Source organism: Lutjanus erythropterus, chromosome 13, assembly GCF_056507025.1.
Source record: "Lutjanus erythropterus isolate fLutEry1 chromosome 13, fLutEry1.hap2, whole genome shotgun sequence".
NCBI classification, from domain to species: domain Eukaryota; kingdom Metazoa; phylum Chordata; class Actinopteri; order Lutjaniformes; family Lutjanidae; genus Lutjanus; species Lutjanus erythropterus.
The window spans coordinates 14,184,338-14,727,646 of NC_139329.1; the positions used below are offsets into that span (position 1 = coordinate 14,184,338).

Sequence of the window (543,309 nt, forward strand, 5' to 3'; positions counted from 1 at the left end):
GCCTCCGTGGGACTCATACACGAAGCTGTTGGCAGCATTGCCATACTGCAAACAGCTAGCGTCAATGCTGCTGCTGATAATGGGGCTGGCCAGGAAACCTACAGCAAAGACACCAGCACAGCAAGCAACTTTCAATAAACCTTTAGCACAGCGACGCCACAAACTACTGGTCTGAACCTCAGCAGCTGGAGGCTCTGCTGCTGGAGATGCCAGTTGGTGTTGAAGATCTTGCAAAGCTGTTGTCAGTTTTTTGTTCTCTTCATTTTGTATATCTGACAGAGACTCAACGTGGGCTACGTGTGCATTTATGATTTTCTCATTTTCACGCAGATCATGAATTTCTGCCTGATTTTTGTCTACCTGAGATTCAAGCAAGGCCACCTTGGCTATGGTGGTCATATTCTGCTTGTTCAGTGAGTTCTCACGTTCCTGCAAATTTTGTACTGCTGCCAACATGTTTTTGTTGTCGATCTGCAAAGTCTTTTTCAGGAGTTCAAGTGTGGCCACCTTCTGTAATAGCTCATCTTTTTCACAGTGCACTTGCTGAGCCTCAGAATCTGCAGCCCTCAGCTGTTCAATCTCTGCTTGGTTTGTTCTATTCAGGTGTTGAAGTTGGGCCACCTCAGCAGTGAGATTCTCATTTTGCTGATTCAAAATCTTGTTGTTGTCCTGAAGACTCTGCAGTGCTTCGCTTAGATGTGCAACCTCTGAGTGATTCTGCTCTCTGAGAGATTTTAGTTGGTCCTTCTCAGCAGTGAAGTTGTCACTCAGGATCTTCTCATTTTTTCTTAGCTCAGCCACTTCTGCCATCAAATTTTCATTTTCACTCCTTGCTTTCTCACTAATTGATTTTAAGTGGACCAGCTCAGCAGTCACATTTTCATTCTCCCTAATCAAACCCTCTGCCAGCCTGTATGTGTCAGTGTCATTTTTCTCCCCCTTGCACAGAAGATCTGAGACCCTGGCCAGTTCTTCCTTAATCTTAGCATTCTCACTGACCAACTCCTGTAGCCTGGTATTCTCAGCCCTCACATCAGTTAACTCAGAATTAAGCGCCCGTATTTCCAATTGATGCGACTCCTGCTGCCTGATTTTCTCTGCTTGAAGATCAGCTATTTTCTGTGTCCTATTCTTTAACTGGGACTCGAACTCCTTCCCCTGACTATATAAATTTGTGAGCTCTGCCTGGTTAATTTCCACTTTTTGCCTGAGGTAGTTCTCTTTGGCTCTCCCATCTTTTAATTCAGACTCAAGTGCCCATATCTCTGACTGTAGTGACTCCAGCTGCCTGATTTTCTCAGCCTGCACATCTTTTAATTGAGACTCAAGTGCATCTATCTCTGACTGTAGTGACTCCTGCTGTTTGATTTTCTCAGCCTTCACATAATTTAATTCAGACTGAAGTGCATCTATCTCTGACTGTAGTGACTCCTGCTGTTTGAATTTCTCAGCCTTCAAATCTTTTAACTCAGACTCAAGCAAATTTATCTCTGACTGTAGTAACTCCCGCTCTCTGAATTTCTCAGCCTTCAAATCTTTTAACTCAGACTCAAGAAAATTTATCTCTGACTGTAGTGACTCCTGCTGTCTGATTTTCTCAGCCTTCACATAATTTAATTCAGACTGAAGTGCATCTATCTCTGACTGTAGTGACTCCTGCTGTCTGATTTTCTCAGCCTTCACATAATTTAATTCAGACTGAAGCGCATCTATCTCTGACTGTAGTGACTCCTGCTGTCTGATTTTCTCAGCCTGCACTTTATTTAATTCAGACTGAAGCGCATCTATCTCTGACTGTAGTGACTCCTGCTGTTTGATTTTCTCAGCCTGCACTTTATTTAATTCAGACTGAAGCGCATCTATCTCTGACTGTAGTGACTCCTGCTGTTTGATTTTCTCAGCCTGCACGTTATTTAATTCAGACTGAAGCGCATCTATCTCTGACTGTAGTGACTCCTGCTGTCTGATTTTCTCAGCCTGCACGTTATTTAATTCAGACTCAAGCTCATCTATCTCTGACTGTTGTGACTCCTGCTGTTTGATTTTCTCAGCCTGCACATTATTTAATTCAGACTGAAGCGCATCTATCTCTGACTGTAGTGACTCCTGCTGTTTGATTTTCTCAGCCTGCACATAATTTAATTCAGACTGAAGTGCATCTATCTCTGACTGTTGTGACTCCTGCTGTTTGATTTTCTCAGCCTGCACATTATTTAATTCAGACTCAAGCTCATCTATCTCTGACTGTTGTGACTCCTGCTGTTTGATTTTCTCAGCCTGCACATAATTTAATTCAGACTGAAGCGCATCTATCTCTGACTGTTGTGACTCCTGCTGTTTGATTTTCTCAGCCTGCACATTATTTAATTCAGACTGAAGCGCATCTATCTCTGACTGTAGTGACTCCTGCTGTCTGATTTTCTCAGCCTGCACATTATTTAATTCAGACTGAAGCGCATCTATCTCTGACTGTAGTGACTCCTGCTGTCTGATTTTCTCAGCCTGCACATTATTTAATTCAGACTGAAGCGCATCTATCTCTGACTGTAGTGACTCCTGCTGTCTGATTTTCTCAGCCTGCACTTTATTTAATTCAGACTGAAGCGCATCTATCTCTGACTGTAGTGACTCCTGCTGTTTGATTTTCTCAGCCTGCACGTTACTTAATTCAGACTGAAGCGCATCTATCTCTGACTGTAGTGACTCCTGCTGTCTGATTTTCTCAGCCTGCACATTATTTAATTCAGACTCAAGCTCATCTATCTCTGACTGTAGTGACTCCTGCTGTCTGATTTTCTCAGCCTGCACGTTATTTAATTCAGACTCAAGCTCATCTATCTCTGACTGTTGTGACTCCTGCTGTTTGATTTTCTCAGCCTGCACGTTATTTAATTCAGACTGAAGCGCATCTATCTCTGACTGTAGTGACTCCTGCTGTTTGATTTTCTCAGCCTGCACGTTATTTAATTCAGACTGAAGCGCATCTATCTCTGACTGTAGTGACTCCTGCTGTCTGATTTTCTCAGCCTGCACATTATTTAATTCAGACTGAAGCGCATCTATCTCTGACTGTAGTGACTCCTGCTGTCTGATTTTCTCAGCCTGCACATTATTTAATTCAGACTGAAGCGCATCTATCTCTGACTGTAGTGACTCCTGCTGTCTGATTTTCTCAGCCTGCACATTATTTAATTCAGACTGAAGCGCATCTATCTCTGACTGTAGTGACTCCTGCTGTTTGATTTTCTCAGCCTGCACGTTATTTAATTCAGACTCAAGCTCATCTATCTCTGACTGTAGTGACTCCTGCTGTTTGATTTTCTCAGCCTGCACATAATTTAATTCAGACTCAAGCTCATCTATCTCTGACTGTAGTGACTCCTGCTGTTTGATTTTCTCAGCCTGCACATTATTTAATTCAGACTGAAGCGCATCTATCTCTGACTGTAGTGACTCCTGCTGTTTGATTTTCTCAGCCGTCAAATCTTTTAACTTAGACTCAAGTGTCCTTATCTCTGATTGTAGTGACTCTTTCTGACTGATTTCCTCAGCCTTCCAATCTTTTAACTCAGACTCAAGTGTCCTTATCTCTGATTGCAGTGACTCCTGCTGTCTGATTTTCTCAGCCTTCAAATCTTTTAACTCAGACTCAAGCTCATCGATCTCTGACTGTAGTGACTCTTGCTGACTGATTTTCTCAGCCTTCAAATCTCTTATCACAGACTTCAGTAATTTCTCCTGCTTGTCATTGCGTGACTTATTCCCTAGTTCCTGTATCTTAATATCCAACTGAGAATTAAAGCTCCTCCAGGCTTCTTGACATTGTATGAGCTCATCCTTGTAATATTGTATTTTCTCTGAAAGGCAGCTCTCATTGGCCCTCAAATGTTGTAAGTCTTGCTGATGTGCTCTCACCTGAGATTGGAGTCCAGAGTTTTCCTTCTGATAATTTACACAGCTCATTTCCAGTTCTTGAATTCTTTGTAGATATAACTCAATTGAATGCGGTGAACTACAGGGTGTACTGTCGAAATAATCTTGACCCTTCACTTTGAGCATATTTATCTCTGAATGTAGCACCTCCTGCTGTCTAATTTTCTCACACCTCACATCTTTTAACTCAGACTCAAGGGCCCTTCTCTCTGACTGTAGCGACTCCTGCTGTCTGATTTCCTCTGTAAGATGGGTCTCCCTGGCCCTCAAATCTTCTGACTCCAACTGATTCACACTTTCCTGAGATTGGAGTTCAGAGTTGTCCATCTCATAGGTTATACAGCTTGTTTCTTGCGCATTAATTCTTTGTAGACGTGGCTCATCTGAAGCACATGAACTACACTGGGTGATGCTGGAATTATGTTGAGACATACTTGCAAATTTTCCCACTGTACGACTAATATTAATAAATAAATATAAATAAATAATAAAAAGAAATATTCCTTTTAAGTTTGTTTAAACACTATAGAAGAAAAACAAACATTCTGTGTTGTGCTATTTGGTGTGTCCGTGTGTGTTTGATGACGTCACTGTACCCGCGGGTTTGAAGTGTGGTGACGTCATACCATAACGCCCCCTGTGCCAGCGCCTCTTCTACGTGTTGACGTCATTACGTTCTAAGACGAATGTCCCAACGAATAATAATATTAATAATGATAATAATAATAAACTTTATTTATATATCACTTTTCTTAACAAAGTTACAAAGTGCTGTACATGAAAAAATAAAAAATATGAGCAGAAAGAAACAGCAAGTAAAACAACACACCATAAAAGCAATGCATAGTCACATCCCAAGTACAGAGATTAAAATTAGTTTAAAAAAATAAAGAAAAAAATGAATAAATAACATGCTGACATTCCAGCATGTTTCTGTTGCATTAAAAAATATATGTTTTTATATATAAATGAATATTAAAATCTTTTATTAACACACAGACGCGCAGACACACAAAATTACATTATATTCATTAAGTTTCTCCATACATACACACTGTTTGATACTGTTAATGTTAAGATTATAAGGCTTCGCTGTAGATATTGTGTCGATCTATTTCAGTGTCAAATTTTTGTGTCCATTTCTCAGACTGTGTGAAACCTCGCTGTTGATATTCTGCACAAATGTTAATTAGTTACACATCCACAGAATATTTCTACAGCTACAAAAGCTTTTTTACGCGTGTGCATATATCTTTGTGGTCTAGGGTTGAACAAATGATCGACAGATTATATAGCAATATGGCGAACTACAAGATCCAAATCCCAAGGGCTGCTGTGATGAAAGTAAAGCGTGTAACCTTATAAATGAAGTGTTGTGATGCTACAGAGCTGGCCCGACCTTTTCTTTCATATTCCCCAATTTTACGGGAACATGCCTGTGTCAGATTCACATCAAACGTGACACATATTGCAGTCGCCATCTGTCAAAATAACCGCAAAATATGTTTTCTTTTTTGCATAGTGTGCACAAAATGTTTTTTTTATATCAGCACTAAATAATTATATACCTGCAAAACTTTATTACAGATTCACAAACTATAATTTTCTATAATTTTATGAGGTTTTTTTTGCCCATTCACACTTGCTTTTTTCACATGTTCGCAAAAGGTGAGATACACCTGCAGACTGTGATACACCATACATTTATTAGTTTCTGACTTTGGGATAGTGGAAAAAACAGTAAAAAAAAATCCCAATACTGTATCTCAGAATAGCCTAGCTGAACTGTGTTGTGTCAATGTGATCGCCTTTTGACAACAATATTTAATGTAATTTTCACTGAAACTGGACTTCCCCCGGGGAGGACCTCCTATCACTTTGAAAACCTCTTGGCTGCAGAGTTTAATTTGGTTCAGTCTAAACTCATCCTTTAATATCACTGATATTCAAAATTGAGGAGCATTTCCATACTATTTTTGCGCTGATCATGGGATTTGGAGGTAAAACTTCTGGTAATGCCTAATATAAAACAACCACAGTGGACGGCCTGAATATGCATCTGAACAAAAACACAAACTGATGGAAAATCAGACAGAAGATCCGCAGACAGCTCCGGATCAAGTTATTTTCATAGAATATCATTTCGAGCGCACCGATTTTTAATTTTTCAGGCTTTTTGTCTGCGTTCTCTGGTCTAATCTGACCCATTCACAAGGTATCGTCAGCTCACAATCTAAAATTAAGCCCGAAACAAATGTCACCAACTAGCTCAATTTCTGCAAAGTGTAAATAGAGGCCATCTGCTCCGATATGTAAACAGTAGGATGACTCCTCCTATCCATAGACTAGCCCGCCCCCGTCACGACCACTCTCTGCTCCTATTGGTCAACAGAGAAAGCCCTACCCACGTTTTTGCTGTGCCTAGAAGGGAATCGTTGATTCGCGGAACTCTCGCGAGATTTGTACACGTTCTTTCTCCTCTGCGCACCCTACACGAATTAATTACGTTTTATAGTGTGGGAACGCTGTGATAAGTACGTGTTTAGGTACAGAAAACAGTTGGATAAGGTTATAGAAAGATCATGACTTGTGTTAAAATGACCACTCTCGCGAGATCTTTCGCGGGTTTGTGGTTCCCTTCTAGACAGGACCCAATGTTACGGCCGGCATCTTCCCTCCCACTAGACCTCGGACCGCCCACCAAAGCGAGGACAAAAACAATCGGCATCCCCGTTCAAAGCAAGGTAAACAGGAGGATCTAGACCGAGTTTGTATATTATAAACCTTTTTTTACAGACACGGACACCAGCGAGTGAGAAATGGTTTCTCCGGTAACAGTGGTGAGTTGACTATCATCTTCAAAGCAACATTCATATCCACAGTAAGGAGGAATAATATTGGGAGCTAGTTTAGCTACATGATAAAAACACTTCCGTCCATAAAGTAATCCATCTTTATTCATGTTTCTATCATTATATGTTCAGTATCGACTGCTGCGAGTTGCTAAATCGGCGTCTAATGTTTTATTTGCGTTATTATTCATAGCTTATCATGTCAAAGTTTGTCCTCGAAGGCCAGCGCATGCTCTTTAGGTGATAACTTAAATAGCAGTAGCTTAAATAAGAATCTCTCCTTCCTAAATTGTAAATATTCTGCACCGTGGATATCCACGAGTCTTACTGCCTCCTTATTTAATTGTGTGCATCTGTATGTGTTGGAGACTCAAAGCAGGAACTTTTATGTCCAGTGTGGTCTTTTCCTTGACATTTTGACACATACGGCATCGGCTGTTCACGCTGTGCCTCTTCGATTTTGCACGTACAGAAGGACATTTCTACAAATTTCCAAAGGCAGCCCCTGACAAAAAGAAAACCTGTCATGTGACGACCTTTTTTGTCTTTTTTTCTTTCCTGTACCCTCCAGTCACGCATGCGCCGAGCGGTGCTGTGCTGTGCTGTGGCTGCCTTGCTTTTCATCTTCTTTGCTGTAGCTGTGCTTTATAGACTCTATTGTTTAGCCTGCGTATTTGCTACATAATTCACACAAGTGCCACTGCAGGAAGTTGGCAATTTTGACAAAAAAAGTGACAGCCACATGAATAATTTAACTCGTGCCAGCATCTTCTTACTTTGACAAAGCTGCTATGAAATTCTACCCCATTTGCAGGGGCCATGTAGGATGGTGTGGTGTAACTTGGCCTGCGGTAAAACCCTGATGTGTAGCCTGTGTGATTATGTGAGATGAGCCTGTGTGGAGGAATGCTTGCCATATAAACTGGTTGCCTTAGTGATGAAGATGCTGTGCAGCTCCTGGGTTTGCTTAACTTCTATAAAGCCTTTTCCCCAGTATTACAGCAAGAGGGAGGCATGTAGAAGCATGTACTGAGAGCTGCTGGATAGTGTATGGTAGAGAATATATTTGTCTCCCTCAGATTAGTCTGGACAATATATCTGTATTATATCGAAATGCTGATATGAGATTTGGTATCGTTTTGATTTTGGATTTTGTTATATCATGGTATGATATAATTCTCCTGGTTTTAAAGGCTGCATTACAGTTAAGTGAACTTACCAGGTTGTTGTAGTTGTTCAATTATTTGGATTTACCGGATTAGTCATAATATCTACATTACTCATCATTATTTATCAAAAATCTCACAGTATCAATATTTTGTCAGACCACCAACAGTCATTACTACAATACTGGTAATAATAAAAGTAGAAGTACTTACGTAAAAATATTGGTATTTTTTGATTTTGTCCATATTGCCCAGACCAAATTTATAATATTCTTCACATTATATAACATCATATGATATATAATTATGCTCAGAGGTCAAATATATTGTGAACAGGGGTCATTACTCCATAAGATGCTGCTATAACTCTTTGATTACATCTACTTATCCAGCTACATTTAGGCTTTCTTTTATTTCTGACTTTAAACTAGGTTTTGATAAACATTGTCACACTGGTGAACAGACTGTTGTGCTGTGCTGTGGTAATTTATCAACTCTTACCCTACAGATGATGTAGAATCAGCCAATCGGAGGACAGCCAAACCAGCAGACACTTGTCTCAGCTGACTAATGTGGACTTGCTGGCAGGTGCCTGTTGTAGCCCAGAGATGTAGCAGGTGCTTGACTTTCCTCTTTGGCTTTATTGACGCAATTACTGAAGTGTCTCACTATTGTCCCTTGTCCCCAAAACTCGCTTACTTCACATACATTAGAATTTACATGTATATAATGCAGCAAAAATATTATGTTACGAAGGCGCATGGCTCAACTGAAATCAAGTTTTGTATTCCTTTGTGCACATTGAGCTGTACTGTACTGCTTGTCCGCAGCTGACCTCAACTTATCCTTGGAGTTAAAGCAGCTGGAAGGAAGGAAACCGTTGTGTGATGCTACATAGAAATAACATTGTCATATGACTCACATGCCAGCTGTCCCTGCCAGGACCATACTTAAGTTACAGTCTCCCTCGGGCAAAGAGTTTGCAGGTCTTTTATACTGTATGTTTACAGGTATCATGTTTCTGACACTTGGCTGGTATATGACCCAGAATGACATTTGTATGTATGGTTGAATAGATCTTCATCCTGGTTGTTGGCTGTTATTCAATGCTTCAGTGTGGTGCTTTTGTTGGTTTATGGTTGGTGCAGAAGCATTAGTGCCTAACAGCTGCTTGCTCGTTCGTGGTCTGTGGCTACAAGACAAGTTTAGGGCCAAATAAGTTTCTGATAGTCTGGCCAGTTACAAATTAGTTACTAATTAGCAAATCAGTAAAACATTTAAGAACATCCATCAATCATTTTATATATATATTTTTTTAAACTCCCAAATAATGCAAGATTGCCAGTAATTCTCTGTCATTTGCTAGCTTGAAAAACAGGTATTTGCAGTTTGGTACCATTATTTCTTTGGAATTGTATATTAGGCCAGTTTGGAAAAGGGGTCATTCCAGCCAGAAAACCCTATTGCTTGTTAGTGACCATGCAGATACAGTCAATCATTAACCATATTATTCAGCAGGAGGACAGAGGCAGGTGTTTGTGTAACAGCACTTTTGCAAACAGTGTTTATTTATAATGTGATCATTCAGACAGCAAGATGATAACACAATGATTCATTTCATTTGCCTCCCAAATGAGGCAGTATGTTCTGTTCTTTCAGGCTGTTGACAGCTGACTATCAGCATACAGAGCTTACAGCCTTCGCTAATGTCCCCTTCAGTGTCCCTGTAGACAAACCATTGCCTCAATCAGTGAATGGAGTAGGTTACAGCTGATGACGCCGTGCCACAAAACGCTGACTATCTCATTCCACTACAAGGCATGGAACAGGAGAACTAAGTCGAGCCTTAGAGAAATAAATCCATTACATCCACCGTGGACCAGTTTATGAATTCCACCAATTATGTCCCACCAATTGATGTAATAATTTCATGCAATCACTTTTTAGCTTAATAGGACAGGGAGCCCTATATTACGAACAAGAACAATTACATCAGATATTACAGCAGTAATGGTAGGTGATTTGACCAAAGTAATAATAGTCTCCAGACATGATAATTTTTTTGAAAATGAAAATAAATTGAGGCATGTGGACTATTTGTCATTTTAGCACTGTTGGAGATTTCAGTCCAGGTAATGCAGACCTGGGTAAAATACATCCGGCCCACTGGCAGGTTCCAAGTGGCCCACAAGGCCATCATGAGCACTTGGAAATATTGCAGTTAAAATCTCACAGACTGTTGATATAATTTTTCTTTCCGTCAAACTATTATCAGGCCTTCTTTTTTTGAAAGGCGTCAGTGCTATGTTCATTAATACAGTAATAACATTATTTTTTATATTAAGCTGCAACTTTTTTCACTCAGCGCCTGCCAACAACAGTTATTACCCACAAGTCTGTCACATGGCAATTCGGAAAGAAATCAGCAGAAGGACTTTACGGTGTTAGCCAGCTATTAGCCCAAAGATTTCTACGTGACAGTGTGCCCTATTTAGAACACTTCTAAGGATTCCTTTATTAGAACCTTCTATGACATTTGTGTCTGGCCCATGGCGGTCTGATCGATTTCTCATGCCCCCCATGAAAAATGGTTGCCCTCCTTTGAGCTAATGGTACAATCAGATACACTTTTCTTGCAAGATTTGAAAGAGTGGATTTTGTATGCTTGCTTTGTGAACTTGGTGTTTTCCCATGCACTCCATGCTGTTTAGGCTTGTCTTTATCCTACTTGAAGCCCTTTTCTTATTGTGTACAGTAAGTTTACATGAACAACAATGAAAAAGGAAACTGCAAAGTATGGCTCAAAAGCAGCATGACTAGGACCAAAGGTTATGGGAATCTCTGACTTCCTCCCACCTTCCTCCCGCCCTACTGGATTCTGGCAATCTTCATGTCTTTAGAGTTCATTTTTCCCACAGATAACAATCAAGCTGTTTGTGATCATGGAACGTTGAGCCTAAACATCACCGCTGCGTGGCCTGCAGATCTTCCCAAAGCAAAGTATTCCCTCATTGAACTTATTACTATCTGTGAAATGATGTTGCCTCCTTGAATCCTAACAGTACAACAGAAATATGTTTTGTTTCTTGTGTCCGGTGCTCAAGCAGCCACCGGTGACCAGATAAACAGTTATGATATTGGCTAGTCTGGGAGTGCTGCTTGGCACCCATTGGGTCTTTAGTAGGATAGATACACTCACCATACACTCACATACATACACATGCACACACACATTTCTCTTACAAGGCTAGCTTTAGTGTTTATTTATGTCTTCATTTGTTTTATAAAGACCAGGCAAAGTAATGGAGTTAAGAGGGGGGCATAAGTGTTTACATCGTACACTTAGTTTTAATTTTGCCACTATGGAAAAAGTTCTGTCATGTTTCTTGCATCTGGAAGAGCCCTATGATTTCTTAAACAGGCATGTAAGTAGAAAGCTAACAAAGATATTTTTTTGTTTGTAAAAGTCACGGCATAATGTGGCTCTACCAGCTTAATTTGATAATTATCTCAGTCTTGTCAGATCAGATTTCAGAGTCTTGTGATTGTGGTAAACCTGTTATTTCTCTCTTTTTCCGATTTAGTTGGCAGACTAAACTCTTGGAGCAAAAAAAAAAAAAAGACTGAAACTGCCCTAAGTTTTGTAAGAACACACACTTGCACAAACACACAGAGTCAGACAGAAGCCATGATTACAGCTGTCAAACAGTAAGGCCTATAATAATTAAGTTCCTTCTACATACCATTGGTTATATAAAGAAATTTAAAAAACATTTTATAGCCCTCCAGAGTGTTTTATCAGAACAGTGTCTGTTTATCAGAAATAACAGACCATAGAATGTTGTAACTCACCAATCAGAATCAAGTATTTAACAAAGCCATGCGTAATGTATAGTGAGCAGGTCATTATTGTGAAATAATCATTATGGATATTGCACACATTATACCACTTATTACACAGCTACTTGCTTGAAAAACAATTTTCAAAATATTAATTTAAAAATAATGTCATTGCTCCTCCAGAGTCTATGATCAGAACTGCGTCCCTCGCATTGGTCTGTTCTTCATAGTAACCATGTGCCATGCGGAAATAACAGACCTTAGATTGCTGTAACTGACCAATGAGAATCGAGTATTTACCAAAGCCCTGCAATAAGAACAAAACTAAAAGTAGTGATAAAAAAAAACACAGGTACATAGACGTTGAAACAGCAAAGTTCCTGATATTTTCGGAAATGATATTCCACAGTTTGGAAGTGTAGTTGACAATAAAATGTTCAATTTATGGTTCTGGCCATGTGACAAAGCCGTCCTCAACAACAGATCTTAATGATGAGAAGGTCAGTATGGTTCATCTAAAATGTCAGTGATATTCTGCAGCAAAATTTGAGTGCATCGTGGCTTCTCAGTAGGCATTTTATTAGAAAATTTGTGATAAGTGCATCACCATAGTCTAGGGCTGGGCAATATATTGATATTATATAGATGTCGCGATATGAGGGTAGATATTGTCTTAGATTTTGGATATTACATTATATTGTGATATGTTGTCTTTTTCTGGTTTAAAAGCCTGCATTAGAGTAAAGTGGTGTAATTTTACAAACTTGTCAGACTGTACTATTATTTGTTTTTGCCCATTTAGCCATTATATCTACAAATCATCAAAAACCTCATTGTGTTAATTTTGTGAAAACACCAAGAATCATCCCTATAACATTGTGTCAATATGGATATCATGCTTTTTGGTCAAAAATATTGTTATATTTGCTACAAAAGTTTAATAATGACAATGCTGATGTAATGAAGAGCCAAGTGGGATTGAAACATTGTCATTATTAAACTTTTGTGTTATTAAGTAAGTGTCTAGGTGTTACCTTTATTCTTTGACACTGTTTGTGATAAGCTTGCTCCGGTATGATGTGCATATAATTATAATAATAACTCTCCCTTTACATATTATTTCTGAGACTAATGATTATTTTTATAGTGGATTAATTGGTAGATTATTTTTTGATTAATCACTTAATAGTTGTTTGGTCTATAAAATGTCAGAAAATGGTGAAAAATGTTGGTCAGTCTTTCCCAAAGTGCAGGCTGATGTCTTCAAATGTTTTGTTTTGCCCGCAACCTAAAAATATTCAGTTTATGGTCATAAAGAAAGAAAGAAAGTAAAGATGTGTGATTTTAAAATGCGTGAACTTGTGTGTCACTATTGTTCTCCTGCTGTGTTCGCCACACCAGGGCAGACTGCAGGTCACTCTGTTTCATTGAGCAGTTGTGCAATCAGGGGACTCCCCTTCCTCCCGTCCTCCAGGAGCATACACCATATGAACTAGAATGACCCCCTCATTTTCTCTCACCTGCTCTCCTTCTCCCCTCTCTCCCTACTCACTTGTCCACTCCTAAATCCAGCTGTCATCTGAATGCCAGCAACCTCGTTTCACTCACTGCCCCCCTCCCCCAAAGCTCCACTTCCCTTACTTATTCTTTTGTGAATATTATTACAATCAGAGCACTGCTGTCATTGGCATCGTTTTACTTTTCCACAGAGTGTTTGTGGAGTGGGATTGAACCAGGACTTCAAATAGCAGCCCAGTCTTTATGACCCTTTCCCTGTTGCACTATCCCCTAGTCCTCATTGTCCCCTCCCTGTCTCACTTGTATCCTCCTGATCTCTCTTCTAGTGTGCTCAGCTCTAGTGAACCCTCACTCAGTTTCTCTCCCTCTTACCTCTCAGCCTCGTCTTTCTTCTCCCTCTTTGGTCCCTGGGGTCTTCTAGATAGAGACTGATTCTCAGAACCATAGGTGGGTGGTCATTCCAGAGGTGTTGTGAAACCTCTTTCAAGCCCTGTTTTTGTATTTTTGTGTCCCCGTTGGGCCTCATCTGTTTGGACAGGAGGAAATATGACTGGTAACACAGTTGGAAAGGAGAAATGGAGACTTGAATACACTACATAGTTCTCAAGAACATGAGACACAGACACAATGGTGAAGCAGGGGAGGAGAGGAGAAACAAAAACAAAATGCGGATAGAGTCAAAAATGAATAGAATAAAAGGTTACAAGGAGTCAAAGGGACAGTGTAGGAGCTTTTTGCATTTCCCTTTTTACTTGCTGTTTCTGCAGAGTTTCACTTCAGCCACAAAACACGTGCATGTCTGACACAGTGATGTAAACTAATGACCGCACAAAGCAAGTCTGTTCTCGACGGAAAACAAACCACTGTCCCAAATAAGTAGAAGTCCCTAAACTTTGCAGCATATGTTCCCTCTTTATTAAAGATGTGAGATACAGAATGTCAAACACAGGAAGTACAGACTCTTTTCTATTTCAAGCCCTCTGCCTTGAGATAAAAGCCCTTTTAATAAATGTAGTTGTTTGGAGTCACTGAATAGAATCACCTCATGTAAGTGTGTTTACAATAATAATGTTAATATTTAATCTGTTTCCAGGTCAAGAGTGAAGGCCCCAAGCTGGTGCCATTCTTCAAGGCAACCTGTGTGTATTTTGTCCTGTGGCTGCCCACCTCCAGTCCATCCTGGTTCAGCGCGCTGATCAAATGTCTACCCATCTTCTGCCTGTGGGTGTTTTTGCTGGCACACGGCTTCAGCTTCCTAGGTGCTCACTCCAGTGCCCGCAAGATCTTGGCTGGCCTCATCTTTTCTGCTCTGGGTGATGCCTTTCTCATCTGGCAGGAACAGGGCTACTTTGTCCACGGTGAGGAGAAACTTCATTTGCTGAGTTGCTCTGTCACAGTTGTCTCGTACAGTAATCACCTCTTTCATGTGTATTTTACTGTACATCATTAAAGCAACAATAGGTAACTTCTATAAAAGCCTTTTGTCATATTTGCTGAAGCTTTCATTATATACATGAGACAGACAATATGTCAAAAAATCAGGTTGTTCTGGCTCCTCCTGCTCCTTATGACACTTGCAAGTGTCATGGATTTTATCATTTTACCCATACATCAGAAGAGGGAAGTATACAGGAGTTCAATATGTCTTATGCTGAAACTGGTTTAATAATACTTGATCAAGGAGAATGAAGGAATAACCAGTACACAGTTGGTATTGATGTTCCCTTCCGTTCAGTCCTTCTAGATAATCTTGAAACATTCACAGACAAGGTCATGATGAACCTGTGACCAAATAAGGTCAGACCCAACACACTGAATTAGCCTATTGGTCTGTAAATCCAAACACAGGAATTATGAATACACAAGGTCTGAGACATATTTCAACACCCCTGGCTCCACAGATCAGGGTCATTGTTATCCAAACCAGATTACAGTTACGTCTTCTCTGTTCAGAGAGACAAGACAACGCTTCTCTGACCTCAGCCACTATAGCAACACTATCAAGTTGTTCCCTTGTTTATCTGAAAGGAGAAGACAGCTGCATCTACTGTCTGAAGGAGAGACAATATGTCTGTTAAAAGTTACTGTAGGTCTCTCAATGTCTCAGAGGCCTTAGCATGTTGCTTAAAGATTGGAAAATTCAGCAAGAACCATACCTGAAAGAAAACAACCAATCAGAGCCAGCTTCCACGCCAAACCAGGGCCAGAGGAACCTGATTTTTTCACATATTATCATTCTCATGTACTATTGCCAGAATATAGTGACCGTTTCAGCAAATATGACAAAATGTTATTTTTATTGAAGTGACCAAATTAAGCTTTCAAGGGCAGTTTGGTTTATTTCACCTTTGGTCTTGTTTTTGTACTTTTGGTCTTCATTGTTGTTGGTTATAGCATAATTGTATCCGGGAACTTATTAGGTGGGATGCAACAATACATTGATTATTGCAATAACATAATAAAAATGCCTCAATACCTAACCAGACCATATCTACTGTGACATTACATGGTTAATTATTTCATTTTAATATTTCTATTTTATTTGCTAAAATGACTAGTGCTGACAGCTGTATTATTTTTGTTTTGCAAGTGTACGTACATAATTCAAACATTTATTGCTAAAGATAATTAAGCCCATTTTTGCACATGCTTTTGGAACTGGCTACTTTTATTTTATTAAAGCAGGAAAGCCAAGGGACTTTAGTTAAACTGAAACACAAATTTTGTACCAACAAAAGCGCTGTAGACATCAGACTTATCGTAACGTGGAGTTTTTATGTTATCGCGTGTTCAGTTTTGGTATTGTTCATCATAGTCCTACTTGGAAGACAAAATTAAGGTGAATTAAGGTAGATTTGTTTAAGACCTCTATCATAGATTACAGACATAACCCCTGGTTCAGCTTTGATCTGCACTACTAACTGTAGTTAACAGTTTTCTTACTAAGTTTTTAGCTACTGACTGCTCACATGTTATTGGCCCTTTAGACTTGTTGTGACTTGTTTTGAGTTCTCAGGAAGGACCTTGGTCAGTACAAAGTTATCACAAAGATAGAAATACTAGCCATAGAGCCAAACTGTATTTATATACTTATGAACAGCTTATCACTTCACCCTTTTCATGCATAGCTATCATGAGGTTTATTTTGCACTGGATAGATTGACATGATACTTCTTCATATGATGGTATTTAGTATTTATAGTATTGAAAGCAACACAGCTGCAGCTATTAAAAAAATCTATGTGCTCATTCAAGACATTTACTTTTTTTAGGCTAGTATTGTATCAAAGCTTAAAATTCTGGTATCGTGACCACTGTAATTTAGATTATATATATATATTTATATATATATATATATATTTTTTTTTTTTTTTTCTTTATAATATTGTCCTACAGGTCTTCTGATGTTCGCCATCACCCACATCCTCTACTCGTCTGCCTTTGGGATGAAGCCCCTTAACATGTCTGCTGGCCTGATAATCACTGCTGTGTCCTCTCTGAGCTACATGCTGCTGTACCCCTACCTGTCGGGCCCTTTCACCTACCTGGTGGCCGTCTACATCGCACTGATCGGCTTCATGGGCTGGAGGGCTGTGGCGGGCCTGCAGCTGGCCAACGACCTGTGGACCTGGACCAAGCTGTCCGCCTGCCTGGGCGCCGTGCTCTTCATGGTCTCCGACCTCACCATCGCCGTCAACAAGTTTTGCTTCCCAGTGCCCCATTCACGTGCCATCATCATGGCCACCTACTACGCGGCCCAGATGCTGATAGCGCTGTCAGCCGTCGAATGCCAGGACGTGGAGGTGGCTAGGAAGAGATCATGAGGTACTGCAGCGAAGGTGGCAGCTGCCCCCCGTCCCACCCTGAGTGATCATGGACACATCTCACTGCCAGATCCCCAAACCCCAACATTCATCTCAGTGTGGTGCTCCCACACCGTTGTTACTATGACGACTGGTACACTACAGCCTCCACAAGGCTATCACCCTACTGCCCCACTAGTATGGTAGTTTCACACCAGTCTTCTTACCACGAAGATTTGGTAGTATTATCTTCAGGTCCTACCTGCCTCCTCCGATCCTAGAATGGCTGTCTCTCAACCTAGTTACCATGGAGACAAGTGTAGTAATATTAACCTGCTATATATAGACAATATTACTTTACTTTTAAGCGTTATGTTTTAATTTAACGGGAGCATGTCACTGGGGACCTTCAAGGAGTGTGTGTGTGGGAGAGCTATTGTGTGTGTGCATTTATGTGTGTTTGATTAACACTCTTACCTCGCTTTCCACATTGTCACCACACTGACTCCCACCACAGACATCTACTTTACGTGGTCCAATAATACAATTTAACTTTTGTCATTTGTTTTGCTGCCTGAGAAAAAAAGGGAGTGGTTTTTTTTTTGTTTTTTTTACTGACTTGCCCATGTTTGGCTTTTCACTCTCTGTCGCTCTGTGTTCCCCTGAATTAAGGGTGCTATTCTTAAAGCCAGGAGCATATCCACACCTGTTTTATTATCTGCAGTCCCTTCCATTTCATTTACCACACTGCCTTTGTTACATCCTCAACAAATCCACACCCACCAGTCTCACTGGATGAATGAATTGGGCTGTCCTTGAATGATTGGATACACACAGAAAGAATTATAGAGACGGAAACAACAAGTAAGGCAATGAGGTGGAAAGGCAAGGAGGGAACGAGTTGCGTGACTGCAACAACCACAGTGTATTATAGTGATAGTGCTTGAATACTTCAGGACAGTGGTTCTCAACCTCTTTCAAACTGGGACCCCCAAGATTAATCAGGTTGGTGTTTGGGATCACACGAAAAATCCATATTGCAAAAAGTCAGGGTGATATTTCCAAAGCTTGGTACGAGGTTGGGGGTCTGTTAGGATCACTGGCACCTTTCATTTTTCAGTTGATGGTGCTGCTGTCGGATTTTACATGACCTACCTTGAGACACAGTCTCCATTTATTATCCAATCTCATGTTGGACCAAGTCTTGAGCTGGAATAGTTTTTCCGAGCAACTATTCCTCCATAGTAGTCGTTTGATGTGATAGCTAAAAAGAATGGATACAGCTGTTTGATTAAAACTATAATATCCAACATTTCCACATTAAAATGTCAGAAAACACTAGAGATAAGTTATGTTGTTGAGTTGTGTGCTTACAATATCCCACGTTTCCAGCAATCTTCAAACGCAGAGAAATCTCTCATTTCTTCAAGGTAATGGTGCCTTTCCTGCTAGCTGTTAATAGCTAGCTGCTAGTTGCTTTAACTTCTGGGAAAACGCAGGATATCTCTGATACATCAGAGAATGAGGAAGGAAGTCAGCGAATGTGACTAAATGTAACCTGAATAAAACTTTAGTATTACCTCGTGTCAGATAGATTTTCATCTGCCATGGTGGCTGTTTAACAGTGAAGTTAACAACTCCCATGATCCCACACTACTTAACAACGTCATGAGAGTACATCTTTTGTTAATGTTTCAATGTGAGAGAGACCCCTTTATCAGCAGAGTTTACATATTGTGTGTTTATGTACAATAAATTAAATCTATTCTAAGACTAATTATATCACTGGTACATGATACATCACTGTTGATGTAATGTAAAAACATTTTCAGTCTGAAATATGTTCCTCATTTCCCATCATACTTGCTGGACTGCTAATTTTAAGTTTTCTATTTTGTGTAACAAAATCTTTTTTTTTTTTTTTGGTGTTTGTCTGTTCAGAACATTGTTTATATTGGTAATTGGTCATTTTATTTTATCCTCAACAACCATCTGGTGAACAGGAAATCATCTTGCGACCCCCTTGGGGGTCCCGACCCACAGGTTGAGAACCACTGCTTTAGGAGACTGTTAGAAGAGGGGAGGTTGTTTGTGGAAGCTCTATTCTTCTTGTGGAGTTTTTATTGACACTGTCCTGCTGTCGCAAAGAGAACACGGTAAACACTGTAGTCACAGCAGACCGCTGCACACATTGTAACCTGCTGTACAGTGCACCTGCTTCTCCTTTTAGTGTTGAGTCTTTCAGTGTTTTGCCTGCCAGTTTTTCAGAAATGTAGGTTGCAGCAGTCGACGTGCTCGCACACCTGACACCTGCAGCTCCTGCTGGTTTAGTTATTAGGAAAAGTCCGTGGGGTTCTTATTGCTGGACTAGATTAGCTGACCCATGCTGTCACTGACCTGGGACCGTATTATGAAGACTGAAAAGAAAGGGCTATGTTTCAGGCTGGAAATTTTTTTATCAACTTTGTGTGTGCTTGAATGTGAGACTGTGGGCCTCAAAAGGCATTCATTCACTCATAACAACACACACACAGGCATGCACATAAACATACACATTGCCCTGGGCTGGCCTGACTGAAGGAAAAAAAAAACTGGGGGGGAAGATGAGGGAACTGGCTTGTCATGTGAGGGAACAATAATCCCATTATTCCCCATAATTCCCTCTCACCACACACTTCATCAGCTTTAATCCTGCAAAATCCACCGCAGCTAATCCAAGACAGGTTGGCTGATATTTTGCCTTTCATCTATCGCACATTTCCCCCCCTCTCACCTTTCATTTGTTTCACCCCTGGCAAACGGTTTATGTTCGGATGAAGTGTCTTACTGGATATCCAAGAAGTATACTGTAACTCTTTCTTCAGACATCTACTTGAGTGTGCGTGCACGTGGGAGATTGTGTGTGTATTGTCTTAGCTGTTGAGTGAACATTTTGAGTGTGTGTGTACCTGTGACAAGTCAGAACCAACTCAAGGCCAGAAATGCTGTGAACCATCATAGTGGAGTATACACACCACTGGGTATCTTTAATGTATTCTCACAAGGCTCTTAAACCGTCTCTTGAGATTTGTAACTTCTTTATGTGTTTTGTAACATCCCATGAATGTGTTGTCAGTGAAGGATGACTTTAAAGGGATAGTTTGCATTATTTGATGTGGAGTGGTGTGAGGTTCTTATCGACGTGCCCCCAGTTTGGAGAAGCAGAGGGGAGTAACAGCTTGGAAGCTAAGTAATGACCTTCTGTAGACAGGGTCAGCTGCAAAAAAAAAAAAATTAGTCACTTAAAAAAGGTCCACCTAAAAAAATCAGTTTCAGCGTATGCTATATTTAGAATATTTGAATCAGCCTCCCTTGCCTTCACACCACCATTTCTGATGGGAAATCATTGTCACATCAGCAAAATATCACTCACCAACCAACACCAAACTCACACAATAGCCCAAACAAACATCATACAGATTGAGTGTGGTAGCAGTGATAGACTGGCAACTCCCATGTTTTGCACAGAAAAATTATTGATTTTCTCCGTGGAGTTTGGCTTGTTCGCAGAGAGCAATATTTGGCTTATATAACAGCCTTTTTCTGTCTGAAAAAGGCTGTCTGACGGCAAAGTGAATTGGTAGAAATACTCTAAACACAGGGCACACTAAAACTAATATTGAGTTTTTTTAGGTGGGCCTTTCTTCTTTCTTGTTGCTGATCCTGTCCACATGCTGGTGCCTCTCTCTAACTGGGAGCTTATGACTCTAGGTAATACATAGATTATCAATAAATACTTTAACCCCACATCAAATAATCTGAACTATCCCTTTAAGGTAGTGTTTGACTGGGTGCAGTATATTCAAACTGAGTTACTTCTATTCTTTAGTTTTAATTTGATCTTAATTGAATTAGTGGACACCTTCTCTTGACTATACCCTTACCTACAAGGTATATGTAACTGGCTCTACAGTATGACTAATACCACTAAATTCAATTATTACAAGTGTGCACTATCACTTATAGTAAGTATTGATAACTAACAAAAATAGCAAAGGGACAGAGTTTTGTTGTCTAATGGTTCAGCCCACATTCACCTTAACATAACATTGTGCTGTATATACAACAAACAGGCTCAGAAAAGAAACACACCCATGTGCACACAAAAACCCACACACATCAAAAATGTATTTACGCATCAAATCGGCCACCATGACAAATCTGCGGGCAGACCGTGGTGTTGACACTCATCAAGATTTCTTCCTCAACATCAACAGCAGCACACAGTCTTAAGTTTGACCAGGGAAGACCCCAAGAGTCTATTCCTGACTAGTGCTTTGCCACATGGTTCCTCAGTCTCCATTTTGGCCTCTCAGCATGCTTGTCAGCAGCATATTTCTGCTTTGTCAGTCAGAAGTGTTTCATCAGTCCGTCTGCGTGACCACTCATCTTCTGTCTTGTGTCTTCATTAGTCCCAGCGTCTGCAGCACTGAAACTCCTTTGTGCTGAAAGACATCCATGGAGGCTCGCTAGCAGACATGCATTTGTCTGCTTATGCCGCCTTAAATCAGGTTTTAGTTGCGTACAAGGAGAGATGCTGGTTAACGTGATTGACTTTAGTATGCAGACTGAAGTAAAGTAAAACCATGAGGGAATGACAAGATTGAGTCTTACTCATCCTTACTATGTGGGCAATTTATGTAAGCACAACTTTCTTTGTCTTCTAACACGGAGCCTCCTGACTTTTGCTCCCACAATCCTGATGGCTACATGCCAGAAGAGAGGCTTTACTTTTGAAGTATTTCTGAGATTATTCTTGTTGGCCAGCCCACACTTTGGAAAATCTTCATGACTTTTGCTGTCTGTGATTAAGAAATAAGCTCAAATACCACACTGAGTGAGTAAATTGTCAGTTATTATGCCTATCTGGAGGATTTAGTTTTAATATTCACTGTCTCTCTGTTGTTTTTTTTTTTAAATTTAACTTAGGCACAGATAACCAATGCTGAAAGCATAATAGAAGACTGAAGTAATTTCACTAAGAGGAGCTTGTTAGCACTAGAGCTTTCTGTTTTGCAGGAGACAGAGGTCCCCCCTCGTTGCTGGATAGCATTTGGCCTTCCTCTTAGGGAGAAGGTTATTGTTGAGTGATACTGTAGGTGAAATATGACACACGAGGGAAGACTCCCTTTACATCCGACCTGTTAGCTGCCACCCCCCACCCGCCCCCACACCGTCCTGCAGATGGCAGGCCAGCAGGCACATCACTTTACCTCAGCCTGTCAACAGCCCTGTTGTTCTGAGCTTTGTGTGTGCAGACAAAAGGGACCTGAGAGAGCTGTGGGAGGCCAGTATGGTCGAGCCTGTGCTGTGAGAAGTGAGCTGGAACCAGTAGCTGTTGTAGTAGAGAGGGCGTAGAGTGGTTTCACTCTGCTCTCTGAATATGTCGGCACTTTCCTCTCTTTTTAAAGTTTTCTCTCTTTCTTTTTGCTGTTGTTTCTTGTGATCTTTGATTTGAAACATTTGCTGTTAATGTTCCCATTTTCATGCAGTGACATTCGAAACATAGAGTTGCAAAGTTTGTGATTGTACTCATGCACGAGAAGTAGGTTGCAATGAATCTTCCATGTCGATGCTCTAATACAGTGATGGAAACGTGCACACTATGACTGACAGTCCTCCAACATGAGTACGAGCCTATGAATAGTATGTTAAAATAATCTTCTCTTCTGTGTGCTGCACTTTTCTGTACCCAGAGTAAGGCCAGTCAATCTCTTTCAAAGTATCAGCTATAGTGTTTAAAACAAAATGATTGTTGTGTACTGTATTCTTTAAAGTATGCTCCCTTTTTCCTTTTACTCTTTGCATTTCTTTCTTTAAGGGAGAAAACAGAAGTTGGTGTTTTGATGTTGATGCTTTGAGCACATCAACATGTGAGAGTATCTGCTTTTTCTTTGAAAGGCATTAATTGCTCTTGAAGTGTTACAAACCTTTATGTATAAATCTTTCTTTTTAAAGTGTTATCCTTTTATTTGCAGAAAAGCAGCCCCAAATGTTAATTATTATTAATTATTATTGCCTGTTACTGTGGAAAAAGCTGGGTTTGTTTTCCACAAATATCCTTTGTTTTATTTTATTATTATTACTGAAGGCCCAATGCAATGCATCATTTGATTTCATTTTATGAACAAATGTTTTTTCCTCTTATTTTTATTCTATGATTCACTTTACCTTGATGTCCTTGATTTTCATCAGTGATTTATTACTTAATTGACTGTAGAGATGAAATAGTTTCTTTGCTGTAGTGAAACTGCTATGAATGTGAATATCTATTGGAGAAATAAATGCAATTACAATGCAACTTAAACATCATATCCTTTGGTCTTTTTTTTTTTGTTTGTTCTGTTTTTTTTTTTTTCCCAGAATCAAAAGGTGTGGCACTCAAAATGTCAGCTGATATTTATTACAGGTCAGTGTTTTGTGTTTGTACAGAAGCTGTTGGCCCTCAGCAGCTAAAGTGCCATTAAGGCAGAAAGGACGGGAGGACAACAGAGAGCTCTGTTCTAGTAACTGCTGCACTCTATAGTCTGGCAGAGGTGGAAAATGTGCTTTCAACTGGCTTTAACCCCGTGGAAACACATTCACACTGCAACCAGTACTTCCTCTTCCCTTCTCTCTGTCTGCTTTTGCATCACAACAGAACTATATAGTTGATGATATAGTTAAAGCATTGTTCTTGGTGTGGACAGCCCTTAAAGGTTCCATTAAGAACCCTTTGTGGAAGAAAGTTCTTCAAGGAATGTTGAAATCCTTCAAGAACTCTTTTGTCAAGGGCTTTTTGTACCATAATATAAAAAGGTGTAGTAGAACCCCCTGGGTGGATTCATGGAGAGAACCCTAGAGAGGGTTCTGGTTGAAACCACTGCACCACATAAGGGTTCTGGCTGAAATCTTTCACAGATGGTTCTGGATATATAACCGTTTATGTTGGGTTTAAAGTTCCAAAGAACCTTAAACAATGTTTGACCAGGAACCATGGGGATAAGCCGAAGAACCCTTCATGGTTCTAGATAGCACCTTTATTTCTTGCGTATACACACACCACGTCTCGTGGCTTATTCCTGTAGGAACCATGCCAGTTCTCTCCAAATGCGCCTCATTCATTCACAGCCAAGGTCTCACCATCAAAGAACTCCAGTCTTCTCTGAAAATGAGGCAGATCTGTAATGGCTTTTATAAGAACAGGCTTGGTAACACATACTGCCACTGAAATATTGAAATACAATGAATGACGCTGAATCTAGGAAAGATGCTACAATTAAACTGGTGTCGTACAACACCGCTCCATTCAAGTTATGTGTCGCACAGCTCTTTCATAGGTTTTCATCCTGCATCTCTTAGGTTCAGTCATATAAATGTAATGTGATAAAAATGTAAGCGAATCCTTTCTGAAATGCACCAGAAGCCTTTAGTTTCTTTCAAATACTTAAATTGACTATTCAGGCTTTCACCACTTCTACCTTATTGTGCCTTAGCCGAGGAGTAGGGAAGCGGAAGGTACCAGTGACGTTGGTTTAGTGCCTGTTGGCATTTAATTGATTTGAACCTGGCAACCTGACACTGCCAGTCCCCTGGTGGCTCTATAGAAATGGAGTTTATGTGAGCCAGCACAGTGACGTCAGGACGGAGAGGGGTCATAACCCCTCTCCGTCTATTTGGCAGCTCCTTACCAGACCACACTCACTCTCTCAAGCAGCGGCAGAGCACTCAGAGGCAGTGCCTTTACAGAGGCTGTTGAGCCTCTTTAACCTGAGGGAAGCCCTCGCCCACTGTGGCCACAAAGTATGAAAACACACATTAGATTAGAAATTAACAATCACAGTGAGTGGCCTTTCAGGTTCAGAGGCTCAAACAAAATCTGTACTGTATGAATATTGTAGCTCCTTTTACATTCATACAGTGGGCTGCACCAGCAAAGATTAATGCAATCTAAAGTTTAAAATGAGTAAATTCCAGATTTAAAATTAAGCTCTGTTGTCAGTTTAGTAAATCCAAGTTAAGCGATGTAAACTTAAATTACAGAACTGGAATAAATAGTTTAATAAATAGAAATGCTCGCTTACCCAAATTAAAATAAATACATAAAAAGTTACATTATTTACTAGCTAGCTAAAAAAAATCTTATATTGTTTGTTGCTAACTAGCTAAAAAGCTGACTATCTAGCCAGCTGAAAGGTTGGTTAGCCTATTTAGCCAGCTCATGATGGCTCAGCAGAGGATGATTTTGCTCAGTCCATCTAAAAAAGCAGCCATTTTAAAAGTTAAACCTCCTCAAATGTAGGTTTAATGGCAATACTGGATCACATTTTAAATTTGGAATTCAAAGTTTTTGTACAGCAGAATTAAAGTTAATCTGTGTTTAGAGTACAAACAAAACTGTGGTTTGAAGAAAGGTTCTTAATTTTAAGTTAGTATAAAAGTTTGGTGCAACATAAATTAAAGTCATGATTATTTAAGGTTTAAAAATCCATCCTTGTCGATGCAACCTAGCTGTGGTCCCTAAATCTTGGGACACTGCAGCAGGACAGTGACATAAAACTGGGAGCTTACTGATATTATTAAAAGTACTACACTGCTACACAGCTCGCTTTATGTGGATTATAATACCCGCAAAACTGGAAGTCAGCACCTCACCCTCATTGTTTCATTTCAAATCCAATAATGTGCTAGACAGAGACAACACAAAAATGTGCCACTGTCCTAATACTTTCTGGTGGCAAATTATAAGAAGTGAAATCATTTCTACTTTTCTACATTTTTCCAGTCCAGACAAAATTGCTAAAGTGAGAAGAGAATGGTATCTGATAAAAGGTGTAGCTGGATTCAAACCCCAGGCACTGCATGTTAGGCAGATTAACAATTTAAGCTACTGGGACCACCTCAAAGACAAATAGGCATTTGACTAGTTGCTTAATTGGCAGTATGCCACTTTCCTCGAACCAGCCTCAGGCTCTTCAACTCTGGCTCCAAAGTGTGTGAACATGGTGCATTTTGTTATAATTAAATTATTTTTATGTGCAGACACACACTCTGCTCCTTGGTTGACATGGCATTCGGCCTGGTACAGCAAGCCCTGCAAAACAAGTGAGTTTGGGGAAAAAAAAGGACACCCTAGAGAAAAGATGAAAGTCTAACTTCTTAATAGAGAGAAAAACATTTGTGACTTAGAGAGAAAGGACAACCTCTCTGGCTGAGCGAGCTGACTAATGAGTAGAAATCCCTCTAACACACGAAACAGTAATCTGCCCCTGGAGCACAATGTCCACACGAGGATGGGAGCAAGTCTGACCTCTAGTGGGCTGTTGATACATTACCAGAACTATGGAAAGGGCAAACTGAGTTGAAAGATGGAAAAAGCAGCATTTTGATACAGATTTTTAATGTTCTAAAACTCTAACCACAGCTAAAATCATTGTTTGTGGTGACAGGACATGCAGCATAAGGTCAGTGGCCAATCAAAGTGCATCTGTCATGGCAAAAAGCAGACTTCTTACAAAATAAGCTTCTCTTTGTTTGCCTGGTTGGTCAGGCTCTCCAACAGATTCTTGTCATCCTTATCTGGAAGACACATCACATACAGAGAGACAAAGAAGAAATAGTCAAGTGTAACTCAAATATAGATTTGAGCTACTTGCACTTTACTTGAGTATTTCCATTTTATACTACTTTATACTGCTACACCACTTCATTTCAGAGGAAAATATTGGACTGTACTTACTACACTACATTTATTTGACTGCTATAGTTACTCTGGAGATTAAGATTTCACATAAACAAAAATCGTATGATAAGCTCATAAAATATAACACACTGTTAAAGATTAAACGACTACTTCTCAACCTGTTTGACTTGTGACTTCACAAAAAAAATCAAAGATTAGTTAGATTAGATTAGATTACTTTTTTTTTTCATCATCTCACAACCCCTCAGTGTTATCTTGTCACTGCTTGAAGGGCTCCACCCCCTATCTTGGGAACTACTGGACTAAATAACCTTTGCACTACTCTACTTCCACCAACTACAACAGTAAAATACTGCTTGCACACTGATGCATCAGTATTAACAATCTAATTTTTAGATATAACAATATATCAGTCACAGGGAACATTTATCCACAGAACAAGAACTTTTTCATTTGTTACTTTAAGTACATTTTGTTATTTTTATACACACACACACACACACACACACACACACACATATATATATCCTATCCAGAACCTTATATATTTTACTTAAGTGGTATTTTGGATGCTCCTCTCCATCCCTCATAAAACCTACCAAATATCACCAGGTTACAGGAACACTTGGCCATCCCCAGAGGATTCTCCAGCACCAGCGTATATTTTCCCCCATCTTTGGCTCCACAGGTGGGGATGAGCAGAGTGCACACTCCGTTGGCTGTGCTCTGCCAAAACCGAGGGCAGTCAGAGATCTTGGATTCCCCCTTGTACCAGCAGGCCTATGTAGGGAAATGACCAATATTATTATTACTTTAGAGAGCTGGAGCAAAGATGGTGCACAGAAATGTTTCAGGTAGATTCACCACACTGAAATCAGCAGTCATGTTTTTTTCACCTTTGGCGTTGGCATGCCCTGGTAGGCACAGCTCATGCTGCAGTCGTGGCCTCTGCAGACAGCGTGGTCCTTCAGTGGCAGCAGGAACGTAGGTTTCACCTGCCGTGGCGGTGTGGCATATTCCCTCAACCGGAGGCTGCTGATGCACTCTTAGACACACATGCACAAACACAAATACAAAATACACATACAGAATCAAATACAGTGAAAAATGCTTACAGGGACCACAGTTACAGCAACCAGCTGCTTATATGTATCAACAAAATTGGGGAGAGAATGATTCATATACAAATGCTGTTTAAATAATTTGCTTATCGCAGATCCCAGCCATGCAGCAAATGATGAAGCACCTACTGCAATGCCACCACAACTGCCAGATGCAACCAGCAGAGATTTGTTAAGTTCCAGCAACATTAACATGACCCCTATGTCCTATGTCCTATGCCCTTAGCTGAAACAAGATATCGGTTAAGAAGACTGAGAAATCAGCTGTCAATGGTCATATAAAACAAAGCAGTCAAACAACAAACACAGAATTACTGCCTCACAGTTGTATACCACTCCCAACCAGTGAAGTTGCAGTTTACATCCATGTCTGTCCAGGCTCCTATCATGTTCTTTGAAGGAATTTATTAAATGTATCAAATGTATTTTTGGCATTTGGCAGTTCTGATTATACATGTGTGATTCCAGTGACTAATTGTCAGTGAGGAAGATCTTCTTACTTGGAGACTATTTTTACAGATGAGTACAGAAAACTGATGGAGAGCTGAACATTATGATGTCACAGTGAAGTTGACCCTTTAGATATAAGATGTCATCACCTCATCATTTAATCCTGTTAGATATTTTAATTTTGCCATAATTAACGTATGAAATATTGCATTATGGCCAAAAACGTGTTTAGTGAGGTCGCTGTGACCTGACCTTTAACTTGAGCCCAAGTGAACATTTCTGTCAAGCTTGAAGAAATTCCCTCAAGCCATTTTTGGTCATAAAAAGATAAAGGCTGAAAAGTCAATTAAAAAATGTTGATGATTACAAAGGGGCTGCATCAAAATATTCTTTTGGGGTTGCCTGGAAAAGATCTTCTAGTTTGATTTGCTTTGGGAAAGATGGGTTACTTGGGGCTAATATGTCAGGCAATGCACTACAAACCATGATGAAATATTTTGCTAACAATCAGTACATCATAGTGATTTTGTGAAATGGTGAGACTTAATTACTGTAAATAAGTCATTTTATAGATTTGTTGTACTTTGATGAGTAAGTATGCATTACATTGTGTAATTTACTTATTTATTATTCAAATCATAATGCACTACTGAGTAGCTGTCAACTTGAACTGATATCAAAACCTTTCATCTGCGTATATTTGTAGCCATTAAGGTTATCTGATAGCAAACAGGCACATGAAAACTATGACATACGGATGAAAGCAAACTCTGCAGCAAGCTCAGGTTTAGAGAGGTGACTGTGACCGCTGATCAAAACAGAGCAGGAGTCTGGAGTATTTTAAACTGAAGATTTGGAGAAACTGAAACCCCATTCAGTGAAATGATCCTGCATTAAGGATAGAGGGGTGGCTGGGGACTATTTGCATATTCATGAAGCCTTGAATACTAAATGAAGGCAAGGTGTAGAGTCCAAGTGAACATTTAATAATATAAAGGCATAAAAGTCATAAAAAAGATTTAAAAGTTTTCATAAATTTTGAAACTGTGCACAATTTCTGAAAACTCAGCTGAAAAATAGTATTCAAGTTTGTCTGCGAACAAGTTGTGGTTCTGGTCATTACGCATGAAAGCACACACTTACACTTGACAGGGATAAAAATAAAGTAGCCTGCTTACAGTGGGACATTCAAATCTACATGACATCATATGAAAAAAAACATGCAAGAGATACTGTTAATTCTTGTACATTGCTGATAGTTCATGAGGGACTGCAAGAATGAATTCATGCTTTTTCATGCATTAAGTCATGCTTGAATTCATGGTAGTTTGTGTACTGTTACTATAAAGTGTTACTGACTTCTGAAATCAAATGTCTTTCCTTCCCACCTTTCTCCTTGGTGATGATGAGGGGTTCCTTTGAGTCCAAGGGATCACTGTCTCCTATTGAGTTTTGGGCGATGACTCGAAAGAAGTACTTCCTCCCTGGAAGCAGTCCGGTGACGGTGTACTTGCCGTTGAAGACACACTCGGCCACGGTGAACCAGGAAGCGGTGCTGGTGTCACGTTTGAGGATGACATAATGTGCACCCTCATCGCTGTCAGCCAGGTCCGGGGTGTGATCCCACTGCAGGGTCACTGTGCCCGGAACCTCCTCTTCCAGGCGCAGGTTCTTCGGGGGTCGAGGAAAGTCTGAAGGAGCAAAGATGGGGAATGATGAGGAGAAGAGATGTTGCATTTAATCCAAAGCCCACAGCCCAGTGATTTGAAATATCACTCTGCGTATTCTATAGTTTTCACAAAGCCGCAAAGACTGATTTGGAAATGCAACCTTTGATTTATAATTTTAGGGACTACATTTTTAAATGTGTGTAAAATGCAGACAGCTGAAGTCTAGATGCATATAATCAAGCCTTTGTCACTTACCTGTAACCCTCACATTGACATCATAATGAGCCTCTCCAAAGTCGTTCTTCAGGTTAACACGGTAGACACCAGAGTCAGATCGCTGAGAGGTGGAAATGAGGAACTGGGAGTGATTCTTGCTCTTGGTGATGACTTCTCGTCCTGCAGTGATGATGCCATCCTTAAACCAGGTTACCGCTGGGGGAGGAGAAGCCTGTAAAGATGACACAGAGAAGGACTGAGGGGTAAGAACTCATTTGATAGGATTTATGTGTAGGACCATCAGAGCCTTACAGTGAAGCTGATGTGAAGGCAAAGGGCTGTTCCAGCTCGGACCACCATCTGGTTCTTCAGCTTCCCCTGGAGATCAAACCTGGGTGCCACTGAAACAATAATTAAAATGGTTGAGAAAAGAGAAATCTAACAGGGGGGAAAACAAGGAATAAGACAACTAGAGTCATATTACCGGGTGGAGGCATGGCAGGCACACCCTCCAGCAGTTCGATGGGCTCCCCTACACCTCCTTCATTGACAGCCCGGATACGGAAGTGGTACTTTTTCCGCTCTTGAAGTCCTCCCACATTGAAGGCAGTGCCAGCAATGGGGATCTTGCTGGCCTTCGTCCACTCCTTAGCATCTTCGGGGCGAACCTCTAGGATGTAACCTGAGGGCTCGTCTCCCTGCTCCGGAGGTGTCCACCTCAGAGAAATGGAGGAGTTTGTGGAATCGGACACACACAGGTTCCTCACCAAGCCAGGAGCTTCTACAAAGGGAGTGTTTTATATGTAAGTCTAGATCAGTGGCTCCCAACCTTTTTTAATGGACCTCATTGAGTTAACTAATGACCCCTGACTAAGTGACATATTTTATGGAAATTTCATGTTATATTTAATGCATAACAATAAAAGCAGAAAACAAATGATTAACTATACAATTAACCCAAACAGCGCTAGGAAAAAGTGCAGGACTTTTGTATAAAAAAGCAATTTGAATAAATTTTGAGCCAATTATTTCCTTAGAATATTAATCAGAGATGGATTTTCCTGGTATTTTTTAGCAACTTTTAATACAATTCCCTGTCTGTGTTATGTTTTTTTTTTAACAACCATACATATTTAGTAGGTATCTTTTTTGACTCAGGAGTTTTCTTCTCCTTTTGTTCCATTAGCTTTTTGTTTTTTCAGTGGTATACTTTTCTAAAGCAGGATGAGGCTGTAAAGGAGTGAAGGCTCTGTGAATGCGGTTTGTGTCACGTCTTCACCGTGCCCTTATCTGTTACTTAAACTTGAATAACAATTCAAACTTTACAAATAAACATTTCATTTAGTTTCCTCACAGATATGAATGAAAGTATGAAATATTCTGTATACTAAAAAAAAACAACAACAATAAAAACACCCCTTAAAATTGGGAAGTCCTTCTAACCTCCTGTGACGCTTTTGTGACCCCTGGTAGGGGTAAGACCCCTGGGTTGGTAACCAGTGGCCTAGATAATATGGATACAGAGAGGAAAGGAAGCGAAGAAAATGAAGCAAGCAGCGAAGGACTCACTTATCGGGTCTTTGGCCAGGACAGTGTTAGAAATGGTGCTGGGGCTGCCTGTTCCAGCCCTGTTTATACTGGTGACTCTGAACTCATACTCCATACCTTCCACCAGACCTTCCACCGTGGATTTTGGATCTAGAGACAATAACAAAGACTCAAAATGAGGCACATGAAATGCAACCAAAACAGATTATGTATGTACTCCCAGTGCAGAAATGAAAACCTTGTTAAACCTTATTAAATGCATGAAATAACTAGATATAGATAGACTAGATATGTTCTATATGCCTATAACAGACTCAGAGTCTGACCTGTGAGCAGCTCCTTGTTGGCCTGTATCCACATGTTACTCCCCTTCTTCCTCCTCTCCAGGATGTAACCCAGAATCGGGGCTCCCCCATCATGGGCTGGAGGTGTCCAACTCACTGTCATGGTGTCCTTGGTTATGTTGGACACCTGGGGCTGGGATGCTGTGCCTGGAGGCTCTGAGTGGGTGGATTTAAACAGCGATCTCAGACAGAAGTTATGAAGAAAGACAGTAACTTTGACAGTGAAATGATCATTTTAATGGCTGTGATGATGATGATGATGATGATGATGATGATGATGATGATGATGATGATGATGATGATGATGATGATGATGATAAGGAAGTTGGTGATTGCAAGTCACACCTCTGAGAGCTGATTTTGATGCTGATAATGTATTTCATTTCTCACCTACAGGCTCTCCAGCGCACACCTCCTCTGTTTCGAGAGGGTCACTCATTCCCTCCAAGTTGACGGCCCTGATGCGATACTGGTACGCCTGGCCCTCCTCCACTTTGTCATCACTGAAGGTGGTGGTACCGCTGTCCACATCACCAACCCTGGTCCAGGACTTCTTACCTGCCACCCGCCGTTCAATCACAAAGCTGGTCACTTGCTTACCCCCATTGTCACGGGGAGCCTTCCACTTCATCTTGATGCACGCTCTCGAGAGCTCAAGGAACTCTACTTTCCCTTGTGGGGGCTTAGGATGGTCTGGGGAATGTGGCAAAACACATGTAAAGGAGTTCAAATCTGCATTAAAGAAAACTGCCTTAAATGGATAGTTTGGATGAGTTGATGTAGGGTTGTATGAGGTTATTTTCAGTGTGTTACCCGCAGTAGATGTGTTGGAGAAGCATTTTAGAGTAATTTAGCCACTTATAACCGGTCTGCCTAAATAAAATCAATCAGTTTAAATGCATGCTGTATTTAGAATATTTTCACCACTTTACTTTGTCATCTGGTGGTCTTCTTTGACAAGAAACAGCCATTATATTGTAATTTTACCTCACAGAACATGGGAGATGCTGTTCTAACACTGCCTTGAACTGTTAGTTTGTGTGTGTTTGTTGACACTCACCAATCACACTGAGGTGCAGGTTGGCAACAGCAGTTCCACAGTCACTCTTCAGACGGAGCATAATTGCACCACTGTCCTCTCTTACACATCTAGTGAAGAAGAAGTACTTAAAAATCCGCACTTTAATTTCTGTGACCTTTGAAAAGATAAAATGTCTGAGTGGACGATGCACCTCTACGAACACCCACCTGCTAAGCACCAGTGTGGTGCCGTCAGCTGACCTCTCCACCTTTGTCCTCTCGTCCTCCATGACCTCCACTCCGTCCTTGTACCAGGTGACCTTGGGAGGCGGCTTGCCTTTGAAGGGGATCTTGATGGTGGCCGTCTGGCCTGCCTTCACAGTCACAGGCTGGGCCCCCAACAGGTCCAGCACAGAGGAATCAATTTCTGGAGGGTCTGGGGAAAAGGGATAATACTGGGATGTCATTTTATGGATTTGTGGATGTAGAGCTCAGACTGTATTTTAATTTTATTATGGTATTGATTCAGTAAAGGTTTGTTAACTCCTCACTTTGACATATTTATATAGTATAGAGTAGAATATTTATACATTCATTACTTATATAGTATAATTACACATATTTATGCAGTGATACCCTTTTAATACATCAGTATACAATTATCACTTTTACACACAAAACTTCATTTTCATTCATACACAATTATTTTATTCATCTCATTCCAGTTTTTCTCTTCTCTCTTATTTTATCGTTACCTCACTAGGGCTGTTTTTGCTACTAGTTTTGCTGTGCTGACCTATTTTTCTCATCCAACACATTTCAATGTACCGCTGACCCTGTGTTAGCCTACATATAATTAAAAAAAACTCTGTCTTTGGCGGCTACTAGTGGTGGTATCAAAAAAAAAGACACTGTCTGGATTTGAATATGAACACAGTTTTTGTTTCCAAGACAGTGGCAGAAAGCTTGCTTCAGTGTCTACTCCACCTCTGCATATATTCAAATATGAAACGCCAACACACACCTGCAATGGAGAGGACAGCCTCGCTCTCCGCTCCCTTGGCTCTGAAGGTGTATTTGCCCTCGTGGGCGTCAGTCACACCAGAGAAGATCAGCTTGTGGACGGCTCCCTGTTTGACCACCTGAACCCCACTCAGCTTCGAAATCTGTCAAACGTAACACAGACAAAACACAACACAGACATACATGTTGAAAAATTAATGATCAAAAACAGAAGTGAGTATGCTAAATTAAAAATGGTATAATTGCAAGTAACCTCATTAAAACGTGGCTATGTCAAAGGTTTGAAGCTTCTTGATTATGGTAAAAAGGTTGTCCATCACTTGAACACAACAAGAACACATCACAAGAACCTATAGACATACTAGTGTCTCTGTGAAGCTGTAGTTGTACTGATGTTAGCATCTTAGTTTAACTTAGTTTACATTTTCATAATAAAATATGCTAATTAGGAGGGTATGGGTAAGTGAAAACTTTGACCTGCTGGTGGCGCTAGAAGAAAAGTCAGGGGATCACCAAAGGCATTAAAGGGGATCATGAATGTCTGTACAAAATCTCACGGCAATCCTTTTAATAGTTATCTAAATATTTCATTCTGGACCAAAGTGATGCCCTAACAGACCAGCATTGCCCAAACTAGAGCCAGGCTGCTGTCATGGCTAAAGACATACTTACTGATAAGTGTTTGCCCTTTCACCCTGTCTCGTATCATCTGTTACCTCCACTCCGTCCTTCAGCCACACTCCGTCCACCTTCTCATCATCAAGAACCACACACAGCTCTGCAGGGGCGCCTGTAGGACACTGAGCATCTGACATGCCACTCTTCACTGAGGCAAAACGCTCTGGACACACGCAAGGACAAACAGCTGATTTAGAGTCTTATTTATCAGTCAACAGTGTTATGCAATTTATCCATCTTGACTGTTTTGGTGTGAGCTGCCAAGTTTTGGAAATATCGGCCACAGAAATGTCTGCCCTATCTTGAATATAATGGAAGTAGATGCCACTTTGCTTGCGGTGCTCAGAGCAGATAAAATATCTTTTGGTCGGAAAGCAGACATCTCTAAGGCTGATATCTACAAAACTCACACCAAAATAATCTACATGGATAAATATTTTAAAGGTTCCAGGAAAAATATGAATATTTGATTGTGGGCTGAACTTTTCCTTTACACAAGCTGGCTTATATTGGGGGAAAAAAAACTCCAGACAGACAGAAATCATTACCATCCACGGTCAGATTGGCAGAAGAGACATATTGGTGTGTGTCGTTGTCCTGGGTGCAGATGACAGAGTACTCTCCCTCGTCTGTCAGCTCGCAGTCCTCAATGATAACCTCTGCCCTCTTTCCCTCGCGCATGAAGATGTAGCGACGGCTCGCTGTGATATCACAGCCATCTTTGAGCCACCGAATGTGCACGTCCTTAGAGCTCAGCTCACACTCCAGGCGGGCCTTGCCTCGCTCCTGAACACGGACGTTCTTTAACTGGCTGGTAAACTTGATGGGAATCCCTGGAGAAAAGTTAAATAGACCAAGAATTTAAAAAAAGTCACCTTAGGGTTTATTTGGTCTTTACCAGCATGCTTCACTTTATGTTTTCAGTATTTTCTGCACTATCAACACATGGAAACTGAGTTTAATTAGAATTGCACCAACAAAGATTAATTTAATCTAAGATTAGTTCAGGATAATCAGTTTAGCAAAACTAGGTTTAAAATATGTAAATCTGAAAATAAAAAAATTAAGCAGAGCTCTGTTGTACAATTAAAAACTAATCTCAGTTTAGTAAATAAAAGTCTAGCGATGTAAAGTGAAATTGGAGTTTAAGTAGAGTTTATTCAGAATGGAGATGCTTGTTTACCCAAAATTAAGGGAAGGTTTAAACTTAATACTATAATATATATCACTTTTTAAACTTGGAGGTTTGGTGCAACAGAATCAAATTTAATCTTGGTTAAAACTAAACTGAGGTGTAAATATATATATTTATATTTATATTATATTTATGTCAATCTCTCTTAATTTTACACAAGTTTAAAAATCTGGTGCAAGATAAATCACTAACGTGATTTTAACTCTTGTGACCCACTAGAAGTGTGTGGTGACATCTGTATCTGCAGAGACCTTGTGATCTGTCTGTATTTCCTTGTTTTTCTCATTATTTGCTGCCCTCGGGACGTTTCACCAACCCCAAACTTCAGCTCAGACAAATACTGTTACTACTGATTCTGCCTTTAAAGTTAAACCATGATTCAAGCAGGTTTAAAAATCTCCAGCCTTATTCTTCTTTATATTCAGTCCCAACACATACAGTAGAGCTTCATTATATAATTACAGTTAAAAAAACTAGACAGATAGAGTCTACTCATGAATAACTGCAATTAACACAACCTCAATTACTATGCTTCTGTTCTTGCAACCCCAGAGGAGAGCCACATGTCCTTGTGAAGATATTTACATGCCCCAGCTTGCACCTTGGGCAAGTAAGCATCTTGTTAGACAGAGGCGTAATAAATGAGCTTGTTGTGAGGAGGGATTTGGTTGGATTACTTTCAACTCGGCACTAGGAGGGAGGATTTATTATGCTACACATACGTCTTCATTTGGACGATAGAGGAGATGATGTTGTTTAGCATAGCTATGAAGGAACGAAAGCCTCTAATCTCAGGGGACGGGGGGAAAAAGGCACCGACTGCTCGTCTCAACTGAGTCTGAAGGGGGAAGTTTGTTTCCTTAGAAATGCTAGCTCCACTAAAACAGGAAGACACAGCCCTTTTGGGGAAAACAAAACACAACAAAGCATAACAACAAAAAAGTACACATAAAATTTCTTTATGTGGGTGCAGCCTGTGAAACCAGTCCGTACGTTCAATGAAAAGTGGCACGGTGGCAGTGAGGTCTCCAATGCTGATGGTGTAGTCTCCGGTGTCACTGACTTTCACATCCTTAATCTTCAAGGTGTAGGTCAGACCATCCTCAGACAGGGACACATCGAACTTTTCATCTCTTTTCACTTCCTTTCCCTTCACCTGCCAGAACAGAGACACCTCTGGGAAAACAATTTCCATATTCCTCTTCAATCGTGTGTATTTCCCTGGTGTTCAAAGTGTCAGCAGTACTTTTGCGTGATTTTTTCAGATGCCAAAAACTTCTAGAAGTGTTCCTAGAGAGCAAATATTTAAGTCTCGTCCTTGATAGAATAGCATGTGCTTCTGTAAAAGTGTATTCAAGTCCCTCAGTGTGTCTTTTTGAGTCACATACAAACCTTCCAGATGAGAGGTGCATCTGTCTTCTTGGAGAGATGGACCTCAAACACGGCGGTCTGGCGCTCCGTCACTTCCTTGGGCTTGAAATCAGACAAGAATTTCAAAGGTTCATCTGAAAGAGAAATGGGAGCAGAAAAAGGCCTTTTAACTATGATTTAAGGTGTTTGGAATAAATCATGTAAACATCTCACTGAGAAGGATAACCCAAATAACAAATAACAGCCTTTGTAAGATACAAAGCGTGTCTGGCAATCAAAGCTTTGATATGTGGGTGTTCAGAGAAAGAGATGACTAAGGATGCTCTAAAGAGAGATAAACAAAGTATTACTTTTAAGAGAGATGAGGTGGAGTGTGTTGCTACCACACCAGAAAATGACTAACAGATCAGTATCACGTGAAAAGTTTACTGTTAACACATTATAACAAGAAACCTTTCCTGTTACAAGAAACAACAAACATTTTTGTTACAACAAAATACTATTTATTATATTATTATATTATACTATTAGAACAATTCACTGTTTATTTTATTGTGATACGATATGATATCTTACACAGTAATTAAAAAATACTACTTATTCCTTTCTGATACCAATTCCAATACCTTAACTTTGCTCATTGGCTGATACCAAGTAAGTATCGGGTACCAGTCAGTGAAAATCTGTACTCAAATACAAATACTGTTACATTACTAAAACAATGCTCAGTTACAAGTAAAAGTACTAGTGTAAATCCTTGGCATTATCATTTAGGTACAGTAGCCCTGTTGGAAGGCCTGTCACACAGACTGGGAGCGTTACTTCTCCAACATCAGAGGTCCAGGTTGAAGGACTGGGAAGGGCGCAAAGATTCAAAGGCCTGCATATATTTCCAGTGCCCATCATCACTTTTCTGATCCATTTCTGTGGAATGGGATCAGCCTGCACTACACCTCAACATTATTATCACTGTATGTGATATCGCTGAGTATGGGTATATGCTATTGTTTGTTATTGACTTGTGTTTTTCCTTTTTCTTTTGTTGTTTTGTCCGTCCCAAGCACTGTAAACGTGTCCAATATAGCAGCTCCAACATTAATACGACTGGTTGTTGTATTACTAGATATGTGTCATATGTATGCTTGCAATGTTGTTATTTCAAAATGGCAATGAAATGTTAATAAAAACATTTAAAAAATCTTGGCGTGGCAACTATACGCCACAGAGGTGAGATGGGACAGATAACTGACAATACATGCAAGGTGTAAAAACAAACAACAAAAGCACATATGCATACATCACATAAAACATGTCCCTATCTGGTAAACATTATGTATGAAAACACAAAGTCACACTAAGAGTATGTATGTAATGCAGTCACTGATGGCTCTGTCTCTCTGAGTTACGAGCAGTGAGGAGGACTTGAGTCTCATTCTCCACTTGCCTATGACGTTAAGCCTGGCTGACAGTCTCTTGTCTGCAACCTGCAGCGTGTAGGTGCCCATGTCACTGAGGCTCACACTAGAAATGCACAGCATGTGCTTTGTTCCCATCTGTTTCACTTCGTATTTCCCATGAGAGTACTGGACCCGCAGCAGCTCTGCACCCTGAATCGTAAACAAAATGCCTGGATGAGTTAAAAACTAGAACAAGTGCTTCATGTAATGGAAATATTTTATAATAAATATGCACAGACACATCATCAGTGATACCAGAAACCAGTGCATCCTGATGTTTGGATCCTTCAGCTCCAGGATGGTGTCGAAGACAACGTTGGTGTCAGCTTTGGCAGTGATGTCCTCCAGAGGCTTCAGCACACGAATCATCTGGTAAAATCAAAGGATCAGACACCTAGATTTTAAACACATGAAAAACTACAACATGACTCTGCAGTGTTTCCCCATTTTCACTTTAGTTGACTTAAGCGTTGCTATGCGACAAACCTTTGTTGCCATGGCTGTGCTGCATGACATTAAACTTTTCCCCCCCTCCATTCCAGGCTCTATTTTAAGCTGTTTTTCATATCACATCCCAAACCTTTTCTTCCTTATGTGATCCTGTGGTACATGAACACGCTCTCTGTGTGACAGGCCCACCTCCACCTCCACTTTCTTCTTCATCTCCTTCAACTTCTTGAGGATGCCTCTGAAGTCAGTGAAGCCGTGCTCAGCGCAGATCCTCTCATAGTCCTTCTTGTCAGCTCCAGCCAGGATCTTTAACATCTCCTCCTCTGTAGGTGGCCTCTTCTCCTCTCTCTTGCCCACACTGCTGCATGAGGAGAAACATGTAAGATAGGAAATGTGTGCTTAAGCACATGCAAATGTTTGTGCCATGACAACACGAAAAAGCATCTTCCTCCGCAGCAGTGGCAACATTGGTACACAGAGGGGCTCTTTAGATCTCATCCTGTAGATATTTCTGGATGCATGCATGGGGGTGGATCAGAGAAGAGCTCCATCACACCCTGACAGGTTTTGGGAGTGTCACGGCTAGTATTAGACAACAGGCTCCTACCGTTTCTTCAGCTTCTTTTTGAAGTCCAACGCTGGATCTAGAAACAAAGACAGAGCATCTTCACTTGAGGCAGAGTAAAAGCAGCACATACACTAAACTGAAATCTTCTAAAAAACTATCAGGACTGAGAAATTTTCACATAATGGGCCTCATGCAGGAAGCAACATACAAACAAATTTCCTCTCATTTTTGCACATATCCATGATTTGTTCTTAGCATATTAGTACCCACTGACTTCTGGGATTCAACAATGCGTTCTTATTCTTGAGAAAACTTTACAAGAGGTTTTACCAAGATGATAAAAACATCTTGTTTTCACAGTCAACAATTGTTTGTCCTATGCAAAGAAATTAAAAAATATTTTAATATGTATAATTATTATATTTATAACAATAACTATTAGTATTATTTATCATTATATTATTATTTGGTGGTGGTGTTGGTGGTGGGGGCTGAGGGGGTGTTAGGTGAGAGTTAGGGGTTAAATTTACTGTTTTTATCTATTTTATATCTTAAATTCAATGCATTGTAAGTTTTAGACTTCTGGTCAGACAAAATAAGTACATCTGAAGACATCTATGAAGCCAAGAAAGTGAAATAATAATAAAAGGTTATTTGCCAAGTCAAAAATATAACTAAATGCATTAATAAATAATATTATTGGTTAAATGTCCTACGGAAGTGTGAAAAAAAATATAGCTTTTCCTTTAAGCTCTGATCAAAAAGCTCTTGATATATTTTCCTTTACCACCAATCATTTGAATTAAATCAATTAAGAATTAAAACAGACATTATTTAACTCTCAACTCTTATTTCACAAATTAACTTCCATTATTGTGTGTCCCTCTGTTGACACAGCATGTTGAACTCACTACAGCTGAAGTTCTTCTTCTCTGGGATTTGTTGGTTGCATCTCCAATTCTGTGTCCTGTGCATTTTCACTCGACATGACACCTGTCTTATATAGTGTTCAGGGACAAACCATTGGCCACTTCAATTTACAATCAAGTGGGATTCATCATAAGATAAAATATAAGAGAAATTCAAGAGAATGTTGCAACATGAGTTTCATGGTTGTGTGGTATATACTGTATGTTATATGATGAGGTTAGACTCACTTTCTGTGACAGTGAGCGTTACAGAGCAGATGGCATCTCCGTGCTTGTTGGAGGCAATGCACTCGTAGACATCAGCATCCTCCAGGGTCAGGTTTTTGATCTGAAGAGGAGGAAATTCATCAAAGCTATTACTGTAAGACTATTAAAAACTGTCATAGAGTCAATTGGTCACTTGCAGTCCCACTGCAGTACTTATTTGCAGCAGAAGGAGGCAGTGTCATGCTGGGAATACTCAGTAAACATTTAGTGCTGCAACTTAACAGTCATCCCTCACCAGAGAAACAGATGGCAAGGGGAGATGCATATGTCAGCACCCACAAGTTAATTGCTTTATAATAGCTATTTAAGCTTCACTTAAGCTCCCCGGCTGGTACAGAGAAAGCGCTAAATCCACTCCAGAGTGGTTATAGATAAAAGGATCAGAGAGAGTTTTTTTTCTTTCCAGCTACTTTTCCTCATGATGCATGGTGTGCCGTCTGAGTTGACAGCACCAAGATGGCAGAGCCCCTCGGCTTAATGACGGGCTGTACAGAGTCGCTGCCCTCTGCAGAACTCCGGTATGGTCACATTCACTTTTCAAAGCGTTGTATGTTTAATATATGCTGTATCTTGGTAAATGCATTGAGATTTAAGTGCACGTGGAGTGTTTGAAAGTATTGATTAAAAAAAAAAGCTACATTCTATTTATAGTCAGGCAGTCTTGCTTTTTCTTACTGTGCTGATGTTCACTTTTAATCTCCTATTATTTGGCTATATTGCTCCATTAATTTGGCCAACGAAATTCTCTGCTGAGCCATCATGAGTAGACCACTAGGCTTATAGCGAACATAATGCACGGCTAATTTTTCATCCAGCTAGTATACAATGTAACGTCTGGAGCAGCCAAACGGTTTTCCCCACTCTTTTATACTTACAAGGTCCCGACAGCACTCGATTTTATAAATTATTTATTATCATTTGAGTAAGCAAGCGTATTGATAACTGTAATAATGGTTCATACTAATAAACTTGGCTTTACTGAATGGTTTTTAATTGTGCAACAGATCAAATGACAGAATAAAATCTGGATTTCCCTTGTTTTGCTAAACTCTGAAGACTCAGAAGTAATGTTAGAATAAATTAGTCTTTGTTGGTGTGGGTATGTAATGCAGTCATTGGTGATGGTCTCTGATTAAACTATCTTGATAACACTCAGGGTAATTTTTTATTTGGAAAAAAGCAAAATCCATTGATTCTTAATTGTAAATATTTTCTGGTTTCTTAACTTCTCTATGACAGTGAACTGACTATCTTTAGGTTATGAACAAAACAAGCCATTTGAAATCGTCATCTTGGGCTCAGATCGACATTTCTCACCATTTTTGGACATTTTATTCACTATGGAGTTAATTGATTAATTGAGAAAATAAACAACAGATTAAATGGCAATGAAAATAATCATAAGTTGCAGCCCTAATATTGTTACACGACTAAAGAATTAACAAATGTTCTAAAATACTTGTTTGATATTAGTCAGTTATATCAAACGGCACAATGAAGGGAAACAAAATGGTTAAACCTTTTCATGATTGCAGAAAAATAAAGTGGCTCAATATTAATCAGAATCAACACAAACCTCATTTTAATATCATTCAGGACTATTGTTTTCTTTAATTACAGCCTTGGGTTTGTTTTCAAAAGCTGTCATTGAGCTCCTTTAATCACAGAAGCATGCTATGAGTTGTGTCATCATAGTGACAAACCTTGAGCGTATGCTGATTGTTTATGTTGTCGTGGAAAGCTTTCGCCGCCTCAGACAGAGGGCACCCACTGGCTCGTTCCCAGGTAACACTGGGCTGGGGACTGCCTGTCACCTTGGCCTTGAACACAGCACCATCACCTAGGAATGACAGATCAGTTTTATGCGTGTTATCTGCTTCAGTAAGCTGCAGGGTAATTATTGTTGCTCCTATTGTTTCTGCATTAACAATTACTTTTAACAAACATAACATTAAATCATATCGGAGCATTGAGAATGAATGTTTAATGCAAATTAAATCACTTCCCCCATTTTTTTGCCTTTTCCTGTTTTCCTTTTGAGACCAGTGAGTGGAAGGTCAAACCATGAATGCTAATGTTATTCTGCAGTGTTCTGCATATTGTGACAGGATATCTTCTGCAAGCCTCTAAATCTATAATTCACAGGTAGAGCCCGGGTGAATAAGGCTCAGACACCCACAACATATGCAGAACAGACACTAGTATTCAGCAGAAGCAGCAAAGGGTTTCTTCAGCGGTGGTCACAAGCATCGCACAAAATTTATCACAGTGTCTTTGTGCTTTGTGAGGTCTTTGTGAGAACTTTGATCAGAGTGGATTTACAGTAACTTCACCAAGAGAGCCGAATAGTTCTCTGAAGTTTACACATAGCAGCGAACTTTTACTTCCTTTGGGTCATCTGGAGTTTCCAGGCAAATTATGGGCGAGTATCTAAAATTAGCTTCTCTTACAGTCTCAGGAGCTCACAGTTGTTTATAGTGTGATGTGAAGAGAGATATTAGGAGACGCAAAGGGCGCGTCTTGAAATTTCATGGCGCAGTTCACCTCACCTTCTTGGACAGTGATGGGGCGCAGCTTCTCCTCAAAATCTGGGACAGACTCTCCCTCGGGGATCTGCTGGGATTTCTGCACCTGACTGAAGGACTCCACCACGGCTGAGGTCTTACGCTGAACTCCAGAGTGCTCTGAGGAAGCATAAAGGACATCCATGTCATAATCATGTGCAAAGAGGTGAACTATGCTAGAGCAGCTTCACATGCAAATGTGATATTATCTTTAGACTGAATGTTTTTGCTGCACTATAGTGCTGAATAATGTAGTTAATATTTAGTCTAGATTTGGCTTCAAATGGCAGCCTGACATCATTTAGTTCCCAATGTGCTCAAAGCTTTAAGCAGAAAAAAAAAACATTCTCGTTTCTTTTAGTCTCAGGAACTACTTTTCTAAAAGCTAAAAGGTTCCTTCAGCCCATTGCTGTCTGCTTTTCCACCATGTTCTAAAGATCCATGAGATTAGGCAAATTAAGCCACATTTCCATCCAAAGTACCTCCAACTTTTACTCCCTGGAACTAAAAGGTTCCTTCAGCCAGATGCTGTGTTTCCTGTGTAGTCTATAGATGAACCCAGTGAAGTACCGGAAATAAACAAGCCACCATTGCTGCAGTAGCATCTCTCTACAGTATGCACATGATTGAATGCAAGCTGTCATAAGAAGTGTACACTTTCTTTACCTTTACCTTAACTTTTTGTATGATGTTACTTTTGATGACGATGTCTAGGAAGTCTGGAGGAACCTGTGCAGTTTGGCTGCTCAAACAGCAGTGGTAAACTTCATCTTAGGAAATTCATGTGTTGAAGCACAATGAACAAAAAGCAAACTGTGACTGCAGATTTTTAAACATTGTGGCTGAAAAAAAAAATGGAGTACACAACCAATCAGAAGTGTTCTGTGCTGCACTTTTGGAAGGTACTACCCCTGAGCAGGGACTTTTTGAGGGGTAAAATAACATCCCTGGAACTTAATTTAGACAACGGTCCCTGCAGTGGAAACAGAGCTTTAGTCCACTGATGCATGAAAAAGCTATGGTGTTTTTTTATTTTAAAAAGGTTCCTTTCCCCTGGTGAAATGTGGCTAAAGACATATTCTGCACACTGGGACAAGTAAGAAATGTCAGTTAAAGCTACTATTTTAACCATCCTGTGTTCATCAACTTTATATTTGCTCACTGTAATGACACTCTAACAGATGGCCCCGCATGCCATGTCTCATAATTAAAAAGATGACATTAGAGAGCGTGGCAGATGGGAGAAGATGATCTTGGTGGATAAATCCTACCTTCCACGGTCCTTGACAAGCCCTGCGAGACTTTGCGCAGCTTGGTGGTGCTCATGGAGGAACTAAAGGTGGAGGAGGTGGAGGAGGAGGACATTTGCATCTCTGACATCTGTCTCATCTGACCCATCTGCTGTTCCATCTGCTCCATTCTGCCCCCAGTGGCCTGGAGGAGCTCTGCTGCCATGATGATGATGTTAAGGTGGTGCTGATCTGATCTGCCTGGTTGCGACAGACAATGTGAAATGACAATACTCATTTGACTCCTAATTCAACTGGGTGCAACTGTGTATAGCCAGTTTTATTTCTGATATATTGCCTCCAGTAGATAAGAGGGACCAGAGGGACAGAGGACAACCATCCTCTCTAAATTCACACACTGATAGAGCTAATATCCTATAGTGTACTCAGAAAGCAGAAGATGATGCTCAGAGCAGACATACACTTGTGTTTGTGTACTCGCATGCGCGTGCACGTGCCGAACACACGTCTTCGCTCTGTCTCGGTGGTAATTGGGTTTGTGTTTCCAGACACACGCACCAAAAATGATTGAAACTCACCTCCCTTCGTCTGCTCATCCCCTGCCCTTTCCTTGCTCTATCATCCTCCTTTCAACAGTAACTACAATAGTCCTTTGCCTTTGCCAAGCTCATACAAAGATCCAATTAAAAAGGTAATCCACACACCTGCTGTGTGAGATAAAGCATCGTGTTTGTACCACTGATGAACTGTGTTCTTCCTCTTTTACTTTGAATTTAGATTCCTCTCTCATGCTCAGTCCCCACATCTTCCATTCAGCTTGTGTACATCAGTGTGTATGTGCATCTTTGCAGGGGGAAGATTACACACATCACAACTGTTCAATGCCAAACACAAGCATGCATCAAGCTACAGATGTTCTTCTAATAAAAAATGTGTCGCTCACTGTATCTATATACACACATCAGTTCACCGATATTATTGGCCCAGTATTGGCCCATCATAGTTTGACACGTTGTCAGATATGCATTGATGTAAAAACTTTTTTATTAACAGAATAGAGAGTGCTTTTAATTGTTAGCTTTGTGGCCAGTATTGTAAGTATTAGAACCCGACTGACAGATATATTTAGCTATCACAGCTGTTTTTTTTTTTCTTTTTTTTTGCCTTATATGCTGCAACCCTATTAGGCAAAAGCCTTATATGCTGCATTTAATTTTTGTAAGTATTATATATATATTTATTACATGACTTTGTTAAATGCTCAATTCTGTTCAGTCAATCACAGCATTCTAAGGTCTGTTATTTTGGTATACTATAATATGACTGTTGCTACGAAGAACTAACGATTGCTATGGATTCAGTTCTGATCATGAGGTCTGCAGGAGCGATCACGTTCACAGCATTGTGAAGTGGAAGTTTTCTGTAACAGTAGCTCCAAGTACACAACGTTCTGTTCTCGACTTCTGTGTCATTTACAACTTCTATTTGAACGCAGCACAAAATCTTTTTAAATAAATGAAATCATTTTTAAATCAATGTTTTGTGTCAGATTATTGATTTTTAGGTAATTAACCATGCAATCGAGCCCACTGTGTTATCCCTTAAATATTTTTTTATTTATAATTATTTAAACTGTAAAATATCCTGCCTCCATTACATATGTTTGTCACAGTTGTTACCACATATGAGGGATCAATGCAATAATGTTAATCTTTTATATTATATTCTGAATAATATAGGCAGATGTATAGATATTGGAATTATTTTACTCTCTGGTGCTGTTATATGCATTAGCCTACAAGGCTCTACTGTGTATATTTGATACTTTTTTAAAAAAATGTATAGTTATTTACAATTATTAAAAATACTGGTGAAACTACTGTACCTGATATCATGTACCTGATCGTTTTGGACAATAAAGTTTATTGGTAAGCTGTAATATATCCTGCCTCCAATCTTAACGTGTGCTTAAGATAAATCTAAGGGATCATTGCTTGAAATATTAATATCATAAATCAATATATAATATAATATAATATAATATAATATAATATAATATAATATAATATAATATAATATAATATAATAAATCAATATTCAAAACATCTTGCATAAAGCTCAGAACACATGATCACGTCTACATTGGTGAACCAGCATAAAAACAGAAATCTTATAGTTTTTTTTTTTCAGCAATAGCCCGATTTTAGCACCAAAATGTAACTTTACACGCCATCGGAACAGTTAGCCCTGAGATTAGTCTCTGAATGGAAAATGGAAAATTTGCTTGCTGCAGCAAATACACCACATGTCGAGGTTGGTGAACTAATTAGTTCAGTAAGCTTTGATACCTACCAAAGGAAGTTGTTTTTAAGCTGCCCCAGTAAACTCTTTGATGGTATAACTCTGTAGTCTAAAGGAGTAGCAAGTAACTCACAGCTACAAAGTGCTGAACAGGTTGCTGTCTCACTGCAAGTGGAACACAAGAACATCTCTTTTTCCTCCTTACCTCTCTGCCTCTTTGTTCACTGTCCTTGATCTCTCTCTCTTTTTCTCACAGCATCCAGCATGGCAAATTGCAAAAGGATTTTTTTCTCTCCCCCCATAGCTCTATTATTTCTGAAAAAAAAAAACACAAAAAAAAAACAAGACACAGCCAACCAAACTTACTTGTTACAGCAAAGCCTTTACTTTCTCACAGATTTTGTCTACGCCCCAGGTTTCTGGTTCAACTGCTTCCAGCCCAAATGTCTTCTCTTAGGATGTTCTTAATCCACACTCCGCTCCCCTCTCAGCAACCCTCGACTGCTTTCTTGGTTCCTTTTTGGTAGATGAGCCAAGCCTGGAGCACTCAGCTTTAACACCTGCTGTGGCCTGTCTTTGGACAAATAAGGACCTGATCTGTCCTGGGTTTGCCGGGCCAGGCTGTCCTGGGCTGGACCAATACATCATGGTAATATTTCCCACAGGCCAGTTAGTTTGAGCGTCCACTGTGGGCTGTCTCAGTCAGGCTTGTATTTTAGAACGCTAACGTTCTCCAAAGAGCATGTGGTGATGGAGAGTTTCTAGCAGGTTCTGCCTCTGGTGCACATCTTCTGCATCAGTATCAGAATATGTGCTATAACCATGAAACTGTAAAATATGTATATTTTCATTTCAGCTCAGTGTATGATATCATAAATTCTACTTCTTTTCACTTTTTTTTGCAGGGCATTTAGGTTCATTTATTTCCAGCAGTTTTTTTTCTGTTTAAAAATTATTTACAAAGTCTGTTTTTATTTTGCAGCATCATTTTTCCTCAGTTACTATTTTACTGGACTTCATCTGGATTAGTCATATCAAAAACAAAAACTATTATTTCATGTGGCATGTGGTGTTACAAATTAAATGGATAAATATTAAAACATTTACACACAGTTATATAAAGCAAATCAGCTGTAAGTACTTTAGGTGTTGTCGCATAGATTAAATGCATATTGTTTGTTATCAAAAGGACTGTTGATTTATGTGTTATGTGTTAGGTAAAACATTCTTAGCTGGAAAGAGGAAGAAAAAGGATTTTGGGGGCAAATGATGACTATGAGGCCACCCATTTTCCTAACCTGATAATAATGGTAACCATCATTCTTATGAGGAAAAGCTAATTGATAATGTCAATAAGTAATAATGTCACTTAAGGCTAAATTGTTCCAGAGTAATGCATCCGATGTTATTATATCACATATTATGTGCAGTCAAGCAGACTTCATCAACATTAGAGACATATTTCATGGTAACCACATTGATACTAATTAATGTCCCATTCCATTTAGTGTAGCAGAGCCTTCCCAGTGAGCCAACATGCACAATATCAGCACCCTGTTTGTCCTGAGTGGAACAGAACCTTAATTGGTATGATTGGTAACACCTGTGTTTACTATCTGAAATAGATACATAGACTCCAGCTGCTGAGACAAGGGTCTGTTAGCTTGCTAATGCAGTACTAGCTCAGCTACTTAGTAAGTCGGCCATATGGCTCTTTTGGTGCATACTGGTGGTTTCTGGACAGTGTCTCCTTCCTAGGAAATGCAATTTGACAGCTTACAGAGACAGATGTCAAATGTTGGGTAAGGAAGCTGCCTAAGTAAGTAAATCAGCAGTTAATGACATGAAATTGACATTTAGCAGCAATGTCCTGTTGAAGGGATAGATAACCCAAAAAGGAAAATTCAATCATTATCTACTCACCCTCATGCTGACTGAATGTAAGGTTTAGTTTTTCAGTCCACAGCTGGAGTGTCACAGGAAAACAGTGTTGCAGGATCTCCCAAACAGTTGAAGTGAATGGTGAGCAGTTTTCAAATGTTAACAAAACAACAGAATAAAAACATGAAATGCTTCCTCGCTGCTCATCTGGTGTAATCCAAGTCTCCTAACACTCCAACATGCCAAGTTGACTAAAAAAATGTTATTTACACCATATTTTTAGCCTAAATCCTCAGGGCAGATCCTTAGCTTGGAGCCACGTTCATGTGCACATGCAATGGCATGTCGGAACTTTAGGCGTATGGAGGCATTTTATAAGACCTGTGCGGTATACCGGTTCGTACCGAAAACCTGTCTTTATTTTCGTTATGATATTAATTTTTCATTCACCGCCATACCGGTGAACAGCCCAAACAACGCCCGGAACGTGCGCGGCGGCAAAGTGTTTCAGCTGGGACCCATTTCACTGCTGCACACCAACACCACAGGCGTGCCTGCGTGAGCGTGTGCACTAGGGATGTTCCTTGCAACTAATTTCCCTGTCTATTAAACGCAAAATTTAATTTAGACTAGTCTAACACTAAGAAAACACTCAGAAAGCAATTACAAGTTAGCAGAGTTTATTAATTTATAATGTTAAACACTGTCCCAAAAAATAGTGTGTATTAAGAGCCATTTGAAGCCGTTAGTCACAGTCTACAATCGCCAAATCGTACTTTAAATGCCGCTGAAGTGCGCGCTACTTTGCGCCTTGCTAACCTTACACATTAATGTACAAAACATGACAACAACTCACTAAACGCCTCACCTTTTCACACCGAAGAAGGTCACAGTGTCTGCAGGTAAAGGACCCAGAGCTAACGTTAGCTGCTAGCCTGACACACAGTGTGGCTAACGTTAGCAGCAGCAGCAGCAGCTCCGCTTGCAGGTTTATGTCTGTGTCTGTGCTTAATGTGGTTACATGTTTCTCCAGCCGAGTGAATATATATCAGCTTATTCTGTCACAGTCTACGTTCATCTGTCCGACTTCGCTGATGTAAACATCCGGAGTTCCCACGGCGATCGGTTCATACGCGCTGGGCGAGAGGGGCTTCCATCTGACAGTACAGGAGCCCCGACTAGTGGCGTGCGGCTGCAGAAAATCTTATCCGTAATTTATACTGGGCGAGCCGACTCCGCGGTTTTGCTCCGTCATGCATGCGACTGGCATCGTGCATGAATAAAATATTGATAAATATTTTAAACTACTAGTATTTCTGGTGCCGACTAGCGTGGGTGGGGACTAAACATCCCCACCATGTGATGGTAACCTTACTTTGAAGCTGTCATGCTTTTACCTGTGTCTGGACATGGAAAAAAACATGATACAGTCCTTATGACAGTAAAATGGGCTATTTAAAGCCAATCAACTGCAGTAATTCTTTTCTCATTAGAAGAAAATGTGGGTAAGAACACTGTTGCATGAAAAAATACCGTCAAATACAGTGAAACCAATATGATTTTTTTTTAAAAAACGTGATTAAACTGGTCACCCTTCATTGCAATTGTTTGTGAGATTCTGCAACACTGTTTACCTGTGAAACTCCAGCAGTGTTTTGTGGACTAAAAAATTTAACCCAACCTTCACTTGGTATGAGGGTGAGAAGATAATGATTGAGTTTTCATTTTTAGGGTGAACTATCCATTTAATTATTTTGCAACATGTTCAACTTTTACAGGATAAGATAAAAAAATGAGTTTGGTAAATGTATCTTACATGAAACTGCATTACCACTGTATGGGGTGCTTGACCCCTGCTAGCTACATAATTTGCTACACTTGAGGTCGACTAGTGATTCACCTGAAAGTTTAGGAAGTCACTAAATACCTGAATCTACTCTTATACTTTTAAAAATAGTGTATTTAGAGAAAAATACTGAATGTCTGTTTATTTTCTGTTTATTATTGTCGAGTTGCTGTGTTTTTATTCAAATGTGACATTATATTTGAATAACTAGTCATCTGATATTCAAGCCAACACTTACCTGTTTCAGGAGAGAAAATTTAATGCAGTTTCACAGATTTTTACCTCCTCCACAAATTGCCTGGAGTTGCAATGATTTATCAGACATTGGAATTTTAATGTATTCAGACCTGAGCTGAGGTGGCAAGAGATGCTTTGTGAAACACTGTTGAAATATTTCTTTTAGCAGATTAAGAATCTTCAAATAATATTTTCAAATCTTGAATTATTCAGACATTTTTTTGTTTGTTTGTTTTTTAATCACGTACTCTTGTTGTTTTTGCAGAATCCACACCCACCTCACTATGAATACTTGGTTGGTGGATACAGGAACAGTCTTGTGAGTACTTTGTCACTTGATCATATTTTTGAGTAATCTTATCAAATATTTTTTATACTTTATTTTTTGGTTTGGTAACACTTTGGAAGAAGGCAAGAAGACAGCAAGTCAAATCAGAAAATAACGTGTATCTAACATGTAACATGTATCTAACTTGAGAAATATACTGTAAATTATTTAACAATTCTATGAATCAGCATACTGATCACTTTTGAATAATTATTGATTAACTCTGAATGGCACACAGCCAGTTGTTCCTTACTTAGTACATGTACATAAACAGTCTGCTCAGGGAAAGTGGTGCTGTTCCATTCAGGTCAAACAGATGCTGCATCCAAAATCACATATTATGGAGGAGTACAAGAGTATGTATCTTTTCAGAAGCACTGCTCAGTGCGTTAGTTGCTGTTTGCCTTTGTCTGTTATATTGTTGCTGTCGTCACTTCTGCATTACAGTGTGGGATGTTGGTGCCAGCCAAGTGTCCAGTGTTTGCATACTGTAATATTTACCCATAAATATATGCACCTCACCAACTATTAGTTTCATAATCACTAGAAAATCTAACAACTGTTTTAGAGTAGTAATTAGAATGTTAGTATGGAATTTCAGGTTGTCAGAGTAGTGCTACTGAGCTAGCACTAGCATTAGCAAGTTAATAGACCTTTTTTACAGCCGCTATAGCCTGTTGATATAAAATAGTGGGTGAACACACATGTTACCAATGATGCTAATTAAGGTTCCTTTCTATTTGGGTCAAACAAAGTCAGGTTGTGCATGTTGGCCTTATTGGTAAGGCTCAGTAAATGGAACAGGTCCTTAATTAGTATGATCGATAACACCTGTAATTACCCCACTATTCTATACCGATACGGCTGCCATGAAATAATCTGTTGTCATGCTACGAGTTAACAGATGCAAGCTAAGTAACTGAAACTCAGCATATTGTGGCTTGGTGTAGTTTCATCCTCTCATGTTGATTCCACAATGAGGCAGTGACTGCTTCTCATCTTTGTAGATTAGAGTACTACTCCACCTCAAAAATAATGAGAGGAGCATTCACAGGGGAGAAACTTGAGGCACCCTTTGTACAGTACCTGTTGAGTAAATGTGTGGCCTTGGCTTTTATGATCTCATATAATGTCAAAAGTGAAATTTAGGAAATATTCCTCATTTAATGGGCTTGAAACAAGCTCATCACTGAAGCCGGGTAATACATGAATGTTTTATTACAAGCCTAGACTACTTGTCATGGATATGCTCTTTGAGGTGACAGTGGGGAGCACTTAAGTGAGATTGTTTGGTTAGAGAGAGCGAGAGAGGTAGATATAGAGAAAGAAGGAGAGATAGACATAGAGAGCCCCTTTGGCATTACTTCCCTCTAATCCTCTTTGCGCTACACCTGGCTGGCATACTAATGATGGAGAAATGACCTAGATTTCTCTCTTAGCACATTCATACTCACAGCACAAAACATAATGAATGAGTCGGTTGAATTTTACTTTGTGCCACTGCTGTTTTTTTGTTTTTTTTTCTGTTAGCGATGAATCTGAGAAAGAGGCCAAGCGTGGATATTCATTCTTGATGACAGACAGACTCTAATGCTATGATAGTCACTTTGGTCTCAGTTCTATGAGTGTCTTCACCGGCTTCATAATGAATGCAGGCCACGCTTTGAGAAATAGGCCAGACAATTGTCAATAAAAATCAAACATTTGATGTCTTTTGATATTGTGCATTTCCTTATGACTAGAAAACTGAAGAAGCCACAATTTTACATGGTTGCAGCTCTTATGACACTGGCTGCAGAGCTATTTTTACTGTTGCTGTGTTTAGACACTTCACCTGTTCAGATGGGGATGCAGCTTACTGTGTATTTCACTGCAGCCATGCACAACAACACCAGGAGCTTTGTAGAATCCGAGTAGCTGCAGGTCTGCAGGGCAAAGGTTCAAATATACTAGTGAGCTTGTTAGGTCATTACTCTAATTTTTTTTTCAACACAGTCAAGGAAAACTCTGCATAATGCTGTTTAATATGGCAGCAGCTGTAACTATGTGATGTTAAACACTCCATCTGAACTGCACATCTCTGGAGACATCTAATTTTCAAATCTGTCTAACCGTATTTGGAGGAAACAGCTGCAAATGAGTGCATGAGTGCGAGTCTGTCTCTAGCATGTGTGTGTGGGATGCCAGGGGCTGAATTTAGAAATGATTTAAGTCAATTTCTCAAACTTTTGACTTGTTAGTATAATTTTTTAAACATATTCAAGGCTTAATTGTTGTCAGATCCAGCTGGAACAGGATCCAGGACTTCTGAGATTGGAATCAGCACCAATTGGACCCAGTACCTCCTTGGTCACTATAAAAATATAATGTTATCTGATGATAATACTGATTATACTATAAGCCCCACAGATAATCAAATGTGAATTTGTGCTGTGAAATGTGAAATAACTTCAAACACTGTGAATTTTTCATGTGTTTTGTGACTTTTTGTCCACCCTGCTGTTGCACCAAACAGAATCCTCTCTGTGCTCTGTGACCACTTGAATTTTATTTGTACTGTACGGCTACTAATACAGAGAAATGTGCCCATTGCAGGCTTCAAAATTAACTAAGGCCCAAAGGCCCATGGCCACTAAGAGTTACTCTGCAGCCATCAAATATTCCGTGTTATCCCCATACTGTGAACTAGGGCTGGATGATAGGGTAAAAAAGTCATATTGCAATTATTTGACCAAAATTGAATGTGATATGTGATACGAGTGGAAAATTATCATTTTAGCATCACAGTTTTCATTTTTACTGGAAAACAAAACTATTCAAATCAAGATGATGTGACATTTGTTGGCGTCTGTAAGATTTTTAGACCAGCGCTACAGTACTTCATTATAATGCTGTTGCCATTTTTTTCTGGTTCTGCGATTTGGATATTACACTCGGTTTCGATTCAATTGCTATTAATTGTGCTGCTCTACTGCGAACCTTCACCTAGACAGAGTTACAGTTCTGCAAACATCTTGATTTCTTTGTGCCTTTTACTTCAACATAATGAACTGGGTCTAGTGAGCCTCTCCTAGAATAACCAGAAACACAAAAGATGGACTATGAAAAATTAACCAAGAAGTCAAGATAGTTTTTCATGTGAAACAATGCCCTCAAGAATCACATCACAACTCAGGGGAAAAGGGACAACACAAGGCTATGTTATGTTGGGAGTACTTTGGCCACCAAATTTAGGGGCTTGGTGAACTGTGTAAGCACACACACTCTGTACTCAAGTAGAAGCACAGATGCTTGTGTAAGGAGACTCTGGTGAATGTAGAAGTACTGATTCAATTTCTTTATTCAAGTAAAGGTGAGAAAACGCTCTGATATGTGTTCAGAGTATAAAAATAAAAAGTAACCCTCTGAAGGACATTTCTACCGGCTGTTTCTGTGCAGAGCTCACTGAACATCACCTTTTTCTCTGTGGTTGAGCCTCCCTCTCTTCCCTGTTTCATCTTGTTATGTCTGTCGTGTATACTTTGCACTGAAGAAAAACACCAGGAAATTGTCTTTTCTATCCATCCATTTAGGTTCTATCCATCCATTTAGGTTGAAATCTGTCTTAAAGTAGGGAAGGCAGTGTGCAGTGATGCAAAATAAAAATAATCAATAATTCTCCTTAAATGCATCAAAACTAAAGTGGGAATTTTTAAGTAATGTAGGGAGTAGAACAGATAACTGTGTTAAAATATAGTAAAAGTAAAAAGTTGTCAGAAAAATAGATACACAAGTCATGGACAGATACCTAAAAACTACTTATTAAAGCGATAGTTCACCCAAAAATGAAATTTCACTCAATATCTATGCTGTTCTACAAAGAAGCTTCACTTCAATTGTACTGGATTTGGCTGCAACGCTGTTTTCCACTGAAGCTCTGGGAGTGTTTTGTGAACTGTAGATCTTCACCCATCCTCACATCAGCACAGAGGTGAGAAGATATTGAGTGAAATTTCATTTTTGGGTGAACTATCGTTTTAAGTATGCTAACCAAATATTTGTGCTTAGTTACCTCCCACTTCTGGGGGACAATGCTTAAAAATACTAGCATCTATTTTTGCATTTAACCAAAATGCAGAAAACAAATTTCTTCTCTCTCCCTCAAATATCATCCCCTCTCCCATGATCTGCATTCCTCTCAATTTATCTTTCTTCTTTCATCTCCACTCCTCTTTTCTTCTCATTCCTCCTCATCCCTTCATTCCTCCTTTCCCCATCTCCCTCCTTAATCATCTGTAAACATGGAGGAAAGCTATTACCCCAGAAGGAAATTCAATAGGGCACAGCGAAGCAGGAAGAAATGCCGCTCCGCACCTGTTTGGGGAGGAGGAAGCTCTGGCACAGAGGGCGGGCAGAACTGATCCAGCAGGGTGCAGGAGGCAAAACCCCTTAATCCCTGTGACATTTTAGCTCAGACCTCTCATCAAAGCCTGTGAGCTGCTGCGCTGCACGGGAAGAAGGAAGGTTGGAGGAGGCAGAGACAGACAAAGGCAGACAAGCAGATGTTGGATTAGTAAAAGGAGAGAAATTTCTAAAAGCTGCAAGTCTCGGATCAGATGAATTGCTGATTAAGACCGTGGCAGCCTCAATAAAGAGGCCAGTTTCTCCTCTCTCACTTGTTCAAAATGCACCGTCAAGATATGATGCTTACTGCATACTGAGACACCACACTCTTTGAAATAAGAGTTCTTCCTGAAGAGCTGAGATTCACAAGGGTTCCCCTTTCATCCAAAGAACCCTTTTTGAAAGAGAGGGTTCTTCAAGGATTCTTGAAGTCCTTGAACCCTTTTGTCAAAGGTTCTTTGTGCCATAAAAAAAAGGTTTCTCGCATGAACCCTGGGAATGGGTTCTTCGTAAAACCCTTTGAATATTAAAAGGTTCTTGGAAGAACCTCCCAAATGGGGCTCTTGGTAGAACACCCTCAGTGTGTTCTAGATAAAACCCTCGAAAGTTCTTGTTAGAACCCCCCTGGGTTTGAGACTGAAATATTAAAAAATTCTCAGTAGAACTCCTTGAGTGGGTTCTCAATAAAACCCTTTGGATATGAAAAGGTTTTTGGTAGAACCCTCTGAGAGAATTTTAGATAAAAACCATTGAATAAAAAAAGGTTCCCAGTCGAACCCCCTGGTTGTGCTCTACATAAATCCATTACATATAAAAAGTTCTCCATAGAGGCCCCCTGGGTGGGTTCTTTGCATAGAATCTCTCACATGGGTTCTGGCTGAAGCCTCTCACAGATGGTGACCCTTTATGTTGGGTTCTAGGTTGAACTCTCTGAGAGGGTTCCAAATGAAACTTTTATAAAAGATTCTACCAGGAACCAAAAGGGGTTCTAGCTCAAGAACCCTTTGTGGTTCTAGTTAGCACCTTTATTTCTAAGAGTGTTATGATGCGTTCCCCTCGGCTGTGCTCAGTTGTATCATAAGTTCCCTGCCACACTTTGACACCTGTCTCAGGCAGCTGGGCATTCACTCCTCCCCGTGGGCTTAGTCTGTGTGATACCTCAGGAGACAGCAGCTCCTCTTACCTTTATCAGTCCCCACCTTGAACACCCCCTCTGTCCGTATCACTCCTCTGCACACTGCCTCCTCCTAGACCCATCCAAGCATGGAGATCCCTGGAGGGGGGTGGGACCTGGGTGCCAAATGTTTCTGCAGGCATGAAAGAGAGGTGTAGGCAGAGAGGGTAGGCTAAAAAAGCCATGCGTACCTGAATGTAAAAGTGTTTCAGCTGATGTAAAACATTCCTCTCAACCAATTTACACACTCTGCTTGCGCTCCTCAGTAAATGTTGCCATGTGCAGGGTGTGACAACTTTTTGTCTAATGCGAGTTAAAAGTGAGCAGGTCCCTTGCTGTGCATTGGATTCTTGCCTGCCCTTGGATGAAACAGAAATAACACAGAAGCAGACAGACAGAATATCAGGTGCACTGGCTGAGTAGAAAATAGACTTGTTTTTGTCTTCAGCCTGACAAAAACAAGTCAGATGATCAAACATAAAGAGGAACAGAATCTGGACCTCAAAAGGACCATGATAATGTCCTGCGGCCAAGAGGGAGAAACGGGAAAAAACAGTGCATGTAACTATTTGATTACACACTTTGGATGACTTTCAAACCCAGCCTGAGTGATGAAATATCTTCAGTTTTCCCTGCAACAGCCTCAGCAAGGTGAATGCTATGAAGTTTTTGTTTCAGCATAAATGATGTTTGGCTGAGGTCACTCACTAAGTACTCATTTCAATACAGCCCAGATGAATACCTAAGCATTTCATTTACGCTCAGTGTTTGCTCTGAAGATTACATTATTAATCCACGGAGACGGAGGATTATGGTTTGTGGTCCGACTCATTCAAAAGGCAGCAGCTGGGACAAACTAAATTGAGGTCATATTCTTATAGACCATGCAAGTTGATCCTTTATCTAGATTTATAATAGCATCAATAGCGTCTCATGGCTACAGCTGGATGATTGGACATGTATTAACCAGGGATAAAGCACATGTTTGATGTATTTTTTCCAACCCTGAGTCAATGAAACATTAAAAAGAAGTTCTTTGGAGGTCTATGTTTCTGTGCATTTTATATTAGAGCCTCTTTATACCTGTGGCCCACCCCCACAGGTGTTTACACCTGATGAGACATCTTCTCACTCCTGACTGTGTGGGTGTATATAGACTGCATGACTGACATCTCGCTCAGTCTCTTTAAGTTCGATGTCACCTGTCAGAGTGTGACAGTTTAAACCTAGATGACTTTTAGTATCTCTGAATACATTATATCCTATCTCTTATTTATGTATTTGTTTGTTTGACAAGAAGCATACATATAGACATTGTTACAAAGAATACAACAGATGTAATATACATTAGACTTCCAGTCATGGCTAAATTGCAGGTCTTATCCCTGGTCTGAGTATTGTTTATTCAAATGCATTTTCCTATAAAACTCGGTGTATCGACTAAAAACAAAGTCCTTTTCAATCATCTCTCATGACCCACTAGTGTCTTGGTAGTTGTATCTGCAGCAAAATGTACTTACAGTACCGAAAGTAAAAGTACTTGTCATGTGTTATGGCTTGTCCCAGACTATTATTATTATTGTTGATTATTATATTATTCTGTTTTTATCACTAAAAAATACATGTAAGTAGTTGTAGTTCATCTATGTGGAGCCCACTTTAGGTACTTCATATCCTACAGTTCTGCATGGTATCCTATAAGAATATCATGTTTTTATGTAAAGTATGTGTAAAATAACTAGTACCTATATGTGTCAAACAAATGCAGTGGAGTAAAAATAATAAAATAAATAAATAAATAAAGTGGTACAATACTTTAGTAAATGCACTTATTTACTTACCACCACTGATAACTATATACTAATCTCTATATTTTTTCAAATAATAAACAAATCATATCTAAACATTTTACACCAATAGAAAATTATATTGTGTCAGACACTGTTCAAACAGTGAATTCAGGATCCCAGTAAAACCTAATAAAGAGACAGATTTCTTTTAAAAATGTAATTGCGTCACTGCCATTCACAACTAGTTTTAAGTTTTTCCAGCTGTGAGAAGCTCTATCATTTCTTCTTTAATTTATTTATTCTTTTCACTTGTCCGGTGTGCTACTTGAAAGCAGCTTAGAATTAGTATGTCGTATGCATTTGTGAAACAACTGTTATCCTATTAGTATATCGAGTCTGACGACATCATTATTCCCAGCATTGAGCTGAGCAGAAGTGTCATTAGCCAGAATTAATTAAAAAAAACGTGTGTGTGTGTGCTGAGACTTTAAATATCTGAATTCTAAAGCTTTAAATGTTGAAGTATTACAGCAGACATGTTGACTTTTCATTGCAGGAAAAGCACTGGTGGAATTTATTCATTACCAATGGATCTGTTTGCTGTTTGTCAGCTCCAGGGTCCAGATACAGATGTTTTTCACAGCAGCCACTTGAGGGTAAACACAGGCTTTTGTGCATGTTGGGTCACTGAAAAGGCTCTGCTACAGTAAATGTAATGGAACCTTGGTATCATTGGTAATACCTATGTTTACCCTACAATTTCATATCAAGAAGACTGCTGTGAAAAAGTTGCATGCCCACTCATTGCCTGAGTGGGCATTTCACACTTAAATGGCACAGGGCCTCAAGGTTGAGTCACAAGTGTAATCAGTTACTGAATACAAATTACATGTCAGTTTTTGTAGTTAGTGGCGTAATCTATTGGATTTCAATAACTGCAGGTTTATCTAAATACTTTTGGATTTCTTCAGCCACCGAAAATATTACACCTTATCCTAAAAAAAATGGACACAGCCACAAAAATTTTACTTCAACAAATAATCTTTTTTTCCTCTTTGAACATCTCAACATATTGTCAGTGCAAATAAAATGCATTTTGCTTCTTCAGTTTTCCATCAATCATCATTAAACAACAAAAACCAGTAACAAAACTGGCAACCTGAGAGAAGAAACTTACTTTGATATAAAGCAGAACATGTTCAACAAATATATCATAATATTCATCACAAATGTGTAATTATTGAAACATTGAGCATTTATCATGTTTGTAATCAAGTAATCCTTGACAATTTAGCAATCTAATTACACATTTTTTTCAAATGCAATCTGGGCAGATTATCATTATTTTTATAATCTGATTATGTAAACTTGATTACATGTAATCTGTTACAACCCAACCCTGCAGAGTCATTATTAAGGACATTAGTTCCACATGTGCTTTTCCTCATATGACAAGTCAAAATGTGGAAAAAGGTCCTCTTAGTCTGATGCTAAAGTATGAATGAAGTAAAACAGCAAACCCTGTTTCAGCTACAAAGGAAATGAAGACCAGAGACTGTGCTGCCGCGTGTAATACAGTCATTGCTCTTTTATCTTTGACCAGAGGGCGGCAGTCATGCGCGTATCCTCTGCAGGGTGTCGCCACACACACACGCACGAAACACACGCACACAGAGAGAGCGAGAGAGAGAGAGACAGAGCGAGAGAGAGAGAGAAACAAACATAATTACATTATGTGTAATTACTTTGTAACGAGCTGTGTAACGAGCTGCAAAGCCAATTCAGGAAATGTTATTTCAGCCAAATTAAAATCATAAATATATTGAATCATTTTGTCACCTTCTCTATAAAAATGTTGTTCAAAAAAATATATGGGCTTTCTACTACCTGAGAACCAGAATGAGAACCCATTCAGTTTCGCAAAAGGCACCTATATCAAACAAGTAAAAATATCATATTAATCCATTATCACCTGGATATTTTAGAGTGGGTGCAATGCAACGGAGGAATTTGAGAAACGGATTTAATGTAGAAAAGAAAAGAAAAGAAAAGAAAAGAAATGCATATTTAAAAAAACAAGTACATTTTTTTCATTCCTTTATTTATAATTGGCTTTTCATTAATTTTGAAGTAACAGAACAAACACTCATAAAAACTCACCCTCCCATCCGCAACAACCCAAACATTCTCGGTAAAAAAGAGACACTTAACAAATATAACATTAAATAATACAGATAATTAATTAAAAATGAGTAAATAATAATGAAAAAATGAAGAAAACATACACATACTCAGGAAACAAAATTACACATTAAAATGAATGCATTATTAATATATAAATATAAACACACGAATACAGGGTATGCATCTACATACACGTATAGTGTACATGCATACACATACACACATCTTAAAAATTATAATAATTATGTTTAATTAATGAATCACAAAAAAAAGAAGTATACGATTCACTCATCATATTATCACTGTGAAAATGCAAAGCAAACTAATTTGGGAAAAGACAATTATTTCTGTACATAGATATTTCCATCAATCACCAATATTACTGCAGTTTCGTTTCTTGAATTCTTACTAAATTACCCAGAACTACTAATCATTGTTTATCAAATTAACACGGGGCCTTTCATTCGCTGGAAAGGAGCAGAATAGGAAAGCTTAACAAGTTTCAGGATGTGCGCTCAGCTATTGGATGATGGATTACACTGGTACCAAGCAACGGTGAGGGCAAACCTTGTCAGCCCGCCTCCTCTGAGCCCTTTGAAGGCTTCTAATTGGTCGCCGGACTCGTCACTCCCAGCCCTCCCAGGTTAGGTTGCTCTGCACCGTTAAGATGCTCAATTGATGGGCGTACTGAGCTGTGCAGTGAAAGGAGAGATACCCTTACGTGTTTCATTGTAGCAAAACAAAACCATGTTCTTCCATCCTGGTTGTTATATCACTGCTGGGTGCAGGTTTCTCCGCGGCAACCTTCCTGGAGCTCGGCTGGTTTTTCTCCCTGTGCGCGGTGGTGACAGACGGCTTGGACGATGCTATTGCGGCGTTTTAAAGGGAAAAAAGCTCCTGACAGAATAACAACACAAGGCAGAGAATCGCTGCTAGTAGCCCCTCATATCAGTGTTTATTAGTTTGATCCGGATGAGGTTATTTGCTTCTGATTTCTTGGACACGGAGCAACGCAGGTACTTTGTGGAGAATTTGGGTGAAACGCACCTGCCGTGAGATAACCGGAGCCAACCAACGGGAGCACATGGACGCCTCTTCCCTGGATCTCACATCGGATACTCATATCCGATTATCTCTATCAAACCTCTCCTGTTAACGCCGCCATGGAGCATTCACTGCTTTTAACCCATATCGGTGCGATATTTACGCGTCGCGGGGCTTCAAATCAACCCGAGTATGAGGATGACAGCTGATCGCCCCTCCTCTCCCAGCAGGACTTAAATAAAAACGCGCTCCAGTTGAACTGGAAGCCAGAAGAGTCTCAGTTTCAGCTGTGTTTAACAATAGATGGAGCGCACGGGGCTGACATTTGGCTGATCGCCACCCTAACCTTTCCCTGATCAGGTTACCTCCGCACTTGCCATTCCGTCTAAAGGTTTCAGCCTGTGTCATGTTTCAGTGAAGGCCCTTTAATTTCATTTGCACTCATTTCGAAAGATTGAAATCATCCGTCTGATGTGCAAGAAAAGCGGTCTTTCTGTGCGATCACCTCTTCTCCTCATGGAAACTACATTTCTCTCCTTGCTCTTTTGGCACTTTGCGCTAAAACCCTCATGGTCGGGGATGATCCTTGAGTAGCCGATAAAATAATCAGCGTCGCGGTGTCAGCAAAGGCTTGAGCTACAGGGGATTTGTGTAGATTATCGCCGGACTGCTATTTTGTTCCCCCGGTCACACTCTTAACTGAACTTAGCGGCTTTTGATCTGCAGCCTTTTCCCTGCTGCCGCCTGCAAACTCCAGAGCAGGGAAGCCTGTTTACAAGCCACGCTATTCATAGAGGAAAGGGGGTAAACCGGGTTGCATTCATAAGCAATGACTGCCACAGAGGTGTTTGGACCCAGATCTGAGGATACGACGAGTTTGGCGCTGCTGTCACCCCGCGGAGCCCGGGGAATGGGACGCGCTTTAAGCCGCCTGTAGTTAACACTCCCTGTTTACTGGCCACCGGGTCACATGCCGGCGCTGTGACCGGGAGAGGTAGAGCCGCGGACAGCCAGAAACAAAACAGCAGCAGACCACTCTCCGGACCCGTTTCGACTGATCTACCGGGCGGCTACCGGAGGATGTTTGAGCCAGGATGCTGCGCTTCCCCGTGAAGAAGATCAGGAAGCAGTTCAAGCTCCTGCTGCTGCTGGTGCTGCTCACCTCCGCCGTGTGGTTCACCTACCTGCACATCAACCAGGGCAAGACCATCAAACTCCATTTCAACTACGGAAAAGGTAGGGTTTCAGTCATTTCATCTTATTTCTTTTTTCCTTGTCTATACCTACAATAATCATGCCTACATTTATAGCAATCCGTGTCTCGTTTATTGCCGTTGAATCTCCATTTACAGCAGCATAACTTTTATTGTTGTCGTCTTGCAATTTTGCAAAGTTTCTGCAACATTTGTGCAGAAGTGAATGTTTACATGTACAGAGGCCTAAGTATTTTTTTTATTAGTCTTTAAACTTTGCACTAGCTTAGCATTTTTTTAAATTTATCCAGCAAATTTGCACAATTTTGCTCTGTCTGTACATCTTCAGGCCCAGTGTGTGATCCTTACCAGAGGAATATACTGGGGCCAATCCATCATCCAAAACAGTTGCACACTACATGCACTTTATGTGGTCCTAACAAGACTATATGGTTATTTTTTTATGTTATCTTAATTGTTTCTATGTAGTTCTATGTAGTACCTTGGCTCCTGAGGGACGTTTTGTCGTTTCACTATGTACTCGTTGTATATGGTTGAAATATAAAATTAAGATGCAGTCTGTAGTCATCTCTGACCCTTTAAAATTTTGTAAAACTAGTCTTGCCTTTTATTCTGATTGATATGAACTAACAGTCCCTAAAGACATTTAAAAGGACATTTAACAGACTCTTTACCCCAGGAGATAATACCATAAACCAGTGGAACATCACTATAAAGTCACCACTGAGTACAGTTTGCTCCTGTAGGGAGGAATATAGGAATATTAAGGTGACATCACGGGGGATAATAATGCTATAAAGCATGATAAGGCCACCATAAACTCCCCACAGTAGACACAGTAACAGATATAAGAAACAGAAATCAGATGTGTCAGATATCATAACTTATAAAAAAAAACTATGGCACATAAAGTCCCTTCATAAATATCACTAGTTGCATGGATTTATGACAAATGTGTCCCCTGAAACGACTGCCCTGCTGATTGTTCTCCCCTGGGTGGAAGTGACGGTAGGACCTGATATAAGAGGTAACACAGAGAGGCAGCGTGTCTTCATAAATTAACAATAGTTTCCTTCTCCGGGCTAAGTAAAGAGCACCGTGGTGTCAGGCCAGGTCGAAAGCCAGACCTCCGCCTTCAACATTAATAATCAAAGGGCTGTTCATGAAGGTGACCTCAGAGGTCACAGGCATGCCAGTCAGACTTGGAAAAAAAATATGAGGGGCTGGGTCGGGCCGTACGGGGCAGGCAAATCTCCACCTGCTGCTGTGATGCTTCCTATTACCAAGGCTTGATTGTGTTGCATATGATAAGTGTTATACAGGAGTAACAACTAGGCTATTGATGAACAAGATACTGGTGAAAGGTGATGTAACATATTATCACCTAGAATACTACTAGATATAACATGGGATGATGGTGTATTCTTTCTCTTGCAGCTGTCTGTGTAAAATGATACCCAATGATTATGATGTCCTTGAAGAGTGTGTACCAAAGCACACACACATACGACAGACTGACACAGGGATCATTTCATTGTCTCTGATCTCTGCCATGGGGCTTTCCCAGTGACAGACCGGATTTAGTTTTCTGATGATGAGAGTCCTTAGTCATACTGATGGCTGTCGGCTGCCACTCTGGCTTCTTGCATCTGGTAACTGCGGTTTAGCGAGTTGCGAGCATGGTTCTGAGCAGCGTGCAAAATTAACCTTTTTCACCACCGATAAAACTGATAGTGAATGTTCAAATATAACCTGCTACTTAATTTGTTTTTTTTTTTTGGCTGGTGAGTGAAACAAATATAGCAGACACTTGTATTTTTCCAGCATTTGGCTTGTGGCTGGTGCTAATTTTGTGCCCTGCATTCTAGGTTGAAAATGCAAACTGACACTGTATGACTGCAATGAATTTAAAATTTACAAAGAGTATGGTATTCTATCTTGCATACGTATGGCAGACCTCTCTCATGAAAAGTGAACAAAAATGTACAATATAAGCCTTATATATATAAATTTTATTGCACTGCACTATTTTGCACAGGTGATTGTCATATTGTATACTCATGAATACAGACACTAAAAAGTTGATGTAATTAATGGTCACTCTTAGTCTGCATATACAAGCAGATTTACGGGATATCATTGTGCATTTATTATCCTTGCTCAAGAGCATGACAATGCTTTTTATTCTCTAAATCACAGAGCCCAACACATGCCGGCATTTTAGATATCCTTATTTTTAAGGTTCCACTAATAGTCTGCTTTTGTGACTCGTCTGCCGCGGCCGTCTGATGAGGAAGGAAGCTGTTATGGCGTGGTGCGCTGGTCTGTGTGTCTAATTGACTGTCTTCCATTTAGCAGGCATCTGAGCAGGTCAGCTCACTTAACCTCTTATGAATAACATGTCCCCTCTCGCACCAAAGGGTTTCTAAGTGAGATGTAGCCATTACTGGAAATGGGGCTCCATGAAGTGTGTAAATATTCATGTCAGGCTGGCAGAATTCTCTCCACGCAAGAATCTTCATTGATTCTTAGTACTGAGGTGGGGCAGGTAGAAATAATGTGATTTCCTTTCTGGCCTGAGTCCTCCCTCATTTGAATATGAACTGACAATTTGTCAAATTTCCATTCAGCTTGCCCCTGTTTTAGGAAAATTAGATTCATCTCAGCCAAATCCTCTCCTTGAGCAAGTGCATGTATCAGACAGATTCTGCTAGTTAACGTCTCACTGGCGTGTGACCAGCAGACTTATGAGAAATGTAAACATCTTGGCATAAAGTGCCCTACTGAGGCTGCGTCTATCTAATTGTGAATAATGATTTGAGAAGTGCGTCGGAGGCGGGTTACAGCAGAGGATTTTATATACAGTCTGTCAAGTGTTTCAAACTTTAGTTTACTCACCTCAGTCTGTTCATGTGTTGGTTGACTGGGTCAACATAATGAGGGAGTGTAGGCCTGAAACTCTGAGAGGAGGCCTTCTACACGGTACCCTGTGGAGTCTGTATGACAAACAAACACAGTTTTGTATACTTGTGTCAACTGAAACACATTGTGTGGATCCTTAAGATGCAAAAAAATGATGAATACATTTTCTAGTTCATAAAAGTGTCATTTTTTCTTTGAAACTTTTTTTAGTTCATAGAAATTGGCAGCTTTTATCTTCTCTTCTTATGTGGAATTGCTACTTTTGGTATATTACATCCCACAGCTGCTACTGAACTTTGCAGATGGCAATAATGTGTATGTGCCTGCTAGCGTGCATCCTGGTTGAGACATAAAAAAGACACAAAAATACAGAAATCCAGTCATGGAAAGTTACACTGGTTACACTCTGTGGACTGGCTGAAAGGAACCGAGGTGCGGCAGTGGAAGGAAAGCTGTTTGCCTTGACCAAGCTTCAAATAGGAATGCTTTTGTTTTTACCTGCCTAGTGACATTTACATCCTCTGTTAAAATGGCTTTGCTGGGTCTACCTGAGCCATGACATTCCTAACCCAGCCTTTTTCACCTGTGACGTTTTTCCATAGGCATTTTTGGCCACACTGAGTCAAACCATGCTGCACTGATTTGTGTTTTCCATTACCGGTTGTGCCAAGTAAACCTGACTGTGGTCAACCTGTGAAAGAACCATTTCCCCCCTCAAACAAGTGTATTTTGTGATACTCAACTCACATCTGTGCAGGAGACCAGTGAAAATGACATTTTTAAAAGTCTCAGTGTATTCAGCTCTTTGTTCTTTTGTAGCTCTGGACAGAATCTCTGTGGTTTGAATTGGTTTGATTTCTCTCTGTGTGTCCTGTGTGTACTTTGAGGCATCTGCTTTATTTTTAATTTGTTAGCACTGAGTTAAAGTCAAATCAAACTAAACCAAGCCAGCACATGTGTATGGAAAAGGCTTACAAGTCTATATAATGGAAACTGTACAGTTAACATGAGACTTAGCTGAAAAGGTTGATGGACACATCATTACTCAGAAGTCACATGTGGTCTATAATATTAAATTGGTAGGCAAAGAAATCAATTACACAGAGGTGTCATCAGGTCGCTTTGATTCAGAATTGTCATCGTTCAGAGCACTAAGCCAGCCCTAGCCATATTGAAATGGACCATCATTTTCTGCCTCTAAATTATTCAGCAAAGGATAGAGATGTGTGATAGACTGGTGATAGAATAGTGATGGGCAGCCCACTCACCTTTTTGTGATTTTATAGAAAGTAGAGAGCGAGAAAGGAAAGAGAAAGGTGGATCCAATATCAGGGAGATGACGGCACATATGAACAGCAGCTCGTGAAGTGAGGAATTTGATTATCTAACGATTTTTCCAGAAGGTTGAAGTAACTTCCTACCTCACAGTATGGAACATCTCTCTTGAGAAGCGAAGCTTAGGTCAGGAGCTTTTCCGCACGTCACATTAGGGAATAACAGAACAGTCTTGATTTGATTTGTGTATGAAGGTATCATTTACATATCTTGCATGCCTTTCTTGTTTATGAATAGGCCAGTCAAAGGAATATAATTACAGCACAATGAGCAAAAGCAATGCCACTTTGGTGAATGCGTGGGTGTTTCTTAGGGCATTCATTTGTATTTTCTTAAAAGCCAGGGTAGCCGCTGTAACGATGATGATGGGGAAAGCCAAAAAGGTATAATTAAATAGTTTTCAGATGGCACACCGGCCAGACTGGCCTTATTTAATCAGAATTTCAATGAGAAAGTGTGTTGGCAGGCAGCGCTGCGGTGCATATTAGATGAGTGCCACATCTATGCGGCCACCCAGTTGTACAACAGCCCCCCTGTTTTCCAGCATCAACAGGTCCACTGAGGAGGAGTAGGAGGAGGAGGCTGGCTGCTGCATACAAGCCTCTATTGATTAACTATGATTACACATGTGGAGGCACACACATATGCATACGCTCAAACACCCTCACACATACACAAAATATGTTGCCTATGTAGTTGTAAAATAGCACGTAGTACACACGTACACTTCCTATCATCATGGCTCTGAAGGGATAAGGAGGAAGTCGAGGGGAAGTCTCAGGGGCTTCGACAGATTGGCTGCTTGGTTGCCCATGGAGACAACATATGGGAGAGGAACGTGCTGGACTGGTGGGATGTTTCACAGCTTATTTTATCAAGACCAATGCATTCATAGGTTTTGAAGATGCTTGAATATCCACTGAAAGACTAAAAATAAAACTTGTCGATGCAGGGTCACTGTATTGTATTAATATCTCCTGAGAGAAAGGTATAAACGCTCTCAAAGAACCACACATCCAGACATTCAAACACTTGGACGTACTTGCAGTTCAGTATCAAGTTGGATTTGGCTTGTTGTTGTATCTCGGCAGCAACACCCTCAGGCTGGCTCGCTGTCATGGTAACCATGCCCTCCGATGTCACTTTCCCTAATTTTAGCTCTTGTGGTTCTCACGGTCGGTCAGCTTTACCTCGGCCAGAACCACTCTGCCGGCAAAATGGTAACAGACACCACAGTGGTGTGTGTAGGCGCTTAAAAAGACACACACCATCACCTTTTCATGCTATCACTTATTCATGCAGCAATGAATATTGTCAATTACCTTTACAGATTTGTGAATAATGCAGCTGCTCGGTGCATACTTGCACCTTTGATGAAATGGAACAGTTGTTAATGGAAGAAGAAAGAACGGAACAAAAAGACATAAACAAGGTACATGCTTAGTAAAAAGCAATTTCCGTGCCAGTCATGTTGTATATGCTAGGTGTGTCTCTGAGTTGAATTTAGCAGCTTTTATAGGAACACAGAGCCCAGCGTGGGTGCAGTCTGCAGGTTTGCATCAGCAAAGTGGTTTGGGCATGTTAAACCGGGGACATGTTTGAACCCAGCTGGGCAGTACGGCTATTAAAGATTGCTTCCGTTTAGGAAAGCTGGGCCTTTATATCACTGTGGACGATCTCTGTTAATCAGATGAGAATGGAGGGAAAAAAGCCTTTCATCAGGAGAAATTCTGAAAAGAATGAATTATGAAATTGTAGCCGTACTAATGTGGTGATTTATATTCTTTAGAGATACTGTTTGGATTGCTCAACAGAAATTTCTGATACTGTACAAGCAGATAATTCAATTTCCAGGTGGAGACTGTTGCTGCAGTATCCTTGAGATATGATTGGATATAACACCACCAAAATTGAGAAACAACATTATATATTTCATTTCAGTTGAAATGACTGTATTTTGATGGCTTATTTCACTTAAGGGATCGTGTTACAGAAGCATGTGACAGTCAGTCCATTGTTAGCTTGTATCTGGGGAGCCGGGATGGGGACTGTCAGAATTTCAACCATGAATCTGCCCCACAGCTTATCCGACCAACCCAGTAAATCTCTCTCTCTGGGTAATTCCACTGTGAGGATGAACGATGTCCCCATAACAACTCCCACTGTATCCTCAATGTGCCTGAATGCTGTAGGACCTGCCTGGTGGAGGTGGAGACAACAAAAGGATTAAGAAGGGGACATAATACCTCTCACTCTTCTTGTGTGCATATGTGTTTGCTTATATTTCATTGTTAGTGATGGGTATCAGAACCTGTACTAAACCAGCGCTGGATCCTGATTGGTCAGCGCCGAATTATTGATAAGCTCCTGGATGAATGATAGGCTACTGCTATAGGGCTTTTTATTGACATTTTTCTTTGTAAGTGCATTGTTGCACTGTGGCAGGATGTATTCGTGTGGCTCCTGTCATGGATGTTGTATGGCTGGCTCCATCTTGTTGTGGTGAGGACAGTTTGATGGGACGTAAGGGACCACGATGGAAACAAGTCCTGGACTTAATCGTGTTATCCCTGACAATGCCATATGCACTGGTATTTCTTTTTACTACTGTATTTGATCTTTTGTCAAAAAAAAATTAAAAACAGTGAGGTTCTGAAAGTGCAAAATCTCATTCACATTCTGCATATATTATTTAGATTATCAGCCATAATGTTGTAGTCATCCAAGGTATACTGACCACAAACTATGAGATTGTGAAACGATGGTATGTGCTCCTGCACAGTCTGAATGATATCAGCCTTCTTTTGAGAAGAACATGTTTAATCGGTGATGTCATGGAGAAGCACTGCAGTAACCACAAACAGCAACATGTCTGATTGTTGGAGCTTGGTGTTACCATGGAAATCTTTACTGCATCTACAAAAGGGTAGCTAACATGAATTGTACACATAATGTTGTTGTGACAGCATGAATATAATTTATATACACAACATAAACTACAATATAACACTTAGTAACAGTCTAAACACTATAACTATGACAAAAGTTAAATTTAAGAAGAAGTGGTATGATTCACAGGGGTTTATGGGATGAGTAGTTTGTTCAGTCTTACAATAATTATGTACACAATCTTGAACTTTTTCCTTTTTGTCCATTTTCCAAACTTATTTTTGCTCAGAATCAAATATTTTCTGGTCATGATTCATCTTGTAGTTAGTTGGCTTAGTTCCAGGTTTAAAACTCTTTCTATAAGAATTTTCTGATAGGTGGTCACCCTTGACCTTTATTTATGTAACTTTACATAAACATACTAAATTTAATGAGAATGCACCTCAATGCCATAACTCAGGGAACAGTTTAACTTTTACTTTTACCAAAACGCACTATAATGATTAAATAAGTGTCGAATCTTTTCACATCTTTTCATGTCTTAATTATTTATTTTTTGTGGAGAGTTGTATCAATAAGAGTATTACGAGGTATCAGTATCAATAAGCAATATCAGTATCAATAAACAACCCTAACAATACACATCCTTGTTAATTGTACATGGTGTCATATTTGTGCATTTACTCATTGTCACGTACACATGCTTTTGTGAGAATATGTTCAAGCTCAGTAACACTCTTGTCCTCCCTTTAGTAATCTGGTTTTCTCTGTTTTTTTTTGTTGTTGTTTTTTTTGTTAATACTGAAGCAAATGCAACAGGATTTTTAACAACCTTAAAAGATTTCACACTCAGGATGTGTTACATTAACATACCCACTGTGCATTTCACAGCACTTTAAGTGTTGCATATAAGATTAACAGTTGTGGATATAGGATAGAGATGAAGGGAGGCGAGGTTGTGAGGTGAGCGAAAGCGTTGGAAAAACACCAGTCCAGAGTGTGTTAACCTCGGGGTTAATGAAATTTGTGTTGGCCTGCCTAACAAGCCACCATCAAGGTACCAGCTCTGCCCCATGCAGATGAGAGTTCTGGCTCGCTGCCACAGCTTTGCCGCAGGAGATTTGTCTGCGTGTGTGTCCCTGTGTGTGTGTGTTAGTTAGCGAGCGAAACAGAGAGATTTAGTGTAAAAGAGAGGTAAATGTGTACGTGTGATGTAGTTTGTTTTTCTTCCCCAAAGCGTGTTATTGCATGTGTCTGTGAGTGCGCGCCTCCCTGATCCCGCTGCCGTCTGCACTTTAGCCCCAGTGTTTAGCCGAGCAGAAGAGGAAGCAGCTGAATGATGGCACTGTCTCCCCGCTGGCACGCTGGCCGCGAATGGGGGACGAGCGTTTAGGGAGGAGGGACAGGGCGGAAGAAGGACACCCTTCTCACGCAACAGGTGGGACATGCAGCAGGATGCATCAGGGGAGGACGTGGCTGTGACTCATAATAAACTCAGTAGATCTGCAAAAATCAGTCCATCGTAAGAAAATTAATCGTCAACTATTTTGGTAATTGATTAATTTCAATCAAAAATGGCAAACATTAAAGAAGCAATATATAGCAATGCATTAAGAAATGAGTACTGCAGTCCAAGTAGACTATATATTAAAATAGATTGAAATCCTATTTAATATACAGTCTAAGGTGGCTACCTTCGTTACTGTCTGCCAGACTCCATTAATATATTGTTCAGCTTAACCATTATAAACATCTACTCCTTCTAAAAGACTATCAGTGATTTATTGCAACTCATAAACAGACGCTTACTCATTCGTCAAACATTCAGCATTAATTTGAACTGTTATAAATGTAAAACGGGAAAGCAACAGAAGTTACACCACGACTGTAGTGTTGTTTCTTTAACATAAATATATATGGGATGAAAATGTATTCAGTAGCTTCATTATTTAGCAGTATTCTAGTAGATTACTAAGAGTCAGAGATTCATATAAATAAATAAACAGATGATTGATTATTAATGAAATAATTGGCGGATTAATCAATAATAAAAATAATCATTTTATGCAGCCCTAATACCCAGTCCTTACAGTCCATGATCAGTATTATCTGTTTGTACATGGATACACGGTTCCTAGTTTTGATCATCAGATTAGGTTCACTGTGGAAAACCATTCAGGTGTAGCCACCTTGTACAGCAGGGGTGTCTAATAATGCAGCAATCACACTGTTAAACAATGCCATCAAGATTTAATTAAGACCAATTTTCCTCAGCGGAGACTCGTAAAACCCACACAATTTGGACAATTTACTAGGACACTGCTGGGAGACACAATAGAGGGAAGAGTGGTGAGTTTTGAGAAACAGTCAGAGATCGAGAGAGAGAAAAGAGGGAGTGCCAAAGAGACAGATGTCAGGTGGGAGTATCGACTGCAGACGATCATGATCCTTGTCATGATGGGATTTGTCAGTTTCCCCATGCTCAGGCTCGGTTCCGCTCTTTACTTGCCCGCTGCCCCACCCTGCAGAAGGATTTTCTTTCATAGGGTTTCTATGCAGCGCCGGGCTGTATCAGCTCTGGTGTCGCCTTACTGTAAGTGATCCGGACCTTGCAGGATTTCAATCAATCATCAAAGAGTTGTGTGTCTGCGCGCTCCCCGCTGCTCAGAATGAGCTTTCTGTAGCGGTGGTTAATGGAAAAGGTCACCTCTCCTCGAGGCTGTGGTGGCTCGCAACAAAGACAGAGGAAGGATCAGAGGAGAGGGACAGATAAACCTCAGAGACAGAAGAGGCTGTGTTTTTGGGGACAGGGATGTTGGTTGCATTGTAATCAGCTTTTGTGGATTTTTTTTTTTTAACAGCTTTGTTGAAAAGTCATAAAAATGGGTCCACTTGATAGAAGAGAGTAAACTGACCGTAACATGCTCGTCCCTGTGTGCATCTCACTCTGTGGTTTTCACTTGTATTCGCTGTTACCCTTGTTTTCCATTGAAATCACTATCATTTCGCACTTTTCACTGCTCACTTATGAATATTTATGCATTTGTGGAACCAGATCTGGAGGTGGGATTTTATCTCATTTATAAAAGGCTTGCTGGGTTAAGTTGAGCAGCAAGGAAAGTTAGCAGTGGTGGGAAGTAGCAAAGTACAAATACTTTTCAGGTATCTGCACTTTACTAGTGTATTTATTTTTATAACAAATTTACTCCCTACATTTTCACTCTAAATATCTGTACTTTTTCTCCTTACATTTTCAATAAGTTTTAATACATTTTTATTTTGCATCACGGCACGATGCTTTCCCAACTTTAAGACCGATTTCAACCTAAATGGATGAGACAAAATCACGTAGGAAAGGTGATTCCATCTGTGCTTATTGACAGATGTAACAAAATGAAAATGACATAGAAGATGTGACTAAATGAAACAGACATTTTAGAGTTTGTACTTTTTCACTTTTACTTGAGTAGATAAGTTGAATCAGTACTTCTGCTTTTTCTAGAGTCTTTTTTCACACAAGAATATGCACTTCTACCTCTGAAAGTTTGGAGTTTCATCTTCTTTTTGACATTTAAGGGCTTTCGCTAACATGCCATGGCTGCCATTTAGATAAAAACCAAACCCTGTGTGTTACATCTGGCTACATATCTGAAAAGATGAAAACGCCAAGAATGTGATTGTGGTGGTGATAAGGTTCCCCACTGCTCCGCAGCAGGTCTGACGGGTCTCCCCTGCTGACAGTAACCGATGGTGAAACTCAGCAGCGTTTTTATATTTTGCTTAGTTGAGCTGAATGGTTCACTTCTTGACTTCTTTTCTTTTATCTTGTACCATTGCAGCATTTTTTTTTTTTTTTTTGTATTTTATATCCCATCTTACATTCTATCTCCTCTCGTTCCATCTCACCTATCATCGAAGTTATCTTTTTACATCTGACTGTCTCCATCTTTATCTTATTTTTCTACACGGAGCGTAGGAGTGTCAGAGGAGGTGGGAGCAGAGAGCAGGAGAAAGAGAGAGGACAAGGGCTGCACTTTGTCATTCTTTTGTTTTGCGTCTCAAAGGCCTGCTCGCTGGCTTGATTACCATGTGAGCAGCTTTGTGAAGGAGCGCGGCATCGCTCTCCGCAGGCTGTCAAACACTGTTCCCTTTTTTCTATTGTGGCCAGTCATGAGGAAAGATATTCAAGAGGAGAGGAAAGGTTCCAGTTTACTCTGGACTTGTGTTTGTGTTTGTACAACTGTGCATACTTGCTTTCAGAGGAGCGCTGCCAACGTGTGCTGAATTTAAACATCTCTTCGTTAATTTTACTTCTCTATAATTCACTGTAATTAAATACCCAGTTTTAGTATTCATTTTACCGTACTTAAGTTCTTGTTTACTGCTCTTGTCCTAGTCTCAATGATGGAAAATCATGGTTTTACATTGGAAGATGATTTTTCAAAGTTTGTTTTTTTTTCTGCTTCTTTTCACTGACATCTTTTTTCATTTTTAAAAGCTTAGTTTGTATTTGTAGCAATTACTGTGGGGAAAAGTTTCAGGCAAAAAGAAGGTTATAAAGAAAGCTGTCACAGAAAGTTTAGTCACAGACTCCTTTCAAGTAAACAAAACAAGTCGCTGATGGTTATAGGGTTATATCAAATGTTTTTGTATATTTGAGCCCAATCTATCACAGATTTTTAAATGTTTTTTTTCCACATTTATGGTTCCACCCAATTCTGTATAACATAAAAATTAAGAAGAAAATTTGACTAGTTGTTTGAAATTCAAATCCATCACAGTGAGCATCATATCTGCTTTTATTTTTGGCGAAGGTTACATTATTGTTGTGCACTTTTATAACTGCATCACCATGTTAACTACATTTTGCCTTAAGAAATATGTTGTTATATATCTTAACAAATTTCACATTTCTGCCAGCTGATTTTCATAAGGAGTAGGAACCAAAAGATTTTTAAAATGCAGGAAAAATGTTTAAATCAGTAGAAGTACAATGTGTTTTCTGGAAAAAGATCAGCAGGCTTTTAAAAAATGAAAAACCACTTAAGCTCCTGGATTTTATGTTATTTCTCACCCCCTGAATATGAAAGATCGAAAATTTTGTAGTGTCTCCAGACCCAAACTTTCCTCTTTTAAAATCAAGACAGTTAAAAGTTTCAGAAATATGGGTTTTTTGCAATGTTTTTGGTTCTACAACAGAATCAGGGAGTGAATCTTTAACTGGCCAAACTCGGAACGACGTCCTGGAAAGGCCACTTTTCTTTCCCCACCTTCAGGTTGAACCTTCAGCCAACTACCTGGCTGGGTTTGGGCCAGTTCATCAAATCTTTTCCGTCAAACCAGAGATGAGAAAATCACTCATCACTCTTAAATCTCAGCACTATCACCTTGCTTTTGTTGGCTGTGTCTCGTGTACAGTATATCAGGCAGTATTCTGCATCTGCCATGATGACGCTTGCTGCCAAGGTCACCGCTGCTATAGATTCCTCTCTCCTGGGCAAAATGTGATGCTGAGATCCAGAGAGTATTAATGCTGAATGTCCAACTTTTCCCCCCAACTAGTTGTTGTTTGTCTGAATGTGATGCCAAACTATCTCTGCACACCATTATTTTTTTCACTACTTTATATGGTACAGTGACCATTTCCTATTCCTATTCTGACACAGCAGAACCTTTCTGCTGTGGCCGAATTGTTCCTTTGCAGACTGTCTGGCTGGCCTACTGGCTGGTTGGTTGACTTGCTGTATTGTTCAGTGTGAAGGTCTTGGTTTGCTACAGCAGCAACAATCCATAGTCACAAAAAGCAGCAAACAGTGGCGGCATAAACAAAAATAAAAGAATACTCCTGCCAAAGGCTGGGTACCAAACTTTGACACTTTTATGGCACCAACCAACTGAGTTGCTTCCATCCTATTGAATATTGACAAACACCTTGTCATTTGTCAAATTTCTGTACCTAGGGACTAAGTATCATCAGCATCAGCAAGCAAATAAGCATGCAGCATGCTACTACCAATATCTAATGATGATTTACTTTCTAATGTTACCTGCCATGTCAGAGGCATGCAGGAAAAACACTATGTTAACATTATGCTGAAAGACGGGGATTGTTGTTTATTTATTTGCTTACTTATTTGCATGGATGACTAAGTGAACTTTGTGCTGCTTTTTAGTTTGCCAGAGTCTGTGACTCGGTTCACTACAATGTCCACTCAGATGGAATCCCTGGCGCATCCTCTCCTCGCCACTGCGGTATTAGATAACCTGGAGGCAAGGTGGAAAACTTTTCTGATGGCTAACATGGTATTGCTTACAGTCCTAGAAGCACAGGATGTCCCTTGCAATGTGATGATGTATCATTTGTGACATCATAATGACTGCAACATTACACCTACAACGTTCCTGTCAGTTATCTTGTTGAAATGTTGCAGGTATTCAATGGTATTTCTGTTCAACGTCTTCTACATGACGTGTCCAGTACTTTATATAATGATGTTACTGCACCTTTACTGAAATGTTACATCTCCAAGAAGTGGTGGAAACGTTGGGACAACATGCTGGCGACATTTAAAATAATGTGCAGGCAACCACACTGGATTTTCGCTTGGCAGACAGTGTCACAAACTTACGACTATGTTCCTGCAACAACTTTGTGTTAGTAGGGTAGTTTCTCTTTAGCACAGAGAGAGTAAGAGGTCTCACTCTGCCACTATTTCCCAATACCACAGACATGACCTACACAGTCATTTTATTTTTCTTCTTTGGATGAGGCAGACTACTATTTGTTTTTAATGTTCCTTTTGACAATGATTTATATTTTTATGAAGTAATGTGCTGACATGTATAATGGAATTTTCTTTTGGTGAAATGGATTGTATAAAATTGGTCTTGAAAAAAGTATCATTTAGGAAACGGTATTGAAGTCAAGGTATAAATATCTGTACTGGCGTGAAAAAAGTTTGATTCATATCTACTCCTGCCTCCAGTAGGCAGGGAAGAGAAAGTTGGGTGGAGATGAAATTGGGCATACAGAAAAACATATACATGATCAACTATATCAGCATCGCAAATTTGACAATAACACTAAAGTCTAATTATTTGAAAATAGTTTGTAAAGTTTATCAGATGGCAGCAGGGTCTGAAAACATGTTGCTGATGTCTTGAGTGTGCATCAGTACATGGCGTCATTTCCATGATGGCACAGAGGGGACATTCTTAAAAGCACGTCAGACAGAGAGGGCATTGTACGTCTAATGTCACCACACTTTCTTTCACCTCCTCCTCCACCCTCTTATCTTCCATTTCCCTCCTGCCTGGTTTGCTCTTCTTTGTTTAGTTCTTGCTTGTCAGCCTCCTCTTCCCTCCATAAAATGACACATCCGTCACTCCCTCTGCTTTTTTTTTGCATCTACAAATAAGATGTGGGACAAATGCAAGCTTTTCATTGGGGCTACATTTTACATGGCGATTCACCTGCCTCAGCAAAGCAAGACGATTCAACTCTATTATCTCTCTGTCAAACATGCTGCTGCTACCCGCCCTGCTGGTGGAAATGAGGTGTTTTTACATTGCTTTGGAGGATAGGAGGACTGGCAATGAGCCGACACGCATAATACATCTTTCTAGCACTTTTCCTGACCATCTGATCGTGTTGCAGAGTACAGAGAATAGAGAGAAAACAGCCAAGGACTTGTATATATTGAGCGGTGGAGGAAAGAGCAAGATTCATAATGTGCTGCATTTAAAGTGGGCTTGGCAAGTGGATAAATAGATCTGTTTACTTATACAGCATGTATACACATATATGTTTTTTCTTTGTGGGCTGAGTTGGCAAGCTGCTCACACTGACCCTGAGTCCAAGTTTTACTGTGCCATGCATGAAAAATAATGCAGTCTGTTCAATGAAAGGCTTGTTCTCTGGCTCTCTTCTTTTCAAAAATGGAAATACACATTAAAAAGATTAAGTGCATCAAATATACATTAAAACACAATAAAATGTACTGAATAAAAAACACATTATAAGGCATTAAAAGTGCAAGAAAAACAATAGCAAACAAATGCACAGCATGAAGACATTAAGGTACTCACAGTGAACATATACACATAGTTATGATAATGTAGTGGAGACCATTATACATGTAAAAGGCCACAGTTTTCATGTTCACAACAGCCAACATGTCCATCAACAGTCATGTGTCCTGTTACAGTAAAAAAGTCCAGGAGCAAAACATCATTTAAAGCACGGTTCAGACATTTTCAGTGGGGTTGTATGAGGTACTTATCTACAGTCAGTGTATAAGCTACAGTAGATTCTCCAGTTCGGAGAAGCAGCAGGAGAACTCATGCAAGAAGCTAAGTAATGTACTGTTGTGGAGAGGATCAGCAGCAAAACAGATTGTCAAATATTTCTGCATTAAAACATCTAAAAACCTGTGTTATATATACTTTTAAGTAGCATACTCCCATTGTACCAAATGTTTCCAACAATTTATCAAGGAAACTGTGCTTTTTATTGCTAGCTGCTAGTTGCTATCACCTCTGTGAAAGCATGGGATAGGTGAGATACGTCAGAGAGCGAGGAAGGAAGTCAGCAAACATGACCACACATCATGTGAATACAACTTTAATACATTATCTCATTCATGAACCTGAGTTGTACTAGATTCTTCGTCTGAAGTGGTGGCTATTTAAAAGTAAAAGCAACAATTCCCATGGTCCCATGCTACTTCAAGTGTCATTAAACTATGTCTTTTGTTACGTTATTTGTGATTATCTTATTATATGAGAGCTCCTTAGTGGCAGAATTTGCATGCTTATGTGTACACTGTATTTAGAATATTTTCACTGCTTTACCTCACAGCCTGGCAGCCTTTTCCGACAGAAAACCACTGTTTTATAAGCCAAATATCACTCTCTGAAGCAACCACACTCACACTGCAAAAACAGTAATTTTACCTCACAGAACACAGGAGGTCCCGCTGCCTCAATTGATTATTTTGCTTATTGTTGTTTACTCTCTGACCTTCATGTTTTAGAGGGTTAGTTTGTATTCAACAAAGTCACAAAATAACATTAACAAACTAAGTAATTAACGGTAGACTAACAGCTTCCATGTTCTGTAAAGTAAAGTGACTGATTTTGCCAGTGGAGAGAACAATATTCGGTTAATATAAGGTGGTTTCCTGGAGGAAAGGGCAGTCTGACAGAAAGATCAAGCTGTGAAAATATCCTACATATAGTTATACACTTAAACTGATATTGATTTTTTTTTTAACTGGGCCTTAAGATATGTTTTGCCGCTGACCCTGTCCACAGCATTGCTTACCTTCCTACAGAGGTACTCTGCATCATCAAAATTGGGGTGTGCCAACCACCATCAACTGAAGGTAGTACACTAACTATGAATAAGCATTTCATACAACCTCACTTCAAGAAATCGGAACTGTTCCTTTAACTTCAGCTGCTTTGCACACATAGGGAATCACATGTTGAAATGAAAATCTGTTTAATCCAGTATACTGTGAGCATATGCTGGTCTTTTTTCAGTGTTCATGGGTTTTTCCTCTTATAATATCTTTTGTGCACTCACAGCAAAGCGTGACTAACTACTTTTATCTCCCACAGACTTCATGGACTGCAGCATTCCACGTTAGCTGTCATTCGTCTTTCGAAACAAACCACTTTGCGGCTACGTTTGCGATAACAGGTCTCCACTACTGCTATCTCAAAACCTCTCTGTTGTTTTCACTTAGATAGAATCAAACCTAATCACTGAGACGACACAGCGTGCCCATGTAACTCACTTATTTTTCATGATTTAAAGTGCCAAGTTAATTACCCATTACATCAACTGTTAATTCTGCTTGCCACATTAATGCTCATTGTTATAGCAGCTTGTCACAAATGCACAAATGCCCTTATCAGAGTTTTTGCTTTGTTAAAAAGTACCGCTGAGTCTATGCGGTGGGTTCAAAGAGCGTCAACACCTCTTAACCAGTCAGTATCAGTGACAGCTGCAGTAAAAGCATCTTTTAAAAATTGATTTCCCACTGAGAGGAGATTCTTATCATGTTTAAAATTGAGCAGTTTTGCGGCTTCATAGACTTGGATATGTTTGTGTGCGTGTGCCTGAGGGTAAATGAAGGAGGATAAAAGATTACTTTTTGTTTACACAGTGTTTCCCACTTAAAAAGCTGAAGTTAGTGATGGAGGAAGTGATAGTGCAGTTTGTCCCTTCAGCGAACAGGGTCAGTGCAGCATGATAGCATACAGTAGACCTTGTCTCCTCCTCCCTATCTCACTCACATTTTTGCTCCAAATTGTAGGTACACTGATTATATTGCCTCTTCATACTAATCTGCTTTCAGCCCACACATTTGTAGAATGAAATGCACACACACACATACAGCATGCGGATGTACAGAGGAGAAATTTGTTTTTCTTTGAGTGCCCTCAACACTTGCTGGTGCTCTGAATAAAAAAAAAGAATCATCCAATCAACAGAAAGTCCTTGCAGTAAAGCCTGAGCTCTGCCTGTTCGGATGGAGCCGTTACAGACTGAAGTGGATTCTGCTTATTACCCCGATCAGACTGAGACACGCTCATTCAATGTGCAGGTGAAGGCTTCACTCTTCTCTTACACTTAATGGAACTTCAAATGGAAGTTTCTTACAGAGCTGTGCTTACCTACGTGAATAGCACAGTATCGACTGTCAGTGCCACCTTCAAGTGTCTTTCTGCACTGTCTTTGCTCTTTTTCTCAAGATTGACTGTATGGATGGCTTCCTGGTGCATTGTATTATGTATAATTTAGTGTACTTACTCAAGACAGAAAGGAGAAGAAAAATGAAGTTATTCAGTGGTACATGTGGTGGAGTGTGGAGAAGGTTTGACACATCTTGATTGAATGCAGTGAGCAGAAGGAAAAAAAAAGTGTGATCAAATGTAAATCCTTTTACCTTTGTGCCCCCGACACTATTCTGTACAGGCGGTGTTGGATTGCATTATTGAAATTGCTGAGGCAGTAATGACAATGTCCTGCTAGATGGATGATATTTATGACCAAACCAAACAAACTAAACCGAGTGAGGAGATTCACTTTTTCCCATTAGTATGGTAAGACAGGAATGTTCTGTTACAAGAATATGTATCACTGATGACAGGACTGATGGGCCCTTCAGTAATAGTTTGCGAAAAATTCGATCTTAAATGTGATTAAATGATTTTTATCAATTGAATTGGTGCACTCTGACCCAGTTAGCATTTTTCTGTTGAAAAGATGTTTAAAAAATGACTATGGTCGTCAGAGAAAAGATGTTTAAAACAGATTCAAGAGTGAAGTTCTTATTTCTATCTAAAGACATTATTGAACATTCACATTTAGGCATTTGCAACAGTGACATATGTCATCCTCTACAATGTGAAAATAATAGCCTCTTTGGACCCTCACTGAGAATTTGCATCCAAATCTCTCAGTCAAAAGCCAGAAAAAAATCATACAGGACTCAAACCTCTGTCGCCTGGGTGAAAGCCTCGTGTTTATCCCATTTATTCACCACATCTTAGATTGACTTAGTTGCTCTTTCTACTACATCACCTGTCTTCCTAAACCCATTCTCCCAGAAAGCTTATTAGTGCTTCTGGGAGGAAAGCCAAAACTACAAGTCCCGGTGCAAACCTTCAGAGTAGTTGAACCTGTATCTGGTATAAGTAGCTACTTCTGCAGCAAATGTAATTTCTTGTTTTACATTCATGTTGAGAATTTGTCCCATTCCAATGTTTTGGAAGCTTCTTGTTGGCAGTTCACAGCCTAAATAGTTTCGTTTTTTGTTTGTGCAGTCACGTGAGAATTTGTGATCTTGCAAGATTTCGGGGACTTGACTGGTGCCAAAACTCCCTCAGTGTGAGCGCGTTCCTTTCCTGCAACTGAAAAAAATCTGTGTACAGTTTGTGGCATTATGTCTAATTATTACTCTATAGCAACACAGTCAACAGTGGTTAAGGTCATTTGTCAATGATATGCAATTAAAATTATGGTATATTTATAGAGTTAATGTTATTACAGTGGGACATTAGGAGTTGTTTTGTTTCTCTGCGAGCATGACAACATAGTCTCTTTCCCACTTGGCTGTTTAGAGCTGGAGCGTGGTTTGGCCTTTCTGCAGGTGGTGTCCTTCCATCATTTCAGTGTGCGCAGGCACAGGCAGCTCTCTCTCTCTCTCTGTCACTCTTAGCCCCCTCAGCACCACCATCACCCCCACCCCCACTACCACCACCTCTAACTGTCTGTGCTACAGTGAGAATACTGCCTGTGTGTGTGATGTGTCTGTAGAATGTAGCACCTGTGTCCTGCTACAGGCGGCTGTCCCCCTGGGCTGGATGTAATCCCTGCTAGTCCCCACACAAACTGAAACACACACACACACACACACACACACACACACACACACACACACACACACACACACACACACACTCACACACTCACACACACACACATACCCAGCGTTTCATCCATTCCCCTCATTCAAGCACTCTTGGCTCATTCATATGCTACGAGGGATTCCTATTTTGCTGCCTCAATTCTTTTCCTTCCGGGGTTGTGGGAGTCCGCACCTGTGGGGTACACACACACACGCACACACACACACACACACACACACACACACACACACACACACACACACACACACACTAGTGGGCTGAATTTGCTTGCATGCCTCCTATTTAAGCTGCAGGGAACCTGACTCTGGAAGCATTCAGATTTGCCCCCTGAGTTCCAGCTGCGAGGAAAATAGGTGCAGGGGCTGTGCAGGAGACATGACAAACAGGATAGAGAATATCATTAGATTCTATTTGCCATGAGAGATTTGTTTTAAAAAAGAGCTTAATGTGGCCTGTGAAAATTTTAAAAAACCTACGGATAAGCACAGGATTTTATTGCTTTTCACAGGGAGTACAATTGTTTCTCTGCTGTAAAAAAGAGCTTTTTATATCACTGTTAATGTTGTCAGACATAGACAGTGGGATGTGTGAACATCAGTGCAGAAAACCTGCTGAACACACAAGTGTTGGATACAATGTGCTCAAATCGAGCAGTGTGCCATATAGATGAGGCCTGTGAGCATTTGTATAGGTGCAGGGTGTGTGTGTGCAAGCGTCTCTGTGTGCTAAAGCCATTATATAAATGACAGTGAGACTACCTGAAGCCTATATCAGCTTTCCACTGCTACATTTCCCTGTCAGCAGCTTGACTCACACAGCTACATGTGAGTCAGCTGAGTTTGACACCATATCCCTATGGACAGACACACACAGAGCTGTGCATACACACACACTCACAAAAGACTACACTCTCACACCCCCTTCCACATAAGATGAATGAAATGGACATTGGTTTAAAAGTCAAGCTAAAAATGGCCATTGTCGCTCCGCTCTGTACACATCCCCAAAACATTATGTGGTTGTTTATACTCGACTGAGCATCCAATGGAGTCTGGCCTCGCAACCTCATCCTGTTAGCTCAGATGAGCCCGCGGCCCTCTGCAACTTTAGCGGTTTATTCAGGTCAGAGCAGAGCGCAACCTCTCCCCAATGAGATTTAAATGTCCCACCCATAATCCAGGATGTTAAACAAGGGGAAGCTCCATTACCAAAAATAAATCACACACGTCTTCCTAAAGGAATTCCAACGGTTGGAAAATGTAGTCTATTTTGAGATCTGTGTGACTAAAACTCGCAAGACATGTTGCTTCAAACATTGTAAATCATCATTGTATCATGAGATAGATAGATAGATAGATAGATAGATAGATAGATAGATAGATAGATAGATAGATAGATAGATAGATAGACTTGTAAGTACAGCATTAGAGTGAGTTATTTTCTTGGTGAACTAGCAAACACATGCTTCTTTTTCCTTGTCAAGCTCAGTACTAGAGAAAGAACAGAAAGGCAGATACCTCCTGCTGCTTTCTGTTTGAGGAGATATGTCTCGCAGCCCGGGAGCTATAAGACCAAACTAGAATACAGAGCAGGGAGTCAATCATCGGGGTGAAACGTTCGCTTAGTCCAACTTGTAAACTTGCAAACTTCACTTGTTAAAAGGAAACACGCCAGTTTGTGATGTCTGTTGCATTGTGGGAGTGATTTTGTAACATTTGTCTGACTCTATGTTGCCCACAATGAGATTCAACACCCCTGAAGAAAACAGGGTTTTCTGACTGATTAATTGGCCGGCCAATTAATGAGGCAGATTATCTGATACTTCAGATGCAGATTCACTTTATTGTCAACTCATCCATATAAAACTATACCGAGTCTGTGGTGCAGCAGTTAGACAGGTAAACTGGTAAAAACACTAGACAGTGCAAAGACATAAATCAGTCCCTCCAGGAAGTTGCAGTGTTGCGATTGCAACAATTCACACAAATTCAACCAATCCCCATGAATTCTGCACAGCCTGTCTGCAAATTTGACCAATCATTGGTGCTTTGGTAGTCCACCACACACCACAGTCCACCGCACCACATGGGATGCATGTACATCTCAATGAACTGACTCAGTGTTTTATTATTTCCTTTTTTGGTATTTAAATGGTGTTATTTTGTCACAGATACTGAAAAGTTTTGTCAGAATTTTTGTACTTTTTTGGTAAAGTTACTGAGAACACTAAGAACAGAGTGCAGCTTTTTTCTCACTGGAACAAGCTGCCTTTGATTTATAATGATTTATACAAAAAAAGCAACTTTTATTTGCAATTTTCTCTTGGTATCATTTCATTGCAAAAAAAATGCCTAAAACATTGCAACATGCATTGCAGTTTTCTAGAAAGGCTGAAATCAGGCATTTTAGGACGCAACAATCCCAAAAAAGGCCTGCAAAATCCTGGAAGGACTAATAAATATGCACCACAAAAAAACAAATCTACAGCACAACCAAATGTATTTTTCAACTTCATTAATAAATAAACATTCTATCTAAAATAACATGCTTGGAAAGATAACCATGCATGTTTGTAATGTGTAATATGATTGTAATGTGTCTGGAATAATGAAATTATACACGACTTTTCTTTAGTTTGAGATCGGCATTATATATCTGCTAATGGCCTCCATGAAAGGCTTCGGCCATTGGAAAACCTATTTCAGTTGACCACTGCTCGTCTGTGCTGTACGGCAGTAGTGCAGTATATCATGTGGGCAGTTGATTGACAGTGAACACATCGTCAGTAGTGAGAGGGAGAGAGTAAGTAGAGCAGGTCAGCGTTAGGGGCAGAACACCTGAGTAAAGAGTGTCACAGGGGGTTTCTTTTCTACTCGAAGTGTTTTATTGTTGATTAAGGCTTGGTCTAGGACCCACCTGTGACCGATTAACAATCAGAGTTTGAGACTATTTAACCCGCCGCTCTTCCTGAATCTTGAGCAGCTCTGGGAGCCTGGAGGTGGTCCCTGCCTGTCCTGCACTGTTGCCCTGCAGCTGACAACAAAGGCTTCGCAGTGACAGTGAGCGCTTGGTCTCGGTGTAATATTTCACCTCCAGAGAATGTGATGCAATAATCTGGATTTAAACCTGAGTTGTTTGACAATCTGTCCCAGCCCCCAGAAAAATCTCACTATCCTTTATCCTTTCTGCTTTCCCCTCCCATCGGAGACTCTTTCAAAAAAAACCTTTAATATCCTGGTGAAAACAACCCCAGCAGTAAGTTCTTCCACATGATAAAAATGACAGCAGAAGGAGAAAAAATGTGCAAAATATAAAGCTCTGATTATGTTGCATTATGGACCACAAATAGAAATGTCTGTGTGGTGACATCTTCTCCTCTTCAATGATGGATTTATTTCTTGTGTGTTTTTCTTGTCACACTGTAGTTTGACCAGTTATCTCTGAAAGTCACATACACGTTCAAACAGCAAAATATGTCCACCAGTACAAGGTAAATCCCAGGTAGCTGTTATTTTGACAGTTTGACAAGTGTATTCAAAATTTATAACGTGTTGTTTTCTTCCAAACCCTGTATATTACAATCAACAAAATAAAAGCTTTGTACTAGGGCTGTACCAGACTCAGAATTTTGTCAGTTGAATTGGATACAAATAAACTGTTCATACATTTTTCCCCATATGGGCTATCAAGCAACACTCAATTGAACTGCCGGATTTTTTAAAACGGGGTTCATCGAGATGTTAAGGGTGACAGTGACTAGAATAGTAAGAAAATGCTCTGAAAAATGATAAAATTGAGCACAGTTTATTAATCAATAAAGTTAAATAGAATGAAAAAATATTGTGTGTATTTTGAAGCCATTTCAAACTGCTCCACAGCCACTGGATGCCACAATCTGTTGGCACAGACCACATCGGGCGTCAAAATGCAAAGAGAGCCTGGTCAATTTTCAAAATAAAAGGCCATGTGCAGACTCATGTTTATCTATGTAGCTTATATACCCATGAGAGAAGCACAAAAAAAAAGTTAATGACAAAATCAACAAAATCTGAGCAAGTCAACATAATTAGGTGGGCAATACACTCCATTACTGAAACACTGCTGGTGGGGCATGAATCTTTAAGGAGGACAGATCAAACGCTTGGCGCAGATGCAAATGAAGTGGAATCAAGGAGTAAATGACCAAATCATATTTCACATGCAGCTGAAATGTGTAGCACCGTACATCATGCATTATGAACATTGCACACTATCGTACAAAATGTAAAAACAACTTACTAAATATTTATCTTTTCAGAGGGAGCAGGATCGCAGCGTCTGCAGGTAAACAAAATAATGTTAGCTGCCACACAATGTGGCTGACGTCAGCAGTGCAGCTATGCTTAGAGGAAACAGTTAACCAGCTTAGTACCTTAATGAAATATTCATAAGAAGTTTAACTGACTAGTATGTCTGGTGCAGACTAGTCATGATAGCAACATTTAGTTGTTTAGTCGACTAATAGTCCCAAACGGTGACGTTCATGCAATATAGTATACAAGCCAAGTTATCCCTCTGATAATGTGAATAACAGACTGGAAATGTACAATATTTTCTGCAGACTAGATATTAATGAAAAGTAAGAGATTATATCATAATTACCACTTATAAGCAGAAGGCAGAAGACCCTTACAGACAAGGCCTCTCTTCCTCCAGGCACCAGCAGTGCCTTCATCTCAGAACTACTGTGTGTGTGTGGTGCCTGCTGCTGTCTAGGCATATATCCGTTTGGGAGTATAATCCAGGCTTTACTCAGACTCACCCTGGGTCCGCAGCTGCCTGTACCCATTGCAGACATCTTCAGCAAGTGGACAGGCCAACATGACATAGTAAGAGGATTTTACCCAGCAGTGCGGCATGAAAACAAAGACCACTCACTCTGCAGCTACTCCTAGGGACCAAAGTGCCTCCAGAAATACACTGCAGGCTGTCTAACAAAAAGCAAAAATAAAACCTTAATGCTCAGCTTCAAGAATCTCAGTTGACTAAGGGGTCTCCAGCTGATGATTCAAATCTTTACTTTCAGGGTCAGCCCTGTGTTGTATTGGAGAAGGATAGCAAAAACATGCAACATATTGTATATGGGTCAACACATAAAAAGCCTTAAATACTTGTAAAATTTGCCATCGGTTACTTTTACAAACATGTTCCCTCCTCTCTCTGTCTCCTGGACCCTCTGGCACTTTCCATCTAAAATTTCTCGTCTCTGCTGTTCTGTCTCTCCCAGCATTCCCTGCGGTGTTTCCTCTTTAAATCTCTGTGATTCCACTAATTGAGAGTTAGCCTGATTGGAGTGTCAGAAGGCTTCAGGCCCAGATAGACACACGTAGCCCCCAGTGCTATGCAGATGCTGGGTGGACGTACACACATTCAATCATGCGATAAGCAACATTTCTCTTAGAGCCATCTGGGAGTGAAGACATCAGGATGTGTTTGTAGCCCACTCAAGAATTCAATTAATTAGACTGTGTGTGGATACGTGTGTTGCTTCTGAGGTTAAAAGGAGTGTTTTTTTAATGACTATAATTTTTGCATGCCTGTCTACACACTTTTTTTTTTTTTTTGTCTGGTTACTCGGGTACACATCAAAGGCACAAAGAACATCAGTGACGACAACAATGCAAGCGGCAAAATAAAGAGGGGAAATCTGTCATTATGCTTTGCTGCTGCTTTTTTACTACCAATTAACCAGTGCAGCAGGCAGTCCACATACAAAACAATGCACCCAGTCATAGTGCACTCCTATTCTTGACAAATACTCACAAGCATGTTTCTTTTTGAGGGCATGTGGTTGTATGCGATGAGATTCTGAGACTGCTGGACTCTGTGACAGAAAAGAAAATGGAAAACGGTGTCAGCATACAGTCTTAGAAATATGGGTTCTAAACGGGTTCTTCCTGAAGGTTTTTTCTTTGGAACCTTTTGCTTGTGGAGAGCTCTTTTTTAAAGAAAGGGTTTGTCAAGGGTTATTTGTAATCCAGAGAACCCCTTTTGGAAGAAAAAGTTATAGAGATGTGTTATAGCGAAGCCCTTGGAATATAAAATATTTCTCAGTGGGACTCCCTGAGTGGGTTCTAAATAAAACGCTTAAAATCTAAAGAGGTTCTTGTAAGAACTTTCTGATAGGTCCCATTCAGATTCAAGCACCTAATTATGAACTGTTTTGAGCTTTCCACCAGAAATGAATTGGTTCAGAACCCGAAAAGTTGGCTCCAAGCTGGAACCAAAAAGTAGCAGGTGTTCCTGGGGAACGTGTGATATCTTACAGGTTGTTCTGCATTGTGCAGTGCCCTCTATTGATGACATCTTTGATTGTAGTGGTTCCACTCAAAACTGGCGGACAGAGGCTGGTTCACTAGATAGCATCAAGGTTCCAAGAATCTGAAACTGAACTGGTTCAAAAAACAGAGCTAATTTGGTAGAAAATTGCTTTGAGTGTGTTGTAAATAAAACCCTTGTAATATAAAAAGAGTTCTTGATAAAACCTCCTTAGAGTTTTCTTTTTAGCATCCTTAGAGGGTGGAAACGTTCTGGATAGAACCACCAGGCAGGTTTGTGGTTGAGATCATTACACCATAGAAAGGTTCTCCTTTCAGACATCTCATAGGGAGTTCTGGGTGAAACCTTTCATGGATGCTTCGATGTATAACCCTTTATGTTGGGTTTTAGGTAGAACCTCAAAATGGAACCTTTATAAAAGGTTCTACCCGGAACCATAAAAGGTTCTCCTATGGGGACAAGCCAAAGAACCCTTAACAGTTCTAGTCAGCATCTTTATTTCTGACAGTGCAGCATGAAAGATGAACCCTTCTATCAATATAAATATACCTGTTCTTCATCCAGCCTTTTCTTTTAATGGTCTTTTGTAAGCTCTGCTAGGCAACTGTTGCTAAGGACCTATTCTTTGTTTGCACCAAATCTCTCTCGCTTTACCACCCCATAAAGCGCCCACTTATTATATTTTACCAGCATGTCAATTCACTAGCTGTCCTATCTCATATTTCTAAAATAATATATTCTCCCCCCAATATTCTCTGGAGCATCTGACAGACAATATGGGGCTCAGTGAATTCCCGAACTCATAATCCAATTTCATAATTCACAATTCCCCTTTCCTACCGGCTTGCCAAGGCGAGAGCAGCAGAAGCTCAGAGGGATATGTGCACTGACGTGTGGACTGTCAGTGAGTGTGAGCAGAAGGGTTAGAGGTTTAGTGCAGCAGGCTGCTCTGAATGTAGAATAAACTGCGGCTTTAAAAACTGTTTTTTTTCCTCAGGTGTCACTCTGGCAATTGCAGGTCCTTATCTGCATGTCTTGGAGTTCTGAAGTGACTTCAAGGTCTTCAACTTTCTGAATGTTAAAAAGCGTTTTCAAACAGTGTCACTGGCATAGGCAGTCCCTTTAATTCTTTATGCACCTGCCACATTGCTCCACATGACGGTTTTGTTTACGCTGTTATTGCCATTTAATTATTTCTAAAAGTCAGCCTGATTCTTTCTGGAATTCTGCCCAAGAACATATTTGTTTGTCAGTGACTTTACCTCATAATTCCCCTTTTTATTTCCCCTCATGAGTATATAAACTGTGTGTGTGTGTGTGTGTGCGCACGCGTGTGTGAGCAGACAAAACTGCCACGGCTCTCCCCAGCCCGTCTGGTCCTCACTAAAGCCTTGCGCGTCCGTGGCTCGCTCCTTGGCTCTGAACTCAAATGTCTTGGCATCCATTCATGGGTACACAAGCGTGATATTGAATCACACAAAGAGAGAGAGCTCTGATTTCCCCGCTGGGTTCGCCCTCCGTGGCCCCTCGCTGTCACCCCACCCCCTCTCACATTGGGTGGCACAGAAACACAGCATGGCCAGAGGAAGGAAACTCGGATGATGTAACCAAAGAGGACCACAGACAGCACGATGAGACAATCACGTCTCTCTAGCAGCCATGCTTTTCTTTCTGGTTGAAGAGGTGACATTTTTAGCCCAAATGTGATTTGATAAAAGTCATAACTTTGCCACAGGCTTTAATAAATGCAAAAATTAAAAGGTCACTGAGATAGAAGCTGTAAAACCTGAAAGGCAAAGAGTACTGATCACCATTTTTCTCTTGCTTAAAAAGAACATTGTTCATTCAGATGTGAGTTAGTAGCTACTTCTCTCTCTGGAAAATCTTGGTTGATAATAATGCTGCATTGTAGGCAAACAGTGACCAGTCAATGTTTCTGCCATGAGGACTGTCCTAGTATGCATTTATTAGCATGCTGGCTCATTGACTGGCACACAGAGGGGGGGATCCTGGGTGACAAATTGACCAGCTGATGTTTAATGTGGAGGCTGATGTAGGTTAATGATCCGGTGGGAACAAATTAGACTATGGCAGCAGAGGCAGACGATGCTTCTTTATATTAAAGGGGTAGTTTGGATTGTTTGAAGTGCGGCTCTATGAGGTACTTATCCATAGTCGGTACATTACCTATAGCAGATGGTGGTCAACTGGTGGTAGACCCCAGTTTTTGGACGGAGAAAGAAAAAAAAGGCCTACCAGAGAGCCTGTTAGGTAAACCAAATATTGCTCTCTCCAAAGCAACCAGACTCTTTAGGGAAAAATAGTCTGTTTACCTCACAGAACAAGGGAGTTGCTGGACTACCGCCTCCTTGATTGTTTTTTTTAATTTGTATTATTGTGTGACTTTGGTGAATCTGAACAAACCTTTTAAGATACCGTACATTTACAATAAAACAAACTGATTGAAGTGGCAGTATTCTGCGTGGTAAAATGTACTAATTTCACCAGTGGAGTGGTGGGCTGTTGGGAAACACTGATCAACATTTTTTCGCCATTTTCTGCCATTTTATAGATTAATTTACCATGGAAATAATCCTTAGTTGCAGTCCTAAAATACTATGTACACTTATACTGACTTAGACCTTGTTTTAGATAGCTAAAAGGGAACCTGTCCACTGTAGTGCATTGCTTAGGTTCCATGCTGGTACTCCTCTTTGCTTCTCCAATGTGGGGACGTGCCGTTTGTTGGTAAGTTTTCCTATTTGGACTTGGTAAGGATTCTGTACTTTGCTCAGGGACACGTCCTGCACTCAACTGTCATCATACTTAGATCACAGACAGAAAACCTTCTCCGGCTCTCCTGCATGTCAGTCTTGCATATCCCCACTCTCACTTTCAGTACTTCCATAGATTTTATTTATGATCACACGTACAAATGTGGATGTCCAGCTTTTAATGCATTTATTGCTTTGCTGATGCACTTTCAAGAATGAAATCACAAGCTGCTCGTGCAGGGTAGACACGGGATGAGGTAAAGTCTGTAAAATTGGAGCACTGGAGCAGCTTTACCCAAGCCTTTTGTACACACATGATGAGAAGACTCCATCGGGTGATTCTTCTGCTGCTTTTGCCGGCTTGTCAAGTTGATTAGTAACCCCCATCATGAGAGGAAGGAGCCCACTGTCCTTGTGTCACATTCTACGTGCCAAGGTTTCTTTCATGCCATCGGGGAATCAATGGGGACTTGTTTCTGCATGTGGCACTTTTTTTCTTTCTCTGTTTCCTGCGGAGGTGGTGTGCAAATCGATGGCTTTGAACTCAGACGAACAGCAATTCAGATGGGAGCCAGGCGTTTAATGAAATCCTGCCCACCAGAGACACACTCGGCCAATTCGCCTGATGCAGAAAAATGCATGATCTCTAAGAGGTAGATCTCCCAGATATATTTTTCTTAAGCATACCCACCAATTACCCCATAAATGCATTTACTTAAAACATGCTGAGATGCTAAGACGCACTGTGACATTGCAGTATGTTAAACTGTTACCCATTTAATGTCCTCTTTCAGCTCTCTATACAGTAGGTGAGGAGTCTGTGCCAAGCCAATTACTTAACCCTGACCCAGGGTGGCAGGGAATCAGAGAGGCTCTGGACCTAGTGACTGTCTGTAATCTTGAAAGGAAAGCAGTGAAGCAGTGGTCCAGCTCTAATGTGGAAACTGGAGATGCCCTTGACACCAAGCTGGAGCTGCAGGGAGGTGGCTACAGACACACGGACCACTCTCAAATCTGCTGCAACCAAAACACACGGCCACACAGCCACACACACACACACACACACACACACACACACACACACACACACACACACACACACACCATGAAACAGTGATAATATGATCACTGAGGTGCTTGTGCTTAAGTCTAGACTTGAGGCTTCAGGGGTTTGATTCTGTCTCTCTTATTCTCTTTTCTTTCAACCTTTATCACATATACTGCTGCACAAACCTATTGTCATGAGGGCCGATAGCAGCTCTTTGTACTTTACTGAGAGGAGAGAGACACCCCAGAGCCATTATTCACTTTCTACAAACCAAGCTCTCTGAGGCCATGTCCAAACTAATGTGGATAAACTTGAAGACACTATTTATGTGTTAGATATTCTGCCCACATCACTGATTTCAGATTGTTTTCTAGGAGCTCACAATACACAGTGGAGTGCCAAAACAATGAGAAAAGTTTACTCCAAAGCTCTGATCATGACCTCTGAGAGTCTTCAGCTGTTTAATCTCTGTGATCGCTAAATTTGTGTTTCAACACAGGTTTTCTTGTTCATTTGAATCTTTCTGTTTCTGTTTTCCAGCAATTAGTTACATGACTATGAAGAAGGGTTTATAGTTCTTACAATAAATTATTATGAATTACTCCTAAATTAACGTAATATGAAGGTTTCTTTTAGTAACTTTAAGCTAAAGGGTTTCTTTGAATTGAATCGCAGGAAAACGCTGAACTGTCCCTGAACAGGTACTTAGAAAAATTCCTAAAGCCACACAGCTAATTCAACAATAGTTGAAAAGTAAAAAAAAAGTTAATGAATCCTGCATAAATTTTTTGTGCCTTTTAGGGCAGCTGAAACAAACTGTAAACACTGACTTATGAAACTGATGTGTGCATTGTGCAATTTTTCATTTAGAATAATGTTTTTGGCCACCAGACTAATATAATGCTGAGTTCACATGCTCCCATTTCTGGAGTTGGGAAGTCGTTCTTCTGACTTTGGCGTGTTTGCGAGCTTTCAAGTTGTAATAGGGACACGACATGGAGGCTGCATCAGTACATTCTCTTAGACTTTCGTCAGCTATGTTTCTGCATATGACGTCAACAGACAGTGACTTGGCAAGTCGTGTAGCAACTTTTTCCTATATTTTCTGAGTGTTTGTTCTGACTTGAGTGGGCATTCACATGGATTTTCCCAGACAGGAGCTGCAGGGAAATATGCCAGCTCCTAAATGCTCCACTTACTTAGATGTTTAAAGATGATCAGACACCCTATACATGTATGATGTACGGTACTAATTATAAATATTTTGTATTATTTAGAATACATGATTTATTTTTGCCTTTGTGTGTCAACGTGCAAATGCCAACGTGTCTGACTCCATTAAGATAATAAAATATGACTTGAGGATAACCCTGCATAACCAGCAGTGTGCTGCACTATTTCCTACACAGACACGAACATGCTGACCCTTGTACACTTCCACATCAGTTTATGGAGATTGCTCGTGCTTTTCATGACTGAACAATAGGTTTGAGTGGCATCGTGAGAGTTGGAGTGGGATTAGACCTAACCTCCGAGGGCTCTCTCCAAAGCCCCTTTTGTGTGTTTGTGAATAGAAACATGGCTCCCTGAGATTGTCTGTCTGCCTGCCAGCCAGCCGTGTCCTACATGCTGTCTGCATCTTTGCTTTATTTAAAATAAGCATTAATGCTTGTGTTTGTGAGAGTATATTAGGGATTCTTTTCTTTCCTCCTGGATTCTCAGTCTGGTCTAAGTTACATGGTGATTACTTTGAGGTTTGGCCTCTCTTTCTCTTTCTCTTTCCCTTGCTGTCTAATTGTGCCTAAATGCAGTATGAACAGTGAGCTGATGTCTCCCTGTAGTCCCTAAAGTTATACCCAGACCAGTGTATCTGCCTCTGTATGTTTGGTGAGCTAGACAAACGACAAGACAAAGTGATTTCACTGCATCCCCCTCTTTCCTTTGCCTCTCTAATCAACCATTTCAATTGGCCGACAGCATCCGGCCAGTTGTTTGTGTTTTCAGCTGGCTGAGAAAACACAGAGGGAATCAGCAAATCTTGGCAATCATGGCTTCAATGTAATTGGCAGCTTCGGCCCGTAATCAAGCTGTAGAGCCCTCTGATAATAATAGTGAATCTCCTCTTCCTGATTGTCTAAGGGCATTTCAGTAAGATGTTATCTTTCCCCTGTCTCGTTTTTACAGTGGAGGAAACGTAGGAGGGTGGGAGCCTGAGCAGAGGGTCAGTCATGCATGAACACAAAATTACCGGGAGAAATCACTTTCCCTTCACGTTTGATTTTAGATTTAGCAACTACCCCCTGCCCTCTATTCATCTCTGACATACTGTGGGTTATAAATGAATACTCAGGTGGACTGTGTGTGTGTGTGTGTGTGTGTGTGATGCCTTGTTTGCATGTGTCTCGGTGAGTGTGCGAGCATGATCAGCGGCCCTCTCCATCTTCTGAGAAGTTGACCTGGTTTCTCGTGTCAAGCGCTAGCATGGTCAGGGGTGGTGAGTAGGTGCTCTCATTCATCCAGAGTGGTAAGCATTTTGACAGTATCGGTCCACCATTAGGCTCTGTGATGGATGCTTCACAGTGTGGGAACAGATGGGTAGAGGCTGCTAAGGATGGAAATGGGATTTGTTTGTGGGCATACATTCTACATTTACTGCAGAAATTCACACACAGCATGCCATTTTATAACAAAAAGTGTTTCACATTCCATTTTCTACAGGTATTTGCAGTGACTGTATAAGAGAATTACGATTAAAGGGATAGTTTAGATTATTTGAAGTGATATAGTTTGAATTTTGTATGATATTCAGTGTATTAACTACAGTGGTTGGAGGTTGGCATGTCTCCACTTTGGAGAAGCAGAGAGGAGCACCAGCATGGAAGCTAAGCAGTCAACTGCACTGGATATAGTCTGCAGCCAAATCAATATCAGTTTAAATAACGCTGTATGTAAAATATTTTCATCACTTTACTTTGCCTTCAGACAACCTTTCCTGACAGGAAAAGAAGCCAAATCCCCTGTGTCCAGACCAGCCAGACTCCATTAAATCATTAATTTTACGTCACAGAACATAGGTAGCTGCTGGTTTACTGCACCTTGATTTGTTTGTTTGTTTGCATCCTTGTGTGACATCAGTAAATATGTTTTAAGTTACACAATAATACAAACAAGCCAACAGATTGAGGCAGCAGCAGACCTGCAATTCCCATATCCTGTGAGTTGAAATAACTGTTTTTCACAAAGGAGTCCGGTTGTATTGGAGAGAGAGCGATATTTGGATTCAGTAACAGTGATTTTCCAAAGGAAGAGGCTGTCTGATGGCAAGCGGTGAAAATATTCTAAATATAGTATACACTTAAACTAATGCTGATTTTTCAAAAGTGGCTAAAACATGTTTTGCTGCTGACCCCGTCCACAGAAATACATTGCTTAGCTTCCTGACGAGCATGTTTCTAATTTAGCCTGCATTTATTCATTCTGCAGATGCTTTTGTCTGACGTAATGTAGAAATTTGACTCAGATATTTAACGCACTCTTTTGTCTGTTGTGTGTTGACCATGTTTCCATGCTTGATTTACCCAGTCCTACTGTATCATTGGTGTGTGTTTGTTTGCATGCCCAGAGCGAGGACCCTGCAGTGTATGCATGTGTGTTTGCTATCCTCCTCGGTTGTTTGCCCCTGTTTGCACGGATGAATACAAATTGGGCCGAGTTCCTTATGGCTAGAGATGCTGTAGTGAGCAAGATTTTTACCCCCGTCTCTCTCCCTCCCTGTTCCTCCAATCTCTTAACACAGACACTGCTCTGCTCCCGGCTGGCTTTTGGTGTTACTCATGTCCCCTGACGCAGCCCAGAGTAATTTGGTTTTGTGTTGTGAGTAATATTGTCACCCCCCCTCTCCAGTGTTTTCTTGTGACCCTCGATACAGGCCAGAGTGTGAGCGCTGCTGGCCTGTTGTCCCGAGCAATGAGCATCATCACCACTCTGTATGCCTCATTGCTACTTGTTTTTGTTTCCTTTGACCCTCAGTTCACCCTTAAGTAGTTTTGCTGCAGTTGGTGTTGCATCCCTTTCCATCTGTGTCTCTTCTATTCTTCTCTTGTCCATCAAACCCTCTGTGCTATGAAGTCCCCCTGATGCCACGTTTATATGCCTCTGCGCTAGTGACAGCCATGGCTGGAGGCATTATGTTTTCGGGTTGTTCGTCCGTCCCATTCTTGTGAAAACGATATCTCAAGAGCAACTTGATGCAGTTTCTTCAAATTTGGCACAAATGTCCACTTGGACTCAAAGATAAACTGAATAGGTTTTATTAAATTCCTCAGTCTTCATCACATAGATTATATGATTCTGGACAAATAGACATGAATGTAAATGGAAACTGGTTGGTGGAGGCATATGACCATGAGGTGGTAATTCTGGTTTATCCTGCTGCAGAGAACTATCAGAAGTAAGCAGAGCTAAATTAGCTCCGTTGCTCCCTTGCATTGCTCAGCATGTCCTTTTTCTTCTTGTCCACCACTCTGTCTGCTCTCCCTCTCCTCTTCCCCCTTTCTCCTTAACTCCACTACTCTTCATCCCTCCTTCCAGCACTCATCCCCCAATCTCACAGCCACACCTTTGCCTTGGCGCGTGGTGGACTGGGCTTATCTGTGCTCTGGCAAACATTCATTCGCCCGCCGCTGTCCTCCTCTCCTCCGTCCAGTCCTTTTACCCCTCATCTGCTGTCCTTCTCACCTCTCGGCGCTCTCCTCCTTTCTCCTCTTCTTTCCAATTTCCTCTGCTCAAATGAGATGTTGTGTACAGAGGAGAGTGTGTACATTCCTTATCGCCAGCTCCTGTCCGGGTATTAGGTAGGGGAAATGGGCCTGTAATGAAACAGAGAGTACTGCTGTGCAAACACACACCCGCCGGGTTTGTAGGTATTTTTGTGTGTGTGTAAAATGTATGTGTGTATGCGTGTGCTTGTGCGTGTACATTGTGGCGAGTGGCTGATTAAGGTCACCCTCTCTCTCATCTCATTACTTTGGCCACTGTCCTCTCTTCTCCCATCCTGTCTCGCTCCTCCAGCCTCTTCCTACTCCTTCTGTCTCTTACATTTATCTCTGTTCGTGCCGCACACTGTCTGTCTCTTGGTTCGTCTTGCTCTCTCAGTATTGTCCTGTCCACCACCTCAACTTACTGTTCCTTTGTCGATAGCGTGTATTTGTCAAGTTTAAAAAGGTAGTTTCTACGAGATATTTAACTTACAAGATGCTGGTCGGCACACCACCAGTTTGAAGAAGCAAAGAGGGGCACCAGCATAGCATCTAAGCAACGTACTGCTGTGGTGGAGGGTCAGCAACAAAAGGTATTTAAGTCACTTAAAAAAGATCTGCTGAAAAAAAATTCTGTATCATATATGCATATTTTCAGTGCTTTAGATAGGCTCTTCTGAAGGAAAACCGCCGTTATAGAAGCCGTCTTCAAACCAACCAGCCTCTCCTAGATGGGGATGTGCTGATCTCCTGTAGGTAATACACTAAATATTGATAAGCATCTTGTACAACCATTCATCAAATGATCCGAACTATCCCTTTAAATTGTCGGTGTTTGTATGTGCAAGTGCATACTGTGTGTGTGTGTGTGTGTGTGTGTGTGTGTGTGTGTGTGTGTATATAACACCTGTCTGTTTTCCAGCCCTTGTCATTCTTCTCCACCTACAGACCACCACCAAACCTCACTGTGGTCTGTGCCCTCTCTGCTCCTCTGTCCCTCATGCATAGTAGATGTCTTTGAGCAACAACAGCAAAAAGACACAAGCTCCGTCTGTGTGCAGCCTCCAGCTTCCCACACTGCTGTATTGTCTGGCATGACAATTGACTGTCTTATGTCTTTGCAGAACTTGTTTCAGAATGGGCTTTTGTCTTTAGCATGGGCGTTCTTCCTCTATCTTTCTACAACACTCTGCAACTGAACAGACATCGTTCAAGTTCCTCCCCTTTTGGCATGGTAGTAATCACGCTACAGGAGCCTACTTGAAATAGGCTGATAACTTAATCGGATAGCATTAAGCTCTAAAGACAGTGTAATGCCTATTAAAGTGCATCAGATCAGTGATTGATAGGTAGTCTTACTTGTGAGACGGTGTGACCTGATGACTTTACGCCAATGACCAACAGAAGCTGCAGTTAGAAATGTAGCAAAGTTGTCTCAAATCCATTTTTGTCATTTTTTGAAATTTAAATTCTAAAGGGGAAGTTTTGAACCTATACCCTATTTCCCCATGTTTTTGTGTAACATTGAGAGAGAGTGCTGCAGCTGGCAGATGTGAAACTGAACTGCGATGTAAAGTTAAAAGTCCTTATTATTCTAAGTGTCTAAAAACATTATGAAAATGCTGCTTTTTTTTTTTTTTTTTTTAGAAGAGTAAGATACATTTTGTTTAACCAGAAACAGCTGTGTTATTGCCCCACCAAACTAACCAGACTCCATTTGCAAAAGTGTAATTTCAATATCGTCATCTTCATCCAAACTTGACAGAAACAAAGTAAAACTCACCATAAACATCTCGGTTTGTCTATGCACTTCTCCAACAATCACCAACTCTGGTTTGGTCAAAATAAACCCTTAATTCACTGAGGCAGATGTGAAAATATTCTGTCTGTACACACCGTGACCTCCCTCTTGCTCCCCTCCAGATATTCTCACTCAGTTAAGGTTTTATTTCAACCAAACCAGAGTTAGTGATTGTTGGAACAGTGGAAACACAAACCAAGGTGTTTGTGGTGAGTTTTATTTATTTAGATGACAATGTGAAAATTCCAACTTTGCAAAGGGAGTCTTGTTGGTTTGGCAAGAGCAATAACACAGCTGTATCTGGTTAAACAAAATATACCTGCTTCATAAAAAACGCTCACTCTCTGTAGGGATCATTTCCATAATGCCGTCAGATACTTGTATTAACAATCTGAGCCTGTCAGTGGCAAAAACAAGCACATTTAGTGAACTTAATTTGACAGCTCGCAGTTGCCCATAGGGATTATGTTGCAGCTTAGTTTCACATCTCCTGGCTGCAGTGATTTCCCTCAGTACTGGACCTATTTCAAAAATTGTTGTCCTCATTACTGACTAAAGGTACAAAAATACTGAAGTCACTCTTTAAGCAGGTATGTTTTATGTTGAAAAAATAAGTGAAATAAAAGATTACCCTTGATAATGTAATGGTGTAGAGATCCAGAATGATATTTTCCTCACAAAATAAAATTTTGCTAAAGAATCACTTTTAATATTGATATTGTGATGAAAGAGGTCATCATATCCACATTTTTTATTTTAGTCAGGTAAAACTCTCTCCTAAGCTCAAAAAGTAAATCAGAAAATAAACTGTTAGGAGTGCAGTGTGGAGGCAATATGTAGTCTTACAACCTGTTATGATTTTGTGTTGATGCAGTATATTGACGTGAAATACGTGGGAGTTGCTAAACTAATACTAAAGCAACAAAATCCAGCATTTTAAGACATGTGCAGCCAGAAACAGAGATAGAGAACACTACAGCAATCCAAAGAAAGAGGATGGAGAGATTCTGTCAGGTTAATACAAGCTCACGACTCGGGGGAGGTCTTGTTTTGGGTCTACAGTAGTAGGTGTGTACACCGACAGTAGGATAGTAATGTGAATTTTGCTAAGGCTAACAGATTGAAATGTGCTCCTGTGCCTCCAGCTCATTCTCAGGTCAATGCAGTTGCCCAAGGCGATGGTTTTCAACATTAAATCCTCCTACAGGGCGAATGACTGGTTGCCCAGGGAGATGACTGCAAGGGTCCACAGACTCTGGTGTACCATGTGGAGAGTGAAGGCTTCTTCGTATCTCTGCCCAGCATTGGCTGTCAGCTGCCCTCCCAATTACTTTCCCTTTAGATAAAACAGAATGAGAAAACCGATGCTTGTACGGTGTTGTGTAATTTCGGAAGGTTCCCATCACGTATGTGTCTCTCGGCTACAGTGGGTCATGAATGGCTGCACAGTGACGAGAGGTCAGATGTGGGTCATCACACACTGCATATCAGTCACAGATGAATAAACTGTGGCAGCTCCTCTCCTCCTCTGAAAGAAGGTAATATAAGGAAACACTTGAGGTAAAGAGGTAATATAATATTATGAGGTCAGGTTGGACTTCATATGAATATATGTGTCCATGAACAATACACTTTTCAGATCTGTATTTATTAAACTGATAAGTCTGAAAATGAACTGCACAGTATAGGGATAAACAAGTAGGGAATTAAGTGAAGTGGAAATGAAAGAAAAGCAAACTGGAGCATGAAGACAAGTCTGCTGTTAGAAGACAAGGTACATCAGAGAAAACCTGTAAGAAGGATTTAGTATGGGTGATGTCAAGTGCTGACGATGAAGATGCATGAAAAGTGACTGCAAAAAAGATCAAAAAAGAAAACAGCAATATATCATTCTATCTAATTTGCATTTGAGATAACTGCTTAAAAGAAAGCAGCAACTTCAAAGAAAGCAGCAGCTTCAAATAGTATGATAAAACTACCCCTATACTAAACAATATGTTTTGCGTCGGATCACATATTGTTCATCATGACCAGTTTTTTTTGTATTTATTCCAAAACATGTCTCTGAAGGTGTTTGCTCACCTCTATCTCTGTCACAGCTGCTTATAACCCTGAAAAATGTCTTTTACCCAATTTATGAGACCTTGTCAGAAATTCACTTTTATCAGTTTGATAAGTACATCTTGACTTTGATATGGTTAAACATTGTCCAAAAAAATACTGCATGTGTTGAGAGCCTTTGAAGCCATTAATCACATTCTTCAATAACCAAATTTGTGTTTTAGATGATGTTAAATGCCACTGAAATGTGTGGCACTTTGAGCCGTGCATCATGAACATTTCAAATTATCCGACAAAACATGGCAACAACTCACTAAAGGTGTTCTTTTTTCAGACTGAGCAGGATAGGTCTGAAGACAAATACTTTGGCTCAACAACAACAACAACAACAACAACAACAACAACAACAACAACAAAATAGCATAACATTTCCCATCAATCTTTTGGAATTATGACAACTTCTAATGAAAGTAAGTTCAACCGAAAAGCTAAATTGAGATGAGTTAGCTTTTCCTCTACAATCAAAGCTATGTTTAGCTACCACTTATTTAAAAATTGGTAGTTTTTAAGGTGATTTAAGTTGTTCCAACTAGTTTTTTCTCCAACTAGGAGAAAAATGAAGTTATCAAGCCAATTTCTTAATACAACTTGAATTTAGTCCTAAATTAATGAACAGAAATTTGAGTTTAAATGACTTGTACACACAATATTTACTTGTTGTAATCATAAACATTATAATGTCAACATAATGTTAACTCATAAAAAATAATGTTTGCAACTTGAAAGGCTCATCGTAATCAATAAATTACAATTTTTATCTTACAACCATGCATTTATGCATATGCATTTTATTAATTCATTCTAGCATAACAAACTTTATTTTTGTGCTGGTTTTATGAGATGTTATTGATCCCCCTTTTTGTTTTCCACCTCGGCATTAAAAGAGAGCTAATGGTAGCAGCTACATGACATCTTAGAGTCAATAGTTAACAGGCATTGTTTTAATAAAATACTAATAAATGGTTTAACTGACTAGCATTTCTGGTGCAGATTAGCAAGGTTAAATCATTGAGGTTACTAATGCCTAATCTATACCAAATAAGCACTTATTTTCTTTCCCAAACCAAAAGATGGAAGAGCCTGATGTGGCCTTGTCTGTACACACAACGAGAACACGTTACATATGAATCTGACTTCACATGACCCGATGTCATCCAGCCAAAGTCACAGATGAGGAATACACAGCAGCAACACAATTATATCAGTTTCTCATTCTCCATCTGTCAGTCAGCATCTTGCCAATTTATTCTTTGGTGTGTCTGCTTGTTTAAGGATGTTGCCAAGCACGAGACACAGAGGCCTGAGATATTCTGATACTGTGCTTGGACTCGTTGTGATCTGGCTCTGCAAATCAGTGGGAAAAAAAATGCATTGATTGAGGCCCTGTCTGTGCTCAAACACTGAGCAGGCTGGGCATCTGTTCAATTAAGCACATTAAAATGATTTTGTTGCACCCTCCACTCACCCTGGTAGTGACATCTCCCTTGACGATCCCTTAAAAATGGAAGTGGAGCTGTCAGATAGCTTTCCAAATTGCTCCACATACCAACATGCAGCTTTAATTTTATTTATTTCCTTCCAGCTTTTTTGACTCGACCGTCGCGTTTGATGTTCTTGATGTTTATAAATACACAGGTTTTTGGGTTATTTTTTTCTGGTTTTACGTCAGGAAAGTGATGGGTATGCTAGATGCATTGCAGGATTTGTGTAGAGAAAAGAGTTTACAAAGCAAGTAAGCAACTTAATGTAAGTCACAAACAGAATCCAAATGAGAGTGATGGTACACAGCTGTATTTGCATATTCATCACTTCAAAAGAGCCTCTTAATGGAGGTTGTGTAGCCCCATAGGGCACCATGAATGGAGTCGGTTGACTTTGAATTTAAATTACCCGTAATGTTTATTCTTATTCTTAACAGCTTTATAATCAATTCTCAACCAAATTTGACCAAGTCAAATCTTTACCCGAGTGTTAAGTTAACTATAGATGCTCTGGATGTTGACGATGGGATGTGACAGTTTACCTGGAGGTCAGAATTCAAACAAAATTAGAAAATGTAGATGTCTGAAATGAAGCATTTTCTAGTGAAAATGACTAGTTTACGATGTGTTTTGTTCTGGTAGTACTAGAGTAGACTGAACAATGTTTTATGTAGCAAGAGATCTTGTCCCTGCAATTTACTATTAGGGGCAAAGAAAGAAAATGTGTGTCTAAAAACATTTTTTTTGCCATCATTAGGATTTTTGTGTGCCCTGTATGCAGAATTAATGTCCTTTGTCAGCCACGTGCCTGTTAAAGTGATGAGCTTCACTACTTTAGAGATGGTAACAGATGGTTTATAGTCTTGCTATGACTTTGTGGCCTGCAACAAAACCTGGAACCTCTGCAGCTCCAGTGCTATGTGCAAAAAAAGTAAACATGCAGCGCTGTAGTTTATGAATTTATTTGGATCAGCCACTACAGAGAGAGCAACTGCTCTTCCTGGGTCCACACAAGTAAACATTACATCATAGTGTACAGCAATTAAAAAATCCAAAGCAAAAAGAAACCAGGAATGAAAAAAACAACAAATCAACACCAATAAAACTACTAATGATGAAAATAACAATGACAACACATACCCATGTACATTATAGCTAAAAAAATCATAAAAACATTAAAGTACTAGTAGAACCACACAGTGTATAGAGTGACTTATAATATATAATATAAATAAAATGATAAATTACCTCATTAATAGTAATTATTCAGGTATTATGTAGCATCTGTCAACCTTATACAGTAGATATGGTTGCCAAAACTATAACATGAAGACCCAGGATGTAAAATGCTGTAATTTTTGATTAAAAAACATTGAGATAAGTATTTTAATGGTCCACTTACTACAGTTCTGCTGATGAAGGCCATTAACTGGAGAAGAAAACTGCAGAAAAGCTGTTGCAAGTGGACTTTAAGTGAAGATCCTCCATTGAGCTGATCAGTGTGTAAACAATCCATTTTAATGATCCATGATTAATGATCAGACAGTTTGTGTCACACCTAGACACACACATACAAAGACACACCTAACAAATAGTTTAGATCTAGGCTGACATGAGAAGCATTCAGAATTTGGCCTCTCTCTGTCTGCTGACTGTGTTTTTTTTTTTTTTTTTCTTGCCAAGGCTGAGCAGGATCCCTGCTGTTCATATTAACCTCCGCGTGGTGAATATGTCACATCCCTGAACCTGCTCTCTCACCTTCCTTTTCATTTCCAAACCATCGTCAGACACGTCGATCAGTGGCTTCTGTTGTTGCTTTCATATTTGGAGTGTGACCGGCCTCTGCCTCTCTGAGGATACGAACAGGGACACACACATGAATAATTTACGCCAAGCAGGAATATGTAAACGGGTAAACAGACACAAGAAACAAAATGCAAGCAATCACAGCGGCTTGCATTGAATTAATTGCTGGGTCGAGTCCTGTGTTCTCCTTAGTGGAGCTCTCTGTCCTTCATGAGTGATTCAGGGTCAGCGAGCTGTGGGGATTTTTTTGCAGCAGGATAAGAAAGTGAACGGATGGCTGATGTGGGAGTAGAATTTCATTACAATTTCATGTATTTCTTTGCTCAGGTTTTATGTAAATCTGTTTACTTAGCTGAATAGTAAACGCATACTTCTGAACTATTGAATTTGCATCTTGCACCTCAGAAAGTTTGTAATTGCAAAGTATTGCTGTAATTGGACTGTTCATTAGATAGATGCTGACGAGGCAGTTCAGTAAGAAGATTCTTGTGTAATGAGGTTTCTGTGCATTATTATTTTATTCAAGCACTGTGAAACATCTATGTGGTGAAGAACTCTGTAATGGAATTAATCCACTTAATGCAATGTTCAGTTTGACTGGAATTTTTAATTTATTTTTAGTTGCTTCCTGAAAGTTCCTAAAAACCTAAAGTCACATTTTAGTCTTCTGATTTAGTCAGTGGAACTTGGATTTAATTTAGTCTAATTTTAGTCACTGTTATTTTGTGGTACTGCAATGCATTTTGCTAAAGAATATTTAGAATATTAAAGAGCTGACTTCATATTAATATTACATTTAGTTCTAAAGGTGAATTAACATACATTTGATCAAATCAGTTAGCTTACATAACTGATATTTACCTTGGCAGATACTTTAGGATGATGTGTTTTCAGGTGTATTTTCATACTGGCTGCATTGTTTCCACACATCTTTAAACCACAAGGTGCTCTGTACTCATTAGGAAGTTCTTGTCTTTTATTTTCTTTTTTTTCCTTCTTCCTTGCTAACATCCTATTGGAAGATGAGGAACACGGTTTTTAAGCAGGTTAGATTTATTAGTACCTTGTGATCATTATTGTGATCTAACTTAGGTTTTCCTCCCAGAGACTATTTCTTCTCATCTTTACTCATCCTGGTGTAATGAACAGGGACTATGCCATAATTTTTCTTGTCAATATTTTTTTCATTTACATTGCCACCACAATTTAGTCATGAATTAAAAGGACATCACCATACTTGAAGAAAAATTCTTGTTGTCAAAACAATGGTTGAATGACTGGGATAAAATTGAGTTGTGTTGGCTGATGTCACAGGTGGCTGGTTGACAGTGTGGAGAGGTGAAAAAAATGATCATATCACAGATTTATTACCAGTAACCAGAGCATGATGTGCCGAAGCAACTGTCAGAGTGGAGGGCAGAGGAGGGGGAGACGGGACGTGACAGAGTGTCCCCATTTGAAGTTGTCACAGGGTCCAGGGAGTGACGATGCCGACCCAAGACGGGACCCAGCTGGCTGCCTGGCTGGGCAGCTCGTATGAGGTGCCTGATCATAAATAGCGCGGGCGGCAATGCAGGGTGGAGGTGGTTTGTCATCAGGCCTGGCCCCAGCCGGGGCACTGACTACCCGACGAGAGGGGAATTTATCACTGTACAGTGATAAGACAAGGCTATTATTGTTACTGTCCTCCTCCTTCTCCTCTCCCACTTCCCTCCTCCTCCTCCTTGTGTGTAACACATAACCTCTTCCTTTTTGTCTGAGTTTCCCCTCTCCCTTGTTCCCCCTTCCTCTGTCCTCCTTTTCCTGCTACACTCTTCTTTCACTTTTTATTCTCACTACCACTTTTTTGGCTCCTTCACGACCCTTCTTCATCCTCTTCTTCTATCTCTCTTTCTCTCAGCACACAGGTGATATCATCAGGAAAGTAATGACTCCTTGGGACGATGATAATCAGATACTCAGCAGAGGATAATGACCACACCGGGGTTCTACACAGGAACAATATGCGGGTATTAATCGCTGCCAACACATCAGTTGGCTGCAGAGAGTGACTGAGAGGAAGAGAGAATATAGGGGAAAAGAAGAGGAAGAAAAGGTGGTTAGGATGACAGAGACAGCAAAGAGTGAGAGAAGAAAGGAAAATGGAGGAGGGTGTTTATGACAGAGACAAAAAGGGAGACAGAGATGGTAAATAGAATAAGGTTATTCAAGGGTCAGTCTTGTCTCAAGTGCTTCGAGGTTTCTGAAATACGATGTCTCTATCTTTTACTGAGGCATAGCTAAACTCTTTTTCCTCCTTCTGAGGCCTCTGTCTCCTCATCTTGATGCTCCCACAAGAAAAGTTACTTCGCTCTGTCATTTAAGAAAAAAAAATCCAGGCTCACATAACTTGGTGCCATGAGACTCGAAGCCTGGGACTCGACTCTTAAGTTTATCTGGTGTGCGTTTTTTTGGATGCTGGCCGGGTGCAGCCTCCTCTCTCATTGTCTCCCAGCACAGCGGCTCAGCTGTCAGGAAAGCAGAAGATGGATGAATTATCACAGAGAGGTCTCCTCCAGCGCTCTCACCTCATTTAGATGCTCTGTTCGGCTCTGACTCTTGCTAACATCGTGACAGTGCGTTAGCCTAGCACCAAGGCCCTCTCTGCTTCTGTTTCTTTGTTTACAAATGTATGCTAATGAGCTAGAGGGCGCAGGAAGCGTGCAACCCCATGCGTGCTCACTCTAATTCCTTCCTTGGTGACACATCAGCTGTGACAGTTGTGATTCTGCAGCGGCTCAGAGTCGCCTCCTTATCTCCTCTGCTGTGATTGGAGCAGCTGCCTCTGGGTGTCACTGGCAACTGTAGCGATTGCCTAGTGGTGTGTGTCTGCATGCACGTGTGTGCATACAGTACGCATCTCTGTACACTTGCTCATAGGGGCATAATTACCACCCTGAACTCTAGCGACATGTAGCCTTTATATGACATTATGTACCAGGAATAGCTCAATACCAGTTTTTCATGTCCAATACCAATATCGATAAAGATACTATAACCATCAGTATCTGCCAATACAGATACTAATCTGATACCATCTTTTTTCCTCTCTTAAATGGACAGCCCAAAATCAAAAATAAATACTTTACCTGTAATGCTGTTTATCCATTTAGTTTAGGTGTTAGATGCATATTTTTGGATATCGGCCTTAGAGATGTCGACCTTTTGTTGAAAGTAATGGGACTAGATGGCACTCGGCTTTTGGTGCTCAAAGCACCAAAAAGTGTATTTGAAAAACTGCACAGAGATTCAAGAGAAGGCAGACATCTCTATTGCCAAAATCTCCAAAACCTGCAACTCTAGGTGGATAAACACCTCTACAGGTAAGAGAATAGAATGTATTTTCAATTTTGGGGTGAACTGCCCCTTTAAATAACCAAGCTCTTGATAATACATTTGTATGGATGCACTTGGCTTAACCTAGCCATCTAAAAAACATCATGCTCAGACTCTGAAACCCAGAGGGATTAGGCAATAAATGGCATAAGAAAAAGCAGTGGTTATTTTTACAGGCAACAACGATGCATTAAAATGCTGCGAGGACTCAACCAACTACGGGTAAAAAATGGAAAATACCCTAACAGTGTTGATGGTAATTGTAGTCCATTGAAGCCATAAGTTCCTCAGTGTGTGCTATATGAACAGAGTTTTCTTGCTCACAGAGCCATGCAGCAATGCTTACATGTACCAGGATGCATTGCGGGTGAGCTTGTGACTTCCACGCCAGTGTTGCATTGTTATCACCACCCTAGTATATACCTATTACTTTGCCAAAACATTGCATTTTATGACAAAAATAATCATCTAGTACGCCACTTGACTACCCAAAGGTATAGACGAGAAATCTAAGCTGAAATAGCCTGTAGTTCTTCCATGAATCCAGTAAAATCACTTGATGAAGGAAGAACTACATATTTTGCAACAGAAGAACTTGTAAGTCGAAAGTCGTATTGCTTTTCTCAGTTACTACAGCAGCACTCAGGAATTTATTGCTTCAGTTGACAGTTACCATCAACACTGACTGAACATTCACATTAAAAGTGCCGAAGTTTCCCTTTACTTTAGACCCTGGTCCCCAGGGGGGAAACAAAATGAGTTCCTCCGAAGGTTCCTAGTCCCTGGGGAAAGTTGCTGTAGCCCACAACATGATTCACTTGTGAAATACTGCTGCATTTTTTTTATCTAAAGTTTTTCACAGAACACAAACAGAACTTTTTGACTGGTCAGCACCATTCAGACATTCAAAACAAAATTCAAATAGCAGAGATTGCACTCTTCCTTGTGTTTAAAATAAGTCCGCACAGCTGAAATGATGACTGTGCTGCTGATAGGTCTCACTCATGGTCTTTTTGCGACACACTGCATGTCACTTAAAGTTTAGTTAAGCATTTATGTGATAGTTTGGCTAATGGATCAGATTATACTCCCTCCCTCCATCTAAAGAGATTTTATGTTGCTTGCATTTGTTATAAACCACATACAGCAGTTGCGTGTGTGTGTGTGTGTGTGTGTGTGTTCATTCGTCTCTCTGAGAGTGGCTTCTATAACTTCCTCTTCTCTATCTCACTCTCTGGCTCTCTAGCTTCATTCTGCGCCTCTTTTTTTTTGATATATTGAGTCATTGAACATGATGGAAATGTTTCCCTTTTACACTCTCGTCTCCATGGCAACCGAGAGTATGGCCAAAGCAGACCTCAAAGCCCTCTAGACAGCCAGCGGAGTTCACAGAGGCCTTGGGCACTAAGCAGCAGGAGGAGATGGGCAGAGGCAGACAGCCATTTAGAGGTGAGCAGGGCGAGTGGGTTGGCAGGTTGCGCTGGGATCAGACTGTTTTGCTCTGACTTCAGCCTATGGCCAAATACCAACTAGACGGGAGATTGACAGAAATATATCAGCATTTAAAAAAAAAAAAAATAGTCCAATATTTGTGAGTTGCCAGCTAACTAGCCCCTAAAAAGATCTATCCCACGCTCAAACAAGACCAGAAAGCGAGATTTATCAGTGATGGAGAAAACTATCAGAAAACAATACATTTACTGCACACTGTTTTTTATTTTATTTATTTATTTATTTTTTTTACAAATATCGTGCATATTGCTTGCCATTTTTTTAAAACTAAAGCTGGTTATATACTATTAGGCCTTTTCCACTAGCATGGAACCGGCCCCATTCTAGTTCATCAGGCACCTAATTTTGAACTGTCCTGAGTGCTGTCGTCAAAAATAAGGCAATTCAGAAACTGACAAGTGGATTCCCAGCTTAAACCAAAAAATAGCAGGTTTTCTCTAGGAACCAAAGTGGGCATGTCATATTTCACATGGTGCGGTGCATTCTCCACCATTTGTGGATGACATCTTTGATTACAATGGTTCCACACTCAAAACTAGTGGAAACGTGCTGGACTGGTTCACAGTCCAAGAAACAGAGCTTATTTAATGGACAAGAGATGTGTGAGACAGGTTGAAAGATGGTTGTTCTCATGGTCTTGTAACCATCGATAACCTGGAACAAAAGTCTTAACAGTGTCAGGAATTTAGGATGACTATCTCACAGTGTGACTGCTAGAACAACCTGCGTCTACTAAACAAGTAACAGGAATGTTTATGTGTACTATTTTCTTAGCATACTACAGATACTTTGTTCCCTCAATATCTCTCTGTAAAATTGATGTCCCAAGTTGGCCTCTTTTCTCTCGCTATCATCGGGTCCAAATCGTCCTCCTCCTCCTCTTCTGTGGATTTTGTTTCCATACGCATAAATGCCAATATTGCAACAGTTTGATTCTTGCTTAGCTTCGTTGTTTACCACTGTGGCGGTGCAGATTGATGACACACACTGATGATGTTATCTCATATACTGGCTTGTTTCGTAGCCTAACTTTTAGTAGGTGTGATCACTGAGTAGTGTACATCAGGGATACTCAACTTGCTTTGCTCGAGGGGCCACTTTTGCAAAATGACAAGAGGACAGGGGTCAGTCACATTACATTTAAAGGCATGCGTGACTGAATTATTAACTTAACTTATTAACTAAATTTGTATAGTTGTACGTACTTGGTAACTTTTGAAAGAGTTTATACAGCATTCAACATAGCTAGAACCTGTTCCATCCAACCAGGGACAACATTAATAGCATATCCATAACTCTTTTAGTATTAAATACATATTTAGGGGATTATGATTATGCCAATTTATGAATAACTTTTGCCTGCCAGTTGAGTTTCACTGGTCTGCATACATTAAACTTGATGCCTTAGCCAAGTTTGTTAGATCCATGTCACTGTGGCCTGCAGTAAACTTACAGGATTGCTGAACTCTCACAGTCTGGAGGAAGCCTAATACGGCTTTAGGGTGTCACCTCCTAGTCCCTGTTCAGCTGCCAATAGTAAGATGAGTGTTAAAACCTCAAAAACCTTGAGAGCAAGTCGGATACAAACCTCTGTGGAGTCCAGATGGTCTAGAGATGAGCAGTAGGCACTTCTTGGCTGTCGCAGCCTTTTTGATTGTGGATGCAATCTATTGACTACTTAATGGCACATTTCTGCACTATAGTAAGCACTGATAAAAATGCATAAATGGAGGGCCAAAGATTGTCCTTCACATTTGTAGACATACTATAGAAGATGATAAAAACATGAGCTGCTCCTCACATGCTGCCTTTCATTCTTAATGTGTCAGACCTCACACTGATCACAGTTGTTGTGAAATGCAGAAGTCATCTTCTCGGAAATGCAAATGTATAATTGATTAGATTCGTTAGATTTAATCCAAAGCAATACCCTCTAAGCATCAGTGTGTGTATGTGTGTCTGACAATGCAATAAGGTCATTCCGTTTTCTTTCAGGCTGTCTATTAATCTTTGAGTGCGCTGAGCCCCGGGGCTCTGATTTTATGTTTGTCTCAATCCCAGGCATTTTGTTTTTTGTTATTTGAATTTTCCTAAGTGGCGACTTTAGTGAGCTATTAGCAAAGTGCAAAACATTACAGGCGCTTAGAGGAGAGGGTAGAGGAGAAGGGAAGAGAGTGGGACCTCTTTGCCCCTGACCCATATTACAGCACATTAAGCATCTCTGCAATCTCCCTTTCTCTCTGCCCTACACACCCACAGGCCTACAAGCACACTTTCTCCCTGCTCTCTCGCTCCGCTTTCTATCTTTTCTCCCATCTAGTTCTCTCTATCTATCTCTCTCTCCCTCCTTCCCTTGCTTCTCTCTGTCACAGTCCTTTTGTCTCTATTTATCTCATCTCCAAAGCCTTGTTATGCCTCTTGTCTTAATGCACTCTTGCTCTCCTCAGAAGGCTGCGTTGTTAAAGCTGAACTAAAGGCCAGGGAGTGCAGTACTCAGAGCCAGGGCCTATTCATCAGTTTCACAGCAGCCCTCCACTCTGCTTCATTACTGACTGGCTAATGGCACAGATCAGTGCAGTTTATTTGCTATAATTAGCTAGCTCCATTTGGTTAGCACAGCTCTAGTGAAGCCTGCTACACTTATGCTGCCCCCTGCCATGCCACCCTGGGTATATACTGTATGTGTGTGCACATGAATGCTTGGCCGTTGGGCCAAAAAGTGTCATTAAGAAACTATACTGGCTCATCAGTTTTACATCCTCCATTGCCTTGTGTCAGCCACGTCTTGTAACGTCATGCCTGGCTGCAGAGCAAAAAGCCGTGAGGCTTGTAAAACTTTATAAGCTCTGCACTTGTAAAAAGTAGTAGAGTGTATTGAAAATGCATTGCAGAGAGACAAAGACAGGGACAGAGAGGGAATGAATGAGTGACTAAGTCGATCAGTGACTGGCTGACTGAGTAATGAGTGATTGAATGAGTGAACATGGGAGCCACTGGGAAAGCATTAAGGGTCCTCTGGCTCATCTAGGATTCCCTATACAGGGTTTCCCCTGGTGTATTGTCAGCAGGGGCTAACAAGTTTGCTGGAAGAAACTGCTATTGGAGAAGACTTTTTGGTTCCTGGTAAAATTTATAAAGGTTCCACCAGGGGGGGTAAACCTAGATCATAACATAAATCCCTAGAGCCATCAGTGAAACACCTAGAACTGCCTATAAGAGGTTATTCCAGAACATTTCCACCTTCTAAGGGTTTCAGAATCCACCCAGAGGGTTCTACAACTACAACTCTAACTCTTTTGTATTCCAATGGCTTCATTTCAGCAGTCCAAGAAACAAATATATTCAGTTTAATATAACAATAAACAAAGAAAAGCAGGAAATATCCACATTTGAGTGGCTGAAAACAGCATTTTCTGCCATTTCTGAATAGAACCTCAGTGCTTCAGGAAGGACCATTTTGGAACCTTTATTTCCCTGTGGTTTCACTCCACTCTTTACTTCTCTCTCTCAGACTCTCGTCCTTGCATCCTACTCAACTTCTTCTCACAGTCTCCACCAGCGTTCCACTCTCCCCCTTGACTTCCAATTTAATCTCCTCCCCCGTACCTTCTTGCATTCTAAACCTTTGCACCCCGTCCCCCTCTCACTTAATCTCCCTGTCTTTCGCCCACTCCTGTGTTCTTAAAAGCTGCAGCCTCTTGTTTTGTCGTCCTATGCAATTTTAATCTCGTTCCCCAATAGAGGGAGAGGAGGCGAGTATTTAACGTTCTCCCACAACGCCGGTACGAGCTCAAGGAGAGCACAACCTACGTCACTGGAATGGAGTCGCAATGTAATCGCTGAGTGGAGGAGATCGACCCCGTTAATAATTTACACAGATCATGCTTTTACCGTGCACTTGTCCACTGTTGCTGTAAGTTTAATGTCTCCCAGTTTTCAGTGCCTATCCATCATTTCCACTCACTCTTTCTGTACACGTTCAGACGGTGGCTACTTTATTAGCTGAGCCTGCTCACTGATGCAAAACAGCCAGCTCCTCCAAACAGCAAATCCATGTGATGCCATGTCGTCAAGGTCAAGAGGTTCATTTGCTTGCACACTTTAGGCATGACGGATAAGCTAAGCAACTTTGATTGGTTGTTGCACTGCCAGAGGTTGTTGTTCCAGCATTTCAGAAACAGCTGGCCTCCTGGGATTTTAGTGCGATAAAGAGAAAGAAAATGTGCCTTCGGCTGCACTTAAACAGGCTAAACACCTTGGTAGCGAGGAAGGTCAGGGGTGGATGGCTAACATAGTATGCAACAGCTCAACAGTACAGCAGGGCATGTCTGATTTCAGCTCATTCAACCTTGAAGCAGAAACAGCAAAAGACAATGCAGGGTCACAGTTTTAGGCGAGAAAAAAAGAGTAATCACATAATCATCAAAATTTAGCGATTTACTTCACCCAGTCATCCATCAACAGATAGTAAGCTTCATTTGAATGTCAAAGGCCACCAAAACATTGTTTCTGACCAGTAACCCTTTGTCACATGGCTACTTCCAGCCAGGATAGCATCACAGCAAGCCTCTTTATAATCTCAAAGATGTTTACAGAAATAGCCAGCACAGTCTCTGGGACTCAAGCCAATAAAATGTCTTTGGGATGAGATTGAATATGGAGTGAGTATGAAACCTTTGCTAAAAAAAAATCTGTTGGTATTGAGTCACCATCGTTCAAAATAAATAAGGAGAGATTCCAGCGCCTCTGAAATTTGCTTGAAATGATTAGTTGATAGACAGAAAAATAATAATAAATTGATTAATCATTTGTTAATTAAAAGGATTTTGTCAAACAATTGTGTTGAACGTTTTATATCTCAAGCATCCAAGATGTGATGATCAAAGCACAACTTTGTAACTGTCTTCACTGCTTTGGGTGAAACTGGATGGAGTTTATGGATTTCCTCTAATGCTGTCCAGCTTCTCAACATCATTTATAGATGATTTAATTGCTGACTTTAGCTTACTTGTTGCTAAAGTAGCTAACTGTCAGTTGCCATTAGTGCCATTACTGAACTGGGCTCAGTGGCTTCCCAGTGAGCACGGCTAGTGTGGCGATCTTGCATATCGCAAACACCTCACTCTCTCCTTCCAAGTGTGCAGGAGGTGGCTGTGAAACTTGTGCAAAATGCAAAAGGTCATATTTAGAACCAGTTTTTGGTTTGTCCATTTGAGACTACTATAGAAACATGGCGGTGAAACATGGCAGCCTCCATGGAAGAGGACCTGCACCCTCTATAGACATAAACTGCTCATTCTAAGGTAATGAAAACAACAATTCTTTTTTTCAGGTGATTATACACTAATGAAAACAGTATTATTTTTATTTCTGACATATTCTGCCAAGAAATCCTAGTAAATCTTAGACACTGGGCCTTTTAAGTAGTGAAAAGTTTAATAGTCTCAAAGATCAATCAATTCATTGATTCTTGACTGATCATTGATAGTCCTGAATTTGCATTTGCAGTCCTAAGCCGTTTTCACAAATGCGTCCAAGAGAATGTCCTATGAATCAGATCATGACATTATCTGACTTCACAGATGATGAAGAGAGGCATTGAAATGTGAGCTAAAAAAAAAAAAGAGACTCGTGGAGCCTGTTATTGATCAGCACATAGTCTGTATTAAAGTGAAACGATCAATAAAAGAGTGGAATACAAAATACAGGAAAGCAGAAGAGTATGAAGCAGCTACACACCGTGCTATATCATCGACATGCCCTCTTGCTTACTCGGGACAATGACCTGCTCTATTCATACATGTGGCTCACCTGCATTTTGGACTAGGAAGACAGATTATGTCCGGGACAACTAAAGCAGACATTTGCATTCACACAAACAGCTCCTCTGGGTCGTGTCTAGATAAGTGCAGCTGCAGAGCATGTGTGAAAGAAGTTCAAGAAGCATTTACTCTGAATATGAACCACAAGAACAAATAGATTTTGGGACATTTTAATCTGTTTCTTTCACCATGAAGCATATACTCAAAGCATTTTCCCCGTTTGTGTTCCATTGCTCGTCCTCAATTAACACTAAGCATTAAGTGTGCTTGACCGTGCCTTTTCAAAGGAGACCATGTAGGAGCCGCTCTTGAGATAACATTGGCAAATGAATTGTGATAATGACCGTCGGCATTGTTCTGTAACCACTTTGAGCCGCTGTGTGCTATTATTTCTCCTGTTTACCGGAGGGGCTACTACATGGAACAGATCCTGAGGGCTCACAAACAGATTATTATTATCTAATGTGTTAATGCTGGACTTTGCCTTGCTTGTTCAAATTAAACCCCTCCTACATAACCACCTCAGTTTTATTTAGCTCTCTATAATGTTCAATTTTCCCCTCTTTTCTCTCCTAACCGCCCTTCATTGCCATTCTTGTAGCTCCTGCTGCACTCGTGTCTTTGATTCTGTGATTAGCATTCTGCTGTATCACCATGCTGTCTATCACTTAACATACAGTGCAGCACCGCCTTGCAGTGAAACCCAGCGGTTGTTGTCAGTCTTGTTCAAAGATAAAACGAGACACAGAGATACAACGCACAGACATATATGCATATATTTTATGCATATGCGCGTAAACACACTGAAATATACACATGCATATAAATTGGCACCCGTACAGCAGAGATGAGAGCTCTGACAGCTGCAGTTCGCTGAAAGTTATGAAGTTTAGAATATCATTAGTTTTAAAAGGGCAGCCAGGCAAGGTGAACTTATTACTCAGAAGAGGTAGAAGCTAGAGGAAGTTTCGCCTGAATCCTTGTCTCTATCTACAGCTTACACCCACATCCACCTCGGATAAGACTCCTATTTATTGTGGCTTTTAATATACCCTGTCACAGACTCCAAAAACCAGTCAGTACCTCTGTCCCCTGGAGGTCACAGAGGTTGCATTTTACCATCTTATCTGCGCAGTGAATAATGCTGCAGTTTTAGGACTGGAGGACATGAAAAGATTAGGCAGAACATAAGAGAGGAGGCCCCTAAATGATTAGTATTCAAGCTGGCCTCCTGCTGGTGGCGGAGCTCGTAGTCGATTGGCTTCCATTAACCTGCCAGTCTGCTCTTCATTACTTCATTAGAGGCCGCATGGAGGCTTGAGGAAGTCCCGTCACAGTCCAGGGACTGACTCCTGACTCGCTGCAGATCACCACGGGCATCAGACTTGCCTCGCCTCATGGCTTGCTGCACACTTCTTCATGCTCTATGTGTGTGTGTAAATGTCTCTCAGTGCTCCCTATTCTTTCAGGCCTTTTTAACTTTGCGTTTGGGTCCGTTAGTATTGCAGAGCGTGGACGGTTGCAGCAGAAGACGGTTGCAACAAATCCTGTTCCTCCATTCAGAAACACACTCGAGTGATGACACTCATACTGCACATGCTCAGTTGAACTCTCGCAAAACAGAAGATATATTCAACATCTGTTGTTGTTTTTAATGAAAGAACCTTATTGAAGAGCTGTATTTTTGTCATGCTGCTCTGAGTTTGAATCATTGTCATGGTGACTTCTAAGTGACATGGTTAGTGTGTGTCAAGGTCAGTGTGTATGTTGTTGTAACCATCCCCAGGTTAGGTAGCAATATCAAAACAGACCACAGAACATTTTTCAGCACACACAAGTCATGGAGTACAAAAGAGGATAGTTCACCCAAATATAAATTTGTATTGCTTTTTGTTCCATGTACACACCGTTGTGAAGTAAATAAAATGACTTAAAATGATTCACATAAGGGAGTGTGACATAAGACAGATGCAGTTTTGTGAAATAAATAACCTACATCCTCTGGACTATAGTGTTATTTACCCATCTATACTCAGTGGTGGACAGGGTATCTGGTACACCGGGCGCTATCCTGGTGGGCTGCTGTGTCCTTGGGCCCATAGCTAGGCTTTTGTTTTGTTTTGTTTTTTGTTTGTTTGTTTGTTTGTCCCACCTTGGTTGACCAGGCAGCTCTTACAGTAGGTAGACCAGTCCATTGGTTCATCATCGGGCCACCTTTACCATTTTTACCATTTATGATTGATATATTTTCACTAATAAAGATGAAACTGTATCATTAAATTTAATGCAAGAAGTCTGGGTCACCACTAAAGCAATTACACTTTCAGTCCTGGTCTCATCCACTGTAGCTCATAGGCCAAGAAGCCCTTTTTGACAAGGTAAGATATAAGACCACATGCACTGAAGGTGTGTGCAAGGACAGGTACTGTTTCAGCTGTTTGTTGTGGGCTGATGTGGGCCAAATGCAAGGACAGATTTTTTTTTGTCCTAGTCCACCCCTGTCTGTACTGTTTTGGTGTGAATTACCTAGTTCTGGAGAGCTGTAGGGATGTCTGCCTTCTCTCCAATATAATGGAACTTGATAGCACAAATCCCGTGGTGCCAAAAAAAACTACATCTGATAAACAGCAGCAATGTCTCTTTTCAAAAATCATGACCTGGTTGTTAAAAATAATCCACAGACAGTTTCATGTAGGAACTACTTTCTTTCTGCAGTCTGCAGAACCTACATGAACCTGCTTACAACAAGGTCTGTAAATTATTTTGAGTAACCGGGTCATGATTTTTTAAAAAAGACATTGGTTTTGAGTTCTTCAAATGTTTTGGTGCTTTGAGCACCACAAGCCAAGTGCCATTTTTGTCCCATTATACTGGAGAGGCCAGAGTAAAAATATGTATTTTTTATTTTGAATTCCTCCTTTTCTTTAAAGTCAGTTGCATTGCAAATACTTCCATGCTTCCTGTCTCACACCGAAATATGAAGTGATTGAATGCGGTCTGTAACATCTGCACATTGATTCAATGTTGGCCTATATTCTATGCATAAACACACAAAGCTGACTATTTAAATTAATTAGTGAAGTTGTATGTGTTTTTAACATGTTGCAACCATCCCTGATTGTGTTGCAACTGTCCCCAGTGTTGGGATCAGTTGCAACTTCTGATTTGCTGTAGTGAAATGAATATTGCAAATGATATGTCATATGCAGTCATCTTTAAATAGGTATGTATGATCAGCAGAGAGATGTAAGTTTGATATATAAAGGTTGGACTGGTACTCTACTCTATAAGGAAAGGGCCATCCACATCAAGAACTACAACTATAACTTTAAAAAATATTGTATCAAAAAGTGTTTTAACTCAAGTAGGTGGAGGTGGAGCAATGCAACTGTTAAGACGCCGTCCAGACTGCTTTCCAGAGTTAGGACGATTTTTAAAACAATATTTTTTATAGCTATAGTTAAAGTTCTTGGTGTGGACAGCCCTGAACTGAGAGAAATACAAACGTGCAACCGTCCCCAGTCTCCCCCTCAATGACAGCAACAAATGCTGGATACTTAATAGATAGATAGAATAAAAGAAGAGAAGACCAACCTCAACAGCTGATGTGGCTGATTCACCATAGAACGGTTTGATTTGTTCATCAGACCTCTACTTTCTCTCAGCAGGGAACAATATTCATGACTCATTCCAAGTGCAGCACCACAACTTTCTATCTGACAAGCTACACACACACATAGATGGGCACATTTTGTCAGGACACACACATATACACAAACTTATCTTTTAGGAGTGCTAAGGAGTGCTGAGGGATATGCTGGCAAAGAATGTCTGAACATTTGTCCACAAATGTTCAAACACACACACACACACTACAAGTGCTTTGCCATTCTCATTATCTTCTCCTTTTGGGATTGTTGAAGAATTTATTAGAAGAATATATTAGCAGGGAATGTTCTTTTTCAATTCTTTAACACATTTATCCACAAGAAGAAACTCAGGGAATGGAGAACTAATGATTTAAATGTAATATAAATAACAGTGGAAGTTATTTCCATGTTACACCTCACTTGATAAGGCGACGTTTCTGCTCTGCATAGGGTGCAGAGACACATTTTGTACTTTTAGTGCTTTGGAACTTATTTTCTCAAGGAAGAAGTTCAGTCAGAAATTATTCTCCTCAGACTTCAAAAGACAATGCTTGAGGGACTTGAAGAGAGACGAAATTATTTGAAAGTGAATTCTTTGTTGAAGTTTGCCTCCCAATGTTGGTCGACTGCTTTCTGTCGTCTGCTTGATGTTTCCATAGGAGGTTTTCTTTCCCTCAAACTCTAAAGCTGTTAATCTTTTCTCTATTTATTGCGGGTATTAAAGAAAGCTCAAGTGGATTTGGTTGTCAGCTTGACTATCTATATCGCTTGAATATTTATTTTGCATACAAAATACAATGTATTACAATCCCATTGTGCATAAAGGTGGATGTTATTGTGCGTATATACAGTAGGACTGTCATGATGCTACAATTTCTCCTTCACATAGTTATATTTCAAGACAGGTTAACCTTTAAAATAAATAATAAAACAACATAAAACATTACAAAACCTAGCCAGTATTGATATAACCTTGAGCCTGAACTGTTACTGGCCCATGTATTGCTTGTCAAACTTTTTGAAGCATTGATTCTTTCATTTACCACACGTTGAAGTGTAACTTAAAAATGGGGGAAAAAAAAGAATACAGCTGTAAGTTAATGCAGTTGCTTGCAAGCCCCTATTGCTATTAGCTTGTCAATAGCATGGCTATTGTGACTACCCTAATACAAAGCGTTTTTATTCCCAAGTCTGAGGTATTTTAACCATTTTATCTTGCATAATGAGTTATTTTCAGCAGATGGTGTAGTGTTGTTTGGTTTTTACGTCTGGAAAGCTGTCACTCATTTGATTTCCACGCTGGACTGATAAGAGGTTTCCATGTTCTGCGTGCTCATTCATATTTAAGATGATCACTTATATAAATGAGGTGAGGCAAAGAGAGCCTCACCTCGCTCCGCGGTGCATTACCTGCTCATAATAGTTTCAGATAAACAGTTAAGGGGAGATGTGCTGCCAGTTGACTCATGCAGTGACTCATGCAGTCTTCTTACTGAGAGGTGGAACAAAAATAAACAGGAAAGTGAAGTGAAAGAAAAATCACAACATTTAAAGAAATGAGTTTACTGTTTATTTTCCATTATAGGTTGTTTGTTGTATTGTAGATGCAGTATCCTATCATTTGTTTATTATATTTGTGGTATTTTGACATGCAGTGTTCATGAAATTTAAATACTAGAGCCTAAACATTTAAACATATTTTTTACTAAAGAACACGTGCCGCTACTGAAATCTGCATTTAAAAGTTTCACAAAAGAGGTTTTAGTTTAGTAGATCAAAACTTGGAAGTTGAAGTGGCCTATTTTTGGTTCAACAATGGCAGGAAAGTCAGGCTTGAAGTGAGACGAAGTTGAGCACGGCTACTCTTTGGTGTTTGCTCTTTGATCTAGTGGAGCTTTGATAGACCCCGGAGGCTGTACTTAGACTGTCCATGTCGAGTCGGACCGCCGACCCTCGGCTTTCACATCATGGTTCCTGTGGCTCACATGGCCTCGCTGGACATGGAAATGGCACTCCCCTGCAAGCTTCCTCGACTTCCATCAGCTGTTTTTTTTGTTCCTTTTTTTTTTTTTTCATTTGGAGTGACCTTTTCAGTGCACACCAGGTGTCAGAAAACATCCAACACAATACACCCTCACACAACAAAAGAGAAAGATGGCAAAACAGTTTAGAAGAAGGTAATGCATTGTGAACACGGCAATTTTCTCCTCTGTTTCATTTATTCAGCAAAAGCAGATGATTTTTCAGATCAAAGCAGATTTTTATTGCAGTTGTCTGGAATCAGTGAAATTGCAAAGGGAATGGAGGGAGACAGGCGAGATGATATCCAAACAAATGAGGAAAACAAATCATCAGTGCACATTATGTTTGCTGGAGACTTTCATGAGCTGTAGAACAAGTTGTCCAAAAGAAAAAAAAAACTTTTGCTTCATTTTATTTTCATTCTGCGCATTTTCAGCTTTTTTTCTGTAGTGTTTTTTTCTATTGTCTCCTCTCTCTTTCTTTCCATCACGTGTCAAACTCAATGCCTGTGGGCTAAATCCAGCCCAGCACCTCATTTTATAAGGGCCCAGGAAAGCTTTCAAAAAATATTATTTGTGCAATACAAACCTGTGCTGCATTACAGAGGTACAATGTGTACGCTAGACACTGTATCAGTGTCACATAGCGGTATGTATGTGACAGCAGTGGCACGCTAGCCAAATGGTTGTAGCTTTACTGTAACATTAATAGTAGTCGCCTAACAAATTTCTGTCATTTTATTTTTAAGCAAATAAACATTCTGGATTTGAATCTTTGCTTGTAGGCTGCACAAACTGCAACCACCCTTATTATTGTTATTGTGGCTTTATTACTTGTTACTACTTTGTATATTTCATTTTGAAAATAAATTTTACTCAGTTGTTGTTCCATGAAATGTCAGAATATGGTGACATATGTTAACCAGTGTTTCCCAAAGCCCGCAGTGGCATCCATGAATGTCTTCATTTGTGAACAACTCAAAGATGTTCAGTTAGAGAACTAAAGAAAGCAGAAAATATGAATAAACTTTTGATAAGCTGAAATCAGAAAAAGTTGATATTTTTCCAAAAAATGATTATCAAAGTAGTAGGTGATTAATTTAATAGTTGACAACAAATCAACTGATCAGCTAATCTTTGCAGCTCTAGTGAACATGCACGAGTTCACCTCTGTCTTTCCTCTTCTCCTTGACCACATCAATCTCCCTGCGAGCTCAACCCTGCCACACACACACACACACACACACACACACACACACACACACACACACACACACACACACACACACACACACACACACACACACACACACACACATACACCACCTCCCCAAACCCCGGCCCCGTCTAATTCAGCCCACTCAGACTCGTTGTTAAGGGGACATATTGGAAAACCATTAGCTCTCATTATGCTTTATAGCCACCCGTTCTCCCCACTCTGTCTTTTAATCACAATCCATCCCCTTGTGTGTGTATGTGTGTGTGGCTGCATGCATGTGTGCGCACTGCAGCCACCCCTGCTCAGCAGACAGTAATGAACCACTTTCACTGTAATGCATTCGGGACACCACAAAGTCCCTGCTCCACCCCCCACTCCTGCTTTTTATGGGGGAGTCAATGGCACAGGCACCACCTTTTATGGCAGCCCATCCGAACTGCGGCAGTGTTGTGCATTCGTGGACCATGTCAGCCAAATGGGATCGAATCCTGTGCAATACAAATAAAAAGAGATTGGAGTGAATAGTGTATGGATTCCCTTTTTATATGAACTCCTCGTAGAGGTAAAAAAAAACCCTCATAGGAAACCTTATGAGTATCCATTCGCTGCTTGTAACTCCAAATAACCCGGCTCTCATAAAGTGTTGAATATCCTGTTACAGCTCTGTATTGAATTGTGCTCCGGTTTGATCGTCCATGACAGTGTGTGTGTGTGTGTGTGTGTGTATGTATGTCCGTGTGTTTTGCTGGCAGCGTGGAGAGGTGGCAATTTTGACCATATGCTCTGTGACGGGCACACAAAAACACACACACGCACAAAACTTGTAATGAGTGGATTTAAATTCCGGTTGTTCTTTCTTGGCCAAGGCAACTGTCATCATTGTGCAGCAAAACTCCCATAATCCATCTGTGGCATGACAGCATCCTAACAGCTCCACTTCGCAGCTAGAAAAGCTATTCTTTATGTGTCTCCAATTCTCGATCTCTTTTTCCTTTTTTTTTTTTTTTTTTCCCATTTTACTCCCCCCTCTTCACATTTCCCCTCAGGACTGGTTTTTATTCTTCTCTCTTGTCTCTTCTTCACTTTTCCAATTACATTTTTTTCCCCACTTAATCTCCTTTTTCTCTGGAAACTTTTATCTGGGTTTGATTACACCAGAGAGGCTCAGTAGGGAGAAAAATGAGTGATAGCTAGAAATTATTGTTGACCACGGTGATGATGGTAATGAAGATATTCATAATTATAATTACACTATTGATGATGATGATAATGATAGAGATGGGAATGACAATGATGCCATTAATGATGATGATTAAAATGGAGGATGAGGATGATAACAATGATGATGATGATGATGATGATGATGATGACGATGGTGGCGGCGACAGTAGCAGTGATAATGGTGCTTGCTGGCTTTCTGAGCGGTGTCCATGTTTTCACCTTGGCCCAGATGGAGAGAGACAGACGGAGGGGACGGATGCCAGCCGCAAGAGGGACACTCGCTCCTCAGCCGGCCACCACAAGAGTGAGGACACCAGCGACAGCAGAGAGGACGAGGCTGCAGTGAGTCTTTCTTCCTCGTCTTCTTTTTCTGTACCACCACTCTGGACTGAATGCTAATGTCACAACCTAAACAAACACACACCACAGTACCCACCCACATCCTTCTGACTAAGCAACAATGAGGTTTATTGCCTGTGTGTGTGTGTGGAGGAGTTCATGGGGGCTCCAACAATCACAGTCCATGTCTTAATCATCATTAAAACCTTTGGGCTCTGTTCTCTGAGCATCCGCTGATTAGTGCTCCACTCTGTCAGTACCCAGAGAAGACAGTTCCCTCTCTCTCTGTAAAGGAAAAGAGATAAAGACAAGATAAGATTAGATAAGATAAACTTTATTGATCCTACACTGGGGAAATTTACTTGTTACATGTAGAAAAGAGCGATTGAGTGATAAATAAAAATGCAAATAGAATAAAAATAAATATACAGGTTAGTGATAGTTCTGAATTATTTGTGGTACTTATCTACAGTCAGTACATTACCTACAGTAGATGGCAGTTGGAAGAGGTAGAGAGGAGCACCAGAATGGAAGCTAAGAAAAGTACTGCTGTGAACAGGGTCAATAAAAAAAGATATTTTCACCAATTTAAAAAAAAATCCACCCAAAAAATCAACATCTGTTTAAGTGTATTCAACATTTAGGATAATATCACCACTTTGCTTTGCCATCAGACATCTTTTCTTGACGAGAAGCCATTGTTAAACGCAGCAAATACAACTGTCTCCAAACCAACCAATCTCTGAATAGTACTTTTACCACGCAGAACATGGTTGCTGGTCCCTGTTACCACTATCTCGATCTGTTCATTTGTTGCCATCTACTGTAGGCAATGACTGCCGATCGATAACAGATTATACATCAAATAATCTGAACTATCCCTTTAAGGTGTATATGAAACTGAATCTGTGATTGGATTTGATTGTTTTGAAACTGTTTAACATTTTTTGGCTCATTAAAACCCATCCACAGTTCAGCCTCGTGACCCCACCCACTGCACTGAATTGTAATAATGTTCCCAGTTTGGAGAGGCCACAGATCAAAATATATTGTGAATACATCATGCAATCCTTCCTCCTCCTCAAGCTTTTTATTTTTCTGATAGTTTTCATGCTGAGAGATTGTGAAATTAGACAGAGTGATATCCAACAGCAGAAAACAAGAGGCAGAATTTGGACCACCGCCAGAGATCATTAGCACTTCGTACATGCAGCAGTAAACCACTGAGACAGTCCAACACTGCGACTCTTATTTCCCCTGACACTGGGTGGATTTTAGGGTTAAGTGCAGCAATTTTGGACCTGCAGGTAATTTCCAATTACCACAGGTCCTGCAGAGCACATTAGCTCCGACTGTGTGTTGGAATGACAAGCTCCTGTTGCTTTCAACAAACGGTCCAAATGAGGATTATTATCAAACATTCCTTCCAAAAAAAACCCCCACAGACTGCGAAACATGAATGACCATAAACTGCTGTCATTACTTTTGACAACCCAGTTCTCCAAATCTGTACTTTAGCTCAGTGTGCAAATGTTTACAGGCCCGTTTGAATGTCTGCTAAAATGGATTATTACAAAGAGGAATATCTTGCTAATTTGTATTTGCTTGGGAGGGATAATCAGGGTTAAGGGCCCATCTACAGGCAGGAAATGTTACTTTCATAAACAACTGCTTATTTTTGGTTGACAGATTTTGATTCCAGAATGAAATTGGAGACCACAGAAAACAAGATCTCTGCATCTCTGTGGGTGTGTCAGAACTTTATCTCTCTTTTCTTACATAAATTGAATCTAGCTGTTTTCTGTCGGCTTTAGTAAAGTAAAAAGACTCTTTTATTACTCTCAAGACTCACCACTCATCTTTTGGCCTTGAGGCAGGCAATTTATTATTAGTCCCTCCTTCCTCAACCTCAGTCGACCAGGTCTCTATGCCAGCATTTGCCACTCACGTTGACAGGCCGTCTACCTTGAAATGGTATCTTGCCTGAGGCTCAGCTGTAAAACTATCAGAGGTGCCCAAGAATCATGCAATCTGCAATAATTAAATGTTCACTGCATACTGTATGTGACTGCGTGTAATGTTTGACATCAGAATCACTGAAGAGCAAAGGACGTAGACAGTTACAGATTAATGAGTATCAGTATCAGATTTAGTTATTGCTGTTTTGATAATAAAAAGCTTTTACCTCTCTGACTGCTAGAAAGGATCATTACACTGGGATATAAAGGAAGTCCCTGAGAAGCTGCTGTATGAGGACTGAATTCAAATGAATTAGAGTGGCAAGAACCAGTTACAGTACAGTTTATTCAAGGAAATTGTAATCTTTTATTCTGGTCAGTTTGTCTGCTTCTGTCAAGATATAGCTGGGGATGGGTACCAAAACCTAGTATTAAATGGGCCCTGGGGCTAAATAGTAAAGGCTGGTGTGTTATACAATGATACAATACAACATGATTAGGGTTGTGATGGTATGTATTTTTTCTGACCGTGGTGCCAAAGCAGACTGTTGAGCCAGAAAGGCTGACATTAAGTTAATGCTAATGCTAGCGTTGTACCTTTACAACAGTGGCCCGGTGCAATCATATCACTTCCAGATGCTTTGTAATGCAGTCTTAAAATGAGGCATCTTTTTTGACAATGTAAAATGAATCCATAATGATACATCCAGCACTGAATGCCTTCTGTAGTTATTTATCCATTTTTCCATGTTGAAAACAGTTGTTGTTGTGAGCATGGAGGCTGAGTCTGTCTCCCGCTCAGAGGCTGTGGTCCTGACTTGTGTGTGACAGCACTGATCCTCAGGTGTGTTCACAGACTGATGCGCTGATCTCAACATGAGAGTGACCTTTTAAAATAAAATTTGCTGTTATGACAGTGAGCTCAACCTCATGGTAGGTATCACATGACCGCGGTATTGCAGTAATGCGGTTATCATTGCAGCCCAAGGTATTATACAATGCCAGATACGATACGATACGATACGATACACAACACAAGGAAATTTAATTATTTTGTAAAGACTAAATCGCCAGTGAGCTGTTACAGTACATTAGATAAAAAAGGTGACAGTGACCTGTTGCTAACCATACCTTGTCTTCTCCATCACTCAGCAGTTAGCTTCATCATATGTTCATCATTAGTAAGAATAATTAGTAGTAAGACGTAACTGGATCTTGCCAAATAGTGAGACCGCACAGATGTATGAAAACCCTGTTGTAACTTATTAGTGTTTACAACCTAATTAATAACCTAGTTATAAATCATGTATAAGGGTAGTCTTATTGTTAAGTGGTTCCGTTAGTTTTAATCAATATTGTATGTCACTGTATCACTGACAGTGGTCACACCAGCACATTCTGTAGTAACTATATCGCTGACAGATCTGACTCTAATACGAACACATATACCATACAAAAACATTTAGTCTGCACTTTGCACATATAAGCTGTAGCTGCGGCAGTTTAAGACCCAAACACAGTCAAAGTTAAAACCCAAATTGTTACGATAACGCTGTGTGGCTGTCGACTAGCCGAGGGTACCATCCGAGAAGAAGAAGACGATATATCTTATTCCATAAAATGCAGTCGTCTTCAAAATCGATTTAAGTGAAGGCTTTGGGAAATGTGCTTGAAGAGATAAGAGTCATGGAGGGAAGCCGGCAGGGCTTTTTTTTTTTCTGAACGGCCCTCCTCTAAACTCTAAACCTGCCTGATAGCGTTAGGGCTTCTCTTCTGTAACAGTCAAATGAAAAAGAGGCTCTCAGGGTGAGTCAGTCTCGTGTGCTGAAGCTCAAATATTCTGCTGCTCTGTAAGCATTCTGCTGAAGTCACTAAAATGTGTCAGAAAGTTTATGGCACGCTCTTTTATGAATTTTAATAGCATCTCTTTGTCATTTGTTCCCTAAACGACGGGTGATGGATTTGGTTTGCTTCGAATAATGATCACTTAGATGAACTGTGTTCATACTTGGATAGTAAACACGCTCTAAATCATCACAATTACAATATAGGAGATAGAATTGGCCTGCTGCAGGAGGTGCTTAGTTGGATTTATGATCAGTAGAGTGTAAGACTGAGCTCCATTTATGGTTTTCTGTAACACTGCTTTATTTCTAACAAGCTCTATGTTGTATCTTTTCAAAGGTGTGTTTGTGTGTGTGTTTGTGTGTGCCTGTCAACACAGCTAAGCTTGAAGACTTTTCTGCTCAACTCTATAACAGCATCTCTCTTCATCTATAATTTATGCTCATTTACCAGCCCGTTGTTCCAGCAGTGCCTGAGTGTGCGTGCTTCTACATTCTTAGAAATACTAGAAAGATAAAGTGTTCTTCAGCTTGTCCCTGTATGAGAGTACTTCTTGGTTCCTGGTGCAACTTGTTGTACAGCATGTCGGTCCACCAAAAGTAAATTGGTTTGGAACCTGGAAAGTTGGTTCCCACCTGGAACCAAAAAAATAGCACGCTGTCCTGCATGTGTGTGTGTCTTTGCTGCTTGTTCAGCATCAACATCTTGAGGAAACCCAAAGCAACATAATTGATGCCCTCAGTCGATGGGATGCTGCTCCACTGTGAACGTTGCCACACTTACAAAATGTCAGTGCCAAAGGTCAAAGCTATAGTCCGTGTTTCCAGGCCTGATAGCCACAGATAAGTTCAACACCGACTAGTGTGCGGCTATGTGTGTCTGTATGTGTGTGTGTGTGTGTCTAAGATAGAAAGACACAGACACACAGAAGGATGATTTAGTGAGTTTAATGTGCTGTAATGTGGGTCAGGGGGACAGGGGCCCTTCTTCCTTGTTTTCGTCCTCTGTTAAGCTCCTCTAGTGTTTTGTGCTGCACTAATAGCTCACTAAAGCTGCCATTTCAGAAATTTCAGACAATGAAAGCAAAATGGCACGGATGAAAACAAACAGAAAAGCCCCCAAGGCTGTGTGCACTCAAAATTAATAGACAGCCTAAAAGAAAATGGAATGACCTTATTGCAATTGAGCAGCACAAACACTCAGTCAGGGGCTTCCAGCAGGGCGATACAAGGACACACACGCATAGATAGAAAAAGATATTGGTGCTTAAATTAATTAAATGAGGACTTTTATGAGACCTGGAGCACATATTCTCTAAATGACACTTTCACTTCTTCATCTCTTGCACTTTCTGCTTCCTGCTTCTTCTTTAAAAGTGCAAGTGATAGAAAGAGCAAAGTGGCATCCTTAGTGTGAGCAGAGGTAAAGGAGAGGTTTCTTTTAAAAGCCTTGCAAAAATGTGTCCTGCACCTCTCTTGTTTGTTGTCAGATGGATGAAGAAGGCAGGAAGCGGGAAAACACCAGGAGTGTTAATCTGAGCTCATTAGAAGGAAGTGGAGAGGGACGGGAGAGGGTAAAGGAGAGGACAGACGTGAGGAAGGACATGGGTTGATGGGAGGAAACAAGAGAAAATCAGAAGCAAAGAGAGGTGAGAAGTTGAACAGCGCGATCTTCGGTAGCGGAAGTAATTACGTTCCTCTCTGCCTCTGTGAAAGGCTGTGGCTGAGCAGCAAATGTTTGCCTCTGCACCTTTCTTTCTTTGCCTGCAAATCACTAAAATTGCAGCTTAAATAGTTGACAGAGTGTGTCAGGGCTGGCAATTACAGGAACCGACTTTGGGTGTTTTATTTATTTCATTTTTGTTTTGTTTTTTTTTGAAAAACATGGAATATCTTTCTGGCCACCTGCTTTTCAAGATGAAACCTGCAATAGATTTACACTCTCACAAAGTGTGTGTGTAGTTGTGCATTACCACTTTGTCTGACAGTCTGACACTAAGGTTATACTGGATAAAGCTAGTTGTGTTTTCACACTTGTTTCACTTGGTGCATACATATTACAACGTATGTGGGCATGCGTGTGTGTATTGTTAATATGGATGAGATGTTCTGTCTGTGCTCTGTGCCCTGCATCTCCTGACAATGGCAGATTGCTTTCGTGGGGCCGCCCCTTCATCTCACACACCTGATGAGAGGGAAGAGTGATGAAAGTAAAGGAGGAGGGTTGGAGCTTCACGGAAGACAAAAAGGCTGGAGGACAAACAAAGACAGAAGAGAAGAGCAGATTTGATGAAACTGGGAAGCCTTATTGTGATTGAAAGATAATGATGGAAAAAAAAAGTGTCAAAAGGTGTTTCGCCTGTCAGTTGCTGATGTTAGATGGTTATTCAGACAAGAAAATTAAAGAAGGAAAAAAAAGGGGAAAGAAGATTGTAGTGACAGATGGTATGGCCATGAAGTAATATTATGATATAGCAGTGTATTCATGCAATAATGGTATTTTTGACAACATATATTTATATCATACAATATACATTAATTCTGTAGGCTAAATGTGGTTACATTATAATTGTAATAACAGCCATTTCCTGTATTCAGGCGCATACAGAGTCAGAACTCTGCTCTTTAAAATAAGTCTGATCAGTCATTTATGTAAACATAACTGCTGTAATTGAGGTTGTCTGGCTGAATCCAGCTGATCAATAGCGAACTTAGAACTACCTTCAACTCAGTGCAGACTCTATTGGCTAACGCGTGTCCAGCAGCTGTTTGACTGGCAGCTGTCTGCTCCCCTCTGCTTGTTTCATCCTCCCACATTGTCACTGTGACTGACTGGCTGCAGTGTGAGCCTCTACTCTCTCCAACATGTAAAAACTCCCAATGTTTTGGTGCTCTTAAGACTTACCACAATGAGAGAAGGTCTTTGTTAGCTGGACCACAGGAAAGCTTGGGGGCAGCACTGTTAAAAAAAATCTGTGCCTGACTGAGTGAGTGAAGTTACACTATTGGCCAGTTGAGGATTGGGGTATTCCCATAGGCCATTGCTCTTTCAAAATGAGTTTTGAATGACTTTTGGCGTGCACAACCTCACGCTGGGGAAACTGTTTTGAGAATCAGCATTCAGTCTGTCTTCCATGCTGATCTTCGTCTTCCTCCTGTGTCCAGTCATATACTAGGTTTTGACCTAGTGTTGTTCTTTGATGGTTCATTTTATCAGACCACTTACTCTTTTCTGAAGTTGTTGCATTTTGTGTGCGGTATCATATCATTTGTGATGACACTATGATATTAGTGATATTGTGACATTTTGATATTAACGTCATATAGCAGCAACACAAAATAACGCTGGGTCCACTGTGGAGGAGTTACTTATAAAAAACATATTGATTTTTATCTGCTTAATCACACAACAAATGTGACATTTACCTTCTTATAGTAAATATTAGTAGCTTCCTAATTGAACTCAAGCGATGCTGATTGATTACATTACATTCACAGTCTGCCTCCAGTTGGTGTTCAGCTTTGGCTCATGTTATAAGTGTCCCTAGGTCTGTATTGATTGCATCTTCTATTTTATAGAAGAGAGTGTTTTCCTCCAACAATATAACAGCATATTGGCTGTAAGATTTGAAAAATACCATAATCACCAACACATCGCAGCTCAAAAATATGTTTCAGGTCAATAAATCAGTCACGCATTTGTATCTTAAGAACTCTATATAATACACTCTTGCAGACGCACAAAGCACAGGTCAACAACTCTCAATACACATACCCAGACATTCATAAGACAGTTGGCTGTAAAAGGCCAGTTAGCCAAGGTAAAGGCCTGCAAACGAGGTCATGGTGATGAGACGAGAGGAGAGGAGTGCCAAGGAGGACGAGTGTAAGGAGATATTTCACAGCAGGCTTGAGAGAAAGGGCTGCACCATTGTCTTTCACCTGACGGAGATTTTAATCATAGTGGCAATTTTACAGCGGCTCATAAACCTCAGCAGCCAGGCCTCATTGTTAACCTCCAATTGCTTTCAGGGCTGTAAATATGGCCGCCTTACATCGCTCTGGCCTTGCTGATAGTTTATGGGAGATGAGACGGAGCTGGTGCTGGCAGTGCAAGACTGAGCCTGAGAATGATGAGGAGCAGAGAGCATGGACTGACTAGTAAATAAACACATGGCTGATCAGCGAGACTCAACACACTTAGTTTCAGTATACAGTCCTGGTTGTGATGATACAGTGCTGTGTGTGCTAGCCGGGTATTAGGCTTCATGTAATCTGTAAATGGACCCAAACGTGGGGATTAGCGCAAGAGCGTAATTGCTCGATTTGACCATGGAGATCAGTGATACATGACTCATTTTTTCCAGGTACCCATTACATTTATGTAGCATTTCAAATGTTGTCACAGACTGAGAAGGACAGTTGATGAACAATTCAGGGTGGTGAATCCAGGTGGTGGCCTGGTCTCTGACATTTGGTATACAAGGTTCTCTCCGGCCGGCTGATTGGATCTGCAGCCAGCCAAATGGAAATGGATCTCCCATGAGGCATTTGGTTCATCGGCCTGATTGCCCTACCCCAGGATGTCTGAGCTCTCACTGTGTTTGGATTTTTCCACTGTACTTGAGTGTGTTATCACCTCTGTTACCAAATGAGTTTAATTGCATAAAAAGGAAGAAAAGCAATGACTGTCCAGTTTACTGTTAAGGGAAGTCCATGGTATTCGTTGGCAGTCCAGAAGAATCTGAGCATCATAATTATAAAAATCCTTTATTAACTTGTGGATTAACCAGTGTTATATTACCAACACTGCTTGTTTGACACAGTGAATCACTCTGTATTTTTTCTTCAGACTTTAATTATATTTTTTGTCCTTAATCAAGGACTCCACTGCCAACTGGGTCCACGAGAGTCTGTCAAGTGAAGCAAATAACTGCTACAGGTTGACAGTCTAAATGGGAGATGGAGGGATAATAGAGCTATTATTGGTGGTCTCCTCTCTGTTGCTAAGCTAAGAGCTGTAAAATATGAACTCAGAGCTCTTAGATAATGGTGGGTCATTTCCTCCTAAGGCACTTACGACAACTTGAGTGGTTGTAGCAAAGGAAGGTTAATAGACAGAAACTCAGACAGTAAGATCTGCAATGCAGGAATGACAAACAGACAACAATAGAATAGAACAAACAGAATTAATGTATAACAACACAAGTCACAAGGATACATAAGGTCTAGTTGTAGTTTCACTCAAGAAGTCTGCAGAAACTCAGATCAGGAACAATTGAAGCAAAAGAGATGGTTAGAAAAAGGAGTCTGGACACAGTGCGCTGTTGGTATACTTGAGATAAATCAAATGCTACAGTGAACTTGTTTGGATCTTCACAGGAGGCTTACTAGAGTTACTGTTTCCAAGTTTTCCATTTCTGTCTATTGAATGGCTGTGAAAGACTCTTAGGGTCTGTTCTTTTCTCTGAGGCGCAGTTAAGCTTGCCACAATGACTAAATAAATAGACCCACAGAAGTACGCAGGCAACTTTCACCGTGCACTTGAAATGTTTTCAAATCTGGTTTATTACAACTTCTGTCTTATTTTCAGACAGTGACTTTCAGACAAAACATTGTTCCAAAAAAGTCTCAAATCTGGCTCAGAGTCCTACACGGGTTCAGTTTTGCAAACCCGCACCTGCAGAACTGAGTGCCAGAACTGACCCGGTGCCCGGTGCAATTATTTTTCAAGTTCAATCTCCACCCATCCGGAACCGATCCTATAAGTCCTGCAACACAACCTGCAACAGTGATTAAACACACATTCACAGTTACTCACTTGTGTTCTCAGTACTCCTACAACTGTCTATGTGTTTCCTCATGGACGATGTGCTTAGCTTCAAAAGCTGATACTTTTTGGCACTTTTTACAAGCAGTGAAGCCACTAACAATGTTCTTGTCACAGTCTCTGATTACACCGAATTTCTCCCAAAGTCTGACTTGGCCTTGGCTGATGATGTATTGTCCACAATTTGGTACTCACCACTGACTTGACAATAAAATACTGATTAAGCTTCATATTACTATATTTGGGGATATGTCAAAAATACTGCACAATCATTTTCATGTCTGATAAAAACATTATTGTGTTGTATGTTTTATATTTTTGTTCTCACTCACTGCCTGCCTGCAGTTAGTTCACTTCTGCCTGTATGTTTTACCTGTTAAACAACTTTTTTGCAGGTGCCACAGCTGTGAAAAACAATTTGTAACAATTTTTTTTTTTTTTAATTCAAATTGTTCTTTAAATCTTCTCCATTATTTATTCAAATTTTGTAGTGATGGATAAAAACTAATCAAATGACTGGATGAATATGTTTGGTGTTTACATCTTAACATTCAAACCTTTTAAAGTACTGGTCCTTATGCAGCAATGCACAGGCCCTCACTAATTCATTTATTCCCCTGGATGTACATAATTTAACTTCAAACAGCTTGGTGAAAGCCTCTGATAACTAGCTGTAACCCTGGAAACAGTGAGTTCTTCCCCGTCATTTTTCAAACTTGGCAGTGTTGACAGCTCCGTTATATGAGGCTATTTGAGGGTTCAGTCCAGAATTGTTTTTCCTCCGGGAGGTTCAGTGCTTTCACTCATTCCCACTATCACTTCTCAGGCATTTGTCAGCCTGGTGTTTCTTCACAGAGGATGGAGATCCAAGCTGTGGGTCTGCAATAAACTTCCAGGCAGGGCTCCAGCGCTGAGGTCTGCCCGGTCTTCATACTCTGCTACCCCCGACCTCCTTCCAACAGAGGGGACGGCTGTTTCTCAAGACCTGCAGCTCTGTGTGCACATGTATTACACTTCACATTAGGGTGGGGCGATGTCTACCAAATTGGCATGTGATGATGTCCTCAGTGAAATATAGCTGATGAACGATGACGTTGTTGTGGGTTGGGGATGGCTGTCCCATAGCAGGGAAGCAGATGCGCTCACCAGCTGTGTGATCACTGCTGCTTCCCATTGTCGCTCTGATGGCAACCTTCAACTGTCTCACTCAGCCGACAAAACTCTGGCTCCCATCACTCTTCCATCCCTTGTCCGACTGACATCCCAATGCAGGGTTTTAAAAGGTCTTCGCACCACATGTCCATAACCTAGTTATGTTCATCCTCTGAAGCTTGAAACACAGTTAAGGCTCATTTATGATGCTTGCATGAAGTTGGATCCTAAGAACAGGATAAAGAAAGGACAGACACACCGAAGGCTGAAGAATAAACAGCCTTTGTTGATGCATCTTCCCAAATGTTTTCTCATTCAGACTTGTTTAACTTCTGCTTCTTTTTGTCTCTCTGCAAAGTTTTATTACACTGAACTGCTGCAACAGGCCACAGTCCAATTTGTTTACATCTGCTTCCACATGAGATCATGTTAATTTACATTCCCTATGAGATCTTGTGAGATTGTACTCCCTCTGGAACAAAATCTTATTCCAGTTATGTACAAAGTTATGTAAACGTCAGTGTGTTATTATGAACATCCAACAGAAAAGATGTAAAATGTTTGCGTATTTTTGTCAATCATAGTTCTTAGAAAGAACAGTGCCCTCTAGTGGATGTATTAATTAAAATTCATGCCAGATTCAAGGGTGCGTGAAAGTATGTGGGCAGTGACAACTACGTCATTTAAATGGACGTATCTATTGTTATATTTGAAGGGGTGAGCCTGTAGCCAACATTTAGCAACAGAAAATGCCAGCAGAAAAGAAATACCACTGCCACCGATGTCATCAAGAGTCTTTTGTTTGCCTAACTGGCCAGCCTTAATCACAACATTAAAAAACAGACATGGAGATGTGAAGCAAAGACCAACAGCAGCAGCTACATTTAATTTTCCTCCTGCATGTCAAAAATGGGACTTAGTCAACAACTCCTGCCTTATTGCAACCCTCAGAGGACATACCACCAGATGGCTTTTAAAGTACAGTGTTACAATGGTAGAGGGTTCAGTGGTAGATGGCTGTCAGCCATCGGCGACAGACCAACACAACTGTACATGCACACAAACAGGCAAGCTGTAGAAAACACCTGCATCTACATACCAACCAAACCCATTGATCTCCTGTCCATTTTAGGACCTAAGAGCATTTAGCTTTATTTCCATCCTGTATATCCCAGATAGGGAGGAAAAGAATTACACAGCAGGATCACCCTCAATCCTTTTAGGCACACTATTGAAAATTCCTGCTCTTTCCTTACTCGCTGTGGTTGCTACCAGCTGGCTGTGTTCCAGCAGTGGTCAGTGCTAAGCTGCTACCGGCTGGTTGTTTGCTGTTTCCGATCAGTTTCATGCTGAGGCCATGCTGAGTAAAGGCCATAGGGTCAGTAGACACGACACTAGACTATATGTCTGTTTCTTTTTCTCACCTCCACCCCTCTCTCTCTGTGGGGCACTTTGTGTTACACTGATATGATGGATGCTTGCTGAGTGTGGTCAAAGTGGTCTGCTGGTAAAGTCAATGAGTTCAGGGCTGGAAAGCCCGTCTGCTAACCGTAAAGAGAAATGATGCTTCAAAATTTTGTTTGGGAAAAGTTCATTGTGTTGACATGATAATGAGTGCAGTTGTATGTCTGTAAAACAACAAATTTTGGGCACTTTGGTCAAAACGTTAAAGCGATTTATTGAAATATGTTTCTGTTTTCACACTTAAATTATTACAATGTGAACAAAAACTGTATTTAGTGAAAAAATATAGCAATAGTGAGAGTGGCCAGTAAACTGTAATGTTACTAGTCACATTGCGTAGGAATGTTCTGTAGTTTATGTAATAGAGTTGTGTGATAGGTTTTAGCTGGGGAAGTGGGTGAACAGCGAGTTTTCTCTGTTAAGTCTTCTGCGTATGTGTGCTTCTTCCAATAAATACACACAAAGAAACTCACAAAATATAAAGAAAGCAAATATTCTCATTCCTGAAGAACTAAATAGAAAGCACCAAAACTGTCTTGGTCAGCCTTTCCACTGTTATAATTCTCACCAACTGTGGTTTGGTCAGAAAAAATCCACAATTCACTGCAGTAGATATGAAAATATTCTGGCTCTACTGGCTGTTTTCTTCCGTCTCGTTCTTCAACTCAGTTGTTGTGTGCCGCTGAATTAGAGTCTGTCCCTGAGCAGCACCTCTCGCACTTTCTTCGTAGGTAAATAAAATGACAAAAAACACCGAAAAAGAACCAGAATGAAGAAGCATCTCCAGATGGCTGCCTGGTCCAGAATATCCCGTGGTGAATAGAAAATGGGTCTGCAAACTGATCTAAGCTGAGCAGTTTGTGTTTGTTGACATGATATTATCTGGTGAAGACATGGTAATTGATTGAACAATATAGATATTTTGCTAAAAAAAAAAACAAAAAAAAAACAAAGAGATGCTTCTTCTGGGAAAAATGGTTCATATTGTGAATTGTCCGCAGAAATTAATTAAGATTTGACCAAGGCTGTCATTTTAGTAAAATACTTTTACAATAAAAGAAAAATGGAAATGTACTCCCCCTCTGTTCATACTTAGATGGCTATGCACTGCATATATTAGTCAATGCTTATGTCACAAGCCAGATTCTAAAACAGATATACTCATGCAGACCTACACATACAGGATCTGCAGCGCTATAAGAGGAGCGTAGCAGGATCCTTGAGAAGACAAAGGGCTGATGGTCAGAGGCCTTTGATGGGAAACTGCATCAACCCTGTGCCAGACAAACTTGTTTAAATGCTTAATGTTTTAAGTGCTTTTAGACAGCTGGATCATTGTGAACGGCCTGGCAGTGGATGTCATTAGTGTAGAGGTGTGTGTAGAAGATGCCTGTGTGTCTGCCAGATTAAGCAAGCAGGCGCTGCTCCTGTTGCCACTTGATAAAGGGAAACAAAAAAATGTGCACACCTCCATTTTTCTTCTGTTCCACAAAGACTCTCAAAGAACCTGTTCACAATAGAAACAAGACCGGGATAAGAACCACACTGGAAAAAAAAAACACAGAACAATAGAAGCAAAGCATTCTCAGTCTTGCTTCATCTTCTTGCCAAATCTCCCACCGCCTGGGCATTTACTTGACGAGAGGCAGATAAGGAAGGCTTGGCAGAGTAGCACCATGAATAGATAGATGGATGGATGGATGGCGTGATGTGAGTAATTGAATTGGAAACCAAATTGTTGGTGTGGGCACGCTGTGTTTCTGTGGGTCTAAGGAAGAGGAGGAGCACATTCATTTGCATTCCCGTGGGAATGCTCCCCGCTTTCATCAGTATTCCCTGTTTGCCAGTGTTAGAGCGGGTGCCATATCTCTGAAGAGTTGGAGGGGATTTCGTGTTTTGCTTCGGTTTTCGGCTTTTCTCTGGGGAGTTCTCTATAGGTGCCAGCTTTCAAGTGTCTCATTTTTTTTTTCATTTTAGTCTGCACTCTTTCATCTGAGAGTGGCCTCAAAACATTAACCACTATATAGAGAGATGCATTAGATGTAACTGATGTTCTGTACAGAATATGTAATGCTGGTTAAAAAAACAAAAACAAAAAAACAAACAAACACTGGTGGCAGTTTTACAGGTTAACATTCGTAGGTGTAAAAACTTGCTGGTAAAACGGTCTTTTGATTTATCTGGACCTTCACTCCCACTGCAGTAATACATTCAGATTGTTACCATACAGAAACAATTGAATATATCTGACTCCTCAGGTCAACATTTCCCTGTTTCTGCTGTTTCTTTGTTTTTTTATTTGTGTCTCACTCTTTCAGTATTTTTCAATCTTTCTCCCCTCATTCGACTGGAGTGTCTTTCCAGTCTATAATGTATAGTCTCCTGTGGTGAACCAGCCCGTGGGCCTTACTCCTCATTGATCTCTGCTGTCCCCACGCTGTCCGGGTAGAGGCCAGACTCTCGGAGCCTGTTGATTGATCTCCTCGGTATCTTTGCCTGCTTCACCACCTATGGTTTCCCACCTTGTGCTCCTCTCGTCTTCAACTCTTTTATCTGCCTTGTCGACACTTCTCTGTCCCCTCTGTCTCCTCTTATTCTACTAGTCTGCATCTGTTCCCCCTTATAAAAGAGGATAGTCTGGGCTAATTTCTACATGCAGTATACATGATAATACTTTACTTTAACTGGCATATTTAGCATTCATAAGCAGTTTATAAACACTCTTATAAGAAGGTTCATTAATATATATGTCAACAATAATAACATCTCATAAGTCCCTAACAGATGTATAAACAGTTAATTAGTGATTTATTAGCTGCAGTCATATTTAATGAAAAAAGATCCTTACAATATGTCATTGAAACATTAACTGTTTATTCACATGTACTAATCATTCACAGGTGTAAAGCTGTTTATATGTGTTCAAATCTTATCAAGACATGGTGAGCTTGAAGTTTAATTCTTGACCTTAAAACAGTAAAATCATTATTAAAGAGTAATAGTTAATAGCTTTCAGCCACATCTGATGGCCTTGATCAATGGGTGACACAGAGGGAGTTATAGTTTTGACAAATGTATTCACAAACACTTAAAATGTCCATATATCTGTTTATAACTACATTATAGTGTGCTTTAAACACACTGTTGTTTATATACAGGTCATAAAGGCTAAAACAAGGGTCTTAAAATGTCCTTTCTCACTGTCATCAATTATATACTATATATAATCTGTATCAATGCTACCGTAGCTTGAAAGTCATCACTGTGCCATTTGGCAAAATTTTCCCTAAAAAAAAGCCTAGAAAGCTTAGGCAGCATCTTTGCAGAAATATTTTGCAGAAGTATTTTCAAAATAATCTCTTTTCTTCTCTCTGTGGGACAGTAAACAGAGTACAAAATAATCACAAAAGCTGTCAGCATGAGGGAAAAGTTTTGGACATGCAAAATAAATATTGTAATACACCTGCTGCACAATCTTACATATCTAACAGACGGTCTGACTGCAAAAAAAGAAAAGTTAAGCAGAAAATGGTCAGAACTACAAATTAATGCCTCATGTTCATTGTGATGGATTATACTGACTGCGTGCAGACATAAGCATGAATAATGTAAAAGAGCCCACCCATGTTTCCTCCTCCTCCTCCCCCTCCTCCTCCTCTTCCTCCTCCTACTCCTCATCTTCTCATATCAGCTCCATTAGTGTCTCTGCTTCCACAGCCTCCACTGCTCTTCCTCACTCAGCCCCCTCGTTTCCCTTAACCTCCTCTTCCTCTTCCTCCTCATCTCACCTCATATTACGGGTATCAGAGAAGTGGTATGCTCTGCATTTGCATTAAAATTCCATTCTACATTGGTCCATCATAATACTGATATAATGATATAATTATAATGCCATAATATTTTAGTCAATATAACCTGCTACACTTGACAGTTACAGATCACACTGCTTGTGATTACCATAGAAACCAGTTTGAGTTTGACCTTTAAAAGTCTTTGTGAGTAGGTGGTAAATGAGACAGGCTTCATTTACCAGCTTTTCCCATCATGCCACACACACCAGATATGATCTTGTACTTTATGTGCTGCTATGACAACTTGCAGGTCTTAAGCAGCAGTTTAAGGGAAAAAGAATTAATGGATTTAAGATTAAACATTGACCGTGACTATGGAACGGCAGAGATAAAGGAAAGAAGGTGATTATTCTTCATGTATCTCATCCTGGGGTAATGGCCTAAACAGGCCAACCAAGCAGTCTATTAATCTCGGCTACAGTAGCGGGCAGAGCGGGCCGCTGAAGCGCTTTGTTTGGCTCCGATGTTATTGTCAGGATATCAATTTCTTTAAGCGTCCTCCTGGATTTATTCTGTCATTAAACAACCCGCTGCCTTGATTTTTCTCACTTGAGCCAGTAGAAGTTTGCAGGTATATCGACATGCCAGTCGATGCTCCTGGCTGGGAGGCACGGATGGATCTGGAGTGGCCATTTCAGACTCTTGTGAGATGGCAGCTGGTGGGAGAAAAACGATTTTTATTGGCTTTTTCAATTTGCGCCTGACCGGACAGAAGCAACACTATGTTAATTGCAACCAGTGAATCGATGGTGTAGTTTGACTGAGTGTCTCTTTGTCTCTGCCCTACGTTTGTTTGTAATTGAAAAACCAGAGGAAGATGACTTTTGCTGCCACTGTATATGAAGTGAAGATTTGCAGAGCAACATTAACAGCGGCTGGCATTTAGAGACATATTTTCAATTCAAGGTCATGTTCAAAGTTATCATAGTCACATTTAAATATTACATTAAAGGGATAGTTCAGATTACTTAATGTGCCTTTAAATGAGGTGCTTACTGATAGGCAGTGGTCAGAACATCCCCAGGTAGGAGAAGCAGAGAGGAGCACCACTACGGAAGCTAAGCAGAAAACAGCTGTGTCTCCAAACCAACCAAACTCCACTGGCAAAATCTGTTATTTTACACAGGAACAAGGTCTACCGCTGCCTTAATCTATCAGTTTGTGTTATTGTGTGACTTTGGTGTGTGTGAACTATCATTTTGAAACACCAAGGTCATACAAAAATACAAATTAACCAGTCGAGGCAGCAGTAGACCAACTCCTATTATTAGTACTTACTAATTTCTTCCATGGAGTTGGATTCGTTTGAAGACAGTAACATTTGGCTTATATAATGTCAGTTTCCCTTTAGAAAAGACTGTCTAACAGCAAAATAAAAAGGTAAAAATATTCAAAATATAGCATACACTGAAACTGGTTGGCTTTTTGTACAACAGTATAATACCAATATTTCAATATAAAATCAATCTCTTTCTCTGTTCCTCTTTCTGAGAAGAAAGAGACTGTGTCGGTCCTTGATGAGGTCTCAGTGAGCCAACATCACACACAAACTTGATATGAGAGGGACAGATGATGACAGAGAGCAGATACAGATTAAACTTCTCCAGCCGGTAAAATCCACACAGCGGAGAATCTCCAAATCTTCGCCAGATGGCTCAAAATTGGCAACTGTTTAAAAGTTTTCCCTGAAGTATTTAGAAGCATCCAAAACACAGTGACCGCCTGCGGGGCTTGACATGTCTCCATCATCTCACATCTGTTTTGCACTTTTTTTCCCGCTGCACTTTGGCAAGCCTACCAAAACATGTGCAGTTGCCTTGAAGAATGCAATTTTGTCCCTCTTTACACATGAAACTGCATCTGAATTTCTGCCTGCTTAGAGCAAATCTTTCTGTAATGGCTTCAGTTCTTAAGCTATTTCTCTATACTCTAGGAACCAGACGAATCTGAGCTCATATTTTATTTCCACTGGCAGATGCATCTGATCACCATCCCATTCAGAGAGATCTCCACCCGAACTGGCTGATCACAAACATTTATTTAATATGCGGTGGGTTTGATATAATGATTGACAGAGGAGCATCACCAGTGCAGATTTAAAAAGTCACATATCAGTGACGTCATGTTTGGAGTGCAATGCACCCACCCACAAAACTCAGATAAAATGGTCTAACTAGACAGTGCTGATCAAATATTAATTGAGATGCTGTTACTGCATTGCCTATTTCCTCCTCAAATGTTTTCTGAAACACATTATAGTGCACTGTATATGTGTAATACAAGAACATTTGTCGCTCAGTGCTACGTCACGTTTCATTTCCTTGTTTGGTTGTAGATCTATCCAGCTTTGTGCAGTTGCATTTTGGTCTGTTCCCCTCGGAAATCAAACATGAAAATAGAGATTCCAGATTCAATCAAAATTTTCTGCAGCTAAATGCTGATAAGACAGAGGTATCAATGAGAGGTCAAGATATTTCAAATTCTCACATATCAAACGGTCTGGGTTCTCTGTTCCATTCAAGGATGGCAGAAGATGTCATATTAAGTCAAAACTTTAGCTTAGACAAAAACGTCAAGTCAATAGTTAAATCCTGTATTTATCACTTATAAATATTTCAAGGATCAGACAGTTTCCTTCTGCCAAAAAATCTTGAAACTGTCAATTATGTCTTTCTCAACTAGTCAGTGAGATTATTGTATCTCTTTGCTCTCTGGCATCAGCAAAAAATCCATCTCTCATCTCTGCTGCCAGGATTCTGTCACGGCCCGAGAAACATGACCACATCTCACCGATCCTGGCTTACACTGGTACACTGGTTACCTGTTGCTTTTAGAAGTGATTTAAAGATATTACTGATTACTTACAAAGCCCTGTGAAGCCAATCTCCAAGATATTAAGCTGATCTATTTGTTCCCTCTGTCCCTTTATGCTCCCTGACATCTCAGATGCATCATTGCTGTTTTTTTTTCCTAAAGGGGATTGAGCTTTTGGGGTCAGGGCACCAGAACGACCTGCCTAAGGAGATTATGGTTGCAGAATCTTATATTTTTTTTTTGGCTTTTAATTTGTTTTCTTTTCTTTTTTTTTGAATGTGTTGTTTTCATTGTAAAGTACTTTGAGTCTGTGTTTCAAAACTATATAAATAATGCTTATTATTATCATCATTATTATCATTATTATTCACAAATGTGAAATAGACAATTCCAGGCTAGTATCTCTACTGAACATATAGCAATATACAAGTGCAGTAGGAAGGTGCTATATAATATAACGATGCCTTGCAATATTGATCATCTTACCTCGCTCTGTATGCAGCAAGTCTCTCACAGGGTCAAGAGTATTCATCAAAGGATTTTATGTTGCTGTAATTAATGCAACCACAAGTGCTTTATTTACAGACAAGGTTTATATGTTAATTGCAGATGGAAGTTGGCAAATGTCTAATGAGACAAACATGTGTGAGCCAAGCATCTATGATAATTAAAAGCTACAGCAATGATGGATAAAAGTCCTCTCATCACACATTGCACGCATGCAGGAGTAAAGCGGACTAAATCAGCCACTCATTTAGATCAGAAATATCCAAGTTAGTTTTCTTTATCTCTTTACAAGCTGCAGCGACTGGCTGTAGGACAAAGCAAGCACATGAGGGAAGACATAGTTTGTTCTTGTGTTCTTTGATTGGATCATTTTATGTGACTGTTGTGTGAAATGTAGGATAAAAAAGTCAGCATTTTGAGTTTTTCACGTGGAAAAACTGTAATCTCGTCACAGAATGGTTGAATTTGTGTCACACCTTTAACTATAAAAGCAGGACTGTATATTATACATGGGAAATGACCCGTGATACTATTCCCAGAATCGTATGGCTATATGTTCACTCAGAGGGAGAGAGAGAATCAGACTGGTGGACAGAAATTGGATGTAGATGTGATGGACATAGTAATAGAAGAGGAGATGATGAAACAGACACACAGAGGGAGACTGAGAGGGTTGACCCTGAGAGATCACCATGACAGTTAATCATTGTCCTCAAAACTCTGCGATAATGCATTAAAGGTTCAAAATGTAATAATGTCATTGCTGTACCAACCAAGTTTTGTAAAAATTTGTAAGAATTTCTGTCATTGATTGAAGACATGACAAGAATATTAACCATAGAGTACACAAAGGCCAAATCCTTCACATCATAAAGTATGTTTTTAGAAATGACAGAATACATTACAAGCTGTGTGTGTCGAGTACTGTAGGTGTGAATGGTGTCATACAGTGTTGTGGTTTATTGAAGTGTCTTTATACAGTATTACAGCTTGTATGTTAGTACAGTACATGTCATCTCTGATCTGACAAGACGCCTGCAGGTAGATGAAATTACGACCCACGTACCCTTTTTCATATCGATGGAGGCTCCAGAACAATGTGGGCGTGCTGTAAATAGAGGAGGACGCAGCGTCCTGGAATGAGCTATAAATTACCTTTCCGCCTTCATCCAGGTGTCCAGAGATTAGGACGGACAGACAGGTGGATGGATGGATGAATGGATATAAAACACAAGTGAGGACGTGCGAAGGGACTGAACGAGCATGAGTTCTGAGATACACAAACGGAGCCTGAAGACAAAGGAGCAGCTTGGGACTGTGGGTGTGTATGGGCGAGAGAGAAACAGTGACGGACTATGATGAAGATTCATTGTTCTTTTCTCGCCGCCATCTATCTCCACTAACATGTGCCGACACCATTGAATACCCATGCCACCAAGTTGGTTTTGAGTTTGCTGTGTGGGTGCTAAAATAGAGCTGGTGTCAGAGAGGTTAGAGGCAGGATGATGAAACATAAAAGTGAGGCAGAAAAAGCAAATCCAGGTGTCAAAATAAAAAGTGCACAGGTGATGAAAAGTGCTTTTTTATCAGCAAACACTGCTGTCATTTTCTATGCAGTGTTTTTCTTAGGTATGAAGATAATGCATAGTTTACACAACATAAGGTCTCTGTGAAACCTGACAGGCGAAGCTGACATGAGTTAAAAGACAATGACCATCCACTGTCTGGACCAACCAGAGTGTCAGAATGTCATTATTAAAAATATGGGTAATACTGTCTATGATGCCTGTAACCATAATGCATTATAATCATACTTGTAATGAGTTACAATCCGCTAATAACTATTATTCTTGTAATTATTATTCTTATAAGCACTCATAAATAGCAACTAACACCTTATTTAAAGGTGTATGTGTAAGACTGTCGTTTCACTATCATAACCATGTTATGACACCTATCATGAACATGAAGGAGTCTTTAGAAATGTTTATGACTGCTGTCATTAATTGTATTGAAGTCAGTTATGTTATTTTTAATGTAAAGTGGACATTGGTTGAGATATCTTTCCTATGACAGTTTGACATTAATCCAGCCAACAGTTTCATGACAATGTAACATGTGAGCTTACAGAGTTAACTAATGAACAGATTGGTTAATTGGTTAATGTCAACTTGTCATAACAAAGACATCTTAAATTATTTCAACTTTGCGTTAAAATACAAACAAAACAAATTCAAAATGTGTTGAGAAATTAAACATTCTCAGAACATTTTTTCTTAGTAAACATGAAAATAAAGCGGTATACCTTCTGAATCCAACTTTCTCCCCTTTACCAACCTAAGACAAGTTTAACTGTGTTATTAACTCATTGTTAAACACATTTCATTCAAACATAATAGAAATACAATGTAAAACTCATCCAACCCATCTTTATTAGTCTTTTTAGTGTTCCAAAAAATCACTGACTCTGGTTGGGTCTAAATAAATCCTCAATTCACCGTATTAGATGTGAAAACAGTCTGGCTCTACAGGCTGTTTAACTCTCACTCCTCCTCCAGCTCAGTGCACTCGTCCTCTGGCTCAGTGCTTCTATGCTCTGCCACTGAACGAGAGCGCATTGCTGAGCAGCGGCTGTCACTCTGCATTAAATGAACAAAATAAAATGTCAAAAAACACCCTGAAAAATCGCCCTAAAAAACACAAGCAGCGACAGACTCAGCTACTTGCCAACAGCTGATCTATTCGTCTGATCGCCTTATTCTAATATACAACATTAGAACGGCTGCAGAATGTCCTCGCCGACAGCCGCCACCTGAGAGTATTTTAACATTTCATTCAGTAGACAAAAATGTCAAGGAAGAAAAATAAAAGCTTACCAACAGGTTTTCGCTGTCAGGTTAGCTGTATAATTTTATGAATAAAACTGCATAACTGTGACCTTGGATCAGGAGTCTGCAGCATGACTTGGTGTTGTGAAAGAGCTGTTGGGCCAAATGGAGCCGGCATGTTGCTGTGAAGTGGCTCCAAGGCAGCGGTGGGCTGACAGGGACATTAAACCAAAAGCAGCAGGGGCAGTTTTAATTATGCTTTGTCTGTCTTGTTGTTTTGGTGACAAAGGGAATAAGGGATGCTTGCAGATGACGACACAACGTGGAGCGAGCAAGGAGAAAGTGAGACATTTTTTTGATGGAGACAGCCGAGTCCAGACAGGTGGGTGTGAAATCTCCAAACAGGTGTGCAGTTGATGAAGTGTGCTGTGGAGGAGAGAGCTGGAGACACATTCATTTTGACACAGTTTATTAACCGGAGGCCTCCTCCTCAAAGCTGCTCATGTCTGTCCTGTCTGTTTGAGTTGCGCTGACAGGGCTGTAGAGGGAGAGAGGCTCGAAGAAGTAGGAAGAAAGAGCGGCTCCAGGAGCAAAGCAGGTGTTTAAAAAAATGTGTCACAAAAGTCAAAGATGCCGGTCATCTGAGACACGCACGTATATGTACATGTGCAGAAACCATGCATGGATGCTGAGCTACAGAGGCGTAGCTTTTCTTTGAGTTGAAAGACGGAGCCTGAAATGTTCTCTGGGCCCCGGGGTGACAGCAAATTTTTAAAGGATGCAAACAGAAAGGGTGGGAGAAGGATAAAAAGGTAAAAATGAAAAAAAAAAATCATCCCCTTGTGCCACAGGCTCTGCTGACACATTCCTGTGTTTGTTGAAGTGAAGTAAAAATGGAGTCTGGTGTGGCCACAAGTTCTTCTCATCTCGTTCAGTCTCCCACTGGCCAGCTTCCCAAATTAAAACCACTAACAAAAAGCAAAGTCAAATAAATGGAATGCTTTTTTTTTTTTTACCCTTATGCTTATTTTCATGGCAGCTTTTGTGTTTATTCTACTTTCTAAATGGAGGTGTTTTCTTGTGTGCTTAAGGAATCTTTGTCTCTTTGTTTTTCTTTTGCTCCAGAATATATTTCATTATCTGTCTTTAGCATGGATGGAAAGCTAAGGATAGGATTTGTTCTGATTGATAGTTACTTACTCTGCTACCATTAATCCTGGTTAGTTTGGGGCTGTACCAGCTCTTTAAGGAGACTTTAAATGGAGTGCTTGACAAACAGAGCACTTAAAGAGCTTACATAATAAGTTCTCCTTCATACGTCTAGTCAGGGAGGGGCTGGCTTTGTATTGAGCTTTCATTGAACCCTCTCTGGACTTAGGAGAAAAAGTTAAATCACATTAAATTAAACAGTATTTCTCAGTAGAATGAAAGGGAGGGAGGAGCTGGAAAATTGCCAGGGGAAGAAGGATGGAGGGAAGAAAATACTAAAGCAGGACAGAGAGCTCGGCAGTGCTGGTCAGCAGAAATGTCAGGAGCAGGATTGGGGCAGGCAGCGGGCAACCTACATATCACAGATACCACATGTGAAATGTGCTGCAACACACATTACACAGTCAATATGTCTTCTTCGCTGTAAGTTCTAGATGTAACTGCTTGTGCAGCGGCATGCATTTCTGATTATGCAGCTTTTTTTTTGAATACTCATTTCATATTTCACAAATAATTCTTAGTTATTGAGGTTTTACAAAACCACTTAACAGCTATAACTGACCTTTTTTCATGCCTTTATTGAGGTGTCAGCAGTTTAGATGAGATGGGAAATTGAATCTTTTGTATCTTGTGCCAAGCTGATTTTTGCTCACTTTAGGTTGGTGTGACAGGTTACTGTGACAGAGCTTCAGTGGGAGAAAGAGTACTGAAAATCTGTGTGCAACAAAAGTACTGTTATACTACTGAAATATTGCTTAACTATTACTGGTGTTAAAAACATAACTCAAGAAGAAATACAATTTTTTCTTTTCAAAAACAGAGTATTAGTTACTTTCTAAGTAAAGGGAAATAGGTGTCTGTTTCTCCAAATCGTCAGTCCATCTCAGCTCCTGCATTGTTCTGTTCAGAACAGTCTTAAACTGCTTTTATACTGGATAAAAACACCACTAACACCCACTAGCATCTGGCTTTTGTCTTTAGTGGGAAAGGGTACAATCAGCAGTCACTCCCAGATCAAATGACTCTGGAGTAATCATGGGTATTTCCAGCTCCAGCTCTGATTGGTAGTGATGTAAACAGGACACCTGTGTGAACATGCTAATTTTCTCCCCTTTTTGGCAGAGGCTATTAAAGTTTGTTGCCTCCTTGAGCTTTGACTCATTTACTCCTTTTCCATGCATGTTGGTTTGACTCAGTTTGCAACATCAGCCTAACACAGTGATGTTTGCACCCATTTGAAGGTGTGTCTTTATGATGTGTTCGCTTTTAGTAGAGAAACAGTGGACGCTTCTTTTCCTATAAATTCTTCTGAATAAAACTCCCACATTCTTTTGTTATTCAAGCTTTTATTTAAAGCAGCAAATCAGGAACTGTTGGGTTTTCATCAGCAGCAACTCAACACGACTCCTATACATGTGAAAGCAAACATGAAACAGTAAAATAAAGCAGATACATGAAAGCAGCAAACAGCAGCACAGGACAGAAACTAAACCTCAAACCACAGATATTCAGTTAGAAGCTACAAAAGTAGTGAGAGCTAAACACACACAGACTTTTAAATATATCCTTTTCTCTGATCACCTGCACAGACATACGTTGAGTCTACACTCTCCAGCACACATCAGAAAAAAATAAAAACTTTTTAGCACATCCAGTCAAGTTTAAAAAAACTAGTGTAGTTACAAAAATGCAGGTGAAAGATTAAGATATTAATTCAGATTACTGCTCAGCACTAATCGTGATTTTATACATAATATAATGAATACACAATGAATACACAAAGAGTAACAGTAAAATTAAAGACTACAAAAAAATACTTATAACAGTAAATTTACCCCTCAAAATAACTTAATTACAGTCATTTTAGTAGTTGTAATCCATTACTTCCCCTGTCTGCAAAGCTCACTATCAGGCTTGGGTGCAGTACGAAACAGAAAAGACATGCAGGTATTACAGAATTTGTGAATACACAAAATGAACACTGACTATGACTTTTACTCAGTGGATGTTTTCTTTTCTCACTCCAGAAAGCGTATTGTTGGCTTGTCAGTCACCACAGGGGAGATAAATACCCATGAGCAGTATAATTGTTAATCGACAACAGCTGAAACTGCCGCACAGTGCCAGTCGCTTTTCACCCCCTGTGCCCCAGAATGATAGCAGAAGCACACCGCGGGCACAGCTAACATTTAGCTAGCCTGTAGACCTTCCTCACAGCAGACATGTTGACTCGACAAACACAGGTGTAACTAATTGCCGCATTTTAGATGCTGCTGTGCCAGTGATGGGCACTGTACATGCTGACTCACTGGCCTGGTTTACAGGGACATCTAAATGAAACATTGTTCGTGTTACTGATTACGGCTGTGCCTCTCTTCTTATGACATGTAAGAATAACCTCTGTTATAAAGTATATTACATCACAAGATAAATTGCCTTATAATAAAAAAAGATAAATAAGATACTATTTGTTCACTTAATAAGCTCAGTGCATATTATCTTCATAATAGACTATTGAGCCACTCTGTTCGGGCTTATTTTGTGATAATGACTGATTTGCTTGTTCTTAACAATATTCAGAGCAGGAAATAGACCTTGTGTATGAGAGTGTCGCTATCAGTGTATTTATTCAGTAGGGGTGAGATAAGAAGATGTAAGTATTGATTGTAGGCATAGCTAATCTCCGCACAATCTCCATAATAGTAGTTGGGGTGCTTGCTTAGTGTTGTCTTAACTTACGATCACAGATAATGAAGACGCGACCACCTCCAAGGGGCCCTCCTGTTAGCTCATTGATCCCAGCAAGTTCCCCCCAAAGCCAGTTTTTTTAATGATAATGAAGTGTGGAAGTGTGGCAGGCTGACACAGACACCAACACACATTAACTTTGGAGTGTGTGTGTGCATTTCAGTCACTTTGAGTCTCCCTGTGAATTTCATTCTCATGCCACTATTGTTGCATTGAAATAGAGTAGGAGCTCGGAGGAAATGTGTGTGTAAGTATTTTTAAATGTGTTACTGGATCTGCATAGTGTGGGTTGGTATGTGGTCTGAACTAAGAGTTACCTCATTTTACATCCCTGGTTTTAGGTCAAGAGAGATTTTTTGGTGTAGTGGGAGGAGGAGGGAGTACTTTAGTATCTTGCATCCATGCTTTGATGTCCCACTGCTAAATGTGCTGAGGTTGCATGTGTGATCAACACACTGTTTGATCCCTAAATTCTCAAAATACACAGGCATATTGTAGCTATACACAGAGAAGGCAATGGAAACTAAAAAAGTAGGGTCAATGTGGGTTTAGTGGTCATATGTTTTAGATATTCTCAGGACACTGGGTTGCTACTTATACACCTGTCACCCTGCACCACCTATAGGAAAAAAATCATACCAGCAGTAGTTTTGAGATGTAGAAGCAATGATGTTCAATTTTAACAAGGACTGGGCATTGAGGCCAGATTTAAAATAAGAATCAATTCTAAAATTACAATTCCAAAGGAAGAAATTTTCTTTTTGAGTTTGGTTATCAATTCCTACTCAAATTTGACTGGCCCTGTTTTCAAATTAAACTGTGTACTGCAAACAACTGGCTATCTGTCTGCACATATAGACATGCGAGTTGAAGGCATGCATGTCTTTCCATCTTCTAATGCATTTGTCTTATTAAATCTTGCGTCTAGCATTATTCTTGGTTACCCTACTCATCCGTTGTTAAGTTTTCTTGACTAGCAGGTGAATAGCACAAATTGTGTGAGCCTTATAATAATCATCTCAATTTAGCTAATGCTATGGTGCAAAATGCTTTACAAAAGCGACTGACGTAAGTCGTTAAAAGGTGCACTGCTCAAAAAAAGCATCCCATGCTTTTTTTTGTGTGGTTGTACTCTGAGCATACTGTGGCCAGTACTGATAGGATTGCATGTTGGAAAAAAAAGATGGTGCTTGGGAAAAAATCACATTAATCCATCCATCTATCCTGTTTTCTTTGCTTAGGGCTGGGAAAAATAGTTGGAGAAAAATGCGCCATACCAGTTAATGCACCATTACTGTGAACATACCTGTCTCGTTAGAGCATGGCCGGCCTGTTTGTCGGTTTGTGTGTCTGTGTCCGTGTCCGCCTCGGTTTTTCTGCAGCAGGCTCAGTGTTGATTAGGTCAGATTGAGCACCAAGCAGGTCAGGGATGATTGACAGTTGACTGTTAGCCTGTTCTGTTTGCCAGCTGCCCCATGTCACACCCCATCAGCAGTAATCAGCCTGTACAGAAAACCTGGGCCTAATACGGATGACAGACCTTTGTTCCTTATTCCTCTTTTTCTTCCATACCTTTCTGTGATACAAAAGATACAGAGCGATGCATTTTGTTGCTCAGACAGTAAAAAATGCAGGGCTCTTCTAACAAAGGGAGCGCATGGTAAAAGGCTGGATTCCAGCTCAGAATGTATGCTTGGTATCTGCTCTGTGTCCCCTTCCAACTATTTCTCCCTTTCCACTAATCTGACCTGTATCTTGTTCAAGCTCTACTTACATTGAATTTATAATGATTAGAGGCACCTTTAGCTGTCTCTCCTCAGAGTATTTTTCCTAAGGCTGTACTGAAGCACCTCTCAGACAGTTTTAATTACAGTGCAAAGATTACATGTCATCAAATAGAGGACTTAAGCTTCTCTCTCATCACCACTCACCCTAACACAAAATCCTGCCCTCAATCAGCCATTTTTTTATTTTACTGTCCTCCTGGTACATTGCAGGCACCAATAATAATAATAATAATGCATAAACTTTGATTTCTAACAAGATGGCCTGAGATAATAAATTTACATCTTAAAGTGTCAATCTTGACGATTTCAGTCCTAGTTGATTTGTTGACACATTAAGCTACTGGTGGTTGTAGCAGCAATTGTGGTTTAATACTACAAGTCACAGAATTCTTGGGGCAACAAAACAAACTCTTTCGCTCTAAGAATAAAGTCAGGCAATAATTATTCTTTTTCCATCACTCTGTTGGCAACTGTGATCTGATTTTATGCTGCACACGGCATGAGTCTGCAAACAGCAGGGCACAGGAAAAAAAAAGAGTTAGTTACTTGGCTGAGAAGTTGGTGTGCAGCTTGTTGCCTGCAGGTCTTCATCCAACAGCTCACTGTGGCTGCTCCTTCAATGGCAGTTGTCTTGTTTGGTGGATGCATTTTTAATGAATGATATCTCACTGACAAATGCAGTTCATTTCCTGTGACTGCTTCACAATAAAAGCCAACTTGTGTTTTGCCAGTTAAAAGCTTTTAATATGAAGCTGCAGCAGTAGGAAATGTTTGATTTGCATTATCAGCAATCTTGGAGCCTATTGGCCATCATCTGACAATGATTTGACATTCTGCATTCATAAATGGATATCTGTTTACATTAGCAGTAAGTTAATACTACAGCTGGGTATTGTTTAAAAAAATGTGATATCATTACCAATACCAGTATGCAAAACCAATACCAATATAGTACTTCATTAAATGCCTTATTTGTGCAGCTGCCTTTGTGCCTTATAAGTGCAGCTATCCACACCGATGTTTGGCTAGATCATGTTACCTGTAGTCCCAATTTTTCTTGAAGTAATGTTTATTCTATTTGTGCATTTATTTTTATCAGACTTCACAGGTGTGTAGTATAGCCATACTTTACAGTGTTTTGGTGGCATCTCGGCACACTAAACTGCCAGCTCCATCAAACACAACTTCACTACCACAGACTGCGTTTAACTGCTAGTTGAAGAGATTTTAGTGAGGTAGTGGGCCACTCACATGTCATGAAAAATTTAATGCTGGAGCTGCACATTTTGCTTGTACCTCTGCATGACGGCTACCTCCCTGTTTCCACTCGCACCCCTGTGGTGTTCACACAGGCAGTGTTTCTGCTGCGGTGCTGCTCCTGCCAGCCCTACATTTCATGCTGAGTTTGCAGGAGAGTCTTGAAGTGAAGAAGAGTTGTAACCAGAGAGCAGTATTAGAGCAGAAAGTCAAAGAGACTGTAACAATAAACCTATAGTTAGAAGTGTTGCTTATATGATCTTGAGTTGACTATCAACGGATTATTTTCCCAGAGCTGCATGCATCACATGAAAAAAAATGGACGAGACTTTGAAGTTTTGATTAAGGGTAGTTGCATCAGTGTGTGACATGTGCGAGTCATGCTGCTCACGCAGGCTGTGCAGCCGCTCTACCCTGTTAATTTTTGGGCAAAAATGTTCCACCGTGCACAAAGAGCTGCTCAAGCAGCCATTGTGGCCTGGCCATAAGAATGTTTGTGTCATTGGGTGCTTGCAAAACCATACAAATAATCATTTTATTTGAGATCTGGGTACAAAAAGATCAAGTATAGGTATCGTTTGACTGGAGGAGTTTTGATACTACTTTGTACTGGGTTATTTCAGTCAAAACATTAAAGATATCAAGTACCTACTACCCCTACTTAATGCAACATTTTTTCCAGGAATGACACCACAGACACACATCACACATTTGAAATGTGTATATAGGTTCTGTTGCCATTGTGTTACCTCATTCAGCCATAGAGAGTTAATATTTATATAAGTGAAAATCTTTGTGATTGTCACTTTAAATTAGAAGACCTGAGTCATGAGTGACCAAATGTGACAAACACAGACAAAGCTCTTCAGACTGTTATTGATCCTGAGTGGGATTGCACTGCTCCTCACTGACATTGTTCTTACATGCCTGGTGTATTGATGTGGACAGAAGTCTTACCACCCTGTCCCAGACCTGAATCAATAACTTACTCACTCTATGACATACGCACAACTCAATATGTGCTGAATGTCACATGTTGGTAGGAACTCAGACGACCTCATCGGGTGCACACACAATCCAAGCAGGCGTCATGTTTATAGACACAAGGATACACTCACGCTTGCATAAACATACTCATCATCATCATATTAAAATTATTGCTCTGAGAGTACCCATGCAAGACAATAATTGCTCTTCTCCCCTTTTCTCTCTTAACTGTCTGCAATGTTTCGTCTCACCATCCGTCCATCTCTCCACTTCGCTTGCTCCCTCTCTCCCCTCCTTCTTCTCCTTCGTGTCTTATTGTCTCCCTGCCGTACTCATCTCTGCACCATTAATCTTCCAACCAATGAATTGGAGCCACTGACTCTATCACTCCCATTGTCGACTGCAGCCATCCCTTATTTATGTTCCATTTTTCTCCCTCTCTTCCTCACTCAGCCTTTCTACTGTTCCATTGACCGGCATGTAATTTCTTACATGAATAATGCAAGCAGCGAGACAAAAATAGTTGCACTCCTTCTTTCTCTTGGCTGGGATTTGTTCTGCAATAGTTTAACTGAATGCGCTCGGGCTGATTTCTATTCAGCGGTGCCAGCCACTTTGTTAAAAGGAATAGGGATTTTGGATGTAAAGGTATTGGGGCTCCCAAAGCCGCATTCTTACTGAAATAGACTAGAACGGCTGATTGTGAGATCAGGGTGCAGATTTATTCAACCTCTCAGCGCTCGCGAGTGCTGATCCATGATCACTGAGGTGGTTCCCAGGACAATCCTATTCATTAGCCAACACCCGGAGCAGCCACATCAACATATGGCGGTCTGCAGGCAAAAATTAAATTTCAGTTTCCAGCAGCGTTTGCTGATGTGCCAATGTTAGACATTTATCAAAGTGGCCAGCTTTCATCAGTCATTTTTCTCTGCTTTCCAAAACAACAGAGGCCATTCTGAGTTGACACGGCCATGTTTCTGGTTGTGTATTTTAAGTATCTTAACAAATACCACCGTATACTGTACAAATCTTTTATTGAGAAGAACAATATCTAATTAAAAGAGATGCACGTTTGTTGTGTAGATCAAAGGCCAACGTCTGACTCATCCTTCACATCTCTGTTTCTCCTTTCAGCTTCTGAAAAGAACATATACTTTGAAACACGGTGGAATTAAATTGACAGCACAATATGAGAAAAATGTGAAAATCATCACGTTGGAACACAGTCACTGGTTCATACAGGTTTGCGTTGGCGAGCCTTTCTGTTGCCATGGTGAGTGTTTGTGGTTATTGAAGAACCAGGTGCATATGGGTCACATTGAAGACATTTCTAATAATCACCTTGAATCTCTCTCTTCCATGGTAGTGTCCAAGGACTTGTATAAACATGCTTTTGAATTCACACAAGGCTCTTGTGAGGATAATTCAAGACATTTCTACCTCCCTTTGTTGAGGTGGATTAATTTGTCCTAAAAGTGAGCCACATCACCACTGTCTTTATCAGACTGCCTTCGCACAGTCACCTTGCAGAATGTTTTAGAAAATCACAGGTTTCCTCTTTTTTCCACGCACTGTTTTCTTTTTACTTAAAGGTATAGTTTGAATAATTTGAAGTGGGGTCATGTGAGGTATTTGTCCATAGTCAGTGTATGATGGCAAATGACTAGTTTGGAGGAGCAGCACCAATACCACCATTGGAAGCTTTAAAGTAATGTACTGGTGTGGACAGCGTCAGCAGCAAAACATATTTTAGCCGCCTAATAAAAGGTCCAATTAAAAAAAAACAATGTCAGGTCAAGTTCATGCTATATTTAGAATATTTTCACAGATGTACCTTGCCATCACACAGCCTTTTCTGATGAGAAACTGCAGGTATATAAGCCAAATATCTCTCTCCCCAAACCAACCAGACTCCATAGGTGAAATGAGAGAGTTGCTGGTCTACTGTTGCCTGGATCCTTTGGTTTGTTTGTGTTATTGTGTGACTTTGGTTTTTAAAAAGTTAGTTTGGATTCACCAAACTCACACAACAGATTGAGGAAGCAGTAAACCAGCAACTCTTGTGTCTTGAAAGTACTGTTTTTGAGTGATATTTGTCTGACAGCAAGGGAAGATGTTGAAAATATTCTAAATATAGCACTTATAATACACTTAAACTGATATTGATTTGCCTTTTTTAAGTGGCTTAAATATCATTTGCTGCTAACCTTGTCCACAGCAGTACATTACTCAGCTTCTGTGTTGGCACTCTTCTCTACTGCAGGTACTACACAGATTAGATAAGTACCTCATTTAACACCACTTCAAATAATACAAACTCTTTAAGGAGCCTTGGATGCCAGCATGTGAAATATTTCTTGCGCATCAACCTTCACCTATTCTTTACGATGCCACAATGACTCTTTAGTCAAGTTTCCTTATTTATAATTAAACTGTAAATTCCAAGCAATGGCTAGCAAGCACCTGGAAGTGAGGGATCACTGAATGCACTCACCTACACCCTCCTCCTTTGAATTGGATTCTTACATTTGTGAAGCATTTCAGATGAGGCTAACTGTGAAGTTAACCTTGGGTAAGGTGAGGAACATGTACTGTTTTGATACTACTGAATGTTTTTTTTTTAATGTGGAGTGGTTTATGTGAGTGTCTGTGAGTGGCAATAGAGAACTTCACTCCAGCCATGAGAACTGGCTTTTTGCCCCAGTTTGAGCTTTGATTTGAATTAACCTTAACAACATTTCAAAGCAGGACATGATGAATCAGGATGTTACAGAACAACTTATTATTAATATCTAACCCACTGTGGTACAAAGAAAACTTATATCTGTGGTATCCAGTGTATCCTGAGATTTGTGGACAAAAAAATCCTTCTTTTCAGTCGTAGTCATGTCACATATGTGGCTACAGTGCAAGTGTGTAATATTTCACAGAGCTTTGGTACTGCTCTGAAACAAGCAGGCACTGGTCTGTTTGGTCTGTTCAGTAAAGAGAGGTGGGAAAAGGGAATCTGGCAGTCCACATGCAGTCGCTTCAGACGTTCACTGTGCCAGAGGGATTTCTGAGGACGAGACTGGCACAAGGCACTGTGCACTACCTTTCAAAGGTCTCCTCTCAGTTGTGCCTTTTTTTCTTCTTTATTGCTCCATCGTTCACCTTTTTTTCTCCTTTGTATTCACTCTGTTCGTCTCTCTTGTGCTCTGTTGCTTATTCTCTGTCTCCAGTCTGCCACTTTTTATGTCTATATTCTCTGTTTCTCTTTCCGCCTCTTCTCTTCATTTCAGCCTTTTCTTTTATCTAGCTATTTCTCTCTGTAGAAATCTCTCAGCTTATACATCACAGCCGGTGCCATCCTGTCGCATACTGTAGATTGGAAATGTCTGGTCCACAGTGATATACTGTCACATTCTTATCCAACATTTTGTGATGCGCAAAATGATGCATCTAAAAATGTGTTTTCTGTATCAAAAACACAGATGAGAGCAGCTTTTCATGGCAGCTTTTCTCTTTGGTGATAAATCAGTGAGATTAGTCATTGCTAAAGTAAATGTCACCCAGGTATCTTTGCCTCCAGTTACACATATTAGTTTGAACAATGAGCAGCCAGTAAGCAGGAGCCACTGTTGATTCAACGAGGCCATAGGATGAAAAATGGGAAGCTTCTGTATTATTATTATGGTGGGACTAATTACCATACTGTATATCTCTGTGGTGGTTAACATGAATGAAAAATTGAGAATGTAATTATTCCGCTCTGGTTATCAGTTTTCACACTGCAGGTCGGTGGAAATGAAACTATGATTTGTGGACTTTTGGGAGTCATCTGGGCTTATTCACTGGGGTTATCGTGGTGGGTGGGGGGGCGAAGAGATTTGTGAGACGAGTGCCAGATCTCTGCTCTGCTCTATCTGCCTTACCCCCTCCCCTCCCTGCAGACTGGTGCTTGTTTTTGTTTAATAAGGGAGATTAATTAAGCTCATTGGTATTCTAGGACACTGGCTCCAGCTGTTTCCCTTGGCTAGGATCAGCAAGGTCATCCATTTGAATTGTGCTGTGTGAACATGGGGAGTCTGGAAGGAAACAACTGGGAGTCTAGCACCTGGGGGTGCAGGGGTTTCAAGCTCATTTTAGTTCACGGGAAACATAGAGCCCAATTTGATCTCAAGCAGGCCTGACTGGTAAAAGTGTTAAATAACTGGAAGAGTGCTCTCTGTAGGGTGCACATCCCCATCAGGAAACAGATCGTGAAGCACCTACTGCAATGCCACCAGGAGCTTTTCAAAGTTCCACCAACAAAAATGCATCCCCAAAACAGAAAAGTGAGAAATCAGCTGTCAATTGTTGCGTAAAACAGAGCAGTCAAAAAATACAATCACTGCCTTGTAGTTGTGTACCTCCACCAGCCAGTGAAGTTACAGTTTACATCCATGTCTGTCCAAACTCAGGTGACATATGCAGTGATGACTCTGAAGGAATTTAATATGGAAATTACCACTTTATTGATCTGTAATTTTATACATGTATGTATATAGGCGCAACAGATCACAGCTGGTTCGTGGCCCATGTGGATCGCCCCTCACGGTTCCTCAATTTCTGGCAAAAAAAAGACAAGATGGTGAAGAGATGAGACATACGCAAGCTGTGTCTCTTTGAAGGGCTGTGTTGTGGGACACAGAGTCTTAAAAAAGGAAAAGTGACTCATTTAAAATCTGTCACTTTCACCTCCATTGAGTGAAATCCCAATCATGATATCAGGCATTTTCAGTGGTTTAACTGAGAAACTGAGCAAGCAGACATGCTTGTCACAGAAGTAGATCATAAGAGTGTGGTGTTTATTGTAACTTCAGTGACGTCTGCTGCTATTTTCTCTGTGACACACAGCTGTGACTCACAGGAGCAGTCTGCAGCTCGTCTCTGACAGCCTTAAGTAGAATTATTGTACTTTATAGTGTATATAATGTGTAGTGTTGTAGTGTAATGCATTGTGTAATACAGTATAGTATCACTAGTATACTATTTATATATATATATATATATATATATATATATATATATATATATATATCGGTCCATATAGAGAGCTGAACATTATGATGTCACAGTGAAGTTGACTTTTGATCTTTTGGATATAAATGTCATCACCTCATTATTTTATCCTATTAAATATCTGTGTGGGAAATTTGTCATATTTAGCACATGAAATCTTGAGTTATGGCCAAAAATGTGTTTCGTGAGCAATAATGGTACTTTAACCAGCAAAATCTGTCCTTTTCGTCCTTGAGTCCAAGTGGATGCTGGAAACAAGTCTGAAGAAATTTAGTCCAAGCATTCCTGTAATATCACTTCATGAGAAAGCGACAGACATGTCAAATAACCTTGAACTTTGACCTTGGACCACCATAATCATAATCAGTTCAACTGGGCTTTTGCACAGAGTTTGAAGAAATTCGCACAAGGATATTTTTTTTCATAATTCTGAATCACAGAGGTCCTTCCACATACAGTCATGAAAGTGCACAAAAAAGCTTAGGCCGATTGGTCCATTGGAATATGAGATTAGCTCTGGACAAGATGCAGGTATTTTGATCATATTTGCACACAGTCACTCATGCAGGCTATAAATAACAATACCTCTAAATTTTCCCTTTCTTTTAGTGTTAAGAATACTGTTAGAGAAAACGTTCAGAATTAATGAAGCATCAGTTTAGGTACACCACTTCTGCAGCCTTCAGCATGCATGTCTTCACAAACTATGGCTTTAGTATTAGTAATAAGTTAGTTAGCCTTCCTAGCTCCATCATTGCTCTCTCAGTTATGATTTAAAAGAGGCTTTAAAAGAGGTTTCCTCAGACCTGCCAGTAATTAATTTATCTTCTATGTTCTCAGGTGTTCTGGTGAGTTCCTGCATTTTTTTCCCTTAAGTCTCATAGGGGTGCCCATTTACCTTTGAACAGTATCCTTGCTTGACAGAGTTGTGTCAGGTAACCTGCATGTTAGTGCATGTGGGACCTATAATAGTGTAGCCAGTATAGAGCCTGTTACTCCTATTAGAAATGAATGACTTCACTTTTCACACTAGTGAATTGGGCTGGATTGGACCCTTTGGCAGCCTCGTTCTGGTCCACAGGCCGTATATTGGATGTCCCTGCACAAGAGCGAGTCTTTTGACTGGTGGGATGGATGATTATTAGTGACTTAGTGCACGCTGATCAGACAGCTAATCTATCAATCACCCCTTTTCTAGATGAACTCCCTCTACCATGCGTGTTCATACATAAAACTGCTCAGTTTAGCTGTAATTAAATGCTACTCTCCCTCAACTCTTTCCGTCTCTGATGCATTGATGCCATAGCAGACAAATGCACACATTGTTATAGACCATTTGTCATTCTATTTGAGTGAAAGTTAACAAGGTAAATAGCAATGTAAACATGATAAATAGGCAGGCTCATCAGTGTGATTGATATTCCCCCTTTTGCCTTGCAATGTTTAATACATAAGGCCATCTGACAGGCCCCTTAGCATCAACTTTAATTATCAGAGAAACATGATAACACTTCTGGGCCCAGCGCCAGAGAAAAATGTAGATCTGCTCATAAGTTAGAGATTGTGACTCTGAAGTAATGAGTCACACAAAAATGTTACAAGTATTTGTGGAGTGCTATAAGTAATGACAACACCTCGCTGAAGTGTAAAGTCGATATACACAATAGAGGAAAAAGAGATTCAGCTGATGAAGGATGTAGTGCAGCTTCAGGTCAATGAGTTTAACTGTGCCTTTTAGTATTGCATCGATAAGCAGACTTTGAGTTGGATCAAGCTGAGGCATCGCTTTAGGAAAGTGGTGTCTGTGTGAATTACAGTCCAAGCTCAGGCAGTGATTTAGAGCTTGATCTTTTGGGGTTGACAACATATTATCTCTGGAACATTGTCTCTTTTAATCGCATTCAGTAACCGCAGATCACAAAGTGCTTTACCCACGTGGATAATCTTTCATCATCATTCAAACAGTCATCACACCTGTTCTAATAGCGAAAGCTGATTAACAGACAGGCAGGAACAAAAAGCTCTCGGTTCTTGGTTTGCTCACGGTAAAGCACACAACGTCACAGAGACAGTTTGAGGTCTAAATTTGATTTGAAATGAAAGCAACACCAAGCTTTGCAGTGTTTATGACAAGAAAAACAACACCTCAAACGTAAAGACGCAATGAAAAGTGTTAATGAAAAAACAGAGCTGCAGTGATTAGACATCCAAGAAGAAATAAAGATAAGGTCAAGTCAAGTCATATTTTATTTATTTATATAACCAAATATCACAAATCACAATTTTCCTTAGGGGCAGGGACCTTGGAACTGTTTTGCAAGTCTGTGCATGATCTGATACCATAATTAATGAACCCTGAAATGGGAACCTGCTTCCGCCCAGCAGTGTCCAGGGTGATGAAATGTTTTGTGGCACACAGAGGTGGATTTAGTGGGTGGCTACTAAGGCTCAAGCCCCGGATGTTTTCTCAAAAGTCCTGCATCTTTTACGATTTAAAAATGACATTGTAGAGGTAATTTCTACTCATGCGGTTACCCTCCAGTATGGACATCCACAGATTTCAAAAAAGCCAACGGCACCGTCATCTACAGAAAACTGTACACCAACATAGCAGTATAGCAACCAGTGATATTTCAGGTCAAACTACAGGTGTAACATTTACTATAACAGATAATTGCAGCCGGTCGGCTCTAAGTTTGATATCATTCATTCACAGTAAGGTGAAGTTGATGCTCCTCCTCTATCTGTCTGATGTTAGCTGAGCTGCAGTCTGTCTGTCTGTGTCGAGCTTTCAGACAGCTGCTCTGTGACTTTGTGTCTGACAGAAGTGAGAATGAAATAAAACTATTTATCATGTTATGGCGTTTATAATCTGTAGCTCAGAGAAGATATCTGCGTTGCACGTGAACATGCGTTCATATGCGCGTACACACTTTCCAGTAGCAGCCTCTGTGGAGACCAGTCTGTCTGTCTGTCTGTCCAGACAATATATGGACATTATGTTACTCCTGCGAGGTGGCCAGGAGTGTAAAAAGTATTCAGATCATTTACTGAAGCAAAAGTACTAATATCACACTGTAAAAATACTTCACTGCAAGCAAAAGTCCTGCAGTCACAAAACCTTACTGAAGTAAATGTATGGAAATATTAGATTAATGTAAAGTTAAAGTAATCATGTTGCAGTAAAATGTTCCCTGTCAGTGTTATTATGTCTGATGTTTCTGGATTAATATTATTGCATTAATATTACTGCTGTTTACTGCTGTAGATGTTTAGGTTTGAGGTCATTTTAACTACTTTATAGCCCACTGTTGGTTAGTTTAATCTACAGTAATGCATCATGGTCTATAAGACCATCTAATGTCTGTAGCATCACTGTCCTGTGAGAACCATGTATCTCTAAAGTCATTAAAAGGCCTGTTTTCAGTTTTGTGGATTAAAAAGTTCAGTACTTGCCTCTGGGATGCAATGTAGAAGCGTGAAGTTGGATAAAATGAAACTAAGTTATTTCGCTGCATGTGGAAGCAAAAAAAAATTGGCTGAAATCTCTGGGCTTAGCCCCAGATCTCATCAACTCCTTTATCTGCCCCTGGTGACACATATAGCTGTTCATGACTGTTCATGTTTTACAGGGTTAGTATGTATACAGCTATTGAACATATAATGTCAATACTCAATGTTCAGATGTTGGAATCAGTATGTGGAAGTAAATAATGGTATCAGAACATCTTGTCAGAACATCAAACTTTCTGAAATCCAGCGTCCATTCTTATTCTTATAAACATGGTAATCAACCTTTAATAAATATTTCCAAGCTATGAATCGAGGGCCAATGATTAGATCCAATTTTCATCATGTTTTCATATGGTGATTTTTCAACATACCATACAAGTATGTGTCAGAAAATATCATTTTGCAGGTGTTGAAATCAAGTTTCTCAGACAGTTTGTGATTTTTCTACACTTCGTATTTTACTGACCACTGAGTCTGTCTCACACTTTTGTTCTTCTGCTGTGTTTGTTTCGTGTGAAAGCGAGACTCCAGCTGATGCAATATGAATGTTGTTGTGTCCTTCAGCGAGTGTGTGTGTGTGTGTGTGTGTGTGTGTGTGTGTGTGTGGTGCTGGAGCATGTTCTTGAGTCTATGGGTACGCACAAACATCAGGCACTTTTACGCTCCTCTGGTGTCAGGCAGGAGGGGAGCCTGTTGTCACATTTCTTCATCATTACCTTCCCTGCCCTCCTTCATCTCTCTCCCCTGGAAGTTAAAAAAGTAATCAAAGGCTTGGCATCCGACAGCTTTGTCTCTTTGCCTCCTCCACTCTAAAAATGTCTTTTTCCTCCCCAGATTCTTTTGCAAACACTGGTGACTTCTTGACAAAAGCCCCTCATTTCAGGGGTGCTGAAAACCTCTCCAATGCGCCTCTGTGGAGGTGTGTCTCTCTTTGACATCCCTGCTAAATGGAGGATGCTTTGCCACTCATTTAGCAGCTCTGCGACGCGGCTCCTCCTCTGGGAGCCCGGCAGCCTTTTATCTCCTCACAGCTAGGCCGAAAACGTGTGCTCCTCTCTGCTCCGTCCTGCCCGTCACACCACAGCATTAACATTAACATGCCTCTTAGCGGGCCACAGAGAAAGAGCCCTGCAGTGCTCTGGCCGGAGCGCCAGGCTAAATCCTAGATCAGGGGGAGAGTTCAGGCTCCCTGGAGAGGAGATCTTGGCCGGCAGGGTGGATGGTTAGGGTATGTCGGAGATTAGGGCTTTGGCGAGTCAAACGCTGGATTAGGAGCAAATGGTGAAGAGGAGATTCCACAGGGTCTTAAAAGTAGCCCTCTGGGGAAATAAACCTGTGTTTGCTTGGGCTGCCCCTTTACAATATACTAGTGTGTGTGTGTGTGTGTGTGTGTGTGATATTCTCAGCTGTGTGTATTGCACAGTACACACTGCTTTATGCTTCCATGAATTAGAGCAGGCTGTGGTTTTAGCTAGTGATGCTACTTTATCTCATTTATCACTTATGGAGGTTATGGACAAGAGTCATATTACCTCAGTGATGGATGGATGGATGGATGGATGGATGGATGGATGGATGGATGGATGGATGGATGATTCACACTTAATCCTTTAAAGATGGCCATTCATTTTAGGGCTAGGTATCGCCACTGATTTCCTGAATTGATTTGATTTGTGATTCACAAGGTCCCAATCTGATTTGTGATTTGATTCAATTTTTATTCTTTTAGGGGTATATCAGTTGCAATGCCAATTTTGCTTGGATATGAAAGAGACTCTCAGAACAAATGCTTTACATTGTACAAGGAACCCACTAACCTGGTGTTAGATTGTTTGTAAAGGACTGCTCTGTCAGTCAGGTGAACTACAGTACCTGCATAGCTGAAGAGCAGATTTTCAGTCACCTCCCAAAACCTCTACGATACACGTAATTTAGCTTAATATTCTGTTGGATTTCAGTATCGTTCCTTTCATTTCTTTCATCAACGATTCATCTTTTGTTGTAGTGACTGATGTGTATCCTTGTTTCTGATGTTTTTTTTTTCAAGGATGATGAGCCAATCACAGGAGGGGCCGATGGCAGAGATCATACCCACATCCGGAAATTCCTCAGCCAGCACCACAAGAAATTGCCATGGAAACCAGAGGTAGGGCAAATTATTTTCTCTCCATGCTTTTATTTTTGTTTCCTCTCAGGCCTGCACTTGTCCCCTAATCATGGTCTTTTAAACTCTTTCTTCCATCTTTTCAGAAGGATAAGGATTATTATATTGAGGTCCTTCAGCTGATTTGCTATTTGAGCTCTTTCTGTTTATCAGCTAAACCCGACAAGGCCACCTACACACACACACACACGCGCACACACACACACACCAAACTTTTCTCAGTGATTGACCTTTGTGAAATGGTTTTATTAATGCCGCTTCATCACCGGCTTGGTAATTGAGTGTTTGCTTTTTGTGAAATATAATTTAGCTGCAGATGTCTCACTCCCATTTTCTTCCAGTTGTCCTTAGAAGTGAAGTTGATATTTGAGGTCAAACAGACATCCAGTCATTCTCTGGCGCTATTATCGGAAGAGCAAAATGTACCTTAGGGTTATGATGATAAATTATTGTGTCGGGATGATCATATTTCATCCAAAACCATTAGCGGGTTATATTTAAAGGCACTTATGACGTGAAGATTACAAGTTGATTTGATTCAGCCTAATTTTTCAGCTCACTTATTGATGTAGTTTACACACCTGCTGTAACAAAGGGAGCGGCAGACAGGGCAATTAAGCTGAGGATTTGCGATAAAGAGAGGAGCTCTAGATTTGTAACCTGTTCACTAGAGTTTAATTAAAGAAGTGTGTGTGTGTGTGTGTGTGTGTGTGTGTGTGTGTGTGTGTGTGTGTGTGTGTGCGCGCATAAGTCTAATCTGCAAAATATGATTAATCGTTCTCTACCTGGGGTAAAGTTTAACTATCTCAGCTGAACACCACAGTGTGTAGTTTTAGACAAACTGTAGAGAATCTAACAGTTTGTACACACAGTATGAGATGGATAATGGGAAATCACTGTTGCATAAGTTATTTTCAAGCAGATCAGCTTGACTGCAGCAATATTGCAATATTACTTTTTTTTTTTTTTTTACAGGATTCGCTTTCATTCACTGCCTTTCTTGTTGGCTCCATAAAGCATTATGCATGTAATCTTCTGCACAAGACAGTATTACAATGGTGCTGGACACAGTATGTGTCTGAAAATGTTACAGTAGCTGCTGTTTTATTTCTGCAGGCTCTCCTGGGTGAGACACTCCTCAGCCTGCCTCTGTACCTTTATGCCTTCTCTTGAAAAAACAATACATAAACACAAAAGCACGTTAAAATATAGGGTAGCACTTCTTTGAAGGGGTGTGCATAAGACTGTCATTACATTGTTATAACCATGTCACAACACCTGTCATGAACATAAAGAGTCTTTATGATTTGTTTTACGACTGTTGTCATTAAGTGTCATTTGTGAAATTATTTTAATGCAAAGCTGACCTTGCTAGAGGTGTCTTTGTTATGACAACTTGACATTAGCCAAGACAAAAATGTCTTTGTTATGACAACTCTTCTAAACTAAATCACCTTCGTACTGTACTCTACTTTTTTAATATTTAATCATCAAACATCAAACATCTTTATGACAAACGGTGAAGTTAAAATCCAGTCAATTATCTATGACACTGTTATAAAAGCGCTGGACACTGTAATAAAACTTAATACCATCTGTATGACAAGTTCAAAATGTACCACTTCACTTGAGGTGCAGGAAAATATTCATGACACACTTGGTCTCTCATAATGGTCTCATGATAGCCAGTGTCAAAGTGTAATGTAATGTAATATTAAAATATAAAGCTAGAGGTACCAGTTGTTGGAGCGTGCATTAAAAGTGACACAATTGATCGAATGACACTTAATTACAACAGTCATGAACATACATAAAGACCGTTAATGACCCCTTCACCAAATAAAGGGCTAAAATATATTCATAAACCCACATCATTGTGTGTTTTTTTTTGTTGATTATTTTTTTTTTCATGTCATCTGTCCTTGAATCATCTGTGGTCTGAATATTGAGGGGCCTTCATCTAAGTGTGGACGATGGTTTTGGCATAATTTAAAATGGCGCTGCTTAGAAAATGAGAAGTCACGTTGATGTGAGACAGCCAAGCGAGGACAGCAGCCAGACAAGATATATGAAGCTGGACCATGTAGGCTCACTGCTCAAATATAAATGGAATCCATGGCCTGATCACAGCGAGATGCTTTATTCTGAACATCCTGCTTTGTTTCTATGCTCTCTGTCTTATCATTTTGTGTCTGAAAACTGTTAAAACCACAGGACACATTTACACTTAAAAGACATGTACAGGATTTCATTGACCAAACATAATTTCTTATTTATGGTTTGGTTTGGAAAAGTGAGGCAGACTCAAAAGGGAAATAAATTTTGCAACATCCACACCAACTACATTTTACAGTACATTAGGCGTGACTAGCATCAAAGCTCACTCGTAGAAGTCATCATGCTCATTTCCATCCTGCTCATAAAGCAACCTGCCATTTAGCTTCTGTGAATATTATGTAAATCCAGCATAACTCCCTCAAATATTGCACACATCTCTATGAACTTCTATCCTCAAAAATCTTTTCCTCTCTTATCTCAGACTTCTGCGATGTCAAGCCGAAGCCGAGTCTGTCAGAAATCATGGAGAGCGGCAGCGCGCTCTTCTTTTGCTTCCCTCACTAGCTATCTGTCCTAATTACCAGCACTAACTCGCTTCCCTGGTGCACAGCCAAGATGGCAGAGGTCTGAGGCGTAGTCTCGGGCTGGTGGTGGAGGTAGAGTGGTGCCATATGCCAGCTGTCACACGCTGGCAGAGGTCATGCAGGCGTCCAGAAGCATTCATACAAGCCAAACACACAAAGACCCAGCTGTTGTGCACATGTGAAATGAAAAGATTGCTGACTTTATTTCTTCTAATGCATGTGTCCTTAAAAAAATAGAGCTAGAAACATAGAGGAAAAGGCAAATCTCTATATTGTTTGAATGCTTAGTGAGGATTCCCAGCTGGTGAACTCATCTGGAGGTGACTGTGGATTAGCGTGGACCTGCTGCTGTAGGGTGGACATCCTCTGACTTTTTAAGGACACCGGCATGTCAAGGACGCTGACATGGTATAGAGATCAGAGGGAAAAACTGGCCCACTTTTTAACAGTCTAGCAGTAGCCAGGGACAGAGGGATAAACAGTCGTTTGCAGCAAATCCGACGTGAATCCAGAGAGAATTTGAGCCTAATGAACAATTTTTATTTAGTCAGAATGAGAAAGAAAGCGATGCTAAGAGGGATTAGCAGCATTTAAATCATTGTAGACTCTGATATCACTGGGACTTTTATGATTTCTTTAAATAATTTTGTATGTGTGAATCAAATCATCATCCCAGATGTATTATGACTATGCACAGTAATTTTAATCTGATATACCAAAGGTGTTAAAGGTGAAATCTTTACCATACTGAATCATAAAATAACCATGACATGTCATCAGAGATTAAAGATAGAATCAATTTGAGTTATCCATAAAGGCACCAGAAAGATTGTTTATTCCTGAGTCTCATTCCCAGGATCCCAAATACCAATGTTTTGGGTTGGTAAAACTTCTCGAATAAAGCAAACTGATGAGCTAAAAAACAAAATACAAGCAGGTTTCTGCAGTTACAGACACCACCAAACACTTCTAGTGGGTCATAAGACTGATGATTTAAAGACAAATTAATGCCAAATGTTTATGTTATGAGTCATTAGAAATCTTCAACAATCTTTTAGTCAAATTAAGCAAAATGTTAATGGAGACTTGCAGGCATTAGGGCAGGCAGTCACTGAACTTCAACTGTAGAGAAAACATTTTTAGAGCAGTGGGCTTTTGTTTTCAGGGCAACTGACAGACAACAGACAGTTGTAAACAGCTGATCAGCTTACAGTGTTTTTTTTTATAGTCCAGTTATAATGTTGTGCTCGTCTTGCACTCGTGTGGCTTCTGTACCTGCAAAAAAAACAAAGCTGGAGATGTGGTCGTGATGATTTGGACAGCCTATTATTTACCAGGAAAGAAGGGAGTGAGGAAGACGATGTGGCACAACACAGACACATGACTCAGGTGGGAGCAGTCGTCACAGCTGGCTCTTTGCACGAAAAACACATGCAAGGACAGGGCCGGAGGAGGAATTAGATCTTTCTGTCGTCTCCGACCATCCCAGCATCACAATCACAAGTGAGAGTGACTAGACCTGGGGAGGACACACGGAGAAGAAGCGTGATATTTGTCTCTCCTCACTGTGCCTTCAGTCTGTCTTTCTTTCCTCTGTCTGTCTATCCAAAATGCTAAAACAGACAAACAGGAGGCATGAATTCAGTTTCTGTTACAGGCCTCTCATTACAGCTGAAAGAATGATCGACAGCTTTGCTGCAGGAGATGAAGCAAAAAAAAAAAACTCTTCCTCGTGTTCCTCAGTTCGACGTATCCGCTGCAGCCACATCCATCCCCCTCATGTTATATCCCTGGCATGACAGAAGACATGTAATTGTAGGACAGATGGCAGATTATACACACCCTCATTACAGCAGTTGATGAGGCTGGAATCTAGATCATATGAACCTTGTCTTCCATTTTTTTGCTGCTTTCCTCTGTGTGAAATGAGTTCCCTCATTATCTCTCCCTGTATAATCCCCTCTTTCAAACCTCTGTACCTTTGAAAAGCCCCTTTTTCCTCGCTGTCCCTACCTACTTATCCCACTTTCTTTTCTTTCCTCCTTCCTAAATTACTAATGGGCAGAGAATGATAGGAGAAACTCATCTAAATGCCTTGTAGAAATTCAGATGGAGAGATTTCATAAAATGTGCTCAAGCAGTAACATTCCTGTTATAGCCACAGAGGGAATAACTTACATGCAACATGTATCATTTGATCATTCATTCAGCGCTCAGCATTCAATGCAGCAGCTCCGTAAAACCGCAGTACAGTGTATGTTATGATGTATGATGTATCAACAGTGAGCTTTAATGCCGTCTCTCCTGCAGTATATGCCGCGGGGGAGCGAGCTGAGAAGTATTGTATATACCACGGTGTGCCTTTGCCAGGAACATCATGTCTCACTTTTCTTATCCAAAGGGGATTTACAGTGTCAGTTGGTGCGATTGCTCGTCAGTGGGTGCGCCGAGCGGCCATTTGTCAGTGCCTCGCTGCCAGCGGGAACGCAGAAGGCTGCACCAGATTTTTGGGAATGGGAGACAGCCTCCCGGAGGAGAGAGGAGGAGAAACGAGAGAGTCTGATTTGTGCTCCGGTTGATAGTGCGACCAGATGGGTGAGACAGAGCAGATATCAGGGTGGAGAGCATTGGAGACAGAGACACACTGAGACAAGCTCACAGAAGATGTGGGAATGCGGAGGAAATGTGTGGTCTGAGGCACATAGGCAAGTCAGTGACATTGCTGTTTAGAGCGGCCTCTTTTTTTAAAAAATATTTTTGGTCAGACATTTACAACAAAACAATAGTAACATCACATGAATAACTTATGTCTTCTTTCAGACTCTGTCCAGTCTTTTTTCCTTTCATTTAAACAACTGAAAGAAAATAAAAAGCCCGACCATCAACACAGAACACATTCATGAACATAACACTTTAGAAAAGTCTACATAGTACAAATACCATGTATGCGCTCGACATAAGTAGTATCAAACTTGCAACTGAATTGAACTGAACTGAATTTACTGAATAGATCTTGCCTTCCAGCCACTCTATTAGTAAGCTGCCTGTAAGTTGAGTTATCCCACACCGTGTCATGAAGTTAAATGATTGAAATGATGATTATTTCATTCCACATATTGGTCCAAGAACCACCGGCACAAACAGATGTGTTGTTAAATGGTCTGTTTGATGTAGGAGAATTGTTGCTTTCACCAGTTTTTTGGTGTTTTGAATTTTCTGTAAAATACAAACACGAAATGAAATTATGAAAGGGCCAAGACCTGTTGTAGGAGTCGTGTGCAGTTAGCCTGATGTCAACCTCAGATTTTCACAAACAACTGTAGATTTCAGTACTTTGAGGAGATTTTGAGTTCAAATATAAATCACACTTAAGTATGTCGACATTATCCTGTGTGACTGCATTTCAAATTGCAATTTAAAATCCAAACTTACACATAAAGTCTATCATTATTGATTTACATTGGCTGTTATTGGCCTTATCTTTCAGGTTTATGAAATCATTGTCAGTGCAACATCACCTTGCTTTGTAACCCATTTTCATATCGAACCATTAATTCTTTAGTTCAGTGACAGTACAACCTTCTGGTGACACGACATTTAACAGAGCTTGTTTTTCCCATATTAAATTAGACATTCCTTTATGGTTCTCTGGACTTAACTTGTGAAGTTCTTCTTTTTACTCTTTGATGCCATTTTCAATTGTTTCCTGACTCAGCTTCTTTCCTGTGCACTTGTCATTTCCCCTTTTCCTTTGTTTTCTCTTTTCTTGCTTCACTCCTCATATTTGATAGGTGGCATTAATTGTTTCCTCCGTCTGTGCGTCCTCCCCTCCTATTGGTAGTCACAGCTATAGGTGCTCTGTTGCTTTGAAACTGTGGCAGTTTAAGACTATATATAGGCCAGTTGTTACGTCTACCTTCAGAGTGTGATAAGAGTAAGGAAGAGGTGGATGAAGATAAAGATGACAGGGAAGAACAAAGTGTTACTGACAAGAGAGACTGACAACAACAGACAAATGGGCAAAAAGATGAAAATGTGACACTGTACAGGGCACAAACCGACTAAATATCCAAGCCCCGTCAAATTAATTTCAAAGTCATTGAGATATTAAAAAACAAAACAATCTGCAGTCATCTTCTCCAAGATTAAAAAAACAAAACATAGCTTTGACACTTGACTGATGAGCTAATGATTAATATTAATATTTGTATCTATTAAATGTATTGGAATGGTTATGGGTGCACATTATATCACTAATTTATTAGTCAGTAATTTCTTCAAATGTATGTTATATGTATATATATGTTTATTATTATTAATTATTATTACAGGCTTTGCAGTTGGTTCTTTTCCTTCTTAAAGTTTTCTCAGCTTGTGTTTTTTTTTATTTTGCTGGTGGGTATCAGGAAGACACAGAGGTCTGTCTCTGGTTTTGGATTATGCAGAATATGAGAGTGAAAGAAGAAAGCAGCAGCAGTCATTCTGTCTCCTCTTTAGCCAAGCAGTGAATGTGAACTGACGAGGTTGCAAAAAAAGCTGTCATTTGAAAAGACACAACCTGCCACATCCTAACAAGTAAACCCCCCCCAGAAAACGCCACAAGCTCACTATCTTTGTGCAAACCGGTAATGTGAGCGTCGTTTTATTCCACACTCCAAACCAAGAGATCGGGAGGGAGACTAAAAAATGAGATAGAGAGAGACAGCACAGGGGACTGACAGCCGACAGCTGAGCTTGGGGGAAACTGCAGACTGGACTGAAGAGAAATCGACAGCACGTGGACAGAGATGGAGGGATGGAGAGGCAGAAATAGAGAGGTCAGAGGGAAGAGGAGACAGCATTAGGGATAGTCGCACTGAGGGCTTTGAGAGGGGGAGACAGAAGCAGCACTTGCATAAAAAAAAAAAAAAAAATGACATAACAGCAGTGAGGCAAAGGCAGTTTAGCAGTCAGGGGAGCAAAAGGGATAACAGGGTGAGTTTAAGATGGAGAGAGTGAAAAAACAACAACTTCCTTCTTTTACCCTTCCACATCCTGTTAAGGCCAGAGCACAGACAGACCTCTTGCAGTTCTGTCACCCACAAAATAGAACCAATTATACGCAAACACCCCTCAGCAGAAAGCCGACTTTACAGCCTGTGGCCACTCCAGGGCTACACAGGGATATATGTGTGTGAATAATTAGAGACTTTTAAAGCTTCCCTCTTATTGCTGTTTGACAAGAGGAGGGGTGAGGAGGAGGGAGCCTGGCCGAAAAAGGTTTGCTTTTAAAACCCACAGGAAATCTATTAAAAGCTTTACATAAGGCATATTTACACAGGGACTCGTCCTGTCTGCTAAATCCCTCTAACCTTGCTGTGCCACTCCTTTTTTTTCAACATCAGACATTCTTGCTCATCTTTTTGACTCCCCACTTTTCTCTGATTTGCTTCTGCCAATCTTGCAAATCCCTGTCTCTTTGTCTTTCTGTTTTTCATTTGTGGCAGTCTTTTCTTGAAGCAAAAAAAAACCCTGCATATAAAGAAAGATCTTAAATCAGAAGTCCCACTGCTTTGGACTGACATGTTTGCACAACAAAAAAATTCTCATGGTTAATGCATGAACTGTAATTGCCGCGCTGCTGTCAGTGTGCGGGGCACGTAGCTGACCGTGCAGAGCCGAGAGAGAAATGAAAAGGACCACTTCGGGTCAGGCCATCTGTTAGAATATGCCTGTGCGGATGCTGAAGGAGCATGACACCCTCCATCATCGTGTTCCTGCTTTAAACGTAGACATGGATCCAGAGTAGCAGTCACCCTGAAAAGCTTTCCTGTCTCACCCCTCTAATCCCTCTGATGACAATACAACAACAGGATTTGCGACTCTGTGTTTTTTGCCATGAGGTCACTCTCGCTCTCCTGATTGATTGATTTGACAGCTCACACTTGTTGACTACACAGCTAGCAGCTACTCTACACACACACACACACACACAGAAAGGCTACCTTCAAATGAAATGGGGCCAAAGCAGTAACGCCAGCTTTTGCTTTGATCCAGCCAGGAAACCCCACTGCATCGTTTCATAGTCGTTTGGTGAAAGTCGGCTTTCTGCTCAAGTTCTGTGTGATGTTCTAAATATCTGTGGCAGCATTACAGTGGCAGCCTGCTGGGACTGCTAGTCACGCTTTAAGAGGATGGCATATGTGTGCATGCAGTGTGTGATTGCAGTCGGCCGATCATCCGGTATGAAAAGTTGAGAGTTTGCAGGTCATTAAAACACCTCCTGAGGCTTGACACTGAGCTGCTGTGCATGTGTGAGTTTGTGTGGAGACGTGTAACCATGGATCTGCACATGTAGTTGCATCTCTAACTTCTACCATCTGCCCTTATACCACACTTAATGATATGGTATGGTTTATCAGGGTTTGTACAGGTACTAGAAATCATTGAAAACACTTAGACTTTAAAGCTACTGCAAGGAACTTTCATATTGTGTTCATTTTGGAGGCTCATTTGGACAAAAGTGGTAGTGTCTCCATCACCATAAGATAAAATAAGATAAAAATTTTATTAATCCCCGGAGGGAAATTCAGCTGTCATAGCAGCAACAACAGCAATGAGAATGAAACACAGGTAAGGAACAATTAAAGAGTAGAACTGCAGGCAAAACCAAGTTAATACAATAACAATACAATAGAATAATAAAGAATAATACAATAAAGTGGAATAGAATAATAGTAATAAAAAAGAAGATAAGAATATAAATAATAAATAGAGTAAGGTAAAACTGGCCATGGAAATCTACACTGGGTCTCTGAATGTGTGACTTGTGAGCAGAAATATGTATAGACATCAAATGTACATTCTTTCAATAAAAAGTATATGGTTAAGTATATAAATGAGTGAATATATGTATTTAAATTACATTTATTTATTCTGACTGAATAGTTTGCTTTTTAGATAAAGAAATAAAATAAATGTTTGTCAGCTTGTTCCATAGCACTCTGTTCTGAGTTTTCTAAGTGACCTTACTAAAAAGGCTCAGGATTACAAAAATTCTGACAAAAAATACTTTATTTGTAAATGAAGAAGTGCACCAGGGGGTCGAGGGCCACTGCACTCCTGCATCTCCTGCTCTGGCTGCCCATTCTTCATCTCCTCATCCTCATCCTCGTTTCTTCCCCCTATCATCCCTCCTCCATCACACTAACACTACTCTTGGTGGAGAAAACAGAATCACATAGCGTTTCTGAATGTTTGATAACACATGCACAAAATTACGCAACCAGCATCAGGCTCTGACAGAAGTACACATACCTTTTTCTCCCCGGGTCGGGCCGAAATCACGGTCAGATATAATATCTTGTTCATTTTGTATGTTATATAGATCATTGTTGTTTAATCCTTGTTTTTCTGGATCCCAATAAACACATAGAAACAAACACTACAGCTGCTCCAGCTGTCATGATGACTGATCTGTTCAAGATGATCTGACAGCTGTGATTCTGTCATCAGGTCTATTGAGATTTATTAGGCTTTATAATTATGATAATATTTCCTTATTTGTTATTAGTGAGAATAATCTTAGACACACACACACACACACACAGTTTATTTCAATCTGTACACTTTATTGCTGAGAGAAAATATGTTCAAAGGACGCTTTACTAGTCCACACTTGTGCAGATGGACCTACTACACCACAGACTTTGCACTTTAACCAGGGTTTAGCAAGTCTGTGGTGAAAGTGGTTTCAACTATAGTGTGCTGTGCCAAGATCTGAAACGCGCGTGGCCACACCTTCATTTTTAGACCTCCCACCCATGGGTGCACAGACTAGGTGCAAGTTAATTTGTTCTCTTGCAAATGTGGTAAAAGTGCACCAGTGTAAAATAGCAATTCCACCTGCATCACCAGCTCCATCTGCTTAGACAGGGCCTCCTGTGTTCTTTTCAGTACCTGTGATAAAATAGAAACTGCTTTGCTATGATTGGTGGAAGCTGCATGACACTACAGTGATTTGACAAGATTGCAAGTTTGTGTAAATTCATGGGGCTTGGTTGAATTTGCTAGTATTGAATATACAATGTATTAGCTAACATATCTTTAAATGACAGTTAATAATGTTAGTGGTTTATGTTCCTTCCTGCAACTAAAAATGTACTAAACATTAGACCAAAGCATAGCTAGCCAACTAGTGGTTAACTGAGTTGGCTACGCTTTACAGATATTTCAGAAAAGTAAACTTCAGACTCTGCTTCATTCACTTCACTTATGACACATTTTCCTTTGATTTCTCACCTTCTGTTGAGTGCTATCACAAAACAGAATTTTGGTTGCTTGTAGCACAATAACATTTGATTTAGTGTGATGAAGAAGTGAAATAATGATTCTAAGTCTATAAATGTATATAAATATGTAATTTACCACAGCTGTAAGGTGCAGGAAAAGCTTGAAATTGCACCTTGAAAATGATGTGTGTCAGGATGCCAAGAATGACAGTGTGCCTATGCCTTGCTTTATACATTTTTTTTACATTGTATTTGACCCAAAAGACATCACTTCCCACTGTAAATTTGTCATGCAAGTCATCAGTTTTCTCTTCTCATATGTGAGCAGACACACATGGTGTGTGTGTGTGTGTGTGTGTGTGTGTGTGTGTGTGTGTGTGTGTGTGAGTGTGAGGAAATGATACCCCAAGGCAGACTGGTTTCACCATCTGTCCTTGCTGTGTCCTGTGATTTCCCTGTGTAATTCAGACAAATGTCAGAGTATGAGCAGGGGATGAGCTCTGACAAACTGCTCCAGACACTCTCAGTCCACCCTCCCCCCTGATACTCCTGACGAGCTCTCTGTCACCTTTTCTTTTTCAGGACAACAGAACATTTGAAACTTCACGTCGCATTCACATGTTTCAGCAAGAATTTAGTTCTGGTGCATGGAGGAGAGGAAATTACATACATTCCAGCACATGAATATGTCTACAGAAGCCAGTGCAAATGGCAATCACACAGTCAAGATATGCACTCCTGTAGCTGAAGAATTGAAGCGTAATCGGCGCACTTAATAGGAAATGTGATACTGTTGTTACTGCACTATGCACTGTGCACTAACCTCTAATCTTCTCTGTGTGTGTTGGCAGTATAAAGGCCAGGCCAACCTGCATGTGTTCGAGGACTGGTGTGGCTCATCTATTGCCCAACTCAGAAAGAACCTGCACTTCCCTCTCTACCCTCATGTAAGCATTACAGAGCAGACAGAATGACTGTCTGTTACTATTCTGTATTTTTTGTGGTTAAACATATGTATTAAAATTAATAGTACATTAAAATGGACTGTTCACAAAGCCTCTACCTACTTAGTTGCTGTTGCTACACCTTACTGGCTCTCCTGCAGTTTACAATTACAATTTTGGCACATTTACCACTAGACATTTTTATTAATTTTTGAAAAGTGGGTCCTTAATTTCAGACTGAGGTAGACAGAAGCAGGATTTGTTAGTTGAAATGATAACTGTCACAAGCACATTTTATCCATTAAACAGCTAGCTGAGTGTTTATTGCTTACATGTTTAAAACAGGCAGCTATGGAGGGCCTTGCCACAGATATTTATTGGTGTTTACAGTAGCCAATAGCGCTGTGTGCCAAGCCCCCTACCATCCAGCCAAAACAGTCCATGGATTTAGTAAGGGGAGTTGCCCTATCAGCTGACTCTTCCCTGACTTAGAGCTCCCAGTGAATAAGGCCAGACCGGGACCAAAACAACCTCTGAGACCGAAGGATGCCAATTTGACAATACGGAATAGTTACGGCTAACCAAGTAAACAGTAGTTAGCAGTTAGCTAACTTAATTTAGCATGAAGTAAAGGTATCTTTCCATCACAAAATTCCATAATCAACCTTGGTACTGTATTCCCTATCAGTCTCAGAGGCTGTATTCGTTCTGGTGACTGGTCGTGTTTACTGAGAGGCTGTCGCCTGCTAACAGTAGCTAACAGTTATGGTTAGCTACTTTAACAACAAGTAAGCAGCTAAAGCTAGCATTATTTTGTCCATGGGGAAACTTTGTAATTAAATCACGGAAAGTTGAAGGTGTGCAGCTGCAGGACATCAGAAGAAAAGACTGAAAATAATTTATTCATAAAATATGATCCAGTTTCACGTAAACCAGTAAATGATGTTGTAAAGTTGTGCTTTAGTACAGTCGGTCTGCCCAATGAATGCACTCTCCTTCTGTGGTCCAGTGGCATCATAACAGAGAAAGTATTTCACTGGACACAAATTTAGTGTATGCCCCCAAGTGCAGGATGAGTCATCAGCAGTTTTGAACTGAACTCAGAAATGCCAGATACTGGTGTAAATGGGGCATATAATCCAATACATATGCAATAAAAGACACTTAAACATTGATTTTCTTCATGGGGACTTAAAACCAAGCACTGCTACATGAGTTAATTGTAAATGCCATCTGTGGCTGACATGTTAATATTTTAGACTTAGACTCATTTTAAAACCCTGTAAAGAAGCACTTAACTGGCTACATACCATGCTAAAAGACAGAGGCTATTGTGGCATCAGGCAGAAGCATCCCAGCCTCTGCACCATGATTAATTTAGACGACATGGAAATAAAGCAACAGCATTGTTCTTGTAGGTCAGTGCAGAGCTGGTTAGTCCAAGTGTTACAAGTATGATAAGGATAAATGCAAGGTCAGACTCGAAACACAACTGCTTAGCTTACATACATGCAACTTATGTTTTATTTTTTATTTTATTTATGCATTTTTAAACAGAATGTGTAAGTTGTAACGTTACAAGTGGTGTGTTTGGCAAATGGAGTGCTATCAAGGATAACAAGATTGGCTGGGGTTCCTGGCGTGTAAACTTCTGCAAATCTAATTAAGAGCAGGACAGAGCTTCCAACACTAATAGCATCCAGGGCCAGAATACAACATAGTAGATGTGCTATCATTGTTTTTTTTGTTTTGTTTTGTTTTTATGCAAACTGTTACTCCACCAAGTAACGTATTATTGAAGAAACACTACTGCATTTGGTAATAAGATACCAGAGGTTCCCAAACTTTTTTATGTCAAGCACCCCCACAATAGATGCACATAAGACCACGGCCCCCAATTTGCGAGTAATGTGTCTTAGGGCATCTTTTTGCTGGGGTGCCACTTACAATCCATTCATGGATCCCTGTTGGTCCCTGGACCCCAGTTTGCTAACATGCTAACATTTGTACATTTTCCACACTTTTGCTCACACCACTCTTGAAACACTTGTTACAGCCCCATGAACACACCGATTCATTTTCCCTGTTAAAAGCATACTCTTCGTAATATTATTTACAGCGGCTCAATAGTTCTGTTTTCCTATACTATACAGAAGTGTTTGCCACACCCGACAAATCCTGATTTTGTCACCTCAGTCTTTACAGGCAGTCTTTACTTTTCACTGCATAAAAAAGTGTCTCAGGCACCAGCTTAAGGCGTGCATCATTTAAGGGGAAAGTAGCTTAATGCATCTGCTGGTATAGTTTTGTTGGGCAAAACTGAAATCTTGTTCATTCACACAAAAAGGTGTAAGTTAACCTCTGATTTGTTAATGCAGCTGCTGCATCTGTGATTTGAATGTATTTCTGTTTCTTCCTGCAGACCAGAACCACAGTGAAGAAGCTGGCAGTGGCTCCAAAGTGGAAAAACTACGGCCTGAGAATATTTGGCTTCCTTCACCCTTACAGAGATGGTAACTAGCCCGTCTTATTAGCGAGTCCTTCCTCTGAGGCTGTGAAGGCCTTGGAGCATGTGTCCTTTATAAGAGTAGACAATTTCCACAGCCCTCTTAATCCAACCACTTGAGAGCCACTAATATAGTGGATATTCACATTTTTATTAGGGCTGAATGCCAGCGATCTCACAGCTAAATCTCATTGCAGCACCCTCATAGCCGTAACCTTGAGCCCTGTTGCCATGGGAACTGAAAAGCCTTAACACCCAAGTGCCCTTATACAAATTGCAGAATATGAAGTTATTAATTAGATTACCGTCCATTTAATTCTCCTATGTAGCTTTTGCTGGTTGTATAGCTCTCCCCCCGCTGATGGCTCAAAGGTCATAGTATCCTCAGGACTCTGACAAACGCTCTAACAAGTGCCCTTCACCTCACACTGCCAGACGCAACCTTCCGGATGCTGTTGTAGATTGACTGAGTGTTAAATAGCCTGAGTGAGCTGCATTGTGGTAAAAATCCTTGGTTGTTTTCCAGATTACTGATTAAAATGACTCAAGACCACTCAGTGTCACATGACCTCCATTTTATCCCGAGGCCATCCTTGAAAATGCAGCTCCTGCTTTACTCTGATTCAAGTATATGTGGCTTACACTTAAAATTTAACCAGGTGACATTTGCATTTTATATGTAGTGTAAAATGTGTCTCTTTGGAAACATATTTTTAGAATGATTTTCCACATATGCTAAAAATGTGCAATTTAAACCATTATCAGAAACCTCATTGTGTGACTTTAACTATATATAGCTACATTATACCTGACTTTTCTTTATTCTCATCTGTGTTTTGTCCTATTTTAATTTTAACTTGCCTGTAACTCGCCATCATTGTAAATAAGGGCAACCTCAGTAATCTGAGTTTAAATAAAGGTTTGAATCAGTGAATTCCTCTATACTATAAAAAAAATAAATAAATAATAAAAATCTACTTTTACTACATACATGTACAGTTGAAACCTTTTGTACTGATCATGTCTGTCTGTGTCAAATTGATCTCTTTAAGCAGATGATTATTATAATATTTTTTTCTTTTTCACGATTTCTCATGCAGATTTCCATCTAATTGACATTTGTACTGTATGTATTACATGAGTATAAAGTAATGAAATGGACAGCTTTGCTATTTGCTGAAGTTTATCGAGTGTTTTAAAATACAAAACAGCTGTTTCAAACGCTTTTTAAATTACTGTATAAATTAAATTTCTTTACTGTGTATAATTCCAATACAGTATAATACAGTGCTATACTGTATATGAAAAATGTAGTATGTCATAAGCTTTGAGGAAACCATGTTTTCTATTGAGAGAAAATTACTTTCTTTTTCCCTCATGATTTCAACATGCGTGCAGCAGCAGCAGCTGCAGGCGGTCAGCGAGAACTGGAAAGCAAAGTACAGTATTTAGGGGCATACAATAGAAAAATAGAATTACCATAGTTCACCGTTTTGTACCATGTGTTGCCATGCATGAAAAGACCCAAAGTGCACACTGTAAGACGACCTGCCAGACAGAGGTCAGACAAAAATATCCTATCCTATCACCTTTTATCATGAGTGCTGACTTGGGTTAAACATTGACGGGTGGCAAAAATTGTATGTAACCTTAGATGATGTCATGAGGTGAGGAAACTCATGCTCCACATGGTTAAGGCTGTTTTTGGTAGTTATCACTGTAACTGCCTGCAGACACAGGGAAGGGTCCCTGCTGGTAAATTTTTGCAGCTGCAAACAAAATAAAATGAAAACAAAAATTTTGCAATCAGTCCACTTCCTTGATGCACAGGCTACATGGTTATTCAGATTCAGTGATTATCATGATTACATGTTACCTTTCCAGATCTGCCACTGTGAACCGTTGCCTGGAGACCTCTGGTTTTAGGCTTTTTAAATTTACATTTACTGTAGTACATTTACTATATTTAGCACACCACCATGATGGCAGCGAACACAACACACAGTCTTTGAGTTACTATTACGCTGCAGCCTGAGCTTACCTACACACATCTACACTACAGCTGAATAAAGTTAGACTTAACTACCTTTAGTAACATGAACCACTTCTCCGTGGCAGTGTTCTGGTACGTCCCTCACACACTGGTAGAGACTCACTGACACTTCCCACAACAAACCTGCTACAGTGTCACATACACAGTTAACCCACAAGGAAGGAGGGGCTCGGCCAGTAACACATAAGAGCAACAAAACACCCACTACGGCTCATCATGTAAATTCAGTGTTAAAAGTCATACACCATGTGTAACGAAATTGTGGTTCTTTCAAATGTCAATGGAATTTATTATATTTGTGCTTCTTCCTGATTTGCATCAGGATTGGAGGGGGCATTGCACCCCTGTCTTTAACTTTGGGGCAGCATAAAACCCAATGCCCCCCATAGATGGTGCCTTTTATATTTTAAGATAACATTTGCTCTTTTGCTTTCCATACTTCTGTATTCCTGGTTTACATCTTAGCACAAGTGTTCATCTCTTATTCACACAGTTGTTGCATATGGAGTGGAAATTCAGTTTCAGTAGCACTCTTAATATCAATGTGGCCAAATGTGTTATCTCTGGCCACTGCCAGAGGCAGTCTGGGCATCAGATTTTAGGTATATTTTTACACCCAAGAATCTATTTTTACAAGGACATGCCCCATCTGATCTTAGTCTGAGTGTGGTTATCTGGGATCACACATATCTACTTCCACCAACACACACTTTGATCATGTTTTTCTCCTTCAGGTGATTTCCAGTTCTCGGTATCGTCTGATGATAACTCTGAGTTCTGGCTGAGTCCTGATGAGAGCCCTCTCAACGCCAGGCTGCTGGTCTATGTAGGACAGGTAAGCACCGAGCTGTGCTTCACTCTTGTATAATACCTAAACCTCAGAGAGAGTCACTGCACTAAAAAGTCAGCAAATTCACCAAGTACACGTTTCCAAGACTGTGAATACAGTCCCTGGTTTTAACTAATATTGCCTAGCAACAAGCTTTTACAGCAGGAAGATAGTGAATCACCTGGGGCCCAAATAGACTCCAACTCCTCAATGTCATGACTTAAATAGCAAAAAACACTTTGTATAATATATACAGTACCTCTGGGAAAGAAGCACTTCCACAGTGCTATATGTGCAGGGAAGTCAAACCCTTATCATTAGACTTCATAGTGACTTTATTATCTGATATGATATTCAGGCCGAGGGTGACTCATAGCGCTAAATAGCATCTAATGGATTCACTTCCTTTCATAGACAATCTTGCACATAATGACAGACTGGATATGCAAAAAGTATTCTCTTGCAATGTAGTTATTAATGGGATTGTAAGGTCAGAAGCTGTTAGACTAATGTTGCTATAATCTGACATCCGTGCTTGGCAGAGCCATCCCAATGCATTAGAGAAGTAAGCACCTGCTTAGGACCCCAGTGGTCACCAGGGCCCCTTCAAGTGAAATCTTCCACATGAGAGCTGTATATTAGGCCTATTTTATGTTAATGGTAATCATACAAAAATGCAATATATTATTAATGGGCTGGCAGCTAATACTACTGGTTTAATCAATTCCTGCTGCATCTGTCAGAGTTGGTGTCATGTTCATGTGCATTGTAACAAACCTTAAGTGCATTTTGTCTGTTTCAACCAAGAGGCCCACATTTCATTGGATCATGTCAGCAGATAGATTTGATTTGACAGGTGCTGCAGTAACTGTTAAATCGATTATTGTGCTGCTAAAGTACACTATGATATAATGGTAAAAAAAAAGTTCAACATGATGGCGCCTTCAAAACAAAAGAAGGCTGCCCAGAGAAAAATGTGTCCAATAACAGCCAATAACATAATAAGCAATCTTTCTGTCTCTGTTTCTTTCTCTCTCTCTCTCTCTCCCTCTCTCTCTGTCTCTGATATCAAAAGTATCCACACATGTGCAATCGTTATGTGGCTCCTTTTATGTCTTATTTTTGGAGCGATCATGTCTGCTTATTGTGTGTGTGCGTGAGGATGTTGGTGAGACCTTTGATTTAAAAGAGATGTCTAATATATTTACTGTAAAAAATCATCATCAGAGATTACTGAAACATGCCAAGTTGAAGTACTTGCTTCTCTGACAACAACGCTGCAACTAGTTTATTCTCCTTTGAAATTTCTGTTCCGGTCTGTGACTTGTGTTGTTATTCTTTGGTGTAAATGTCTGCATATTAAATTGAATGTCTGGCAGGCAGTAAGGCAGATGGTCACTGTATTTTCTGAGCCGTGGCTTTTGTGCTCAGGACAACGGGCTTAGCTTTATATCGACTGACAACTGACAGTTATAAACGGCTGATCAACTTACAGTGTAGGACTCAACGTTGCTTGATATTGTTACAAAATCGTGCCTGTCTTGCACTCATACAGTATCCTGCAGATTGCCTGAGCTTCCTTGAATCTGAGGAGGAGGGGACGGGGTAAACAACTTACTTCAACCATAGATCATATGTTAAATAAGATTTCAACCTATTTCATATACCATCTCTATGGTTCCAACTTGCCATTTGGGCTGCTGTGCTCATTTTTGGATGTGTGGTTTTTACGTATTGGTCCTTTAAGGGCAAAATTCTCTATGGATATTCATTAAATGAAGGCACGTTTAGTACAAATGTGTGTTTTGTGTATTAATGTCATGCAAGGATTGTGCACACTTTATAGATAGCAGGAATGTTATTGCCACGTAGTACAATATTAAAGGGTTGTTATGATGTCCCCATAAAACAAATATAGTTTTATATAGCTATATACAGTGTAGAGTGATATATAGTGTACAGTTTAATTTCATAGTTCTTGGCTCCAGGCAAAGTAGGAGGGCCTCCTCTTGTCTTGAGCTGGGCCTGATGCTGTGACAGTTGCCATTAGTAAGAACACTGGGTCCTGACCAGTCAAAGACATAAGCCTTTCATTCTGCCGGTGTTGCACCTTACACCAACAGGAGGGACACTGAGCGGTTTGACCATGTTCGTCTTTAGTAATCACCCGCTCACCTCGTGTCACCATCCCAACACTCAGGCTATCACTCACCTCCAACACACAGCTCAGAATACAAGAGACTTAAATCCTCCTGTAGAACACACTGTGAAAAATCGTTTCCTTTCCCCATCTATCCTTGAAGTACCCTCTGCCCGCAATCGAATAAAAGTCAAGCTGTGCTGCTACTGCCTTCACTAATAAAGTTTTCTCGGTGAAACCTTCTTAAATTTTTAAGAAGGAAAAGATGCATGAGGTTGCACAGTGTTTGAACTGCACTGTGTGAGTGCTCTGGGCAAATGTGTGTTAGGAGCAAAGGTCCAGCGATGGAGCCATCTGTATTCCAACAGGATGTGAGATGCCACCAGGTTCCATGGGAGCTGAGATTAATTAGCTGGCAGCGAATATTGATGTGACATTTAGCAGCGGAGAAATATCATCTAGGTAATGGCAGGGGAGCAGTGCTGTGGCCAGGGATCATTCATTCTGCCACTGGCTGACAGACAGGCCTTGCTGCCTCCCCCGTCTTCAGAGACACATTGTGTTTCACAGATAAAAATCTAACTCTCTGCTCTGTCCCTCATTATGTGAGCCATCTGTCTGCATGAGTTTAGGGGGAGACAAGTCTAACAAGAAAATAATGTAATTTTCTTATTGTTAAAGTGGCTGCAAGGAACTCTCATATTGTGTTGATTTTGGAGTCTCCTGTGGACAAAAGTGGAAGTGTTTCCGTCACCATAAGCACAAAATATAATGTCAAAAATAAGAAACATGCTTCTGTTTTAACTGGCTAACGTAATTTTGCCTTTGGAAATGTAAACATGGGCTCTTTTGGTCTGTATGTAGTTTCACATGATTTTAAGCACAGTTTGACTGGGATTAATGGTGCTGTTATACACTCATGTAGGTCATATAGAGGCATCAGTATTAAATTTGACTGTTTACCCATAATAACTCGTAGAAAATGTCTTGTAGTATGCTGTTATTGCTGTTTCCTGCTAGCTGATGCTAGATGGTATAACTTCGGGAAAAACACAGGACACATACGTGAATAAAACCTTAATATTACCTCATCCATGAACATTATTTCCTGTGTTAAACAGTCATGACAGACAGATTTTCTTCAGCTATAATGGCTGTTTAAAAGTGAAGATAACACCTCCCATGATCCCATGCTGCTTCTTAAAAATATGTCTTTTGTTATTGTTTAAATGTGAGAGAGAGACCCTTAGTAGCCTGACTTACATACTGTTCGTTTCAGCAATGATTTTTTTTGAAAGAGGGCATGATATATTGTTTACATTTCTTGCACAGCTTATATAAGTATTTCATATCCAGTACATGCTGACGTCCTTTGCACATCACATCACAGATTTTCTGCCCAAAGCAGGTAATGTAGTGCTCTGCAAATCTGAAAAGAAGGCTTGCTGCCAAGCCTGCTTTTAAGACCTTTACCTCTTAAGAGGTCTAAAACTTTACTTTCCCCTTTTATGTGCTGTTTAAATCCTCCTAATAACTCATATCTATTAATAAAATCGAGATGATCATATCTAGTACTTATATCTGTTTTAAATTAATACATTGAATATATAATAATTAAGTGAACACATTATGCTACAGCCATCTGTCTCGTGGAGTATTATAAAACCCATAAACTGACACATTTACTGCCGTCTCTCTTTGCATAAGACTGATTGAGAACAGTCAGTCCTCTTTGCATTTCCCTTGTTGCAAATGAACTAAAAATAAGTCCAAGTAAAATATACATCATGTCTGTATATTCTAAATACATACAGCCATACATAAATATAATAAAGCCCAATAAAGAATTTTCAAAGCAATGACTTGAGTGCAGCATGGACTAGGATGTGAGAGGGATCTCATTTATTTGACTGAGCTCGAGGTTCAGGAGTGGAAACCCCAATGGTTTGGGAAAATATCCTTTAAAATTTCATGAGGTGTTTCGGCAGCTCCTGGAGTCATTCCAAGACACCGAAGGAGAAGGTATCTAAATTTTATAAGCAATGAGTCAAATCTGACCCCCCTGGCATAATGTTTGTGTAGGAAACCTTGGTAGCAGAAGCTTGCACAGAGATACTCTGTGGTCAGACTTTAAAATCATCGGCATGTGTGCCTGTCCCAGTGTCTGATGAGATGTACAGTTTCCTATCTTTGCTCATCCTAATGGCCTGGCTGCAATTCCTGTTCTGTTCCTGACCTGACTCACTGCTCTAAAATACACATCATATTGTGAAGGATTGTTACTTAATGTCGGTGGTCACAGCAGTGTCATCCTCCATGGTGAACTAGATATATATGGAATGTGCTGCCATGAGACTTTTACTTGTGATTGCACGAGAAGCAGGGAGCTGAAGCGTTACCTTGGTGTTTCTGTGGAAACCGCTGTCAGCATTTCGTGGCCAGCTTTTCCAATGATGTACCAGATATGTATCTCCTGATTCCTCTGCAGGACATCTTAATAACAAGATGACGTCATCTACTGAGGTCCGTTTCTGTCTTTCTCTCTCTCTCTCACACACACACACACAGATAGAAAAGTTATCTTCAAAAGACCTTTCTGTTCTCATGCAGATATTTTCAAACACACACTTCCACACAGACACAGAAAGGCAAAATTGACGTTGAGTTCTGGCTGCTTCCTCTGTTCCTTATACCTAACCAGCTCGCTCTGGTCAGTGTGAGGGTGTAGGGGAGGGGGTTTCTAATAAGAACACACTCCTCAGTCCTGCTGGGACATTATCTGTGCGCATATGAATGTACTTAATGTGAGTGAGGATCATCCATTGTCCCGTCTTGGCATTAATCATATTTTTTGCCCACAGCTAATCTGTAATGAGATTTTGCTTCAATCAGAATGTCCAGACAGCTCCCGCAGAGCTTCCCACAGAACCAGACCAGGGCTCGTCTGATATTGAAAGAGCCTTAGGAGGACGGGTGAGGAAATAATCAATTCTTAGATGAATCCCGATTCTCTCCTGAAGGATTGTGTCTTGATGCAGAAAAGTTGGAAATTTAAAAGGCACTTCTTGACATTATATTTCGCCTATATTTTCCTTTCGACTGTTGGAAATGCAAGATGTAAAGTGTGTGTCACTGCTTTGTGTTTGCATTTGTTTACAGCTGAACCAAGTGCTTGGTGAAAAGTAACGGATGTAAACATGTGAGCCTTGTTCATGTTTAGGATGGATACAACTGAACCACCACCCCCTGCTTAAAAGCTAGGGTTCTGGCTCTGAAGGCAAGTTAAAGGAAAAAGTAACCTGGACAAGCACAGTGTGTCTGACTAAACTTCAGTTGATGCTGTATATTCGCTGAAAGGGGTTTGTATCTGTGTATGAGTCGTAAGAAATTATTGATAGTCTTTTAGAAGAAGTAGATGTGTATAACCGTTAAATTGAGCACTATGTTAATGTTGTCTGGCAGGCAGTAGGGCAGCCAGTCTCTGAACTCCAACTCCAGTAGTGTGTGGGCGTTTGTTTTCTGGATAACAGGCTAAGTTTTACATTGACAGACATTTGACAGTTATAAACAGCTGATCAGCTTACAGTGTGGGACTCATTGTCGCTTGTCAATGTCAAGTATAATGTTGTGCTCGTCCTGCGCTTGTGTTGCTTCTGTTCCTGCAGCCTGCAGGCAATGTGCCTCTGCTTCAAGTCTGGGGAGGAGGGGGTGAGGGGAAACAACTTGCTTCAACCATAGATCATATATTAAATAGGGCTTCAACCTATTTATGGCTCCAACTCATTATTTGGACTGCAGTACTCAGTTTTGAATTCTAGGGTTGTACATATTTCTCCGTTAAGTTTCTGCTATTGTATTACGAAAAGATAATGGAAGTAAATTTAGTTTGTTTTAATTATGGATCACTCAACTCTGTTGTGTTTTAAAGTAGCAAAGAAACCCACCGTGAGAAGAAATATGATATATGTAGCGAGAATTTCGATGCATCAATAATCGTTTCATAATTGCATCATAGCTCTCAGAATCAGAATCAAATCAAATCGTGACGTGCCTAGAGATTCACACCTCGTAGTAGCACCAAAGCATGTGTGTGGAAGTTTGCGTTCGTTCAGCTGTGTTGTCCCCTTGATATGATATTTATTTTGTCTGGTTCAGACACAAAAAGGCAAACAGACACACGGGAAACTGGGTCAGGGAGTGTAATCAATCTCGAGACTCGAAAGCAACAGTAGCTGCTCATTGTAACACAGGCAAGACTTTGTCAGTAGTAATATGTTACTTAATATGAGAAGACTTTCACTCCAAAATGATCTGAAAACAAAACACTCACTTTCTGATACTGACTGCTAACCCAGAGAAGGAAAAGCACAGTGTAATAAATGATGGATGCATTCCAATCAGCTGTTTCAACATCAGGATCCTAATATTGTCACTGCTGGCTCACTGTCAACACTGTCATGTCTTACTGAGACACCCTTTGTTAATTTGAGCTGCTCCTCCTATGACAAGTCAAAATGCCTGCTGTGAAAAAGGCCTATTCTGTTTTTTTTCTTTATTACTTTATTGCCAGGTAGCAACATCTGTCCAAAAATAGTAAATAGCATTTTAGAACCATGACAGGCGTATAATCAGTTTCATTCTTTGTTGGGGCTCCAAGTTGAAATTTGCCACCTCCATGCACCCGGTAATCCATTTGGAAAGACATAAAAAAAAACAAACAGGGAAGAAAATGGATGCCCCCAAGATTAAAATTTTAAACCCTCTTTAGATAGGCAATCCATCACAGCGAGCAGCGTGTCTGGCTTTGCTTGTGTTCCTGTTGCAGTTACATTAGTTTGTGCAGAATGCTCCATTCAAACTACTCCAACAGCTGCACAACCACCGATTGATAATGCAGCTTTGACAACGATACAAACAGACATGAGGATAATTGTGACAGATTACCAAACTTAAGGCAGTCTGAAGCATCTGCAGGTTGATTTTATGTCAGACTGAAATGAATGAAAATCTGTAGCTGTTTGAAAGGAGTTAAAAACACAATTCAAAACCCTACACTTCATTCAAGTGGACTCACTTCTCAAGAACACTGTGAACGTGGTCCCTCTTGAAGGAGCAGAGGATTGCTGCTTAATGAGACAAGTGTGCCCAGAGGTCACAGAACTGTTGTTGACTGCGGGTCTGAGTGCACCTGTTTCACTTCTTCTTTTTCACATCAAGTTGATCGCAATTAGACCAGTAACACCAGACACTGTTGTCTGTACTGAGGTCAAAGTTTTGCAATCAGCATGTTTTTCTGAAGCATCTAAGTCAGTTAATGACTGACCTTCTCTCTTATGAATATACTGTATAATCTAGCCTAAAAAGGCACAGGTTAGCCTTTTCAAAGATATGAAAATAGCTGTCTTGTTTTCAATTTTTGGTACACTACAGATGCATTTGTGATCAGTTTTGGAATATTTATCATGTTTTGCTTTTCGGACTCTTGCCTCCTTACAGTGGAAATTGACTATAATAAACTTTTTTTTGCTTTAGCTTATTATAAAGAAAATGTTGACTGCACAGTGTAATTGCTAAAGAATAATGACACCATTTAGACTGTTTCCATATAAGCCCTGCTTTCACTTTGCAAATCTGTTTACTGCAGGCACAAGTCTTCCAAGGAAAATTGTCTTCATTATGTATTTTATACAAATTCACCCTTTCCCTCCTAATGTTTTCTTCTGAAGTTGCTTCCCCCTCCATCCCAACCCCTGCCATAGTTACATGTTTGTGCTTCATTCTGACTCCTACATCGCACTCAAGGAGCCCTGTCTGTCCCTAAATCTCTGTTTGAAAACCACTAATCAGTGACTCCTTTAAAAGTTTGACACTTGAACTTGTATCTTTTTTGCTATCGCTACTGGCATTAATAATGCCAGGATGCACGAAAACAGGACCCTAAAACTGGCACACCTAAATGGAATGCAGCCATAATTAATGTTAGTTACACCTGTGGTTTTCTTGTCATGACAATGCTGATATGCCAACAAGTCTGTCATGTTTACAAACAGTAGTAGGCAGGGGATTATTCCAGTTGAGAGAGTTACAGTGATGCATGAGCAATTACAGTGCACTGAATAATTCCAATCCCTGAATGAGTCAAAGCAGATGAAACACCTCATTAATATTTTTTTATATATTTATATTTTTATTATATAGTTTTTTTATATAAGTTTGGTATCCCTGCATCAGAATCCTTCTCTCGATATTTTCTCCAAATGTCAGGTTTTCTTTTTTTGATTATGAGTTGCATGACTGTAACCAGAAACAGTGTGCAGGTCTCACCTCTCTGGACTTCATACATATCATCTCATGATAATATAAGAGAGAAAATACGAGAAAGAAAATAGCACTCTGAAGTAACATGACAGGTCAGCTGTTTTTCTATTACTTTCCTCTTCTCATATATAGAGAAAAAAAAAGAGTATATAGAAGAAAAGGAGTTGATAGAGGGAGGAGTAATGTCTCCATAGATCCATTACAGTATTTCTTATATTCCTTGACCCTGTTTTGAGTTTCACTTTGCAGTGTTTCAGGGCCAGTGGCCATCTGAAATGAGTTTTCTCGAGGTACCTACATATGTGGGTGAGGTGTGCACACAGACACTGTGTGTGTGTGTGTATGTGTGTGTCTGTGTCTGTGTGAGAGAAGAAAAAAGAGAGAGGTCACGCTAGAGCAAGGCTGGCGTATGTCTGGTTTGTTCGCCTGCTTGAGGTTTTAGAAATTTGGTCCCCAAGTTCCTTGCCTTATTTCTCTGAGGAGACTTAAGTAGAAGCAAAATAAGACAATGTGTCAGTGTGGGGGTGTGTTTAAGCTGTGAAATGAGGTGTGTGTGTGTGTGTGTGTGTGTGTGTGTGTGTGTGTGTGTGTGTGTGTGTGTGTGTGTGTGTGTGTGTGTGTGTTGCCCCTCATGACTCCCCAGCTGCTTGCCTTCTGATTTACCTCCCGCCTACTCTGGTGAGGAGATGGTGCTCTCAATAAGCAATGACTCACCGTTCAATGAGAAACATGTCTGTGTGCATATGTGTTTGTGTCTGTGTGTGAGTGTGTTTGTGTGTGTGTCTCATGTCTATACTGCATGTGCACAAATACATTGGAGAACATCTGCCCCTGTTATGGGAAAACTGAGGTACCACACTGTTACTTGTCCTTATAACAATGTCTTTGATCCTTTTGTTTCTGTACATCTGATTAACCATCAGACAAGGAAGAAAATAAAATAAAACATTCTTTAATTGAAAGGAGGTTTGCTCTTTGACACTCTCCCTCATATGGAACGACATACTTTAACACTCAATTTACTTTTGAATCTAGATCATCCAGAACACTGTAGAAAGAGACTGAACCACTGACAGACTGAAGTGATGGAAATAGATCAGGGTTTCTGCACCTTAAAAAGTCCAAAAAGTCCAAAGTAATAATCTGAATTTTACTACATGTTTTATAAGGTACTTCAGTCCTATCTTTAATGTGTTGTAGGAAGATAATTGGTATTGATCATGCTGTAAGAGCTATAAAACAAAACCAGCATAGACTCCAATTTTCCCTCATAACTTTTTTTTCTTGCAAGCAATAGGTGTTAAATTATATTGATAAAGGGCTGAAATAGTTCTTAAAAAGCCTTAAGTGTAACGTATTGAAACCTTCTGAAACCCTCTGGAAAGACAAAATAAATGTTCAACTATTGTGTGAATTCATAACATTATGCAATCAACTATGCAGTAGTTTATGTTGAGAAAAGTTGTTGCATGAATTTGATTTTGTACCTATATTTGTATATCCTGTCTGTCCTGACTGTGGAGGTCAGGCGTGTAGCTTTTTGAATGTCACTGGTCAGCATAACATTTGGCTTCATGTTCACTCTAAAATGAAGTGAGACCACTTCTTTGTGCTTCCGCTGTAGTTTAATTTCACTTCTGAATTTTTATTTGCTTTGGAAACAGAAATTTAATATTTAAAAACTTAATTTCCTTAGTTGTATAATGACATACATTTTTATTGTATTTAGAGGCAGTGTTCAATAACATGACTTGCTAACATATTTTGCAGTGCTTTCTCTGCTGTGTGATCACCTTTTTTTGGCAGAAAACAGTTTACTCACAGGGAATATATAAACATATAAGTACAGTAACTAGAGACATTTTCAACAGTTCATATTCATTTCATATTCAGTGCAAAGTTTTAAGTCGCAGCTTTTTTTTTCCTCTGCTGTGAAAGGTTTTTATGTTCTGCTGAGGTGTCTATGCCATTTGGGTCTGATTTGTCAAAGTTATTTAACTTCCAGTGAAGGCTGGTTGCTTCTCTGAAGAAACCACCAGCCCTGTGCACTAGAACAGATTTTATTTTAATGATAATTATTTTGAGGGAGACAAGCTTAAATGAGATTCTACTGCTCTCCTTTCTGCTGTCATCCCTGTCACAAGTCAGCCAGGATGAGCCGAACAAAACACGATGAAAACTTAAAGCAGTCTAGGAGTTAAACGAGTTACAGTTTTCATTTATTTATGTGGAAAACAAAAGTGTTACGGTACATGCTCAAGTCAACACACGCATAGCGAAACACAAGTATTGTCTTCTAAACAAGCATAACAATGAGAAGCATAGACAATACAAAAGGAAGCAGTGGGAGTATTGTGACTGATGCAGATAATTAACAAGTGCAGCTTTTACAGGTTGCAGTGTTGGTGTGCTAATGAGCTGACTGCTCTGTAAAAGCCAAATTTTGCAGTGCTCATCATGAGCCAGACTTTAGCATAGCAGCATCAACACTGAGCCACATTATTTTTAACACATAAACACAGCCACCACAAATGATGTTCAGGAGAGGGACTGACAAGTGAAATGGGTTACTAGTTTAGCAAAGGCAAGTTTGCGTGCCGGTGTACCAATAAGTGCACTGCACCCATGCTGGTTTTTGCAAGTTGATTGGATGCTGATATTCCACACAGTCAGTGAGTGGAGTGTTTGGTCTCTTTATGGACAAACGCTTAAACAACAAGTGTGTAAGACTCAAGCATTCAAAAATGAGTACTGCAGTTGAAATACCATGTGGTTGGAGCTGTAGACGGTATATTAAATAGGTTAAATCCCTATTTATTATATGATCTATGGCTGAATTGAGTTGTTTTCCCCCTCCAGATTCAAAGCTCAGCCAGGTTGCGTGCAGGGAAGTTACTTCCTGGCAGACTCCTTTTACATATTGTTCAGTTTAACCATTATAAATATCTAGTCCTTCTAAAAGATTACTCATTTTAATTTATTATTTGGCATTTATTTTAACTCTCATAAATGGGCAAACAAATACAGTTATTCTGGACTGGAACTGATATTTCAAAGGAGAAGATTAGCCACTGGCTGAAGCACAGTTGTCAGAGAAGCCAGTATTTCAGCGTTGCATGTTTCCTTCATCTGTGATAGCATACCATGGTCATTTTATTATTTATTACAGTAAATATATGACATATTTCTCCCTACAGAGGGAGCTATATAAAGTCTGCCTCTGGGGATATGGTGTTAGAAAGCCGTGAACCAAACCTTTGCAGCTTGCTCTTCATCGCTGCTTGAGGCTAACAATTAGAGGCTACAGTAGCCGCTACTAGCACAACATGCCTGATTATCCTATGGAATATATGCAATGTTATAGAAGTGTGATGCTAAATCGATGGTGTACTCTTTTAACAAGGTCTGATGGTCCACAGACTGGCTGATGCATACTATCAAGGCTAATTTAAAACTCAATTTCATTTTGAATGCTGACCCAAGACCATATAAGCAACACATCATTTATGAGTGAGCATGCTCCCCACTCAGCTTCTGTCAACTTTAAATAACTATCACTGAAAAATCAACACAGAGTAATTTGCCGCAATTGTTTGAATGTCAATACACATTTAAATGCATATTGGCTTGAAAGAAAAGTTTTCATCTTTAATGTAAACTTGGTAAATTAAGTTTAGCTGACTGGGCTTAATCTACCTTCCTCGCTTTTTCATTTAAATATCCTCTCTCAGTGATTTAACTTACACCGTCCTTCCTTCTTCTGTGCCGGAGGAGGAGTATGTGAGGAAACTGTTGGTGTGGAAATGTACTACGGCAGCAGCATGCTGTGGGGCTTCAGAGTGAAGGCACAGTAGCACACATTGTGTCCTCCTCCTCTCTGCCAACTGCTTCACAGAGACTCTCAGAGGCTTTAAGACTGCCAGGGGTCTGGTTGGTTTTGGACAGACTTTACTGCCTGTTTTTTGAGTTTTTTTTCCCATAGTAGCTCTCTTCTAATGCCAGAAAATACATTCAGAGGTGCCGTTGTGTAATTGCCATTTCATATGTGTGTGTGCGTCGTTATCTGGAAGGTGTGTGTTACTGCGTGTGCTGCTCTCTGTGAAAACATTGTAGTACCCAGAGTCGGGATCAGCAGCTATTTACAAGCTGAAAGGCTCTTGTGATCTCTCAGCACCACACCCTGCAATGTTTTCGGACCAGTTTGAAACCCAGAAATGTGGCCAGCACAAACAATTAAAGGCATGCCCACTGTGATCTTAGCCTTATTCTCTCATTATGGATCAGCAGCAGCGGGGGCCCTAATTAGCCGCGTTGGCTTGCTGAGGAAATGAATGGGCACTGATTCGGCTGAAATGGGGGCCCCAGGGGTCTTGATGAGCCGACTTCTTAGAGTCGGTATTGGCAGGGAATGGCTCTTTCTGATTTTCCGTCTATTTATGGGCATTAGCTCTCATCTGTTTGCTCAGTTTGCCTGTCAGAACTCGCCTCCTGATTGACTGTCCCTGTTGCTTCGGGGCATATTATCTTGTTTTCCCAATTACTCTTCATTTGCTGTGCTATCATAACCAAGGACACCATCAAGATCTAGCAGCGTCCTTTTCAAACAACCAATCCATTCTCTGAATTAAAAATGAGCTGACGAGGTTCACCATTTGTAATCCTACTTGTTTACAGACAAGGCCCATAGTCAGTGCCTATGCATCATAAATTTGGTGTTTTTGGCTCACAGAGTTGATTTCTAAGATGGATATTTCAGACAAATACTCTTCAGCAGTGGTGGGAAGTAAAAGACATTTACACAAGTACAGTACTTAAGAACACATTTGAGATTCTTGTATTTTACTTGCATATTTCTTAGGGTACTTCATACATTTACTCCACTATTCAGAGGGAAATACTGTACTTCTTACTCTACAATTATTTAATTATTCTAATGCTTTTACTTTTGATCCTTTAAATATTTTATTTTTCTGATACTTTCATGCTTATCTTTTACTTTTTGACCAGACAAGAATGATCCTTCCTAAGTCACGCTCCTTTTTTATGTTCCAATAATAGCTACACTGTGGACCCTCAGCCAACTTTGTCCTTTCCTCTTTCTTGTACTTAGATGTGCTATGTGCTCGGCTTGTCTGTGTTGAAATGAAAACCAAATTTTGAAGATGGTTAAATATATACATGCGCAAAAGTAGAAGGTTGACTGAGATTCCTGAAGGGGCAGGACTGAGGAGAGGTCAATTGTCAAGCAGGGTAACCACAAGATACAAGTGAATGGACCCAAAATGCAGATTTTGGACAGATTGCAGTTCAAAGAGTTAATGAAAACTGTGTACTAACTAAGTGGTCCGTGGGCAAAATGGTAACTTGCTTTGACTAAAGATGAAGATGAAACTGAAAGTTAAGGAGGGACAGCTAAGAGACTAAACACTATACTGAGGAGGATAGCAAAACTATGACAGTATTGCAGCTTTTACACAAGTAAATGAAACTGAGTAAAACTTATTCCACTGCTCTTCAGATGTACTTCAACGTTTCTTACGCCATTCTTTTCCCCTGCTGGAAGACTTCCCCTCACGCACTCTGATCTGTGTCTCCTGTCTTGTGTGTTGCAGCTGGGCACAGAGTGGACCGCTCCAGGCGAGTTCAGCAAGTTCAGGTCCCAGTCCTCCAAATCTGTGCAGTAAGTACCTGTGACAACCACACACACATTTCTTAATGGCACAGTTATTTCACTCTCAAACCAGTGCAGAGACCGAAAGAAAGCCCTGCTAACATACAACAGCGAGCTTGACAAATACACACCAGCACTGGGGCTTCTCTGAGGACCGGTCTCCTGGCTGTTAGTGGTAAAATGTCTCTCTACCTGTTAAGTAGCAGTCTGTACCCATCAGTCCATTCATATCGGTTCAAAACCTCTTTTATAACATAATTGCTTCAGAAGGCTTGTTGATTGGACACCGGAAAGAATGCATGTATGTATCATTTAACATACAGTATACAGAGTGCTCTCATCAGGCGCCAGAGAGAGGAGGCCTCCCTCTCTAAATGTAAGACGTATTAACCTAATCAGCTCTTCTTAGATTCAACACATCTCTCTCTCTAATTGCTAGGAACTGTTTGCATAAAAGCACCCTTTAGAATGAGCACTGATCTGCAGTTTGCTTCTAAAGTCATTGTTAAGTTGATATGATTATACAGCAGGAGGAGAGGAGATCCTAAGAACGGTGCTTTTATTCCTTTGGGTTCCCACATTTGCCTGATTGGATGAAGCTGTAGAGTGCTTCCTTAAATTATTCAAACATAGGCACGCACACACACACACACAGCCAGTGGTGTTTGTAGCGAAGGTTCAGAATATTTTAGCACTTCTAAACAGTACAAAATGGATGGTGAACTCGCACAGGAAAGAAAGAAAAGCTGTGTTTAGTTATTTACAGTCATGACTCTTTAAAAAGCTGAAACCTGAGGATCATGGAAACTTAAACACTGCTTTCATGGTTCACTAAAAAGACAAGTGGTCAAAGGAGCTTTCTAAGGCTTGATGATGTGATTATTCTAATAATAAGATTAGGATATAATATCAATATATGTATGACAGTGTGTCAAACAGAACCCTCAAAAGCAAGCTTTTGTTTGAATTGCAACCTGTTTAAAATCATCTCTTCATGTATTTGTAGAATGATAACACGATGTGATCATATCATCATGATACAATTCTATCAGAAACCATCTCATATCAGCAGCCCAGAGGGAAACCACCCCAAGTGGGACTGGAGCGAGCATAGAAGGCATACGACTGTTCACTGTTATCCATGCACACATGATGACATACTAGATGATGAAATATACGGTAACATTTTATTTGAAAGGGTGTGCATAAGACTGTCATAATCATGTCATGACACCTGTCATAAACATGAAGGAGTCTTTATGAATGAATGTTGACTGTCTTTTGACTGACTGTAATTAAATGCAGAGATCAAGATGTCTTTGTTGTTAAAACTTGACATTAACCAAGACAACAGAACCTGTCAGTGTTTTTGTCACAGTAACTTTACATTATCAGAGTTAAAAGGTGTAGTTTTATGATTTATCCTGACATTAAACTGGCATGTGTGATTGGTTTTGACATTCTTGATATAAACTAAAGTGGTACCATTTGGGCATGTCATTAAGATGTTATCAAATGTTATGAGGCCACTTTGATGACAGAGTAAAGTACCAAGGTGATTTTCAGTTTACTGGTTGAATTGTTCATGACTCAGGTTGCAGAGCAGCGGTGACAGCAGCAGCCGCAGCAGACAGCAGCAGTATTAATAAAAGTGTGGAGCAGGCGTGTAAATGGATCTCTCAGTTTTGTGGCAGTGAGAGCAGGTGAAAATTCAGCTGACGATCAAATGATATGAATGGTACTAATGACTTCATGGTCCTGACTGAACTCAGAATATTAGCAAAATTTGTGAGATATTAGAGTGATTTAAAAGCCAGCTTTGAAACCATCAGCCTGGTTAATAGTAGTTTTAGTACATTTTACCAATATGCAGCACGCACCCACACACACATGGACCACAGGCCCTGATCCTTCACATCCCACAGACCATTTGTCTGCTGCAGGGTTTTTTTTAAATACAAAGTTTCAGTTTAAATAAACAAAAAACCCATCTAAATACAATTCCCCTGAATGTCTGTTCACAGTGCCACACTATCATACAAAATAAAGATAACTGCATCAAACGATGCATGAGTATTTTAAAATGGAAATGCTATTGTCAAGCTATACTTACTTATTACAGTTAGTAAATGTCAAGACTAAAACACCAAAATAACAAAATGCTTCTAACCTTAATTGTTAGACGAATACTTTCCTGTGATATGAAAAATCCTTCCTTCTGATACACACTCATGTCATGTGCCAGACCATCACACACGTATTCATGTTAACGTCTATATAGTGGTGTTCAAAGAAAGAACAAATGAGATTGAACACCTTTACTGAATGTATGTCTCATACTATAGATGCTGTGTTTTTATTATGGTATTAACTGTTAATTCAGTCTGACTCACTGCATCAGTCTGTGGTCTCATCATGTGTCAAGGCCTCATTGACTGTTTATGTATCATTATGTATCTTTCTGAGAAGGATTATTAAGATGCATAAGAAAATCTTTAATGCTCATTAAAACCATGCGTCTGTTGCACATTCTGCCTTCTTTTGTAAAGGTATACACACACACACATGCACACACACACACACACACATTGTATATAATGAATGAAAAATCATTAATGACATAAGGGGCTGAATGCAGGCCAGGACCCGTTGGCGAGTGTTTATGTTTGACTGTGCGTAGGCTTAACTGTGCCTGGTTAGCACAGCAGGCACATGAGACTACAAGCGAGCACAGAGAGATGACAAGAGATGAAGTAGAGGAAGAATAGAGAGGAGGATGAGGAGGAGGAGGAGGAGGAGGAGGAGGTGGCTCAAAGTTTTTCTATTTTCTCCTGCTGTCTGCCAAGCGTCTTGCATTCTCTGACAATATCAAGACAACAACAGAGTCGCCAGGCGTGGAGGTAGAATATGGCAGCTACATTAAGAAAGTTGTTCCACAGAGAGATTTGGGTGTGACATTGCATGTTTCATGAGCGGTTACTGTGTGTTTCTGGCCGTGTGTTTGTGTGTATGGGTGTGCATATGACTTTTTGTATGTAAGAACTGCAGATGTATAGTTTGGGCGTGCTTTCAGTAATAAAAGTTCCCACTCAAGAAGAGCTGTTGCAGAGAACATGGCTTTGCCCTGTGCTCTCTACAGTTTTAGAAATAAGGGTTTGTAAAAGGTTCCTCCTGAAAGGCTGGGGTTCTATCTAGAACCATTTGCTTCTGGCGAACCTTTTTTTTTTTTTTTGAAGAAAAGGTTTGTAGAGGTAAGACTAAGGGTTCCATTTTTGGAAGAAAGAGTTTTTCAATATTCAAATGTTTACCCATGATTCAAATGGTATTATTTAAATACAGATGTATCTGGACAGCCCACATTTCCCATCATGCTCTGTCTGCTTGACTGAGTAGTTTGTTATTTTATGTTCCAAAATGCAAAATTTAATTTTTGTTGGTGTTATTGTAGGTTATTGGCCAAAGCCTTGGAATATAAAATGGTTCTTGCTAGAACCCTCTGGGTGGATTCTTGATGAAACCAGTGGATTATAAAAAGGGTTCTCTTTAGATCACCCTTGGTGGGTTCTAGATGACAAGCTTGGAATATAAAAAGGTTGTTAGTAAAACCCCCTCAGAAGGTTCTTGTTAGCACCCACAGAGGGTGGAAACTGTTAAGGACAGAACCCCCAGAGTGGGTTCTGGGTGCAGCCGTTACACCGTAGAATGGTTTTCTGTAGAACCTCTCATAGGGGGTTTTGGAAGTAACACAGATGGTTCTAGGTGTAACTATTGTTGTTGGCTTCTAGATAGAATCTTTTCAAAGGGTTCCAGGTAGAACCTCTATGGAAGGTTCTACCACTGACCAAAAGGGGTTCTCCTATGGGGACAAATGGAAGAACCCCATTTAGTTCTAGTTTTCACCTTTATTTGTGAGTGTACCACACTGATCTGATAGAACAGTGATTCTATCACCTGACACACACATCAGTTGTTTCTCTCAAATCTTTTCATGTTTTCTGTCCTGACGTGCAAAGTGTTTCATGATTCCTCTGTCAGATCATGAAATATCACCTCCCACAGATGAAACGGTTGGAAAAGTGATGGGATTTTTACGGGTGGAAGGGGCTAATAACTAAAGCCAAATCTGTTTTTATTTTACAGCTGCACTCTATCTATCACATGCTTTAGGGGAAGTGTGTCAAAGGCATGAAAGTCTACCATAAGATAATTAGGTGAAATCTAGTTTGATGTTCCTGTGTGTGGGTGTGTGTATGAGAACATATTCATAATTTTTGCATGCGAATACATGCCTCTGTGCATTAATGTGCATGTGTTTGTTAAATACCGTGACATTTCAAATCCCTCTCTGCATCTGATGACTTTATTGAAACATCCTGCAGCAAAAGGCTGTTTATTTGTCATCTTCCACATGTTCCTTCTGCCGCACTGCGCGACATGAATCCCTCACACACCATTACACTCGACCTGTTTATAGCAATGCTGAAATGCTCTCAAGCGTGGCAAATTGTGCGTGCAGCAGGATTAATCGTTGCGCATTCATAAAAAGGTATTCTTCAAATTAGATGGGATAGAATTCAAATGAGCAAATTAGCAGTGCAGAACAGAACAAGTTATCATTTTCTAAAAACATTAAATGCATCAAAGTATGTGTACAGCAATAATAATCAGTCATTAGACTGATTTTATCACCTGGTGATTTGAAACATTTGTAAATCAGATAAAATAAAGAAATAACTGAACAAAATGAATTAGGTGTTTCTATAATAGTACACTCAATTTTATAGATAGAGAGGCACTGTGAAAATTATTAGTCATTACCAATGAGGGTACAGCTAGCCCTTGGCAGCGTGATCCTCTTGTGCAATTTGTTATTGAAGAATAAGTTCAGGGCCATTTGAGCCTATTTACAGACTCCATTCTACCACAAAGCTGCAATTTAAAACAGCTTTCACAGTTTATGTGCTACTGTTCCTGGTTATTATCATATTGGGCCCAGGATAGAATGAAATGGGACAGAGCTGAAGTAAAATGGAGCATAAAAGAACGGAGCTGAATGGTGCAGCGCAGAACCAAACAGAGGGCAACTCGTCAGAAATGTAATTGAACAGAGGAGAGCTGAATGAAGCACAACAGACACTCCCACTTTAGCAAGGTTGTTTTTTAGCGCTTTGGACTGCTGTTATTTATACGTCTCGGTTGGTTGGAGCCGTACAGCCGACTGTAGTAGGACTGAGTGAGCAGTGACTAATGGCTGCTGCAGGGTTGAATCATATTGTCAGGGAATGAAACATATTGTTGTTGAGGGGTTCACCAAACACTTCACTCGCCTGTTAGAGGTCTCCACGTTATGCAATCGAAGGCTACTGAAACCAGTAAACATGTATGTACACACACAGCCACACACATTTACGCACACGCGCACGCACGCACACATGAACGCACACACACATGCACGCACGCACATATGCATACACTCTCTTACAAATAAAGGTGCTACTAGAACTATATAGAGTTCTTCAACTTGTCTACATAGGAGAACATTTTTTTTTCTTGGTTCCTTTAAGAAGATTCTACCAGGAACCCAACATAAACTTTTACACCTTAAAGCATGTGTGAAAAGGTTCCACACAGAATCACCTGTGAGAGGTTCTACAGAGAACCCTTCTATGCTTAATGGTTCCACCCAGGACCCTGTCTAGGGGTTCTATCCTTAATTGTTTCCACCTCTTAAGGGTGCTTATAAGGACCCATCCAGGAGGCCCTACTGAGAACCCTTGTATATTCTAAGACAGAGGTTTCCAAAGCGTCGTCCGTGGCCTACTGGTGGGCCCTGACGGCCCTGCAGGTGGTCCTTGAGAGGTCATGAAAAATAAATATATAAAATGTTTTTAGGTTTCAATTTTAGAAGTTTAAAAATACCATAAAATATTTAGGAATATTTTTTAAAAAGTAATCAGAACAAATAAAATAAAGGCCATATGGGATTTAAATGACGTGTTATTCTTTATTTATTTGTTCTAGTTTAACAGATGTTACACCACATTTGGTGACCTGTCACATTAACAGTGGAACATATCTTATTATAAATACGATTAGTCTCTTGTGTTGATCAGAGTTGCAATTAAAGGACACAGAAGGTTTTCAGATTTCAAATTGGGCCAGAATTCAGTACTACATAGTTCTCAGTCTTTTCACGTTTTCAGCAACTAGGTTCTAACATGCATAATGTGTGCAGAAGAAAAACTCCCTTTTTCCTTTGCATGGGCTTCAAGCGTTTTATGTTCCCAACAGACACATTACAAACACTAACAAAAACTAACTTTTGCATTTTGAAACATGAAACAGGGAACTTAAACCACCCAGTCAAGTAGAGTAGGCATGATGGGAAATGTGGGCTGTCCAGATATGTGACATTTAAATAAATAAATAAATAAATACCATTTGAATCATGGGTAAACATTTGAATATTTGAAGGTGAGGATATTTTAACATCTAAGACTTTAACAGTCCTTGAAGAACTCTTTCATCCAAAAATGATTCTTAATGGAACCCTGAGTCTTACAAAGAACCCTTGACAAACCTTTTCTTCAGAAAAGCATTCTTCAGAAGCAAATGGCTCAATGAAGAACCTTAGTCCTTTAGGAAGAACCCTTTTGAAATTCTCATTTCTAGGAGTGCATAGCATATATATATATATAAAATCTGAACACCCTCCAGCTGGCAGTCCCTCTGCGGTTACTCTTTGTCTTGGATGACTGCAACTGGAGCTTTCAGGTGTGCCACCCTCATCGAAATTGCCACATTTTTCCCATCAGCCCCTCATTCTCTCCCTGTCTCTTACTCTCTTTTTATGGCCTTCTCCCTCCATCTCACTTTCTCTGTTGCCATAATGGCAATTACATTTAGGGAGTGAATTTGAAGCTGTAAAAGGGGAAGAGGCAGTAAAGGGTGCATACACTGTGGTGCAAAAAGCATGCAGCAGAGACACATGCTGTTCAAAAACTGACAGAAATTATGGTTTTCCTCATCGACACCTGTGGGGTGTGTCCGTCCTGCTGCCATGTGGTGTGTGAGAGTCCATCCTAGGTGGCAATTTAAATAGATGGGATGGACAGAAAAGTTGGATCAGTACACCTGTTTGGGAGATCTGGTAGCCATCCACACCACCTGGCCCTGACCACCTGGAGGTAATGACTCACAGTATTTAGTGTGTGTGTGTGTGTGTGTGAGAGAGAGAGAGAGAGAGAAAGAGAGGAAGAAATAGTTTTTTAATGTCTTTTAGTTCAGAAGTTTGCTGAATAAAAGATGGAGAGCTTTCGTCCCTCTTGCTGTCTCAAGTGGGACAATATTATCGACACGCACTCAATATCAGCTGATAAAGGCTTTAAAATGAAATATCAGAATATCAGTATCAGCCTGGGATGAACATTTCTCCTGATATGACAAGCAGATAAAACGACGCTTTTATTACATGCAAGTGACACGAATGTCTGCGGTGTGGAAGGTTTTTGAAGTTTCCAAGACAAATAGTCATGTGAGGAGGAACCAAATTGCATTCCCATTATCCCAGTTCATTCATTATCCCAGTTATGAATTTTGAAGAACAAAAAGAAACAGGGCTCAACAAAAAACTCAGTTAGCAGTTGTTTTCTTATTAGGTAAGCATACTGTATGAAGTCCACTACAGGGGAGACTTGATGTTCTCTGCAATAAGGTGAAAAAATAATAAAAACAACAATTTGAAGACCCCACCTTCAACTCTTTTTTGATTCATCATTGACTGTTTTCTTACTGTGGGCCTCTCCTCAGACAAAGCTTGGAAAAAGGCACCCTCTCATCCACCTCACTTTACCTGATTATGTTATTTGATCCCATTTACACTCAACAACTGAACATTTATTAGTTTATAGCTGTGAGAATCTGGGAAAAACCGTAAGGTTCCCCAAAACTACTTCTGATTTATTTAACCAGTGCACACATTTAAACTATTCTTTGTGATCTCCTTTTGATAAGTAATGTACAGTAATAGTTTTTCACCTATATTCACTGACCCTCCTTTGAAAATATTTGGAGCCCCTTCACTTTGAAAACCTCTGGTCTTAATGATAAATAATAATTTGTTGCAGCCCTATTCATCAATGCACAACCAATTGGACTGAAACTCTCGACAAAATTAAGCTGTAAAACACTCTAACTGGACTAAATCAAAAGGCAGAAGTACCAAAAAGCTGCTTCTGTTTGAAGGTACTTGTCACGACTTTTAAAATAATACCTGTCAATTTAAAAGTGCTCCTTTTTTTGTCTAAGTCTTTGTCTCCGCCTCGGATCGTACCTGTGACGTGATCGTTTGGCAGTGCCTGCTAGGTGCTGTCATCGCAGCTTGATGAGTGACAGTGAAGGAGTCAGATGAGGAACCCAGATAACCCCGTCAACGCTGTGTCTGCTCTCTGACACAGCTACTGGAGCCTCAGGCTGTATAGACAACACCAGGGAGATTGACATTTGCTAAAATTCTATAAACTGAACTGCGCTGAGTAGCATACTGAGCTAGTCTGACGCCGTGCTTGACGTCAAGTGTTTCAGAAGTTTTTGAGCAGCTCAGCTTGGGATGTGATTGATAGTGAGTTGAAGATTAGACAGAATATCGTTTGAAAGATTCGGGAGACTAATGAGCGCTGGCTGAATCTGAGGCGAAAGTCAATTAGATGATGACTGTGTTTCTTAAGCGTTAGTGTGCGTCTGCTCCTGTAGACGAGTCCCCATACATGAGAGGATGGTCTGTCAGGATTTTCACCTTCAGGTGTAATGACTAAAATTAAAAAATGGTTGCTTCTGACCTTTGACAGAGGCGTGGTGAGGAGGAAAGGCAAAAGAGGATTCCAAGGTTATCTGGGACGCCACAGCTGGCATTTTGAAGGAGCAGCTTTCAGTTCGCAAACTGCTGGAAATGACATTTACGCCCAATCCTCCACAGACACGTGGGCGTTGATGTGTGTTCTTCCTTTTCTGTGTGAGTTTGTGTGTGCCTTCTTACTTTTAGACCTCTCTTTATTCTTTTAACTTTCACCTCTTCTTCCCTTCCTTCCTCTTATTCCCGTCCATTCCTCGGCTTTTAGCACGCCGCGAACGTTCCCATTTGTTTTCTATACACATGACTTCACAAGAAAACCTCTGAAGGCCGATAACAGTTGGAAGGAGAGAGTTAACTGCGCCTTTCCCAAGCAACAATGAGGGAAACCCAGTGGAGAATGACCAGTTATTTCACTATGGGATCTCTCAGTATCTATAATTGAATCATTTAAGCACTGCTGGCTATTAGCTGGTGCGGAGGCTCAAGCATTTATAGAGAGGAAAGTATAGTACTTGAGCTCATGGCATCATAGGAATACTGATTGAGCGTGGAGACGGGCTGAGTGTTGCACCTGTTCAACAGAAAGCACCTGTTCTGTCTCATAATATGTATGTATTCAGGTGAATGTCTGTATGTTTCTGTCGCTGTGTGTGCACAAATATCCCTGATGGCGTTCGAGTGTGAATACCAACCTTTATACGAACCTCTCTCCACTCAAGGTAATTGGTTGATACACTGTAGCAGTTGAATTAGAATGAAGCTGTTTGCCAGCAAGCTCCAATGACTTCTCTGTCCCACTTTCTTCCCTCAGGCCTTCACTCCACCATCTGTTTCTATGAGTGATGGGTGCCTGCTGAGACACAAATCTATGTTTGAGTGTGTGTGTGTGTGTGTCTCTGGGTGTGTGTAGTAGCTTATGTTTAATCAGAGTGTCTTTGGGGGTGTTGATGCACATCTTCAGAGCTGCGAAAGACTGTCGTAGTAGACATCTGATTGGCAGTAAAGCACGAGTATGGCCAAACGGTAACACAGAGCTCCCTCTGGCCAGACGTGATTAGAGACAGTAATGATGACGGATGGTTAGCTCGGTCTGAGGAGCACGCAGAAATTACATGCTATGCAGCTGGGGAACAGATATGTAAGCTGTCTGTAAGTGACTTAGTGAATATACAGGATGTATGGATATGTCATGACAGGAGTTCAATAGTTAAGCACACATGTTGTAGACACATAACTTATACTAGTACAAATTTGATCTGAGTAGAGGTGAGTTAAAAGACGAGACTAACATCATTGTATCTTTTTCTCATTTTCAGCAATTCCCATCAAATGACCAAACCCAGCTATGCTTAAAGGTGTCAGTATGCTGCTTGTTGGATCATCAGTGTATGATACATAAAACCCAAACAGTCTAGAAATTGTAAACCCATACATAATGACGTGCTTGTCTTGGTTTGGGTTTTCATCAGCAATAACTTTATACAATTCATATACAGCTGAAAGCGAACATGAAACAGTAAAATAAAACAGAGATTCAGTCAGAAGCCACAGAAGTTCTGTGAGATGGACACAGAGAGAGACATCTAAAAATACCTTTTTATGTGTTTTTTTTAGGTGGATTACATAAATAACATAAATTACAATAAGAAGAGAAAACACCTAAAAAAAAAAACCCCTAACCCTAACTAATGGAACAACAAATATGATGGTACGCTTCCCATGACATGTTTGAATGGTGTTCACACCAGAAATTAACCACTCCAGAGACACTTGACAGCAGTCCAAGAGAGTTTGAGTCCGACATTCACACCAACCCAAACGAACCGCACCGGGGGGATGAAGACTCTAAGGTTCATTTTAACCAGACTAAACAAGTCTGGTGTGAGCACAATACCCCACACCTTTCCAGCGTCAGACTTGAGAGGAGGCCTTGACTGACAATTTCTGTAATTTTCTGAGGCCAACAATCTGACATTCGTGCCCAAATTAAAATTGGCCAGGTATGCATGGGTGAGAAAGTAAGCAGGATCTCAACATCTCTCTCAAGCTCTTTTTTTCACTTCACAACAACTTCTGTCACTTCCAGTGTGTGCAGCTGAGTGCAACACTGTGAATGCCTATCTAATAGTGCATGCAACATTATCCCTGTATTTAAATGATTATTACATCTTTTCACCCTGCCTTCAAGTATGCCGGTTCAAAACAGCTTTAAATACTCTTGTCTTTCAACATAGTAATGAATCATGTCGACATAGTAATGAATGGGCTTGGGGCTGAGTGTCTGTGTCTGCTTATTGATTTGTAGTCATAGACACAGCTCTGTGGCACAGAAGAATATCAAGCTTTGGATAAATAGAAAATACTTGTTAGTTGGATAGATTCATTGTTGGTTTTGGTCTTTTCACGGGATTTGTTGACAGTTGGAATAATGTTGCTTCCTCCTTACTTGCTGCTTGCATGTATAGTTGTGTACCTCTATTATTTCTTCTGGTGATAAATGTTGTTAAGTATTGTTTGATCTTGACATAATGTAATAATTTTAGTTCGCTGTGATGAAAAGAGCATATGTTTCTCTGCTCCTCAGCGTTGCACAAATGCACAATCCCCGAGAGAGAAAGGTATTGTGAGATACTATAAATTCTTTCTTCACATGTCCACGCATTCAGACCAGTAGTGTGAGAGGAAAAGGAGTGTTAATACAAAATCAAAGTGAGAAAGGGGTGAAGTAGAGGCGTAGGGAAGAAAAAAAAAGCAATGAAGATAGTAACGCTATAACGCTATATTAGATAATTACATACGGGGGAATTGGACGCTGTAGATAGAGGAAGAAGAGACGGCGCGAGAAGCATTGAAGAGCGGCGGCGGACAAGATACAAGAGAAGAGAAGGAAGAAGAGACGGGGGGATGAAGGAGAGCAGAGGGGGACGAAGTGAAGGGAGGGGATGGAAGAAAGAGGATTTATTGCGGCTGCAGGGAAGAGCAGCGTGATAGCTCTCTGATGGATTAGAGGAATGCATGAGAAATGGAGTGGAGAGGGGCGAGAGCACGAGGGGAGAAAAGTGAAGTTTGTGCGTCTCCTTGGGGCAGCTCTAAACACTGGTATCATTAATGTAGTTGAGAAGGGAGCTCTCGCCGAGCACAGTCTTTTATTTAAAGGCCACCTGTGGGTGTTAGAGAGGGAGAAATCAGACCAGAGAGAGAAAGAGAGAGACGGGGACAGGATGACAGTCAGATAGCATTAATGAGAAATTGAGTTGGAAAAAGAGAGGAGATACTGGAGAAGTAGAATCAGGAAATTGCTGTAGCTGGCGGTGCAGATAGGTGAGATGAAGGGAGGAGAGAAAGAGGACTGGTATAAAGTATACTGCTCACCAGGGTGTGCGTGTCTGTGTGCGTGAGTGCATGTGTCAATCTGTCCCAGCGAGCATTTTCCCATTGAAAAGACATTCTTAGAATGACCATGGACACCGGTGAAAGGACATTCAGCATTGCTTCAAATGTGAACTTTTTTCACTGACTATTAGAAGACATTGATTGGGCGTTCACATTTAGATCATATTTCACTGGGATTTGCAATGGTGACATTTTTCATCCTCTACAATGTGCAAATAATAGCCTATTGTCACTTTGAAGCCTAAAAAAAGAAAATTTCTCAGTTGGAAGACAGAGAAATAAAATGCCTCAAGCAGGCCTTGAACCCAAGTCTCACTGACATATTCCCTGTGTTTAACCCACTGATCTAGTAGCTACAGCAGTAAGTGCAATTTCTTATTTTACATTAAGACTTTATTCATTTTACAATGTCCCGGAAGCTTCTTGTTGGCAGCACACAGCATATATTATTCGCTTTTATTTTCTATGAAACTTTAAAACATTAATACAACTGCACCCTTAAACATGATTTTGAGCTGTAAACTAAATTATATTATTGTACTCTGGTGAAACACATCAATGCTGGTGTTAATATTGAAATTTATTTGAATTCAAAAATTATAAAAATCAGTATTTCATAGGTTGAAAATGGCTCAAGATGCCACTCACTATTTTGAATCATTCTAAGCCTCGCAAGACCAACGCTGAGATAAAATTGACTGTATGGGATTAATCTTCGTCATGAGATTTATATTTCAAAAAGAGCGTTAACGCCCTCTAATCAGAGAGCAGCATGCTAGTGTTCATTTTAAAATATACAGTGATTGAGACTCATCATTCACAGGAGTTTACACTAGTTTTTGCTAACCCTCTAATTGGTATTTTTCAATTTTGGCACCTTTGACAGCTGTAGCTCCATTAGACTGCAAGAGAGAGAGAGAGAGAGAGAGAGAGAGCAGTGTCACTGAGCCACTAGCATTATGGCTAGCTACAACAGGAAAGGGTCACAAATTTTCTTCTAGTGACTGTCAGAGTACGAGTGGACTGTTTCTCCACAGACAGTTTGACAGCGGTGCCCATGGCCGGTAAGCTCTGACTGCTACCTCTTACTAGTGTCCACTTTTTAGCATTTCTCAAAATGATGCAGTGCTCGGGGTTGGAGGAGTGCTTGGAGGGTCGGACCTGGGATGGAGTTACACTTTAAATGTTTTAAAATGATATCTTTGTAGACACACATTCACATTAATCAATATTAAATGAATTATCAGTGATCAACATGTGATATGTTTGTCTGAGATGTTGTAACAGCATTTTAGCTGTTTGAAGAGAGATCTTTGACCAAATATCACTCACTTTTCAACTAGAAATAAACGTTGGAGTCCCAGTTGATGCTCACTGGGAGGTGTTGTGCACCGGCTTTCGTATATTTCTTTAGACAAAACCCACAGACCAACAGATTTCTTCGAGATACTTGTGAAATGAGTTTGTCTCCCAGCAGGAAAACACCTCTCTATATGCCAAATAAATATTTCATAGTTCAAATTCAGCAGTGATGATACACTCTGAATATTGTTTAGCTCTACCAGACCCATCTTGTGTTATCCAACCCAGTCATGCTCCTTTGTCTGTCTCTATCCGTTCAAGCCAATGAAGGGAAACTGGAAACAAAGACTCCAATTAGTCAGGCAATTAGACTCATGTTTTGTGTCCTCTACTCATCCTCTGAGTCACATGCTTAATAGCTATTCTTTCCTCTTCCCATCTCTCATTTGCCCTTCACTTGCTCTTTTATGTTTTTTTTCCCCTCGTCTGGCGTGGCGTTCTGTATGAAATCACGTCTCAGTGATATTCGCTGTATTGTATTTTTCCTTTCAAGATACAGAAAAGCATTTATAATTCCCTCTCTGTTTCTGCTGCTCATTTGCTATTTATCGCTCCTCCTTCATCTTTCTTTCCGCCTGTCTCTCCGTCTCTTCATCTCTTTCAACTGGAGCTCGCCTCGTCATCCATCACAGGAAGACTGGTGTGACCAACGTGCGTACACACACACACACACGTAGACTCATGCAGGTGCAAAACATCTCTATCGTTCCAACCTTGTGGTCCTTTGTTTGTCTTCTTCCTTCTCCATTTTTTTCTCCAGTCTTTCATTTTAATATAATACTGTTGGACGGAATAGATATCTTGAAAAAGTCTTTCAAATGTGTTTACATCTTTCATATTTGTCTCTGATCATCTCTTTATTTGTGCCCATCATGATTCATTTTCTGAAAATCTATCTACTTCACACCAAATTGAAAACAAAAGCAAGACACAGAGAAATGACACAAAGCTTAAAAAAGGAAATAACTATCAGCAGACAACTGCAGACTGCAGACAGTGAATCCCACAGGACTCAACAAATGTCTCACCTCCTCAGTGGAACTAAATTTGCGTGAACCAAATATGAAATTTGTACAAAATTACTTCAATCGCAAAGAGAAATAGACAGGAAATAGCTCAACAAGAACTAGATAAGCATGCGAATAGGACTTGATGTCCTGCTTTCTTCATCTCTGTTTCTCAGTGTGATATGATCCTTTTGTTTGCCTCCATCTTGCTTTGCTATTGTTGATAGGCTTGCTATCTGCGCTGTGTGTGTGTGTGTGTGTGTGTCTATTGTCTTATCTGGCATCTTATAACAGGTAAACAGGTTTGTATTGACTGAGCTGTCACTGCTGAACTTCAGGCTCTTTGAGTTCCTGAGTGTGGCAAGGGACTTGAAGAAAGAGATCCTCAAATATCTACAGATGGCAATAAGTTGAGGATGCATTTTGAGAGTTTCCTGTGTGTATCTCTCACGGTTATTATGTATTTGAAGCGTGCAGTCTGCCCTGTCTGTAGTTGCGCATCAGCCTTTCTCTGAAACACTGTGGCGGCAGACTGCATTCTCTCAACTCTGACATTAGATTATCCCCGGGATGGAGTTGGATTATGGGCTGAAATAGACAATCTAATGAAGGCTCAGGAAATGCACTAATATATCCTAAAACCCATCTACAGCCATTTGCTCAGGGACAGAAACTCAAGGAAATAAAAAAGAAACATTTCACTTTTTACATGTATTATAGTTAAACTGGCGATTGATGATACATTCACCCTCCCTCCTCCAGAGTCTCAGCTGGGAGATGTGCAAAAGCAGCAGATTCACAACATTATGTATGCCATGTATGTTCACTACATCCAATAAACAAAATAAACTCACAGAGTGTCAAGAAATGAAATATTCTCACACCTATTTTCCTTACACCTTCTGAATTCAAATTACTCCCTTTTAACAAACTAAGGCGAGCTTCATTGCCTTGTTAATTCCTCGTAAAACACACAAAACATTGCTGTCAGTTCTTGTTATTATTCTCAATTAAAAATTCCGATTACTCAATTTCATCACATATCCATCATATTAATTAAAGTTTCATCTGATCTAATCTAATTTAATTACTTTTCTGACTGTATTTTGTCTGAGGTGAATGCCGAATAAGATATTATTTCCTGCCTTTACTTTTAAAGTATGGCTCATCTTAAAGTCTGTTATGTTTGAATCATATGGGAAATGGCAAGCAGGGTGCCAAGAGCTGAAAGTGGCACTTAAGTTCGCTGAGTGCCGTTTCAGCAGCTGCACAGAGAGATGTTCCCTATTCATGAGAGAGTGACCTTAGCACACTGTCACTGCTCTCCTGCACCTGCAATGATTTATTGGTTACAGAACGCTGGGCAGCCGGATGGTGCGGCGGCGTTTGTGCACGGGGCAACACGTGACGGTCCCCCTTCAGCCTTTGTCCTTCCCATTCGGCTCGGTCAAGTACTCCAGGAGCGAAAACACACCCGTGCACACACATAGACACTGCAAAATAAGTCTACACTGGAGCTGTAATTTGGCACTCTTTATCGTAAAAGACCAGACCTTTATTACTGGAAGTGCTGAAACTCTGGCCTCTCAAATGGGATTTTTCTGCTTTTCCTCTTTGGGCTTTGCGCAGTGTAGCAACTTTAAAGGGATAGTTTAGATTTTTTTATGTTGGAATTGTATGAATTACTTATTGATTCTCAGTGTATTACCTTCAGTAGATGCCGATCTGCATGACCCCAGTTAGGAGAAGCAGAGAGGAGTACTAGCATGGAGGCCAAGCAACAAACTGCTGTGGACAGGTCCAGCATTAAAATGCATTTAGCCTCTTAAAAAAAAGTCCACCTAAAAAAAAATCACTATCAGTTAGAGTGTACAGTAATTTTAGAATATTTTCACTGTCTTACTTTGCTGTGACTGTCCTTTCTGGCCGGAAACTGCTGTTAAAGAAGCTGAATATCACTCTCTCCGAACCAACCAAACTCCATAGGTGAAATCATTTACTCCACAGAACACAGGAGTTGCTGGTCTACCACTGATCCACTTCAAAAAATACGAACTATCCCTTTAAATTGTCACCTTGAAGTATAGCAGCTGTCACTGTTGTCATTATGTACATTAAAATATTAAATTCTTTTAAACTCAAAAACTTGCACATACTTTCTAGAACAAGGATATCACTGTGCAACAAAAGTTTCTCTGTCTGTTTGCTTGTCTGTGTTTTCGTGTTATCTCCCATTTTTTGCGGGGCTATTTTCAATTCAAAACACAGACTTCATCAAAGAAGATGAGCTTGTGTTTGTTTCGAGAGACAAACAGGAGACAGGAGAGAGAAAGGGGACCATCACAGAGAGAGAAAAGAGGCGCGGGAAAACAGAAACAAAGGCATAAAATGAACTGAAAAAAGAGCAAGCCGTCACTTATCTCCGTGAATCAGAGCACATGAATATGTAGGAGCTAAATGACTCCAAAGTTCAGAGTAGCAAATGTTTCACAAATTACCAGGCTACGGCAAACAGAATTAACATGATCTTGTTTACAGGAATTAGGTTTTCAAACATGCTGTAGCATTTTATCCTCACAGCTTATAGCTTTCATTTAATTTCTCTTTCATTTAAGGCTCATGCTTTAACAAACGGTGCATTTATACACTGCATACATGCAAACATGATTTTATTCACTACCCAGCAGTGTGTGTGTGTGTGTGTGTGTGTGTGTGTGTGTGTGTGTGTGTGTGTGTGTGTGTATTCAGCTATGACTTTATGTGTGTGTTTTGAGAGCTAATGATGTGTGGAGCAGTGCTCGGGTGTCTCTCATTCAGCAGCAGATGCTGGCCTATTACCCGAGATGTGTTTTTGATAAGAATAAAGCAATGTTGCTCGCTGTGTGTGGTTCATCAAAGCAGGGAATAACATAGCGACCTTTACTCAGTCTAACCAGGAGTTCTAGAGAAATACTGGAGCCTGTATAAGTGTAAAATGTTGATTTATGTGGAGCATCGATTTTCTCCCTCACAGACTCCGAAGGAGTGTTTTATTCAGCACCCAAGGCTGATAATATCCTGGCTCACAGCTGTCTTCTTTACCATCTTGCCTGTAGCACCGAGTTATATTCTAGGCTGATTAACCTGTTTACACTCAGGTCTAAAGTGACATGTGCTTTTATGACTGTTTTGTGCAAACTGTTACCTTATTTCACTGCAGTCTCATTAAATCCTGTCATACCTTTAGTGTTTGGCAACCCTGAGTAACTCAGAGTTGTGTTTCTGCACTCTTAGAATAAAGGTGCTATCTAAATCCATAAAGGGTTTTTTGGCTTGTTCCCGTAGGAGACCCCATTTTGGTTTCTTGTAGAACCTTTTATAAAGGTTTCATTTGGAACCCATTCAGACAGTTCTACTTAGAACCCAACATAAAGGGTTATACCTACAACCATCTATAAAAGGTGTCACCCAGAACCTCCTATGAGAGGTTCTACAGAGAATGCTTCCTAAAGAACCCCTTCTTCAAAAAAGGGTTCTGGGTAGAACCTTATTTCTGTGGTAGTTCTCCACATAATAAATGTCAGTATGTTACCAGTTTGAGAAAGATCCTGAGGTGGAAGGAGCTGCAGTGTCTTATTATAGAAGGATTCTTATTTTTTTGTGTCATCAGTATCAAATATCTAACAATAGCTCTCTCTCTCCCCGCAGCTTAATCTCGTCTAGACAATACTACTTTGAGATCCTCCACAAGCAGGATGACAAGGGCTCGGATCACGTGGAGGTTGGGGTGAGTGGACTCATCCAATCATGGAAACACATTTCCTCTATTCTGCCTCTCTATCTACATGTCTTTTTCCCTAATGGTCATTGCATTTATCTTCATCTCGCTGACTCTTAGCATATGAAAATACTTTCACCTGTCTTGAGAAACCCTTCACCTTTTGGCAGGACAATGTAGTTTAGTTTTATTAGCACCATGAAAATACACTATATACAACAAATATAAAGAACAGTAGTTGCAGTGTAGGACAGGAATGATTTGATGTAGAGTTGTGTGAGGTACTTATTGATAGAGTATCACATACAGTAGATCCCAGCTGCCGGTCAGCATGCCCCTGTTTTGGGGCTTTGATCTGCTGTTGACAGGGTCAGCAGCAGAATGGAATTTACCCACTTAAAAAAGGCCCACCTAAAAAAAGCAATATCATTCAAGTGAACTCTATATTTAGAAAATTTTCTCCACTTTACCTTGCTGTCAGACAGCCTTTTCTGACTGGAAACCGTTGTTATATAGGTGAAAAATCACACTCTCCTCACCAACTAAACTCCACGGGTGAAATCAGTCATTTTACCTTGCAGAACACAAGATTACCACTGCCTTGATTGGTCATGATATTTTTGTTATTCTGCAACTTCTGTAACTCCGAACTGTTATTTTAAACCACTGAAGTCACACAATGACACTGACTAACTGACGGGTCAAGGCAGATGCAGACCAGCAGCTCCTGTGTTCTGTGACGTAGAATTACTGATTTTGCTCAAGGGGTCTGGTTGGTTTGGAGAGAGTGACATATGTCTTGTATAACAGCGGTTTCCTGTCAGAAAAGGCTGTCTGATGACAAAGTGTTGATGGTAAAGTGCTGAAAACGTTCCAAATATAGTGTACACTTAAACTAATATGGATTTTTTGTGGCAAAAATCCATTTTGCTGCTGACCCCGTCCACAGCAGTTAATTGCTTCCCTTCCGACACCAGGACTCCTCTCTGCCTCTCCTAACTGGGGGTGTACAGACTGCCATCTACTGCAGGGAATGCACCGACTTCATACAGCCACATAGCAAATAATCTGAGCTATCCCTTTGGCAGTGTCAGAGTGGTGAAGGAGCAGGTGAGAAATGTAAGGCCTCGTCTGATCACAACTACAAGTAGTAAATGCCCTCCTTCTTGTCCCACTGGCTTTCCCTACCAAGCACTTTAGAGCATCAACATTTAAAATCTCTCATCTTTCTTTCCATCCCTCAATCTGCCATTGCTTTACTCCTCATCCTCCTCTCCCACAGCTCCTCTCTTTGTTTTTTCCTCTCTCTGTATCTTTGTTCTGTGCTTCCACTTCTCTAACTTTCTCTTCTCCCTCCTGCATGCTCGCTCCGACTCTCCTCTGCAGCTCCATGGTGGTGTTCTGCACCTCAGGCAAAGCTCAGAGATGAGTGGGGCTTAATTTCGAGATGAAGTTTCAAACGAGAGCCCACACGCCTCGTGCGAGCCTGTACTTTGAGTGGGAGTGCAGATGATAAAAAGAGATCACTCGTGTGTGTATGGAATGAATCTCTTAACAAGCCCCGGGTTATCGTCATCATGGTGACCATCATCATCAGCAGAGCAGCAGCAGTGCTGCTCTCTTCTTTCACAAAACTTCGGTGTCATTTCTTCCCCCTCAAGGTTAATGATTTTTTACTTTTCTTCTCAGTTTGTCTTCATCCCCTTGCAAACTCTGCCTGAGTGCCTCTAGCTACTTTCCTCTACCTATATCTCTGTCTTCCTCTCACTTATTCTTGTTAGTTTCTTCCTGGGTCTTTATATACTTAACTGTCCTGTCAGATTTTTGTTTTCTTTACTTCCACAGGGCATCCATCACTTCACCACTCCCTAACCTTAGGCTACAGTTTTCAGCCCTGCTGTACTCTCAGGCATCTCAAGCCTTCAGTCTGTTCAGTGTTGTTCAGTTCAGATGGTCTGCCTCTGGGTGCCAGTTTTTGTTTTTTTTTAAAGTAAGGGGTTGACACAGTGATTTGAGGAGCACCATGTTGAACTGTGAGAGTTCCCTGGTGCAGGCTGGGAGGATCACACATGAACATGATGACATGTAGGCGGAGGATTCTGTGTGTGTGATTGTGTGTGTGAGGGAGGCATGCATCTACTTTGCAACCATGCCATCCTGACACTTGGGCCTCCAGTCTAATGCGATGATGATAAATTGGCATTATAAGCTGGTAACTACCTATGGCGGTGTTTTTACACAGGCTGTGTGACATGTCCTGTTAGTGGCACGTCTCCCTAGTACTGTAGTGTTGCTGTGGGATGTTGTGGGCCGTTGATGTCGGTGTGTTATGAATATTCTGCTGATGATGTGCAAGTGTGACTAATAAATTACAGCCCGTGACAGCCACATCCCAGTGGCAAACAAATACCTTCGCTTTTATTTGGAGGGCCTCTGGTTAGGACAAACAGACTGAGTTGGTGAGATATAATGCAATCACAGCAGAGAGGATACACTGTTAATCCGGTGGCAGTGGAGGGTGGGGTCCTGGGGCTGGATTTTGTGAACCTTTGCAGTTGTTAAGACATGTACAGACCAAAAACACACCCTTTTGTCACCATTTTGAGTAACCTGGTGAGTAACGTTATCATATTACAGCTAAACAGGTCACTAAAACATCCTCTTGAAAACATTTTAGGTGAAAAACTATGTGATGCAATAACAGAATATTGAGCCATTCCTAATCAACACTGCCTAGTTTGACAGTTTGACTTTTCAGTAGTCTCTATTGGAAAAGGTTGAGTCTAGAAGGGAACGCTAGATTCACTAAATTTGTACAAGTTGTTTGTTCATTGTGTACACTGTACAAACTAACTATGTTTTAAAATGTGACTACTCTTTTTTAAAGATCTGGGTAGTTTTAGGGACATAAAACACTTGGTAAGGGTGGGGAAAGTCATAATTTGGCTTTTAAATGTTCATTCTTGAGAGATCTTTCACAGGTCTTGGGGTCAAAAATAACAACCGTTCATCTTTCAATCTTTTGTAACAATCTTACTTGTTTTACAAGTAAATATACACTAAAGTGTGTTTCTGAAAACAGTTTAAGCCTGAAGTAGGCAATATAGTAACATAATCTTGATCCTTGATCAGTTTGACAGGTTGATCTGAGTTTTGTGAGCAGTGTCTGTTCAGGCAATGGAGGCTTTGAATGGACACAGCATCCAAAAAGAAGGAGAGGAGACAGAATAAAGGGTAAGAGAAGAGGAACAAAATGGGGCAGTGTAAAGACGGATATACACAGGCTGGATTACACTGGGGTGTTTTATATAAAGTATTTTTGTTCTCTCTACCTCGTGGGCTCTCTCATTCAAATCATCAGCTTCCTCGCAGACATTCCCAGTCATCCTGAGAAAACTGTTCGTGTGATTATGTCTACTAGTGAATCAAGGTCATGTGGAAATCCATCTTTCTCTCTCCCTCTCTGCCTCCTTCCTCCTCCCCTCAGCCAACTACTCATGAGGCCATCAAAGTGGGTTTGTACTAGTAGAAACAATTTAATGAAGCGTATAAAAGTCATGCAGCAAATCAAGCCTGTGTGCGGGAATGTGTGTATGTGTGTGTATGCTATGCTGTCTTAGTAAGGCCCCTGTGTGTGATTTAACAGCGGAATACATTTCACACCTTGACAAAAATAGCAGATTTACCGTGACCAGCCCACAACAGCATAAGCCCAGGGCTCACATAAATCTGCAGAAACCCAGGCACTCATTTGTTAAAGAGCAGATAGCGTGGATTCACAAGCTCTCTCTTCTGTGTTCTGTGCCAGGCTGTGATTGCATGGTCAAAGGTGGGCTGTTCCTCTGGGAATGTATTTGTTTAGCAGCACTTGTAATGAATAAACAAGAGCGAGTAAATATCAGATAGTACACAGGCACAGACTGAAAGTTACCTTTTGGCAACAACATAAGAAAGAGAACCCTTGTTTTCTCTGTGCGTGTGTTGGCCCCTCTCTTTTCCATCGTGTGAAGGAATTAAGGAGAATGGCTGCAGGAAGGCAGAACATAAACAGCATTGTAGACAGGAAGAGACAGGTTAGGAATACGCTGAGCCTTTCCAAGGGGGATGGAAACAACCGTAAGCCAATGAAGGAGCAGATTGTTGAGCTGTTACACTCTTAGAAATGAGAGTGATTACTAGAACCATACATGGTTCTTTGGCTTGTCCCCATGGAAGAACCCTATTTTGGTTCTTGGTAGAACCTTTTAGAAAGGTACCACTTCTCCTCCTAGAAACCAGCATGAAGGGTTATTCCTTGAGCCATTTGTAGGTTCTGTCCAGAACCTTTCCACTGTCTAAGGGTGCCAACAAGAACCCACACAGGGAGTTCTACTGAGAACCCTTTTTATGCTCCACGAGTTTCATCTAGAGCCCACTCAGGGTTTTCTTCCGAAAACCCTTTTATATTCTACAGGTTTAATCTGGAACCCATCCAGGCAAATCTAAATATATATATTTATAAGGGTTTAATCTTTTCACATCATCACCTTTTGTATTCTGTGTAGAACCATATTGTACTCTTCAGAGAAAGACTGTGTGTTGTGGTCATCCATCATTTTAACAGACTATGTTAGTTACCAACATTTACATTGAGAAAATATTTTTTAACATTCACGCTTCACGCATCAACGATCCTTGTCAAATTTTTTCTTTCAAAAAGGGTTCTTTGGATGAAAAAGTTTCCTAATGGAACCATTAGTCTTGCAAAGGACCCTTGATAGATCATGTTTTTTAAATAAGGGTTCTCCAGAACCTCATCCTTTCAGCAAGAGGTCTTTTGGAATCTTATTTCCTAAGAGTGTAGGATGAGTCGGGAAGTTACTAAACCTGCACTCTGACTGAACCTTTCCATTACTATGCTCTACCTCAGTGTTTTTCTTCAGTTAACTTGAAATAAACTCTCTTTAGAGTGATGACTGCTTTTTAAATGGATTACATGGGATGAAAGAAGACTGGGTGAGCAGTGGTTTCATTAAGTTTCTTAAATGTCATCTGGAACTTGGTCAGTGAAACACAGGACCTTTCCACTGGCCTAATGGAAAACGTCTCCCGCTTGCCACGTGATGGGATGAGGGAAAGCGCTGGCCATTATACGGTGTGATTGAGAGGAGGAAGGAGTGAGAGAAAGAAGAGAAGAAAGTCACGCCTTAATTAGTAATGGCAAGTTTATGGAGAGCCAGGGGTGTGGGATTTAAATGCAGGATTTTAATGACCCTGTTTTATCACTCCTGCCAGGCCAAGCCTCAAACTGCCCACCAATTAATACACACACCCATGTATGCACACACTCGCACTCTCACTCACACCCCATCTACTCCAACCCTGCAGACTCGTGGGTGTGTGCTCAAAGGCACAACCATACACACATGCACACACACACACACACACACACACACACACACACACACACACACACACACACACACCTCTCAACATCTGCTGCACGCCTTCCTTCCTCAGTATAAATCAGTAGTGGTCCTTGCGACCTGGAACCAGCTGTTAAAGTATATTGTGTGTGTCATTTTACGTTGGAAATAATACAGCTTTCTCTCAGTTTCTCTACCACTTTAACATCTTTTAGGGTTGGCTGAAGTTCAGCAGCTTTCAGACATATGGACTTGTAGTGTTTTTTTCTTTTCTTTTTTTTTTTTATCACTTTTCAGTTTTTGCTGTGTCCTCCTTGTCCTCCTGTGTCTCATTTTTTCCCTGCTTTTAACTTCTTCTTATGGTTCTTTTTGTCTTATATACTAAGCTTTTTACCATTATCATGCACACATTTGCTTTTGTCCTCTCATAAGTCACTAACTACAGGTTATTTTCATTTTAGCCACATTTCCACCCAAAGTATCTGTCAAATATCAGTCAAATTAGTCTGCTGACAATTATTTTAACAGTCACTTTTGTCATGACTGTAAAGTAATGATCAAAGATAAAAAAAAAAAAGAAAAAGATTAAAAGAGACAGATAGGCACCCTGCTGTGATTACTTGACCAATTAGGAATGTGCAGCGCTGCAAGTCCCACTCCCAAAGTACCTGTACTTTTGGGAAGTAGCTCTGAGCAAGGACCTTGTGGAGGGTAAAATAATGCCCCTGAAATTTAATTTAGACCCTGGTCTCTGCTTTGGAAACATGCTGAGTTCCTCCAAAGGTTCCCCAAGGAAAGTTCCTGCAGTGTGAACGTGGCTTTTTAAAAATCTAAAATTTAGATTCTAGTCTTTTCTAGCAAGCAAAGCCCTTTGCAGACACTAGTCACGAAGTACTTCACAGTCAAAGAAATAAAATCAAACAGAATCAAATAAATAAAACAAAGATAAAACACCAGATAAATTATACAGAGGGAAGACATAAGGCACAAGATTAAAACATAAAATACCACATGCTGCCCAAATGCTTGTCTGAACAGCAATTTAGCTGCTTTTTAAAAGAGTCAGCAGAATCCAAAGATCCCAAACTTTCCATTCTGCAGTTTAGGGGCTAGTGTGGGGGCACAGAAGGTCAATAATATAGTGTGGAGCTTGGCATGTAGGGCTCTAGAAGTGAGCATCAACATTAAAAAATAAATTCTAAAATTATGCAAAGAGGTTAAAATATGTGCAACATATGTGACTATCTGTTGAATGATATTAATTGTATTAATTTATTGCATTAAGAGCAGATCAAGTGAGCGTCCTAAAGTAAGTATTGAAACTCATGGATTGGTTACAAATGACACGATTATGCAGAATAAATCATTGAGGATAAGCCACAATGTTCTGTTCATCAGGGAAGATGATCAAATCTTAAGTGTTATCTGCATTTAATGGCAGAAAATTATTGATTATTCCCCTTTTTAATTGTGTTTAAACTGAGAGAAAGTTTATGAAATTTATCAGGTTAAGTTAAAAATACCACAGTATGTTTTTGTTTACAATGTCATCCCTCATTGCTTATTTCAATGTGCTGTTGTCTTTTGTCATTTTCATTCCAAGAGGTCATGGTTACGCACACCGGCATTAACCTTCCCCTCACTGACAATAGCTCTTTAATGGCATGGGATGCTTTTACTGCCATGTTCTTCGTCCTCTGATCCTCAAGAGGGCAACATCAATGCCGGTCGATACAGCTCTTATGAGAACAGGGTGATCGTCTTGGCTCTCCTGCTGCATGAGGATGATGAAAAGTGCAAGACATGAGCATAAATTCTCAACGGGAATCGCTTCTCCTGATCGAGAAGATCTCATCATATAACTAAATATTATTCTCATTCAAGTTATTCTGGTTCGTAAAACCCACTGGGAGAACACTTACCGAACATTTTGAGATTTCTTCTGGGATTTATAGCTGTTAGCGGAGCTGATATATCTCTCTGACTGCCTTTCATGCCAGTGCTTTCTCTTGTCATCATGCAGATTTGATCAGACACCTCCCAAAGAGCACCATCCCACACATGACATACCATTTTAACATTAAGAAGGGAAGCTATGTAGTGTCCCATCACCTACGCTTATTGTGTCCTTGTCATGTTAACTTTCATATGCCTGCACTGCTGTATCTTTTGTCTTGTCTTACCAAGTGGCTCTCTATGTCACTGAATCTTGCAGAGATGCTCCTTGTTATCATGGGAAAGCACAATATTTGGACATGGTGACCTAACTAGTCGATTCAGTTTTAATAACCATGAGCTTGTGGCTGCACTATTGTTCCTCAGTATGTTGTATTTCTGGTGGGAAATGACCCAGACCTTTTCCACGAGTACAGTTTTCATATCCATTTTTTGGATTCATATTTCATTCAATATGTTTCCAAGCAACTTGATTTTGAAGGGAAGAACACAAAGGCACACTGGTGTTAGCATATTCAGGTCATGCTGAATGTGCCATATTACATTCTGCTAATGTATTTTATCATTACATCATTTTAATCTGCCTTATTAAATCAGATTTTACGTGTTCAGTCGGGTCTGTGCTGTCATGCTCACTTAGTCTAAAACCATCAGTGTTGTTGTCTCTATTTTATCTCTATTTGTATTCATGTCAGGCTTGTTATTCTTGTGTCTTGTCTCTTTTCCAGTAAGCATCATGCCAACCAAAGCACCTGCATGTCCTTGTCATAAGTTTTATTTATGTGGCTGCGGAGCAAACGCATTTTAAGAGATTTTAAGACGTCTGCTAGGACGTTCTGTCATGTAAGTTCGGCTTGATTTGAATCGAGTGAAAGTGTTAGTGTGACTAACCGGTTTCGCCTCAGAGCACACAGGGCATCGCTGTAGACGCGCTGAGTACGACGCGCCAGTAATTGCCATGAATATTGGGCTCATTTGTCTTTCTGAAATGTCTGGTCTGAGAGACTTTGGCTAATGTATAATTCAACACAGAAAATCAAACACCCCGTTTCTGTATCCACCTCCTCATCTCTCTTTGAATATTGTTCCTTCGTCCCCAGGCAAGACATGATATGACATGAAAAACAAGCCACTGTTTGCATGTCAGTGTGACAGGGAATGGAGAGTGGCATTTATCCTCTAGCATGTGAGTGTTCAGTTCTGTTTAGTTGTCAATTGGAATACGAGCATAATCAGTCAGGAGCTTTATGTTCCTGTTTCCATGCTGTAGTTTTTGGTTAGCTCTTCTTTTCTTTTTGGTTTGGTGATTTTTTGGCTCTTCTTTGCAGTCTGCATCCTTGTCAACTTTCATTGTATGAAGTTTCTACAACAGAATCTGCAAGGCATCAAAACACGAGTCGTCTTTTGTGTTTTCTGTGCTCTGCTGGGGAGGTGTCTGTTCAGAGCCTGTCAGAAGGAGCTCTCCTTGATGCTCTGCTGCCAGGCGCCTGTCAGTGGGCAGCACCATGCTATAGATCCGTGTTACAAAATTTCCATTACTGCCAATGTGAAAATTTTGTTTCTCTTCCTACCAAAGCTGTCATAACTTCTCTCACATCCCATCACTAAATGGACTTTTTCCTTGTCATCTTTGTCAGCTCACATATTTTGCCCCTAACCTAAGAAACAAGCGAATTTTTGCGTTTTTTGGAGGTTATAGTGCACAGACATGACAGTGATATAAACTTCTTCACCAGACTCTCAGTAAGAAAGCAAAATAAAACAGCAGATATAAAATCCCAGAAGTAGATTACACAGAAAATATTTAATATAACTGTAAATACTTGGATAGGAGACAGCTGATGGTTGCTTGTCTTTTTTTTTTTTGCTACAGAAATTATGTTGCTACATAGAAAGACTCCTCTTTGAATGGAAGTAGAATTTAAATAAGTATTTTTCTAAACTTAACTAAACTAGGAAAAATGGGAGTGATGCACACTCGAGGGCATCAGTGCAGGAATAGGAGGCAGAATGAATATTTACATAATCTCTGATTAAAAAAAGAAAGTCATTCAAACAATTTCTTTTCAAGTACTATGGGTGCACTATTCTGCTGTGGTTGTTGAAAGTATGAGAAATATGGTGAGTTTGACAGATAAATGTGTATTGTTTGGTACTAAAGTATTCTGACATGACTGCCAGCCTTTAGCATCCTCCTGGCAGATTTCATGTTTTCTTACTTTGTTGAAATTGAATCTCGGGGCTCTGTGATGCCAACATGGTGTGATAGAGATTGTTTGGCTTAAGTTTTTATTTGTCAAAACAAAACAGTGTTATTTAAGGGGAAACTCGTTAAAGCTAGACCACATGTGTATTTTAGTTTCATTTTACCGTAAATGGTTTCACTGAAACAGCAGATGAGCTTTATTGCAGGTTTAAATGATCTTAATCAGTGTTCCTCAAACTTTTTATTTTGTGTAGTACCTCAGAAAATATTGAGCTCTCAAAGTACCACCTAACTATTTTGTGCAATTTGGTGCTAGCAGGCACTGTGGAAATGTAACTGGTGCGTCTTAAGAAGCCACTAGCAAAAGAACAAGTTTATTGTCATCCACTTCATTTTCAACACAAGAGCTTCAAATATTCTCCTCCTGATCTGCACTTCTCTTCATAATAGTTCCTGTTTGGAGCCACGATTGCAGTGTTTTTGAAATTTATTTTTAGTCTTTTCTTTTTCCTCTGTGTACTGTCTTTGCCATCACAGTAATTACTGGCAATCATGGATGATGTATGAACATGTATGATTGTGACCATGTTGCAGATTGACATTCGGACAAAAATACAAGAAATTAAACTTAGCAGTATTAACTTACATTTCAGTTATCTCATATTTTTCTTGTGTTTTCAGTCAGAAATTAGAATTAGCTCGTGTACCACCAGTGGTATGATATGAATATGTTCTCTCATTAGGTTGTTAGCTGTAACTTTGCCTGTTTTGCACTAAAAATACAGAAAATAATTCTCAGCTTGTTAGCATCATGTCATTCTCAGTGAAGTCACCATTTCTGTTGTCTGGCAACAGACACGCAAATTCAGGTCAACAAGAGCACTCGTGCTGTGTTCTTTTATTCAAACTCAAAATGAGTGATCACAGACTGAATGGTGGGTGAAGGAAAGTTTCTAAAGTTTATTAACTGTGTCCTTTTCCTTCACATCATCAACAGCCTTCACTCTATTTGTGTCCAGTGATTGTTTTGTACCTTGTCTGTGAAACAGTTATCTCAGTACTTAGTGAGATTAATGTGAACTTTCTAACTTGTACATTCACAGACATCAGTCACGTAGTCTGTTTGAGAAAGATTACAACAATACATATTGCCACATGTGTCGGACTCTGCAAGGCTCTCAACTTGAAGCCCCAAAGCATTTTTAGGATTTTGGAGATTATTGTCTCATTGGGGTACACTGGAGTCCACTTGCAGTGCATCTTTGTCTTCTTTCTTCTTTCTTTCACGATCCACTCATAACGACTAAATCATAACTTTGAGTTGGTGGACAAAATTCTGCTTCCTATACCGTACATAAGCAGTCTCTGAGGGTCCCTTTCCTCTCTCGATCCATGTCTCTCATATTTTGAAAATAAAATACTGTCATGTAGTAAAATGCAAATATGCTCCAAGCTACATTCCTGGCTACCTGCCTTCAATCTAAAAAAAAAATCACAACTGCTGTTAGTTGTTAAATGTGTTGTCACCTGTGATTTGATTTAAATGAGCTGTTTTCCCTCAGTTTGCTTTCTTTCTTGTATTTTTTGGCATCCTAATTTCTCTTTCTTGGGGAAAGACATGACTCGCAGTGCAAATTGGTGCTCTAGTATCAGCAGTCACTCGGTTTGATTAGCTGCATTTAGAGATAAATCCTGGTGCTTTTTTGTCACCTTGTAAGGGTTTAGAGGAGCTTCAGAGAGCCTTCGCTATTTTTTAATATATATATTTGTTTGTTTTTTTTGTTTAGTTTCAACCAATTTATTCAGCCAGTTTTAATTTAGTTATGACACTAATTACTTGTGCAAATAAAAACATCTCAGGATTCATTCCAGTTTTCTCAAGGGCCCGACCCTCACTGGGGCCCTAGTCAGTCCCACTGTTACCCCTATTCAATCTTGCATCGTCCCCAACATTTGGAAAGTGGCTCATACAATTTCTAGGTTGTCCTGCTGTCAAAAATCAGTGTGACTGTAGGGGGGCTGCTGCTCTAAATGGCCATACAAGCTCATCCAACCTGCCCTGTTAAAATAAAAGTGAAATGAATAAAGAGCCACAGTGTAATCCCGGCTTGTTGTTGCCTTTATCCCTCAGACAGGTGTCGACAGGCTTGTTAACATCTGTCTTGTTCTGCTGTCCTCTCGGCCACTGACTTTTCTCTGTTTACCACTCTACCAAATTGGGCTTAAAGCCAAGTGTGGGTAAGATACAGAGAGAGAAAATAGATAGAAAGCACGCCATGAAACTCTGTTCCCTATCAAGCAAATGCACATGGACAACTGCAGGTTTCCTACACAGTATGGAAATGTATGGAAATTGATTTTATTTTTATTTACTTTGTTGTCATTTCCAGGTCTGGATAAGTATGGAAAAAAGAAAAAAGTATGGAAATATTTGTGTTTCCAGACTAAAATCCAGAATTTCTAAAAAATAAATTGATGATATAATATTCGTATGGCATGATATATTCTTGTTGAAAGTCCTTTTTAGGAGTTATACAGTGATGTAGTTATTACTTTTGTGACTGCTTTCATCATTGTTTCCATGGACACGGTAAATAAAGAAGGCTAAAGCAGACATTTTTCAACTCATTTTTTATTTATAAAAGAGACTAAAAAATATGGGTGAAAACTAATATAATATTTGTTCAATATGTCAGGAGAAAATAATTGAGTATAGGCAGCACTGGTTAGATTACTTTCTCTTTGGGACAGTGATGTCGTCCAACAAAGTTCTTGGAGGCCTGGCTTGACAATCCCATAATACTTATCATAACCCTAAGGATTCAAAATGGGAAAAGAAAGCTACATGTCAAATATGATCGAAAACTCTGTAAATTTGAGTCTGGAAAAGTATGGAGAGCTGGACAGGTTCAAGGAAACATCTTCCATCCTCTGTTTCATTCATGATTTATTAGGAGTTATTACATGGTTTTGTTAAATACTCAATTCAGATTGGTCAATGACACCATTCTAAGGTCCATTATTTCTGATTTTTTTGATAAGTAACTCTGTAATAAATGGGATAATGTACAGAAAGCAGGTTATTATTGCTAAATAAATCCTGACAGCATGATGAAGGACCACGACACCAGGCACATTATGTTGAATCATTCAACATAATGTGTTGGAAGGTCTAGAGTGGTGAAAAGAGCCAAATGTATCAGAAAGATAAGAGAATATAATTATTTATTCCCTATAAAACTCAGGGCTGTGGGACCACTAAACAGAAGTGTTTACTTTCTGTTAATCTTATTGGACCTCCAATCTGAATTGATTTTCACGTAAACTGGGAAAGGTCAGATAGTTTCATTATGTCACTACCTCTTATGTGTCACACTAACAAAACAACTTCATATCCATAGTGCCTTAGGCTTCGGAGCAGCTGATTGAATTGAAGGAAACAAACACAACAGCAGTGAGCAGTCAGCTCTCTCGGAAGCAATAAACTCCTAATCACTGAGGGATAAAAAATAACCTGCTCCTGATGGAACCAGAGGCAAACTACCTGTGTGTTGGAGCTGGAATAAAGTACTGTATGTGTATCACTCCAGCGGGCATCTGACTCGGAGCAACACCCACTTTTGGCCAGCTGAATGAAAACAATATCAAAAGCTCATATGTCACTGGGTGGTCCGGGCATGATGAAACGTGATGAAACAACTCTGCTGGCTGCCCACTGCCATTTTGCTCTGCGTTTGGTACTTTTTATTATTTCCCCTCGGATATTGATTTTCTTTCCTCTCTGTTGAACTTGTGGGGCCAGCAAGCAGGCCTCTGCTTCTCCCTGCTGCTCCCTGTCAACACTATTTCACAGAGGACGCACCCATACACACAGGGTACACACCCACATTCACACACACACAGTAAATACTGTGCGTATGTATAAGGTGCACAAGCCAACACGCATCTAAACACACTAATCCAATACTTCCCTTAGAGGAATTAATCAGAGAATCTATAGGGTCAGACAATTAACAAGAGAAAATCCCACAAACCTGTTAAATAGGCCACATGTGCATACGCAATATTTCAGCTGTGTGTGTGTGTAAGGCACTAAAGGCTGATGTGACAGCACTGAGCTCCACTGAGCCTTGCAGAGGACAGACCCTGCGATGACCCTCTCCCTACATGCACACATGCAGCTTAAACACACCGCAGACCACAAGTCAGAGCGTTAACTGTCGGTGACTCTTGTTTGAAGCTGAACAAAAAAAAACATGCTTGGCTCACAGTTTTGACCTGCAAAGCTGAGCCGTTTTGAGCTGCTTTTTGTAGCAGATAATAGAAAATAGAGCCGTGCCATTTATTTTTGGTCGCCGTAATGCAGCAAACCAGTCAGTGTTGGAATTAAAAGCTCCAGAAGAAGACTGTGACGTGATTAAAAGCTCCAGAAAAAGCTGGCAAGTGAACTTTCATGCAAGCACTGTGATCCAGTATGTAAAATTCCAAGGATTTATTCACCTTATTCTTTGCCTGAACTAGTGCTTCTACATCATTTTGTAATCTTACTTCCAGTTTACAGCAAAATTAAGATTACTGTGTTAAACTTCATCAGCTTTACCATCATTTGCTTGCAAAAAATGTAATCATGGATTGCACAGCTTCATCTGTGAAAGAATTGGAATAACAACTGAAAGAAGAGAGAAAAAAAAAAGGTTTTGGTGACTGAGTTCCATTTTGCTGCTTCAGTTTAAGGGTCCAAGTACTGTCACACTGTCATGGCTTACCAGGACACTAGAATACAACAGAACCACTGTTAATATTATTAGCAACACCAGCTTTTCCTACAATGACAAGTCAAAAATGTCCAAAACAGATGGATTCTGCTCACCTGCTCTGACAGACTGCGGTTCTCTATGAGCTACTGTCAGTCAGCCAGTTTTTCTGTCTCATCCCTCACCTCCATTATTTTTTGGGTTTGTTTGGTTAAATTTAGTTTCAACAACAATGGAGCATGTCTTCAACTACATATAACAGTATCTGTACTGTATGTTACACTTTTTATATGCGTGTTTTCATTTCTTTATGCTTGTAATGCTGCTCATTATAGTTTTTATTGTATGTGTCAAATACTGTATGCTGTTTGTCTTATGCGTTTTCATTTGTTTTGTGTGTTTATTGCTGTTTTTTTTTATATGTACAGCGCTTTGGCTATAATAAACCTTGTCATTATTTGACTTAACTATACATGCATTACTAACACCACTGATTTTGTGTAAAAACATTTCAAAATTTCTTGAACTTTTCTTGAATGTAGTTTTTGTTGTTGTCTCAGTTGGGTAAAACTAACCCTCTGAAGTGACAAGTCATATGTGGTCCCCACTTTTTTTGTCCTTTGTCGAGTCGGGCTGTGACAGCCTGCTGACTTGACCTTGAGGACAATCACCCTAAAATAATGACACAATGCTGAAGCCTTGGGTGGCCTGCTGAGCTGCTCCCTGCTGCTGCCCAGCATGATGTCGCACTGTGTCCTTGTTTGTTGTTCTTTTGTACGTGTACTTGTTTTGATATGTGTGCTCTGTTGGTGTGGCTGTGGAGGAGTCGCAAGCAACATAGATATGATATTAAACAAATGCTGGCTTGGGGTTTTGCATAACAGCAATTTGATGCTACAATCACTGCTATGTGAATGATCAAATGTGAATAGCAACACAATCTAAAACAGTAAATGTGTGTGTTTGTTGTGCATACACACGTGGAGGCATTTGCATGAGCCTTAGGTGGGTGTTTATATTTGTATTCTCAACCCGAGGGTTGGAAAATGACCTGTCTCCTGTGATTATATCCCGGGTAACCAGAAGTGACGTGGTAATTGTGAAATCTATTTAAAAGAATTGTAGCTTCTCCCCCTCTGTATTTCTCTCTCCACGCTTGTCTCTGTTTTCAGATCATTAGTAGATCTTCCTGTTTACACCTACCCGTCACCGTCTTTCCTACGGCTCTGTTCTCGCTCTGCTTGTGGTCTATTTTCTCTTGCTCTTGTTTGCTTATTTCACCTTTCCTTCCTCACCCCTTACGGCTTCACATTTCTTGTTCTCTGTTCATGTTCCACCCCCCACCCCCCCCATTTCCTCTTCTCTCTCCGGTTTAAACGTGTTTATACAAAACCTCAGCATCAAATCGATCCTGTGATGTTGCTAAGATCAATAGCACAGAGAGTGTCACAGTTCAGCCTGCGAATGGTGATGGACGATTTCTGCTCACCTTATACTTTCCACATGTTGGCATTCAGTTTTGTCCTCTCACTCTATCCCTTTTTTCTCTCTCTCTCTGCGTTCACTCACAGTGGCGTCCATTCTTGCCTGGTCTGAAATATGAAGTGATAGACTCAGCCTACATCTCCCTGTACACAGGTAAGAGCTACTCTGCACTACTGATACACTGCGTGGAAAGATTTTCAGCTGTCGTCTTGGAAATAAAATAAATTTCATGATGATTTTTTCAATGGATGTTAAAGAGATCATTCAGATCATTTTGTCATATTTTCAGTTGTCCTCGAAATTAAAGGAATAAAAGCCTCTCCCCCTTCAAAAAAAAAAACAACAACAGCAAGAAAAAAAAACCAACCAACTGTGAAATCAGTAATTTTACCTTGCAGAACAGCCACCACCTCAATCTGTGACTTCAGTGTTTGAAAAAGTTAGGATTGTTCACCAAAGTCACACAAAAACACAAACTAACAGCATCACCTGTGTTCTGCAAAAATAAAATGACTTATTTCGCTTATGGAGATTTGTTGAGAGATATTTTTTGTACATAGGGTTTTTTTTAAAAGGTGGCTCAAACAACTTTTGTTGCTGACCCCTCCCACAACAGTACATTGCTCTGCTTCTCCAAACTGGGGGTAATACACCGAGTGTCAGTAAGTGTCTCATGCAACCTGACATCAAATAATCCGAACTATCCTTTCAAAGTGTTCTGATGTTTATGGCTAAGATACACATGGGAGAAATATTCCTTTCTCTTTTGTATTTCTGGTCTTTTTGTTGAGCCTGAGAGCCTGCCAGATAGAAAGAGGAAATGATGCTATAAAAAACAACTTCATTAGTCTGGTCTGGTATCGATCAGTTGTTAAATGTCACAGAATTAGCCTTTTTTGAACCAGGATGTGCTTCTCTCTTGTCCCTCAAACAAGCTCACATGGTTTGTCTCAGTCTTGACGAAAGCTTAAAATCAACATTCTCCCTTATTTCATAGATTTTTTTTTCTCATAGGGCAGCTGCAGAGTGTCATTTTGAGAGCCTGGCATATCTTTTCTATGTGAGGAAAAAAAGAGGAGACACAGAATCTAATAGTTGCTCTATTTTTCTCTATGGGTGTCATTTGGAGCAGAGATGAGAGCACTAGCTCCTGAGTAGATGTCTAACCTCTGTAGCTCCAAGAATAGCAGTGTGTCACAGGGATTCTGAATCATTAGCAAGGGGAAATGCCGGCTGCACAGAAAGAAAATGATGTGTGGAGTTGTCATTTTGGGCAAAGCTGCAGGTTTGCTGGGAGATGCATGCCGTCGTGTTTATGACCAGCTATGACAGAGAAGAAGGGGGCCTTGTTCAGTGTATGAGGTCACCTGCTGGATTGAAGCGTTAGCATCTCCTCATCTGTCTCCCTCCACCCATCCATCCCTACTCCTCCCTTTATGTCATGCTCTCAACCATTGACTGCACTCTTTATATATGTCATGATCTCAATAAATTGACTTTCACAGAGTTGTAGCCAGATGCCAAGAGGTGGGTGGCTCAGAAACCAGCATCAAAGTGTTCAAATACTGCATATTTATACATATTTTGACATGAGAGGGTTGAAGAAGTGTTCCTGAACCAGCGGCGCACTCAGGCTGTCTGAGGGACAGGGGTGAAAAAATGCATGCTGAATGTTGTGATTCATTTATGGTAAAACAGTCCAGACCAATCCCTGGTATAGATTAAAAGTATTTTACTGTGTGCCTAGGGGGCATCAAATGTGTTATGTCTACTGGAAGGGCACCCTCGAGGCACTTTATCATATTTTGTCAACTGGAAGGGCATCCAGTGTCCTGAACTAACTTTTCATGTCATATTCAGTCTCAAAAATGCATTTGTGGGGGATTTGTCCTACTATCTGTGTAAGCACTTTATAGTTAATAAGTTATCTCTCAAATATTTAAGTGGTTATTGAATATTTCCAGAATGTGGTATCTCATCTGAATGATTTTCTCAACATCCTTTTTCATAGTCAAGAATCCTGCTGACTAAAAAAAAGTTTAGCTGAGTATTATTGAATTTTTTCAAATGAAATGATCAAATGTTGTGATAATTATTCATGGAGCATAACGTTTTAATTTGCAAGGCAGTTCACTACAGCTGCAAAACAATTTATCACGGGTTCAGGCCAAATACATCTCTTTATTGAAATCAGAATCAGAGAAAATACACATAAAAGCGCAACCCAGATGGTGACTGTTAATAAATTTAAAAGATCACACACACATACATACACTCTGACATTTACTACAGAGTGCAGGAAATTCAAATAATCATGTGGACGAGGTCTTAATATCTGTGCTATACAGATTGTATTTTAACTACATCCGTGCAAGACGATAGGAATTAATCAAAAGAAAAAGAAGATGAGTTCCATTGTTTTCTTTGTTTGTTTGCTTGTTTTGAGGATTTCAGTAACATAGATAATTAGTCTTGGCAAGGCGTGTGTGTAGTGGAAACCAGGTACGTGATCAACAGATGTCTTATTGTTAGAAGAAAGGAAGTCTGAAAAAAAAAAACCTTTCTCTGTGTATCCGCCTGTGCGGACAAAGACACACACACACTGAATGTGCTCACTCCCCCCTCTGGAGGATAAAAATGATGCTGACCACCCTGTTAATTATAAAGCATTTCTCCCATCAGGCCCTGGCTCCTGACATGCCATTAATCACACGTGCTCTCTCCTCCCTCCCTGATATCGATTGGTATAATTATGACTCTGCTCTGCTCTGTTTTTGTTTTCTTCCAAATTCTTTTCTGATTTTCCCACTTCAGCTTTTGTTTCTGCTCTCCCTCTCTTCCTCTTCTTCCTTTGTTTGCTTCCTCTCAGCCTCTCTTATTGTCTTATTTCTGCAGATCATTCCCATTTTCATGGTCGGTAAAGATTTACGATGATTGTGACACAAAATTTGTTCCTTCCAACAGTTACCCTCAAATTTGTCCATCATTGAGAAAATCAAAGGAGTAAATGCAATAATGGATTATCAGTTTCCCCTCTCCTCTATGACTTTGTGCATCTCTCTCTGTATTTTTCAGATGAGTCCAATCTGAAGATGAACAGCGTGGATCACATCCCCCAGACCTTGGCCAGTCACATCCGTCTCCCAGAGGAGTCTCAGCCCCAGGGTGTGGAGGGGGGCAGCATCGTGCAGCACGGCGCGGATATGCTGAAGCCGGACCCCAGGGACACCTTCTACAGCAGTAAATCTGCCAGTCGTCATTTCTGCCTATCCCATTTTTTTCTCTTCCTCATCCTGGTTTTCTGGCCTGTCATTTTCCCTGACTGACTGATTGACTGTCTGGCTAGCAGTCTCTCTGGCTGTCACTATAGCTGCATTTAGACATGTCATTTCAACTGGCTGGCTCTGTTCCATTTTTTTTTGTGTGTGTGTTTTCCTTTGCTCAGATCATCCCCCAGCTTTCTGACTCCTACGTTTGTCAGAATCAGGATTCCATATACATATTTGTTTGTACCCAACCTCAAATATTTTTTTTTTCTCCTCTCTCCTCAGCTCCTATGATCAACCCGTCCCGACTGGAAAATGTTCTTCCAGCCTGCCTCTACTCTCCAACCTATGTAGTCAAAGATTTCCCCATTGCCAGATACCAGGGCCTGCAGTTTGTAAGTCACCTTTCCATCACAAAAAGACCTGCCACTCGCAATGTGTCATGGTGTTTATGTGTATTTGTGTGAGAGAGTGAGTTCTTTTTTTTAGACGTATGGGGTCATCAGAAGTGCATCCAGTTTTTGGCAGGCTTTTAAAGTGGGGGGCACGGTTGCTCAGTGGTTAGCATTGTCACCTCACAGCAAGAAAGTCTTTGGTTTGATTCCCAGCTGGGGAAGGGCCATTCTGTGTGCTGTTTGCATATTCTCCCCATGCTTGTGTGGGTTTCTGCTGACCCCTGACCAAAGCACTGGCTTAGAACTACAGTTGGACCACCACTGCTCTTAATACTTAAAGGGACAGTTATCCCAAAATCAAAAAAGCATATTTTTCCTCTTACCTGTAGTGCTATTTATCCATCTAAATTAGTTTTTTGTGAGTTGCAGAGTTTTAGAGGTATCAGCATCAGAGAAGTTTGCCTTCTCTGGAATATATTGGGACTATATTGAACTAAAAAAAAAAAGAAAAGCTCAGAAAATAGTTCCTACATGAAACAGTTTGCAAAAAGGTGTGTGGATTGTCTTTAGTAACCGGGTCATGATTTTTGAAAAGAGTTGGGTTGCTGTTGGGTTTACAAATGTATTTTTTGGTTCTTTGAGCACCACAAGACCGGTGCCATGTAGTCTCATTATTTTGGAGAGAAGGCAGAAATCTCTACAGCTAAAAAATCTCAAAAACTATAGCATATATTTTTGATTTGGGGGTGAAGTGTCCCTTTATGATGGGTTAAATGCAGAGACTGTTGGTGCGTTCCAAAAACCATACGCCAAAATCACCAGGATGTCCTACTACATCCAGTCGCATTTTAGAGTATGCAAGCCAGCATGCTTTTCTGGCTATTCTGACCCACAAATCTCTGCACAGCAATGGATACGTCACATCAACTGAGCTGCTGAGAAAGCACAGACAGATGACAGCTCATTGGAGCTGCATTCAAAATTGCATACTTGTTCATTTTACTTCAAATTTGACATTATAGGCAGCGACAGATTTATGAGCAAGAGGTCAAAGTTCAAGAGGTAATGTTAGGACAAAGTAGTACTTATATACATACTGAATGTAACACTACTGTATGTAGAGTATGTAGGTTTTAGTGTGTAATTGTATAGCTGACAGTAACATTGATCCCCTTACAGCATCAGCACAATATTCTGATCAACTGGATAAAAAACATGAAACAGAGAAGTTAATGCTATTTTGGACATTAGCGCTGCATCTTTACCTTAAGACACACAAAGGAAGCAGCCAGCAGGTAGCGTTGAGCACTGCTTCCCCCTTTAGGACATCACTAGGTACTGCAACAGCTAGAGAGACAAGTGATGAGCTGCAAGTGAAAGCCACCAAAATATAGCAAATCCATTTTAGATTTGAAACACAGTGTTCACATCATTTGTGTTTTCTGGAAGTGTTGCATTTTTGATTGGCATTTAACTTTTCCTCAGGTCTATCTATCCTTTGTTTACCCGAATGACTTCACACGTCTCACCCACATGGAGCGAGAGAACAAGTGTTTCTACAGAGAGTCTCCTATCTACTTGGAGAAGTAAGGACATTATTGCTTTTATCTCTTAGAGAGCTAAAGGAACATTTGTCACTGTCTCGTGTATTATGAGCGAGTATATTGATTATGCAGAATAACTGCTCAAGTGTGAATTTGATGTCAGTGATTCATGCAACCTCTCACCAAGAGATTAAGTTTATTAAGATGCATGACACATTGAAATTTAAACTCTGTGTTAAGGGGATTGTTTGGGTTATTTGATGTGGGGCTGTATGAGGTATTCCTCCACAGTCAGTGTATTACCTACAGTAGATGCCAGTAAAGACAACCTCAGTTAGGAGAAGCAGAGAGGAGTACCAGGATGGAAGCTAAGCACTGAACTACTATGAAGAGGCTCAGCAACAAAAGGTGTTTTGGCCACTTATAAAAGGTGTATGCTATATTCAGAATATTTTCACCACTTACCTTTGCCATCAGACAGCCTGTTCTTACAAGAAAATCGCTGTTTTATAAGCCATATATCACGGTTTCAGAACCATCCAAACTCCATAGGTGAAGTCTTTTTACCTTGCAGAACATGGGTGTTACTGGTGTACTGCTGCCTCAATCTGTTAGCTAGTTTGCGTTACTGTGTGACTTCTGTGTTTTAAAATGAAAGTTCAGATTCACTGAAGTCACAGAATAACACAAACAAACTACCAGACTGAGTCAGTGGTAGTCCAACAACTTCTGTGTTTTAAGAGGTAAAAATACTTTTGCCAGTAGAGTTTGGTTGGTTTGGAGAGTAGGGATATTTGGCTTATTTATTATTGACGTTGTCATTCAGAAAAGGCTAAGTAGAAAAGTAAAGTAGTGAGAATATTCCAAATATAGTTTAGAATTAAATTTTTTTAATTTATTTTTGTTAGTGCTTTTACCTCATACAACGCTACATCAAATAATCTAATTTAGTAATGCATGTCGTTGTGTGTGTTTATGCGTCTTCGTGTGTACATTTATGTCTGTGTGTGTGTTGCCTCTTGTGTCTGCCAGGTTTGGTTTCTACAAATATATGAAGATGGATGAGGAGGAAGATGACAGACCCTTCTTCTTCCCTAATCCAGATGGTAACTAATAATAATGCATTGCATGCACAGTTGCACATATTTACACACATGTACACACACTCACAACTTTATGACTCCTTCGTGTCTCCAGATTTCCTTGAGGAAGAGGAGGTGGTAGAAACAGAGGATGAGGCAGAGATCGTTGGCACACAGCCGCCCAAGAAGCCATCTCATCCCAGTCAGACTAGCCACACCTCCAACCCCTCCCACCAGCACTCGAAACCTGGGCCCACACCAGCTGGCAGACAGGGGGAAGAGGAGGTGGAGGAGGACCCTGATGAAGAGGAGGAGGGAGCAGTCAACAGTATCATACATCGCAGAGAAAGGAGACACTTTCCTCACAGAGATGGACAAATTGGCAGAGAACTGGACAGAGACTGGGGGAGAGATCACACTAGGGGAGACATGAAACAGGACACCAGGAAGGGACCTGAGGAGCCCCAACCCAGGGTGCCTGACATGGACACCGTGGTGCGGGGTCGCTCCCTGTCTTGGATCCGCACTGGTCCTGCAGAGCTGGGCCCTGGCAGGAAAGGAGGAGGAACAGGTGGTGGAGGAGAAGAGAAGGGAGCTGAGACTCTGCCTAAACTGAGCAAATCTTCACTCCTTTTCCCCCAAAAGTCCTCCCTTTCTGCCCTTGCCAGCCGAGCCAAGCAAATCCTCAGCAACTCCGCCCACAGCAACAACCTCCAAACGAACAAACTTGTGGGGAACAAGAAGGAGAAGAGGGAAGAGAACAAGATCTATATCACCAGGCCTCGACCTGCAAAGGAGCGTGAGAGGGAGAGGGAGAGGGAGAGGGAGCAGCGACGAGAGAGGAGGGAAGAGAGGGCGTCTCGCCACCCCAGAGAGGTGTTCCCAGGGGTATTTCTGTACCAAACTGGGAAGACCACAAGGCTAGTCAACCTCGGTGCCAAAGGCCATGCTGGGGGAGGCATCACAGGAGGTAAAAGTCTCGTAAGTGCCCCTCAACTCTGGCCCAACCCCCCCACAAAAGAAGGTAAGATGTCTCCTCACAATGGAAGCGTCAACACACAGAATGACAGTGTACAGAAATCTTCAAACAGGGCAAAACAAGCAGAGAAAAACAAGAGAAAAGGGGAGCACTTGGATTTAAGGACTACTCCTGCTGACCTACCCAAAGGTGATCCCCAAACCCCACTGTCCCATCATCAAGATCCCCCTCCCCCTCCAGTTACACCGCCAAGGTTAAACTCCACAGAAAACACCCTCCAAGCTCAACCCCGGGTCACTTCTTACCTCAGGACTTCTGAGATCACAGAGTCCCAGCAGCAGCCAGACCCGGACCCCAACCCGGCAGAACTCGACCCGGACACAAACCGCTCTAATCCCGACCCCGACCCTGATCCTGAGCCAGAACCAGAGGAGGGCGAGATGTCGGACTACAGCTACGAGGAGGTAGAGGCTCGGCCGGGTTGGGCCGAGGAGAGTATCAACTGGCAGAGGACGTTCTCAGTCAATCCGATGGATTTTGAGCTGCTGCGCTCTGACTGGAATGACCTACGCTGCAATGTATCCGGAAACCTGCAGCTGGCTGAGAGCGAGGTGGTTGATGTGCTGGCGCAGTACATGGAGAAACTCAATGAACGCAATGGAGGGTAAGGATCAGAGATGGGCAATATTTCGATTAAATGTATTTAAAATACATATTTAATTACTTTTGAGTATAAGGGAGTGAGCACCAGTGCAAATTATTACTGTTCCCCCAAATAAATAGCATTTATTCAGGGCTTAAGCTTGCTTGAAAAGGTATGAAACTTGGCACATGCATCAGAAGTGGTGAAGGTTTATACGTTTAGTCAATTTCGTGTATGGGTGTGGCTAAATGACTTGATAGCACCCCCTACAAAATTTCAACAAAGTAGCCCTCCAGATGTACAGAAAAGCTTCTTGGAGCCATACCATAAATCCAACAAGAAATCAGCCATTTCAAACTTTGCCCAAAATTAATTTTTCATTTCATGGTATGGTCTACACTTGATATACTAGAACATAACATATAATTAGTGGGTGTTCTCTAACACCAGAGAGTGACATCAAACTGCTCTATGCAACAAAACATTTAAGAGCTTGTATCTATGTGTTTGAAATGCTTAAAATATTTATTATTATTATTATTATGAATTATTTAATATATCATTTTATTCTCAACCAGACTCATGTTTATCTCCAGGTTTAAACTATACAAAAAAGTACAACATGTGAAATGTCTTGTCAGGTCCGGCAGCACAGTTATTGTGAACCACATTTGTGTTCCTCATGGTCACTTGAGGAAGAAGCTGCTTTGGTGTTTGGTCCAGTGGCGTCCTAAGATAAAAGTATACACCAAAATATGATCAGATATCACATGCTAAGGCAAGCTTACTGAATGACACTAATACAACAGAAGAAAAGATCAATTATTTGTGCTTTAGCGCTGGCAGATATACTATGTAGAAACCATCCAATGTGCCCCCCTGAATTCACAGCCTCCCACCTTCACGATATCTTGACCAGTCACTTCAAATCTATGATGCGGGAGCTTATCTTTTCAGTATTTTGTATTTTGTTACATTTGATGAGCAAGTCTTTCTAATTTGTAACAACATATCTTTTGATGTATTTGTGCCCATCTCTGGTAAGCAGAAAGAGGAGGGAGGGAGAGTAATGTGAGGCTAACGGAGAGCTTATGTTTCCCTGCAACCTTGTGAGTTCAGATGTGGTTTCTCATGCTAACCATTATGTAAAACAAGAAGTAATTTCACTGAGAACATTTTGGTCATGCCCCGGTGCTTTGACTTCATGTTAGCAGTTCTCTCTGTGCTGATTACCATTTTCTGCAGCCGAGCTTCCAAACCTTGATGTTATTTGTGTAAAGTAGCTTGGCCATTAACTTTTTCTCTGTTTTCATTTTCGTTCCACATCACACTATGCTGACTTCACAGTGCTGCAGATAACGAGTAGCCACATTTTTGAAGTGGTCTGCCCACAGCCAAACAATAATTAATCCCGTTGTGCAGAGTGATAGAAGAAATTGTGTTTTATATTTGTATCCTCTCCCCTTCTTTCCTTCTTTCACATTATGTTTCAGAGCATGGACAAACCTGTCTGTGTTTTCCTAAGCTCTTTTTTCTGTCTGCCCCAGGATCTACACCCTGCTGCGAATCATCAACGTCGAGAAGCGGCGTGACTCGGCGAGAGGGAACCGTTACCTGGTGGAGCTGGAGCTAATGGAGAGAGGGCGCAGCGTGGTGCGTCTGTCAGAATACATTTACCTGCTGCTCCACCGCAGCAGGCAAGGGGAGGAAAGTCTAGAGAACACTGACTCCGCCCCGGCCTCTGCACCGGCTTCTGCCCCGTCCGCTGCCACGTCAAGCCTTGCCACCCCACCGCATCCTCCCTCCACCAGGTCCCCTGTCCGACCCGGAGCGACCCCCTGGAGCACCGCCTACGCTAAGCCTCTGCTCTGCCAGCCGGTCATGCTGCAGTGGAGGAAAGATGTCATGGTGCACTTTGTGGTGCCAGGTCAGTCAAAAAAAGTAAACCTTATTTTCAATTTAAACAAGCCTTTCTTTCATAGATATTTCTAATAACCCAGTGACCAAACATTACCTGTAATAATAATAATGATGATGCAAAACAACAACAGTAGGCATTAAACCACAGAAAAAAACGTAAAAATACATAATAAAGCACATAATAATATAGAAAATACATAACATGTATGAACAAGCAGTGGCAGATGACAAAGTTTCAACATGTGTTGTTGAAAGTATGATTAAAAATGTATGTTTTAAGAAGTGTCTTAAAGCTAAAGAGAGAAGTTGCAGTCCTGAGCTCCTGAGGTAGAGCAATTCAGAAGTGAGTGACACTGCAGAAGAAGTCCCTCAGGTGTTGTGAACAGCTTTGTACATTAATGTGAGGACTTTGTACTCATTATGTGACTGAACACGAAGCCAGTGTAATCTGAATAAAATTGGTGTGTGTGAGAACGGGCAGCACAGTTTCCAACGTACTGAAATTTACTTTACCTTTACTTACATTATAGAAATCTAATCTAGAGGTAACAAACGTGTACCAGTTTTTCAGCAGCAGGTTTTGGCAACAACAGTTTGTTTTTGCAGCATTGTGGAGGTGAAAAAAATAGGTTTTGGTGATGTTATTGATATGTGACACAAATGAGAGCTGGCTGTAAAACAAGGCACCCAGGTTTTTAGATGAGAGAGGATGGAGATACTGGAGTATTAATAATTAGGGTCAGATTACTTGCTTTTTTTATAGTAGAGACAATCAGAATACTTTCTCTTTTAGAACAGTTGAGTTTTTAAAAAATTGTGCTGCGTCCAAATTTTGATATTCTGCAAACATTCAGAGAGGCTCAGGCTCAGTCATATCAAGTGTTGTCTGAAAAAAGCAACCTGTTAACAGCCAACTGCTCTAATTATCTGGACTGGGCTGAAATTTAGTTGTAGACAACAGTCATGTTTACTGATGCTGTTATGACTCTACTCCAGCAGCCTCCCACTCCAGCTAGTTTATCCATCAGCTGTAGCTGTCATCATTTAGCTATTTAACAGATATTCATGTATCATATGTGCCTCAAATCTCCCTGGGAAAGCTTTGGTTATTAACCCAGTTGTTTGTACTTTCTCACTTGTTTCTCAGTTTTACATTTAAAAGCATCATTCTTTACCCCAAAAAGGACTCAGCCTTCGCACCTGGCATTTGATTTGACTTGATGCCGATCTGGTCTATGCATCAAATATACATTACGAAAGGAAAAGTTTAGCAGAATAATTTCTTTGGTTTGTTTTCCCAACTTTCTGTCTACTTTTCCCATTTTTATTACTGTCTATCAGTGAAAAACCAGGCTCGCTGGGTGCAACAGTTCATCTCTGACATGGAGAATCTTCATCGCCAGACAAAAGATGACAACTTCAGCATCATCATCGTTGACTTTGAGAGTGAAGACATGGACGTGGAGCAAGCGCTGAGAGAGAGCAGTGTGCCAAGGTGTGTGTGCAACAATCAGCCATGTAATGTGACTTCTTTTTAAAGGCTTCCAAGTGACGCGTGTATGTGTGTATTTTTCTTTTGACAGATATGAGTATCTGAGGAGGGAAGGGAACTTTGAGCGCTCAGCAGGACTGCAGATCGGAGTGGACACTATTGAGGTCAGAGAAACAAACACACAGAGACAAGACAGCAATATGTGAGCTGGCAGGGAAAAAGCCACTCATTGAAGGTCAGCCACTCACACTGACCACATGACCTTTACTGGCTGATGGACAGAATGAAAGAATACTCATGCATAATGAATACATCACTGCTCGGCCGCTCAGTCACGGGCTGTGGATCTCGTCCTTATCTCTGCGCCTCCTCCTGCTTCCCTTCGTTCTCTCCCACAGAGCCCGGCTGTGGGCGACGGGGAAATCGCTTAGACAGTTAGCTGCATTTCCTCTGTCATGTGTACGCCACAGCTGTCACATCCGTTCCCTTTCACAGGTTATTTGTGTGCATGTGCCCTAACGCCACTCTCTCCGGCTGTCTCTTTAACACACATGCATGCACACCCACCCACGGGGGGCGTGGAGCGTCTGGAAATTTGGACAGACGTTGATCCGTCAGTTGAGTGTCAGCGCTGTCACGGTGGGATGACAGCGCTGTCACTCATGTCTGAATGACCTGCAGGCTGTTGGAAGTCAAGACGAGCCTCTGATGCTGAGCCCAGTCTTCACCACTTTCTTTAATCCTGAAATCCCATATTAGGCCGATGTGAACATCCACTCGCATAGAAATTTGCACCACTAATTTCACAGAATTGTTGAACAGGCTCGTTCACAAACACTTCTCTTTTTCTCGGACGAAGGGAAGACTCTGAGATATTTTTTCCCTTACTTCAATTTTTATTGAGTTTTCAGCTCTAGACAGAACATTATGAGCATCAATACGACCCATCACTAAGCAATACAACATTGAAGAAACTGTTTTTCCCCAGTTCTTAGATATCGTCTGTAATTTTTATATGATCTGTCAGATTTTCCATTCTTCTGTGGTTTGAATATGTGATTCAGGAGAACTTGTTGCACTCCCTGATTTTCGAGCAATCCAGACCTGTTGTGGGAATCGTCCAGTTAATCTGCTGTTAACCAAACTGAAGGTTTTCACTAATGACAGTCTGTTGCATCAGTGTGAAGACATTTGGAGGTTAAAAAATAATTACACTTCATAATTATGTCAACATTATCCTGTTTGACTGCATTTAAAATTGTAATATAATTGTAAATTTACACTTGAAGCCTATGATCATTAATTTAGATAAACTAAATTACCCACTGTCAGGCATATTGGCTGTATCTCCACACACAGGTTTATGCAGGTCACTGTCCAGGGGAACATCCTACATTACAATAATGCAGTATCACCGATTATAGCACTCACTCTGCCTTCTGTCTCTGTGATGGAGATTTCCCCTTGACCTTCTCCTCCCATTGCAGCCATTGATCGCCTCGCTGTGGCGAGATGTTTTTTGTGAGCCATTTTCATATCGAACACATTCATCTTTATTTCAATGACAGTATGTAGTGCGTGCCTTGTTTCACATCTTTAGCAGATTCCTTATTTCCACTGTCGACACTTAGAATTATAAATTTCACTTTATGGATCTCTGAAAGCAGGACCTTAGTCTCAGAACTTGTAAAACTCCTCTTTTTACTCTTTAGTGCCATTTTCATGAATGAACACTTGATTTGACACATCTAATATATGAGGAGGGGAGTGTAGCTTTACACTGGAATTAATTATGCCAATTTACAAGTCTCATGCACATGCACTCAAATACACATAGATGGATCATTTACACAGTCATCTGAAGTTAGGAGTGTCTGCTAAATCTGATGTTTGTATGAGCCCATAGTATAAAAAAAAAAGAAAGAGAAAGTTAAGAATAATATGAAAATGTTCTTGCATAAGGCTGATTGTTCTCTCCCTGGAGGTTCAGCTCTATACTACTTTCTTGTTATAGATTTTTTGCTGTCTATAAACAGAATTTTTGCCAGATATCGATCCCTCCTTTGTACAGTGTCCTCTCAATGTTCCCTACGTACATCACAGGACAGTTGTTTGGAACAGCATATGCCAATAATGTCTTTAATAGCTGCATTTATATTATTCCAGTAAGGCTTCAGTTCAGTGCAGCTCCTGAACACAGAGGTATGGTTGGCCTCCACATTGCCAGAGGCTCTGCAACAAAGTTGCTGGGTCTTTAGCTGTTTGCATTTGATCTAGTAAGGTTATTCCTGCCAAACTGTCTGCATATTTGTGAGCTGATAGAAATACACTACATCATACACGTTTTACACCATTTTTTGTTTTCATATCTATCTCTGATTCCCATTTTTTTTCATCCATTATAATTTTTATTATACCGTTCAAATCTATTGTGGAGTTCCTCTTTCATAAAATAGTCCTGTATTTGTAGGTATCTAAAGAAATCTTGTTTTCCAGACCAAATTTTACCTTTTTGTCCCATCCTTTAGAATAGCACATCAGAGATTTTGTACATGTAATGAATGCGTACTTCCGTGTGTGTTTCCTCCTGCAGGATAGTCACAGCATTGTGTTCCTCTGTGATCTGCACATCCACTTCCCTCTCAATATCTTGGAAAGCATCAGGAAGCACTGTGTCGAGGGACGCCTCGCTTTTGCTCCCATCGTCATGAGACTCGGCTGCGGCAGTTCGCCACACGAGCCTGACGGTAACGCACACACTCGCATGCAGACACACGTGTGCTCTCACAGGAATGATCGCACTCACATATTAACATAGTTTCCAAGTTTTAAGTTAGACTCATCAAGCAAACTCATTCCCCAGCTGCAGACAGTTACTTTGAATTCCTAATATAGGTTTTCATTTTACATGCATAATAAACACAGTTGCATCAGAAACACATGCTTGTGCTGTTTTAGCATCAGACTTTGCTTTTATCATTATCACCGTTGATGCAATGGTGTGAAATGGGACCAATAGTTTCTTTTAACTTTCTTTTTTTCCATTTCACAGGTTACTGGGAGGTAAATGGCTTTGGCCTGTTTGGAATCTACAAGTCTGATTTTGATAAGATTGGAGGCATGAACACGGAGGAATTCAAAGACCGCTGGGGTGGAGAGGACTGGGAGCTGCTGGACAGGTAACCCAGTGACAAGCCAGTGCTATAGACCTGCAATGAATACTGGTAGAAGCTTACAAAATAAATTTGTTTCAGACAGATGTTTTCTGAACTCAAGAGTAACTTTTGAAGTTGTGATTAAAAACAGTAGTTAATGAGAGTTGTGTTGTACAAATACTAATTCCAAGAAGGTGGGGCATTGTGTAAAATGTAAATTCTGAATTAATTCTGAATGTCATGCCTGCAATAGCTGGGACAGGGACATGTTTACAACTGTGATACATCACCTTTTCTTCTAACAACACTCAGTAAGCATTTGGGAACTGAGCAGACTAATTATTGATGTTTTGAATGTGAAATTCTTTCCCTTTCTTACTCGATAAACAACTTCAGGTGCTCAGGTCTCTGCCGTCTGCTGTCTGTCTGCTTTGCGCTTCATAATGTGCCACACTTTCAGTGGGAGGCAGGTCCAGACTGCAGGCAGGCCTGTCTAGTACCTGCACTCTTGTACTACAAAAACACTGTTGTAACGTGTGTAAAATGTGTCTTGTCATTGTCTTGAAATAAGCAGGGACGTCCCTGTAAAAGATGTTGTCTGAATGGTGGCATATGTTGTTCCAAAACGTGCATGTGCGGATTCACTAAATCTTTTAATGATATCATGGATTGTAGATGGTGAAATCCCTAAATTCCTTGCAATTGTGTGTTGAGAAACATTGTTCTTAAACTGTTTGGGACTGTTTACCCACACAGTTTTTCACAAAGTTGTGAACCTCGCCCCATCCTTCCACGTGAACGACTGAGCCTTTGGAAGATGCAGCTTTCACACCCATCATAGTGTGCACATTCAATGCCAGTAGGGTACAAGTGCAGGACAAAAACAGCATACAAGGAAAAATAGAGGTAGTCTGCTCAATGAATATCGCAAGATCCATAAAGTTCTACAACCAATATTCAGTATCTAAACCTTCCATTCTCTTCAAATGTCTTCTGTTACTAACATCAGCAAAGACTCCTGCTGTCAAAACTTGTTTCAATCATGAGGTGAATTGGTGTATTGAAGAGTTGAGTTGAAAAGAAAAGACATATTTTCTCATATATCTCCTGAGCCGTGCCATGCAGATAGCCTTGGTCTAATATGTCCAGTTCTCAGACTTCTACCTTCACCCAGAGAAATAAATATTTGGTATATTTGGCACTCATATCATTGAAAGGGACTTTTTAAACTGGAAATGTCAAAGCTCTCAGCTGAATTTCGGTGACATGTCACAGATGGCTAATGTCAGCTATGGTTAGTTAATGTTAATGTTAATTATTAACTATCCTGAATCAAAACCTGAACAAATAAAACCAAAACTATGTGTGTGTCAACTGATGCTTTAATAAGAGATAAAAGAAGAAAAAGAAACTTCTGCCTTTGACATTTTGTTGATTTTCGAGGCGCCTGTGGACAAAAGCAGTAGCGTTTTCACTGTAATAATCACAAAATTGAATATTAAAAATAAACTTACCTAAAATGTAAACACAGGCACGTTGCATGATTTCACAGAGAGTCCAACCCATTGGTAGGCAACAAGCACAACCATACAGAAATAGCGAATCTTCTCACAGATGGTCTTGTTAACTTATGTAGATCATATGGAAGCATCAGTAATAAACTGAGACTGTTTCATAATCAGTTAAAAACTCCTTATAGGAGCTTTAACTAAATATTTTCTCCAAGATGAAAAAAAAAAACTTGTTGCTTCATTTTTAACCCTTTCTTTTTTCCCTCCCTCCCCATCTAGGGTACTGCAGAATGGTTTGGAGGTAGAAAGACTACGCTTGAGGAACTTCTTTCACTACTACCACTCCAAACGAGGCATGTGGAACGCCCAAAACAAGAAAACTCCCAAGGGATAGCGCCCCCCTGCAGGTCGGAGGATTTCTGAACCTGCCTGCAGATCCACTGTGTGTGAGAGAGACCTGTAGGAGCTCGCTCACTGCCTGAACTCTGCCTTCTGTTTTTTTCCAAACAGGCTCCGGTCAGGGCGCCTCTGTTTTGCCATCGGCCCACTCTTGTATGATCGTCTGTGTGAAGAAACGGAGTCCAAATCTGAATTTTGCAAGCGAGCCGTTTAGGGCAGACAGACCTGAGTCATCACTTTGCCTCACTGACTGAACTACTGTACAGAGAGAAGAGAGTTATTTTTGTTCTCCTTCTCTCTGTCCTTTTTCTGGTGCAATGTTTTCAGACAGACTGGAAAGCAGCTGTTTATGTGCGTGTGTGTGTGGGCGTGTGCGTGTGTGTGTGCGTGGGTATGTGTATATATAAGTGTACGTGGGTGTGTTGCCGCTTGTGTGACAGGAAGCACCTTTTTTCTAACAAGGAGATGTGAAGACAACCTAAGATCTTTTTTCTAACATGCTCTCATGCTCATGGGAGTCTACTAGAATGTGTGTTGACATGTTATTCAGATAGATTCAGACATGGTGGCATAGCTCAAGTAGAGGAACTCTTTGGTATTTGATAAAGAGTATTTCAACATACATCAACTACTACCTGTTGGATATCATTAACCAGTATGACTGAGGTGCTGAAGCTCTCCTTATACCTGATATTATAAAACAAAGGTTTTTGAATCAGACATCAGCCCTTTTTCCAAACAAACGCGCCATCTTTATATCTCTTTCTGTCCCTCTCTCTGCCTCTTTAACACTTTTACTGTTGACTCATCTCTGTCTCTTTACTCTCATGCTTATTTGTATTTGTTGAAACATTATATATAGCACTACTGCTGTTGGTAATATCAGTTTTACCTCCCACATCCATTTTTATTATCAATTATGACTTGATTAATTTTATTTCACATTTTTGACTGATGTTTAACTGAAGCGTTTGTGCTGTTGATTATTTAATTTAAAGTGGCTTTTCATGTGTCCTGTATATTTTGGGGTGCTATTTTCTGTTCAAAAACATTGAATTTGTGGACAGTTTACACCTTTTAACTCTACTGATGGTATCCTCCATTCCCTCCAGACCTCTAACCTCACTGTCAACTGGAACATATTAACCGGAGGGAAGCAGAGGAGCTCACACTTTTTTTTTTAAAGCATTTTCTGAGCTGTGTTTCAAACATTGGATCTGAGGGATTAAACTTATATCTCTCATATTAGAATACCAACCAAGACAGGGAATGCTTTGCTTTTGAAAACATCAACACTCTTCTTCTTTTAAGCTTGTATAGCTCTAGCAGAAGGGAGACATACCAGTTCATGTGTTGGACATGATGCGGCGAGGCATGGCTGTTTCACAAATGTGTGCCTTTATCAGGGTTTGGCTGCAGGCAGTTTTTAAACTTACTCTAATGACAGAAGAGGGCAGGGACAGACAGAAATACACAGTTATTTATAAGCAGGCTGTAACGTCACTGTAAATTCAGATACACTGTAAAAGAAGGAGTATATGGTTCTCTTCAGTGGATTACAGACGTGTCAGTGTGTTTGTTATATTACCTGAGGAGCAGGAAGCCCCATCGGTGAGATAGACAGAGATGGTACTAATGACTACTGAGTGAAACCAGGAGGTGTGATGGAGACTCACTGGCAGCTGCAGTCCAGCAGGACCCCACCCTCCTCCCATTAGTGTGGCTGGAGGCCGGGCTCCTAATGCCTCTGTTTATGCAACACGGTACTTATATTGATGGGGAGTGGCTGGAGGGCTCAAGGCTGGACTTATACATGTCTGAGAGTTAATGATCTGTTATTGACTATATGATTGTCAAAATGCCCTCCAAGACCCTTTCTTTGCCTCTACAGGAAAAAGGTCTATACTGTATGACGTCATTTAACACTGACATGATGGGACTATTTAAAGAACAGAAGAAACACATTAAATATAAATAAAGACTATATATATGAGAAACATAAAAATGAAAAATAGGAATATACATTCCAAGGTAATTTCTGTGAAATTGTTTTGTAGAGAAAAGGTTTTAAGAATGTATTGTACTTTTATTTTGATTTGTTGGTTTTTTGCAAATAAAATTTTATGCTTACGTCCAGATAATTTTTAGATGTATGTGTGTGTTTTTTTTTCTCTTTGTAAGATAATTGTCAAAATATCAGCTTCCTCTGGTGGGAGTTTGTGGAGGTAAACATACAATATCTGTCCCCTGTCTGACCACATGGTGGTGCTCCACCCATACATACAAGACAGTCGTGGAAAGAGCACTGAAAATCTGTACTCAAGTAGAAGTACTGTTACATCACTGAAAAATCACTCAACTTCAAGTAGAACTACTTGTGTTAAAATAGATATTTAAGTAAAAGTACCATGTTTTTTGTTTTGTTTTTTGGGTTTTGTTGTTGCTATGTTCTTTCCATCAGTTTTCATTTGCCTGTTTAGCCACATTGACTACAAAAATTCAAATTGTAGATACTCAGCAGCAAATTATGACTTTAAAGGTAACTAAGTAGATAGTGTTATGCATACATAAGTCAGAGTAAAACTTTGAAAAACTATTCATGAAAGTACCCCCCAAAAAATGACTCAGTTAGTTGTAATTCATTGCTTTCACTCCTGACTGCAGACGTACAGTGTTGGCTTCATACACCTCAAAATGAAACAGTAAATCTACTTTGAGCAGGGGCTGGTTCATTTGGTGTAGGAGAAAATATCACGACATGAATGAGTAGACAGACGCTTCTTAAGCGCAAAATCCCCCTCCACACCCATGACAGTCACTCACAGTGTGTAGGATGACTTCCTTTATGCAAACAATTCAACTGTTCTTTACCACATATTGATATGTGACTAATTCTGTATATGCCGGGTGCCATGATAAAGCTTTTTTGTCCCAGCAACACATTGTGTTGAAATGAATTTGTCAAGAGTTTCTAAATCACTCATTTTCAGTTAATCTGACAATTATTTCTTCAATTAACTGATAAGCTATTTGAAATGTCAGAAAATGTTAAATAGTTGTTTGGTCCATAAAATCTCTCTAATCCAAAAACATCACTCTACACTCTAAAAGAAGTGTAAAAGAAGACACAATTCAAAAACTCCTGTTAATAAATATAGTATTTACAGCTAAATCAAGAAATGGCCCTTTTTATGACCAGCTATAAATGCAAATTAAATATGATATCATGTATCAACCCTCACTCTGTTTTCCTCCCTGAGGCTGACGTCAGTCCAGTTACCCACTCAAAGTTAAACTGATCTAATATCACATTCATCGTGTTTTATGACCACAGCAGAGAGAAAAGCAAACATTGTGAAACTAACATTTTGAACTCTAGCAAAGCTGACAAGTGTTTGTGACCACATGTAATCATTTCCAGAAATGGTTTTGTTTTGAGTTGTTGATCCCCCTCGTGTGTGTCACTGCTCTGGGTGGTGGGCTGGCTTGATTTCGGGCCCCGAGCGTGTACGCACACGGAGAGACCGTGAGGTAAGTTCTGTCCACACCGCAGCTATATGAGGCCTGGATGAGGCAAGTGCTAACCTCCTGTGATCTCCTCTACGCCCCGTGTGTCTTCTGATCTCATTTAGAGAAGCTTTGACTAACAGTGCAGAAGTGGGGAGGTTAACTGGACTCAAAGGTTGACTCCCTCACTGAGTGATTCATAGACCATGATGTGCGTGTGTTTGAGTCAGTTTTTCCACTTTAAATACATACACGGTATTGTATCTCCTATAACATTCAGGCCTGTATATATGCAAGAAAATTCATAACAGCCACTCTCACAATGTGTTGCAGTCTCACAGCTTACGTGTTCAGCCCTAAATGCGTTATGTAATAGTTTTGGACTCTGTCCCAGTGGAGACACACCCTACCTGTCTGTATGAGTGCAGAGTGATGAGAAACAGGTAGTCACAGGCCTCTCAAACATGTTTGCTTTATTTTACGTCAAGTATGCTACACAAACTAACCACAATCAACAAGCAGGGGCCAAGCAATGTTCAAAAACTGAAGTTTCGCAAGAAGATTTGTTCAAACCTTGTTTTAAAAGCATTAACAATAACACTTTTTGGCATTATACATCTGCTGAACTGGTCATGGTACAAAATTCAGTGGAACTGACTATATACAATGAAATATATACAATGAAAACTTGCTGTATGTTTCTTCTACACTTCCAAATAAGTCATGGTTATTTTCACAATAATAAAAAAAACTGTAAACCATGACAAACCTAACCCCCTCACACTTAAAATTTAATAAATACACTGGGAACAGTTTCACATGTTGTTTTTGAGCCAATGCTGGAACATAGTAGGTCCAACGGGAGCAACTGAATCTGTTATTCGTATTGTGAAATGAAGAAGTGACTCTTCAAATTGAGAAAATGTTAAACAAAATCAAATTTGTTTGTAATGATCATCAGTGTGACTGAAGAGTTGTTGGTTCAACTTCATTTCTTTAGCTTATTGAACATATTTCTCAAGTACAACTGAATTATTCTGAAGTTTAGTTTATGACAAAATTTAATTTGTTTTGAATCATTACAAAATTACATCAACTTGTCTTTTCAATTCAGTCAACTTAAAATGTTAAGAGAGTCTGGACACTTTAACTTTTTAAAGTTAAAACAAATAGTTTATTACAGTATTTCAGTGTACTGTATGAGCACAAAATAGTGGAATGGCCACAAATCATAAAAGACAGTACACTCTTTCTTAGTTTGAATTAAAAAAGAGAAAAATTGCATATACTTGCTTATTTAAACTATTACAACACTGTCTCCCTTGCGATCCTAAATAAGCTTTTAAAATGCTCTTTCAGTGAAATCCCTAAGCCTCATCAAATCAAAGTAAACACTACTCCACCTCTTACACCATTACCAGGGGCTTTACAGATTCAATTTATGTTAGAGGCTGCAGGTGAGAGATTAGCTCACGTGCAGGCAGGAATCCAAGAGTCAACACCAGGAGGTAGCTGAAGTCTTGGTGTGCAGTTTGGTTCTGAGTAACTAACAGAAGAATGGTTCCCAGACCCAATAATATAATAATGACTAATGGGATTTATTCTCATGGATTACTTGGTGAAAGTTGTCAGCCTTTGATTGGATTACACATTGTCACATTTAATCACATTTTGTGTAAAAATGCAGATAAGAAACAAATAAAGACTGAACACAGCTGAAGTAATATGAAAAAGTAACCCTATGTAACTCGAGCCAAAATGATTGTACTAAAGTAAAAGTAAAGTTCTAAAACCACAAGTGAAAAAGAACGATTCAGTTAACTGAAATGAAAATAGAAATTAGACTAGAAAAAAATCTGAAATTAATTGAAAATATATAGGCTACTCACAATTCTAATCGAAACAAATTTTTAAAAATATACAGGAAATGTCTCATTTTGGTCAAAAATGTCAACACAACAATCGTGAGGAGGCATTAGAGTATGGTTATTGAGAATGGGATGTCTATATGACTGAGAACTGCCTTCACAAAGTGCCATGTTTGTGTTGCAATATTCTGAACCTCTTAAGTACAAATACCCTCTATATTACAACAAAAAAAACCCTTTTAAACAATAAACAATCTCTCACTTCCTCAGTCTTTCCCAAACCCTCCATGTCATAATTTACAATAAGCCTAAACTAATAATGAAACAAATAAAAGTAAACTGAAACTAACCATTTAACTAAACTGAAACAAACAAACACACTCTGGAAACAAACAGGCGCAAGAAGAAGAGTTGAAAACAAACAAAAAAAATAAATAAAACGAAATTAAAACAAATAAAAATTAGTGAAAATACAGAAACATCCTGACTCGAGCATGAAAGCAAATGCAGCCATATGTAGGTCACACATGTGAAGGGGATTTTTTGATGCTTCTTTTGAGGCGAAACAAAGTTTAGTTATTTCCCCACACTTAGGACATATTAGCGGATCTTGATTGGCTGTCAAAAACGTCGGCCCTCTTCTGATTGGTTGCTGGAGCCGCTTCCGTGTTGTCACTCATCAAAGCCCCCCCCCCTCCTCTCAAACATCTGTAGTTGAGTTTCTCCGTCAGCTTAGCCGTTTCAGACCGAGCACAGGGGACAGGAGAGGAGACAGATGAGGTAGACTCGGGCTTTTCCCACAAAACAAAGCAGTTTGTGTCTATCACGCGGCAATACGAGACATGTTTTAATAAATGAACTCGGAGCTTGGTGTATGCAGACAGCGGAGAGACATTTTGCCGTGTTTTAAAAGACTGTGGACTCTGGAGGAAAGTTTAAATCCCTGCGCTTCTCTGAGGAAAGGTGAGACGGGTCGGGTGCGACTTCAACTTTCCTGCTTATTAACAACATTGTATTGTGGTTTTGATTAAGCATTGCCAGTCTAGTGGGATTTTCTCGGTTTGTGCAGCTGAGTTGTTTCGCTGTCCTGCACTGAACTCCGTTTAGCAGCATGTCTGACAAGTGTGGCGCGGTGTAACCAGTTCATCCAGCTCGGCGGAGTTTCGACGTGACTTCCAGGTAAACCGCTGACCAGGTTTGCCGCCGCTCTGTAAACCCCCCTGAAGAGACAGTTTCACAATAATGGCTGGTTTGAGCAATGTCCACATGAAAACCCTGGAGGACCTGACGCTGGACTCTGGCTACGGGGCGGGGGACTCCTGCAAGTCCCTCAGCTTGTCCTCCTCCAAGTCCAACTCCCAGGCCTTCATGACGGCCCCTCACCGGGGCAACTGGTGGTACTACTCCGGCTCCATGAACAGCAGGAACAACAGCTGGGACACTGTCAACACCGTCCTTCCCGAAGACCCGGAGGACATCTTCTCCAAGTGCCCCCGTTTACCTGAGCTGGAGGAGTTCCCCTGGACTGAAGAGGAGGTGGCAAAGATACTGCGCAAAGTGGCCGAGAGTGGGAGCACCAAAGGGGGACCTGCACTTGTGTTCTCTACGGAGGCCGTGAGGCGGCTGTCGGGTCTCCTCCGCAGGGCTCTGATCCGCATCTCCAGAGAGGCTCAGCGGCTGAGTGTCATGCACTGCCGCTGTACGCGCTTCGAGGTGCAGAGCGCCATGAGGCTGGTGCTCAGCTGGGCCCTTGCCGACCACTGCGTCTCTGCCACGGTCAAGGCCATCTCTATGTACAGCATGAGCGCAGGAGAGCTGCTGAGGAAGGGCAAGTCCGCCCGCTGCGGCCTGTCCTTCTCCGTGGGACGCTTCTTCCGCTGGATGGTGGATACCCGCATCTCCGTGCGCATCCATGAGTACGCGGCCATTTGCCTGACTGCGTGCATGGAGGCTCTGGTGGAGGAGATAGGAGCTCGGGTGCTGATGGCCGAGAGGGGTCATTCAGGGCCGGAGTCAGGGTCAGCAAGCGCCCCAGTGAGTGCAGAGGCCCTGGAGGGGGTGGTGAACAATGATGCTGAGCTGTGGGGAGTCCTGCAGCACTATGAGCACCTGATCTGCGGCAAAAACGCCAATGGTAAGTCTTTTTCAGTGCATTTACATCAACAAAATGTTCAGTTGTTGTGTCATAAATAGATGCAAATAACAGCTTTCAGGGGGTATTTTGTCATTTTTGGGCCTAGGACACACATTTGGCATGAAGCACCCCTCCACATCCCTTGCTCTCCCTATTTTCAATCCTTGCATAAATAATAAGTAATAAAAAATAGCTTTTATGGTGGAGTGTTGTGGATGAATTGAAGAGTCTCGTATCATCAGAAAATAAGATGTTCTGAAGTCTGATGTTGGGAAGTATGGATACTTATGCATCTCTTGTCAGACAGCAGCAGGTGAACACGCTGTTGCTTGGGTGGGTTTTGTCTTTTAGTATCTTTCGACTTCCTCCTTTTTTCAGCTGTTTTGCTTTTTGTTGTCTTTTGGAAGAAGTCGAAGGTAATGGGGAAGCCCTGAGGCACTCTTGAATTAAGCATTCTGATGCCATTTTAGTGTATGGATTTTTAGAAAGACATCATTAATCGCTACATTCTTAACTAAGGCATTTAAGGGGCTCTTGATAGTTTGGGACTTTGGGCAATTGCTGATGTTTTGACTAATGGTAAGTCCCCCCTGCTTTCAGTGAATATTTTGCTATGAATGATTGACTTATTTAATTTATGGACATGGAAGACAACAAAAGGACAGCTTGTTAAGTGTAGCCACTTATGACTCGTTGTCATAAAAAAAACAAGACCAGCAATCACAAATAACATACTCAGAAAACATTAACATAAAAAATAAGAATAAAACTCTGAAAAACATCCTAGAAATAAAACAACAGAAGTTAACTTCAAATACCTGTCCTAGTATTTTCCTTTTCTTCACAATATAAGCATTCTCGGAACTACTAAAAGCACTAGAATAGAGCCTATAAAGCACTAAAATACTTCCCAGTTTACAAGAAAAAGAAATAATAACCACACAGTAGAATAATAAAAATACACCAATACCACACAGGACCTGCCCATCATAATGTGATTGGTTATAGTGGCTGTATGGTGATCAACATCAAAATTCACCCCTGACTTTTTTTTCTGTCACTCTCCTCTCAGAGTGGCAGTCACCACTTTCCACTCCCTCACAGGGTGGAAAAGGTGAACTGTAGCCTGCTGCTGGATACAATAGCAGCTCTTTGTGCATGAGCATTTGATGGATCCATTGCTAATTTGACTTGTCAGAATAGGAAAATAACAGCGCAGAACCATTTGATATGAACAAAGAAAGTATTTTGTCTCTGAGCAGGGTAGTATGAGGAGAAATGACTGCTGAATTAGAGTTGAACGACTTCACTTTCATTGGTCAGTTGCGAGATTGAGTCCTCACATGTCACTCTTGTTCTGCTGTTGTGATTTGGGGTGCAGAGAGCCTTTAGAGTGCAGGCAGGAGGCTTGTCTGTTGACACAGCTCTCTGTTTACGCTGACTTCACCTCTCATCCTCCCGCTGTGTTGGCTGCACTCCTCTCAAATCCTCCCCTTCTTCCATTTCCTCATCCTGCTCTTCTCCTCTCCTCCTCCTGTTGGACAAATCCTTCTCACCCACCACCATCTCCACATATCTTACATCACTCTCCCTCCCCTCTTGTCCAGCTCCAACTGTGCATCCTGCCCCCTGTCCATTTGTCTTCCTTCACCCTTACATCCCTCCTCAATCAACTCTCCTTCTCTCCCCTCTTAGTCAAACTCTAGTAGACTCACAGTGCTCTCTCCGTGGCTGTTTTGGCAGCCCAGTGTTGAGTTGATTCATGAGCTTGTGTTGGGACAATGTAACCAGGCTTTGTTTGTGGCCCACTACCAGCTCCCTGGAGCAGAGCTTTTTACTGCAGGACAATGGCCTTTTGTTGTGTGATCGTGTGGCTTAGCCCAACGCAGAGGGAGTGAAAACAAATGCTGGGGAAGCTGCTGGGCACACACATCCATGTACATGCATCACCACAGAGAGAGAAAATAACTGGAGATGGGAATTATTACAGGGCTGCAGGCTCACTGCTGATCCAAGTTAAGATGCTATCATGCAGGAGCACCTTTGTATGCATGTGAAGATGTTAATGCTACTGTGACAGTGCCAACATCCTAAAGGTCTGAGATCACTCAGCACATAGCACGTAGTATTTGCACACATGCATGAACACACACACTGCAGCTTCTGCTGGTTTCATCATAATGTGCATTTGATTTAAAGGATTAGTTTTGATTATTTGATGTGGGTTTGAGGTACTTACTGATCAGTATTTTGGAGAAGCAGAGTGGGCTAAGCAATGTACTGCTGTGGACAGAGGTTAGCAACAAAAGGTGGTTTAGTGCCTTAAAAAAAGGTCCAACTAAAAAATATCAGTTAAGTGTATGCTATAGTTAGAATATTTTTGCCGCTTAACTTTGCTGTCAGACAGCTACCATTACTACCATTATGTAAGCCAAATACAATGATCTCCAAACCAGTCAGACTCCATAGGCAAAATCAGTCATTTTACTTTGCAGAATACTAGAGTTACCAATCTACTTTCAGAAAAGTAAAGCAGTGAAAATATTTTAAATATAGCATACATTTAGACTGACATTGATTTATTTTTCGATTGCTGAATAATCTTTTTGTTGCTGTCCCTGTCCACATCAGTACTTTGCTTAGCTGACTGGGGGTGTGCTGACCAGTGTCTGCTGTAGCTAATGCGCTGACTATTGATCAGAAGTACCTCATACCACCCTACATCAAATAATCCAAACCATCATTTTAAGCACACAGCTGTAAAATGGAGTACAGTATTAGGCCATATGATTCAGTTGGAGCTGTTGCATTGCAAAATAAGTTAAAGAGCAGCTTTTGTCCCAGTATTTAGCCAGATGTCTTTTGGTTGGGTTTCGACTGGCCTATTTTGGTGAGTTCAGTTATTGGTTTTGAGAAAGACCAGTGTGTGTGTGTGTGTGTGTGTGTGTGTGTGTGTGTGTGTGTGTGTGTGTGTGTGTGTGTGTGTGTAATAACAACAGACCATTATTCTGACCACCCCAGCTTTTTATAGGCCCAAGACCAGGCTGTGCAAGCCGCATACCCCTCTACCACCTTACCACCTGACACCCCACACCCTAAACTGTACTCTCAGCACCCACCCCCTTTGCTGCCAAAGACAACACAACCAAAGCAAAGATCCACTTTACGCTAAAGGGAGTGTAGATGGCTGATCACATGGAAGGGCACAGTCTGATAAATACTCCTCCCTCCCTCTTGATTTCTCTCTGTCTCTCCAATCTTTTCTCTTTCTCAGGGGCTGGCCCACATCTGGAACTCTTTAAGTCAGAAATGACTTCTACGGCTCCAATAACAATTCTGAAAACTCCCTCCCTCCCTCCCTCCTCTCCTCCCTCCTCTCCTCCTGCCCTCTCTTGCTCACTCTCGCTCTTGGCTCCTTCTTTTTTTCTTTGCTGTTGCATTCACGTCCACTTCATCTTTATCTGTTTATTTCTTCTGGTCTACAGGGAGTGCATTAGAGGAACTCAGTTGTGATGTGCCAGGATCTTATTCATTACTCATGCGCACTTTGGCACAAGCATGTTCGCACACACACAGACTCACACGTGCACACACACACACACACACACTCACACATATATACATACATACATACATACTCTGAAACCTATTTAGTCAGCTTTGCATGTGTCCACATGGCTCCACAGCACTTGTTGAACTCACTACACAGAGCTGCTATACAGAAGAATCCATTTGTCATTAATTTCTCCAGACAAGGAAATAGCATGAGCGAGCTCTTCCTGGTATAATTTGTATTGATAGTACTGTGGGGCATTTTAAAGTGCAGAGTAGTAGCTTTACTAATGGACAGTGGAAGTGGCTATGAAATCATTGATCTTTATGACGGGCACACAGATGTCTGTTAAACTCTGGACCGGCTGGCAGAACAGTTTTCCAAGTGCAGCCTCAGCTGAGCATTTGTGGGACTTTTACAGTGCTCTCAGACTGTTTGTGTCTGTATTTGTTTCCCACGTTAGCTGTAGAAGTAGTACTCCAATAGTTAGATATCATGCAAAGTTACCTGATCTTGAGCAAGGCTGTTAACTCAACAGCATCATTCAATTTCTGCAGTGGAAGATTGTGGTTGTAAAGCCCTGCTCCATGACTTGAATCTGAACAACTGTATGGATCTGAAAGAGAGCATTCATGCATGAGAGCATGATTTACCTGGATAAATAAACTTTGATTCGGTCCAGTACTAACAGAAAGTTCAGTTTCTCTGCCTCCGGCTCTATAAAGGTAGTAAAAAAAGGCCGTGAGTAATGGGTTTTGGGTGCACTGAGAGAGCAGGACATATGATTTGCTGCTCAGTATTTCCCTAAATATGTATTTAGCCCAGAAAGAGGCGTGGGAACAGCGGGCAGAAAGGATGCAGGGAGAGCGGCCCAGCACTGTGGTCACACAGATGGGGAAACCAGCACTCTCAAAATACACTCCCTGCTCCACAAATCTGGAGCAGGATCAAATACAGTTTTGGAAAACCTATCAGGACATTAATATAATGCTGAAATTGATTTAAGTTCATCCTTGTGTGATGCATGCCTGTTAGGGCATGCTGTAGATTTGCCCAGACATTAAAAGCAAGCCTTTATTTGACCTGATTAACTGTACAGATGAATTTAAGTTGTGAACATTGTCAGCAGCAGGTCAGTGTGTGTGTAGAGGTAAGACCATAAGTCATACAGCTTTAGTGGATAATAAGGGTTAATCCTTCACAAAACACTACAATTTCTGTTTGTGTGTGAGAATGTGATGTGCAGCGGGTGCATGTACCCACCTCAGGGTACGCATGGACACACACGCACATACACACACACTGATGGTCCGTGTTACTGTTTGCACTGGCTTCTCGTCTGGTCCCAGCTGTAAAAACAGCGACCCATTAGAGTGCTGCTGTGCATGTGTTTCAGTGTGCTTGTCTGTGGGTGCTCAAATGTTCTTGAGTGGGTATACAGACTATTCTTGGAAAACTGTGAGTAATGCAGATATCACACTGCAAATGAGTTGTTGGACTAAATCAGTGACATTGATTCAGGAACCTCCTGTTGATTTCACATCCTTTTGACGCAGGTAATTTAGTTTGTGACATTAATAACAATGAAAGTCAAATAACTTTCTATAACCTAGATTGAAAACTCCCCTGTGCCTAGCCTGTCTTTACTAGCTCCTCATTTCTGTTAAACTTCACCATCATTATTTTGCATTCAAGCCACGCTCCTCCCATTACATTACAGCAGCATGAGTAATGCTTCTTAACACTGTTTACAGTAAAGCACTGATAAAGAGGAAGCAAAGTAAGATGGGAAATACCGATACTCAAGGGAAAAAAGGGCAATGGACACAAATAGAGACACAGAAGTGGAGACAGCAAACTTTAAATCATTCATGCCTTTGCATCTTTATTTATTCTTTCTAATCACATTCTTGGAGAGCAGTGGTCGAGTTTTTATTCTATCCAGAAAGAACAGGAGTGTTCAAATTGGTATTTAGCTACTTTGGCTTGTTTAAATTTGGAAAATGTGCAGCCAGTGTGTCACATGCGTTACCACAGAGTCCTGGCTGTGGTTCTCGAGGGAATCTGTCCTGCACGTTGGGTTGGGGTTGCAGGCGGAGTAGCTAATGAGGGAAGCAGGAAGACTGGCTGGTGGATGACTGGAATCTTGGATGAGGCAGCTTAGTGCATCGTCTGGATGGTAGCAATGGTTTTGTAGAAAAGGAACAACTGTGGTGCATCACATCATCCCCAAGTGAAGTCTGGCTTAGAGACAGCACTGCCACAAGCACCTGTGTTTGAGTCTGGCTTGGTCATTATAATACTGAAATCTGAGTGTCATGGGTTAGATGTTAAAGCCCAGCGGTCGTAATATTGATGTGAGCATGTGTTTCTTTATAGAAAAATGTGCAAAAATGAGGACCTGGACAAAGTGTTGCCATTTTTGCCATGATGCCATTAGATGTGGCCTGTGGTGATATGCGAATTGTCAATATCACAGACATTTAAATGCTTTTTATTGACATTTTTTTGTTTCCTGTATTAAGGGGAAATGAGCTGTAACTACAGAGGTCCAATGAAATAAGGACTGTGCATCAAACTGCAAGAAAATAAATGACAAGAAGTTTAAATATAAATTGCTCAGTTTAAAGTCTCTTGGATGTCTCCTGATAAAAGGGCCCAACACTGAAGTCTCTCAAGTTAGTGTCCATTGACAGACAGATCCAAATATGTTTGCCCAGTGACAGTACAACAAATGTATTACATTGTCTATGCAACGGCATATCAACAAACATCATTCACAAATATAAAACAAATTAAAGTACAAAATAAATTCCCATGTGCGCCTCTCTGACCGTGCAGAATATGGTTATTTTTGGGCCTTATGTTTTTCCTTTGCAGCGAAGTTGGTTTTGAACCAACTTTGAATACCATAGTTGTGCCCTCAACTAACCTCTGGTCATGTGACCTGTTATATTTAACATCAAAATAAAACCTTACGTAATGAGCGCTACATTTTTAACGACACGTTATTTCAAGATGGTATATTTTAGATGCATTTTTAAAGTCAGTTTTACTCTTTCAACATCTTATTTCTAACATTCTAATAGATTATTAATGACGGCATGAACTCCAACATTCATGAATTTGTGATATGAATAAACATCTCTGAAATGAATGAAATGAAACATCTCTGTCAGACAGTTACATGAGCAATGGACTAAAGTATACACAGATCAGATGCACCACTGTCCTGGATAGGTTTTTACACATGGTGTTCATGAGGCCTTGGATAAATTACCTGTTTGATGGAAGGACAGAAAATTGACAGAAAATGCAGTCAGCACTTATGATTCTTTCTTTGGATCAGACCGACCTTGGTTGCCACAGGTTACCAGAGTCCTTTTCTGTCCATCTTGCCCACCTGAGTAGCTACAGTAACACAAGCCAAAAAAGAAAAAAGGGGTAGGATGAGATCTAACCAATAATGATTCAACACTGGGCTTAATGTGTGAGACTGAGGTTGAAGTGCAAGACAAAATGCTATCTAACTTAACTGCCAAGAGAGTGAAGAGGTGAGGACCAGGATCAGTGGATAGCAAAATATCATGGCTTTTCTTTATGGGACATTTAGCTCCTACAACTTATATTTCTTTTCTTTCACTGACTGACATGCTGCTAGAGAAGTCAGACCTGTCTGACCATTACACAAAATGGAGTGGAAATAGTACCAACATGGTTTGTGCAAGTTTTAAGCTTTGTTTAGTGAGAGGAAAGGGTTAAAATGTTTATTAGATATACCTAATAAATTAAATTTAAAAAGTCATTTTTAGATATTGTCCTCATGAAAATGTGAGAGGTGTAAAGCTCAAGATAAAATCTACTGTAATTGTGACTTGAAATGCAGTTACAGTAAAAAGGGTAAGTGTCCCTTATTGTATTCACCCCAGACATAAACAAGTGCAGCCAGTCACTGTAACAAATCTCTCATTGCTTCTAGAAGACTATCTTTGTTACAGCTACACCACCCTCTCACTCAGTTATTTAACACAGAGATGGTTTGATTAACCGTTACAGCATATCGTTTGTGAAGAAAAACACATATACAGTACTCCATTCAGTCTTTAAAGTTGGTTGTGTGTGGGAATGCAGATCCGTTCTGCCCGGCTTTTTAACATTTGTATAGATCTCACAAAGAGTAAACTCTAGAGTCTGTCAAACCACAAACCCCACTAAAATCATCAGTTTCCCCACTCCTTCCCCCTGAAAAATCAATGCCAACCATCACAGCTCTAATTGCTAATCGGCATTAGCTGGCATGCGTCACTTTCTCTGCATGTGTGCTCCAGCAAAGCTGAAGGCAGTTACTGTAGTCGGTATAGAGCTGTTTTGTGGCTGATTTGGTTGTAATATTTAATTTCACACAAACAGATCAGATGGGCAGCCAGGGGGGCCGGGGGCATGGAAGGGGATCAGGGAGTGTGTAGTATGAGTGGAAACAGATTTGTCTGACCAGGGATTGGATATAATAACCCCTTGCTGTGTTCTCTGGTGAAATCTGTTGGAGTCATACTGACTTTGTTGGATGGAGTGTTTGAGGGAGAGATGAAGCTACAATCCCACATATCCTCTCTGATTGGGATCTATGTAGCCAGGTTAGTCAGAGCCAAATCTCTGCAGCTGAGGAGCAGTTTTTGTGTGTGCGTGCAGGATTGCTCCTGCGGACGCATGCATGTGCACCAAAGGAAGGGCTGCAATCACTAAAAAACAGGCCATGGCCTTTTTGGGATGTTCCTCAGCTAAGCTAGGAAAGTGATGTTTTTTTTTTCGTTTTTTTTTCTTTCAAGTCTAAACTGTTGTTTTTGTAAACGGACTGAAAGAGGGAGCTTTTTGTGATGCTGTCAGTGACCTCTTTGTGCAGCCGAGTCAGAGCAGCAGTGTGTGGAGCCTGAACTGCGAAGCTCAAATATATTGCACTGGAAAAGCAAATACAGTCGTCTGTACACACGACTCCCTCCTCTTCTTGCCACCTTTTTCTTTTCACACTTATGTGCATACTTGTTTTTATTTACATATGATGCGATACACTAGTGTACACACAAGTTGACTTCCACATTAACACATAATCAGATCAATCTGTCACAATCCAGATAAAACAAGAGGCATTTTCTATCTAAAGCCACTTTTACACTAACCCCAGAAGCAACCACTAACATCTGGCTTTTGTCTTCAATGGGAAAGGGTACAATTGGCAAGCGCTCCCTGCTCAAATGATAGCAGTAGACAGGTATTTTTCAGCTCCAGCGCTGATTGGTTGTGCCGTAAACAGGCCACCTACTCGCTAATTGTTGCCCCTTTTAGGCAGAGGCAGTGAAAGCTCATTACCGATGTTGGGAACTCCTGCAACTCTTTTGCTCCTTTTGTGCTGCTTGGCTTTACTTAGTTTGACTTGGTGCGTCAGCCCAGCAGTGTGGAGTATGCACCCTGGCAAAGGTGGGTATTACAATGCAAATTAGGAAATGTTGGGATTTTATAAGGAGTAACTTCACATGAACATGAAATAGTATAATAGGGCAGAAACCTGAAAGCACTAACACAGATGCAGAAGATAAACTAAAGTCCAGACCACAGAGATTCAGTTAGAAGCTACAAAAGTACTGAGAACTGAACACACACAAGACATAAGTTGAGTCTTGGCTTTCCAGCATGCATCAGAAAAAACACAGAAAGGCAAACTTGTCCACTGGTAATTGGAAAAGGGTCAATCACCTCTTTTTAGCCACAGTTTTGAAAAATGTATGTATGTGCTATATGTGCTATAATTTTGGTGTAAAATGTTGGAAAAACAATAACAAATCTCAGTGCATTGGTTACTGCCCCCTGTGCACACACACATACACAAACACAAAACAAACATACACTAAGATAGTGCAGAGGAGAAGCAGACAGACAGGATGATGCTTTTCCTTCTGACTTGCATGACTACTAAGGTCAAGGAATGTACACAGGGTGGAGTAAGCAAACATTTCATCAGTGGACAAAGAGACTCTGTTAAGGGCTCCCATTTCTGTTTCTTCACTGTCCAGTGCCTTCCAGATCAATTTTAGAGCCAAATGTCCTTTAAATACAAATAAGTCAATAGAAATAACTATAGTACTTCATATACCTGTGGTATACACTGTGAAAGCAGCACCAGACCGTCTTCTACAGGTTGAGCAATAGTTTACAACTTGCATGATGTTTGGAAACAGTTTCTCCAACACCCCAAACCGCCAGCCAACTTTCCAGAAGGAGAATTTGGAGAGAGTGAAAGAGAACAAGAAGGAGAGTGGAAAAGTAACATCAGCTTTTATGACAAGCATGTTGGTGAGTGTGCCAGGTTCAGTAGGCAGAGTGCCCATCATGACAGGTTAACCGAGGTGTGTGTGTGTGTGTGTGTGTGTGTGTGTGTACGTGTCAGTGTGTGTGTGTGTGCAGTATGTTGCCCTACAGTCATATGTAAGTAGGCCACCACAGCCTTTGACATTTCTTCTGCTTGTTTTTGCTGTCTCTCCCATCTCTGTGTCCCTCCTCTGACACTGATGCTATCTGTGCTTTTGAGTGGGACTGTACATGTGTGTGCATGCTTGTTGGTGTGTGTGTGTGTGTGTGTGTGTGTGTGTGTGTGTGTGTGTTTGCCTGGATTTGCCTTTTATGTTAGCAAGCTGATTGAGTGCTGACTGAGTGAGTGACTTTTAACGCAAGTGTCCAGTCACAGAGTGATGAGTGGAGACTGACGGTGTCTAGTCCTGTTTGACTTATCCGATGAAAATGCAGCTGTCTTTGAAATGAAATCATGAGGAACAGAGGCGTTTTGCTCTTCCTAACTTTCTTGAAAAGTCTTCCAGTGACAGGAATGGATGCAGTGTTTCCATACAGTTTTCACTGCTGCTATGAACAGGGGGTTGATTCTCATTTTCCCTTTCTTTTATGTCCTTTTCACTCTTTTACCACCCACCCCTCTCTCATTTGTCTCGTCTCTCTCTCTCCGTCAGACACTGGAATGTGTTTGTTGGTGTGTCGAGCCTGAAGCTTCGTCAGCAACAACACATACATAAACATCAAGGCTCAGCAGCTTGTTTGAATCCCTTTTTGCCCTCATCACAGGATACATTGCCCCTCCCCTACATCATACTGCCAGCCAAACCACTGTGGGTTGAGGTCATTTAAAGTCACTCTGATTTGAGAGTGTTTCCTCTCCTCTCTATCAAACCTGGTCATCTACCCAACCTCCATAACACCACACCAGGCTCCAACTTCCTTTCCTCTCGTTTTTATCTGTGTCTTTTTAGCATTTTTGTTCTCAGCCCACATTGATTTCAATCTTTGGCTCTGGTCTCACCTGTGGAAATATTGGAGCTTTTCCACTGGCACCTTTGGCCTTGCCAACTCAAACTGTGCCATGCAGATTGACATTTCCATTACCACTTTTAATACGCTGGGCTGTGCCAAGTTGCATCCAAGATGGATCATCTCCTAAATAGGGCCAAAGTGAGCCCAGCCCGCCTCCAAGAGGGTTGCAATGATATCTTGCCGACCCATGATGATCCCCCCTCCTAGCCCTCGAACAAGCGTGTGTTGCAAGACAAAAGTCTGTTCAAGAGATGAGAGAGACCTGTGTTTTTAAAAGTCCCTGTGTCTTCAGGTCCCAGTACTGTTAAATATATGTATAAAGTTGAGTGTATAAAGTTGAGTTTCCCCCTAACTCGCTGTTTTTACTGTATCATGTTCACTTTCAGCCAGGTAAGAGTTGTGTCAAGTTACTGCTAAAGAAAACACCACTTTTCCTGATTTTGCTGTTTCATAATAAAAGGATTTAGATAACAAAATGAGATAGATAGATAATAGAAAAGTACCATACTCTCCCCTATCTCTACCTCTCACTTGCTCTCAACAGTAAAACCCAGCTTGCGTCTCAATTTTATTTTCCAAAACCTTTGCTTTTCCCTCTTCAACCAGTTCCATCTCCTAAAAACATCACCTGTTGGGTCAAGGTCACCCAGATAGACACGTGGTGGTTAAAAGAGCCACAGTGGTGCATGCAGCGTATTTTAGAACAAAACCATGTACAGTAAGGCTTCCTGGAATTCCCTCGTGGTTGGTGGAGGGAAAGGGCATATTCAGAGCAGGGCCATATGGAGAACACATGTGGGCACAGGAAAACAGACTCTGTCAAGACAGGACACCCTTGGCCACAGCCTTTAGTCTCTTTCTGTCGATAAGATCTGCACAGCGCATCCACCACATGTGGACCTCTTCCTGGAACCAAAATAAACAGTTTGGATCCCAGAGGTAACCGAAAGAAGACGTGTATTATTAAAGAAACTTGGTAACAAAACTTTTGTGAAATGGATGTGTGACCGGCCACCGCAGGCTGTGATTTAAGACTTAGGTGTGCACAAACATATAAAGGTTTATGTAGTGTTTAGGAAATGCAGACAGAGCTGGAATGTTCATCATCAGGTTGGCCTGTATTTCCGCTGCAGACTTAAGAGGCTCCTTATTACACATAATCACCATGTCTGTGTGTTTCCTTTGAAAATGCAGAGGAGTGTGTTTGGGTTTGAGTCTGTGTTGTGTTTGTGTGGCGAGGAAAACTTGTACAGTTTGGCTATCCAGGCGTAAGGCTGCGGCGATAAGAGAAGTCTGACCTGGCTGAGACTTTGTTTGCATTACTGTGTGTCTGTACAGGATACATGTCTTTGGGAATGTTCCCACTAATTTGGGTTACATCTGTATATAACTGTGTGCATGTGTGGGCTCATATCCATGTTTTTGGTGAATTAGTGTGCTCTGTCTATTCAGCTACATGTGATGTGTCTCTATGTGTTGGCCTCCCTGACTCTGTTTCTTGTCTATGTCTCTGTCTTTGTCGGCCATCTGTGTGTCCCTGCAGGGTCACAGACAGTGCTGGACATAATGCACTCCAGTAATGGTAGCCAAGTTTCCTCTCAAACATTGATAATCTGCCTATTGAGCATTAGAAGCGTGGAGGGAGAAGATAGAAGGGGGAATATGGTGGAATTTCACACTGATGAAAGGATGCCTTGTTTGAGGCTGCATTGAGAAGTGGAACTTTCTTTGGTTCAACTTGTGTCCTTGCAACATTGATGTTTGTCTTCAAAAAGATGGGTCACATTGTTTTCCTCATCTTGAACTTATTAATTCTGCAGTGTGTCTTGCATCTTCCGGTGCATACTGTGTGAATATGAATTAGAGTATTAGTATCTTGTGTGACTTTGTGCTGGTCGTGTGCCTGTGTGTCTGCAGAGGAGTTGAGGTTGCAGAGGAAGTCTGTCAGACAGCAGTTAAACAGACCATGGCTTAAGCCAGGCGCAGAGCACCCCACTTTTCTTTCTCCTCTTCTCCACCTCAAAGAGAGCAAAATGCAGCCTCTAAAAACAGTCTAAATGCCAACATGTTCATCAGCTCATCAAATCTTATTCTGTTTAACTCTGTGTAAACCCAATGGGATTATTAAACATGTTAGGATTAGACATTTGTTCCACCCGCGTGGCCTGTAGACACAAGTGTGACTAATTTGGGCTCTATTGAACAAGCATACTTATTATTGTCCATGTGTTTCACATTAGTTAACAGTCCGTACAGTGCACATACTGTATATATGTGTATGTGTGTCATTGCCCTGGCCGTATGGTGCTTCTGTTAAAAAGGGTTGTAAAGGCACTCTCAAAAGCAACCTGACAGTAGTTAAATATATAATGTAAGAGCCAGTCGAGCAATCACTCTGACAGGGGTCAGGCAGGAGGAAGTGGTGGAGCTGAAGAGTTTGGAACACCTTTCTGCTCTTAAGCAACTGCACCAACAATTCTATGCTTTGTCTTTTAAGTTAATAGTCCGCTTTTAGCAGGGAACACCTCTACCAGTAAAGTCCCATCAGGAAGGAGCCCGTCAACAGTCCAGTCAGGTGCTAAGAAGGGGTGTGTGTCTGCATGATGAGGTTGAAGGGGGCAGATGCGTCAGGAGGGGGGAGGGAGGGAGTCAGCCTGAGGGTCAGCAAGTCATAAATACTGCAAAACCCACCCAGCTGGCCAGCTGAACCCCAGCCAGACTGTGGAGTGTTAGCAGCTTTTACTTGTAGAGATGGTTTCATAAAAACATTTTGACAAAGTTGTGTTCGTTTGTTGTGCTCTTCAGCCAAAGGGATTTGATTTGATGGAACGTTTGCAGACAGGATCCAAAGCACAGACAATCTGATGTCAGGAGAACAATGGAAGCACATTAACAGAGAGACAAGCCCATATGTGAAAGCACAGGCAGTAGATGTCTCGGTGACTGATAAGACTGTGGCTCTATCTTAGTGTCTAAACAGACAAAGATAACGCACACAGAACAGCACTTACATGCACACACACACACACGCTAAGAAAATCAAGAATCACTTGCGATGGAGACAGACTGATAAGTAGCAAAGACACAGACAAAGGTGGAAAGGAATTTACATTATCAGCATGTGGTGCTCTTGTTCCCTGGATGCAGGTGTGACAACTAGCGTTTTTAACCTCATTAGGAAGTCTGCGTGATATCTGCTGTGTGTGACAGAGAGAAAAGCAGAAAACATATATCTCTGACATTCATTGTTTCTTTATATATGGCCATCATCTCCAGCCTCATGCTGGGAGAGACAAACCTTGGTGGAGGCCCATTTTCTTGTCCTGACCCCATGGAAACCTCCAAAGAGATCAATCTCTCTCTTGTCCCCTGGCTCCGTCCCTCCCTTCATTCTTTGCTCCACCATTCAACTCTTTTGCTGCTCCCTGTGTTTAGTGCACGAGTCTTGAAATACCATCATCATCTCCTGCAGTGGGAGCATGAGGAAACCAAATATGTGCATATGTGCGTGAGAGAAAGACATTTTTTTTTGCCTCTTTGCATGCATTTGCATATGAATTTATAAGTGCAGATGAAAAGATAAGAGCGAGGCCCTGATTTCAAAGCAATTTTGCTTGAAATATTATGGACCTTTACAAGGGGTGGCACACTGTGCTGTTAAATTAACAACTTGGTCAGCAGAGGAGAGGGGCAGAGTGTTATTAAAGCGATAGTTCACCCAAAAATGAAATTTCACTCAATATCTACTCGCCCCTGTGCTGATGTGAGGATGTGTGAAGATCTCCAGTTCACAGAACACTCCTGGAGCTTCACTGGAAAACAGTGTTGCAGCCAAATTCAGTACAATTGAAGTGAACAGTGACCAGTTTTAAAATAAAAAAAACAATAAAATTTGACTCAAAAAGATGTTGGATTGCGGATCTAGTCTGAGAGGCTACCATTGACATGGTGTAAATGATGTCTTTTGGGGTCAAATTTTAATGTCGCAGACACATGATTACACCATGTGTAATTAACCATGTGTTTCGTGAACTGGAGATCTTCACCCGTCCTCACATCAGCACAGGCGTGAGTAGATATTGAGTGAAATTTCATTTTTGGGTGAACTATCGCTTTATTGTGTTTTCAAGTGGTTGAACACCTGGGGATTAAAGGGATAGTTTGGATTATTTGATGCTGGGTTGTATGAGGTAATTATCGATTATCGATTGCCATCGGACATCGTTTCTGGTGGGAAAACACTCTTATATAAGCCAAATATTGTTTTCTCCAAACCAACCAAACTCCATAGGTGAAATCATTTTAAATCAAGTGGTGAGATATACAGACAAGGAGAAAAGTGGAAGAAGAAATGCAGAGAATAGCAGGATTGAGTGATGGTGACCAGCACAGAGAAATAAAAAAAAAATCAGAGCAAGAGATGAACCTGCCAGTGGTTCTTGGCTTTAGTGCGCTCCTGCACTGAAGGCTGTAATTACCCCCTGACCGACTCATGTTGGTAGCTAGAGAGTGGTGAGGTCAGCACAATGAGGTCAAGTACTATTCATGCCCTAGCTTGTGCATTTCTGCATGCAACTCTCCATCTAACACTCTCTGGCTCTCTGTTTGGGCTATCTTTGTCATGTATGTGTATGTCTGCAAGCTGGTTTGTGTGTCACTGCAGTCTGAAAATTGAATCAATGAAAAACTGGCCTCTTGTCCATGTCCTGTCTTCCAAAGTTTGCTTCTTTTGCTTCTCCTTCTTTTCTTTCTTTTGTCTCTTTATGCATCCTGCCAGTTCTCCTCTTGCTGAGGGTCAGCCAAAGACTTCCCGCACAGGGTTACTGTTGGAGTTGGGCTCATTGTAACCTGTAGCTCAGAGAGACAACGGCTGTGGAAGGCATCATTATATCCACACACACACATTAGAAGGCTGAAACTCGATTTTAAATATGCACAGTAATCTCTGGGTATCAAATTGTTGGGAGAATGGCTGCTGGGCTCACTTGGGCTTTTCGGCTGGGGACTTTAAGAGGTCTTCTTTTTTTCTCATTTGCCTCTTGAAATACCATCACTGTCCTGCAGAATTGCTTCTTTTCACAAGCTCTCCCTAGATCCGTCCCATCTTCATTATGGCGTGTGTTATTTTCCTCCCATGCTTCTCTCAAGAGGCAAAAGGTAAAACATTGCTAATTATCGCCCTGCAGTTTTTGCAAGCCCTTCTGAGACTTCACAGGCTGAAACTGGAGAATGGGAGTTGTCTCAGGGAAGGGAAACAATGTGTGTGTGCATGTGTGTGTGTGTGTGTTCTTAGCTTACGGCTTTGGGTAGTCCAAACCCCAACTCTGAACACTTGGCAAGGAGTTGAATGAAATATCCCACGAGCCTCACTTTCTGTCTGTCTAGCCATTTGTGGTCATGGGGTTTCCCGACCGGGCAAAGCAGGGGCTGCTGTTTATCTTGGAATAAGACAGGAAGTACAATAGCTAAAAGTTGGAGCAAGAATAAAAAAGTGTAGGGTTGGACAGAAAAGGAGATTTTGTCGAGTGAAAAGTTGTCAGAAAGGGTACAAATGAAAGGGGGCGGGGGTAGCTGATGGAGATCGGCAAGGCCCACACACACATGCTCAATCGTCATCATCACACTCAGACAGACCCTACAGTGGGAAAAGGAGAATGAAAACAGATTTGTCACTCAGTGTGCTGTTTGCACAGGAGCTCTTTGAGCATGTGCAAGAATAGTCCTCACAAACATTCCCCTAAAACACTCACACACCCACGCCTTTAAAGGGTCTCTGCTGGGCAGTCTGCTCTCCCTGGGAAGGGTAGAGGGGTTTGTGTGTTTTAGTGTGTGTGGTCAGGATGTGGCTAGCACCTCTCACTAGTCATGATTTACTAACAATACCCATGGTGGTTGCAGCCTGACACTCAGCACATATTACAAGTCTGAGTGGCTTGACCGTACAACAATGTGGAAACTTTTCTGTCGTCTCCCATACCTCGATTTTGCTCACATTGTAACACAGTCTCACTCGAGAAGTTGCTCCTGATTTATCGATTGTTTCCTGCCAAGCTAGGTTTTATTAATTTCTGTAAAGGGCGTAGTTGGTAAAATACAATGTGGCCAGTGTAAAATTCATACATGTGTGTGCCAGGTTGTGAGTGTGTGTGTTGGTGTGTTAGGAAGTACTTACAGTCTGTCAGCTATTATTTAGCCATTGTGGCTTGGGAAGCGCTGTGGGAACGTCAGTTGAAGTGAATTGACCCGGTCTTCTGCAATACTCAGGAAGAAATGCATTAGCACACACACACACACACACACACACACACACACACACACACACATGCACATGCACGCTTGTGAGAATTGCTTCCTAAGCAGTTAAAAGGCAAATGGCCTTTGGCATTGACATTGCTTGCACTTCTTAAAGTGCTCTGTTTGTTAAAGTACTCTGGTTTTACAGTTAGAAGAAATACGGAGGAGTTTGAGAAAGACAGCATTCTCTCTTGAGGTGATATCTTCCCTCGTCTGTGATCCTTGTCTTTCTTTTTCCATCTGCTGCTCAGAGGCAAGGGCTCCAGTGGGTGGTCCACAGAGACCCCTGGAACAGTAGCCTCTTATGACCTCCATAACATGCAGACATGCACACTCATACATATGCACACACTGAGGGGCACGAACACACATGGGCAGACACATTAAAACTGACTACACAGATTAATCCTGTCTGAAGTTGTCGAGATGACCTTATAAAGGATTTCAATGACACACACTGAGTCAAGCTTGCCTGCAGCACCTGCAGAGGCAACAGCTGGGAACACACACGGCAACAAACACCAACCCTTGTACATATGCACACACACGCACGTACACCTCCCACAACTTTATTTGTGTTGCTGCCATGCTTGGGCTGAGGAATGTGTGAGCAGGTGCCCCCTGCAGAGAAGAAGCAGCAAACAATCATCACACTTGGTATGTGATGTGTTTGTATTGGAATTGCAACACTGTTCTCTTTGTGTTTGAAGGACAAAACTACAGTAGTGATGACTCAGGATGATGGGCAATGCTGTTTTTTTCACAGTAGCTGAATGGCAGCTAGCTCACAGCTCACAGCTGATCAGGACACGCTGAGGCAGAGGATACGTACTCAGCAATCAGTGTGTGCATCAGAAGAGGAATAAATGGAGTTTCATTCCTTTTTTTTATATCCTGAACAAGGCAAAAATAAACCAGAGGAACCAAGAAAACACACTCATATTCTGACACATATTTGCAAGTTGGCACTTCTCTTCTTTGTCTTTTGTTGTCGCAGATGTTAATTCATCCTTTTGTGTATCAGTATTCAGTGTATTTTTATCGTTCCTTCTCTTGCTAGATAGCCCCGTCTCTAGCACAAAAGTGTGAAATTAACTTCAGAGATGTCACAGGGCTCAGCAATAAGGATTTGCCAGCTTGCCCGGGGCAAGTAAAATGCCATGTGGGGCTAGGAGGTTAAATCTAGCAAGTCACCTCCTCAACAAGGCAAGTGGTAAAAAAGGATTAAGCTATTTACTATAATTATATACATTTAAAGACCTCATCTTTGAAACTGTGATGGACTGTTTTTGCTATTTTCTGGCATTCTGACATAGTATTAATATCTTTCTTATAGCACTTTAAAAACAAATTTATGAAGTGCTTCACATTACTAGCATAAAATGCATAAAACATACCATTAAAATGCATAAAAAGAGCAATGAAAGCATAAAAATACAGCCAAAAAACAGGTTGGAAAAGCCATGACCATAAAAATAAAAGATGTTGCAGCCCTACATTAATGACATGATTAATGATGAATAAACTTTAGACTTTGTTGTTGTTTGATAACTGCTAATAAACAAAAAAAAATATACAGGTGAGTAAAAACTGACTTTGGGAAAGTAGATTTGTGACCTACTTGCCTGACCAGCCAAGGGGAAAAAAAAAAAACTTGAACTCTGGGCCACATGTGCACAGTCATCTTTTCCATAGGAAGAGAAAATAGATAATAAGAAGATAATTTTATCAGTCTGAGCTCAGAGAGGCAACATAGATGATTTCTTAACCCTCAGTTGAACGTCCTTCACTGGAGTGTTTGTGTCTGTGTTATATACAGCAGTGTGGTGACAATATCTGTGTGACCCCTTATCAAAGGTTCAACAAAAGACTGATTTACTTTTCTAAGATTGTTTCACTGAAAGCAATTTTGAGACAAGTAAAAGAGAAAATTTAAAACTTAAGAAATGGAAAATATAATTTTTTTTTTTTTTTACATAAAACATGCTTTCTTTTTTTTTATTTTCATTTTGTGACACAATAAGGAGGTCTCAACCTCCAGGTATGTGTGTGTGTAATGATGACATGAACACAATGAAGCTTTGTTTAAATTTTAGTGTGTCCCATAGTGCTGACACCACATGGGCACTTGTGGACAGAGAGGAGGGTGGCATGAGTATAAGACTTGCTTTGTGGTTGTGAAGATTCAAGGGTCAAGAGGTAACATAACTGCATAAGGAGGATGGTCCTTTTTAGCAGGCTCCTTTTGAAGCTTGGACACTCCCTCTGTGTTCAGTGTGTGTGTGTGAGGGGTGTGTGCAGGGTGTGCGTGAGAGTCAGGGGTGAGCTGTAAACCCCCTTTGGGTGTCAGATGGGTCATACAGTCAGTTGAATGAGGTGACTGGTCTGGTTAAAGGTAGTTTACTGCCTCCTGCTAAAGAGGTGGACATTCTGACACGCCCTGCAGGTCCCTGACACACCCAGGTCACACAAACACACACACAATTTATTTAGAGCTGCTATCTGCACTCTGCTGTCATCTGTAAGACTGACAAACGGCCACATGATTTGTGTTCAATGCCTGGTGCATAACATTATTTAAATCTGTGTTAAAATATATGTGTGTGGTCAGGCTGCACCAGGACATTTATCAGAATGTCATCGTGTGTCTGAGGTTGGGTGGTCCATTGATTTATTGCCAGTATGTCACTCTTACACATGTTCAGACAGTGGCATTGATTTCCTGACTAATTGCACGAGGTGCTCTGCCCACTCTAACCATCCAACATTACGATATACATCCCCTCCCAGCATCGAACTCTCACCTCTCTTCTCTTTCACAGTGAGGACAGTTGTTGTCAACAATGGCATGGACAACAGTAGAGTGAGTCAGGCAGATGTGAATGGACCAGCCCTCGTTTTTTTGCAGACTAAAGAGATGTGGTCCTTTTGAACAAAGCTCTGTCCGCTGTAAAATGCTGCCGAGTTGTGACGCCAATGAAATAATGCATACTCATCCTCTTTATCTTATCCGTGGCAGGTTATAATGGGATGCAATGAGTCTGTGGTTTGTTGTTCTTTCCTAATGCAGGCTTAATTGGAACAGCATAGTCATAAGGAGGTTAATGCAACAATCTACTCTACAAATAGTTTGCTGGCTATAGAGGTAAATGTAGCCTCCCCTTTTTTTTATTGAGCTGACTGTGCAGGTTTTAATCACTTAAACTAAGATGTGTGTAGCCATTAATGGAAACTAAGTTAATGCATTACCTTAAGTAAGTTCAATTTGGACGTGCTTGTACTTTGCCTGAGTACTTCTATGTTATTTACATTGGTTTATGGAATGTGGACTATAGTTTTGAAGCCTCAAGCATAATGGGGGTTTCCATCTCATTTTTTGGAGCACATAACTAGATAATAACATAACTGGAGCACATGCAGTACCGACTAGAGTGTGGGGCTAGTGAGTGACATCCTGCAACTTGAGTGGTTCTTGGTTTTGTCTAATCTGCTCAGTAGAAAATAATGGCAGCCTGCCTGGCAACAAAATTCCTTGTACTACAACTAAACAGTACACTAAAATATGTTTCAGAAAATGTTTTAGGCAGGAAATAAGCAATGTAGTAACAGAATATTGATCCATATTTGATCAACACTGCCCGATTTGACAGCTTGATCTGAGTTTTGTGAGGCCTTTGTGTTGTGCTCACTGGAAAGACTCACCAAGAATAACTTGTTAATCACACAATAGCCCCGTCCTAAAGCATACCATCACTTATCATCTATTTCTAAATGGCACTACAATTTACAAAATGAATGCTTAACTGAAGATGATTTGAAACCAGCGACTGAGACCATAAACACATTAGTAAACTATTTACTGAGGTCATAAGTCAAGTGAAAAGTCATTTTCAGAGTCATTTTGCCATAAGGGTACATACAATCATCCTTCTTTTGGCAACCAGTGGAGTCGCCCCCTGCAGACTCCATGGAACAGAACCTGTTCCCTCTGTAGAAATAAATAGCTCAATCTAAGGGAATGAAATAATAGGTGACTACACACACAAGAAAACCTATTCATGAATGTTGTATTCCATTTCTGCTATATTATACCAAAAAATCCCCTTAAATCTTATACACTGAACTTTTGATTATACTTTTGCGTGTGACGTTTACTTAACAAGCAAGTTGTGACACTTACTGTCTGTAGCTGATGTTAGTATAGACCACAGCATGCAGCACATAAATGCATACTGTGCTGTGTAAAACACTTGATTGTCAATGTGAGTGAACAACAATCAAGCTGCCCAGAGAGTGGTTTGCCGTCCCTTTCCTGAGCTACTATTCCACTTTGCTGTGAAACTCAGTCCAGAGATTAAGTTTGAGAGAGCGGCAGAAAGGAAGAAAGGAGTGATTGAAATAGTGAGTGAACCTCCAGTCCTAATCGTAATGCATCCACCATCCCCCCTGAACCCTTGTGTTTTTCCCCCCGGTTTGACTCACTCCATTCTGTGTCATGATTTTGCTCTCTACCCTGCCCAACACGGAATGTTAATCAGCAGAAAGCTGCTTTAGATTTACAAGGGGGAATTTGGATCCAGTTCTTTGAAACGTCAAACTCTTAAGTCTCTCTATCAAAACCGCTTGTTGGAAGCTGTGAGAACCGTGCTGCAATAGGAAGAGTTTATATCTAAACATAGACGGTGGGAAGGATTTGGTGTTGTTAATTCATTTCCTGGAGCTTTTGAAAGTGAAGTACCTGTGAAAGTCTGAATGCCTGGGATAATGTGTGAATGCTCAATTTGGTGTGTAATAGAAAAATTAGGAGGAGAAAAAGAGCTAGAAATAGAGGTAGAAGCTCAATCTGTGAAGTGATTGATGAGTCACGAAATGTGCTTTTTATGGATGTTATTCAGCTAGGGGTTAAAGTGATAATGAAGCAGCGCCACTTCTGTGTCTGTGCGACACACAGGCGCTGAAGTGGCTAATGCTGAAGCTATTTCAGTCTTGATCTTAATGTTAAATTTAAAGTGTGATAGCCTGAATGAGCGAGCATGAAACAAAAACAAGCTGTAATCAGTCGAGTAAATATTTGAAAAAAATTGAAAAGCTGATTGGCTACATTAGGAAGTTGCTTGATGTCACCAAGGAGATGGAGTCATGCACATGTTAAATTCAATGCATTTTAGGTAGGGTTGCACACTGTAAGCATTTTCCTTAATCGTTCATTGTTAACATTAATGATCAAGTAATAGATTAATCATTATTGAAAACACATAAATAATTTTCTTTTTGTGCTTGTATTGGTTCAGGTGCTGGTACCGTTTTAAAAGTATCGTTTTAGCACCGGTATGGGGAAGAAAAACGATACCCAACTTGTTTTGCATTTGTAAATCACTGCACACTTTCAAACCTTCATGGTTCATAGTTAGTTAGTTTTTGTTGGTAATTAACTTCTCTGTTTGCGTATTTGAAAGACCTAGACAGTCACATTGTTTATAAGTTCAAGGCTGAAACTATTCAGTTTCATACTGAAAAAACTTAACATCTGGCTACCACCAAACAGCCAGAGTTCATGTTTATTTGGTAGTAAGTGGCTTTAAACATCCATCACAGCACACACACACAAAAAGTCAGACGTGTTTTTCTGCATCTGGTTCACTTTCACTCAACTGGCCGTAGAAACTTTAATTTTACTGGAGTTTCCTCTCCTGAAAAGAATATGAACCTCCACGTCAGTCTTTAGCACTGTGTGCCTTTCCTCAATGAGCGTGTTGTCTGCCATCCAAACTGACTGGCTCTCTGTTCTCGTTCTCTAGTGGGTCCAGCTGAGAGAAAATGAGCTGATCACACAGACAGAATGGGAGCAATTAGTGCAAACACACACTCAGATACACACTTTGTGCCTCTTTGCCCAGCCTGCTGCCCATAGTGTTGTCTGAGAACTGAATAGAGGGCGGATTGTTCTTAAAAGGGAGGTTTCTTTGTAAATTGGGCAAATAAAATAGCCCTTCATTTGTTCCAGCCAATAGAATCCAGTCTTTACTGTGGTCATAGTGAGCTGATGGAGCTGATGACGTTTAAAAATGGCACTAATGAGAATTATTCTCTAAATCAAAGTGCATGTTATTGCTGCCATCAGATTTTGCCCTGCTGAGTTTTTATTTGTCAAACACTTCATCTCCTGGCAGTGTTTTGAATGGTGACATCATCTCAATAGCAAAAGTGGATTTGATTATGAGGGGGTGGGTTTGAGGTTAGATGTTTATATGTATGTGTTATTGCAGTGTGTGTGTGTAATTTCCTCTGTCTTGTGTCAATAGTAAAAACAAAACAAGCCACTGTATACAGTACAGTGTATTTCCAGCCCTAGTACTGTACAATAAGCCAGCAAAACCTATAAACCCAGTCATCCAATAATGGAGCTATACTGTCCTTTTGCTGCATGTGAAGTGAAGTGGCGTCACATATGGAAACGGTGAATGTTGAATGAGACTAGATAGCCACAGGCACCAAAGTTGGCCTGGAATGTCAAATATAAAACATGATTAGAGAGAGAAAGAGGGAGCATAAAGGAGGGGAGAGGATAAGGGGGAGAAAGCTGAAGTCATGTTTAGGATTAGGGTTAGTCGTGTAGAGGAGCTTATGGCGATATTTTTCAGGGCTGTGGGAAACCAAAGCCATTTTGAATCCTACCACTCCTAATTCGCCTCTGTGTGTAAATGTGTGTGTTTGTTGGGGGGTGGTGTTACTGTCGAGCACATTTGCAGCACAACAGTTACAGTTTTTTGGCACTCATGGAGCTGCAAGCCGAGTGCCATGTAGGTCAGTTATATTTGAGACAGCTAATATCTCCAGAACTTGGCAACTCATATCAAAACTATCTTGATGGATAAAATGTAATACAATTAAGAGAAAAATTTAATTTTGGGGTGAACTGTCTCTTTTAGAGTCCAGCTGAAATTAAATTGCATCATGTTGTTTGTCTAGCGTACTGTAAATGACTTGCCTTTTGTTCTCCATTGACAAAAAATCAGAAACCAAAAGGGTTAAATTCATATTTATAATTTTTTGTTTCATTAATTCCTCATAATGCTGTTCCAGTATCTGTCTATGAATTTTGAAGGACCTTATTTTGATCCATCAGATCTTGCATAATCGTCCTATCATAAGCTGAGCAGACAATCACACTGAGCCAGACAGCAGCTTCACAACACAAGAGCCACAGACAACCCACATAAGTTGTTCTGCTCCTGTGTCTCCTCCTTTTCAAATTTACAAATTGGACGACACGTCTTGTCTTGCACCTTGGCATGCTGAACAAGCGACCAAACAAGTATTTATGAGGGAATACTGCACTGCTAATGTGAGTTTGCACGTTGACATTATTTTTGACTAAACATGATTTCAGTTGGACTTAAATGTAGTCTTTTTGCATTTGAGTTTGAGGACCTTTAATCTACTCAAAGCCATTTAAAGTGATGCTAGATGTTTTATACATCTTGCTGGTTTTCCCTAAGAGCAGACCAGCAGCTCGTGGTTAACAGGTTTGTATTCCTTAAGGGTTGATGTGTAATATATGCAATGTTTTTGAACACAGATAGCGCAGTCCTTTAGAAGATTCAGCATACCCCACATGGCGATTCACACGTAATCTTTGTGGCTTTGCACACAGGGATTTCAGGCAAACTTCTGTAAGTGGACAGATCCAAAAATCTTACTGACAGTCAGTGGGCAGGAACATAATTCAACAACATCAAATCTTTCTTGTAGACTTTCAAATCTTAGTTTTGAACTTCTTTGTGGTTATACTTGCTAGAAAACATCTTAACAAGGGAAAAGGCTTAATGCAGGATAACAGCAACAGCAGGCAGATGAAATCTTTTTTAACCCTACATGTGTTTCGTTCACATTCACCAAATATAGGAACTTTCTTTTCTTTCCATCTTGTGATTAATGATGTGTGTGGGTGTTCTGACTCAGTGACTTTGGAAGCCCCCTTTTACACAGCTGATAAGGTTACTTCCTCTTTTAGCCCCAGCTGAGCACCACCTCTGACCCATGAGCCCTTGCAGTCGGGGGTCACCAGAGGTGTCAGGGAACATCAACCAGACCCCACTTCACTTGTCTATCATGGTCTGTGATTTATCAGGCTCTGACAGGCGTGTGTGTATGTGAGTGTGATCAGTAACTTGGACGCCTTTTTAAATCAGAGACATCTCGAATCGCTCACAGAAATACTCCAGTGAAAAGTCAAGTGTACTGTAAGCAGCTTTATGAATGCTTCTCTGTCTGCTCTTATATCCACATAGGTAATTTGTATTCTGAAAGACACGCTTATATGCTAACATGTCAAATGAATGATTATTTTTAGCTCAAATACTAATAGGGCACTTTAAGTTTCTAAATGGCCCTCTGTCCCACTTGAATTCTGTTTAGATAAGGAATATGATGAGGGTACGCCAGAGCAAGCAAACACATGGATATTTTTAACCCTGTACGCTGTAACTGTGCAATTCGCATAGTTGAACAAAGGTATGCTTCAACAGAGAGATATACAATAAAGTTCATTCATCAATCTCAGCGTTATTCCTTCAGAAATCATGCTCAGTGCATCAGTGTGTGTATGTGTGTGTGGCACATATCCCTCAAGAGAAGTATGTGGTGTGAGTGTGTGAGGTTGGACATGTGAAAAACAGGTGTTTTGAAGCCTTTAAGTGTGGAAAACAAGAGGCCAGCCCTGTGAGTGAAGGATCACATCTGGCCTTTGGATTCCACTGACATGAAATGAAGCACCAGCATTTGTGTGTCTTTTGTTGTGTGAAAGACACACTCAGAAAGACAGAGATCGGGATTCTGTGGGGGTGATACACACACCCAATAACAGCCCTGTAAAACACTGTACTATTGTGCGACTGTCCACCCTCCAACCTCCACACAGGGACTAGCGTGTAGCCTTCTGGCCCGGAATCAGAGCTCCTTTTTGGGCAGGGGGAAGTGTCTTTGAAGCCCCCTTTTCTTGACTCTCTGATCCATCCACCCTGTAATGAATGAAGAGGCTGTTAAAAGAGGCAAGGCAGGTGTTCACTTGTGTGTGTATGTGTGCAGTCTTGAGTCTACCAGCTTACTGAGAGCATGAACAGCAGAAGCAAAGCTGATCATGTCCTTTGGTTTTTCACACATTCTCTCTACAGTAGACAAAACTAATCCGCATGCACAGACCAATGATGGTCCAAGAATGTACTTTTATCAGAGCTGAGAGCTGTGACAGATTGTAGCAATGCACAAAGAAATTTCAAGGTCTGGATTACTTTTATAGAAAACTATTTATTGTTACATGATACTAGTTATATAACCTTGCAGTCACACTTTTGTCAAATGCAACTGCCATTTTCGAGTGTCAAGCATGAAGTGACCTAAGTTGAATTGCTCCGTTAACTCATTGTAAAACTGATTTAATTCAAACTCGACAGAAAAGCAATGTAAAACTCACCCAAAACCATTTTTGTTAGTCCTGCCGCTGTTCCAACAATCGCCAACTGTGGTTTAGTCAGAATAAATCCTTAATTCACTGCATTAAATGTGAAAATAGTCTGGCTCTACTGGCTGTTTTCCTCTCAGTCCTCCTCCAGCTCAGTGCACTCATTGTCTGGCTTAGTGGGTGTACTGTGCCACTGAATGAAATGCATCGCTGAGCAGCAGCTCTCACTTTGCAGGCCATTAAATTAGCAAAATAAAATGACTGAAATCATCCCAAAACAACTAGAGAGGACTCTTTAATAACAATATATTTGTCTAATTGCCCAAAACTACTAAGCAGTAAAATGTTAATGATTAAAAGGTTGATAATATTTACTCATAAAAGCTGGGCATAGAGAATAGTGTGTCTAATCATATTAAAACTTGGAAATTCAATCCAAAGTTGGTTTACAGTGTGCACTTTTGCCCATAGTCTGAGAATTAAGAGCTGTTTTCTCTGGCCTGTCATCCAAGGTGAAACCCAAATATCTTCCAAATACCAGTAATGTTCTCCAAAGCCTCAATATTTGCTTCACTAATGCCGCCACCAAGCTTGTGTGCAAAAAATACAAACTAAGAGTCGAGTAGAACAAATTGTGACATTGGAAGATAACGTTAGATATCACATGAGCTACAAAGAATGAGAGTCGAGGCATGTGGGAAAGGCTGAGATGTGTTGACTTCCATCAGCTCCAATCAAACTATTTTTCCTGGCACATTTTACTCGCAGGTCACGGTAAAATGTTCTTATGATTTCTTGACAATAGATTGAAATTTGAATGCTGAAATTAGCTTTGACAGCATTATTATTAATCTCATATGAATCATAAAAGCCCTTAATTGAGAGTGACGGCCCTTCTGGGCAACGTCTCAAGAATTTTCAGCATAACAAAAAGTAGTTGTTGGATTTTTCTGACCTTGTTGCGGCAGCATGTCCAACACCATTATGAATGATAGCTTGGCTGGGCGAGGAGGAGCTGTAATGGTTTTGAGAGATAGTTTAGATGGGCTTGGGACTGCCACAGGCTTTGTGGTGAGTTTCAGCTGTGATTTGTAGCTGGGATTCCCACATGACATTTGCAGGGTCAACCTCAGAAATGGAACCATAATGGCCACAAAAGAATGAATCCCTTGTACCACTTGTCTTCCCCTGCCTCACCCTTTTTCACAGTCTCAGATATTCCTGTCTCCCCTCCCTGTCCCAGTCCTTCCTCTGTCGTATCCCTCCTCTGCATGACTCATTTGTCTTCCACCAAAGCTCTTACAGACCTCAGTCCCTCTCGTGCTCTCATCCCCTCCTCTTCGTCTTATCCTCAGCCTCTCCCAGTTCCAGAGACAAATGATGCATATAGTGCTGGAGCTGCTGGTACTCGTGATATTAGTGGTGGTGGTGGGGACAGGCCCTGGTTGGGTTTGCGGACCTACATCAGGCCCAAATGACGCAGGCTGGGGTTCAGCGGTGAGGCAAGCATTGGGGTGGGACTGTGGGAACTACTGGGAGTGTGGTGGGGTGTGGATATTTGCCACAGCTTTAAAAGAATATGGCAGAATCAATTGAAACTATATTAACATTTCCAAAGATTTCAGTGTTCAAGACATGCCTATTTTAAGCACGCTAAATATAGGCTGAAGATTATTTTGTGAGAGTATTACCAAGAGACTTCAGGATACGTCAAATCAGTGCCTGTTTTAAATGTGAAGTTTTCTGTGAGGTGGAAATTTACCTTCCAAAAATAGTTCTTAAGTGGCTTATTTTAATACAAGAAGCAAAAGAGACGAGTTGCTGTGCACATTCTGAACTGTTTGCACTGGTTCATTACCTTGCATTACCATGTCATTAGTCCTTTAGGTATTACTGGGTGTTTATGTTGAAGCAATTGGTATATTTTGTGCAAATAGATAGAGTTTGAAGACTGGAATAACGTCAATGTGACGTTCTTGGTGAATCACACTACTGGGAGTCAGAATAAGTCTGTTAATTTGCACACCATTGCTCACTCCCATGGATACACAGTCTTGCACACACACCTGCCGACACATTCATTTTTTCACACACCCTCACCCACACTAATGAGACAGAATCTCTCAGAAAGGCTATGACACCTCAGGAGGCATGAGTCTTTCTGACATAGGTTGGAATCATGCCATTTCTGAGAGAGGTGTTCACGTTACATATCATACAGCAACGCCTACGACTTTGTTATGGAGGCCACTGCAGTTATGGTGGCCATAAAACATGGTGGTGTATACACAGGGAGGCACATGAGAATGTTAACACATTAATGTGAGAAACTTTCCTCTTTTTTTCTGTCAGGAGATAGTCCAATGCCTTCAGCGAACAATGGGGGGAAAAACAGATTCACATTAAGTCTTGTAAAAAAGTTAGAGCTCTAGATGCTTCACCTATGTTTATATGTATGCAGTGTAATTTTAAGAAATATTTAGCAAGCCATGAAGGCAACGCCTCATCATAATTAAGAAAATACCTGAAATGACACATCAAAGAAGTGCAAACATACTTTATATGCACAAACACGTGAGAGTGCGTGTATGTTTGTGCTTGTGTGAGTGAACAGGGATGTGTTGAAGCTTGTGTACAGCTCGGTTGTCTGCAGGTTTTTTGCAGCAGTGGTAGTCTGCTAGAGGCAGCCGTTTCCATTGTGTTGGAACGGGGAGTCAGCACATATTATACAAGTCAGATGGTGCAGAGAAAGTACGAGAGAGACAGAGGGGTAGAGAGAGATGGAGTTACACTTTTTCTATGAGGCTAGTTCCCCTTTGGCAGCGTAACTCTGCCAGAGTGAACGTATCTTTAATTCTATCAATATGTTTTTCATTTAAGGAGCACTACTCCAGACTGAAGTGTCTTTCTCCCTCTCTGCTCACATTTATTTTCAGGAAGTCAACATATCATTTGCCCTTTGCCTCTAAATTGAGAAATCCAGCTCTCAGTAAAAATATTTTACTCTAACTGTCTTCATAGAGCACTTGATGTACAGCCTGTCACATAGATATTTACATCCAGCACATTTGATTTAATACTTTACCTGTCTCATAGATGATTTCTCCTTTATTGTGAAATAGTTGTGTGCTTGTGCTCACACACAGTTGATACCATGTTTTAAATTACGCTGTGATGGCTAGTGTTGTGTGCATGACAAAGCAGTGTGCTTGTGCAGCAATTTGATAGATAGAGCCCTTACATAAACCCCTGCTAGTCAGTTCAAACTCAAGTTGTGCTACTACACTCACTCATAATCCAAACTACTTGCTGCAACATGCTGAGTATAATCCAGTGCACATTTTGCATTAATAACCTTATACTTGCAGATGTCACAGCTGCTGCTTATGCCAGATCAAAAACTAGACAGTAAATTGAAATTGTGTCCATACATTGTATTCACATAATAATACGTTGTTTCCATGTGAGGCAATAAAATGAAATGTAAATGTATAGCTCATTTCATACACAGAGGCAATACACAATGCATTAAAGCATTCAGATACAGCATGAAACAAAATACAGATTAAAAGAGTAGAAGCCATTTTATAAAACATATGAAAAATAGAAACAGTTACAAGGTAGGTGCATAATTAATGTGGATGTTTATGGGTCAGTCAAAAGCAGTGGAGCACATAAATGCTTTTAACCCAAATTTAAAGGTGCAGTGTGTAGGATTTCTTGACATCTAAATCATGTAGATTGATCACACTTGATCACTCCACCCTCCCCTTCCAAAAGTGTAGAATTTACCATGGGCACAAAACTCATGAAAAACACGAAAGTCCCCAAGTATTTAATTTGTCTGTTAAGCATGGCGGTGCAATATGGTGGCCACCGTGGAGAAGGACCTGCGCCTTCTATAGATAGAAATGGCTCATTTTAAGGTGATGAAAACACAACAATTCTTAATTTCAGGTGACTAATGAAAACATACATATGAATATTACATTATATGTCAACCCCCATTAATCTTACACACTGTGTAAGATTTAGTCACAGTATATGTTTACTGTATGCACATTAAGCCATATCTCAAACAATGCAGAATGATGATTGTAGACAAGACAAGCATGAAAGGGTTTATTGGTCAGCCACTGGGTTTAAGATATTCTGTCGTTTACCCTCCTAGATCCAGTCTGTTCATTTTTTTTCAAAGTTTAATCTTCTCTGGTGTCAAGGGGTGCTGCTGTAAAGAAGAAACTTCAGAGTAAGATGATGGGAATGTTCTTCTTTTGTACACACATCAGCGGTTTTACTTTTCAGATTCCAATGAGAGGACACCGCTTGCCGGAAGCACATGGGAATGTCATTTTAGGGATGGTAGCCCATCTTTTCCCTTTTGGGAGAGTGGGGAGAGTTTGAGATGAGGAGGCTTCTTTCCTCAGGCTTTGTAAATAAATCACAAACCTGCACCGATCGTCTTTCTTCTTTCCATTTCTCTTTTCTATCCCCAGCCATCCCCCCACTCATTTCCTCTGGCTTGGCAGAGAGCTCACCTCTGGTTCTGAAGCCAAAATAAAGGTTAACCTTTGGGCAGCTAACCGTGTTTACCCAGATCAACTAGCTGCACAGTAGCTAACCGCACACTGTGGTTCTTCTTACACAACCAAATATTGCTCCAGACAAAGCTAAAGACATTGTGGGAACTAACAGCCAGCAGAGGGGCAGAAAAGAGCAGTCTTCATTTTCATCTTCAGCTGCTGTAACTTTTACCCGTTTTAGCTGGAAAACTACAATCAGAAGCAGCTTACAGCGTTAAAGAACAAGATGACATCTTTGAGTTATGTAAGAGAGATCTTATCTCCTCACCGGCAATTAGTCCGACAAGCGGCTGTCATGAAGAATAAAAGAGCAAACCGGGTGTTACATATCATAATTTATCTGTTATCTCATTTCATGGAAGGAGATAAATGATGCTTCTTTCACAGGTTGTGAATTGTTTTAGTTTTCAACTCGACTTGTATTGAGGAACAGTGTTTTCCACATTGTCTTCTCGATATTACATATCCAGTTCGTCAGAGATGGCTGGGTTGGGCTGACTGGGTCTCCAGAGGGTCCATTCGAAGAGGAAATACCACATGTGTCCTAGATTGACTCTAGTTACACCACAAGCTATGATAGTAGATAGAGTAGATGGAGTACCCTGCAAAGAAAAATTCAATTAGTGGTCTCATCCTGCAAATCAACCATGAAATTGTGTCATTCTAGTCTATTAGATGCAATGATTTAAACTCAAACACCCAGTCTTCCCATTCTTAACAAAGGCTTTAAACTCATCCCTACAACCTTTTGTAAAAGTGAAGTGTTATTAGTGAAGGATGCAGTTTTTTGCAATGGCAAATCCTCCTTTTATGTTTCCATATATGTGGGTGTGATTGTGTAAAAAAAAAAAAAAAAAAAAGTCAGGGTAGGGGTTGGATGCTGGTGGTCTTTGACTTCAGACACTGTTGATTGATGATTTCCTAAATATGAACCCCATACCAAACCTTTATCTTACTGATTGTTCCCATATTCTTTAGTCATGTCAGCTTTAACTATCATGTATCTACTGTATCCATCTTTATTTTACTAGTTTCTTCAGGCTTCTGCAAAAAATACCTGCAGATATGACAAGTATGCATCAAGCATGTTCCATATATGTTGTATAATGTCCATGATTGAAAGGGAAATAAATATTTAAAGGAGGCTAACACTGAAGTCTTCGTTTGATTGTGTGCGCGGGTATTTTTTTTCTGTGAGGTCTTGGCCTGAATCTGATACCATGTGCCTTTGTTTTGTTTGTATTAGCCTGATGTCACTGTTCCCTCTGTTTATTTTCCTGAATGTGTTGAGAGCAAGGCTCATGTTCCCTTGTGTGTTTATTTGCCCTCAGCGGCGTGGGTTACGTGTAACAAGGATTATAAATACTATGTAAATATCACCAGCGATTGTTCTAGGACTAGAAGCAGTGTTGAAGGATTGTTGCATAATTTTTCGAGGCTTATTTGTGCTGCTCACAAACTTATTATTCTCTCTCTGTTTTTGTCTCTCTAGGTGTTTTGTCTCTCCCAGCCCATTTCAGTCCCTACACAGAGAACCAGCAGACGTCTGTGGACAGCAGAGAGGATGCCTATGCCCAACTGGAGCTGAGGACGCTGGAACAGTCCCTGCTGGCTACCTGTGTAGGCAGCATCTCTGAACTCAGTGAGTACACACAGTCCAAAATAGTGTGTATATGTGTGGATCTACTGAATATGAGCAGATTTCAGTCACATTACGTGTTTAATCAATTAAATTCCTTTGAGCTCTTTTAACAATCATAAATGAACAGCAGTGAAGCTACAAAATACTCTTGTTATTACAGTCATGTAAACAGTCCCAGAAAGCAAAGTGCCAAATAGCCATAATAGAATCTAGAAATTCTAATGTCTAATTCTAATTCTAATGTACACTCTTCTATAAATAAGCAAAGGAATAGTTTATCTACAATTGGAGCTCTTGAGAATTAAGTGATAGTGCCTCTGATTGACTACTGTCTGTCTGTGGTCTGTTTTGCTAAGCAGTGTGTAGCAGGTTAACACAAACTATCTGGTTCTCTGAATCCAGTCAGTCAAAATTGGAGACTTACTGACTTTATTCTGTTTGCTATATAGGTGTGTGACTACTCCTTTTAGCCTGGATTTCCTCCGTTTTATAAGAGGAAGAAGAAGGCTGGCCCTCGTTCTTTTCTCCTCTGGATAGCTGCATGGTTACTAGGATAGATGGATGTTTCTTTAAATTTTCCCTTCGCCCCCAGCTCAACTAATGACAGAAAGACAGCAGCATTGGTTGAGAGAGGTAGAGAGTGAGCAAAGTGAGGGAGCGGGGTTAGCGACAACAAAATAGTGAGTCGGAAAAATGAGGGCAGGTTCTCTGCAGTTACAAATCTTTACACATTTCTGGTGGGTCATAAGTGATGATTTAAAGGAATTTTTTTTATGTGAGTCAGTACATTGTTTCTTTTTTTTGTTGTTGTTGTTGTTTTTAGGAAACTCCTGCATAGTCTGCTTTTCAGATACTTTGATTTGAAGTTTGAGCAGTAGATATATTTTATTTGGTATCTATGGACATAGCAGTGTTTCAGACCTATATATACACTGGGTCAGGTTGTGATAGATGTGATATTAAAGTACCTTTACAATTCTATTCAGTGAAAGTGTAAATTTGTTGAGAAGTGATGACCTCTGTGGGACTTTTTTTCCCCAGCCATCAGAGTTTGAATGATTGGAGGAATTTCTTGAAATATTGCCAGTTTTAGGGGTCCATCTTTCATGATGCATGATGGACACACACACACAGTCATACTGTACTCTACTGTACATATGGTTTGTTTAAACTGGAAGCTCAGATGGAGTTGGCAGATGATGGAGAACTGGAATCAGTCATTAAAAAGTGTGAAAAAGGCTGGAAGAGTAGAAGGGGAGTGGAGGGATGGAGGTTGGACAAGTAGGGGATTAAGTTTAAGGATGGAGCACATCGTGGTTAAAGCGGGGTTGAGATGTGTGGAGTGCGTGTAGTGAGGTTCAGGGGGAAATGATGGAAAGGTGGAGAGGTGAAGAGTGAGGTTGTCAGGGCAGGGAGAGAGGAGGAGGGAAGGAGATTAGTGTTGGTGAGAGCGGGGATAAGTTTCCTTCTCCAAATGAGCTAACACTCTGCCATTTGTTCCACCAGCACAAGGCCACGTTCATACACCACCGCCGTTAGTGAGGCATTAAGAAAGTGTACACACACTCTAAAACACAGACACACTCTTTCTCTCACTCGCTCAGTGGTCTCTTTGTGCCACATCTCTCTGGTGGTGTTCTAGGCAGGGCTGGCATGCCTCAGACTCATTCACGCCTTCAGACACACACATACACACACGCTCACCGATATGCATACACACAACAAAAACACAGAGGGCTTGGCACTCTGATCTGAGCCCAAGAGACCAGGCAGACACAGGAGCATCTGTACTGAGCTGCCCAGTCCTGCTGGATCTCTGGACTGGACTTGGCCAGACACGCAAACACACAGCATACATAAACATGATGGATAACGGATGGCAGGATACCGGACATTTTGGATAAATGTCCAAAGTTGTTGGAAATATAGTGAAAGCAATAGACTGGCTCTGACAGACACATCTGAATGTTTCATTTTTCAGCTCTGTGGTGGATTTCACCAGCTCTGGGAAACTATGATTATGTGAGCATCCAGTTAACTGAAGGAAATATTAAGGATCAGGACTGGACTAACCCAAATAAAATGAGCTTTGTGCTAAAGCCTGTAAAGCCAATTAGAAATCTGAGGTCACATAGAGTCCGGATAAAAACTTGTATAAACATGTTTACATTGAATTGGCTGACAGTGTAGTCAATTATCTCACCTTGAAACATTTCATTATCTTGCAGTTTTGACCTCAGTGGCACATTTTGTCAAAACATATTCAAAAAGGAGTCATGTCACAGTTTATTGGCTTCCACAAGGACTCCAATATAAGCTGTAATCTAAGAATGAACCATTTCATATCCTACTGACCCCTGGAACTCAGCCTCGGGGCACAATATGGGCTGGAAAGCCAGGGAGAGGCTCTCCATCTTGGGCAAGAATTCCTGGGAGACCTCCTGGAGGGACTGCTGGTGGTGGTTAACACAAAGGAGGCCCTTCAGCGTGAAGTGGGGTCTGTTTCGGGGAGGTGGGGCACTTGACTCTAACCCCCCTCGAAGTACCCCAAAACCCCTCAACATAGACACACACACACGCATTGACATTGCTGAACTGCTCAGCCTTGCCCCCCCCCTTGCAGCCTCCCACTCACGGTAATCTGGTTAGAAATTAACCCAGGGGTAATTATGCTAAATGAGCGTTACACTATCCCAAGTTCAACCTGGCCTCCCTCTTGCTTCTCTATGCCCCCCTCCCTGTGACAACTGATATTTTGTCTCACTGCTATACTCCTGCTATGACACCCATGGACACACACTAGGATGCTATCTACAGGCTTGACTTTATGTAATAAAGTTTCATATATGATTTTTGTATCTGGATTGGCCTTTTTCCAGCTGCACATAGTTGTCATCTTAGCTCACAGTCTGGGTGAATAAATCATCTGATAAAATGCGAGTTTTTTATGTCTTTATCGCAGCACAGCAGTGTTTTCACACACATGGTAGACAAACTTAGACATTTTTTTTACTTCGTATGTGCACAGATCTTAACCTTGCTTTATTCATGTGACTGACACCCACCTTTGCAGGCTGAGAGCAGTGACTGAAACACGCCAATAGAGAAACAGCTGAATGGTTCATTAGCACCTGTGATCAACTGTCTGTCAGTCCATTAACTCCTTCAGTGATTAAAGATGAATGGCTATTTGGACTAGCCGTCTGGCTGTGCTCGCTGATAATGACGCTGCTAATGGCGAATACCACTAGAGACATGGAGAGAGAGTAATGAGTAAAGGAAGGTAGAATGTAAGTGGTTTAGGAAAAGGGGAAATCCAGTCCACAGTGTTTTAATGACCACTGAGAACACTTTTTTTGTATGCCACTTGGTATTTCTTTAGGGCCCACTGCAGATGATCTCTGATACGGTATTCAAATTTTCGGCAAATTAAAGGAACAAGCTGCATGTGTTTATTAGAAAAAATACCTAAAGTATACAAAATACCAGCACTCACTGAGAAATTGTTTTCTTGTTTGTTGTTGGCAAAAAAACATGAATAGTTTTAAAGTTTCAAAGTCATAATCAACATGATACAGAACAGCAAAAATGTCGATTTGTAAATAGGTGAGGTTCAAATGCCGATCAGCAGTAAGAATACATAATTGCATGATAGGAAACATCTGTGAAGGAAGCACTGGTGAATGAGCCAGCCAGAAACGGCCTCTCCTAATAAAGGGGGAGTGACCACAGAAAAGTTAGAAAAAATGACAGATATCATAAGCTGACAGGTAAGAAATATATATACATATGAATGCTAAAGATGGGAAATATATTGCATGAAACTATACAAAGAGCTATATAATGCTATATAAAAAGACATGAAAGTTCTATGAAAATGAAGAACTCAAACTAGTTAATAGGCAAATCGCAGAGTAGTTTATCTATAATGTACAATTAAATAAATTTGAAGCTGTATGACCTTTTTAGCCAAATTAAACTTTAAAAAATGCATAGAGAAATGTCACCAAAACAATGCAAAGACTAAATATAAAGTCAAGAAAAGAATCCAAACAAGGAGAGCTAGTATGTAAAAAGTTAAGTCAGCAAATATCTACTAATGTATCTAATTCTGATCTTTTTCATATTTCCTTTGTTCCAGGTGACCTGGTGTCCCGTGCTATGCACCACATGCAGCGCCTGAGCTCAGTGCGTCCGGGATTGAGCCCAGCCCGCCATGCCCGTCCCCAGCAGCCCGTGTCATGGTCACCGGACGCCCTCCACACCCTTTACTACTTCCTGCGCTGCCCACAAATGGAGTCCATGGAGAATCCCAACTTAGATCCCCCACGCATGGCACTTAGCAAAGAGAGGTGGGAGTCACGCATGACCAGACAAGAGCATTTTTAGTGTTTTTAGATGCTTTCCAAAATGTATCACAGCTAGTGACATAACAAATCTAATCTTAGACAGTGATGTTTCTGGTTTTTTTATTTTGGTTTTTGGATCCAACCTCAAATCTTGTTTTGTACTACTCTTGCTTCTTCTTTCATACAGTTAAGCTTTGTTTTGTTTTCCTGATTACATCTGTAAATAGAAAGTACTTTGTTTCATTTAGTTCAAGCGGCTGACAGAAATGTGATTAATTCCAGCACTTAAGCCATTGCAAAACACAAACTTAAATAGACAAATATCCACCCTCAGGAATTAACAAATAGGTTCTAATCAAGTGAGCAGCTTTTTCACAGACTGCCTCTCTGTCTCAGCCGTTCCTAATCTTGTTGCCCTCTGGTCATTGAAGTGTTAATTTTCTGTAGGTAAATTACAGGTGAGCCAGAGACTCCAGGTGTTAATGTTGGTCTGATAGAAGCGTGAAGCGCCCCTTAAGAGCGTAAATTAGGTAGAAGAGTGGTGGTTTAAGAGATTTTAAGAGGTGCTAATGGTCTTTAATTCTGTGCTGGATCTCCTCAGATCCTCCGTGGGATGCCTTTGTAAAACAATTATGGTTAATTCTCATGTTTTTTTCAGTCCCGAGACAGGTGGTTGAAAATATTTGGACAGCCCGAATTCAATTTAGTGCATCACATTTCTTTTTTTCCCAAATGTTTTGGTTTTAGTTGCATACCTGAACATTTTTATTGGTTTTGAATGAGTCTCAGGAAATTATGTTTCATCCTGTTGGATTCCCACAGAAAACAAAGAGTGACCCTAAACTGAGTCATGTCTCTTTTCCTCCAAAATGAATTGATAAAAGTGTGGGCTGCATGTACAGTATGAGTTCATAGTTCAATATTTTCAATATTTAGCAGTTAAATAAATGTGAGGGATTTTTCCATCAGCTAAGATAAGATTATTAGTTACAACTCTGTGTGTGTGAACGCACGTGTGTGTGTGTGTGTGTGAGAGAGAGAGAAGTACTTGCAGCCTGGCCTCAAAGCAAACACTCAGACACGTGTGTGTGAATGAGTGTGAGTTTGTGTGTCCCAGAGTAGCTATATGTTAAAATGTCAGTGGAAAGTGCTCTTGTATGTGTAAAGGTTAATTGCACTTTTTTAGCAGATGGATGGAGGCCTGTCTAGCACTTGAGCAGACAAATGGGATGCAGCTTCCACTAAAATGTGTGTTCAGTTTGTTGTTTGTGTTTGTTTTCCTCAATTAATATTTTAACCTCTCGAAATTCATGTGTTTTTGATTATTAAACCTAATGATGATGAGGAGGGCATGACATCTGGAAGATGTTCACAGTTAAGCAGAGGTTTTTGCGATGAAATCAGCTAAATCTTTTATTTAAAAACACGTACACCCACTCACAGATGTGTGTGTATGCACACGGAGCCAGGTGGCTCTTATACATTTAACAGTGAACAGACACAGTGTGAGTGAGCAAAGGTGGGCTCCTCATTAGCATCAAAGAGAACAGAGCAGCAAATATACACCCCTGTTCCCCCTATCCTGGCTGTTTCTTCCAAGACCTCAGATGTTTTTAATGTTGGGCGTATGGCAGTCTGCTTTATGTGTGCAGGGTGAAATGATTTAGCATCCTGTTATACTGTGTACTTTAGAACATCTGCAACTGTCTGTTTTTCTTTCTAGACATCTACTGGTTTGCCTACATGCATCTGTGTGCCTGGGTGGACTATGTGTAAATGTTAGCATGCACGACAGACTCAGGTGGTAGAGCAGAGCTGTGCAAACCTGGTAGTGATTACAATGTGAGCGTCTGGTAATGATACAGACTTCTTTCCTTCAATGGGCCTCTCAATCTCTCTTCCTCACCCTCTATTGAAAGCTTTATAAAAATCTTTGGTGGAAACCCAAAACCACCAAATCTGTGTGGGCCACATCATCAAACATTATAGGGAGGCTGGTGAGAGCCTTAATGCAGAATCCATGAGACTGTAAGAGACGCCACTTTTGTTATGATCCTCTTAAAGTGGTGCTGAGTTGTAGTTGTTATTGATGATGTTGTATTGGAGTAACAAGTATAGAAAAATACACTTTTTGTTAATTGTGAAAGCAGAGGAGGGCACAAATACACCAGAAACTATCTTGTTCCAATTCACAAATACTTGTCTTTCAAAATAAAATATAGTATAAGAATAAGTAATTTTAATATATAAAAGTACTTAAGCCTTAATACGGGTTTGACCATAGAAGAGCTATATGTAAGAATTTTAGTTTAAAACCTTCAAAAATGATGGATTGAAAAGTTATCAGCAGAATGTGAAGAAATAATAGTTTTGATATTATGTCAAAAACATCTATGTATTGTGCTGCAGAGAGATCTTCTGAAGTTAGCATGCTAACCAGCTAGTTGTAGCCTTTTCTGTAACATCATTTTGTTCCTCAAGATGTGATAGTGAGTCACTGTGGCATCCAGTCTACCCTCAATCGAACACCAGTTGTGCATTGCTATTTGGTGTATAGTTGTTTGCTTATTTGAGAAGAAAATTACATAATAAAATTACATATTCAATCATGTATTTTAATATACTTTAAATACAGAAATATGAGCTCTTAAAGTTTTTTGATACAAATTACATTTTATTGACAAAACATTAAAAAGTAATTGAATACATATTTTAAATACATTTCATTAAAATACTACCCATCTCTGTTTGAAAGTTATTTACCAATCTATTTATTGTTAGAATCACTACTAAAAGCCCTTTGAAACACTCTGCTGAACAGACCACCCTGACCCTTCTGCCTCCTTAGGCGGATGGAAGGGAGCACTAATGGATAGATGTGTCACTGTGATAAGAAGTAGCCAGCGGAGCTTACTTCTAACCACAGACACATCAGATATGGTTACATCCCCCTTTATGGCGTCTTTATGAGAGTAATCTGACTCTCAATCTGTAGTTAACCTTGACCCTTTGCAGTGCATGATGGGGGTCTGCTTTAAGACCTGATTGAAGTTTGTTACAGCGTGAACTCAGCCACTGTGGATTCAGGATGCAGGTCACACTGGACATATGGGGGCAGTGTGGCATGTGTGATGTTGCCTCCTGAGGAGAAAAAGCTTTTCATGTGGGACAGGTTAGAGTTCAAACACACCTGAGCATGATTTGAGCCGACTGTCACTTTATGACCAGCCAGGTGCTAGGGAGAAAGGCGCCATGAATCATGGCTAGCATTTATATGTGCGTGTGTGTGAATATGTGTGGGAGAGTTTGACTGTGTACGTCTGTCTACGTGTCTGTGTCCTGCTGTTCTCAGTATGTAGCCTTAGCATGACAGGTCACTAGGCTAGTCAGGAGTGCTATCTAATTTCAGTGTTAACAGGCAGCTCAGCTTTGATGTTGCACTGGCTCTCTCGAAGCCGAGTTTATGTTTCAGGCTGAGGGGCATAACCCAGACACAGGGGTCACATGGGAGGTGCGTGTTCAGATAGAGGGAGAAGGATTTGAGGAAAGAAGGAGCGATGAATTGTGGGATAGGGCCCAGAGCTGTGTGGGTAATGGTACGGACATGCTCCATCTGTCTGGTGTCGTGGGCCACTGGCAAAGGTGTGTACACACACAGCCTCAGTTGATTTGTGTTGATGGGTATTTTTGTTTGTGTATACCCTCTACACACACACCCCACTGCCACACACACCTGTACAACTTAAAAGGTTAAACACACAATATGTAAGTTCGGCTGCCAGGCGTCCCACTCACATCAAAACAATAACAAAAAACATAGTTTGATGACCTGCTAAGTAGTGTGGGATCATGGGAGTTGCTGTCTCTATTGTCTCAGGTATACTCGGGTAGAAATCATTTTCATGGATGAGGTAATATTAAAGTTTTATTCAAGTTACGTTTAGTCATGTTTGCCCACCCCCTGTCCTCAATTTTGACAAATGTCACTTATCCTGTGTTTTTCCAGAACTTATAATAACTAGCAGCTAGTAATACATGTACCATTACCTTGATTAAATTCTAGGTTTCTCTGGGTTTGAACATTGCTGGAAACATATTGGATAATATAAATACACAACTCAACAAAGTATTGAATGTATGTCTGGCATTTTCAGACATTTTAATGTGGAAATGTTACATATTACAGCTGAAAGTATTTATTGTAGAAAAAAACACTATTTCTTGCACTGGACGGAAACGTACCTATATTATTTTTCAAGCTTTTTCCACTCACTGAATCACAGACTGTGAAATACTCATAGATAAAGTGAAGGAAAGAGAAAATCCCTCTGATGGATCAATAATTGTTAAGTGTTTAGAGCTTGATACGGTTGTTTGGAGCAGCTTCAGTTCTGGATTACTGCCAGTGCCACATGCACGCCCAGAGGCAAGCATGCAGTAAAGTAGCAGTGCGAATGCCTTGTGGGATTCAGGAAGACAGACGCGGACATATGCACCAATGCACACATGAACAAACAGACTCTCACACAGCCCAATTTGTGTTAAGTGAAGCCCATTAGGAGCAGTATAACATTGATTCCTAAGCTCACCCCACCTCCTCGACTCAGAAACACTTCTTTCTTATCACTCTGCACCCACTGTCTCCACACTGCCACCCAACCCCCTTCTTCAGTACGACATACCCCACCTGCCTCCCAGCCGTTTCCCAAACAATCCAACCCTCTTTATATGCATCAATCAAACCCATTTAACATTCCCCTTCTAATCCTCCTCCATCCCATGAGCCTCTTGTCTTCTTGTTAGCCATCACACCTGAGTGACGGCAGGGTTCCTCCTCCTGACTGATTACTGATTGATAAGGTACTGAAGCCATATCTGACTGAATTACCACAAGATAAAATAGACAGAAACGAGACAGAAGAGCATCTGCAAGTTTCTAAAAGTCTGAAGTAGTGTGAAAATAGATAATCATTTTAAAGTCTTAAAGGAGCAGTTCACCCCAAAATAAAAAATACACACTATCCCGCATACATATATTACTATTAATCCATTTAGTTTCTTTTGGTGTGAGCTACCTTGTGTGAGTTTTGAAGATATTGTCCATAGAGATGTCTGCTTCCTTTTTGAATATAATGGGACTTAAAACCACTAGGCCTGTGGTGGGATTGTTGTGAGCAGTTTGTTGTAGGAACTGTTTCTGTCTATAGATTATCTTGAGGAACCATGTCGTGATTTTTGTAAAAAAAAAAAACAAAAAAAAAAAAACATTGCTGTCAAATTTTCCAAATGTATTTTTTGGCACTTTGAGCATCACAAGCTGAGTTCCATTTAGTTCAATTATATTTGAGAGAAGGCAGACATCTCCATGGCCAGTATCTCCAAAATAAACCAGATGGCTTGACAGCACTAAAGGCGAGAGGTAAAAAATATGTATTTTAGATTTTGGAGTAAACTGTCTCTTCAGTTATAATAATACGCAGCGCAGTTGAACTAAGACAGAAGAATGTAAAATATGAAAAAAACTGTGTTTTATTCTTCATTATTTCTGCTTCACCACCATTGGATACAAAAACAGTTTTCCTGGAAATCTTTTATACTGTCCAGTAGAGCTGCAATGATTAATTGATTATTACATTAATCACTAACTATTTTGATAACCAATTAATTGGTTTGAGTAATTTTTTGGACAAAAAAGTTGGGGAAAAAATCTCTAATTCCAGTGTCCTTAATGTGAATAATTTCTGGTTTCTTTAGTTGTCTATGACAGTAAACTGAATGTCTTTGGGTTGTGAGGAAAACACGACATCATCTTAGGGTTTTGGAAACACTGAACAACATTTTTCACCATCTCTGACATTTTATAACAAATAACCTATCAGTTAATCAAGAAAATAGTTAGTTGCAACCCTGCTATCCAGTTATGAAAACCTTTCATTACCCTCCTGAAAACTCTGATAAAATGGACAGGATCCACTTTACCAGTGTATATTATTAACAAAGCATTGATGAATGACAGAGTGCCGCTGCTCTATAAGAAACCACAGGTAATAAACACAGTGAGGAGAATAAATGGCACTGCAGGGGTTTTGATGCTCATTAACAACAACAGTCCATACAGCATGCACACTATAGAGCTATATGCTTGTATACTGCTCATGCTTTTGGCTCCTTCTGTATTCATGATTTGCATTAGAGTGTTTGTATCTCCTCAGAACAAAGGTGAAGCCACTGCTAAGAATAACATCACAGCAGGAGAAAACCATCTCAAGATAACATGGAAGCAGTATTCAAACAATCATTAACACACTTTAACTGAGGCGCCATAGGATCAAAAGCAAACCACAATAATGTGTCATTGTTCACAGGCACATTTGATGCACATATGGTGAAAGAAAGACACAGGCAAGAAGGCAGTATTGCCAGATAACCACCCAGACGTGGTGTTGCAGATAGCTGTATCACTTGTGCTTTCTAATGAGTTTTGGTTGTGGGAGAGAGACAACGAAGAAAGAAAGAAGAGAGTAATCAAGTAATCCAGATGACTTTCAGAATGCCACGTTCGCAAATACCACAGCACAGTTAATGTTCTGTTCTCTTTTATTCCTTCACTGATGTTTACTCTGCAGCTTATCCACAATTAATGTCGGTTTCTCTCGTTCCCTCAGGCTCAGGTCAATCTTGTCTGTCATTTCTATTTTTAACTTCTTTCTCGCCTTTTTTTTAACTTTCACTCAGTTCTCATTTTCATGTGTTGTGGTTTTGGTTTAGATCACAGAAATCATCCATAACAGTGCCAGAGTGCTGCACCTTTATTTAGCCCCCTTAGGTAGTTGATTCTGCTCTAGCTGGTTTAAAAATAGGCTGATTATTCAGAAGCCACTGCAGTATTTTGTTTATCAAACCACCACACGAACGAAGTCACAGTTCTGTTCTCATCTCCCATCACATCTTGCCGACAAAGATTTAAATAAAGTTGATGTATTACTGCACAACACAGCACTGATTAGTCATATGTACACACCATATACAGCTAAGTGTGATTAAAAGAAGTGAGATGCTCTTTACTGTGTGTGTTTAAATGTGACTCACTGTGCAGCGGTCATGGTGAGGGGAAGTACCGCCAGACATACATAAGTCATCTGGTTAAAGACAGTTTATGAGTTCCCCCTAACATGACTGAATCACGAGTGACGAAATCTACCGCTCAGCGCTGACAGCAGTGTGTCTGAGAACTCAACAATTTAAAGGAGAACTTGCTGTGTGCCACACCTTCATTACAGCTGAATAAAAATACAAAACAGAATTTTTATAGAAAGACAGTGTGATTATATATCTTATTTTTTTTTACAGGCCATTCCTGTTGCTGCCACCTCTGATGGAGTGGATGAGAGTGGCGATAGTTCATGCGGAGCATCGCAAAAGTCTATTGGTGGACAGTGATGATGTCAGACAGACCGCCAGGCTACTCCTCCCAGGACTGGACTGTGAACCAAGACAGCTAAAGTAAATGAGAACACACACACACACTCACCACTGGCCGTCCTGCTGGATTTCTAGACTGTATCTGGTCACATGTCACTACTCACAGCAATATCAGCTCTAATTGAAAGCAGCAGCACTATTTCTGAACATCTGTAATGTCAGAAAACAACAAAACTTCCTCCAGACAATATCTAATTTTAGTTTTATTGATTCCAGTCCCAACTATGCCCTTTTATGGGGTCATTCTAATTAACTGAAAAAAAAACAAATAAGCTGTTGCTGTGCTTCCAAATGTGTTTCCTTTGATTCACACACTATAGGTTTGAAATGTAATTGGTTCTCACTAATAAATAATTACACACTGCATACAGCAGATTAATGACTGTACACTGACTCTAATGTGGCTCATTAACCTTTTCATGAAGTGCACAATTAAATAAAAGCCTTCAGATGCCCCGCAAGGTGGCTGAAACACTTTCACAATTCATTCTTTGTGTCTCTGTCTCCGTCAGGCCTGAGTGTTGCTTCAGTTCTTTCAAGCGTCTGGACTCCAAAGCTGCCACAGACAAGTTCCATCTAGACTTGGGTTTTCGGATGCTCAACTGCGGACGCACAGATCTCATCGGCCAAGCCATCGATCTCCTGGGGCCAGATGGGGTCAACAGTATGGATGACCAGGTACTGAACATCTGTCTGTTTGTGTGCATATATATGTGTGTTTTTTGTGCATATGTTAAGTGGCACTTCATGTATCTTGTTCTACTCTTTCATGTATCCGTTGCACTCCTCTCTGTCCGTCACTCAGGGGATGACACCTCTGATGTATGCCTGTGCAGCTGGAGATGAGGCTTTAGTCCAGATGTTGATCGATGCCGGGGCCAACCTTGACGTGGCGGTAAATATGCTTCAACAATTTCAATATATGCACACATTTATATAAATGGTGCACATTATGTCAACGTCTACATTTACTCGCAGGGGATGCATCAGCTTTAAGGGACAGTTCACCCCAGTTGTGAAGATATCAGCCATAGAGATGTCTACTCTCACTTGAATATAATAGAATGATAAAAAGAAAGTAGTTCCTTTATTAAACTATTCACAATAAAGGCTGTAGATTATATTGAGAAACGAGAGACATTGCTTTTGAGATTTTCAAATGTATTATTTTGGCACATTGAGCACCACAAGCTGAGTGTCATTTAGTTTCCATATTATTTTGGGGTGAACTGTCCTGTTAAAGCATTTAAATTCACAAAGTCTGTAATGAATGCAATATAATGTATGCAAGTGCTTATTTGAGAATGTGATTTTAATTTGATGTGTAACACTGATTTGTCCTGTGCTGCCAGGTTCCACCATGCTCCCCAAAGCACCCCTCTGTGCATCCCGATAGTCGCCACTGGGCAGCGCTCACCTTCGCTGTGCTGCATGGACACATCTCTGTCGTGCAGGTTGGAAACACACGCACACACACACACACACACACACACACAATGTAGCTAGTGTAGGGGCACTTAATTTGTCATGCTGCACTGCTGATATATTTGTTACTCGAAGAGAAATGTTCTGCTGCATGGGAACAATAAATGCAGGCTGTCGTAAGTTAACTGTGGTCGTGATGTTACACTTAAAAAAGTTGAGTGACAAATGCGAGGTCAGAGTTCTGGCCATAAATATGTTACAGGATGTCAAACATTGCATGCTATAACAGATGTTGTGCGTATGTTGCAGCTCCTGTTGGATGCAGGGGCCAATGTGGAGGGGGCCGCCGTCCGCACTGGACAGGAGAGTACTGCAGACACCCCACTGCAGCTGGCTTCGGCAGCAGGTGGGCAAACACACGTGCACACACACAAAAACACATATAAACACACACAGTGCAACACAAAGCACAGCTGATGTTAGAGTTGTCTGACTTACAGCTCGTCTGTGTTTGGATCTGATTTATTGTTGGTAAAATTACTACTTACTACTAAATTATACAGCAGAAAGTCTGTAGAAGGGTCAAGCAAAGGAAGAGATGAATGAATTGGAGCCGCTGTGGTAACTTTCAGCAAATCAACTAATAATAACTCTCTCAGTTAATGGTCACCAATACCATAGTGTGCTAATTTTCCACCAAGACCACCAAGAGCATCACAGGATTGAGTTATGAATGACGCATCAGCTGGAGGAATGAGGAAATGAGAGGCTAAATGAAGGCATAGTGAAAGCAGCAGAGTTCTGCCTGTGGTTGTTTTGAAGCCTCTGGGCAGCATTCCTCTGTGGGACCATCTGAAAGCCACACATAGCTGTAGTAAAAGAGACACATGCTCCACATAGCAGCAATGACAGTTTGTAAATAGTGCTTAATATGAATGTATTTGCTTGTTTGAAAATGCCAAGTAAAGTATGACAAGTCTTCATTTATCCCTGTGGTAAAAATGTAATCATGCAATAAAGTGCAAGAAGACATCTAGAGCATATAAAGCTGATTATTTATAAAACAAAGAATAAAACTACTACAAACAATCAAATGAAACCATAAAAATGTTAACAAAATACCAAGTACACTGCACCAGTGGGAACAAATACAAGTAGAATAGATTACTAAAAGTATGGGTGTGCAAACAGAAGAAGACACTGGTAAAATATCCCATTTAAATGTGTTCAGGATCTTTATCTGTACATAATTGACTGTTTACGTGCTTCCCAGGCAACTATGAGATGGTGAGTTTGCTCTTGGCACGAGGCGCGGACCCCTTATCAAAGACCCATGATGGAAATGCCCTGACGTCATCCCTGTATGAAGACATGAACTGTTTCAGTCATGCTGCTGCACATGGACACAGGTACGTTCCCTTCAGTTTGACCTGAAAACATTGTGCTGTCAACAGATGCTGACAAACTGCCTACTTTTGGCCTCTTAAAAGAGAAATATGTCATTTTTAAAAATTACTTGAATGATAAACAGCAAAAATACACACATACAAAAACATAAAACAATGAACAATAATTCAAGAGAAATGTGGAATATATTTACTGTATTAAATCATAAAATGACAATGATATATCATCAGAGATTAAGGAAACACGCTAAACTGAAATACTGAGTTTTCCAAGAAGAGAGCTACAGTCATCATGTTCTCCTCTTAATTTTATTTTCCAACCCAGAATGTGAATTAATATTAACTATTCTTTGCTTGTTTCACATTTAGTAGAGTCAAAATTAATAACAAATTATTAATAATCTTTAAAACACAGTTGAATGTCTAAATTGAGCAATATGTTAAAGAGTTTGGCAGTCACTGAACTCCAACTCCAGAGGGTGTATTTTCACAGCAGGCTTTTGATTTCATAATAGGCTTAACCTTATATTGACAGTTATAAACAGCCGAACAACTGAATTTATTTATCATTATTATTATTATTAAGTTTAATGTCGCACTCGTCATTCTGGTTCAGTGTCCCTGCAACCTGCAAGCGATTCCTCCCTTATACCATGTGGTGAAATGAAAGACCTTGAAAGTATAAAAAGCAAATTCATAGTCTCCTTCTATTCAGAGTCCATCTGTCTCTGAACACCAACTGGCAGCATAACCCTCTCCACCTGTTCGATGTGCGTATGTGTGAAGACAATGTAGACTCAACACTTCACATTCCACAGCGAGGGTGACAGATTATGTAATCAGACAGGATGGAACAGGGTCACAGAAATGGATGTGTGCGCTGCAGTTTGGACATATATTAACGTTTTCATTCTTTCTTTTCTTCCTTCTTCCTCTCATTTATCTTGTCAGGAACGTGCTGAGAAAGCTACTGACTCAGCCGCAGCAAGTCAAAGAGGATGTCCTGTCTCTGGAGGAGATCTTAGCTGAAGGGGTGGAGGGTGAAGAGGCCGGGATCTGCCCTTTCCTCCCTCTCTCCCCCCTCCCCACACCTTCCTCTGGCCCCGGGGCCCTGCCAGAGGTGGGCATACCAAGACTCTGCAAAGCCAGGATGAAGGCTCTGCAGGAAGCCAGCTATTACAGCGCTGAGCACGGCTACCTGGATGTCACCATGGAACTACGAGCAATGGGTACCTATCAGATACCAAGAAGAGGATTTTATTACTTTTTAAACTGTGCCTCCTTTGAAAACCAAACAACATTTTTGTCGTTTGTTCAAGGTGTACCATGGAAACTTCACGTGTGGCTGGAGTCTCTTCGTTGTGCCCAGCAGCAGTCCAGAGCTGGGGTCACCCTCTCACTCCTCAGAGAGTTCACCACCATCAGAGAGGAGGACTACTGCGAGGAGTTGGTCACTGTAGGCCTCCCACTGATGTTCAGTATCTTACGTACCACCAAGGTACCATCAAACACAAATCTCAATGCTTGTCTCCCTCTTCATGTTATCAGTTTGAGTTTAGATGTGTGATAAAATCCCCTCCTCCCTGTTCTCACACTTTCCTCCAGAATGATGCCATCATACAGCAGTTGGCGGCTATTTTTAGTCACTGTTTTGGCCCAGCACCTCTTCCAGCCGTCCCTCAGATGAAGGCAACTCTATCAGCACAGTTGGGTAAGGAAACTCTGATTCTGACATGTATGTGAACACACACACACAGCTCACTGTTTTGAGTGGATAACTAGGATGGCTTTATGTTGACATTTTTAGATTGCTATCATTATTGACTATTCTGTCAATAATTTGCTTCATTAATTGATTTATTTTTTGGTCTATAAAGTATCACAAAATAGTGAAACATCCCCACCCATCACTATTTTCAAAAGTAAAGGTGATGTTATCAAATTACTGGTTTTGTCTGACCAATCTAAATCTCAAAGGGAGGGAGGTATTATCAGTTTAAACTCCCCTGAGTCAAGTTGTGATATGTTATAATGTGTTATAAATAAAAATTGACTTGACTAATGTATAAGGCATAAACAAGCAGCAATACCTCATGATTGAGAAGCTTGATCTTTGGCATTTTTGTTTGAAAATTTACCCAAAAAATCAAGTGAAAATTTTTCAAAATAGTTTTAATTTTCTGTTGACCAGTCAATCAGCTAATTGTTCCAGGTCTACATGGTTGCACAGACAGGAGGTTGCATAATGCAAACACTTGCTGAGGTTTGGCCAAAAGCATGCGATAAGCCCTCTACATACTCAGAACTTGCATCGTACATGATCCAATTACAAATGCACAGTTTTAAGTAGAGGTTTTTGTTTATGCCAAAATGAAATGAGGATGCTTTGGGATCTCAATACCTGTACATTTGGAGATGGTGTGGAACATACGACCACATATTGAGCTTTCTATAAATGCGAATTAATCTCTGATTATATTGATGGATCAGGTAGTAGATTCTATAATGTGTTGGAATGACATTACAAATGTACCAAACAAGTTGGACAAAGTTTTGAGATGTGTATCTAAGGCAAGCTATCAAACAGCAGAGACAATCCTCTTCTCTGGCTGTTTGGCAAAGTGCTGACTGATATTTTTCTATTTAGATTTTTTTTTAATTTCACTGATACAATAATGTGAGTGAAAAGGCAAATTGTTAACTCGAGACACTTTTGAGATGCAGACTGATGCCAGGTGTGAAGATCTCGACACAGCCATGATACATCTGCATACAAGACACTGAACAAAGCTGCAGCCTCCTTAACATGTGCTGCTATAATGTCCATGTCATTAAAAAAGCTCTCTTGTGAATGAAGTTGTAAGTTTCTGATGCGTTTTCCTACAGACCCTCATTTCCTGAATAACAAGGAGATGTCAGACGTGACGTTTGTGGTGGAGGGGAAACCGTTCTACGGCCACAGAGTCCTGCTGATCACTGCTTCTGACAGGTGAGTGCAGGCTGAAAGATACAGGAACCTACTTAGAGGTAATGGTCAATTAAAAAAAGATTTTCCTGAAGGGTTTTGACCAAGATTTCTGTTTTCATTTAGATTCAAGTCTCTGCTGGCATCTTCTGGACCAGATGGAAGCTCCAACAAGGAGATTGAAATCAGTGACGTCAAGTACAACATTTTCCAGGTATACTCTTTATTCCATGTTTAAAAACTACACATACTGTACATTATATAGTTGAATGACTGTGCTGACTTGTTCCTGAATGAGAACTTTAACCTTTCTGCAGATAATGATGTCATACCTGTACTGTGGAGGAACAGAGTCACTGAAAACTAATGTGCCTGACTTGCTGGAGGTAAGAATCACATTATATATGTTTGCAAGATAAAATTATCACATTACATCATTAAATTACTAAAAATGCAATTTACTTGCTCTGACATCACTATAAAAGTTTTAAACTTGTATAAAATCTTCAAGTTTGTTAGGAAATACAGTTGTTGGCAAATAAAATTGCATGTTTTGGATAAGAATCTGAACAAGCAAAGGACACCATACACACAACAAACTACTTCCTGCTCAGCTGTGTCTCTGCATGTGCCTATACAATGTTTCTCTGCAGTGCACTATTGAAACCTACTGGCTTTTTAGTAAAGCTCTGTAAATTAAATCCTTTTTAGAATTAAAAACAAAAGGTGACCACATCACAGTTACAGCCCATTACAATGGTCTTTTGCACCGTGAAACTGCTTGCTGCACAGCAACACCATAGGTCAAATGAAATCAAAGTGTCTTTTACAGATGTATCCAGAACTTTAGCTGTCTTATGTCACTGAATGAAAGATGAGACAGCATTTCTCCAGCATCAACATTTGCTTGTTTTCTCCTGCAGTTGCTGTCAGCTGCTAGTCTCTTCCAGCTGGTGGTGCTACAAAGACACTGTGAACTCATCTGCTCTCAAAACATCAGCCTGGATAATGCAGTCAGCATCTACAAGACAGCCAAGGTAACACGCACACACACCTCCGAGATCATATTATACTCTTCTGTGAACTTGCTTTATCATACAGCAGTGCTCTGCTTTATATGCGTCTGACCCCTTATTTGTCCTCTGTTTTTCCCAGGCCCATGGTTCGGTGGAGCTGAGCTCATTCTGTGAAGGTTACTTCTTGCAGCAGATGCCGGCTCTACTGGAGAGAGAGGGCTTCAAGAGCCTGCTGTTGGGACCCCCTGGAGCTCGGCAAGGGAACATCTCCACTTCAACGCTGGTTCACAGCCGGGGAGACTCACCTCTTGAGGAGCTGGAGGCCACCCTGGCTCAACGGCTTCGCTCTCTCCACGTCACCTCCCGAGTGTGAGGACAGCAGAGGAGGACAGAAAACAGACACAAGTTGAAGAATGTGACAGTTGAAGAAGTTGTTTCATCTTATCACGGATACAAGATCAGATCTAAAGAAGCTGTCGAAATAGTTTGAGATGTTTTTATAGTAACATCTGATCACATCACTGGAAACAAGCAACTTTCACAGTGCTTTGACTCTGGGACACAGATCAGTGAGGTATTGGCAGACTTAGCTCTGTGGACAATTCAGTGTTTCGTATTTGGTGCCAAGCACTCCATCTTGACATTTCTTGCAGTGTACAGTATGTTTATGAAGAAGAAAACTGGACAATGTTATGTCTTTCCCCTCTGAGGCTCGGGAAGCTTAAATGGAGAAGCAACAGATGGATGCAACAGGTGGGAACTCTGAATTATGAAACACTGCTGCCCTCTAGTGGACAAAACTGGCAAGATAAATAATTGCTTCGGAGGATTGGGATCGATGGCATCCTCCTGGTTCTGACTGAAGCTATATAAAGTGAAAAATAGACTTAAGCATCTATTAAAAGAATTGAGTGAGGCGGCCAGGCTGGACTATTGGCTTTGTCAAACTAATAATGCAAAGTGGGAGGACGGACGTAGACTCCGTGTCTCCAGAATTGATGTAAGCTTTGGATTAATAACAAATGTACTTTTTACGTAACTGTATGTTTTTATTTTCTATTTTTAAAAAAGTATGACCACAGAAACAAAACACTTACTTAAGTGTGGGATGGACATTTTCTATTTAATGAGCAAAAAAAAAAAAGATGTGAGAGTATTTATCGGGGTGTTCCCTTTTTATTGTGTTTTTTTTTTAATCCAAGCAAATTATTAATATTATTGTTGAAAAGTTGCTTTTGTGTATCTGTTGTTTTTCCAGGTACACTCTAACAGCTAATTAAGCTTATGTATGCTGAGGTTTAATGCTTCTACACAGGTACAGCAGCAGAATCCAACATGGGATTTGGAATACATAAAGTCTGTTTTAATGCTCAATATTGTAATAAACCTGGTAAACAAGCCTTGACGTTTTTACTGGTACAGAAATTGCTGTTTGTGTGTGTTTGTGTAGACTTACCTGAAACCCAGGAACAATCAGGCTTGCAGATGCACAAATCTACAACATGAAAGTCATTACATGTGCAATAAAAAATGAATAAATTAAATTAATTCCTGCATTAACTGCTGGGAAGGTGAAGTAAAACTAAAATGATTAAACAAGGAGCCAAGAGGATAATACTTTTTCACAGCAGCCATTTTCACATGAACTAGTAAAACACAGGTGTTACCAGTGATGCTAATTAAGGTTCCATTCTATTGGTCAGAGTCAGAGTGCTGCGATTGTGCATGTTGGCATCATTGGTAACAGCTGTGTTTACTCTACTTTTCTTCCTTGAAAAAAGGTCTATTACCCTACATTAGTCTTAACTTTGTAACATTAACATCAGTTTATTCTAGTGTTGAAAAATCCTGCCCATATGGTAGTTTTCAAACACTAAAGATACACAATTACAAAAAATTGGGACATGAATAAAAACAGAATGCAGTGATTTGCAAATCCATTTTGTCCTAATATTCAGTTGAATATAAAACAAAGACAAGATACTCATTCTGAATTTGGTGCCAGCAACATGTTCCAAAAACGCTGGGACAGGGGCAACAAAAGACTCGGAAAGTTTGTTTGTTTATATAAAGGATATTACTGGGCTGGGGAATACTTTGGAAAACCATTTTAGGTTTGCTGCTGCGTCTACAAATCCAAGTACAGACTCTACCATGCAAAGTGAAAGCCATCCTGAGGACTTTTTGAAATCACTGTGACATCCAGGCTAAAGAGGACAAGAATCATCCTGATTGCGACCAGTGAAAAGTTCAAAAGCCAGCATCCGTGAGGGTATGTAGGTGTGTTATTGCCTATAGCATCATGGGTAACTGTCACATCTATGAAGGCCCCATTAATGCTGAAAGCAGGTTTTGGAGCAACATATGGTGCGATCAGGACAACATCTTCAGGGACATCCCTGCTTATTTCAGTAAGACAACAGCAAGTCACATTGTATTTTTAAATACTTTTTACAGCTGAATATATGACAGAAAGGGGGGAAGAGAGAGGGAATGACATGCACTACAGCGTCATAGGCAGGAGTTGAATCCACGGCCAGAGGACTCAGCCTCAGTGCATTGGCCGAACACTTTACCAGCTGAACTACCAGGCCACCAGCAAGCCACTTTCTGCTTGTGTAACATGTAACAGGCATCGCAGTGAAAGAGTGCAAGTCCTAGACTGGCCTGCCTGCAGTCAAACCTGTCTCTCATTGAAAATGTGTGGCGCATTATGAAGAAAAAATACAACTGTGGAGCACCTGATGTCGTTTATGAAGCAAGAACGGGAAAGAATTTCCCTTTCAAAACTTCACAAATGAGCCGATAAGAACTGAATGTTGTCAAAAGACAAGGTGATGCATCACAGTGGTAAACAAGCCCCTATCCCAACATTTTGGGAATGTGCTGTAGGCATCAAATTAAGTGAGTGTATATCTACAAAAACAAAGTTTATCATCGTGAACATTGAAAACATATTCTCTCTTTGTACTATATTCAGTTGGGCTAAGGTCAAAAAGTTTTTGCAAATCACTGCATTCTGTTTCAATATATGTTTTACACTGTAACTTTGGAATCAGTGTTACCCATACATGTACAGGTACAAAGAAGGAAAACAAAAACACCATAACTTAATGAGTTTATTTGTTTCAGCACTGAAGATGCTCACAGTTATTTTATATGGGGATTACATCAGTCAGTTTTGTTCCTGCTCTGTCAAAAAGACCACTCTGGGCCTCAGAATCACTGGATGTCCTTGGTGCTGCTAGCTTCCCATTGTAGAAAACAGAAAGGAGGGTGAACAATAGGGTATTGCTTTGTGTTTTGTGTACTGATATCCCCTCACTGTGCCTCTTCCACCAACAGGTAGAGAGAGATCAGACCTCCGAGCCTTCCAGAGAGAGGTACAGAGTAAAAGGAAGCATCGTTCAAAAGCTTTGTGCACAAGATAAGAGGAGGAGGGAGGGACAGGTCAGCGGGAGCAAAGGGAACAATTAAAAAAAAAAGAAGAAGGCCAGAAATTAAAGCAGAGAGGGTGAAAAGTAAGGGACAGAGGGGTGGGGTTCAAAACGTTAGAAGGTAGTTTTGTGGAGAGAGAATCGATGAAGGCTGAGAGAAGGAGTGAGTTTGGCATGGAACATGAACACTAAAGCCATGCAAAGAAAAGCTCATGTTTGACATGCACACAGCAATACAAGCTAAAAGCATAGAGCAGGAATCCCCAGCATGGTTGAGAAGACAATCAACCCCCACGGTTTGTCTGTATATTTACAAAGAGAAGAAGTAGATTGGGATCTGTGGTGTACTTCTCCTCAGGCCTGGCCTACAAGCACAATAATATGAAACTGACAAATATCAATAGAAGAGCATATTCCCTCTCCAAAAAGAGGCTAAGTCTACATTCTTAAATTACTGGTAAATAATTTTTTCCCCAAGAGTTCCCACAAGTTCTCGTTCCCTCTTTAGGGAAAAGAGAATTTGTGACTGTTTGATGTTCACATAATTCTGATAAAACAAAAGAAAAAAAAGTTCATTTTTTTCTTCAAATGTTGCCCCATTTTTACGAACACACAAGAGGGTAATAAATAACATTCAACTGACCTAACAGCTTTGTTCATATAAATAGCCAAGTTATAATAAATTAGGAACAAAAACAGTGAGATGAACAAACATGAATAAATAAGGACAGAAATACAAAAATATCCACAATTGCATTTATCACGTCATCATTTTTTTTGTTCCTCTACTCCTACTGCTGGTATGTGAGACTAAGAGAGAGGTATAAATGGAAAAAAACAAAACAAAGACAAAGTGCTGCAGATAAACACAAACAGGACCATTTGGATCATTATTAGGTCAATCAAACAAAGACAGAAATGATCATGTAACAAAAATACACGGAAGAATTTAAGAACAGAACAGTGGCAGGCGCAGGTTTACCAACCTGACCCTATGGTATCTAAACATAGTGTCACAACTAGACATTTCATTTTTTTTTACATAAGAAATGATATCAGTCTGTACAACAGAATAGATCATTCATTTTAAATACCCACATACCCACCCGCGTCCCTCCCCCCAACCCTATACTATCATATCATCTCCCCCACTGGCCCCCTGCCCTGTTCTGCTCACTCCCCGGCTCCTCTCTGAAATCACAATTCCAGTCCGTTTGCAGCAAATAGAGTTAATTCTAATAAAGTCAGTTAGTATTTTAAACCCAGTTCTTCACAAAGAAAGTACATTAAAAAGCAAAGAAATACAATCCAGCAAGCATCCGCGTCGGCTGTTTGGACTTTTCCACAAAACTCCTCCTCCTTCTCTCCTCCTCTGAATCAGTCAGTGTTTCTTCTTTTTGTTGTTCATGTTTTTGTTAATACATCCCAGAGTTTTCTGTGCATACTGGACCTGTGCATGTATGCATGTATATGTTCTGTGTGTGCAGTGTCTTTTTGTAAAATGTTTCCAATTAATGAGTGCTCCTTGAGCTCGAAGAGAAAGGAAAGGGGTCGGGTCGGTGAGGGCGGGGAGTGTGCGTTCTTGTTTCATTGGGATGTGTGCGGATTAGTGTGTGTATGTGTGTGTGTGTGTGTGTTTCTCAGATAGGGGGGAACACTAAAGGTATTTTCATCTACTTCTACTTGATGGCTGCCAGAGGTGGAGAAGGGGCGCAGAGGGAGATGAAGGTAGAAGTCTGCATGAAGGGTCTGTTTCCATGGTAACCCCCCACCCTCTCAGCGCACCTCTAAAAGCAGTCCTCCGTCAACAAATGTCCGTCTCTCTTGGCACGCTCGGGGGGGGTGGAGGGAGGGTGAGTGGAGCAGGGAGCAGGAGGAGGAACTTAATAGGTTTTCTGGATAATTCCTGGTATCAGAAACAAGTCAGGTCATCACACAGGTTAGCAGCAAGGGAGCAGAAAACAGAGCCACAGGTGATTGGATGGTCGGGGTAGAGGGGTGGATGATGATGGTGGACACTGAGGGGGGATGGAAGGACAGGAGTGTGTGTTTGTCGTGTAGGTGCAGTATGCTTTTTGTAAAATATCTCTTTGATTCTCTCAATATATTTCTATCTATATAAAGTCATTTTATACAAAAAATGTCCTTAAATGGTTATGTACATCTAGCTATGTTCAGAGGGAATATTTCCCCTGTGATACTGGGATGGGTTTTTTAGCACTGGCTCGACTACACAGTGTCTCAGTCTAAGACTCCTCCTGCGTCCCCACAGATGCCAGCGACAACTTGGCTCTGTCTCGGCCCGTGGCAGGGCATTTGGTGTCATTATTTTCTGGCTCGTGCCTCCGGACGTGCATGGGCGAGGGGCAGTGCTTGGAGGGCGTGCCAGAGGGGTAGGGCACCTGTCCATTCTTCTCGTCTGAAAAAAGTTGTTTTATTACGTCAAAGAAGTTACTCAATGGGCTGCCTAGGTACACAGATGGGAAGAAAAAAGGACAAAAAAGGGGGAAAGAGAAGAAAGAGAACAAACAAACTAATGAACAATGGGGATCACAGGATAGAGACGCGGCTACAGGTAAGACAGAGCAAGCAGAGGCGAGGAGGAGGAGGAGGACTGACAGACGCAGCCATGATGAAGACTGCTTGGGCAGCCGTGGGATCCCAGAAACCATGCATATGTCACAGCACAACCAATGGAAACACACAAGTAGACGTTCAGTCTAAAACTTCTGAAGACTGACACTAAGGCAAATGTCTTGTAACACTTTATTTGAAGGGGTGTGCATAAGACTGTCATTACACTGCCATAACCATGTCATGACACCTGTCATGAGTCTTCATGAATGTTTGACTGTTGTCATTAAGTGTCAGTGGGTTAACTGTCATTTTAGATGCAAAGTTGACATTGTTTGACATGTCTTTCTTTTGACAACTTAATCAAGCTGCTGTCAATAATGTAGTGTCATACCTGAACAATTAGCTTACTTTAGCAACAACTAAACTTGCTAAGCGCTATCTGTCCATCAGCTAACCTTGGTACTATACTCTTTTGCCAAACTGGCCTTATAACATTTAATGACATGTTTATGACAAGTCCAAATAGTACCTCTTCACTTGAGGCAAAAGGAGTTATTCACGACAACGGGGTCCAAACTGATCATATATGACAGTATAATGTCATGTTAAAGCATAAAGCTAATCCGTTTCTTTGAGTCTGATAATATCAAGTTGGCATATCACAGGAATTGACAGGTTATACTGTCTTGGTTAATGTCTAGTTGTCATAACAACGACATTTTCTTTTTGGTTAATGTCAAGTTGTCATAACAAAGAAGTATCAAAGAATGTCAACTTTGCATTAAAAATGACACAAGTGACCACATGACAACAGTCATAAACATTCATAATGACTCCTTCATGTGTCATGACATAGTTATGACAGTGCAATGAGACCCTTTCAAAACAAAGTGTGACCAAATTTCTTTACAGTGATGCAGACAGAGTAGGCGCAGTGTGTCCTCTCTGTCCATTGTTGCCCTTGCAGGTCTGGACAGCCAGAAGCAGGACAGAGGATGGAAGGACGACAATGAGAGACGTCTTTATAACACTTAAGGCCAACCTGAAACTCGGCAAAGCACAGATGATGAAGGCTGACTGTCTGGTGGCTATTGTACCAAGCGAGGCACATCTAACACAGTAATGTTTGGACTTAAGTCTGCCTGGAGCAAAGAGGCAACCTTTGATCAACACATTTCTTCACTCGAGTTCAGAGTTTTACACTTCAACGAACTATAAAACCTGACCGCAGACATCAAACATGCTGGCAGGCTGCATCATCATTGTGCCGACTCTTTGAAGTAAGAAAAAGTCTAACTCGTGTGATTCCACCACTGTCAAAACTGTGTTGAGTTGCATTAAAGTCACAAATACTGTCCTAACCTGATGCTGTGTGCTGAAAAAATGCAGGGGTGGAATGTAGCTAAGTACACAAGTACTGTACTTCAAGCACAAATTCATAGCATAAATATTGTACTTTTTACCCCACTACATTTGTCTGACAGTGTTAGTTACATTTCAGCTTACATGTATGTACAGTATGTATGTATACAATACATACATGTATATATGTATAATTTACTTTTGCTTGTACTTTTGATACTTAAGTACATTACTTCTGATACTAGATTTAAAGCTGTAGCATGTCACATTTCAGACATATATTATATATTGTTTAGTTGTATACTATTCTATTCTATTCTACTCTATTATCCCAAATGTTTTCTGCTTACCATTGCCGGCTAATTGTTAGTTGCTATAAGTTATAGCAACTAACAATTAGTTGCTATAAGTTATAGCAACTAACAACAACAACAACTGGAGAGCATGGGAGATGTCAACTACACCAGAGAGTGAGGTTTGCACATGATTTCTGCCTGAGCTTATCATCAGCTATAATGGTTGTTAAAAAGTCTAAATGACAACAACTCCCATCATACCACACTACTTCAAAATATCAAACTATATCTTTTGTTATTGTTTTTATCTTTTAAAAAAGTAGTATTTTAACACTTAACTTTTACTCAAATATAACTTTTGAGTACTTTTTACACGTACAGAGTCTGTGTGTCCAACAGTATGCATCCAAATAAATCTTCAACTTAACACACTCACGCTTTCTGTGGGGCCTTAATGGTCCCACTGCGGGTAGGTGCAGTGGTATGAACACAAAACATGAAAAATTGAGGAAATAAAGAGTCAATGTTCTTTTTGTTAATGGTACACACATGGCACATCTCTGGGAACTATCAGTAACAAACAAAACTGTTCTGAATACTTGGCAGAAGAGCCATTTGCACAATAGAGTCCTGTGGGCTGACAAATGAACAGTGACAACATCAGTAAAAACAGGCAGGGGTGCTGCACAGATGACAAAACAGGCACACGCACACATTGGACTGGAGAGTGTCCATGTGTTTCTGCACTTAATAAAACTCTGTTGGAAAGTGTAATTTTTGTTATGGCTGGTTTGTGCTGAAAAAGCCTTGATTCCAAAACTCGGCCTGACAATATACACATGCTGCCAGTGTGAAGACTGCCTGCAGTAGTCTGGAGATTAGAGCAAACGTCATCTAATCATGAATGAGCGAATGCGTTTTTGTTGTTGTGTTTGTCCATGTGTGCACGCGCGTGTGACTTCGCCACAGTTGGTTTTGTCTGCTCCATTATCCAGCTGGAAAATGTTTGCAGCCAACTCCTCCCTAATGTTCGCTCTTCTTTTCTCGTGTGAAGAATTCCACGTTTAAACACTTCACCCCACACAAATCTGCACATTTTCCAAAATGGCAGTGCACTCATGAAACTTAATGATGTCGGCTGTTAGACACCATCCTCTACGTGAATAGTTCTCCTCTGAATCCTGAAGTAAGCTCGCTACAGTCTTCCATACTCCTTTCATTGTTCCACACCTCTATTGTCTTCCTAAGCTGGGCTCCCAGGTATGCTGCTGTTAATAGTGATTAGGGGACATAATGATGAAGCCTTTTGTGTGACACACATTGGTATGCAAAGCCATTTCTATTCTTAATTACAGACAATGTCTTTTTTTTAAAAGGCCCTGTGGTCAGGTAACACCAAAGGTGTGTGTTAGGCAGTCAAAGAAAAGAGGAAGATGGCAGAAATTGAGTTTAACAGTGCTTTCAATTACCACACTGACCTGTTTTAAACTTCATATTATAGTGTGAGATGCTCTGATAGTGTAAAGACATGAAATTCATTTAGACTGACTTTACTCAAAATAAAAACTGGCACTGGCAATAAATGTATTGGTCATACATTATCTTACAGTACACTAATAGGACATAACAAGTCTTAGTTTTGATCAAATTAGATGTACACTAGGAAGTAAACATTGGTCTTGGCTACTTTGCCGGTTGCATGGGACCAGCCAAAGAAGGTGAGCAGCACACTTTAGTTTACAGTACAGTTCTGATGTGTCCCTAATTACACTCTATGAAAGTTTTATAAAGTGTCTAATACTGTCTAGTAAAGAACATATTATTTCTAGTTTTTGTCTAATTTGATACAAAGTGTGGGTTGTTATGTCTTATTAGTGTATTGTAAAATAAAGTATGACTAATGTACCAGCTCTGACAGTGGATGCAGAGTAGAATACTGTAACTTTGTTATTTATGATTTGTAATATCTCTTCTTCTATTACTTTAAGTGGTTCTCATATTATACGTAGAACTCTTATAATGTTACCTCTGCTGCTGAAACAACCCGCAGCAGTCGTTGAAGCCTAATCCAATGCAGTTTATTCTAATTTCACCCTCCCCACACCTCAGCCTGTTAATTACCTCTACTATAATATAAAAGATCAGAAGTAATTGGTAAAGTTACTGAGGCACAGCAGTGATAACAGACTGTTAAATATCACAGCAGCTGTGATGACTGCTGTTCATTACCAGGTGCCATAGAGAGTGACACTACATAAAAGCCTCAGAGCAGAGATACACGGCACACTTGCAACCCATAGTATATTAGGTAAGGTATTAATTAAAACTTTTTTTATAGTGTAAGTTTTTTCTTGTATATATTGTATGTTGATGTTTTATTTCCTCTTGTTTATATCTTGCTTTTTAATGTATTTAGTGTTCATGGATTTTTTATTGATGCTCCTGTTTTTCTATCCACTCTGCTCCAGTAATACTGCAAATTTCTCCACTGTGGGATGACTACAGGATTATATTATTTTATCTTTGTAACAAAGAGTAGTACCAAGCACGCTAAGTCCAAATCGCAGTAACCTGCATCAGACATGGAATTGGACATGAATTTGAAAGGATAAAAGAAAGGCACAAACATACGGAGACCAACAGGTGGACGGGATGAAACTGACATCCAAAGAAAACAGCACACCTCCCTCCTAATATACAAGGTGTATTTCAGGCCGGGTGGTGTTTCCCTATTTGACCAGCAGGTGGAGCTGTTGTCAAGAGGATGGCAGCTGAGATGTACATGAACAGAGCAGTGATTCATAGGGAAGGACAACCTAAGGGGCGGAGTTGGATCCCTGTTTCTCTCTTATTTTCATTTTCATCATCCAGGCAGAAGAGGATGGAGCCACACTGGGGAAAGTGCAGGCTCACAAATGTCCAGGGACTCAGCATCAACCCTACGACATATGATGAGGTGGAATAACATCACAAAGTTCTCAGGTGGTGATGAAGGCTGCCCGTCATAGTTTTCTGTCTTTGGAGCAGCCAGAAGTGGCTGGTGGACTGGGGAAAACTGGGGGGAGGGGGTCCTATTGTACAATCACCCACAGAGTGAGAGACAGAGAGAGAGCGTTTGTCAGGTGTGGTGTGGCTGTGCACTGCAGTGCATTGTGGGAGCGCGTTGAGGTGCAGCGGTGTTGCCATGGCGACAAGCTCCGACAATCAGTCTTGGAAGTAGGAGTAACAGAATGCAAATCAGCTTCTGCCCCTACCTCTACTCTAATCTCCACTGCCAGGGCAACGAGGCAACATTTGACCTGCAAGTCGGTGCTTGAGAGCGAACTCCCATCCTTTCAAGGCAGTGAGGCACGGGCATGCAGAGAGGAAGCCGTTTTCGAGGAGCGGAGAGGGGCTCGGGGATTTCAAGCACGGGGGAAAGAGGAGGGCAGGATTTAGCTTAGCTTCAGCAGTGAGGGCGTGTTGTCAGGGGGATGGGATGGGCAGATGAGGCGGTGGGGGTAAGGGTGAGGAGGTTTTGGAGAAGATTTTGAAATTCTTTGTAATATAGGAAGAGGTCTTACTCACCAGACAGCTGCTGGACCCCAGGCTGGTCATGTGTGCTTAACAACTGGCTCTGAATCGTCTCCACTACTCGCTTAAAGCGCCGGCTTGGTCCTAAACACAAACATACAAAACCCAAAACTTATTATTTATTGTTATAATTGGTTGCATCAGACAGACAGCAGAATAGAGCCTGACAGATATATCAGTTCACCGATATTATCCGCCCAATAGATGCTTATCACAGGCAACCCTGTACCGGCCTGTATCAGTATTGGTATATGTTGTCCATTATGTGTACGTATGTAAACTTTGTTTTGCAAAGGAAAAATTTGGCCTAACATCAGTATTGGCATTTGCCCCAAAAAATCAGTATCCATTGGGCCATACAGCAGAGTGTGTAGAAAATATATAGATGGAATAATTAAGAGGGGGAAAAAGCAAAGGCGAGGAGAGGAAAAGCACATACACACAAGTGTGTAGTGTAAAATGTGAGCTGGAAAAGCTGCAGAATGCCTGAGATGATAAATGGAGGCTGGAGAGCTAGAACCAGCCAGTGTAAAGTTCCTGCTGTGTACCTGCTGTATACAGTATCTGGTCAGTAACATGGAAGAACCAGCAGGCTCCAAACGCCACTATTACACCCCATTCAGCTGAAATGTGCCCTCCACTCGAGTGTGTGTATGTGTGTGACTCTAAGTATGTGTGAAAGAGAAAGAGAATGAAAGAGCATGCATGTGTTTCTGCAAGACTAAGCATGCACGCATGATTGCATACTATGTAATCTTGCATAGCCAGACCTCATCTGGTTACGCTCAGGGAGGTTTGGGGAAAATCTTATCAAGCATTCAGAATTGCAAGAACTTTGAAAATCCTTAGGCAGCCATTCTTTTTGGCAGTGTGCTTGAAAACACCCACCTCTGGAAACAGCACCTCTGGTTTATTTGTTGGCTGCATACAAACATAGTTTAATTTCGTTAGCTTGAAGTGTGACGACTTCCCACTTGACATGTGAGGGCTGCCTTTTCACACTTTTCAAGGTGACTTGTGAGTTCAAATTTTTCAAGACCTCTGTGAGCCTGATGAGATGGATGAAAAACTATTCAAGATCACATAATACTATTGGTCCTCTGTGGTCCGTTGTCTCACAGCAGGAAGGTCCTGGGTTTGTATGGACTGTCCACCTGAGAAAGACTCAAAACCCCCTAAATTCAAGGCACCCTGCTTTATTGAAGTACATAAACAAAATGTGGCTCTTTGGAAATCAATCCCCCTTCAGCCAACCTGTGTATCAGGAGGACCTGCCCAAAGTTTCATTACTGTTACTTCACCTGCCTCACTGTTTTTCATTCATCTCTGTGTGTAGTTTGCATATTCTGTGTTTGCGTGGGTTTCCTCTGCAACAGTCCAAACACATATAGGTCACATTAACCAAAGATTCAACTCTATGTTGCCCTTAACTACATGTAAATATTCACTGGTGGTCCTTCTATTTGCTTACTAGTCCTCTGATAGAAGAGTCGACCTGCAGACATCACATCTGGGGATGCCAGGTCTGTGAGTCAGTGGGAAGAATGTCGGGTCCCCAGACATCACTTCTATCACTTATGTTTGCACCTTTTTTTGTAATTTTATGTTACCATATTTGAAAATAGTCACATTTATGTGCTAAAGACTTGAAGTACTGTGAAACTTAGCAAAGAAAGGTAAATATAATATTTTTGTATTGTAGTGTGCTAACTGTGAAAGAAACACAAAAATACCAATAGGTATAGAAGCTAACCTTCATGTTAGCCCTATAAAACCACCTGAAACAGATTTTATCCTCTGAAATAAGAATTTTAGTGGCATATTAATTATGTGAAAAATGAATTCATAAGGCACAAACATTTTAAAGCTACTACAACGAACTTTCATATTTTGCCGATTATGGAGGCCCCTATAGATAAACATGTTACCATCAACGCCATAACCACAACATATAAAAAATAAAATTAGAAAAATAAAGAGTCAGGTTAATGTATGACTCACTGTGACTTTTCCTGGGAAAATGTAAACAAAGGCTCGTTTCATCTGATTTCATGGAGAATCCAACTCAGAAGAATGACAGTAATAGAAACAGTCTTCTCATGGATGGTCTTGTTCCGTCATATAGAGACATCAGTAGCACATTGAGATGATTTCATAACCATTTATAAACTCCTTGTAGTAGCTTTAAACAAACAGATTAATAAAACAACAAGGATCTTGCTTGAAACGGCTGCTTTTGTCTGTCTGTCCTTATTCAACAAATGGCTCTGCCAATCAAAACAGTATCAAATTGGGCACAGCTACTTTTAGACTAACAAGGCAGACAAAATCAGAAAACCTGTGAGCTCCAAAGATACGGTGCAAAAAAAGTACATTTACACTCTGTTAAATTCTTAACAGCGATTAATTGATCAATTAATCATTAATCATTAACATCCCTAGTGAGCAATTAGTGCCTTTATAGCTATCATAAGAGAGAAAATAAAGTTAGATCTTCCTGGTAATGCCATTTTATTTTTCATTTTACTTACAGCAGGTGAAAATTAGGTAAATTAGTTCAAGTCAGGCAGGCTGATTTGCATTTATACTTTCACTGCAGAAAAAGAAGTGACACACCTCATCCCTGGGGACCCTACTCTCTTCTGATTGGTTTACAGACCTGGAGTCTCCAGACATGAGGACCACACAGCTGGACTTTCTTGAAACAAGCTTCATTTGCCCCTCATGCCCCATGCATGCATGAGAGATACAGATTCAGAAAACGGGAAGATAGTTCGTAACGTGGCGTGTTCTGACCTGAGAGCAGGGTGAAGGTGACAGAGTAGATGCCATTCTCCTTGGTGGCAGCTGTGCTCTCCGTGTAGGTGATATCCACCTGGAATTTAACCGGCTTCTGGAAGACTGTAGGGCCCGCTGTGGACTTGTACTCTGCTCGGAAACTGGTCTGAGAGATCACGCTGTGGCTCAGGCTGGGAATCTGAGAGGAGAGAAAAAATGAAGAGGAGTCAGTAAAGGAAAAAAGGACAAAGAGGCAGAGATGGGGATAAAACTAGGTAGTAGAAAGAGGCAAGTAATGGGATTATATATAGGGAGCATTGATGTTTAATTTTTCTCCCACACCTTGCAAATGACAAGGTGAATAAACCCTCATTAAAATACCCTCCACATACTCCCGAGCCACAGTTGAAACTCTAAGGAGATTAATGCCTCAGGGAGTAGCCATGCATGCCAGGGAGACTTAAGCTAATGTAATCTTGAGTCATCCAACAACATGGCACTCTCCCACCTAAAATGAATTTGTATGCCCGATGAACAGGTGAGCGCTGAAATAGTCACGTTTTGCCATAGTGCTGGAGAGGGTTTGACATTCCATTAATGTGAGTGTGCTGAGAGGTATAATTCCACTGATTCAGGTGCCAATCTCCTGTCTGGAATACCAGCTAGCAAAACCCAGAGGGAAAAATAGCTACCTACAGGGACGGGGAAACAGATTTGACATTGACCTGCACTGGCACAGTTTGCATTTACTTAGACTTTGTTAAATCTAACTGGGGTGAGGATAGGTTCTGTTCAATTATGTACGCTGAATATCAACTACCACCACTGAATGTTTGTAGATACAGATTCTGCAGCGTTTGCTGACAGGCCCTGATGTTGCCTGCATTCCTGCATGTATTTGTACATCCACACTATCATAAACACACCACACACACAGATACAATCTGCACTATTTCTCAATTTCTCGCACTGCACATCTAAATATACACACAAACACACACACACGCACATGCTCAGCGCACAGTATTGAGGGCAAAGCATCTATATGCTAATGATCAATGCTCTCTGTTGATTTTCTATTGACCTCAAGTGAGTCTGCAGTCAGAGAGAAAATAGAAGCGCTGAACACAAGCAGTTTACCGAATTGCTACATAAATCAGAAGCATGTTAGCAAACACTCAAAGAGAGGCTGCCTCATGGCATAGCCAATCACCGCTGCTGTTAGAAAAAGCAATGTTCTCCGTAAGACAGCAGATACACAGATAATACTGCTGCAGATACATATCGACATAATGCTTAACTAGGTCCAGAGAAAGATGTTGGGGCACAGGGAGCATGGATCAAGGTTCCTATACCCTTTCCAAAGTCAAATTCAAGCACTTCATAAACATTTTCAAGATGCATTTTCAAGCTTTTCCAGCACCTTACAGCTGTGGAAATTGACTTAGACACCCCATTTACATCTGGTATTAAAATGCAATCTGCATCGGGATACGTTATCCAGATAAGGATGCAACGTGTAACTGCTTCATGATCAGAATGTGATCACATCTGTCTGACCATATCTGGAGGAAGTCTGGCTTGCATTGTGTTCAGAACATCGTGAAAACGCAATCTGTACAACAATCTGTACAATATATACACATACAGATCACATTTTAAAACCAGGTGTAAATGGGGTCCCCTATATTATTTCTTCATCATATTAAATCAGATTTTATTGTTATTGTACTATAAACAACCAAATTTATGTTTTGTGATAGCATCAAATCACGTTTCAAAATGTATCATTTTGTTCATCCATCAGAGAACAAATCAACAAAGACGAACGTATGCTGCAGTCCAACTTATTTTGTCTATATAAAAGCCAAACAATTTAGTCAGTGTGATTTATTATGAAAGTAATGCAATTAGAATTTCAAGCACTTTCAAATCTAAAATTCAAATAGATTTCAAACCTTGAAAGTACTCAAATTCAAGTGTTTTCAAGAATTTCCAGCACCCATAAGAACCCAGATAGATCCAATGACAGAAGGGTGTAGGGTGGTGGTGGAGGCAGGGAAAAATTAAGGAAAAAAGCAAGAAATTGAGTACATACCGAGAGAAAGGCTTGAACGATGTCTGCCTTGATGGAGCTGAGAGGCTTGTCTTTGATGACTATGAAGATCTGCTCCTCTTTTTCCAGGTTGATGAAGTTACCAAACCAGGATTTTTTGGCAAGTCTGTTAAGAAAGACAAGAAAAAACATTTTTTGTTTATGGCTGTGCATATCTTATATAGAGTGTTTGTCTTCCTTCCACCTGTAATTCTTTCCTTTTTTTCCAACCCATCCATCCATCTATCTATCCATCTCTCTCTGCAGCTCTGGGAAGATGGAAAGGAGCAAATGGAGAAAAACCTCGAGGGAAATGAGCTAAAACTGTGCAGAGGAGGAATGTTTTCTGACTTTCACCTTCTCTGCAACTGGATTTTTTTGTAAATGTGTGTGTGTGTGTGTGTGTGTGTGTGTGTGTGTGTGTGTGTGTGTGTGTGTGTGTGTGAGAGAGAGAGAGAGAGAGAGAGAGAAAGAGAGAGAGAGAGATAATTGAGCCTCTCTGTGAACAGAACTGTAGGTCCAGAAGGGGCAGAGGTAGATGAATTCACTACTGGCCTCAGCCCAGGTGTACCTGCATCCACTAATAAGCCATATGGAGTCCTGTTTTCTGGCACATTAATATTGCATGAGATTCTTGAAAATGTTGATGGACTCAAACTTCAGCAAAAATAGAAACAATCTCCAATTGCCCCATTAAATATAAATAAATATTTATTATTCAATATGAATACAGACTTACATAATGTTATAATATCTGCAGAGACATCAAGGGGCACATTGTTGAGCAGTAAGACGCTGATTACAGCTGGTGTGTGACTGCGTATGCCTGTGATCATGCCCTAACCCTGCTAAGACAAGGTCTTTTCCAGCCAACTCTCCAGCTCCTTCCAGCCAGCATGTTCTTCCCAGCCAGATGGAGATGGCCAAGCCAGACAGTCAGCGAACCAAACAGGCAAATCTAGGCCAACCTTGAGTTATCAGGCCCCTGGGAGCTCAGAAACATCACACGAGCTACCTTCCCTCCTTCATAAGCATCCCGCTACCTCCTGCTACGGCGCTCCTTCTCCATTCCAGACCAGACCCGAGGTCATTACAGCGAACTCAGCAGGTGAAAATCAAACATTCATGGATGTAATACTTTCCAAAACATCATGCTATCAGGAACAAGCCCGTTTGAGCCAATAAGTGAGGGGCTGACAGGTTATGCATAGTTATCATAGTAGTGGAGGCTTCAGAAAGTACAGCAACTACTCACTCTGGGGAAGACTCTGGTGTGAGGCTGGACATCTCCTCTTGTGTGGGAACTGTGGAAACAGGGTCAAAGGTCACACAAAGGTGAAGGGCTCAGAGAAGGATTACAAGTAGATCACAGTACAGTGGGTACAGTAAGATTTTAGGGGGGATAAGATTAACACAAGTACAAGATTAACCAGTGTTTCCCATAAAATTCTTAAAGGGATAGTTCAGATTATTTAAAGTTGGATTGAATGAGGTACTTATTGATAGTCAGTGTATTACCTATAGTTGGTGACACCCCCAGTTTGAGGAGGCAACAGGAATACCAGCACGGAAGATAAGCAATAAAGTACCGTGGATAGGGTCAGCAACAAACAGGATTTTAGCCACTTAAAAAGGTCCCTCTTAAAAAACAATATCAGTTCAAGTTTATGCTACATTCAAATTATTTTTACTGCTTTACTTTGCTCTCAGACTGCCTTTTCTGATGGGAAATGGCCATTATAGAAGCCAAATATCACTCTCTCCAAAACAACCAAACTCCAGATCAGTAATTTTACCTCGCAGAACAAGGGAGTTGCTGCTCTACACACTATTGAACTGTTAGTTTGTTTGTGCTATTGTGTGACTTTGATGAATCCAAACTATCCATTTAAAGCACTGAAGAAACTCCCATATTCTGTGAAGTGAAATTACTGATTTTGCATATGAAGTTTAGAGAGAGCAATATTTGGCTGATATTAGTGTTGTTTCCCATCTGAAAATGTTGTCTGATGGCAGTTAAGTAAAGTGGTGAAAATACACTAAATATAGCCTATACTTACACTGATACAGATTTTTTGTGAACCTTTTTACGTGGCTAAAATATGTTTTGTTGCTGTCCCTGCAGTTCACAGCAAGCACAGCAGTTCATTACTTAGCTTCCATGCTGGTGCCCCTGTCTGCTTCTCCAAACTGTGGGCATGCTGACCGCCATCTACCTACAGTAGACATGCTGATTATCGATAAGCACCTCATACAACCCTACATCAAATAATCTGAACTATCCCTTTAAATCTGCTGCCGTACCTTGAAGTTTCCTGCGGTGGAAGCGTGGCGAGCCCAGGAAGCTGTTCTTGATGGAGTTGAGGCGCGTCCTCCAAGGCATGCCTCCGATGGAAGGGCTGGGGGGCGGCGTTGGGGTGGGCGTCCCAGCTGGGCTGTCCTTGGGAGTGTGCACTGGGGTGCCCTTTGGGGTGGGGAGGGGGCTGCCTCGAGGGGAAGGGTGAGGGGTAACCTGTATGAGGGGGATAGATTTGGGTGGGTGGTCAGTGAATGAAGAAGGCACCGGCGCCACGGGGTGAAAGTGGTGCAGCCGGATGGGCGACAGGGGCACCACCGGGCTGAAGGGCACAGAGAGCTGGGGATTGGCAGCAAAATGGGAGCGCCGTACCTGGGGGCTGTTGGGTATGGAAGCACTGGAGATGGGGGATGGGGAAAAGGGGGAGGATGGAGAGGATGGAGAAGTTGGGGTCGGGGGAACAGAGGCAGAGGGCGGCTGCGATGAGCAGGGAGTGGAGGACTCTGATTTGGCTGCAGATGCTGGGTCCGGGGAGGTTTCTGGGAGAGGGTTGGATCGTGTGGCTTGGAGGGGCTTGGGGGCGACTTTGGGCTTGGCAGGAAGCGTCTGCGTCTTGTTCAGCGCTGACGGCAGGGGCTCACTGTTTGGAGCGAGGGAGTTAGGGGTGGAGATACGGGGGCCTGTGCGATTGGGGACGGGCTCTGGGGACGGGCAGGGGCTTGTGTTAGGGGACTGCGTCAAGTCTGGAGACTGAGGTGGTACACAGAACTTTCTGACAGGCTGAAGTTAGAGAACACACAGCACAATACAGCCAAGAGCCAGAGCAGGTGGAAGAGGAGAAGAAAACAAAGAAAAACACATGGGGACACATGCAGATGCACAAACACATAGAAAAAGCAAGATCAAACAACCACACAGCCAGAAGCAGAGGACCAGCAAAGAATATAGGAGCAGGCGAGATGTGTACATACACGGGAGAGGATGGAGGCATTGCAAAAACAGAAAGACAGAAAAGAAAAGAAACATGCAGTTAGACCATTCAGTGAGTCATGTCAAAAGAAAACAAAACAAAAATGAAGAGGGAACAATGAAAACACCAAGCAGTGCACACATTTGTAAAAAAAAAAAAAAAGCCAAACAAAACAGATAAAAAGAAGGACTTCACCCGAATAAAACATATAGAGCCCTGCTAGCAGAGACGAGCAAGCAGACACAGACAGGTGTGAGAGACATAAGGCCAGCTGTGAGGACAATTTGGGTTGTCTCAATAACAAGAGGAACACCATTATGGTATCTCTGCTGTAAAATCTCCGGTTTCTGGATAGCTTTATTGATCTGTTTCATTTGTAATGGTGAAATTGCAGCCACAATGGCGTACTGATAAACTATTTCCCTTGGACGCCTCCCCTTTTTCCAGACCCAAATCTGAGAAAATAACCCCTCACAGAGCGTCTTGCTGAGAGCACAAACCAGGCTTTGGGGTAGGTCTGAGAAATCAATTTCCCTTTCAGATCAGCCCTGAAAGAACCTGTGTGGCGCGAGGAGCTTGTCTTAGGATCCTGGCTAATCTCGAGCCCTCTCAGGTTAGTCAGCCGGAAAAGTTTACTACAAGCTCCCTCAGCTCTGAGCAAGAAAAGTGGGATTTTCTGAAGCATTCCCTGAGCAGGATTTTCACAGAGCTCAGGCCATGGAAAACAGAGAGAGGGATAATAAGCAGAGAGGATGGAGAGACAGATGGAGGCTTTAGGGGAGGAGAAAGTTTGCTGTGCTGTCACATCCCCCCATGCAAGTTCATCAGTGTGTTTTACTTGGAGTTAACAGAAAGATCCAACTATATGGACACAGGGATGACAGTGAAGGTCTGATCTAACACCGGATATGAAGAGCTCATCGTAGGGGATCACTGCTTCCTCAAAGGTAGATCTGAACTGAGGATTAAAAGTTAAGCAGTGGAAAAACATACTATATCTCAGACTAATAATAAAGTGGAACAGTAAAACAATATTGCATGTGGAGAGAGATACAGTGATATTGCTTTCATGGTGTTCTGTGTGCGGTAAAGGTCAGGAGCCCCACGATGTAGTGACTGTTTTCATTTACTCTAGCAGACAGCAGCAACCCACATGAGTTGATCCTATTGTTGTGTGGAGTGAGGTCAAAACACTTCAATCAAGGTTTTATGTGTTACTGCAATTACCATCTCATGGTCATATACCTCTGCCAATCAGTCAACTTTACATCCACGTCTGTCCAGACTAATATATGTCTCAAAGAGTTTGAAGGAATTTAATAAAAGCTATTACGTGTTACCACATGAGTCCAGTGAATAATTTCCAGTAAGACACATGTTATCCTCAGCCTATTTTTACAGAGGACTACAGATAAAGAACTGAACATTATGGTGTTGACCTTTGACCTTTTGCATATAAAATGGTATCACCTCATAATTGTATCTCATTATATATTTCTATGAAATTCTGTCATAATTAGTGTATGAATTTTTGTGCCAGAAATTTCACCCAGATGTTCCTGAGGCACTGAATCCATGGGAATGAGACAGCCATCAGGTCCCAGTAACCCTTGATGCAAGTAGATATTTATGCCAAATTTGACAAAATTCTGTCTAGGCTGATGCCTGAAAATGTTTGCTAACGTTCTCAAAATGCAAAGGCAGATCTGAACTGTGGATTGAAACTTGTGTAGAGAAAAAACATAATACAGAGGAAAAGTTGACCAATATTCCATGTGTACAGAGATACAGTGATCCAGCTTTCATGGTAAAGGTCAGAAGCCCCCGCTCTGTAGCTGTAGAAACTGTCTTTATTTACTCTAGCCGACATAAACAGCAATAAGATGACAGCAATAAGACAGGATCAGCAGCAGTTGGATGGTCGTTATCCCTGACAGCAAACAACTACATACCTGAGAACGGGGTCAAGAGGTGTGTGTTGTGTTGTGCGTGTGTGTTTGAAAGTGTGCTGTGGGTCGTGACTTACCCGTGGGCTGCTGAGGGGGCTGGTGGAGAGGCCAGAGGAGGCTCCACTAATAGACCGCGACCTGTGGCACGAACACGCAAGAACACACACAGGAGCAGAGATAATTTCAGGGATCAACATGTGTACCAGTTACATGTTTCAGTAAACACAGGTGGAGGTGAGCGCTTGGAGGTTACATGTTGCGCACAGTTAGAAAGCACTACAACATATGTTACCATCATACTACGCACAGTGGTTGCTATCAAGCCACCTATTCACATAAAGAGAGTTAAAGATTTACAGCACAGTAACAAAACCAACTTGACAACAGACATTACTAGCATTGACTCCCAGCAATTAGTCTCAATGCAGGTTAAGCTCAAACTTTGGTTTCAAATATGGTGATTTGACTGCAGCTTCTCCTGCAAATACATAGGCAACTTTCCACAGATTAGCAGTCAAATTAGCTTTCCACCCCATCTATAGTTTGCTAATAAACCAGACATGTTGACTTTTAGGCCGTTTCACTGGATCAGTGGAAAATATCTTGAGGGGGGGAATGAAGTGGGACATTTGGTTGAGTGCCATTTGTCATGTTTTTTCTTTCTCCCCTGCAGATGCCGTCAATAACCCCTATGAGCAGAGCCCCGCTCAGAAATGAACAATCACAGGACAATCTGTCTCCATCAAGCGTACACACACACGTGTAGACACACACACACAAACACACAAAAACAGGGCCTGTCAACACTCGGAAACACCAGCTGCTCACTGTCACAACACTGCTCCTTTTTGTCATTCAATCTATTAATACCCCCCTTCTTCCTCTCTTCCTCTCTCTTTCTCTCTCCATTGATGCATTTATGAACATGTGGCTGAGCCTAGAGATCTTTCGTCTTCGAAAAAAAGTGTTCATCTCTTCATCTCATCTCTTTTCAGCTTGCTTGGTTATAGAGGGAGACTGCATGGGCGAATGTGACAGGAGAATGAGGGAGTCTGGGAGTGATGGAGGAATGAGGACGGGAGGTTGAGATGAAGTAATGGAGACTGATGTTCATTCCTGATGTCCCACGGGACCACCGAGGCATCCATACATGGTCACAAAACTGTAGACGTGCTTATAGCTAGTAGCCATAAAAATGATACTGGTGCTCTCATAATGACAGGCCTTGAATATAGAGATATTTTGGATTATTTGAAGTAGGGCTGAATGGGGTACTTATCGATAGTCAATGTTTTAGGTACAGTAGATAGTGATAATAATTTTCCTCATAAAGTTTGGTTTGGAAAGAGCGATATTTGGCTTGTATCATAGCACTTTCCCGTTGGATAAAGCTGTCTGACAGCAAAGTAAAGCAGTGAAAATCTTCTAAATATAACAAAAACTTAAACTGATATTGATTTCTTTCTTAGCTTCCGTGCTGGTACTCTGCTCTGCTTCTCCTAACTAGGGGCGGGATGACTGGCATCTACTAAAGGTAATACACTATCTACACTATAAGTACCTCATACAGCCCTACATCAAATAATCTGATCTACCCCTTTAAGATCTGTATGTATTAATCTTAAATTAATCTAAACGTAGAAGCACTTATTTGGGTTCAGTCGCCCAGTCCCCTTTTTTAATTTACAACCACCTCAGTGAAGAACTGATACTAAAACAGGAATCTTTCTCCTGAGAGGCAGTGACACACAAACAGAAGAGAAGAGAAGCAACACTAACAACACCCACACTCCAGCTATTTTTGTAATTCTCTCACTGCCCCTTCTGTGGCGTATTTATTGCACACACTCATGCACACATGAGTAGGCGATGTTGAGACCACGTTGGCTAGGAGTTCTTCTTTCAGGGAGCAGCTGACCAGACAGTTGCTAACATTTGCATTTAAGTCCTACAGTCCACTGAGACATGCCCACAGTTGCTCAGTACAGCGCCTGTGCGCACATAGCCAATTGCACTTCATCTAAACATGGCCAAAACACAGCGTCCTCGGGCCATTATGAGCATATTGTTAGAGGCACTCTGCATCTGTTAGTGTTGGACCAGCAGGTCTATAAAACTAATGTTACAGATGGTTATGCTGTACAGTAATGGGCTGTCAGAAGCTCACCCTTACTTTGGAGAGACGATGAATTATTGTTGACAAGTGTTTTATTTATGGTGAACAGCATACAGGACTTCGCAATCATTTACCATCTATCATATATTAACAAAGAGGCTGTGCTATTAAATCAGTAGGAGAGAAGATGTTGAAGCAAGCTAACCCCTCTGTGCTTCTCTGTGTGTGCTCACTTATATTAGAGGATCAATTCACTGTATTTACATAAAACATGTTCTCTAGAGGTATGTCGTCATACAGAAAGTTTTGGTTTTATTTACCCAAGCTGAGAGACATACATTTCAGGAGAGTTTTCTGTCTCAACCAAACAATTGAGTTGAGTGGAATTTCATTTGTGGTGCTCACAACGTTCAAATATTTAACTGAGAAACCCTAAGGTGACTGAAATTTCCAGAAACAATATCCTGGTTACTCTGGAAAATCCACAGAACACAAGAACACATAACAGTTTTCATAGGGACGACTCTGTCACTAGAAAGTAGCTTCAATAAAAACTGTTTAGATTATCAGCAGGTACCAGGATATCATTACTGAAAAGACACAATGCAGTTATTTTTTTTATGTGAGCGCCAATGGTAGAATGTAAGTAAGTACATCTAATTAAGCAGGATACTTAGGTAAAATTTTGAGGTACTTATCCATACATTATCCCTAATGTTTTTCCAACGATGTTGAAACACAGAGAAATTCATGATTTATTCATGGTGATGGTGCCTTTCCTGTCAGATGCATAGATGTATTACAATGAACTACATACAGCACACAAAGATGGCGGCATTCAGTTCAATCTAACTTGTACCTTGTTATTCTAATATCTGCAAAATGAGTATGTATATGTATAAATAAAAACACTAAGTTAATCCTGCTGATAAACTTCTTTACATTTACAGACTATTACTTGTAATAGTGTATTGTTAAATTGTGGTGTTGCAACTCTTACTGAAGTAAAGTATTTGAACACTTCTTCACCACCACTGGGGAGCACCACAAACTAAATTGCATTCCCCTCACCTCATAAAGGGATATCTCACCTGGACAAATAAAACCAAAATTATCTGCACTGATTCACACCCCTGGAGGTAAATGAGGAAATGTGTTTTTTGGGGGTGAAGTAACCCATTACTGTGCATGTACTTGCACCAATAAATGTGTGTGCAATGATGCATATGTCTTCTATATGTGCATGTGTGTGGCTAACCATTTTTGTCTTTCTATTATCCATTAGTCCTCAAGCTAACATTTCCCATAAGCCTGTTTTGGAACATGGCCCATGTCCTCAGTGTGTGACCACCGGCTGTGTCACAGACCCATCCAAAGCACCCATGGGGGGTCTAATGTTGGGCTGTGGGGGATGGAACAAGTACAAGAGGTTCTGGGATGAGGGCATGGACTGAAATAAAACGAAAGTGAAGCAAAATGAAATGGACGGTGCCAGGAGTCAAACGGCGAACAAATAAAAGTGCCAGAGCCAAAACACAACGCCGCTGCTCTGCGAGCACGATTTACGTGGAGAAAGTTCAGTTTTTCTGTTTCTCTCTTCTCTATATTGACTTTGTCCTGCCACTGGAGTTCTTCTACGTGGAGTAGATATTCATATAAATCAACACACTGTTTAAATTCATTTCCTTTCCTGAACCTTGACAACTCCCAGAGGACTCAGTGCATTAATATTCACAGCTCAGCTCCTCAAATTTCTAAATGTAGTGAGACCCCTGCAGTTTCTGCTGTAGAGATCAGTGTTAAAGGTGCTTTATTTGTGCTCATTTGAGCCTCTTAAATAAATTAGAGTCAATAATTAGCATGAGAGCCTGGCTTATTAAGACTGCTCCTACTAACCCAACACATTTAAACTGCATGAAGCAACTAGAGCAGATCTATAAAGAAAAAAAAATCAATTGATATTCTCTTCTTCACACTGCAGCACTTTTCCATATTTCATTTACATATCATTAACCTCCCTTCATTTCTCCTGGCATGTTGTTAAGATTTATAATTAAATCAGTGGGATTTCTTGTGCTTTAAATGTCTTTTTAAGATACTTTTGGGTGTATAAAGAATGAAATGAATGTGTCCATGTGGATTTCTCTACAACATGGCTACTTCAGCATTTATCCCAAATCTATTCAATTACACTTCAGTTAAATCAACAATTACATGTATGAAAATGCAGCCTGGGCAGTATGGTCGGACTGAAACTGCCTACATGAGATATCCGAGGCGAAATGCTGGATAAGGATTGAGGCGTTTTCCTTGTGTAATTTCAGATAAAACCATTTCCCCTCTCTTCCATTTACACTGGTGGAAATGTATCCTGTCAAAACACATGTTTCAAAGTCAGTCCTCGCTCTGACACCCTCTGATCTGAAGTTCTACGAATCTTCTGTGCTGTCGACAAAAGTTTGCTGTCTGGGAAAGATAAGGTTAGGTTCAGAGAAAGTCAGTCAAATCTTTGGACGTTATTCTGCTACGTATGTGCTTCTCCAACACCATCGTCTGTATGCACACACAAGCACGCACATGATCAAACAAAGCGCACACAAGGGCATGATAAAAAGGCAGAAAAGTAAAAAGAAAAACACAACAAAATCTAGATTCACAGAGACTTTGTTACCAACATCTTTTTCCCCCCACTGCTGGAGAGCTATGAGTTGCAGTGGGGGGAGAAAGAGACGCACAGCGATAGAGAGATTTGATTTGATTTGGAGGCGGAGGGGCTGTGGTATTAGACTCCCCCCACCTCCAACCCACCACAGCTGATAGGAAGCCAGACAGAGAAGAACTAGCAGCGTTTCCACATTAGCATAGCAATTCCATACAAACTGGGGGGAGGCAGGCGTTTGGGACTGAAGGTCAGCTGCACACAAGGGACCACAGTAGAAAAAAAGAGGAGATATGAAAGGGTAGGGAGGAGCCCCTGAAAGAAATTTGGGTGGAGGGGGGAAGAACAAACACACTGATTTAAAGTAGCACGGAAGAAAGATGCGGCGGAGCTTTTTTATTAATGACTGCAGCTGCTGATTTTTGTAGGATCCAGGCACAAACCTGCTTCACATGCTGCTATCTGTAGATTTCTTTTTATTGCTATTTATATGAGTTAACCTAAAGGCACTGCTTTAAATAAAGGCACAAAACACTAATTTTGGCACCCTTTATGATGTATGCAATTCAGTTTGCAGTGGTGGACTTAGGCCGGCTGAGGGGAAAGTAATGATGCATTTTATTATAAGACAACTTTTGTACCATTTAGAGGCACATAGAGGGCAACTAAGTTTGTAACATGTAAGGCAGTCTATATGGCACTGCATCATGTTTTCTGCATTGGAAGGGGGCCCCAGAGGGCAATTTTCATGGTTTGTCCACTGGAAAGGCACCCTAGAGGGAACCTTATCATATTTTGTCCACTGGAAAGGCACCCTAAGAGAGCTCTTTATCATGATGTGTCCACTGAGGGGCATCCAAGAGGATGAGAGACTTTTGCAGAGTCCACCAATGCAATTGTGTGTGATTTATGAACTAGTACTGATTCTTCTTATGGAAGTATTATTAATGCTCGATAAAGTCATTGCAAACTGACCGATTTTGGGATTCCAGGCTTGAGAGAAACAGACAAGTCAGATCGAAGGGCAGAAGGAGACAGTTTCAAAACTAATGCAACCTTTAAAAAAAGAAGAGATAAGACTTGGATCGCCTGAAGGGATGAAGGAGCGGAGCAGCGGCGATGAAACACAAGACGATGAATCTTAAAACTGAAATTCAGAGGCAGCAGAGGACAGAAAGAATTAAGCAGAAGTGTTTAGAGGTGGGAGCTCTTGAAATGGATTTTCAACTTCTGAAGTGGCTTCCCCCAGTGAAATGAAGTGGGAAATATATTTTTGATGTTTTGTTGTTGGCACAGCACTGTGGCAAGGAGGTATTAATGCATCTGACATTTGGATGAATATTCAAATTTATAACTATCTATATAACATATACGCTCGCTGCCTCTGCATTTATGTCCTATACCTCTGAAAGCTTTTTCCAGTTCTCTGCCAATCTGCCTATCATTAGGCAGATCAGGTTATCACCCCCCTCAGATTCAATCTTCCCCGCTGTCACAAATGTCACTGCCTCTGAGCAGAAATGTGTAGTGTGATGATATATTGGTTGTTGAAATAAGATGAGGAAATAGATTTTAAATCAGTCCGCTGTGCCTTGTGGGTGTGTGGTTCAGGCTTGACTTGAACATTTCTAAAATGGAGAAATAGAGAAATGTTCTGCATCTGGAGAAAGTGGGACACTGTAAGGGAGAACTGATTATCAATGCATTCAGATTATGAAAAGGAGAGATAATTGAGCGAACACCAGAAAAGGCGGGTTTGTAGATATTATGGCCCTGAATTGCAAGTGCACAGTCCTCTACCATTTGAAAATTAAGTTAATTAAGAGAGTTAAGTCAAACTTTAGGATCTACAATCACAAAACTGTTGACTCTGTTGGACCCAGCTTCTTTAAGTTAAGTTAATGGCGTCTTAAAATAGACTTGTGAAGCCACCGTCACCATTTTAACTAAGTATTGTTTCAACAGAAAGCATCGCTGCATCTTTCTCCTGCCATGGACGTCCCCTTGCATAGGGGTGAGGCACGGAGCAGGAAGAGGTGAAAAGGGCAAGTGAATACCTTTCTTCTTTGCTGCGTTTTGTACTGGCGTCAGGAATATCCAAGCTTTTACTGTACACTGATTTACTACAGTGAGACAGGAGACAAAGCGAGCAAAGCATCAGTCTCTGTTTATGTTTGTCCACAATCTAGTCTGCTGACACCCGGAGCCAGACTCGCTGTCAGACCTGCTCAAACACCACTGGGCTGCGAGATCCTCCACACATACGTAAACACACACACACACACACACACACACACACAGAGCTATGTCTGTCTGTATTTCTTCAGTTGAATGTTGGGTTACACCTTATAATAACTATCATTAATAAATGGTATAGTTAAAGTGATAAACTTTAGTTAATAGTTATTTCACTGTCAACAAAAAATTTAATGATAATTATTTTTTCCAATCAATGGCAATGCTATAATTTATTTTATCATTAGTTTGTGTAATATAAAATAATTAGTTTCTGAATTCTATGTTGCCTCATGGATGTTAAGAAACAATCACAAGTACCTTCTGATTTAATTAAAACAGTTTGCTGTTGCACAAACATGGGTGAACTTATGTGTATGAACTTAAATGTGTGAACTTACGAACATGGACTTATGTACGTGCATGAACTGAAACCAAAGCTAGTTTTTGTGGCTGTGCTTTGAAAGTCTACCTGTATGTTGCATATTTATTACTGCTAAGTCCACTGACCAAGCTGCTGTATTTGATAAGTTGTAAGTGAAATCATATTATCAATAAATATTAAATGTGGATGGTTACTGTAGAGTTGATATTTATAATATAATATATAATAAGTTTGTAAATCATTGATAAATACTGTGTAATGCATCTATAAAACTGTTTGGATGGTAACTGTAAAGTTGCAACTGATGTGTATAAAACTTTACAACTGCTATAAAGCACTACATAAACATTATTTGAATGCTTGTTAGTAAAATACCTTTTAATTTAAGTTAATTAAACCTCACTTTATCCTTTATGAATGATGGTTATCATAAAGTGTTTCTGAAAATTGAAGTGATTCTTTTCTTTTCTTTTTTTTAACTTTTTCTTTCACCAGCATGTGTACCTCTGTCCATGCTGTGTCATGTCGATAGCCCTCCTGGCCGGTACAGGTGAGCCTCCGTCTGTGACGCTGAGGACCTCCATGGACTTCCTCTCTGGTCTCCTCTTGCCATGACGGTTCAACATGGGCGAGTCCACTCGCTTCCTCGGAGGATCTGCGGGAAACAGATCAATTCAAATCAGCACAATGCACCTGATGTCTCTGCGTGTTAATTTGTGTATTTCTACACAGTGAGCGGTTTTGTGTATTGTGTGCACACAGTAAGTGTGAGTGTTTGAGTGATTTTTACCGCTGATCACAATGACATTTTAACTAATAGTGAATAAGTAATGGTTTCCTCCCAGACCTTGAACTAATGGCCACTGTATTGACTATATCACATTCACTGAAGAGGGAGTCTATTCATCAAAATGTAGGTATCTCGCAGCACACACACACACACACACATTTGCACATAATACTCTTCCTATTGTAGTGCTGTCGTCAGAAAATAACTCTGGCAGAAGTCTAAGTAGAGCATCTCTGTTTCGCCTTAGATTTCTGTGTGCTGGGTTGTGGTGTACGAATGGGAGAATACCTTTTTTTTTTTTTATGTGTTAATATCTGATCCGAAGCAGTTGGAGCTCACAGTTTTTCAAAAAAAGAAAAAAAAATATCTGGCCTATTGACACCTTCTATTTCTGCTACTATATTTCATTGAGAAGCATGTCTATATTCAATAAACAGAATTCTTTCTCTACTGGAGAGCTGATCCACGTCTGTTGGAGCTGATCCAATTTTTTCTGAGGGAAGAAAACACTGCAGAATGGTTCAGGCTCTCTGAGCATTCATGAGTTACCTTCTTGCAGTCCTTATTTCTGTCTAAATTGGCTTGTTTTGTCTGAGCAAACAGCTGTCTATTTAAAGATTTAAAGTTAGCCACATAGTAATATTGTTCAGATATACTGTTTACCAATTTACTTCTACTTTCTCATACTATGCTCTCTTCTTTGGTTGTTTTTCTTGTTTTTCTTTATAATATTACATACTTTGTGTGTATGTGTGTGTCTCACCAATCTCGTTGCGAGGGGGAAGGTTCTGGTCCTCTTGACTGGGGTACCTTTCCTTACGGTCCAGCAAAAGGAAGTAGATCATCTTTTCTTGGTTGTCACTGGAGAGTGGAGACAATAAAGAGACAACTCAGGCTTCTGGAAGAGAAATACAGTGGTTTACCCCTAAATCAAGTATACATAATTCTCCTCTGGCCTGTAGTGGTATTTATCCAACTAGATTATTTTGGGTGTGAGTGGCAGAGTTTTGGCAGTATTGGCTGTAGAAATATCTGCCTCTACTTCTAGAATATAATGGAATTAGATGGCACTTGGCTTTGATTCCGCTAATTGGAGCAGTTTGATGAAGAGCTAGTTAGAAAGTAGCTCCTACATGATTAATTACTTTCTCCCTCAGACAGAAAATATTTCCTATATTAAACTGCTCAAAACAAGGTCTGTGGATTATTTTGAGTAACCATGATTTCTGGACTGAGACATTGCTGTTAGGTTTTAGAAATGTTTTGCTTGGTGCTTTCAGCAACACATGTCAAGTGCCATCTAGTCCCATTATATTCGAGAGAGGGCAGACATCTCCAAATACCTCCAAAACATACCCCCAAACAACTCACAAAACAAACAAACAAAAAAAACAACAACATGTTTTTGATTTTGGGGTGAACTGTCCCTTTAAACAAACCCGGGTCACTCCAAACACATACATATGTATAGATTAGTGAAGCATTCATAAACAGACAAACCAGCATCTGCAAGAGCCTGTAACTAGGACATTAAACTGCAAAATCCCTCACTATGATGAATGTCCTTTAATCTTTTTGGGTTCACTGTGAAACAGCTACTAAATAGCTTCCATCATTAAAACAAAAGTTTAGTTTTACAGGTCATTAAGCCATTTTATAATATTCTGCATATATTGTTTTTTCATATCCAGAGTCTACTGGTGAGTTTATGAAAGTATCAAAACATTATGAGTCCGTCCTCTTTCTCTCTCTCTGTGAATCAGGAAGCCTAATATCTTTAGCCTCTAGGCCAATACTCTCTATGCAGAAGGCCCAGGGATTGGCCCTCCATAATAAAGACAGATTGGAAAGCAGTAGGAGGCAAAGAGACAAGGACCTGCAACTTCAGCTAAAATGAACCAGAGGAGGGGAGATAGAGACTGCAGATTTTCCTCCAGTCCAGCACTATTACGGGACACTCCCAGGAGGAAGGAAGCAAACGGAAAAGATGGGTAGAGGGGAAAAGTGACAGAGCAATGTTCGTTTAGTTTTAAATTACAGAGGCCAGAAAAATGTAAAATAGAGGGAAAGGAGATAGAAAAGCAATGCAAAAACATCTGTATGCCCACATTAATAAAAAAAAAAACAAGTGTATGAAAGACTGCAGGGGAAGTCATCCTCTGCATAAATGCGTATTCTTAGTAGCAAAAACATAACCACATGTGTAACTCAGACATAAACATTAGCAGCAGAACATAAACAATGTGACCCAGGAGAGTTTCTGTGGTGCAAGCCAGGATGAGTTTGAGAGGAATGTATCCAGGGGCAAGCGGTGTAAGCGCTATGTGATAACAGTTAAGTGATCTATAGCTTCTGACATCTAAAGTGACAGCCTCACAGGATTTCATAAGAGCCGGAAAAAATCCAAGGCCGTCTGTGTGCACGGACACAACACACACCCAGCCCTTCTATCACAGTATTACCACACTGCTCCGTCCTCTCCTCCCAGTCTTCACCTGCTTTTGTTTTTTTTCATTTTTCAACTGTTTCACCTTATTTCCCCCTATACTCTATTTGACTCACCTCACTCACACACTCTTAGAAATGAAGGTTCCAAAAAGGTTATTTCTAAAGAGCTGAGGGTCTACCTTTTTTGAGTAAAGGGATTCAGATAAAGAGGGTTCTTAATGGAACCCTTAGTATGATTAAAAAATAAATAAATACATTTTGGAAGGAGTATTTCAGGGATTGTTGAAATACATGAATACATGAACAACAACATATCTTTTTTTAGCATAAAAGGGCTCTCTGAAGAACCCCCTAGGTGGGTTCTCAATAAAACTCTTGGAATATAAAAAGGTTCTTGATAGAACCCCCTGAGTGTATTTTAGATAAAACAGTTGGAATATAAAAAGGTATAAATCTATGCATTTTATTGCATGTTGAGAGTAACAATAATGTCAAATAATGTCATGTTATAACCTATTACCCAGTAAAATGATGTGTTTAATACAAGGGAAGAAGGAGGTGCTGGAAAATGTTTGAAAGAAATTACAATTTGATTCAAAGTTATTTCTTTGCAAAACAAATGACTAATATGCTCCACAGATTTAAGGAAGTCATATAAATAAGCTAAATCAGCTAAATAAGCCAATACATAATATGCCCTTTAAAATGTGAAATAAAATACTTTAATCTAATTCTTAATGCAGTAAAATAAAAAGAAGATTACTGATCAATGAATTATAGTCATAAATGAGGTATAACTGAAACATTTTACCAAGCACATCACCTCAGTGTCCTCGAGGGGAGCTACAGACCTGCCCACTCACACCTTTTTATTCACTGAACCACACATTTGTATTTCTCTTCTTCTTTATCCCACCTTTTTCTCTTTCCCATCCCTCCTTTTCGCCCCTCCATTCACTCACTCGTCTGATAGCAGGTCTTTCAGTAGTTTGTTTTTGTCTCTGAAGCAACCAAGGGAGTGCATGCTGTCCAATACGTCTGGGTCGATGTCGTCTGCAGAGGGCAGGCTGCGGATGGTCACCTTCCTGGGCACTGGCTGCTCTGGCTCTGGTTCATTCTTCCCCCCTCTGGGAATGCAAAGAAATTACAACACAAATAAGGACGCTGTCAGACATAATGGTCCCCAGTACTGTAATTAAGTACACTTTAATCTACATAACCATTTTCTTATATCTTAAATAGGCATTATGGATCTTAATCTGCAGATTTACAGATTTAATAAGTATTGTAAACAGAATATAATGCATGTGAAGTAGTTTAGTGTTTGTTTGCCTCATCTGGGAATAAGAAGTTTGCCTCACTATGACCTGGCTTCACATTAGGAAACTTTCACAGTCACATATTTTCTCCAGATTTAGTCACTTTGCATGTCAGCTTCAGAGAGTGAACACGGGTCATCATGCTCACCAAGATGCAGACAGATGACTGAGTCATGATGCCAACTTTTGCAATCTCCCCATCTCCTCCCTGCTTGTTTTTCAAACTTAGTTTCTTCATTATTCCCTCTGCCTTTCCAAACACTCTCCTAGATATGTCACTTTCCTCTGTCTCTCTTTTGTCTGTCTGTATCTCAGGAGTACACAAGAAGGACTTTACTCTCTGGGATTTAAAATGAAAGGCTGATCTACACTGACACCATTTTTTAGAGGATTTCTGGAACATTCTTGAAGTCTGTCTCAAAGAACAGATTCATCTGCCCGGTGAAGCACACAAGCCCCATAGGCAGCTATTAAAGTCACCTCCACGTTTCTATATGCTGTGAACTTGTGAACTGGACCTGCAGTGACTGTGCAGCCCACACAGCCCCCAACCTCAGTTTGGTGGTGGATGTAATGAAAAAGTGAAAAGTAAAACCCCTGACTCTTACAGCTGTCATTAAAGGAATATTTCATCCCTACAATTAAAAATACATCTTTTCCTTCTTACATGTAGAGCTGTTCATCCATCTAGATTGATTTAGTGCCTAGTTTTGGAGATATCAGCTGTGAAGATGTCTGCCTTCTGTAGAATACAAGTGGACATGATTTCTGGAAAAAGATAATGCTGTTGATTTTTTTTTCAACACAAGATGAATGTTATTCATCATGCATTATATTTGGGAGAAGACAGACAAGTCTACAGCTAACATCCCTGAGACTCTGCAAATCACACCAAAACAATCTATATGGATACATAGCAGGTGAGAGGAAAAATATGTATTTTTGATTTTGGGGTGAACTGACACTTTAACTTCATGTGTTGCCCACTTAAAACTACACCCAGGTGCTAGTTTATTTGGTCCACCTGGTTGAAACTAATGCAATTAATTTGAGCATGGTTAACCTAATCTACTGGAAACTGGAGTAGGTGTTTGTCCACTGCTCATTATTAGTGATCCTGGTGAAGACAGTTTGGTCCAGCGCTGTCCTTTCAGCACCACAGCTCTGCTGCTGCTGCTGGAAGATTGTTAGGAAGCTCACCCACTAATTATTTGAATTTGTAAAGAAAAAGTTTGTTTGATTTGGATAGATGGCTGGACATGTTTTCATTTTTAGCCACCACTGATGAGCTGCTTCTGGGCTTCTAGTCACAGACAGCCCCCGCTCTCATTCATTCATACGTTCATTCATTCATTCAGCTGCACACTCGGCCAGCCAGCCTGCTATGTAGACACAGACAGTCATGCAACTTCCTCACTGACACAACTCAGATTACATTAGTCTCCTCTCGCAGCTCTTCTCTTGTCTCCTCTTATTTCTTTTACCAGGCTCTGTGTCTGTTCACATGATCTTTCAGTGCATGACAGAGACCATAACTCAACCGCTTCCAGGACTCACAACCTCACTTTCTCATGATTCATCTTTGCTCTAGCAGAGTAAGAACCTTTAAAATTCTTAAAGAAAATCTTTAAATTACTTTTTTAATGAGCCCACTACAACTCTACTGCTTTTGTTCCCCGTTAAAGGTCCAGTGTGTAGGATTTGCAGGATTTCCTTGGCAGAATATGGCCAATATGGAGCGCTGTTTAGTTTTCAAACTAATGATTCAATATAGAGATTATGGAACTGAGAAAACTTGATATTGCTTGTTATGAAAATGTTTATTTTACCTCTTTCTTAAGAAAAAAAATCAGTTTTAAGGTCCAGTGTGCATAATATAGAATAAACAGGGATATATATTGGCACCTACCAATAAAAATAGCTGTTTGTACACACTGGTTGTTTAGGCAGATCAACTGCTACTTTTAAATGGTGATGACTGGAATATCAACTTTTACAAACAATTAGTGTATATTATATTATTATATTACATCTTAAAAAACAAACAAATAAAAAAAAACTTAATGCTTTTGTCCTACACATGAATGAACTCTGACATAAACTTCAATGACCTGAAACACAAATTTTCTCAAAAGATTAATGTTACACTCATGTCATGAAAGTTAAGTGGTGGGTACAAAGAAGTCAGGTGGGTTCATCCTCCCTCACCATCCCTGCTTGTTCCCTCTCCCGTGCTCCCTGTTCAGTTGACCATATGCTGCACATCCTCTTTCATGCACTACCAATTTACCCCCACATCCCCGAGAGTGGAGTCATGCCCTACTCAAATGTACTCTCGTGTACAGGGCTGAAACTCGAAGCCATTTATCATGTGGTTGCTCCCCCCAAGGTCTACAACCCCTGCAGAATAAGCTATGAGAGGAGAAGAGGAGAGGAGTGTAAAAAGGAATGAAAAACAGTGAGTACTTACATGTACCATGTGTGCTTCTGGATCTGTTCTAACTGTAAGAGACATGAGTGAAGAAACAGCAGGTCAGCTGCACAAGCAACATGATGTAATTGAAACAAATTAGATTAAAAAAAAAACATGACATCAGATATAATCAATTAGAACAATAGGCACAATAAAAGGTCATGACTTAAAAGAAGTAAAATACTATATATGGACAATTGCACCAATGCCTCCACAGCTGTGATTGATACCATGCAGCACTTATGTTAGATTATTTAATTCCCAGAGCCATTTAGCTGGCATATATATTTGTGCATGAGATTTCCTAAAACAGTTTACTTCTGCAGACACAAATATTTCACTTGCACTGCACCATCTTGGCCTGTTGAGTGATATTTGCATTAATATATGCTACTTGAAGTATGCTTGCTTTTTTGTAGCGCGACCATAAGTATGTAGCATAAAGTGGTGTACAATATGCTCTGAATAAAGACATCTTCACAACATCTGTACACATAATAAACTTGCATGAGTGAATGTCTGCTTGGGTGTACATCTTGCAATATTGCCTTTGAATATTACCATCATCTGTCCTCTGCTCTGTAATAAAATGTCCAAGATTTCACAGACTCCAAGATGGTTATCAGACAACCTGAAGCCAGGAAATGTGTAGACATTTGTCCTTCTTAGTCTTACATATCAAGAGTACACACTGTGCACAGAACATATGTTGATGAACTGCTGTAGACCAGCCCTACTTGGATGAAGGAGCACAAGATCACCTGCATACATAATATAGTTCACGAGTATTACCAGTCATGCAGGCTTTCAATTGCTTGGACAGATCATCAATATACAGATTATACAAAACTGGGGACAAAATTATCCCTTGTCTAACAGCATTGATAACCCCAAATAGGTCTGAGACACTATTGCCCTATTTAACTTGCATAGTCTAGTAAGCATACTGCTAAACCTATGGGCCTATGCTACCAAGGGTCCTATAAAAGGTCTCATAAACCAATGTTTTGGGTTTTTTTTTCTTCTTATTTTTACTTTCCATTGATTAATATGTCTTTCTAAAAAGATGTCAGACTTGACGAACTCATGTAAACAAACAAAGTGTATAGACTGTTGAACAATAAAGGATCCTAAAAGACAATACCCACCCCAGCCACAGCCTGTTCACCCTGCTGCTGTCTGGCAGAGCAGCTTCTTTCTTTCATTAATTCATCCTCAGCATTCCACCATGAGATTATTTCTATGACCTCTATGATTATTTATTCGAGTACTGAAAAGGGAGAGAACAAGGGATGTGGTGGGTATCGTGCCTGTGCCTGTCTTGGGCCTCAAGACTAAATCACCTGTATTTGGGCCGTCCTCTTTGACTCAGTTTGACACCCTTTCTATGATTAATACAATCAATCTTTTTGGAGAGAAAATAATCACAGAGGAAAAAGGTCAACGCAAAGAACTTTCAGTCTTTTTTCCCACATATTGAAATGTTTGTTGCGGAATGAGCTGAGCTTACTGGAAACACAATAGGACAATATGGCCAGATTGAACGGTGGAAGTAAATAATAAGGTTTTCAAATATTAATACTGCCGATGGGAAAAACTTATTGAGGAAAAGAGCGAGACAGAGGGAGGTGCAGCAGCAGCATGAGAGCGAGGTGATACAGCCGAGCTATAAACAGAGAATATTATCTCCCTCACACACACTGCTGACCCTGCCAAGCCCTCTGGTCCAAAGGGAATCTCCCATTCTCATTCTCTTCCCATCTCTCTTACTCACACACTTGCTCTCTCAATACTACTCTTGTCATCACACTTTTAATGTGCCCACTTTGTCACCGACGCTGTCAACATGGTCGTTTGCCAAGAAAGTAAAAGCAGCGAGAGACAGGAGTAGCGAGCAAAAGGGCAACAAAGGAAGACGTCTGCTTGAATGACTTCACAGTGTTTCAACTGCCCACAGAGGAAAACAAGATCAATGTCACTGTTGGGACTTTTTAATTTGCTCCTGCTGTTGTAGTGGAACCACAGGAGATACACATAGCAGCTCTAATTATTATCACTTATTCAGAGGTAGAGTTCTTGGGTACGCGCCTACATCGCTGTCTCAGTGTCCCCACATTCCCAGAGGATTTACCTCTGTGCTCGAGCATTGATGAATGCTAGCCAGATTGCAGTTACTGACTGTAGGTGAGTCTTGTCTGCCTCCACAGAGGTCATAGTATTGACAGAGACACCCTGCCTGTCAGATAGAGGCCAGTGGGTGACCCACTCTCTCCCACTTTTATTGAAGGCCTGGAGGCAAGAGACTGATATCACACACAGGCTTGAAAGTGATGTGGTTTGAAATGCAGCATCACATCAATCAGTCTCTAAATGTGACAGTACCAATTCCAGCTGCTTTCACTCAGGCAAAGGGGAGAGATGCTGCAACGCTGCTTTGGCTAGGTGGGTGTATGAGTGTGTGTTCAGGTATGCTTTCATCTGGGCGCTGCAGAAATAGATTTTTGTACATTTGTGTATTTATACAAATGTATGCAGGTCTATGCATGTCTCAATCATATGGCTGTTTATTGGGTCAGGGCAAAAATACAGTTACTACATATCTGGTAAAACTGTGTTAAATAGATTTTTTGAAGTGAGATTGTTTGGGATACTTATCCACGGTCAGGGAAGATATTTGAAGCAGCAGCAGGAGTATTGCTGAAGGAAGCTAAGCAATATACTGGTGTGGGCAGGGTCAGCAGTGATACATATTTTAGCCTCCTAAAAAAGCCACCAATGTCAGTTCAAGTGTACACTATATTTAGAATATTTTCACTGCTTTACCTTGCCACCAGACAGCCTTTTTTGATGGGAAACTGCCATTTTACTGTATAAGCCGAATACCACTCTCTCCAAAGCCAGTAGACCCCTCTGGCAAAAACATTTTATCTCACAGTACACATGAGTTTTTGGTCTCCTGCTGCCTCAGTTGGTTTGTTTGTGTTAAAATTGGTTAACTTGGTTTTACCAGAGTCACACAATAACACAAAGTAACTAACCAGTCAAAACAGTAGTAAAACAGCAACAATCATGTTTTGCAAGGTAAAACTGCTGTTTTTGTGAAAGCTGTTTTGCTGCCTCTTCAAACTGGGGTGTGCTGACCACCATCTGCTGTAGGTAATATACTCACTACGGATAAGTAGGCACTTAAAAAAAAGTCTGAACTATCCCTTTAACACCAGAAAAAGCCTTTTTAACATTTCTTTTACCAAATAAAAGTTACCATGTAATTAAACAGCAAGACAACACAAGTAAAAACCAAACTGCAGTGACTGCACTAGCTGCATTCTAAAAGCTATAGCCTATGTTATTTTTTTTTTGCATGGTTTTTGTAATTGTTTTGATGCTCTAGTATCTGAGAAAGTGAGTTTTTATACCACATAAAGGAGCCAGTAGCTAAATCTAATAACCGAGAAAAATTAACATCAGATGAAATAGTGCTGATAAAAGCCTAGCTTAGCCAAGTAGCAAAAACAGAAATTCACATGATGAACTACAATGACATTTCTCAATGAGATTAGTTTTATTTCACATTTATGGAGACAAAAACATACACGCCTCCTTTATTTTCATTCCAGCAATATTGATAATTGATACTTTGTGTTACCCCCAAGATTGCATTTTTTCTGCTTTTTAATACACAGTAATAAGAAGCCAATCCTTTTCATTAGCCAGAGATCATGAGGAGGCAGATCTTTCCAGGGTGTCTGTGTTCATTTGAATAGTGAAGATGAGATGACTGTGTGGCTGGCCCGGTCACCTCTGGGGCAGACAGGAAATGAAGAGAATGTTTTTTTATTGGGCTAAGCCCCTTAAGCCCAGATACTCTGATTCTGAGGGGCCTTTGCTTTGTGTACCTTTGCATGTACAAGCAAAACCTAATTAACAGAAGGTGAAAATAGACATACTGAAGCACAGCAAGTAGTTGTGATCTGATTACCTTATCAATTTGATTCAACAAACTACTGTCAACATTATTATGAAAAATAATCCCTAGAAAAAGAATAACACGTTCCCTTATGACATCATTCCCACCCTTGGGTGCACGTGTCTCATGTCTGACTGGGCGGTCACCACTAAACTCCAAGAACGCTCAATCTGACAGGGCTATTTGACATTCTGCGAGGTTACAACACATCCCCAGAGCTCTGTTTGGAGCCCTCATGCGCGGGAGGGGGGCGGAGAGGTAACATATTCTCTCCCAGCAGCTCGGCCTGTGTGTAACCCTTTGTCGAGGACAGCGCTGGAGGCTGCTAGACATATCTAGGGGATCTCAGGGTGACCTGTCCTCGTCAGGCAGAGAGAACAGAAAAAAATGAAGTGTATAGTGTACATACAGCATACCAAAGAGGCGAGAGTTTTTCAAGTTCATGTTTCAACACTACTGCTCGTCTGAAGGGCTATAGCTTCAGGTTGTCAACTCTCCTGCAGAATGAGCATCTCTGTCTTTGTAGCATTCTGATCTTTTTTTTACTGGTGTTTCTTGGGAGGGTAACACTTTACTTGAATATCATGACACCTGTCATGAACATGATGGACTCTTTATGAATGTTTATGGTTGCTGTCATTAAGTTTCATTTGGTCAGTTATGTCGTTTTTAATGCTTTTAAAGTTGTTTGAGATGGCTTTATTATGACAACTTTATCAAACTCAAACTATTTAGTTTAATGTTATGTTGTCATATGTGGGTGGTTTTGACACTGGACTTCATGAGAACATATTTTCCTTGATCTGAAGTCAAGTGATACATTTTGGATTTGTCATAGCTCCTTGGCTTACTAAGCTAACAAGGTAATGCCAGCCACAAATACCAGCAGCTAACTCTGTAACCTAAATCACCTTGATGTTTTACTCTGTCATCAATCTGCCCTTATAACATTTAATGACATCGTAATGTCAAGTCTAAAATGTGCAACTTCAGTTGAGGTCATGGAAAATATGAATGACACACAGGTCTCATGACGGCCAGTGTCAAAACCAACAGTACACAACAGTATAATGTATGTTAAAACATAAAGTTTAACACTTTGTTTAAGTTTGATAATGTCAAATTATCATAACAAAGAGAATAACGGATTATGTTGTCTTGGTTCATGTTCTCATAACAGAGACATGATATTGGCTTGATTAATGTCAAGTAGTCAGAGCAAAGACATCTCATAATGTCAACTTCGCATTAAAAATGACATATATTACTATATGACAACAGTCATAAACATTCATAAAGACCTCTTCATGTTCATAGCAGGTGTCATGACATGATTGTGACAGTATAATGGCAGTCTTATGCACACCCTTTCCCGTTTTTTGTTTTTTTGCTAGTTAACATCATTCTCACGCTGTGAAAGACAACTAAGAAATGGAGAAATGGAGCACCAGCATCCACTTAAGGGTGGTGTCACCACATCTGCATACAGACAAGTGCATGAAAATTGTTTTGTTTATTGTACTGTTTGACAAAGATACCTGCCAAGCCTGGATAAGGTATATACATACAGTATGTCTGTGAAAATGTGTTGGGTTTTTTGGTTGTTTGCAGATAAACTTGCGAGCATGTCTATATCTCTGTGGGTCGTCTGAATGCGAAATGCAGGATGACAACAGAGGGCAGCGGCGTCTCTCTGTGAAGTCTGTACTTTCTGAGATCTCTGGCCACTTCCATTATTTACATTTCCCTTTGTCCATCTCTCTCTCTCTCATCCTGACTCTCTCTGTTTTCATGCTCTCCTACAGCCACCTTGCCAAGGTGATCAGTTGCTGTGCAGAAAAGGATTGGCATTGTGATGAGTGCACTAAACAGTGCAGAGGGAGAGTGCACAAACAGCAGTCCTCTCCTGAATTCACATCCTGTACTTGAGGAGGAACTCAAACAGAATTGGGGATGAGGCGAGACAAACACATTTGGGACACAAGGGAGGGAAGAAGAAACAAAGAAAAAAGACAATGGTTGGCTTGGCAGCGTCGAGTTGATATTAGCCACTTTAGTTTGAATGTGTATCTCTGCCATCTCACTCTCTCCTTGGAGCATTAGAAGTTTTCCCAGCTTGCTGTGAATCTGCAAAATAATGATTCTCCTTTCCTCTCTTAACAAAGACCTGATGTGTCTGTTTTTTCCCCATGAATGCCATCTCAAACAACATCTAAATGTGTTTTGCTGCCTCTACAACATCATTAGCAAACACTACTAGTCGTGGACTATGAATATAAAATATTCAATGCAGATATAATTCATGTCTTATTGAGTCACTGAGAATGTTAGAATTGGGCATAACAAGGTGAAAAGATTCTTTGTGCCTTCATGTAGAACAGAAACACATCATGCTTGCTGCTAAAGAACAAGAAAAGATGCACTGCAGAGGTTCATAATACTTGAATGTTTGTGTGCCATCATGGGTGTGAAGGTAGAATATACTGTACATACCCTTACAGATATATGTAATAATTACACCTACACCCACATGGTTGTCAAGCACATAAGGGTGTAATGTTCCTTCTAAAATCAGGGACATTAACATGTAGTTACCTCCCTTTTACTGCAGTAACATTCTCAACTCTTTCAGGAGGGAATTTTACAAGAATCCAGTTAATGGGAGTTTGCGGCTATTTAGACGAGGTTGCACCAACAAAGATTAATTCAATGTAAGATTAGTTCCAGAGTTTGGCAAAACTAGATTTAAAAAGAGTAAATCCAGATTTAAAATTAAGCAGAGCTCTGTTAATCAACCAAAAACTAGTCACTGTTGAGTACATGCAAGTTTACTGATGCAAACGGAAATTAAATAGAATTTAATGAGGAGATGCTGCTTCACCAAATTAAAATAAATAAATATGCGTGCTGTTGGGAAGTATAAAGGGAGGGTGTGGGCTTTCTCCTGCTTTCTGCTGCTCTGTATTCCTTTATAAACTTTACACTGTTTGCTTGTTCACTAAAAAGTTAACAAGATGTTACACTATTGGACAGCTGGTTGTTTAGGTGTTTGCTAGCAAGCTAAAAACGTTAAGCAGATGTTATACTGTTTGCTAGCTAGTTAAAACATTGACCAAATATTACAGTGTTAGGAAAAAGGAGATTGTGGAGTACAAGTGGAGTAAACTGACAATGGTGCAATGTAATTTTAAGTTAAATTGTGATTTAATCAGGTTTAAAAGTCACCCTTGGTGCAACCCTGTCTTAGCTAGGTCAAGTTCTTCAGCACCAAACTTGAAAAAAATAATATTATGTCTATAATGTTGCCTAAAAATTGAAAGCTATTGTCTAAAATATAATTCAGTGTTGCAGGATGAATATTTCCCTCAGTCTCAACTAAAGGCCAAGCTCAAGGCCAAAAGTACACCAGACAACATAACTGTTATGGTGTATTATCATTCACCAAACTGACCGTTAGTCTTTTGGAGGCATCCACTTCGATCATGCCACGGAGAAGGTTCTGACAGTCTGGAGGGATGAAGTGTGGCATGTGAAACACTCCCAACTTCACCTTCTCTAGCAGATTCCTCAAGTTGTCGTCGTCAAACGGCAGGGCACCCTGAAAAGACAAAGAAAAATAGCAGAGGGCGAGAAGAGGAGTGGGAAAGTGGTGAAAATATAGATGTAGGAATGAAAAACTAAGCAGGGAAGAAACAGTTTGCACTTGTGTTAATGGCAGCATTAGAACAGAAAATAAGCCCTATTGAGAGCAGAACAGAAAAAACACATGAAGAATGAATGACTAACAAGGCTTGCCAGAAGAAACGAAAGCAAATTTTGAGTCTTAATCCTGCACCACTTAAAGAACAGGCTCGCTTTCTCAACTTGTTCAACTCTCCAATTAGAGAATTGTGCCCTCAGCCACGATGCAAAATAAATAATAAACAGCAGTAAGCTGAAAACAGGGCTTTTCTAATAATTACCCAGCTTTCTCATTTACCTCGTTCATTTAGCATTCTCTCATCAGAGTCATTTATCAGAGCGAGCTGACACCTCACAGATGTGGCTGTTTGATGAATGACAACCTCCACCAGAAGACAAGATGGAGGGGGAGAGACAGAAGAAAAGGCTGAGAAAGACAGAAAGAAAGGCTGAGAAATTAAGAGAGGTATAGAGGGAAAAAAAGGCTTGTGTAACAGATGATCTGAGTGCAGCCTAACTGCCGGGGAGTATGCGTGTCTCCCACAATCAGACAAATGGTTATCTCGCAGCCAGACAGCAGGACGAAACAGGAGAAAGACAGTTTTCATCTGCAATGAAACAGTGACGGGGTGAAACTTTCGCTTTGGAGCGAAAGAAGTACGGTCACAATGGAGACAGCGGTAAACAACGTCAGGTTTATGCAACACAGCAGTAGAAGGGAGACTGTCCTTAACACAAGTGCACACACACACACACACACACACACACATGAGACAGAAAGAGACGGAGTGAGGGAGAAGAGGCAAAAACAAAGACAAATAAACAGGGCCTGTGGCCAAAAGCCGCCCTGTCAGCGTTGGTATTTATTTTGGGCTCTCTTCTTTCAGTTTGGCTGCATGAATTATTCATGGAGCAGGAGTGTGTAGGAACTACAGTACAGCTGTTGATGAAACAAAGCTTCAGGGCTGCATGGCTGGGGAACCACAGACATAATGTAGCTGGAGAATAGACCTGATTATGGATACAGCAGTGTGTGTGGATACAGGATAATGAATAAAAAGATGCTTCTATTCTCTGATCTCCTCTATTACGCAAGAATATCAGCTTCAGGAGGTTTCTGCAACATTCATATGGTAAGACCGTCTAAATGTTGGGATTTTCAATTTGACTGTCTGAACCCTGAGTTTATATGGCAGCTTCAGGATCTTCTCGTTCCACTAAGGTCAACCTAGATTGCAAAGTTATCAATGTCCTGTCAGAAGGTGCACCTGCTGTCTACTTTTGGTACCACTTTACAATAAGACTACCTTTATGAATGATTTATAAATAATTTTTAATTAGGTTGGTTATCATCTCCTACCAGCTCTAATACAAAATATATTTTTTATTTTATATTATACCAACTAATGATAAAATAATACAAATTACAGCAATAATTTAGTAAATATTATCATTTTATTGTTTATTAACGGTAAAATAATGATTTAAAGTACCATTTATTGATGATTGTCCTTACCACAACTTTTTGAGTATTAACATATGCCGATGGTGGTTAAATACTGGTAACTTAGGCAAGTTTTGATCCATTACAGCTGCTGCAAAGGCTAAATATACGGAAAGGCGACTCTTCGTGGTTAAACTGTATGATGTCATACTTCTCTGGAGACTTCTGAACTGTATGTCAGTCCAATCACCGTCAGTTAGTAAAGAACAAGTTGACACTCACCACCAACAGGGCAAAAAGAATGACCCCACAGCTCCAGACGTCTGCTTTCCTCCCGTCATATTTCTCTCCCTGAGGACAAGAGAGTGTTTGTTAGCGGCTTAGCGCAGAGTGTTAGGGTTGGTTAAAATAAGATGAAGGACTATGACAAAGAAGCTAGTGGAGCAGAAACAATATTATGAATCGATGAAAAATGACTTACCCTGATGACCTCTGGACAGGCGTAGTGTGGAGATCTGTGAGGAAAAACAAAAAAGTGCAAACAGTGAATGAACTGAAGTAACACGAAGAAAAACAAAAGCTGAGATTTTTTAAGAACTTTTTGTACCGCAAAGTAAGTCAGGGTTATACAATCATGACACAGCAAACATAAAAAGGTGTACGCAACTGCATGAAAATGTGAAAAGAACCATTTAAGCAGACAATAAATGTCCCAAGTGAGTGTAGATCAAGATGTGCTTCGGGAGTTTAGACATCCTGAGGGTGTTTGGATGTCCTCCTGCTTGCTCACTCAAGGGCATCCTCTCACAGCAGACAGTGAACAGACCCACTAATCTTTACAGCACCTGGATGGGCTGACAGTAAACCCAATGACTAGATTGACACATCAATATTGTATGAAGATTTATGGAGCTACCTTGCGACGGCTGCTCCATAAGCCAGTGGCTATGGATGAGGGGAGCGGCTGTGAAGTGACTTGTTATTCTGTACATACACGGTGGCACTTTTGTAGCACTTTGTCATTGCCAGATTGGTGAATTCAAGTACCTTTAAACAAAAAGGAAGGGGTACATATAAGTGCTTTACAACAATCTAAAAGCACATAACCATAATGTTTCTGTGTTTCTCTGATTTTGGTCACTAGTAGAGGAACTAAGGCCCTGAAAAGTTGAGACACCCCAAAGTAGAACAAACCACAACCATGTTTTTCATAACTGGATGTATAAAAATATTTTATTGCAAAATTATTGTTTTTGGTTGATGTTTGAATCCTCCTCAAACTGGAAATACTGAAAATTTAGGCTTCTCCAAAAGAGACAATGTCTGCTTTCTCACATGCATCTCTGGAAATAATTATTGGAATGTCCAGTTTGGACTGGATATCCAAGTTGTTGTATACAATAAAGCAAAGCTTTTATCAATACCTTTGTCTCTCTTTATGCACTTAAACATACATTAATAATATATGGACTGAATTGTGTGGATGTCGTGTCCTCAAAACCAAAGAGGAGAAGAACCATCCAGACTGTCTTTTAAAGTGCTAACTTCAAAAGCCAGCATCAGTGATGGCATGGAGGTGTGCCAGTGCCCAACCTTCTGCTGTCACATTTGTGAAGGCCACATTAATGTTGAAAGGCACATACAGATTTTGGAGCAACATATGCTGCCATCCAGACGACGTCTTTTTCAGAGACGTCCCTGCTTATTTCACCAAGACACATTCAGCACATGTTACAACAGCATGGCTTCATAGACTGGTCTGCCTGCAGTCCAAACCTGTCTTCCATTGAAAATGCGTGGTGCATTATGAAGCACAAAATACAAAAACAGAGACCCCAGACTGTTGAGCATGTGAGCCTGTATATCAAGCAAGAATGAGAAAGAATTTCACTTTCAAAACTTTAACAATTAGTCCTCAGCTCCCAAATGTTGTCTGAGTCATTAAAAGAAAAGGTTTTGTAATACATAATATCATAATATCCTGTTTTTGTACTGTATTCAATTAAAAATAGGTTGAAAAGTATTAGCAAATTATTGTATTCTGTTTTTTATTTGCATTTAACACAACTTCAAAACTATGTCTGTCATTATTAAAGTAAGGAGAGCAATCACCAAAAATGTTGTCTATATGTACCAAAGACTGTTACCTTATCATAAAATTAGTTAGTTTTTTTTTTGAGTATTCCCTCATGGTGTCACAAACCCCAAACAGACAGACAGACAGACAAATGCAATGGGGCAACCTGAAAATGTATGTAGAGGAGGACACAAACCATAGCTTCAAAAACCCCAATATACTCAGTGCAAACAGATTGAATGGACATTTCTTTATCAGGTTCCACTTATTTTACAGTACACTAATAAGAACAAGCTGTACTTGGATTGAAAATATGTATGTTGACATAAAGTCTAATAAGGGTTTAATAAAGGGTCTAACACTGTCAAATAAAGTACATATCTCCAGTTTTTGTCTAATTCGATACAGAGTATGGCTTGTTATGTCTTATTGCTGTATCATTAGGTGTGTGGTGTTTAATTAGGATATATCTGAGTTTCTTAACTAACTAATAAAGAACATATTATTTCAAATTTTTGTCTCATTTATATCTTATTAGTGTACTGCAAAATGGAGTGTGACCTTTCTCATTTTAACACACTTTTTCTATATATTTGAGTATTTTCTTTGTATAGGATTGATCATCTATGATGTTGTAATATAAGCCAACACTGCATGATGCAAAATAAACAATTTAACTGAAAAGATCTGACTGACGGAAATGGAAATAAAAAATCAAAAAACAGTCATGAATTGGACTCTAAATTTATAATCAATTATATGCAGTATAGTTCCTCTACTACGGCTCTTTCTTGACATATCTGCATGTGACTGCATACAGAAAGCAAATCAGGCACCTGTCTCCCGAAACCTCCACCTCCTTCTCCCGCTCAGTTTTATCTAATGCCAGGACATTTGGCTCTAATGAGAGACTATCTGAAGTCTGTAAACATGGCGCCCATTAGCTCGGCTGTTGTCTTGTGTACTCATGAATACCAGCCCTGACGGCGCAGCTTCCTCTGGCTGTCAAAATACTGGCCGATAACAAACACTGCCACCATGTCAACGGGGAAGTTCAAACATGAGCCTATGCAAATATGGCCTCCCTGATTGCAAGTGTCATAGTGCATTATGCAGATGAGCAAGGAATAAAAATAAAAAACAAGCCCGAGATTTGCTCTAGTTATGCCTCTTGAGTGCCACAACACACGAGCCACAGCTGGAACCGGCGTGAACATAAACTAATTATTTGCAGAGGCTTTAGGAGGCAAACATGAGGTGAAGGTAAAGACTGGAACATGAGAATCTCAGCTTTCTGCCTGAGCTGAATACTAATTTGTCAATATTAAAACACTTAATCAGTCAGCCATATCATCCAGAGTATATGCTTAGAAGATTTCATCTCTTGCACATCATTATACGGCTTATTTTCCCTATATGTCTACATAAAAATTCATGTGGTGAGGAGTCCATGAGTATTCATGGCTCTTCTTTCCTGTTGTGTTTCACCTGCCTTTGATGGACTAATTTAATTAGTAATTTTATTTAAAAATAGCTGATCTCACCACATTATAATTCTGGCCACATACAGAAGGCTTTACATCATAAAGTTTATATCATGATTAAAAAAGATTGCTGCTCACACCACACGTTCAGATTATAGACTAGGATACTCAAGATAAATAGAAAGCTGTAAGAGCCACTTCCCTGTGACCAGAGTGAAAAATGCAGTCTTTTGAAAAACAGTTGTGCGTGGGTCGACAGAACATCAGTCTTTTTTTGCTATTTGCTAAAGCTCATTTACTCTCTGAACCTAACACCAATAACAGAACACAAATAAAATAACAGACACAACAGAAAGTTTGGCTTTATTTTAAGAGCAACAAATAGACGTATCGTGGGAGAAAAGGCTGCTGTAAGTGGTTTTCCTGGCTGCACAAAGACAGAAAACACATTTGGATAAAGATAAGAATTGTACTCAACCGAACTGCTGATGAAGTGGGGAAACAAAAATGATAAACAGCCTATAAAAGCTGCACACTGAAAGGCTTATCAGTATCAAACTGTTTTTGCAGAGATGTCTCAAACAAAAGTTCAAAAAAGTATTTCTAAGTTTACCACAAGATTACCACCTCCCCAACAGTAAATAGTACATAGTGCACACAGATTGCAAGGACAGTATCACGACTTAAAGGGATAGTTTGGATTATTTAATGTGGGCATGTTTGAGGTACTTGTCAATAGTGAGCGTATTAGCTACAGTAGATGGCAGTCGGCATGTCCTCAGGAGTACCAGCATGGAAGCTAAACAATGTACTGCTGGAGACAGGGTCAACAACATACCATATTTTAGCCATCTAAAAAATCGTTACCAGTTTAAGAGTATACTATAAAAACATTTACACTGATTCACTTTGCCATCAGACAGCCTTTCCCAGTGGGAAACTGAAAATGAATCGTTTTTTATGTTGCTTTCTTCAAAGCAACCAGAGTCCTTTGACAAAAACAGTCATTTTACTTTGCAGAATATGGGAGTTTTGTTTGTCATTGCCTCGATTGATTACTGACTGCCTTTCAAAACACCAAAGTCAAACAATAACACAAACACACTAACCAACCGAGGCAGCGGTAAACCATAAACTCCCGTGTTCTGTGAAGTAAAGTGACATAGGGAGTTTGGCTGGTTTGGAAAGAGTGGAAACCAGTGTCATACAAGCCAAACATCAGTCAGAAATGGCTGTCTCACAGCAAACTTAAGTGATGAAAATATTATAAATATAGCAAACACTTGATATTGTTTTTTTTTAGGTGGCTAAAATACTTTTTTCTGCTGACCCTGTCCACAGCAATTCATCTCTTACGCCAGTATTTTTGCTTTTTCTCCAAACTCAGATTGTGCTGACTGCTCTCTCCTGTAGGTAATACACTGACTATAAATAAGTTCTTCATTCAACCCACATTAAATAATTTGAACTATCCCTTTAAGAGAGGAGATAACATACATTTCTTTTAATAAATTTCTGATCCAAATTTGTGTCGCTCCTCACTGCATACAAGATAATTTCCTTTCATCAATCAAAGCAACAGAACTAAACAAACAGCGAGTACTAATGAACTCACAGCTGCAGACACAGAGAGGGAGCGGTTTGTACGTGTGTTGCTGGATCCATATTTGTACGTGCTTGCCAATGATCCTGCCCATCTATACGTCTGCATGTCTGCATGTCTGCATGTATTTATGCATGTGCTCTGAGGCTCCCTCTTCTCTACCTGGGGCGAGCCTCATCTTCACTGGACTCCATTACCCATGGAAAATGGAATACATTTGTGTCAAGCTGGTGCATGGTGAGAAGGGGCCAGATAAATGCGTTTAATTAAAAACTGTCATATCTACACTTAGAGATGGGACAGTCAGAAGAGCATGAATAATCAATAACCACACATACAGTGTTTGGCACAGTCGCACGTAGTAGGCCACGTCATAGATACACACAAACATGAAGGGTGTTCACACATTCCTGTGAGAGACACACACACACACAAACAGAGCAGGATACCGTGATGGAGCTGAGAGTGGAATGAAAACAGACCTGCTTTGCTTAGCTGTGTGTGGGAGTGTGGGAGTTTGGGGTATGTGTAGCTGCATCTCTGTAAAAGACAGCTCTGTGTTCCCACCTCCAACAAGTGCCTTTAGCACTTTGTGAGTGTATGTGGGGGACTAAGCAGATGCACTGCACCTGGATGGGACAGCAGAAATGCTTAGAGTGGAAGCAGACGGCAATCAAATATAGATATGGTTGGTCTGCAGAATGCTGCAAAAAGCTGAGTAAGAGCTGTCGCGTTCTGTGGCCTTTCTAGGAATAGGAAACTCTTCATGTGGTCATCACGGCTGCAGAATGACTCAATCATCCACATTTTACTTGCAGACAGCAATGCTGCTCGCTGTTCTCAGTTGGCCTGATCTCTACCGATGAGTCATGAGAGCTTAGGCACTGTGCTACTGCTGGAAAAATTATGCAACAGTTTCAGCTCTCTGCTTGTGTGCGTGCACGCACAGGCTTAAATGTGCATGTGTATTACAGAGAGAGAGAGTCATAGACAGAGAGAGACAGACAGAGAGACAACCAAACAAGCAGAGGACAAAGGGTCCTAGAGGTCAGGGATGAACTAAGCCTTGCCAGCACTGTGTGCATGTGTGTTTGTGGAATTGCGTGTATGCGAGTGTGTGTAATTTCAGTTGCCGCTGATTTGGAGCTATAATCTGGACAGAATCAGGTCTGAGCTAGAGACAGATGTCACACGGCTTTCTCTATCTCCCAACCCTGCACGCAGTGTCATGTGTAACCACAGAACAAAGATTCTCCCCAATACATCCATATTAGGGATGTCACAAGAAGCAATACTTCGGCACAAAGTCAATGCCAAAATTTTGATAATGGTGATGATACTCAATTTTCTGAAGCACTATCGGCACCAAGGATGCAGTTCTTCCAGACCTGACAGGGATATCATATATGCCTACAAGTATTTTAGTCTGCTTGAAAGGAGCAGTACGTAACACTTGCAAGTATCTTTTGTTTAAATTTAAAAAATAACATGGGCTGAATTTTATTATTGTTTTTGTTTTTTTTTACTGCGGTATCAGATATTTGGTATTGTGGATTTACTGATATTCGTATGGACTACTAAATTTCTAGTATCATATTCCTAATCCAGATCACCAAAAACAGCCCTAGATCCCTTGGTTTACATCCATTGGACTTTTTGAAGAATTTCTTGAGTGATTTAGATGTCTGTCACATGTTCTTCTCTACTGTTTCTACTGTTTTCTATATGTTGTAACTTTAAACTATATCTACAAAGATTTGCCTCATGCAAACCTATTATGGCTGACCTTACCTGTTGACCTCTCATTTCCAGATAAAAATAAAGTGAACTATTAATCTACGCTGTCTCTGAGTTATGAACCCACTAGCTAAAAGTAGACCATCATCAACTGTACTGCTTCTTTTATTGACAGATGTGACCCTGCTCACCGTTCACTACACTTCAGGGTTAAATAAAAACACTCCCACAATATGTACGACCATCTTCGAAAGACTTTGAAAGTGACTTTTCCTGCAAGTGAATTCATTACAGTCGTTGTGGGATTGATGAGCCTCGTGTGGTCGTGACTGCCTGATCGTAAACCCCAGCGTCAGATATGAGGAGACGGAGAGCAGTAATGTGTGGCCGTGGCCCTGGCCCTGCTCACAGCCAGATAGCACACTCTGTGAGCAACACACACTGACTCTCCTCGAGAGATCAACACCACGCGATAACGGAGGCTTTAAGAACACGGCACCTGGCAGAGGGCCTGATAGCTCCACTCATCATTCTCCGCTGCTTCTCCACTCTCCAGCAACTCCATGTGCCCTCCCACTGTGACCTGTTTTTACCTTTATTCTCCAGACATTCACTCTTTAAAATAAAGGTGCTAAGTAGAATCAAAAATGTTCTTTGGCTTGTAGCCATAAGAGAAAAGCCATTTTTAGTTCCTTTTATAAAGGTTACAAAGAACTCTTTTCAGGGACTTCTACCTAGAAACCAACATAAAAGGTAATACCTTGAACCATCTGTGAAAGGTTTCACCCAGAAACTCTTATGGATCGTCTTCCACCATTAGCTCTGATTCCATTCAAAATTCTTGGGACCTTGATATTATCTAGTGAGGGAGTCAGGCTGTAGAACATGACACACTCATTTTGGTTCCCAAGGAAAACTCCAGAACGGTTCAAAATGAAATATTTGAACAGAAACTGAGTCGTTTCCATGTTGGTAGAAAAGATCTGTATAAGAAGTTCTAAAGGAAAACCCTTCTATGGTGTAATGGTTCCACTCAGAACCATCTCTGGAGGACCGATTCAGAACCTTTCCACCATCAAATAGTGATAACAAGAACCCATTCAGGGGGTTTCACTGAGTTCCCCTTTATATTTCAAGGGTTTTATCTAGAACTCACCCTTGGGGGTTCTGGGGGTTCTATCAAGAACCCTTTTATATTATGGTACAAAGAATCCTTGATGATTCACCATCAGGGATTTCAACAATCCTTTGAACTATTTCTTTCAAAGGGGTTCTTTTGGAGAAAGGGGTTCTTAATGGAGCCCTTAGTCTTACAAGGAACCCTTGAGGCACCGTTTCTTCAAACAGTGGTTCCTCAGAGTCAAATAGCTTGGGGCAGAATCTCAGGCCTTCAGGAAGAACCCTTCTGGAACCCTTATTTGTTAAAGTGCTGCATTAGAAGGCATGCATCGTGATGTTTTCTCTTTTGCTTACCCGCAGCTGGTTTCCAGCAGGCTGTCTCCAACCTGAAGAGAGGCCATGCCGAAGTCTGCTATCCTGATGTTGTTCTTTTCATCTAGCAACAGGTTCTCAGGCTTCAGATCCCTGTGGCTGAAAAATAGTGAGATGAAAACATAAAACAGTTAATGAAACATGAAAGAGCTCATCGTAAGTCATATCAACTAGTAAAACTGAAAAGAGAGGTGTGCTGCAAGCTCTATCACCTGTGGATCAAACTCCACATCCATGCATGCAACTGAGAACAACACAGCATCTCAACCTGTTACTCAGCGCCCTCCTCCTTTCTGCAACAACGCTGTCTTTGATCGGTCCATGCTGAAACTAAAGGCACTGCCACCTCAGCGCTGGGCTGGTACGAGGTGTGACAGCCCCCTGCTGTGTCCTTTTCTCCTTCTGTTTCCCTCCCTTTTTCGCCCCTCATCCCCCTTCCCTCTCATCTCCCAGACAGCCACCAGCAAACTGGCTGAGCAAAGGGCGTTGAGGGGAGCCAGCCACAGAGGAGGTGTTCATTAGCTGCCATTCATTAGCACTAAAACACAGCGAGGGGGATAATATCCAGCGGACATCATCTTCCTCCTTAAGAGGGACCCTTGAAATGAAGATCTCTCTCATATCACGTATGCTGTTGCTGTGTCGGAGGTTAAAATCTCAATTTTGATGAGTGACTGTTCAAAAGTGGAGCAGCGTGAGTGTTTTATCGTGCATTTAACATCTCTTTAACATCTCGGGGTCGAGGGTTGTGTTTCATCATACTGAAGGCTGAGGTAGGCACCACAGACATCATACACTGATATTCATCCATCTTATTTTTATACATTCTTACATTTGTGTATACCTGCTTCCCTCTCTCTATGCTTTTTATAATCAGGGTGAGACTTATGGAGCCACGGGCCTGTCAGGATGTCACGAACTAGACTTTCATCTCCTCTTTAAACTAATGATGGAAAGGCGAGAGGAACAATAGCTGAATGCGTCGGCCTTTGAAGAGTGCCTCATCACAATGGACGTTTAACCTTAGATGACATCAGCTGCTGTACAACTCGTTTCCTGTCCTGAGGGATGAGCTGTCAGCTGGTTTGTTATCACACTGGCAGTCTCTGTGATCCCTGCTATAATTGAAATAAAACACAGATAGCATCTAAAACAGTGCTCCCCCGGCTAAAACCTTTGTCAATTCACACAACCATCATTTGGCAGTGATGTCAGAAGCCTGAGAGTTAGTCTTTTAACTAATACTGTGAAGGCACACGAGGAACGAACAAATATTTACCCAAACTGCTCAGGGGTCACAAGTGTGAGACTATGGTTGCACTGGGCATCACTGAAGAATGTGTATTTAAGTCCCCTTCTTTTCCACCAGGCCATCACCACACAAGGAAAGTCTTCTTCATCGGCATGCCTGATTAAATACCGCTTTAAAAAATAATGTTTCTCCCGGCAACTAAATGTTTCAGACAGCTGAAAGTTACAAATCACTTGTGACTGGAGTTTAAACATGACAGGAGGTCAAATTGCAACTTTGTAGCTACAGGGACCAGAAGACAGGGCCTGAAGGACGTTAAATAATTTGTAGCGACATCAGTGACAAAAGCAGCAGCAATGACAGCGTTTGTGGCAAGTATTTAAAGGGACAGTTCACATACATATTTCTTTCTAGTATAAAGAAAGTAGTCCCAGCAGAAAGAAAGTAGTTCAGATAGATTCTACCACAGAAAGAAGAACAAAATAGTTCCTACATGAAACTGCTCACAACAAGCTCTGTGGATTATCTTCAGAAACCAGATCATGATTTCTGTAAAGAGACACTGGTGTTGAATTTAACAAATGTAATTTTTTTTTTTTTTTTTTTTACTGCTTTCAGCAGCACAAGCTGAGTGCCATTGAGTATTATTATACTGGAGACAAGGTGGACATCTCTACGGTCAAACTCCCTCCCAAACTTGGCAACTCACACCAGAACAATCTAGAAGGATAAATAGCACCACAAGTAAGAGTAAACATATGTAATTATGATTTTTGAGGTGAACTGTCCCTTTAGGAGAGTGTTTGAACATTGTTTACTACTGGCATCATGGGGGAGATAACCTCATGATCCCAACAGACCCCAATCAGAGAACCACAGCCTCAACAGTCATAAATATCTAAGTGTTCTTGAACTGTCAGCTTCAAATGCAGAAACCCAGACTAAATCATTACCTAAAAGACGCATTAACATGGCATAAACATTGTGTAATCACAGGCCCCTCACATGTAAAACACAAAGAGCTAGGTCTCAAGAGACCGATGCACAAAAGGAAGAAGGCAACAGCGTATTTATCCACTAACAGCATCAGGGGGACAAATTGCATCTGGATGCTTTATTGGTTGTCAGGACCCTGGTATCCATAATAGGACATTAAACTGCCTCTCTGACACATTAGGCTGCACTTTGCTACTGTAATCTTGCTCACACAGCAGGCCTTGCAGCAGGGATATCTCCGTGTTACACCCATCCGTCATACAGAGGGAGATGCTGTTAAATGAATTCAACAGCTGCAATGAGCATGGATGTAACTGTAGTTTTTCTTTTCAGAAATGTGGAAGCTTTGCAACACCAGCTTGAAGGCAAATCTTGGAAGAATACCTTTTTACAAACTACTGAAAATGCCATGAGGGCATAGGTGTTCGTGCAAGAAATAATGAAATAATATAAATGTTAGTGCTATACTTAGTCCATATAGAACACATGACAGGAACAGAACAGAAAAACAAAACAAACAAAAAAAAACCTCTCTCGTCAATATCCAGTGTAGTCAGTTGAAGCACTAAATTCCTCAGTGTGTGCTATATACACCAAGAAAAGTTTTCCAGCTTGTGGAGAAGTGCAGCAGTGCCTACATGTACCATGATGCATTGCATGCAAGCTTCTGATGCCCTCGCCCATGTTCCTGTGTTATCACCACTCTAGCTAAAACATAGCATTTGATCAATCAGTCATTTATTAATGGTACTATACTACTGTTTATTTACACAAAAGTATGTTAAATGATAGTACACATTTTCTACACAGTTCTACCTTGATCTGTAGTACAGGCCTCACAGCTCAATGTGCACTGAGCTCTTATGATATCGTTCAGTGTAATTTACAGGGCTCATGTGTGTGTGTGTTCATGCTGTCTGAGCAGGGTTTACACCCCAGTGGGGCTGTTAGACATGATTCTTGCAATCTAACACCAAGCTCTTAATTGCCTGTGATCATTTGCACGTACCATGCTGATATGTTATGTTTTACAGAAGGTTGTAATGGGTCTGTCCTCTCGGGGCTCACTTCCCTATAATATCCCAGACATGTTTATGGTGATGAGCAGATTTGTAACTAAATTCTTCAGCCAGAGGAAAATATACTTTTCCCATAATGACACATTTGACATAATGCTGCGTTCAGTATTTCTTCTCATTAAGCCCATGTTATCACAAGATTTGTGACACTAATTAGCTAAATCAGAACACTTGAAACTAACATTCAAGGCACAAATGCATCTTTCTGACATATTAACATGCCTGGAAAAAAGCACATCTGTTTTGCATTTTTTATAAGGTACTAAAGCTATCTTGATACCATTATTGCTAGCTGGAGTGGGGTTTTTAACCATTGCTGTGAGTTGAAATACACCCATTTAGCCTCCAGCGCACCTCTGTGTCATCCTCCTCTTTCTATCTTTCCTTTTTTCTCTCAAACTTTTTTAGGCTCCTGTTGACCCAATTAGAGAGAGACCAAGCACATTCACAAAAAATGCTTTGGGCTAATTTTCTATCGCATTAGCAAAAGAGGACATTCTGACTGCTGACTTAGATGTGCGAGGCACAATCGTTCATTAGCCAATGGGGTTAATTGTGTATTAAGAGCAATGAGGGATGAGAAAGATAAAGTTATCTTTTCCCCCCTTTTTTGCTGTCTAATGGAATTGGTCTGTATTTGCATTTTTGCTTGAAGCAAGCGATTGGTGAATGTGTTTAGAATCGTGCTGCTGTATTATTCTGCAATTTATGTCTTTTTTTCCTCAAAGTAGCCAAATTAAAAACCCAGTGTACCACATTTGGAACGCACTGTGTTCACAGTACAGATAAAAAGCAAGGCCAGGTGCACACAAGCATGGTACTCAAGTGTACTCACAGTTAAATATAAATTAAAAAAAAGTTCTATTCTATTCATCCCTTTCAGAGAGAATATTCATGAACTTATTTTAGTTAGATAATATCTAAGGACAAACTGTTGACAGTGGCCTACAGGTCCTTCACTAGATAGTATTAACCAGTGTTGGGGGTCACGCATTACAAAAGTAATGCATTACACAACAGTAATATATTATTAAGCATCTATTACTGAAAAAAAACAGTGCCAGTAAAGCAAAATTACTGTAACATAGTACTCTACACAGACAGTAATATTGTATTACTTAGTGCTTTCAGATAATATTAACTAATATTATGTAATACATTCCTATTTGACTAAAAAAGAAGGACATTACACATAGGCTACATCTCATTATTAGTGTATGTAACTTGTTTAAATAAAATAGTCCTCACACAGTGTGTTACGTACCACACTTCACTGTTACACATTGTCTGGATGAAGCCAGATTTTTAAAAAATGGGCATTATGCCTATAACAGCCAGCAGATAAAATTTACCCCACAGAGAACACAGTTTCACATTTCATGTGTTAAATAAACATTCTATGATGCTACTGGCAGTGCCTTTTGTCTATTATCACGCACAACAGAGCTGCATCATAAGTCATAGGCTAATGTTCAATATGGATACAAGAAAGAGCATTATGAATGCAAATTACATATTAGACTCAATGCATTGATTGAAGGAGAGTCTGTAGCATCACACTCAGCTGTTAGAGTTCCATAATTTAGGTAAAGTCTATACTGTCAAAATAAAGGCTGGTGATGAGGAGGCAGGGGTTGCCCATGTTGGGCCTCCCCACTGTTAAACATTAACACATCACTGACTGCTTGCACCTTGAAAATCAATGTACTCTAATAGCATGTTAATTTTACCCACTGGCTGTTTTAGGTTCACAGTGACCCCTGGCAGATCTAGTGTTAAATACTGTTAAACAGTTTCTTGTGACAGTGTTTATAATACCATATTTAGTGGGCTCACAATATTAACAAAATGCACAAAAAAATAAGCAATGGACACTAAACAAGTGACATCAATCAGGACAACTACCATTGTTCATTGCCCATGCTCTCAATATTGTCTGATTGTGTTGTGTCAACTTATAACAACATCAAACTATATAGTTCTCCCTGAATTGTTAATGCCAAAGTTTCTCACATCATATCACATCTCACAATCCTCATCCTGATCTTTGAAGTTCACCTGGATAGCTTCAGTACAATACTTATTGCCTCTTTACACTGGTGCCCTGCACATGTCAGTCGTCTCCTTTCATATAATTTGCATTTAAACTGGATTAGAATTGAAAGGAAGGCACACACACAAGATTTGCCTCTCCAGTGACTGGCTAAAAGAGAATTCCCTCTGCCGTCTGGGGCATTTCTATCTATTTTTGTGGGGTTTTGAGCAACAGTGGAGAAGTAAAGCATTGTTGCACGTAATGCAGTCACTAAAAAGTGGGATTACAATGATGGCTAGATCTGTAATAAACAAACTATTTGCTTTGTTGTGTCAAATCTGTGTGTGCAACCCAGCGTTTGCTCTTAATCCAGAGGAGTTTGACTGAGGAAGATAGGATGAGCAGCAGACCTTCAAGGCAGAATAAACAGACATGCTGTCAGAAAAGCATTGGAGTGAAGGAACAGCATCGGTATTAAAAACCCAGAGCAACTTCAGGGATCTAATACAGCTATGGTGGTGCATAATTCCTCTTAAAATAGTCCATTGTGCCAGAAATAAAACCTATATCTGGTTATCTTTTTTCACCTTTACTCTCCACACAATCTTTATTATCTTAATAACCTGTCATTTTTCCTCTCTTCACTGCCACTTTTACTTTACCTTCCATTTACCTTGTTCTTATCTTCCGTCATTCAACCAGCCTTCCCACCTTTCTTCCTACACTTCCCCTTACAACCACCAGCCCATTCCCCCTAAATCGAGCACCATAAATCAACCTACTGTTTTCTGTTCTTTCTCCTCTCGCTCCATTTTCCATACCCATTTTACCCATCCCATTTCCATTTCTCCATTCCACCTCCTCTCAACATCAACTTCTCTCCTCTCACCCAGTTACACCTCAGTGCTTTAACTGGCTCTGCAGGAGAGGAAAATCTCAGAAAATTTTGAAAGAAAAGGAGGGAGAGAGAAAAAAATATTTCCATTCTGTGTTGTTACCGACCATCAGCTGTAATGATGATAGGCTATAAATACAGGCTTTCTGCAGGCTGTCATGTGGGGAAACTCTCACAAGAACGTCCACAAATACAGCCACAAACAGCCACAAGGGCACAGGCTGCTATTGATAGAGGAACACGTGTACAGAAGGTAGACGATGACAAATAGGCCAACATGAACTGCATGCTGTAGAAAAATTACAACAGATAAAAAAAGAAATCAGACAAATGTCACCACAGGTCAAGGAAACATGTTAAATTGAAATACTTGCTACTCTAACAACAACCATGCAGCTGCATGTCACCCTTTGAAATTTCTATTCTGGGCCATAATAACTTTTTGTTCACAGCTTACATATTAATTAGAGTTCAAATTAATGCTGAATGCTCACTGAATGAGTATGAGTCATAAGAAATCATTAATAATCAGGGAAACAGGCAGTCACTTAACTCACTTAAGTCCCCAGTGTGTATTTTCAGAACAGTGGGCTTTAACTTTCAGGACAATGGGTATAGCTTTACATTGACAGACAACTGACAGTTGAAGGAGGACTTGTCCTCACCTGGTCTTGTCAATTTATGATATTGTGCATATCTTGCACTCCTGCGGTGCTCCTGTGGTGTTCCTGCTGCCAGCCCAAGCTTCCCCAAACCTGGGAAGGAGGTGGTGGTTGTAAACAGCTCCCTTCAGCCATAGATCATATATTAAATCAGATCTCAATCTGTTTAATATACCATCTATGGCTTCAGCTCCCTGTTTTCCCTATTTGGACTTCAGTGCTCATTTTTACATGTGCAATTGCAACATATTGCCCCTTTAAGTGTATTTAGGTAAACAGCTGGTGGCGCTAATTTTCCAGTCTGGTACTATTAAACCATTGCAGAAGAACAGGGTGCAGCAAGATGCCTGACTTCAGAAATCCAGTATTGTTCTGGTCCTTGTTGTCAGTGCATATCACCAATGTCTTGATTTGTTAAAATCTGTTGATTTTAATGAATCAAAACTCAATAGTCCATCAAAACATCAAACATCAAAAGTCAAATTGAATTGTGGATTTGGAGACTGATGACACCCCTAGATATGATACAACTTCAGACCTCAGCTGGCAGCACACTGATTTTGATTTAGCAACAGGATAGACTGGTGTATTCTTAAGGCTGTTGCATTTAAATGGAGAGACTCAGCATCACCTATTGGGGGGCAGAAGTTGGTATTCTGTGATTAAAACATGCAACTGAGAAGAGTCAGAAGAGATATATAAGTGAGTCTGAGCATGATCTTGTTGGGAGTTGCAAGATAGATAGAGACAAACACAACATCACAGCATTTATCACTGTTCCAATATACAATTACATATGCCATGGTAGAAAATCTGAGTAATTCTGCCCTAAAGGAGAGATAAATGTTGTTGAAATAAAAAGACCTGTGGCTGGCTTTATCTCCCTCTGTGGAGCTATAAGCAAGTGAAGGCACAGACAGATGCATGTTGCTGGAAGAGGGGAATAAAGTAGCTAATGACGGAGGGAGTGTGGGAGACACAGAATGAGGTGGATATGGATGATGTGCACGATTACGCCACCGCGTGGGTTTAATGTGACTTCTGGACCAGGTGTTTGTTTGTGCACATGTAGGTGGCGGTAATAATGTGCACATCCTTGTCAGGGATAAGAGGATGTGTGACTGTGTGTGTGAGCATGTATGATGAAGCTATGAGCTTTAGGGACAGGGTTCTCTTCCAAGGTGCACCAGCAATCTCTGCCTTAGATGGTGGGATGCTTGCAGTTGCTTTATGTGACAGATAGTCTTTATCTCTAACCCACACACAGTCACTTTGTATTAAACACACAGCTATAAGGTTGTTAAATGGGTTACAAGGGGAAAGGCCAGAGTCATTCCTAAATGAACAACACAGGGGTGAAAAAAAGGACAGAGTGCGCTGTGGTCAGGGTGAGATTGGACTTCTTTTTCTGTGGATGGCTTGCAGTGGTTGAAAGTAACTGAGTACATTTAATCAAACACTGTACTTAAGGACAATTTTGAGGTTCATATACTTATTGATGCCAGTAGTTCTGTTCTTTCCCTTAAGACAAATTTTGAATTTATGGGCCCACTGGTAGCTCAGTTGGTAGAACCCATGTAGTTAGGCTGTGAGTCCTACGAAGCGGCTGGGGGTTCGACTCTTGCCTGCGGGCCCTTGCTGAATGCCCCCTGCATGCCGCATGACAAAGTGACGTGATGCGATGGGAGAGGGTGGACAAAATGCCTGGAGAGTGATACACAGATGTGTCTGCTATCAACCCTGGCTCACTTGACCTCCTGTCCTGGCTATAGTCTCACTGTAGCCACTGAAAAAAAAATCAATACAATATATCTTCATCGCTCACATGGGAACAGAAACATTGTACATTAGATTTATCACAGTAAATCAGAGCATGCTTTCTATGGCAGGTCCAGGTGCAGTAAAAAGTGAAGATAATTATAAATGCATTCAAACTATATTCCCTTGTTTTTCTTTCCTATGTGAAAACTTAACCTCTCATCATCTGTTAATATTGGTTCAAAAGCTGGTAACAAGCACACAAGCAGCCTGTTGAGTGTTCAAAGAAAACACACTTTATTCCTCTCAATCAATCTGTGTCTCTGTTGGGTGTTTGCAGTTATGGCAGACTGCCACATCGACTTCTCCAGAGAGTGTATACTGTAGTATAGCAGATGTGTATTTTGTTGAATGTCAAAAACTGACATGATGCAAGATGCGGCCAGAGTTGTTGTTGGGATTCCCTCTCAGGTAAACATGGACGTGAATTTATCTGCAATATTACGCCTCATCTTTGAAGCATCTGCTCTGCTATTTTGACCTTGAGCAACAAGCTGAATCTGAAGCAGCTGTAGGACAGCCGACCCTGATCTTTGATATCCCCACAGAGGGACTGAGAGAAAAATATTCACAGGGATCAATAAAATATCATATCATTATATGTGGGTTGTGCTCTTGTCTCTGGTCTAACTAGTCTGTCACTAAGAGTATCTTTGTATCTTAGTCATACATTTGCAGATGTCACTTTGGCAGACCTAACAAATAATATCCAAACACAAGACATGTCTCAGTGAGGAGGACTGAATGGATCTATATTAACACACAATGAAGATTTTCTCTTACTGCCTCAGCATTCATTATAAATATCTTTTCCAGTATCTGTTTTTATCCTACCCTTACCTATCTTTGCCTCATCTCCCTCATCAGCGATCACCGTGTGCTTCACTTTGTCCCGTTCTCTTCCTCCACATAAAAATAAAACTCTGCCTAAATCAGAGCATGATGTGAATCAGGCAGAGGAAATACTGAGTCATAAACAGCCCTCTACGTTCCTTCATTCACATCCAGGCTCACATCCATCTGGCTCAAGAGAGATATTTGGGGATAGGGACGTGGGCGGAGGGCGGAAGCATGAGGCGATGAGAAGAAGCGAAAAACGGGAGGTGCACAGGAGAAAGGAGGGTTGAGGAGCATGTGTTTACCCCCCTCTGCACGGTGAATCACAGAGAAAAGGGAGCACTTCTAATGGCCTGTGTAGGTCCCCAGCGCAGACAAGCAGAAAGGGAAGAAATGATTGCAGAAACGCTTTTTTATTGAGGGGATGCTGGGATCTCATTAGCGCGAATGGAAGGGAGGTGAGAAAGGCTGCGTCTGTCTGTCTGTTTGCCCCTAATTGAGGCTGGGAGGAGGGCGAGCGGGTGCAGCAGCAACACTCCCCAATAATCCTTCTCACGATAAATTTACAAGGCATCATTTTCTTAGAGTGTTATTGAGGGGATTTGGGGAGCTAAGACAGAGAGACAGCCGCAAAGCAAACCAGGAAGGGGAGAGATAAATCTGCTAGTGAATCTTACCACAGAAAGAGCTGTGATAATCTATGTATGTGCATGCACTTAATGTCAGTCCCAGATGCTTTCTCCTAATTGGCCTAATCTGTTCTCCTCACAGTCAGTTATTTACACCCACTGATAAAACACTTCTAACTTTCATTCCCTTAGGTAAGACAGTTTTGTTCTATTTTCAGCAGAGTGAGAGTTATTGTCTATTTTTCCTCCAAAATGGAATCCATCAACCACCTGTTTGATGCTTCAAACAATAAAATTAACTCAAGCACATCATGCCGAGATAATCAGCAAAATGTAAAGTGATTCACGACATAAGGATGTAGTAGATCGTACTGTTTACAACATCTCACACAATGACTTTATTATTAAATAGCAGCAGCCTAAATGTAATTGCCTCTGTTATAAACTAAACAGTGCAAAAATACAAAGCATATCAAACCACAGAAATTCAAGCGTACCTAATCATTCCGTGACAAATCAGTTTAATTCTTTCCTTTTAATTGCCCGTGCAACATTATGCAAATCTATCTCTCAGGCATTTAGCATTCAACATGAAGTTCTAGCGAATATCATACAATAACTGGTTTTCACCGGCTTTATAATCAGCGGGGAGCTATTCAAAAAAACTTTCAAGTATGCTAGACTGTTCACAGAAGAGTTGAAGAATATTTCTCTCTCCAGCAGCCTTGGCACAAAAGTTATGATGGAATCATAAATTATCATTGGGAGTCTGGCTAGTAGTCACAGTGTCAAAGCCATGGTCAGACTAGGAATTTTATGGTGATATCTTAATGCCAGTGAATACTATAGCAGTGTGAACAGCAAGGAAACAAACTGATAATGTGCTGCATAAAGACCAGGATGTAATTGTGAATGACCTCAAATTTCTTTCAAGTAATGGAAGTGAAGTAGCACCCCTGATCTGGTCTCTACTCTGGGCTTTCTCTACTAATTAGTGTTTGAACGTGCTCATGTTTTTGGTGAGCAGTAAGGAACTGAACAAATGAGTTTGCAACTAATGAACGTGAGCGTTCACTGTTGGGAAAGATGACGACACTAAATGTTGTCAGCTGCTAATAAGAAAAAGTGTGATGTAAACTCACAGCAGAGAGACAGCAGGAGAGAAAGAGTTACAATAAATGACGATAAAATGGTATAGTATCAAATGTAACCAGTATAACAATAACATACAAAAAAAAAAAAAAAAGGCTGTGCAGTGTGGGAATTCAGCATTACTGCCTGAAATTTTAAGCAGATTTTTGAAAAAGCTTCTCTCGCCATTGCTTTTGAATATTTTGGCAACAGTTAATGTGCAATCGCTCTACAGCTACACTTATTTTTCCCTTTCTTTCACATGCTTTCTTATTTCCATTCTAGGTTTACCTAGTACCTTCTGTATTGCATGCTTGGACCATCCAGGTGGGTCCTAAGTGCCCTTGTACAAGATATTATGTCTTTTGTAACTGATAACTGACTAGCTGAATTCAGTCAGTTCTGTTTTTTGTTCCTATCTCATCTTTCAGTTTTTTTAATTCCTGTCCGTACATATTGTGACCAAGGTAAAAATAAATACACTTGAACTCATTTTGCTCCATGGTCCTTGCTTTGCTCTGCAGACACATGAGGACAAAATGCAGGGCAGAAGCATGCACTCTCTGGAGAGAAAAAAAGAAAGCTTGCTCTCTGCTTTAGGATGATACAGATGGATGACTACACTACACATGTTATACACACACACACACACACACACACACACACACACACACACACACACACACACACACACACACACACACACACACACACACACACACACACACACACACACACACAACATAAATGAGCACTCGAAATCAGTCCCTGCTGACATGTTTGACTTGTAAAGTATATATGATCGCCTCTAGTCTATAAACTGGTAAACAGTTAAATTACCCCCTGAAGCTAAAAACAACGTGTCACATTAGTAACTACCTGGGAGCAAATTTCTAGAAATACAAAGACTCAGCATTGAGCATACTAAATCAAATGTACTGTGTATAAAATATGCACATCTGCTCAGCTCTAAAAATGATACCTGACTCTTTATCTGGAAAAGAAGTGATCATTCGATCTGACCCAAACCATTGTTATAATAAGCCAGTCACAGTAGCCTCAGATTTTGCATGAGAAATTATTAACTTCTTATGAGTAATATAGCTCATACTGCAAATAAAGTCACTTACATTCTCCAATTTCAGGTAATGTGTGTGATATACTTATATCTTTCTATCTGACATGTGTCAGCCACGATCAAAGCAGGATTTTATAAGAAAAATAAACACTTTTATAACAAGCAATATCAACTTTTCTTAGTTCTGTAATCTCTGTATGAAATCATTGGTTTGAAAACTAAACAGCACTCCAAAGCAATGAATAAACTGATTGAAATTTAGATAGCAGATTCACTTCAGGAAGAATTTGTATCTATTTTTAATTCATTATCTGGGAACTCATTAATTGTTCAATGCTGTATGACAATCAAATTGATTGTGTTACACTTCCTAGATATGGCTGTTTATTCTCTGTTTTATCTTTTTTTTTACATTTTCTGGGGGGGCATTTTTGCCTTTTTTTTGACAGGGACATCTGAAGATATGACAGGAAAGAGGGGAGAGAGAGAGTGGACAACATACAGCAAATAGGACCGACAGCCTGAGCTACAGGGGCTCATTTTTATCTTTTTAAATGGATGTGATTGTTTTATGCAGCTATGGAATGTGTTTTTTTATGGCTTTAACTCTAAGTACTTCCAATAATTATGTGTTATCTGTGGTACTCAGGGTTGTTTAACACTACTAAATGTTAGAATGCAAGGAATACCATATATGAATAGCACCAATGAAAGATAGGTGGTATTGCTTCATTCAGTATTTTCACCAGCAGTGTAATCCAGCCATTCAAAACATATACATTACTGGCAGCTAGAACAGGTGTTGACTTACCATATGGAATGACTGTGGCAAAAATCCAGAGCAGACATGATCTGTCTGAAGAATTTCCTGGCCTCTTTAGGTGTTAACCTGCCTTTCTTCACCAAGTAGTCAAACAGCTCGCCACCAGACACATGTTCTAGCACAAGGTACCTGACAGAAGGAGAGGGAAGACAAAGGGAAATCAGTCAGAGGAATAAAGATAAAACAAGGAGAAGATGAGCAGCTCTCATACACACATAGAAAAGAAATATTTCCCTCGTATGGACAGGAATGAATACCTGTGTGGCCTCAGAAAGGACCCTGAAGAAATGGAGAAAGCTCCCGACCTCAGAGGACATTAAGAACTAGGGCAATGTGGGAAAGATAGTTCCCTCACAGCCATTATACACAGACAAACACCCAGGATCAATGATCTGATCTCCCTAAGGTTGTATCATGTTGACTGTTTATTTTTCATTTTGTCATTTGTAAGCTGTCCCCACAGTCAGAGTGTGAAGCATGCCAACAGTGTATTACAATAAATGTGATAGGTTCTGATATACTATACACTCTGACCTCCGTAGGGAGGCATCAGAGGGATGATACAGTTGCATTACACTACAAAAAGATGGAAAAGTTATCCGAAAGCTGGTAAACATAAGGGAGCTTGTGAATTCTGCTAAGATACAGACTCTCCTACAGACACTTCTAAGCTTCTGACCGTCTTTGTCTCAGCACTCAGTTAATCAAGTGAAAGAAACAAAACGGAAAAAGGAAGTGAGAAACTGCTGGATCCTTAGAAGTTTTCTGCTGTACATATAAAGTGCTGGTGTTATATTTTCTTCTTTTACCTTCCCCAAACATGCACACAATCTTCCCTGCCATCACATTTTTTACTTTGAGTCTGTGTGGCTGGGCTCGTATGGGAAACTGTCTTTCTCTGGGGCTCCAAAGGGACAGCGAGGTGATGAATCTCTGCTGACCCAGACCTGAAGCTGCATCTGTGGGCTGAAAGCCAACAATGCCCTGCTCTGCACCGGAGTGGTCTGCTCGTATATCCTGTGCTGAAACTCCCTCCATCTTCACCAGGACAAATTGAAACTCAGACAGGCAGTGAAATACTCTTTTTCTTCTCCCTCTCCATGCTGTGGATATGTGCATCCACAAGCAACTCTTCAGTTTTATTGATCACACTATAGTGTTGCAAACTATACTCAATAAAAAACCTTAAAGCCTTAATGCCAAAAATCGCTTTGGCACATAATAACATCCAGATATAACTCAGTATTCTATGTAATATGACCAAGATTTAAATGTGACTCCACTTTGCTAGGTTATTAAATATAATAGTAGCATTTTAAAGTCCACTCCTCTGATTTCATCTATCACGATCCGCTTCATAATGATACATTTTGGTAGAACTATTCTGCCAATTAAAACTGTTGTGTATTATTTTCTGTGGCTCTCGAAGGGAGCTTTCGAAAAGCTGCAAAAATAAAACTAGATATGTCACCAGGGTTAGACTACAAATAGAAAGCTTGTGTTGACAAGTAGGGCTGTGGAGTTTGAACTAAGTGGGCTTTTACCAGCATATGATGGTCTAATAAAGAGATGCTGACAAGTTGCATTATGGGCCTTTTTCCCAAACTGGGGTACATGCATCCCCAGGGGTACATGCAAATGTAATTTTTTCAAAATACAGGCACAGACTGCTTTTGGAAAAAAGTTTAAAACTCAGACTCTCTCAAATTCAGCCAAACATTGTAGAGGTTTGTGTGTTCTCTCAAGCACATTCTTCTCTCGTTGAACATCTGAAAGCATATGGGATTGTAAAAGGTTTGGGAAACACTGCATTATGGGAAGTGGAGTGTCCAGAATGTCTGGAGCTTGACCCACACTCTGCTCAGGATATCTCAGCCTGTGCTACATAGATTTTGACTAATCCTTTTTAAATGCCTTTCTCACAAGTACCCCAATTTAATGGAAGTGCAGTACTAAATCACTGGGAGTACCACTGAAAATGAACTGCATGCATTGCTTGTAAGATTATATTCTGTATTAAGAGACATCAATAGCAATATTCAGCAATGCAAGAATGCAGTGGGACTTTGAACAGCTTTGGCATCACTGCTTCCAAATGGCAGCTCTGCAAATATGACTAGGTTTTTACAAGAACTTGTCTTGCCTTAGTGACAAATAATCATTTTATTACCTTTTAAACGCTGCAAAAAAAAACAACAACAACAACAAACACCTGAAATAAAACAGCTCATAGCAACACTGTTACATCAAGTGTACTCACATGCATTACGTTCTCTTAGACTATTGAGCATTTTTTCAGCCACCATTTTTCATTCTCAGAAGCATAATTTATATTAACATCATGATGTGATCATTCATTCATTTCCAGCAATGAAATATCCATAAATAAAATATTGGTGGGCTATGTATCAAACTGCTTCCACTTCTCCCTCACCTCTTGTACACACACACACCACACCACTTTAAACAGCTCGTGGTAGGATCTGTGCCAGCAGCATAATAAATCTTAAAAGCTCTGGGACTGCTAGCTCAAAACACACTGTACGTCTATCAATTATTGGCTTTCACGTAGAGATATCAGAGTGGGAGTCTAAACAATGTTAACTTCAGAATTGCATCACTGATGTGAAGCGCAGAGTGGACTCAAATGTACAAATGTAAAGCAATTTGTCTTCTGTGATGCTACTAGTGACCAACCGTCAAAAGTGATGAAGCAATGGGCACAAAATGTGATTTTAATAATCCAATTATAGGATGAATCACAATATTCTGCTATTCCTATCATCTTAACGGATGACATGTACAGTACTGCATGTCCAATCCCATTTGGCCTGTAAGCTCAAGATGAGAATTAATTGAATTTAGTTGACAAACAGTCGTCTGTAGATCAAGAGGGCTGCTATAAACTACTGATGGGCTTGTCACTCACTGCAGTTAAACTTAGCTAATAGATTTATGAGTGCACTTGCATGTACATATGTGTGTGTGTGTGTGTGTGTGTGTGTGTGTGTACTCGGCCACTGCAGCAGACTAATGCGGCTGCCACTCTCCATGGCTAATGTTTCTTAATGCAGTGGTGTTGCCTCTGATAAGCGTGTCATGGTGTTTACATTACGGAGACTTCCTCCCCCTATTAGCAGTCCCCTAGCGTGCGCGACCAAATTAAATACTTCATGCCAATACTAATGGAGCATCCACCCCTCCAAGGCTAACGTTGTTGCCCTCCAATCATAATACACCTATCCAAACTGCTTTGTGGGCCAACAAAATGATCGGTGGGATTTTAAAGACTGTTCTGGCAGCCAAAAGAGCACTTAATAGTTATGATGTTTGTGAGCCACAGAAGTTTTTATACACACAATGCTTTAGTGTGTACAGTGTATTTATGATTTAGTATATTTGGTACCACTTCACAATTAGACTACGCTTATACATGATCTTTAAATGGTTTATAATGATGTTGTTGACGCTATATGAATAAAGGATAAGCTATTACAACACATTAGACAAAATGGACAACTGCTGTTAAAAGATCTCATTGTTAGGTCTCCATCAGCAGCATTTATACCTGTCAGCTTCATCATCAGCTTTAATAAGTTTTTAAAATTTGCCAGCATATCTTGATAGCCAGAATTTTCATTTGGCATCAAATCAACATAACAATTGACCAGATTCATACACTAAGGCTTTGTCAATAATGTTAACTTGACATTTTCAGCATGCACCATTTTACAATTTACAATAAAGCTCCCTTTTACCACCTAGAAATGTTAGTCATTAGTAAAATTAATTAGTAGTAACGTCCATTAAAAGGCCGCTTATGCCTTTTAGTTGACCTTCTATGATCACAACAGTTTATTTATTTATCTTGCCAAATAGGGGGCCCAGATCAATGGATGAAAAGTGTGCTATAACTTCGTTATATTTATTAAATAATGATTTATAAAATATTGACAACCTAATTACAGCAAGCTAATTATAAACCATCTATAGATGATTTATAAGGGTAGTCTAATTGGAAAGTTAGACCATATATTTAACATTGATTACAATTTGGTGCACAATCCACCGGTGATACTTACAAGTATTTTTTATTTTCGTAGACATCATGTAGCTTTAAAACATGCGGGTGTTCTATGAGCTTCAGAATAGCTATTTCTCGCTCCACCTGTAGGAGAAAGGGATAGACAGGGAAAGAGGGAAGAAGTGAAAAAGAGAAAAAAAAGAGTTTTGATTAGTCTTACATCAACACAGTTAAGTTCCTAAATGCTCTTTATGACCAATTGTCCTAATCTGCCCTTTTAAACTGCAACATATTCATGTCCCTGCTGCCAAAGCTGAAGTACCAGGGAGACTGACCCCAAAAACAGCCTGTGATGAGTTCTTGCCAATCGCTTTTGCTGAGGTTACCCGTGAAGGTCACTGTTAGAGAGACAAATCTGAGAGGCAGCAATCTGAAATAACACTTGACACAACCTACACAAGGGCTTAAGAGGAATAAGTAAAGAAATGAAAGGCGCTGACTGGCACTTTCTACTGTCAGAAAGGACAGAGATAAGCTTTGACCACACTCTGGTTGGCATCCAGGCCAGCAAGCACTGCAGCTATCTCAGGTGGAAAATATGGTTTGCCTCAAAAAAATGAAGGAAAACAGGTTGTGTTTGTCTTATCTTACAAAAATGTTGTCTTCCTCATCTCCTCCACAAAACAAGCCTTGCTGCATACTTTGCAATCACATTTCATAATCCACTGGTTTGCTTGAGGTGAACATAAATCAGTTTGGTTAGATAAGAAATATGAAGTAGAATAACCTGTCAGAGTCAGACATCCCACATTTGAAACATTTGTGTCCACAAAGAGTACAGCCTGTAGGTGAAAAGGGGTCAAAATGTCCACTCAGGTACATCAACATCTCCCAGTGGGGGCTTTTTTTTGTCCTGAAGTCAGTCCGAGAAAGTGGCTCTACATAAAAACACAACACTGTGTCCAGAACAGGCAGACGGCTGAGTCCACACAAGTTCCCAAGTTCTTTTTTTTTTGCTTACAGAGCTGCTGAGAGACATATACAGCACACTGTGAGACCGGTGAGAGCTGAATTTCACCAAAATCGAGCAGATCAGTTTGGATTTGTGTCAGCATCTCCGGAGGTTGTAGTCAGCATGTACAGCTGCCACTGAAAATCAGCATGGACCCCGCTAATCTTCAGCCCCCTGTGCTCCTCTCCTGCACTGCTTGCGGTTATCTGCTCATCCTTCTCCTCCACGTTCTCCTCCGCCCTCTGTGTCTTGCTTTGACTGACAATGGCAGAGATGAAAAGACAGCATGAGTTAAAGGCTCCTCTGCCTCATCTCAATCTCATCAAAGTCAATTTCACTTTGTCACTTGCCTGTGACAGCCTTCACGCTGCTTTAATGTCACACTCATCTTAGCTTTATGAACACTCGAGTGGAATAAAGTCAAAACTCTGATCTGCCAGCTAACTATGTTTTTGTTAAACTCCCACAAAGCTGTCCGCTTGACTGGCCGTAAAATCAGCTTCCTCCCCCCTAATTATGCTCTCATATTGTTTTTCATTTCAGAACAGCCTCTATTAGTGATAACTGTCAGCTCAGGTAGGTATTGTACCCTATCTTAACACACTTTTGATGATTGTTTTCTGCCCAAACAGCAGCGTCCCATTCTCCACTCCTTATCACAAGCAACATGTCACAAAGTGGATGATAAAAAACCTGCTGAATTAGCTTACATTTACAGTTACTGAAGAGAAAAAAAAATGCAATACAGTGCAACTGGTGTTGGAGCTGCAGCCAAGAAAAAGTCATGGGAGAATATAAAGCTAATGAAGCTAGGCACACAGCTTGTCTAAAAGGGGTAAAGTGGTAAATACGTAATTAGCATTAGCATGGCATATCAGTGGGAGTAACGGCTAGGCTAATCAGGGCTAATCCAGGGACTAATGAGTACTATCATCAGCGCTACACCGTGCCACTCTCTCACCTGTGGCTAAGGTGTGTTGTTAAGAATGAGCCCATGGAGGCTAGCTAGGTAGCTGACAGTGGGGCTCCCTGCAGAGAGACTAATGCAACCCAGGACTCAGGGAGAGATGAGCTGTCGAAATGCTACAGAGCCAGCAGCTGGCTTCCTAAGCTTCCTCTAAGCACCTCCTTTTAGTTAATTGAAATAAGAGAAATGAGGCTTAATGTGGAGACTTAACTGTACAACTGCCTGCTTATTGCAAGATTAGCTGTTGATTAACACACTCATGTAAATCTGTGGAGCAACCCTTGCACCTTCTATCATTATACAATACAACAGTTTCATTTAATAGGCTACAATTATCAGTCAAATGAAATATTCTGACAAATATATAAACATCTGACTTGTGTCCACCTGCAAAACAAGTTGTGTTCTGTTGGTACATGGACCATTATTAACAGCAGGCTACTAATGCATGTGTAAAACATAGATAGTACAGCAGTAACTACATTACAGAGAGTGTAGATGTATTAGCAAGTTAAGTGTACGAATTTTTAAGACTTTTAATGCCACTGTTTACATGTAGTGAGTAAATACACATACAACAATAACAATATAACAATAACTGGCTGAGTTAAAGAATATTTGTCCAAATATGTTTGATAGAATAAAAAACAATTTTTCTCTTCTTTTTTTGAAGGGGTGTGCATAACCCTGTTGTTACACTGTCTTAACCATGTGACTCTTTATGAATGTTAATAACTGTTGTCAGTAAGTGTCATTTGGTCAATTATTTCAAGTATTAATGTCAAGTTGTTGAAACATGACATACTTGACCGAATGGCACTCCATGACATGGTTATGACAGTGTAATAACAGTCTTATGAACATTCAAATAGAGTGTTTCTAATTTTTATTTGCCCTTTGTGATATTAATCACTGACCTACAGCCAGAGTCTGACATAAGGCAATATCAACGTAGAATGCCAATTTTAATGCTGAAAGTCATTTAGACCCTTATATTATTATTATGTTTTTTTGTTTTATGGTTTATACATTGATTTTAAAGAAATAAGTTGATACCATCACGTCTCATTTAGCCCACAGACTGTTGTCAAAATGAATCTAGTCAAAATTAGTGTGTAGACTGGACTGATGTTCCCTTGTCATTTGCCCAAATATTAGTGAGGCATTTAATAAACGAATGTTCATGACTTTGCCAAACAGATTTTAAGACTATTTAATACTTTTTTAAAGGCTTTTCATTGGTATATGTAAATTTAAGACATTTTAAGACTTTTTAGGGACCCTTAGCCACCCTTTTTTCCACACACACACACACACACACACACGCACACATACACAGTGACCAACTGTTGGCTTCACTCCTTACCAAAGCCATGCAACACCTCCATAACTTGGTGCTAGTATAAATGCCAGGTGTCCTTCCTCTCTCTTGGCCTGGCTCCTGTACGTGGCTCCACACTCTCTCATTAAGTTTCACATCTGTGAGTGTGGACAGTTCTCTCCATACCTCTGTGGCACTTCATTAAGCCTTTATTAGCAGGCTCTTGGACACCGATCATGAAACACACACACAAGCACACTGACAGATGGACAGGCGGTCAGATGAATGCACACCTTCTCTTTTTATCTTATTTCTTGCATTCAGCAGTTCCGTACGTAGCCAGTTTGCTCACTTTTTCGAAAACCAAACAGGGTTACAGGAGAAAGAGTAGGTGAGAAAAAAACACCTCATCAGAAACCAGAGGTCAAACAAGAGCACGAGACTGACACTAATCCAAATTGGCTATTTGACTGGGAGATAATTTGTCTTGTAAAGTACGACAGTTATCGTTGTGGAGTGGACATCATTAGCGGAAGACGTCAGAACAGGAGTCTATTGGTGGACTGGCTGATTGGCAATGCTTTGACCCGCAGGATTTCCTATCAGTGTTGTATCCTGCCACTCTAAATAGATCAATAAGTAAGAGCTGTCGTTCTGCTTCCTGTTAAAGGGATAGTTCTGATTTTTCGATGTAAGGTTGTACGAAGCAGATCTAGATAGTCAGTGTATCAGCTACAGTAGAGGCAGGACTGCTGTGGACAGACTCAGCAACAACAGCACTTTAGCCACTAAAGACCTCATACCACCAGACATACATGACTTCAAATAGTCCAAACTATCCCTTTAAAGTGTAACTACAACTAATATAGTTGTATGCTAAATAAAAACCAAAAAATAAGCTGTGTGATGAAAGATAAGACAAGAAGTCTTATCTCCACCATTTTCTTCACTCTGGGATTTAATTTTGATGATGTTGTGTTTGAAAATACATCTAATGTGATTTAATATTTGTAATTATGTTGTAATTTGCAGGTGCAGCTGGTATTTTGTAATAAAAAAAAGTGAAACAAGCTGAGGCAAGAGAATTGGGGTTACATAGATGAATGAGGCAAAGCAGTCACTGGAGCTCACATGTGTCTTAGGTGCCAGTTTAGCATGGCTCCATCAGATTGCTATTGATTCTTTAAATTACAGCCCTGGATCTGAATGGCTAAATGGACAAGCAAATAAATGACTGGTGACATCAATAGTTCCATCACCGTGGCTAAGAGTCCAGTAATAGCGGACAGAAGATGAGAGACAGCCAGGTGACAATGAAGATGCAAAGAGATTAGATTCATGTCATATATGTCACAGAGCGGCCAAACGCAGAAACCAGCCCAAAATCTCAGAGGGGAAAATACTGGATCACAGGGTCTGTCATCTCTCACTCTCCACTTATTGCATCTGGTGCTCCTTCTCCTGCCTTTCTCTCTTTCTCTCTCATGCACACAGAAGGAAAACACAGACATTTCTGTCACCTCCCCCAGGCGAACGAGTGAATGGTCCCTTGATACTGAGATCTGAGGATCAAAGTCAACAGGGCAGCCATGTGTGTCAGATAAAAAACGGGGGTGGCTATGCTAACATGAGAGCTACAGCGCATGCAAGAGCTGCTGGGTGGACAGAAAAACAAGGGAGGAAGAGACAAGTGGATGCAAGAGGGACGAAGCATAGGCCATGTAATTATCTGCAATGGAGGGGACTAAAAAAGAAATGCAGAGGAGACAGACAGAAAGAGAGCACCATGGCATTGCCAGCACCCCCCCAAGTCATACAGCCTCTTTTGTTGCTAATTAACACAACACAGGGAAAGGTTAACCTTTTAGCAGCACCATGCACAAAACAGCCCACAGAGAGTGAAATGATAACAGAAAAGGTGATGTGAGGAGCTAAAAGCATGTGACAATCAAGGAAATGACAGACCACTACTTGTACTATATACACATCTGGCATAAAAAATACCTAGAGCAGGTGACTAGAGTGAATTTATTTGTGCCATATCGCTGGCATCTCTGTAAACGTTCCCTGATTAGTCTACTTAGATATGCTATGTGTTTGGCTTGCCTATGTTGAAAAAGAAAACCCAATTTTGAAGATGGTTGAAAAATTTTGCTGGGGGACCTGTAAAAGGGGCATATATTCACATCTTATGTTAGCTAGTGTTAGCGAAAACACTAGCTAACTTGTCAGCTAATCTACATAAACCTTTAGCTACCTTGCTAGCTAGTGTTTTCTGAACATTAGCTAGCTAGTTAGCTAACCTTTTGCTGACTTAGCTAACTTATGTCACTTCAACAGGAAAAAGAGAAAGTTGACCGAGGTACCAAGATTGCTTAACTATTATTGGAGCATGGAGCAAAAAGTGGGTGGGACTTAGAAACAGTAATTTCCTTTATTAGTCAGTGTCTCTATGATTAATTTATTTCCAAGACAATTTAGTAAATGGTTGCTATGCTGAACTATGACTCTCCTCTTAGCCCTTATCACTCTTTAGCATGTACCTAACATTCATAACTTTTTCTTCCTCCAAATTCATTTTGTCAAACCAGTGAAAGCTTTGCACCCCATGATCGTCATTTCAGAAACCTCAACATCTCACAGTTTATGATATCACATTTTACCAAATATGTATTTTTATGTACAAGATAGAAAACATTATGGGATATCTTACAGATCATTTTTCAATCTAGATTTAACTAAACTCTCTCTATTAAAAGTCTTTCAAGATTAATTTTACTTTTGCAATATCCCCAAAAAAGGTCTCAATACCATACCACGATATTACATGGTTAATTATTTTTATTTTACTATTTTTTATTTTATTTTATAAGGACTGCTGCTGACTGCTGCAGTGTTTTTGTTTTTCATTTTGAGTACATAATTCAAACATTCATTGCCAAAGACAATTCATGCCAATTCTTCTGTCGATGCTTTGGCATGGCTGGCTACTTTTATTCAATTACAGAGGGAAAGCAGAAACACTGTAAGTTAAAAGAAATAACAATAAAAATACACAGCAGATTTATTATTTAATAATTGACATTTTGAAGCTGACGTTTTTCTTAGTTTTGCAATATCACTATAAATATCCTATTATGGACCTTTTCATTGTGGTATTATTGTACTGTGAGATTTCCGTATTGTTACAGCCATAATTTAATCTTCTTTGTTTGATATTAGCTTTAGCAAGAAAAAAAATTAAAGATGAGCTCAATATAGATTTGCAGAGTATAGGGGGTAGTAGACAAATAGATCAGATGACATATGTCAGTAAAGTATGGACAGGGTAATAGCTGGAGAGAAGGGGACGAGGGTCCAACTGTCGGTGAGCAGAAGGGGAGGAGACAGCACAGCTTGGCCACTGGCTCACAGACAAAACCAGTCAGCCTGTCATCCATTCATACTTGTGACATGTGGACACATTAACGCATGATGCACACACACTCTGTACACACACGCTGCCGATCACGGCAAGCCATGAGCCACCTCCATCCATCCATATGTCGGTCAGTGAGCCAGTAGGGCAGAATGTGTGTTTTCTGCCAGGAACAGAGGGTAGCCAAGCTGGTGTGTATGCAGACATGAGTGTATCTTTGTGAACGTGCTTACATGTGCATGTAAATGGTGAGGAGTTCAGTGGCTGTAAAACTCTGTATGTCAGTTGTTATAACCAGGAGGGAAGGACATGGGCTTCAAGGGCAAACACACACACACACACACACACACACACACACACACACACACACACACACACACACACACACACACACACACACACACACACACACACACAGAGTCTACCTATTAAACCCTTATGGAAAGACTTCGGTCACAAAGAGCCAAGTCAGTCCCAAGGTGTGTTCTTCCTCTACTTAGTGTTTCGGGCACTGCCACGATCTTTAAGATGATATTAAAGGGATAGCACAGATTATTTTATACGGGGCTATATGGAGTACTTATCAATAGTTGATGTATTACCCACAGTAGATGCTGGTCAGCACGCCCTCAGTTTAGAGAAGCAGAGAGGAGTACTAGCATGGAAACTACGCAATAACTGCTGTGGACAGGGTCAGCTGTCTCACTATATTTACACTATTTTCAAGTGACTCATACAATGCCATTTCAAACAGTCCAAACTATACCTTTAACATGTGTTCCTAGGAGGACCTGCTTATCCAAACTTGGTTCTGAAATTGAGATAGACTCAGGATGATGGATTTAACAGTATTCGGTGAAGAGAGCAGTGTGTGTTGGGTAGTTGTGTTATCTCCCACTGCTGAGCCCGATCCACTGAGAGCAAAACAAAATAAAATCATATTTGTATGATTCCATTCCAGTCAAAGTCGTTGAACTGAGGAAAAAAAGTAATCTCTCTCTCATACTTTCATCTTTCTCTGTTTATCGCTTTTCCCTCCACCCTAAGGACCTGACAAAAACACGTGCACACACACATGCAAACACACATGGATATAGAGTCAGCGCAGCAGGTTTTTCTGATAATCACTGTATCAGTCATCCTTTGTGAAAAGGAGGTAAATTCCCCACATGAGGGAGTTTGATCAATGGCGGAGACATGTAAATCGATCTGGACATAGTCTTTGTTAGCTCGCTAGCCCTTATCCTTTATCCATCTCCCACCCTTTCAAATCTTAGTCATTACCCCTTCACATCCACGACCAATACTGACACTCCTCATCCTCCTCTTCCTCCTTCTCCTACATTTATTCTCTGTATCTTTCATTCTTTCTCTCTAATCATGTCCGTGATGTGTGCCTGTGCTGCTGACAGATCCATCAGGCTGCCACTTAGACCAGTGGCAGGTCACATCATTTCACACTAACAGACACGTCCCTGGATAACCTTGGTGGTAATAGAGTCTAATGGCAGATGTTCTCCACACCAAAGGGTCAAAGGGTATAATCATGAACCTCTTCAAACATACTGCCTGGGCTGATAGGTGGGATGGAGTGGGACGGGCTGGGGAGAGGGTAAAATGTGTGTGTTTGTGTGCGTGTGTGTAATATTTTTAAATGGTAGGCGTGTGTTTGCGCAGAAACCCTCTGCAGGGTGAGCGATTTATCAGTGACGGGCAGGCAGAGGATCCCTTTGGCAGCCATGTTTTTGTGTCAGCTGTCTCAAGTGTCTTTTTGCCATCTCGCCCATTCTGTCACTCACTCCCCAAGCGAGGGATAGTTCATACAAGAGGGTCGGTAAGGTGACCTTGAATTGTGCAGAGATGTGAAATGTGGATTAATGAACCGGTTTTCACAGACTAGAGAGAAAAAAAATGCAGAACAGAGTGTAATGATTAGATCTAAAGGTCATCTATATCAGTTGTAAGAGTGTAAATCTAATAACCTACAGTCACCTATATATTTACATGTGAGGTGGATGGAATTGTTTCTGGTTTCAAGTGCAGCACAGGAAGATAAAATTGGATCCTCTAAGGATGCTAGAGAAATTTGTCTTAAATGTCATCTGCTGCCCTATCTTGTATTTTCCTTGCTCCCAAACTTAATTAGGATTAAAATGTTGCAGTCTATTTGAGTGTCATTCATTTGAACGATTAGACTAGAAGAAAGTTGACCTGAGAGTAAAATACAATACATTCAAACCTAAGGCCTTGTTCAGACCTGGTATTAACATGCATCCTGAGTGATCTGTTCACGTCAAGTGGACAGCTCTGAGTACAGGTGAACAGGTTTGAGATCAGGTCGCATGTGGCCACATTTTTTCAGCAGTGTGAACACAATGTGTCCTGCACCACGTTGATGAACCGCCTACTCAACTGACATCCTGCGAGTACATCATCTGGTTCACTGTAATGCAAATTATATGTTCGGGCTCTCTCGCCTTCAGCTAATGTTTGTGGACAACACAAGTAACCACAATGTCCCCAGACTCCATTTAAAAAATCATGCTATTTTTAAAGTTTCTAAGTGAGGAGAAACTTTACAAACTTTGTGAAACACTGCCCATGACAAATTCTTAATCATACAGGCCTTCTTGTAAATTCAGCAAATGCCAAGTTATTTCTTTATTTGTGGAAAAACGATTGTGTTTGTTTGTCCGACCGTATTACTGGCTGCTTCTGTTGAGCCACTAGTTAAATACAACAATCCATTTTACAAATGTGTTTATTTGCATATATAGCAGGGAAGTGAAATGGCTACAGCAGATTCTTAATCATTTGTGCCTTCTTGTAAATTTGGCCTTAAATGAAACATAATAAATAACTTGTTTCTTTCCTAATAAAAAACACTGTCTTGCCGTGAAGAGCAGGGGTGCACATGTTTACTTCTCTGACTCTGTCATTATTCAAATTGTTGAATCTTAATTTTAAACAACCAAATGGACAGTAATGGACATTCAACTGACGAAATCCCCAGTGATTATTTGCATAAAGTGAGATCTGATCCCAAGTGGTCACCTGAGATGCATCTGGAGACACATTGTAATGCCAGGTGTGAACTCATGTACTTAGAGCTGTCCACTTGTGATCCGATCACCCAGGATGCATGTTAATACCAGCTCTGAGCAAGCTCTCAGAGAACTACAACACCACTGGTGGTTTTGGTAAATGTAAAGTTGTGAAAAAAAAAACAACTTAAACAAAGGAAGTGAGTAAATGAATGACTAATGAAGACTATTTAGTGCAATAATTCAGGCGGACAGCGGTGATTGGCTAACAGTGATTCAGTCACTGAACTAATTATCTCCACATATGAATACATGGCCTATTCATTGACACATGAGCCTGGTCAATAGTTAAGCGGGTAGAGGAGTCAATACTGGACAGACAACAGGTCAGTGGGTAAGACCGGTCAAGTGAAACAACCCAAATTAGCTTGCAACTTTGTAAATAAGTTTGAAATAGTTCTAATAATCTAATAATGTAATCAGGGAGTTCTTTTCCGCACTTGTTTATTAGCTCTTACACTGAGCGTGGGTTACATAAAAGGCATATTCTTGTTCTCTGAAGGAGCTGTGTATAAATAGTAATTTATCCTAAAAATGACAAACCACACATGCAGCTGCTGTATTTATTTACATGCATGTGTTTGTGCTTTGTTGCCATGTACAGTGTGTGAGTGAGACCAAGAGGGAGAAAGAGAGAGAGCGTGTTTCTGAGTGTGTGTTAGCACAACAGAGTCATTAGCAAACAATCCCCACAGGGATGCAGATGAAGGAGCTGATGAAGTTAAAAGTGTCTTGCTTTAGATGCTCAACACATTGACCGCAAAAGCCCAAATATACATCAGGATCTGTCCCAAACTCATTAACGCTGCCAAATCTGAGCCAATGTCCCTGTTTATTTGCAGCAGCTAAAAGCGGTAAATTTATGCCCGATTCACAAATGAATGTAGCCTGCACATAATGTTGAAGCCTTGTAGGAAGTTAGTTAACAGTATAATCAAGATATAAAGGAAAGTGTTGAATACAGAGGAGTTACATCAATTTAACTCTAGTTCTATGAGTGCAAGGATAACGCTTGAAAATAACCATTTACACAGGAGAACTGTCTTTGTTACTGGCAGAACATAAGTAGTAGTATTTTTATCCAACCTGGTAGTGTCAGTGAAGTGACACTCTACTTACTACCATTATACAGTATGTTCTCAATATGAGGTGACTTATTAATGTGATATAAATTGTTTGTCACAGAAATCGAATAGCAAAACATACAGGTCAGTGACAATTCATGGTCTGATGATTGTACAACAGGCATATCCAATTGGCAGCCCGAGGACTGAGCTCTTTGATCATTTTTAAATCTAAAAAATAAAAAGTATATCATTGTGATTTTCTTAAATAATCTGCTAACATTCTAAGTTTATGGGTTGTATCAACCACAGACCTTATTTCAGGCATCTAACCAAAAACCCATTAAAAAAACAACAACACTGAATTCAAGAAGAGGGAACCAGAAATGCTAATATGCTAACTTACTTCTGAGTTTGAGGACTCATTCCTGCAGCACTCATTTATCAGATTTCATATTGATCTTTTTAGTAAGATAATTAGCCTAGTCATTAGTTATGCCTGTTGTTAAGCACAGAGACACGTATTACTTTAAATTGTTAAAATTGGCTTTTCATCATAATTGAATAGGCCTGGTGTACTAAATTGCCTTCACAGTCACCAGATCTGAACCAAATCGAACAGGTATGAAAGATTTGGGAACACTGTGTTAGACAGCCCTCTCCACCACCATCATCAAAACACCAAATGAGAGAATATTTTTTGCTCAAGTTACAGAGACTTGGAGATTATGCCAGTCGTTGCTGCTCTAACAGCTTGTGGTGGTTCAAACCTCACTAAGACAGTTTATGTTGGCTTTTCGTTTAATTTGTCACCCGTCTGTATATGTCACTTCATATTACAGTTAAGTGAGGTATTCAGCATCTGTTTACTTTGGTATCTGTAAATTCCAGTTTACACTGTCAGATCAGTGCATAAGATGCTTGTGAAAACCATGCATTCAGTTGATAAATGACTGATAGTTTTTGGGCTTCACCATCAGGTGTTGTGCTTGGCTCATGAGCTTTAAATGCCTCCAGTTTAGGACTGAGTACAGTTTCTATGGACACACAGCCTGTGTGTGTGTGTGTGTGTGTGTGTGTGTGTGTGTGTGTGTGTCTAAGTCGGCGAATAAGCAGCATTGTTGGCAGTGCTCTTTGTGACATGCTTGTCCACAAGCTGTGATTCACCCTACAACCCTGTCTGTCTGATGAAAGACTATTAGAGACCAAATCCTGCAGCAAGAGGACAGACAGAACCTTATGGTGACTTGTGTGTGTGTGTCTCTGTTGACTCTGAGCAACTAGACAATGGTCATGGAGCTGTCATTCAGGTGCCATTTATAGTGCTTGTGACTTGCACAAAGAGATACATGCGCACAAACACATGCATACATTAAAAAAATAATACAATCATACAGGAACTGAATGGAATCCACTAATCTTTTTTCATTAACTATGCCTGTCTGCTCCTCTCTTGCAGGTTTGAGTAGCCTGATTGGTAGGCAGAGCTGTACACTTGGAGCACCCAGACCTAATTTTTCAGTTTTTTGCAAATAAATCAGTTAATTTAAGCTCATCCTGGACGAGCCCCCAGTTTGTCTTGACCGGCTCAAAAGGCCATGGCAAATAAGGAGGAGACACCAAGGATAAGCTTAAATTAACTGATTTAATTACAAAAAACAGGAATGAAATGAATAAAGATGGAGTCCTGATGAGAAGAGAGAGAACTAATGTAGCAGTTTTTATTGAGACTGGGTACACTGGGCCCAGATACTCCCTGTCAGCCCAAGTGGACAGCTGTCAGCAATCAGGCTACACAAACCTGCAAGAGAGGGACAGATTGACATAACCAGGCCATTTCAATGTAAATATACAAGTTGTAATTGATTAATTTTTGATTAACTAATTGAACTGAATTAATACAAGAAATAATAAATGTTGTAAACATCTGTCAATGTGATGTTAGAGTTATTGGTTCAACTTGATATCTTAAGCTTATTGAACATGTTTTCACACATATAGCTTAATCAATATCAAGTTCATTTGTTTTAATTATTACAAAATCTTCTTTTTCAGATTCAGTCAGCTTAAAGATTTATCGCAGCCCAGACACAATAAAAATAAATAAAGAAATAAAATAAAACATTTATTTTTACAGTACACACACACAGTGACTGAATAGAAATCATCAATCGTTAATGTTTACTCTTTTCTAAAATTCCAACGTTGTATCAATAAAACATTTTTCCAAAGCTACTTTGTATGTACTTGTGCATTTATCAGTGTTAATGAAGACAAGGCCAAACTATTGCCGGTTAATATCTCACATTAAGTGAGTGCACAGGCCAGTACAACACAGAATAAAACCACTCATAAACGCATATTGATAGACAACATATTGAGATGGAGGGCGCTGGATGTGTGTGTCTTTAAATGGACACAGCATGATATAAAAACAGCTGACAGAGACAAATTTGGAAGTGAAAAATTGAGTTTTTTTTCCTCTCAAGGGGACATGATGTACCTATTCAATTATCAGTCCCTACTCAAACAAGACGGATAAAAGATGATCACAATACCCCATGGCTGAGAAGAAACGCTCACAAAATACACTTCAGTGGGTCCACAGGTAATAAAATGGGGTAGGAAATCCCAGTGCAAAACAAAGAAATAAACAAAGGCATAAAAAAGAAAACCGAACTCTGAAGGGAAACTTTGCTGATCTTCCCATGAAAGCATCATTCCACTTAAGGTGAGAAGAATTAAATAAAATGTGCCCTTCACTCATAAAGGAAAAGCAAAAAAACAAAAAGCAAAAGCGACACCAAAGCAACAACAAATGAAAAAGCAAACAAAGCTCTCTCATCTATCTGACAACACAGCGGCTTGTGCCTTTGAAGAGGGGAAACAAATGCCATCGGTTTAGACGTCTGTCTGTCTCCTGTCGGGCTCAATGGGGGATCCCGCTACATCTTGTGCTCTGCTATCCTCCATTTCATTACTTCGTCTGCACTCCATCTCTGTTTTATCTCGATAAGACATATGAGAGTTAAAATCAGTCAAACAGCCCTGCGTGTGTTTGATGAGCTTTGTCACCGCAGCGAGCAGCAGCAGTAACGGTTTTACACGTCTCTCCAGGATGTGTTAGATCCCAAACCACCAGGCAGAGCTGTGTAAAACTCGATGTTTGGCGTCTTCAGTCAATGGTATTTAGCATGAAACATAATGTGACGCAGGTAGGGCTATAAGCTGACATTTCTTCACAATCCCCAAACATCTTGTGCCCTGTAGGTAAAATCTATCGCCCATTTCCGTTTCACCAGAGTTTCATCGACACTCAGTAAGGACTGGGAAAAGAAGTGGATTGATTCGGGAGTGGTGATTGGAAACGAAATTAGGATGTAGAACGTTGAGTGACCTTCATATTGACTGACAACAGACAAAGGGTTTTGTAAGGTTCAGGGAAATCTATATTATTATTTAGGTTCTTACAGAAAGCTGTGAAGGAAGAAGGGACAGAGAGAAAAAATACTAGGTGACAATCGAAGAGTGACAGATTGTAGTAAAAAAAAGTAGTACTGGAAAAGTATTGTATTGACTTTTTCATGGTTTTGTTCTTTAATAGAGCTATAATCAACATTCAAAAAGCCAAGATTAATTTATTCACGTTAATTAAACTTAAAATTTCTAATATTTACTTTCAGAACTTATAAATATGTTCTTCTAACTTGAAGTCTTTTGGCTTGAAATAATGCTTTGAATGAACGCACTGTACTGTGAGTTCAGTCAACACATTAACTTAAGTTTATAAAGAAATGAAATTCAGTCAATTTAAAATTTTAAGCCAGCCCAAACACTAGCATTTTTAAGTTAAAACAGTTTATTTTTACAGCGCAAATGAACAAATGCAACTATATTTCTTGATTTTTTTTATTGCAAAAAGTCAAATTCACCCAGCATTCGCAAGCAATCATTCACCAAAAGACAGAAATGAGTGAAATAAGCAGCAAACGTACAGCAGAGAAGTCTTTCTGTGCAGCCAGCCTGTTCAGATCAAACTGTGTGCTAAGCCCTGGCTTCTGGCTCAGCGCCACATAAAGCTGATGGATCAACGCGCAGGGGCACAACATATGAAACCCATTTATTTCCAGGGGTGTCTGCGTTGTCTCCGCAGCGGCACAGACATGTGCACACACAGACACACACACACAAACACATTTGCACAAAACATAAAGTTAAAGAGGAACGTGTGCGTGTTGGAAGCATTTCTATATCCAACCCACTCGCGGCACAACAGAGACGGGAGAGAATGGCCAATCTATAATCATTAGGGGGGGAAGAGTAGAGATGGCGGAGAAAGAAAGCTACAGTGCTGTCAGCGAGGTGTCGGGATAACAAGATTAGACCTTGTGTGATTCATCTGTGGCCGTGGCATTCTGCTCCTCACCCGCCCACCACAATCTCTGTCGGCTGGTGTGCTCAACCTTCATTCCTTGCTTTTCTCTGCCGCTTTAGTCCTAAATTGTTATTTTAGATATTGTGCATTCAAACCTGGGCACCCATTATGTACTACAGTCATCTCAAATTAAACTTCCTTCATGTTGTTATTTAGACTACAGATACAGATGTACCTCTGTACAGATTACACAAATTATCTGGTCGAAAGGTTAACTTCAGCATGGACTCTATTTTCCTATATTTCTGTGTCTAAGTGGCTAATTGAAATTGGTCTGGTATTGAGGGAGACCACTGCTGCCAGCAGAAATGAAACTGAGCTGCAACATAAGTAAAAGTGCTTGTTTTTGCCACTGACAGACTCAGACTGTTATTAAAACTGTCTAACAAATGTCTACACACTTGCACAGGTGTGCAAATGTTCTACTCTTTGACTGTCTATAAATTAGGACATTTTGCCTCCTGTATGGAACTGAAGGATAACTTATTTTCCAGCCTTTTTTTTTTTTTTTTAAATAACTACAAACCAATCGAGGCATCAGTAGAGAAGAGAAGTAAATTACTGTTTTCATCAATGGAGTCTGGTCATTTAAAACAGACAGAGTGCGTCTGTTTCTGCGTAAACAAAGAGGATCTTTCTCTTAATAAAAAGATTTCTCTCTGTTGTGATTCTTTTCATAATGTTGGCATAGACACCTATAATAAGAATCTGAGCCTGTCAGTGGAAAAAACAAAAACAAAAAAGCAAGCACTTTTAGTTTTTCAGCTCAATTTTGCTTCAGCCAGCTATAACACTCTCCCTCAAGAAAGGACCAGTTTCAAAAATAGCTGTCCCCATTAGTCACTTAGACACAAAATATAGGGTCCAGGCTGAAAAATATCGAAGTTATCCTTTAATTCCGTAGTAGAAGCAAAATGTCCTAATCTATGGACAGTCACAGAAAAAAGACAACAGCACACTGTCGTTTTCACTTGCAATCATTGATATTTAATAATATTTCTATGCAGATCATCATCAGTTTTTTTTTTCTGGAGATGTGATCATATATTCAAACGGAACTGATCATGTTAATTTATGAAAAAAAGGACCGACCCTTTTCCTTACATTCCAGGCCATCTTAGGTAATGCAGCTGTCTACCCCGGCTGTGGCACTGCCTCGTTGTACTCAGCTCTTACATGCGGTGTCCTTAGCATAGCGCTTCAATTATTTGCTTCAGGGGGCAATTATATTGCATATTTCTCCATCTCCAAACTCTCTCTCTCTCTCTCTCATACTCATTTCTCATCTGAAATGTTATGACTGACATCAAGGACAGCATCAAGTAACCTCACCATGCTAAAAACCCTGTCATAAAACCAACGTAGCTATGTAGAAAGATCTACTTCATAAGACATCCATCCAAAGTGTTCTAACTTCATGTTCACCATCCTGTCGAACCCCCCCCCCCCCCCCCCCCACACACACACGTACATACTCTTCCCTCCCCTTCTATCTGCCTTCATCCCACACTTCATTCCTCCTCTGCCTCTCTTCCTTTCTCTCTCTGGGCTTGGGGACAGTCGAGTGACTTTGAAGTTGCGCTGCTTCAGGAGGAGAGAGAGTCACTCTGGCTAATTAGTTGTCCTTATCCCAACAGCAGCAGCCGCCACCAGCTCACTGGCTCAGAGGGAGAAACAGAGCCGGCATCAACAGCAACCACCAACTGCTGCATGCTAAAGATACCCTGCTCCCTCTGCTAGTTGTTAGTGCTAGAGGCTAGCAACAATTTAACTCACCCCGAGACTAAACTGTGGATTAGAGAAGTTGCTCCACTCAGCATAATGATAGGTAATATGGTATGAAATATGGTACAGTGAATCCTGTGCTCACGGGGAAAGCTCGTCAGACCGTAGTTGACTGCAGTAGCAAGATTCTACTCAGTGGCAATTTTTTCCACCATGTCATCGACATCAACATGACCATCAGTTTAACAGTAAGTGCTTGGAAGCACTGCAATAACAGACTTGTGGTCTTCCAATATACAGCGGATTTGTGCCACAGTATATGCTCTTCAGGCCAAGAGAAAACAAGATATGATTTAACCATGCGATTAAAGGCCAGGTTCACATCAGACTTGTTTAGTCCGGTTGACACAAACCCTGATGCATTTACCTCTTTGGCATGTTTGGGTGCAAAACCGCTCTCCATTCACTCTCAAAGAGGCGGTCTCCAGTAGGTGCTTTCAGGAGGGATAAAAAATGCCAACCTCCTTATCAGCAAAATCACCAACATGCATCCCCCCTTGTTAACCTGCCATCCCGCTTCTCCATCATTTGGCAGCAAAAACAATGCAGGGCAGAGGGGTTGTTTAATTGAATATGTTAATCTAGTCTGCCTGAGTCATTGGTCCTTTATCTGACTGAAGTTTGTGCAAGTTAGGATCTATGGCCCCCGACCATGGCTCTGACATATCAGTTGCCTAACTGTGCTGTGTATTAATAAATCCATGATGCTGTCCATGGTGCTGAAGCAGTGTCACTGCACTTGTTTTTGCTTCTTCCCTTCTCTTCGTCTTGAATCAATAAAATTCTCTAAACTATATAGTATTTGTAGCAGGTTACTTAAAAGAACTGGTCTTCTCATCACTAGTGTGCTCCCATTGGGCCATCCCCCCTGTTAAATATTAGCAAATCACAAGCTGGAGGTCTTGGCCTGCTATCCAGAGAAGAATTCATAGGAAGCATATCACTGTCTTTTCCTTTTCAATTTTGGTGGCTGGTGAAACAGTGGTGTGTTTGCTAAACAAATGTGGACTGGCAGGGGACAAACCTGACCTCCAGCTTTATGAATTGGACCTGGTATTAAACCTCATCACCTTTTGGGGAGGTCAGATTTGAGCTTTTTAGTGATGAAATACAGTGTAATTAGTTCTATTTAATTGAGCCAAAGATCCTGGGTGTCTCCTTGTGTTTAGACATTTAATATCTAGAAATTTTGCTTCTTTTTGTAGAAAAACATGTTTGTATTTCTCAAAGTGAAGCACTGAGAAAATAAAACAATTTTTTGGGGATTGTTACTAAAATTCTGGCATTGTATCAGCACTACTATTGACAGTTCTTAAATTATACCCAGCTCTGCTTACCAGAATTTCTCTGGCTTGTAACTCAGGATTTATTTTCAAGAATTATTGTGACAAAATTACAGGGCTCGTCACGTTGTTGTGTGTGAATTTAAATCATGTTTATTTTTGTATTCTATTTTCAAGTGTATGCAAGCAGATCCATTTTATATAAAATTCCTGTATCACAAGAGACAGGGATATATTAGGCTTTCTCAAGATTTGGCCATACCGTATGTGTGAATGTCACATGAACAGTTCAAGAACAAAACACACCGACTCCTGACAGGAAATGTGAGTAGAGACGTGGTGTACCTACTAAGGCGTCTGTGTTATCTTGTCTCAGCAGGGTTTCTCACAGCATGTCCATCTCTCTCTCCTGAGTCCTGCTCTCCTCTGCCCTCCCTCCAGCTCTCTCTCAACCCGACGGCCCCACGGCACAGAGACATGGCAACGAGAGAGAGAGAGGGCTGGCTGAGTTTCAGAAACATTAACTACTCCCTTGAGATACGCTCACACATGCAGTGTTGGATCTGAGCTTCTCTTTGTATCGGATCGCCACGCTGTATTCTGTTTGGCCTCAATGCCAATGAGTGCTGACATACTGTCATATGTGCACATACTGTGTATTCTCTTTCTGTCGGTTTCTCTCTCATCATTTGGAGCATGACAGGCAGTCACTTCCCACTGACGCAGACTCTTATTACTATTCAACTACCTCCATTGTTAGGTTTTCTGCTTAGAAGTGAACAAGAAAAGAAACATTGGCTGCTGTTGCTCTTTGAAGTAGTCAAGGCTCATTCCCTGACAACAACCTGACAGTTCATAGACTGAAGTTCATAGACAAATTCATTATCCAATGTCTTTCTGGTCTGTAGTGTCACAGCCTGTGGGGCTGTGGACTTAAGAGTTCAACATTATTTATACAAACTTCAACACATGGCGAGTGGAGGGAAGATCTCACTGCCAGACACTCTGAGACAATTAATTCAAGCCGTCATCTCCTCTCACAGACCCCTGACTTGCAAGGCCAGTCGGGGGGAAGGACAGACGTAGAAGGATGATGTGTATCATGCTCGTGTGTGTGTGTGTGTGTGTCTGTGTGACACATGTTCACACATTCTTATGAACTCTTGTGTGTATGTGTGTATGGCCTGTCTGTGTGTATATATGTGTGTCGTCAGCAGTGTTGCACACACACACACACACCTGTCCAGGAGAGTCAGATTCTTCCCTAATGGCACCATGGGGACCCGAAACATTAGCATATTAAAAGGTGACATTTCACAGTCTGAGCCTTGCAGTAGAGTGCAGCCCGATCACTCTGACAGTCTGACAGCCACACGAGCAGGCCGGAGAACAGACATATCACACTGTGGAGAAGTGCAACACAATGGGAATATGGGAAAGTGGCTGGTTTTGAGTCAGGAAACACCTGTCCAGCCACAGTAGGAACCTCAGCATGGGAGAGTGAACTGATGTTTTTTCCAAGTTTGTCCCAAAACTATAGAGGGGACTTTACAGATGACCTCATCAACGAACAGTGTGGTTGAACAGGTTATATTTATATACTCATAATTTACTGTGGCACAGAGGCTTTGGACTGTAACTGAGCCCTCAAGCTGCTGTCAAAGGCCAATGAACAAATCAGTTCACATGCTGTACATCAACACATGGAAATACTGACAGAAAAACAATACTACATATTTACAGTACATCAATGAAAGCCAATAAAATACTGAATGTTACCTGTGGGGACCATGGGGATGAAAAACAGCAGAAACATGCACATTTGATCCCACACTCCACAAACACAAACACAGATTTGTTCACATGATAAAAAAAAATGGAAAGTACTTGATTCTGTAAATGAAAAGAAACACAATTGCAGCATCAATTTTGAGAGAGATTCTGTTTATATGCAACTAAGTTGTTACAGCAAATACATTTTGAGGGAACCATGATACCAACCAAACTACATTTTCTACAAACATAATGAGGAAATGTTTTTAATGATGTACTGGCAAGTCATGAAAATGTTGATACTGAACCTGTCAGCTCAGTATTCACAGATAAACTATTTCATTTGTTTTCTGACAATCTTGCACACGCTGTGACTACAGCATTATTCAAGATTTATTGGCACAACTTAATTTGAAGGGGTGACCATAAGACTGTCATTACACTGTCATAGCCATGTCTTGACACCTGTCAGGAGCTAGCTCTGCAGCTAACTGAGATAACCAGCTACTGCCAACTACAGTTAAGAGCACACAGCGGTTAGCCTAGATTAGCAACAAATAAACAAGCTAACTGTTATCTGTCCATCAGATCACCTTGGTACTGGCCTTATAACATTAAGTGACACATTCATGACGAGTTTAAAATGTATCACTTCACTTGAGATCAAGGAAAATATTCAGAACACATTTATAATGGTCTCATGACGTCAGTGTGAAAAGTTACCACATGTGACAGTTTATTGTGTGTGTAAAACATAAAGCTAAATAATTTCTTTAAGACTGATAATGTCAAGTTGTCATGACAAGGACAGATTATGTTGTTTTGATTCATATCAAGTTGTCATAACAGACATCAACTTTGCACAAAAAATAACACTTAAAAATGACACTTAATAACAACAGTCATAAACATTCATAAAGACTCATAAATGACCCACTGTGACAGTCTTATGCACACTCCTTCAAATAAAGTGTCACCGATTTATTTATGAATATTCCAAAATTCAATATCAATATTGAAGTGAAATTTCTATCTTTTCCCAACCTTAACTAAGGTGCTTTTATTGCAGGGGTCTGCACTCTGTACGCCTGCCACCCACCTGAACCACTGTCTAGTGAGTCTAGCACGTTATAACATTTCAAAGAAATGTTGTCTGTGAACACAATCTAAGCAGGAATTACATTGTCATCACAACATATTTGTTAATACAATTTAGTAATATATTTGTGATTTTGTAGAAGTGATTGATTATAATTTACTTAAAAGACATGAATTTGCCTTTTTCAGAGGACTTCAGTAATTCAATCCCTATTGCAAATACATGAACTCACACCTGATAGCACACACACAAACACACGCACACCAGGGGCCAGCTGCACTTGAGGGAAGTGTGACAATGGCTGAGTTCAGTAATTGGCTCTGAACTGCAGCTTCAGCGAAAGCCTTGGTCCTGTCGGAAACCTGTCAGCGTTTGGCATCTGTTACGATCATATTCCTCCGCAGGACAGCCCAATGTGAAACACCTGGGTTGGGACATTATCCTCCTACCTTCCTCTCTGCTGTCACTTGTTACAACGGTTCCAGCGACTACTTCTGCTACAACTAATAATACTTCTGTCAGTGCTGAGGCAACAGAAACGACCTGTCTCTCCCTCATGAAAATATTAGACTGCATGTTGAGGCGAATAAGAGACAGAAAGAGAGCGACTTCCAGAGCAAGACAGCGATGAGTGAGAAAAAGTCGGGGAGACACTGACACAGCGAGAGGCTGATTAATACCGACTGTTTATCAAACAGCAATATCTGAGCACAGGCAGCTTTTCATCTAAAGTCTAATGATGCTGCTACACAAGTGATGCAAAACGGAGGGATTTTCCATTTGCAGATAGCCTGTACTGTGAGCAAACCCTCCCGCTTCCTGCTTTCCAGCTCATAAGCAAACAATTACAGTCAGCGCTCCTCTCTGCATGTGTCCAGTGAAAGACAATTTTCAGGTTGTAGCAGCTTGTTGTCCTTTATCTTCCTGCTCTCTTCGGTTTCTTTACAACTATTCCATCAACATGAGGGCCAATTTTGCAGCATGCCAATTTTAAGAAGACACTGAATGGAGTTGCCGCAGCAGGAGCCATGGGATGTTAATAAGGGAAAAAAAACTCCTTCAAAAAGAGGCAGTGTGGTTAACAGCAAAATAAGAAATAGGAGTGTTTCACCCAGAAGATTCTGAAGTGTTTGGGAGAGAGAGTATAGTAATTATACTTGCAGAAATATGTTTTATTGTTGTGTTATTCCAAGGTTTCTTAGATGTGCTGAATCCTGGCAGGGGAAGCAAACAGCTGACTCCTTAAGTTCGACATTTGAAAAGGATGAAAATCAGCTGCTTCGAAGCCCCACTGTCACTAACTCAGCCTGTGGTTCCACTCTTCATAAGGCTCATTATGATATAAATCACTCTTATTCAAACATTTTCACAAGATCAGCCATTGATTTATGTAGAAATGTAAAAGCCACTCAAGCACTCCACTCCTTCTGATTTTGAGTTTTTGAAATGCTTGCTGGCAGTCAGCCCAGATTTTATGTGTCAAAGAGGAGGCTCTTTCAGGGACATCACTTCTCAGTCACAGTCTAAATCTTGGTGTTGCTTCAGCTGACCTGCCTGCTGCATACTAAGGTTTTGGGGAGAGAGAGGGGAATGATGCTCAACAAAGATTCACAGTCAGACCATATCGATGTGGTTGATGAAAACTAGACAAATATATAACTTTTGCGCGGTTAGATACTCACATAAACTTCATACAGGCCCCTTTTCACTTGTCCTTCTTCTTTACATGTATAAAGTATTGCTGGGCAATACAGCTTATATATAATATCTTGCTACTGCAGGCTTTGCCACTATGCAATATTTATCTAAATATACATAAAAAAAGTTCTTTAAAAAAGTTCTCCAATACTGTGAACACATGATGATCTTATAGACATGTGATGCATTGCTGTAGATTCCATAGCAGGGCTGGCCAATATGGCCAAAACCAAATATATCCCTGTATTTTTATCTTGATATTGTGATAATATTGTGGGAATGACAACTGGAGCTTTCACAAAATATTAATATAATGAGGTTTTACAAGGAACAAGGCAGATTTATTTATAATTCTTTAACAAAAGGTTATATAATGAGATGAAATTCTAGTTCCTTTGTTTTGCTACTCGCAAAAACAAATGTTATATGCAAAGATTATTGGTTGGAAGGAAAAGACAACGCCTGTGCCATATCATGATGTCACGCTATGGAAAATTGAAAATGACATTTAGTCTCATATCACCCTAGATAAAAAGTAAAAGCAAATAAACAAACGTAACAAAAGAAATTATCTTCAGGGAAGAAAAAGGGTTATCAGACTGAAAACTAACTACTTCAACAACAAATAAAATAATAATTCAGAAAACCACTGAAAGGACTGAAAGCTGTAAACGTACCTTCATTAGTACTGACTCGCTGAGCTTCTCACGGTTGACAATCTTTATGGCGACTTTCTGGCATGTTACACAGTGGACTCCGAGCTTGACCAACCCTGCAGAAACAATCAGGAAAAACACACTTTATTAGGTCAAACAGGTCAGACATCCTAACTGCAGTCTTTGATGTCTGCAGTTAGGATTAATAATCACACAATTTTACAGGATTTAGATAACACAATGATGCACAATTGTGTACTGCACTGAATGTACTGTGCATAATTTGTTCTTAGTGAGCACATTATGTGTCAAATTAAAGTTATGTGTGAAGGAAATTAACGGTTGTTTTTTAACTACTAATGTGCATTGACCACACTGATGTAAAAAAGCTTGTGACCTAATTTACAGAATGCTGATAATGACTTCTGAAGTGTAGATAGTTCCTTAAATAAACTGGCCTCTGGGGTTTATTTGAGTCATAAAGGCAGTAAGTGAGTGGGCCATTTGTGTTATTGATTCCTATAATGTACTAAACCGCTGTGATGCAGTCGCGTCGAGGCATTACAGAGCCAAACGTCAATTGGTTGAATGGGACTCATTATTGACCGGGGCGCAAAAATGATAAGAATGAAGCAACAACAAACCAAACTGAAGGAGAGTAAATTAGCATGTTGCATTTCACCAACATAGCAGAAAACAGTTATCCTTCACAACACAGACACACTGACACATGGGGAGAGATTTGAGTGTTTGATACACCATATAGGGTTGCCATCAATCCCATATACAGGGTGGCCCTGTATTGTAAAATAAAATGCTCTCCCCCACACTGAATCAATACAGGACATAGTTTGTCCTGCACGCAAACCCTCCTCTAATGCATATGAATTCACATACTTAGAATGAAATTAGATACTAAAACCCAAAGAGTTTCACAAGATTTAGCCATATTTTCTTTGTCCGTGGTGGACTACACTGACAGACCAAACATTTTGCCCATGTCTATGATCTGATGTTTTAATTCTTACTATAATTGATGCAACTGTGCTTTACACTTATTGATCCTTCACATTTATGTTGAGAGTAGCAGAGGACTTGAAACGAATGCTTAAAAAGCACAAATTTGTGAACGTCAAAGTACAAAATGCAGAAGACAGTTTTTTAACATTACAAGTTATCAAATTTGTAACTTATTTCATTCATTCTGACACGAAAACACCACACTAGTTAGTGCTAGTCTGTATTGACATTAGTGTTAAAATCAAAACCTGCACATTACAAATCTTGTGATTTGCTACAGAACCACAAAAGCATCTCCCCTGCTTTGCCACAGTAAATGTCCCCAGGTATCCCTAGTTAAATGATCAGCCACAAACAATGAAGAAAGCAGGGCGGCCTCGATGAGTGTACAGTTACAGTGGAACAAAGTGGTGTGTTTGTGTGCATTTGATACAGCGGAGCCATGACAACACCACCAATCCATTTTCTGCCAGCAGCCGCAGAGCTGCACACACATTAGAAAGATGTTTGCATCAGATAGATTACTTACAAACTGAAACAAACACACCCGTGCACAAACAAATGTCGCCTCTCTCTATTATTGATTTCCCTGACAGCCCCACGGTGCTGCAGGGATTTGGAGACGACAGAAGATGATTTTTAACTTCGTAAACTACAGCATTTCAGCTCTCTAATGGGCCGGCACGTGGAAATTTACAGAAACACTGAAGTGGAATAATGTGAAGGCTTTGATTTCTTGCCACTCTGGAGCTGGCAGAGATGAAGATGGTGGGATTAAGTTAATAAGTGTTACTATAATGTGCCTCAGATGGAAATGGTGCAGTTACTATAAGGGGCCTGATGATGGAGAGAAGAAATGTCCTGCATCAAACTGGCAGCTGACATGAACCAGATTTACGTGGGATTTTGGCTCACTCTTCCACTGTCTCTCACACGGTTTGATTTCTATATAAACCAGCGGAAGAGGGAGAGTCAATGGGCTTTGAGGAGGTGGTGAAAGTTAGGAGAGCAGAAAGTCTTCTGACACCACAGAAACTCAAAGAGGAGTGGGAACAGCAGTGGGAGAAGTAAATAGAAAAGAGCACGTGAAAGATGAAGGGAAAAAGTGAAAAAGATCCGAGAATCAGGAATAGCACATTATTCAAATGACAGGCCACAGATAATTAAGCAATAATGGAGAGTAGTGTGTGGGAGGGAGGCTCTGGCTTGGGAGTTGAGGGGCCGCGGGGGCCGAGAGTGGAGACACATAGAGGAGGGGAGGCGTGAGAGAAAGAGAGAATGATGGAGAGCAAGGCAGCGAGAGATAGGAAGGAAATGCTCAAAAGACGAAGATAAAAGATGAAGAAAAGAGGATGAAGCAGTCGAGCAGGATGGGGAACAACAGACAAACCCATTAGCCCTGTGATGGTAATCATATGTTAATGGCTGCTATACAGAAGCTCATAAGTCATGATAAACACATTAAAGAGAAAATATCTGCCTCCAAACACGTGAAAAGTTAACCGGATTATTCGCCTCGCTATCCATCTTCCTCCAATGCCTGCGTTTTCATGAGCAGAGGGCGCATTAGCGAGAGGGAAATGTGCACGGGAAGACAGCACATTATGATTTTACAGCCACTTTGTGTACGGATTGAAATGAACTCTTTAAAAGGAACTTCAGTACATAATACAAAGTGACATTAGCCTCAACATACAAATTGTGACTTAAGGACAAATAATAGAGCTAATGGTCATTGCAAAAGACATTCAACTTACAAGCTTAAATCACAAACTGTGCCAGCAACACAGAAGTGCCCCACTAGCCCACATTAATGCATTTGTCGTTTTGGGGCAAATTATCATCATTTTGTTGTCATGTTTAGTCACTGCTAGTGAACCAAATGCAAGCAAATGCAGTGTCCAGGATATTGGGACTCCCTAACAGACACAGAAATGATATTTTTCATCAACATACCTGAGGAATAAAGGCCCAAAATGTCAACCTGATGGTGGTGTTAAAGTTGGATCACTTCACTTCATCCTCTGGGGACCATAAATGTCTGTACAAAATTTCATAGCATCCATCCAGTAGTTTTAGTTTTATTTCAGGCTGGACCAAAGTGGTGGATCAACAGACATAGCTATCCCTACATTCATGTAGCCAGCATAGCTAAAAATTGTTGTACTCCATATATCAAAATCAGGCACAGAGATATATTCCCTCTAACAGAGCCTAAAACAAGCTAGAGAGCCATCATGTGTGGGCGTTGTGTGCATTCACAAAGCTGTTTGCCAACACACAGTACTTGCACATAATTTCAAAGTGTGCACTAGAAACATTCATTTTTACCAAACATGAATGTACAGCAAAAGAAGAAACCCAGAAATTGTTTTCAGCCCAGAACAGAGAAAATAAACCAAAATAATGAATAAATCAAATCAAACAATGAATAAATAAAAAAAAAAATCTGTGGGCTTTTGGTTTGGCTCAACAAAATCGTATTTTGTTTGAAGCACAGGACTGTAGAGACAGATACATGCGGTTGAGCTCTTGGGTGTACAGCTGGCGGCTGCAGTTGCCCAGAAAACCATTCTCTGCATTACTGCACAAAGACTTCATGTACACAGTGTCTTCACAGACGCCTGTTTCAGCCTGAACACCATCACAGCATTTTAATCATTTGTAAACCACCAGCACCTCTAACATAAACTCTCCAGCTGATATCCTAATGGTTTATGCTTCTCAATGATTCCTCCCTGCTTAAGTCCAATGACAACAACCTCTAGTTTCCAACAGGAGGTACATTTAATTAAGGACATCCAATTTTCTCATAATAATTGCATTGTGACTAATCTCAAGTATGTTGTAATATCTAATTAACCTCTGCCTCTCCATGACCCAAATCAACTAATCTTTCCCCTCCTCCCTGATGTCCGGTAATGATGGAGATTGTTTGATACTCCTTCACCTTTCGCTGGCCTGTCTGTGACGATACCCCAGAGGAAAGCCCCTGGGTGGACACGCAGAGCTGAACTTGGATTGGCCAGGATGGAGAGGAGGGGTGTTGAGGAGATACCCTGGAAGACACCAGGGTTTCGTCTGGATCTGGCTGGGCTGAGCGGATAGGCTGTCTTTGAACATAGCTTCAAACGTAAGGCTTTGACTGAGAGCACAAAGGATCAGAGCCTCGCGAGGGAAATACAGAGAAGATTATGGCTACATATGCCAGTGTCTGTGCATGACTGTGTGTATGAACATATGGATTATATTGCATTTTAATTCAATCTCTTGTAGTTGCAATGGGCTGGGCAGAGACTTCACAGCAGCCATGGCCACAGTGCCCCCTCAGTTTGGCCCTGTGCCCCTCTATAAAAATCACATTGCCCTGTAGCCACAGCAGCTTTCATGCCCCGCCTGCACCGCCTCGGCTGATTTTGCCGTTTTCTTCTCTGCCTCTTTCCTGTCAACACAGTTTTTAGACACTTGTGTCTGTTGTTGAGATTCTGAATTGACAACATCAAGTGAAACGCTGAACACATAACCAGTGGTGGTTTAGATTTCAAGCCTGACATCTCAGACTGATGCAGACTTGCAGCAGAGACAGAGAGTGAGAAAGGTAGTGTTCGTATGTGGATAGAAGTGTTGATGATGTGATATAAACTTTCCTTGTTCATGGAGCCAAATGTTAGTCTCTATTAACAATGACAAACAGCTAGATCTCCGTTACGCTCATCTCCTCTTCATTGTGCTGCTGGAAGCGCAGCATGTCTCTCTCTATGGAAGTCTATTTCTATTTCTGCCAGTGTGATGAAAAAAAAAAGATCCTGTTGGTCATTATAATGAGAAACTTTCTCAAAATAATGAGTTAGTATCTCAAAGTAACAAGTTAGTATCTTAAAATATTTAAATTAGACATTAATGTCTCAGAGGGAGATTTGTTTTCACAGACTGTTCAACACAGAAACACACAGATATAGCACAATAAACACGGCAGCATGCAGGTTAAGACAATACACAGAACTACCAAAAATACATCCATACATCCTAGCACAGAACATATCAGCAGGGCAGTTAGTTTAGTGCTGAAATGACAGAGTTATTTGCTATTGTGAGTGTCTGGTGTGTAATGGTTCTGTCATTCGTGTCTGAGAGTTTGGGTGTAGGAAGGCCCCTGATTTTAGTATGGGTGTGTATATGGCAGAATGTGTGATGCTGGTAAGTTTGTTTTTGTGGGGATGAGGTGACGAGGTATTATCTCAAAATAATGTGTTATTATCCCAAAATAATGAGTTATCTCAAAATGAGTCATTATCTCAAAAATAATGACTTATCTCAAAATAACAAGTTGTCATTCTCATTATTATTCAATGATTATTTTGAGACAGTTAAGTCATTCTTAACCCTTATATTAAACTCATTACCTTATTTTCACTGACTGACTGACTTTAAATCATGTTTTATTTTATAGCCTTGCTGCCCTGCCATTTGGTCTTTGTACCAAGTGGCTTTGCCTCTAATATGATGAAATTCCAGGCTTGATTTCAAACATGTATGTTTACATTCATCCATGCAAGTGCATACCTATGTGTAAAGCTGGTATCTTTGTAAGTGTAAAGCTGATGTGTAGACGCATATTGTACTGTATTCTCTCTCTGGGGAGAAGGATCGCACTGTGTAGTGATTAAATGCCATATATACAGTATATAATTCAACAACTGGACCAGGGAGACACATGCAGACTGGTACTGTCTTTTACTGTACACTTACGTTCTTTTCATAAACACACATGGACAAAAGCAGGCTGTGCAGCTGACGTGAGCTTGCAACGCCACTGAATCAGCAAGTGCATCGATCCCTCCTCTCTTTCACCCACCTCCCAAATCAATAGCATCAAAAGCTCTCGCCTTCACAACAATGTCAGAATAATGACACCAGCCAGGGACTTATGGGGTGGAGAGGCCACCATCGACTGACCCCAGGGCTCCTTCCCAGCTCTGGACTCTTTACTTTCCATGCCGCTCTGTGATTAATGATCTAATGTGGAGGGACCGCTGGAGGAAGACACAGAGTGAGAACTTTGGTGCACGGCTCAGTGAGCATCAGAGCTGAGTAGAGTTTTTCTTCACTGTGCTGGAAGCTGCTACATTGCTTAGAAGTCATGGTTTCAATCATTTCCCCGCTGGCTTTGACAAATCAGGGATGAATAATAAAGTTTTTGAATAAAGAGCTGAGCTTGATTGAACCTGCAGAGCCAGCCACTTCACACAAGCAGGCTAGAGAAGTGAGGTTAACAAATAAAGAGTCAATGTAAGACAAAGAAAGAATAAACAAAGGGAAAAAAAACACTGGTAACCATGACTGTGTAGTAACTCATCATTAATGAAAACAGTTAATTAGCATCAATCTGCACAGAGCTGTGAAAATATTACTCATCACCTTTTTCTAAAAAAAAATTACAGAACATTCTGGCTGTTCATCTCCTGCTCTGCATCACTGAGCCATGTGCCAGCACTGATTTGGTAATGAGCTTTTTGTGTCACTTCACTGTCTCTTCATAAGTGGTTGTGCTTCTTGATAAACTTGCTGACATCTGTCCTGAAAGCATCTCTAACAGGTGTCAGATCATATTAATAATGGGAAGTATTTGAATGTTTTGAATAAAGCCAAAGATTTACATGACAAGTACTTTTGGACCTTGGCATTAAAAGAATATTTTTGACCAACCTGACATATTTACATATATTGATCAGTAGAGTTACCTTCACATTTTAACCAATACATTACCAGTACCTGGAATTTGGTACTGGTATCCGCCAGTAGTTTACTCCCCATGTTATAACAAAAAATGAATTTCAGCTGTAAAAAATGTCAAACATTCTCAATTCTTGTTGTTTATCTTTGATTATTTATTTTTTTACTGTTATGTTGTTGTTTGCAATTCAGGTACTATTGGTTTCATACTAAGGTTTTGGACATACTAATAAATCTCAAATACTGTTTTGGCCCACTAAACAGCATGTTGGGGAGGAAATTTAGACACAGCCAGTGGTTGACTGTTGGCTAACTGTAATAAAAATGGAAAGCTAATAACCAATGAAGACAGTGAAAAAGGCCCAGTTATCTCCAACAGCAGCTTGTTGATGCGTCACTTTAAGTTTTATCATCATTGAAGTGTTACATTTTGGTGCGGCGTGCAGGCATGCTAATGTTAGCTGCAGCTGCTGTGGGGGGACTTGGCATTCAGGCTATTAAACATGGTGTAGTCTTCTGCTTTTAGATATGTTTGGGTTTGACCAGGTGTTTCCTCAGGTGAGACGTGTACTGCAGCCAATGTTGTGTGCGTCTCGGTTTGAAAAGCGTAACTACACTTGCAACCGCTTTCGATTCGCCATTGCCCTGACTCACTGTCTCTGAGAGGGGTGAGTCTCACTCTCTTTATTGCTCTCCAACATTATACTCTCTCACACAGATGCACTCTTGGTACCCAACCCTATTATTAAGTAATTGTTGGTTGTTGAAAGCCACACTTTATCCTCAACTCACTCATCAAGAACATGTGCCCCTATAAAGTTAAAAGAAGTATCTGGAATCCTTGAGGGTACCAAAAGCTTTTGCAGTGCTGCAGTTTATCTGAATGGCTTTAGTACACTATAAAGTGAGAGCTGTGCATAGCACTTTCTTTATTTAAATCCATTGACTTGTTATGGGAGTCCCCAGTGAGTTCTAGTTGGCATGTTTATGTTTGACTTCCCTTTAAGCTGTTTGGCCTGGCAGAGCAGCCAGGAAACCCCCGCTCCCAGTGAGAGAAACCTCATCTCCCTCTGTGTTAACTTCTGAGAACTCTTCCTGCTCTAGCATCCAAAGCCTGCCAATCAGTGGTCGATTTATCATTGGGCCGAGCTGGGACATCCAGGGAAGGACCCTGACTGTGAGTCTGATTTCCCCTGCCATCGATCTGAGACACCGAGAGGGAGCGAAGGCGAGCCAGTGAGAGGGGACAGGAACGCTCTGCTTGAGCCTGGGAGAGGCTCTTTATGGTCTCCACCTCCACATCCATAGAGCCACACACACACACACACAGAGTGTTTTCAGCTTTATCATCCTCACAGTACTGGTGTCCGTGTGGTTAAAGATCATTACTGAATAGCTTCATTTACATCTGGAAGGGAGAGGAGAGTGAAAGATGAAAAAGATGTCTCCACTTGCACACCTCTCTCACTTTCAAACCTGATCTTTCAGAAGCCCTGAGCCAATGCCGGCAGATGGTAGTAGCTTATGCTGGCTTAGCTTTCTCTCCCTGAGGCGCTGGCTCTGAGAAGCTCGTTGCCCTTAGGCACAGATCTGTGAGCTGCTTCCCGCTTCTGCTCTCTAACCCTGAATGCTCTACGTGGGGGCTACAGCTCTGTCCTGGGATCAGTGTTTGAAAGGAAACACAATGTGTTAGTAGGGCTTAGTCCTCTAGCTTCTTCTGGCTGTATGGAAAGCCCCTGCAGCAGGGCGTGGGAATCCCCTCTACCAGGGCAAAGGGCAGGAGTTGAAGACCTATGATAAACCACCACAGCTCTGTGTGTACTGTCAAATACATAAACCCACATCTCTGCAGATTTGTTACCTCTACATACATTACTACACTAAATACCAGAGGTAGAAGTAATGAATTACAACTACTAATGTTGCCGTAATCAAGCTATTTTGGGGGGCATTTTTTCAAGTCTGTCATTTCACTATTATCCTACCCTTAAAATCATGATTTGTTACTGACCATAAGCCAACAATCTTAATATTCAAACCTGTCATATGCATTTTTGTGACCAAGAAGGCTAGCTGATTGCTTGGGCTAAGATCCCAGAGGGGGGGTTTCTAAATAAATTATGTAATTTAAAATACATATTTAATAGAGGCTGACTTCATTTTTAAAATAATTCACACACAGACAAAACCATTTTTAAATGTTTTGTTTATGTATCTCCCTATCTATCCGTCGTATGAACCACATATGTCACTTGTGGTGCTGGGCCAGACATCGAGTGTAGTGTATGTCTATGGCACACTCTTCATTACAGGTTAGTTAATAATGTTACTGAGTAAATGATGTGTGCTGATTGTGCCAGTCCATTGAAATTAATCAGAGAAGAGTCTTTGTGAGGGTGTTGCTACAAATTTTTTCCTGTGAAAAAATATGTCCCTACCATAAAACACAGATTTTAGAATGGAGTTTGGTTTAACAGTCTGCCAACCGAGCAAAACAAGAATTGGGAGACTGGAGATTTGGAGAAACTTAAATCCCTTTTGATTAAAAAACAGCTATTGATAATGGATTAAACATCAAGAGGTAAAACATAACTAATACTCCCACTGGTTTTACATGTAGTTGAGTAATATTTCGGTACTGGAACAGCAGTTGGTGAGTTGTTATTTTTTTAATGGGGGGATGACCCAATGGGAGAACCCCTCTGCCCAATACTACAAGCATATATCCCTCCAAAGGACATTATTACAGGTGGAAAATCCCATTCAGCACCACGGACAGTGCCATGGATTCATCAATACACAGCACACTGAGACTACTGATATTTCAGATTTCAAATTCCAACTTGCACAAACCTCAGTCAGATAAAGTATCAATGAGGCAGACTAGGCTAAAATATTAAAATAAACAACCCTTCAGCCCCTGCACCATCTCTGCTGCAAGAGGATGCACAGGGGGGATGTCAGGTTCACGATGGGGATGTACTTATGGTCATTTTGCTAACAAGGAGGATGGCATCCCCTCTAAAATTACCTAGTGTGTAACAATACATCTGCTTGGGTATAGTTTTTCTGAACTCTTTCCACCACTGCTAAATACAGAGTTCTGTAATGTCAACATATATGTGGGTGGTGACTTGAGTAGGAATACATGTTTTCTTTGGAGCTAAACAGTATATTTTTCATTACAGTTATGTACTAGAGGTGACGTGAAGTGTCAAACACAAATAGATATGACTAATTAATACCTTCATATAGCACTTGTGCGATTAAAGAAGAGGAATGTTGTGAATCCCTCCCACAACATCTATATATACTAATGTATATATATATATATATATATGTATGTATTTCCATCATACGGTACTTTAGATGTTGGTTTATTGACTTTAACTTAATGTTTGGCGTTACATGAAGCACAACAGGACTGTAGATATGTAAATACTTACCACAAAATATCTGCTTTTGTCAACTGTTTCGCCTTTTTCAAATAACTTTCTGCTTTCTCTCCTACTCGCTTCGTCATCCAGTTACCCCATGTACTTGTTTCTGCCCAAATTCTGCCCTCATTCCTTCTCTACCCATCAGTGTTTCTGACTCATTTATCTCCCATTCTCTCTCTTCATCCTCTCATCTATCCAGAAAGAGAGAAAGAGAGGGAATACGCCAACAGAAAGCTGTTGAGTCATACTGTGCAGGAGGGAGACGGCGTGTCGAAGATCAAACAATGCTCGCTCGCTGCTCAATGAATGCACTCTGTCTGTCTCTCTCCAATCGCTTCTTTCCTCCCTCTTCATTCACTACATCTCTGTATCTCCTCCGTTCCTCCACCTCCTCTTTCGCTCTTTTTGCATTTTCAGTCAGCCATGACGTTAGTCTACCCAGCCTGAATTCCCCTGCAATCCTCTAAACCCTTCCAGCCACAGCAAGAGCAACAACATCAGTAACAACAGAGGCCCAGACCAACAGAACAGCTTCAAAAGCAGGAAGAGCAGTTTAGCCCTGGAGTGCTGGAGCGAGGAGGGAGGCACACTGACGCATGCATACAACATAAAACTGTTTATTTGGCCTGCGTGAAATAAGACATTTGCTCAACAGCTCCTTTATAAGTTAACTCCCCGCACAAAACAAGGATCTCTGGGTAAATACAATAATAATGACAACAGAAATGGTTACTTCTTCTCTCAAGGACATCCTGGTTGATAGGGATTAGGTGCCTTTCTCAAAAGCACTTGAATCTCTCACCTCATTAATATGGTCATGTATTCTAATAATAATTCTGTTAAAGAAAAAATTCACCACTTTTTAATGGACCTTTAGTGTGTGCCATATTGATCGAGAACGAATACATGCTGTTACTTCATTGTGCATGCCTTTCCTCAGGCTGTAGGTGCATTTAAATGTTCTTATTGCACCCCACCATAAAAACAGTTCACTTTTATGACTTAGTTATCCATCTATTTATATAATTTTTGTTTTGTGAGTATCATTATGGGACAACAACTAGCATTTCATTATACGATCCCACACTATACAATGAAAAATAACAGGCAGCATAAAAGGGCCACAACTAGCATCTCGTTACACAACCCTTCATAAAATTGTGTTAAAAAAATGTTAAAATTATGAATAAATTAATGATATAGATTTTAGAATAGCCAAGTAGGCTTCAACAGTATGATTTGTCACTTTAGGACTTAGCTCTGAATGTTTACAATGGTGGGGTACGCTGATAAAAGTTATCTTTTTTTCATTTTATAGTCATATAGCCTATTATTGTTTATGTTTGTCTTTATGTCTAAGAAGATGTAAGGTGTTGAGGTTATATGTATAGTACTTTACTATTGTACAGTCATTTTGACACAGACAAAGACAATAAAATTAGCCTTAACCTCGTAAGACTGCCAATGCGTTTATATTCACCATTGCTGAGTCAAGTTTTCTATGCTGAATCAAGTGCACAGGCACAAGAATTTCACAAATATAGGGTTCCTTTTTCCATGCGACCTGTGTTCTCTGGTTTCTCCTGATGTAAAATCTGTTGTTCATCCTCCAACAGTGATGTCACAGTAATGTGGTTGCCGTTAAGCAAGAACTACAGGCTATTTCAGCTTTGATTTCTAGTCTTTGCTTCTGAGCTGCAGGAAAAAAATGCCAGATGAGTATGATGCAACCAGGAAAACTTTCTTGGTCAATATAGCAAAACAATTTTCCTACAGTGGCATTGATGTGTGACCTGGTGCACTGCAGTTCACTGCATTCTCAGATACAGATACCAGCATTTCAGCTTGGTATATTAATACTATCCAGAGAACCATACAAAATGAGGCTGGTCACTATCTACCTTTGATTATCACTGTAACTGTAGCAGCCTTCCCCTCAGTGGAAGATCAGCAGACTCCACTGCAGTGTTCAGGTGACTTCTTAAAAGTCACTTCTATAAGATGGCCTATAATTAATTATGTTTTACTGTTTAAATGTTTTAATAATGGTTTGCTTCCATGTACTTTGCACTTTCATCTCCTCTAAATGCTCTTTTAAATGTTTTTTTTCTTGTGCTTAAACTTGAAAAGTTCTATATAAACAAAATTTTATTACTATTTATTATTATTATTAGCAGCAGCAGTAGTAGTGTAAAGTGTAATTTTTTAATCTAACAGGCAGTGCAGCTGGACACACATTTATGTATTCATTATTATTATTCATTGATTTATAATATTGCCTCCAAAATGACATTTCTCTCTTTCTCTACGGCAGCTAGCATCTGCTCCTATATGTGTATGTACTGTGTTTGAGTGTGTATGTTTGTTTTTGTTTATCTATATATAGAGAGGGGGTACATGGGTGTGATAAGCCAATTTCACATACATGACTGCATTTACATACATATAGCCCCAACAAACACAAACCGGGTGAAATGTAGTGCAGGGCAATGAAGTTTTGGGTAGCTTCAAGGCAGTAATCTATTTTTCACATTCTAAAACAAGAATGAGAGCGATTGAGAGCATCACCCAAAGGCAGCAACTACTGAGCAATCCACTTAGTCATCTAACAAGCTCTGTGATTGGCAGATCTTACAGAATGTCCACCCCCTTCAGCATCAGCGTCATTAGTGTGTAAATGTATGCACAGATATGTGTTCAGAAACTCATCACCTGCACAGTGGAAGACGCGAGCTTCACACAGTCTTTTCTTGCCAGTCAGGCAAACAAGTCCCATTGCCAGAGGTAACAAACGCGTGATTGCACAGCAGAAAAAAGCTCTCAAAGTTCACGTTTGACTGCACAAAAAGTTCCTGGATGTGGATGACTTGTTGGAAACATATGGCACATATACCACATATCCACACAATCAAGTTTATCTGTACGGAAGCCGTTTCACATTAGAGTATGAAAGACTGAATTATGCTGCTGCAGATTTTCTGGATTAAACATGCAAATAAATAAAAACTCAGAGAACTTTTTGGGCAGAAATTTAGTCTCTAGTGAGGAGATGGTCTCCCCATTAAGTTGATCAGAGGCAGTGATATCTCTTCTCATCTAAATCTCTCTGCCGGGATGTCATCGCAGATTCAGAGTACTCCACTCCAAATTCTGGCCTGATGTGACTTGGAGTTCAGGCCACGCAGAGCAGAGCGAGAATGACACTGTCAGAGGAATGTTCTGCCCGAATCCCAAATGGGAACATCAGAGCAAACATGAATGAAGACATGGCGGCTGGGCAGATATGGGAGAGATGAGAGGAGAGATGGTAAGAACAAATTTTAAGAAAAAAAAAAAAAAAAGAAAGTTGCTGCAACAATGAAATGGAAGAAAATACTGATAAGGTTGGATAAATGGAGCGATGCTGGGAGAGACATAGTCAAAATATGGAGAGAAAGTGGGACCTAGGAGGCGGAGCACAGAGACTCAGATCTATTTTTAATGCCTCTGACTGGGGATCGGCAAAAGGAATGTATAATTACAGCCTCATGAATAATGCAAGCAGGCTTCTTTTAATTAGCCACACCAGGCCCGATGCAGCAACAGCAGCAGCAGACGGGACAAACACAAGCACGAGCATGTGTACGTACACACACACACACACACCTACAGTATACACATACAAACAGTAAGATGATGTTACCGGTGCACATATGCGTGTCACTTTTCAAACATATGTGTGGGCATGCTAAACATGTACCCACACACTCCTCCGGGGAGACGGGAGTCAAATAAAGAGGCGAAATGATGAGCTAAGGATTGGTGCCTTGGTGATGACTCTCTGATAGGCTTCACAGTGCGAGGAGCCCCTAGACACCACTCAAAGAGCTGCACACTGTCTGCCTGTCATGTGTTAGATAACCCCCAATATAAGAGTATGAATTATTAAACATCTGACTGGATAATATTACAAAACCTCGCTGTAACCATAGAAAGATGTGCTGGCAGTGGAAGTGCGCTCTTGCTGTATTTTTCACACACACACACTCACATGCACGCACACCAACACACAAAAAGATTGCAATTTCTGGCATACAAGTTATGCAGAGAGGCCAATAGTGTGGGCTAGAAAAGAGATGGGGGAAGGAAATCTGATTTGAAGAAGCAATTAATCAAACCTTCCTCATCTATAATTCAGCTTGAGTTATTTCATTAATTAATGTTTGGGTTGTCTATGCGACGTCTTCATTATCAAACATGGATCACGCCGGAACAGACTTCAATGAGACGAGTTCTCATCAACCTGTCTTAATAACTAGTTTTACGCTGACTGGAGATTGAAATGGACAGTCAAATCTCAACCAGGAAAAACTCAACTAAAACTCTGTCCGTACATCAAGAGAAGGCAGGAAGGTAGATCCAAGTTGGAACGGCACATCAAGACGCCGGGCAGGATGTTATTTGGTTGTTATCTGGCAACTCGACTTTTCCCATCTTCAGAGCCTTAATTTGTAAGCTAATTTGTGGCTGGCAAAGACTGCCTTGAGTATGGGAGAGGATATTGGATGTAATTCGATGTCTCACTCTATCTTCGTTTGTTGATTGGAGTTTAATTGGCAAAGAGGGTGCTGCATTCCCACTTTGGGGCAAGAAGGGGAGATGACAGCTTGAGCACATGGATGGAAAATGAGTCCGGCTATGATGTTTTAGCAGGGACAGCACTAAACACCCCTCAGAGGTGGAAACCTCACTTCACACAGTTGAAGGAAAACACATCAAACAGAAATGAACAAAAGGCAAACAAAGTCGTCCTTTTATTTTCTGACTTATGCTTCTGACTTCAACCTCGAATTGGCTTTACAGAACTTTTTGACATTCAACCCTTTCATAAATAAGCGAAAAAAGAAAATAACAGCAGGAAGTATTGTCCAAGGTGAGCACAAACCCCACTATTATGGTCAATATGCACAAGGTTGTTCCTATACTTACCTAAAGTGTGTGGATAGGATTTCTATAGGGGGAAAGTGTGTGCATGTTTGAGGTAGGGGGCCACCTCCCGGTGTGTGACATTGAGACACACACACACACACACACACACACACACACACACACACACACACACACACACACACACACACACACACACACACACACACACACACTTTTCAAACATACTGGAAATTGGCTTCCTCTTCCAGCTTTTCTCCCTCCCTCCTATGTCGTTGTAAAGGCTTTTATTCTCTACAAGGGTAGAACAAACGCTGCACAGGAGAAAGGTCAAAGTGTCAAAGCTTCACCATTAGTGTATGGTGGGAAACACCTCAAGGCACGGAAACAATGAAGACAAGATGTGAGCATTTGTGTGCGTGAGAGAACTGCCTTGTAGTACAGCACAGAACGTTTTCACCATCCCAATTTATTGCTACAACTATCTACACCAGTGGATCCCAAACTTTAATGGCCACACAGCTCCTTCTACATCTCAGCCAGGTTGATGCACTCCCAATTTCCTGACACCTTAAAAAAAAGCAACATAGCCTATTTATAGACCATTGCCATGGCGAAGGCAGCACATTAAGGTGCCATTAAAGATATTGCAGCAATTTGAATGAAATTACAATAAAGTTACACACTCTGCCACATAAAGTAAATGAGACATTATGCATAGGCACAGAAACAGATACAGTAGGCTTTCCCACTAATTGAGGTCAGAGAGAGAGAGGAGATACGTGAGGAGGTACAGCTCAGATCAGCTGGACACACTGCTGCTGACTACACCTGGAAGAATGGAGGAGAGAAGGGACAAGAGCCGTGCTAACTCAGCTTGGACTTTACTACTTTTGGCTAATGTCCAATCAGAAAAATGAAATGGACAAAATTGTAGTCAGGCTTCGACCAAAGACTGTTGTGCCCACAACTTACAGAGATCTGCTCCACCACAGGATCAAGATTTTGCACTTGACAGACCAGATCTTAGCTGACAGGATGCAACACGCAGGACGAGGGGAGGCAGACTCTGTGTTTATATCAATGATGCTTCGTGAACAAACCCAGTCAAAGTTGATGGAGTTGATTCCCAGATGTCAAAAAGATGTCAACCATATTATGAACACCATCTTCTTTTTGCTGTTTACATTAAATCTGATGCAAATTCAAAAAATGCACTGCAGAATTGTTTCCTGGATTTGTATGTGTATATGTATATTGTTTTATTGTATTTTATTTTATTTTTTTATCCTATTCTATTATGAATATAATAATTATCTGCATATATGTTGTATATAGGGCTGGGTATGGTATAAAAAATAATACCAGCACCAATTCCAGAACCCTTTAAGTGATACTGATACCAGTGGAGTATTTCATTCGATACCTTTTTTCAAAGGTTCTTCTTTATGAAGAACGACTGTGGTGATTGACTGTGAGCAACAATTTTTTTTTTTCTAGATTTGGGTACCAAAAGAACTGAAAGCAGGTACTGTTTGAGTAGAAAAGTTTTTATACTACTTGGTAGTGGATTATTGCAATCGATAACTGATGCCCAGTCCTAGTTGTATGAGTGCGTAGCATTAAAGAATTAAGAGCTAACATTTTGTTGTGCAACCCTGTGTTGTGTAATGATAATAACTGACCTTGATATCTTGAAAGTCACACCGTTACACTGCCACATTGTTCCTTTCGTGCTCCCTCTAGAAGCAGCTAGTGCACCCCAAGAAGTGCAAGGAACCCCTTCTGGGAGACCCAGCTGTTTCCCTGCAAAAGCAAGCACTGAGGCAACTGTGGCAAAGAAAAACTTCTTTGAAACAGGCAGAAACCTTGAGCAGATCCAGGATCATTCATAGATTTGGGGACAATTAAACATAAATTAAATTTAACATATTATTTGTGAAGATACTTCTGTGACAAATGCTCTGCATTGCTGGGTGGGTGAAACTTGTGGTACTGAATCACTCTGTCTCCATGCCATAAGTAAAACTTATGTATAGTATACACAATCTTACAAAAGCTCTCTTGTGTATCTGTATATTTACAATCATTTATTTTTACGCATTTTCAGAGACACTACCAGTTCAAGTGCTGTGATGAGTGAACATGACTCATCTCATCTGGAACATTTTCCTGTGTGTTCTCTATTTTTACATCTATGCATAATCCATGTTAAATGCACATTCTGCAGAGCATGATAACACACAGTTGTACATACTCATTTGCATATTATCTTAAAGGGGCATGACTTTTATTTTTCTTCCGCTCAGAGCTGATTTCCCACCCAGATACACTCTTATTACGCTTTTATACTTTCATGCCAGGAGTTGTGGAAGAAAATGTGTTTCATTGATATTTTACCTGTAATTTCACTATCTACTTTTGCTTCTTCCACTGAAGCATGTATTGACTAAGAACTCCAGCTCACTGTATGTTTCCACTAGCGAAACTAAGCTTGTTTGCTGCCTAACAAGCTAATATATTGGGCCATGGGACATGCCAGGGGGTGGGGCTGCAGAAGAAGGCGGGATGGAGGCGGAGAAAGACCGTTGTGCAGCAGAATGGAATACGTACTGAGTTTTGGGAGCTGTCGTGGTGGTAGGATGCATTGTTAATTACCCCGCCAGCCATTGGCGGAGCTGTTGACATCTCTCTCGAGGAGTGGGATAATTTGAGCGACTCTTCTGGCTAAATCAATGCGTCAGCGGCAGCTAGCTCATTACCCAAGCCACCGCTGCATCTCAATGAGGCAACATGGGAATTTCTATTAGCCACCGATAGCACGATCTCTCTCTGTCTTTCCCTCCTCTCTTTCTTTATCCCCCTCTAGCCCGAGTCCCTCTATCATTTTCACTTTGTCCCCTATTCCCCCTCCTCAGTCAATCAGTCACTCTTCCTTCCCACTCAGTCTCCGCTTGTTTTTGTTGTTGCCTGATACGTCTCTCCTTCTCTTTTCTGCAACCCCCACCTCCCATTTCTCCCAGGGGACATAAGGAGGGATGGCTCTGCTGTTGCATCATGCGTTCCTACCAAAACAACAGAGGTTTGTGTGTGTGTTTGTATGTGTGTCTGTGCGTATATAAGTGAGAGTTTGTAAGAAAATATCCAATTCTAAAAAACATAAAGAGAAAGTCTTTGTAAGGCAAAGATAGCTGGCTGCTGACCCTGTCTGAACACTCTTCAGCTTGTCTGTAATTATCTGTGAATTTGTGTGTTTACATGTGTGTATCCGTGCCTGTGTGTGCGCACATGTGCTCCAGTGAGTAACATCCCACTGCTGAATGGAAATGAAAACGGTTCTGGAGAACAGCCAATGCCCAGATTGCCTGCTTTCTCTGAGACGCGACTCACGTCACAGGGGCTTGGAACATTGCCTTGTACAAAAAGTGCAGATACACATGAACTGGACACACACACATAGATGCACACACACACAGGGAAGTACTAAAAGAAAGTACACAAAGTAGAACACCAAGGGCACTTCACTGCGAGTCCATTTCACCTGGCTTTTTTACTGAACAAAGACTGATTTGAAAGTGAGATGTCTGACAAAGCCGAGGGAAAACTCTGCCTGAATGGCAAAAAGAGATAAAGTGGAAAAAAAAAAAAAAGAAAGAGGAAAGTGAGTCTGAAAAGTGTGTTGACTGAATAAAGACCAGCAAAATTGAATAATTTAATAATAGGGTAGATTGGAAAGACACAGGGAAAGATGCCAGAGTGCCGGGTCTCTGTATTCCACCACCAGGGAAACTGAGAGAGCAGAGAGACATCTGTTCAACACGACTTCAGGGTGCTTTTATTCTGATGTCAGCCTGTCACCACATACAGGACCGCAGGAGTAGGTACATGCTGAGAGCCTGAGTACACACACCACACACAGACACAGACACAGACACATACACACACACACACTCTATAGCATACACTGTCTCTCCTCCTTCCCTTTTCTCTGTCTCCCTCTCCACCATAGATATCCAAGGCTCCAACCGAGATTTAAAAAGAGACAAGTAGCAGGACGAGGAGGCTTGCTTCACAAGCTTTTCAAATGTGTCTGTAATGAGCTTTTGATAAGTACTTTATGCTATATACATTTTTTTTAGTTAATTGATTTAATAAAACTATTAATTCCTCAATCAAAGAGATAGTTCATTCTCTTCGTGCATTGATTTGTCAAAGTAGTATCAACCGGTGAAATAGTCCAAGAGATGGGAAATCAGAGACTGCTGTTGACTGTTGACATTCTCTCTAATATCGCCTCAAATTGTCTACTGTGTATATGAATTTAATTACCTTTATATATGTTATATGCGTGCATAGCATAAAAGTACTAAAACTCAGCAACCCAGTGTTGTTATAAATGATAATAAATTATCTTGATCGCCTGATTGTTCAGCCAAGCAAATAATTTGAAGACATCACCATCTCTGACATTTCAAAAACTAGACAGTTAATCAGAAAATAATCAATTAGTAATTTGTAGCTGTAGCCTTAAGCTGGAGTGACATTACCATACACTGTGGCAGTGAACGTAAGCACACGCAGGATTTCACCCAGGGTTAAGCACTCCATGATATTACATAAACGCTCATATTATATAAATCAGACCCAAGCAGCTCACCCCTAACATTAACCCTTTAATTACATCAGTGTCTGTATCACTTGGTTATCCACAGCCAAAGAAGAGATTACATTTAAAAACAAGCATTTTGTTGAACTACAGCATTAATCAGTAAAATCTGTAGTGTCTTCATTAGTTGTTTGGTGTTTTCAGAATGTCTCTGGCTATTGCGTGACACCTGACTGCGGCTGCTAGCTGACTACAGCAGCAACAGTGAACTTTTAGAGACCTCTGGCGTTGTCTTGTTCATCTAGAAGGCCATCAGCGAGGAAAATACTGCAGTCATTAAAATGATAATGATACAGTCAGGGCGGCTGACGACATATTGATCAGCCGCAGCACCTCCCTCACACACACACACACATACACAGCCATCTGATGAACAGGGCTGTGTATGTGTGTGTTTGTGTTTGCCTGTTGTATATATAATGCGTGTCTGTGTGTTTGTCAATAATACAAGAGCTCTTTACAGCTGGACATAAGGATACAAGCTCAAACACTCCCACCACAGTCAATTTGTACTATTGAGTGATCAAATCACACACACACACAGTGTGTGTCAATGGCCAGTGTCAGTGCAGACAGTACCGAAACATTAGTCATGTTTGCAGGGCTGATGATGGCTTTTATATATCATGGTAATGCTCATGAAGCTGTCACAGGAGCCTTGCAGACATGGGAGGTATCCCTGACATGCTCATTACATGTTGTACATCACCTCACTGGGATGTGTGTCCTGGAATAACGGCTATGAATGAGTCTGTCACAATGGTATGATGCATGTTGCACTTCTGTGATGGATGTGCACGAAGCTGTTTGGACACATTACATCACTTTACCATCAAAGACAGGAACGTGGATTTGACCGAAGGCCTCGCAAAACACCTTTTCGCTCATCCTTCAAAGGCAGGGGCCACCCTTCATCAGGTTTCCACTCACGATGGGAAAATCTCAAGTTCAAGTAAACCAATTTGTGCATTCCTGTGCTTGTCCTTCACAGGCCCATCTCATTTTGAAGAGGTGCTCTCTCCGTGCATGTCTGAGCAGCAACTGCCAATCAAGATGTCAGGAGGGCTGATGGACAATCCCCTCAGCCACTGATGACAGATGGAGAGGTTTGAGAGGGGTGGGCTGGGTTCATGTCAAGGACTGTGCTAGCGAGGGGTTGCTATGGCGTTGCTATGGAGACAAGGTGGAGGGAGAAGTGGTTTATGATGGACGCTGATGGGTGGTCCACACCAGAGGTTAAAGTAAAAGGAGAGAGGTGTGTGTGTGTACTTAGGCATGATTTCCAGAATTTGCATATATGCAAAGATGACACATTAGTGTGTGTGTGTGTGTGTGTGTTCCTGGCCTCTGCAGTAATGGGAAATACACACAGCAGTCAGAACTTAACATTCAACTCCTGTATGTGGAGAGTTCAGGTCAAACACACATGCACACGCACACGCACACACACACACACACACACACACACACACACACACACACACACACACACACGCAAGACCCACTCTGCCCAGAGCTGATGACGCAAATAGCCTTATAACTCTGGTGCAGCAGTCAAGTGCAGATAGGGAGGGACAGAAAGAAAAGAGGGATGGAGAACAGAGAGAGAAAGATTACAGTCTGAGGAGCTGTAGCTGCTCCTATAAGTGGGATGCCTCCACTCTTAGAAATAACGACTCCAAAAGGGTTCCTCCTGAAAGGCTGAGGCTCTACCCAGAACTATTTGCTTCTGAAGAACCCTGTTCTGAAGTCGTGGTTTGTCAAGGGTTCTGAGTAAGACAAAAGTTTCATTAAGAACCCTTTTCATCCAAAGACAGAAGAGTTCTTCAAGGATCGTTGAAATCCTTGAAGAACTCTTTTGTCAGAGGCTTGTCAAGGGTTTGTTGTACCATTAAATAAAAGGATTGTTGGTGTTCTTGGGGTTTTATCTAGATAAAACCCCTGGAATATATAAAAGGTTCTCTCTAGAACCCACTGATGGAACAAAAGTGACAGAACTTGCATGGCATGATGGAGGTCATGTACATAACAAACCTAAGTAACTTAAAACTTTTAATAAGACTTCTTCCAAAAGGGCTGAGGCTCTATGCAGTACTATTTGCTTATCCAAAGAACTCTTTTTGGACGAAAGAGCTCTTCAAGGAGTGTTGAAATCTTTGATCGCTTTCATCAAGGGTTTAAAAGGTTTCCTGGTAGAAACCCCTAAATGGATTCTAGTTAACACTCTTGGAATATGAGAAGGTGGAAAGGTTCTTGACAGAAACCCCAGAGAGGAAACATTAGACCATAGAAGGGTTCTATGGAGAACCTCTCATATGAGGCTTCGGGTGAAACCCTTCACAGATGGTTCTAGGGTTAACCCTTTATTTCCAAGAGTGTTCAAGTATAAACATACACACATGGTGACCCGGGTCATCAACTGAGATTACCACTAATCTGCATGAGCATCATCTGTGACCCTATAACAGATAAGTCTCCTAGACTTGAGAGAGAGAAAGCCTAAACTGAGTGAAAGTATTAGAAAGAAAAGGTAAATGAGAGGATGACCACACCAAATGAGTGTGTAGCAGAGATGGGATGTTAGGTACCAGTACCAGCTCCAGCCAGTTGGGGGCTCCCTTTCACCTGCACCTTTGCCTCAATCCCCTATCCCCTTTATTTTCTCTCCCACATTTTCATTCACACTCTCCTCCTGACTCTCCTCACATCTCTGCCAAAAGGATCCTTTACATTTGCCTTGTAACTTTGTTTGTATTTGATGCCTTTCATCTCACTCTCTCTCTCTTTGTGATTCTGTGTTTTTCTCTCTGCCCTTCTTTCCTATTGCTTTCAATCTCACCCCCATTCTGTCTTTCTCTCTTTATGATGGTCTCTCTCTTTTTTTTTGCAGTTACTGCAATCCTGTCCAGCCACTGTGATTTTACTGCAGAGACACACAGAAAAGAGGACTAGCCAACAAAACAAGACAGTCAGAGAGGAAAGGGATAAGACACTAGAGATGTAGAAGTGGGATAAGCTTTATCTGGATGTAAACGATAAACAATGTGCTGAAAAATAATAAATATGCACATGAAATACACAGCACACATTCTTCAGAAACCAACTGATCCATGGAGTCACAGGGATGCTGACACTCATGAGAAGACAGCGCCATTGTTGCTAGGAGAGGAGCGAGGTGGGAGGAGGGGAAGACGGGGGGAAGACGAGGATGAAGATGAGGATGAAGAGAAGGGGGGTGAGAAGAACGGTTGATGGAGAGACAGTTGGACAGAGAGAGAATGGGAATGGGAGGTGAGGAAGAATGTGGAACATGGACGGTGCCCCTGTCGATTAGACGACAGCGACATAGTGGAAACGCCACCACCTCCCCCCGTCTGTAATGTCAGTGATTTCACATACCATCACCTCTCTGCAGAGCCCCGCTCCACTCCATCACACAAACACACACATGCACACACACACACTCACACACAACACGACACGACAGCTCTAGCCTTAGCCAATGAAGAGGAACAATGGGAGAGAAGAATGACAGAAGAAGAGAGCAGGGACCCAAAAGTGACTGGAGCAGCAGAATACGATAGGAATGCAAGGAGAAAAAAGGATGAAAAAAAGAGAGACATATACCATGGACTGAGATAGGGTAGAAGTGGTACACCTACGAATATCTGTACTGATACTTTACGACATCATAGCTCTTCTTGTCACTACACCATTTATGTACTATGGTGACCACACCACATGCCAAACATGGGACCAAGTCATTGTTTTGCAGGTCACAAGTCCTTGCACTTAAGCCCAAAGTTAAGACCTATGTCAAGACAGGCAAGTACACAGGCAAGTTTGTTCAAACAAAGTAGTTCTGGGGGATAAAGGCTCATTTATGCTAAATGCTAGATAAGTATACAGATGGCGCCTTAAGTCCATACTCTGTGTTCATTCTACCATATTTGTGTACATTTTCTGAAAGCTTATGGATATGGACGAAATGGAGCAGCACCACCAGAATTCGTAGTGGTACTGTACCAGTGTATCCAATAGTTCAAGCAAGAACTGCTGGCTACGACAACCACAGTACAACAATGAGGAAGTTTTAAAAACCCTTGAGTGTAATTTCATCAAATCATTTAATGAAATGAATTCTCAATCCACATGTTGCAACATATTAAATGGCTGCACATACCACCAAAATCTATAACGCTGCCTCCGCTTTTGCTTGTCTCTTAAGAGGTACATTATTACGACTTACTCCAGCATGAACAGGCACAAATGAGCCTTTAAGTGTCAACTTGCTGGGAATGAATAGAGTTAACCTTAGTTGATTCTGGAACGGATGGGAAATTAATTCAATCCTATCACAATTTTTTTATATCATATTTCTAATCTAATATAATCTAATCTTTGGGTTTGGGGAAAAGCATCAAGTATTTTCAAGTCAAAAGGTTTTAGTCCAAGTGAGGTCACAAGTCCTTGGTGTTTAAGCCCACATCAAGTTGCAAGTCTTTGTTTGTCAAGTCTAAATTCACAAACTTTCTGAGGTCCAAGTGATGTGACTTGAGTCCACAAGCTGATAAACAGCACTGCCATCATAACAGAAGCCTGGATAATGCATGAAAAACCTCACTCTTCTTGAACAGTCTGTTCCTGAAATTTATGGCACCCAATTTTCCTCCAAGTCTTTAGAATAAAGTGTTACAAGATTAGATTGAAAGATGTAGTGAAAGTTCATTAGTAATATAATGTGTACACTATAGTCCTTTCAGCAATAGGAGACTGTCTAACAGCAGGTAAACCAACAGCTTTGTACATCAGTTTGAGACACCTTTTTGCACTGCAAAAAAAAATCTTTAAAAAACCTTAACCCTTCTTTTCCTCTTTCCACAAAGAAGCATTTATTTATCAATAAAGGAAGTACTTAGCAGGAATAAAATGATCAGAGAACAGCTCGTAGTGTCAGCCTGACATCTTGGCAAATTATTTCCTTTAAAGGAAAAATTACAGCTTCATAATTGTATCCTTTCCATTTCAATTACTGCAAGTCAAACTTGTGAGAAGAATTGCATGGTTGTTCTCTAACGTGCCTGTTATAGGTTTCTGCTGCCTCTGACATATTGTGCTGCTGCTGCATTTCAAAAGTGTGCTCCTGGCAAGCCTGTGCTCTATAGACTTTCACAAAAGTAAGCCCTAAAGATGCAGTGAGCGAGTCTGGAGAAAGACAGTTGATTGCTGACTCTTATTCCCCAGCTGTCAGATACTGATGTTGAGGGAATGATGGTGTGTTCCATTTACCTCAGAGGTCGAAGTTGGAGATGTGAATGAAATCACACCCAAGTTGACTGTGTTCCAGCGCAACAAGCTGAAGAAATTTTTTTGTTTGTGATAACAATGTATTACACATACACAAACAGTACAACAACATGTCAACAGACAGAGCTTGGACAGGACTGTGTATGACTGATTTAATGAGACACTGAAGACATAGATGCTGATAAACAGCTTTGACTGCCACTGATGTGCAAAGCAGCCATCTTAGATTTTGAAGTCGGTGTTGGTATGGTTCCTCTGACTGAGTCAGAAATCTGACCTCAGGAGGTGATCCAGATGAAATTTCCAACTGACTGCTCCAGCAGACTCAACAATCAACTATCTCACCGTTCTGTCATCAGCTAGATTTTCTAAAGCCTGAAAACAGAGCTAAGAGGAGAAGCAGAAGTCTAGACCACTTAAGTTGAATTGCATTAAAGGTTATAAGGGAACTCAAGTATTATTTTTGGTGGCACTCTTCCCAAGTGCCACCAAAAATAAACTGCCTTCCCCAGCTTTAAGTTCAAGAGCTTTCGATTTAAGAAAAAAAGTTAGTACTTCTCAATGTGTGATGTTTGGTTCAGCATCCACTCAGAAGCAGCCTTTCATGAAATACTAATTCATCAACAGCTGACTGTATCTTACCTGGGAGACACATAAAAGGTGGACATTGAGATGAGAGTTGTGTTTCCATCCAGCCAGGAGAGGCATGAAAGAGAGAAAAGAGTAAGAAAGAAAAACAAGGTTAGTGACCATATATCATAAGATTAATAGAACAGACCAACCAACCAATGATAGGGAAGACCAGTGATTGTTGTAATACTCGGTTAGCTGTAAAACTCTCAGTTTAATGAATCAGAAAAGAGCTGAGGTAGTCATCAATATCATACATTCCCATTTCCTGTTGGTCTCACAGGAGAAGTTGTATGTCTCTGTGAACAACCCTATGGATTTTCCAAACAAAATGCACAAAATAAGCAGCAGTTTCTCAAATTTAATTTGATGCTTTGCATTCATGCTACCTCCAAGCCCACAATTAGCTATGTATGGGCTGCTTGGGCTAGGGACAGTTGTAACAACTCATTAAAATTATGAGAATATCTACATTTTGTGCGTGGAACACAAGGCAAAAAAGAGGTTTGCATAAATTATGTACATTACCAGTTCTGGATCTACAGAGCCTGCACCCCAGGGGCAGCCATAACTGTAACAGTGACTAAACCTTTATTTGACATATGCACCTTCCAGAATAGAATCCACATATGAATAAATTTTAAGATTTAGAAGATATATGTCTTTTTTTTTTGTATTATAAGTTGTTCAAAACTGATAATTCTTCAATAAAGTTCTTTCAAAAATTGGATTAAATTTCCTCTCACTGTTATGTTTATCCCCAGCTAGTGTTAAAGCTAACTCTAGTAGTAGGGTAGGTTGCAACAGTGGAACTCATATTTGTGGAAGAAAAATATGTGTTCTGCGTATTAAAGTTTGAGAGATCTAAAATGAACAACTACTAGGTTACTGATACTCAAACAAAAAGTGTTAATACCAGCCCTGGTCTCCCCTACTAATTAAGCTTCCATTCCATCCAGGTCAAACAGAATCAGGGTGCTAATACTGTGTATGTTGGCTCACTGGCTTTGCGACACTAAATGCAACAGGACATTAATTAGCATCATTGATAACACCTGTGTTTATCCTACTATTCATATCAATCAAACATTTCTTTATTATCAAATTTATGACAAAGCAGATCCCATCAAATCACAAATGACAACAAACTGATTAGGGAGGCAGACATGTCAGCCTTAAAAAGTGAGTAAACTGGGTTTAGGTTGGATTTACACTGTATTACATCCCTGCCAATGACTGGACTTTGCTCTCAGCAGTTGAAGCCCTCATCCCCTCTCAGTGCATTCCTCTCACTCTCTCCGATCCCAGCTCTGACAGTCCCTCATCTCCTACAAAGCACCCATCTTCCAAACACACACACACTCAAACATGCACACACACACACTGCAAACCGACTTCCAAAATAAAACCCGGCTGTTTACCAAGCCAGAGAATCCCGAACGGAATCACATTTTGCCTTTCAAAGGGTGTTTGAAGTTCCCGCACAGATGTTGCTGTCTTCCTTTTTTTATTTTTATTTCATGTAAGAGATTTTCCTCTTGCTCTTTCCCCCACCTCGCTCAGCACAGTGTGACACTCTTTCACTTTCCCTCAACCTTCCCCCATCCCTCCATCTCTGTCCCCATGATCACAGGGAGAAAGTTTTATCCGGCAGAGAAGCGGCTTTTTGAAAAGTTGTTGGGGTAGTCTCAGTAGAGGGGAAAGGAAAGGGAATCAGATGTTGAACCTGAAAGGCAGATGTTTAGTTAGCATGCTAACCTTTGTATGTGTGTGAGCATACACACACACACACACACACACACACACACACACACACACACACACACACACACACACACACCAGAATAGATTAGCACCCACTCTACAATCAACCCAAGTCCCTCATAGCATTATGGCAGGTGAACATAAATATTCTCCTTCCCTGACAAGAATTAGACTCAACAAATCCTAAACATATCTCTCTTATAGTTCTTTCACTCGCCCTGGAGCCACCATGTTCAAAAAATTGATGCAAAAATGCCCTCTTGGATACACCTGTGGTAGATGAAACCTGGCAAGGTGACCTCTGGGGTGCTCTTCCTGGGGATAAAACATGATGCAGACCCCTCTGGTGTGCCCTTCCAGTGGAGAAAATGCAATGCAATTCCACAGAGTGCCCTGCATGCTAGAAAATGAGTTGGACTCTATGTGCCTTTAAATAGTTAAATAGTTCTCTGTGTGTTTTTATTACAGAGGTGTTGTAGTTGTTGTTGTTCCTCTGAGCTGGTGCCCCACCACATACATCTGGTGCCCTTCTTATGTTTTTTTTTTTTGCCCCCACCCCTCTGACAGAATATATCAAGATATAACTTTGCAGCAGTAAATGTAGGGGTTGTTGATCCTCTAGTATCATGCAAACACGTTAGCTTGAATCAATGATGAAGGTGAGAACTTTAAGTGGTCATGGGAGCGTTAGTTGGACACTGTAATGATCTCATTGTACTGCTATATTTGCTAAATGTTAATTTTGGTTCTGTGCATTTATCATGTGCATCTGGATATCTCATTGTCTAATAATAATAATACTCTCTTTTTCTGTATATTCAAATAAATAAAACATAAATTACAAAAAAAAAACCTTCATGGATCCTGGTTCATCTCTTTAAGAATCAGTCCTGAGGAGTGTTCTTAAAACAAGAAAACATTTTCAGTGATATGATACTTCTGTACTAAAAGTAATTACTGAGATCTGGGATTAGGTAACATCACTACAATGAAGTCCAAACAGGCAAAAAAGTGGCTATCAGACAATCAGACTTGGTAGAACTTGTTGTGATTGTTTTCCACTACATATTCCTGAAAGAAATTACAGATAAGAAACAGGTTAGAAGAAGTAAGTAAGGCCTGATGGACCTACTGTATTGGGATGAGCAACTCACTGATGTATGATGAACCCAAATTGTGTAAAATCTTAAAAGCCATGAGAAGAAATCTGGTACAAAGCCAGTGCTGAGTTTATGTGGAGTCCTACTGTAGTTAATAATTCTACAGCAGAGTTTTGAACTAATTTTAATAGTTAAACAACTTCTGTAATAACCTGGACTCATCCTTTAAGGTGGAGGCTGTGTCCACCTTAAACAACACTCTTAAATGATGTACATTTCCCTTTCCTATAAAACCTATTTCACATGAGGGAGGCCTGGCTTTAAAAGCCAAACTGCAGGGCAGCGAGAGCGATTGTGTCAGAAGGTTTACGACCTAAACAAGCGTTGGCCTCTTGAGCTGTCATGCTGCGGACTGTAGTGCAACGTTGGTCCACTCATAGGTTAACAGTGTGGTGTCACGCCGTTAAATTCAATTGGTTTTTTACGACTGTTCCTATCTGTCCCCAAGGGCGGGCTGGAGAGGGGCTGCCGGAGATATCAGAAGAAACAGAGGGGAGATGAGCTGGAGATGCAGCATGTAGGGAAGTAAAGTGAAGGAGAGGAATTCGGAAGGAAGATGATTAAAGAAAGGACGAGTAGAAGAGGTAGAGGAGAAAAAGAGAGGCAGAAAATAAAACAAAACCTTCCCAGCAGAGAGAAAAGAGAATCATTAACCCCCCCCCCCACCGACGAGAACGATGTATGTTATGATTCTGACAGAGTAAAACGAGGCCAGCTTTGATTATGCCTCTTTCCTCTATTAAAATGGAGCTGTGCATCACACACATATAATATTCTGTGGAGCAATGCAGGAACGTGGGCCGCTGTACAGCGTGGAGAAGAACAAAGGCTGTGGTTGAAAGCTTCCTACAGGAGCTAATTGCAATATTAGTGGTCCTAGCCAGGGGAAGAAGAGGAGAACAACACCACTACTAATTAAAAGAAGAGAGGCGTTCTCTGATTGAACAGCGGGAGAGAGAAAGAAGAAGAAAGAGATGGAACAGAAGTGAAGAAAACAAAAGAAGCAGACACCGAGGGTGGAAGAAATGGACTGAGAAGACACACAGAGGGACACAGCGGAGCAGTGGGTGGAATGTTAACAGTGTCTATGTGCTGTATGTGACTGTGTGAGTGAGTGTGCATACATGCAGGCAATGTGTGAGTATGTGTTCGTGTTAGAGTATAATCTAAATGAGTCTTGTATCTTTAGGGATTAATCCAACCCTGGCTTCAGACGTCACACTCTAATCCATCAGGGTGAAACAAGCAGCGCTCTGTAACTCCACAACCAACCACTAACTTTGGATCTGATATTACGGTGTATACAGTCACATCAGGTGAGGTCACGTAAGCTATGAGCGGCAATGATAAACTGATAAACAGTGTAGTTTGTTGCTGTTATGAAAAGACAGCAGACTAGTATTGTGTTAAAACTGCAGGTGTGGAATCAATATTGGATTTTGAATCCACAACAATAATAAGTTGCAACAACATCAATAATGATAATTATGTAAGTCTGATCAACAAGTATAAATGAGTGACAATTTATATTAATCCCATCCGGAGCGACATTCTTATATTTTAAAGTGGATCTCTGAGTTTTTCCCTGTGGAAGAGCTGTTTGTCCTACTTTTTTCTTATTTGGTAACAGCTCAGTGCGAAATGTGCCAATCTGGACACATGCTAACACCAGAATATAAGCCTATCTGGGAACCAATGGGGCTTTTCCATTGCACTTTGGCTGTGCCAAGTCAAATCAGGGCATGCTGATTTGCATTTCCATTACCACTTATAAAGCCCAGAGCTGCGCTCTTTTGTGCATGAGATTGACCATCTCCATCTCCCAAGCCAGCACATTTGTATGGAATAGAGGTATATGATGATGGCAGGCCAAATTAAAACCATCAGAAGAGCAAGTCCTGGTAAAGTTTCTTCAAATGTGCTGCTGTAAAGTCGGCTAATGGTAAGCAGTGGTATTCTCTTTTGAGGCCTGTTTTTCAGTCATTATTTGATTACATTTTAACAAACAAATTCACTCCTCTTCCCTGCCCTGGGAGTCTTTTGGCTTGGTCCTTTGGGATGTCCATGTCTGTTACAGACCATATCCTAGAACTTCCTCGCAGTTAAAATGCCATCTGGAGCAATGAGTAAAGGAGCACAGTGAATATTTAATTCATCTCCTCCCACTTCTAATGTTAATTCCACCCATATGGATTTTATACCCCGTTCAGACATGTGAACTGTGATGCAGATCAAATGTTTCTAGGTGGTCTACTTGAATGAGTCAATATGCATCAGCTGACCCTCCATTACAATCCTGCTTCCTACAGGAGACAGTTGAACATGGGTCAGAGGCTGCACAGCTAATTCTGTGTAATTAACCTCCATCTCATATGACTGGTTTCTACAATGGTTGATCGAGCATTCCAGTAGAAATGGATCATACTTATCTTTGCTGCATGATAGGGGTGTTAGTAAGGTGTAGTGCCACCACAAACTCTACTGGAGGCACGAACACAACTGTTCCAGAAGATATTCCTACATTCTGATGATGATAAGACAGTCCAGAATCTATACAGACTGTTTTGCTTCAGCAAGATGTTTTTTAGCATCTTTGTTCTTCTTTATTTCTGTCACACTGCAGTGCTGCTCTGATGACACATCACTGGCAGCTGTGGTAATATTTTCCAATTGTTTCGGGGCCCCTACACAACTACTGAAAGTGCTAAATTTGTTGTTTTGGTCTGATTATTTCTGACAGCAGGGCTTGAAGCTTTGCTGTGTGAGATTCTTTTTTTTCTTTTGACTAATGTCTTTGTGAATGAAACTTCCACCACAAATAGAGTAGAGTGGGCAGCCTTACATGGCAAATTTGGGGAACTGATGATCAATTCTACTCAACACACACCTACTCATGAACAGGTGGCATGTATTTGGTTTAATTTATTTGGGTTTTTTAAAATCAGGGACTGTGTATACACTACATTAGTCTCAAAAACAAGAAAAGATGCTTTATACCAGATTATGCTTACTAGCTAATTCATCTACAGCTCCTGGGCAGTTGAAAGCAAACAATAAAACACAGAACATCTCCACACACACATTAACACACATCAGGTTCAAGATAACAATCTCCTCCAACTTTGGGCAGTTACAAGAGTTTGGTGAATCCAACTTCAAACACATACAAGCTGCACAGAAGTGAAATGTGCTGCTGCAAGAGTCCAAGCATGATAGCTGACTATAAACAACACAAAACTGACTTAAGGGGACAAAGTCATGTCCCCTGTTAGAAAAACAACTGATTTTGGGGGCGGTAGGTAAGGTTAGGGTTAGGTTAAGGTTAGGGAAGTAGTAGTTAAGGGAAGGGTTAGGACAAGTCTCCAGGATATGAATATAAGTTCATGTAATGTCCCCAGAAAATGACATAAGCAAACATCAAGTCAAGTCAAGACTATTTTATTTATATAGCGTAAATCATCAGAAGATAACTAAGGGCACTTTTATATAGAGATCTATATACACAGACCTAATGGCTCCCACCAAGAGCAAGCATGAAGGTGACAGTGGTGAGGAAAACTTCCCTTGAACAGGCAGAAACCTTAAGCAGAACCAGACTCCATAAAAGTTTCATGTTAGCTTTGGTCACCAGTCTTTAGAATAACAACAGCAGCAGCACACACACCACAACAGATATTAATGAAACCACAAGAGCAAGAAAAAAAACCAAAAAAAGAAAACGATCCAATTCTTTATTTCCTTTCTTCTCTCTCTTACTCTCTCCAGTGACACTACATCCAGACACTCATGAGACTGTAATGAAGCATTGCACTCACAAAAACTAAAACTGTTGCGTGCTCAGACTCTGGAAGCAGATTTCCTTTCCCGTTCCTGTGTCTGTTTTCCTCTCCCCCTCTTCTTGTCCTCACTTCCCCTCTCCGCCAATCACCTTCAATCACCTCATCCCCTCCCCTGTTCTGACCATCTGATTGTCCTCCTGCCTCTGAGCCATGTTGCGTGCTCTGCTGTGTGCTATCATGAGGAGAGGTCAGTGGCTGGCACTTGTCCAGTCCATACAATCAGACGTGCTGTTCACACTGACCTGAGCAGACCCTGTCACACACCACCACATGGTCACATGGTGTAGGATTACAGTGGTACAGTATACACTGTGTATACACATATTTTTTTAATGCAAAGTTGACATTGTTTGAGATGATTTGTTATGACAGCATGACATTAACCGAGCAAATAATGTCTTTGTTATAACAATTTGACTGTTTAGCTTTATGTTTTGACATATTATACAGTCATATATGGTTGGTCATCATGAGACCATTATAAGTGTGTCATGAATATTTTCTTTGGCCACAAGTAAAGAGGTACATTTTGGACTTGTCATAAAGATGTTATTAAATGTTATGAGACCAGTTTGACAACAGAGTACAGTATCAATGTGATTTAGCTTAGAGAGTTACCTGACACACAAACAGTGGTTAGCTAGTTTACTTGCTGAAGTAGGCAAACTGCTGTCTGCTGTTATCTGTAGCTGGTGTTTAGCTAGTTAGCTTGGTTAGCCTTGGAGCTAGCCACCTAATTAGCCGACTCAGCCGCAGGGTGCCAGGAGTGAAACCCAGCAAATAATGTAAGCATCCAAAATAAAACTAGGATATTTGACAAAGCTGTGGGAACTCTGGAAATACTTAAAAAAATGAAATTTTCATAGGGGGGCTACTAATTTTGACCTCATCTGTATATTTTGACAATTCAACATCAATTTAATATTGAATACTGCAATCTTTCTGAGTGAAACACTGTCTCCAACACTGTTATTTTGACCAAGAGGAAGACAAAAAAAAGAATGTAAATTCCAAATTGCATTTCACAAATTGCTTTTGCACAGGTAGCAGAGTAAATGTGTGGAAACAGCAGTCTAACCAGATGTGTGCTGGCACATGAGGACCAATCACAGCTGTGTGTGTGTGTGTGTGTGTGTGTGTGTGTGTGTGTGTGTGTGTGTGTGTGTGTGTGTGTGTGTGTGTGTGTGTGTGTGTGTGTGTGTGTGTTGTGCCACCTGATCTGAATTACAAGCGTCTGATTGGCTGAGAGTGGGGCTCAGGTGCATCCCAGTGAACTGCAGAGAACACTGCGGGGACCTGGGATTCCCTGCTTCGTCAAACACACACACACACACACACACACGCAAGTACACATACATGCAAGTGACTTAAGGGTAGAAGCAGGCACGTACAGGAGCCACATATAAATCAATCCCAGGCACAAACATACACCTGCAGAACAGCAACACACTCCCACTCAGCTTGTTACCCCTCTCCATCTGTACCACCAGGTAGTGTGCACAGAGACACAAACACAGACACACAGACACACAGGCCTCCCTCCATCCTTTCTTTTGCCTCCTTTGCGAAAAAAGCAGCTTCTTCAACCACCATCTACTGACATCACCTTGAGTATTGCAAGTGTAGTTAATTAATTAATCAAAAACAATGATTATCTTTAGGTGCAGCTCGACCTCTGACTATTGTACACACACAGTGAAAGCTGTTTTAGAAACAGCTGAAGCTCACCCCCTCCAACTGCCCCACTTCATCAATTCAACCTTACTTTCATGTATTAAGCTCTTATTGACTGTTACTTGCATAGAAAAGAGTCAAGGTCATACAGAGACAATGCACAGATTTGCACTCAGACCACACACAAACACACAAAATAAAACCCGTGACAATCCCTTTTCGCTAATCATATTTCTATTACCTCATGCTACTTCTGCTATGTGGGACAATACTCTATTTCTTTTCAATCTCCACTCTTTCTTTGTCTGATTCAAGCTCATTTCCTCAAGCACCAACATACTGACTTTGTCCTTCTCTAACTCCCATCATCTCTATGCCAAGTTCACCTCTTTGTTCTCTCATTTAATTTTTCCTTCACGACACAGATGAGACAAAGTGTGCATGATCTTGTTTCACGGATAACGTGATAGCCGAATTTCTAAAACACACAAGATTGCCCCAAACTCAGGCACCGTATAATGCACCCTGCTAAGATTCTGGGTTAAAGCTTGATGGCCCCAACGCTGAATTGATTTGTACAGGCAACATTATCCTCACTGTTTATTCTGTGTATACTTCACACTCGATGCTTTCTTCTCCCCGAGATGAGTTTCTCTTGTTTTCTGCGAGCCGAGACGAGTTTTCCTCAAACACGATTAGAGGAGCTGACATCCAGATAACCTCACAGAGACAAATCTTTGGAAATAAATCTTGCTTTTGAAACGAACAGAGAATGCCAGTCTCTATTGAACTTCAACGACACCTAATGCAATAGGCATTTCAGTGATTCGGTATGAAGTGACTTGATCAGACATGCTCACATCACACAGCAAGTGAAGATTTTTTAACTTTTGTGCAAAAATCTCTCAACCTAGGCAGAAAATAGAGGGACTGCCACAATATAAAATGAATGAATCCATACAAAAGTGAGTGCTGTTTTGTTATGTTGCCCTGATTTCAGTGAAAGTAATGTTTGAAAAGCTATTTGTTTGCAATATATAAGAACATTTTACACTAGAGATGCATTGCACACAAGATAAGAAATGGATCATTTTATGGATACCGGTTACAGAAAAACAAACAAACAGCTACATGAATGGAGCCTGTATGTGGAAATAGGCACCACAAACAAGTTCTGCTTTGACTCTTTATCATATGAGTTTTTGCCTGCTACATCAGAGAGCATCTATACTGTAATCTGGATTTACATCACAATGGCACAATGCCTGTGCTTGAGTCACAGCCTTCCAGCTTCTCAAGCTAAAATTAGGCTGCTATTTTCCCAGTTGTACAGTAGCAATGTGTGAAACTGAGTGTGTGTGAGTAAGTGTGTGTGTATGTGTGACGGGGTCCATTAGGACTCTAAGTACTGGGCTAATTGGCAGTAATGAGTTCTTGTGCTGGGGGGTGGGCTGGTGAAGGGGGCTATTGGGCTCATGTTTGGCAGCTTCTCCAAAGACCACTCCACTAAAGGGCTTCATTAACACTACTTTCACTGTCCCATAGAAAGAGGGTTGTGTACGTGTGTGTGTGTATGTGTGTGTTAGTGGATGTGAGGGTGTGCAGCTGCTGCATAGTAGGGGTGGGCAGTAAACCCAGTTACCTGGTTTTGTCACAGTCACCAGTAGCATGTTGTGCAACGATATGGATTTTGCAATACTGCCATTACCGTGATGAACGTTTTGGCATATTAAAACTTAACTGTGGCTGCGATAACATGCAGGGCTATGCATGTACGAGTTACATCTAGTAAAAAGTATTTTCCCTGCTAACACTGAGTCCGGTACAGCATGCAGTCGGTGGAATATGAAGATGTGGAAGGTAACATTACAAGTGAAGTATGCCAATTTCCCTGTTTTTTGCTGCCAGAACCAACGCAAAAGTCTGCATCTAACATTACTTCCACCATCTGATGATGTGAAGAACCAGTGGATTAACTTTATTTTTGATTGAAATGTCCTTACGACTGGAAAACTCTTCTGTGTGCGCTACGTTTACACTTAACTTTACACCGCTTTCCGGCAAGTACAGGACAAGCTTTGGATCATTTGATACTGACTTAAAAACTTGGAAGCTGTAAGTTTTGTTATTTTTAAGTTGCTTTACTATTTATTTTGCAGATTAGCCTGGGGCTGTTGCTACTAGCATCTTTTGTACTTCCACAAATTTAGACTGTGGTCAATATTGGCCTCATGTTGTAATATTAATGGATGGTCAAGAGAAATTGACCATTAAGTCCACTTCAAAGCCAGTTTAATAAATAGAGTAGTAGGCTGAATATGGGTAATCACGTCGCTCTTGGTGGAATTTCATACTGCTATGCAAGCTCAGCTAGTTTTGTTCTTAAATGAAAGCTGCCTCTGGTGTGTGATTTGCACTGGTATGTATGTTTGTTGCTGCCATATGTAAATGTACTTGATAGACATCCTGTGATACACTGACTATTGTAATTATATGTATATACTTTGAAATTTTCTGCCAAATGAATGCTGTTGGGAGGCCTAATCCTAGCCCTTGCCTAACTGAAAATGAATTAAATTATGTTTACCAATTAACTTACATTATGGGAGCCACTAAACACGCTTTTTTCTTTCCTATGATATGTTCCTTTACAATGACAACAGAGAGAGAAGAGATAGGAATCATGTTTTGAGTGGTGTATTGGAGCCTTATCAAAACAAAATTAATAAATTACAGTGAAATTTTAGGTTGTATCGTCCACCCCTACCGCAGACTACCTATTACCATGCACAGCTGAGAAATTATTTGTTTGCACTTCTCTTTCCATGTCAGCTTCCCTGCTCATTATGAACCATACAAGGGTTAGGAGTGACCACGCAGGGAGCCTGGAGCTCAATACACCTTTTCTCACACACACACACACACACACACACACACACACACACACACACACACACACACACACACACACAGGCACTGAGCCAACTCCATTTCCAGTCAATCCCTCTAATTGAGTAAGGCATTCATGTGTTTTTCAGGAGAACTATCCAGCATTTTAGGCAAATGAGCAGGTAAGCGAGAAATGGCATTTCAAGTATTTTCAATGAATAATGGAAATGGAAAGTGATATCTTTTCAGTTATGGTACACAAAGCTGGCATGTGTTGAGGTGAGAGAGAAAAAGGGAGAGAGAGGTGAGAATAGTGTATATTTAAGCATTATTTCCAAATGAATGTTTATATTTATTGTAGTACATGTCTTAGGGCTGAGTGTACCACAGGCTTTGAGGGCCACAGATGCAGTGACTCGCACTAATGTAAATTACACCTACCAGCTCTGTGCCGCCACGTCCTTCCATCCACATGCATGCTGGATAACTCATGCTTTGTCAAGCTGGAAATTTCCCATTAATTCCACACAAACACGCACAATCCATGAAGGCTTTTTCCCCCAGTAAGCATTATATTCATTACGTTTAGTTTGGGAGCGGGTCCCCCCCTCTAATCGATTGAATTGTGGATACGACGAACAGTGCTTTTCTAATTTGACTTGAGTAAGTGGGTGACAAATAGTCCAGCTAGAAATCAATGAGGGGAATTATGTATACACAGAGGGGGGGCTGAGGGGTGGGAAGAGAGTCCAATGCAAATGACTGTATACACTGACAAGGCACGAAAGCATACACACTCTAAGCCATGCAAACACAATGCAAACCAAATCAGTATCTCAACAAATCCTCTATTTAATCGTGTGTACTCTGCGTGAGTACAATCTAATAACACGGAGAACACAATCATATCCCTATATACATTATTGATGTAATGTATAATCTTGTACTCTGTCACCCAGCTACGCAACCTGCAGTACATCTGCCACAAAAGTGAAACAGACAAGATTATAATTACATTTCTACTACTGTCATTGATTGAAACCAAATATTGTATGACTTTCATCTCAGGAGTATTATTCTAATGCCTGTGGATAAAGGTAAGGGGACAGATTTGATTCTAAAAGCAGATCCAGGCAAGTCTTGTGCTGTCAGTGTCATTTATCTCTTCCCATTTCTTTCTCTCTCTAATTCTGGCAATCACTCATGTAACACTCCAATGATGTTTGGCCATTAGGGCTGCATAATCAGTCACAGGTAACTCTATATTACCATTTCCGGAATTAATAGTCATGTAAATTTGGTGACACTGAGGTGATTATCATATTTTCAACTCCATTGAGGGTACTGATATTGTGTATCTGGGGGTTCCTTTATGTGTGACCAATCATAACCTGCACACCGTGCATGTGCCTCCTAGTAGCCCTAACATAATATCATTCTCCTCAGCCAAAGTGTGAACATCAGACAACTAAAACAGGTATCAATTTTGTGCAGGTTTCTTTGTCAAACTTGGACCAGTAAGACAGCAGAAAGAGAAACAGTATCACACCTCTTTCGTCTCTCGAAAAGAAAAAAACTCTTCAACTCTGTGGGGACCTCCATGTCCCTGGACACCATTATCCTCTTTCAGAGGCTATAGTGGACTGAGTTTTAAAGCTGGAGTAAAGATTGGTATGAGCCATGCCATGCTCATCCCTTGATGTCTCATCTCAAGAGATATTATAATGAAAATGGTTTCTATGGGTGTCTCCCCTTTATGGACCTGTGCACCTCATGCTAAAAACCAACATTTTTGTATGCAGTATACTGCATAGTTAAGGCAGTATATGGAGAAGTGGAAAGCTGAGACTCTTGTAAATTCAATGAGCCTAATTGCATTAATGTGTGATGACGTTAATCCCCATGGTAGCCATTTCACTGTAGTGAGACCATTTTTTGAAACTTGGCCGTTGTTGTATATAATAGTCTGTTGTGACCTCTAGGATGATCACAGCCTCATGAAACTTCACAATCACAAACTACACACCTGGGGCATTCACTGAATGAATGGCTTTTCTAGTTACACTGACAATAAGGGGGTCGCCAAAATGCAATCTTTGCAGAAATCTCCAAAATGTCAGAAGTTTTTGATACCAAATCACAGCACATTTTTTCTATAATGTTTTGACCCATTTTTAATCACTTCTCAAGTGGTAAAAATGGCTAAATTGTGAACAAAATCTGTGCAATAAATGGTTTACGACAAAAACATTTGTGCAAGAACTTCTGAGAAGATGGAAATGGCCATTATGTACTTCCATCAAAATGTTCTAAGCCCTTGTACAATCTTAACTTTCAAAATGTGAATAGGTGTTTAAAGAAAGCACAATGTTTTTTACAGACTGACAACTAGGGAAACCTGACACAGAGTGGTGGCTTGCATCTTAAATTCATCTTCAGGTTCACAGCTTCCAGATGATGTATACCACTTCTGTGTAGCATGTACTGTTCAACTGCTATTTCTCCCTAAAGACCCTTGTCCTCGCCTAAAAATGACGAAAATAATACTTAATAATAATACTTTGCTGCATTAAAATGAGTAAAAAAACTACAAGATGTTGTTTGTTTAGGTACAAAATTGTCTATTTTGTTTATTTTTCACAACAAAGTCCAAACAGAAAAATGAACCTAAATTGATCTGTCTCATTGACTCCATATCTACGAGGATGTGGAGCGCCAGCGTGTCCATTTGGCACTGAGCAGCTCCCAGTGTGATGTGCCGGTGGTGAGGTTATGGCTACTTTCCAGGGGAGAAAGTGGTCGTAGTAAAGAGGGAATCAGAGGGATGCAGTCCAACACTGCTCTGCACAGAGCACAAACAACCGTCTGGAATTCATTAGAGCTGGTCACTTGTGGGAGAGTCAAACACACATGCTTGTACAAAAACCCACATGCACCCAGAAATGCATGGGAACACAGGGTGTTTCTGGCAGAGGAGTGAAAAAAAAAATAGATAAATAAATAACGGATTCCGGTGCACAAATGCACACAAACTGGCAGAGACAGATATTGCAACAGAAGTATTTTTGTGTGTGTGCGTGCGTGTGTGTGTCCATCCCACTTCTCATAAACCAGCGTGATCTCCACAGGGGGGACTAATCAGCTCATCATTCTTAGATTGCCACAAACAACCTTAACACCCCGATACACACAGACACAGGCAGTCTGCCCCTTGCTAATAGAGATATAGACCTCTCTTTGCTGGTATTAACCTACAGCTTGGAGGATTGCTCTTAGAGTAAACACTCTCTCTCTCACACACACACACACACACACACACACACACACACACACACATTGCCCACACACACACCTCTTTGAAGAGAGAGCAGGGCTCATGTTGTCTACAGAGTGCTCTGGAGGAGGGAAGCAGAGAGAGAAGATGGAAGAAGCTGTGGCTGAGCTGAAAAAAAGCTTTCTCTGTGCCTTCACTTGGCCCCCATGGTGAAATTCAACTATAATCCACCCGTACAATGGCCTGAAAGACAGAAAAATCTTTTTCTCTAATGAAAAATTCTACAAAGGGGCCTAGAAAAAAATTGGATTCTGCAGCAGAAAGTGAAAATCAATAGAAAAGGGGAAATTTACATTGAAATAGCAATCATCTATGTAATTCTCACATTGTTTTCTGTTTAATCAATATGTGTGTGCATGTACAGAAAAAATAAATTGGCCAGTTAAGTTTCTCGGGCTGAATGTTTGGCTGAGCGCTCACATCTAAATTGGCTTTGTTTTCACTGCAGTGTTAACAGCCATAAACCGTGACAAGACGCAAATAGATGCCAGGTCGCATCTACCTTAATTAATCACTTAATGCACGACCAGTCAGGCACGCTAAGTGACCCGAATCAAACACACCCACAATGTTGCGTGACCAACAGGTGCATGCTGTGTCTACCGACAATACTAAATGCTAAAATGGTCACAGTGGATCCTGCAGCAGTGACTTGTCAAGTCATTTTTTTATTTATATAACTTTACAATGTGTTCAGGGACTTCTACATTCACTTAGAAACTTTCACCTTCAGTGAGGTGTTTAGACCTTCTTTGCCACAACTGTGACTGGAGAGCCCTCATTCAGATTATTCCAGTGTGTACGTTTGTGGGTTCCTGCTGCTTTTGAGTTTATATTGTCTGTATCTATGTCCATATGTCGGGGCTAAATGTCTCTGTGCTGTCTGCCTTTGGGATGCTTTTTTAAAGTGGCATGTTATTCAGTTCATGTCACTAAATATTGCTTGTTGCAACTGTTGTGTCCATGACTGAGTGACATCTGAGTTTTGTCTCTTTTCTGGTTATTCTAGCAAAGCTACACAGAGGAAGGCATTTATATATTTATATTTAATGATCAGTTGTATGAAAACTTATTCAAAAACTCCAGCAGCACTTGCAGTATGAAGAAAAACTTTATTGACAGACTGATGCAGGATCACTGGATGGCCAAGGCCTTTGGCCTTCATCACGTAAAGTTCTTCTTCAGAGGAGTTGCTGAAGTTTTGGGCCTTTTCAGACTATTCTTCTCTATGCACCTTGGAAGTAGGTGAAGGTGGATTGAATATGAATTATTGAATACTCTAAGCTCTCTGGACCCCAAACACAGTTAAATTTACCCTTGTGTAAAGTTAGTGGAACTCTTATTTTACTTAATCTAACTACATTTTTACCCAAGTACTTTTACTTTTGCCTAAGTAAATACGCTGTTACTCTATAAAGGAATTTTACTTGTGTGCCAGGTTCTCAGGTATAAGTCAACGTGATAAAAAAAAATACTCACAACAGAATCTTTGGTAGTGAAAAACTCTAATACCTTTTCAACTCAGTCCAAGGATGAAAACATCCATTACAGAAGTTCAAATGTTTTTTTCTCGTCTCAGTTTTTCCCTTTGTAAAGCAACACACTGCATCTTCAAGCTCACCACCGCTGCCTCCAAAAAGTTATTGATTTTTCAATTCACTGTGCCATCAAACAATACAGGAACAGTAAGGCTATAGAGTTACTGACATGAAGCATGAAGACCTTTCCGTCTTTTACGTCTGATGCTGATTTAGAGAAAAAAGGTGTATGCCTCCAGAGATAACAGTACTACAGTACAAACAAATAGTAAGTTTATATATGTTGCTCTAATAATCAAAGCAGATGTGATCCATACAGGCCTACTGATATTGAGCACACAGCCCAACAATCCTCCTCATTACTCACTGTGTGATCATATGTGACAATACATCTTGGTGACAAATTGATCTTCTTTTCTTTTTGTTTTTGCTATTTTTTTTCTTGCCTGCTGTCTGTTCCATCTAAAATGATGACTAAAACACTAAAAACTGGTGACACTAATGATCAGCAGTGTGTGTAGGTACCCCCTCTGGCTGTCTGCAACACCATCAGTGTAGAGTTCTGCTGAATCTCTCCTTCTCAAAAACTTACGCCTCTACAATCAGCTTTACTTGCCATCCTATCTTCTTCTCACTCCCGCTGACTCTTTTCTCTTTTCAACAACCCATCATTCAGTGAACCGTGCTTATCGTGCCCGAGTCTAAACCAGCTGCGTCTGAGCTTCACCCTCCCAGGACAGCAGAGGAGCGCTCTCTGCTTCCAAGGCAGCAACACAAAGAGCTGGTCGGAACAGGCCAAGCTGGCTGGTTCACAGCTTGCAGACAGCCACATTTCTAGCAGAATTGGTATAAAGGCCTCAATAACGTGCAATAATGAGCAACATTCAGCTCCCGCAGCCAGAGGATGTGAGCAGAGAGGCTGGAAGGATCAGAATATTACAGGAGGAGAGAGATAGAAAGTAGAGGGTGCAGAGTGGGGACATAATGAGAACAAGAGAGCGTGAAAGAGTGCTGTTGGGTTCGTAGCCCAATTCAGTTTTGAAAATGATGGTTTATTTCCCTGGTCAGCTGTTGAACACACTTTAAAAGGTCTTTCGGGATTTCTGACCACATTCCCGGGCTTCTGCTGAGTCCTCCTGGCCTGGCTTAAAACACTCTGGCCAGCCGTGACCAGCAGCCTGTGGAGACTGGGGCTCAACCAGTCTGAATCAGATGGAATAGAAACAGAGCAGGAAAACTGTGTTGGGAAACACAACTGTTACACTCGTACGCACAGATACACAAAGCTGAAGAAGACATGCCTGACTACGCGTGCACGCTCGCACAAATCTGATGCTGTACTAAACTGAAGCTAGGTCAAGCAACAGAGCAGAGCTCAAACTAAGAGCAGACTCTCAGCTCTGTAAATGCATCCACACTGTCAGAGCAAAAGCCAGGTCAGCCAGTAAGAGGACCAGCTCTCCATGCATGATGTAGTGGAAGCTGAGGTCAATGGGTTCACCTAGCAGGAGGTTACAGAGGAGAGCAGAGGATAAGAGAAGAGAGGCAAGGAGAGGAGAGGGAGAATATATTTAAGATTATTTTGGGGGGCTTTTTAGACTTTATTTGATTTGAGAGATTTCTGCCAGGGAACCCGAATTAATAGATCATTAATCGGTTGAATTCTTATGCCTGATTAATTGATTGAGTAATCATTACTGGATCTGAAACCAAATATTAATACATAAGTTATAATATTTCTAATTTAACCTAGATTCTTAAAAACTGATAAACAATCGCACCCCTGACCTCTATGCATTTTTTCTTTCCTACTTGCTAACTTTGCTCGGCCAAACAAACATTTTAGCAGTCAACCTTTTTCTTCTTTTTCTGTAAGAAATAACAAATTTGAACATCTGATCAGTAAAGCTCTCCAAAAGGTATCAATAAAGCATTAAGTGCCCTAAATAAGGACATTAATTGAGAACATAGCACAAAACAATGAAATACGATCTGTCTGACAGAAAAAAGGACACTCATCAGAGACCACAGGGAGGAGAGGAGAGGAGAGGAGAGGAGAGGAGAGGAGAGGAGAGGAGAGGAGAGGAGAGGAGTAAAGATCAGATATTTACAGCAAAGAGGACTTGAGCACAGCATGCCAGAGCATCTAAAAAAAACAGATCCTTCAAAGAGAATGGGAAAATGTGAAGACTGGAGGATATTTAGAGGCCAATTTAACTTGGTGTACATATTCTGCATGTGTGGATGTACTTATTGCTGCTGTTCTAAGTGGTGTAAAAGAAGAGGAAGCAAAAGAGCTCAACTAATGGGGTGTCGAGAGACTGAAAAAAAAGAAGGAGAGAGAACATGTTACAGGATGGGGGAAATTTCCTTCCATCAATTATTAAAATGATGGAGGGAAATCTCACACAATAAGGAAGCAGATAAGATTTGATCATTCTAGACCACAGTGGGGTTAATTAATTACTCTGATCTTGTTTTTTTTTTCTCTTTAACTGTATAATGTTGCTGCTATAATACCATCAAAATAAACATATCTTCATGGCCTGCAGAAAAAAAAACAACAGCAGCACAGAACCACAGACAAATGTGACAAAATGAAGCAGGCTAATTCAAAGGTATTTCCAGCACTGCTGTAAAAACAAACACAACACCCCAACTTTATGTGACACCTTATTTTCTTTTGTTGCTTCCTTCTGTTTTCCCTTGTCACCAAAGTAAAACAAAAATGAACAGGACACACAATCACGTACAAATAGACCACTGAGATATATAATTTGATGGAGCACTCCTCTGTTAACATTGCCAAACTGCTACAGCACCTCACCCATGACTGCAGAGACAAAAAAAGAGGAGAGAGGGGGTGGAAGCAGGATTGGGAGCGAACTGCAGAGCTTGTAAAAAATCTAATAAAATCACACCTACAAATGAGATCTCCACAAGAGAAGAAGGTTTTCAACAACCTTTAAAGCCTGAACCCTCTGCTAAAAATATTACACCTATTTCTGCACAGAGAGATAAATAACCAACCCGTCTAACTCTTCTCCTACTTCACCCCATGGGGTGCAACATGTGTCTGTCAAGTGGGGAAACGGGGTCAAGCATCTCCTCTCACAATAGCTCTGTAATATTTTAGGAGAGCTAGAATAGAAGCACAGAATCACATCTATCAGAAGATAAAGAGAACATGGGAATAATCCTAACAATTTCAACATTTTAAACCTGCAAGCTGCAATGACTTGGCAGCTACAAATCAAGCAGAAACAAAACTTTTCCTCAACCTAAATAAGTAGTTTTGGTGCCTAAACCTGAATATGAGAAACGCTGAACTCCAGCCTCTTTTCGGAGGAGAGGGGAGAGCTGGGTATCCAGAGGCATGAGGAGGGTGACCACAGTTGGATTAATGTTCCAAATGGGTGAGCCAGGCCGTGTATTACTGGACTACAGCCCCACTGCCCCTCCATGAGCACACTTGGTACATCCAGTCAGCACTCAGACCCGCACGAGAGGTTAAACACAACAGCCACAGAGCAAGGGCAACTGAGACCTGTCGGCCACAGCCTCCTGCCTCTCAGCGCTGAGGGCCAGTCCAAGGACCTCACTAAACCATCCATCTGAGGTAGTGATGGGTGGTGTGTACAAAGGGCAGGGAATTAATCAGTCTGAGCTTATGACCCATGTTTACTGGGCATTCCTTGTTCATGGCAATATAATTGCAATACTATCATGAGTGGAGTTCACTGGGTCACCCACACCTCTCACTGAAAGGTAGACACAGGCTGATCCACTGAGTGTGTCAAGCCTTCAGCCCTGGACATCTAAGGGCATCACAGACATGTTATTGATCAATCTTGTGTGGCTGAATGCCACTTGTTCCTCTTGGAGGTTGGACATAGACCGCAACTAAGAACACACACAGTTCACTACATTTATACTTCAAGATATACTCCAGTGCAGTGTCAGTGTTATCGGTCATCAGTGATACTTCTGTGGTGTTACGTGGGACAAAGTGGCGAATAAACATATTTCAAATATTAAATGTATCATTGTTTGTTCCACATCACCGCTGAAATAATAACTTCATCAAAATTATTATTATTAGTTCTTAGGTTATTAGTGATCCAGTGAACTAATAATTTCATCAAATTATTATTATAGTCTTTTTATTGCACTTCACACATATTTTGGACCCATATGTAAACTTGATGTTGCAGTACTAAAACTATGTTTGCTTATAAAGTAAGAAAATTAAGACAATGATTTGTGGAATTTAAAAACAAAATATTTAATGAATACTTTTAAATCTATTAATAATAATAATATTAATTGATGTAATAAAGTGATTTCAAAAGATATAGCAAAGAGTCACTAAGCAAGACATAAAATAATGAATACAAATCATTTTTTACCTGTGTTGTGCATTAGTTTCATTTCGCTATATTTAGAATATTTTCACTGCTTTCTTTGCTGTCAGACAGCCTTTTCCAATCAGAAACTGCCATCATAAAAGCTGAACATGGGAGTTACTGGTCTACTGCTAACTTGACCTGCTAGTTTGTTTGTGTTGTAGTTGGATTCGCTGAATTCGCTACAAAGTCAAACGAAATAACAGATAGAGGAAGCAATAGCCCAGAAACTGCCGTAACCTGCAAGGAAGAATAAATGATTTCACCCATGTAGTTTTGTTGGTTTGAAGAGAGCAATATTGGGCTTCTATAATGGCAGTTTCCAGCCGGACAAGGTTGTCTCATGCCAAAGTAAATTGGCATGAGACAACCTTGGGTCAGTTTTTTTTTAAGTGGCTAAAATTTTTTTGTTGACCTTGTCCACAGCAGTTTATTGCTTAGTTTCCATGCTGGTATTCTTCTCTGCTTCTCCAAACTGGGGCCATGCAGACCGCCATCTACTGTAGCTAAAACATTGATGATCTATAAGTACCTCATATAACCCCACGTCAGATATTCCAAACTATCCTTTTAAGTAGTATGAGAGTCTGCGGGGGTGTTTCTGTCCATTGTAGCTCTATGGGGAAGGAAGCCTGAAACAAACTCAGTTGGCAAGTTTTTACATGTGTGTGCGTGTGCAGCGCACAGCTACAGGTAATTTACCACACAAGTGAACAAAAAACTGTCACTAACTCTCATTTATCTCTTTGAATGTGTAGGAGAAAGCACAGAGCAACAGAGGGTAGATGACAATGTCCCCTGTCAGACCCTTTACGGTGTACGAGGGCTGCTTAATGCAGTCACTGGCAGCCGTTGTGGAGGAGCACTCCATCTCAGCGCTTCCACCTCTCCACCCATCCCTCATTTCTGCCATCATTATCACTGCCACTAGATAGCAATGATGCAGGGAAAGCTGTGGAGTGGTCCCCGCGTCCCACGCCCACAACCAGAGAGACAGAGGGAGGAAGACAGACACAGAAGAAGGGAAATCAGCATACAGCGAGGAGAGAGGACAGAGACAGGCTGTTAGTGCTGAGTGCTGGGAGTGAGAGAGCGGCATGGATGGGTGAGGAGGAGGAGATGGAGGGGAGAGAAGGAGGAATAAATGGAAAGGAGAGAGGGAGAGATGGCAGTCGTTATGGGACTGATGTGTAATAAACTGCATGAAGGAGCCTTCAGGGAAGCATTATTTTCTAGCTCAACACACACCACCTCCAAGAAGAACAGACACAGACATTAGACACGAGACACACACACACACAAACGCACACACACACACAAGTCTGAACTCTGCGTGACTCATAACCTTATTCATATTTATGAGGATTCAAACACTAGCAGACTGCACTGATAAACACAAGTTTGGTGAACTCTTCCATCGTGTCAGTTTGGGTTGATTAATGATGTCTGTGCTGCAGACAGTTAGAGGGCACCTGCAGGTGACAGGCAGCAATGCATTCTGGGTTCTCTGTAGCATATGTCATCCTAAGGTTATGCAGTGTAAACTCAAATGTTTGCCATCTGAATTCTCTTTGTTTTATTTTGAAATATGAAGCATTGGGGTGTAATAGGGTAGCTACTCCAGCAGCCCTGCCTTCATAGCACCATTGGAATATTAGATATAAAATCCTGAATGGCAAGACATTTTTGGAGGCCAATAACTTTATTTTACTGGTTTAGATAAGGTCAAACTGTAAGTAAGGGTGAGAATTATTATTGTTCTTAGGAAATGGAAAGAAGTATTCTGCATGTGAAGTCTCAAATAAAGAAACACACAAGACTGAATGATTTTTATACTTGATTAATAATTTTTGCATTTCATTAACACGTTTTGAAGCAGTAGCTCAACATTTTGGGAAATATTCATTTTCACGCCAAGAGTTGGATGACAAAATATATTCCTCTGTCATGCCTGTATGGAAAATATGAAGCTAATTACTTACTAAGCTAATTTACTTATTCATTTAATCTGAACACAGTCATAGACACCCCTTTTCTTTAGCCCCATGGTTCTCAAACTTTTCTGGCTTGCCCCGACTTCAGAAACAGAAAAAAGTTCACACTCAATTTTTTGTAACAATCAGTAATAATTGGGGAAACAACTAATGAAAAAGGATCCAAATTGAATTTTAGTAATACAGGTCTGTGTGATTATGTTCCCTAGATCATCATATTTATTAAACTTAGTTTCTCTTTGCAAGCTGGCAAAGACTATCATCTATTTATTTATGACACTAACAAGAAATGCAAAGATCTAAAGCCACTGTCAGTCATTTAGAAGGATGAGAGAAACACACATTGTAAAATACAACACATATAGTTCACAGCGAAAGGGTCGTGGAGAGGTGAAAGAGCATGTCCATAACAACTCTGGCTGACACTCTACCTGAGGTCACCACAGAGTACCACAGAATATGAGTGAGTTTTAAGGTGAACTGGCAACAGCCCTCCATATCAACTCGTCTCATTTCACCAGAAGATGTGATTCCATCTAGGAGCCTCAGGTGTTTTGCCACTATTTTAGAGGTGACCTACTTGTTTGTTTCTGTCTCATCATCACTCTCTTTGTCTTAATCCAAATGTCTTCTCATCCCATCTGGCATGCATCTGACTCTCTCACCTCTCTCTTCTCTTCCAGTCTTTCTCTTCCTCATTCTCCCTCCCTGTGGACCATCCATTAAATATCAGCAGGGCTTTTGAGCAGTAGGAAAAATCAATGGCTCAGACGTTCCCTTTAAAAACCAATGATTTTCAGAACCACTTTAAGTGAGTTTTGAGAAGATTTCATTGATGATTTGGGCACAGTGTGAATCAACTCATGAATAAAAGCAAGGGGGAGCACAGTCACTAATGTGGGAATGAGGATCCTGCAGCAGCTGCGGGACGAAGAGGAAAACAAGGATGGAAGAAGAAGTGACTATAGAAGAGATGGAAGGAGGCAAAGACAAACACTGTATCGGAAGAAAAATCACAAAAAAACGAGGTTTAATTTTTTGGAAGAGAGGAAAAAGCCCCTTACTTCTGTCACTACCCCTTCTCCTCTCCCACTTTCTACACTCTTCTCCTCCTCCCAGCCTATTTTTCGGAGATTACAGCACAATGCATCTGCCAGTGGAGACAGCAGCAACACGTTGCTATGACCCAAATACAGCAGTGTAGTGTGATGATTGGCTAAGAGAAGGAGCAGGGGTGGGGGGTGTAGTGCAGCACATCCACAGCAGAAGCACCTTCAAATTTCAAACATTTATATAAGCTAGAAATGGACCCGCTTCTCCTTTTATCCAATTATCTCTCCTTCCTTCTTCCCCAGTCTCTCGTGTCACTCCATCATTCCAATTTCTTCTTCTTCCTGTCTTTCCTTCTCCATCTCCTCAAGTCCCTTCTCCCATCTTTCCTCCTCCTATGTGTTTGCATTGGGTTCTCTCAGAAAAATGGGGGAATGAGAGTGAGAGCGATAGAAAGAAAGACAGAGCCATGAAAGAAGGACAGAGAGAGAGAAGAGCAAAGCATAGTCATCCATTCTTAATCAAAGCAGTGGCATAAAATTCTGTGGTACTGCATGACAATCCATAAAAAAGCCAACACTGCACCCTCATTTACCACTCCAAAATCATCCGCAGCTTGGAATTCTTGCCTTCTCTCATCATACGCGGCATGCTCGCTTCCATCATCAGCTCATTAGACAGCGAGCTGCCTCTCTCATCTCCACTTTGCTGTAGTGGTATTTAAGCTGAGGACGAGCCAAGTCCTCTGGGAATTGATGTCCATAAATGTCAAACTTTTCAAAGAAGGAACGGCCTCCTCATCTACTATGGATATAAAGTGTCTATACATAGTGTGCTCACATGTATTTGTGGGCAAGTATTCCCATGAGATCAAGTGTACGTGCTGTATATCTCATTCCTTTAAAGGCTTTGCTCATGCCTGACTCTCGTGAGCCGGGGTTTCAACCATCCACCAGGGTCCTTTAATCAATCGAGGAGGTAGACTGTAATTGGACAAATTCAGTTCCAACTTTTGATTTGGACAAATTGTCTTTGACTTCCTGTCTGTGACTGTTGAGGCCACTTTCACCATAGATTAGTATGCAATCTAGTGTGGATATAGGCACTTGAATAATTCACATATATCTGCAATGCATGCTGGGAACAATACATTGATACACAAATTCACTGAAATCATGTGGGTCCAATAAATATTGAATTCAACTGAAGGCAGCAGGGTTGTTCTGCTTCACCAGGTTCATACATACACATACATACATATATACATTCCATACTAGGATTTTAACATGTTGACAATTTCACAGCCACCTAAGCTTATTGTTAAAACAAATATGCATCATTTTCTGCTAAATTCAAGTCAGCAATGTGATTAACACAGCATAATGGCACGGTAGCACACTCAACCAATAGCAAAGATGTATGTGTCATTCACGGCAATGACCATTCCGTTGCATTCATACATGCGTGGCTACGCAATGATACTGGTCATACAGCACTTCTGAAAAGCTGGGAAGAGACACAAGAATAGAGAATGGTTGAAATTGCTGAAATATCCTGTCTCTCGTATGGGTAAAGGTCCAAAAACGCGAGATCCTACATTTGTTGAATTGCAACTCAGCAGCATCTAAATGCCACATTCCTTACAAGTGTCCTACGTTGTGATGTTGGTTTCTGTTATAGATCTGTAGCCTTTAAGAACAAGTACAGATTCAAGATTAAATTTATTTAATATTTATTTAATTCATTTTGCACTTCAACAACAACTGGGATTTGTCTGGAGTAAACTGAAGTAGAGCTAGAATGGCCAGTGATTGCTACAAAAGACTGGGACAAAACAAAAGTTATGTCAAAAGAGTAAAATAATATCCAAGAAATATGATTGCTTCTTCATAAGCCAGGTGTATTCAGTATGCACTTTCACGATGAGTTTCCTACACCAGCACTCCTTCTATTTTTTTCAGGTGTGTTGACCACCATCTACAGTAAGTAATATACTGACTATGGATAAGTACCCCATACAAACCTGCTTGAAATAATCTGAACAACCCATTTAATCCAATTCAAATTCTATCATTCTTTTGTCCTCATTCAATTAAATCCTTTTGTGTTGCTCAGGAATCACTCTCCTAGGATTCCCTACCAGGTCAGCCCCCTTTGTCTGTGAAATCTCTGCTGAGTGCATATCATCATGTAGATGTAGGCAGCCTCCACGACAGCCAAACTGCTGGAGTCTTCTGGGATATTGTGACAGGCCCACGCTTCTTCCCCATGTAGCCGCACAGGGGGTAGAAAACAACACTAGTGGTGGACAGGAAGACGAGTGGCACTGTGTGCACCCCCTCATGGGACAAGAATACACTGGAAACACAACACAATTGTGAATATAATGTGTGGTTCTCACTGCTGTATGATTGAGCTTTTAGTATGCACTTAGAAAACCTACAAGAAAAATCTTTCTTCTTTCTTGCTTTTGTTCACAAAATTAAGGGTTTGCATGCACAGATCCACAGACGAACACATTCAAACAGGTGAAAATGAGTGTGTTTGGCAGAAACACACACAAGCACTACCACCATTGGTATAAGCTGCAGCCTGGGGTGATGCCACAGGTTACATCCCTTCTGCGTAATCTGAGGTCCACAGTCAAAGTTGCCAGAATGAGGTTGCAGGGACCACACACACACACACACACACACTTGCATGCACTATTTATAGAGCTGTGCTTCTGTGGATCCCTCCCTCTCTCCATTCTTCATTTTCTTCCCACCTGCCGACCATTTCTTCCCACGTGCTTTTCCAGCTTTTCTCCCTCTGAGCAATCAAATGACAAACACGTTCAAAGTACTGCAATGTGATCACAAGGACACCTTGTTTTCTGTTTCTCCCCCTCACTCTCTCCCCAGCCCCTTCTCCACACTTTTCCTCTCTCAGGGGAGGTAAATGAGGCCAAATTTTCTCTTTTCTCTTATGCGACTTAATCAGAGCGATGACGCTGGTAGCTGCTTATAGAGCAGGAGGAAATTCTTAACAAAGAACACCCTCTTACACAACACGTCCTCCTTCATATCCCCATTCATTCTGCCTAACAATATATTTGGCGCTGTTATGTCGGGAGTGAGCCTGGGAATATGCATACAAATGTGAATGAGAATGAGTTCAGATCTACAAGCAGCACACATCTACACATTATCGACTGTCTGGCATACTGGCACCTTATCATAGCCTCAGTATTATAGATCACAACACAAGTCTCATACTCACACGTCTGGTGTTCCCCAACAGCTACAGTGTGAAGGTTGCCACAATACTAACGCCAAAAGTTTGTAATGTTTGTACCAAATCAACAGGACAACAACACAGCACTCTGAGGATTGCTTTATTTAACATTAATGGGTGAAAGACAGTTGTACCCTTCTATGCATTTTGATGCTAAAGGAAAAACAGACCGAGGACATCTTGCGACAAACTTTTCACATTTGGGAAGCTGAAAACAGCTATCCAATGACCTAATTGATTGTTGATCATAGTATTTGATTAATCTTATGTTAAACAACTGAAGCGATGGTTAACATCCAGCAGCAAAACTGAAAAGAATTGCCTCAAAGTGGTGTGACATTTGTCTCTTCTCAGTTCAGATTCATTAAGTTCAACTAAATGCAGCTTATCTGAACACTTAGACATTCTGCTTAGTTGTGTGAGGGAGTCACATCTTATTCATTAATTACTTTGTTGAGTGTATACTTTCATGCTCAACCTCCTATACAATTGAAGATCAATTTATTGATTAATCTATCCATTCAAATTCTACCCGACCATGCACCCAGCCCTCATGTCTGCACACATTTAGCATGGGTGGTCACACACTGTCTCAGCAACATGAAAGAGCAGCCACTTGGCTCAAACTTACATCAGTAGCTAGAAGGAGTGCCTCAGGCGCACAACACACAGCTACTTTTCATTCACCAACACTGCCCAGCTACTATGTGTGGATGTGCATCTCCCTGTGCTTGTGGCCACCTTCTGTGCGATTGTCTCTGCTTGTCTTTGTGTACATACACATGCAGACATATGTGCAGACATGTGAGTGTAGTTCTGTGTGTGACAAAGCTGTGATACACTGCCTAGAGCACTATGAGAAGCAAAAACGATGGCCAAGATTTGTGAACACCTAGGAGTCAGTCAGTGCGGACACAGAGGTTTAGGTCACAAAGGCACCTGGAGATACAAGAATGGTGTATATGTGCATGTGTGTGTGGCCAGTTTCAGGCTCTACCTGATGTTTGACACACAAAACAGACACTTGAAAGACAGCTGCAGCACTGAGAGACAGACATGAACAGAAAAAAGAACACAGACATGGTCAGAGTGTGAGGAGGGAGTGGTGACTTGAGAAAGAAACCACATAAACAAAAAGAAGACTGGCACAACAGAAGTAAAGACAAGACAGAACAAAGTGAAGGAAAAACAGGCAGAAGTGGACAAGTAGACAAAACAGCAGAAAGAGGAAGAAAAAAGAAAACGGACACAAATTGGATGTGAAAGGACCTTTAAAACGTGGCCATTTTTTTTTCTTCTTTGGTCTGTATTTTGGAGAAAATAAAGCTCACTTTTTCCTTGAGCACGGCGAGACCAAATCAATAGCACTCCCAGTGCACAGCTATTATTTTTCAAAGGCTCCTGCAAGGAGAGAAAAAGGAGGAAAGAAGGAGGGAGGAGGGTGCATGTGTCTTCTCCTGTGCTGCAGGAGACGCAACACAGGGGAAGACACGGATTGGTAAAATGAGCTTCGCAGGTAAGACGAGACTTTGATTGAGACATGGGTCTTATTCCCACATAAGATCAGAAGAACTTACAGACTTATCTGTAAATCAAGCGCATCACTGACCTTAAATTCCAATACACAGATAAAGCATTGATCTAAAGCCAAATATCATCACAGCTGATACCAGTAGTATTCAGACAGTACACCTGTATTGATGTCTTGGTCGTCCTGTATTTTAGGTGCATGTTTGAAGTCTTTCTCTTCTATGAAGCATAACCTATAGAGCTGCTTTGAAGCTGTGGTCTGTTTGATGTGACTTGCACCTCCAGCCTTAAGGCTTCTTTGTTCAGAGTCAGAGGCTTTTAACTGTATTACCCCTCCCTTTATAATACACAGATGCACACACACAGGTAAACACAGAGAGAGATACTGATACTGACATACACGTATAAAAATAAGGCTACCAAAGGGGTTCTTCCTGAAGGGCTGAGGTTCTAGCCAGAACCAGCTGCTCCTGACAAAAACGTAAAGTAAGGGTTTGTCAAGGGTTCTTTGAAAGACTAACAGTTCTATTGAGAACCATTTTCATCCAAATAATTCCCAAGGACTTGAACAATCCTTGAATAACTCTTTTGTCAAGAGTTTTTCATACACTAATATAAAAGGGTTCTCTGTAGAACTCAAAGAGTGTATTCTACATAAAAAAAACTTGGGATATAAAAAGGCTCTCAGTAGAACCCCTTTGGTTGGTTTCAGATGAAACCAGGGGTGTCAGTAGACCTAATACTGTACTGCGGCACACCTGGGGCACACGAGAGCGCGCAAAGTGCGCAAGAAAAAAAACATATTCAGCACTTATTTATCATAAAAAAAACATAAATAGTTCTTTAAACAATTCAATCATATCAGACTATGTTGTTGTCTAGATCTTTGATTAACCACCTGAAATGTACTGCGGTAATGCATTTGGCCTACTTGTGCATTTACTCTAGACTTCTAAACCATTACTGATAAAAGCAAAAAGGAAGAGCAATGAATCTTTTTGAAATATTTATTTCAGTAAACATCTGCCTAATTGAACTTAATTAAACTTGAATGGTTTAAAAATTTGGCTCAGGACTTGATGACAGGGAAAAATGTTTTTCTTCCTGAAGATAGCCCATTTGAGAACCACTGCACCATCCATAGGCTACATCTGTCAACTAACACAAGCTTACTCAAAATCATCATTGATGCAGAGGTCCTGAGCAGAACCAGCAGACCAGAACCAACATTATGTTTCATGCTGATGAAACTCACTGGAAATTCCCCCCACAGCTCGTACAGCAAATTAATATGGTCGTCTTGATACAAGGAATAACGTTAGCTAACTTAGCATTAACTTAAGACAGACTTATGTTGCCTAGCTAGCTAGGACTTCACTTACCGCTCTCATTCCTCGCTGCTTTATCCCTGCTGCAGGCGAATAACTTTCTGATATCCATCTAGGAGTTACAGTTCGCGTCAAATCAAAATCAAAATCAAAATAATATATTTAACAAGTTGTTGTCGGCTAACGTTACCTACCTCACGCAGTGATTCTCATCGCCTGCCTCTCTCTCTCTCGCTCTCTCTCTCTCTCTCTCTCTCTCTCTCTCTCTCTCTCTCTCTCGCTCTGTCTCGCTCTCTCTCGCGACTTCCAGTTGACACGGAAGTATTATCAGCCGAAGTCGCTACACGTGAATAAATTACCATATTAATTAGCCATGTGCGCATTGTTTATGTGGAGTGAATACAGTAGCCATGAATTACCATACTAAGTAGTATGTGCGCTGTAGTCTATGCTATGCAGACTTAAAACTCTGAAGTGATTTTTTTTTATTGGTGAAATTTTTACTGGGGCACTGCAGATCAATACTGGAGCACGTGCCCCAGTGAAATCTGTCTGGATGCGGCTGGATGAAACCCTGGGAATACAAAAAGGTTCTCTGTAGGACCCCCTTGACTGATTCCTGAGAAAACCCCAGGAATATAAAGGTTCTTTGTAAACCCCCCTGGTTTGTTCTGTATAGCAGTATGTTCTGACTCATATAAAGTTTCTTGATGGAACCAGTTTTGTTGGTTAAAGATAAAACTCTTGGAATATAAAAAGGTGATTGATAGAACTCTTGGTGGGTTCTTGTTAGCACCCTGAGAAGGTAGAAGAGTTTTGAGCCCCCAGAGAGGGTTCTGCATAGAACCATTACAACATAAAGGGTTCTCTGTAAAAACTTTCATAGGTGTCCTGGGTGAAACCTTCTACAGACAGTTCTATGCAGATCCCTTCATGTTGTATACCCTGTATAAAGGGTTCTACCAGGAATCAAAAAAGTTCCCCTATGGGGACAAGACAAAACGCTTTGAGGTTCTAGTTAGCATCTTTATTTCTAAGAGTGTATATTCAGGAAAAAAACAGTCCTAAAACAATCCCATTCATTCTTTCTCTTGGTTGCTTCCCTCTCTTTCTCTGCCTCTCTGTCTGAGCAGCCAGATCACAACCTGACAGACGGATCACATCTTCTATGCCTTAGCAACCAAAACCTACGAATCAGCTGGGTCACAGCCCGCGCCTTAGCAACTGTCCCCTCCGTATCTGTGGCAGATGAGGGAAGCCTTGTGAAGCTCCGCCGGGTCCAGAGAAGCGTGACGGCCAGCGCTGTCCATGAAAGAATGATGTTTTTTCTCTCTCACACATTTTTTTTTCTCCCACGGTGTGAAGTCATTCTCTAGCTGTCTACATCACATACATATTTATCAAACATTAAGAATAAAAAGGAGGCACATTCAAATGAAGAGTGGTGGCTCAGACAGTGACTGAGTGCTCAGCAAATTCTTCTGACGACTCTGATCTAAAAAAAAAAAAAATCTGCTCAGAGCGAGGAGCGTATTTGCACGTCTTTTCTTCCTCTTCTTTATCTGCTGCCCTCTCTCAGCATCATGTTGACTTTTTAGCAGGAGATGTAAGGAAACTGAGTGGTGAACTCTGTGAAAATGTTCACAGAGTTTCCTACTTCCACTTAACTAGTGTTTATCTTAGGCTCCGAGTAAGTCAGTGCCGAGATGAGAAGGGAGCCGTTATGTAATACCAGCCAAAGATGAGCTCCACCAATGAACATTCTGATAGGAGACTTCTGCTTAGTAACATAATCATAGTGAACACAGAGAGGAGAGACAGAGACTGAGGCAGGGAGAGGGATGCTAACAGGTAGAAGGAGGGAAAGGATGATATACTGGAACAAGACAGGACAATGAGCAGAGAAAGAGGACCCATATTTCAGCCTACTGTACAGTATTGTATATATTTTGTGAGCCCGTGACTGTGCCTGTAGACAAATCCTTTGTTTGATGTCGGCATGTGATCTTCAGACCTTGAGCTCCAACGGGCGGCAGGAAGGCATCGACACCCACCTCTGCACCCACCTGCAGCTACATGCCGTCGGTCTCCTGGGCAACAGGCTGGGAATAATGGCAATGAGGTGTCAGGGTGATACCCAGCAACACGGATTCTTCATGCGAGTGTGTGTGTCTATGCAAATAAAAGCAGTATTTGTACATGGCTCTGAAATGTCTTTAAAATTCAATCTTTCAGAGGAATACTCTACTGTAAATACAGCAAAAAGAAAAACACTCCAGAGTCCTTGAGTTAGAAAACATATAAACAATGTTTGAAAAGGAGAGTGCTGGACAGGGTTTGACATGAAAGGCTCTCACTATGAATCTTTTCCGACAGGTAAAGCTTGCATTCATCACTGAGATCAATCAGCCTCTGGACAAACTTATACAACTTCTGGACAGAAATCCAAGGGGCATGATGTGTTAAAGGAATAGCTGTACACTGGGAAATTAGGTCTTTTTTAAAATGTGATGAGAACTCTCAAATCTGTCTGTAAAATATATAAGGCTACAGCCAGCAGCCAATTAGCATAACTTAGCAAAAGACTGGAAACAGCTAATCTGGACAAAATCCACCTGCTAACACATTAGCTTCTTTATTTAATAAAAGTGTCATGATTTATTGGAAGACAGATCACTGTCAAGTTTTTTACATGTATTTTTTGGTGCTTTGAGCTTCACAAGTGTTTCAAGTGTCATCTAGTTCCATTATATCAGAGAGATTTCAGCCATCTCCAAAACTCTGCCACACACACCAAAAGAATCTAGATGGATAAATAGCACTACAAGCCAAAGGAAACATATGTACTTTTGATTATGGGGTGATCTGTCCCTTAAAGTCTTGCTGTCACCAAAGGTTGTCAGGCAACCACTGGAGAATCCAGGAATCATCTTAACAATAAGAAAATGTCTCTCTTGTACCTTTGAATTATGTGGTTTGCAGTATTTTGTTTAAGCTTATGCAACCTATATAAGAAATTACAACTAGGTGTGAACTTCATTATGATTCATTGTTACAAAAGTGGCAAGAGATGTATTCTATTATAGAGCAGCACAGCATTAAAAATGTAATTTTTCCTACCACCACTAACCCATTACCTTAATAGCCAAATGTCCAAATAATGGGCAGCAGCCTATTAAGGCTACTTGATTTATCCATCAAGGACGTAAGGAGGTTTTTACAGAAACAAAATAAAGAGGCTACACTCGAATAAACTTTATAGCCTGCTGGTTTACTGTGTGTTAGAGGCAAGCAATATGCTGTGGGGAAATGCCATTAACAAGTACTGAAACATTAAAAGAAATAATTCCACAGCCCTATGTTCACTTGGTGTATCATTTCAAGCTGTGTATAATATTCCTGTAAGAACCTTACAAGGACTTAGAAAGTATTTGTCAGGATTTAGTGGGTTTTAGAGAGACATGATCATATTTAAACTTCCTATGTCTAATTTCTAACGTCACCATAACATTTTATATTCATAATAGTTCTCTTTCACAAAGCAATCATGCTTTTCAAGTATGTATTTTCTTTATGTATCATATAGTAATGCACAGTCTGTTGCAGCTATATTCATCATGAAGTATCTCTTCAGTAGTAGCTCCTGAAAAGAGATGCTGGTGTAAGTTGAAGGAATGGAAAACATGGACCGTGGATGGATGGATGGATGGATGGATGGATGGATGGATGGATGGATGGATGGATGGATGGATGACTCAATCGAAGAAACATTATTGTCAAAGCAAACACAAAGCAGGCGTCACGCCTTACAGGGCAACGGCATGGCTAATTTCACACTATGCAGAGGTGCAATGCCAGATGTCACACATTTCAGCTACACACTCACGTCATGCATTATGGAGTTGATGAAGGCATGTCTATACTTGCATGATGATTATATAAAAGAATTAGGTGAGAATAAAACAACCTTACAAATGCTTCACTACATTTAAATGTGCTAAAACTAATGCTAAAAAAGAGAAATAGAGCATAAAACTACATGACAAAACCCTGTGTTATATGCTTAAATAAACAGAAAAAAATAATATACTACATAAAATCAATTACAGACAAACACTAAATCAAGTTTTCTATTTTCTGAATTATTAAAGTAACATGATCACAGTGTAGGAATGTAGTTAACTACATATCATCAATGTCCAATATATATATATATATATATATATATATATATATATATATATATATATATATATATATATATATATATATATATATATATATATACATATATATATATACACATATATGTATATATATAGGATACATATAGTGCACTGTTGTAAAGGAGAATTTGGCTGCTTGTGCGCTCACTCACACAGCTCCCAGTCTGTAAATAGCAACTGTGGGCAGTAAAAAGTTATGGTGGCGGAAGTAGGGGGCTAAAGGTAGCAAGGTGAGGCATCCGTGTTGAGGAAACCAAAATGTAAAGTTGGTCCAGAAAAACAGTTTATCTTTATGCATTGTATTGATGTCGAATTCAGATGAGGACCGTTGACATTTGACTCCTTTTATCTTGTGTTTTTACAGCATGTCATTTTATGTACACATATAGAATTGTTAATAACATATTTCTTAAGGGGAGTTCGGTGTAATATTTTCCCCAGATAGTGCAGGTAGCTTTAGTTTCATTTCTTTAAGTTTTAACACTAACTGTTGATATGATAAAGTTGTTACTGCTGTTAGTTATTGGATCCATTAAGGGTTTGATAATATGTGTATTGATTACTAACACTGGCTCATCAGGCTAAAGGCACATATGAATGCATGTTCACACTGTGTGATGCAGTTATCATTCCCAAGCTGCAGTGTATGAACACCATTGCCTGTTGATATTTAGCAAATGTAATAGCTTCTTTGGATCTGGACGATTCACGCCAGTCACCCAATTTATTTTTAATAATTTAATTTATTTTAATTTACGTGAAAAAAGGTGATATTTGACAAAAAGTGAGTTGTTTGCATCTAAATAAAAGTTTATATGTGTTGAAACAAATACATATTCAGCATGGCTTCTGTGTCAGTTCTAATATTTTCAAGTAAGCTATATGAAAAAAAAAAAACGTGACACTAAACTGCAAAAATTCTGCATGGGGCTTATCTGGCAGTCAATGAGGCATCTTCTGATGATCATTGCATTTAAATGTTGGTGTTTTCACGCTGCATTCACATTTACATTGCTCTGAAATATCCATACCGATAGAGAGACACCATTTGGAAGTTGCCCAGTGCATTAAAATATCATTTGAACTGAATGTGTCTTTGCTGAACTTTCTTGTTCTCCACTATATACTGTAGTGACTGACGTTTTTCACTCACACTGATCCCCTCACCCACTGCTTTGAGAACAAGTAGTAAAATCCCTTGTGCTGCCCTTTTTTCACCCCTCCATTTCCATGGCTTCGTCTCTCCGTCCTTTCCTCTTTCTCCTTATCACCTCGCCTCTCATCTATGACAGGACACAGGAGAACAGCTCCCAGGTCCTGATCTGTATCTCTGTAACGCTCTCTCTAGCCCTACTACCTCTTTTCCTCCCCTCCTCTCCTCCCCTCATGACTCCCTCCCTCCCTCTATCTGTGCTCTGGTCTGTGCTCTGCGGCTCTTCGTCCATATCAGAACAGAAACACACCCTGATTCCTATCTCTGTAGAATACACAACATGAGACGTCCAGCAAATGATATTCACTCTCAGTCTTTCTTTCTCTCCGTGTCGCTGTGATGTAAGTCTAAGTGTGCATATACTGTATATTCCCTGTGATTTCAGCCTCTTGTCCCTACGGGGAAGAGGAAGTAAAACCCTACATTATCAGTACAGAAGAGGTGCTCTGAGAGGCAGAGACAGATAACACCTAATAGCAGTCACATGCACATTCAGAAGCACACATTTATTTGCAGTATGCACATATCTTTCCTGCTCAAACAGCACAAGCAAGTCCATCCATATTCAGTGGAACATCGCAGACAATATGATATGAGCTGATATGTGAAAGGTACTCGAAGGCAGGTGTGGATGGCACCCTTTTAAAAAACTGTCAATTGAAAGTCATCTCACTTTTAAAGCCTCTTATGCCGCAGAGTGCATAGGAATTTTAATGGATATGGAAATTTGTAAGGTCAAAAATTATGTTTGTGCTTGAGGCTGTGTGCATGTAAGTGCTCCCTTTTCTCCACCTTCACTGTTCTCTGCACTCATGTTGGTCTTGTGTGTGACTCACATGCAAAACAACAGTGCCAACAAACGCACACACACACACAAATATGTAGAGACACACAGGTGCTCTGGATGTTGTGGTCCTGTGCTCCGCATCGCTGGCTAGTTGCCAGGGTGACACCCCAGCGCAGGGTTAGGAAACAAACAGCCCATAATATAATTGGAAACTGTACAACATGACAACACCGCATGACCTGTCCTGTTACCCTGGAGACCTCCATCCATCCCATCATATCCAGCTGCACATGTCTCCTCCTCTCTGTAAGGATGGAGGCTTGTGATTGGTGGCTGAGGTGCTGCTACACACGGCAATAAAAAGAAAATTAAAGGGAAGGTTCAGATTATTTGAAGTGAGGTTGTATGAGGTGCTTATTGATAGTCAGTGTATTGCGTACAGGAGATAAAGGTTGGTATGCACCCAGTCTGGAGAAGCGGAGAGGAGTACCAGCATGGAAGCCAACCTCTGAACTGCTGTGGACAGGGTCAACAGCCAAAGATATTTTAGCCACTTGAAAAAGGCTAAAATAAAGGCTTTAAATCTATGCTATATTTAGAATATTTTCACCTGGAAAGCCACTGTTATATAAGCCAAATATATACAAACCAAACTCCATAGGTGAAGTCAATAATTTTACCAACCAGCAACTCACATGTTCTGCAAGGTAAAATGACTGATTTCACCTATGGAGTTTGGTTCTTTTGGAGAGAGTGATTTCTGGCTTTTATGACAGTGGTTCCCCATCAGAAAAGGCTGTCTCATGGCAAAGTAAAGTTGTGAAAATATTCTAAATATAGTATACATAAAACTAATAGAGAGTGGCTAAAATATGTTTTGTTGCTGACCCTGATTAGCTTCTGTGCTGGTGCTCCTTTCTTTTTTTCTCTTCAAACTGGGGGTGTGTCAACCAGCATCTACTGTAGCTAGTACACTGACAATCTGTAAGTGCCTCATACAAACCCACATCAAATAATATGAACTATCCCTTTAAGACATAATAAGGAATTCATGGAGATGAAAGCTATTTTTGGTTCCAAGAAAAAAAAAGATGTTTTCATTTAAAAAAAAATAAAACTAAAAAAATGCTCTAAAGTCAACTTTTACTGATTAAAAAACATTAATTGCTCTCAAAACTGAATTGCACAAGCTGGAATTCCTGCAAGCCAAATATATTTCAAGAAACACTGACTTGGTGTAAAAGTGTGAATTAGAAAATCCACATGAAAAAAAAAGGTTCAGACAGAGAAATGTCTCCTGGTGGCTGTGTCCTAGATTAACGCCGAAGCATGACTGTAAGAGGGTTGAGTGACTGAGAGAGCTTATGTGTGTGTGTGTGTGTGTGTGTGTGTGTGTGTGTGTGTGTGTGTGTGTGTGTGTGTGTGTGTGTGTGTGTGTGTGTGTGTTTGCCTATGTGTGTGTTTAGGCCTATGTATGAGTGGTGTACGGTGAAAACTCCAAGGCGCTGCAGCCGGAGCTAGCTCACACTTGCAAAGGGGTTTAATCTCCAGGCCTAATAAGGATCAATGTAAATGCAGAGTGATACTGTTCTTTCCAATGACAGGACCTGCCACCAAGCTGAGAGGATCACCCGACACTCCTCCCACTCAAACCAACATTCACACTTCTCCAAAGCTGCACAGTCCAACAGTTCTGTGTGTGTGTCTCTACGTGTGTGTGTGTGTGTGTGTGTGTGTGTGTGTGTGTGTGTGTGTGTGTGTGTGTGTGTGTGTGTGTGTGTGTGTGTGTGTGAAGTCAACCAATACAGATGAAATATAAGATTACTTATGCAACAGCAAACACATTAAGATTCTCAACAGCTCTCCTATCAGATTGTCTGTATCAGTGTCATGTTTTTATACACCTACACATGAAGCAGGAGGGAAGCCGACACTGCATGCTAATGCAGGCTACAAAACAATACTAATAATATCAGATTTAGATCTCTGCCCTGAAAGCTAGGCAAGATATGTGCAGCAATATTAAGACCACACACACTATAAACGGCAGACGGGTCATATCAGACGGTAAATATGACAGATTATCATCTCAGCTCAACCGTCTTGCGTAAAGAGTTTATCCAGGCAAAATGCACAGGCCTGAATGTGCCCTTCATGTATGTGTTTGTGTATGAAAATGACTAATATAGAGATGCCAGACAAACAAGACAGACCTATAGAGTGCTTTAAGAGACTGAGCAGCATTAGCGAAAACATCCTCAGTCTGTTCTGTCTGTGTGTGAGTGTGTATATCTCTTTCCACTGCTCTCACAGACAGAAAGTGAAGGAGAAACAAAGAATGTAATGTAACTGTTGGTAGTTACTTTTATGTTTTGCCTTGAGTGCTGACGTCAAAATCTGCATGCTGGCTGGGGGCCAAACAGGCTGAATCCAAAAAATGTCCTTAACACTGCAAAACATGAGAAAATAAGAAAATGCAGGCAGAAGGCAGGGTCTATGCAGACTCAGAAACCACAACACACACAGTTTTTTTTACTTAGGTAAGTAAGGTATTTTGAAATTGTTACCAAAATCATCTGCTGACATCAAAAACAATTCCAACACTAACCAGCATCAGGTTTAGCATTTGCTAGTGAGCATGCACGCCCACACCCACAAACACACACAGACACAGTTATCCATTAGAAAAATATTTGGGACAAGTTTTCCATCATCTCTCAAAGGAGAGCCACATAAAGCGACTTTGAGAAAAAACAATTTGTAACACAAAAGCTCCACATAAAAGCATTTACAGAGTTTTACCAGCTGCATTAATTTATTTCTTGGCTGGTGGGAACAATGGAACAAGCTGAAAACACAACACTGACATATCATTACTTTAAAGCTGTTCTGTTAAAAGTGTTAGCAAACAGTTACCTATTTATTTACATCCAGCAGATATGAAACAACATTAACGTTCATTTGTTCTTAGACTTTACCTGATAAATGCCTCACTATGTTCACAAGCCAGTTGCTAACTTTGTCTCTTTACTGTTCGGTGCTCAGCAGGTGGTGAACAGTGTTTTTTTGGAGCTTTCTTGCTGATAACAGCCACCTGCTGAAGAGCTGGATTATAATTCTCTGTGGGTTTGTGACTAAAACAGATTCATTTTACATTACACATAGATATTTGATCCATTTTTATTGTACATATATACGTTGATTAGAGTAGCTTTAAAGAATACTCTATACTATATAAAGAATACTCTTCAGTCAACCTATAATTTTAAAGCAGCCCCAACACAAACTTATTTTAAAGCTACTACAAGGAGTTTTACACTGGTTATAAAACAGTCTCAATTTAATACTGGTGCCTCTATTATGATTGCCAGAGGGAAACAAGATCATCCATGAGAAGACTGGCTATTTCTGTAGTTATTCTTAATATCTGCCACTTTAAGTGAAATCAGAAGAAACAAGCTCGTATTTACATTTTCCCAGACAAAGTCACAGCAAATAATACATTAGCCAGTTTAAATAAAACAGGAGGACATTTTGATTTACATAATTTTATGTTTAACATTATATTTTGTGGTTATGGTGGCGGGAACAGTACCAATTTATCCACAGGGGCCTCAACACAATATGAAAGTTCCTTTTATTTGCTTTGTTTTTTGTTAAAGCAAAATGTTATATTGTGTGTAAGAGTTTATTTAATGAACAACACAGGGTGTTAGATATGTGTTAATTCCTAATTTTTAGTGTAGTCAGTTGTGTACGTTCAAAATTTGCCAGCTTGTTTCACCACATATTTGCACTCCACTGGTGTGAAGTAATTTGAAGTTTCATCTGCAGCGTGGTATAAACAGGTGCTAACTTTACACCAGGCACTTGGTAAATGTGCTCTCAGCCCGACTCTGTCCCAATCCATTAAGCCAAGCGCCACTTCAGCTTAACTGCCCTCAGAAAGACCTGGCCTCAATAATGTATACAGCCATACAAGCCTCTATTACTCACAATTAATAATACATGGACTGCCTGGCCGGCTATCCCCACCTCACTATTCTTTCCTTCTCCCCATCTCTGCCTGTTAGCAGTGATGGGCTGCACCATCTGGCACTGAGGAGAGGCCAGGGGCTTGGGGGTGGAGGAGGAGGAGGAGGAGGAGGAGGAAGGGGGTAGTGAAGTTCACGGAAAGTGTGGAGTTAGACACACAACTTTGTTTAACAAGGAAAAAAACAAAATATCTGAACACTATTTTGAGACGAGACGCTGCAGTGACCTTTTCGTGATATCAATAGCAGACAATGTTCATTTCCTTACAAATGAGTGCATGAGAGAAATTAAATTTGGACATGTAGCTATTCAGGGACTGTGGGCGTATTAACTGCGCGTGTATGAATGTGTGTCTAAACTGCACTAACTGTTGAGAAGGTCAGCCATCACATTCTATCAGCTTTACTTGTGCTGCTGCCCATTGCTGCAAGAGACTCGCTGTGCTCTAATGATATTATCCGCTTCTATGTTCTCTCTCCAGCTCACTATCACTGAATCTCCCTCCATATATCTGTCTCTCCCTCTCTAACTATGTTTGTCTGTGTCCCACTGCCATATGGTGCACAGACAGATGCTCTATGAGCCTGTCAAGTTAACAAGTAGTGGTCCCTTATGACAAGTAGTACAGAGTCTTCAGTGTCAACTGTGACAAACATACAAGTCCCTCAGGATCAGACAAGTCACACTCTACAAATGTTGTAAAAAAAAAAGCAGAAAAGAGCTAACAAAAACAGACCAAGGTGATGCCCTGTTTTGTCCAACCAACAGCCCAAAACCCTGCAGTCCAAACAGTGACTTGGAGCCACATTAAACTGGGTGAAATCCTTCCGTCAATGGTTGAAGCAAGTTGTTTCCCACTGCGCCCTCCTCCCCAAACTCGAGGAAGCTCCAGGACAATGACCTCACTCTCTAGAGCCATGGTAACAATATAATTAAAACCAGACTTTACCATTTAAGAAATATTGTCAAAGCCAGGAGCTTTTCATTCCAGGATGACACTGAAAACTAAATTTCCAGTCAGCTAGAGTTCCTTCTCACAGAAATATCCAAAAAGCACCCTGATTGACAGCAACTACTTCAGAACACAGCTGATGGAGTTTTAACTAGAAAAAAAAGAGACCTAACATTTCACACCTGTTCTGAATTCATTACACAGACTCCCAGTAAATTTTATAATTGATTTGAAAACTGTATTACTTGTTTTTAAGGCCCTGCATCTTCTGTCAGCCAAATATCTCTATCTCTCTATATCTCTATTCATGTGAGCTATGAGCCCACTAGACCCCTCAGGTCATCTGGAACAGGCCGCCAAGTTCCATGGGTCTGAAATGTGCTATATAAGTTGTTTTGTTTGCTTGCTTGCATTGCCTGTGTGTACTATTACTGTTACATATAGGGAAATGTCAGCATGTCTTAATCATGAACAATACAGTAATTTCATGCATCAGATATGCTGACTTTCTCGAGGACTGCTTTGCATTTTTTATCTAAAATGAGAGGTTCCGATTAGGGATGTGAGGCATCAGCTGGGAGGTAAGAAGGAGGGCAGGGAGGAGCTGGTGAGTAAACGAATGAGTGAAGATGGATCCATGATCGATCTGTGCGATAGTGGGAGACAAAAACAAGTAACTGAGGAATGGAGGCCCAGTAGAGAAACGGACAAAGAGCTGCCTGAAGTGTTGGGCGGAGGAGGTAGAGATTACAGTAAAGGCCTGAACGTTGTTCTTCTGTCAGAGATGGAGTGTGATTAACAGCAGCTGAAAAAAGGTTGTCCGCTCAGGGCCCTGACATCACTCACTCTGCTTCACACACCTATACACACACACACACACACACACACACACACACACACACACATGACTCAGGCAGTCACTCAAGCAGCACTCTAGGAAATGAAGCGGCCAATTCTCAGAACAGAGTGACCTTCTCCCACCATGCAAGAGTGGGAATCCGTCCCAGGTAGTCGCTTTGGTGTTGATGATGCCAGTGCTGTCGTTGCTTTTATCATTGTTACTGTAACTCTAATTGATACATTTTCTTTGCCCAACAAAATGCTGAATATCTACTGCATGCAAAACATCTACAGTGGAGATATAATTCAAATACAGCTTTAAGCAACTTATCTCCAGCTAAAGAGAAGAAAAAAGAAGTCTTCTCTGGAGCCAAATCATACCCTACTCTGTGTGTGTGTTGATGTGGGGAAGCAGCAACAGAGAAAAAAAAAAAAAGATGGGAGGTCAAGGCTAACTGGACAGTCAGAAATGCCAGTGCCTACCCTCTACAGCATAACCCTGACAGCTGTAAAGAAGATACAAGCGGACATCTAATAATGCAAATACCAAAGGTTCACTGGCCTTTACAGCCTGAGGGCATACTGTCTGTTACCACTCACATTTACACAGGGGGGCACGCAGAGGAAAAAAAAAACGAGAAACATGCTGAGGATACTGCATATGCCACACACAGACATCTTATTGATATCTTCTTTCTGTGTCATAGTTTTCTATTCCTATTTCTACTTTTCTATCCTGCAGCTACCGACAACAAATCATATCTCTGTATGAATTCCTCTCTCTCATCTGCCATTTCCGTTTGCTCCGTCCACCTGCACTAATGGATAACACAAGACAAATTACAGCCCTGAGGTCAGTGTGTGTGTCTCTGCGAGTGAGTGTGAGTGTGCACACTGGGAGTGTTCATGTGTTCATGCTTGCGTGACCATGAAGAAATATCTTCGAAGTGTAAGTGTTAGAATTGGTGTTAGTGTGTGAGTGGCTTTACCAGTTAGAACATGCGTAACAACATGTGTGACAAAGTCCTTCTGGGCTGAGCGTGTGCGTGTGTGTGTCTGTGTGTACAGATGTGCACAGGGTGAAATCACAGACAGCTGTGGTATGTGTGAGAATAGGTGGTGATAGGAGCTGTTACTCCCCTATAGCATGCTGTGGCACACCCGTGCTCGTTCTCCTTCTCACCCCTCCTTTTTTCTCACTTGCTTTCATAATTCATTCACTACAACCATTTCTTATACATACACAGGGCTCATTAATTTGGGTTTATTTATAAAAACCTCTGACATCTATTTCTGTAGTTTGAATGAATACATGTTAAAAGTCCAATTAAAAAAAGATAAATTGCAAAAACTAACTACTGCTTAGAAGGACTGTGGTACATAATCAGCCACCCATTTTTCTTCTCACTTTCATAATATTTGACCTTTTCTCATTGCAAGTGACCTTGTTTACTGTAAACTACAATAGTCAGTGTGTTCTTGGCAACAAAATAACACAAAATCAGTTGAAATCGGTGTGTTCCTTTTAAAACACAAGCCTACAGCCATGCCAATGGCTCTGCGAGGCTGTCACTTAAATTAACCTATGCATTAAATGCAAGTCACCATAAATCACATAATAAATACACCATGGCTCATTGCGTGCCTTAATAATGGAGCATGCAACAAGTGACACACTAACAAGGAGACATTTAACAGGTGTGTTTTCAGCTGCTCCATCAACATGTGACACCACAGAAAAAGTGTGAAGTGAGCAAATGAGTGCAGACGGTAAAGAAATTGTCTAATAGGTCTATTACCTGTGTGCCTCGATAAATAAAGTGGTTAAATTCAGTCTGTTTTCTCACAGCCTTGCTTAGCACTAAACACGTTTGGCTGAGGCTAATAAGATTGTTTTAGAGTTTTGCGGGTATTTGGTCATTAACCAAAGTATTGAACAAAATGAACTTTTGATGGTGGCATTAGATAACAAGTCACAGGATCACCAAAGTTCTATCAGTCCTAAATCAAATGAAATCCTAAAAATCCTAGTTAAGTAATGCTATTGCAAGATTTTAAAAATATCTTCTGTAAATACTTAGACGGGTAATGTGGGCTTTATATGCAATGTGTGTAATGTGCAATACTGTAATTTACTAGTATTTGTTTTTGCCCATGTGTTGTTTGTATGTTTTGTTTTTCATACTATTAATACAAGAGCTGGTGTGCAGCATCTGAGTTCAAGACAAAGCAAGCAATAAAGTATATTGCATAGTATTGTATGTTTCATATCGGATTGGATCGTGTGTGTACCAAATGCAATGTCAATCCATTCACTATTTCACTCAAAACCTCATAATGACACCAGAGGAAAAGCCAGAGAATTACCAAAATCAGTAGGATTCATGCTCCGGTTATCATTAATGTCTGTACAAACTATCATAGCAATCCATTTGATAGCTGTTGAGATACTTCAGTCTGGAGAAAAGCGGTGGACCGACTGAGCAACAGCCTTACTTATACAGAATGACCTGACCTTCTGATACCTTTAGCAAACTTAGCTTTCAAGACCAGATTTCCTGCCTATTATGAGGCCTCAGGCTCATCTGTCAGCTCTGCACAGGCTCCGGAAGGAAAAGGTAAAACAAAGACAAAGAGAAAACGACTGTGTGTGTATATATATGCACGTGTTTGTGTGTGTATTCTGTATGTTTGTGGAGGGGTGTCCTGTGGAGAACTCCAGACACAACAGGCTTTTCCCCGCAGGACTCTTTCTTAGTGTGACAGCCTGATTAACATCACACCCACTCCTTTTCACACACACACATGCACACACACACGTACACACATACACAAATCCACAAATCATCACACATCGGGAGTCACATCTCAGGGGAACATTATCACAGGTGTGCACACATGTATGCAACACAGCCGCACAGCAAATCATTCAAGCTTATCTCCCACCTGTTTAGCATTTTCAGATGTGTGACATCATATCGGTATCAAGCAACACAAAGGAAATCATTTACTTGTTCAAAGAGACCCACAGCATTAATGCACAAACTATACTGACAAGTTGCTGGCCCTGTAATAATTAACTGTATCTCTGTCTGACCATGATGAGGCCATAACAGTGAAAATGTAAATATCATTCCCTTTGCCTCAATCCTATCCATGTCATCATCAAAGCTTTGCTGGCATTTAGGCAAATCTCTCACTTTAAGCCCCAGAGAAGGGGGTCACGGCACCCCCCCCCCCCTCCATTCAGACTGTCCCCCTCTCCCTCTATGGAGCTCACAGACTCGCGACAGAGATAGAGCTTGACATTTCCCTCCAAATGATGAAGAAGGAGAGAGTGGGAGGGGAAAAAATAGCAGGGATTAAGCAGCAACATGCAGAGAGAGTTAGAGATGCGAGGAGAGAAAAAAAATGGATCAATACACGAGGTCTAATAAAGGGAGGATTTATTGGCACCTTGCAATAATGTGAAGCGGCGTCAATACGGCTCAGGAATTGTCTTAAAGAAAGAGAAGGACTGCGAGTGGAAGTAGAGGGAGCTCAGGCCTCCTTCAGGACCAGGGAGAGCTCCCACTGTAAGCTCATGCAAACAGCACCAGGACAGCTCCTTTAAGTCTCCATGAGCGACCTTTCACCCACTTTCAAGATAGTACTTTTCCCTCATTCCCTGCAGGCGTCAACCTCTAGCCTCAAGTCTGTACCTGTTACTCTCATATCTGTTACGATTTTTGACCCCCATGTCCAGCTTTTTCTTTAAAATATAGGGATAATCACAGAGCACCAGCAACTCCTGTGTTCTGTGAGGCAAAATGACTGATTTCGCCTATGGAGTTTAGTTGGTTTGGAGGGAGTGATACTTGTCTTATAATTCGTATAACTTTTTCAGTTGGCTACAATACCTTTGTTGCTGACCCTGTCCACAGCAGTGCATTGCTTATCATCTGTGCTGTTGCCACTTTCCATTTCTCTAAACTGGGGGCCGACTGCCAACCACTGTAGGTAATATACGGGCTATCGATAAGTACCATGTAGCACCCCAAATCAAATAATCCAAACCATCTCTGTAATATGACAAGCAGGAAACTACTATACGGGATGAAAAAGAAACTATTTAAATAGAATAGTATGTATAGAATCCCTTAAGAACAAAAGCAAGCAGGCACACACACAAGAGAAAAAGCTAAACAAAACACACTCAGTAAATAAGCTGCTGTCAGCAAAAGTTCTGAAGCTGCTGTCAGCATAGTAAGAATCACTAGGATTCATCTGAGAATCTCTTTAAATGCACACACACACACACTCTCTCTCTCTCTCACACACACACACACACACACACACACACACACACACACACACACACACACACACACACACACACACACTCACTCTTACACAAAAAGCAAATGTTTAAACTGTTCAACACCTGCCTGAGGATTGTGTGAATATAGGTGATCTACACTTTGGATTTTTTAATATGATGAAAATTCCAGATCTCACTCGCACACACAAACACACACACAAAGGGAAGCCAGCACTAACAGGAGACTTTTAGCCCTCTCTCCTTCATCACCTCTCTGTTGCTCTCCTTTATTCGAGCCTGACAGGGTCGGCAGGATACCCCCTCTTTCCACAATCGCTTACTCTCCTCCCCCTCCTCCCGCTTTCCTGCCCTTCCTCTCTCCTCCTCTTCACTCCTCCTGTTCTCTGTGCCCCGGCACTCATAGCTCCCTTGCTCCCTCCATCTCTCTCTGTCAGCTCATTAAGCTTGACTTATCTCACAGTGCAAAGCGGAAATTAAATCCTGGGCCCCGAACCCCCTCCTTCGACTCTGCCCCTCGTTTTCTTGTTCTATTCCACCACCACCACCTTACCCATGTAACCAAGTCAGTGGAGGTAAATGATGCTCTTTTTCATGTGTTAGGTTGTTGCCGTGTTTGTTCTTAAATAGGAATCATGTTGCCTGGCTGCTTTCAAGAGGGTTTGCATGTTGGTGCAGTTGTAATGTCAAATTGAAAACGTTTATCATTCTGGGAAAAAAAAATCACTGTCAATTAGCTGTCAGTTTGTTAATGGTTTTGGAGGCAGCAGTCACTCTGTTTTTCTTCTTCCTTGTCATATATCTTTTTCTTCAGTGTTGGAAATTAATAAAGAACATTAACTCAAGTGCTGTACTTAAATATAAACATAGGGTACTTGTACTTTACCTTCACCTTTTTTTTTTCGCTTTCTTCTACACCACTACCTCTCAGGCTGAAATATTGTGCTTTTTTATTTCCCTACATTTACCTGACAGCTTTAGTTAACATTTATTTTAGAAATTAGGATTTATGCACACAAACCATATAAAGAGTTCATAAAATACGACGTTTTGTTACAAATTAACAAATTAGCTATGACTTTCCTACAGGTCAATACAGGTCTGGGACTATTTTTTTTTAATTTATGCACTTCTTTTTAAAATGTTGTATTTTCCTTGATTTTAGGCATTGTGTTTACTTTATTTTTAACTTTAAATTTATGTCATTTTTTATTTTTCAATGAGTTTTATTTTCCACCTCATATATAATGCATTCTTAGTTTTCATCCTTATTTTTATTCTATTTTTTATTAATGTTATCAAGTGAGTTTTATCCATGTGAAGATGCATTCTATGTATTATCTTTTCATTTTATTAATTTTCATTTTTGTTATCCACACAAGTTTATAATCATTATTATTATTGTTACTACCCAACAGTGCAAAAATATATCTGAAACAATTAGTTGATTTATCAATTAGTTGATAGAGAGAAATCGAATTGGCAACTATTCTGATATTCAAGTCCCATTTCATGAAAAAAATTTCATGGTTAAGATTTGCTGCTTTTCCTCTAAATTATTTAAATAATTTTAATGTATTTGTAATGATTTTGAAGTTTGGACTGCTGGTTGGACAAAAAACACCACTTTGAGTGCTGGGTAATTGTGGTGGCATTTCTCACTATTTTTCTAAATCAAACAACCTTTCAATCATCACTTATGACCCACTAGATGTGTGTGGGGGTGATTGTATGTGAAGAGACCCTGCCCTCTGCCTCTATTCCCTTATTTACTCATTATTTTGCTCCACTCAGGATGCTCAGGCTCAACCCAAAATGTCTGTGTCTAGCACATCTCTGTATCTGCCTGGTGTATTTAGGAACAGCTCAGACAAATCCTACTGATTCTACCTTTAAGGAGCATTTCCGATGAAGGACTTTTACTTGTAACAGAGTATTTTTACAGTGTGGTATGAGTATTTTCACTTGAGTAAAGGATCTAATACTTCCTCCACCACTGTTTCTCTTCTTCTCGTGTGCACTGTTTCTCTTTGACTTCCTTTTCTTTCAGGTTGGTCCAGCTCTCCAAACCCTCCTTTGACTCCTGCTTTTAACCCGGAGGGCAGTAAAAGTTAATGTATGCGATAGAAGAGTAATCAGAGTATTCTTAAGCAGTATAAGACCATGCTGCACAGGGAATCACGGCAGATTAGGGAACTGTATTTGGCAGCATTAACATGAAATCGTTCCATAAGCTCTGCTAATTCAACTTCACTGGAGGAGAGGGGAGGTTCCCCCCTCGAATAATGCTCGCACAGTCCCTGATGCTAACTTACTGCAGAGACACATAGACACACACACACACAGGGAAACACACAGACTCCTGCACACTGACAAAAATCCACTAATCTAGGCCCAGCTCCATTCTGTGTCCTCCAGCTCATTCATATCTGACAAGCTTAAGGTGTAGTTAAGCATTTAGCCTCGCCTTGTTCTGGCAGTCTGCTCGGCAGTGACGCATACTGCAGGATGTCGGTGATTCGTCAGCAGCCAATAGGATTAGCAACGCAGCAGTGTTGCATTGTGGGTATTCTCACGCCTGGGAGGTATGGCTCAGTCAGACATTGGGTGTTTAGATTTTATTCAGCAACAATGAATGGATAAGCAACAAGAACGCAGCAGAAAATGACAGGAATGGAGAGTGTGACCTGAATCTGCTAATCCATTCATTGGTAGTCATAGATCACACCGCAATGAAAGGAAAACATTTGCAATGGGTACGTGACGTCAGCGCCCGCACCACATGTCTAATCTATTGTGTGACTCTAGGCTGCATCTAACTTTACATCAAAAGAACAGACACCCAGGCAGAAATGGCTGCAGAAGCTCGAAAAACATTAGTCATGAAAACAGAGAATACAGGCTGCCATCGCTTTGTGACAGATACAAATACTGGACCTCACTGTGGCAGAGCTCAGTTGTTTTATTTTCATTAATCTATATTGACTATGGATTCATAGATTTTGGTAAATCTTGCTTACACAGGCATGTTTATGCTGCCTTTCAGTCAGTCTGAGGCTGCAATTTCCCAGTTGATTTTCCACCTTCCAACCTAAAAGTGTTCCAGGTACACAATGCCAAAAGTAAACAAAACACTGACATTTTATTTTGTGGCACATTGCCAACATATTTTGACATCAATTTACACATGAATCAGGTTTTACTATGTGATTGTATGTATTATTTTAGGCCTCCATGGGTGCTGCCATTTTTGTGTCACATCAGACAACTGCTTCTTCATGAAGTTCACAAAAAAAAAAACATAAAATCTTCATTTAAGAAATGCTGCAATATTTCATTCTCAAACATTTTGTGTATATTCTAGTCACCAGATAGTATTAAAGGCATCATTGGACATTTTTTCACATAATAATGCCAATACAATTTGGTTCCAATATAAAATGTTTTTTTTTTTAATACCGGTCTTTAAAAAATACATAAAGATGTTCCGACAAAATTTTTTATTCGACAAAAGAGGCCAAAGCTCTGAGAAGCTGAACAGTAGCCTGAACACAAGTATACAACCATAAAAGACTTTTTTTCTAAATGGAGTGACATGAAGCTATGGGGCACCCGCTGATCAAAGAATAAGTTAACAAGATAACAAACCCTACAAGTTTTTTTTGGGATTTGACAGTTTAAGATTCTGAGGACTGTTACCCATCACTACATTCAATACTATGATAATATGGTGCATCAAATGGATGGCGTGGCGTCTTTTGGTTTATCATTGAAACATATTCATTCAATACTGGCCTCCTGATATTCTACTTTTAAAATTTAACTGGAAGGGCTAGAAAACACTATGTATGCAGCGGCAGAAGAAACACACTCACAACTCGTCCTGAGATGAAACAGCCTGCAGAGCTCTGGGAAGCACAGAAGCAGAGAGGAGAGACACCTGGCCTGCAGTGAACAAGGAGCACCCACTGCGGACCACACAGCACCGAGCAGACACACGCAGATACACACATGCAAAGATACACACCCATACAAGAACATACTACACAGAGATACAATATTTACTCTCTAGCTGACAAAATACATGCGCTCAGATGGATGTGTATATACCAGCAAAAACACACAGACACACATCATCATGCCATCCTTACTAGATACACAGATGAACAAACAAACAAAGACAAACAAATAAACAAACAGCAGATTCATATAATGGCTGCCACAGAAACAGCAGACCATACAGTAGCTCTTTCTTTCTCTCTGGGGGAAGTAGAAATAGACGGAGTGAGGGATTTAGAGAGGAGAGGGAGTGAAAGAGAGTGTGTGGGTGAGTGCCAACACTCAACAGCAAGCAAAAAAAAAAAAAAAGCCCCAAAACATCAGAACATGTCTGAGTGGATTATAACTATACCACGTCACAGGGGAATGGAGCGGCAGGAAGGAAGGAGGGAGGGAGGAAGGGAGGAAGCAGGGGGAGAGATGGAGGGCAGGAAAAGAAATAAGGGGACGGGTGAGACTGTGTTGTCACACCATTCAAACGTTTATCACTTTGAATAAATACCTGCACATGGGAACATACAGTACACAAACATACACTGATAAAGACTCAAACTATTCATTCTGTCACTCTGTGTCTGACAGCCCGTCCCTACACACACACACACACACACACACACACACACCGCAGCAGCAATACTAATCTCCCTCACTGAGCTCTATCCCATCCCCTCTCCACCCCAACCTCCCCCCTCTCTATCCCATCCAATGGCCCCCGTTTTAAAAATCTGCCTCTGCAGAGGGCGCCTTCAAAGCCCAGTAATCTGTCTGGGGAAGCAGCAATGAGTGAGAAGGGTGAGTGTAGCTCTGGATTAGATCCCCTCTCTTTTTTTTCCCAAAATAAAACCCCCTTTTCATTTTCTCCCTTTGACGCAGCTCCGGCCCCCACATTTACTACAGGATGTGATGTGACTCATTCTGCAGCCAGCTAACCTCCCATCCCTACTGAAAGCAGCGAACACTCCCCCGATGATTATGTACATATATTTGCATTTACAGTCATCAACAACAAATGATGACAAAATCCCACAACTTCACAGTTAACAGATGAAATGTCTCCATAATACACCGTAAATGGTGTATTTCAGTAGTAGTAAGAGTAATTTAATGTTTTGAGTCTCATTCAGGTTTCTGCTTTAGTGACGGCAGCCTACTTTTATGGATTATAACAACTTGAAATGACACCCTGCCCCTTTACCCCGCTATTGTTATTTCAGGTTAAGTGTGCCACGTATGGTTCAGTTATGTCTAGTTCAGCTGCTACTTTCTCTTGGCGATGCAGAAATAAAGTCTAATGCAAGACAAAATCATATTTTGCGATCAAATAATGTAATAAAGTATCAAATAATGTACTGTATCAGTCATAATATTACAAACTGAACTGGTTAAACTGTGTTGTTTAAGTTTTTGTAAACTCACTGAACCAAACCAGGTGTTATTAAGTCAGGCTAACATTAGCAATCACATTAATTATATTTAACAAGTTAAAATAACACACTAAGGCAACTATAAAATACTCCTAAAACTATATTATTAGGTTGTTAAGGAGATTTTTTTTATCGCTTTGGAAATTAAATTAAAATAAAAATTTTAATTGTTTGACATTATGGGAATTAGTTGGATGAGAATATCAATTCAACTCATATCTTGGTGTTAAATGTATGGCTACAGCCACAAGACTAGAATAGCTGGCCAGACTCTGCCCAAAGGTAACAAAATCTTTAACTTCTACACTGAAATAAATGAGGTGGGCTAAACAGAAGCTCATCACTATAACACCATAGAGCATGGGTCTTTAACAGGGTTAGAAATGAAAATATGTCTGAAAGTAGTTAGTTAAAATTACTAGTTATTAAAAGTTATTTTAACACTTTAAACACCAAAACCTAAAAAAAAAGTTGTTTCAACATAATCAAGCTTGTATAGGACAAAGCAAATCATGGTGGTTGTACTTAAGTTAGTGAGTTAGTCTAACTAATGATATTTACTCAATAATGGTGAAGTTAAAATTACTTCGAAAGATCCATGCAAATATTTACTTTATTTTTCTTATTTCTTTAAGTTGTTTCAGTGTAGGTTACATCTGGTTTGTTTGGACTGATTCTTGGCAGGAAGTAATCATTTTTCAAAACCACAGCTTGCCGTTTTCATGGATTAAACAAATGAAACATAATTTCTTAGTTAGTGAGCAAATTTTGATACCTTTACACAGAGCCAGGCTAACTGTGATTCCATGTCTCTAGTCTTTATGCTAAGCTAAGCTAAGCTAAGCTAAGCTAAGCTAAGCTAAGCTAAGCTAAGAAAACAGCTTTTTATTTGCTGTACAGATATGAGAGTGGCATTAAACCTCTCACCCAATTGTCAGGATTCCAAGAAAGCAAAAAAGGATATTTTCCACAGATTTGGACCTATTGTTTTTACCAACCCCAACAGCATGGATCTGAAGCCCAAAACTAACATTCAACCAAATTCCTTGGCAAGTAATTCTGGGCAATAATTCAATTTCATGTATGTCATATCTTGACAATATGATAATCCTGTACAGTCCAAATCAGCAATTATATGTATTATATATGCATCTTGTCTGATTTAATCCATAAGAGGAGCAAAGGTAATTGAATTAATATTGTGATTATGATTTCTGTCTTACCACACAGCCCCACTTGCCTTAATATTATTTGGAAAGAAACTATTTTTGGGGATTTCTATTCCCATATATTTAAGACTGTTTCTGCTTGATACTAAACATTAATATGAAATTTGCTGTTGCACCCTGGCAGAGCCGTCACCAAATGAAAGAAGGCTAAGCCCATGAAACGAGATCATAGAGTGATTATGAAATGTCTAAGTCCTAGAAACAAGCGTCTTAAATGGCCCCTCACAGGCAATCACAGGAGAGGTATTATGGAGTAGAGGTGTAGCTTAAAAGATTACACTTGGAAGCCATTTAAATTAGTTTCCCCTATTGTGAACATGGGACTAAAGGTGGTGCACAAACACAGAATTAGAGCTCAGAAAAAGTTCAAGCCCAGGGGGAATTGCAAAAGTACTGCAAATACTCCAGACCAGTGACTGCTAGCTCAGAAGCTGCTCTGAAAAAAAAAGGGAGCATGAATGAGATTAAAGCATGATGTGTGGTCAGGAGAGATATCTTTCTCAAGAACTCAACAGGCAGAAAAGAGGATAGGATGAAGGGGGGAGACAAATGGGAGGAGGAGAGGTTGGGGGATGGGACTGCAGGAGGTTGAGAATGAACACCAGCTCAGTATCCCCAGACAATTCTTCAACATAATTTATATCCAGTGTCATGCATGGAAATTCTAGAAGTAACTAAAAATGATAAAACTGTACTGAACGCTCAAAAACATTTGGTGAAAATAATCTTGGGTTTGGTATTGTCCAAAATCAACCTTGTGTCTGCAGAGTGTGTTGATTAATACAGGACTAAATGCAGGTATTGAGAGCAAAGACAGTAGGATCCAACCTGAGGGATGGCAAGAAGCCTTGCCTCCTTATACCTATAGACCTGATCTGGCCTACCCTCTCCTTCAAATCTGATCTGTCCCTATAAATATTCTGTTTTCTCATTTTGCTAGGAGCCTCTCACAGAATACCCTTTAGTTGTTCGTATGCAGCCACTAATTTAAAATCTTTATGGACAATAAACATAGTACTGTATGTTTTAAGAGGTTGATGTTGGGATGTTTGAGGTATTATTGTACTAAAAGCCCAAAGAGATTGACAGTTTTTATCCTGATAATTGCTCAATTTCTATCTATATTACTACCAAATTTGATTTACTACAAAGACCATACAACAGTAGCACTTAAACTCTACACCACTGCCCAAGAGAACACCTATTAAGCTCCTCTATTACTTGTCCACAATATTATCTGTCACTCCTGTATTGTGAATCAAGGTCAAACAGTCATTTCAGGCTCTAAAAGCCCACAGTCTGCAATATTTGAAAACAAACAGAAAATGTACAAAAACTGCAATATGATTCAGTGTGTGCACATGCCTTTAACTGTTTTTTTTTACATCTTGACTGAATATGACTTGAAGATGATTATACAATGCCGTGGAATAGAAGAGTCATCATTTTAGAAATCTGCACTCATGATCTTAAACCAGCCAAATATTTCGTATGTTACTATCTTTCTCCAGAATTGCTTAGTGCGCCTTTAAAACTTCCAATATTTTATAGGGGTTTCCCTGTCTGAAGTAGTTGCACTGCAGTCATGCAGCTAAAATGCATTAATGGAGTCTATGATCTATAGATCTATGCACAACATGTAATCCAGTTTTAACTTCTGTATTCACTCTCTGATTTGGTCCTTATCGTCCAACCTTCTGTGCTCTTTCTCCTCCTCTTCCTCCCTGATCCTCGCCTTTGTTCCTGCACCTTTATTCTTGTCCTCTCTGTCCTCAATATTTTTCTTCTTCCTCTCCTCCTCTGTATAACCCACTGAGGATTAAGGCGTTGTAATATGCTGTGCTGGAGGCGTCGTTTTGAACACATACTTGGATAAATCCCACCTCAGTGGTGGAACCATGACGAAGGCTGAGTAGCTTAAATCTCCAGGGACACAAACGCATACAATAAACATTTCGGAGTATACACCTACCCATACACACACACACACACACACACACACACACACACACACACACACACACACCCACAGAAATGGACAGTGGAAGCATTAAGGGGGAGAAATGAGACAAGCGTATAGAATAGAGAAGAAACAAATGGCCTGGGGAGCGATAAATGGAAATGTTGTTAAGAAAATGTCTGTGATCATTAGCACAGGCATGGCAACAAAACTCTGTCTTCTACCGCAATGAGTCTCATCACTTTACATCTGTAACAATAGCTTCATATATGGATGTGTGGTTTGTTTAACAAGAGCCTGAGATAAATGCACACACTGAAAAACACATGTGGACAAAAGACTGTATGAAATGAAAGCCATTTGACAAACAGCAGATACAGTACAGACACACAAAATGCCAGAGAGGCAGAAAAAAATAACAAAGATGTTAATATAAATGAACAGAGAAATAAAAAAAAATAAATAAAAAGATAAAATTATACATTACCTTAATTTGGGTTTAAAAGATGAACATGAACAGAGAACATGTTTCACTCTATCTGTGTTTTATATTTATCGTTATTTAAAATTTGGGTTTAAATTTATGTTTCACTGCCCTGATATAATTTTTAACAATAAAATTTTTGTTCAGCTGTAAAATATAAGAAAGATATGTAATGGAGGCAAAAAAAAAAAAAAGTTCTAATTCTGATATCAGCTTCTCAAATCTGATTATTTTCTGGTTTCTGGTTACATTAAACTGAATATCATTGGGTTGTGGATAAAACAAGACATTTCAGGATGTGACCTTGGGCTTTGGGACACAGCAATCAACATTTTTCCACATTTTCTGACATTTAATTGATCCAAAAAACCTAATCAAAAAAACTAATCAACAGATTAATTGAAAATTAAAATAATCATCAGTTGCACCTCTACAAGTGTTCCAGTATTGTTCAGGATCTACATTAGTGAGGGATGTGAACAGAATGTAACTGCAGCAACAATACAGTGTGTATTCACTCCAGACTTTATTCAATATATAGGTGTAAGCCCAAGTATTGAGACTCCACTCCAAGAGGAGAGGAGAGGAGAGGAGAGGAGAGGAGAGGAGAGGAGAGGAGAGGAGAGGAGAGGAGAGGAGAGGAGAGGAGAGGAGAGGAGAGGAGTATTTTGGTGGAGAATAATGTCTACCCACTAACAATATGTGCTGATCTTAGGGGAGGGGTGCATTTGGGTGTAGCTGTCAAGCGGAGCCCCTCGCTGTGTGCTTTGCATACGCAAGCAGGTGGTCCTCTGCACACGTCAATATATCCTGTCTAATTGAATTGAATGGGATAAGAAATGCTGCCGCTCTCCATCCATCTCCCATCTATCTCTTACAGGCCCCCCAAATAACCTGCAAACACACACACATACACACACACCATGATGCACATATAAACACATGCAAGCACAAAACTGCAAACTTGCATCTACACTTATCTGTGCACATTTACACCCAAGCACATCCAGTACACACAAACTCACAAACAAACTCACACACACACACACACACACACACACACACACACACACACACACACACACACACACTGCCCTCCAGACCTGTCATTCTGAGGTAATTACCTGGCCTCCCTAACTGACAGGGTTACAGCAGCTATAGACCCCAGGCATTGTGAGTCGTTAACCCTATATTTGTGCTCGTGCACACACACATGTGCACACACACACCCACACACCCACCCCCACCCCCACACACACACACATACACACACGGAGCAAGTTTTGGTCCAAGAAGGCACAATAAATATGAATGTGTCGGTCAGGCTCACTGCCCTTACCCATTTTTAATTTCTTTCTTTCCTTCTTTCTTCCCCAGGGAGTATCCTAATATAGCTGCACACAGCTAATAAAGAACAGAGGAAGGTGGAGGTAAAACACATGCACATCCACCACTACTGTTGACCTCCATGTTCTCCCTCAGACCTACCATGCACTACCATGTTGTCATTGGACAATGGATGGTTTTTGGAAGCAGAAATGATGTGTGAATAATGTGTCAAGATACTATATGTAGTCTTTCACATTATGGTTTATGTGGAAAATGACTGATTATAGCTGGATAACAATCAACACACATAAAGACCTTTAAACACAAAAGCCTGCACGTAGCCATGTAGGGTTTATATACATACAAAAGCCTGTATGGACAGGGGGGCAGGGGTGTAAAACGTATGTCCTAAACCAGTCAGCACTTCCCATTATACACAGGATAAATGGGGACAAACAGAGAGGAGGACCATGACCTTGAGAATGATTGGGACAGCAGTGTGTAGGGGTGTGTGTGTGTGTGGGGGGGGGGGGCACAATGTGACAATTACACATCTACTATAGGACCACCATGGCCTACTTTCTGCCTGTGAATAAGGGAACAGATTATTTAAGAGCTGTTCATTTGTAAGGAAAATAGTATAGTGTTATAGCTAGCTGGTTGGTGTTATTATAGTTTTTAATAATAGTATGAATATGAATATGAATATTTTATTGTCCACAATGTGAGAATTGCCTTTGGTTTCACTATAAAACATGTCATAAAAATACAATACACAACACATACACCAGAACATCATCTCAGCATATCTAATCATAAAAAATACAACTCACAAAATGAGAATAAACACATCCTCTCAACATATACATCCATAAAAATACAACTCACAAAGTACACCACATCACATTAATGTACTATAGCAACATACAAAGTATCACCATGTAACCTTGTCAACCAGATCCTAATTTTATTTATTACCTTGACAGCAAAAGGATTTCTTGCAAATATTTCTATTTGCCATTAGTAATCTATAACACCTCCCTGAGAGTGAAAGTACAAATTCACTGTACAGTGGATAGGAAGAGTCATTACTTGTAAAATTTCTGTGTGAAAGCAATTTTTTAACAAAATTTAAGCAGTTATGGTGGCCAGATTTTCTTTATTCTAGCATGAAAAGGCATTTTATCTTTATTAGAAGGTCACAGTACAAGTAGGTCAGGTGAGAGACTTATTTATAGACAAACCTGAAATGTTATTTTCAGTAGGACAGTAGACTATTTTCCTGTTAAATTTTTTTTTTTTTTTCGTTTTTGATTCGTGTTTGTTTCCAACAATGATCAAACAGAGAAATATGTAATTTATTTATGCTAATGATGCATTCACAGCTAGTTGCTATAACTTCCAGTAAAACACATATCATATATGTCAGAGAGTGAGGAAGGAAGTCAGCAAAACCTAATACATTACTTTGTCCATGCCGGAGTAATATTAGAGAGATTTTCATCACCTATGGTGGTTGCTTCACAAGACTAACAACAACTCTTATGGTCCCACGCTACTTCAATCATCATCAAACTATGTCTTTTGTTATTGTCTGTGAATGTCAGAGAGACCCCTAGCAACAGAAATTCATTATTGTGCATTTAATGTAATATTTTCTGAGACACAGAATAAATAACTGACAGCAAACAGCCATATCAAAGAATTAGGATGCGGGTGAACTCTGATTAGACACACTCGAAACAAGCAATTTGTCAGCCTATTTGAATAAGTCCCAATCAGTGCACACCTGAGCTGTTTAACTTTGACACTTTTTGACAGCAAATCTGGTGGTAGGCTCCCCAAAAACCCCATGATCCATCATTTAAAGTTCTATTATTTTACTCAGGAAAGGAAGATTAAGCGTACTTAATTTGCCATATTTCATCCTAAAACCTCTCTGTCAACAAGAACTTTCCGAGCTGGCGTTACATGAACAAGCTGCAGAAAACATTCAGCTATTAGGGAGAACACGCGGGCACGAGGAAAAGACAGCACTGGGGCTCTGTGTTCTCCTCCTCCACTCCCTCCTCTCACTTCCCCCATTTCCCCATCGCAGTGTAAATTAGTGGGGTAATGGCTAACACATCTACAAGCTGAGAAAGAGAGCCGCAGACAGAGAAGGAGAGAGAAAGATAGAGAGGAGGAGGAGGAGGAGGAAGTTGTAATGGGCTAAAATGAATGAACGTTGATCAAGGTTTGTGAACAGGGAACATTCAGCTGTGGATGAAATGGGAAACATATCAGGACTAATTAACGTTCCACAGCAATACCGCTTTTCTATGTACACGCACACACAAACACACACACACATGCGCGCACAATCACAGAGGCCCTGTGCAGTCTTCAACGGCATATTAACCATGTAAATTGCACATGAACTCTTTGCCGTACCCTCAGGTTCTGCAAATCTAACCCAGAATATTTTTGCTGATGCCCTGCCATATTACTGCTGTGTGACGTGCACCTGTCAGCGCAGCTAAGAATCAAACAATGAAGTGGTTAACAATGCGTTAGCGCAGAGGTTCTCTTTTTTTTTTTCCTCAGCCAAGGACCCCTTGCAGGATACCAAAGACCCTCTCACATATCTCTCATGGAATAATTTGACAGCCTAATTTTTACACTTCTTTGTTATGTAAAGGAACAGCACCAGAGAAATGTCTTAGACAGATATTAGATATGTTTAAAAACATCTTCACCGTGTCAACACAGAATACAGTGGAAATTAAGATTTCATCTAGGGCTGCTATTTTCATTGTTGAATAATCTGTCAGCTATTTTCTTGACTAGTGATTTACTGTTTGATCTATAAAATTTCAGAAAAATGTGCATCAGTGTTTCCAAAAGCCCAAGGTGACGTTCTCAAATTTCTTATTTTAAGTGCCCACAACCCAAAGATATTCAGTTTACTGTCATAGAGGAGTAAAGAAACCAGAAAATATTTACATTTAAGAAGCTAGAATTTAAGAATTTTGCCTTTTTTCTTTAAAAAAATATTAAAACTGATTAAGCAAATTTTTATCAATTTTATTTTTTTTCTGTTTCTTACAATTTATATTTTTCTTCACTTTTATGTGTGTTTTATTATTCAACAGGACTCAGAGTGGAAGGCAAAAGAACAATTTCATTGTACAGGGAAACTTGCTTTTAACTGCGCATGACAGTGAAAACTTTGACTTGACTTGAAAATAGTTGGTAATTGATCAGTAATCAAGTAATTGTTGTAGCGTTGATGTGTGGGTGATATTTGCTTGACTGGCGGATTGAATGTTGTAGATTTTTAGATTAGAATGTCATCTAGATTTACGAATCAAAATATTATTGGCTGAACTATGAAGCTTTTTGTTAGGAGGCAAAATGATACCATAATCATTTAAATTGAATCACTGTGTTAGCATTTCATTGTGCAGGCCAATATTTGGAGTAGAATTGTTAAATCACAATAAATTGCCTGAGAGCTGTATGCATCAAAGCAGCTACTCTGCTGCACAGTGATTATTAACAGCATTCTCTGTGTGTAACGGCTGTTTAGGTGTTTTGTAGAAACACATATTCACGCATGAACCCAACTCTTTCCAGGCCACTATACCCCTTCTCCACACACACACACAGATTACACAAAAACACAAAATACTACGCATGAGTAGTAGAGTAATGGGAGAACACTTATCAGATCTGGTTCTCAAATTAAGCCGTGAAGCGATCTGGGAGAAGTGCAAAACATCTACACTCAAATTTATAGGGAATTAGCAAGTCAAGCTAGTCTTCTAGTCTGGGCAAAACACAAGCATATGCATATGTGAAAACTGCTGAATCTTAAGTAAACAAATCCCTTCTGTCTCTGAAGGCCAACACAAAGAAGGATTGTATTTTTTTCCCCCATTTGTACTACATACATAAAAAAAATGACATCTTTTATTCAATTTGAAGTCCGGAATACATTTGGTCCACTTTGCTTTCATTCTCACTGAAAGGGAGAAAGTGTGCAGCGCTCACAAAAATCAACTCTTTTGGAATGATAAGCTGCTATTTCCTATATTAAGGTGGAAATAGGTTTTGGCTTGCAGCCTGGGACATGGTAATTGTATCATTCATGTCCCCTGGTGAAAACTGCATGAGGTCCATCTGCACACAAAAGAATAAGACACCTCTCTGTGTCCCACCTGTGCACCACGTTACCACAAAATAAGTTCATCTTAAGTCCAATCTATATGCACAGACAGAATGAACACACCCAATACTGACATTTTCACTATACAGCATATTCTGCTCCTGTCTCGTCTCCCTACCCTCATACTCTTTATGTATGCTCAGGTCTCGGATACAACCAATTCACACCGACCCTGACGTCACGTCGAAGCTCCCCTTCTCTTTCCTTTGAGGATGCAGATCTAGAAGCTTCTACACTCTGCCACAACCTGACAGGCTGAACATCATCAGTGCCCATGGCTCTATTCAGAGGCTTTCTCTATGCTTATCACTGGTGTCATATCCAGATGACATCAGTCTGACCCTGTCAGGAACAGTTACTCTCCGAAGGGTTAAGATCAACACGTCTTCCAGGGCGATGGCTGTTGAGGGATTTCTCGTCCAAGGAATCAATGGATTCTGACAGCTTCTCACTTGACTGGTGAATAAACCATTCCATATTGAGTTAGCAAACAGGTTAACACAAGCGGACGTGTTCATTATTAGATGCAGTGTTCGGCGGTCACAGAAATACTGCTTTGACATTGGGGGCGACTGTTGGTTTTTCTGCCTGCACAGGTATGCATCTGACGCACGGTGAAAAATGCACAATACATTTACTAAGGAACACAAAGCCAACATCAAATATTCTCACTTTCAAGTCCAAAAAAATACTTCAGAGACGGAGAGCTGAGGCTGACAGTTTGGGTGAACCTCTCCAACAGCTCAACAAGTTCTTTACTTAGCTCTCCCCGGTATTTTCCTGCCCGTTCCTACCCTCATTTCAATAACTTCAAAGTGCACAGCCTTTTCTTCTGCTGCCTCCCTGGCTGTGCTCTAGCCTCCGGTTCCAGGTAAGACGGGCAGAAATTAAAACGGAGAGAAGGTCTTTTTGCCTCTTAAGTAATGATCAAAGAAGTGCTTCACCCTCATAAGGATTGGCTGTGCTGTTTCTGGAACCTCTGTTGGAACCAGAGTCATTTCCCACTTGAAGGCCTGTTTAGTCGAAAGCTGAGCACAACTCCTGCTCGTCTTTGACATAATTGTGCCTGTAATGTATATGCCGCCGGGGGTATACACGTGTCCCAGTGGATTTTTCTATTTCTGTCAATTCTCTTTTAGAGCCGTTTGAGACCCAGTTTGCAGGCAACAACTTAAAAGATAACAGAGATGCAAAGTAACTAAGTACAAATACTTAGATACTGTACTTTTTCAGGTATCTGTACTTCACTTGAGTATTTATTTTTCTGACAGCTTTTTCTTTTACCCCTTACATTTTCAAAACAGGCTTGTTAAATTAGTTTTAATGCATTTGAGAGGAATTATTGATTTTGAAGACCAATGTCAATCTGAATGGATGGGAATAACACATGGAAAACATGATTCCTTGGTGAAAATTACATAAAAGGCCTAATGAGATGAAGATGATGCAAAAGATAAGATGAGAATGACACAACGAGACAAAACAGATAAGAGGAGACTTGACCATAGAGAAAAGCTGAAGTTCAGTCAGCTTTGCACAGAAACAGCTGGTAGAAATGTCCTTTAGAGAGCTACATTTTACTTTCAACTTCTTTACTCAAATACAGTGAAAAAAAAAAGTTCTGATATTTACTCAAAGTATAAATCAGTACTTCTACGTTTTAGTGTGTATTTTTTACAGTATTTTTTAAGTATTTGTACTTCAACCTGAGTGAAGAATCTGTGTACTTCTGGTACACAGGTAGAGAGAAAAAAAACGAGGTTGGAGAGAGAATGGCAGCCTCTAGAGTCAGCTCCACTGACCATCCAGTGTTTGTCTGTGACAAATTGTCCTTCACCATCCTTCATTCTGAACTGTCAAAGACTGCACTGTTCACACTCGATGCATCATGGTCCAGAAACAAGGTATATGTGATCTTGACAGCTGCGGCGGCAGCAGCTGTGGGTGATGATCACACCTTCAATTCCTGAGTGCCACTGACATGTTTATGACCACACACATACACAGTTATACAGTACTACACATATGCTGCACAACAACTTGTGCACACACACATACACACTCATAGCAAATGCACACAGAATCTAAAGCTTTTTTTTTTTTATCCAAGCTTTATACCACTCCACATTTCTGATGCTCATAGGCCCAGCTGGGAGAGGCAGATAAGACTGGTTTTGGGTACAGAGGGTTAGGGAGCTACTCAGGGACACAGCGTAGCTTTTTCAGGAATATTCCTATTGATTTTTAGGCATAGCCAAAGCAGAAATAGCTATGTCTTACTCTAAAAATGTTTCACTTGCTGCTCTGCAACAGAGTTAGGGGATAAAAGATTAAAAAGAGAGACTGTAAAACCCATCAAGCCAAGAGATTCTAAGTAAAGCTACCCTCCTACAGAGTCAAAGTTCAACCAGAGCTCTGAGAGGGCTTTCCCCTTCCTGTTCATACTGTCTGGCTAACCAAGCCACAACCAGCTCATAGAAGAGAACAGTGTCTCTGGAGAGCTGGAGAGAATACACGCACAATTATTAGCCTTCAAGTTTCTTTTACCAGAGAACGCACGGGCCGTGAACCCTCTTCCTTTGCTTTTATCGCTTTGGTTTATCCCTCCATTGAGGCATGAATAAAAAGGGATGGTCTCCTCCATGTGAACACCTAATGAAGTGAGGGAGTTGTTAAGGTATGCAGGGTTGAGATAATAACAGCAAAAGTAAAGTGAGGGTGTCATGAGAGGGAGCGAGAAAGAAAGAGAGCAAGACGGGAAGGAGAGGCACTAGAGGGAGACTGGAATGGAGACTGACATCAAACAGATTGGACAATAATCCACAAATAGATGTACTGGAAGATTTTTCAATATCTTTGCTCAAGCAGAAAACACAACTTGTAGTGACACCCATGAAATGATTCGCTTGCAAAATGGAATCATAGGAACATCTTGCGCTCGCGTGAAGGGAAGGAGACAAGAAATTTGCCCCAGCATGCACAAAACACAGAAAAATCACACCGTTAGACACGCACGACAGAGGTACGATGGCTGTTCTGCAGCGCCAGGTGTTGTGTGTAGCAACTAAATCCCAATCTCTTTATAATAACTTTCATAACAGCAAGAAATAACAAAGAAGATGGAGAGAAAGAAAGAAGCCTGCTGGCCTGACTGCAGAAATCAAAGATAAAAAGTTACTCAACTGACTTAAGACTTGCTTAAGTTCTTAGGTCAGGCCTGACTGCATTCTAAATCTATGCAATGATTGTAAAAGAGGATGAAGCTGAGAAATTATTTCACAGCATTTCGTAAGGATTGACCTGCGGCTAAATCACAAAGGGGCCTGAGGCAAGCGTGTGTGTGTGTGTGTGTATGTATGTGTGCCCTTGAGTGTATGTATGTATGTGTGAGTGATAGAGAGAGTAAAAAAAAAAGGGAAAGAATGAGAACAGTGTTCTTCCAGCCTCAGGCTTTATCTGCACCTCTCCTAGGCATGGAAAAACACAGGAAAATTTGGAAAAAAAATATGAAGAAAACGGAGAGAAAGAGCAAGTAAAGCCTAAATGTAATGATGAAACAGAACTATAATAGAACAAATCTGTTCATATGCAAGAAAATGTGGGAGAGCACTGAGTTAAAAAAAAAAAAAAGTGAAATATGTGGGCACCAATTGATATTAGGGTCTGACCAAGGCTGTTTTGTGGGCTTTTCTTTTGGGCTCTTTCAAACTAAAGAGTACTTAAAGGCACTTTCACACCAGCCTTGTTTAGTTCAGTTGAACTGAACTCTAAGGCATTTAGTTTGGTTCATTCATCATCACTGAACTCTGTTGAGAACCAAACAACTACTCTCTGCTTTAAGGAGCGTTTCATTTCTGGGGTGACTACCATACAAACCAATCACAGAAACAATCAAATGGCTAAAAAACATTGTCCCCTCCTGAGTGGTGAACTCATCACTGGTACGTTTGCTGCTAAAATGTGGACTGTCAAGGGACAAACAGACTCGTGGCCAAGTGAGAAATGCATGCATTAAGAAATTATTTAATACCCACCATCTCACAAGACATTCGTATACGTGGCCCTCTAAATTCTGCTGACATGCACTCCAGAACATGAACAGACCCTGGCTGTGCTCCATGATGATATCCAGGCAGACACTGGGCCAGATTTGTTGTCCTTTTACCTGCCGACTGTATGATCAATATTCGGCCATTTGCAAAACATGACTTATGTTTCCAATTTCTGAGCCGTTAGAGTTTTGCATTTGTGAATGCAAACTGGACCGGTAATAAAAAGCTGAATGAAGCCAGCATTTTTTGCTCATAGTGAAGTTGCTGACATTTCCCACAGATTTGATGGTATAAAAACTGCCCACATATTTCTCTTTCCCCAAATGAAACATTACGGTTTGATCTCTGACCCCATCTGGCTCTTGATCCCTCTATCTCTGCTGCTCCAAGACTAAGAGAAAAAAGCCAGAAGGATAAACTTCTGGTATGTGTGCTACTCTGATTTACGTTGGCTTGTAAAAATGCCAGCCACTTTAGTGGCCCTCTTTCACCACTGTCCTCCACCTCACAGATTCTCCATCTTCAGCTAAACAGGGGAAAATGGGAGAAAAGTAGGAGAATAGGTTGGAAAGACTGGTGGTAATGGGAATGGGGGGGGGGTTCTGTGTGCATAACAGTGAGAGGGAAATGTTGAGAGAGGGTAGAGCGTATGATGTTCCAGCTGCAGCAATAAGCCTGTTCAAGGACACAGTGTCTTTTGCACACACACACACACACACCCCCACACACACACAGAGTAACATCCACAATCTCAGATCTACCTCCCAGGGAAATTAATCACTGTTACAAATAATATAAGTTAAATACATTTCTAAATACCCCAGGGACTAAATGAGAATATTAGCAATGGTGGAATTTATGATTGATCAAACAGCAAAGCCCCGAGTCTCTGATCTATATGACCTTTATCAGGGTTTATCACACCAGACATTTATAATCCAGATTCAAGAAAGACTGCCAAGAATTGGATACAGATTTCCATGGAAGCTGATCACAGGATGCAGGCAAAGGAAAGTGAATCAAAGCAGCTTGGAGACAATGAGTATTTCAGCATGATAACAGCTAGATGTATGCATTGAGCAATGCGCGGGTCACAGGTCACTGAGACACACGTCCAGAGTGATAAATCACATAAAACCACTCTATGAATTTATCACAGTGATTCCAACTGGGTGTGAATTGAAATGATGGCTTCATTTATTGTCAGTGACGCCGAGTGTTTAAGGATCTGAGATTACATTCAACAATGTCAGGAGCACCATCAAGCTATTGTTTGTCTGTCATGTGTTGAGCCTGCGTGATGTGACAACACAAGGGGAGCCTTTGTGAGCATGAGTGTGTGTGGGGCGTACAGCATAAACAATGGGTTGGGGTAACCTGGATTAATGCATCATTTGGACACGAGGGCACAGCCGGAGAGCAGGCCAGATTAACCAGGACAATAGAGGAGGGGGAGTGTGACAGAAAAAGAGGGAGAGAGAGGGAGAGAAACAAAGAGAGGGAGCTAGAAGGACCAAGAGTGAGCGTGAAAGAGGTAGAAGTGGGAGAAATAGAGGGTAAAGAGGCAAGGACGAAAGGAAATAAAAAGGTGCAGCGCAGATAAACCCTTTTTACACCAAGTTAACTGCGTATATGCTGGTTCTTATAACACGGCTAAACCCTTTTCCCATTGCCAGTGCAATGAGATTGCCTTTTTGTTTTTTTTCCGATGTGCGTTAGAAAGCCAAGATTCAATTTATGTCTATGCAAGAGAGTAGAGAGGAAAAGGGTTTTAAGTCTCTGTGTGTTCAGCTCTCACTACTTTTGTAGCTTCCAACTGCATCTCTTAGTTTGAAGTTTGGTTTCTCCCCTGCGTCATGGTTTGTACTTTCTTGTATCTGCCTCATTACATTGTTTTATGTTGGCTTAGGTGTCACGTTAAGTCACTGTTGATGAAAACCGAACTTTTCCTGATTTTCCTGCTTCATAATAGGAGCTTTTAACCTTCTCGGCCCCAAACCGCTCAGGAACACCCGTAATTTTTAAATCATTTCCAATGTATTAAAACAGCGGAAAAAATGTTGACCTGTTTGCATACAGATACTGTCTGGTTTTAAGTTGTCAAAGACTACCTACCTACAACACCACTGTGGAAAATTTGTTCAAAATCACATTACATAATCACCATCAGTAAAAAGCAGGACCTTCTCCGCTCTCACTGCCAGAGATGGAGACGGTTTTCCAGAGGGGGTGTGCCATGAAGAGTTGATAGGGAGGATTTTTCTCATGCAAGTTGCCAAAAACTCTACATACTGCCACATCTCATTTGTTCTTATAACATAACTGTGTTTTAACTAAGGATTCCCAGTGGATTGCAGTAATATTCCAGAAATCTACTGGAGTCTGAAGGGAATAACAAGCTAGAGGGGGACCTTCATTTCTAAGAATTCATAGGAAATTACATGTCCACCGTTTTACAGCAGCTTGACTACAGACTTCATCAACACTTCATCAGATAACACACACCTTCAAGAAGGTGCAAACTCTGCTGTGCTCAGCTGACACACTGAGTCAAGCCAAGCAGCACATGTATGAAAAAGGAGCGACAGAGTTGTAGAAGTTAGAGACAGGGGCGACGAGCCTTCATTGCCTCAAAAAAAGCAGTCCACCAGAGTGACACGTTCACATTACTGCCGATCGCTGCTGGACCTGATAAATACAAGTGACTGAGAAGTAAGGCTGCAACGAACAATTATTTTCGGTTAATCTGTTGATTATTTTCTTGATTCGTTGTTTGGGCCATAAAATGTAAGAAAATGGGGAAAAATGTTGATCAGTGTTTCCCAAAACCCAAGCAGACATCCTCAAAAGTCTTGTTTCATCCAGAACCCAAAAAAACATTCAGTTTTTTGTCATAGAAGACTAAAGACTCCAGAAAATATTCCCATTTGAGAAGCTGAAATCATTGAAATGACTTTTTTTTTCAGTTAAAAAATGACTCAAAGCAAGTAATCAATTATCAAAATAGTTGGCGATTGCTTTAATAGTTAATTAATAATTGATTAATGGTGGCAGCTTTACTGCAGAGTTATTGGACCTGGGACAGAATGCTGACTGTACCCTGTCCGATGAAGACAACAGCCAGATGTTGATGGGTATTGGTGGGTTTTTGTGCAGCGTATAAGGGGCGGAGAAACAGCGCGTCCAAGAGAGAGGTGGCTGTTCTGTAGCCAAAAACATATAGAAAGTCATGCTGGGAGAGAAAAAGACAGATGAAAAGGGTGATAAAGAGAAAAGAGGAAAAGAAATACAGAGAGCAAGAGGCCAAATGAGGGACGGAGATGAGAAGGATAGGGTACATGTTCCAGAGAAATTGGCAGATTGACAGAAAGGCTGCAAGTGAAGATGGCAGAGAGGAAGAAAAAACACTTTGACCTTGGGCTGTAGGATTGTGTGACTCCACAAACACAAACACACACACAATTACACAAACAGCAGCAGAAATACACACAAGGACGCAGTAAAAAGCACTATTTCCAAATGCCTGCTAATATGTTTGGATAGATAAGTGTTTCATTAATGTTATTGTGGTTGTCGTGCAGCCAGCTGGTTGACTGTGTGCTTTGTCTGCTCCAATAAAAGCCAAGTGACTGTGAGTGTTTGTGGAGAGAGTGCGAGAGTGTTTTTGTGCTTGCTTCTTAAGCCTGCGCACAATTGAAACAGGAAAACACATCTCACCAAAATAAACACACATCCACACCAGACAAAAAAGTTCACCTCACAGTCCATTTCAACTGGAGGGAGAGGACAAAGCAGGCTGGCACAGGAAAGCCCACACACAAACACACACAAAAACAGTGAATTCACTAGCTGCCCCTTTTTTTCCCCCCAATCACGGTCACAAAACTGCACTCTTGCAAATGCAGCATTTCTCAGGGTCAATAGATCCATTATCATTTAAATCTTGCTGTGACAGCCTAATTCAAAAAGTCACATTAACAAACTCACACACACAAAACAAATAAATATTTGTATGCTTGGACTCTCGTCAACTTTGGCATGCGTGCGTACACACACACACACACACACACACACACACACACACACACACACACACACACACAGAACTGTTCTTTTGTCACGCTGCACGACTGATGTTCCCAAGGCTTCAGCTCCCTCAAGGCCAACTCACACAACAGTCAATCCCCTCGCCGCATCACAGCCGCCCCTCTGAAGTGACAAGTCCACCCGCCCCCCACCCTTCTCCTGCTTTAATGGGACTTCAAGAGCACAGAGGCACAAAAGACTCACACATACATGCACACATTTCCTCAAAATCTCAAAGCCCCACACCACCAGATTGCTTGGCTACAGACATCAAACTGACCTCCCGTCACACGTCACTCCAGCACCCCTGCACTGCTCGTGTTGCCAGTCATTAACCACCTGCCCTGCCCATCACCCATAGCAACACCACATACCCTACTGTCCATTCTCTGTCCTCGCATCCCATCATCCCCCTCCATCTCTCCTGTCAGGTTACTGGCATCCTCTCTTGAGACTTCTGTCTCTCAGTAGGTAGAAACAAGCATCACCTGATTCACTAAGCATATGTGTGTATGTATAAGTGTGTATCTGCTCATTTCAAGTAGTGGCTTGTAAAATGTGGCCAAACCTGCAAGAGGTCGTGGGAGCAGGTTCCATGGCTTTCCCAGCAAAATGAAGAATTTAATGTACTAGAAATAAATAAACATAATCCTTCTCAGGCCCTTTCCTCTACCTGTATTTCCTTATTTTACTTCTGCAAAGAAGAAGAAATAATAGAAATTGTCTGGTGAAGCACTATGATTATGTCAATCCAACACTATTTCAGTCATAACTCTATTTCACATGGCAAATGGCTAGATCATATCTTTAAACGTGACACACTACACTTTTTATAAAGTATGCAACCGTTCACTGCTTTCTTCATGCTCAATATTTTATTTTAGTTTTAAATATCCTATAAATGCATATTTTATTCTATTACTGTACATTTTTTATCTTTACTGTTATTATTCTGCCTTTCATTACTTACTTGTTATTTTTGTTAATTACTTACTGTTATTTTTGTAAGGGAGCATTCCGACTGAAGTTTTTCACACAGTGGTATTTGTATAACGAGTGTGACAATAAACATCATGAATCTTAACTGACCAGTCTGATGTGTGTAGAGATGTGTGTAGTTATTTTGTAATAGCCTGCATAAATAGCACTGCACTCTGGTGAGGCAGTTAGAGATTGCAGTTATATTAACATATGCTGCCTTCATGTGGCTGCAGGGATTTAATCAACTAAGAATGAATGTTTTCATACAGTATAAAGCAGCTGTCAACAACAGATTCTGCATGAATCTCCTATTTTAATTCCTGGACCAATTTTTATGTTGATCATCATTTTGAAGCATCTACTGTTTAAAATTAAAATAGACATTTAAGCATCATTGCCTTATTCTTCAGTTTGCCACAAAAATAGGGCCCAGACTCTCCTTCATCCTTTCTCCACTTTGCTACAAGTGACCTCTGCATTTTAATCAAACCCAACTTCTCTCTTGCTCTTTGACACTGATGCCAAAAGCTAGCCTTCCAACCTTTCTGGCCTCTCTGAACTGCCAGCACCCCTTAATTCTGCCAATTCTACACACACACACACACACACACACACACACACACACACACACACACACACACACACACACACACACACGTACACACAGACACAGACACACACATCTCGCTGACTGACACTTCCACTCAGCCCATACTAGCGAGAAATCCTAGAGCAGTGTTTAAACGCTTGGTCAAGCCCTGTCTGAGTGTGGTGCTACGGGCTTGACAGGAATCAACTTCACTGGGGCTCTGCAGTTCTGTACACACACACACACACACACACACACACACACACACACACACACACACACACACACATATCCTCACCCCCTTCAACCAGCACTGGCAGCCCTGATCTAGGCCAAGAAAACAAATCCATGACAAGAGGATTCGCCCCTATCAAACTGCAGTCTAATGATGAAGAATCCTCATTGGGTGGAGCGCATTAAAAGGATGACATGTCAATCAGCAACCACAAGTCACAATAAAAAATAAAGTGTCTGCTCTGGGAGGAATTCTGTACATTTGATGTGATAGATAGTCTGCAGGAGCATCTCATACTACAGTATATGTGCTGCACATGTGGATCAGTAGTCCATTGCGGGGAGTTTACAGTTCAGAGTCATGACCTGAAATGATCTACAGTACTAAGCTGTATTCACCCCGTCTTCACCCGTACCAAAGCCTTCCTATGCACCTCACTGATCCCTACTGCCTGGGGCCATACTGTGCCTGTCTGTCTGTCTGTCTGTCTGTTTACATGCCTCTGTGTGGGTGTGTGTGTGCATGCATCGTCGACGCATTACAGATGCATGTGTGTATTGTGTGTGCATGCATACGTCAATCCCCAGGTGTGCTTGTACAACCACTTGAGTGTGTGCGTGCATGAGCATGTCAGTTTGAGGAGCACCCAGGGACCACTCAGGAAGAAGCGCCCGAGGCACGCACACTCCAGACCCAGAATAAAGCAGAGCAGAGCTAAGGTTTGCACGACTGTCGAGTCCCCATGCTGAGCAGCATCCACCCTCAAGAAGCCCCGGTTAACTCACACACAGGTCAGACGTGCAACACAAAGAGCACGTTGATCAAAGCATTTAACTCTAGCTGAACCTGGTTCAGTCAGAGTGATGTTTTAAACATAAATCCGTCTTCCTCAGGGAGAGGGCAGGGGTGCTGGTGGAGGAGCATCTCGGTGCATCTCCTCTTTGTGTGTGTTAACCCTTATTTCTCTCTCCGTTGCCCTCTGTCTTTCAATCCCCCAAAAGAAAACATATATCCTGCATTTTTTTAATCTATGGGCACAACCAGATGGTGCCAAATTTTAGTCAGATGTTCTTACAAGTGCTGCAATAAACAAATATTTGGGACTAAAGAAGAAAACTCCATCTTTTTTACATATGTCAAAGAAAACAGCGTGAAACAGGCTCTGTTTGTCATATTTATACTAAAGGAATGGTTTGACTTTGTGGGAAATTCCCTAACTAGATTATATGGGAAGATTGTTATCACTCTCTTGTCTGTAGGGTAAACATGAAGCTACCACCAGCTGCTGGTTAGCTTAGCTTAGCAAAAAGACTGGAAATAGGTGGAAACAGTTAATCGAGTTACTAGGTGCAGCTTTATTTTTACAGTTCAGATGTGAGAGGGTGTAAGGTAGTTACGGTGGACCAGCTATTATAAGGGGCCTACTGCTTGCTAGTTAAATGAAGTACATGCGCGCGCACACACACACACACACACAACATTAGGCATATATACAGCTGCTTCTTAGTCTTGACGGATTTTGCGCCTAAACGTGTCGTCACATAATGAAATAGAGACTTGTCACTGGATAACATCAACATAAATATTACCCAGTAATCATTATTTCATATCTGTATATGAAAAAATACCAAAGAAAATAAGAAATTATTAATTTAATTGATTATGTCTTGTAGTTTATCAATAGTGTCTGTAGAGTTAGCATATAATTTTGTTATAGATTGTTAGTCTTTTACTAAAAAATGAAAGCCATGGAGTAGGTGGTTTGCCTTTTCAAGGGCAGGTATAGCAAATGGCACCATTTATTGAGTTTCTCTTTAAACACAGGTGTATTTCCAAGGTGACAATCTGACTCATTTGTAAAGGCCTGATCTCTCCAAGCCCAACCCCACAAGCCCTAGTGCAACCGCACTATGTGCACTGTCTATATGTAAGCCCCTGGTGTGTCATATCAATGTTCTCATCTAATATAAGACAAAACAGTGCATAAGCACATTTTCCAAAATGGTCAAACTATGTCTTTAAAGTCCTTTAGATGCTACAAGCCATGAACAAAGATCCAAAATGTAGCTTGTAACATACAGTCACGCAGTTACAGAAAGATTTTTCTTTTTTTATAGCATTTCTGGGTGCTCATTCTACATACTTCTGACCTTAACCTTTGTTATCTGACATGTGCACAGTGGTGAGTCTGGTCACATGAGAGAACATGTTTGGCCTTTACCTAATGCTATTCTCTGAGTTTCACCCAATCACATCGCTCACCAGCTCTCTTACAACGATAGGCCTCCTGTAACACATCCAGGAAGACAACACACACAGGGCCGTGACATATTAATGAGTTATCACAGTTGACAGAAAGCGAAGGGGAAAGATGGAGGAAGATGAGGAGCCAGAGAGAGAGGAAGTGTGGTGCAGAGGAAGGGTGAAGCCGTGCTGCCTCTTTATAAAGGCAAATGCGCCCCAGTCTCTATTGTCTGCCAGGCTGACAGGCAGCCATGGGGGGCCGAATGAGAGGGGGGAGCTCTCTCTGTCAAGTCAGGGATTCACCACTAGCATGAGAGGTGGAAGAGAAATAGAAATACGGAAGAAGAGGTTGAAAGGGTAAGTAACATCCAACATGAGTGAGTGTGTGTCTTCGTGTGTGTGTGTGTGTGTGTGTGTGTGTGCGTGCTCTGACAGTAAGTGATTCAGAGAGGAACAGTGATGACAGTAATGACTGTTCTCACAAAAAATGAATGGATGCTAGACTATTATTATCACTCTGTCTGCAAGGGAGTTTGAATGTGCGTGTGTGAGCACATATGTGTGTATATGTGCAACGCATGTCACCCAAATTTGAGGCTGCCCTCACTCACCTCACTGCCTGAGGTTGTACTCTAACCCCTCCTTCACTTTCCACAGTGAGTAATGGGAGCCCACATCATCCCAGCACCGGCCCTGGCCTGAATATGCACACACATGCAGAAGTGTATGTATAAATAAGAGATGAACTAAAACCAGAAACTAATAGCAGTCAAGAGTCACACAGAGAGTAAGAGAAAAAGCGGGTTCTGAACACTTGTTTCCCAGGAGAATCATCACACTGAGACAAGCACGAGATTGTGATCTCACCTTAGACTAACCTTTGCTGCATAACGGCCAAAAAGTGCACCATCAGTCAGCCTCTTGTTCTATAAAACACTAGAGATGACCACTCTCAATCTGGCCTGTTTGATTTAGCACTTCACATAGTTTATTTAATCACCCAAACCATCTTTGGGCCATATTTTTAAACACTACCGCTATTAAGGAAACCTGCTGGGCAATAAGCGGTTTAAAAATATGTAAAGGTTTACTCCGAGCATGTTCGTATAAGCACTCCACATAAACACTGCATTCCCCAATGAGCTATCCAAGGCTGTCTAGTAGTGAATGGGAAAAAAAAAATCAATAGAAAGCTTCTAACTTCTGGGTCACATTCAAAGACTACTTCCTGGTTTCTTCTGACAGTAATTCTGTCTAAGCCTTCTTTATCCCCACCATATCTTGTTTTTTTTTCCCTTGGGATCCTTCACTGTGTCACAGCATGGTTGAATTTCCATTCGCACCTCTTGGCGCACAGATTAAAATGCTGCACTTCAGTCTACAAAAATGCCTCCCAGTATGAAATCCCAGTTCAAGTGCAACAAATTTAAAGCAACTACTAAAGGGCATACTGCAGCTTATTATTAATTATTTTCCTTCACATTAAAAGGCTGACCAATAGTATTTTTTGGGGGCTGATGCAGATTACAATATTAGCGAGTAAAAGAAGTCTGACATTGATATATTGGCCAATATTGCAACGATCCTTTAAATGTGCTTATCAAACTAATTTGGTGTTTGATAGTGAAAAGCAGTAGGATATTTCACAGTTTTAAAATAAACTTTATTGCCCGAAATGACATCAGGTCACAGTAAACTTTCACTGAATACGATCTAAATTACAAAAAAAGTTGGGATGCTGTGTCAAAAGTAAATAATAACAGAATGCAATGATCTGAAATTACTTTTTGATCTATTCAATTGAATACAGTACAAAGACAAGATATTTGTATCCAATTGACAAACTTTATATTTTCTGTGTACTTGAATTAAGATAAAGCAACAAATAAAAATACCACATATAAACCTTTAAAAAATAAATATTAGATTATGTTATTTCAAAGGAAAAAAGGTTTAATAATGGTACATATTGAGCAAAAAACACACTGATACTATACCAGATATATAGTGTTGAGCGAGCACAGAGAAATGATGAGCAAGTGACTATTTTGTGTGAAACTAACAAATTCAGGCAATGACGCACCAAACATGATGCGCATCTGAGTGCATATCTACGTGCGTTCCTTTGTGGTTTGTGAGTTTGTGTGAATATACAAATGAGTGTGTTGTCATCCAGACCCAGAGGGATTGGTTAGATCATCCCGCTGTCTATCTGCCTGTATCTGTAATGTGTAATGGAAACCAGTGAATCATTGTGGGTAATTAGTTTCCTGTGTTGTCTGCAGTCTCACCCTTGAGGGAGCAGGGACAGGGGACTGAGGAGGGAAGGAGTTTATGAGCCCCTTGCCACCTTGCTGGCTGCTAATAATGAGGTGTATATGGGACAGCAGGGTGACAGCAAGACAAAGAATCTCACCGAGATTGGCAGAGACCTTTCCGGATGAATCACTGTTTCAAATATAGACAGGCTGAATCGGGTGGAGAAAAGATATAGGTGATTCATGACAAACGACCAGTGGGGCTCAGAATGACAAATTATTTCCTCCAAAGAGTGAGACAGTGAGTTATTAAAGAAAATGTGTCGTGACATCTCAGAAATGTCATATTGTTGTGTTCTCAAAAGGCTTCCAGATTTCCAAATTTCAAGATTAAAAAGGGGAAGAATTTTTTAATTTTCCCCCATTTTGTATAGTGTCTTGTAAGCCCATATAGGCTGGACACCACTTGGTGTAAGACACTTAAATAAAATCAGTCAATCAATCAATCAATCAAAAATGTATAGACAGTATAAATACATATAACACAAATGTATTTTACACAAAACTGCTAAACCTATTTTCAAACTGTAACCATTTTACTTTCAGCGGTAAACATATTAAGCGACTGTTTGATATTTACGAAAATAAGCATATTACGTTTTTCTAGTTTTCTTTGTTTTTGTTGAAAGCAAAGTCTCTCCTGGTTGCCTGGCAACTGGTCACTGCCAAGAAATACTCCAGCACATAACACCTGTAAAACAGCAAATTGGGTTTCTGGATTAAACGAATAAGTTTTAATTAGCAAGCTTCAGAGGTGCTGATCGGTGGATTTTGTTACCGTCAGACTAGCACACTGATAAACGGACCACAGTTACGTCTGCAGGCACCGTAGTTAATCGCTGATCTTACAGGCCATAAAAAAAAACAGGATGGGTCGCGGGTGGGAAATAATGCACGTCTCCCCAGAAAAAGTGAGTGAAAGAGAGAGACAGTCTTTAAGCTTTTATGAACAAGGCATAGCAGTACAATTTCATTGATTATATTCCGTTTCCTCTGTCCTGTCAAGGTTGTAACTATACAATTTTTAGTTTTGATGCTTAAATGCCCTGCAGCATTTTTTGCGGTGACATTACTGCATGCATGGAAACAAAACTGAAAGCAGCCTCTAATTATTAAAATAAAGCAGAGGGCCACAAGGTGGAAATGAACCATTGCTCACCTCCCTGGGTGCATGCTGTACCAAGTGACCTACAGAGGCACCCAAAAGAAAACACTTATCAATACAATATGCAATGAAGAAATCACCTGTAAAGTTCACACTGCATGACATCATAACAAGGTAGACTTATACAGGCTACGGAAAGAGGTTCAATTGTCTAAATTAGAGAAAACAGTATGTTTGGTTGAGTCGCAGGTGGATGATTTATGCATATGTGCAGATTTGGATAAACTCAGAGCCCATCCACACATCACTCCAGAGATGTGCAAGAGCCAGACTGGTTGTTTGTGCTAAGCTAAATGGCTAGTCTCTCCATATGAAAATAATAAACCCATATTTTATACAATGTCAAACTATTCCTTTAAAAGATGCTGGTCTAATCCTGAACTTGAGCTTAATCATTCTGAATATATTCTCATCAGTTAACAGCTAATTTGATCCCTGAACCAATCTCCAAAACATGATGTATTTTTTTAAAAAAACATATGCTGTACCTTTGTATCTGCGTCTCAGAGCAGCACAAAGACCAACCACAGTTAATGGGTTTCTTGCCCTACAACCACCCCATATTGTACAATACAGACTCTCTCAATGTCAGCTTGTCAGTGAGTACTCTGAGGGCCTGACTCCATCTGACTCCCCAGCACACACAGGTCCCGCCACCAACATGACACACACACACACACGCACACACACACACGCACATACACACACACACATACACACACACACACATACACACACACACACACACACACACACACACACACACACACACACACACACACACACACACAAGCCCCTGGCCCCTCACCCCCCTCCCACTCTTTCAGCGGCCTCTGACATAGATTGCCACGGTGACATCAGTCAGCCCCGTTGGCATGGTGACCCTCCCATCACCTAGTCAGGTCACCTTGGCTCGCCCCAGCACCCTACTGGGAGTGTTTTGTGTGTGTGTGTGTGTGTGTGTGTGTGAGCATGCTTATCTGGCACTTCTCCAAACCTCCTGGCACTGTGCCACCACCCTCCCACTACTTGACGGTCCGTCTGTCTTCTTTCTCCATTTCTTCTCTGTTACTCATCCTCTTTTTTAGTCATCCTGAGCACTTTCTTTTTTCAATCTATGCTTTGGCTCATAAGTGCACATAAAATATTATGTAGCCAAATGTATGCATATGTGTGTTTTTGTGTGTATGTTTGCCAGGGGAATGTGCTGTGTTTGCATGTGGACTGGTTCTCGGTAAGGTTACATAACAATACAAAGGGCAGCCATCTGCTTCACCCCGGCCCCTGGGTTAGCAGCGAGGCCTAATCCACTATATTGTTTGTGTGTTTATGTGCATGCACGTGGGGTGCGTGTGTGGGTGTCCGCACACGTGTGAGTGCTTATAATCTGCCTGCGTTTTCATAGCACTTGAGTGGGTAAGTTGGTAATCTCGCCGGGCTAGGCCAGAGTGAGATTTAATCCTTGTAGATAAACTCCCTCTCTCTTTTTCTCTCATGGGTTATCTATCCATCTATTCTCTCTTGTCCTCTATACTCACTTTCTCTTTTTCCCATATTTTTCCTTCAACTTACTTTAAATCTACTACAAGGTGGTGATGAAACAGTCTCAGTTAAATACTGACGCCTCTACATGACCTACATAAGCAAACAGGACCATCAGCAAGAAAATTGGCTATTTCTATATAGTAAATGCCTGCCACTGGGTCGGATTTAAAGTAAAATCATAAAGTCACATCTCCCTCTAAAGACCTCCATATTTTTGTTCTAAATAATGGTCTAAAATCTTCCTTCAGGGGCGGGACGGTGGTGCAGTGGTTAGCACTGCTGCCTCGCAGCAAGAAGGTCCTGAATTTGAATCCTCCAGCTGGCTGGGGCGGGGCCTTTCTGTGCATGTTCTCCTCGTGTCTGTGTGGGTTCTCTCCGGGTTCTCCGGCTTCCTCCCGCAGTCCAAAGACAAGCATGCTAGGTTAATTCTAAATGGCCCGTAGGTGTGAATGTGAGTGTGAGTGGCTGTCTGTCTCTATGTGTTAGCTCTGTGGTGAACTGGCGACTTGTCCAGGGTGAACCCCACCTCTCACCCAGTGTCAGCTGGGATAGGCTCCAGCCCCCCGCAACCCTTTGGGAATAAGCGGTTACAGAAAATGAAAGAATGAATGAATCTTCCTTCATTTAGACTGGACATCCATGACTATTGTATTGATAGTGCTGACACAATTTCACATTCATTTTTCACAACTGAATGGCATAAAAGCATTCCTACATATGTATAAATGTCAAACATTTTGGTTCCAGCTTTTTTTTTTTTTGGTATTTCAATATTTTTTGGTTTTGGACAGTTGGCAGAAGGGTAGTTTTAGACTGTGGGTCAAGGTGCCATCATGGTTCCCAACTGTGATGGCCATTTTTTGCTATTTTTTTGACATTTTAAAGACCAAATGATTCATCGCTTAATCAAAACAATAACTGACAGATTAACTGATCGCAACAATAATCATTAGTTGCAGCCCTAAGCTCTGATCTCCTCTGCCTTTCTGTGAAACCTGCACCATTCCCTCATGGGCCTTTGATGACATAATTTTCCCATCAATTAGAGGCAGTCCCCCAGTGTAATGTGGCCTGGGGTTTCAAAGACCCAGTGAAATTTGCGGTGGATGAGTGAATGAAGAGAATCATCAAAGCCGGGAGCAACAGGCTCACCTATCTCTCTTCTCGTCAGCTTTCTCTCTGTCTCTCTCTGATCACAGGTGTTGGGGGAAAATTATGAAGCCTGTAGTCTTTATGGGAATGAAATGACAAATGCAAGATGGAAATATCAAGAATATTTAGAAACAGACCAAAGAAGGACAAATGAAAACAGTGATGTTTCTGGGTAGACATCCTGCATCCCTGAAGCATTACAATCCAAAAGGATGCAGTAAACCCACAACTGTCACGTCCAGCAGACGTGCCCTATTTTTTTCCTGATGGTGTTATATTGTGAACAACTAATCCATGTTAAAATCATAGAAATAAATATTTTAATATTTTAATTTCAATTAATGTGTGACAAAGCAGATGATCATATATTATTGCTGAGGGGTATTCATGGTACTTTAAGGTGTTTTCACATTAGGTACTATGACTGTGCACTGTGCACTGAGTACATCTGTCTCCACTCCTCCACCTGTCAGCTTTAACATTAGTAATGTTGTACACTTCCTTGTTTTGGTATGCTAGCTTTTACACCATACCCAAGACCACCTTTTAAAATATGGACCAATGAAGCATGCTCTGGTACAGTACACATTGTTCAAACTGATCAAATGAACTGGACTTGGGGTCAAGTGTACTTGGATCTGGGCCCAGGTCCCTGAAGTGAAAGCCCCCTTAGTCAGCCATAATGTGTGCAGGCTCAGCTTGTAGTAAGAGCATCTGTTGCATTTGCTGCCACAGAAGAGAAAGAAAAAGTCCCTGTTTATGTCACGTTCAGAAAGAGTCTTCTTCTAACTGTTACTCTTCACAGTAGAGTTGGTCCAGACTGAAAAAAGTGAGCTACTTAGTAGCTACAAGTTAGGCTAAAGATAATTAAAAATATGGGCGTCTTCCAGATATGTTTCATGCTGCAGAGCTGACAGCTGTGTTTTTCATGATTTTTCCTGCCACAGTAAAAAGTCACAATGACTTTCTCCAACCAGACACAAAGGTTAGCCACAAAGCCTCTTTTCATAAAGGGGAAGGCTTGGCTGGTAACACATGCAGTTCAGGGGCAGTTAGGCTGTTGTTATTTAGGTCCATTACTGAAGCAAAAGTACTAATACCAAACCCCACTTTAAACATATTCACTACAAGTAAAGATTCTGCAGTCTGTGTTTTACTCTTATAGCTGATGTTTTTATCGATATCACTACTGCATTCATGCATTTTATTGCTGTAGATGTTTAATGTTGTAATAAGAAAATGGTAATATAACCATAACCACATAAATATAACCATGATTCAAATCATGTAACATCAAACACATCTATAATGCCAAAAAAACACACATTTTATTGGACCACCTGTGGATCCCCTGGAGTCTCTAAATTGAAAATCCATCAATATCACTGTGAAAGTGTTTTGCGTGGAAAGACTGTTAGCAAGCTCCTATGCAATTACCAGTGGAGTCATCTGTCCATACAGATATTCAGTATGTTAGTTACCATGGTGACCATATGTGACTATAATGGTATCCACCAATGGGGGCAACCAGGTACTGAAGTAAACAGGTGCAGTAATACAGACAAAGGGTGTATAAATAACTGGCACGCCTACTCTCCCACTAACACGTGCTCCTGCAACACGCAAATCAAAACCAGCGTCTTCTTCTCCTTGCACTCAAGAATGATGTGAATATAGATTAATGCGCATGTGTGTGTTTGAATGTGTGCATCTTTGTGTGGGCGGGTGGGGTTATAGGAGGGTGACTGGATACGAGCCGAGGGGGGTCTCACTTCAGCATCACTGTCTTGATTGGAACCACTCGCTGTGAGATGCTGACACGCTGTCTGAACTCACCGGGTGTGCCAGCACATGTGGCGTGCTTGCATGTGCTCAGTGTGTGTGTGTGAGTGCCTATATTCAACATCAGTAAAGTGGCTTTGTGACAGATAATATCTCCAGAGCACACATGTATTTTCTTTACTGACTAACCCATGAGTCAAGCTACAGGCAGCATTTGTGCATTATACACTCTTAAAAATAAGGGTTCTTTCTGAAGGGCTGACATTCTACCCAGAACCATTTGCTTCTGAAGAACCCTTTTTTCGAATAAGGGGTTGGTCAAGTGTTCTTTGTAAGATTGAGGGTTCCATTAAAAACCATGTTGATCCCTTTCCGAAAGAAGTTCTTCAAGCAACGTTGAAGCCTCTGAGGAACTCTTTCAAGGGTTCTTTGTTCTCACCAGAAACCCCCTGGTGGGTTTTAGATAAAGCCCTTGGAAGAAAAAAAGGGTTCTCCATAGAACCTCCTGGTGGTTTCTAGATAAAGCCCTTAGAATATAGAAAGGTTGTTTTTTTTTCTTAGAGTGTACCAATAACCAACAAGGGTTCTGAGAAACCAGTCTCACACACACACCTGGTGACAGCGTCATACGCATTCACAGCCCACCAGCAAAGCCATCTGTGTGGGCAACACCATGTGTGACATTTCTGACAGGTAGAGAGGTTTGATGTGATAAGCACTTGTGCAAACAAAACACACACACACACAAGCAAACACATACACAGGAATTCTCTCACTCTGTACATTACAACCTATAGAGAAAAAACACTTTGGGCCACTCATAAAAGCCTAATATTGCCTGTGAGAGAAAAGACAGCATTAAAAGGAGGCTGGGGGAGTAGGCAGGCAGGTGGTGTTTGTGCTTACTGAGCACACAACATTATATGCATCCAGGCCTTTCCATTTCAGTATGAGGTGAGGCTGCAGAATACAGAAATTTAAAAAAAGGACTGTGGGAGATAACAATACTGATGAAAGGGAAAAAATGCATTTACAGCTTTATTGATTGTGCGCAGGATTGTAGGGAGTAGGATTAGGAGTCAAAGACAGGAGAGAGTGGGGTAAAATAATCTTTCAAACAGTCTAAGAAATAAAGATTCAAAGTCAGAGGGAAGGGACAACAAGGACACGAGAATAAAGACATTTAGAAAGGGAGGGGGGGCTTGGGATGAAGAGATGAAGATACGGTAGGTAAGGAAGCGATGGGAGGAAGGGGTCAATCTTGTACTCCATTTCATTAACTTCACAGCGATAAGTGAGGATATCGTGGAGAGCAACGCTAGAAAGGGGGGCATGTTCACCGGTGATCCCATTAGACTGAGAAAGGGTAATTCAGAGAGACGGAAGAAGAAAGAAATAGCTAGGGTGACGCTGAAAGGCACAGGGAAAGTGGTGAGGGAGGCTGAGGACAGGGGGTAAGGGTTGGACAGGCAGAAAAAAGGAAGAGGGGATGAAAATGAGGGAGGGGTGAAGAGGGGTGAGGAAGAAGCTGATGGAAAAAGGGAAGCGAGCAGAGTGGGAGAAAGCACCTTTGAAAACGAATAAGGTTGGTAAAAGCCATTAAAAAGATTCCAGCTCTTAGTTTGCTGGGTTCAGGATGTGGATTTAACTCATATATCACGGCAGGCTCTGGGAATTTGGGGAACCCCTATTAAAGCAAGGCGACCAGTGATTTTAATATGATGGGGATCATTTGCAATTTTCGATTGGAAATATGTGAGCAGTCAGGCAATTTAAAAGCTATTACATGTCCAAATAAAATAATATCTCGTAGGCTAATGTGGCTTGCCTTAATTAACTTGTTTTTACTAACTGGCTGAACTAATATGAATGCAGACCATTATTTGTGTTATTATAATTGGACTAATCACTCATCCGAATGATTAACATTTGAAGAACGGTGGAAGTTAAATATTGCTTTTGTCAAATAACGCAAATACAAGATTTTCCTTTTCTATCACGGACAAGTTGTGCCACCAGAGACTATTTTTGAGGTTTATAAAATCTAATAAATGCCCTGCAAAATGACAAAGGCTTATATTTTATGAGAAAAATATATAAAAGCAAACATGGCTCTTTCAAATTATATGGTGAATAGCCAACAGAGGCTTTAAGGCACATTTAAATTTGCCCTGCAACGCACTGCACAGCTAAATGAGGCGATCCATCACCTAATGCTTTTGCTAATAGCTGCATATTTGACTGTTTAAATAACTTGCTGTGCAAGTTTCAAAATGAATAAAAGCTATCCTTTGGGAGAGTTTTACTGTACTATAGAACACACTCTTATTTCAAACAGACTCACTAAAAACCTGCAAAGTCTAACACTTACAAAGGACCTCTCTTTTCTTGAAGGAAAAATTCAGGTTATTTGATGTGAGGTTGTATGAGGTACTTATTGATAGTCAGAGTATTATCTACAGCAGTTACACGTCAGCAAAGAGAAGCAGAGAGGAGTACTGGCACCAAAGCTAAGCAATTTACTGCTGTGGACAGGGTCAGCAACAATAGGTATTTTAGCCACTTAAAATATGTTTCAAAAATATTTTCAACACTTTATTTTGCATCAGACAGCCTCTCCTAATGGAAGTTGCAGGTATTTAAGTCATAATTTGCTCTATCCAAACCAACCAAACTCCACAGGCAAAATCAGTTATTTTACTTTGCAGAACTGGGCATTGCTGATCTACTTGCCATGATCACTTTGTTTGTTTTACTGTGTGACTTTCAATGATTGTGAACTATCATTTTAAAACACCAAAGTCACGCAATTAACGTGAACTAACAGATTGAAGCAGTAGTAAACCAGCAACACCTGTTCATAAAATTATTGATTTTGCCTCAGGGGTTTGTTTGGTTTGCAAAGAGGGATATTTGGCTTATATAATGGCATTTCTTTTCTCTGTCTGATGGCAAAATAAAGTGGTTAAAACATTCTAGACATAATCTACACTAAAAAGGTAGATTCAGAAGGATTTGTCCAAGATAAACATATTAGAATGTCAAATACTAACATTCTGAGATAGTGGAATGTCCTGAGGACAGCAAAGCAATGAGAAAAAATAAGGAAATACAGGCAGAGGAGGTCTTTGCAGATCTCGGGGGTCATAAGTGATAATTGAAAGGGATTAATCATATGAGCCTATACATTGTTTTCTTTAGAAAAATGTTTGTTTATGCAATTACGCCTTTAAGCTGATGTTCTTTTTTTTTATTATTGATTTGATTTTTTTAAGTGGCTAAAATACAATTTGTTGCTGACCTTGTCAACAGCAATTCATTGCTTAGCTTTCATGTTGCGTCCCTCTCTGACTTTTAACTGAGGGCATGCCAACCAGCATCTACTGCACTGATTATGGTTAAGTGCCTCATACAACTTCAAATAATCCCAAATATTCTTTTTAAACAAGACAACTGTTACATAATGGTTTCTATAATGAAAGAAATGAAGCCATCCGTGTAGGCACAGTGTTATCAAATTAAACCATCAATATGGAAAAAGAGACTCCAGGAGAGTGAGAAAGATAAGAAAGTTGGTTCCTACTGTAGGTCCAGCTATTATGACATCCACTTCACATGGAGCATTCACTCTGATAAGGTTGCTGATGTCCTGAGGGGGGGCAGCGTGTTGAGGAGAAGCACCTGATTAAGGTTAAGCCTCTCCAAACCCTCTTCTTAATCATTGTCATTAGCTTCACAGGTACCTCGACTCTGACCCAATCACCTCTGGCCCTCAGAGATTAATCACACACACGGACCAACACTAATGCACAGATATGCACTTGGAGATATGAAAAACATGTGCTATGTCCACACTCCATACACATTTTTCAGTCATTACGTGGCATTTTGCATGTGTGTTTGGCTAATCTGAAGGTGATTAGGAGATGGATTTACAGCCAAAGCAGCTTCATCAAGCTGACCAGATCCTGAGCACTGAATAATTTGGCCCTAATTAACCCAACATCTGCATTTATGTACATTTGTAAGAGGGGGTATGTAAGTGCATGTACTGTACAGTGAGTGTGAGTTTTCAAAAGGCTGCAAAGTGGCTGTGGGTGCAATGAGACCTCTGTGTATGAGGCTAGAATGAATAACCACTGTACACACACATGCCAACACGAACCTCTCCTTTTCAGTAGAAACATACATTTAAAACACATTAAAAACAAGCTGCCTAGAAGCTGTTTTTGAAATGAGTACCACACGTTTGGTTTGGCTATTATATTGTGAAAGCACCAAAAGGGAGATCAGTAATCACTTTCTGTAGGACTGCTTATATACGACCAGATAGATAGAGGACCCTTCTCCTGCTCTCCATCAACCACTCTTAGCCTCTCTGTAAGACATCAGAGACTGCTGTGTGTGTGAGGCGCATGCATAAAAGGCGAGGGTCACATCAGGCAGAGAGCCTCGGTGTGAGCAAGAAGAGGCCTGATGTGGGTCCTGGGACTCGCTTAATGAATCGCTCCGTAGTCTGGACACACGTCCCGGGCCCCAGGAGAGGCCCTCGGTGAGCTCTCTGTCATCTCTGTGCCCTCATACAAGGGACTTCTCATATGTGACATAGAAGCTGCTACAGTATAATTCACGAAGAACAAGAGCACTTCATTAAAGAGCTCTTCAAAGGGGACAAGGGCAGGAGGGAGGGTCTATTCCTAAAGTCAAACAAGACGAGGGGGGTATATTAACTACCTCTCCTGGACAAGTGAGAGACTTAAAGACACAAGGATCAGGCAGTTCTCTGAAAGTTCAGCACTCAGCCCTTTCATTGCATTAGTTTGATATACAGTCTACAGCGCACTTAGAAATAAAGGTTCCAAAAGGATTGTTCCCAAAAGGTTGAGGTTCCATAAAGAACCCTTTTCATCCAAAGACCCTTTTTGGAAGTTCTTCAGAGTTCAAGGAATGTTGAAAAAAACTCTTTAGATAAGGGTTCTTTGTACCATAATATAAAAAGGATTCTCAGTAGAAGCCTCTGGGTGGGTTCTGGATAAAATCCTTGGAATATAAAGGGTTCCTAATAGAACCCCAGAGAGGGTTCTGGATGGAAATATTATACCATAGAGGGTTCTTCTTTAGAACCTCTAATAGGGGGTTCTAGGTGAAACCTTTCACAGATGGCATAACTCTAACTATGATGGGTTCTACTGTATGTAGAACCTCTCTGAAAGGGGTCTTTGTGTAATATTTATAAAAGGTTCTACCAGGAACCAAGACGGGCTCTCCTATGGGGACAAACCAAAGAGCACTTTACGGTTCTAGTCAGCACCTTTATTTCTAAGAGTGTGGGTTTTAGAAAATAAAGCGACAGGTACCGTGTGTGCTTTGTCGGCGTGCATTAGTGTTTGTGTCCATGGAGCAGCTCAGCCTATTTATAGTGCGTTTAGAGCTGAGAAAATGTGTCTTTTAATTAAAAGGTCTGCTTGATTTAGGGTTGTTCTCAGGGACAGACAGACAGAGAAAGAAAGAGGGAATGAAATAAGAAGAGAGGAGGCCCAGAGTGAGGCTAACACACACCCAGACAACAAGCTCGTCTCTCACAGGCTTAATGAGCCTGGACTCCTCATCAGCTGGGATGGTAAATTCTGGAATAACAAATCATTATGCCGACTCAAATCATGTCTGTCTGCAGGTGTGCATGAATGTATTCCTCTGTCTGTCTGTCTCTTGTCTCGCTGTATTTGTCAGCGCTAAGAGAGAGATCAAAAAGTGCTGATACACACTCAGGGATACGAAATAACACAGAGCTGGGTGCGCACGTACACACACTGAACTCCTCCAGGTAAAGGTTTGAATATTTCATAAAGTCTCATTAAGGAGTGAATATAAGAGGTTGAAGTATAATGACACTGGCGAAGACAGAGTAATAAATTCAGGTCTCATGCAAGCCTAATCAACCCGTCGTACAGAGACAATCACAAGCTTAAGGGCATTAGAAACATGAGCCAACAACACCAAATGTTTCCCATTTCCAGCTCTAAAAATGTGGGCTGCACTTATCTATTCAATTTATTTGTAATTTACCTCATTTCAGACCAAAGACTATAGAAGGAAAATGATGCCAACATGAAAACAACAACTATTATACAAAAGACACATCATATACAACACAATTATGAAAGAAAACAGTCAACTGAAAATTACTCGTCAACTATTTTGATAATCAATTAGTCATTGTGGTTTGTCAAGCAAGTCCAACATGCTTCTTACTCTGTGAGGCTTTTCTGCGTTGTATCATATCACTGACAGCTGAATATCTATACAATCAATCATTCAGCACTGATACATGCACTGATTTATAAACACATACATACATACACACATATCACATGAGCAGAATCTGAATATCCTCTGCAGTTTTTGATTTATCAAGGCATAAATTAGGGCTTGGAGAACAGGTAAATATTTCAGCTACTGGCAATTGTCCAGTGCCAGTTGTTTTATTTGGGACAATTTTTGCCATTTTATTTAGCTAATTTAAGCCAAAGTGAGAGCTGCTGCTCAGTGACACACTCAGCTGCACAGTATGCACTGTTTCAGAGGAAGAGAGAGGACAAAAGTTTGTAGAGCCAGACTATTTTCACATCTAACGTGGTGAATTTCGGTTTTACTTTGATCAAACAAGAGTTGGTCGTTGTTAGAAAATTGGAACGACTACCCAAGATGATTTTGGCAAGATTCAGTTTTTCTTTATTATATTATTTCTTTTTCCAAGTTTGAATGAAGTTAAACTCACCTGCACAACTATGAATACATTGATGGGTTAACGGTAGCTGGTTGAAAGTTTTTTAAATATCTCCCAACTCTAGCATCAGTTATGTTATTCTCTACCATATTCAATCTGTAGACATTTCTTATGATTTTTTTTATTACGGAATTTGTCATTACTGCTTTATGCTGCCGATCATACTGAAAGCATTGCTCTATGAAATCTCGACTTACACAATGCCACGTAATGATGAATGATAGAATGTGAGAAACGTGAAAATGACACACACACAGTCTATCTTCACTTAGATCAATGTCCAATTACTATTGCCATTTTCCCCCTGTGGTTTAGCTACATGAAGTATGATGATACATTCTGCTCAAATCAGTCTTTACAAGCAATTACTAGCTCTGGTCCATAAAGCCAACGCAGGATATGCTTCTTCCATTAGACATACTATGATGGGCTCCTTTCACATTGAATTAGCCCATTTACACACATACTCACAAATGGTTATTGGTGTGATTTGCTATTTTTAATGCTACAAATGTTTTTCTTCTTCCCATCACACTGGGAAAGATGTGAGACAGAGGAACAGAACGGGGGAGGGGACAATCTCATAACAAATCAAGCACCATATGAAGCTCAACATAGCTGTGGTATTAAAACAAAAAGCCCTGCAGATAAAACCATGACCACTATAAAAATGTGTATGAATGTCTACTGTGCAGTATGCGAATGTGAATTTTTCATATCCATACTTGCTTGTGTGATTGTGATTATATTAGACTGAATGAGTGTACATGCATGCTGTATGTGCCATGCCCTTGCCTGTCTCCTGATTGGCAGGTATACACTGCGAGGGAGTATATGTAAAGATTTAATTGAATTCCTTCTGCAATTGTGCAAGCCCACAACACTCTGGCTTATCCAGCCCTGAATTGCTGCCAGTGAGATATAATCATGCTGCATGAAATGAGCCCTACCTGAGCAGAATGGCAGTGCGAGGCCTGGAGGCTGCAGGGGAATACCTCCATTAGGCATGAGGCGAGGAGACGAGGGAGCAGGAGGGAGAGGGGTCAAGAAGGATGGGGATGGCAAGATGAGTGGGAAAAAGAAGGATATAATGGATACAGAAATTGAGGGAGTAGGTTGTGGCGTGTCTACTAAGGTAGCCAAAATTTTAAAAAATCAGAGATCAGATGTACAGAAAAGAACACTGTGGTCGATTTGTCAGGTTATTTCATTATTTAGGGATAGGGCTGCAACTAATAACTATTGTCATTATAGATTAATCTGTTGATCATTTTCTGGATTTATCAATTAGTTCTTCTCAGAAAAAATGTTGACCACTGTTCTCAAAGCCAAACATGATGTCCTCAAATGTCTTCTTTTGTCCAGAACCCAAAGATATTCAGTTTACTGTCATAGAGGTGCAATATTCACATTTGAAAAGCTGAAACCAGAGAATTTAGTTTAATCATATCATTACTAATCAAGGCTACATAATGACCACTGTGCATGTCACATCTATGACACAGTTTCTATGATGCCTGATTATGTTGACTTGCTCTGATTTTGTTCATTTCTTTTTCCATTCTTCTTTGATTTTGCCTCTACCCTGTGGAAGTATTTACATAGTTAAATAGTTTATCTTTTCATCTGTTTTTTTGTGATCGGGAGTCTGCACAGGGTCTCTTATTTTAAAAATGGACCAGATCATCTATGCTGTTTTTGTGTCTCACTTCCTGCCAGGTTCAATCTGCTCTGTAAGGCTGTGCATTGGTAAGAATCTGAGAATATAATATGAATCACGATAGAAGGGTTACATTTTAATATATTGCAATATGTTGTGACACTGTAGGCAAGGGGATATATTGCTTTTGTAAAATCTAAATTAAGTTTTGGAAAACTTTCATTGTATAAGGAAAACACAACCATAAATTCTGAGTTAAAGTTTTTTATGCAACCAGAAGAATGAATAAAGACAACAACAACAATGCTCTCTAGCAGTCACCAGCCTAGAATCAAGAATCAAGCAGTAAGGAATACCAACCAATATCTCAAACTTCTCAGTCTTCTGTGCTATCAAATCAGTATTTGCACAGTTTTCTATTGCTCTCTAATATAATTTAAATAAATTCTTCATTTACAGGCAGTTTCATCAGCTAATGAATGAGTGAGACGGGGTGCCATCAGCAACTCATAAACTCAAAACAATCATTACTGTTTGAATTATGTTTCCCAGAGGCACCATCACCATATTTTCTTGAGAGAAGCATTCAGCTAAAGAAAAAACATAAATAGATGCAGTGAGACGATGCAGCTCAAAACCATTTTATTATAGCCCGATTTCAAAATAAACCGCAGAGGACGCTGCTGCTGTACTACATGTCCAATAAAGTAAACAGGTGGAGAGTACATTACACAAAGATAAAAGTATCATAATGATCATCACATGAGTCATGCGGTGCAACACACAGTCCTGCATATGCCATCTTTTTTTTTTCAAACCCACGCAGGCTTGTACACACAAAAACACCGACACAGACGAATGGACATAGACGCTGTTGGCTCACATTCATGCTCTCATTATACAAACCATATGACATCAAAAGAGCAGTGAGGACAGCAGCTGACCAACCAAAATAACAAGTTACTCGAGCAGAGCCACACTCATGCCCTCAGCATGTGAAATAGCACATGAAAATGTGTCTCCGTGTTGCTATGGCTACTGACTCTTCACATCAAAAGCACAGAGGCTGCCAGTCTATAAAAACTCATACATGTGTGAGTCAATACATCAGCTACGTCGATACAGTTTTCTATTAAATACTTTGCAAAGTGCCTGCACAGACAAGTTAACTCTGTGAGGGTAAACAGAGGACAGGATTGAAGAGCAGAAGAACAAGCTACCGAAATGTCCTAAAGGCATGGGGAAATGTGTGTATGTTTGTGTGTTTGTGTGTGTGTGTGTGTGTCCTCAAGCGCCGTACTGTTCATCCTGCTGTGGCTGCATTTCCTCCAGTAGTGACGTCAGAGCTCTGCTGCAGTCAGAAGGAGAGCTGGGATTCCTGTAGAAACTAAAAATCATTCACTCCACTGCTGCACAGCACATTCCTGCATGGGTGTGTGTCTGTGTGTGTATGTGTCCGGATTTGAATGATAATAGAAGCACTGACCCTGAGAGATGCTTTACTGCTGTGACTCTTTTTCTCACCAGAACCTGTCTCCTTATGTGAGCCCCCATCCCTCCTTGCTGTTTCTCTCATGTTCATCCCTGTCCCATGAGTTACAGCTCTCAGACGCTGTTGTGTATCGGTAGAGAGCCCGTAAAACAGGAGCACGTGGTGCACACTAAAACACCAGCATTCAGAGAAGTACACACACACACACACACACACACAAACTGCATCGCAAAAAACAGCAGCCCCAACGTCAGTAGCAGCCACCTCAGAAATAAGCAGCTTTTAGTGATGAATAAAAAAAAGTCAACCATCTGGGATAAAGAGATGAAACCTTCGCCTACTTCATCGCTCTCTCCCTTAATCACTCCATCAACTGTTCCATTAGTCAAGAAAGAGTGCAATAAAAGAGAGCAAGACAGAAGAAAAAACGACAAGACAGAAAAATGCAAGTAAAGAATAAAAGCAAGAATACAAGGAAGAATGAAAGAGATCAAATATGCAGTTTTTTGCAGTAAGAGTACACTCACTGGGTTGTGAAAGGCCGAGAGGTCATTTGACTGGTGGATTATTCCTTCTCTAAAAAAGCTTCCATTACAGCTTTTGACCTCATAGGAGAATGAAATTGGATTTACTGACACTATTTTTGCTCTATCTAACAGAAGAGTGAACTTACCATTATTAATTACAAAACAAATGAGTTCTAGATTGTAGGGCCTCATTTTTTAAACCTACATAAGGGAAAATAATTCACATGAAAACAAACAGAACTTGATGTAAAGTGGAAATAACTTGGTGAAGCATAAAGATGGGCATATAATAGACGATCTGACCCCATTTCAGACCCAAGTTTTGAGGCACAGGACTCATTGAAGAGTTCAAAATTTGTTTGCCCTGCAGTGTACAAGGGGGAGCAAGGTACAGCTGTTGACATTCATGCTTTCTGACAATTTCATTGTCAGAAAATTTGGTTGACTGTTGTTAGCTTATTGCACAGTTGAAGCAGAGCCAAGAGTCAACTCCCTGTGGTCAGTGCCTTTTTTCCTCTCCCTGCACCTTCGCAAAGTGGCAATCAAAGCATCTTAAACTGCTACGCCTTCCTACACACACACTACAAGACTCTGGCAGGACATGAGGAGGACATCAATGATGCTTTGTGCACAAACACAGTCACACCTAATGGACACTGTTTCCCAGATGTTGAACTTCTAATGTGAGGATGTCGACCATATTATCATCACCATCTTGTTGCTACTGTTTACATTTAACCTGACACACATGTAAAACAAAAATGCACTATAGAATTATTTTCTGTGTATACACTCTGAATTTAATTAATCAACTGTTGTATTTTGCATTTTTTGTGTATTATGAAGGAACTACATCTCTAATTTCATTGTACGACCCTGTGTTGTATAATGATAATAAATGTCCTTGAAAATACCCTGGTGCCTTTTTTTTCTAGACATTTCGGCATAGATCAATGGAGCATGCAGAAACTTCTACCTGCCTTGGAGCTTTCACATAGCCAGAATGGGTAAAAGGGCAAGGGCCATTTTATTTTATTTTATTTTATAATTTTTTGAGCACTCTGGTCATGGCTTGATGTTTGGATGGAACAGTATAAGCACATAAATGAGCTTTGGCTTTGTATCGCAGATTTACTTGTACATTAGGACTTGGAATAAAATAACATTTCTAAAATTGTAGATTGTATGCCCAGATTAATATATTATGAATATAGGATGTGATATTTAGATGTTTACAGAGTTACGATGAATATCCTACAGACTCCCATTAAAAGAGCTTACATCACAATACAGGAAGAGAGCTGAATGCTTGCTCATGAACCGTCAGCCAATGGAAATAGGGCAAAATCCAAATGGGAGAGCGTGCTGGCCGTATTAAAAGATTTATGCTGAAATACTTTCACAAACCAGTACAGCACTACAAGGCCAGAGATTTGGAGGAAAGTAGCACAGGCTGAACCTACAATTCAGGCCAGATGGGGGGAAAAAACACAAAGACTCATGCTGGACTCGCTGCTTCAAGTATGACATCTCACTGTGATCTGATTTCATCCTAATACATAGTCATGACAGAGGATTTGACCTGGCAACAGACTCAAAGCGTTCACCCATTCTCTGATGAAGTGGCAACAGAGGAAAAGCAAACAGAAGAAACAGTTTGTCTTGGCCAGACCACTGATGCAGGAACACCTGTGATCCAGGTGGCTTTTCTGTAAACTGGCAACAACACTCCCCGACGTCATCAAAATAGAAAACCGAAGCTGCCCTTTTCCCCCTCTCCATGAGTAACGGACTCCTTGATGTTCCCAACTGAGATAAAATAAGTCGAGCTGGCTAACGTAGTGCTAATTCTCTTTAGTCTGGCCAAATGTCAGAAGTGGGTGCCACAGAGACAAGCAGCATGCACAGGTAGTTGCTTTGTGACCAGTCATGCTCATCTAACCTAATCTCATTGAGGGCTGTCTGCTTCACTTCACATGCCAAGCCACATCTCAGGTGTTTCAGGCATGGGCGACACTATGCTTCATAGCCTAAAGTGCTGACAACAGAGCGAGTGGCTGTGAAAACTCTGAATGCATCACAATTACCCTGCCCATGCCATCTGGGATGCACTGCACACAGTAAATGAGCGCACATTTTCATTCATGTACTTTTTCTTAGAAAACGGTCCAAAGGGAGTTTCCAGCAGGTCTGCTGAAGTAAAGGCACTGTTTCATGTAATTTAAAAGTCATTCAGTCACTGTATTCACACTGGAAATGCAATAAAGTAAGTAACACTTTGCAAGCGAACAGTTATTTTCTTAATGGCAAGGTATCCCATGTGAAATTATCAAATTAGCTACATATGTAAATTTACTATTTTATTTATACTTTGACAGTAAAGCATTAGCACACATATTTGATATTTCCTTACAGAACATAATGCAGATTGTTTTTGTTGTATAGGGAGCATTTTAGGCATATTTGTTCATTTTTCTTAATTCAATTCAGGTTTTTGTGTTTTTTTGTCATAGTTAGTTATAATTATTAAAAAATCCCTGTAAATGTTAACTGTTTCAGTGGCTCTAACATGAACATTCACAAAATGTAATCCATTACTAAGAAGGTGTTTTAAATATACCAACAGACATATCTTACAGAAAATATTAGCCAATATGACCATAATCAATAAGACATAATGCTTTTTTGGAACCTTTAGAATCATGTACAAGTATGTTATAACAGAATGACAGAGAAAATAAATCTCTATTCACCATATTGTAAATGATACTGTTTACATTTACATCCTGTGAGACGTGCCTATGACAAATGCTGCCATGTGAACTGTGTAAGTGCACTGCAGCAGTTAGAAAACTGTACCAAAGTCAAGGTCACTGGCCCACCCATCTATTTGATAATGGATAAGGTACAGCAGGGCAGACAGTGATGGGGGGATGAGCACAGAGCTCCCCCCCCCGATCTAAAGGACAGCCTGCCAAGGCTAGCTGAGCTGACAGCAACTAAAGCCGAGGCTCCCCACATGTGCTAATCTCCCAGATTTAAATGGGAACACAGCACACAGCGCAGAGCACAGAGCAGGGCAAGCCTGTCTGATCCATGACCGTATGTCTGAGCACACGCACAAGCACACAGGCTGCACAGGCATGCACGCGCACGCACACACACACACACACACACACACACACACACACACACACACACACACGAAGAGCACATGTCGAAAAGACACAGTCATACATTCATTCACATCCTCATTTCTACAGTTGCATGTAGAGGCGAGGCAGATGAACAGAAAATAAATCCTATAAAGATGAACTTGCAACTACTGAAATGGATAGTTTGTCAATCTAGATAGGTTTGCCGTGAGTTCCTGCGATATTGGCTATAGAGCTTTCTGCCTTCTCTTGAATATAATGGAATTAGATGGTACTCAGTTTACTTCTACAGTAGAATCAATCTGCATAAAACTGATCAGTCTGTGGATTATCTTGAGTAACCAGGTCATGATTTCTGGAAAGAGACAGTGGTGTCGAATTTTTCAAATGTATTTTGTGGTGCCACAAGCTGAGTACAACTTAATCATTCCACACATCTCTACAGCTGATATCTCCAAAACCCAACAACTGACTTCAAACAAATCTAGATGGACAAATATTATAATTATGGTAAACATGAATTTTTGATTTTGGTCAGAACTGTCCCTTTAAAGAGCGACAGAGGGAGAGAAATGGAGCACCAGAGAGAGAGAGAGATCAGGAAACAGTAAGTAAGAGAGAGCATTCCCTTTCATTCTTCATGAGGGCAGACTGGGAACCAGCAAGAAGCAGGGAAACCATGACAACCAGACAACCAACCTTGGCAACCAACCCAGCGTTCTCACAGTCAGAGCCAGACAGGCAGCTCAGCAAGGGTTAATCTGAGCTGGGTGATAGAGGAGAGAAGAGTAAGAGAGAGAAACAGGCTGATTAAGCCTGCCGCTGCGCGCGCAGACGTTTAATATACTGTATGTCTGAAACGTCCCATGTTGACAAAGAGCAAAAGACCTGGTGGTTGACTTAGTGACCGGCTGAATGGCTGACTGGCAGCTTCAAAAGTGCACAAAGACTGGGGCTGGCACAGGAATGACTAGAAGCAAACAACCATGAATATTTTATTGAAGAAACAGTGTGAAGTCATATAAAAATGTAACAATTTGGAGCACCGGCGACAAGAGAAATATGTGCGTCTGCTGTGCTGGAAAACTAGAACAATAAAATTTGAAATAGCATGAGGTGATAACCCATTACACGGAAACCTTAGCGATAGGGAGAAAGAGATAGACAGAGTGAGTGGAAAAGGTTGTGATTGTGTGAGCATGGATGTGTGTCTCGGTATAAATGAGAGAAAATGGACCCCAGAACCATGTCGCCCTAACCTGATTCTCCACACTATATGACATGGCAGAGAAACACGAGTTAGGATGAAACCCAAATAGGATGCGATGGAGCCTGTCCAAAAAATACACACATAAATACACACACTCATTCATCACCCACAGAGACTGTTCCAGCAATCCCTCACTTATTCAATGACCTCCCATCTAAAGATTGAGCCCTTTTCTCCTCTGGGGGTCAGCAATAGAGAGATGAAAATCGGGGAGGAGGGGAGAGTAATGAAGAGAATGATCAATACTTTGCCTTAATTAATAACCTCCACTGCAGTCCGAACGTTCAAGACCGCTTCATACTCTCGCAGTTCAAGGATTTTTCTTCTTCTCCTTCTTCTTCTACTCCTCCCTCTCCTTCTCCCAGCCTTCACATCCTTCTCTCTCCTCCCCCCTCCGGTTCTCCACCTCTTTCCTCATCATTAATCTCTGAAAATCGTTGGCTACATACATTCCTCCCAATCGATGCAATCCCACCGAGGTCTTGTCTGATTTACCACATGGCTGAATCCCTGTATGAATCTTGACTGGCCAGGGGAAGAGGGACAGAGAGACAAGAGAGATGGAGTGAGGTGGATGAGAGGAGAGAGAAGCACTAAATGACAGAGACCATCATCATTATATAACCTCAGTCAAAGTCACAGGCACTTAAAAGACTGCAGGCTAAGTCCTGGTTCTGTTTACTTAAGGCAGAGTTTCTGTGTGTGCATGTGTTGTCCTTAGCCATGCCATGAAATGACCACGACACTGATGCACCAGTTCTCCTACACACATGCCAAGTAGTAGAAGTAGTAGTAGTAGAAGGTATACTGTTCAAAAAAAAGCTTAACAAACACCCCATTTAACACCTGGTATTAAAATGGAATCTGCATCTGGATATATTGTGCAGATAATAAAAGATCCGATCTTGCCTTTGCATTTACACATGGGATTTCTAATGAGTAATCTAAGGTGGCAGCAAATCAGCCCCAGATTCCCTTAAGAGATGCACACAATTCTGTGAGTTGTTGAGTTAGGGGAAACTTTATAAACCTTGTAAAACACTGTACTACTATTAGCAATAGTAGCTGACTTAGCTAACTTAAAATGTGTATATAAGTTGCTTGCTCCACCAACAACATCTTTTAACCCTCTTATGAGTGAAAAGGAGTGGGGCTTAGGACAGATCAATTAGAGGCATGTCTCTTTCAGCCTTCTTGCTTGCTGCTTGCTATTTAATTGTGAACAAGAAACTACTATTTTATGTCAGCTAAAGATCCTAAACCAGACAACCTTAGATGTCGTCAGGCAGATCAGGTCACTTTTTTTATACGTTGCGTTAACAGGCGTTTTTCCTAATCTGGAGGACATGTCCGGATACAGGTCTCATTTAAATACCAGGTGTAAATGAGGTGAAACTGAACGCATACCGTATGTATCAGCTGAACCACAGACAATCCCACCATTTAGGATACATTTCAGGGCTGAGGGAGCAGGGCTTCGGCTTTAGCCAGACAGTCAAACAGCTGAGGCCATGCAGGCTTGGCTCCCTGCTCCACAGCTCTGATCCAGCTTGCTAACACAGGGCACTACCCAGCTGAGAGCCACACAGGACAGCCATTGGGTCAGGGCTTCTCTGACTTGAATGTCTGAACAGGCCCACTGAAACATGGGTCTATCATCGCAGCCTTTCATTTAGTTCCCTCACTCGCCAATTTTAGGTCAAAGCTGCCAACTTTTTCTGGGTAATCTTGTGAGCACAGGGGAGATATACACCTGTGTTTGAGCTCAACACAGGTTTTAAGATTATTTTAACGGCACAGAGGCTACAGGTCAAAGCGTTTGAGCACCTGCACCACTCACAAGCGCCACACACATAAATGCACACGGATGCATTTAGTTTCTGTGGATTTGCCAAGTGGTTTTCCATTGACAGCATCGACTGAGCATTCCCTCCTCACTTGTCATCATCAGGAATATCATGTGCTGCGAAACAGTATGGATCTCTTCCACCAGGACAGGAAATCTTTGTGAGTGCCCATTGATCTGAATCAACTACCCCCAGACTCACCAGCTATCAATCAACGTCGAATTAACGGTTTTACGTTACCGTACAATGTTCCAGACTCCCACTGCGCTAGTTGAAATGTGCATGTGTAAAACATGAAAAACAAATTAAATGAGAGCTTTTCTTTCACTCCTTCATGCACAGACACAACCAAACATTTCAACAGTGAGACTCACAGTAAGAGTTACAAACTAGCCAGCCCTTTGCTGACACAGAGACAACAAAAACAGCTGGATGCTGGCTCGAATGCCTTGTAAGCCCGGTGAACCCAGAACAAGAACTCTGCAGCAGATAGTAAGAAACAGAGAGAGCAAGACGCAACATCACAGGCAGCTTTTTGTCAGATGAACAGTCAATATGAAAGCCCCTGAAGCACAGATGATTTCACTCTCTAAACGTCAATCAAAGAATCAAGGAGCCTACACATCAACCTCCAACTCGTAGCTTGTCAATATCCAAGTCTCGCAAAAAACAGGGACTTACGCTGGATTAACAGGCAGTGTTTTCCAGACAATAGGCCTCTATTCCACTAATCAACAGCCTTCAGGAACAAAGTCAAGGCAAAGCACAGCAGTGTTTTCCGACGCATTAGTGGAACAGAGCAGTGATTCAGCCCGTCTTAAGTCACTGCGTGGCAAAAACACAAATCCACAATCTTCAGCTTTGTCAAACAAAGCTTTAAGATTCTGAAATACAAGAAGGCTGTTACTCCAAACCATACTGTGAGGGAGACATTCGAAGGCAGTTCTAAATGTGAACTCAGCTGTCAAGTTGCCGTTGTACCATGACATCGATTAGAGGCTCATGAGGCTACATAAGCATAAAACATCCTAACAGACAACACATTGTGCTAATTCAGAGTTTGGCAGAAAAAGAATTCAGGGTTTCCCCCAGTGTATTGCAAGCCCGGTGGCTCAGCAGGCCTAGGTTGACCTCTCACCGGACCTTAGCATCAGGGAATTTTATTTTTGAGGGCTGTATTTTGTGTGCATGTGTTTAAACACACACCCAGTCATAGTGGGTTGGCTTAGTCTGAAACATAGACATAATGGCTGGAAAGCTCACCAGCAATATCTGTCGGCTAAAACGTGAATGCACTGAGGAAAAGTCCCCCCACTTCTGGTGTCCCCGACAGGACCTTATTTCAGAAAAAATATGTACCATAGCTAACGGCAAGAGACAAATGATTTTTTGATCCTGTTTAAAGTGTGCTGTGAATAATACAGATCATGCTTGTTAATTTAAAAGATAATTTTACAAGTCAAAAAAGTCGTTTTGTTTCTTTTCAAAACAGTGCATTCCAAGACTGTGCTGAGTTTTAAAAAAGTATGTTGAATAAATAACACAAACAGCGCAATACATAATAATATTTTCAAAACTTCAGTCAGTTTTTAGCACTGACTTTGATGTAGGGCCCTATGAAATCTGGCTGAGATTATATTATCCCAGAAACTATACAGCCCTACCTTCATGCTGGTATCAGTCTGTCACTGGCCCACATCAGGCCCCTGTCAGAAAAGACATTTGGCTGTCAGCCCCCGTCAAAAGATACTGCTAAGACTCAGCTCTTGATGCATTCACACACATATTCTATATAGTGCAGGACCTATACTAACCATCTCACAGACACAGTACCCTGGCCGGGTTCCACCAGTCAAGCACAGTAACTCTGTTTTTGGCTTGAAAATAGCCTCCATGCTTCTGTGGCTTCAGCCCCAATCAGTAGCCAGCCATGCAGACACTTCATATCTATAGACCCCATCAGGCCCCACTGCACACCTGACAAAGAGGGAATCTCATAAAGATCTGCAAAAACCTAAGAAACTGGCGGGTGCACATTGAGCACATACTTCATTTATCTCTACTGACCAGAAGGTAACTGTTAAAAGATGCATCCTGCTGTTCATAGTGTGTGTGTGACATTGCGGCAGACTCTGTCAATTTAAATGTATACAGTAACATGAGGTGCTAAGTTGGAAAGCTAGAGTGCGTCTACGCATGCAACCTTTGGGCCACGTGAATGCGTGAGTGAGAGCCGAGGAGACTTTGGCTGTGCTAGGGGATTAGATCAGGAAGCCAAACCAGAACCACTGTGTTGGCCATGTGTGTGTATGTGTGTGTGTCAGGACAAGGCCTAATCACTTAATGAACACGGAACAGCACCACTGCTCTGAGCAGGACAGCCAGATCACCCAGAGGCCTTCCGCTTTCTCCCCTCTAATAATACCAGCCAACCGCAGCCTGGGAAAGCTCACAGGGGATTTAGCCCACTGGACGGTCCCAGCTGCCAGTCATGATAGCGCCCGGCCCATTGGGCGCTCACAGTTGCCAAGCCAACCCTTTCCGTGGGGCCTGGGAAAGAGATCTGACAGATTAACGAATGGTTAATGGGCGAATGGGATATTATGCACTGTCATTAATCTAAAATAGGGTTGGCATGGACTAGCTCCACAGACGCCAGTAACCAAATGATTTTTCTAACACAGAACACACACTCACTCACTCACTCACTCACTCACACACACACACGCACACACACACACACACACACAATACTGGGTCCTGTTATTGCTGCACATTTGAAACATGAAAATGTAATTGGAAAAACCAGGCCCAAAGCATTCAAAATGAATACGTATCATTTAATTAGAAAATCCTCTCTAAGTGAAACATTGTTGAAATTCTCCAAATTGAAAGTCATGTGAGGGCCAAGCGCTTGACACAAGTCATGATCCACACTTACTGCGGTTCCATGGGTCTGACACCTGAGGCTAGCAGGAAAAATGCATCCAAATCCACCATAACACACAACATAAATACATCCTGAGCCACAGATGATCTAAGAGACACCATATCATTAAATGTCTGTACCCAGCAGACCGTAGTACCAGCTCTATACCACCATAAACAGCCATTAGACACTCCTGAGAGCTATCTGAAAGAAAGTCTGTCTGTGAGTGAGAGAATCCTCCTGTAAACAGAAAAGATTAAATATGAGTAGCAAGAAAAGGGAGACTAGCAGTGGTGTTGTTAATACTGCATTTCTTATGAATCTGTTATGAAACAACAAACTGGAACAGATCCTACAACATTCATTTCCACTTCTGGATCATACTAAAGTCATCACAACGCAGATTTGCGTTGTACAATCTGACTATGGATACAACATGTTTCATGATTTAGATTTAATGAGGGACTTGTGCCCAAACTGCCCTGTACTGTACAGTGAAAGAGGGGCATCAGTGTTTCTGGCATTACACATTTCATTTGTGCAGCGACATATATGACAGACAGCTAATCCCACACAGTTTTTGTGATATTGAGTTTCTCCAACAAATGTTTGGTATGCTCATTGCAAAAAGGGTTATCCTGAGAGAGCAGATATCTGTTTCCCCTCCCAGTGTCAAAAATGGCTAAACGGGTTTCACATCTACATCTTAAAGATAAATCCTATACTCTGTCCATTGGCCACCTCAAGTTTCTTAAGATCTATATTAAACATATTACAAGGGAGAGGTGCCAATGTGGGAGCTAACTGTACTGTACTGTCTCACACTGTGTTGTGCTTTGATCCGCCATATTTTCATTTTTCTGGCCTTCGTAATGGGCCTTCCTCAACTATCTTAAGCCTACTTACTGTGAGGTTTCAGCAATCTTCTAAGTTTATTGCACGCCACACTGTGTGACAAACTTGGGTACGACATCAAGTTTGATGTACGTAGACTGAACGATGGCTACACGAATTGAATCGTAGGCTACGACACAAGTCAATATACAAGAAAATGTCAAGAGTGTGCGTCATCCATCTGTGCCGCTAAACTGGTAAACAATGAAGCTAAGCCACAGTCAAACCTTTGCAACAATGCTATTTATGAGTTTGGGGAAAAAAACAAACGATAAGGAGGACAATGCGGACCCAGCTGTGGCTAGGAAAAAGATGCCCACTTGAGACGCCAATTTTTCAATGTTTTTCAACATTAAGTACTTGTAGTATGCTAAAGTATTCTAAAATAACATACATAAACATACATTTGTGCATTCCTATTGGTTGATTAGTAGGCTTTGGTCATAATAGCAATCACAGTGTGAGATTGTTTCTTTGTGCTGGGTTCAGCCTTGGTGAACTTTAAGAGGGCCTCAACCAATAGCAAAGATGTTTGTTATCAGCAGGCAATGGCCGCTCCTTCATGCATGTGTGACCAGGCCTTTATCGTAAATTTCTGTCACCATTATACTTTTGTCCCAGGTTTTCTTTGGTCACAAGACTGTGACAACAGCTGTCACTGAACCTCTCTCGCAGTGCGACGCGGGATGCCAAAACCACCGTTTTGGCGCCATGACCAAAGATATTGCCACGGTTCTTTCACATTGGTCATCTTTCGTCTGGGACAGTCCAATCAGACAGTATATACCCGGCTTTAGTAACAGGGACTCTATTTCTGACCCTCAATCCACTTGTAGACACTTCATCCATCCTACGGATTGACATGCCCATGTGCACCCTTTGTGTGAGCTGACAGTCTGTTTTATTTTGTTCTACTGTGTCATGCCATTTGCCCATTTTTGTTTTGTTGTTGTGGAAAATTTTCACCAATAAAATATATTTTAGGAATAGGAGTGGATCGGTTATGAATGCACGCACACACCTGACACCACGGGGAAGGTAAGAGACTCACTCTCATTAATGAACACTGTGAAGCCAGGTGAATGAAGTGACCAGGAGAATATTTCAAGAAAACATACTGTCTGACAGAACACACAAACATTTACAAGCACACACGGCTGCTCAGCATGACCAGCTGGACCGGGTAGGGGAAGTAACGCCTATTGTAGCCGTTTTAGACAACAGATGGGAGGAAAATCTCTTGGTGTAGAGGAGAGGAGCAGATAGGAGGGGAAAAGTCTCTGACTCTCTCTCTCTCTCTCTCTCTCTTTAAGGGTGGTGTGAGCTTCCAGAGCATGCTGCATCACTCTTGCCATCTCTGCCTACACAGACAGGGCTGTGCCTCTGCCTCTCCTTTCACATGGCTCCACTAGCTGCATGTAGTTGACCACAGAGGATTCTCACTGTACAGTCACCACGGCTGAACTACTGTACAGCACTCATGCACAAACAAGACATAGCATCATACAGGAATCACCTCACATAGCATGACATACTATAGAATGAAGTCTTCTTTTACCACTAATTATACATGTGCCATGCAACTTTAACAAACTGCAGTGTCATTGCTGTCTGTGCTGAGATAAAGCATGTGCTCATTATTCAGAAAGCCCAGTTACATCCCCCAAGGGTGTATGAATATAGATCAGCGTAGCTCTTATTTCCCAGCTCTGTGGTGTAATCTGTCAAGGTGGGACCCTCTCCTCTACTCCATATCGGAGGAAAACCCACGTATTGCAGTCAGAGCCTATAGGAGGAACGCCTGCCTGCTTCCCTGCTCCCTGCCTGCCTGCCTGCGGACTAAGAATAGATCAATGTATCAGGCAAATCGGGATTAACAGCGTTGTGCTCCAATCACAGTCACACACAGACAGGGCAATCAGGACACAAAAAGTTCATTTTCACAGCCCATCACACTGTCATGGTCTTTGGCGTTGGACGGTTTCCACGCTGGATACACACACATACACATACACACACCCAGTCCAACGCCAACGCACGAGCAGCAAACCAATGTAAAGCAACATCACCTAAATCCCCCCTTCGTCCCACTGCGTGAACAATGATTATGTCAGCTCACCCAAGACATAACAACCTCCCCAAATTCCCCACAAGGCTTGGCAGGTGTTTGTAACTAAGCGGTTAGTTATTTATCACCTGCAGACACCCAGCCGGCCAAATTTCAACTCGCTGCGGAGCGCTCCGAAAATAAATTGTGCAATTAAAGGGGATGCAGCGAGCAAGCTGTCCCAACTAACCTGTCTGTCCTTTCCCGAGCGTCTTCTCCAAACGGTAAGGTCCCACGTAATTGGCATGTTGGGCACCGCTGTTGTCTTTACCGGACGATGACATGTCGAAATCTGTGTAGAAATTACACACTTTGCAATGAAGCGCAGACAATTAAACACTCCTCCTCGCTGGAGGTCCAAGCCGCTGCTGTCTCTTCTTCTTTTTACTCCACAGCCTCTTCTCGTCCTCTTGCTCTCTGCCTCTTTTTCCCGACCTCACTCGCTGTTTGAGGAGGTGAGGTGCTCTCTTTCTCTCCTCTTTTCTCTCCTATCGCTGCAGACGAGCCGCAAGTGCCTTGAATATCATTGTCGGTGGAAGCTGCGCTGCCGCTGTGCGTCTGTGGGAGGTGCTGCCGAGCCGTCTGCGATGATTGACAGCGGGTCCAGCCAATCATAGAGCCGCATACCGTTGCTCTTGTTGCTGGAGTATCTTTGGGTTTTCCAGAAAAGTTGCAGGTTGTGAGAAAGAGAGTTTAAACCAACACAAATCCATTTTACCATCAACATAATTGTTTTAGTACTAACATTTCCTTTTTCATTCCTTAAATTTATTGTTCAAATCACATCGAAATTTTACTAATAACTTCAGTTGATTGAATAATCACTTGATAACTTATACCACTCATATACTGTATATTTTATTTCATATCTATTTCATTGTCTATTTTATTGACTATTGCTGCTCACATTGTTAATTTCATTCCTTACAATTAATAGACAATAAATATTTAAAAAATATAGTTTGAAATAAAAAAAATATATATATATATTAGTAATATTTCAATTGTGCTTTGGTAACATACATAAGATCAGATAAGATAAGATAATAAAAAACTTAATTTATCCTGAAGGAAATTTCTGTGCCAGCCTGTGTTCCAAAATTACAGTAACATAAGAATAAAAACAATAGACTAATAAATATAAATTGAAATATGAAGTATATAAAGAGTAAATCCAAGGAAACTGTGCCAAATAAAATAAACTAGAATAGAAAAGGTAGTATTGACAATGGCATTGAAAGTAGCATTTGCAGTGATATTGAAAGTTTAAAAAAGAGGTTATATTGCACTAGTCAATGAATATAAAATTGTACATGTCGTGCCAATAAAGCCTTTTGAAGTTAAAAAAACAACTGACATTAAAAATTTAATAGAGCAAAACACAATAAAAGACTATGGAGTATTAAAAGTATGATTTTGTTTCACCAAATTCTGTCCAAAAATCTGGAACATGAATCTATATTGTTCATTTCATATCAGGATCAAAAGAGTGGGGGAAAAATGTTGAAACAGCCTTCTCGTATTAAACTCTGCACATACACAACTCTGCACAGTGAAGGTCATCAGCCAAGAGAAGTAACAATAGGCAAAACACCTTTTTGAGGTCTTTATTTTACTGTTGGATGAATCTGTTTTAATATGTCTAGTTTAACCATGCTACAAGTCAAATTTCTCATGTTTGACGATCATGGCCAGATTAATCTACTGCCCTCTGTACAATCATTATGTACCCCATCGCCTCCAAATTCCCATGTTCAGTATGCTGGAATAACAATTACTTTTTTAAAATTTATTTTCATTTATGTTCATTTAAACAAGAAATTATTGATGAGCATACATCATGTATGTTAGGAATGTGTCATATTGTAACATTTACAATAGTATCTAAAGAAGTTTTTATGACATAAAAAAGGTCATATCGTGATAATGGCAATATTCCGACTTGTTGACATAATAACATCATAAAGTGTGGCTGAAAGCAAAACTAAAATTGCTACCAGCTGCACGGTGGATAGTAGTGGTGGTTAATTCTAAAATGGGGGGGAGCGGGAGCGACTTCATTATTGTGGAAGTGGGCCGGTTTCAAAAGATCAGACATTAAAAAAAGCTACAGTAATATGTAAGATGTGCAGACTGTAACAACAAAAAGGGCAATACAACAAATATCACCACCACAGAGGCACCTAGCACAAGTAGGAGAGCTCACCAGCTATTGCTAGTGAGAATATTTTTCAGTATGTCATCAAATCATATCATCAAGAATGTCATTATCACATAAATAAACTATTACTTTACAGCCATGAAGCCATGAAATAAAAATAATAAAGCCCATAAAGCAGTATTTTGACATGGAGTCTCTGCACTTTGGTGGTGCATATTCCCAAGCAAATTTTAAAGTAATCAAATTACCAAAAGCCATATATCTTTTGGGGCCCCTGAGGATCTGGATCGCCAAGGCAGTTGGCCACTTTGTCCAGCTGGTAATCCAGCATGTTTAAACTAAACTGACAAACTGAACCGTTGAAGTTAAACCACCATTTCTCCAAACATAATCACTCACTGCATATATTTACACAGACATTATTTACTGAGGTGTTTTTTATTCTTGCAGCAAAAAACTGTACAACAGTGAGGGAGAGTTTCTTGTGTCTGTCCCCTCATTATTCTTTTTCTGTCTGCTTTCCCAGTGCTCTTCATTCTTACCCCTCTTTTTCACACACACACACACACACACACACACACACACACACACACACACACACACACACACACACACACATACACACATACACACATCACACAAACAACCAGTGTGTGTGTGTGTGTGTGTGTGTGTGTGTGTGTGTGTGTGTGTGTGTGTGTGTGTGTGTGCATGCAGCAGGGGCAGAGTGTGTTGGCCCTCTGATTCATTTCACACCCCACTGGTCTGAGACCTGTGACTGTGGCTCTGGCCTCTGTCTGTTCCTCACACCCTGAGAGAGTACAGGTGTCAGGGGACACATGCAGGAGAGAGAGACACACACACACACACACACACACTCACACACACACACACACACAAATTCATGCACACAGACACACTATGCGACCTCTAAATATTCTTAAACAGAATACAAGGTTGAGGGGGCTGCTGAAATATTAAGTAGAGGTTACATCAACATCAACACCAAACACCACACCACAAGCTACTTCAAAGCCAAAGACATTTCAGAAAGATGCCCAGGCTTTCCTCTTAATATTCCTAATAATAAAGACTGTACTGAATTATCAACATTGCATTTCAATAATTTATCGGATAGCAAATTATATTGTAGTGTGCCATCTAATTTTCATTCATCTTCCCTCTGCACTTAAGACGAACACAATATTGCTTTAAAATTACACAGCTGTGCTGTTTTGTAAACTTAAACAGGCAGTTACAAGCCAAGTGAGAAAATGAAATTCTGTTTAAAGGGATAGTTCAGATTATTTGAGGTGAGGTTTAATCAGGTGGTCCGCAAGCCCTCAGTTTGAAGAGGCAGATACAAGTAATGGTGTTGGAAGCTACGCAATGTATTGCTGTGAACAGGGTCAGCAACAAAAGGTATTCAGCAACATAAATAAATCAGTGTTGGCTATACTGAATATATTCAACACTTTAGTTTGCCATCAGACGGTCTAAACCACCATTATATAAGCCAAATGTCACTCTCTCCAAAAAAAAAACAAACTCAACTTTTTAAAGGTTAGTTAGTTACTTTTCAGGTTAGTTTGAATTCACCAAAGTCAGGCAGTAACACAAACTAACTAACAGATTGAGGCAGCAGTAGACCATAAACTCCCATATTCTGCAAGGTAAAATTACTCATTTTGCAATTTGAGTCTAGTTGGGTTGTGTGAACGAAATTAGTTTATATAATAGTGGCCTCTCAATGGAAAAGGCTGTCTGACAGCAAGGTAAAGCAGTGAAAATACTGTAAATGTGTACACTTTAACTGATATTGATTTTTTTAGGTAAATTCCTAAAATCCATTTTTCTGTTGATCCTGTCCACAGCAGTACATTTCTTCACTTTCATGCTGGTACTCTTCCCTGTTTCTCCAATCTGTGGGCATGTTGACACTATCTACAGTAGTTAAAAAACTGACTATAGATAAGTACCTCATACAGTCCCACTGCAAATACTGTCTCTTTAAGGTATAAAGGTAGAGGAGAAATATTAAAATCAAGAAACATTTGACATACAGGCAACCTAAGAGAGGAAATGCATCGCAAGAGCTTCACAAGAACATTTCCTGCCTCCTCACTTCTCATTCATGAAGCGAAGTTTACAAACTGCACATGCCCCACTTTAGTGCCTTTGAGGTCTGTGTTGAGCATGTGTGCTGTTTCCCCTGATGCCCTTCATCACACTGGGAGCTGGGTTTGTGCAGGAGGTGTGACCCAAAGTGTCACCCACGTGACTGCGTGGTGCCAGGTGGACCGGGCATGTGATGTCAGCGCCAGGTGCCAGGTGGGCACCATCTCAATAATGCATCATGCCCAGCGCTAGCACTGGCAGGCGCACCACTTTGAAGTGTTCCAGAAACATCTGTAGCTTGAGTTTTTAATCACCTTGCCTGTACCTCCCTGCTTCCCATCAATCCTTCTCCTCTCCTTCACAGCCTACATCCCTCTCTCCCTCTTCTTCCCTGCAAGGAATTAATGAGAAGTCCTCTTAGTTTGTGTTTGCGCTTGTGTGTTAGTGTGTGCAGATGGACATGTGTTTGTGTGCATATTTACATTTGTTAACCCACGGAGCCACCACGCTGAAATTTTCAATCAACAGGATAAACAAAATTCAAAACAGCTCCTTGTCTTCTGGATGTTTGTGAGAATTATCAAGGAGTCCTGTTAGATAACACACATTTACCAACGGCCAAATAGCAATCGTCTGCAATACTCCACAAGATGTGCATACTAATAGTCCCATCGCAAACAACCAATCCAACTAAACAATGTTGTAATGAAAGGAAATCATGGAATACTGTGTACAGAGCAAGACCTCTTTGATAGAAATTATTATTAAGTTTATTTTTGTTATAACAAAAACCTGTTTACTAGAGAGAGATGTAAAAGATGAGGTGCACCACGCTCTTAGAAGCAAGGGTTCCAAAATGGTTATTCTTAAAGGGCTGAGGTTCTACCCAGAGGAACTGCCTCTGAAGAACCATATTTTGAAGGGTTGTGTCAAAAGCTCTTTTTTAAGGATTGCTGAAATCTATGAAGAACCCTTTTGTGAATGGTTTGTCAAAGGTTCTTTGTACTTCAGTAGAATCCTTTCTACTGAAGTAGAGTGTGAGTTCTAGATACGCAACCTTTGGAATATAAAAGCGTTCTCTGTAGAAGCCACCGCTCCTAGATAAAATGTCTGGTATATATAAAGGTTCTTGGTAGAACCCACTGAGTGAGTTCTGGATAAAATCCTTGGTATATAACAGAGTTCCTGATAAAACCCTCACAATATAAAAGGGCTTTCAATAGAACTCTGCCAGTGGATTTTATATAAAACCTTTGTGATATAAAAAAGGTTCTTGATAGAACCCCCTACGTGAGTTCTAGATAAGACCATTAGAATATCAAAAAGGTCTATGTAGAACCCTCTGGTTAGGTTCGTGTTAGCACCCTTAGAAGATGAAAAGACTATTTATAGAACCACCAGAGAGGGTTCTAGATAGACCTATTGCACCATAGAAAGGTTCTCTGTAGAACCTCTCATAGGGGGTTGTGGTTGGAACATTTCACAGTTCTTTATGTCAGGTTCTCTGTAGAACTCTCTGAGAGGGTTCCAAGTGGAAGCTTTAGAAAAGGTTTTAGGGTTCTTCTATGGGGACGAACCAAAGGTTCTAGTTAGCACCTTGTTTTTCTGAGACTGCAGAGAGGAAAAAAACAGAAATAAAGAGGGAGAGGTTTACCAAATAGTGGAACATATTTGATGTGTGGCTGGAGTCCAATAACCTCTGGATGTGAGAGTGAGTCCAGACTGCATAATAGCTGCACCATACTACCATATAATGAATAGCTCTGTAGCACAGTCTGACCAATTCAACAGGGGGCTATAAACACATTACCTTACACTAAGTGTGTGCACATACACAGCCCCACGCACACACACCAATTCACAAACCGCTACTATTGCATTGCTTCCACCCAGGAATGACCGCTACACACACAAACACATACATGTGAAGCCCGTCAGGGTTTTACAAACTGTTTATTGCCAGCTAGCTGCACGCTGGAAGCTGTTGGCCGTTACTGGATTGGCCAGCATGGTGCGCTTGATTAATTAGTGTGTCATCCACATACAGAGGAGACTATTAGTGTTCATCTGCAAACATTTAGGAAACTGGAGAGAAGAGAAATGAATGAAAGGGCAATGAAGGATGAGCAGACCTTTGCCTGACAAATATAAAAGTCATCTGTTGGCTTTTTGAGCTTGAGTGCAGCAAATTAATGAAATGAAAGCAGCATGGAAAAAGAAAAAGGGTGGAAGCAGACGAGCAGTGAAATTCAGACAACTATCAGGTCCTTATTTTGAAGAGAATTTGCTTGGAAAATCAATATGAGATACTTGTTGCACTTTCTTCTCATAAATTATTTCTACATTTATAGAAGTTTAAGCTCTCAGTGCTGAAGGAACTGTTGTAAAAGTAAGCACATTTTTTTTATAAAAATATGTTTTTTAAGTTTATAGGCAATTGGTTTAAAAAAAAAATCCTGACCATGTCAAACTGGGGAAAACACCTCCAAAGGTCTCAGTCAGGATGAAAATTATTTATTTAGAATCTTCAGAATCTCAACACAGAAGCAAATACCAAAAGTGTTGGAAAAACACATCCTCAGATTTAATGAAATGGGAAAATACAATTCAGTACAACTAATGGAGAAAATGACTGACAAAATAAAGAATATGGAAGATGCATTTTTTAAAGGTTAAAGGTTGGTCAGACTCTGCTACAGAGATCTGTCCAGAGATCTCTAATTAACTTTGAGGAAGTGATTTACTCTTTGGGGTAAAAACTAAACTGAACTACTAAAACTTTCCCACAGATCCTAATTTGATTTGTTTCGGTGAAGAGGGTTTACTCGGGCCAAATTTTGAGATACTGAACAAACTGAGTTCTTTGTGCTGTTTATTGCTGAAGCCCTGAAACGTGTTTTTCAGGCAAGGCAAGGCAAGGCAGTCGTGGCTCGACCGGCGCCTCCTGAGTCCGGCTGGCATCTGACGGGTGTCCAACCTCGCCGCAGCGTCTTTTGGGGGGTGGCGTGGTGTTTTAGTATTTTCTACATTTGATATATTCTTAAATTTCTTATTTATTATAATGTCAATATTCACTTATCTGAAGATTCTACACAAAAATATTCTATTCAATAAATATTGTTCTTTGTACCTCATTCTGTTTTATATAGATTCACTTATTCTGTGACCAACAGATGGAGCAAACTGTTTGAAAGGAAGAAGGACTGAAGTGGAAGCACTTGGCTGTGACCGCCTGGCAAATGGGTCACCTGGCTCTCTGGTCAGTTTGGAGGGCCCCTTAGCAGAACTTTGCTCAGGACCCCGTGGAGGTCAGGACCAGCTCTGTGTAAATGTATGGGCAAGTGTTTAGATATATAATTGTGAATTTATTTATTTAATATGCATAATATATGCATACATAACATATTCAACCTGTCTGTCATATCTACACTTTTCCTCTTCTTTTGCTTTTGTTATTGTTAATGTTTGCTTGTTTTATTTAAAATTTTGATTAAAAAATATTGTTATGATAATGACTGAAATCAGTATCAGGCATCAGGTACGGAAAAAGGAGAGAAAGTGGAAGAATCTGTTCATTCTTTGCTCAGGTGATGCTGTTTTTCATGGTACAGAAAGCTGCCCTTCCATTACAGACACAAAGAACTGGAGCAGGTCAGGAGGGGCGCACCCAAGGGAAACAATAGTACAGGTTACACTTCCCATAGTCCCCAGAGCTCCATCAGAGGCACATGACAGACAGCAAGGCTCTGATTTCCATCCCTCACATGCAGGTCTGCGTGTATGAAAGTGAGTGAATGCAAGTTTTGTCTCCAAAGCTATTCTCACGGAAAATAAAAGCCGCACCTTAAATAGAAAGAGTAACCAAATCCATATACTCAGAGAGAAGATGAATCTATCAGAGTAACACAAGAAGGATGGTTTCCATGTGCAGCGCAGGAATGAGTCTTGTAGTCACATGTATGTGGGATAGAACCTCATAATTATCCAGACACTGGAGGACACTTGTGCACGTCTCCGGGTCTGCTTGAGGACTTTTGAATGTGGGACACTTGAGCCCTGGCCACTTCTGTATGCAAATGAGTGGGATGAGACGCACACGTGCACACACCCACACATGTACAAATGGTCCACCATCTAACATGTTCACGTACCATGATCAGTGGTCGGCTGGTGTTCATTTCAAATGTCATGACAGTATGCTACTTGTACACTGACATGCCGATGAGAGAGGCCCTGGAGGGAATACTCACCAGAGGGAATAAGCCTCTCCCTCATACACACACACAGATATATTGGCATACAGCTGTAGCTCCACTGCCCCCTGCTGGTTACAAAAATGCACATTTTTTTCCACCCCATCCCCACTTCCGAAAACCCCCAACCTCCCCCACAGGGACACCCATAATGCTCTAATAATAGGATATGGAAACACTGATTGTTTCCATTCATCTGTAATTATGACAATACACACTTTTATCCAGGGATGTCTAGATCTGTCTTCTATAATCTCGGCAGAGAAGCAGAGACCCTGTCTTTGATTTTCTCACGTTGCACACTGTCTCACACATCTCACCTCTCTCCACTGACATCATGAAATCACATCCACAGTCATCTGACCCAGTTTACTTCTGTTTCTTCTCTGTGGTGCTGCAGCCTTCGAGCCCTGAACAGCTCTCTTACAGGGAAGTGTGCTCTGGAATAAAGGTGGATTTCTCTATCCTATTGTGAGTCTCAAGACATAAAATTTGAATCCCTGTACTGCACAGCAAAGAACCACTTCAACAAGTCGACTTAAAAATTAGAGTGGAGCTGCAATTAATGTGGTTAGCTTTGAAAGAATACAGCAAAAGCACAGTTGCATGAATGCAGATAACCTGAACATGTGCAAACGCATACACAGATGTACACACAAATCAAGCATTTCCTCTTTAATCATAGCTTTCTGCCATTGCAAAGAACATAATTGCAGTATAAGAAGCAAACTGTTAGTAATCATGTAGAGGGTTTGGCTGTGGTGTTGGATAATTAGGTTGGCTGTGTGTGCCTCACTAATCACAGGGACATTTAATGGCAGCATGGGGTGAAGGACTAAAACAACTACAGTTAGTTGTAATACATTCACTGATCGCCCATTCAGCATGCACAATCACTGTTGTCTCTTCGGGTCATTATCAGCCTGAGTTTAGAGAGACACGACATATGGAGGACAAGAATGTCCTCTTCTTTGATCACTCCACGAGAAGCTTCATTAGAGTATATCAGCACTTTGCTTTGGTAAACATTTGTATTATGTATTTTATGGTACACAAGAGTTGTTAGTGTACTTTCATGAACTGCAGGCACCACTCAATCAATTCCTGTATTTAACAAAAAAGCATTAATTGTAACACTTTACAGCAAGAGTACATGAATTACCATGAATTCATACATGACTACATGCATGAAAAACAAATATTTATTAATGTAGTACTTCATGAAGTATTAGGAACATCCAAGAATTAACAGTATCTCAATGCAAGAGTGATGACTTACTAATTAAAGTCATTGCAGGAACGTAGTTGCAATGTAACTTTTGCAACATGTGACTTTGCTGGAAGGTTCCAGAGTGTTGCTGCCAGCATGTTATACAAAACATCACCAGTATGTTGTCCCAATTTTTCCACCACTCTTTTGAGATAAGTGTAATGTTGCAGGACCATATATTAACTTTTTAAGTCAAATGTTGCAGGAACGCTGCTGCAATGTTAATGTTTTTAATTTAATATTGCAGGAATGCTGCTCAAAGGTAATGTTTTAAGTGTTATATTGCAGGAACTTCTCAGCAACATGTTTTAAGTCTAATGTTGCAGGAGCGCTGCTGCAATGTAACGATTTAAGTGTAATGTTGCACAAATCATTACTCACAACTCATGATGTTTGAAGTTTATTTGTTGATGCAGGAATAAACATATTGATCTTGCATGAAGTCCTGCATGCAATACTGTTAATTCTAGTATGTTCCCGATGGTTCAGTAGTACATGAATGAATTCATGCTTTTTCATGCATGAAGTCATGTATAGATTCATGGTAATTCATGTACCCTTACTTTAAATTGTTATTTATTTCTTCACATTTTTCCTTTTTAAGCCTCAGTGAATCCCCTAACTGACTTGCCAGCATTCTTACTTTAGACCATATTATGTATATTTTGTTGATTCCGGACCTGACAAAAGAAAACAGCCATTTTTAAAAGCACTATTTGCCAATACCTGTTTAGTCACCATTAAGAGCAGTTGCTTGTGGGGCTGGCTGCACAGATGACCTTTCCCTGTTGTACACTGGCTGAGTACCCTTGAAAATGACTCACACACATACTACAACAAGCTCTCCTCTCTAGCCAATTCTAAAGCTGCTTCTGGCAATGTCATTTACCCCACTCTTTAGAACATCGCAATGTGAGCTAGCTATGTGATCTAATGGACTTATCTGAAAGGAAAACATATACATCATGTATCATGTACACTGTAGTGCATGAAGCTTGTATTTCCCACACTCCCTAAGCGAGAGCTTGATATCATCTCAATCCATCATCTTCCTTATATTCATACCACAAATCTCTGTCCTATTTTCGACGAATACTTGACAGCCCTTACATGCCAAAGAAACAGCAGAGATGACATAAAATGTAAACTAAAAAAAAAAAAAGAATCTCTTCACGTAACTATAAGGTATGCGTGAAATGCCTCATTTGCAGATATCTAACGAAATGTTCCTTGGGGACATTAAACCTGTCTTGTAATTGCTGAAAGGATAATAAAGGCGAGATATTTTCTGAGGGGAGAGTAGAGATGAAGGCTGATTGTGAGAGTTTTCAAGGCTGCTCAGGGCTTGTGCAGTCAAGGAAGTTTTCCTTAAGATGCTGCGTCTGAAGGCAGCTTTATTACTGGTACTTTTTTCAAAACAGAACAAGTCAGTCACAAGTCAGGCCAACACGTTAATAATTAGTGTCCACTATCAATATTAAATACCAGCGTGCAGGATGGAGTGGCATCTAGCAGTGAGCTTGCAGATTGCAAACACCAAACAATTTCATGTGCTGTGTCTGCATGTACGACTTTATGTGCACGTGCATTTCTCATGGTTGAAAAGATGTGTGCCTGCATCTGCATGTGTCTCATGTGTTAAAGTGTGGGTGTATTATATCAATGTCCTGTTGAACAATGCTGTCGTGGCCAAGGTCACATCACCTCTTTGTGGCAGCAGCAGTAAAAGTTATTAGAAGAGAGAAGATTTACATGCCCCCCGCGTCTCCCCCAAATGTTTCTATGTTCTTCACTGGCTTTAATAGCCTGCAGGTCAGGCCGCATAGTTCACGTGGCCCACAGCTCCACAGAGAGGACTAAAAACCCCATTAATCATCAGATAAAGAGAATTATCCTTTTATCAAATGACTGATGGCTTTTGGATGTCTGCTTGTGAGCTGTTGAACTGAATAAAATGAGGATTTGTAGACGTGTTGACAGTCAGAGAGCAAAGCACCATTTGAACAACTTTGTGAAACCTCTGCTTTATATATGTCTTCACAAAAGGTTTCCCTTTTACAGCTGATAAAGGAAAAGTTTAAATGACATCCAAACACAAATCTGTATTTTTTACTTAGCTTGAATTACTCCTCTCTACACTTTTTTGCATCATTAATTTGCATTATAGACTGTAAAAAAAAAAAAAATTGCATTCATACTTTGATGATGTGGCAACATAGTGTGGGATCATGGAGTTGTTTTCTTCACTGTTAAACAGCCACCAGTGCTGAGGAAGAGCTATCTGATGTGACTCAGGTGGAGATCATCTTGATATTAAAGTTTTGTTCAGGTTACATTCAGTCTCATTTGCCAACTTCCTCCCTCAGTCTCCAACATATCCCTTTGTTTTCCTTTAAGTTATAGCAACTAGCGGCTGGGAGGAAACCTACCATTAGCATGAATAAATTACAGATTTCTCTGGGTTTGAATATTGTGGGACACATTTTGGATATTGTTAAGTACACAATTCAACAAAATACAGTATATAACATACTGTTTGTTTTAATACAAAAATGTTACATATTCATATCTGAACATAAATGTTGTGGTGCTTACTTTCAGAACACTTCAGAAAAACAAGTTTTTTTTGTTTTTTTTTTTACTTAAAATGAATGAATGAATGTGCCAAACAGAGTTCAACCAAATCATTAAATTAAGTTTCTAAGGAAACATGATCAGCACATTAGCAGACTTCCCAGCATGCATTGTGTGAGTTAAAACTCTCATGAGTGTGAAATGACGAACTGACTCTTCAAACTGAGAAAATGTAAAAGGAAATCAAATGTGTTTGTCATGTTTGTCAGTGTGACTGAAGAGTTGTTGGTTCAGCTTAATATCTTAAGCTCATTGAACATGTTTTCTGAAGTACAATTGAATTAAAGGTTGTTGTTTTTTTTTCATTGTTTTGTATCATTACAAATTACCTCAACTTGTCTTTTAAATTCAGTCAACTTAAAATTTTGATGCAGCCCAGGCCTTTTTTTTTAAAGTTATGTTTTGGGCTTTTTTGCCTTTATTACATAGGACAGCTGAAGAGCAGACAGGAAACAGGGCAAAGAGAGGGGGGATGACACGCAGCAAAGGGCCACAGGTGGGAACCGAACCAGCAGCCGCTGCAGAGGACTAACAGCCTCCACACACGCGGCAGACTTATGATGATAAGTTGCTTTTGCATAATATCAAGGAAATTAGTCTACTCTTTTTTTAAAATATACTCACCAAATATAAAACAATGTTGTGGCTACTTCAGGCAAACATGCAACACTTTTGATAATGACATTCATGCAGCAATATATAGGAAGACTAGAGGGACAGCTGTTAACACTGGAGACTGCTCAGATGATACTAACAGCAATATAGCATCATCTTGTTTCTACCACAACGTCAAAGTCATCCTGTTCTAACTTGCAGTGGCTTTTGTCTTTGTCTCAGAGGGAGGGATGGAGGGAGGCTGAGGGTGGAGAATCGAGGTGGGGTGAGCAGAGAGAGATGGATGGAGAATAGGAAGGAGGCGACAGACGTGGGCGATGCAGGGGTGGCTCAGGCTGTCGGGGACGAGCGACAGTGGCAGATGCATTACCAGCGACATCTCCATCCCTGCTGACGCCGGACTCTCACCCTGTCACACACACATGCGCACACGTACAAACACACGCGTCTGAGTTGATTGAAGCCAGCGGTTTGGCCCCACACCAGGCACAGGGGGTAATGACTGTCACCCTTTTTTCTCCGTCAGCCCCCTGCCTTAATCAGCACACACATATAGTCACACACAGATACATGAACACATACACTCTTAGACATAAGGGTTTGAAAACGGTTCTT

At 40.5% G+C, this 543,309-nt stretch overlaps 5 protein-coding genes across 9 annotated transcripts; 3 read left to right on the plus strand and 2 right to left on the minus strand.

Moving 5' to 3' along the window:
* The first annotated feature begins 6,630 nt into the window (after positions 1-6,630).
* tmem86a (transmembrane protein 86A) lies at positions 6,631-18,535 on the plus strand. The gene is made up of 3 exons (XM_084734329.1): positions 6,631-6,773; positions 14,403-14,667; positions 16,706-18,535. The coding sequence occupies exons 1-3, from the start codon at positions 6,753-6,755 to the stop codon at positions 17,131-17,133; spliced, it is 714 nt and encodes a 237-aa protein (XP_084590455.1). The 5' UTR covers positions 6,631-6,752; the 3' UTR covers positions 17,134-18,535.
* Positions 18,536-26,513: 7,978 nt separating this feature from the next.
* LOC146316309 (immunoglobulin superfamily member 22-like) lies at positions 26,514-50,257 on the minus strand. Its single transcript, XM_084735045.1, has 27 exons — positions 50,005-50,257; positions 47,461-47,570; positions 44,976-45,194; positions 43,690-43,824; positions 42,844-42,980; positions 41,102-41,201; positions 39,984-40,020; positions 39,566-39,737; positions 39,182-39,295; positions 38,914-39,076; positions 37,491-37,603; positions 37,092-37,254; positions 35,452-35,736; positions 34,942-35,066; positions 34,227-34,368; positions 33,431-33,638; positions 33,243-33,331; positions 32,573-32,875; positions 32,165-32,338; positions 31,860-31,988; positions 30,775-31,071; positions 30,603-30,691; positions 30,330-30,522; positions 29,793-30,095; positions 27,730-27,878; positions 27,433-27,613; positions 26,514-26,709 (listed from the first exon to the last, which is right to left on the minus strand). The coding sequence occupies exons 3-27, from the start codon at positions 45,157-45,159 to the stop codon at positions 26,642-26,644; spliced, it is 4,053 nt and encodes a 1,350-aa protein (XP_084591171.1). The 5' UTR covers positions 45,160-45,194; positions 47,461-47,570; positions 50,005-50,257; the 3' UTR covers positions 26,514-26,641.
* An 11,312-nt stretch (positions 50,258-61,569) lies between these two features.
* b4galnt4a (beta-1,4-N-acetyl-galactosaminyl transferase 4a) lies at positions 61,570-248,249 on the plus strand. The gene is made up of 21 exons (XM_084734443.1): positions 61,570-63,358; positions 124,082-124,194; positions 165,034-165,132; positions 176,914-177,009; positions 179,429-179,519; positions 182,300-182,400; positions 196,465-196,532; positions 214,824-214,902; positions 230,786-230,852; positions 233,775-233,939; positions 234,251-234,360; positions 235,846-235,946; positions 236,937-237,010; positions 237,102-238,629; positions 240,156-240,535; positions 241,870-242,023; positions 242,112-242,184; positions 244,614-244,767; positions 245,073-245,199; positions 246,966-247,093; positions 247,197-248,249. Exons 1-20 carry the CDS (start codon positions 63,217-63,219, stop codon positions 247,078-247,080), a joined length of 3,837 nt encoding a protein of 1,278 aa, XP_084590569.1. The 5' UTR covers positions 61,570-63,216; the 3' UTR covers positions 247,081-247,093; positions 247,197-248,249.
* A 4,952-nt stretch (positions 248,250-253,201) lies between these two features.
* On the plus strand, positions 253,202-307,538 carry abtb2b (ankyrin repeat and BTB (POZ) domain containing 2b). Its single transcript, XM_084733961.1, has 17 exons — positions 253,202-254,594; positions 287,348-287,497; positions 291,639-291,849; positions 299,197-299,349; positions 299,841-300,006; positions 300,134-300,223; positions 300,681-300,782; positions 301,063-301,159; positions 302,027-302,162; positions 303,111-303,388; positions 303,479-303,657; positions 303,765-303,870; positions 305,046-305,148; positions 305,251-305,338; positions 305,442-305,510; positions 306,048-306,161; positions 306,280-307,538. The coding sequence occupies exons 1-17, from the start codon at positions 253,703-253,705 to the stop codon at positions 306,511-306,513; spliced, it is 3,168 nt and encodes a 1,055-aa protein (XP_084590087.1). The 5' UTR covers positions 253,202-253,702; the 3' UTR covers positions 306,514-307,538.
* Positions 307,539-310,736: 3,198 nt separating this feature from the next.
* On the minus strand, positions 310,737-530,166 carry brsk2a (BR serine/threonine kinase 2a). Of its 5 annotated transcripts, none has more exons than XM_084734104.1 (19): positions 529,834-530,166; positions 400,278-400,372; positions 376,700-376,785; positions 372,606-372,746; positions 359,365-359,481; positions 351,472-351,505; positions 351,273-351,341; positions 349,317-349,463; positions 341,896-341,927; positions 339,069-339,233; positions 336,422-336,519; positions 335,373-335,523; positions 327,551-327,611; positions 324,563-324,770; positions 323,514-323,562; positions 322,262-322,385; positions 320,182-320,362; positions 317,380-317,469; positions 310,737-311,996 (listed from the first exon to the last, which is right to left on the minus strand). In XM_084734104.1, the coding sequence occupies exons 1-19, from the start codon at positions 529,925-529,927 to the stop codon at positions 311,824-311,826; spliced, it is 2,115 nt and encodes a 704-aa protein (XP_084590230.1). In that variant the 5' UTR covers positions 529,928-530,166; the 3' UTR covers positions 310,737-311,823. The 5 variants fall into 5 exon arrangements, with proteins under 5 accessions (XP_084590230.1, XP_084590229.1, XP_084590228.1 ...); XM_084734103.1 differs by having other exon boundaries at positions 310,737-312,044; XM_084734102.1 differs by having other exon boundaries at positions 310,737-311,483; positions 324,563-325,334.
* Positions 530,167-543,309: the final 13,143 nt, after the last annotated feature.

Bases quoted from the DNA above. Each gene is read 5' to 3' on its own strand.
- tmem86a (XM_084734329.1), top strand. From the start codon at position 6,753: ATGGTTTCTCCGGTAACAGTG. The intron at 6,774-14,402 runs GTGAGTTGACTA...ATCTGTTTCCAG, and splicing joins TGGTTTCTCCGGTAACAGTG to GTCAAGAGTGAAGGCCCCAA. The intron at 14,668-16,705 runs GTGAGGAGAAAC...ATTGTCCTACAG, and splicing joins ACAGGGCTACTTTGTCCACG to GTCTTCTGATGTTCGCCATC.
- LOC146316309 (XM_084735045.1), bottom strand. From the start codon at position 45,159: ATGGCAGCAGAGCTCCTCCAGGCCACTGGGGGCAGAATGGAGCAGATG. The intron at 37,255-37,490 runs GTTTGTATGTGA...CTGTTCTGGCAG, and splicing joins ATGCACCTCTCATCTGGAAG to GTGAAGGGAAAGGAAGTGAA. The intron at 35,067-35,451 runs GTAATGATTTCT...GCGTGTGTCCAG, and splicing joins TGCCAATCTGACCGTGGATG to AGCGTTTTGCCTCAGTGAAG.
- b4galnt4a (XM_084734443.1), top strand. From the start codon at position 63,217: ATGCTGCGCTTCCCCGTGAAGAAGATCAGGAAGCAGTTCAAGCTCCTG. The intron at 124,195-165,033 runs GTGAGTCTTTCT...TTTTTTTTCAAG, and splicing joins GCAGAGAGGACGAGGCTGCA to GATGATGAGCCAATCACAGG. The intron at 233,940-234,250 runs GTAAATCTGCCA...CTCTCTCCTCAG, and splicing joins CAGGGACACCTTCTACAGCA to CTCCTATGATCAACCCGTCC.
- abtb2b (XM_084733961.1), top strand. From the start codon at position 253,703: ATGGCTGGTTTGAGCAATGTCCACATGAAAACCCTGGAGGACCTGACG. The intron at 300,007-300,133 runs GTACTGAACATC...TCCGTCACTCAG, and splicing joins TCAACAGTATGGATGACCAG to GGGATGACACCTCTGATGTA. The intron at 300,224-300,680 runs GTAAATATGCTT...CTGTGCTGCCAG, and splicing joins GGGCCAACCTTGACGTGGCG to GTTCCACCATGCTCCCCAAA.
- brsk2a (XM_084734100.1), bottom strand. From the start codon at position 529,927: ATGTCATCGTCCGGTAAAGACAACAGCGGTGCCCAACATGCCAATTAC. The intron at 359,482-372,605 runs GTAAGTCAACAC...ACTATTTTTCAG, and splicing joins TGCCACAGTCATTCCATATG to CCACAGGGATCTGAAGCCTG. The intron at 335,524-336,421 runs GTGAGACACACA...TGTTTCCCGCAG, and splicing joins TCCCCCTCGCAACGAGATTG to ATCCTCCGAGGAAGCGAGTG.